The sequence below is a fragment of the Natrix helvetica genome, assembly GCF_964273705.1.
Source record: "Natrix helvetica genome assembly, chromosome: 1".
NCBI classification, from domain to species: domain Eukaryota; kingdom Metazoa; phylum Chordata; class Lepidosauria; order Squamata; family Natricidae; genus Natrix; species Natrix helvetica.
This window is the reverse complement of record NC_138548.1, coordinates 91,569,309-92,087,969: the sequence shown is the minus strand read 5'-3', so window position 1 is coordinate 92,087,969 and position 518,661 is coordinate 91,569,309. Positions and strand designations below refer to the sequence as shown.

The window sequence follows — 518,661 nt, the reverse complement described above, 5'->3', positions numbered from 1 at the left end:
AGGCAGCTGTCAGAGAGAAAAAGGCAGCGAGGCTTCTTTTTAAGCAGGTTCTTTAAGGGAGAGATTCTCTCTCTTCCTCCCCCCCCCCCCCGTTTCTCTCCCCCCTTTCCTTCCTCCTCCTTTTCCTCTTTCCCAGTTTTTCAGCTGAGCCATTGGGGGACGTCAGAGGGAGAGAGAGATGGATTGAAGGGTGCAAAGAGATGGGGGCCTCCCATTTTGAGAAGCCTCCCTTAGCAAAAGATCGCTGAGAGGAGGAACTGGAGGATTTCCCCACCCCACTCAGTGCTGTTTTCAATGGGAGGATTCCCCACCTCACTTTTTCCTTCCCAAAAGATCCCTGAGAGGAGGAAAGCAAGGATTCCCCACCCCACTCAGTGCTGTTTTCAATGGGAGGATTCCCCACCTCACTTTTTCCTTCCCAAAAGATCCCTGAGAGGAGGAAAGCAAGGATTCCCCACCCCACTCAGTGCTGTTTTCAATGGGAGGATTCCCCACCTCACTTTTTCCTTCCCAAAAGATCCCTGAGAGGAGGAAAGCAAGGATTCCCCACCCCACTCAGCGCTGTTTTCAATGGGAGGATTCCCCACCTCACTTTTTCCTTCCCAAAAGATCCCTGAGAGGAGGAAAGCAAGGATTCCCCACCCCACTCAGCGCTGTTTTCAATGGGAGGATTCCCCACCTCACTTTTTCCTTCCCAAAAGATCCCTGAGAGGAGGAAAGCAAGGATTCCCCACCCCACTCAGCGCTGTTTTCAATGGGAGGATTCCCCACCTCACTTTTTCCTTCCCAAAAGATCCCTGAGAGGAGGAAAGCAAGGATTCCCCACCCCACTCAGCGCTGTTTTCAATGGGAGGATTCCCCACCTCACTTTTTCCTTCCCAAAAGATCCCTGAGAGGAGGAAAGCAAGGATTCCCCACCCCACTCAGCGCTGTTTTCAATGGGAGGCTTTTCCCCCTCTCAGCTCTTTCACTTCCCAAAAGATCTCTGAGAGGAGGAAAGGAAGGATTCCCCACCCCACTTTTTCCTTCCCAAAAGATCCCTGAGAGGAGGAAAGCAAGGATTCCCCACCCCACTCAGCGCTGTTTTCAATGGGAGGCTTTTCCCCCTCTCAGCTCTTTCACTTCCCAAAAGATCCCTGAGAGGAGGAAAGGGAGGATTCCCCACCCCACTTTTTCCTTCCCAAAAGATCCCTGAGAGGAGGAAAGCAAGGATTCCCCACCCCACTCAGCGCTGTTTTCAATGGGAGGCTTTTCCCCCTCTCAGCTCTTTCACTTCCCAAAAGATCTCTAAGAGGGGGAAAGGGAGGATTCCCCACCCCACTCAGCGCTGTTTTCAATGGGAGGCTTTCCCCTCTCTCAGCTCTTTCACTTCCCAAAAGATCCCTGAGAGGAGGAAAGCAAGGATTCCCCACCCCACTCAGCGCTGTTTTCAATGGGAGGCTTTTCCCCCTCTCAGCTCTTTCACTTCCCAAAAGATCTCTAAGAGGGGGAAAGGGAGGATTCCCCACCCCACTCAGCGCTGTTTTCAATGGGAGGCTTTCCCCTCTCTCAGCTCTTTCACTTCCCAAAAGATCTCTGAGAGGGGGAAAGGGAGGATTCCCCACCCCACTCTGGCTCGGAGCCCATCTGCGGGGGGGGGGGGAGGGATCCCCCTCACGTTCCTCATCTTCCCGGATGGGCTGGTAAAGGGACAGAAAAGGTTGTTCTCCAGTTGGGAGAGATGGACAGACAGACAGGGACACACACACAGAGAGAGAGAGACACACACACACACACACACACACACGTACACACAGAGTGACAGACGGAGAGGAAGGGAGGAGAGAGAAACACAGAGAGAGAGAGAGAGGGAGGGAGGGAGGGAGAGGGAGAGACAGACAGACACACACATACAGAGTGACAGATGGAGGAGGGAGGAGAGAGAGAGACAGAGATAGACAGACAGACACACAGAAAGAATGACAGAGAGAAACAGAGAGGGGAGAGGGAGAGAGAGACAAAGAGCTACACACAGAGTGTTGTATTCTCGGAGCGTCCACCAGCAGGTGGCGCTAGAGGAGGCCTGTCCACGCGCGCCCAGGATTGGTCGTTTTAAACAGGTTCCAGGGCGGCACGAGCATCAAGCCCCTATTGGCTACCGGCTTGACAGCTGGAGAATATAAATAGCTGTCAACCGGCTTTCAGTTCAGTTCAGTTACTAAGTTGAATAAATCAGTTACTGTTACTGGTTGTCTGTCAGTTATTACTGATACTTAATACTGGCGACGAGGACGGGCGGATCCAACCCAGCAAAACAAGTTACAATGACAACTTCATCGATGTTCGCCCCATTTCGTGTGGAGGCAGAAACCTGGGAGGCGTTTGTGGAAAGGTTTGAATGTTTCCTCCTGGCACACGACTTAACAAGCCTTTCCCTGGAGAGGAAAAGAGGCATATTTTTAAACTACTGTGGACCAGAAATGTTCGCAACTGCCAGAGCTCTCTCAGCTCCCACCCCTATACACACGGTGCCTTGGGAAACATTAATGGCAAAATTAAAAACACATTATGAACCGGCACCTTCACGTTTTGCAAGGCGACAAGATTTTCGCCACTGCATTCAAGGAGAGGGGCAATCCATAAGCCACTACGTGGCTGCGCTCCGTGCGGCTGCTATTCCTTGTGAATTTGCTGATTTGGACGAAGCCCTGTTGGAACAATTTATTTATGGTCTGAAAGACGTTAAATTACATCGCCGAATTCTATCCCGGTCAGACCTCACTTTGAAAATTGCCGTTGATGAGGCTCGCGCAGCGGAGATGGCCGAACAGTCAACCCCTGACCGTAGACGGTTGCCACAGCCGTTGCCAACGGGACAACAGTTTCCATCGCCTCAAGTAAATCATCAACAACTAGCCTCCTCTATACAATCAGAAATTGACTTAGCAATAGATCGTCTGCAATCATTAAATTTTAGAGACAGTCGCGCCTGCATGAGCTGCGGCGGCAAGCACGCACGCTCAACCTGCCGATTTAGGGCAACTATTTGCCGGAAATGCGGGAAAAAAGGACACTTAGCAGCAATATGCCGCTCATCCGCTCCTGACAACCGGCCACAAAATCAAAATGCTGCCTACCGTTTTTCTGCACCTGCCCCACCAAATCGCCGCCTAAATTCTCTATCCCTGGGGGACATCCAAGAATACAACCCCGAATGGGTTGTCGACTCAGCATCCGCATCTGCAGGAGGTCGCGGTAAGATGCACCTGACTATCTTCCTCGAAGGCCGGCCTTGCTCTATGGAGCTAGATACAGGCTCAGCTCGCTCAATTATTTCTTGGCAAACATTATCATCTATTCTACCCCACTACAAAGTAAAGCAACTCAGCCCTGCAAACTGCCGCCTGAAAGACTACCAGGGAAACTCCATCAAGCTCCTAGGCTGCGCTAAGCTACTAGTTACTTATGGCTCCTTCACAGGCCACCTACCATTATTAGTGGTACAGGATCCCCTGGCCTCTTTATTGGGGCTCGATTGGTTCAGTGCTCTGGGTTTGTCAATAACTGGCATCCATGCAACGCAATACTCTTCCTTACCTACTAACAATTTCACCTCACTAATTGCGGAATTCAAAGATGTTTTTTCACCATCATTAGGCTGCTACAAGGGCTCCCCAATATCTTTAAACCTCGACCCTTCAATAGCTCCCATCAGGCTTAAGGCCAGACGTCTACCATTCGCCTTAAAGGCGAAAGTAGACGCGGAAATTGACAAACTCCTGGAACAAGGAGTTCTACAACCCGTTGATTTTTCCCCTTGGGAAACTCCAATTGTTGTTCCCCTAAAATCTGACGGTTCTGTAAGAATATGCGCAGATTTTAAAACAACAATTAATAAAGCCCTCCAAGCACATCCCCACCCAGTACCGGTAGTCCAGCACGTACTACACACATTAGGACGAGGTAAGATATTCGCAAAATTGGATCTAGCCCAGGCCTATCAACAGCTACCTGTTGATGAAGCCACAGCACTGGCACAGACAATAGTCACCCACCGCGGGGCTTTTAAATGTCGTAGGCTGCAATTCGGCGTCAGTGTGGCCCCAGGAATATTCCAGGGATTGATGGAGCGGTTGCTCCATGGCATTCCTGGGGTCACACCCTATTTCGATGATGTGCTCATCGCAGCCAAAGACGCCCCCACGTTAATAAAATCCCTACGTGCGGTCCTCCAAAAATTCCGGGCTGCAGGCCTCCATCTTAAGGCATCAAAGTGTAAATTGGGAGTCCCTGCCGTAGAATTCCTGGGATTCCTAATAAATAAAGATGGAATCCACCCATCACCAAAAAAAGTGGAGGCAATCCTTTCCGCACCAACCCCAACCAATAAGGTTGAGTTGCAGGCTTTCCTAGGCCTCCTCAATTTTTATTCGTCGTTCATTCCACACAAAGCGTCGTTAGCAGAGCCCCTCCACCGACTTTTAAACACTTCAGCACCATGGCTCTGGACCAGCCGCGAGGCGCAGGCGCTCGCGGCTGTCAAAAAGGCTTTGACAGCTCCACCAGTGCTAGCGCAATACGACGAGAAGTGGCCCCTGCAGCTAGCTTGCGACGCCTCTCCATTTGGAGTTGGCGCAGTGCTGAGCCATGTATATCCTGACGGCTCAGAGGCCCCCATAGCGTTCTACTCCCGCACCTTGTCCAAGCCTGAGCGTAATTATAGCCAGCTGGACAAGGAGGCGCTGGCCGCCGTTGCGGGAGTAAAACGTTTCCACCATTACCTGTATGGGCGGCCATTTACCCTCCTAACGGACCACAAACCACTTCTAGGCATTTTAGCTGGCGACCGCCCCACTCCAGAAATTTTATCTCCCCGCATGTCCCGTTGGGCGGAATTCTTATCAGCCTATAACTACACGCTGATCCATAAGCCAGGCATAACAATGGGCAATGCAGATGCTTTGAGCCGCTGCCCTTTACCGATTCCGGTATTGGACCCAGCTCCTACAGAAACAATCTGCCTTTTAGATGAATTGCAACTTCCACTGTCTGCATCAGACATAGCAATACATTCCAAATCAGACCTCATCATCTCAAAAATAATTCATTTCGTCCGCAGTGGATGGCCTAATTCTGATATAGACCAGCCACTACTGCCATTCTATCGCCGCCGAACGGAACTGTCATCTCTCCAAGGCTGCCTCCTCTGGGGACACAGAATAGTAATCCCAAGCAAATTGCGCCAGGCACTGCTATCTCGTCTCCATGAGGGCCACCCTGGCATTGTCCGTATGAAGTGCCTGGGGCGCAGTTACATATGGTGGCCCTCCATGGATGCGGACATTGCAGCGTGGGTACAGGAATGCCCCCAATGCCAGCAGGTCCGCCCCGCACCACCAGCAGCCCCATCCAGAGAATGGGAACAACCCAGATCGCCGTGGAGCAGACTCCACGTGGATTTTTTAGGACCAATAGAGGGAACCACCTTCTTCTTGGTAATTGACGCGTGGTCAAAATGGGTAGAAATGTTCCCTATGCATTCCACTACGTCTGCAGCCACTATAAAAATCTTAGACAACTTATTCACAACACATGGGTTACCTGACATCATAGTGTCGGATAACGGGCCCCAATTTACTTCACAAGAATTTCAGACATTTCTCCAACGCCAAGGCATTCGCCACGCTCCCGTGGCTCCCTTCCACCCGGCGGCTAATGGAATGGCAGAGCGCGCGGTGCGCACGGCCAAGGAATCACTGGCACGCATGGCTCATTTGCCAATGCAGCAACGAGTAGCCACATTCTTAAGATGCCAGCACACCACCCCTTGCCCAATAACTGGCAAAGCCCCTTCCGAGTTGTTAATGGGAAGGAAACTACGTACGACGTTAGACAGATTACATCCCTTTTACGCTACCCCTTCCTACCCATCCTCTCCCCCCCCTAGGGTTTTCATGGTAGGGGAAAGAGTGTTCGCTAAAAACTTTGCAGGGGATCCTAAATGGGTGCCTGCTGTTGTATCGGAGCTAACAGGGCCCTGTTCCTATAGGGTCCTCCTTGGAGATGGAAGAGTGTGGAGGAGGCACATAGATCAGCTGAGGCGAAGAGACACCGGTGCAGCGTCAAACAACTCAAATGTTCCAAATGTTATTCCAAGTTCACAAAGACCTGTTGACGCCGCCCATCAGCCCAGATCTGAGCGAACAACTAGCTCCGGCGGCCAAATCAATGATCCGATACCGGCAAGCTATCTACCTGGTGAGTTGGGAGGAGTTCCACGGTTTGGCCCTTCATGGACACTTCCTCGAAGCGATCCTCCCTCTACGGCGGCAGTCACTCCACAGCTAAGAAGATCGCAGCGCGTGCGCAGAAGGCCAACCAGGTTCCAGGATTACGCATGCGCGGACAAGGGGGAAGGAGTGTTGTATTCTCGGAGCGTCCACCAGCAGGTGGCGCTAGAGGAGGCCTGTCCACGCGCGCCCAGGATTGGTCGTTTTAAACAGGTTCCAGGGCGGCACGAGCATCAAGCCCCTATTGGCTACCGGCTTGACAGCTGGAGAATATAAATAGCTGTCAACCGGCTTTCAGTTCAGTTCAGTTACTAAGTTGAATAAATCAGTTACTGTTACTGGTTGTCTGTCAGTTATTACTGATACTTAATACAGAGAGAGAGACAGACAGACAGACACACAGAGAAACAGAAAGAGAGAGAAAGAGAAAGAAAGGTAGAAAGAATGAAAAAAGAAAAGAAAAAAAAGAAAGTGGGAGAGAGAGATGAAAGAAACAAACAAAGAAAGAAAACTTATGACCACAATTGAGCCCAAAATTGAGTGGCAATTGAGCCCAAAAATCTTTTTTTTTCTAGATTTTCCTCCTTTAAAACTAGGTGCGTCTTATATTCCAGAGCCTCTTATAGGGCGAAAAATACGGTATGTGAAATTATTATTTGTATTGCTGGTTTCCACAACAGACTAGCCTAACATACATTGGTTTTGAATTCAGTGTGTTGTAATATGAAGTCAGGTAACTGGCTTAATTCAGTTAAGGATGATAACCATGGTGTAGCATATTGTGCAAACATAGCCTATGTTTCAGTTCTTTTCCTTTACAGACAATACCCACAAGGGGGAAGACAATCCACAAAAAGAGTTAGTTCGGAAAACAAATGATTCTAGATTACAATTCTTACTAAATTTAAGCAGCAGCCATGCTGATAAGAGTTTGAAGTTCATTAACTTCTAGAGAACCCCAAGCTGTCCAGCCCTAATTTAGGGAAATAATAGATCATGAGTTATTTCAGAGAAAAAGAAATGTCCCTCATCTGCTCTTTCTATTTATCTCATTCTTTTTTTCCCCTCATTGGTAATTTTAACCATCTATTTACAAGCAGCACTTTCCTATAATGGTGCTCACTAACCAGTGGGGAACGTTCCTTTAGAAAGTTACTGGTAATCATGTTTTGTGTACTGTAATCTAGAAAGAAATATTACGGTTGTTCTTCAGGTTGTCTTTCTAGTACATACTGCTCACATCCAGTGTTTCTTTGCATTAGAACTGCAAACTCTAGATGACCATTGGCAGAAAAGCATTTGGAGCGTCCTGTGTCTTTGTAATTTTACTGTTTGGAAGAATGCATATCCTTATGAAATCAACATGCTACTTATTCAGGTACACTGTTATGAAAGGGAAGATTTTCACATATTTACAGGTAGACTCATGACCACAATTGAGCCCAGAATCTATGTTGCTAAGTGAGAAATTGGTTAAGTGAGCTTTGTCCCACTTTACGACGATGTGATTAAGGTGGAAAAGAGGACTCATGCTTAACAGCTTCAGAAACAAGGTTTGCAACAGTGTAAATTTTTAATGTGTATTTTAAACAATACATATGTATGTGTTCACAGACAAACATGCACACACACACACACTTACACACACATAGTCCTCAACTTACAATCACAACAGAGCCCAGAAGTTATGTTGCTAAGTGAGAAATTTCTTAAGTGAGTTTTGTGCCATTTTACGACTTTTCTTGCCACATTTGTTAAGCGAATCACTGCAGTTAAATTTGTAACATGTAACATGACTGTTAAATGAATCTAGCTTGCTCGATTGCAAAAGTTGATCACATCACCCTGCAATCATCATAAATATGAACCAGTTATCAAGTATCCGAATGTAAATCACATGGCCACAGTCATTAGTGTGAAGAATTGTCATAAGTCACTTTTTTCAGTGCCATTGTGATTTCAAACTATCACTAAACAAACGATTGTAAGTCGAGGACTACCTATACCAGGGGTGTCCAAACTTGGGAACTTTAAGACTTGTGGACTTCAACTCCCAGAATTCCCCAGCCAGCTCTGCAGGAATTCTGGGAGTTGAAATCCACAAGTCTTAAAGTTCCCAAGTTTGGACACCCCTGACCTATACAAATGTTCCTGTAATAGCAGGAAGGAGAAGGAAGATACTCTGAGGTCATTGGAGTTTTCTATAAATACCTGTCTCTTGAGGCTTAGGAGAAGAGATATATTGAGAGAGTAATGGAAGAGATGCCAGAGTCATATTTTAAGTTAGGGTTTGTTTAATTATGTTTCATTCTATGCTGCATGAAGCCCCCAAGACATCTAGAGGGCAGCGTATTGATATACAGCATAAATGAGTGTATAATGTATAGGCAGAAAGATGCAGTGTTAAGGGCATTGGTACAAATCAGTGGTGGGTTTCTACCGGATCGCACCGGATCGTGCGAACCGGTTGAAGAATGAACCCGGAAGTAATTTCCGGCCCCGCCCCCTTGGCGTTTTTTTTGCATCGGGGCTGACTCCCCGCCGCCACTGCTGTTCCTTGTCTTCTGGCCCGTTTCCCAACTGGCCTTTCCTCGCTTGGAGGGCTTCGGAGGGAAGCTTCTGCAGAAGCCCGGGTGAGTGACAACAAGTTCCCGCCGTTACGAAGTCTCGGAGGCTGTAATTTTCTGAGCTGTGCGCGCGCGCCTGTTTTCCACGGCGTGGAGCAGCAGCGAGGCTCTGCGAGGCCGGCAATGACTCAGGATGCCATCGGGGAAGACGAGGAACGCGAGGGGGCACCGTTGACGGCCTCCGCAATCATCGCTCGCCTCGCAGAGCCTCGCTGCTGCTCCACGCCGTGGAAAACAGGCGCGCGCGCACAGCTCAGAAAATTACAGCCTCCGAGGCTCAGAACGCTTCGGAGAGAAGCTTCTGCATAAGCCCGGCCGAGTGACAACAAGTTCCCGCCGTTACGAAGTCTCGGAGGCTGTAATTTTCTGAGCTGTGCGCGCGCGCCTGTTTTCCACGGCGTGGAGCAGCAGCGAGGCTCTGCGAGGCCGGCAATGACTCAGGATGCCATCCGGGAAGACGAGGAACGCGAGGGGGGACCGTTGACGGCCTCCGCAATCATCGCTCGCCTCGCTGCTGCTCCACGCCGTGGAAAACAGGCGCGCGCGCACAGCTCAGAAAATTACAGCCTCCGAGGCTCAGAACGCTTCGGAGGGAAGCTTCTGCATAAGCCCGGCCGAGTGACAACAAGTTCCCGCCGTTACGAAGTCTCGGAGGCTGTAATTTTCTGAGCTGTGCGCGCGCGCCTGTTTTCCACGGCGTGGAGCAGCAGCGAGGCTCTGCGAGGCCGGCAATGACTCAGGATGCCATCCGGGAAGACGAGGAACGCGAGGGGGGACCGTTGACGGCCTCCGCAATCATCGCTTGCCTCACAGAGCCTCGCTGCTGCTCCATGCCATGGAAAACAGGCGCGCGCGCACAGCTCAGAAAATTACAGCCTCCGAGGCTCAGAACGCTTCGGAGGGAAGCTTCTGCATAAGCCCGGCCGAGTGACAACAAGTTCCCGCCGTTACGAAGTCTCGGAGGCTGTAATTTTCTGAGCTGTGCGCGCGCGCCTGTTTTCCACGGCGTGGAGCAGCAGCGAGGCTCTGCGAGGCCGGCAATGACTCAGGATGCCATCCGGGAAGACGAGGAACGCGAGGGGGGACCGTTGACGGCCTCCGCAATCATCGCTCGCCTCGCAGAGCCTCGCTGCTGCTCCACGCCGTGGAAAACAGGCGCGCGCGCACAGCTCAGAAAATTACAGCCTCCGAGGCTCAGAACGCTTCGGAGGGAAGCTTCTGCATAAGCCCGGCCGAGTGACAACAAGTTCCCGCCGTTACGAAGTCTCGGAGGCTGTAATTTTCTGAGCTGTGCGCGCGCGCCTGTTTTCCACGGCGTGGAGCAGCAGCGAGGCTCTGCGAGGCCGGCAATGACTCAGGATGCCATCCGGGAAGACGAGGAACGCGAGGGGGGACCGTTGACGGCCTCCGCAATCATCGCTCGCCTCGCAGAGCCTCGCTGCTGCTCCACGCCGTGGAAAACAGGCGCGCGCGCACAGCTCAGAAAATTACAGCCTCCGAGGCTCAGAACGCTTCGGAGGGAAGCTTCTGCATAAGCCCGGCCGAGTGACAACAAGTTCCCGCCGTTACGAAGTCTCGGAGGCTGTAATTTTCTGAGCTGTGCGCGCGCGCCTGTTTTCCACGGTGTGGAGCAGCAGCGAGGCTCTGCGAGGCGAGCGATGATTGCGGAGGCCGTCAACGGTCCCCCCTCATGTTCCTCGTCTTCCCGGATGGCATTTGGAGTGATTGCCGGCCACACAAACCTCGCTGCTGCTCCACGCCGTGGAAAACAGGCGGGCGCGCACAGCTCAGAAAATTACAGCCTCCGAGGCTTCGTAACGGTGGGAACTTGTTGTCACTCGGCCGGGCTTATGCAGAAGCTTCCCTCCAAAGCCCTCCAAGCGAGGAAAGGCCAGTTGGAAAAGGGGCTTTGCTCCTGCTCCGGGCTGGAGGCTTCCCTCCGAAGTCTTAGGATGTTCTGAGGAGCCCCCCAAGGAAAAACGCCGCTGCCAGGTAGTTAAAAGTACCTCTCTGATTCTGTCAGACTCTGTCAGTCTCTCTCTGATTCCCTCTCTCACTCCCTCTCTGTTCCTCTCTCTCTCTGTCTGTCTGTCTCACTCACACACACACACACACTGTGGTCACCTTGTTGAGTGTTCCAATCACATTTGAAACACTCAACAACTGGCCTGCATTTATGGTATTTTGCAGCATTCTGCAGTCATAGGACCAAAATATATGGTTAAAAAGCATATATTTTGGTCCTATGACTGCAGAATGCTGCAAAATACCATAAATGCAAGCCAGTTGTTGAGTGTTTCAAATGTGATTGGAACACTCAACAAGGTGACCACAGTGTGTGTGTGTGAGTGAGACAGACAGACAGACAGACAGAGAGAGGGAGTGAGGGAGGGAATCAGAGAGACTGACAGACACACACACACACACAGAGAGACAGAGAGGGGGAGGGAGGGAGAGAAAGATAGAGAGACACACACAGAGTGAGTGATTAAGTGAATGAGTGAGAGACAGACACACCCACATACACAGAGTGACAGAGAGAGAGGAAGGGAGGGGAGAGAGACAGAGGGAGAGACAGAGACAGACACACACACACACACACACACACAGAGTGAGTGAGAGACAGACAGACACACACACACAGAGTGACAGAGATGGGGGAAGGAGGAGAGAGAGACAGAGATACAGAGAGAGAGACAGACAGATAGACACCCAGAGAAAATGACAGAGGGAGACAGAGAGGGAGAGAGAGAGAAAGAGCCAGAGAGAGAGAGAAAAAGAAAAAGAAAAAAAGAAAGTGGGAGAGAGAGATGAAAGAAAGAAAGAAAAAGAACTTATGACCACAATTGAGCCCAAAATTTTGGTTGCTAAGCAAGAGCATCGTTAAGTGAGTTTCACCACATTTTCCAAGTTAGCCATGCCCACCTGGTCACATGACTGCCAAGCCACTCCCACCAGGTCACATGGCCGGCAAGCCACTCCCACAAAGGAGGCCACACCCACAGAGTAGGTTCCAAAAAAATTTGAAACCCACCACTGGTACAAATGGTGAATTCAGCTAAATTTCTAAGCATACTTACCTGGGTAATAAGTCCCAAAGAGACTTTCTTCTGAGTATATATGCATAGGATTACATTGGTGCTAAATTCTCATAATGAATTAATCATTATAGGAATAAGGTAGAAGAAAGCACAAAAGTTTTGTAATCAATCGACACACTGTAAGTAATTGGAGAAGGATTTTTACTTTGTGTGTGTTTATGTCTGTTTGCTTTATGTTTGTCTAAAAATAAAAACTGTTTTAAATAAAAAAAGAATAAGGTAGAAGAGACTATAAAAAAATTAATTTTAGTATTTTATGGGGGTGAAATGGAAGAACATATACAGAAGCTTTTTCCTTAAAGAAATGGTATTGCAAAAGAGTACGAAATATGCTTTGGTCTAATCCAGACTTTGCAGGGTTTTTTGATATTAGCAGCTGCAATATATATCAGTAAACAGAAAGCCTTGCTATTTTATTGAACAATCCTGGTTTTCTGGTTGCTTGGATACAGTTCAGACTGGTGCAATGCAGAAGTTTCTGAAATGAATGCAGATTGCCAAAACTTAAATGTAACCAAATTTAGGAATTGTTCTAGTTTCACCCACTTGGATCCAGCTTCCAGCATTTCACTCAAGGCTTAGTGCAGCTTTTGGCATGAAAAAAGTTGCACACCTAGTATAATGAATAGCTATTGCCATATGCAAAACATAATGAAATGAAGTAGCTCTTTACAAAAGTGGGGAAAGCTGTACTTTAAGCTTTTTTAAAATTTATTTGAATTAATGTAAGCAAATGATACTAAAAAAGAAACACTCTGGAAAAAGAATTTTCTTTGCACATGCATTATTTCCAGTTTTTAAAAGAAAAAAGGGGGCTGTTTGAAGTATTATATGTAGTAGTTGTGTGTAAAATCTCTTATTCTTCATATTGGCTTCTTAAAAATTAGCCAACCAATCATAAAGCTCTAGACCGACGCTGTCTGTCTAAGTTAATCCAAGGCCAGCAAAAGGATAATTTGATTAAACTGAGACCCTAATTTATTTAGCTTTAGTTCTGGATCAAGCTTTTCTTAATAGAGTGCTGCCGTCTTCAATTGTTTGAGGCAAATTAAAGTGACATAAATACCATGGGACTTTTTCAATCAGATTAGTCAGCTAACTTGCATCAATACTACCTCAGCCATAGATGCTGGCGTCCTTCTTTTCATTAGCCTTACTAACAACTGACAAGCTCTCCTGGAAGAATGGGCACCCACGCTGCCACGCCGACCCCCACACTTAACCCATCATCCTTCCTCAATGGGCCCTATTTGACAAGGTGCCCACACCTTTTTCCATTGCTATTCTCTAGACAAAGCTAAATATTGTTTATTGGCTTCCAATAGCCTGTTAATCCCAAACAATTTCACAAATCCATGGAGCACTCAAACTGATTATAAACATTTGTTCTTTTAAGATGCTAAATCTCTCCTGGTTTATTTCATCTGTTCTTTTTCCTCACTATACAGTACCACAGCTTTCAAATATGAAAGGTAGATTTGTTCTTTAAAGTGATCTTCTAGACAAGAACAACAACAAAAGCAAATTCTTGAAGATGGTGGCCAAGTTGGTATCTTCAAGGACTTAATTGTAGTTACTATGTTGAAAGGAACAAGCAGACATATACCAGCTTTTCATATATCACAACGAGATATTGCTTATAACTCTTCCTATAATATGTGAACAATTAGAAAAACTATAGCACCTTAATTTTGGATGGTGCGTGAAGTTCCCAATAAGGTTTCTTTTATTGAAAATGAATAACAAGCTTATGTACTGTTTACTGGCTGTACTATAGATATAAGATACTTAATGGATAAACAATGAATCTAAAAATCAAGAAAATACATTGACAAAAAACTTATTAAGGAGGACAAAAGTACACTGAACTTTTTATCGTAAGATGAAATATATATTCCAATTCAGAAGAAATGGTCTCATTAATGGTTGGGGATGGCAGATTTCATGGAAAATATTTTGAAACTGGATTGGGACAGACTTTTGGCAGCAGGTATGTCGATACAATATTGAACTAGATAGATTATCAGCTCAACTTTCAAAAGGCAGCTTTAGGTATCATTTTCTTAAAGTTAATTTTCAGAAAGCCAAAGCTAAGGCAAAAGTGAGCAAAGGACCGGGTAAAATACAGTTGTATTCTTCAAGATTAGTGACTATGTCATTTTGGCACAATTAAAGCCTACAACCTCTGAGAATCATGTGCTATTGTGCTAACAAGTTCTGGCAGAGACATAACTTAGTCATTTGCAACTTCTTTGCATACATTTGCCTGAAATTTACCTAGCAACTATAATGCCACTGACTACCCTAGTCCATGTGCTGTAGGACAGAGGAATTAACACAAGGCTTCTCAAAAAATTTGTTTCATTACACAAAATGCTATCAGAAAGTCCTTTTTGCTCAACATAGGTGAAAATACTTTGCGTCAATTTAAAAGTCCCTGTTGTGATTAGGTAATGACGCACAAACCCATTACTGAAAGTAACTGTTAGATACTTGTTCTAACTACAGTGGTTTCCACCAAGGTCCTCTGTTCCGGCGGGAACAGAGATTTAATCCTATTGGTGGAAGGGTCTGACAGCTGCCTATAAAAGGGTTGCTGTCAGACTCAACCTTCGCTGGATTGTTCTCATTTGTTATACTTAACGAAGAGCTGTTGTTACCGTTAAGCCTGTGTGTGCCTATCCATTACCCAATCTAATACTGGCACGAGGATGGGATTGGAAGGCAACTAGGCGAACCGAAAAGAGCGTAGCAATCCAGCAAGTACATCCAGCCTGGAGCTCAGCGCGGTTTCAAGCAGCCATTTTTGACCGGCAAACTCAAAATGCCCTCTGAACACAAAATGGCCATGCACGCCCCACCGACTCCATATGACCCAGTCACCAAGCACTGGGACTCGTACATGCTATGATTTGATTGTTTCCTCGAGGCAAATGACCTCATGGGCCTTTCTGAAGGCCGCAAGAAGAACATGTTCCTCGGGTACTGTGGCCGAGAAGTGTTTGAGATGGCAAAAGACCGCTCTGAGCTGACACCGCTACAATCAGTCGCCTGGTCCGTACTTCAGCAGACACTAAGGACTCACTATGCGCCCAAGCCATCCAAGCAAGTTCACCGGAATGAGTTTAACATCAGGAACCAGAAAGAGGGTGAGTCGATTAACAAGTACGTTCCAGCACTCCGCAAGGCCGCAGCGTACTGTGCATTCTGAGACCTGGACAAGCTGATTCTGGACCACATAATTTGCGGCGTATGGGATATTAACTTACAGAGGAGGTTACTCGCTAAATCTAACCTCATTCTACAGCCTTGGACAAAGCCAGGGCATCCGAATCAGCCATCAAATCTACTGAGACTCTGCAGCGCCAAGCGCTCTACAAGACACATGGAAGAGTACATGCGTACATCGCGAGGTTGCAGCGTCCGAGAGCTCAGAAGGCGAAGAAGATGACAGCTGCCGCATGTGCAGTAGCCGCGCCCAGTCAGCGTGCAAATTCAAATCACGTCTCCCGCCTTGCGCTAGCTGCGGAGGAGGCCATGCCAGATCGGCTTGCCATTTCCACAACGCAACCTGCCAGCGCTGCGAGCAAAAGGGGCACATCGCCAAGGTGCGCCGGAGCGAATTCCCTGCCACTGCCTGGCAGCCTAGAAACATACCAAACCGCCAACGGAGGCCCAACCAGGGGGCCTGGCAGAAGCCACCACGGCGCTCAGAGGGCGACAATAGAGTCACCTACCACATGTCAATCGGCCAAGTCCGCACCAAGCGGCCAAAAAAGCTGAAGGTCACAGTCTTCATCAAGGATTCTCCATGTGAGATGGAGATTGACACCGGGTCAGACTACTCAACCTTGGCTGGATTGTTCTCATTTGTTGTACTTAATAAAGAGCTGTTGTTACCGTTAAGCCTGTGTGTGCCTATCCATTACCCAATCTAACAGTAACACCACTTTAATCAAATTTTAAGTAATTTACCCACGTTTGGGAAGCAGTGCTCTAACCTTTTCCTATCTTAAGTCCCATAAATCACTCAATAAAACCCTGAGGGTAGAAAAAAACATCTTTATATGATCACAGGCAATTTTGTAGAATTATTTACAGTAAAATTTTAAAACTTAAAAAGTTCAGTGACTTATCCTGTGTGTCCTGTTCCCCCCACCACCACCATACTTTGGAGTTCTGCTTGGATATGCAGACTACTGACTGTGACTCATTCCCATAAAAGACACAGTATTACATTGATCAAATCTGTAGGTAACAAGTGCAACTAGTTTAAGGATAAGATTCCCTTGAGTCAAGCTTGACTCTTGGTGACTTGGCGGGGGGGCGGGGGGAGAATGCAGTACTGTGGATTTGTCACTGCCTTATTCTGGTATATTTTCTTGACTTCAAAGGCTAACATATAGCCTGGAAGAAAGTAGGATTTACACAATTTACATTTTTCAAGATCAATCATGTTGGCTAAGGGTTGCCCATCAGTCTCACAGAAAATCCTATAACAGAAAACTTACGTTGTACATGAAGTGGAGAGAATCCTGCTGAATAGAACCCAGCAGATAAATGGGGGAGGAGAGAGGTAGATGCGCTTGAGGTGTTTTTTTAAAAATAAAATGTCTGTGTTTGTATATGACTGGCTTATTTTATACTGAAATCACAAATTTGTGGATTTACAACACAATACAGTGAGCCACCAACTCCACTTTTGCTGAATATGTCCAAAACATGCCAAAATGAGGAATTCAAGTCTTTTTAATGCCATCTTGAGGACTCGGGATATATATGGCCTTTAAATCTCTCTTTTGAACTATAATTAGCAAAAATCATATTTTCTTCCTGTTTCAGGGCAGGAAACAACATAGCCTCAAGTATAAGCCTTGAATGGCTTAATATAATGAAACATGAAGTATCTCATTCAAAATAAAAATGAAGAATTCTAGCCTTGCTTTTGTGCATGACATGGCTGTGTCTATTTTCCTCCTCAAACTGTGCTGTTCTGACTAGGAAAGATGATATGTCTCTTCATTAAACTATCAAATATCTTTCTTTTTTTTAAAAAAAACTATTTTGGAAAGTTGGATATTCACAAATAGTGATAATGCAAGAGAGAGCGTATAGGATTGAGTGTAAAACTGTACTAATTAGATTTTGGGGGAAGCATTCACCTTTTCATGAGGGATAATATAATGAAATGGACAGGAAGCCTGCCTGAAAAGGACAGTCTGCATGTTTGGACATGTAATGATAGTTGATAGTTTAAAGATGTGCTTAAATGCAAACTAGACCAAAATTGTCATAGGGATGTTAATAGAACTAAAGACTGGTCTGCTATAGAAACTGGTAATTACTTGTCTAGATCAGGGTCCGACAAACTTTTTTTGTGAAGGGCCAAATCCCACTTCTCCACCTCCACTGGCAAGTCTGCATCCCAAAGAATGTGGCAGCCATTGGACAGTGTTACTCAGCAGCACAAAGGTCATTGATTGGCTGCTGCTACTCAAAATGCCACACTCCTGGCCCCTCAGGACAGTATTTGATGTGGCTGCTAGGCTTCTAGTTGCTTTAAAAAGTAATATTGATCACTTAGATCAATATGACTTAGATCAGTTAGGTCTGCCTGTCACATAGCTTAATTTCTTTGCAGTGCTAAACAGTAATCCTTGGCACCATGAACATGTAAATAACATATAAGGGTTTTATCAATCCAAGTACCGCCGAAACATAAAGCAATTTCATTTGCCTGATAATCTGAACTGCTGATTGGCTCTTTTTTTTAAAAAAAAAGTTTTTGACTTAAATTTTAGCACTTTGAATCTGTGTCCCATAGTTTTAGATTCATCCATTGACTTCTGTTTCTATTTTTTTTAATTAGATTTAAGACAATCAGTAATTACATGTTATAAAAGTAATATCCAAACACTTGTGTCTACAGTAGAGAAGAGAAAGAACTACAGGAAACTCTACTTTTCAGTGGAGAACAAAAGAAGGGGTTGGCCAAGCTGAATATTTTTGCACCGTTGCTTCATGCTCCATGTGAATGTAAGAAGAGGACAAGAACCATTGTTTTTGCAAAACTAGAAGCTTTAAAAAATCCGAAAGACAGAATGTACAAAGAGTACTTTCAATCTACCATAAGGTTTTAATTTTATTATTAGTAGCAGAAATCTTGCTAGCAGAAATCAATGTCAATACTGTACAAGTTTCATACTAGAAGTTTTAGTCAGGTCTTAAGTGAGAAGCCCATTGTGCAAGAAACAAGGTGGGATCAAACTGAAAAATAGTAGGCTGAAGGATATTTTTTAAGCAATAAAAAAACAAGATTAGAACATGTCGGAAAAAAAGGGAGCAAAAATATTTATTTGGTTCCTCTGAAAAGAAATTATTTTCTGCTTTTGCAAAATATTATATTAGTGATTGTGTTTGGCCAAGATACTGAAACCCAAATTCACCAACTATATTGTAGACTAACGTTGCGCATACCCAACTATATATTAATTTATGGTCATTTAAGGATTTAAAGTTGCCCGTATGTAAATATATCATGTATATAATATGCCATTTATTGGAAGCTTTGTTAGTTTTGGAATTTACTGAGATTTAATCATATAATCTTTTTTCAGAGGTTGAATGGTTGGAATTGTGTATGTTGAATGCAAGTGTTTATTGCAAACTATCTCATCATATTTAGGTTTCCTGCCATAGATTCAAAGCAGAATCAAGTTTCAGCATCAAGACACTAAACTTTCATGTACAGTGTATACACACATACATACATACACATAAACACATGTATATTTGTGTGCATACTGTAGGTAGTCTACAACTTACAAGTCCATTTAGTGACCATTCATTTAGTGAATCTTGACAACTGTCTCACATTTATGACTGTTGCAGTGTTCTGGAGTCATGTGATCCCCTTTTGAAACCTTCTGACAAACAAAGTCAATGGGGAAACCAGTTTCACTTAACAACGCTGTTACTAATTTAAGAACTGCAGTGATTCACCTAACAAATGGAGCGAGAAAAGTCATAAAATGGGGCAAAACTCCCTTAACAAATTTCTCACAACAATATAAATTTTAGGCTTACTTGTGGTCATAAGTTGAGGACTACTTGTATATTTGTGTTTATGTGTGTATATACAATTACACATGTATTTTTTTAAAATACTACACTGTTGCAAACCTTTTTCTAAAGCTATTAAAATATGCGTCTTCTTTTCTACCTTTATCACATTGTCTATGATCCTCAAACACAAGAGGGCAGTACAGTTCTAATCTGGAAAACAGCTTTTCAGTCACAATTAGGGAAAAAGGGAAAGAGAAAAAGCTCAGAGCCAAGCTTCAAATGTGCACTTATTCTGAAGGAAGTAATATTGGTTGACTTATTTTTGATGCATATATATTTAGAACCAGATATAAATTCTTATTGACCAAAAAGGGAAAAATATTTGGGATATCAAAATTTATGAATTATCTGAGAATTAATTACCTTAAAGATTTTCATGAACTTTTGCAGTTTACTTATCTTTTTATTGATTTTTCTGCCAAAATTCTTAATAAGAAACAAGATTCTGAATTGTATTGTTTCTTTTTTTCAGTTTCTTCTTGATTTTAAAATCAAATTAACTCAGAAAAGGCTAGATTCATAATGGAATAATTTTTTAATGCAAAACATACTGTTTCAACTCTATTTCTTAAATCAGTCTAACTCATATAATTGTTAACAGGAAATACTCTTTAGGTTACAATCCTTACTTATTAAAAAGTAAAATCCCCTGATGTTTTTTTTACCAAAAAGCAAAGTTTAGACTCAGAATGAAGCCATATAGCTACAATAGGTTTTCTGGAATCAACAAAAAGAGCAGACTGAATAAGCATTTTGAAATCACCTCTTTTTTCCAGTTGGACTGAACAAAAGTAATTTGTGAATGTCAATGGCTAAAGATAATACATAAGTGACAATGGTAAAAAATTAAAGAAAAACTGTTTAAACTCCTACCATATTTGGTAATTGTTGCTGTTGTTGTGTCCTGACTTATTTCTTTGTTCAGCCCAAGGTGGCATTCATAATACATCAAAGAGGTTCTCTTTCTGTCTGTCTTTCTGAAAATATACTCCATTTTTTCAGTTAAGTAATGTTTGAGGGAATGTTCTCACAGGCCTCTATAGTTGAACTTCCTTGGCCCCAAACCTTCTTTAGACCTTTTACAGAAGTTCAGTAAACAGCATTTCTACAAGAATTCATTCATCTAGCATCATCCTGAATCCTATAGTTTCTATGACTTTCAGGAGAACTTACATTTTGTAGCTTTCAGGAGTTTTATATTTAAGCTCATACAATCTGGATTCATCCCTCTCACCTGTTCTTTATTTCCTAACTAACAGATAACCTGGCGTTGGCCGGATATTTATTTATAGGGGAGAAATGTCAGAACCAAACATAATTTCTAATGTTGGATTTTCCCCCTTACCAGAGGGAGCCCCCCTGTGGAGTACTGTGAAGCCGTTACCAGGGCAACTCACTGCACTGTAAAATAGAAGCCATTTTACGGCAGTACAGTAGAAGTCATTTTAAGGCACCATAGGCTGTATCTTAACACAACATACCCTCCGAGGGGTGTTAAGGATGTCTTACCCCCACAGTATTTTTCTCCAGAGATTAACTCATCTGTGTACCAAGTTTGGTTGAAATTACTCAAGGCATTCCAGAGTTCTGCTGGAATACACACACACACACACACACACACACACACACACACACAAAGCCATTTAGAGAGATATAGATATAGTGTTTCTAAGACATCAAGAAACAAATCCCAATTATTTCTCTAAGTATTATCATTAACCATTTTAAATAAAAGTTTGCTCCCTTGTAGTGATAGCTATATTTAGACTGGCAAATTGCTCTGTCAATAAAATGTTCATAGGTTCATCTTGTTAAGTTATCTTATAGTCATTTACCCAATTCACAAAAAATAATGAACACATGGGTGTGTCCTTTTTGGGGGAAACTTCATCAGATTGAACAACTTCAACTAGACCCAAATGGTATATAGTACTCAGCTTCAATCTTGTTTCAAACTCTTAAATGTAAAAAAAGCCATCATAAAATAAAAGAATTTGCGTCAATTTGCATCCCCCCCCCCAAATGATAACATTTCATTGCCCATAAAATCTCAGATTCATAAGCAGCTGCATGTGATATCACTTAAAAATAATTGCAAAGTATTTGTCTCCCCAGAGTTCATCCTTAAGCTTTGGACCGACAGGCATCAAGTAGATCCTTCCTTCTCTCTAAATCTCATATGTTTTTCCTCTTTTACATTCAGCAGCTGATCCAAATTTCACAAAAGCAACTCAAAAGAGCGGGTAGGATATTAGGATAGATTGATTGTTTCCAAATTGGAATACTAATGATGATCTTTAATGAAGCCTGACAATACAATCTGTTTCTTATTGTTCCCTAAGTGCTGGCTTCTGATCATATTCACTTCCTTTAGGTGGTGGAAAGAGGTAAGGACAAATGGTGCCTGCTGGCAAACAGGTCTGGGAACAGCTGATCTTTCAGCAAGGATTAAATTAATTAAAATGATTCCTGCATCTGAAGAATCAATCTTTTATTTGTCATCATCATACTGTTTATTAAAATTGAATGGTGGCTAATTGGTGCCACTGCTGTTTGTGTCATCTGGTTTAGTAATCTTCTTAGAAAGCAGTCACAATTTCAGTGGCTTAAGGCTCAAGGCAGGGAATTGGGAGAAGAGATTTCCTGACTTCTTGATTAAGGCAGGAGCTGGAAAAAAATGAATAGAAATTTGCAGCTTCTGGGCAGGAATATGATTGCTGTTAACTACATTATCTAATGGCAGGTTTGTTTTTCTTTCTGGAAATAAATTATTAGTCATATATGTTCTTAATCCTGATCAATAGCGCGCTAGAGATTTGGCCTTACCTGCAGAAATTTCACAATTTTATTAATCATATAAGATAATGTATAAAAAGTGAAGCATTGCTGCACATTAAGTTCATGATAGTAGAAAATACAAAGGCCAAATCGGATATATGCCAAACATACAAAAACAGGATTATTTGTTGTTACAGATTAAAAATATTTTGGAAGGTTCAATGGCTTTGGAAGCGATGAATTTATGTTGCTAAGTGAGAAATTTGTTAAATGAGTTTTATCCCATTTTAGGTGTTTTCTTGCCACAGTTGTTAAGTGAATCATTGCAGTTGTTAAATTAGTGACATGGTTGTTAAGTGAATCTGGCTTCCTTGTTGGTTTTGCCTGTCAGAAGGTCGCAAAAGGGGATCACATGACCCTGGGATACCGCAATTGTCATAAATGTGAGTCAGTTGCCAAGCATCTGAATGTAAATCATGTGAACTTGGCAATGTTGCAATGGTCATAGATGTGAAAAATTGTCGTAAATCACTTTTTTCAGTGCTGTTGAAACTTCAAACAGTCACTAAGCAAACTGTTTTAAGTTGAAGACTACCTGTAAATTCTATGACCACATATTGTAAGATTTTATTACACAAAGCTATGAGACCTTAGTGATAGTTTACCTGTAACTGGATATGAACTGTGGGGATGATGAAATATCTATAGAGATTTTATTGCGAACATGCCTAGATTCCTGCACCTATCTTGAGATTAGATGAGATGATAAAACTCCTTGACAAATATTTTCTAAGTTCAGAAAACTCAAAAGTCAGACAGCAGACTTCTAATTCAGATACCTGATCTTCTGGGGCGAGCATTATTAGCTTGGGGCTAGGTAAAGTTTCTAAACATTAAAATGTTTAAAAATCAAAATATAATTTTGATTATAGGTTTTATTCTACTAGGTGAGAATTTATCATTTTCCATTTTGACCTAAAATGGATCTTTAGATTGAAGGATATACTTCAAAGAATCTCAAGAGATTGCGTCAAGGCTGTATACCCATGATGGCGAGCCTATGGCACACGTGCCACAGGTGGCACACGGAGCCCTTTCTGTGGGCACGCAAGTCATCGGCTCAGCTCAGCTCCACCGCACATGTGCTTCCCGCCGGCCAGCTGATTTTTCTGGCCTTTGCTGTGCGTGGGTGAGGCACATGCAAGAGACATGCGCACATGCACAGGGGGGTCACTCACGCATGTGTGGGGGATGGGAAGCAGAGGCAGGGGTGGTGTTCCCCCCGACAGCCCATTTTTGGTCACAGGAAGCTGCAGGGAAGTCTGCTAGGCCCAAAACAGGGTGGAGGGTCATGGACGCATGGATGGGGGATATGGGGGGGGGGGTTTGTGCATGCATTATGGGTGCCGGGTCGCTTTCAGCACGTGATGACAAAAAGGATAGCCACTACTGCTCTATATAGTGCAAAGTTCTTAAAATTCTTCCTTTTCAATCTTGGATATGATTATAACATTAGCCTTGATGATCTAAAATAAAGGCTTTATTTTAGGATATTTTAGGATAGGATATTTTTCCTGACATAAAGGGCTTTTTAAGGAATGTAGGATTAGGCATCTAAAGTTGTATTTATTGAAAGTGCTATTATTGTGTTCACCAAAATTCCTGGTGGGGGAGGGAGAAGTAGAAGTAGATGCTGTCATTTTATATTTAAAACAAATGGGACTGAGATCCAACCATTAATTGTGCTCTTCAGCTTATATAGTGAGAAGATGTTCTTTAGGAATTTTAAATTCCTTTTCCTGTCTGAATACTTTCCCTGTTGGGAAACACACTGACTGCAAATAAGAGAGGTAGATAAGCCCACCAGCAAATATTCTAAGTAACTTAATTTTGAATAATGCCTTGTCTTCGGAGTTGTGGGTAGTTAACCTTTGACATTTTATACCCACCCTATGGGAGAATCTTTTTTAAAAAAGAAAAAAAAAGCCTTGTTGAAGGCAAATTGTAAATATGTTTTTGCTCTGGGTTTCCAAGGATAACTTAAGTTGTCCCTTTCACACATACTTCTTGATGTTTCAACTAACTACTTGGGTGGTGATGGTTGTTGTTTTTAGAAAATGTCTTTTTGCGGATAATGTTACTTGATTTGTATTTTCTCACTTATATCATGTGATAATAACTACATTCTTCAATTTTATCTGTGAGGCACAGATGCTTATCTTTACAATCTTATGCAGACATGAGGAAAGCCCATAGAGTTCAAAGGAATTGTTTAGGTTGGTATTTTTATAGACTATAATACCATCCTTGTTATAAGATCATGGTATCAAAGATTGAGACAATGAGAGTATTAGCTGAATGGTAAACAATATCACTACACAATACAATTTTGTGTATTATTTTTTCTTTCAAATGGTCAAAAGCATGATGAGGCAATATAGGATGGAGGAAACTTCAACATATCATTGTCAATTGCAAAACTGTAACAGTATTAGGATGAATTGAGGTACTAAGATAATAAAAGAGATCACATTTGCAGCAAGGTTAACCAAACACCATATTTGGTTGCCTAAAATAATAATGTTCTAAATAAATATATATTTGTAATAAGGTTTAATATACTTCATCTGACATACGGCACATTTGTTTTAAGTTGCAGGCATATACATATACATAATATCAGAGAGACATATTTTATTGAATAAAGATGTGGATACACAAAAATAGTTTTAGTGAAAATACAAACATCTAACATTAAAGAACCCTGTTGAATCAGTCTTGCAAGATTCTGTTACCATAACCTTATTAAAAAAACTAATATTAGCTTGCAACAAATATTCCAAATATCTAATTTTGAATATTACCTTGTCTGAGGAGGAGGAGTTGTGGGTAGTTAATCTTTTACCTTTTATATCATGTGACAGATTCTGTTTAAAAAAAACACCTCTGTATGGAATGCATGCAATAAATATGTTTTTGGTCTGGGTTTCCAAAGGTAATTTTTAACTGGTTTGTTCTACCTTGTAGGGCTGACATCAAGGGAGGGTCAACAGATGAGACACTTTCTCAGATTACAGTTTGTTCCCCAGATTCAAGTTCCTTTTATCTGAAAATTGTCCTGGTAGAGGCTTCTCTTCCTGTTCCTCAAGGTTGTTCCTTCTTCCCAGTACATGTACCAATGTGCTATCAAACAGCCATACATTCACAGGTCTGTGGAAATGCAACACAGGGTATGTGCGACAAAATAGAGCCACCATTTTAATAAGCGAATGTATGGTTTTATTTTTCTAACAGTCTCACCGAATACTCACCCAAGGTTTTCATTAAATTATCCATTATGATCCCCAGATACCTTTCTTGTCATCTTTAAGTTGTAATGTTTGTGAGCGTGTGTTTGGGGAACCACCATTTTACACCAATATATTAAAAAGCTTGTTACTCTCACAGAACTGAATTCCTTGACATAATTAAGAGGAGTTGGGTACCACAACCTTGACTTTGACTTCCAATGCATAAAAGTATTATTAATAAAACTGCTGAAATCATCAGAATATAACTATTTACTCACATATAAAATTTATCTATTACACATTGTTACCAAAGTCAAACACATACCAGAAAAACACAGTAAGTATAAAAATTATACTTTAAAATTAGTTCACAACATAATATGTTAACAAGTAGCCACAATATCTATGATACAGCTAGGATGGTATACAACTCTAATGTAAATAAAAAGGTGTTAACCTAGGAACTGCCAAGATGAATGGGATGTAGGATAGGATAACAGGCCCTATGCTAACCAACTAATCAATTAAGGATACATTTAAACCCATCCTAAAGGCCATCAATCTTTCAAAGAAACAGAGCAAAAGAAGGAGCTGATTCTATAGTAGCAGGGCCCAGAATATAGAGATCATGGCCCAGAGAAGAAGGGTGAGTGAACTATACAGAAATAATGGGTGACAGATGAGGGAGTGATTCAAGGACTCTGAACACAAGGGCATTTAGATACAAGGCTTAATAGGCAAAGTAGGCTTTCATTCAAATAGAGAGCCAATAAAACGTTACATGTAGGAGAAGTGGCAGAACGTGTGGGTGGAGCCAAAAGAGGAATCAGCCTTGAGTCACATCAACCCCACTTGAATCCCATTGACCTTATTCAGCTCCAAAATAGTGAGCAGATTCTTGTTCATGGTATTAGAAGTAGTAAATCAGTTTAATTGGAACTTCATGTGTGGTCTGGTTCACACCTACTGTAGAAGATCCACAATAGCTGAATATCAAAACCCAATAATATAAACTGGACTTGGGGAAAGAGAGAATTAGGTACAATATTCAGGACACAAGTTTGAAATCATTAAGGCATGCATCACTAAAAATGTTCCCTCCTCCATCAGAATCCTCTTAGTCCTATGAGCATCGTTACTATGCTCAATCTAAGAATCAAGTAAACATATGATTTTTTTTTGCCTTCACTGAATGCATATAACTACAAACTATATGGAGTTCTCAACATCTGATAAGAAATTATTGGTTTTTCCTAGTGATTAAAATGAAAACATTTCAAATATCCAGTAATATTCTTTCTAAAATGTTTCTTTCTTTAATTTCGTTTATTCTATTCATAAAATAAATTGCTGTTTTTTATATTGCTGGTATTTTCTTTTTGTTTTATTAATTATGGCTTTTCATGTTTACATGTTCAGGGGACTTCTGTGTTTGAAATATGGAATGTAATACCAATATCTAAATATTTTAATAGGCCTAAATAAATATGCTTCATATCATGGCCTAAAAATGATTTAGGTTTCAGGTTTCAGGTTTATTTAATTTATAGACCGCCCCCTCTCCCCGTAGGGACTCGGGGCGGTGTACAGACCATTCATAATCAAAACAACAGAGAATAACATGAGACATAGAACAGAAACAACACATACACACTGTCTGTATATAAAACCCCAAAACCAATTTAAATAATTAAAAACAATTTTAAAACCCGTTTAAAACCCCAATATAAAATTTAAAAAGCCATCCAGGAAAGTCAGTAATAGATGTTAAATACAGTTACGATTATAATCATAATTAGGCCAGACCAGCTAACCAACTCGAAACAGGTGGGTCTTGAGTTTCTTGCGGAAGGAGCGGAGATCAGAAGTGGTTCTAATATCGGGGGGGAGGTTGTTCCAAAGGGTTGGGCCCATCACAGAGAAGGCCCTACTCCTAGGCACCGCCCGCCCGCAATGTTTAGCGGAAGGTACCCAGAGAAGGCCCTCTCTGTGAGAGCGGATTGGTCGCAGGGATGTATGGGGTAGAATGTGATCCCGCAAATAACTAGGTCCCGAGCCATGGAGCGCTTTGAAGATGACGATCAACACCTTGAAACGCACCCGAAAGGCCACAGGTAGCCAGTGCAGCTCGCGCAGGAAAGGTGTTACATGGGAGTACCTGGTACTCCCCATAATAACCCGCGCGGCTGCATTCTGGACCAGCTGGAGCCTTCGGGTGCATCTCAAGGGGAGCCCCATGTAGAGAGCGTTACAGTAATCAAGGCGAGAAGTCACTAGGGCATGGGTGACTGTGCAAAGGGCGTCCCGCTCCAGTAAGGGACGCAATTGGCGCACCAGGCGAACCTGGTGGAACGCCCCCCTAGCCACGGCCGTCACATGATCATCTAGCGACAGCCGGGAATCTAGGAGGATGCCCAAATTGCGTACCCTATCCACTGGGGGCAGTTGTTCCCCCCCAATGGCCAGAGATGGAACACATTGGCTAAAGCGGGGCGCCGGTAGCCACAGCCACTCCGTCTTGGAAGGGTTGAGTTTGAGTCTGTTGTCGCCCATCCAGACCCGCACGGCTTCCAGACCCCGGGACATCACCTCGACGGCTTCGTTGGGGTGGTTCGGGGTAGAAATGTACAACTGAGTGTCATCTGCATACAGATGGCACTCAACCCCGAATCCTCAAATGATCTCACCCAGCGGTTTCATGTATGTGTTGAACAAGAGAGGGGAGAGGACCGACCCCTGTGGCACTCCACACGTGAGCGGCCTCAGGGTCGATCTCTGCTCTCCCGCCAACACACATTGCATCCGACCGGAGAAGAAGGAGGAGAACCACCACAAAACGGTGCCCCTCACCCCCATCCCCTCCAGGCGACGCAATAGGATACCATGGTCGATGGTATCGAAAGCCGCTGAGAGGTCTAACAGGACTAAGATGGAGGAACAGCCCCCATCTTTCGCCCTCCAGAGATCATCCACCAACGTGACCAAAGCCATTTAGAGTTTAGTTTTAGTAGTTATTGTATTATATTACTTTCACCTTTGTTAAACTTTTAGTATATAATACTTGAGTGGCATATATTTCAGATATAATAAAATATGTATGTATTTATTTATTTAAACTTATTTAACCTTGAGCCACCAGACTTGGAATTTTGGCTTAGAAAACTTAGAACTACTCCGCCTTTGGTCTAACCTAAACGTAGTACATAAAATTATCTGCTACAATATCCTACCTGTCAATGACTACTTCAGCTTCAACCACAACAAAACGCAAGCACATAATAGATACAAACATAAGGTAAGCCGCTCCAAACTCGATTGCAGAAAATATGACTTTAGAAACAGAATGGTCAATGCCTGGAATGCACTACCTGACTCTGTGGTTTCTTCTCCAAACCCCCAAAGCTTTAACCTTAGACTGTCTACTGTCCACCTCACCCCACTCCTAAGAGGTCTTTAAGGGACGTGCATAAGCGCACCAATGTGCCTACCATCCCTGTCCTAATGTTCCTTTTTACTCGTATCCATTTCGTGTATTCAAATCTTGTTTATATTTATATATACAATACAATACAATAGTAGAGTTGGACGGGACCTTAGAGGTCTTCTAGTCCAACCCCCTGCCTAGGCAGGAAACCCTATACTGTTTCAGACAAATGGCTATCCAACATCTTCTTAAAGACTTCCAGTGTTGGGGCATTCACAACTTCTGGAGGCAAGCTGTTCCACTGATTAATTGTTCTAACTGTCAGGAAGTTTCTCCTCAGTTCTAAGTTGCTTCTCTCCTTGGATTAGTTTCCACCCATTGCTTCTTGTTCTACCCTCAGGTGCTTTGGAGAATAGTTTGACTCCCTCTTCTTTGTGGCAACCTCTGAGATATTGGAACAATGCTATCATGTCTCCCCTAGTCCTTCTTTCTCTTAAGCTAAACATACCCAGTTCCTGCAATAGATAACAAACAATAGATAACAATAGATAACAACAATAGATAACAAACATACCCAGTTCCTGCAATAGATAACAATATATGTTATCTAACATATGCTTGATGAAATAACTAAATAAATAAAATGTATTTCTAGATGCTTCTGATTCAAAGATTAATAATTTGTTAGCCAAACTCTTAATTGTTGATAATAACTTTTCCTCATTTTTTGTATAAAGCAATGAAGGAAAGGAAAGAAACAGATCAAATCTGATTATGTGCTTTTTTTTATTAATTGCTGTTTTGTGAGTTAAACATTTCCCTAAGTGTCTGTGACTCAGCCATATTGCCTTTGACAGAACACAAAACATCGGCTTCCTGTGGTCAAGAGAAAATTGAGGTTAGATGAATTACTAGTAATTGCTTTTATCTCTTAAAGTATGTTTTTAAAAATCCAAATAAATGATAAGTAACATTTATCAGGTTTCTCTATGACTGATCCCTGGCAATTTCCCAGGCAAAGCAAAAGCAAAAGCAAAAGCAAAAGCAATGAAACATCATAAATACCAGACAAATGGGATTTATTATCATCATATTTAATAGCCAGGAGTTCATCTCAGACCCACCACAGTATTAATAGAACCCCTACTGGGCCACAAACATTGGTACAAATGATGGGGTCTGCGAACATAATCGCAAGGAGAATGGACCTAAATTAGTTGGGGCCCAGTAACCAGTTTACTAACACCTGTATTAGTACTGTATCACTGTGGGGAGGATCACTGTTAGACAAGCCATAATCCCATAAGCTTGTCATTTGCATATCCTCATTAGCTGATTAAAACCTTAAGGAGGAAGATTTTTGCAGCTGGTGGGTCCATTCCAACACTCGGTCTGCCTGGGTGGCTTGGTAATAAAGTAATGTTGGTGAATGTGAGGTTTATATGTATGGAACGGATTAAGAGTATTAGAATTTGTGTGAACCAATGTTGCCATATTCTCTCTACTGGATCACAGTAATTGGATGGGAGGAGCAAGAGGGGATCCATTAGCTTTGTCTGTTTGCTCAGAAGCTGAGTGCTAGAGATTCAATTTTGTTTCCTTAGCTCCTTTGCTTTTGTGTAGCATATCTGCTTTGTCTAGGGGAAGCCCTTAGCACTTCTGAACACTGGCTACACTAAGGCGATTCAGCTACAAAGAAGGCGTCTTGGAGAATGTGAAACCAGCCAGCATAAAATGCAGCCTAGATTCAAGTAGTACTTGAGAGTACAACACATTCTGACCTAGTCCAATCCTGAGATGGAAAAGCAAGGGATAATTGAAATCTATAAACACCTCAGGGTCTTTATTATTATTTTATTAGTTCTCCACATTTAAGCTTATCCAACTTCCACATCAAAAGAATTCGGGAGCTACTTACAAGAAAGCTGAACAGTTTTAAGTTTCAGGAACTTAAAAGCAATTGTTATGAGCATTTGTTGGCCGTGCATAATTTTAATGCTTGGAGAAAAAACCCATTGCTGTGCTATTTGTATAGCTGGAATGATCACTATGGGTGACTTGATATTTTTTCACCTCACATGCAATCAACTATACAAGTCTATTAATGCTGCTAGGAAAACTTCTTTTGCCATTCAGAAAACCTAAAAGCTACATCTGGCTTTTAGTAGCATTGGTAGCAACATACAAAATTCTTTGAACCTTAATGTTTGTAAAGATTTAATACATGCATTATAATAACATTTCAATTATAGGTCCCTTCAGTGTTTTTTATTTTTAAAAAAATCTTTGATATTTTATATGTCACCTCATTTGCAACAAAATAAAACCGCATTATCCTTCCTCTTGAAAGAGCCTAACATAGAGCACAAAATAATAAAATTCAGCACCACTATAGAACTATTTCAAATAGCCAATAAAGTAGCCTTTAAAAATATCACTTACATGTATGGCTGAATTGGTTGATAAATTCTACTTGGTTGGTTTTTAAAACTAAGGATAAGTTTACATGAGTGTTAAGAGAAAGGAAGAAAAATGTTTCAATCCATTTTTGCTTAGTTTTCCTTTTTTGTATAAAGTTATTTTATTTAAAACGTCTCTAAACACATGTATTTTAATCCTGCTCACACTCATCAATAAATTCCGATTGGGCATTTGATACAGAATATCAGCATTAGCATATAATAGTATGAAGATCAGACAATCAGCTGAATGTGAGAGATGGAATTCAGGTTAATGATATTTATGGTATCATTGACATAAAAAGTAAATAGCATAGGGACCAAAAAAGTAACCTTGCTTAAACTCCTCTGATAGTGGCCGTAGGCATGATCAGCTCTCTCCTATTCATGCAGTGGATTTGTATAAGATTATTAATAATTTTTACAAGTATTGGTGTAAATTTATCAGTAATTAAAGAAGATGATAATTGATTGAAGGTATCAGTTTTTAATCTGTCCTAGAGCACTGATTCAAGAACTGCCTTCAAATCTATAAAGGCAGCACACAAAGAATGCTTGGAGAAGTCATATATTTCATTGATGGATGATGCACAGCAATGCATAAATTTCCCAAAGGTGCTTTTTCAAAAAGCAAGTGGACTTCCTTGTTTTTCTTTAAAAACGTTTCTCTTCTCATCCAAGAAGCTTCTTCAGCTCTGACTGGATGGTGGGGAATGGAAGAATTTATATTCCTTGTAGCCAGCTGGTCGTTTGCATTCTTTTAGAGAGTCATTGAGGCCACTTGGAGGTTTATTTGAAATGAGCCACGGTGGCGCAGTGGTTAGAATGCAGTACTGCAGGCTACTTCTGCTGATCATCAGCTGCTAGCAGTTTGACAGATCGAATCTCACCAGGCTGAAGGTTGACTCAGCTTCCATCCTTCCGAGGTCGGTAAAATGAGGACCCAGAATGTTGGGGGCAAGATGCTGACTCTAAATCACTTAGAGAGGGCTGTAAAGCACTATGAAGCAGAATATAAGTCTATCACCTGAGCAGTGCAAATGGGTTTGGAGCCTTCTTGGTACTGCTGAAAGGACTGTGTTGTGGAGCTGTGCTTTCTGCAGGATGTTTTTTGCCCTGTTTCCCTTCCTTCACTGTTGAAGATAGGCATAGGCTGTTGGAGATGAATCTGTGTTGTCTGCAAATGGTTCCTGTAGTCTGAATTTTTTCCTGAAAATCTCTTGAAAAACCATCTTTGGGACAACCATAACCCAGATGATCGAGAATATCCATAGACAATGCTTAAAATACTTACCAGAAAGCCTGATCAGCAGCTCTCTTGTTTCCTGACTAGCATTTTCTTTTTTCTTAGAGCATTCATTGGCAAGCTTTTGAAAGGGACATTTTACACGTACATTACTAATTACACTGAAAAAGTTGAATGGATGATGGTTAGCAAGCTGAATCAATAGATAGTTGGTCTTATTCCCTTTCTTTTGTGTTGGAATGACTATGGAGTTACTTCAGGCTTGAAGGGCCTGGGAAGTAAGAGGGGAGGGCTCAATGGACCCACAATTCAAGATCTATTTGTAGCATCGCTGATGGAACTAGATCTCCTTTAAAGAGCTTTACCTTTCTTTAACAGCCTGCCCTATTTAGCCACTTTGCTTGCCATCACCGTCATCTTTTTCAGACAGGATATTTCCTGAGAATAAAAGTTGTCGCAGATTGTAACAACTTTTTGTATATTGTTCATTAAAATTCTGGCATGAAAGTATCCCTTGTCATATTAAGATTGGGGAGGTGCAATGTTACAAGGCTGACAAATATGGACATTTGGAGCTAGCCCAAGAGTAGATTTTAAATAGCTATGGAATGAACTGATGATGCTTTGATAAATATATTTGATGTAATCTCCCTTACATTACTTATGTATGTTTTTTGCTTGAGAGTTTAGGATGTGGTTTAGAATTGGGAGCATATGTTTGCTAAATGGTTTGATACAAGGAACTTTGTAATATTACATCTTCTCTGGTAATAGCTTGCCAGTGTCTAAATGGTGGGTAAAATGTTATTAAAAGAAGAGGGCAAGAGGCAAACTGAAATTTGAAGATAACCATGGAAGTATGAAATTTGCTGTATCAAGTTGAGATTCTGGCCACCAACGTTGCTTTTAAGAGGATGCAGCGAGGATATTTTAAAGAGGATACAGCAAAGCTTTAGAGAGGATTAAACACATTAATGGATTAAAAAGCCTTTTGTGGCTACTGTTATAAGTTATAATCATATTATCATGTCTTTCTAATATATCCCATACGACAGGCATTTTGTTTTGTTTTTTATATTGCTGCTTTATAAAATTTGGCTTTGATGTTCAACAGTACACTTTATGGGCCTAATTTCCCACTAGCCAGCCACTAATACTTTAATAAAAGGGAGATAAGAGAAAATTATTTTGGTCATATCTCCATCTCTTCAATGGGTGGGTTGTGGACTCCACTCATAAACCAGAAGTTGATGAAGAATCTGAAGAAAGAAAGAAATGGTATGGCATGTAGCCCATCTTACAAGCTACATCAGAATTTGTGAACCCTAAACAATGCCTCTTATGAACAAATAGAGCTTTTCATCTCCTATATTATTCCTAATTTGTCTTGGACTCAAGCAGAAAATTGTCCTTTAAAGCAGCATCCTGGAAGATTAATTGCATTGTTCACTTTGTCGCATCTCTTCTCTTCCCTTAGTCACCCCAATTTGATGGCTTTGCATAAAAAAGAATGGGTATTATCTGCTAGAAGTTCTGTACATTTTAAAAAGATGTTTAAGAGTAGCCTTTACATACAAAGGCAGTAAGCTAGAGTAAAAGAAAGAAATGGCAGACTTATTCCATATTGTTGCCATGCAAATTCCATAAATCTGTCCATGAAGTCAACCAGATTTAAATTTAATTTCAAAGAGAGCATACATTTTAAATAAATGCCACCATTTTCCTTCATAGGAAAAAAAAAAGTTTTCAGACTTCTTACTGGTTGGAGCATTGTGGGTGTGTTTTTCTATGCTATCCTTGTACAAGTCCTTTCACAAAGACTAATAAATGCCAATTTGTGTTTGCATTTACAATATAACTATCTTCAACAGCTTGTATCTTTATGTCATCATAATGCTAATTATTATATTACATTGCTGGGCTGCTTTGCACTTCCATTAAGAGTTTCATAAAGTATTACATAAATCCATCCTTTACTGAGATATTAATATTCTTTTTTTAAAAAAAAAAAGTCTTTCCGATGAATTCTGTTAAACTGGCACTGTGACAAATTCTATAACACATCCTAATGTGCATAGTTATTATTGTGATGCAGTTTATGATTCTACGTACCCATTAAGCTGATGTTCTAATGTTAAAATGTTCAACGCCTTTCTCAGAACCAAAATGACACAATATCTCATCCAAACAATTTTATTGCCGTTCTAAGAATTGGCCATCTCTCAGATTAATTAAATTAATGAGATAATTTTTAAGGCAATAACCAAACTGGTTTGTATAAACTAGAGGTGTCAAAGCTGCAGCATTACTTCACGTGACGTATCTCAACTCCCTCCCCCCTTTGTTAAACTCGGGGTGGCGGTGGGCAGTGGCTGAAGCACACAGTCTGCGGGCCACGAGTTTGACATGCCTGGTATAAACCAATAAATTCTATGTGGAGTCAGGAATTTATGTGCCCTGCTGATAAAATCAGTATTAAATTAAGAACTCTTCATACTTGAAGTAAATGGTCAGATTCCAATCAGCAGACCAAGTCATGGGTGCTTCAAGGGGAAGAATGCAATATAGGTAGTCCTTAACTTATGACCACAATTAACCCCAAAAGTGAGGATTAAGTGACAAATTTGTTAAGTGAGTTTTTCCCCATTTTATGATTTCTCTTCCCCATTTATTAAGTGAATCACTGTAGTTGTTAAATTAGTATCACGGTTGTAAGTGAATCTGGTTTACCCATCGACTTTGCTTGTCAGAAAATTGCAGAAGATTAACATATGATCCCAGAACACTGCAACCATCATAAATGGGAGTCAGTTGTCAAGCATCTGAATTTTGATCATGTCCATGGGATGCTGCAATGGTCATAAATATGAAAAACGGTCATAAATCACTTTTTTCAATGCTGTTGTAATGGCACGGTGTGGTCTGTGTTTCACTAGTCACTAAATAAACTGTTGTAAGTCAAAGACTACCTGTATGCTTTCTGCCTTCATATGAAAACAGATTCACTAGGATTGTTTCTATTTGGGAGCTTTTAAAGTGCTGCTTGCAATCCAGATACATAATTTTGGGACTGGAATTAATGGATATGTATGAAAATTAATCTATCTTTTAATAATTATTTATGCGGGAGTCATAGTTTTTCTACCCACCTCTTACTCTGATTATTTTACATTTATTTACATGTGCTATCCTTTTCTTTGTTATTCTTTCTTTTTTCCATATCCTTTTCCACCCAAATCCATTCTTTGACACTATGAAAAAATTTGTCCCCACATTCAGAACATCTTATTCCCTTGTCTCCATTTCTTTATCATAATCAGTCAAATAATTCATTTTGCCATTATGTGTTTGATTTGCCGTATGTTTAAACCATATATCTGAAATATTTATAAGCAATTCTTATCAAAATTGCCATTCTTATTCATTCTGAAGAATGAATGAGTTCCTTTTCCAGTAGAATCGAGAGAGGGGTTATGCATGGGTTTTGTCACAGCCTGATTGGTCCGTAGACTGAGGGAAATTTCATTAATATTCCTCCTTTCCCATTGGCTCTCAGTTTCCTCTCAGACTTTTGGTCCAAGCACTGCTTTGGCTCTTATGTAGGAAAAAGCTTTTACAAATTCTAAAATTACTCTTTGATTTGATTAATTGGAAAGTCTAAATTCTAAATTACATCAGCTGCAGCCCCAGGGGCAGCCCTTTCTACTTCGCGCGGCTTAGGAGAGCCCTTTGGGGCACAAATCTCCTCTCCCACAGGCCAAGAGTCCAGTGCTGATTCCCGGGACAGCGGGGGTGACGGGCCTCAATCGCAGCTCCCAGGAGCTTGCTGGAGCAAGGAGCAACCCTCCGTTCCTCACCGCTGCTTCTGCCGCGCTGTCCCAAATTAACAGCGGACTGCGGCGATCAAAGAGCAAGCCGTGGCGTTTTAAAGGACCCGCTACGGCAGCCCGATCTTCTGAGCCACTCAGTTGGAGGTTCCACGATAAAAAGGCTCCGACGGTGAAATCAAAGGCTTCGGCAGCCATTTTAAAAACTCTGGCGGCCATTTTGAAGGCGCCACGAGGTTGGCCTTTCCAGAGCACGCAGATTCCCCTAAGAGTCGGCATCAAGGCACAAATCGAGACCTGCAGGGGATACCTGGCTGCAATCCCACAGCTCCCGTAGGCCCAGGCACTGGTGGAACCTACAGTGGCCTTGATCCTCCAGACATGTGAGTGCTGCAATGGCAACAAAACCCGAGCCTCCTCAGGCCCCACCAGAGGCCTCTAACGAAGGCTGGGCTGACCAGTTAGATTGACCCAAGACCAGGGCCGCGGCCTCCACACCTATGGCGGCCCAGCGCCCTTCCAGAGCTGCAACAAAAGATTAGCTCAGGAGGCAAAAGGCCCTAGAAAAGACCATAGCTAGGGCAGAAAAGCAGGCCCATGCCAACAGGTCCAGATCCCCCATTCTTTCTTCCATCCATTCAGGCTGTCCCCCTAGATGCTTCAGCCCTTCTTCTCCCACAGCCTCCCCCCCCCAGATCATACAGGTATGCCAGACAGGGAGTTTCTCCCTCCCCTTCTATCTCCCCGAGAGCTAGGGGGGAGGCGGACCCCTTGGAAGGATCTTCAGGGGCATACCACACCTCTACAGGATTAGCTCCACAGGATCCTCCCTTACCTGGTCCATCGCAGAAGGACCTGGAGGATTTGGATTTCTGCCCGAAAGCATTAGGAGACTCATCTCCTCAGCCATCTCACGAGGCATTGTCAGCATGGCCCAGAAGGACAGGGCTCCTCTCCATGGCAGATCCCTAGGGGCTCATAGACACCAGCATCTCAGGCCCCCTTCCCCCTCCGTGGTCAGTGAAGGATCCATTCTGGGGGAGGACAACCATTTTGACATGGGGTTTTCGGAGGATGAGGATTCAGTCCCGCCAGATCCTCCCACCTCTCCGGGTCTCTTCCCACCAGCCATGTTTAAAACCCTTTTGCACAAGGCTAGGAAAACCACTAAGATCGGGACAGGGGACCCGACGGTTCCTCCACGTAGGGAAGTGATGGCGAACCTATGGCACGCGTGCCACAGGTGGCACGCAGAGCCAATTGTCAGGGCACGCGAGGTGCTGCTTTGTCAGCTGGCCAGCGCTCGTGCGCTCTGGCCAGCTGAGTTCACCCTTTTTTAAAGCCATTTTTTGCTGTCCCCAGGCTCCAAAGCCTTTATAGGAGCCTGGGAAGGGTGAAAAGAGCCTCCCCGCCCCCGGAGGCCCTCTGGAGGTTTCATGAGCTTCCCTGAAGCCTCCAGAGCGCATAAAAATGGCCCTATGGGCAAACCGAAAGTTCGGGAATGGACTTCCGGTTTGCTCAGAGGGTCGTTTTGACTGCTCCAGAGGCTTAAGGGAAATGTCCTGAAGGTCCCTCAAGCCTTCTGAGCACTCAAAACAACCCTCCGAGCAAACCAGAAGTCACTTCTGGTTTGCTTGGAGGTTCATTTTGACTGCTTCAGAGGCTTCAGGGAAGCGTCCTGAAGGTCCCTCAAGCCGCTGGAAGGCTTCCGGGGGTCGGGGGAGGCTGTTTTCGCCCTCCCCGGGCTCCTATAAAGCCTCTGGAGCTTGGGGAGGGCAAAAAAAGCATGCAAAAAATGGGGGAAGCGCCTGTAGTGCACGCATGCACACTGGGGGGGGTCGCACATTGCATTATGGGTGCGGCATGCCCGCACACTACCTACCTGCGCTCCCCCCACTTATGGCACGCGAGCCAAAAACGGTTCGCCATCGCTGACCTGGGGACCCTAATATGGCTATATTTTCTAACACCGCAACTAACAAAGAAGAGATCCCGGCTCCTCCTCTGTTCCTAGAGGTAGTAAAAAAACTAGTGGGCCCGTCCGTCCACCTTTTCCAATCCGGGCAGCAGTGAACGCCGCTTCTACAATGTAGAGCAGACCTTTGCTCAGGCCCTACAATTGCCAGCTATCAATACCCCTGTGGCAGCTCTGGTGGCCTCTTCCCCCGTAGTGTCTGGGGATGCTGCTGATAAGATGAAGCCGGAAGACAAGCGAGTGGAACTTAAACTTTGCGTAAGAACTTTAAGGCTTCTACCTGGGCGATTAAATCAGCGGCGGCGGCTTCTTACTTTAACCGCATGACCGTGATATGGCTCAGACAACTCCAGGATCGTATCCCAATCCAAGATGAGCAGCTGCATCAAGACATAACAAAAATCATAGCTGCCTGAGAGATCACTTCTGGTCCCCGAAGGCGACGGACGTTCGCGTCCGCTGCTCGTCTTCTTGGTGGGCTCCCCTTAAGCTTAAGCCTTGGAGGGGCCCCCTGCCGTAGGGCGGCTTGTTGAGACCCCCTGAATCAGCGGCGGCCACAGGGGCATCTCCAGCTTCACCCCAGGAGCTGGGGAGTGTGGGGGGTGCGCAACAGCGCGTCTTTGCTGAGCGGAGCCTGGAAGGAAAAACTAATCACATGTTACAGCTGAAATGAGGTGAGGTGGGAAGCTTCCCTCAATCTCCTTTTTAACTACTTAATTGATGAACAGCAGCCTCTTGTTAACTCTAGTTTCAATCTTTTGAAGTGTTAAGACTGGAGGGGGGGTTTCAACCCCCCCTCGGAAAAGCAGCAATTGGAAAAGCCCTCTCTCTCAGAAGAGAGAGAGAGAGTTAAAAGTTACTTTCTCTTCCTTTAAGCAATGGGAGGATGACTTCTTGCTACAATTGCAAAGGAGGATTGCTGAGTTGATTCTTTTAAACTACTTTATGGAAACTTTGGATGTTGCTCTCTGATCTCCTGTGAAGGTGGAGCCAAGTTGGCCAACTTCCTCCTTGCACTTATGAATGAAATTTCCCTTTTGAAAGAATTTCTGGCTTTGTACTATATCACACCCTAGAGATCTCCAGGAGCCTCTCCTTGCATGTATCTCCCTTGAATTTGGAACATTGATTTATATCACCTGGCTTGAAGCTGTATAGAGACCTACGCTCTCCTCTGGACTTGCTTGCCTTGTGACTTCTCCCGGTTGTGTCTTTCTTTGTGCAGACTTATAGCTATCTCTGAACCTAATATGGGTCCTAAAAAATTACCGCCTGTTAAGCCGTCTTTGGCCTCAACATCTTCTACGTCCAGCCCGGTTACTCAAAAGGCACCATTGGCTTCATTTTTACAACCTAAAGCAACTGAAGAAAGCTCAAAGGAACTATCTGTTGATCAGATGTTTCAAACTCTCTTAAAGGGACAGGACGAACTGAAAAAACAACTGGCAGACTTAAGTGATCAGCTCAGAGAAATGCAACAACAAACAACACAAAATAAACAGAATGGGGTGCTGGAGGAGGGCACGACTGGGTTGAGGGAAGAGGTTAAGACAATCCAGAAGGGGAATGTAGAATTTGAAAACCATATGATAAAGGTGGAATTTGAGATAATGTCTTTTTTTCTTAGATTTTAAAACTTGCCAGAAACAGAGAATGAAGATCTCAAGGAGATTATGACCACAATTTTAGCAGAATATATTAAAAGAGACAAACAACAGCTATGGTGGGATATTTTTCTGATTTATAGGATTAATTCAGCATATGCTAGAACACACAACATGCCAAGGGAAGTACATGTTAAATTTCTTAGAAAGACCACAAGAGATGAGGTCTTAGGAGCTCAAAGGGTGGGGCCACTAAAATATAAAGACAAAGAAATAACCATTCTTAAACAGATTCCAAAGAAAGTAAGAGATAAGAGGAAGAAATACTCCTCTTTAGCAAAGAAATTATATAACAATGGAATCTGGTTTAAATGGTTGTTGCCAGAAGGAATGCTGATTTTCTGGGAGGGCAGTAGAATTAGAATTAACACAGTTGCGGAGGCGGAGGCCTTCATTAAAAAAAATAGTGCCCTCCTAGATCAAACGGAGGATAGTACACAAGATGTGAAGGAGGGAGGGCCGCGGCTCTGCCAGCAGACAGGGGAGAGGATGCAACACTTAGAAGACTCAGATCACAAAAATGAGTTGAAACATTATTGCAATTGTTGTTATAATGTAACTTTTGGGAGTGATACAAAAGATGATTGAATATATTGATGATTGAATGTTAAAACAAAAAGCTGCCAATGTTTATTCAAATTTTGATGTTTTTTCTCTTCTTTTTTGTTACAGTTGTGAGATTCGGGGGGATTTCTACCTCCCGCATGATGTAGCTGTCAAAATTTTCTATACCTATTTACCTTTTTCCCTAAAACATTTGTAAAAAACCAATAAAAATTTTACAATAAAAAAAAAATCATAGCCGCCTCTCAATTTTTGGCTGATGCAACTCTGGACGCGGTTAAATTTGCCTCCAGTGCCCTGGCCACGCCGGTAACCTCCCGGCGCCTACTGTGGCTTTGCAGTTGGCAGAGGGATAACAAAGCTAAGTGGAATTTGGCAGCGGCCCCTTATACAAGTGCCAATCTTTTTGGGGAGGCCCTAGATCCTATCCTAATAGAAAATAAGAATAAGAAGAAGGTCCTTCCATCCAATTCAAAAAATTCAGACCCTCGGCCTCATCCTTATCGCAGGCCCGTTTATAGGGCTCCCGAGCAAGATCACCAACAGAGGTACAACTCCTATAGGTCAGACAGACAGTTCCCACGCTCCTCTCACCAGGACCGTAGCAGGTACCAGGGTCAGTCTAGGTGGCCCTTTCGCGGTGGGGGGGCGTCCCTTCCACAGGGGGAAATGACCCCAATCCAGATCATCCCATAGGCGGCCGCCTGACACATTATGCAGACCAGTGGGACCAGATCACCACGGACGCTTGGGTTAAATCCACTGTCAAGCATGGCCTGAGGCTAGAATTCCTCTCCACCCACCCACCCGAAGCTCTTCAGGATGTTCCGTCCCTCCTGAGACCCAGAACGCCGCCGCCTGATGGATCAGGGCATAAAACATCTTCTCGATATTCAGGTAGTGAAAGCGGTTCCACCAGCAGAATATGTGTTGGGCCACTACTCCAACCTGTTTGTGGTACCGAAGAGCTTCGGGGGCTGGAGGGCAAGCCTGGACCTCAAGCGACTGAACCAATTTCTGGTTTACAGGTGCTTCAAAATGTCCTCACTCAGGGCCATCCTCCAGGGCATCCATCAGGGGGAACTATCTGGCCTCAGTGGACTTAACAGAGGCCTACCTGCATATTCCAATCCTGCCAGCCCATCGCAGGTACCTCAGATTGTCCCACGGGGCTCTCTATTAACAATACCGGGCCCTTCCCTTCGGACTGGCCTCCGCCCCTCACACCTTCACAAAGGTCCTCGCAGCATTGGCGGCTCACCTACGCGCCACTCCGGTGAGATTCCAATGCTACCTGGATGACATGTTAGTTCAAGCAGGATCCCTCTCTCAGGCAATCACCAACCTTCGACTCACCAGCCAGTGCCTACAGTCCCCTGGGTTCTCTGACAACTTTCCCAAAAGTCACCTTTCTCCCTCCACACGAATATTACACCTAAGGACAGTAATAGACTCTGTGACAGGGAAAGTCCAGCTCTCCCCAGACCGCTTGGCCAGTCTTCACCAGCTGGCAATCAAGGTATACAGAAGTCAGTCAGTTTCCATCCTGACCTTGTCTCAGCTACTTGGCAAGATGGTCTCATGCATAGGGGTAGTTCCCTGGGCCCGGCTACACTTACGTCCCCTTCAGTGGACTCTGATCCCGTTCCAGAGGAAGAAGCTGAGCAATTCTCTCCGGCCTATACATCTCCCGGCAGAGGTCCACCTGTCCCTCCAATGGTGGCAGTCCCCGGCCCCGCGATGGGGTTGCACCTTCTGGGAGCTGGACAGAGTGACAGTGACAACAGACGCCAGTCTGTTTGGTTGGGGGGCTTGATGGACTCAAGGCTGGTGCAGGGTTGTTGGACTGCATCAGACTTTCGTAACAACATCAATTGGCTGGAGCTGAAGGCAGCTTGCGACACTTCAAGGACTTGATTGTAGGACATTACGTGCTCTTTCTGACAGACAATGTAGCTACAAAAGCACACATAAACCGCCAGGGGGGTACCCACTCCCGTTCCCGATGGCTGGAGGCCCTGAAGATCGGCTCTTGGGCAGAGAGACATTTGTTGTCACTAGTGTCGGAACATATTTCAGGCACATCCAACCACCAGGCGGACTGGCTGAGCCGAGCGACCCTCGACAACGGCGAGTGGTAACTTCTTCCCGAACTCTTCCAAGAGATCTGCAGGAGGTTCAGCACCCCACAAGTAGACTTGTTTGCCACCCCAGCGAACTCGCAGCTACCGAGGTTCTTCTCCCGCTTCCAGACCCGAATTGCGGAGGGCACGGATGCCCTCAGGAGCAGATGGGCTCCTGGCCTCCTTTATGCCTTCCCTCCCATCCCCTTATCCCGGGACCCTCAGGGAGGTAGTGACAGAGAGGGCACACATCGTCATGCTGCCCCCCTATTGGCCCAGGAGACCCTGGTTTGCGGACCTAGTCGAACTGTCAGTCTCACCCCCATGGAGGATTCCTCGGGAGGAGATCACCTTGTGCCAAGGGATCCTAATCCTCCTGGAGCCCCAGTGGCTCCACTTGACTGCTTGGCACTTGAGTGGCAACTCCCGAGGAAGGCTAACCTATCCTCCAAGGTCATAGCGACCATTGAGGCTTTCAGACGCCCGTCGATCACCTGGATCTACAACTCCACTTCTTCAGCGTTCATCAGGTGGTGCCTCCCGCTAGGTATTACACTCACTGAAGTCTCCGTGGCCCACATTCTCAATTTCTTACAGAAGGGACTAGTTGCGGCCTCTCCCATAACATCCTGTGTCGCCAGGCGGCGTTGTCCTCCATTCTTGGGGGGTCAGGTTCCTCCATCCTCTCTCACCTTCCTCTGATTAAACGATTCCAAAAGGGAGCGGCAAACCTCAGGCCTCCCCCTATACACAGATTTCCAATCTGGGACCTGCACCTCATCCTCAGGGCCCTGACGGGAGCTCCATTTGAGCCCATTCGAACAGTCCACCTTCAGTTGCTTTCCCTTAAGGTAGCCTTCCTAGTCACAGTTACGTCAGCCAGACGTACTTCGGAACTCAGCGCCCTGTCGTCCAAAGACGATCTGTGCCATTTCCATCAAGATAGGGAGGTCCCCTGTCTACACCCCACCTTTCTCCCCAAAGTGAACACTCCATTCCAAAGGACACAGGAGATTATTTTGCCAAATTTTTGCCCGGCCCCTTCACATGAAAGGGAGTGTCTCTGGCACCGTCTGGATGTCTGCTGCGCCTTGCGCATCTACCTCAGGCGGATGGCGGGGGTGCACAAATCAGAGGCTCTTTGTCTCCTTTCAGCCGGGAACCTTGGGAGCCAGGGTGTCCTCGGCCACCATCGGCAGGTGGCTACGGCAGGCTGTCAAAGTGATGTCCCGGTGTTTGGAAGCCGTCGGGGTCTGGATGGGGGACAACAGACTCAAACTCAACCCCTCCAAGACTGAGTGGCTGTGGCTACCGGCACCCCGGTTCAGCCAGCTAACTCCATCGCTGGCCATAGGGGGTGAACAACTCCCCCCTGTGGAGCGGGCGCGCAATTTGGGCGTCCTCCTAGATGCCCGGCTGTCTATGGATGACCATGTGGCAGCTGTGGCAAGGGGGGCGTTCCACCAGGTTCGCCTGGTGCGTCAATTGCGCCCCCTACTGGACCGGGATGCCCTACACACGGTCACTCATGCGCTGGTGACGTCTCGCCTGGACTACTGCAATGCCCTCTACATGGGGCTTCCCTTGGGACGCATCCGAAGACTACAGCTAGTTCAGAACGCAGCCGCGCGGGTGATTATGGGGAGCTCAAGATACTCCCATGTGACACCTCTCCTGCGTGAGCTGCACTGGCTACCTGTGGTTTTTCGGGTGCGTTTCAAGGTATTGATTACCATCTTTAAAGCGCTCCATGGCACAGGACCCAGTTACCTGCGGGATCGTATCCTCCCGCACACATCCCTATGACCAATCCGCTCTCACAGGGAGGGACTACTACTGGTGCCGTCCACTAGGCAGTGCCAGCGGGCGACGCCTAGGGGTAGGACCTTCTCTGTGATGGGCCCAACCCTCTGGAATGACCTCCCCCCCGACATTAGAACTACCACTGACTTCCGTTCCTTCCGTCAAAAATTAAAGACTCACCTGTTTCGATTAGCTGGCCTGGCACATTCTTAGTTTTTACCTCCCGATGGATATATTTTAATGGGTAATTTGGGGTAATATTTTAACTCTTGGGTTATTAGAGTTTTTAATGTATTATATTTATTATTCTATATACAGTCTTGCAACCTCCTCCACCTACGTATTTAATTATTTAACTGTTTTATGTATGTATTTTATAACGCATTTTAGTGACTGTACACTGCCCCGAGTCCCTTTCGGGAGAGGGGGCGGTCTATAAATACAAATAATAAATAAATAAATAAATTATAATGACGGCCTACAAGGTCAGACTCCCCCGGCAGGTCAGACTCCCCCGGCAGGAATCAAGGCCCATTCCACCCGAAGTGCTGCTACCACTGCGGCATGGGCTACCAGGGCCCCATTCGAGGACATTTGCAGGGTGGCTACCTGGACGTCCCCGACCCCTTTCATCTGGCACTACCGCCTGGACACATTTGCCTCCACAGAGGCGTCCTTTGGTCGTAGGGTACTACAGCAGGTGGCAGCCGACCCTTCCCCTGGGTCCTAGATTCCCCCCCTGGGACTTAGCTTGGGTATGTCCCACGCGTAACCCCTCCCTCGATTCTACTGGAAAAAGAACGTTGGTCTTACCTGAACAGTAGAATAGAGGGAGGGGTTATGACCCTCCCTAGTTAGTTTAGAGGGGTCAGGGGGAGGGCCGGGAGGTCCCTTGGACCTTTTTGTGTTGTTACAGGTGCAGTACGTTGACATCAAGGAAACTGGGAGCCAATGAGAAAGGAGGAATATTAAAGAAATTTCCCTCAGTCTATGGACCAATCAGGCTGTGACAAAACCCACGCATAACCCCTCCATCTATTCTACTGAAAAGACACGTTCAGGTAAGACCAATGTTCTTTTTCTGCTTCATGTCACCTAGTAAAATTATTTTTCCCCTTGGATCACATTCATTCAGAAAGAAGCAAAATTATTTCCCATGTTCTCTGATTCTTCCATTATCATCATTTGCCATAGTGAAACATGCTAATTTATAGATTTCTGTTGTCATATGTACTGCACAATCTAGATCACACAGATTTATATTTGCGTGCACATGCACATGTGCAAATGCACCTTTGAGTCAATTTTGACTCCAGGCAAGTGCCTGGAGAAATCCCTATAATCTTCTTCGCAAGATTTTAAAAGTAGTTTGCCATTGCCTTCTTCCTAGGGCTGAGAGACACTCTCGGCCCAAGGTCACCTAGCTGACTTTGTGCGTAAGCTGGACCAGAACTCACAATTTCTTGATTTCTAGCATTTGGTTTCTTACACCAAATTGGCTCTCCAGTAAGAAGAGTACAACTCGATTTTGTAATATGTCATCAGTTTTCTAGTATGCTGTGAGCACAAATATAGCCAAGTATTAGCTCAAACATATTTATGCTATTCCATGGAAGCTATGAACTCTAAAGTAGCTGAACGTCCCTGCTGTGGTCAGATGTTTTGACAGCCATAAAGTGAATCACCCATGTGATCAATTTACTTAGGACCCCTCCATCCCTGCTCTCCCTGATTCAATAATTAAATGCACAGGTCATTAAGTAGAGCATGGGTGCCTCTGGGACCCCTGAGGAGGTCTTGGGAGGTGTAGTACAGGTCCTGACCCAGGCCTTCCAAGGTCTCTCTCACCCCTTGAGGCACCTTGTACTTCGCTTCCCACCACTTGAGATCTTTGCAGGCCTTAGGCCTGTTTCCCAGTCCACTGGTCCCCACCCTCTCTTCATCAGCTGCATCACCCATCAAACACTTACCTGTTGAAGCTCTTTTTTGCTCTGGACCTCAGGTTAGGGAAGGTGGACCAACCACTCCATGGCTGGGCCACGTGAAGTGAAGTAACGCTGTTACCTTCCCACCAAAGTGGTCCCTATTTTTCTACTTGAATTTTTTACGTGCTTTCGAAGTACTAGGTTGACAGAAGCGGGGACAAGTAACAGAAGCTCACTCCGTTACTCGACATTCAGGATTTGAACTGCCAAACTGCCGATCTTTCTGATCGACAAGCTCAGCGTCTTAGCTATTAAGCCACTGCCTCCCAAGACTAAGTTTATAAAGGTGTAAATAGTTTATATATAGGAAATTCAAAGACTGTCTCTTGTTATATGACTTTATCATCAGTTAGGATCCTCTTAGGCCAAATTATGTTCATGGATAGTTAGATGCTAGTGTGAAAAGGATTGGTAAATTTCAAGTGTATCTTAATTGCACATCTATAAAATGTACAGGCCAGTGTTACTTTATAACACTGTCTTTTATTAAAGCCTCAATTCCATTTCTTCACACTTCTGACATTTCTGTTCACTGAAAGTTAAGCCGGTCAGCTCCAAACATGGTCTCTATCTCTTTCTATTCCAATTTAGCTGGGATCACATCTCTGTCTATATGTGTACTTGCTCTGCAATTATGACAGAGGAACACAAATAACTAGTGGGTGAAAGAAGGATTCTCTTTGAACAGAATACGGATTTGCAAAGTTCAAATCAGCAACTCATTTGCATTATTAAACTCACGTTTGTTCCCTTGTTGTGTCTGATCTGTCCCTACCATTTTACTGCTCTCCTTATCTTTATTGATCACTTAATTTGTCTTTTCTTAACTTCCTCTCCAACTGTCTGGTCTCCTGAGCCTAAGGTATTGAAACTAAACACCCGTCTGTCCATATTGCCATGACTGGTTTGCTTTTGAAATAATAGGGGGAGCAGGTGGTGTGACTAAGTAGCCCCAGAAACAGAATAGGGACACCACTGCCATTGCCTGCCCCAACCTGCCACTCATTTCCCCACCCTCCCAACTGTTCTACATTAACGCAGTCAACTGTGGCTTATACAGTTCAAGTTTTACACAACTGTTTTACAGACCAGGAAGAATTTCTTTTGCTGGGAAGCCTTTGTTGTATAGCAGAAAAGGGTCAAGAGGTGGGGGGAAGGGAAAAGGCAAAGCTGGCTTCTAAACTGAACGTGTTTGTAGGTGTATAGTTACAACGCATGTAAGCTGTTTATTTAATATTCTTGTTAAATTAATGCTGCATTTCAAAAAGTGCATGCAGTAAAAAAAATGGAAATGTACCGGTATCTGGTGATATTGCAGATGTTTTAAATACTTTGATTTTATTTCTAGCCTTTAATTAGATCTGTAGTTGGGGACAGTTGTGAGCAAAGGGTTTGTCTCTTTGTTTTTTACATGCTTTTGGGGGGCAAAATATGCCATTCGGAATTAATAGGAAAAAGGAGGGCTGAAGAAAAATGGGTACATGAAATAGTTGGGATTTAAAAGAGAGAGGGTAGTCTTTGTGATTTCATGGCTTTCTCTTACATACATACATACATACATACATACATACATACATACATATATATATATAATTTGTGTTACATATATATACATATCTAATCCCAGTAAGGGTATGGCTAGCTGATGAGAGCTAATTAGCTCGAAATAGATCTATACTAGTCTCCCTTTATTTATTTATCAGTACAGTTACAAAACACACACACACACACACACACACACACACACACACACACCCTTTCATCTGGCACTACCGCCTGGACACATTTGCCTCCACAGAGGCGTCCTTTGGTCGTAGGGTACTACAGCAGGTGGCAGCCGACCCTTCCCCTGGGTCCTAGATTCCCCCCCTGGGACTTAGCTTGGGTATGTCCCACGCGTAACCCCTCCCTCGATTCTACTGGAAAAAGAACGTTGGTCTTACCTGAACAGTAGAATATATATATATATTCTATTATATATATATAATCAGTGCACAATGCACTCCATGTTAGAGAGGCTAGTGTACATAATACATGTATGTGTTTCAAAATACGCTATTTGGAAGAAACAGATTCCACTACACATATGAATGTGAAAAAAGTGACAAATAAAAGTAGTCTCTTCTAAGTTCTTTTTTTAAAATAAAAATAAAAATTTACCTAGCTTAAGGCTTGATTGGTTTAATATCACCTAGTGCCTTCTGCCACTTCAGATTACCAAATATCTATTCCAGATAATAAAAAAAGCAAAACATGGCAGTTCTAGTAGTGTCCCGCTATTTTATGAGAAACAAATCCCTTTTGCCTTTTTACTGTTTTCAACTGATAAATGACATAATACTTTTGCTTAACATATGGAATAGTAATCTGATTCATAGAATAAAGCACAAAGCAGGGTTAGTTCAGTCTGTGTTTGAGCATGAGATGTATTGGAGAAAACAAATGCTCTTGTAGATTCTCTCTGTTAGGAATGGGATGGACATATTGTGGCTCTCCAGAACTTTTTACACTTTTCAGCAGCTTTTAATGCCATTGACAATCTGTGAGGGTTGATGATTAGAAACATTGCTTTGCAGTGGTTCTACTCCTTTGTCAATGAGCAGCAATGGTGAAGAGATTGACCAGGTGGTCATCCCCTTGTGTGTGCGCCAAAGGGTCTGATGCTGCTCTTTAAAAACCTACATGGCCTGGGGCCAGGTTATTTGAAGAATGATCTTTTCCCAGTTATATCGACCCAACTTACCTGATGGAATTAAGAAGGGCCTTCTCTGTGGTGGCTCCATCTTTATAGAACATCATTGCAGCAGAAATGAGATTGCCCCTCCTCCTGTCACACTCTTTTGAAAGGCCCTGAAAACATGGTTCTGCCAACAGGCCTCAGGGTGATATGGAACCCATCAAGTGGTTGGCTTTATTGTCAAATGGGGATTTATTGGGTTTTGTAGTTTTCTGTAAGCCAGAGTCATTGTGAGCTGGACAGACATAAAATTTCTTAATATATAAATATTGGTGCTATCTACATATACAGTAGAACCTCTGGTAGCCAACGCTTCTGACCACAACCAAATCGGGTTCCGCCCAAAAAGTACACTTTTTTTTCCACGCCCAATTTCCCCTACTGAGCCAATGTTTTTGTAAGCGCCAAATTTCGAGTATTAGGTTCAGGTCACGACCAAATCGATTTGCAACCAAAGTTATGGAACGAATTATGGTCGTGACCAGAGGATCTACTGTACTCAGCTGTAAGCATGCTGATTACACACCCCCCCCAGTTTTTTCCCTTTCTATTTCAGTTTCCCATGTCCCTTTTTTCCTTCCCTTCAGCCCCTGTTGGGATGTGGTGAGATGGATATTAGCTGAATAGTGAAGCCTCAAACTATATTAAATTGTACTAAGCAATATATACTTTGCAGATTAATCCTGGCAAAGTGTCATGTGATTGCATCACATCAACCCACATCAACCCACAATTTTAAATACTATATGTCCTGCTTTGCTTCAAGCCAACCTGTTTTCATCTCCCTCCCCCACCTAAGCATTATGGTGACAAAGAGAGAAGATTTTCATTGCAAAAAGAAAGCTTAAATTTCTTATCACTGTACAATAGTCCCTCTCAGTGCCTTTTTCTTTTCCTTGTTAGTGTGACTGCTAAACGGGGATTTGACCCTGAGGTCAGTAACTGAAAGCAAATAGCTAAAAGCCAAAAAGCCAAAATGTAGTAGTCTGTTTACTAGGTTTCCTGTGTTTATTGTGGATCTAATTCATTCATAGACTTCATCATATATGCCAATCTTAGATGCCACCTCTCCCTTTTTTCCTGTCCTGAAAGAGCACTCCAAGGTCTGAGCATATTGTGTCAAGTATGTTAACTTATAGACCATCCTTATTGTGTTGTTATTTCAGCTTAAACTGCAAAAAACCTGATATGATTAAGTCTTTTAAGCAGACCCAACATTGTGATAAATTACATTTTTGTTTTCCACTCCCAGAGAAAAGGCAAGATATTTCTTTGACTAAATAAACTGTTAAGCAGGAAAGAGATGTAATAAGATAAATAGATTAATTTTTCTAGCATAATATAACAAATGGCTTTCATGCTTAGACTAAAAGTTGATCTCCAAAAGTGAAAGATTAGTTTGTCACACATTATTGAAATATCTTTCTCTGATTTCACCAAACTAGAAAAAGGTATTAAGATACTGGCTTTGCTTCTTATAAATCACCTTGGGCAAGAGGCAAAATAAATAACAAACTACTGAATTCATTTTGTAGCAGATTTGAGATTATTCTTTGTGAAATCTAAAATGGGTATAAGTCCTTTTCAGAATAATTGAACACTCATCTCTTTAACAACCCACAAATTATCATTTGACAATGCAAAATAATAGAGCTTTTTGTTAAAATCAGAAAGCATGTGGAGATCAAAAGGTTAAACAGGTCTTTCATCATGATAAATCACTGGTTAATGAAGCCACTATTTGTGGGTATTATCCTTGCTCACTTTAATGTCATTACCTTCTGCTTGTAAAACTGACACTACTAATGATCTTCATTCTTTGAACTGTTTTGGACAGTATTGATTGGTTGCTTTGAGCAGATGTTACTTGGGTTCGACTGCAGAAGTGGCATTTCTTACAGGAGGAAAAAACCGTTTCGTAAGAAGTGGCATAGCACTCAAGTATATTTGTATCTCCTTTCAAAATACTATTTTATCCCTTATGTAGTATAGGAGTTATTTATATGGAATTCTAACCCAAGTAAGAAAAACATTTTGCCACAATGTTTTTTTTCCAAAAAACTTTAAAAAAAAACATAGTGTAGTATACTTTTTGGAGATGACAAACATAGATGTCTAAAACTATGTGATGCCAGGACAGCAAAATGTACATTTAATTAAATTAAAATGAAAATAATGAAATTCAGTTCATATTATTATTCTCGTGTGTAATAATCTTTCCACTTTTATCACATTCAAAATAGCATATTTTGGAAGACGAGCTTTAGGTTCCTTAAAGTATTGAGGCAATAGAAATGGTTTCTATTACCTTTTTCTCAAACCTTGCTGCAAAGTATACACCTGGACTTGACAACCTGAATGTATAGCCTAGCCTTGTATTGATCAGTACCCTTGTACTGATTCTCATATTGTTTTCAGTGATGTTAATCAATAAAACTTCAGTGTAGAACTTGAGAGTAGAACATTGCTTCTCATTTGTGCTTCAAGGTTTTCATTGGAATCCTTTCTACATGTGCCCTTTCTTTTGCAGCCAGAGGGTAAATACTGCTGACAGAGCTTTTCAAGGTGATTTTGTCCTCCCTCCCTCCCTCCCTCCCTCTCTCTCTCTCTCTTCCTTTCTCCCTCCCTCTTTCTCCTTCTCCCCTCCCCCATATATATATACTGCAGGGCCATCTTAACAGCATTAGGGATCCCGGGCAAAACAGTGTACTGGGGCCCCTACAACGGCTATTCACAGGAATAAAAATGTAAATGGTCAGTAAAATTAAACATATATTTATTTTATTGGCACTTCCAACAAAATCGGTGTTAAACATTAAAAACCCGTGGGCTCGTCTCATCATCTATGAAAAAAACATCTGTGTTAATTTCTATTAATGCATGTTAGTATTAATTAAAAAATGCAGTAAAATGTAATAATTATGTTGCTGTATTTATATGATGCAAGGTGCATTGAAGGGTTAACATACACAGATTAGTATGGAGCCCCTATTCTCGTGGGGCCCACAGGCAAGTACCCCTCGGGCCCATGCATTAAGACAGCCCTCTGCATAGGCAAGAAGCCATGTAAGAATATTTGGACCAGATTATGTATGTACAGTTCCTAACTGGCTTTCTTGCCTAAAGCAGAACTAGAACTCATGGTCTTATACCTTCTGGTCCTGTGCCTCTAACAAGTAGCACTAAACTGACTCTCCTTTGGATCATACTTAGATTTTTTTTTAATCCATGTGGCATTATAAAATCAAGAAACAAGCTAAGCTCTGTTGCAAGTTTCCACTTCATATGATGTTGAAAATATATTAAAGGATTAATTTTGAAGATGCACCTTACACATGAAAGCAATTGGTTCAAATGGGTATTAACCACATTATTTCCAATTGATGTATTGTGACCAAAATTCTTAGCTTATTTTATCACACACTTTTCAACTTGTTCTTCTTCCATTTAAAAGCTCAGCAGAGATTTATTTATATGTGTATAACATGCAATCACATGTTCATTATTTGTACATAATTCCCACTTATTAACTTTTTATATTAAGCCTCTTTTTAAATTGTGCATGCCATTTTCCAGTCAGCTTCCTATATAGACTGTAGACAGTGAGTGTCTTAATCTATTTAATTCAACTAAATTCTGTTCTTAACAATGTTATGGTCGGAATGTCTATAGTGACAGAGCAGGTGCCGTCTGAAAATACTGCAAAGTATGGATCAGGAAGTCTTGATAATATGCTTCGTTACTGCAACAAAAGTACAAGGGATTATATAGTTTAGGGCATCAATGGGCACCCCACATTATTCTCTGAAGCAGAGCTGCTCAGTTATTAACTAAGCAAAGGGGAACTAATTGTTTCTTTCCTGCTGCTAGTGTTAGGAGAGGAAGAGCAGTCATCAGAAAGACCATGGGACACAAGGCACAAAATTTCCCCTTCTTCACAACAACTTTACTACAAATCATTGTTCCCTTGCTGCTATTTATGGGAGGGAAATAGAAGCGCTGATAGCAAATTTTTGTTGCTTTCTTTCAGCATTACTGTATCATGTGTGCACAAACATGAATGCATAGTCCCGAACTTGAACAAACACCAAGTTTTGTATGTACTCAGTGATGATTTTCTCTCATTTATATGACTTCACTCCCATCCAACCCCACCCACAATGCTTTTCTGTTGAACATCCTTTTTTACTTCCTTGTTTCTTCACCTTCACCTTTCCCAGCATTACAGCCTTCTCCAGACTGTTATGTCTTTTACATAATGTTATCCAAAGTAGGATAATTTGAAGTTGATCATTTGTGCCTCATGTGAGACATCTGGGTTTATTTGGTCAACGACCCATTTGTTTCTGCAGTCTGTGATATTCTAGGGCATGGATGTTGTTAGATATTAGCATATATCGGGATAAGTCTTCCCTCAGGTCCGCTCCTACAGCGGGAAACAGGTATTCCTCTGATTGGTCAATGGGCGTGCCTCATCCCTATAAAAGGGGAACCCTCCGACCACAGAGTAAGCTGGATCACTACTATTACTAATAAAGAGCTGTTAAGTCACGTCGTGTCCGCAGTCTGTCTCTCGTTGCCCAGATCTAACATTGGCGACGAAGGTGGGATTGAGAGACAGATAGGACGAAGAACGCTACTTCAAGAATCTCCGGATTTGATCCAGCCCAGGAATTCGGCAGAAATTCCGGCAGCCATCTCAGATCACCGCAGCGCGGCAAATTCAAACTGAGAAGATGGCGATGCATGCTCCCCCCGCTCCTTTCGACCCAGCAACCGACGAATGGGAAGCCTTCATGATTCGCTTCGAGTGTTTCCTCGAAGCAAATGAGTACACGGGGATCACCGATGCAAGAAAGAAAAATATCTTCCTCGGCTACTGCGGAAAGGAAGTCTTCAATACGGCCAGAGACCTCACCGCGCCTACTCCAATACAAGCAGTACCATGGGCGACGCTGAAACAAGCCTTGGAAACACATTACGCGCCAAAACCGTCCCGCCATGTCAGCCGCAAAGAGTTCAACATGAGGACTCAAAAGGCGGGAGAATCCATTAACCAATTTGTTGCAGCTCTACGAAGAATAGCAGCCCACTGTGAATACAGGGATTTGGAAGAGCATATCTTAGAGCAATTCATCTGTGGGGTAAGAGACATTTCGTTGCAAAAGAAACTGTTAGCCAACCCGAATCTAACCCTACAGTCAGCATTGAACAAAGCAAGAGCGTCGGAATCAGCGGAGAAATCAGCAGTGACCATACAACGAAGGGTCAACGAAACCCAGCCAGCACCGAGACAAACCAGAGTCCACTACGAAGACGCAAGCCCCGACTACGTGGATCCCGAGTTCGAGGACAGTCACCTAATGCAGAGCAGTCACTGGAGGCCTGGGGGGAAACCCGGATCCCGTTTGCCGCCCTGCGCAAGCTGCGGAGGGAATCACCCCAGGTCTACTTGCAGGTTCAGGAACGTTGTTTGTTCGCATTGCAACAAACTTGGGCACATCGCACGAGTGTGCCGGAGCGGAGTCCCTGCCTCACGGCAGCCACCCATGTACCGCCAACAGAAGCCCAACCCAGGGGCTTGGCGAAATCAAAAAGGGCGCCCAGAGAAAAATCCACAAGTGTTTACCCAGAGAGAAACTCCCCAAAGAGCTGAACGAGCGTATTCCCAGAGAGATTACTCACAAGAAAGTGAGCGAGCGTATCCCCAGAGAGAATTCACACAGAGAGCCGAAAGAGCGTTCTACCAAGACGCTCAACGAGAGTATTTTCAGGATATAGACGATGAGATAGAGTTGACCCAGAGAGAGGAGTTGCGAACGTATCTCACCACGATACATCAGGTCCGCCCTAAGCGGCCCAAAAGGCTGAAAGTCACAGTCCTCTTGGAGGGCTCACCCTGCGAGCTGGAGGTTGACACAGGATCAACCCTGACGATCATTTCATGGGCATCCATGAAACAGGCCATTCCCAGCCTCAGAAAGAGCCAACTGCGCGCTCCTGACGTCCTGCTACGAGACTACCAGGGGAACCAAGTCCCCATCGTGGGCCAAGGCACATTCCACATCCAGTTTAAGGACATCGAAGCCCAGCTGCCCGTGACCATCTCCAGCGCGCCATTGCAGAACCTCCTGGGGCTTGATTGGTTTGAAGCCCTGGGATTAGAAGTCACCGGAATCAACGCCGTGAGAAACAGCAGCGCTGAAAAGATCTTTAAGGAGTTCGAGGATGTGTTCAGCTCCGGTCTTGGTAAGTATGTGGGCAAACCAATATCGTTCAATTTAGATCCAAATGTGGCGCCAATCCGGCTTAAACCGAGACGAGTGCCTTTTGCACTCCGCCCAAAAATAGATAAAGAGATAGATAAGTTAGTGGAACAAGGAATCCTGGAGCCGGTAGATCACGCGCGTTGGGAGACACCTATCGTGACCCCAGTTAAGTCAGACGGATCAGTCCGCTTGTGCGCAGACTATAAATGCACAATTAATGTCGCGCTACAACAGAGCGCATATCCGGTGCCCGTAGTACAGCACCTATTGCACTCATTGGGGCCAGGAAAAGTTTTCGCTAAATTAGATATGGCACAAGCTTACCAGCAACTGCCAGTAGATAGCGCCACAGCGGAGGCCCAGACTATAGTGACGCACAGAGGAGCGTTTAAATGCAACCGGCTACAATTCGGCGTAAGTATTGCTCCAGGATTGTTCCAGAGCGTCATGGAACGACTGTTGCAAGGGATACCGGGAGTCGTCCCATATTTTGACGATATCTTGGTGTCCGCTGCAAACGAGGAGCAACTAAACAAAAGAGTCAGATCGGTTTTGGCCAGAATCAGAGAGAAGGGTCTCCGCCTGAAAAAAGAAAAATGCCAAATTAACGTGCCTAGCGTAGAATTCCTGGGTTATAGAATTGATGGTCAGGGAATTCACCCCACTGAAAAGAAAATTAAGGCGATCCAGGACGCCCCCACACCACGAAATCAAACCGAGTTGCAGGCCTTCCTCGGACTACTTAATTTCTACAGCGTTTTTCTGAGACAGAAGGCGACCGTTGCTGAGCCACTACACCGTCTACTCCAGAGGAACGCACCATGGAGATGGGGACGAGCAGAAGCTGCAGCATTCGCCGGGGTAAAGCGCCTGTTCACCACTGACTCACTACTTGTACAATACAGTCAGACCCTCCCGCTGGTATTGACCTGCGACGCATCGCCGTTCGGGGTTGGAGCAGTCCTCAGCCACAGGATGCCCGACGGGAAAGAAGCACCCATTGCTTTCTACTCCAGAACTCTTTCATCGGCCGAAAGGAACTACAGCCAAATGGACAGAGAAGCATTGGCTGCCGTTGCAGGTGTGAAACGTTTCCATGAATACCTCTACGGCCGCGATTTTGAACTCATTACTGATCACAAACCGCTGTTAGGACTTTTGGCGGGAAATCGCCCCACTCCGGTCTCCCTTTCTCCACGTATGACCAGGTGGACTGTTTTCCTGGCTGCGTACTCTTACAAGTTAATTCATCGACCGGGCTCCACTCTAGGGCACGCAGATGCGCTCAGCCGTTGCCCATTACCAGACATTTTGCCAGACCCCACTCCAGAAGTACCGGTATTGCTCATTGACTGTTTGGATTCGGGACCGGTTTCTTCTTACGACGTTGCAAGGTTCTCCTCGAAGGACAATTTAATAAAACAAGTGCAAACTTGGGTATGGAGGGGGTGGCCAAAGGGAAATGTGGGCCCGGAATTCAAAATGTTTTGGTCTAAACGGGACGAACTCTCCGTGTTACAGGGATGTTTGTTGTGGGGGGATCGAGTTGTTATTCCTTTTGCGCTACGAAAAAAGGTATTGAATGCTTTACATATGGGGCATCCGGGGATCGTGAGAATGAAAGCGTTAGCGAGAAGTTATGTGTGGTGGCCCAATATGGACAAAGAAATAGAGGAGTGGGTGGCCACTTGCGATCCATGCCAGGAGTCGAGACCAGCACCCCCGGAAGCGCCCGCCACAGAATGGGAGAAACCCAAGGCACCCTGGTCACGCATTCATATTGATTTTGCAGGGCCATTCCAGGGTCAAACCTTCCTCATAGTTGTAGATGCTTATTCTAAATGGTTGGATGTAGTCCTAATGACATCAACCACGGCAGAGGCAGTTATAAAGGTTCTTAGGCGGCTTTTCGCCACCCATGGTCTACCAGATCTGTTAGTATCGGACAACGGGCCCCAATTCACGGCCATGCAGTTCGAAACATTTTTAGCAGGGTTGGGAATCAGACACGCCCTCATCGCGCCATTCCATCCAGCGTCCAATGGTCAGGCAGAAAGAATGGTGCGGTTCGCGAAAGAGGCCCTCGCCAGGATGGGCCCGGGGGATTGGCAAACACGCATTGACCATTACCTCCTCATTCAACACATTACCCCGAGCGCAACGACGGGTAGAAGCCCCGCTGAACTACTAATGGGTCGCCGCCTACGATCTCACCTGGACAGGCTCCACCCGAATTATTCTACCTCGGCTCCCCCAGACTCTACAAGTAAGGTCAGATCTTTTAGAGAAGGAGACACTGTTTATGCTCAAAATTACACAGGGGGGACATTGTGGATACCGGCAAGGGTCATTGGCATCATGGGCCCTCGATCGTATTTGTTAGAGCTTGAAGATGGGCGGAATTGGAGAAGGCACATCGATCAGCTTCGAGGTCGCCTAGCACACTCCAACTTAAGGGATGAGGGCGAAAGTTTCCTGTCCACAGAAAGACAACCGCAGGGAAACTTCATCCCAGGAAACGACGACACCGGCGAGCTAAGCGGGGGACAGGACATCACGCACGCAGCTGAGCAACCCCCCGTCATCACAGCCGCTGAGCAAACCCCCGTCATCGCAGCCGAACAAGATACCAGGGAAAAGAGCATCGAAAACGCAAGACCTCCAGAAACAGAAAAAGCACCCGATCCTGCAACTACTTCAACCCAACAGGAAACCAATCCTGCAAGTACTTCAACACAACCTGAACTCCGACGTTCCTCCCGAGCAAGACAAACACCCACCTACCTAAAGGACTATGTCACCTACCGCAACGTCCCATCTAGGAGGGGAGGGGTGTTAGATATTAGCATATATCGGGATAAGTCTTCCCTCAGGTCCGCTCCTACAGCGGGAAACAGGTATTCCTCTGATTGGTCAATGGGCGTGCCTCATCCCTATAAAAGGGGAACCCTCCGACCACAGAGTAAGCTGGATCACTACTATTACTAATAAAGAGCTGTTAAGTCACGTCGTGTCCGCAGTCTGTCTCTCGTTGCCCAGATCTAACAGATGTCAAACTTGATTGCGTCAGATGACATATCACGTCATTTTTTTGACTTTGCAGAGCCAGGGCACATGATGCATCCAGCCCACAGGCCACCAGTTTGACACCCATGTTCTGAGGAGTCTTTTCCAACACCATAGTTCAAAAATGTTAATAGTTTTGCTATCCTACTTTTGCAAAGTTCAATTTTTTACTTTACTGAAGCAAAAAGTTGAACTCTGCAAAAGTAGGACAGCAAAAACTACCACAGGGAATACCATTGTTTGCACTGTTCTGATCTTTGTTTTATATATATGGATACATCACAGTATTTAAATATATTTTTCAAGACTTTCATAGCTGCTTCACCAAGTACTGGTTTTGTGGCATATTTCTTGACTGAAGGACCTTTTGCTTTTGATGGTTGATCCTAAAAGGCAATTGCTATCCACCAGTTCAATATCCTTCATTATTAGTTATAAGACTGGTGGTTCTACCTGTTGTCATTTGGTTTTTTAAATATTGTATTTAATTTGAGCCCCATTTTTTCACTGTTTTCCTTATATTCAAAGAATTGTACAAACCTAATCTGCACCTATACTATCCCAAGTACTCAGTAAGATAAAAGATGGAACGATGCATTTCTGATAGGATCCTCAACTGAAGCTATTTTTGGAGATACCTTCTGGAGAGTAGTTGAGGCATCAGAACAAACACAGAAGGCTATTTGTTTTGATTTTTCTTTCAAGTGTGCGGTCAAGATCACTTGCTTTTGCAACTACCATGGAGCAAGTGATTGCAACATCGCTAGTCCCCCAATTCTTTGTAAAATATCAGAATGTTCAAAGTAGTATATGATGGTCTCAGTCCAAATTGCTTTCTTTACAGTAATTAAAATGGTCATCTGCAGATTATATAAATAAAGTGTTATTTGGGAAGACCTGTTGGTACATTATGGCAATATATGTGACTCAGATAATCCTGAATAATTGTTATGCTCCCATTATATCAGTTGCCTTAATTATTTTTTTATTGTGACAACAGGAACAGTGACAATATTAGGCAACAACAACTCTATTCTCAGTAGTGCAAAATTTACAGCTGCCATTTTAATTTTGCATGCTATTCCTGATGTATTGTTAAGTGGAAGTTTCCTGAAGAATGGCCTGAGGCAAATTTAAGATTTTCTATTTTGGGCCTGATGAGGCCATACTGGCTAAGGAATTGTAGGAAAGGAGGTTGTATGATAGATGGAAAAGATGCAGAATAAAAATTTGTTAACTGAAATTGTTTATACAAATCTACAAATCATGAGGGCAAGAATAATATAATTTCCCTTCTGATCTTCATTTGTTTTATTTGCTTAATTCCATCTTCACAGAATTGCATTTTAAAAATGAACATTAATCTTTGTATCATTTGCCAGAATTACATGTATAAGTGAACAAGCTACATCTCACAATACAGCATCATAAATACTTCCCTATAATTCCTCATTATGAGAAATAAGCAAATAAAATCAGTAAATGAATCCTATCTGCAAAAATACCTATCATTACCTCTTTTTGTCAAAAATATTAACATTCTGGAAAAGTGCTATAATGTTTATTCTTCAGTAATATTTTCTTCTGCTACCTTTTTGGGGAGAAAAATAATTCATTAGAATAATAACACATTTATGTATTCTGATTGAAATAGATGGGGAGGGTTGTAACTTTTTCTTCAGATTTACTAAAGTGCTGTATATCTATGTCTTGAAATTGAGAGTGCAAATGCTGTATTTATATGCTACTGTATGTAAACCAAGATCTGTTTTACAACTATTGATTGGACAAGCTATAGTGACTTGCTTAAAGATAACAGGCCTAAATGTTAGTGGGTAATTTTGGCTCATCACACTACGTTTAGCATTCCATATGAGTTGAATTATTGTCACTAACAATATTTTTTGTATTAGTATATTTGATTTGGTGCCATTATACGAAACCTAAGTTTTAACCTCCATGACGGATTTAAATTGCGACTGAAACAACTTTAAATGAGAAGTTGTGTATACTCCAACACTGGAGATTTTTAAGAACCATTTGTCTGAAGTGATATAGGGTTTCCCATTTCAGCAGTGAGTTGGACAAGAAGACCTCCAAATCCCTTCCAACTCCATTATTCTGTTAGACACATTTTAGAACATTAATAATTTTCTTGATTTCAAATTTAATATCCAATATTTGTTCCCTGGTCTCAATTTCACTTTGAATTATGTTTAAGTACAGTATAGTAAAAATATTAAGAAAATGATATTTCTATCTACAAGTCAATTTTGCTATTGTATCAGTGCCTACACAGACACACTTCTGTTGCATAATGTGGGTCTGTTGATTGAGCTCTAATTATAAATATGCACTTTGGCCGTTAAAAGTGGCATCAGACATGGAATGAAACTGCATAAAAACACTACACAAAGAAAATAGGCTGAGCAGTAATATCACCTAATCTTTACATCATTATAATTGCTCTAATTTAAGAAGAATTATGTGAAGTACTGCAAGAAATATGAATGCTGATTTATGAGGGCTAGCATCCAAAATATGTAATATATATTGTTCCGAGTAAAAAATAATAATTAATTGCCCATTTTATGGTAATTGGCTTGTTGAAGAGAAATGTCTATGATCCTTAACCTTTCATTATTATTTTTTCTTGTCTTCACTGAAAATGATTTTCAGTAGTATTCATTAGTGGGATCTCTTTAGGTGAGCAAACTGTTGCAATATCTACATGATGGCCATTTCTTTCAGTGCCTTGAGTTTCATGTTAGGCGTGATTTTTCATGAATATTTTAAAGAGGTTGTGGTGTCAAAATATCAGTTGTGAATTGACCGTCTGTGCAGAGAAAACCCACCGAGCAAGGTTAAGCACAGATATGACTACCTTTCGTGACCCTTGGATACCCACTCCCCTCTTGTGTCCAGGGCCTTGCAACAGCTGTGGTGTTACCACTGTTTGTCATTATATTGACACAGCCATTTTCATGGTATGCCTGTTGTAAATTTGTTGTTACATGGTGTGTCTGCCACAAATTGCACGGTATACGTAAATTTGAGTGTGTGGCGGTGCTGGCATGGGAGGGGGATATCATAGTCCTGAATGGAGCGTGTGATGGGGCAGTCTGCAGGAGTTCTAACCCTGATAAATTGTTTACTTGTTAGCGATGAAGCTCAAGAACGGGTCTGGGGCTGCAAGCTCAGCGGGACAGAAGTATGAGGTGGACCTACGCCAATTATGGGCCTTTGTGAAGTCCTACTCTGTGATTGACACCAATGTTTCCCCTCTCACCATGGGTCCTTTTAGTAGCAGAGGCCCAACATAGGCCCCACTGTGCTAATGCTATATTTTTGAATAGTACCTTCAACTTTCTGTGCAAAAATTAAGCTAGGCCTGAGTCCTATGCAAGACTTAAGGCCTTTATTTTTTAGCATGTATTTTCTTCCTGTTTCTTCAAAATAAGTTAAGAACAGTAGATACGGAGGCTGTCTTTGCAACAAAGAAAGCAAAGGAGCAAAACATTATCTTTGGCTGACTGACTTCAAGTTAATGATCTTCTATGCTGAATTCTACCCTCTGCTCCTCAATAAGGGACTCTGGTAGTGTAAAAAGAAGCACCTCTTTAATCCACTAAAACTTCATTGTCCTATTGTGGCAAAATGATCATTTCATCAGTTTGGGGTGCTCTCAGCTCAGAGTAAGGGTTTTGGAAAAAAGAAATGATTCAGAGAGGTATTTCTCTCCTTCATTTTTCCTCAAGTGACGGCTGAATAACTATGCAAAAAAATTAAGGCATAATGACCCGGCAACAATGACAAAACCTAATTAGTCACGGAGGCCACTGGCTAATGAGCCGCAAAAAACGGCTCTTGAGTGTGTAATAACTGTATTTTTCTCCATTTCTTCTCCTTTAGTCACAGCCTTGTGTGGTATTTTTAACAAACTAAAATGGCACCAGATGCAACAGGGTTCAGACATTTTAACTTGAATTAAGAAACCATATGTTCAGATAAGTCATGGTTTCCTCTTTCCCACAGACTGTGCTCTGCATCTGTGATGTAAAATTGTGGTGGTTAGAGAGCTGTCATTTACACTTTTACCCACCCTGCAAGTAAGCATAGTCTTGCCATATCTGTTTTGAAAAAAAATAGCTTGTTGCAGGAGCTGTACATTTCATTTATGTAAACCCTAAGTACAGAAGTTGAGAAATATATTATACTGCATTCAGTTAAAAAAAGGTTACTTATGCCTGTGCAAGATACACCTAGAAAAACAATCACATCCAAAAGCTTTTAATGGACATAGCAATGGGACAATATATGGCCACAATGCTAGAGACTTTCAGATCCGAGCCATTTAGCGGGTATTGCACAATTGTCATATGAAGACAGTCTGGATTGTTTGTAAATAGAGCCTCCCCCCCCCCAAAAAAAAACCATGATAGGTATGTCATTGAACAGATAACATGAATAGGATTCATGTTTGAATGATTGTGATCATGATTGTGAATTGGATTCATGTTTGAATGTTCAGCTGAGGGAAGAGCACCTAAACATGCCAATGTGAAGACCCTCATAGGAGAATGGAACTAATAAATGATACATAGATAGGATTAATGTAAAAAGGGACTAATCGTTGTGTTCAATTGCCCTTTAATAAATTGTGCTCTATAGAAACAATAAATGGAAAAAAATCTGATATCCAAGAAAAAACACCCATTGTGTAACAACTGTTGGATTTCCTTAACAATAACCTCACAAGAAATGTAAAATTGGGTCTGGTCACTTGGTGACCTGTTTAATGACCTCAACAACGTATAACTATAATTCCAGGCTCAAGTACAGTTGTAAGAAAGTCTACCTGTTGTATTCTCCTTTTAATTTACAGTGAGAAATAACTTCCCTCCTGTTGCAATTTCTGAACCTAATGTAACAAAGTCAGAATAGGCATGAGAAAAAACACTCAGTACATTTAATCAAGTAGATTTCTTCTCAAGAGATGGTCATCTACAGAACTCAAGGAACCAAGTCTCCTTAGCTGCAGTGTTTCCTCTTTGGGACAGTTTACTTTCGGAGATAAGATTATTCTCCACCATGTCCCCTTTTTTTAAAAAAGGATGGGGAATTTCTATGAGATGAGAATTTTAGGTTTTGCATCAATGTTATTACTGCTTGATAGTCAAAGTCTGCTTCTGATTTGTTTTGCTACTAACTTTTTGATCATTTGTTTTCCTATTATAATCTTTTTGTTGTAGGATGGGATTGCAAATTGCTCAGAGGACCACTGGACTGAAGTATCACATAAACAATTAATTATAGCTATGATATAGTTGTGGTATATAACTCAATATAGAGATGGCCATAGAGCTGGATGAGTTTTATCCTGCAGAATCATATCCAGTCATTATTCCCAAGCTTTTCCTTGGTTTACTGAAAAGTAAATGAAGTGATTGAAAAGATACGTGATCATGGCAGAAGAATAAAGGGGGACATGACAGAGCCTTGGTAAGTCAGATTTAAGCATAGGCTATATCTATAAAAGATGTTGATTCTTCTCTGGGCATTCTAGCTAAACAGCTCTGTTCGGAGCAACTGAGTTTCTTGCAGGGAATCATGAGTATAATAAGATGGCTGCATGTTTGTGGGTTTCCTTGAAAATAAAGACACTCATATCTGTTCTGGGTTGAACATTAATTAGACAAAGGCTATTGTGGTGAACAAGACACTGCAGTTACTGTGCAATGAGGCAGCTAGTAGGATAAATAATCTACTACATCATAGCATCAGTACTGAAGTTGCTGCATTATTAAAGCTGTCATCTATTAAATCCTACGGAGAATAGCATCAAAACATATCAGAAACTAATTAGGTGTAGTGGTTAAGGCACTAGGCTAGAAACGGGGAGACTGAGTTTCCTGCTTTAGCTATGAAAGGCAGCTAAAGTGGCTTTGGGCCATTGACTTTTATTCAGCCCTAGGAAGCAACTGACTTCTGAAATTCACGCCAGGAAAAACTTCAGGGACTTGTCTAGGCAATTGCTAGGAATTAACACTGACTGAAAAGCATATCAGAAATTGCTTTGACTCTGAGATTGACTCTGCCCATTGGATCTGAACATATTGATGTTACCTGATCTGCTATGAGCTCCCATCCCACCAGAAGGAACAGGGGCCAGGTGGCAGAGATGTTTAGCTGTAGATCCTGTGCTCTGAATCATGCTTTCTCCCTAAGATGTGTTCAGCATCATCTTACTTGTCATTCTATAAGCCCATTCTGATGTGGCTTACCATTGTGATGTTATTTTATTTTATTTTACTTTTATTATATTTTTCATTTTATTTATCTATTTTTGTATATTGTATATGCATATAAAATACATACATACCCACCCACAAACACACAGCATTTATCTCTGGAAAAAGGAAGGAACTTTTATCTTTCAATTTTTATTAAGTTATAAAATATTATAAAATACAAAAACAAATAGAAGTGCAAAGGAAAGGGTGGAAAGTGAGGAAAGGTAGCGGGGGGGAAAGAAAAAGAAGCATTGACTTCCAACTCTTTCTGTTACTTTACAATAAGGCATTAACAACAGATCACGGCCTTTTGCTTTTCATGATAGTATGAACAAGTCATTTTCATAAAGATCTAGAAAATACAAAGGAACCTTTGTGCTACTGAGAAAGTGAAACAGCAGAAGCAAAATAATTTCAAAAGAGCAAGAAATAGACATGGTATTGCCCTATGTTTAAATTACATATAGTGTGAGACATAGAGAAATATATCCAGGGCTATGTGGATGAGTTATGGAGGAATTTTGCGGCTGTAGTCTTTCTAAGGCACTTTTCAATTGTGAAATGGATTGTTTTGCTGCTATGGAATATTAATTTTGCTCTCCTGAGAGAATTCCATTTAAAAACCTGAAACTTCTGTATCCTTGATATTAGGAGCATAGTTTATTGGCTGAAAAGTGAAAATAATTCTCCCCCTCCCTCTCCTTTTCCTCCCATTTATATTTGTATTTTGTGGTATGTTAATAGGGGGGAAAAAGCAAAAAGGTCTGTTTTCCAACTGCAGACATCAGCCAATGCGATATGGGCAGTGTGTCCCTAAAACAAACAAAAAAAACCCCATCCTTGTCCAATCCTATATAGCAGAATGCTAATCTCCTATTACATTTCCTGGTTCTCCTCTTTTTCTCTCTTTCTCTCCCTATAACTGACAATAGTTTAATTCCAAGGCTGTGCCTGGGACATCCTTCAGAAAATGATTTTCCAATAAGCTCCCCTCCAATGTAAGATCTTCCATTTGGAAGACAGTACATAAATTTATACATTCAAACTTTTAGCATAGAGGGAGAACAGATCCCCTTCCTGACCTCCCTCCCTTTGTTTTATACAACAACAAGAGTATCTTTGAACTGAATTCCCTCTACAATTATTCTATTCATTTTATACATTCAACATAGGGTTGGATTTTCTGTACCCTAGAAAAGGTTTAATTTTTTTTTTTTTAGAGGAAACCAATACTCTCATCTCTGTCGGCAGAACTGGTTGAGTGCTAAAGAATATTTTTATTTATAATGATCTTAGATTTTGGCACTTCTCCAAAGAACAAAACCAAGAACACTAACTTTCATCTTTCCCAGTCCGGCAAGCTTGGCTGCTCTGTCCATTGGGCTTTTTCCTGCACCCAAGTAAATGTTATTATCCTCTCTTTTTTTTATATACTGCACTTCGTGCCCTTATGAACCTGTTGAAAAGTAGTGAAAGAGAGTTGAAAAGTACCACTGCCTCCGAAAAGTAGCGCTGACTAGGAGGCAGAAAAGGGGAACTCCGGTTTTATTCAGTCCTAAAGATAACACCATACAGAATGATAGACTCCTTGGAATTGTTTGTTCCCCTTCAGCCATTGTTTCTCCATCAGTGAATGAGCCTCTTAGCTGCACTTGAGAGCCTGTCACAGGTAGGCAACCAACAGAGATAATTCCCAGCCTATGCTTGATTGCCCCCTTATAGACACTCACTCATGATTCTGAAAGGCCTCAGACACTGTTGAATAAACTCCTACTCGCTTCCATAAACTTTTTCTCCCACTGAATTTTCCGGGGATGTGAGCAGCTCCCAGCCAGGCTTGAGGATGCTGCTGAATGGACTCCTGTTCTGAATCAAAGTTGGACGGCCCCCAGCCTCTTTATAAAAGCAAGAGGAGAAAATGGGGCCATCCTTTGGGAGGAATTTGCTTTCTTCGGCAGGTGAAGACCAAGCCTGTGTAACTTTTGTGGCAGGCTTTTTGTTTTGGTTCGGGCTTTGCAGTCCTTTGCTCCGCACTTTTAATATTTCTGATTTGACTTTCTTGCAGCGTATCCTTCCTTCCTGAAACCTTCCACAAACAGAAACATTTGCAATTCTTTGGTGATCGGCCGCAGTGAAACTCAAGAAGCATATGGGATACTCATTGGAAGATGGGGAGATTCCCTTTCTTTCATTTCCGCTGTTATAGCAAAAGAGGGAGAAGGATTCCGTTTATGCTATAACTGATTACCGGTGCCAAATATCCGAGGCACAAAAACAGAACCTTTAAGCAAATCTCTTAGAAATGTATTTACTGAAACAACGTATAGGTATAGGGATCAAAAATATTTTGCTGTTTGTTTTGAAGCCCGGTTCAAACTAAGTAGATAAGCTGCGCTTGGACTGCAAACTAACATTTTTCAGATAACGCAAATTAAAAATAAAAATGTCTGTTGCTAGTGTAATTTCAGCAAAACGCCAATATCACAACACGGTTGCTAGTTAAATCACAAATTAAATGTATAATCATACTAGAAATGAATGAAACAAGTAATTTTTGAATGATCAGTGAATATCACCCTCTTTCTACCATGATTAAATTTGAATAAGCAAATAGTACAAATATTTTATTATGTATTTTGTTATATGCTTATGTTATTACTGATCATACATGGTTCATAAAGGTGTATTGTTATTCATACAACATTATTTACATTATTCATTATTTTACATAGGGCCCAGAAGCAAATCAGGAATTCAAAAAGTACAACATAGGGGTTACACAGCTTATGTGGACTGGTCTTGTAGCTCCAACCCCAGTCTAAATGAATGAACTAAACACTTCAGTTGATTTTTTAAAATCATGTTGAGCAAAATAAAATAAGCTCAAGAGCATTTCAAGGGTGAAATTGGTGTTTTATGTTCCTTTCCTTCCTTAAAAGATCTTAGAAATAACCAAACTCTGATTTTTCCCAATTTGCAGAATGGATTCATTTTTATTTATTTTTCAAATTTCTATACTGCCTCTCATACTTGCATGACTCTGTATGGATATTAAAGAGCTATTATTTGTCCTTCATATATCACAAGAAATACACACATCCCAGACTGGGAAATAACTTGAATCACTCATTGCCAAAATTGTGGTGCTTTTGCAACTTACATTCTGTCTACTGCAAAAAATATTCTGCAGTGCTTTAAAAAAAATCAATAGAGGAAGCTATCACACTGAAAAAACAATTTCAATGTCACACATTTGTGTACTTTAGAAAAACAAGCTGTAGCTTTTGCAATTATTATTATTTTGTTACTACAAGAAAATTCTATATATTTTTAAATAATAGTAATAATATATATTTTTAAAAAAATAATAAGGAAGGAAAGAGCCCCATCACTTTGGGTTCTGATCTTGAATTCTTCTTTTTTAAAGCACCCCCCAAACATGTCACATAAAAACCCACAGTAGCCCTCAAGCAAATATCTGTGTTTCAAGTACAGATTCTACAGGTTTATTGTTCACTTTGCATTATACCTATTTCCCTTCAAAAACAGAAAGTGTCCTTCTAGAACAATTAGTCAGAAATGACACTCGACAACTGGCTTCTACTTATGACAGTTGCAGTGATCACATGCTCACCATTTCTAACTTTCCAGCTGGCTTCTGATAAGCAAAGTCAATAGGGAAAGCCCGATTCATTTAACAACTGTGGCAAAAAGGCTGTAAAATGGGGTACAACTCACTTAACAACTATGTTCCTTTGCAGTGGAAATGTTGAGCTCAATTGTGTTTGTAAGTTGAACACTGCCTGGACTTACCAAGCAATTGGCATTCAGTTACATTATTTGATTTTTAAGTAGCCTGATCACTTTTGTCTGTAGACTTGCCTTAATCATATTCATCCAATTATTTCATTGAAACATGGTAATATTTCTTCTGAAAATTTAGTAATGTTCGTGATTTTCTCCCAAACTATACGTCCTTCTATGCTCCTCCAGTCTGTTGATTCTGAGTGGTTATGAAACTTTAGTATGGTAATTATGATTAAAAGACTATAATAAAAACCATAAATAACAATCATCTCAACCACTCTTGTCTATGATGCCACTTCTTTGAGAAAATAATCAATTCATTCTCCATAGGCTTTTCTAAATAGCCAACTTTTTATGGCCCTCTCGGACAAGCCCATCCTTACTGTCACAGGGAGAAGAATCATCACTCAGAAGGTTGCCCTTAGGACACTGATGAGAAGCTGGTCTCAGGTATATTCAAGTGCTCAACTATGAAGGGCTTTAAGATGACACCCTCATCTTAAATTTCAACTAGAAATAAATTGGCAACTGATGCATCTCTTCCAGTAGAGGTGTTAAATGAACCTTTAACACAGAACCATTACCATGGGTGCCGGGGTAGTGGTGGATGAGTGACAGTGTTACCCGAGAGGCTCTTCAAATTTCTCTGCTATGGTACCACAAAATGGGTGTGATTGGTACGGTCCTTCATTACCTATAATGATACTGCTTATTTGAGACTTTCACATAATGATTTTTAATACGGTATAGACTGAGTATTACAATGTCAAGAATAATAATGGTCAGTTTCAACACATTTTAGCCAGTATGTTTCAAGGGCTGTAAAAATAACTTTGAGGACCTTGAGAGAGAGCCACAACCAAAACTCTAGAAACTAGAGACTCTAGAAAGTACAGAGAAGAACAACAAAGATTATTAGGGGACTGAAAACAAAAACATAGGAAGAATGGTTGCAGGAATTGGCTATGTCTAGTTTAATGAAAAGAAGGATAGGATGACATGATAGTAGTGTTCTATCGTAACAGTGACCCCCAGTTCTTTGGGCTGCCTCATAGAACAGGGGATCAATCTATTCTCCAAAGAACCTAAAGGCAGGACAAGAAGCAAGATGGAAACTAATCAAGGAGAGAAGCAACCTAAAGCTAAGGAGAAATTTTCTGAAAGTGGAACGATTTGCCTCCAGAAGTTGTGGGTGCTCCAGAACTGAAGGTTTTAAGAAGAAATTGAACAACCTTTTGTCTGAAATGATATAGGGTTTCCTGTCTGATCAGGGGGTTGGATTAGAAGATCCTCATAGTCCCTTCCAATTAAGTTATTCTGTTAAAGCAATGGTCAGATAAAATAAATCTGAGTTTAAAGCGGAAATGTTATTTGAGAAAACAACTCAAGCTTAACCCTTCCTAGTTCTATTTAAAATAAAGGCAGGGAAGAGGGAAGCTCATTCAGACTTGCAAGATTCTGTTACTGTAACCCTATAATAAAAGTAGTAATAGAATTTGTAACATTAATTTCCTTATCTGGTTCACATCAAATGACTGACATCAGTTTAACAAATCTGAAGGAACTTGCAGAAATCATCTTGAAGCATCTTGGTGTGCTTTCTGACAAATCACAGAGAATAAGTATAGTCCCAGAAGATTGGAGAAAGGAGAGTGGTCAACAATGATTCCTGGCAAAACTCTGGAACAGATAATTAGCAGGTAGTTTCTTACCATGTAAAAAAGTAATGGATTGTCTGATGAGCAAATGTGGTTTATCAAGAATAAATAGTTTATATCAAAACTATAAAAAAGAGATTTAATGATCAATTTAGGTGATCACAGAATTGTGGTGGATTTAAATGCAAAGCATTTTAAAAAGTTATCCCATGAGATTCTGATACAAATGGCAGAAAAATGTGGACTGGACTATGTTATCATCGGAGGAGTTCAGAGTTAGTGGAGCAGTCATGCCCAACAAATTTGGACTTAAGACAGGCAGCCATATAAATCAAATCAAAAATGTAAAATAAAGTATGCATCAATGTTTTTGGGTCAAGCTAAGGGAAAGCACTGAGCTGCCAATTACAAGAGTCTGTTCTAAGCTTGTGCTGTTCAAACCACTTATAAATAATGTGGATGAGAGGTTGAAAACTTTTATTATCAAATTTGCAGATTGCACAAAGAGGAGAGGAGGAATGTCAGGTATCCTCGAAAAGAGTATCAAGATTCTGAATACTCACTTCTCTCATTTTGTCTGGAATTGGGGTGATTTTGAAGGCCTTCCAGATGTCTTAGTTTGTAAAGTAAATGAAGGTGTAATGTGTCGTGCGTTGTTTTTCATGGTTATGTTTACCTACTTTTAAGAACCCCTAAGGACCAGGTGATTTTACTATGTCCTGATATGTAAAACCATAGATCTCCATGAAGATGTACTGCCTTTTTCATGTGACTGCACATAATGCAGGTTAATGTGAACACAGACAGACCATTGACTATCTACTGTAAAAGATTCTATAAGAATGAATTAGAAAACTTTGCAAACTTACCTTACTTAGCTTTCACATATACCCTGTATTAAGCAAACTCCCTAATATAAACAAAGTCCATAACACCAAGAATATAGCAAGGGGTGCTAATCTGCTGAAGTGCATTTTAATTCCCTTGCCAATTAACCTTTAATACTATTAAATCTAGACCATACAATTATTTTGTTTCACACTTCCTATCTGTGAAATAACAGTACTTATTTTCCTGAAATAGTCCTCCTATCCACTGTACTATGCAAGGTATAGTAAGTAAGATGAATCAAATAAGGGGAAAGATGTTTATGCAGCATCTTTGTACTTCCTGCAATCTTTGTACTTCGGTTGTCTTGAAAATATCTACAGGCTTTTGTGCTTTCTGTGAAAAAACCTCCTTTCTTAGGGTGAACTTTATGCCAAACATTGATTAGATAAACTCTACTCATTGCCTCACAATACTTTTTTAAAAATTATTATTAATCTTTAAAGGGGTGGGCTGTTGGTTAACTGAGGAGTCCCCTGCTTGATTGACAGTATCTGTCAGAGGCAATGAACTCCACTTGAACATTGCCTTTATGTTGCTGTGTAAAGTTGTTCAACTGTGACCCTTCCATCTGTTCCAGCTAATCTGAAAGTCATTTAGCCTCGTTTTAGTATTCATCCTAAACATAGCGCCTTCTCCTGTTAACACACATATGCAAAGTTGGGCAGTCAGCTATGTAAGAGATTTTTTTTTCTTTCATAAAATCTCATTTATGACATCTATGTAAACATTTAGTTATTGAACAAATGCAAAACTAAATGTAAACACACTTCACATCAGCTTAATTATTTGGTGGTGGTATCTGTTTTTGACTCAACAAGTTGTGTACTACAAATTTTCCAGGTAGTGTCTGATTTTTACATATAGCACGACTTCTGCAGCATTGTAACTTTCCAGATTTTAAGTATGTGATCACTCCTGTTAAAGAACTGTAAGTAATGTGCTATTTGAGATCTTCATATGCATATGTAGAGCAGGTTTTCATAGCCATGGATGTGATTCTTTTTATTTGTTGAACCTTTGAATTTGCACCATGTGAATACCTACAAATTATTTAATTCACAGTTCACAATAAAGCTTTGTGACAAAGCTAATTTGCATTTCTAAGCATTGCTTTTATTAGAGCAGTAAACAGCTTGAGTGTTGCAGACCTCAGAAATTGTCTTCTGCTCACATCTGATTGTAATCTTTCCAACCAACTGATTTTTGCATTTGTTAAAAAAACCAGTTTTCCAGATCTAAATATCATTATTGTTCCAAAAGTGAAATATTTCCTTTTAGGACCAGAAACGTTGTCAGCTTTAAACATAACAATCAATGAAATAATTGAAAATAATGCTTAAGTCTTTCATAGAATACATTTTTGCTAATTTAAAATTTAAATATTTGCAGAACTATGCTATAATTTCCCATGCCTATTAACTTTGTTAATAAAAATAAATAAGATGATAGTGTTATGCTAGACTTGCTTAAGATCACATAGATATTACTTACTGTTTATCCCACAAGTAGGTAACATGCAGCCTTAGGTCTCTTCACATGGATGTCTATATGCAGAGACAAAGGGTGGGGACAAATAGTGAAATGTGTATGACATTGTAATGCAAATGCCATGACTTATTTGCATCAAAATTCCAGACACAAATACATAAAGTCAACATTTGCATGATTGTGTCATCTCACATTTCTTGTCATTTTGGCATTATTTCCACAGGCAAATTCCAAATCACTTTTAAATTTCCCACCATTTTATGATAGGGAATATGTGAAAATTATAGTATAAACGCAAAACATTTCCATTGCATCAATAAGTATTGTAAAAAATTGGCTTGGGACACAGTGCTATGAGCAGAGTGCTTTTTCGCAATTCTTTCAAGCAGTTGCTCTCCCTGTTCTCCAAAGTATCCTTTTGGAATTGAATCTGCATAGTCGAAATGTAATAACAATAGCACTTGCAGCTTTACAGTGCTCCAAAATGCTTTTACAACCCTCTCTAAGCGGTTTAGAGTCACCATATTGCCCCCAACCATCTGGGTCCTCATTTTACCAACCTCAGAAGGATGGAAGGCTGAGTCAACCTTGAGCCTGGTGAGATTCGAACTGCCAAATTGCAGTCAGTCGGCAGTCAGCAGAAGTAGCCTGCAGTACTGCATTCTAACCACTGCGCCACCGAGGCTCTTAAATAGTAAAAGTAAAAGATTGTGTAATGACTGAAGTGGAGAACAAGAACTAGAAGAACTCAAGCCTGTTCATTTCAAATCATATATAAGGAAGGCCCACCTCTTGTTACATTTGTAGTTTTCATTCTCACTTTACAGACTTACAAAAATAGTGCAACTTTACATGTAAATCAGACTTCAAGAGCATTAAAGAAAATCTGTTTACTGTAAAGATGTGATGTATGAGCATCCTATTGAAGATCACATTGGATAATATAAAGAGCCTATTAAATCAATATAATAATCTCATACAATTTTTGAGGGAATTAGCTAATCATCGAATGGGCTTTTTCACTGGCGAACTAAAGAAATGTGATAAGTTTTGTGGGCACTACAAGTAGAAAATTAGTGTTATGTATTGCATCTTGTACAGATAGTAGAAAGACAGAATATAAAATAAATCAAAACATCCATGATCATGCTCTTTTGCTATAGGTTTTCAAAACAATGCCCATATGCAGGTATTCAATGGGTAGCACATGGGAGCATTTTTGCAATATTCAGGAATTTCATATAAACATCTTTTGTTTGTTAATCCTGCATTTTCATCAGAAGCATAGGGCAGCTCCCTTCTCTTATTTTTCTTCATAAAACAACTCTAAAAATAGGTTTGATGGCTCAGTGGTTAGAATGCAGTATTGTAAGCAAACTCTGCCCACAGTCTGGAGTTCAATCCTGACAGGCTAAATGTTGACTCAACTTTACAGCTTTCTGAGGTTGGTAAAATGAAGACTCTGACTGTTGTAGGCTATATGCTGACTCAGTAAACTGTTTTGAGAGTGCTCTAAACAGTGGTGGGTTGCAGGTGGTATGCCCCGGTATGGATGTACTGGTGCCTGCTAGGAGCACCGGGTACTGTTCTGGTACGGTGCTCCGGAGAGCCCACCCACCCGCCCACCATCCTTACCTGTATTTGAGCTCTTCGGCACACGGCACCGTGTTACTGCAGTTCCATTGCAGTTGTTAAGCACATTACCTATGGTAGTTAAGCATGTGACTGTATTTTTCTATAAAGTTGTTTTTTGAGTGCAATTGTAAGTTTGAACGGTCATGAAACAGGGCAATCATTAAGCAAGGAATAGTCGTATGTCCCTATTTAATGTACTTGAAAGATAAAACATTCCATCTTGTTAATTTATTGACATGATAACCTGATAAAAATACTTAAGTTAATGACAGTAATTTTGAAGGAATATATTTGCATTCTATTATTAATTATTCAATATATTTAACTATCATATTGTAGATATTAGGTCAGTACACAGATATTAAAAATAAACACAATAAAATCACATCAGCTAGTTTTATAATTCAAGAAGAGTACATTTCTGTTAACTTGCTGATACATTTATTTTAAATTACATGTATATCCTTCCATCAAAAGATACAATCATATAGGTAAAGAAGATAAATTTATGATGTAAATAAAATAAAATAAAATACTTATTGCTGGAGAAAGGGAGAGAAAAAGCAATGATTCCAAAATATGAAATCCATTTTGGTTTGTTATTAAATCGAATGTGTGATCTTTCTCAAATGCTTGGCTTCTTCCACTTCTCTGTGACATAATGCCAATTAGCCAAAATTGTCGGTAACTTCTTCTTTAAATTCTTATGAACTCATGTTTGTATCAAGCCACTTTGTCTTTTGTCAACTTCTTTTTTGATTGCCCTTGCTGATTTCAAGCATCAGAATTTTCTTCAGCCAACATATTCAAGTTGTCTTAAAATACAGAATCTAAGTCTACACACCCATAAAATTCTGTTTAAAAGCATTGATCAGTTCATCTTTATATAATGAACAAAACAGGGAAATTCCAAAGATCTGAATCAGCTACAATATCAGAAACTCCTTCAGCAGCTTAATTAAAGATATAATCATTCATGACTATTACTGTTTACAAATAATGAAAGTTTGTGTAAGAAAGGATGTTCAACTATGGAGAAAGAGATTGCCTTTGTTTAATGCCCCTTGTGTCATAGCATTGCTTTGGTTACACAGTTATTTTTAGTTGATTGGGTTTATATTGTCTGTAATGAAATATAAATCTTCAGAAATAAATTGGTTTCTTAAGGAGAAAAAGAAATTCTTTCTTTCCCCTATACTGTATGCTAATTTTCAGCAAAGTCATTTGCAAGGATTGTCTACAAGGAAAATAGCTTGCTCCAAATAGATACATACGAAAGATTAGTAAATTAGTAAATTTGCCCCTGTATTAGTCCTACCTATTTGATTTTTATCATAAATCAGATTACTTGCTGCTGAGTAGAATCATGCCAAAAATTTAAAGAGACTGGGCTATAACCATGTGGTAGCCTAGATTATTCTCTCTTCCTAAACTATGATAAACTATTAATAAAACCAATTAACTTTAAATGTAATGAATCCAATTAAATCTAATGAATTACTTGTACACCATACAGATTAAATCATGTCATAATTTATACATGCACTGAATAATTTTAACAATTTTGCATGTGAGATATTTTCTGGAATATTTTAGCAAAAAAAAATTGTTATAGACGTTGGGAAATGTTGAACAGATTCAACAAAATGTTTCATTCTCTAATTAATTCTCTTAAAAGCCAAAACCGAAAAGAAGTTTCACTGTAGTAATGTCACATCTTACAATCTGATAGCTTCCTGCTAATAACTGCTGTTTATTTGTGTCTCTGTATAACATAAAACAGCTTCACGATGTGAAAATGAAGACATTAAAAGTGCATGCTTCATGGAACGGCAAAATAATTGACTTGTCCATTTAAAAAAAGTTCAATCTGAAAGCCTAAATTAGGTTTACCAAATAATGGCATTTGTCACTTTCATGCCCTCACATATCATAGCACATTTAGTTGCAATCCGGAGAGCCGGTCATTTAGGACTGCTTGCTGTTTCATTCATTCAAAATGCAGAATGCAGTGAGTGTGAAGGCCACAGTTCAAAAGCAGAAGGCTTTCAATTTCAGCAAGTTGTCACTGGTGCAATTCAGAGAGAGGGTAAAAGGACTTTTTCCCCTATTCTTCCCTTTAGTTTTACTAAAATTGTTGGGGTCATTGGTATAAGCTGATTTAAAATTTGGAGGTAAATAAGATATGTCATATCTGTCTCAGCTTAGAAGCTAAGCAGGGTCAGGCCTGTCTAGTAGTTAGACAGAAGATTTGCAGGAACATCAGGTCTGTAGGCTATACTAGGAAGTTGAAAAAAAATCCCAGAAGATCATAGCAAATCACCTCTACAGAATGCTGTTGCCAAAAAGAGTGCTTGACTAATTCAAAAGTCAGCTCTATCTCGAAGATTTTAGACAGAGGTTAGAAGAAAGTCTTCAAGTTAAGTTTTCCTTGCAGTTTAATAGAAGTGACTTGCACTGTTTTTTTTTCAGATATGTTTTACAACTTTCCAGTAAAACATGTCCTCCAAGTTATTTTTAGTTCATTGGGTTTATATAAATCTTCAGAAATATATTGGTTTCTTAAGGAGAAAATGTAATTCTTTCCTTCCCTTATATGTTAACTTTCAATGAAGTTATTTGCATGGACAGTCAGCAAGGAATATAGCATGCTCTAAACAAGTACATGAAAGATTAGTAAATGTTTACATTTGCCCCTTTGTTATCTACCGACTTGGTTTTTGACATAAATCAGACTATGTGTTGCCGAGTAGACTCATGCGAAAAATAAGTTAAAAGAGTTATGTTCTAATACTATCTATGATTCCACCAAGCTCTGATCAGCTATTGCCTCTTGGTGAAGCCTTCCATCCAGATACAACATTTGCACAAATGCATGTTTCATAAGTTAACCTGGGTAGTAACTAAGGCCTTCAAATGTACCTTGTTGTTTCCCTCTATATGGCCTGGACAAGTGCCCATAATTTTCAACTATTGGCCTTGCTGGCTGTTGATCATATGAGTTGAAGTTAATCTAACCTTGAAGAAATTCAATTAAAAATGATTGTTGTAGGATGTTAAATTTCATATTGTATGAGAATTTGCATAGTTTCACATTCCTATGGAAATATACAAATAATACACATAGTAACACTCTTCCCAGAGATTGTGAACAGAGCATATAAGGGTGTCGCTATTTATTGAATCAATTTTAATTTAATAAACTATCATAGGTATGATTTTATGCAGTTATGTACAGGGTAATAAATTAGAAAGTAATTTCTATCTGATGTGCTATTTTCTTTTGATGTAACTGCTAATTTAATATAACTTTTCTTCTAATGATATGAGCAGGGTGTTTGTGTTGCCACAAAGTGCATAGATCAGAACATCAAACATCATTTTGAGTACATCCCTTAATATATTTTTAGAAACTATCTAGATGTAAAAGGCATTATAAAGTTAAGTAAGTCAACTGTAATGGGTTATCTATGGTAAATACTTTGATTGAAAATATGAGCTTTGACTCTGTTTTATTCCATTTCTTTGAAACAGTGCAATTGCTTCAAAATTAATAGAATTCAATCTTTAAATATGTATATTTCATAATTCAGGAAAATGAAAATGTTTAACCTTGCCAGGCTTCTTCAACTGTAAATGTATTCTCTACCTCAGTGCTTTTCTGTCAAATTTGATGTTTTATAAGCAAGCAAAATCCAGTTTTCTGAATATTTGTTGTGTTGGTTTAGGTTCAATTCACTGCTTTGACTTTCTTCACCACTTAAATCAGTTACAGCTAATTAAAAATTGAAGTGCAGTAGTCTAGTGTATGAATTCTTAATGCCACAAAGATCCTCCCGTGCTTTATACAAAGTTCTGAAAGTTTGCAGAGGTTCCACTTTTATCCCAGGAAAGCTGAGGTACAGGTCTGTTGTGTTCTGGTATAATGTGTACAGAAATATATACAATTCTTATGACATCATTCTTGGGTGGCATGCCAAGCAAATAAGTATTAGAGTGGGAAACATTGAACTTCATCTGTTAAAAAAAGTCTAAAAAGGCAACTTCATTAAACTTATGGAGGGTTTTTTTCTTCCAGTGAGGTAACAGAGCTTATAGTGTTTTGCAAAGAGAGATGAGAAAGAGTAGGTTTTTCTTATCTTTTGTTATTGGAGTTGACCCTCAGGATCCTTAGACCTTGGTAAGGGCTTAAGCAAGCTTAGATCAAGGAAGGATTTTGAAATTGAATTTATTCAGATTAGTAAACCCTTCCATGACAGGATTTAGTCTCAACAAGCTGTTGCCAAGTTGGAATATATAAAGCCCAATGTATTTTGCTGGTGTACAATCAGCTTGAAAGAGAAAGAAGAAAGAAAGAAAGAAAGAAAGAAAGAAAGAAAGAAAGAAAGAAAGAAAGAAAGAAAGAAAGAAAGAAAGATTTCATATAAACAACCATTTACATGTTGGTTAAAAACATGGTAAAGAAATGTTTCATAAATTAAATGCTCACTTTTTTCTTTTTTAAAATAATAGTTCATTCTTTTTGTGCAAAAGTTATGTAACCAAATCGAACAAAAGAAAAATATAAACCAAAGTAAAGTTATAAAATAGAATGGACATGTCAACATTAAAACTAAACACAATCATTAATTAAAGTACATTTTCAGAGAATTAACAAATGTATGAAAATCATTTGGAAATTACATGCCTCCAAAAGGATCTGTAATGTAAAAAATATAAATCCCTTATAAGCATCGTTTTATGAAGGAATAAGCAAACATTGTTTCATGAAGAAAAATATTTCTTCATTCATTCCTGCATCCCTCTTCTTTATACAAAATTATCTATCTAGGTACCACTAAAACACTTGTTTCTGTAATTTTTAACTGGGTGAACAGTGAACTTTTTCAATGAGATATCTCAAATGGGCTAAATTACAGAATGCATCTAAAATCCTGTGGAATTGAAATTTGGGGAATTTTATAAAACACTTTATGAAATAAAAATTATCATAAAGTATTTTATGACATCATACAAAATGTCATAAAATATTTTCTGAGATCAACTGGTGATGTTTGTGCTATTCTGTTCAACATGGGCTGCTTTCAAGTGAGATACGTCTCTGAACATTTCCCTAAATTTTAAAGAACTTTTTTAATGACCCAACAGGTTGTCTAGTAAACCATTAAAACACTCTGTCTGTTTCATACTTTGTAAACTTCAATTGGGCAAAAGGTTGCATCATAGAACAATACTTTGTCAACAAAGGTATTTCAAATGGGCTAGCGTACAGTGTGCTAAGACACGTTACTTCCAAGGGAATTAAATTTGATGTTTTGTTTTATTTTATTTTTTGCCACTTCTATACTGCTGTGCTGTTGTTGTTCAGTGCCACTGCCAAATTGCTGCAGTGAGGCATTGTTTTACATGCTGGTCTTGTTGTATTCGGGTCTTTTCCAGTGTAAGATTGAGATTGTCTTGGCAACGTTTCGGTGAGGTCTCACTTGCCATCTTCAGGCTGGAGTTTTCGGTTTAAAGCATGGTCGGAGCTGCAGTCTTTCTATAAATCTTGTGGGGGGTGGGAGGGTAGAGTGCTGGCGTTGTTTCAGTAAGTGGATTGATTGGCTGTGTGGCTGTATCATGATTGGTAGATTGGTGCTGATTGGTGCTGGTACAGCTAATTGTTTTGTGTTGTAACGGCCTTGGTGGTAGTTGGGGCTCGTTTGTTTACCAGGGCTGATTTTCAGATGTCTTTCTCTAGAGAAACACCCCCACAACATGAATAAACGTGACGATGCCTCCCTCCTGCCAGACATCTGGCCACACAGCTAGTACCTCAGCCATATAGGATGTTACGAAACAGCCGACTAATCTGCATACATCAACTCTATCAACTAATCAAGATGTAACAACACAGCCAACCAACCCACTTACAGCAACAAAGCCAGCACTCCACACACACAGACACACACACCAATATTTATAGAAAGACGGCAGCTCCGATCACGCTTTGCTCACACAAGCACAAAGCCGAAGGCACCAGCCTGAAGATAGCGAGTGGGACCTCGTCGAAACATCGCCAAGATACTCTCAATCTTACACGGGAAAAGACCCGAATATACCAAGACCTGCATACCTGTACCCGTGAAAATCTACAAAAACTATATATATATATGAGATTGTCTTGGCAACATTTCAGGGAGCTCTCACTCTCCATCTTCAGGCTGGGTTTGGGGCTTAAAGTGTGATCAGAGCTGCCATCTTTCTATAAATCTTGGTGGAGGTGTGTGGAGTGCTGGCTTTGTTTCAGTAAGTGGAATGATTGGTTGTGTGGTTGTATCATGATTGGCAGATTGGTGCTGGCTCTGTGTCTATTGGTAGATTGGTGCTGGCTGTGTGTCCATTGTTGTTTCGTGTTGTAATGGCCTGGGTGGTGGGTGGGGCTCGTTTGTGGTTTCCAGATGTCTGGTAGGCGGGAGATATCATCACGTTTATTCATGTTGTGGGGGTGTTTCTCTATTTCGATAGCTTCCATAATTATTCTCTTGTTAAAGTGTTCTGTTTTGGAAATTAACCTGGTTCCTTCAAAATTAATTTCATGTCCTGTAGCTTTAAGGTGCTGGAAAAGGGAGGAAGTTTTTTCTTTTTTTTAAGAACATGAATAAACGTGACAATACCTCCCGCCTACCAGACATCTGGAAACCAGCCCTAGTCAACAAGCAAGCCCCAACCACCACCCAGGCCATTACAACACGAAACAACAATAGACACACAGCCAGCACCAAGCAGCACCAATCTACCAATCATGATACAACCACACAACCAATCATTCCACTTACTGAAACAAAGTCAGCACTCCACATATCCCCACCAAGATTTATAGAAAGACGGCAGCTCCGATCACATTTTAAGCCCAAAACCCAGCCTGAAGATGACGAGTGAGAGCTTGCTGAAACGTTGCCAAGACAATCTCAATCTTACACGGGAAAAGACCCGAATACGACAAGACTACTGCCGATCCATGGTCATTCTGTTTCTCTATTTAGGTAAGGAGCTACCTCAAAACAAGGACTCAGTGGGTCATCAGTTGACTAGTTATCTTTAAAAAGACAAAGGAAAATATATAAAATTGGATTTTTCCTTTAGGGTTGCTGGACAAAAAAAATTGAAACAAAATGTGAAACTTTTGCTATCATAGATGATTGACAGTGCACAAATTTAACAAGTGCAAATAGACAGATATATTATCCCTCACAATGGGAAAAATTGGATTTGGCTGAGATGGCATTGTTAACTTTCTTTTTTTAAAAAAATAGAAGATTTTATCCACTTTGTTTCTTATTTGGAAATTGCTTGAGACTTCATGCTTGAAATAGAAGGGAAAAAAATGAAGTTGATTTGAAGATTGGCTAATTATGTAATTCTAGAAATGGCTTGTACTAACTAAAAGTAATATTAAAAAATTGATGATGTAATTGTATTTAATATTTTACTGTCAAGACTTGGAAATCAATGGTTTTTTTTTCTTTTTCTTTTAGTTTTCATCTCCTTTTTCTAGTCTTTATTTTCATTGTACTGTATATTGTTAACAAACCTCAATACAAACCTAAAGAAAAAGAGAGACACGTGAAAAAAATTATCTTGAGCTGGGGATAATGAAAGAGAACATCTCTGAAAATGATGTGCCCTTATTTCATCCATTAAAGTGGAGAATTCTATAGGCAACTCATATGAGATCCTAGTTTACAATAATAAAGTGGACCTGCATTTGAGAGGACTGACAGAAACATACTAGTTGAACCAATTATGAAAAAGAAAGAAAGAAAAATGCAGTCCACTTCTCCAACTCAAATAGCTAATTAGGGCTGATGTTTGTTTTCTAACATGGCTTTTCTCATCCTGCCCAGGGAGCCAAACAAGAAAGAAGTAGAAAAGACTTGGAAGAGGTTGAGAGGGCAGCCCCTGCTGGATAGTGGTTTCTTTTTTTTTTCTTTTTTGGTATGTGTCTGTTTTTAGGCCATTTATGAACCTTTTTGCTTGTTTTGTAGCTTTTTTTAAACGTAGCTTATAGTTCAAAGAAAAGCGTCGGGACTCGGGTGGCTTCCAAATGTCTTTCATAAATAAAGTAAGTGTCAGGGGAGAAGTGAGGTGAATTCATATGGGAAGGGACTTACTTAAAAAGCTGGCCTCGCCATTTTTATTTAATAGGATAAGGGAATATGGCATGTGCTTCCTAATAAAACTGCTGAGATTCTTTAATGGCAAGAGAGCTGTAGGTTGTTGTGGCAGCTATACTGATGTAGAGACGTAGGGACGATGGATATGATTGAAATAGGCAACTGTATATAAAAATAGGTAAATACGTTAAATATCATAAAAATGTATAGATAAGATGACATAAGGATTGTAATATATGGTAAAGAGAGGAAAACATACACAGATACGACGATGTAACATTGTACAAACTGTTGATATAAAGATTGTAATATGTGATAAAAAGACAAAAATAATAAAAATTATTACAAAAAAAAAAGAAATAGGCAAAGGGGGCTACAAACTGTTTTAAGCTCTGAGAAAGAAGATAACATTTGGAAACAATTCAGGCAGATACTATCTTATCTTGATTCACTGAAGTCTAAGAAAAAGGAGGAGGTACAGCACCATCAAATGTGCAATATTCTGTTTATTTTGCCAATATCAATAAAAGTTTTTTCCTTCCTGTGCAGTTGATTTCCTGGTCTGATCTACCTATCGGGTTTGATTTAACATGCCAGTAATAGAGCCATATTAGGACAGAGTCCACAATCCCCTTTATGACTCCAAACAAATAGAAACATGTTTCCTCTTGAGAGATGACAGGTGATGTGAGCTATGGCAACTTAAAGTGTCAGTCAAGAATATCCCTTTTACCAACAGCCAGACTTTTTCCTCCGTAGTGCTCAATATCAACTACTTTTGAGTTATTGTTTATGGTATTGAAGTCCCGGTGTTCTCCAGACAGGTTGGCATTTCCAGTCAACAAAAAGACCAAATAGGATATTTTATGGGAAATTGAGTTCAATCTCTATGGAACGACATAAGCATGAAGAAGGTGGTTCTGGACCACTCACATTTCCTACAAAATTATTCTCGATACACTGTGTTCAGTGATATTGTTTTTACCTTTCAAATATTGTTTATGTGTATACCCTTTAGACTCTAGGAATCCATATATAAATGTTTAAAGTAAGTAGAGTAACCGGGATTTATATTTTTAAAACATATTCCCGAGTGTATTTAGTGTTTTCCATTCATGTCATTTTTTTAGGCCAGTCAAGCAAAATTATTTAAAAAAAAACAATTCTAGTGTTTTAAAAAGCAATTGAATTACATATTATGGTCTGCAGAAGCAACAGAAATCAATTTAGAAAACAGAGACTGAAACTAAACCTGGTAATAATATGTGGCATTATAATATACATATTTACATAGTATATTCAGATAGTAATAGAAAATATATCCATGTTTTCAATAGGTAGAATTGGGAAGTTTATTATTTTAAATATATATTTCTGCCTGTATTTAGTATTTTCCATCCATGTACAGTATATGCAGCTGCTACTTTTTAAAAGCCAGTTAAGCAAAATTATTTTTAAAAAAACAAAATAATAATTCTAGTGCACTTGGATTAGATATTATGAACTACAACAGCAACAGAAATAGGTCTAGGAAACTCAAACTAGTTCTCTGTCTCTCACTGGGTGGCATTATAATAGTAATAAATTTACAGTATTAATCCCCCCCCCCAAAAAAAGTTCAACAATTCAAAGTCAGAAGGGATTTTTCCCTCATGTTTTTACTCTGAAGAGTCTTAGGATTCATTGGTTTACAGATAAATAAACTTTCTTACTTCAAACATCTAAATTTTGCTTCTAGATTGAGAAACAGACTGTTACTGATGGGACAGTAACACACTGTTTTTATAACCTTTTAAGCATACCAAACTGAAACCAGAAAATTATACTGACAATATAATAATAGTGAAAATATTAATAATTTTGGAGGTGTATTTGGAGAGAGGAAAGTGAGACAAACTACTACCCAACAGATATTCCAAGTCCCCTCCCTCCCTCCCTCCTTCCCTCCTTCCTTCCTTCCTCTTGCAGGGTATCCATAGACAAAGATTGCCATAGACAAGCTGACAATTGCAATTCTTATTTTATATATATACAAATTCCATTGTCCTGGACATTAGGCCTGTTTCTTCCAAGAAAGGCTACTTGTTGTATGTCTGCTATCTTAAATGGTCTTTTTGTGACCTTAGTCTGTATCCTTCAACAATTGAAACAGGACGTTTTATCTTTTAATGACTTGAGGAGGGGAATGAGCATTACCCATGCAGTGCACCAAGGCATACAAACTTCCTTGTGACCGTATTTAAAGAAACAGACACAAAGAAATAGTCATTGCTGTTATAATAGGGGAAATCTAGTATGCATTTCCAAGGAATCGCATTTTGGGGAGAATTACAGAATAATTACACATATGCTTAGATCGTGAGCATTCAATGAAGCGAACACTATTTTGGGGATTTAAGATGTTGGTGTTGTGGTCGTCTCTAAGAAACCAGGATAATTCAGACATTCAAATGCAAAAATGCACCATTTGGAGAGTGTAATGCGGTCTGTTCTGGTCAGTGTTACAAATTCGGAAAGGATTCCCTAGCTGCAGACATTAGCTACTTAATACATAAATCTGTTTCTAAATGTAAAGCACAGAACAAAAGTACTTTGCATTAATGAAACATATCCTAATACTGGTGTGGTGACACATTTCATTAATGTGTCGTTTTGGACACAAAATAAATATCCCTGTCATATAGCTTGATTAAAAAATATATGAATATGAGCAGTAGGTTAAAAAAAGAAAGATATGGGGAGAAAAGAAACAAGGATATTACACTTTTACAAAAAAAGAACGAACATCTGCATTGCCTTTAATATGGCTCTCATATCAAAACCTGGGAACTGAAATAGCAAATACATAAGATTAAGACAAAAACTCAATGTTTCTAAATCATTATAATGTGATTTGAACATTCCAGAATACCCCCTTTTGCCCCTCCTCTTCCCTTACAATAAATTTGGTGATAATTTCATATAACATGATCAGGGCTATAACATTAAAATCCCAAAAATAATTTCTTCCCCAGAAAACGTGTGCAGTTATTTACAAATATATTTTCTCCTGTAGCAAGTATTTTTTGAATCAAGAGCACTCTGTGTTGCAATTCTGATATTACAGTATAACAATGAACAGCATAAGTTAACTTTTTTTATTTACTGGGCTCCATTTCAACATAGCAATTATATATAAGAAAACTTTTTAAAAAGGTATGTGAGTGCAGAAGCCAGAAAAAATGCTATTTTGCACATGTACTGTTTAGCATATAGTTTGAAAGTCTTCCTTCAGAGGCAATGGCAAAACCTAAGGATACATCAAACCTTTGACCTGGATAATGAGATCTGACTATACTCTCTGATTGCAGATAGGAAATGTAGCTAAGAACACTGGAAAACTATAAATACTGTATCTCTGTTACATTTTGAGTTATAGAAAGTACTTCTGTGACAGGCAGCAGGTCAGGAAGCTCCAATTCATCTTGCAATAAAATAATGATATGAGTATAGATTCTGTATAGGCATAAAAACACAGATGATCTGAAGGATCATGAAACATGGCATTCCTGTGTACATTCATGCTCTCAACCTGGAGAAGTATATAGCCCAAGCTGGTACATATCACCCATTATGCACAATGGAAAAAAGAGGGTATTTTTTAAAAAAATCTCAGCAACTATCAACAATTAAGGAAGATGCTATTACTTACCTGGCCTGCAGTTGGCAAGTCTTCAGAAATATTGGAACACACTGGTTCATTAATATTAGTGTTTAAATTTGTTTTGACCAGTACTGACCTTTATATTTAGACAGTATAGATATAACTTTTTCAATGTAGGCTGTGCTTTTACAACAGAGCAAATTGGGGACGTTATGATACGATTATGTTAATTTTGATATGAAATAAGCTGAAGATGATGCAGATTGCTAACATGGGAACGATCCAACTATGGGTATCTGCTCTTCCATTCTTTATGGGAATATCATTCCAAAGAAGAAATTGAATGGACCTCATGCGAGTTGTCCAAATGTGCCTTAGCAGATTTGGACAAATGAAGTAACATATCATGTATGAATAAATGTGTGAAGGTAGAGACATGAGAACATTCCTTAAATAAAGTAATTGCACCATTGATAGCTTCTGCAAACAGCATAAGGTAGTAAATGACATTTGCTCTTATTCCACAACCTCTCTATTGTGTAAGCAGAGAGGATGCCCTGAGATTAGTAATTCTCACTTTGTCACTACTTCTACCTCCAAGTGAAATACCCATATTAAATATACTGTCCTCATTGTCTCAATATCCGCCTCCCTCCCCAATCCCAGAAATAGCACGTCAGCAACAAGCAAGCTATGTATCATCTGGAATCTGGATGTACTTCTTTATATGGAAAGAAATCAGATTATTACTGCTTTGAAATTGTAAACTTTGAATCTTCTGTACTCTTCTTCCAGGTTTTTTTTCAAACATTGTTTTTGAAAGATTCTACTTGATCTTATTTTGAGAACATGACACACAATATGTGCTCTCTCGTTTGTCCTGCAGATGGCTCCAAATGCAAAGACAGTCAGCCAATGGTCCACATATGATGATGCTTTGGATATATTACCTGAACTATTTAGATAGGAGAGCAGTTATATGTTACAACCTTTGCAGATTTCTTAAAGTTGGAATCCTGAAATACTTGCTAATAAATAAATTTTATCAAACGCAGCCCTCTTTGCTTCTGAATACATATGGATTGGATATATGCTATAATTGTGGAGTTAATGTAATAAAAGTCACAAGACATATGTAGGGTCGCGACAGAGTGTGTAGACAGAAAATTTATCTACTGTTGAATTTCGGTCATAGAGAGTTTATGAGGGATTCACTCAATAGACTATGGTGTAAAAGTAGAGTCTTGCTTGTAACACTGTCCAAAAAAAAAAAAAACCAATGATACATGAATAGATTGTTAGAATCCAAGCCATGACTTAAAGTTGCTGAATAATACAGCTTCAATCTTTTGCTTGGTTTACCTGACAACCATGGCTGGGTCTAGGAATTAGCACTCAATTTTCTACAGTGCATTGGAATGCTCAACACTGCAGAAGGAGCTACAGAAGGAAATGTTATTTTCCAGGCCAATGAATCTCTTTAAAAAATTCTCTGTTCTTATATGAAGTTTTGTGAGATTTGGGATATTTTTATTTTTTTTAATTCAAAAAGTTTATTATTAAAAACATTCCTAAGACACATTGTCAGTGCATGAATATCTAGAAGTACAAATGAACCAGCTGCTAGCAGCATTCTCCCATCTGGACTGGTTAGGACAGTGTGGATCATGAAAGACCTCCAAAGAGAACAGCCCTGGCCAACTACTGGCCAATAATCTGTTTCCCCACAATGTGGAAAGACCTATCGGGCATCATAACTGCCAAGCTACAGGACCACATGCGTTAGTACATGAGCACAGCTGAGAAGGGCATTAGGAAAACACCAGAAGCTCAAACCACCAGTTGCTCATAGTAGAGCAGTTACCCAAGACTCAACATCTAGACAGAACAATCTGAGCACAGCCTAGATTAACTATAGGAATGTCTGTGCCTCATTATAAATGGATGGAAAATAATCAAGAAGAGGAGCAACCTGGAATTAAGGAGAAGCTTCGTAACAGTGAGAACAATTAACCAGTGGAACATCTTGCCTACAGAAATTGTGGCTGCTTCATCATCGGAGGTTTTTAAGAAGAGACTGGATGGCCACTTGTCTGAAATGGTATAGGTTCTCCTTCTTGAGCAGAGGGGTGGACTAGAAGACCTCCAAGGTTCCTTCCAGATCTATTCTGATTGATTTATTGACTGGATCTGTGACTGCCTGGCATTATACAATGTCTTACTGGACACTAAGGATCTTCCTCAAGAATTTAATGGGAGTGCGGAAGACAATTCTGGAAGTCAACTCAAAACAGCTCATATAAGTGTTAATCAAGTACAGCATATACCAATGTGATATGCTGTACCTGCTGCTATTCTGAACAGGCTTGATACTCTTCAGCTAGATAATCACAAGGACTGGATATGGATACAAGTGGAGTTACCATCTACCACCCTCTCTACATGGATAACATCAAGCTGTATGCTAAGAGTGAACAAGGCATCAACTCACTGATCCACCTAATACAGATATACAGTGATGACATAGGGATGTGATTTGGACTGGAGAAGTGTGTCCAGATAGTAATAAAGAGAGGGAAGTAATTAAAACCGATGGTTGGAATACCAGTAGGGCCACATAGCCAACATACAGACCACCTACTGTACAAGTACCTTCCACAGTTGCTTGAGAATCATGATGAAGAGGAAAGGAAGTCAGTAACATCCAAGAGCTATAAGTTCTGAAGAGCCAGCTCATTGGGAAGAACAAGATCCATACCATTGACATGTATACCCTGCCAGTCCTCAGATACCTTGCCAGTATAGTCAGCTGGACAAAGCATGAGATAAAAGCTGCCACTATGAAGGCCCGGAAGTGTTTCACAATGTATAGAGATTTCCAACCCAACTCCAATACCCAGAGACAGTACAGTACACCAGCCAGAAAGTGGATTGTGGACTGAGTGCCAAAGCCCCTGTACTGGATGAAACACAGAATATCCAGGAGTACATCAGTAAAATGTCACCCAAAGATAAGCTATTGAGAAAATGCCTGGGAGAATGATCAAGCAGAACAAGTGCCAGGCAAGATAATAACTGCATGGCATGTATCATTGACAGCTAAGGTGGCAGACATTGGGAAATCCTGGCTGGAAAAGATTGGACTAAAAGACAGCACTGAGGCAATGATCAAAGCAATACAAGAACATACACTAAGCACTGGAGTGATAGAAGCAAGGTTCTACCACACTAGACAGGACCCAAGGTGCAGACTGTTCAAATAAGCCTCAACGACAGTCCAACACATAGTGGTAGGGTTAAGATGCAGGCAGGAAGAGCACACAATGAATGGAAGAACCAAGTAGCTGGCATCGTTTACAGGAACACCTGCACAGTGTAAATGGGATATTCCATATAAGGTCATAGAGAATAATAGAGCTAAAAATCTATGGGATTTCCAGATCCAAACACAGTCCCTCACAATAGTATTCACAGGAAAAATAGACCATGGCTAATGTGTTTTCAGGGTCACAACATTGCAAAAATATATTTCTTAATTTTCTTTCCTACTGCTCAGAAATTTAACAGGAAAAAACTGCTTGTAAGCTATCACTCTCTGGGGTCAAAGCATCAACAGTGTAATTGTTAGTGTTTTTAATGGCATTATTGGCACTATCTATGCTGGAGACCTCTTTCATTGCATTCAAAAGTTCTTTGTGCAATCCCCATCTTGTTAGAGTTGCTTTGGCCCTTCAGTTCCCAAACCTTTAAAATTGGTTTCATTTAATAGGTGATGTTAAAAGACATTCCCGGTGAACCTGGAGGAAAAGGGGAATAGGAAAATCCAACTTATGCCCTCTCTGACAGAAATCATTCCAGTTTGACCACCTGATGGGCTCTTGAGGTTAATTAGAAAATCCCCATCAAGACCTCAGAGGCCAATATCAGCTGTCAAAATCCCACATTCCCTCTCTTTCAAGTGCAAAATAACCTGTGTCTGAAGATGTGCCGGAGTCTAAAAGGGCACACCACCACCACTGTGGGCTCTGACTTAGCTCTATTCATAGCCGCGCTACTATGAATACAGCAAAAACTCAAACAAAAGTTTTAATCTCCCCACTGCATTCATCCCAAAGAGAAAAGGGTTTCCCTTTTAATAATTTCTCCCCTTAAATCTTTTGTGTTAGCCTGCTTTGGTGTGTGGGGGAGAAGAGGTTTTACTCCGACCCAACTAGAGGAGGAGGATTTTTTGTTTTATTTTCCTTTTTTGGAGGGGTATGTATGAAGGGAGCATAGAAATTACGGCACCTAAAACTTTTATGCTTGAATCAGAAGAAAGATTTCCTCAGGCTAAAAGTAACTAAAGCAAAGGAGCTTAAATGCAAAAGCTTCAAGATTAAAAGAAAAAAGAAATGTGATTAATTTACCCATTTCTGCTTGTCCCCCATTATGACTTGCATTATATAATTTGGCAATACTTTAGGTGACATGAAACATATAATGCTAACATTTATATTGGAGAGAAATGGCACACAATTTTCTGAAAAGAGACAGATCTTACATCCTATTCTGCAGATGTCACTCTATATTATATATACATCAATGGGTTAATTCCCAAAAAGTTAAGTTTCTCTAACGCAAACAAAATAACAAACGAACCTCAAGCTGTCCACAGTGCAAACTTTTGACACCGTTTTACAATGTCATCACTGACCTTGGCATTCCTATGACAATAGATAATGTCCAGGCACATAAAATTGAATCATTATATTCAACAGAAAAGTTACAAGAATTAATCAAAATACTTAACTTCATTTAAATAGCCAGTCTTCAATTTTCTAGTTATTTGTTATTGCATTTAAAATAATAAAAAACCAAAAAGAAGAAAACACTACAATACATACATTGTTAGATACATTAAAAGTGCTTTAAAAAGAAAAAAACATTAAAAAATAAAAATATAAGTAATATGCTATTGCAACAATAAAGTTACAATGAGAGAATTATCTAATGATAACATAATGCAAATGTAGCCAATCCTAAATCTTAATGATTGCAGCTTGAAAACTGACACTAACAAAATTAGATCCAGATTTAATTCCCAGTGAGATCAACAGCCCTTATAAAATAAAATTTTATATCTATGTCAATAAGACTTATATGGTGCTATCTTTCTCTGTATCTAGCCTAAAATAACAAATGAGGTGGAATATCTTTAGTAGTTCGAGATCCACAAACACGTTTATGCATTAGATTCTCATCTGTGTAAGGGACGAACACAGTTTTTCTTTTGTACAAGCTTTTTGTAAAATACAGCATTTTGTAAAATACAATAAAATATAGCATGTGAAGCTATAACCTTTCCTATAGCAATTTAGGAGATCTTAATCTGGTTACTGTAATTTGGCTACTGACAGAACACATTCGAGAAGTATATATAAGGTAGGACCTTGTTTTATGATGCTCTATCTGATGTGAAATACTTTCCCCAAGTATGCCAGGAACTCACTTTATCATCAGCTAAGATTTACTATGTTTTAATATATATTTATGAGTATCCTTTAACAAATGTGATATATTATGTAGCACTGTTTGCTCAACTGATAATAATTCCTCGGTAGTTGTGTTGATATTGTTTGTTAGTTGTTCTGCTTCTCGTAATCTGCTCTGCAACGTTTTTCTGAATGATGGAATAGAAACGGAGCTAATTAAATAAAGATGGCAATGTACCTCAGAAGTGTTACACAATGCATAATGTGTTTGCAGCAATATGGCCTATTGTAAAAGAAGTACACTCTCCTATACAATGAAGGCTCGTTTTTGTTTTTTTTTAAGTTTTTTAAGTTTACTGTGGCAGAAAGGGAGATTGTCTAATAAATCCGACAGCAATATTCACTACTTCAAGAGGCATCTGTAAAGATGTTAATGGTGGATAATATCCATGCAGGCAAGTAGCATGCATGGGGGATTTTTGTATTAAAATGCATCTTTCAAAGCTCTGTTTGGTCTTTTTGAGGGCTATTTCACTCTAAAATGCCCACCGATTGACTCACAAAACCAAGGCAGATGCTCTTCAAATTTCACTGAGAATAGCCCTGTGCTAATTCAAAGGGCCTCCCAAGCCCCATGAAAGTACCATTCGAAGTCACCTTTTGTACCCCTTCCCTCTTCCTGATATGAAGGAGGCATGATTTTATGAGTAAGTGAGAACGTTTCCCTCCCTCGGCAGCCTCAGCTCCCTTCAAGTGATTATTGTTTTGTCTCTTTTCCTCCGAGCAGTAACACCTACATTGTATGCCGTATAGACAGAAAAGCATTCAAACCCTCCAGAAAAACCATTCACTTAAAGGGCAGCTGGACAGACTAAAGTGTTCAGCTTGCCCTCTTCACTCTTGGATGAGTTTTGTGCAAAGCCCAGGCTTGGAGGCCTTTCCTTCACAGAACCAAGCAATTAATGAGAGAATTATTGTTTTTTAAAAATTAAAAAAAAAGTTTGAGAAGAAAAATGTTACCATGTTTGGTCTACTTCTCTGATTTGCCTATTTCGAGTTGTAATTAAACGATACTGCTGAAATTCTCTACCGTAATGGAAAAAGGTCTTTTTCTTTATATCATCCCCCCCAACCCCTGCTCTCCCACCCTCTTTTTAGCAGGCAATGAAAAGGTAATGCTGTTTCCATAATTAATAGCCATGTGTGGCTTTTCTTTCATATTAAAGGACTAATAAGGATTTGAATATAGAGCCTATTGTTAAACTAGCAGCAATTGGAATTAATACTTCCCCAAAAGATTCTTAGTCAAACAGGATATGGGTGGGGCATTATTTGAGCATAAACCCCCTAATTCTAACAGGCCAGTGACTTTGTGTCTTTCTAAAGAAGTTTTTGTAGAAGAAGCAGAGTTCAAAATCCTAAAGAATACTAACGAGTTCTACATTATGCATCAAGGTTTGTGTTTACCAAAATCAAATTCTTGGAATCACTGTAATTATTCACTTCTTTAAAAGCCTGTTTAGAAAATTAATTTTATATACTTATACACTCTCCACAAAGATACAAAATTTATTGGGCATCTTGAATATAGTTTCTATGTTAGATGCAGTTTATTATGGCAATTTTGTTATCTTGAGCTGTGAAAACATTCATAGTTTTATGGAGTCTTCATATTTCCACGGTATTCTATTTACAATAAATCAACTATGTTAGGTTTTCCATACCTCTGAAAAATCCATTGTGAATTAGTTTTCAAATAGATGTATAAAAATAGATTTTATAGAGGCAGGAACAGACAATAAAATAATGTGCTTATATTTTAACCTCCTCAAAAAAACGATGAGAAAGCCATAACTGAATGTCAGTTGGCATGCATTTGAAGAAGATCACTCTCTAGAATTTCCTGGTATTTCTGGAAAATAGAAATATCAGAAACTTGTAGAACTACTTGTAATCAAGTTAAAGCAGGGGAAAACTTTATTCTACTGCCTGAATACAACTTCTGATCTAACCCACTATCAGAGATCAGCTTTGCCTTCTCTCTTATTTGCTTGTTTGCTTGATTGGCATCACCTAACTCCAATCAAAACTGGTCTCACCCAGCATAAAAACAAGCAATATACAATCATATAAAATAAGTGTAAGTATCCTAGCCTAGCTTGTCCCACCCATGAGGTATTCCATAACAATAAAATAATGTGCTTATATTTTAACTTCCTCAAAAAAATGATGAGAAGGCCATAACTGAATGTCAGTTGGCATGCTTTTGAGGAAGATCACTCTCTAGAATTTCCTGGTATTTCTGGAAAATAGAAATATCAGAAACTTGTAGAACTACTTGTATACCCATATCACAGTAATGGTATCCTATTTTCTTCACCACCGGTTTGGTAGCGAGAGCGCGCACATCTGGGCATGTGTCATCACAGAAGGTCCATGATGACGTTTGGGTGGGTGGGTGGAGCGCCACCACTGCCAGTTCACCTGAACCGGTGCGAACTGGCAGAATATCACCTCTGCCATATCATTCCCTTTGTCTTTCTGTGATTCCTTCTAGTTTAGACCTTTTCTATCCTGGCCTGCTTAAACCCAATCCACTTATCCATCTGCAACTAATTCAATGGGTGATTCCTTTCAATCTCCACACTGGCAAACCATTGTAAACTGATACCACCATTGTGATTCCCTTGCATCCTAAAGCTGTCTCCCCTTACTAGCTGCAACAATGGAATAAAGTTCGGTAAAGTATTAAAGGGAAATTTCCTACTTTTCACCTGGTACTCTTGGCTTACACATGCGAAATCTTCTTTGTCTCTCTTAACCTAAAGCTTTGTCTCTTATTCTATTTATCCCTTTAGGCTACCCCTTTCTAAGGTAAACTTTCCTCTTGTTGCCAAGGATAAGCACCTTTTGATCCTCTTCTTTCTTCCAGCATCCCTCAACTATTGCAGGCATTTTGAACCACTCCTATATCGCCCATGATTTTTACCAATTTATTAGTTTGCATTATAGATTTAATTATCATCAGAGCAACATATCCTAAGAGAGGGGCTGTTGGGTTTTTCCCCCTCTAAATTAAGAGCTTTTAAAATGTTTAAGTTGGTGTAAATTTAATAATGCTTCAGACTTCCAGTTACTATTCTCTTTAAATGTCTCAATGAATCTCACAATAAATCTATCAATTAATCCATTTATTAGGTGCCACAGCAAGGATAATTCATGTAGTACAAGACTGCAGAGAATTGTCTTGCATTATTCAGAAATTTAAAGGAACCTGCAATCCACTATTCGATGGCAGCTAAAACATATAAAAAACAGTTGCTAGAATCGAGTATTCCTAGTTTAATGAAAAGAAGGGTTATGGGCGACATGATAGCAGTGTTTCAATATTTCAAGGGTTGCCACAAAGAAGAAGGAGTCAAGCTATTCTCCAAAGCACCTGAAGGCAGGACAAGAAGCAATGGGTGGAAACTAATCACGGAGAGAAACAACCTAGAACTAGGAAGAAATTTCCTGACAGTTAGAACAATTAATGGAATTAGTGGAACAACTTGCCTCCAGAAGTTGTAAATGCTCCAACACTGGAAGCTTTTAAAAAGATATTGGATAACCATGTGTCTGAAGTGGTGTAGGGTTTCCTGCCTAAGCAGTGGGTTGGACTAGAAGACCTCCAAGGTACCTTCCAACTCTTCTTTTCTATTCCTATTCTATTCATAAGAAGCAGTAAGGCAATGTGATGCAGGATAATGGATGTCTATAAAAGAAGTCATTCGGATAATGTGTTCCTTTTGTCTGTGATAAATGTTTTCCTTGTCTTAATAATAGCTGATGAGTATGTGTTGGCCATATATTTAAAATAAGAACATTTTGAGAAGGTATCATATATACCCGTATAAACAGTTACACTACTCAAAATTAGATTGGAATTTAATTATGTTGCATAATTCTGAAATAATAAATTTTCATGCTCTGTAAATCATGTTGATTTGCACTACTGTTATTATCATTTATTTCCTTCCTCTTTCATGCATTTCCAATCCATATAACATAGCTGCAGTGCAAAGTAGTCTGAAAGACAATGCTAATGCTATCCTTCTGGTTTTGTTACTTTAAAATTCAATCAACCATGATTCTCATAGCTCAAATGTGATTTCCATGTTTACTTTTTTTTTTTTTTTATAGCCACTTGCTATTCTCCAAAGGATTCTATCAGTTGAAAACTGTCGTCCTTTTCCTTTTGTCTCATGGAGTCTTCATGCTTAGTTAAAAATGGGTTATTCTAAGTCAGAGGCTGGTTCACAGAAGTAATCTGGTTACCAGATGTCCAGCAAAAGGAGAACATGTCCTCTTTTTTGTCCTCAGATCCTCTGTCTGGCAGGCATAGCCTTAAAATCAAATATTATATGCCTTCCTGGATGTATTTTTGGGGTCACTGTTTCACAATTGTATTCATTTAAATTTTCATATATACTTCATGTATTCATGTATACTATTCATGTAACCTTTCCTTCACCCATCCACATACTTGATAAATTCGTATTGTTTAATTCTTTTCCTGAAAAAATATTTTTTTAAAATTTCATTTAAAAAATCCAATGAGTTACAATCATCTCCCATTATTACTTTTTCTGATGCTTACAAGATTATATGACTTTGCGAGGTATTGTTAAAAATAAATATGATGTCATTTAAACTTTAAACAAGATACCCAAGGAACGCTTCTCAGTGTGAAAAATTGTTATGTAAATATTATATATATAATTATATATAATTTTTACAATTTTTTACAACAATTTTTCACACTGAGAAATGTTCCTTGGACATTTTAAGCATTCCTTGGGGGGGGGGGAGTGTATATAGTTACAATTAATGTTGCAGTAGTACATTTCATGCAATGTAAACAGAAATTGTCATGTTGAACCCCTGGATAATTCTTAGGGAACACAATTCTTACTTAATATTTTGTTTGTTTGTTCAATTGCTATGGCCACCCATCTCAGTCAATTACTCGGGGGTGCTTACAATTCATAAAATATATTACATGAATGTTTTGAAACAGTAAAACCATTAAAAACATCCAATTCAACATACATAAAAGCAAGATAATATTAAATATTATCCAGATGGGACCAGAAAACCTAGCAAAATCCAATGGGATGGCAATCAGTACATTGTTCCCACAGGCGCTAACATGTTTTACTTGGTGAAGGTTGCTGCTATGAAGGATGAGATATAGGCATTTGACTGAATGCATCTTACACATATATGCCTGACTGCACACACTGATGATAGAGTTTGAGAACATGCCCTCCAACAATTCACAGGGGTAGGGATAACCTGTGCAAAAGGATTAAAGGGACCAGAATGGAATCCAGTCCAATTGGAAGGCTAGACTCTGAAATATGTCTGGTAGGGAACAATTGTCAAATTCGAAGCCTCACAAAGATAAATGATCTAAATCCTGCATGTGGCTGAAATTCAGAAATGAATTTTAGGAAGTAATTTGTGAGCAGGAAGTGAGCTACATTAATGATAATATTCAGTAAAAAGCAGCTTCTGCCTCTTTCCAATGTACAAGAATAGCCACATCATTTCAACAGCAAAAAGATGAATTAGAACAATGGCACATGAAAAAAAAACACTTATTTTGACACAAGAAATAAACTTCTTTTGTTGGTAATCTATTTTGACCATCCCATATCTGAAGACACTTCAGATATGCTGGGAATTGTTGCTCCAGTCATCTGCAAACACCAGGTGGGAGAGGTTGGTTTAATTAACTGGAACTCACAAGTATTTTAGTTCATTAAATAATTTAAACTGGTATTCTGAAAGACTCTCACTTATTTTTATGTTTAGTACATTGCTTAACATATTCCTCAACCAGAGAACCATCCAGATTTCATACGAATTATAGTTGTATCAGGGAATAACTTACTACATGGATAGAAATAGTATGCTGAATGGTTTAACATTTCTCTCTCAGAAAATGGTCCCTAAAAGCAAAGAAAATTGGAATGAGAACAAAGAATATTATGCTATAGAAAAATATTCTTTTTTTGGCGCTTCCCAGTTCTAATACTTATAGAAATTAATTCTTCAGACTCTTTCTAAAAATAACTCCATGACTCCCTAGAGGTATTCCAACTGCTATGACTTCTCACACAATATTCATTAAATAAATTTAAAGCTCCTTTTTTTTTCTTTTTTGTCTAAATCTTTTAAAATAACTGTGGTGCAGTTTCCATCTACTATTATGCAAATAGATTAATCAGCTGGTGCCTGAGTGAGAGTTAATTTATATTTGAATCAAATGAGGCCTAGACGCTTTATTATCAAACTCTTAGCCCAAGGCCTGGGCTAGGTAACAGCCCCATGTTATTCATTTGACGAAATGTGAACTGACATAAATACTAAGGCTAACTTTCAATCCGATTATGCCGTTGCTTCACTTCAATGCTCTCCCAGCCATCAGACTCTGACATCCTGCGTTTCAATGGCTTTGCTAACAACTGACAATTCCACCCTGATAAACAAGCATCCATGCTACCACTTTGTACCCCTTCTCTTAACCCATAATTCCAACTCAATGTGCCCTATTGGACAAGGTACTTTATTCTGTTGGTAGGAATCGAGGGCAAAACTGAGCTTTTCAAAAAGTCTTTTTCTTGTGGCTAACATTCAAAAGTTCACATTCACAGCAGCCAACTATCTTGAGCCTTTTCTCTCTTCCATTCGGTCTCTCCAGACACATACACAAGGCATATGGGAGCTTTGTTTTTAAATTTAAGCCAATCACCTAGGTTTATTTTGAATCCTATTTTTGTAAAGCGTCTCTTTTCTAAACCAATGTTTTTATGGGGAAAAAATGTACTAAGCAAAGATCAACATAAACCAAACCCATTGTACAAATGTAGTGTATGTATATAGATCCTGTACTAAATTCATGTTGACAGCTAATAAAATCTTTCAGTTGCATTGCACAGGAAACCTACCTGCCCCGCACCTCAAAAAAAAAAAAAAAACACCACCCAATGTAGATTTAAACTTTTTTTTTCAAAAAGGGCTGAGTTTCCAACTTATATAAGAAAAAAAACATTTTTCCACATAAGCTGTTTGGTGCTGATAAATGCCAGTCATGACTTATAGAAGACCATATGTGTGTCGTATTGTTAAAACCAGGTTTATTGAAGCCTGAGATCTAGGATCCCAGATTTCTGGTCCATCAACTGTCTGGTGCAAACTTGCGAACAGCTTCAAGCAGAAGCTTTATGGTTAGTCACCTATAAGAATCTCACCAGACTACATTCCCTTAGGAATGGTCAAAAAAGGCTTCAGAGATTCTGGGCAAGGTCACTTTCTGCAGTGCAAGGACTCTAAACCCAGCCTTTGCTAACACCTCCCTGCAGTCTGGCTGGAGATCCCACAGCCTCAGTGCTACGACAGTCAAGAGGGAAAGGAAAAATCGGCCAGTGATTGTTCCCTTATGGTATGTTTCAAGATTTTGTTTCTCTCTCCTGCTTCTAAATAGTTTTACAAAAGTACCTGGGGAGGACATCCATCAGTTCAAGGTACAAAACCATTCAAATGGACATTATTCCCCAAACCCTTAAAGGAGAGGTTGAGAATGTCTTGACCCAGTGTCTGGAGTCTGCGAAAGTCTGGATAGAACAAAGCAGGCTAAAATTGAACTTAACCAAATTAGTTAAGCTCATTGGACTTCTCTGACATCTCCAGTGTGGTCCCTTTATGGGATTGCATTGCCTCTGAAATAGCAGATTGGTGATCTGAAGGTCCTTTTAGACTCAAAGCTTCTGTTAGACAGGCATGTGGGGGTCATGACAGGTAGGAGAGCTCTTTGTCCTTATAATGGTAAAACCTTCATCCCATCTGTTTGGACTACTGCAATGCAGTGTTCATGGAATTATCTTTCAGGACCATCCAGAACAGGGGTGACATTCACTTACCTTCCCATCCAGTTTGCAAATGTGAGCGAGCGCACGCATGTTCTTTTGGCAAAAAAAGAGCCTAAATGAGGTGCCGTAAAGCCCGGGAAGGGGTGTGTGGATGGGGCCACCCGCAATTTCCCCGACAGGTGAACCAGTCCGAACCGGTAGAATACCACTTCTGATCCAGAAACTTGATGCAGTTTAAATGGCTCAGGTACTGGCTGTCACAGCTTGCTCTGGGATCTGTACTGACTATCTGTTTCTAAGTTCAATGCCAGATGTTGGTTTTAACCCCTGAAATCCTGCCCAGTTTGGCAATTGCAAGATCATCTTCTGCAATCATTCTAAATCTTTTAACACATATAAAGAAGAAGGAAGTAAAGGCTCACAGGTACTTTTTTTTCTGTTTGTATGCCTGCACATTGAAATAGGCTCTCCCCAGATTTTGGTCATCTCCTGTGCTTTTATATTAGACTTCCCAAAGGCTATTAAAAAGGGAGAATTTTTAGGGATGCTAAGCTTTCTTTCTTTAGATTATTTGCTTTTAAAAAAAATTGGAAACTACTGAGATTTTCTTTAGTTGTAGCAAGAGAAATCTTTAAAATAAAATAAAATACATTTTCTGGTTTTGGTTCTCATTCATAAATGTGGTCTGGTCTTTGATTTCCATGTTTTAAACATAGAATTGGCCATTGAAAATGTTTACAAAAAAGTTCTATTTAAAAAAAATATTAATCAAAACAATAAACCTTATTACAATACATAACTGTATTTATCAAATGTTGTCAGTCTTCCAGTTACATTTCCAATGCAAAACATCAGGAACCTCAGTTACTGTTGGTTGGTGGCCTGCAACTGTCTGGAAGATTTAATTTGACTAGAATTAGAAGGTAGGACTTTCTCATAAATAATCAAGGAAGCTCAACACTGTAACTTCTCTACTTCTCAATGTTATAATATGATGTAGGTTCTATATTTTAAGGTAGCCCTGGGTAGGTCTCAATAGCTAACCCAACATTTCTATCCTTAGTTTGTTAGTCTTTATATACGTTGGTCTCTAATTTGCCATTGAATATATCCGCTAATTAGAGGGACGCGGTGGCTCAGTGGCTAATATGCTGAGCTTGTCGATCAGAAAGGTTGGCAGTTTGGCAGTTCGAATACCTAGTGCCGTGTAATGGAGTGAGCTCCTGTTATTTCTCCCAGCTTCTGCCAACCTAGCAGTTTGAAAGCATGTAAAAATGCAAGAAAAATAGGAACCACCTTTCGTGGGATAACAGTGTTCCGTGGCTTTCAGCATTTAGTCATGCCAGCCACATGACCACGGAGATGTCTTTGGACAATGCTGGCTCTTCAGCTTTGAGATGGAGATGAGAACCTCCCCCTAGAGTTGGGAACGACTAGCACATATGTGTGAGGAGAACCTTTACCTTATATCTGCTAATTAAGAAAACTGCCCTCCATTTTCTTGTAAAATTCACAAGAGACTAGAAAACTCCTAGGTTTTTAAATTCCTTGATTCTCTTAAAAAGGGTGCCTAGTTAAGACAACAAGTAATTCAGAGAATATTGCAACCCCTAGTGAAACTTGCAAAAGTAGCCAGATTGCCCATGAAATATCAGTAGGCCAAGGATGCTGGCTGCAAGGATGAAGAGGAGAAAGAATATGAGTTAAAGCTAAATAATTTTGATTCTTGATTCATATATCATACAGTATCAATGTATATACTGCTTAGATTCTTTTTTGACCGAGATGTGAAAGCTAGAAAAATTAGTACAAGATTTGTCTAAGAGATCAAGGTTAGGATGTTATCCATTTCTAACATTTAAGGTATTTATGGGCTACAGTCATGACATTTCTTATAAAAGAAAGGTTTAGCTGGTTCTTATGGTTTGCCTGATTGTGCTAGGAGGTGCATTAAGTGCATAAAGAAACTGGCTGTAGACTGTATGAAATCAATGAAAAATAATATCCAGGGCCATGGAAATGAAGGGGGAGGGAAACCCCTCAAAGACAAGAGAAACAAGTGAAGAAGTGAAGAGGCAAATTAACCAGCCTTGCAGTTGGTCTAGCAAAGAAACAAGAACAAAACTCCAGTGAATTACTTTTGACCTGATCAGGTCCTTCTGCTCTGTATTTGAGAAGATGGTAGTACAGGGCTGGCCAGCCTGAATGGAAGGGGTGGAAGCATGTAACTCTCCACTCCAGGTTTCCTTTGCCAAGTCTCGTCTTTACTGTTCTATCCAAGATCCTGTCTTTCTTTGGAGCAGGAGGGGAAAGAAGAAAAAACACACCACACAGTTAACCACCTGTCAGGGCTGAGGATACAATAAGGCAGCACCCAAAAGAGCTTTTCATGCATGCGTAATATATTTGTTCAGCTATTCACTTAATGAAGCTGATAAATGTGATGCAAAACAATAGTCAAGTTAATCTATTTAAGTAAAATGTTTTGAGACTTTCAGGCAGTGTTAAGGAGAGTAGTGTATGCGGGCCATTTTCATTTCAATACACTCATCTCCCCCACTCCCCTTGGGGAATAGAAGAAGGAGGGAGCAGATTCAGACAACCTATGTGAATATAATTTCTTATAAATGTGTCTTTAATGGGTTTAATTCACCCTTGCCAGCTGTTTTTAGAGCTAGTTTGAAAGAGCAAAACAAACGTGCCAGGTTTGGAAAGCTAGTTAAAATTAGTTTCGGTCATTGGGGCCAAGCTATATTTCCTGCAAACCATCTGCTTGATTGGCACAATAGAAGGATTTTCAAGGGGGAAAAAGGTGGAGGGGGGGGGGGACTCTAGCAAAGCTCTGAACAAGCCAAGAGTTACTGTGGTTGCACTGCATTCTAAAGGTGAATGCCTTTCGTGTCTTAATATAACATGTTCCATTCAGCAGCATTAAGCAAAGTATGTCAGCATTGTGCTTCCGAAGGTCTTAAAACATATAGAGAACTTACCTCTTGAGCCACTCAAGGAAGCAAAGAAAGACAAATTCATGCCAGGGAAAAGCTTGTCACTAATTGCAAAATATACAGGAACTTAAATATTTATCTGATTTCCCTCATGGCATCCAATTCTGCAAGCTGAGAAAGCAAGCAAATATTCTGAAGTGCGTTTAAATGGACACTTTTGTGGGTTCTTTTAAATCTCAGCTGTAGCTCACCTATGTGCCCATCCTCCTCCTCAAATAAGAATAACTTAGACATACTTTCAGAGATATTTTCTTACATAGGGAAACAGAATGACTCTGGGAGAGCAAAAAAGCACTGGGAATTAAGAGCAACTTCTGACTTGTTGCTGGATTTGCCATTGGCTTTGCTTGTGGGAAGCTGGCAGGAAGATTTGGAAACTCCTCCTCCATCCTGCCTAAACCGAGGAACTCCCTGCTACTTTGCTGGGGAGAAGAGGAACAAAGGAAGATATGGGCCTCAAGGAAAAATGCAACCTCCTCCCCATTCTGCCATATCCTCAAGAGTGCCATCCCACCATGGAGGAAGGCTCACCCATTGCTGGCACACGACACACAACACACACACACACACACACACACAGAGCCTGCCTTACTTCACCAAAATGCATCTGACTTTCCCCCTTGTCTTTCCTTGCCACATACTGCCATTAAGAGATTTGAAATTTTAGCCTTTGTTCCAAAAGAGCCGGAACCTGCCCCACTGTATATCGAGGGTGTGTGTGAGAGAGGGTTTCCTCTTTTAAATTCTTGAGACTGCTTCTTAGTCAAGATCTCATATGGAAAAACAACATGTCACTGGTGATTGGTAAGGCCCAACAAAGACTTCATTTCCTTAGAGGCCTGCAAAAAAATCAGGTGGAACAACGGCTGATGACCTCTTTCTATAGAAAGTGTCCTCACATACTGCATTACAGTATGGTACGCCTGTTTAATTGCTGCGGACAGGGACACACTACAGAGTGTGATCAATTGGGCACAAGAAACCATTGGTTGCCCTCTAACACCACTGGATACTTTGACCACCTAATGAGAAGGAAGAACTCACTGGAGAAGAACCTAATGCTGGGAAAGATTGAGGGCAAAAGAAGAAAGGGACGGCAGAGAATACGGTGGCTGGATGGAGTCACCGAAGCAGTAGGAGTGAGCTTAAATGGACTCCAGGGGATGGTAGAGGACAGGAAGCACTGGAGGAACGTTGTCCATGGAGTTGCGATGGGTAGGGCATGACTTTGCAACTAGCAACAACCACCATTGGATGACATCACCAGGTATCGCTGCTTTAGCAGAGTAAGGAAGAGTCTTGGAGATGAGTCACACCCTGATCAGTGTCTCTTCACAATTCTACCATCGGGCAGAAGACATCAATGTCTCTACATTCATTGCTAGGCCTCCAAAGTTCCTTCCAACTCTGTTATTCTACATTCTAACTACGGGTAATTACTGTATTGTTAAATAATCACCATAATTCAGAATGCTTCCATTCCCATTCTATCCCTGTCCCCCAAATAGGCCAAAGTCAGTCCTGCCCCTCAGTTGTGATTTCAAGCCATTGGTTACTTAGGGAGAATAAGGGGTCCTATTCTCAACTATAATTTGTAAAAAAAAAAAAAAATGCCGCCATGAAAATTAGTCATTTTGTCACAATATTTCAGCAGTGTGATGTGAGATGGTTTGAAGAGTCTGAATAAAGCAGGGAAGGCATGTAATACATTCCTCAGTTAATCACTGGTAGATAGGCCCTCTACTTTGGGCAAGGACACTAAAAAGATCCCTAATGAGAACAAAGAACAAAGTCCTTAGAAAGTGGTCAACATAGCAAGAGTGTAGCAAACATAATTATCCTACTTTGGACTCATTATCACTATGAAAAGTCTCTAATGCTGGGAAAGGTGGAAGATAAGAGGAGGACAATTGGTAGCAAAGTGGATGGATTCAGATACAGAGTTGATGAGCACACTGTTGGGACATGTGAAATAGCATGTTACGGTTAAGAACATGTTAATTGTCACGAAGAAAATGTATGTGATCACTAGCAGTGGAAAACAACTTTAATCAAAAAATTAATCTGAAATGAAGAGCCATTGCTTTTGTTAGTTGCTCTCAAGCCTAGAACAGATCCTCCCTCCCATCCTAGCCTTGAACTTTTTAAAGCCCAAAGAAAGCAGCAGAGAATGGCTGTCAAGAAAGAAATATGAAGGTAAAGGCATCAAAATGAATGTGGGGGTGCATACCTCTTCCACCTGACACAGGTCAGGCTCTGGCTTTCTCACAGGGTTCAGACTAGAGCAAAGCAATCCGACTTTGGCAAGTTTACGACCTATGAACTTCAACTCCCAGCATTCCTTAGCCAGCCATAATGATCGGGGAATTCTGGGAATTGAAGTCCACAAGTCTTAAAGCTGACAAGGTTGGACATTCCCGGCTTAGAGGCAAACGTACCCCTCCTTGAAATGACCAATAACATTTCTTTGAAAGAGGCATTCAAAGGTTCCGCGAGTGATACGCGGGGATAAGACCCCTTTTGGGGAGGTGTTTCGGCCTGGCTCCCACCCTCCTTTCCGCTTCGGCGCCTCACCGAAGGCCCAAAACGGGCGCCACGGTGTGCGATAGCGTACGCTCGACCCAGGCCGCCAAGAGGCGAATAAAAGCCGCGTCTCCGAGCGGCCCAGCGGTGCTCCGAAAGCTGCCCCGAAGCAACCCGAGCAAGACATCCGTTTGGGACCGGCGCGTCTGGCTTCCTCTCGCGCCCGCTATAATCCCCGGGGCGGAGCAGGCTTTGCATTGCAGCCCATTGCCGTTGCCTTGGCTTCGGGGACTTGGACGAAAAGCGGCGGGTGGCCGAATCCGGTGGCGTAAACTCCTGGCCCGCTGGCATCTGCGCTCCGCCTAAGCAAACGCGTTGGAAGAGATCGCCGGCGCCCGGCCTTAAGAAGAGCTTTTCGGAGAATTTTGACCAAGGGGCGCGGGGTTAGTGGGTTGCTTGCGTGCAGCATTTTAGTCCGGCCTCGTAGGATCCAAGCAAAGAGTTGGCAGGCTTATACGGCGGTTGGGCCCGGTCTTTACGTCAGCGAAACGGCTTTAATAACCAATGCGGGACCTCAACCTAACCTCCATTAGAAACGGTCCTTTTGCAAACAGCCCGAATTCTCTCCGGAGCTGAGGTTAAAGAGCGAATTATGTAAAGTTGAGCCGCTGGATAAAACCCTCGATGCCAGAATCGCAGTTGACGTCAGTGCCCATAAAGACGATCCTGTTAGACCCCAGTGATTATTTTAAAAATAGCAATAGCACTTACGGCTTCACAGTTCGGGCGTTGTTTAGAGAGTCAGCATCTTGCCCCCATTTGTCCTCATTTTACCCACCTCAGAGCCTGGTGAGATTCGATCTACCAAACTGCTAGCAGCCGGTGGTCAGCAGAAGTAGCCTGCAGTACTGCACTCTAACCACTGCGCCACCACAGCTCTTACATTCCACACTGTCTACCTCACTTGCTGAGTGAAGGTTCCAGCAGAACTTTCCAACTTTGTGCTGGCCTGCTGTCAGGTTTTGACTCATAGTGACTGCCTGAACATGTCCCTTCGGTCTTCTTGGCAAGGTTTTTTAGAAGTGGGTTGCCATTGCCTTTTTCCCAGGGCTGAGAGGGAATGACTGGCCTAAAGTCACCCAGTTGGCTTTGTGCCTAAAACAGAGCTAGTACTCACGGCCTCCTAGTTTCTCCTGTGGTGCCTTAACCAATACACCAAACTGCAACTCCCTACGAAAGCATGCCTTAACAGAGCTTTGGTTGTGTACCTAGAATTGAGTTAAAGCAAGGTACATTTGCAAGCACTTGCCTAGAGATATTCCAGATTAATGTGCTGGAGTTAAAGATAACTGGTTTCTTGGTATGATCCCAGTTTTCACAATACTTTTCTCAATTTTTCTATTGAGGGAAAATATGAAGGCTGTAATTTCTTTTCCCTTTTTAATAAATTAGAATAGAACTTTTTATTGGCAAAGTGTGATTGGACACACAAGGAATTTGTCTCCGGTGCATAAGCTCTCAGGAACAAGTGATAAATTATGCTAATAATCATCATAAGATTCAACATTTAGTGATAGTCATAGGATACTAAATAGGCAATCAGCATAAATCATACTAGGATACTAAATAAAACAATATAAATTATAAGATATAAGCAACCAAGTTATAAGAAGATAAGGTAATAGGAAAGATGAGAAGGATAGTGGTAATATAGCCCTATTAAGTAGTTTGACAGTGTTGTGGGAATTAGTTTAGCAGAGTGATGGCATGGAAAGAAAGTGTCCTTATGTCTAGTGAAATGCCCTATAGTCTTAGAGAAAAGAAGTTAAACAGTTTATGTCCACGATGTGAGAAGTCTAGATATTTTCAAAGCCCTCCATCTGGCTCATGCAGTATACAGGTCCTCAATGGAAGGCAGGCTGGTAGCAATTATTTTTTCTGCAGTTCTAACTGTCTGTTGAAGTCTATCTGTCTTGGCAAATGACAGACTCAATAATTCCCTTGTAAAACTATCAACAGCTCTTTGGGCAGTCTGAGCTTTCTGAGTTGGTGCAGGAAGAACATTCTTTGTTGTGCTTTTTGGTGACATTTTTATATTAGGTTTCCTTTTTAAGTCTTGAAATATTAAAGAACCTCGAGGGTCTCTACAGTTGATACTGTGTTGTCTAGTATTGTAAGAGGTGGTGGACTAGGCCGGTTTCTCCTAAAATCTACTGTCATTTCTACAGTTCATGGAAATCATGAAACTCAGTTTTCAGAGGCAACCAGAAAGTCTCACCTTTAAGTTTCTTACAAATCTCAGATTTCAGTTCTATACAGAAACAAGCCAAAATAGTAAAACAAGTTTTTGTGTTTCTTTCCTACCTGCAGATTAAAAGGACAAAATTCCATATGACTGGTGGACTGGGGATTTAGTTACACGGGGGGAGGGGGGAGCCTTCACTTCAGAACCTTAGAGGTCTGAAAAGCCTGAAGACAGAATGTGAATTTCTCTTGAACATCTCTCTGCAGATACCCAGTATCACTCCCCCCCCCTGCTATTTTCAGATCATTGAAATCACTAGTTCAGTAGTTATAGAGTAATGTAAAGCTCGCCCCAAACAAATGCCCACAACTTTTCCATCTTATCTTTTTTTTTTTGGTGGTGGGGAGACCTGATGGGATTAACTCATTATCAGACCGAGGGAAAATTTATCTTTTTGTTTTTCACTTGGTGATTTTGTTAGAATTCTTTCAAACTTCCAAGCCAAAGAAAAAGTATCCCAACACAACCTCTGGTCTTCTGCAAGAAATTCAATTCAAACTTCAATGTGCCCGTTCAATCCACATTCACTTTCTTTGTGCACATTTAAATTCCCTTTCTCTCTAGACTAAGGGACAACAGATTTAATGCACAGAAAGCATCCCTTAAATAGGAAATCATTCTATGGTTTCCTTTTGGGTTGCACTATTTTTTTTAAAGCTCTACAGCCACCCATCCGGAGAGGGGGAGTTGATTTGGGGGGGGGAGCAATGGGTGGAATAGTCTTTCCTTGACTAATTCCCTTTGCCTTTTCTCAAATAACTTTTTGATTTGAGTCAAGGGAGAGGTTGAACAGGCGTTCTTTCTCTTCCTAATGTGATATAAATCGCCAATGCACTTTCAGTTTTCTTCCCCCCAGCCCATGCCTTTTTCTTTCTTTTGAATGGTTAAAGCACCGACATGGAGATCATGACCATTAAAAAAAAAATTCCTATCGGAGAAATAAAGCTGGTTAATAAGATTTTTGGGAGGGAGAAAGCTTTGTGTTCCCAAGTAAAAAAGGGAGGAAAAGTGTGTGTGTGTGGCGAGGGAGAACAGCTGAAGGTGACAGTTACTTCATGCTTAATAGGATCAGGGCTGCTTGCCTTGGCTGCACGCTTCTGCTGGCTAAAAGTTCACCCCAGAAAAGGATGAATTGGGGGATTTTAAAAAATACAAAGTTTTTAACACATCTGTTACTTTTTGTAAAGAAAGGGTTTTTTTTAAGCCTTTGATTCCATGCGATGTTCATTACTTTTCCTTTCCCTTGCTCTGCACATTTTCTCCTTCTTTCTCCTCTTCTTAACACACCAATTCCATCTCCTCCTCCTCCTCCTCCTCCTCCTCCTCCTCCTCCTCCTCCTCCTCCTCCTCCTCCTCCTCCTCCTCCTCCTCCCCCTCCTCCTCCTTGTTTTAGGGGAATGAGCCCCTGATGTGAAGAAGACTTCTTTGGCTAGTTAGAAAGAAAAGGTGCATTCAGAAAGTCTGCTTTAAAAAGTCATTTAAAACCGAAATAAGCCAAGTTAACTTTTAGACTTGAGTAACAGGTGTGCTGCAAGTCTGTGCATGTTGCATTTTGACATAAAACTAACATTCCTGTTTGTTCAATGATTTATTCCAGGGAGGTGTGGGCCAAGGTTCCAGCTATATTTTTGTGGGAGTTGTCTGTGCTTAAAAACATCCAGTGTTGAAAGCCATCACTCTGACTGTGTATGAATTTAAGCCAATTTGATCTAGTTAAACTGAAGCAATTCAAGCAATGGGATTTGAATATCAGGAGAAATAACTTACCGTAAATAACAAAATATTATAAACTATGTAGGTGTGGAGAACCAGCTAAAATATTATGCAGTTTAGTTTTTGCCTCAAATTCATTTAATAAGTACAATTAGGTTCCATATTTTTTTAATGTTACATGTTGGAGTAAAGTTAACTGCAGGCTATTTTTTTAAGGCCCCTGTTATCATTATTGGCACCACTGGAATATCATCAGGACCAAATCATCAGGAAGAAAATGTATTGACGTCAGAATTGACACTGACTTGAAGGCCTCTGATTTTTATTGGCCTTTATTCAATAACAAGAAATGGAACAGGAAGCATGAAATAATTTTTTGAGCATTTAAAAAAAAGGTGAATTTTCATTTTTTCAAAGTCCAGATAGGAATAAGCTACTGGAGGTTTTATTCATGCTCAGAATTTTTATTATATTTTGAGCCATTGTTACTTTGGAGTTCACTCAGATGACAACCGATTTATATTCTGGAATCTTTTCCCAAAGCTAGGAAAACTAATATAAGAGCTGCAACTACTGTCTTTGCCAGAAAACATTTCAGTTTAACAACTGGTTGCAGCTCAGGAACCTAGACCCCTAGGGCTAAAGGAACAGACCTGATAAACCACTGGTTCCTATTTCAGCCTTCTTTTTCGTCCATAGTAGAAAGCTGATTTCATCTTGCCCCTTTTGTACTCTTCATCCTTTAAAAAGCGTCAGAATAAGATAATATGAATATATCGTCTAATTTCCGTAGCCTAAGCGAAAAGGAAAACAGCGATTGAATGCAAATAAATGTAGCGTTCCGCTTTTCGTGAATAACCCCCCCCCCCCTTTTCCCTTTGGAGGTGAGATGTCATTGGAAACTTTTTAAAAAGGCATTTAATTCGCCCCCTTCTCCCCCCCCTCTTTCTGTGTGTGTGCATGTGTTGCGTCCGCGCGCGCGGACGGCTTCGGATCAACACCCTGCCGCCGGCTGCCTTTGGAGCGACAGCTTTCCCAATGAGGCAGTCAATATGCAAAATTGATGACCGCACCTTCTTTGTGGCGGCCCATTGTGCGCGGGTTGCTTATGAAGGCTAATCCAATCATAAATTGCACCCCTGGACCAATGAGGGAGCCCCGAGCGCCCGATGAATGAAACTCAAGTGGAGGCACCCCTATTGTTCGAGCTGTCACTTTTGAAAGCGCCTCGGCGGCGCTGACCACTATAAAACCCACCGCGGCGGAGGAAGGGCCAGGAGACCCCCGGCCGACTCGCGAGGTGGATCTCTGCCGAAGAGGGTGGCCGTCGGGAAGGCAGGGATAGGAGGAAAATAGGGGGGAGGGGGGGAGAACCCAAGCACCGTGTGACGGTTATTAGTGGTAGCCATTGTAAGCCAGGGCTTCCCTCCGTTTCTCGGCGTACAGCGCTCTTCCCTCGCTCGCTCGCCTGCCTGCCTGCCTCCCGCTCTTGGCTCTCTCTCTTGGCCGGGCCATGATGTTCCCAAGCCTGCTGGCGCCTCCCGCCGTGTACCCGAGTCTCTTGCGACCGACCCCGACTCTCACGTTGCCTCAGACGCTGCAGTCCGCCTTCTCCGGCCCCTCCGGTTTCTTGGTAGAAGATCTCCTGAGGATCGGCCGGCCGACAGTTTACCCACCGCGAGGAAGCGCCCCCACTCCCAGCTTGTCTCCCCCAGTGGCCGGCGTCGGGGCAGCCAGGACCGAAGCTGCGAGCTCAGCCGAGCTGGCGACTGCCGATCCCTCCGGCGCCAAGACCGGCTGCTCCTCGCGCTCGTCGATCTCTTCCAGCGGGGACGCCACTTTCCTGAAGTTCGGAGTCAACGCCATCCTGTCTTCCCCTCCGCGGACAGGTAAGCGGGCCAGCGCGTCGTCAACGGCGCCCGCCTCGCCAAGCGAGGCCCTTTGCAAAGATTGTCGGGAAAGGAGGGAGGAAGGGAAGGAGGGAGAAACCAGGTGGGTGGTAAATGGAGCCGAAGGGCGAAGACCGTGCTCCCTCCTCCGAGAGGAAGGTAGAAGGAGGGACTCGCAGAGTGGCGCGTCATCGACCAGGTGGGTCTGGGACGCGTAAAGAGAACCCGGCTCCACCAAAGGGAGCAGGCGCGCTCATGCCTCCGCAAGCGGCCCGCCCGCGCAAAATGAATCAGACCCCGGGTGACTATTAGGGGGAGAGAACCCGGGACCAGATACAAATCTGCCAATGGTCCCGAAAACCACTGGCCCGAGTCGCTCCTCTCCTGGTTCCCGCCAGAGCAACGGGAGCTGGCCAATAAAGGAAGCGGGATCCAATCCGTTTGGTGAACCAGAAGAGCAGTTCGGATCTCAAGTGTTTCGCTTGGTTCTGCAGGAGAGCGGAGAAATGTGGGCTTCTCACTTGAGACGCTCTTGGGGTCTTTGCTAAACCTCCTTTTCTTTCACCAGAGACTTCGCCTGCGCTGATCCAGAACGTCCCCGTCAAGACCTTCTCCTTCCCTTACTTCGAAGGCTCCTTCCAACCTTTTATTCGGTCGTCTTATTTCCCAGGTAAGTTTGAGGGAGGGTGGAGGAGGCTTCTTCTTCAACTGCTCATCCCTGCTTTCCCTGCTCTCTTCGACTGCCCTACTTAGTAGCCTTGGGGGCGGGGAAAAGGTTTGTACCGGTATATGGCCGTGGGTCTTCCTAGTTGGGTTTCAACCTGGTATAAGCTGATTCTGCTGCGTTTGAACCTCCTCCTCCTCCTCCTCCTCCTCCTCCTCCTCCTCCTCCTCCTGGATTCCTGCCACAGCGTCTCGACCTAACGACATCCCCGAAGCTATTCCTTTTGTTGTGAGCATTTCTTGAAATCGCCTCCTTCTCTCCCTTGGAGGGATGGGGAGGGGAGAGGAGGGAAGGACGGGCCTCCGGTTCAGAGGTTGGACGGGGTACAACATTCAAGAATCAGTCGCGCCAATTTGATGCCCTATTTAGCACAGGCGGCGACTGCGTGACACTTTCCTTCCCAATTCTTTCCCCCACGCCTTTCCCCGGCACTGCAAATTAGCCGGGGATGGTCACGGTCCAAGTGTGAGGCGCTTGATTTCTGACTGAGCTGCTGCCGGCCTTCCTTTCTGGGCGGCGGTTTTCCCACAGAGTCGCGGCTTTTTCGCCCGCTCGTCAACAAAAGTTTCAGCACCATGACCAATTTGGTCAGCTCCCTCCGGGCAGCCACACACAGACCCGGCGCTGACTCTGCCGTGCTGCTGATAGACATTTACCAGCCATGGGCTAATTTCTCATTAAGGGTCATTCGCTTTGCCAACGGTTTCACAAGACCTCATGGGGAGCTCCCTTGTTTGGGCCCTTCGGTGTGGCCGAAGGCAACCTTCTTCAACCCTCTCTTCTCCAAAAAGTTTGTTTCGGGTGAGTTGTTACATCAAAGAAGGCTTGGAATGGAGGCGGGGTCTGTGTCACTGCAGAATAAGACTAAAGAAAATAGAGCAAGGCATATCTATATACTTTCAGCCAAGAACTGAACAATTTGCCCTGTTCTTAATGTTGCTGGACCAATATTTCTCTCTATTAAAAAAAAAAGAAAATACACAGAGAGCAGCTAAGACTGTAGCAAAGCAACTAATCAGTACTTGGAAAAGAAGTCATTAAGAATTCACCAATAAGTCCCCTGCCATCTCTCCCAATGATTTTTTTAAAAGATTGGAATATCTCAAAGAAATGTCTAGAGAGATGTTCCAGAAGCAATATAAAAACATAATCATCCTTTCTGAAGAATTCATACTGTTTGGATTTTCCAACTTCATTTGTAATTAGAGACACACATGTAAAGAGAGCAATAGAAAGGGAGGGTTAGACACCAGCTCATTCTCATATGCTTCCTATTACACTTTAGTCTTGCTAGCAGAGGTCATAAAATTGCAGAAAATTCTGTATTCGCAATGAACTAGTTAAATAGCTAAACCAAAAAACCCTTCAGATCTTAGTTTTGGAACCGAGTAAAATTACGACTAAAAATAACAATGCTAATATTGCTTTAACTGCATATATTCTGTTCCAAAAGCCAAGAGCTCTTCCATTCATTCTCTTGATAATAGAATGTGCTTCCTTTCTCCAGTCCTTGAATGGCCCAACAAAAACAACTTGAGCTTTATATATAGCTTTTCATGTTCATTTAATGAAAATGATTTGGGGAAAGAGAAGGCTGTGTCATCAGTATTCTCCCCAAGCAGCTTGGCATGCAGTTGTGTTTAGTTTGAAAGTGTAAATCTCTTTTGTTCAAATAATATATGGCTTTAGCTGCTTGTCCTCAGTCTTTTTCTGTTAGTTCATTACTACACAATTACTATTCACGCTTCATTAGAATCTCTGTTTCTCTTTGGGAGTTTTTCTTTCCACTTAAAGGCAAAACTCTGCCCTTTTTATCATACCAATCCCATTGGGAACCAGTCAATGTGCTAATTAGCTGTTACTTTTCATGTCTCCAGAATGAATTCTACAAGTTTTGTAAGGAAGAGGGAGGAAAGATTCATATTTTTTTTAAAAAAAGAGGATGAATACCCATTGACCACAACTTTTATGTAAAAAGGAAGGCTTTGTTCTAGCTTTAAAAGAAGTTCCTTATTTTATTTTGAGTGTAATGATGTGTGTGGTATACTTCTAAAAAAATCTTCCAGTAAAAGAAACTTTTAAAAATACCCCCCCCCCCTTTTTTTTTTTTAGCTCTTTTGTGTTCTGTTCTCATATCTTTGGATTTGGTAACAAAACAAGCTGGCTGTAAATTCATTGACATGATCTATGAAATGGAATCAAGTTACATTTACTGAAAGAAGAGCAAGTTTGTTTCGTGAATTCAAATTAGTAGTTGTGCTCTGCTAGATCTGTATAAGTCTGTGTAAAGAAAAAGAGAAAGAAGCCACAATAAGAGAGAAGGGAAAACTAAAGTTAGTGGCCCTATCTTTAGGCATGCAAATCTCAGGGAGATTTTTCATTAATTTGAATAGATAGAGATGCCCTCTTGGGGACAGGGCTATCCTTGACTCCATTTTTTTCCAGATGATTTCACCAATAATGCTTCTTCTTCTTCTTTTGTCACAGCCTCCTCTGTGGTGCCTATCCCTGGGACATTCTCTTGGCCCCTGGCTGCCCGAGGGAAACCTCGCCGAGGGATGCTCCGTAGGGCAGTTTTTTCAGATGTACAACGAAAAGCCCTGGAGAAAATGTTTCAGAAACAGAAATACATCAGCAAACCAGATAGGAAAAAACTGGCAGCTAAGCTGGGCCTGAAAGATTCCCAGGTAATTCTTTATCCTGCTATCCAGTCATATGAACTGGTGAATAATCTCCAGGCAGTTTGTGAGTTGTTTCTCAATTTATAGCCTAAACCACCCAATTACAATAAGCAACAAATTAGCCAATCATATTTGGCCTGGGATAAGGTGGAAACCTAGCTGGTGAAGTTAATTTATTATTCGATGTGTTGTGTGAAACCAGAAAAGAGTGAATGGAACAACAGCTCTAAGGGGCTGCCACTACAGATACAGATTAACAGAGTTGGAAGGGACTTTGTAGGTCATCTAGTCCAACCCTCCAACTCAAGCAGGAGACCCTACACCATTTCTGACAGATGGCAGACCGGTCTCTTCTTGAAAGCTTGGGATTTGAAATTAATGTAAAAGCATCCAGTGGAATACTAAGCAATGCAAGTGCAGCATGCCCAAGGCATACCGAAAAGGCTTACAGACAAAAGTGAAGGTATTTATATAATCCCGTAAAATCCTTAAACAAGATTAGCATGGTCAAACCTTTCAAATGAGGACAGCAGAGAATTTAGGATGAGAATATTTATCCAATTAAATAAATAGTTTTTAAAAAGAGTTGAGCCACAGAGAAGATGCTTGCGCTCTCTCTTTCCACTCAGATTCACACCCTAGATGGGATGGAGATATGGGTCTTGCTTTCTTATTTTAGAAAATCAATGGGATCATTATAAGTGGGTCTGATCTCTAAGGTGAACTGTAAGATGAATTGGTAGTTAAAGAAGGGGGCAAGAACCTGAGATCTTATGAATCAAGAGTCCCAGCATTCCATATCCTTATCTGAAAAAGGTGGGGCTATATGGGGACTGGAATTACAGAGATAAAGATAAAAGCAGATTGCATGGGACTATTTTAATCAGATAATGTCCTAACATCTAATTTTAATTGACAACAGTTATTACTGAATATTAAGGATGAATATTGGTTGTAGCTGATGACTTGGGGTTATAGAAACGAGTCCAAAATATTTACAGGGTGTCAAATCGGGATATTAAAAGTAAAAGAGTAAATAAAGCTGCAGAAAAAAAGGTGCAAAGGAACTATTTTAGTAAATGTGGAGGAGCTGTGGGTAAATTCTTCGCTCTGTGTAAGAAAAGTTCAGGCAAATAGTTCAGGAAAACTTCCCATTAGATTTTAAAATCCAAGGAACTTCTTCAGTATTATGATAACTTCAAGAAAGTTACCTGAAAATCCAAAGCAATGTGAGGAAAAGATATGGGGTAAGAATTTCATGAATCACCTTGGATCTTCTTATAGCATAAAATTCAATTTAAATCTGTATCAGCAAGTCATTGAGATATGATCATAAAATAATTCCAATATTGGTCTAAAATTATAGCATAGTTAAAATATGGGTTGTATATGGGTTGAGGTGTTACAATCAAATTAGTCTACTTCGTCAGCTCTGATTAAAAAGTATACTGAATTAGTTCGGCAAGCTAATCTATTTGAGGAAATCAGAAAAAATGCTATACTACCTTTTGTAATCTACTAATCAATTCTACTATAAGTTTCTTGACTTTATTTTACATTTTTATTTACGTGTGGAGAATTATTCTCTTCAATTTTCATCTCCATTTTTAGTCTTACTAACAAGCTGTTTCCTACAATAAATTATTTTAATCTTTTCAAATGTATTTGAATATGGATTTTAAAAAAAATCTCCTTAATGTACTTTAATTAATGTAATTAATTAATGTACTTATACAATACTAATCCCAGATTTCTATATATATATTCTTCCCATTATGTTTATCCAGGTTTTTATAACTTTCCTTTTTTATTATTTTCTTCTTATAACTGATTTGCTTCTTAAATTGAAAAGAAGAAAAACTAAGTTTTCTTCCATTTCAAGTTCCTGCCACCTTTGGCAAGGTTACATGTCCGGAGAGCCAAAAACAGGGTCAGGCCTGTTACGCAGTGTCATTAAAAAACTATAGTACAAAAATCTTATATTTAACAATGAGATGTGAATTTTTAGACCACTCTGATAATTCTGGAGCAAATCCTGGTGCTACTGGTTTGCTTGTGCTTGCGCACACGGCACTTCTGTGTGTGAGCAGAAGTGTCCCAGCGGGTGGGTGGAGCCTCCTGCTGCCGCCACTACCGGTTCACCCGAACCGGGCCGAACCAGAAGCAACCCACCTCTATTCTGGAGGAATCCTATAGATTTCTGCAGCACTTTGTTTATATTGTAGATTAGATTTATATTTTTAATGCGTTATTATTTTTATAAATACCTCAAAGTGGGGAACTTAATACACTTTTCTCCTCCTATTTCTCCCTCATCAACCTTCTGAAATAAATTAGGCTGAAAATGACTGGCTCAAGGTCATCCAGCTGACTTTCATACCTAACTCACAGATTCCTGGTTACTAGTCTAGTGCCTTAATTACTAGACCAGGGGTGTCAAACTTGCGGCCTGTGGGCTGGATGCGTAAACGCATTGGCTAGACCCATGTCCAGTTTAGTGAAGAGGAAAAAAATCTCAATACAATGACGCAAGTTTGACATCCCTCAAAGGTAAAGGTAAAGGTTCCCCTCACACATATGTGCTAGTCATTCCCGACTCTAGGGGACAGTGCTCATGGAACACTGTTACCTTCCCTCCAAAGGTGGTTCCTATTTTTCCACTTGCATTTTTACATGCTTTCGAACTGCTAGGTAACTGCTGTTACGCGGCACTAGAGATTCTAACCACTGAACTGCCGACCTTCTGATTTACAAGCTCAGCGTCTTAGCCACTGAGCCACCCTGTCCCTTTTTTTGAAACCCCTGCACTAGACCAAACTATAACATTATCCTTGGCAGGTTTTGAAATTGAAATCTCCCCAAATGCATTCATTTGTATCAATTTTCTACATAACTCTATTGTATATGGACTCATTGGAACTTTGAAAGAAGGGAAGGACGTCAGTTTTTGAAAGGTTTGGCCTCAGAAAAGTATTTCAAGGTTGATGCAAGTCAGGTGTATGCTTATCCTGATCTCCTTTCTTGTATATTTGAACATTCTAGGTAAAGATCTGGTTCCAAAACAGAAGAATGAAATGGAGAAACTCCAAAGAGAGAGAACTCCTGTCATCTGGTGGCTGCCGGGAACAAACCTTACCCACAAAGTTCAACCCTCACCCAGACCTCAGTGACGTGGGCAAGAAGGGCATTGGAGAGGAAGAGGAGGAAGCAGCAGCAGTTCTCCCATTGTACCCAGTGAGCCCTAGACATTCTTTAGCATACCACCCGTCCACAGATCACACACATCAGAGAGACAGGCTAGATTCCCAGATGCTACCCTCCCCCACACATTCCAGCAGTCCCAGTAAACCATCAGACTTTTCAGACTCGGAAGAAGAGGAGGAGGAAGAAGGGGAGGAGGAGGAAGATGAGGAGATCACAGTTTCGTAGAGACCTTCTCCTTATGAAAAAAAAAGAGGACATTGAGGGGTTGTACATAAATTAAGGGCTATTTGATTGAAGAGGTAATGCCTTTTCACATCCATGCATTTCATGCGGAAAATGCAACGGTCACCATTCATCTACCCGACTTCTGCATGCCACATGCTAAAGCTATCCAAGATGTGAAGCCTTAGCTGTTATAATCTGTTAGGTTTTGCCTAATCAGCCAGCATTCTTATTTAAAAATCTATTTGTTTTTTAAGTTTATATGGATACAGCATAGAGAAAAAAAAATCTCAGTTGCAGGTTGTGTTACAAATAACAGTAGAGACTGTTATTTCACCAAAGGATTGGGCTGATTAACAATTTTCCTTGTAAGGAAGTGTGTGTGTGTGTGTGTGTGTGTGTGTAGGTGCGCATGTGCCTTCTAGAGGTGTTGGCCAAGTTGGCTAAGAACAATAAGGAGAGGAATCCAACATTTCTAGACTGGACCAAGTTGGAGAAACTAACTTCGTGACTTGACTACCATGCCAAACTGCTGTGTCACCGGGGATAAATTATTGACAATATACTTTTCACATGAAGATATTTCGATATCTCACCCACCAGCCCTTTCCCCCTATTTCCTTGATTTTTTTTCCAAGTATAAAAATTTATTTGTAAATATCACAGATATCGCCATCATCAAAGTTTCCCCTTTCTTCCCAAGGTCTTTCATCTTTGTGCCTATTGAACATGTATATGTGGGTATAAGGACACAGGTTTGCCTGTTTGATTTTTTTAGTCAAATTTTGCTGTCTTTGCACAGCAGATACGAACTGTACACTATTTTGTATATTCATGTTTGTAGGGATATTTTATACCAAGGCTATTGTAAGTTTACAGATAAAGCAGAAAGCTTTGTATAGTTGATTGTATATGGTGGGAAAGGAGGATGTTGATTGTATATGTGTGTTTTTGTAATTTTTTTAAAGCCTAAGGGATTAGATTTTAGCTATGTAACTTATATCAAATGTTATTTTGTATTCTTACTGTGTACAGATTTAAATATGTATATTTTACAAATGAAGCAAAGGATCTTTTAAATAGTCTGCAAGGCTGAAATGTTTTTTATTGAATTGGAGTGCTTTTTTAAAGCATTTACATCCTGTTATTTATGAAGAATTTGCAATAAGGTGTTTCCAGACACGACCCCTGAAGGCTGCTGTGTTGGAACTTTGCAAATCAGTAAAAGTTATCATATGTGTCTCCAATGCTAATTTACTTTTACAAGCATAGGAAAGTTACTGTGATGACCCGGTGTGTAGCTCAAAGACAACACAACCAGAGAACCAGTATGAGTTCCTTTATTGGCTCCAACTTTGCCCCCAACATCCCGTTACTCTCTGGCCTGGAGAAAAACTCTCCCACAAACCTGCAGCGGCCTCTGTTTGCAGATACACCAGTCCAAATGCTGTAAGCAGAATGACTGCAATCAATCACTCCAGCAGGGCATGGTAATGAGCCTAAGAAGTGAATAATTTCAACAAGGCAAGATAAGCACACAGAAGCACGACAATAAGCAGTCAGGGTGAATGCCAGGAATGCAGGCCACAACTCTCAGCACTAGATGAATTCAGGATTTGTTCCTGACAAACTCCCCCTCCCAACTGCCTCTACTTTAAATTCCATCCCCAGGTGTGTCTTGTGAAGGGAATTGGGGTCCTTTCCTTCCTCATAAGCCACACAATCCTCGTTGCTCTCTTCTGCGTTCTTCCCTGCGTGCCCTAGGAGGAGGAGAGGGTGGGCCTTGGTCTTCATCTGAACCCCCCCTTCCTGCTTCTACCTCTTCCCTGCTCTGCCCAGCCTGATTTTGTCCTTCCCCAGTTTCCTCCACAGCCAGGAGCCACTCTCCTGCTCTGTCAGCTATTCGTCTTCCATCTCAGAGTCAGAGTCCAACAGGGGCAAGACAGTTACTGACTAATTATTGGTTGTCAGCTGGAAATCAACAACTTTATTCAATTTGGAATAAACTGACAATAGAAGGAGGGATGGGCAGCTTGAAGGCCACAACATTCTTGTCTCCATAAATGCCACTATCTGTAGTTCATCTGTAGTTATTCCGCAGATATTGTTACCTTTTATATGCACACATTCCATTCCACAGTTTTAAGAAGTGAAATAATTGTTCTTGTCCTATTTGAGGACTTCTAGCCTTTCCTATGGGATAATCAGCTTCAGCAAGAGGGCCTCAGGAAGATTGCTGGTGGCACGGTGATATGCCAAATATTAGTTTACTATTAGACTGGTTTTACAAAACAGTAGTTTCCACCACTGTCCTATGACCCAGCAAATAAGCCGAAGACATTAATCAAATGAATAAACAATACTGTCAATATTATTCGTGATAGCGTCAATTATAGTGATGAAACAAAAGAAACTTCAGTCAAAAGTCTGTAATTCAATCAAATCCTAGTTGGATCTCAGTCTTCTGATTAAAACCTAGGACTGTCCAAAGATTGGAGACAATGTTGGAATTCAACCAGCTGAAAGCAGATGTGTGAACCAAAGCAGGAATCATACTTTAGAAGCAATATATGGAATCAGTAGTCTTCATAAATTCGTGCCTAGTTGGGAGTTCAGTTTGACTCCCGAGTCAGTCCTTGTTCCTTAGCTGTTCTCCTGGCAGCTCTGAACATGCGCACATTGGGAACAGGATCCAGTTGTTCTTCTGCCCCACTGATATCTGACTCCAAAGGCAGCTCATAACTGTCAGACGGCCCTGGCCCCCTCTCTGCTTCCAACACAGAGCCCTCACCAGAGCCTTCCTCAGACTCCAGGAATCAAGGAGAGAAGCAATTTAGAACTAAGGAAAAAATTCCTGACAGTTAGAACAATTAATCAATGGAACAAGTTGCCGCCAGAAGTTGTGAATGCTCCAACACTGGAAGTCTTTAAGAAGATGTTGGATAACAATTTGTCTGAAGTGGTGTAGGGTTTTCTGCCTAGGCAGGGGGTTGGACTAGAAGACCTCCAAGGTCCCTTCCAACTCTATTCTGTTCTATTCTAAGCACCAAAGCAGCTCTTTCAGTCCTATTTGGACATGTTAGGAAAATGCAGTTTTTGTTTTGTTTTGTTTTGTTTTACCAATACAGTAAAATAAATAAAATTAGTAAAGTAAAATTTTATTTTACTAAAATTAGCACCAAAGTGTTATATTATGGTGGTGTGCAGAACATGTGGTTAGGAGAGTTTAGGCTTCAGGACTAACATCTTCATGCCACCCATACAATATCCTAATCCTAACCTATAATTATGGTGATGTTTTTGTTAACATTGCAATCTCAGGAAATCGGGGAAGCAATAAAAGAGAGTGGCATGTGGGATAAAGTTAAGTGAACTTTACAGAATGCAGAATAACAGAGTTGGAAGAAACCTTGGAGGTTTTTGTTTAGTCCAGCCCCCTGATCAAGCAGGGAACCCTATACCATTTCAGACAAGTGGCTATCCAGTCTCTTCTTAAAAACCTCTAGTGTGGGAGCGGCCACAACTTCTAAAGGCAAGCCGTCCCGTTGATTTATTGTTCTCACTGTCAGGAAATTTCTTCTTTATTTAGTCTTTCTCCCTGACCTTTTCACGTCTACTTCTTTAAAAAAGCATTTTGAATGCAGGGGCTTTATTAAAATACACTCCAGTGTGCCAACTGAGCCCAGGCAAGACTGCTGATGACTTTGGGTTTGGGAGCCTGCTGATGCTGAGACTCTGCCATCTTTGGTAGTGAATAGAGTGGCACTGCCCCAAAGAGTTCTGGAGAATAACTTTGGGTCCTCCTAGATTCATGAATCCTGCTCAAAGAGCAGGTAGTGGTGATGCTCGGAGGACCTTTGCATGTTGTGTACCATTGGTACCCATTCCTGGACCAGGAGGCTCTGTTCATGGCCACTCATGCCTTTGTGGTCATCTCCACAATGGATTACTGTAATCTCCTCCACATGGGCTTGTCCTTGAAGAGTATCCAGATGATTCAGCTAAGGTGCTGGTGCAGGCAGTGATTAAATGATACATGTGACTCTTCCGCTTCACATGCTTCATCAAAAAAGTTGTGGTGGCATAGTGGTTAAAATGCAGTATTGCAGGCTAACTCACTGCTTGCTACCAGGAGTTCAATCCTGACCAATTCGTGGTTGATCCATCCTTCCATCCTTCCAAGGTTGCTAAAATGAGGAGCAAGATTCCTGGAGGCAATATGTTGACTCTGTAAACCACTTAGAGAGGGATGTAAAAGCACTATGAAGTGGTATATAAATCTAGGTACTTATTGCTATTGCTATTGGTTGCCAGTGTACTTCTGGGGCCACAGTGCTGGTTTTGACCTTTAAAGCCTTCACAGCTGAGGCTGGGTTATCTGAGGGACTATGTCTCCCCCTGGCTTCTCCTAGAATATTGTTCAATTGTCTGCAATCTTTACCACATATCGAACATTAATACAATTGAACAAGTTCAGAAGTAATTTGCAAGGAAAACTTTGCATTCTTCTGTCCATAATCGAATACCTTACGCTCCTAAGGTTGAAATTCTTAGTTTGGATAGTTTAGAATTGCGACACTTGCAGTCAGATTTAGGTATAGCACACAAAATTGTACATAGTAGTGCTTTACCTGTAAATGATTGCTTAATTTAATTGTAATGTAACATGTGTGAATGATTAATTAAGACTTAATTCAACTTAATTAGGAAGTAATTTAACTTAAGAAGTAACTAAACTTAATTACAACCAAGAGATTAATATAAATATCTTGGTTGTAAAAAAAAATCGGTTTTTGTAACAGAAGTGTCAAAGTCTGCAATATCTTATCTGATTCAGTTGTCTCCGCCATCAACATTCACAGTTTTAATTCTAATTTAACTTCTGTGGACCTCACACTAATGGAACGTGTGTAAGTGCACCAGATTGCCTGTTGTTCCTATTACATTATGATTTTCTTATTTTGTCTGTTCAGATTTGTTATTTTTGTTTGAGAAATAAAATAAAAATGAAAGATATTATGTTTGCCTGTCCCATTAGGTCCAGCAGGAGAGGTCTGCCATGAATCCTATCTGCTAAGGAGCTCCATCTGATGGGAAACAGGAGACAAGGCTTGTCTGCCTTGGCACCCACCCTCTGGAACATTTCCCCCCTGCCCCCCCAGATGAGATTGGTCCTATCTCTGCTGACTTTCCATAAGTCCCTTAAAATCTGGTTGTTTCATCAGACCTGGGGGTCCCAAGGAGATGGAAATCTAATGAGGTAGCCCGATTGTTCATAATCTGATGCTCTCTCTAAGCCTTATCATAATATTACGTTTTGTACTTTTGGATGCGGTGGCTCAGTGGCTAAGACGCTGAGCTGGTCGATCAGAAAGGTCAGCAGTTCGGCGGTTCGAATCCCTAGTGCCGCGTAAAGGAGTGAGTTCCTGTTACTTGTTCCAGCTTCTGCCAACCTAGCAGTTCGAAAGCATGTAAAAAATGCAAGTAGAAAAATAGGAACCCTCTGTGGTGGGAAGGTAACAGCGTTCCGTGCGCCTTCGGTGTTTAGTCATGCCGGAACATGATTACGGAGACACCTTTGGATAACGCTGGCTCTTAGGCTTTGAAATGGAAATGAGCACTGCCCCCTAGAGTCAGGAACAACTAGCACATATGTGCAAGGGGAACCTTTACCTTTACTTTTTGTATGCTTTTTCAAATTGTTTTTAATGACCTGTTGGCTTTTACCCAGAATCACATCATGTGAGATGGATAAGCTGTATCATAATCATTTAACAACCCCATAATCCCTTGTGGGGTGGAGTCTGGGCAATTGAATGGAGCTAGCAAAGTTTTTAATGGCCGATGTCCTTCCTGTCACCATGGATGAGCTATATACAGTAGCTTATAACAATATGATTCAATCAGCCTATCAGCCAGACCTCAATACCAGGAAAGATTCTGGAAAAGATAATCAAGCAACGAATTAGTGAACACCTAGAAGCAAACAAAGTAATAGCCAAAAGCCAACATGGGTTTGTCAAAAACAGATCATGCCAGACTAATCTTATTGCATTCTTTGATAATGTGACAAAATTAGTGGACCAGAGGAATGCCGTAGATATAGTTTACTTGGACTTCAGTAAGGCATTTGATAAGGTAGACCATAACCTACTACTAGATAAAGTAGAAGAATGTGGGTTAGACAGCATCACCACTAGATGAATTCGTAACTGGCTGACCAACCGCACTCAACTTGCAGTCCTCAATGGAACTGCATCTTCATGGAGGGAAGTATGCAGTGGAGTACCCCAAGGCTCTGTTTTGGGCCCAGTAGTCTTCAACATCTTCATCAATGATTTGGATGAGGGAATAAATGGGGAACTCATCAACTTTGCAGATGACACCAAGCTGGCAGGAATAGCCAACACTCCAGAAGATAGGCTAAAGATACAGAAGGATCTTGACAAACTTGAACATTGGGCACTATCTAATAAAATGAAATTCAATGGTGAAAAGAGTAAGGTTCTACATTTAGGCAACAAAAGCAAAATGCACAGGTACAGTATAGGTGGTACCTTGCTCAACAGCAGTAACTGTGAAAGGGATCTTGGAGTCCTAGTGGACAACCATTTAAATATGAGCCAGCAGTGTGCAGCAGCTGCCAAAAAAGCCAACACAGTTCTAGGCTGCATAAACAGAGGGATAGAATCAAGATCACATGAAGTGTTAATACCACCTTATAATGCCTTGGTAAAGCCACACTTGGAATACTGCATTCAGTTTTGGTCGCCACGATGTAGAAAAGATGTGGAGAGTCTAGAAAGAGTGCAGAGAAGAGCAACAAAGATGATTAGGGTACTGGAGACTAAAACATATGAAGAACGGTTGCAGGAACTGGGTATGTCTAGTTTAATAGAAAGAAGGACTAGGGGAGACATGATATCAGTGTTCCAATATCTCAGGGGTTGCCACAAAGAAGAGGCAGTCAAACTATTTTCCAAGGCACCTAAGGGTAGAACAAGAAGCAATGGGTGGAAACTAATCAAGGAGAGAAGCAACTTAGAACTGAGGAGAAATTTCCTGACAGAACAATTAATCAGTGGAACATCTTGCCTCCAGAAGTTGTGAATGCCCCAACACTGGAAGTCTTTAAGAAGATGTTGGGTAGCCATTTGTCTGAAACGGTATAGGGTTTCCTGCCTAGGCAGGGGGTTGGACTAGAAGACCTCCAAGGTCCCTTCCAACTCTCCTATTGTATTGTATTGTATTAATCATTACCTTCCTCACTGAGTACTTGTGGAAATCCTTGCTGAAATCAGTGAGACAAGTTAGTTATTTCTGTTTTTATAAAACCCATTGATTTCCAGTCCTTAAATGTGACTGGATTTACATCACTAAATGTACATTGACAAACCATCCCTTGTAAGTGATTAAAGCACCTGGCGAGTAACAGGAAGCCTGTGAATGCTAATCCCACTTTCAACACAAATCCAGCTTCATGACTTTGGGCCAGCCACTGTCTTTTAGCCCAAAGAAGCAGGTAATAGCAAACTGCTTCTGAAAAACCTTTCCCCAAAAAACTGCAGGGAGTTGACCAGGCAGAATCTAGGAATTGACACAGACTTGAGGGCACCCTTCCTCTAAAGAACATCAACGAAATATTCTGAGAAGTGCCTTATGAAGAAATGTTTAACCTCGACCACACCATTCCATTCCAATCTTTTTAAAAGGATTACAAACATGACTACAGAGTTGGAAATATCTTTTAAAACTATAGATTTGTTCAAATATAGATTGTCAGAATAGTACTGTACAGGTATTGCAATCCACTTGTGTTTGCTGCCATCTGGCGGTCAGTTTCTATTAAGCCTCCTTGTTTAAAATTCTATGAATGATGCTCAGACTTGTAAAATGTAAAGGAACTGGTCGTTTGCTACAGTCAACATTCGTGATTTTCCTATTGCATTGACTTATTTTGTACACTGACATTCTGTTTACCTTCCATAATCACTTTCAAATAAGCCAGCTGTGAAAAAGGAGAAGGAAAAAACCATTAACCCGGGGTCTACTCCTCTGAAGAACTGAAGTTCAAGGAATTGCGAGGACTTATAGTCAAAGAGTAAGTACATAGTTTATGGGTGTCAAACTTGTGATGTCATGCTGCTGTTATGTGATGTATTGTGACATTTTTTTTCCTTTGCAGAGCTGGAGGGGGCATGGCCTGCACAGGATGCTGCCAGTTTGACACCCCTGGCATAGTTTATTCCCTCCCTAAGTGATAAATACAGTCTTCTAAAACTGCCTATTAAAATATATGTTTGGTATTAAGAAGCTATGGTCCTGCCCTCCTCAGAATCATAAAGCAGTTTGACGTTGTTGTGTGAGGAGAAACCAGATAATGTAAGGAGGTACAGCTAGTTTATATATGCTGGTTTTGTGTTGCACTTTTTGTAAGCTAATGTGAAGCCAATAAAAATGGCCTATAGAGCTAGTAACGGCCACCGTCAGTGGGGCCTAGTGTTTGCGGGCAATTTGAAAAAAGTCTTATCAACACTTGCTAAATAAGAAAAAAAATGGCTGCTCATTTGAATGGATGAGCATTCAGGATGGTCAGACTAATCAGAAATAAGAATTCTTTCGCATTTTGGCATCTGGTAGATGATTTCTTTCCCACGTACTCTGCTGGTCAGCTAGTCTGATTCTTCATGAGGTTTGTGTGCTATTCAGTTATGATCAAAGTGATTCAAATTTTCATGGATTGTCCTTGGCTAACAGCCAAGCCACCTGGGTCCTTGTTAAGATCCATAAATGTGTCCTGAAAAAGAGTGAAGCAACTAAGGGAGATGTCAATCCAAAACCTCTCTATACACTTAACTGAACCCTCTCTCCATATCCCCAAGGACTGGGACATGTCAATATAGTCTCAATCTATACTGGAAAGGAGCCAGGAATGAGCCTCCCCAGTCTGCCTTTTTAAAAAATGTGAGTAAATTGGGAGGCTTATTATTAAAATACTATTATTAAAAGCTGTCTGGTGGTTCAGGACCAGGTCCTAGCTAAGGACAATGATGTGTATCTAACTCTTTATTATGCTTGGAATCTGAGCTGTCTCTTTTTGGCTCGTGTGGGCCTATATTCTTCCATAAGCCATCCAGAATTGGATACAAGATGGATGGCAAATAACTTTCATAAACAAATATTCAAAAACATCTTTTGGTAGATCTGTTGCCTTCTTGACTTTATAGGATAGATATGCATCATCTTGGGGAAAATAGAATTGAATGAGACTCTGAACACGTCTGCTCAGGTTTAAGGTCTATCTATTGAGACTGAAAAAGTGTTTTGGCAGTGGTTTGCTCTTCAAGCTTGTTTCAATTTAGTTTCTGAAAGTTCCATTACCTAACATCCTCGGCAGGATTTTCTTGTCCTACTGATGAGGTTAACTAGTCTGGTTAACCCAATGTTCAGAAGTTAAATTGAAACAAGCTTAGGGAGAAAACCACTGCCAAAATATAAAACCCGAGCTACAAGTATTTTCTATTATTTCATGGAAAAAGTGTCCTTGTCTCTGATCTTCAGAATGTTTGAAGCATCATCCCTTGCCACTTAGGATGGGAATCAGAAACAAGAAACTTTTACTCCAGCTAACTGACTAATACTTTTTGTTTGCTGCCTAAGATAGTCTTCTCCTTGATGAGTTTTAACATCATGCTTTCTGGCAGAGAGAGATATACCTCAGCTGAGAACTAAATAGCTTTCTGCGAATTGGTACATTAAGTCTGTTACATGTTCTAATGGATGTTCCTTTTTACATAAATTCATGATTACGCTTAAGATCTCTATGACAGAATGTACAGTCAGAACTGTTTACCATATTACCAGAAACAGGGCAATTACTGGCAAAGGGTTTATTTTTAAGATTTAAAGATTAACTGTAGTACAGATAGGTCATAAAATAATCTTTATGTAATCTTTGAATATTGAGACAGGATGAAGAGGATTGTAGATTTGCTTGTATGCGTTAGCTGAATTCCACTTAGTTTCTGGTTGAAAAGTCAACTCAATGTTCTTCTATCTTTTTTATACTAAGAATTAAAAAAAAAGACCTTGCTTATCATAATTTGCCCAATAAATCCTGAGAATGAATGCTATGCTCTAATCTTTTGTGTTGTATGTAATATAACTCTCTCTTTTTTTGCATATATGAGCCTTGCAGACATAATACCTATAAACAGTGAAAGGCCATTCAATCTTTTTGTCAATCTATCTACCTAACTTAATGATATTGTCAGAAAAATAATAATAAATAATAATAGCAACAATACGGAAGTGAAGACTCAAATTGGGATATCCCTTTCTCTAAATGATTGTAGAGTTTAAAATTAAATGTCAGTAGTTGCCATCTGTCCTTGCAGCTGATCATCACACAAGTTTTCTTTGGCCTAGGATCATTTAAAGTGGATTATGTATTTCAATTCTATTCTTCAAAGTACCTGAAGGCAGGACAAGATGGAAATTAATCAAGGAGAGAAGCAACCTAGAACTGAGGAGAAATTCCCTGACAGTGAGAACAATTAATCAGTGGAACAGCTTGCCTCCAGAAGTTCTGAATGCTCCAACACTGGAAGTTTTTAAGAAGAGATTGGGCAACTATTTATTTGGAATGGTATAGGTTTCCTGTCTGGGTTGGACTAGAAGACTTCCAAGGTCCCGTCCAACCGTTATTCTGTTCCTTTTCAGGCTAGATAATTTGTAGAAGTGGTAAAGACCATATCTTTGATATTGGAATCTGAATGGTGACTCAAGAACCAAATTTACACTTTGAGAAACTTTTCCTGGTTTACTCTCTTTAGCAATGACCACATAAATCCTGCAGAGAGCCATCTTCCATACATGCAGATGTTTCTTGGTGGATAAGAACCACTTGCTTAGTCATTTGGATAATAATGGGGTCAAAATAAAAATATTTAGATTTTGAAAAGAAGGATATTGGGTTGGTGAACTAGAGACACTGCTAGTTTTTTTGCATTGTCATTTACATGGAGTATGAGCTACACAAAACATATTTTAATTTTGATGATGGTGGTGATGACGACATAGATGTAGCCTAAGGGAATAAAAAGGACAGCAAGGACATTACATCTGAATAAATAAGCATCAAATTTATTGAATCATGAATAATTTAAGACTGGTACAATCATTAGCTTTATTCTCCATGACACAGGGGGAGGAGGGGAGGGGAGGAAAAGGGAACCAAAGGATAGCATGATCCAAAACAGGCCAGTTGCAAATCCCAATCCTAAATGAAAATGTAAAATTAAATAGGTGCGGGAAAGGGATCATACTGTACACAAAATACTCAATTCCTAGTTTTTTTCTCTTTTAAAAATGGCTAGAAAAAATTCATCAAAATGCAGCACTTGTAATCAATTATTTACATTTCTATGTTACAATGAAAAAAAATGTACATCTTAGAGAACTTTTTTCATAAATGATTCCACTGGAAACAACTAGATCAAAACAGCAACCTTGCGTTTAATAGCCACATTTTCCCCCCGTTCATTTTCCTTAAAAGAGAATTGCCACATTTAGACAAATTTCAAGACACAATATATTTAAAAAAAGTATTAACAGTACAGTATTTTAGGTTGGATTAATCTTTTTTTTTTGGAAAAATATACCAAAAAGAGGAGGCTAGCCAAACCCTCCCTGTCTCTGCATCAGTTTAAAATCAAAATGGCATCTAACATGTGACATATGAGTTGCACAATTCTAGACAGTTCTGTAGCAAAGAGAAAAGAAAGTTCCAATTTCTAACTCATTGGGAATGTTGCATAGTCTTGTACTAAAACAACAGGAAATCCTGCCAGCTTTGTGCACTGGGACACAATGGTGGGGTAGGGACAAAGCAAAGCTGGAAGCCATTTGGATGAAATATATGTTGTCATTTTAAAAGGAAAAGGGAGACCTTCACCTCAACTGAACTAGTTTAAAAAAATGTGTGTAACAGGCAACCCTGCTTCCCGAAGTTTTAGAAGTTACAATTTGTGATAACTTAACAAAATAAAGCAAGATTCCATATGAATCATTTCTCGGTAATCTCAGCAATTTCTATTAGAGAGCAAGGAATGTTCCAATTCTTCTTTATTTATGGCAACAGACAGCTGGCAACCCTTCAGAAAGACTCAAATAAAGGTGTCAATAAACAAGGCTCTGAGTCATCTCAGCTGCCAACCTGAGTCATAACTTATATGTCATTTTTGTCAGCCTTACAATTTCAGCAAACATTTCTTGTGCCACTCGAGGTAGCCATATATAGGCAAATCTTTAACTCAAGGCCATTTCCCCTATCATTTCATTCCCATGTTTTTTTTTAAAAAGAGCAAAACATTCATGCACAAGGAACCCTGATTAATATGCAACCATTTCTTACGAAAGACGTTTTGCATACGCTCAGTAAATTTACAGGGAGTCACGTTGTCAACGAATAAACATCCACACATTGCATTTCTATGGCAATCGCTTACAGCAGGAACTAGGAAAAAATATATATAAGAACAAATTCTAAATATTTTTTTCTATAGATTACGATATCAGATGTATGCTTCACTCTCCTGGCAATCATACCAATGATGTGACTGGATTGTTTGCTTATTCCACAGGCCAGTTGCCTTTTTGGATCAGATTATTGGACTTCCTGAGTGTTTCCATATACAAAATTGCCAAATGGGCATATAGGTGCCCTCCAGGTACATCACAGCTCCCATGGTGTGATGATTGGACATGCAGGCAGTCTCTCATTGACTTGTAATTGAAAACACCTGAGAGGCTTCACTTAACCTTAGATGTAAAGAGACAAGGAACCTGTTATATTAACTATCCCAGATTTGTCTGGAAAAAATAGGGATAAATCCCTTTTCCTAGCAGGAAATTAACAACCTGAGGAGATGCTCCGCAGAACACATATATGCAATGTGTGACAGCTGCTTACAGAAAGCATAGCAGCTGGAAAGCTGATGGCCACCTCAATCTTGGTATGTTCCTTGGCAAATCAAATGAGGAAATGCCTTACTCTTCCGCTATCCCTTAGGGCAGGAGTCTCCAACCTTGGGCAACTTTTAAGACTTGTGGACTTCAATACCCATTGCTGGCTGGAGAATTCTGGGAGTTGAAGTCCACAAGTCTTAAAACCTGCCAAGGTTGGAGACTTCTTAGGCAACGGACACAAGTCATCTGCCTCCAGTGGCATCAATCATTTCCATAGATGGCAATTTCTTATCTAATGAGTAGTGGAGGAAAATGAAGCTCCGATTATAAACCATTTTAGAATATATATGCCTGTCTCTTATGCTTGGATGCTCATTCTGGACTAACCCAACTCTACAAATTAGAGGCTAAGAAGAGAATGCTCTCCATATGAACAAAAATCATCTTCCTGCAATCCTGAAATATTTAATCAAGCATTTGGAAGTTTGCATCTCATAATTTTGCTTTAAAAAGCAGAAGGGAAGCAGGGTGCTGAAGAGCTAGATGGACCTAATATAATGATTGGATCACTTTAGGATTATGATTTACTCTGGTCCATTTCCAGGCATCAGATTAGAATTTGCATTATACTTTTTTTCTATTTTGTTAAGGAAAAAAACACTCAAGAATTTGCCCTTGATTCAACAGTTAATGCCCACTGTTATTTCGCTATACTAAGAAAAAAACATATATAATATAGCAAGGTTGCAACAAACCCAAAGGACAATGGATTGAGTTCACTAAGAGCAGAAAATCATGAGGTATAAGAAAAGCTACCCGCTCAGTAAATTTGTCATGGTAGCAAAACTGTGTGTCTGTTGCATCATATTAATCTTATAAATCCTATAAACTGTAGCAAATATACTACCTGCATATTTTAAAAACAAAGCAAAAAAATAATTATCTTTTAGTTGTGATGCCATTCAGTGCCACAAAAAAGGGGTTTGCTTTTGCCTGGATTGAATAAGCAACATCCAATGAAATGTTGCTTAAAAGTTGATGTACAGATCTTTAAAAAAGCTGTTTCCCTCCTTTTACATCTCTTCCTTGATTTTTGATACTTTTAGGAACTAGGGGTATCAAATATCTCATTTCAAACAATACCCACAGCAACTCACATCATTGTACTCCAATAGATGACTTCTATAGCCCTGTTTTGTCTAATTATTTAAAAATCACAAACTACAACACTAATGGAATTAAAATACAACTGTAGAAACTCGGTAAGGCATCACTTTTAAAAAATCAGCACCCAAAGATAGCTGAAAAGGCTTGCATGTGTGTGTGTGTGTGTGTGTGTGTGTGTGTGTGTGTTGTTGTTGAGAACCTCGGTTCTGGTTTGAGGTATAGCCTGAGACAGCTGATAATATCAGCTATTGTGTTTTTTTAAAATGACACCAGTTGGTGTCCAAAATGTTTGTGAACCTTCTCTCTGTCTGGCAAAAGCACCAAACAGTTTTTTTTAAACCTCACTCTCCAGTTTTCTTCTGAGATGAAGAAAATTAGGAGGGCTCAGAGTCATGTTCTCTGCTTGGTTCTTGGTTTAAAACCAAAATCCCCCCAAAAAACTATGGAAATAACTTTCCTTTACTTAAGACTTGGTTAAGTAAAATGGAGTAGTTTTCTCTGTTAAAAAAAAAAAAAAGAGGCTCTTTATTATTGTGAGAGATTCACCAATGTTCAGTCCCAGGTTTTGCAACAGATGGTTGAAGTTCATTATTTATCCATTAAATTCACATGTGACGACCCTGGCACAAAGATATTTATCCATATCTTGGTACAAGTTGATTCTGAAGAAATACTAATGTCTTGCCCTACCGTAAGGAACTGGCAAAAAGAGTCCTCCTTTTCAGGGAGCTTTGAAATGTGAACCTAAGGGACCATTTTCAGCCTTGCTGAATGCTCAAATTAGAGGAACCACTTCCCTACTCTTTCTCCCCTGCTGGCAGCTACCCCACTACCATTTTATAAAAGCCGCTTGACTGAAACCAATACAAGGAAATAAAGCCAAACTGGTTCCTGAACTGCAGGAAACTGACAGCCAATTTGAGGCGATTAACTTGGGGTCCTGGGAACTTGGAGGACTTAGGATACAATGGATCTGCAGCCCCTCATGGTGTGTTATTCTGCTCCACCTCCAGCACGTTATTTTTTCTAATAACAGACTCCTACACAGGCCTTATAGAAGTTGCGAGGCAAGGAGATTTGAGTTTGTCTTTTTCCTCCCGGAAGAGGGGAAAGCAAAGATTGCCTTGGTTCTGGGTGACCACCTAGAAAAATGTAATGTAGCAGTCTTAGAAAAGCATAATACCAAATTTAAGAGGCACCTCACTTTCCATTCAAGTATATATGCTGTATATGCTTCCTAGCTGCTTTCTCCAAGTTATCGCTTCTCCCTGGATCCATGCTAATGCCTCTGCATTCAGTGTCATTGATGACAAAGGACCTCCAGAGATAATTTGTGATATAAAAACATTAGGGAGGGAGGTCAAGGAGGACTAAGCATGCTAGGTGGGTAGCCATTAGGTGTGGTCCTCATGTACCCCTTGTGCAGAAAGGAAGTGAAAACAGATACAATTTCCAATCATTAGAACAGCTGAATACCATTAACCCCGAGACTTTACACTAGTCAATAAAATGGAAGCTTCCCCATGTCTCACAGCAAGCTGTTTATAGCAGGGGTCCCCAACACCTGGTCTGTGGACCAGCATCAGACTGTGGCATGGCAAAAACCGGGCCACGCAAACAAGCGAAGTCCTATCCCCGGGATGCAGGCAGCACATGAAACCATCCGCCCTCCAATCCACAGAACTGGTCCCTGGTGTCGAAAAGATTGAGGGGCCGCCATTTTAGAGGAATAGAACTTCAGTAGAACAGATTGCAATGGAACATGAGGTTATTGGGATAAAAAAAGCAAGAAAACGTACAATACAGTGGAAGAACGGAATTATCTCTTCAATCCAGAAAACTGTCTTTTCCAAGCTTTGTTGAACATTTAGTATAGGTATGAAATGATCCCAAAACCCAAACGAATGATTTGAGGAAATGACCCCCCATATGTTGTGTATTTGAGGCTGGTATCCTCTGAATTGTTGTGAATCCAAAGACAAACAGACGTTTTTTTTTTACTTTTTACAAAGCGCATCTTCTAGTTGCAGAGAAATGTTGATATCCAGGTTTAAGAAGAAACTTGTCACTTCAACAGTGAGAATTCTGAAGCAAATATGAAAATAAATTCTAGAAGCTTTGTTTTGGTTTTTTCTTATATGTGTTGTTCCCATACTTTGGATCATAGATAAAACACTCCTTGATTGTTGCTTTAATTAACACTGGCAACTTCAGAGATAGTTGTACTGCTTGTACATAAAGCTGTACAAGCTTGTCGACCCTGAAGATGACATATGTGTGCTCAAGGGATTGAGCCCAATGCTTGGAACGATATAAACAAATGAAATAACCAAAACAAGGGACCATGGTCTCAAATTAGACAGGTTTTGCATTATATATGTGTGAATATTTTAAACTTCCCTATTTCTAATCTCTTTGCCTTTTGTGGAATGTCATTATTACCAAGGCGAGAGTTTATTACAGCACCAGAATTATTGAGGTTAGGCTGGAAAAAAAATGACTTGAAAAAATCAGCCATTGATGAGTTTGTACAGAAGCAGCATAACTGAGATCCATTCCCTTTTTGGACCTAAGGTGGCACAATGCTTCTTAGGTTCATAACTTTCATGGTGAATGTTTTTTTCTCTCTTCATTTATTGCCTCCAACTCACTCTCCCCAGAGGTTGTTGTGATTAATCTTATGTGAATTAAACACAATTCTCTTGCACTTCAGATTTTCCTCTGCTCATCTCCCCTGCACCCTTGTAACGAAATTTACTCCAGATGTCCCTCTAAATATTTGAGCAGGTTTAGGAAATCAGAGATCATGGTAATCCACTTCACAAGCAGATGTTGTTTGGTCAATGGACAGACACAACTAGATAAGCACCATTGTTTTTATGAAAATAACGTGTTCAGTGTCGTAGGCATGTGAACTCACAGCAATGTAAACTACAAAACAAAACAAAAACAAAATAGTGCAGTTCTTATTAAGGGAAACGAAACACAAGATATAAAACATCAGCTGGGTTGCCTGCACCCATCTTTGACACTGAATGTGGGAGGCAGAGAGGGTGCAAAAGATTGTATTGTTCTTGCAGATCTAATACTGAGATGTCCTTCTGAACCAAGGTCAGTTCTCTCCATGGCTTGATGATTCGTCTTTTCTAAGGGAGGCAAAGGATGGACCACTGGAAGCAATCATGTCTAGTTCTATTCATAATGTTGACTCCAGGGACGAGTCAAGGATATCATCGTGATGGCTATTGCTGTTGGAGTCACTGTCGTAACTCTGTGGACTTGAATAATTAGCTGCCTCCTGCAACCTCATCAGCATGTTCATCTGGTGAAATACAGAAAGGACAAAAAAACATTACTTGACCATCAGGGTCACGTTGTCTCTCTGGGGCAACTGAAGCAGACATGGATTTCATGAACTGTCTCTGCAATCAGCAATTTGGCCTGGTCTCAGAACATCCCAGGTCTATCAAAAGCCCTCACTATTGGCTCTGCTCATATCAGCGTGAGTCTTTAAATCGGCATTCCTCAGTTTGGCAGGACCTCCACAGCACATGAAAGTACCACACATTACAGATTAAAACATATTGTGTGTGCACTCATGGAGAAAATTTCCCTAATACTGTTATAGAAGATTATGGAGTCTGGTTTTATGACTTAGTGGGATCGTCTACATTTCAGCAAAATCCAATGACTACTTTTATGCCATCATAGACTGAGTTGCTCTACCCACAAGATAAACAAAATAGACTTAACAACTAATTATTTCCTAGGATAGGATTGGATACATTGATTGGCATTGTAATAGTGAAGATAACTATATGGAAAAAATGAACACACATTGGATATCCTGGCCAACAGTGTTTGAATAAACAATGAAAATCCAGTATTATGTCCGTTTCACACTGGTTTAATGCCATTATGATTTTTCCACTTGCCACACAATGTCATCAATATAGAAAAAACAGCTTGTTGCTCATTTGTAGGGCTTCATACAGTGTAGCAGTTCCATGGGAAGCCACAGAAAATGTCAGCAATTTCTGCACTGGCGCTGGGTTGTAACATAAAACAGCACCATATATATATGTGTGTGTGTGTGTGTGTGTGTGTGTGTGTATTTGTGTTACAACCCCTGGTATGGCTAAATATGGGAGGAAGGTCACTACTCCCTCTTTCTGTCCTTCGGCTTATCACAGAAGACCATGCAGGCAGAAAACCATATTTTTATTTTTAATGTTGCCTTTTTTTAAATATTTGTGTTGTATTTGTACTGATAAATAAATACATTTATTTATTTATCAGTACAAATACAACACAAATATATATATATAAGGCTATATATGGCCTTATTATAGAGATAATAAAGCCGTGTTTTGTAACAAATATTCTTTCCTACAAACTTTCAATGGCAGCTGCATTATGCAATCTCTTTAGCCTTAGTTCCAGTCAACACATTTAATGTAACAAACACATGTAACTGTACAATCCTGGAGCCCCAATCAGCATTTTTGAAGGATTCAGTTATCATAAATGTGAGTTATTAAAAATATTTGTTCTAAAACTTGCTTAAGAATAAAGAAAGGGAATTCTCGACTCACAACAGCGCACTTCATGACCTCTCAAAGTTATAGCAGCCCTGAAAAAAGCGGCTTGTGACCTTTTTTCACACTTATAACCGTTGCAACAGCCCATGGTCACACAATCAAAATTTGGATGCTTGGCAAGTGATTCACATTTATTACGGTTGCAGTGTTCCGGATTTTGCAAACTTATGATAAGCAAAGTCAATAGGGAAGCCAGATTCACTTAACAACTGTGTTACTAACTTAACGATTGTGGTGATTCCCTTCAGAACTGGGCCAAGAAAGGTGGTAAAATGGGGCAAAATTCACTTAACCAATGTTTCACTTTGCAACAGAAACGTTGGGCTCAATTGGGATGTAAGTCGAGGACTACCTGTATAAAGCACAGTACACAGAGCCCCGTGGTAAGTTCATTTCTATCTAACATAATATTAGATTCCTAGTATAAGTTACAAAACACCGCTATGCCTATTCCAAGTGTACCTTTAGAATATTCTACAAATTAATTTGGAGAAATAGCCTTGAAACTTCCCACTGGTTAGTCATTTACCATCTAATGACCATTTATGAACAATATTGTGTCGAGAATCTCACCAGAGGGTCTCCTTCAGCATCACTTGGTGGAACCTGTTTGCTGGTCGAACCTTCTCGTGGCATAGAATAACCATCAAATCCAACATCTTCTGGACGCAGTTGCAGCAAAGGAGGCCACTCGTGATGTTGCGGGGTAGCTGCCCATGGATAAGTGTCCATCACCCACTTGGCAGGGTCCTCCCATGGTGCTCGTCTACCGTACAACTGCAAGAAATAGTACAAAGCCATTCTCAATTAAAGGATTTGATATTAAGCTTATTTTTAGTCACATATGTTCTCGTGTTTTTTTGCGAGTTCAACTTCAGCATGTGAGGAATCTTCCAATCTTGTGTTTATGACAATGGAAGTTTCAACAAACTTCTTAATAAAAGATGGGAAAGCAGTGTCTCCTTGTTTTTCAACCAGAAGGTCTACCGTGTACAGAAAGCAGCTTGACAATGTGGAGAGAAAACAAACAAAGCAGCGATTGATGTCATTGGGTTTTTAAAAACCTAAACTATGGATTAAAAAAAAAAATTGAACAGAAGTATCTATACTTTTGAATCTCTCTCTTCATTTAAAAGAAAAATGCATGAAGCAGTGCTGTATACATACTTTATAGCTCAACTCCTGAATGAAAGCTGGGATATAAATCTGATGAATGAATGAATAACAGACAGATTAACAGATTAACAGAGGTGGGAGGAACCTTGTAGTAGGTCATCTAATCAAACTCTGTTAATCTGTCTGTTATTCATTTTAATCCCTCCTACATACACCCCAAAGCTGGAGAAAAATACACTCATTTGAGACAGGAGAACAAATTGGCATTTTAGATCTAAACCAGAGATGATTTTAAAAAAAAACACCCCACAATCCAGAAAAAAATATTCTGCTAAAAGATACAAACACATGTGACCAATGATGCCTATGACATGAGTTATATTCAATGTTTAGGGATGAAGATTCTCTTCTCCTACCCATATTCTCAGCAAAATGTACATTCTACTCTGATAGCACAACAAAGGTTTTGTGAGCAAATCTGCCCACTAGGTGTCACCATATCTTCCAAAAGCAAATCACAAATCAGGGGAAGCCACATATCTTTTGAAAAATGCTTCTTGGGTGTTCAGCAATTGCTGCAGGAGAGTGGGTGGAAGAGAATGTAAAGACTACCTCTCCCAACTTGATGTCTTCTAGATGTGTTGAACTTCAGGTCCCAAAAACAAGACCAGAGATCACATTTGCTGATTGGGTTATTTTGCAACACATCTGGGGAACAACAGCTAACAGCTGAATTAAGGCAGATAACTCTAAAAAGTTGTCTACCTTAACTCTTCCTCTTTTATTCCCTTTCCTCTGTAATGTCCATTTTGCATTATAAGCTAGTTTTAATATTGTTCTTCCTAAATTGTTCTGGAAAATTTGGCAAGAGCAAGAGCTATGGTAAATATTTTAAATAAAAAAAAGGTTTTTTATTCCAAAGGCAAAGGTGAACCTGGTAAGTCAAGACATACAACATCCAAATCCAATTTTTATGGCTCTCACAGGATTGTGCAAAGCTTCAAATGGGCCATTTCCCTCAGGCAAGGCACCTGGAAAGCTCGCCTTTGAAGCCGTTTCCTGCATGAAGCAGCGCAGCCCATCCACCCACCCAATTGCTACAGCAAAGCAAAACGGTCTTGTGGCTTGGCTTCCCCTCATTTCATAGGCCTCCTTCAGCGCTTCCAATAACTGGAAGCTTCTATTCATGCACAGGAAGCTTGGAGAGGATTCAAAGTGTCCTGGCATGGCCAGTGGTTCAAAATGCTGTCTCTTGCATATGTGTGTGTGTGTGTGTGTGTGTGTGTGTGTGTGTGTTGTATTTGTGCTGATAAATAAATAAAGGGAGACTAGTATAGATCTATTTCAAGCTATTTAGCTCTCATCAGCTAGCCATACCCTTACTGGGATATTTGGGCATACCAGGGGTTGTAACACAAATACACATATATAAATTTATATATATACCCAGTGATATTTATCTTAAATTTATCTTTCCTTCATTCCTGGAAAAAGAAAGTTCTGGAAATGATTTGTTGCTGCTCCGGATGTTGCCAAACTCATTTCTGGGTGACCAGGTGGTTATTCTTGTTACAAGTAACAATGAAAAGAGTGGTAGACAGTGGGACGAAAGCGATTTTGGCTGCCTCCTTAAGTCAATCTCAGGTATAAGGAATGTGCAGAAGGAATTTCTGGTGCAGCTCTGCCTAATCCAATACATAATTTAATTGGTGATTTTACACCCTGAATGTAGGTTAGGAATTCCAGGATCTTCAACATGGCTGGAACATACTAATTGAGAAATACTGCATTGGTGGGTTGTTCCAGAGTTGAAGTAAAACTGAGGAGTCAAATCTAGGCTCACAAGTGGTGGATTCCTACCGGTTCGGACTGTTCAGCCGAACCTGTAGTGGTTTGGCGGCTTCGGTCACTGGAACCGGCAGCAACGCAGGCCTGCCACGCCCCCGAACCGGTTTATCTTGTTTTTTGCTTCTGCACATGTGCAGAGCAGTTTTTATTGCACTGCGTATGTGCGTGCCCACAAGTGAACCAGCAGTAGTGATTGCTGGAATCCACCCGAGCCTCACTTTATATTTTGAGCAAATCCTTCTTTCCTAGTCCAACCTATTCACAATGTTGTTACTCTGGGGATAAAACCACTGGAAATATTTTTAGCTTGAGGCTATTTCACATATTGCTAAGAAGTAAAAGTGGCCTTGAACAGCAAAAGCTCAGTAGTTCATCTTAGCTCCCTGTAAGGAGAAATCATGTGCTCGAAGGCAAATATTTGATACATTCACAGTTTACATTGTTTGGTGTGCAGTTAAACCTTTTTTCAATACATCTCTAAAGAATGGAATATGCAAAGAGATCCTATGACCTCTTTAATATACTTGGAGACAGATGGACAAGCACTATGCATATCAAAGTTATTGCTGTGTTACATCTGTAACAGATATTCATGCAAATATTTAAAGTTAAACTCAAGCATTCACAGACTTTTACTGTTTATAAATAGTGAAAGGCATTATTTCCCACTCAATTTCTCTATAATCAGAGTAATATATAGCTTATTAATGTGCAAATCACTATTTAATATGTGAAGCACTACCGTGTTTCCTCGAAAATAAGACAGGGACTTATTTTGCTTTGAACCCCAAAATATTGATTGGGTCTTATTATCGGGGGGGGGTATTGTTTTGGGGTTGCCAGGTGGCTGCTGTCTTGCGAGCGGGCGTCCGAAGAGCCAGGCACAGCCTCAGGGGCAAACAGCTGTGTTGCGCTGTAGCAGCAGCGCAACATACCAGTCATGAGGTGAACACGCTTACAAGCAGCCACCCGGCAACCCCCCTTTACAGCGCCACTCACGGACCCAGTGATATCCCAAAGGTGCTAAGCCGCGTGGTGCTCTGCCCTCCCCCCCAGCTACTGCGGCTTTACGCATTTGGGATACTCTTAGGTCAGTGCATGGTGCTCTACCCGGCTGGAAAGGGAGGTTGCGCAAGCATCTGTTCCATCCCCAGTTGGTGTGCCTCCCAACCTCACCATGCCCTGGCCCAGCTCTCCCTGCAGGGCTAGTGTGCTGCCGCAGTGCTCCGAGCAAAACCTATCCTCCGGCTTCCAAACTCTGGAGATCGCAGCCAAGTCTTTTGGCAGCAGCTGCTCTGGAAGTACGCTCTATGGTTGAGGGCTGGCGAAGGCAGAGTGTACTTCCAGAGCGTACAACCATAGAGCGTATTCCCAGAGTGGCAACTTCTGGGAGACTCGGCATCCTACCTCCATGCTTTGGAAGCCACAGAAAAAGCCATGTGGCAGTGGCGGCCAGTGGCGGCAGCGGATATGCCCTGGCTCTGCAGGGAGAGTTAGGCAATGGCATCATGAGGCTGGGAGGTGCGCGAGCAGGGAATAGAAAAGCCGCTCGCGCAACCCTCGTCTCCAGCCATGTAGAGCTCCATTCACTGATCTAGGGGCATTCCGAAGGCGCCAAGCCACGGGAGCTGGAGGGCGGCGAACAGGCGCTCATGCGGCTTGGCGATACCCCTAGGTCAGTGAATGGCGCTGTGCCTGGCTGGAAAGGGGGGTTGCCGGGCGGCTGCTCGTGAGCGTGGTTACCTCATGGCTGCTGTGTAGTGCTGCTGTGATAACACAACACGGCCGTTAGACCCTGAGGTTGTGCCTGGCTCTTCGGCAGCCCGCTTGCAAGAGAGCAACTGCCCGGCAACCCCTCTCTCCAGTTGGGCACTGCACCGCTCTCCGACCTAGCGATATCCTGAAGGCGCCAAGCAACGCGAGCCTTTGCCCCCCACCTCATTCCTGCAGCTTGGCGCCTTTGGGATACTGCTATGTCAGTGAGTTGCACTCTGCCTGGCTGGAGGGGGGGAGGCCAGGGGGCTTATTTCCGGGGGGGGCTTACATTTTTGCCCACCTGAAATATGTGGCATGGCCTTATTATCAGGACATGTTGTATTTTTGGGGAAACACAGTAGTTTCTGAATCATGGTAAATTAAAATTACAAATTTCTTTTGACCCATTTCTTCCCATTACTAGTTTTCTGTTTTACAATTGCAAGGTGGTAAATATATCAATGTATTAGAAATATATGTGTACCTGAATATTTGCATTAGACGGCTATACAGAGAACTGTAACTATTTACAGCTAAAATGATATTGTACAGGTTTTTTTTCTTTTTTCGTTGTAAACACTTCCTATGTGTTTTTGTTTCAGAATAAGTTTATTTAAAATTGAATATGACACAAGGGTGAAGAGAAAACAGCCCTGAATAACTAAGGTGGGGCCCAAGTCAAATGTTTATTTAACTTTCCAGAAAAACTCAAACTGGAGCAAGCGGGGGCTGTTTCAATGATCTGTTCATGGGTCAAAGTTGAATTCCCTGTAACAAAGACTATGCTATATTCTTTTAACAGTGATGTGCCCAAAGAGTCACTGAGTGGACAGAAAAAAGGGCAGGTCCTTTATTAATTTCAAAGTCATAGAATATGTTTATAAGCATTAAAAACCCTCGTGAGAGAGAGAGAGAACTCCCAAATGGAAATGAGTGCCAAATGTAATATTTCTTCATTTGATAGTGCTAAGGTCCCTGCAGCACACAGAAAACCAGCATTTTGCATCAGGATTAAAATCCTGTTGCAACTTGACCTCGACAAAACAATTATTAACATTTGGAAAGAGAAGTCTGTGCTAGGGCATTTTTTAAAAAATTTCAGTTGCTCTGAGCATGGCTCCCTGTGTTGGTGCAACTTGAATGCCTTCAGTAGACTAGTTTTATATGTCTATCCTTTGGACTACTGTACTAACAATAGTCCAGCTTGGAGAATATTTGTTAGACACTATCTAATAAAAAATTCCTTGCTGATTTATTCCAACTGTCTGCATTTCCTTCCATATAGGATGGAATATATGGCCCCAGGAATGATAACCATTCCATCTATCTGAAGAGGAAGGTATCACCTTGCTCAGATATGCAGGAGTCCAAAATGAAATTTCTGGAGAATTTAAAATGGAATTTAAAATGGAAATGCCTTCTTAAAATGGGCTAATGAGAATTGAGAACAGTTAGAAATCAAGAACATCAAATTTGTCTATGATTAATGAGGTCATCGACCAAGGACAGCTACCTATGAGGAGCACATGGCCTTAAATAGTGATAGCAATAGCACTTAAACGTATATACCACTCTATGCAGTTTCATATAATCAGTTTACAGAGTCAACATATTGCCTCCAGAAATCTGGGTCCTCATTTTACTGACCTTGGAATGGTAGAAAGCTGAGTCAACCTTGAACTGGTCAAGACTGAACTCCTGGCTATGGGCAGAATTATATGACTGTACACTGCCCCGAGTCCCTTCAGGGAGAGGGCGCGGTTTATAAATTAAATAAAAGTTAAAAGTTAAAGAATTAGCCTGCAATACTGCATTCTAACCACTGCACCACCAGGCACAATGGTTAAATAAATGAACAAATAAATACATTTAAGAGTCTCACAACACTTAAGCAGGGCTGATATTTTCAATTCCATTGGGGAGAAAAAGGGGGGATTTTAAAGGTAGACTCTTGTAGAGATATAGAAATCCTTTAAAAAAACCAAACTTCAACATTGGGGTGATTCTTACATTTTCCCAAGTTTAAAAAGGAAAAACCAGTGCCTCAAGCATCAGACATAAAATTTTCCCTTAACGCTAAACAAAACACGGGAAAAGTAGACCCAAAAATGTTGGCTCTGTTGCCTCTTGGGACATTTGTGGCTGTTGTCAGAAAGGGCACAAAAATAAAGTGTGGTCCTGTGCATGTTATCCAGGAATTTCAGGGTTTTGCAAGGTCCTATCTGATCACAAACAGGGTTTTGCAAGGTCCTATCTGATCACAAACAGGGTTTTGCAAGGTCCTATCTGATCACAAACAGTGCACCTGTGCTGTATTTGTCATATTTATATCCCGGTTTTTGTAAACTGTGCTTACTTGTAAGCCTTCTCTGACAGCCTCAAGAAGATAGGGAACAATGGAGTAGTTCCAGAGGTCAGTAAACCAAACCCTTGACCCGTCCACATCTAGAGGGCAAGAGAGAAACAGGCGTGGACCTGTAAAAATCAAGAGAAATGTAAAATGGATTATTTTCAATAAGGAGGAACTAATGCATTTATTTTAACCATAACATTATACAATGGCAAGAGAAATTATTTTTATTTTATTTTATCTTATTTCTCACCAATAGTAACATCTGAAGAACTGTGAGCTTCCAAGAACTTGTTGAGATGTTGCCAAACCTTGGGAATCCAGTCTACAATCTTAATTAATTCTGCATTTCTCATCCGGCCACCAATTTCTGTTTCAATGAGTTTTCTTCTCAAGAATCGGGCAAGAAAGCCCTTGACTGGCTCAGTGTGATTGGCACATAGTACCCATCGAAAGTTGTGGTGCAGCTGAAGGTTAGGTGTTGAGGAAGTTGCTTGGTTCATTGTTCCAATGATGTAAGGGCTGTAGGAAAAAGATTAGCCATCATTTATTTTTAGAAAATTTTGTTTTTAAATTTACATTATCATCTCATATACTTTTTTGCTTCCTACCCATAACATCCCAGAGTTATTGTGATGCTCCTCCATGCTAGCTGAATTTCTGGAATGCTTTAGAATATTTTATTTACTTTTCAGGGAGAGGGTCCATTAAATCTTTGAAAAACATTTTGAAAACAGTGAGAGAAAGTTTAAAATATACAGATTTAAAAGAGGGGAGTTACTGAAAAGCGGACAGAATGTGAAGCAAAAAAAAAGAGAAATGAAAACATGAACAAAATCTAAAGCAGTCTTCCAATGAAACCTAAACCAGCCAAGCACAGGAAATCAGGAGTCAAGGTGGTTCAAGTGAATAAGGGTTTATTACATGCTAACACTCTCTACAAGAATCTGAACTACTAATGGTCAAACCAAATTGGCAGTAGATAAGAGTCAGTGGAATTCAAGGTGGGCTGGACTTAGAACTCTCATGGGCATGAAGGGAGTTGAGACTGATGACCTGATGACTGATTGACCTCTCCACTTGGGCTCAGCCTGGTCATCTCCTACACTTTCTTAACCTACTGCCTTTTGGATATACTGCTCATGGTAGAATTCAGAGTCTACCTGAAAGGTACAATAGTTGACAAGGACCAGGGGATGGACAATTTAACTACTGTATCTTCTTCTTGATGTTATGCCATACCTGTCATCAGATGTTGGTGATCATGTTAACGACCCTATTTTTATCAACAGCCGCACAAAAAAGTATCTTACACTTTTTATGTATAGCCACCTTATACATTTTCAAATTACTCCAGCTATTTGGTGCTATAAATGAAAAAAAGAATTGGCTTTTTAAAAAAGGAAATACAGATATTGGCAGAACTCTGCAGAATAAGACTGGTAAAGACTAGTGTTTTCCATCTCTCCCAAAGCTTCGGTTAATATTGAATCTTTAAGAAGCTGGAGAAGTCTATATAATGAAAGCATAGGAATATTTGTTTTAGGGATCTCCTAATCCTAAAAAACCAGGGATTGCCCTAGATTTTATTATATATCTGTTTGCTGTGTGGTCATGTTTTTTATGTCTATCAGTTATAGAATGTAATGTTTAATTTCAGCTTTAAATCAAATCTCAGGGTATATTCATGAAAATATAGTTTTTCTTTAGAATTTCTTGTGATCTGTAATAATAATATGAAAGGGAGTTGATTTACTTTTTGTTGTTAATTTTTAAACATTAACTAATAATTAACATTCCCTTAAACAAAAACTTATGAGTTTTAGCAACACATACACAAACTATATTGCTATTAAATAATTCATGGACTAATTTGAATGAATCTTCAATCAAACCTTTGGCTGCAGGATTTATAATAGTATTTATTTTTATTGATTTAGATATTTAGATAGAAATCCGACATGCTCACTTAAGAGAAATGCTTACTTCTGAGTAGCAGTTGAACTAAAATCAATCATATTTTACTAAGTTTTATTTAAACAAACAATATTCTGTTTGTGGGCACTAAATCAGTTATATGAAAGTTTGCAGAATATGTTTGTTGGTAGAGAACTTCCACCATGAAAGGCAAAGGTAAAATGATGCTGTTACCATTTGTGGTACTTGCAGTTCAAAAGCCCATTGAAGATCTCTCCTAGAGAGCTGACGTGATGTAAATTGTCCAAGATGATTACAAGAGGCATCTCCACTGCATTATTTTCACTGCTACATTGGTCAGCGAGGTTGGATAGATATTGCCGGAGTTCCTGTAAAAAGAAAAAAAATGCATTTGGAAAAAAAAAACCTGGCTTGCAATTATCACTTGGAGATCTTAGGAGGTGATAAATGCTGTTTGGTTCAATTTTAAAAAGTTCCTTGGAAAAATACGGTAGTAACATACTACAACTTATAGTAGTTCTTTAAAAAATTATTTTGAATGAACTCTGTACATAATTATTCAGGCAATTTGGTTCAATTTAAAAAAGTTCCTTGGAAAAATACGGTAGTAACATACTACAACTTATAGTAGTTCTTTAAAAAATTATTTTGAATGAACTCTGTACATAATTATTAAGGCAAGTTGGTTATCTTGCCTGAGATAACCATGTTCTTTTCCTTAATCCTCAAATAGTGACTCTCAAAGCATGTAATTACTTTTCTACATGGTGCAGAGTCTACCTTGATCTCATAATCTGAATAAGAGGTAGTATATAAAGCAGGAATAGAGCAGGGCCTATGAAAAGCAGTAATTATGAAAACTGGCATTATAAGCCCAGATAAGGAAGAAGACAGAAAAAGAAGTGGCACTGATGGGCTTGGAATTCCTAAAGGATTAAGACACCAATCAAGACACTGCACTTCCAGGAATGCCATTGTATAGGTGGATTTTGTAGAGTATTAGTACAAATTATCATTACAGGAGACAGAAGAGGAAATATAAAAAGGCATTAATTAGTAACCAAATACCACTTCTCATTACATTCCTCTTCTCGGTCTCTAAGGCATACCAGAAATCATATCAATCTACTATTCAAGCAAAGTGCCTAATATATCTGGTATGTCAGGGATGTCAAATTCAAGGCCTAGGGGCTGGATCCGGCCTGCGGGGTGCTTAGATTCGGCCAACAGGGCTGCCCTGGAAATAGCGAAGGAACGGCCCACAGTGCCTCTGCCAGTGTAAACGAAGCTTGGGAGGGTGTCACGAACTCCGTTTTCATTGGCAGAGGGTTGCAGGAGGCTGTCATAGCCGAAAACAGTGCTTGGAGCTTGTTTTCGCTGGGAGAGGGCTCAGCCACCACAGGTGCCCCCCAACAAAAGTGATGTTGTGCTGGCCAAGCCCACCCTGGCCCCCTGAGATCAAACACAATCCTGATGCAGCCCTCAATGAAATAAAGTTTGACACCCCTGAGGTAAGTTATTGGTAAGGTATAAGAGCTCATTTCCTATGAAATGTTTTGCTCTGGAAGATAAATTATTTGTGAACAGAAACAATATCCATGAATGAAGGCAAATTTAGATGTCCCAGGATAATGTTTCTGGATCCAATCTGGGTCAGTCACCAAGACCAGAGATTTAGTCTTCCACCTTTTCATGCTCATGCTTCAGCATGAGTCCAAAAGCTTGGAAGAGTAAAACTCTGGTCCTTATGTTCAACACAGATTGGATCCAGAAAAATATTTTCACCAATTTGGTATTCGTAATACTCACCTTACTGGACTTGTGATCGACATTAAAGGTTGCAATAGCACCATCAGTCAACTCCCTGCCTTCTCTAAGCACCATGTATTCAGACAGACGATTGGCTAAGTATGTTTTTCCAGTGCCGCTTGGACCAGATAAAATGATTCTTCGATGTTCTATCAGGAGTGACACGTAACGTTGTAGAATTGGCTTTGGGATTAGAGACTCAAATACCAGACCATCCAAACTATTCTCTACAATACCTGTAATAGTAGAAAAAACACAATTTAAACCTTTTCCTTGCTTTTATTATGTCACTTGCACAGGAGAGAAGTGGTACTATTTCATATGCAATATCTTTGAACTTCTCTGTCCTCAAGCTCTTTAATTTTCAGTTTTTATTAACTTTGATTAATAAGAAAAATACTCATAATAATTCTCAAAGAACGTTCCTTTTTACATAAAAATGACTTCTGCATAGAATGCAATAGAAAGGAAGATTATGCAGTACAATGGGGTCCAGTGGAACAGATCCCAATCAGTATCAGCATTTTGCAATAAAGAACTTCAAAAATCTATCACCTTGTAAGCTAGTGAATTAAAAACATGCTATATGTGGTTTTTCAAAAGGAAAATAAAATATAAAATTTCAAGGTCTGACTAATTAAACCAGTGGTACATTATTTCTATTGTCAAAGTCAAGCTTCCCACAGTATTTCCATCTGACCCCTCACAAGACCTTCACCTGACATGACCCACACCTGACCCTGCACAAGATCCAGCACAAGAGCCATACCTGATGTGATCCTCCCATCACAAGACCTACTGATCACTTGAAGCCCTTAAAAGCAGAAGAACACCAACACTGACATTCCCTATATTCCACTGAAGATGTTACCTAGCCTGGTATCAACTCCAAGCTCAGAGAACAAACCTCCACTCTCATCCTACACCCAAGCTACAAATATTCACCACAATATATAAATGTTTTAATAGCATACCAAAATGACTGAAACATTAGTTTAGACCTTTCTTATTAAAAAAATCATATTAGCAATATTGCCTGTTGTTCAAAAAGTATAAACTTTTAGATGCCACATCAGAATTTGTTACAGAGCAACAGATCAAGAAAAACTGAGTAGTAATAATCTTTGGAAGGGATGTGGTGGCTCAGTGGCTAAGACGCTTAGTTTGTTGATCACAAATGTCGGTAGTTCGATTCCCTAACTCCGCGTAATGGAGTGAGCTCCCGTTACTTGTCCCAGCTTCTGCCAACCTAGCAGTTCGAAAGCATGTAAAAATGAAGTAGAAAAATAGGAACCACCTTTGGTGGGAAGGTAACAGTGTTCCGTGTGCCTTTGGCATTTAGTCATGCGGGCCACATGACCACAGAGACGTCTTTGGACAGCTAGCTCTTCAGCTTTGAAACGGAGATGAGTACCACCCCCTAGAGTCGGGAATGACTAGCACATATTTGCAAGGGGAACCTTTACCTTTTACCTTTACCTAATAATCTTTGGATGAGGCACTGCAAATAATAACTTTTTTCCTTGGTGACCAATATTGGGTCTTTAAGATTCAGAAGGCAATAAACCCAAATTCCCTAATTTGCCAATGTTCATGAACATTTGGAGGAACTGATTTTCAAGTAATCCAAACATTACAGCAATTAGAACACTTAAATCTGTGGAACAAATTGCCATCAGAAGTTGTGGATGCTCCAACGCTAGAAGTTTTAAAGAAGAGATTGGGCAACCATTTCTCTGAGATGCTACAGGGTTTCCTGCTTGAGTAGGATGTTGGACTAGAAGACCTTCCAGCTCTGTTATTCTGTTACTATATAAATGCAAAACTGTATTACAAAGCTATCTGTAGCACTTTCCAATTTGGGGTCGGGGAGGGATGGACAAAGAAAAAAAAAATCTTCCTTTCGTAGATTGACCTTCATAGCTTTGTCATATATTCACCATCTGCCCTAATCTGCATATATATAATATAATCCCAGTTCTTGGTCTTAAACTTTGAGAATTTTAGCAAATGCCATTAAATTATCTTTGTTGGGTTGCAAATGTGGGTCCCAAGCTCTAGTGTATTTGTTTACTTCTCTTGAAATAAAAGAATATTTCAATGATAAACAAATTATACAGCTTAACAAAACACTACATATAAAGGACAGCTCGTTTCTTTTTAATAAGTGGAAATGTTTTGTGAAATATCCACTTTATTTACACAGGTGCTGGTTCTTGTTATTTGTGGCTTGATAACCACAGGTAAAAAAAACCGTGGATAATGAGACCTTGAGAAAAACTCATGCATAAAGTACCTAAGAACATTGCAGAAAGGCTTCTTCCAAACAAATCCTTCTGCCCAAAACTGTGAAGAGTGGTAGCCTTTGCTTACCAACATCGCAATACTGCTATGTTCACATCTTGCAATTATGATGATTGTAGCCTCTCAATCATATGATTGCCATTTGCAACCTTTCCTGCTGGTTTCCCACAAACAAGTCAATGGGGAATCTGGCATGGAAGGTTGCAAGTTGCTTTGATAAATTCCACTTCAGACTGGAACTGATTCTCTTCCTCCTTCCAACCCACGAGCTCCCTGCACTTGCGCCACACTACAGCATCTCCAACCTCAATTTGTGTGTTGTCGGTGCATCGTTCTCAGCCCCATGTCTACTCTCTTGCGTAACCTCACATTACTTACATGGGACCCCCTACCACTTCCCACTTAAAAATCCATGGTTACAACGGCAATAGAAGTTGCCTAGATTGCTGTTGCTAATTGATGTGCTCACATGATCTCATGCTTTATATGACATTGCTTAACAATGACAATTCCACACCCAATTGCCAATATAATCTGAAGACTCTCTGTACATGAAACTAGGCTGTGAATAACAAGGTCTAATCTTTATTTGCCAGTCATGTATATACAAAAACTGGGCAATGGAACTATGACTAATGAGACCTATCTGTAGAACTACACAAATAGGAACATGAAAAGTTCATAGGAATGTGGTTGCACATGACATTTCTTACTAATAGTGGTATGCAACTGAAGAGGAAACAACATTTAGTCAAGAAACAAAGACCAAAAGAAAGCTAATTAAATCCTCTTATGCCTCTGAGACTTCTTCAAAGCTGAAATCTGTAAAACCTACAATTACAAAGAGTTGCAATAAATAAATCAGGTACAATTTACCTTTGATTTTCACAGAGATGGTGTTGTTTTCACCAACCAGATAGCCACAGGGTAGCAGCTCAGGTGTTTCTGTGCTATTTGTGCGAACGATTTCCCCAATGCTGTACCCCAGGACACTGTCCGAATTTAACCCAAGTTGACTCACAGGATCAACATGAATGATGTATTCCTGGGAAGAAAGAGCAAAAGAGAAAATCAACATACCGATGAGGTTTGGGCTTTAAGAACAAAACTTCACAATCAAGCGCAATTCCCATGATAAAGAAACGCTTTTTAGCAAATATTTAGGAAATGATTGTATGCCATAAAGTCATTTTTGACCCCTAACAACTACACACATAGGGATGTAATATGTTTTTTCATATCCCCATATGGTGCACTCATCACCACTGTAACTGAATCCATCCACTTTGCTCCTGCTAATCTCTCTTTCCTTCCATCTTTCCCCACCCTTTTCCAGAGAGCCAGGTATTCTCATAATGTGTCTAATTTGAGCCTGGTCTTTTATGCCTCAAGTGAGAATTCTGGACTGATCTTTTCAATGATCCATCCCCGTTTGTCTCCTTGACTATCCGTGATATTATCAGGAATCTTTTCTAATACCTATGTTTAAAAGCATCAATCTTTTTTCTATCTTGCTTCTTTGAAATTCAGCTTTCATTTCCACATGGTATACCATGGCCTGCATAATTGTGTTCTTTGTAAATATAAACACAACATGGCATTTCAACATCTTTTCCAAGGTCTTCATTACTGTTCTAAAAAGTGTAGTTTGTGGTATATTTCTTGACTGCTTGTTTCTTTACTGTTGATGGTTGATCCTAAAAGGTAGAAGCTATTGTTATCGTGACAAATATTTCCCTGTCATTATGAAAAATCTTTTGAGTGTAAAATATTCCATGTTTAGAATGGCTGGTTTAATTGTTTTGAATCCTGAGAATGGTAATCTCTGGATATTCGCCTGATTTAATGGTCTATTTGTCCAGGTAGGTACAGAAGCAAAGGTTTATGCTTTCCATGAATAATTTTCTATTCAGCCATATTGTCAAATGCAATTGTGCATAGTGAACGTTGATTAAAATGTGGTTGTTATACTTTTAAGCTCGCAGGTTGTCATAAACAAAAACAATGTTGTTTTAGTTGCTGAATTTGGGAGCAAGATTACAGAATGCAGGTACATATGTGCATTAGGAAGAAATTTCAAATCTACAACTAAAGAAGTATATTTTTATGGAGAATATATTATTCATGGGATGGGTTTAATTAATCTATCATTCCTGGGTTTTTTGATTGACTTAGGTTCTATGGCTATGTGGCACACGCATTATAGGAAAAAAGGACATTATGGACAATCAATCAATGATAGCATTAAGAATGATTAGTGATTGCCTCAATTTCTTCAAAAACTTAAACCAAGAAGCCTAATTAGGTATTGTTACCAAAAGTGATGATATGTGCCAATTTGTATATAGCTTTATCAACATAATCTAGACCACAGGTGTCAAACTCTTGGCGTCACATTGTCATCACCTGACATATAGCGACTTTTTCCTCCTTCGCTAGGGGATGCTAGCACGTGATACATTTGGCCCGTAGGCCGTGAATTTGACACCCCCAATCTAGATCAACTGCAACATTTTTAGTTTAATTGTACCAAATTGTAGTGCTATCTATACTTAGATAAAAGTAGAACCCAAGGTCTGCAGGCTCAATTGGCTTGTCTACCCAACTCAAACTCCAAATGTGGAAGAAGGCAATGGCAAATTCTGGAACAATGAAGAACATTGTTCTAGAACCATTTCTGTTAGAGTTTAGACCTGATTTTGGTCCTGAAATTGTGTTGGTTGTTCTGCTCGATGATCTTTGCTGACAGGTAAACTTGGTTTTCAATATCAAATCATCTCAGGTATAGTAAACTAGTTCTTAGGTAAACTTTGAGATAACTGTGGTTCTCAAAATCTTGTACAATTAATCATAAATGCTTACTTACCAACAAAGAACCCAAAAGTTTTCTTTTAGGTCTCAATCAAATAAATTATATATGGAAAACACTGACATAGCTTTCAAAATATGGCATTGTTAGAAAAAATGTCAAAAATAACATTATTTACCTTAAATAGTCTTCTAACAACACCATCAAGAACATCCCATTTGGTTTTTCCACTGACTCCTATGCAGCCAATAAGGAATAAACGAGGCCTAGAATCCTAAATAAAATTTAAGTGTGTTAAAAGAAAGGTGTTCAAGACTCAGCCCCATTCAGTCGCCCTGATTTCAACCCGATAAAAGAGATTGCGGGGTCGTAAAAAGAAAAGTGTTCAAATAAATAATTCAATAATTCATAATATTTTATTATGATCCAGCAGAATTGCTCCACAGTCTTTAACCAAATCTTATTTCAAAATATACTGCTAAGGATGTAAGACCTTTATATCAGAATTGTAATGGAGAAGAGTATTTTTATTGGCAAACAATATTGCAGGATTTCTTCTGTAATTTTACATATCTTTGTATCTCTCTGGTTCAGTAACTCACAAGATACTGTCCAAGCATTCTTCTCTATATTCTTTATATCTATATCTTTATATCTATTCTCTAGATATACTTTATATCTAAAACCAAGAAAATGGTATACATCAAAATTAATATTTTATTGAGACTGAAATATCAGACTAGGATAAAATAATTTTTTTTTCTTACACTGAAATCCTGTCCAAAATGATTAATTTTGCCTAAAACAAGTTCTACAGACAGAAAAGTCTTTTTGTCCTTTGCTCTGCATCTGATGTAAGTGTAGAATCACTCCCCCCCCCTCAAATTCTTTAAATTACTTTAAAGCTAGAAAAGAGAAAAGCCAGAGGACGTTTTTCAATATGTACAAGACAGAGCTTGAAAATCTTTCCCCTCAAAGCTAGGTATGCTTGGTTTCAATTTCCCTATTTGTTCATTCTAAATTCCTAAAGGACTAGGAAGTCTGGCCTTCAGAACAGTTACCACAACTATGGCTGCTGGCATTAAGTCTAGTAGTCCAAGCAGAATCGTACATCAGGAGCAGCAAGGAAATAAGGAACAAGGGGAAAACATATGCTAGGGGAATCCAGGTTAGAACTTGTCTTTTCAGCACTGAAGAGCTTCTGGAGTTACTACATGACTTTCCTTGCCCAGATTCTGAAAACTAAGCTTATTTTAATAACACTCAGTATTCTCGATTTCAATGTATGAAGGTCACGTAGCATGAAAAAGGTGACAGCGCACTCAAGAGGTACTTGAGCAACATGCTGACATATTCCCTGTTTAGCACCCTTCTCTAGTTATGTTTTGAGCAAGATGGTAAATCTTGTTCAAAGGCAAAACAGATTTTCAAAACCCATTTCAATCTGGTGTCAGATCTAGTTCTTGTTGATTTGGGGCCCCCTGGATGAAAAACAGCCTCTAAAAGAGAAAACAATAACCTTACGTAGATCCTCGACTTACGACTACAATGGAGCCCAAAATTTCCACTGCTAAATGAGACAGTTGTTAACTGAATTTTGCCCCCTCTCTTGTCACAATTGTTAAATGAATCACTGCAGTTGTTAATAACTGCAGTTGTTAAATGAATCTGGCTTCCTCGTTGACTTTGCTTATCAGAAGGTCGCAACTGTCATAAATATGAGTCAGTTGCCCAGTGTCTGAATTTTGATCACATGATCATGGGGATACTGCAATGGTCATAAGGGTGAAAAATGGTCATAAGTCACTCTTTTCATTGTAACTTTGAATGGTCACTAAATGAACTGTTGTAAGTTGAGGACCATCTGTATTTCTTAACAACATATTATCATGGCCAGAAATACTTTGACTCACTTCTTTCCATTTCTCTTCCTCCTGAAAGCTGACAACTATTTTAACATGCCTGCCACCTTCTTTCCGAGAAGAACCATCACTGGGGTCATCAAGCATCATATCTGTTAGTGGGAAAACACAGATTCTATCTTCAAATATGGGAAGTTATGTTTGATTTGGTTTTTGAGATTCTGACATGCATCTTATTCTAGTGATGACTGCTAGTATGAGGGCTAGAAACATGTTTATAAAAGAAAGCTGAGGTTCTCATACTGCTTTAAAACGTCAGCTTTTGTATTTTCAAAATTATGAAGCACACTTTGAACAAAATGAAAATCCCCTACCAACTGGGAATAGTTATATAAGAAACAAAGATCACATAAATATTAACACAAAGTTTTCTTTTTTAAAAACAAAACAAAACTGTAACTCTATTAATGTTTGTAATCAGATCATTTAATGTGATTTATTTTTACCTGAGGTCATAACTAGAATGCCATGTTTATATTACACTTCAGCTTATAGAAGAACTAGGAGAAAGATTTACTATCCTCGTTCTTCGACTTTAACATCTTATCTATTAATTGAATTCACAGCTGCAGGAGGAAACCTGCCCATTATACGTGCCTGTATACTTACCAAGGCTTGCTGACTCTGTGAGGTTAAGACTGTGTTGTGAGAGACCCATCGACTGCCTTGGAGATGAGGAAATGAAAACTTGAGATTGGACCCTGCTACAGGTGCCTTGGTTTTCAGATTTCAATTGGTCATTTTCAGCTTTCAATTTCTCAATCTCACTCTGGATTTAAAAAACAAAACAGTGAGAGAGGTAGAAATACAAATATCTTTTTGTTATATCGGAATGTGATCAATATATTATAGAATCATAGAGACGTAAAATATAAGATTTGGAAGGATCCATAGAGATCAGGGTGTCTAAATTCTTAGGAAGTACGAACATATGCTCCAGCGTAGTCCCTAAAGATAGCCAGCCAGCATTTGTGTGAACATAACTGCCAGTTACTACCTCCATCTCAAGTGGTGATAGACACAATATATACATATACCTACACAATACCAGAGGTGGGTTCCTACTGGTTCAGACTGGTTCGGATGAGTAAGTAGTAACTCGGCCTGCCACGCCCCCGAACTGGTTCTATTGTCAATGGCGCCATCTTTAATTTCAGGTCTGCACATGTGCAGAACAATTTTCATTACAAAAATGTCATTCCCATCTCCCCTTTTTTTAACGTTGTACGCATGTGCAGACCTTTTTAGGTGCAAATGTGCACATGCGTGGAGCATGTTTTTGGTGTGCGTGCAAGCAAAGCACATGGAAACATTTTGGGCACCAAACCGGCAGTAATACCGGTAGCAACCCACCCTGCACAATACTTAAATTCTGGTGAGATCCTGCTTCCTTCTTTTGTATTTTCATTGACCCTGTTTAAATGAACTTTTTATTTCTCATCAAAAGACAAGGTCTATCTTGTCATCGCTAGAGCAAGATTTTGTGTGGAGTCAAAATGGTACACTATACACACTGGAGCTCTCCAAAGTTTAAAGAAAAAACATTTGCAGCTTTTCTTTCCTCGGTTGACCTGTGTGTTTTTGACAATCCTGCAACAAAAGTGTACCTTTCTCGGTTAAATGGTAAACCTCATATGCAGGTGGTTAACTTTAGCGGTCTTTGTAAGAAGCAGACTTGAATAGAGTTTATTGACAACACTGAAATTACGATTCCTCCCAGAAGGTGTTTTGTTGCATTTCTATAAAATTTAAACAAACCTAAAAGCATAGTATCTAAAAAAAGATACAATCTTATAAAGGGAAAATTGCTCATAAAAGATGAAATGTTATTGGAATTATGATGGGTGTGGCTTGTCTCTATAGGGCGTACAACGTTTTAGTATAATTTTCCATTTTTCTCCAGATATTTCCATTTTTCAGATATTATCAAAATGCCTATTTGGGATGCAAATTTAATTGTGAACTATACAAAATAAAAACAATAAAGAAAGCAAGGCAAACTTATGAAACAAAAATTCAAGAAACAAAAAAAGTATAAGAGTGCAAAACTAGATAAAGGAGGTACTATGAATCTGTCCCACAGTGTCTTCAGTCCTCACACATTCAGTTGTGAAAACATAAGTACAACTTTCTTGAGTAATTCACATCCTGCCTTATCAGGTTCCCAGAACAGCTGCAAAAGCAAACAAGCTAAATCTGACTACAGCTTTCCTCTTCAGACCTTCAAGTGAAATATGTGGGAGTTGGGGAGAGAAAGGATAAGCTTCATGCCTATTCCATCTTCTATCTACCTTCAAGCTCTTTTATGTTCTAGTAAACATCTGCAGAGTACTAGAGAAACACACAGATGTAGGAAATGTGTTTTCTCAGAGTACAATTTTATCAAAGCTCTGCAGCTACAAAAAACCAAGCAAACACTGTTGTTTCTTATGAACTTCTGGGTGACAATTCGTGGCAACTGTAGTTTAAGGCCCTTACGTTGGCATTTGGTACATACAAAACTTCCTGGTTTCAATCCAATTATCTTTGGTCAATGGAAAGCATAATGGAATACCACCAATGTCTTAGCACAATGGATCCGCTTTCAGGCTTCCTGGGTGGACTGCACATTTCCTACCTGCATCCTGTTCATAGCTTCTCGGAGCTGATCCAGTTGATGAGCAGAGCTGAGGGCCTCTAAACGGATATCAGTCAACTTCATCTCTTTGTCTCTCAGCTCATTTCGCAGCTGCATAACTGTTTCAGCTTCACTGTCAATGCATTCTGAAATTCTGGGAATTTATTTAAAAAAATATATATCAAGCTAGGATTAGATTAGAAGAATATAATATAATATAATAATAGAATAGAATAGAATAGAATAGAATAGAATAGAATAGTATTTCTTTATTGGCCAAGTGTGATTGCACACACAAGGAATTTGTGTCCAATGCATAAGCTCTCAGTGTACAAACAAGTAATAGGTAATAAACCATGATCATAATCATCATAAAATACATTCATCATAATCAGCACTCAGTGATAGTCATAGGACTAAATAAGCAATCAACGTAATTCATACTAGAATACGAAATAAAATAATTAATATAAATTGTAAGATACAAGCAACAAAGTTATAAGAAGACAAAGAATGGGTAATAGAAAAGATGAGAAGGATAATAGTATGAACGACTATGTAGTTTGACAGTGTTGTAGGAATTAGTGGTTCAGCAGATTAATAGAATTGGGTGGGTGGGTGGGCTGTCCTTGTGTCTAGTTGTTTTGCCATGAAAGGTCCTATAGCATCATCTTGAGGGACCAGTTGAAACAATTTATGTCCAGGATGTGAAGGGTTATATTGGGACGTATGAACAATGCATAGTAAAATTAAAATTTGGTTTCCTAGGTTTGAACAAAGATTTTTTTTCACTTGATTCTAATGTTAAGATTCATTGGACATAATTATTTGAAATTGATATCAGAGCAAGAAATAAATTTGCACTTATGACTACTGTTTAGGGCTGAACAGTGCTTTGGAGACAGCTGGAAAAAATGTTTTAATACATTGTTAGAGTGTGAAACACAGCCCATATACAACTCATTTCCAAGACTACACAGCCACATGGAATCTTTCCTTCAGCCGCCATACAATCAGGAGAAAAGCTGTGGCTGTTTCAATGAGTCTCAAACAGGGGCTGTATTTGCACTATTTGTTCTGATTCACTGCAGCTGTTTAGGTTCTCCAGGTAACTTGCTGTTAGATGTATTGATTCTGTGGAAAATCCATTTAACTTGGAAATCCCAAGTACGTTAAGAAGATAGAGAAGCAGCAGCAATCAGTTGGAAATTGATGACCTCCAAAGAAAGATTTAGACTCAGCAGGTGTAGTGCACAGCTGGGCCTCCTTGTATGATTCTAGACTAGAGGGCCTTGGAATCATACTTTTTTAGACATAAATCATTCTTTTGCACTCTATACAGCCCAGGATAAAAAAAGGCACCCTTTGTTTTCCTAGTGTCAGCTTTCCCTTTCCCTGTTTCCTTCTTTCGCTTTACAAAACTAAATTGAATTACTTATCAATACACAAAGGACCAGGAGCATTGTTTGTTGGCAGTTTTTCACACACACATTTTATAAATACCTCTTGTTCACTTTTTTTTAAAAAATAATGTACAGCTGGCAAGAAACAACAAAGCACAGTTAGAATCCTGAAGGAATCCTAGTGCATTTCAAAGAATTCGGACTTGGAATGTAACCTTGAGAATGCATTAAAATTGGCCATCAAAGGAGACGTGAATTTTCAAGGGACCCAAATTCTCCTACTGGGAGAAACCAAGCTTCAGTAGAATTTGCAGCTTCCCTTTGAACATTTCTACCAGCCCTCCTCCTTCACTGATAGTGCTGCCCTTGGCCTCACTTTCCAGATACCTTCCTTTAGATTAGATTATTCATGATTCATCCTTCCGGCAAAAATTGAAGACTCACCTGTTCCGATTAGCAGGCCTGGCATAATTACAACTGTCCCTCCTGGCAAATGTATTAACTGGTTATTTTAGGGGTATTGTTTTTAACTTATTGTGTGTGTTTTAGGGGTTCAAAATCCTATATTTATATATATTGCTTTGTACAGTTCTTTTAATTCCATTTTTAACCTCCTCCATTCCAACTGTACATATTCAATTTTTATTGTATTTTGATGTATTTTGCATGGACTGTACACCGCCCCGAGTCCCTTTTTGGGAGAGGGGGCGGTCTAGAAGCATGAATAATCTAAATCTAAACCTTCCTTTAAACTCTGACTAAATCTGTTAGCAGTGGCAACAAAACAAAAGTGGATGAAAAAGTAAACTTCTTTTCCCAACTCCTTTCCTCTTATTTTGCTTCATAGAAATTCAACTGTAGCATTCTATAGCTAAAACACATTGCACCTACAATCCTATTTCACTGTTATTTAGCACACTGCAAAGGTAAGAAGCTGGGATAAGAACACCTCCATCCTCTCCTTCCTTCATATAGCAGTAGCAATAGCACTTAAGACACTTAGCGCTTTATAGCACTCTCTGGGCGATTTACAGTGTCAGCATTTTGTCACCAACAATCTGGGTCCTCATTTTACTGAAAGATGGAAGGCCGATTTAACCTTGACGTGGTCAGGATTGAACGCCTGGCTGTGGGCAGAGTGGGCCTGAAGTACTGCATTCTAACCACTTCTGCCATCACGGCTCTGGGCTCTGTTCCTACCACCAGCTTTGGGAAATGTGGATAGGATTATTTATGTAAAGGTGAAGGAAAGAAAGTTGCATGTTGCCACGGAAATATAAACACTCCATTATGTCATAAATGCAACTTTTTTGCATCTCTCCCATCTCCCCATTTAATACTACTGCAGACTACACATAACTATTCTTAGAATGCCAAAGCCACTTTCATTATTAACACTACGTTCTGTTTATATTACAAAATCAACTGTGTAAAGTTGAGAGTCACTATTGTCTTTTGCTAAGGGTTGTCTTCCAATTAGCAAAGTCAGCACACGTACACACACAATCCTGAAATTTCATTTGTTGACAATGTAAATAATATAAAGTTGTTTCCTAGTTCACTGCTTTTCGTGATTTGAAGTTAAGGTTGCTTTGTTCCTATGCCTGCATTACTGCTGGTGAGAATTTATGAGTTTGTATGTTTAGCAGCCTGTAGGTCATAAAGCTATGAACATTCTCTTCAGAGTAAATTGCACAATGGATCTTGCTTCTGAGAAAAGGTGCATAGATTTCTGCTAGAATTGCCTTCTTCAAATAACTATTCTGATCTAGTAACATATCCACCTCAGGCACTTCTGCCTGTTGGAAGGTTTTTCCTTTTTTTTTAAATAATTTTTTTTTTAATTTTCAAAACAAACACAACACAAAGAATCCTCCTTCTTTACATACTGTAGAAAGTGTATCAGTTGATTACAAAAGACTTTTATGCATCTCTTCCACAGTCATCAACCATAATTCATATTAACTCAAGTATTTTAACTCAGATATATTTATACATGTTACCATCATCATACCTCCATTTTCATTTAACTATAATTGTTTAAGCGTCCTTCATCATAAAATATACCAAGATTTAAAACATAACCACATACTGGCATTTCATTTGCTATTTCTAATAACCTCCAATAACACTGAATCCTTATGGCCTATTCTAGCTAAACATCCATAATATTTAGTAACAAAGTATATATATATGTGTGTGTGTGTGTGTGTGTGTGTGTGTGTGTGTGTGTGTGTGTGTATGTATGTATGTATGTATGTATGTATATATATATATATATATATATATGCTGGTTTTGTTGTATTCGGGTCTTTTCCCGTGTAAGGTTGAGATTGTCTTTGCAACGTTTCGGCAGGATCTCACCTGCCATCTTCAAGCTGTGGGCTTAAAATGTGATCGGAGCTGCCGTCTTTCTGTAAGTCTTGGTGGGAGGGGATGGGGTGCTGGCTTTGTTTCAGTAAGTGGAATGATTGGTTGTGTGGTTGTATCATGATTGGTAGATTGGTAGCAGCCTGCACCAATCAGCACCAATCTACCAATCATGATACAACCACACAACCAATCATTCCACTTACTGAAACAAAGCCAGCACCCCATCCCCTCCCACCAAGACTTACAGAAGACGGCAGCTCCGATCACATTTTAAACCCACAGCTTGAAGATGGCAGGTGAGATCCTGCCGAAACGTTGCAAAGACAATCTCAACCTTACATGGGAAAAGACCCGAATACAACAAAACCAGCATACCTACACCCGTGAAAATCTACGAATATATATATATATATATATATATATATATATATATATATATATATATATATATATATATATATATATATATATATATATATATATATATATATATATATATATATATTGTTATCATTATCCCTCCTTTATTTGACTGTATCCTGTATCATAACATTTCCCCCCAATAATCAAAACTTAACTAAATTTAACTTAGTTCTTTTTATTAGCCTTTATATATAACCAAAAAGATTTCTAATCTTCCTTTCATGGGTACCATTCAAATATTCATATCCAATTATTACTTATCATAACAATACATATGCATATATTATTATCATTATCAATTATTTATTTGACTATATCTATTGTCACTAAATTTCACTGTTTAATTAGTTTTAAATTATGCAGTTTCATCTATCAACCTGTATCTTTCCAGTAGCAAAACAGTCTCATGTCTTCTGCCATTTGTAGTATCAGTCCTCTAATCATCTCCTTAATCAAATTTGTATGGACTCCTCTTAGCAACTCATTGCTTATTAAGTCTCTCATGTAATTTCGATGCCCTTCTTCTGTTTCCTTAATCAGCTTATCTTTAATTGTCAGTAGTGTTATCAATGATGTTGCTAATAAAATTTCTCTCTTTAAATCCATAAATTCTTTTGTTTTTTCTTCTTCTGTATTCTTTATGGTCATTTTCCTCTTCGGTTTTTAGGACTCTAACCTCCACTTTTTCCACTTGATAAACATCTCCAACTTCTTCATCATATTTTACTGTTAGATGCTCTAGGTTTTCCAACTTCTTCTCCGTCCTCTCAAATGTGTTTGATAATTTCTGAATTTCTAACAATATCTTTTGCAGGCTTAAAGTTTCTTTCTGCTGTTGAAATTGTGCCATTTTCTCCAGCTGACAAACACTGCTGCTCTGGCTTGGAAGGTTTTTACAAGATTAAGCATAAATTCACAATAAGGTCTTATTTTCACTTTTCTCTGGTTAAAGATATACTTCAAAGGAACATCTGTATGCTTTTCTTCTTATCACTCTCTATAAACAAACAGTGAGACCTTGAAGTGCCAAGCCAGAATAATCAGTAAGGAAAGTAAAAGTGTTTTGTTTCCAATACACAAACCTCCAGCCTCTGAGTAGCAGTGTTTTTCTTTCCCTCTGTTGTTACAATTTTCTTTGTTTCCTTTTGTATATTTTTATATTCCAAGTTTTAAAAAAAGTCAAATTCTTGAATGAGTTAGAGAAGAGAAGGGGAAAAACACCCGCAGTAATGAAGAAGGAGAATTTTAGTCCATAGGTTACAAAGAATAATAATAAAAGAAAAAAATAGAAGAAGAAAACTTAATCCATTCTTTTTAAAAGGCTTGCATAAATTCCATCCATGAACATAGCATTTAAAAAGTAAGATAACCCACTGTCCAAACCATTCAAAGCTTAATTCCGCCGCTTATTTCTTCTGTTCTCAAATTTAAATTAACTTTAAGTTTTTTATAGGCAGTCTCTTTTAAAATGGTAAAAATTCCTCACCAGCTGGAAACACTTTCTCTTTCCGTATCCTTCCATTTTGGAGCCGCCCCAACCTAATCAGCCTAATGGCTGGATTTTTTGTCACCGGCTTGAAGAACTTCTCTCGGATCGATCAGGGACTTTGTGATGTCCCTGAGATCAGCAAGACATATTCTTCCTGTTCACCATCTCTGCGGGACGGTTTAGGTCCGATTGGACCACCCAGCACAAAAGTATTGGCTGTGGTCTTGGAGCATCGAGACCGCATGTCCATATCATCGCGATGTTGGCTTCTCCTCGAAGGCTTTTCCTTTGATGTTAATGAAGGGAGCCTTGTAAAAAATGAACCTGCTCATAGCCCAATACATAGTGAATGAAGAGATCCTGTAGAAGTACTTGCTACAGACTCACGTCTAAAACTTCTCATTAAGGAGCAAGACTATCCCTAATACCGTAACCAAAATTTTGAATTTCTCCTTTACTCATTAAAAAGTAATGCTGCCGAATTTAGTAGAGTGACCAGAGCAATCAAGTGAAACCTGTATATAGAAAAATGGCATACACTTGATTTAAAGTATGGTTTTCACAATAAGGTCTTATTTTCACTTTTCATAATCACTATTCAGGGCAAATTAGGAAACAGTAAAATATATTTCCATTTTATAGTTACATTCATATTCATTATTACAGGTGCTCCTCAAATTATGACAATTATTTTCTAAGGGAGAAAACTCCACTTCATAATCACTACTCAGGGCAAATTAGGAAACAGTAAAATGTATTTCCATTTTATAGTTACATTCATTTTCAAATATCTCACAGGTCTATTATTGAAATAGTCTAAACACAAAGGTATCATTTCTAAAGTTTTTTTAAAATGTGTTCTTAATTTTAAAAGAAATTCAGGTTTAGTGCTTCAAATGCCTGTAATGAAAATTGCCCACGATCAAATACCAAAGATATCAATAGCTTTTTGTTCAACTGTTGTTTGCAACTACAGTACAAAAAGCAATTTAAGGGATTTTATCAGCTGGGAAGAAGTTAAAAAACAACTGAATTCACTTTAGCCTTGCAGTAGTGTAAGTGAGAGGAATGAAGCAAAGAGAAAATTACAGGCACATATTTCTCCCTGAAGTAAAAAGGATAAATTCTTATTAAAAGATTGCTGCCTTAAATGCAGCAATTTCTTCATAAACTGAATGAATTTTAAAACTGAGGCAAATGGGGGGAAAAGAATGAGGAAGCAAATACTGCAAGAGATACGAGGTCTGGAGATAAACTGATGTGAAAAAGAAAAGAACTTATGATGAAGAAATTCTACCTGAACCTTATAGAAGAATCTCCAGAAAAATGAGAATTAAATTTGGTATAGTGTAATGTTACAATATTAAAATGAAATCTATGGGTTTTTTTGCTGGCAGATTCAACTTACAGGGAATTGGAATGTGAAGTTCTGAGTAACGGCGTAGATACCACTGTACCATTGTGTGGTAATTTTGGCGAAGAAGGCAATGAGTAATCTGTCATCTCCTCAATGTCGGAATGAGAAGATGCCGATTTGGGGGACTTCTTTTTCCCAAAAGCTTGCTTGAAAGAACTGCGTAGCTGAAAAGAGAAGAGCAAAATAAACACATAATGGATTTGGGGAAAAAATGCTTTACGTCGATAAAGAATAAAAGAGAGAAGAGCTAACATGCGACACTTAAAATAAAAGGTTACCAAGTCATTCCATTTGGTAGCAGTGCAAACTTAATGACTGAAGTAATTCCTTCCTAATGACTTTATACCTTGTTAAGGAAGCGGAGGATCTGAGTTGCTTTGCTGATGAGTGCTGGTAATAACAAGTGCTGCTTGGAAGCATTCTCCCACCCACCCACCCTTTTTTTGTAAACAGGACCTTAGTCCAACCTCTTTTCATCCCAAGGACTGTTTTATTAAGATGTTACGAGAGGCTTCAGTTATGAGGTGACATGGCTCAGACAGACACTGATGCAGATAGGGTTAATGGATGAGTTAGCTTATTTAAGATATGTCTTCCTTACCTCATTGACCTGCCACAGGAAGTGCAAGCAGAAAGGGAAGGGAAAGGAAAAAAAGACATGTTTTAACAGATAAAGCCAAAGACATGGAAAGCATTGGATTACTCAGACAAATATTAACCCTCTGCTCCCCCAAAGCAGGCACACATAATTATGTTACTGTGGTCAATTTTTTTTCTTGCCTTTTAATGTACGATCGGGATGTTTTGCACACCAAATAGTTGACATACAGGTTATTGTCTAAATGTATACAGTTATGTGAACTTCACTAAATCCAGCACAGGATGATAATATGATTTTTTAAACCTAAAAGCTCTCTTATTTTTCCCCCAAAAGTGATTGAGAGGTGAATGAAAAGTCTTGGGAGGAATTATATAAATGATTGGAGATCCTGATAAGGTTATAACATAATATGTTCAAAGTTATAACCATGTTGTCTCCTTCACTCACCATTAGTTTAATACACTGATCTATAATATGTCTAGAAGAACAAACTTGATCTCCTCCATGTGGTGAAATGTGATATGGTGCAGGAAAAATAGATCTTACTATTATGCTTAGCAAAATCAGGCCTACATATGTATCCTTCTCATTTCTCCTCCTCAACTATTGTGGAAATAATTCTCCCCTCTAGGATGTACACATTTATTTGATGCCCTTCAATTTAAGGAAAAGAAATAATTCAAGACTTTTTGGTAAAAACAACTTCAGACAATCCTAAACTTTCCAGATCAAGGGCCAAAGGAGATTGCCATATGATCAGGTGGTAAAATGTCTTCAAGTTACCCAAAACACACTTGTAATATAACCGTTCTAAAGGCCAAAACATGTTAAAAAATTAGTGAGCTAAATAGTTTCTGCAGAATTAATGTTAGTTCTCAATTATTTTCAAGTTCATTTGAGACAGTATATGGTTCATTTGGACACAACTCAGAATCCGACCATTTAGATAGACTATAGCAGCGATGGTGAACCTTTTTTGGCTAGCGTGCCATAAGCATGGGGAGTGCAGAGGGTGTGCGCGCGGGCGTGCTGCACCCATAATGCAATGCATGACACACACACCCCAGTTTGCTTACAGGGCCGCTTTAAGCCCTCCGGAGCCTTCAGGGGACTTCCGGAGGCTTGCCTGAAGGCTCTGGAGAACAAAAAAGACCCTACTAGTAAACCAGAAGTCACTTCAGGTTTGCTCGTAGGGCCGTTTTTAGTCCTCCAGAGCCTTCAGGGACTTTCAGGAGGCCCCTGAAGGCTCCGGAGGGCTTAAACCGGTCCTATGAGCAAACTGGAAGTCCGTTCCTGAACTTCCGGTTTGCCCTTAGGGTTGATATTTTGCACTCTGGAGGCTTCCCTATAAACCTCTGGAGCCTGGGGAGGATGAAAAATGGCTTAAAAAAAGGCTGAACTCAACTGGCCAGCGTGCGCATGCCACGCCTTGTGTGCCTTGACAAATGGCACCACATGCCACCTGTGGCACGCTTGCCATAGGTTCACCATCCCGGGACTATAGGAAGTAAGAGCTTTAGTTCAAACTACAATGACTTCTAGCATAAGGGACTTTGCATAATAGAAATCATGACCAATGAAGAAACAGCATCTAAAAATATTATAAAGTAGATTCTCTATCACAAGTTAAGTTTAATGAGAAATATTTTGGCTTCATAATTCCTACAACAATAGGTAAACAGACCCCATGGGAATAAGAAATACTTGCTCAAAAGAGGAACTTAGTTCAACACACACACAGATATTAGTTTTGTCTAATCAGCTAACACAAATGTGCACTACATAATGCACAATGAAGCCATGAAAATAATAAGAAAATTAAAATGACCGAAATATAATAAAATCTTAAAATTTCAGAAGATTCCAGTAATTTGGGGCAAGGTCATCAATATCGTTCATGAGCTTTTAGAATTAGAACAGAGAGATTCCTGCAAGATTTAGCAATCTCTTTGTGTTATTTTCATGGATTATTAATAGCAACTTTGTGGGCGACTATCATTATACAAAATTGCATGATGGTGTCATAACCTGAAAAGGTAGTTAGCTTTTGTCTAATTGCTAGACAATTGCTAGACATTTATCTCAATCGTTATTATAAATTACAATGTGTGTGCTAAATTGTATTAATTAATTTACATCTAAAGCAAAACTAAACAACCCAAAACCCGCTAGGCTATCCTCACACATACTGTATGTTTTAAACACAGAATGCTAATCCATATCTGCTGCCATACTTCCGTCAACCATGGTCTTGTGATTCCCACTGACCTTCTCCCTACAAGATTCCCAGACTTTCCAATTGATTTGTGGTAAGGTGTCAGGAATGTTGTAAATTAGGATCAAAAGACCATGGTGAGTGGTAACAATACTGTGTCATTTCACTAGAAGTAACAGCAAGAACCTTCCAAAATATCAGTCCGATGGGAGTAACGTAGGTTAGCCATTTTGAAGTATTTGTTTCTTTGTTTCTACTCCATCATTATTATTTTTACAAATAATTCAAGTTGGGAAACATATCCAACAAAACTTCCTCCTCCTATTTTCTACAACAACTCTGTGAGGTAAGTTGGGCTGAGAGTGACTGGCCCAAGGTCACCCAGCTGGCTTTCATGACTGAGATGGGACTAGAATTTGCATTCTCCCAGTTTCTAGCCTGGCGCCTTCAGCACCAGATCAAACAGGCTCTCTTGTATCTTGGTTGAAAGTGTTTTGCCTTATGACGCACCATTTCACCCAGTTAAAAGTTACAGGTGTGAAACTTTTAGTTGTATGTATATTTCGTTCTTCCATCTTCTGTAACAGAAATATGACTTTTGGGTTTCTGTGTCTAGTTAACTCTTCTGAAATACGTTAACAAAATATGTTAAAATCTAAAAGATTTTCAATTTACATATGTCTTACATTGCCTGCTCCTTTATCATCCTTCCAGGTACAATTTATCTGGAGCAATATACAGGCATATGAAAGTCAGCTTTGTTTAGTGGCTAAGGCACCAGGCTAGAAAGCCAGATACTCTTAAGCTCTAGTCCAGGGGTGGTCAAACTCAATTTCATTGAGGGCCGAATCAGGGCTGTGGTAGATCTTTGGGTGTGTGGCCTACTGGGTGGGCGTGGCCAGCTTGACACCACTCCCCAAACTGCTGGCATGTTCCTCTTCACATTGGGTAGACCGGGCCAAAGTGAAACGAGTAGACTGGGCCAAAGCCATGTGGGCTGGTCCCTTACATTTTCCAGGATGGCTCCATGGGCCAGATCTGACCACATCATGGGCTGGAACTGGCCCATGGGCCTTGTGTTTGACACCCCTGCTCTAGTCCTATCTCAGCCATGAAAGCCAGCTGGGTGACTTTGGGCCAGTCACACTGTCTCAGCCCAACCCACCTCACAGGTTGTTGTTGTGAGGAAAATAGAAAGAGAAAGGTGTTTTGGATATGTTTGCCACCTTAAGTTATTTATTAACAACAAAGTTGAGATACAAGTAAATAAGTAAGTAAGTAAATAAATAAATAGAGTGTGATTATGTGTTTTACTCCTTCACACTTTTTGCCACTAAAATTGGTTCTCTCCTGTAAGCTTTTGCCCATGGTATCTAAAATATATGATTGTAAAATAAACAAACAAACAAACAAATAAAAGGAAACCCTCAGATCAGAGATACAATCCTGCCCTCCTGTCCCAATTGTCATAGATTTGTCCAGCTGACAGAGTAAAAGCGTCTACTGAGTGCCTCTAATACATCAACACAATCCGGATAACCTTTTACTATTTGGCTTCTTATTTAAGATCCTTTGGTATATTCAAGGAAACATGCTTTATTCACTGGAAGACATTATTCAAACATACCCAGTTTTTTCTCTTCTTTTTCTTTGAGTCACACTCTATATTGCTTCCCACACTGGAATGACTAGTAGCACTGTTAATGCTAGAAACGCTGTCGGAAGAGTGTTGTCTTCTGATCCTCAAGTCAGTAGTCTGGGCAGTTCCACCACTTCCTAAATATTAATTTAAACATAGTTGTAGACATTTGGACATAATATTTGGCCTTTTCCCTCTACTCTGTATGTTTTCTATTGCTGCACCTTATTGCCTTGTGCAATCCTTATCGTTTATATTTCCCCCCCCCATAAACTCAAAAACCTAGGACCTTTACACTGTATTTTTTTCAACTGATATTTCTTCTATTAATTACACCTAACTTGGTTTCTTATCCATAATTATCTATGACAGACAGTTATTGTAGAGAGATAATGTCACTGACGCGCCCTAAAAAATTGGCTTTTCCAGCAAGCCGGCGTGGCCTGTTAATTTTATCTAATTTTTGAAATGTTAGTGTTATATTAATTGGGTTTGTTTTTTGGATTGTTTCTAATGTCCTTTTAACTTTTGTAATATGTGTTTTTTAATGCTGTACGCCGCCCTGAGTCCTTTGGGAGAAGAGCGGCATATAAATCCAATAAAACAAACAAACAAACAAACTGGAAAAAGAAGAGGCTTCCAGAGGCATCTACAGCTAACCACAGTAAGTCCAAAAGGATGAAATGTACTTTGTGACATCCCAACGCAAGACCAGCCCTTTTATTCTTGAGTCATGCCATCACATGCAAGGGGTGGAATTTTTGTTTTGACACACTGTTTCTCACCTGCCTGCCATTCCACCCCATGGAATCATAGAAGTAGACTAGAAAAACAGCACTAATTAAGGAGAATAAAAAAAACCAGATCAATTCTGATTGCTGTGTAAGCTTATCTAGTAATGAAAGATCAAATGGCAGTGACATGCTCCCGACAGACTGGAGAATAACAGACAGGCAGATAAGTATGACAAAGAGAGGCAAGACAATTTGTAATTATCTCTCCCTTTTGTTTTTCGTTCCAGAGATATTTGTAGTTTTGATCATACCAGACGCTTACATACGTCTGTATTAGTACAGTTCATATATCTGAATACTGTTTACTGTAAAACTATAGGTTTTTTTTTTTAAAAAAACTACAACTATTTAAAATTATAGTATACTAATAACAATGTCATACTCTTAACTATTAAATAATTCTGCTATTCTTTTTAGTGTTAAAATGACCAGGAACAAATTAAAGATAATTTAAGCATACATTATAACTGCCCTTAAATTTTATATCTCAATTTTGGTTTAATAATTTTTGTTACCACCTTAAATGCTCAGAAGGGTAGTAGATAGATAGATAGATAGATAGATAGATAGATAGATAGATAGATAGATAGATAGATAGATAGATAGATAGATAGATGATAGACAGACAGACAGACGGACAGACAGACAATAACTGATTATTGACAAAATACCCGCTTCCTATTTCATGAAAGACACTTTCAAGACTGTTCGATAATTATCTGTCTATAGGAAAGAACTTTGCATCAGCTATTATCAGGAGGCTGAATGTCCTCAGAGTGCTACATTGTTATTGAAAGTAAAGATTGCATTTTGGATTCTTTACCTTTGCAGGTGAGCTCAGGTGTGTTAATTACTCCATTAATGGCAGCCTGAGCAGCAGCATTTTGTTTTTTCAGTAATTCAATTGTTTTCCTTAACTCATTCAATTCAGAATCCTGAAGCATGAAGAAATCAAGCATACAAAAAAAATCACATTGAAGGTTTTAATAAGTACAATCAATTAACTGGAAAAATATTTTTACTCTCTGGTAAATCTGTGGCTGGTCCCTGAGCAACAGCCAGCTTCATGGTGCATGTCTCACATCTTCAACCATAGGGTGTAAATTCATGCACAACACTTTTTAATCAATAGTTTTCTCCATGTGCACAATCCATTGGATATGATGCATTGATTTGTCAAAGATATTTTGTTTCTCGCATTTACATTATGATGCCTGAAAATTCAATTGCCTTAGCACTTTTAAACTATATAGATGAGAAGGAATTGGTGGTACAGTATTACTCAAGTTTTAGGGACTTTAACCAAAACTAGAGCTTCTAAATGTGTCGGGCCACAGTCACCTATTCAATAGCCTTTACTGAATTTTGTGGGATCTGACATTTCAGCTGACAAGTGTAGGACTGCACAATTAGATGATTCTAATATCCAAATGACATTGAAGGGAAAATGTAACACCAAAATTCTCTAAGTAGTCAGTTCCGAATACATATATTTTTCTACTTTTATCTTTATGATAGGTCTACTGTTCTACAGAAAATATTCTTGATTTATGTTTAAAATGTATTAGTAGATAGAAAATATGATAAATTTTATTTATAGCTAGGATTGTTTCTATATCATATACTGTAGTTATAGGAAAACACAATAAAAGTGCAAAATTGGCCTAATGGAATCATTTAGTGTTGTTTTATTTCAGAGATAAACATATCTCCCTTTATGTAAACTTTTTAAATAAGAACCCATCTGGAAACTATCTGTAAGTTATTTGGCTATAGATGGATGGGATGCAACTGAAATTATCAAACAAAGGTATTTTTTGCTGAAATGCTAATTTTTTAGAATTGGAGAGAGAATGTCAAGAAAATAGGGATTGTAAAAAACTCTGTGAATGGAAGTTAGAAACCTAGGCTGACATTAATTGCTCAGGTAAGTGGTCAACAATCTCTTATATTCTTTCTTACAGGAAAGTTTATATGTTGATCACTGGCAAAAGAGCGAATCAAAATTCTGACATGTGCTGAGCTTTACTTTGCTTGCTAGCTTGATTTCAAAATCATCATTTACAACGAACTCAATTTCAAAAAGTTGATTTTGGAATCATTGGAAAACAAACAAGGGAATGTCAAACTTGCCTTCTGCTCTGCAGTCATGGTAAGACTTTGCAATCTAATGGTCATGTTTCCTAGGCTCTGCTCAAATGCTGCCACGAGGTGAGCCTGTAAATTAAATCATATGATCCAGTTGATTGTGAGGAAAAAAATTGTAAAATACTGCACAGCATACATGATAATCCGCAGATGGTTCCACTCTGCTGCGAATGTCATTTACAAACTCAATATAGACACTTGAGATGTGGGAAGCAAAATCAAATAGCTTTATAGCAACTAGCTATACACCTCTTGAATGGATAGCATTACCTAATCAAGGAACAAGTTTCCACAGAGCTGTGGCACCTGTTCCAACTAATAAGAACTTTTTAGTTATGCTGTTGCACAGTTAGCGATCTGTGCAGGGTGCTGATACTGAGTCTGATACAAACATGAATCTCTGACACATAGTCTAAAGCAGTGGTAGTCAACCTGGTCCCTACCGCCCACTAGTGGGCGTTCCAGCTTTCATGGTGGGCGGTAGGGGTTTGCTGTATAAATTTTATAAAGTAAAGTTACTTCCCTACTTTATAAATCACCATTACTGTGGAACCAGTGGGCGGTTGGAAAATTTTACTACTAACAGAGATACAAAAGTGGGCGGTAGGTATAAAAAGGTTGACTACCCCTGGTCTAAAGCAAGGGTGTCAAACTTGTGGGGTTCACGTTGTCATCATGTGACGTATCACATCTTCCCCCCCTTTGCTAAAATGGGTGTGGGTGTGGCCAGCACATGACATATCCAGGCCATGGGCCGCAGTTTGACAATCCTGGTCTAAAGCAATATTTCTCAAATTTAGAAATTTTAAGGTGGTACCAATAGAACAGAGGATTAAGGACTTCACAATTTGAATTCCACAAGAAACATGGACTTCCACTCCTAGAATTCCCCAGCCAGCATGGTTGGCTGGAAAATTCCTGAAATTGAAGTTACACATCTTAAAGTTCCTAAATTTGAGTAACCCCAGTCTAAAAGATGGCAGCTTTTTCCTCTAACCCAGTTCTGTTGTTATGATTATGTGGTACAGTAGGTTTTCTGCAGTCACCCAAAAGCATATCTGTCCTCACATTTACAGTGAAAACAACCATAAAGAGGATCGAAACATTGGGATATGTGGCTTTGACTTTTCTCTGCTGCTGTAAAAACAAACCAGACTGAGACTGTGAGAAAAATAGCAGAAAACAAAACAAGCTTAGCACAGAGTACATGTATTACACAGCTAAAATGTTTATTTAAAAATACTGGAGCGAATCATTCCTGTTTGAAAAAAATGTGCTAACCATATCAAATACTTGTAAAGGTTTTCATTTCAAATAAAAGAGAAAAGTGGGGGGGGGGAAGCTTTTAAGACGAAATCGTATTTTTGACTTTCGTAATATGAAGCCAAAAATGTGTTTACTTTTGGACAATTATGCCTGTTATTATCTTTTCAAAAAGACAAAATGTTCATTACTTTTTGAATAGCAGCAACCTTAATAAAATATTCCTACATTGTGTAGGAATAAGTGACTAAGACTTACAATTAAGTATTTCATAGCAAAATAGCAGGTTCAATTCTGGCATATCTGCTTGGCATACTGCTTTCCAGCGATTTTCGGGTATGTGGTGCTCATATCCCAGAATTCTATGGCCAGCATGGCTAGCAATGAGAATTCTGGGAGTTGAAGTCCATACACCTGGAAATTGTTAAGGGAAACATCGGTTTAATGCATGAGAGGAATCTTTTAAATTCATGATATATATATTCATCAGAACAGCATTACTTGCAGTAATTTCCCTATATTTAGCCTGACTGCTATTAGCATACTTGAGAGATAAGATGTAAATTTAGAAACCCATCATTTTGGATGGGTTGGTTTCATTTCCAAACTATTTTATAGACAATAACTTAAGACTGACATAAATTCTGATGATTTAACAGCTGTGCCAGCTTGATCAAAAAACTAGCCATATATGGAATGTCAAACTCTTTTTTGTGAAAGAAAAATCATGTGAGCAAGCTAATTTTATAGAAATTATGAAATATAATTTCTCTTATCATTTCAGTTGAAGGATCTAAATCATTGATTAAAAAAAAAGAGTATCTTCTACCATTATTATGAAAGGAGGGGGGGGGGGGAGGAATGCTGACCCCAATATTTTTATGTTTGCTTTGGGAACTACAACCATCGCAATGCATGCAAACATTTAAGATTAAAGTCAACACAGAGAAAATGTACACTGAAAAATATAGACTTCACATTGCCCAAATCTTTGGAGAAGCTGACATGTTACAGTACTAGCCTGACATTTATTTCTTCAATGCAAAAATAATAATAATCTAAACCGGGTATTTTTAGTCATTGAAGGAATGTTCTTTCTTTCTTTTGCAAATATAGCTATCTAGAGCAGGGGTTTTCTACCCTCGCAACTTTAAGACCTGTTAACTTCAACTCCCAGAGTTCCTCAGCTAACGAAGCTGGGAATTCTGGGGGTTGAAGTCCACAAGTTTTAAAGTTACCAAGGTGGGAGACCCCTGAACTAGAGCTATAGAATATTTCAGACCATTTTTTAAACAATCAATTATCAGTTTCTGCCTCTCTGAGCTGTACTCACGTTGGCAGTCAGTTGGGTTGTCAGAGCTGAAACTTTCTCTTGCGATGCATCCAACTCCCTCCTTAGCTTGCGAATCTAAACATTATATTTCAAAACATGGTTCTGTTTAACAAGATCTTCAACACCCACACATGTACATACACACAGATATACCCTATATAACTTTGGGACCTCTTTGAAGACACACTATTGGCACAGTTATAATGAAACCCATTATTATTGGCTCAACTACTGCAAATAATACCTTTGGCATGATGGCATCAATTTTGTGAAAATTCATTTTGATGGAAGTTCCAGATCTACATTCCTGATCCTCTGGGAAATCAGTTGTGATTCAATTGCTTCGTATATGGTTGATAACCACTGTTATTTATTGTGTTGCTATTTGTTGTTTTCCACTTACTTTACTGACTTGGTTCAGACACAATGATGGACTAAAATGTAGTTATTTGTTTTGTTATTTATAAAACCACTATAGTTTAAACAAATGATTAAACAATTGATTAAACAAACGGTGGTTTTAGCAGTTTGGTCCATTTACTAATTTGAAGACTCGTTTTAACTTTTATGGAGATCTTTTTGTCATTTTGTTAGCTACTTTCAGAAATATTTGATCAGAGAAAGACATATCGTATTTTTTGGAGTATAAGACGCACCAAGATTTTGAAGAGGCAAATTAAAAAAAAAGTAGGTAGGTAGATAGAGGGATAGAGAGGTAGAGAAAGAGAGAGATATATACAGTAGGTAGGTAGGGAGAGAGAGTGAGTGAGTAGTTAGGTAGGTAGGTAGATAAAGGGAGAGAGAGAGAGAGAGAGAAGGTAGGTAGGTAGTGGGATAGAGAGAGAAATAGAAAGAGATAGAGAGAAATACAGTTGATAGATAGGGAGAGAGAGAGTAGGTAGGTTGGTAGGTAGAGGGATAGAGAGAGAGAAATACAGTAGATAGGAAGAAAGGAAGAGTAGTTAGGTAGGTAGGTAGATAAAGGGATAAAGAGAGAGAGAGAGAAATAGAGAGAGAGAGAGAGAGAAATACAGTAGGTAGATAGGGAGAGAGAGAGAGTGTAGGTAGGTAGAGGGATAGAGAAAGAGAAATAGAGAGAGAGAGAAATACAGTAGATAGGTAGGTGTTTTTGCTGGCACAGCACTTGATCAATCTAAATTCTCACCAATCAGTTAAAGAGCTTTCCAAAAGGAAAAAAAAAGTTTTTGCACTCTGCAAACCTCCCAAAAATGGCCCATTTTTCATGAAAACAGGCCCTTTTTAAAAAAAGGCATAAATAGCCTTGGGGGGGGCTTGCAGAGTGCTCCTACGGGGGTGGGGGCCAAAAACGAACAAAACATGGCCCATTTTTTTGCGAAAACGAGCCCATTTTTTTGTCAAAAAACCCCCCTGCATGCATAGCCTTATGGAGGCTTATAGGGTGCTGCTGGGGGCTGGGGGGGAATGGCCCGTCTTTTGCTCATTTCTGCCCTCCCGAGCCCCCAGGAGCTGTCTGAAAGACTCCAGAAGGGTATGCACAGCCATTTGGGTGAAGGGGCGGGGCTTCAGGAGGCAAAAAATGCTGTATTCGTTGTATAAGTCACACCCAGATTTTCAGTCTCTTTTTTGAGGAAAAGAGGTGCATCTTATACTCTGAAAAATACGTTAGATAAAAACTCTACTTGTCTAAATACTGGGTAAATATTATCAAAGTATTAGCAAATTGCACTAGCAGATTTTCTTAAAGAGTTTACATAGGAGTGTAGCAGAAAGATTAATCATTATGGTTCAAAGGTATGCAGGTAAAATTACATCAGGCCGTACGGGTCTGGATGGATGGCAACCGACTAAAACTCAACCCTTCCAAGACGGAGTGGCTGTGGCTTCCGGCCTCCCGGTTCAACCAGGTGCTTCCATCTCTGGCCATCGGGGGCGTGCAACTAGCCCCCATGGAACAGGTGCGCAATTTGGGCGTCCTCCTAGATGCCCGGCTGTCCATGGATGACCATGTAACAGCCGTGGCAAGGGGGGCGTTCCATCAGGTCCGCCTGATGCGCCAATTGCGCCCCTTATTGGACCGGGATGCCCTACGCACAGTCACCCATGCGCTAGTGACGTCTCGCCTGGACTACTGCAATGCTCTCTACATGGGGCTTCCCTTGAGATGCACTCGGAGACTACAGTTGGTCCAGAACGCGGCCGCGCGGGTGATTATGGGGAGGATACTCCCCTGTAACACCTCTCCTGCGCGAGCTGCACTGGCTTCCTGTGGTCTACCGAGTGCGTTTCAAGGTTTTGATTATGATCTTTAAAGCGCTTCATGGCACAGGGCCTAGTTACATGCAGGATCGCATCCTGCCCCACACATCCCTACGACCAATTCGCTCATAGAGAGGGACTTCTCCGGGTGCCGTCCGCCAAACAGTGTCGGGGGGCGACACCCAGGAGCAGAGCCTTCTCTGTGATGGGCCCAGCCCTGTGGAATGACCTCCCCCGTGACATCAGGATTACTTCCGATCTCCGCTCCTTCCGTGTACAGCTGAAGACCCACCTCTTTCAATTATCTGGCCTGGCTCAACCGTAATTTTTCTCACTCCTCCTGACTGTCTTTTTAAATTTTAAATTTTAATTGTACATTGGGTTTCTTACAATTGGGGTATTTTAATGGTGATTTTTAACTGTCTAAATGTTGTAATTTGTTACCTCCTCCGTGCATGTGTGTCTTTGTATATATGTATGTTTATGTGTTTGTACACATGTTTTATGTTCTATATGCTCCATTGTATGCCGCCCCGAGTCCTGCCTGGAAAGGGAGCGGCTAATAAATTCAAATTATTATTATTATTATTATTATTATTATTATTATTATTATTATTATTATTATTATTATTATTATTATTATTATTATTATTATCATGCACTAGATTAGATTAAAAATATTACCTTACTCTTAATTCAGTTAATATGTTTAATACAAAATGCATTGTCTATGAGCGAGTGAGTATCCAGGAGTTCTCTAAAATCATTCTTTATGTAAAATGCAAAAATAACATCCAAACAATATTTCCACCCAGTAATGTCTAGGCCCATGTAGCTTGGATCAGATGACAGACTACATAGAAACATTTATTGAGCATTTGAAAAATGAGCATATTCAAACAAAATACAAGAGTAATACAGATATTACATTTCTGGGAATGTCTCTCTTCACAAGTTACTGATAAAGATAAGCAAGTGCTTAATTTCAACATAGGTACTAACTGCTAGTGATTCTTAAAAGATAATTTGGATCATGGTGGAAAAGGGTCGGCACAGTTTCCAACAGAGAAAAGATTATAACAAGAAGCCAGGACTGAACAAATCTAAGGCCAGCTATTAACTTTTTAGTTGTTAACAGTCATTTTGGAACCCAAGAATATATTTTAAGTCAAAGTAAACATGATATGCGATGAAGAATGAATATATATATTCGTAGATTTTCACGGGTGTAGGTATGCTGGTCTTGTTGTATTCGGGTCTTTTCCCATGTAAGATTGAGATTGTCTTGGCAACGTATCGGCGAGGTCTCACTCGTCATCTTCAGGCTGGGATTTGGGCTTAAAGTGTGGTCGGAGCTGCCGTCTTTCTATAAATCTTGGTGGGGTGTGTGGAATGCTGGCTTTGTTTCAGTAAGTGGAATGATTGGTCGTGTGGTTGTATAATGGTTGGTAGATTGGTGCTGGCTGTGTGTCCGTTGTTGTTTCGTGTTGTAACGGCCTGGGTGGTGGTGGGGTTCGTTTGTTGACTAGGGCTGGTTTCCAGATGTCTGGTAGGCGGGAGGTATTGTCACGTTTATTCATGTTGTGGGGGGTGTTTCTCTATTTCAATAGCTTCCATAATTATTTTCTTGTTGAAGTGTTCAGTTTTGGAGATTGACCTGGTTTCTTCAAAATTAATTTCATGTCCTGTAGCTTTAAGGTGTTGGAAAAGGGAGGACGTTTTTTCTTTTTTTCTTACTGCGTTCTTGTGTTCTGCGATGTGTGCATTTATTCTCCTGTTCGTTTGTCCTATGTATGTTGCAGGGCAGATTTTGCATGGTATTTCGTAGACTCCTTCATTTTCTAGCTGGATTTTGTCTTTGGAGTTTCTTAAGATGTTGGCTATTTTTTGGTCAGTGTTGAAGGCATTGATCTTGATATTGTGTTTGTGGAGAATTGTGCTGATTTTATCTGTGGTGCCTTTAATGTAAGTGAGGAGGGCAATGCCATTGTCCTGTTCTGTGTCTCGGTTTTTGGGGGGAGTCTCCCTTTGGATTAGGTTGGTAATTGTTTTTCTTTGGAATCCTTTTGAGATTAATACATTTGTGAGAGTGTGTAATTCAGTTTTCAGGTGGTTTTTGTCAGCTAGGCATTTGGTTCTGGAGATGAGGGTCTTGGATACAGAGTTATCTGTGTAGGGTGGTGATGGGATTGTGCGTTTAAGTAGCGGTTGGTGTTTTTTTTTTTTCCGGTAGATGATGTGTTCTAGGGAGCCATTGGGTTTTTTGTAGATTAGGACATCCAGAAAGGGAAGTTGGTTGTTTGCTTCTATTTCCATAGTGAGTTGTATTTTGGGGTGTAGGCTATTGAGATGTGTGAGAAAGTTGTCCAGTTTTTCTTTTCCAAGTGGCCAAATCACGAAAGTGTCATCAACATATCTAAGCCAGAGTTTGGGTTTGTGTTCAGATTTATCTAAGGTGTTAGTTTCAAAATGTTACATGTATAAGTTTGTGATGAAGGGTGCGAGGGGTGATCCCATGGGTGCTCCTTCTATCTGTTTGTATCTTTGTCCATTATGGATGAAATATGTGTTGGTAAGGCAGTGGTTGGTCAGGTCCAGGATGTGTTTAGGGAGGTTGTGTTTGTTCTGGATAGCTGTCAAGGCTTCTTTTATAGGCACTTGGGTGAAGAGGGATATGACATTGAAGCTCAAGAGTAGGTCGCTGGGTTGTAGGTTTTGTTTCTTTATTGTTTCTATGAAGTGGAGTGAGTTTTGTACGTGTGAGGTGATGGATTCTGCGTAGGGTTGGAGTTGTTTCGTGAGGAATTTGGCAAGAATCTGTAGAGGTGAGTCTATGGAGCTGACTATGGGTCTGAGTGGTGTTCCTTCTTTGTGTATCTTGGGGAGGCCATAGAGTTTGGGGCATCTGGAAGATTTCTCACTGGGGATTATTCTTTGCTGGATCTCTTCACTGATGGGAGAGGCTTTTATTTTGGATTTGGTGGTTTTTTCCAGGTAGGTGGTGGGGTCTGTGTTTAGAGATTTGTAAGCGGGGTCTTGGAGTAGGTTGGATAGTTTGGCTTGGTAGTCCGACGTGTTCATCACCACTGTGGCGTTACCTTTGTCTGTTGGGAGAATGATTATGTTGTTATCTTTCCTCAGGTTAGTGAGTGCTTTTTCTCCTTCTTGTTGTAAGTTGCTTCTGGATTAATTACTGGAGCAAAGGATGTTGGTGACTGCAAGTCTGATTTTATTGGCTTCATCTGGGTTGATTTTGGTGAGTGTAGCTTCAACTCCGCATATGATGTCTTCAGTGGGGATGCGTTTAGAAGTGACTGCAAAGTTGAATCCTCTGGAAAGGACATTGGTTTCAGTTGTGGTGAGGGTTCTGTCTGATATGTTGTGTACTGTTTGTTTCTTGAGTTGCTGAGGAGGGGGAGTGTGCTTCTGTTGTTTTTCTAGTCTGTGGAGTTTGTTGGTGTGTTTGTCTGTCTTGTAGTAGGTTTCTGTTTCGGCTCTCCAGAGGGCGAGTTGTTTGGATTTGTCCCAGAGTGCTGGGTAGATTTTGTTGCTGAGTTTGAGGTGAAGAGTGAGTAGATCCCAGTTGGTTTGGTCTAGTAGGAATCTTTTCCTGAGTTCGTTTCTGATTAGGGCTAATTCAGTTCTTTTCAGGATCCTTTCTATATTAGAGATTTATATTTATATAGATGTATATTAAGAGGAATGATGAATTATTTAAGAGGCCACTGTATTTATATCACTGACTTTAAAAAAAATGAAATATATCCAATTATCTAAATATTTAAAATGTGTACCTGTCACTGAGTTTAGTAATTTTAAGAAAAACAAAATCCTCCTTACCTCTGACTGACATTTTTCTTCAGGCTATGAGGGAAAAAAAGGGACTTTGTTTGAAAAGTGTATTAAAATCAGCGGATTCATTTAATTGTTCAGCTTACCAATAACCTGTCACTCAAACCACTTAAGTCTTTTTAATCCAAAACAGCTTTTACTCAGCTATGTGATAAAAAGTTGTCCAAGCCACAATTAATTTTATTAATTTACCATTTAATAATATTCATTATGTGCAGTTTGTATAATATGAAAATAGAAACATTAAAATATTACTGTAAATAAATAATAAATATTATTGCACTCTATTCCATAATGTCAGTAAATGCAGCAGGCACAATTCACCCCCCCCCCAAATAAGATACACCTGTAAGATATTAGTGCAGGGATGCCTAACCTCAGACTATGGATTGGCATCTGATCACAGTGCACCAAAAACTGTGCTGCACAAACAAGCGAAGCTTCATCCACGCATGTGCGGGATGCAGGTGAAACCATGCCATCTCCGGTCTGTGGAAAAACCTCTCTCCATGGAACCAATTCTTAGTGCCCAAAAGGCTGGGGACCACTAACTCAGGGCTTAAATTTATCAGAAATAAATATTTATTTCACTGATTATTTTCTTCTCCAGTTCTGTAGTTATAAATAGCTGCACTAATGAATCCAGGAGCTTATCAAATGGGACATGCTCCTCTTGATTAGTGGTAAATTATGTTATGCTACTGGCTGATTAGCAGTGTGTACTTCTCTTAAACATCACTTTTTGTAAGCTAAAGACATCCACTTTTCACTAGGTATTATTTTAATTGAAACTGCTACATTACATAAAACAAATAGAAGAGCTTATGTAATTTCCTACGTGACTTCTGCTTTGATAGTTTTAAGTCCAACTTTGTCAGTCACAGTTTTCTCATCCACTGATTTCATAAGATTTTCTGTCCATCTTATAGAAATCAAAGGATAAGAATACAATAAAGCATGGAAGTTGCTTGGGAGAACAATTATTCCATTCCTTCTTCTAGTTGAGCTCTAAGGTCCATAATCCTATTTAATGAATTAAATTTGTTACATTCTTTTGCTGCCAACTTCCTACAGACCGATTGTGGTTATGACACTCACCGTTGAGTAAATAGATGATGTGCTTGACACCAAAGATAGAGATGAACCATGCACTACAGGAAAGATAAATAAACACATTAGCCATTGGATTTTTGTTTTATATGATAAGTAACAACAGCAGATTATTACATAAGCCGTATACATACTACGGATGTTCATAAGGGCTACACATTTCACCAGCAGCCTATTTAAAAATTGCATCACCAGTCATGAACGTATTTACTGAACATAAATCTTGGCAGACGTATCAGAAGGTAAGCTGAAATAAATGGAAGCATTATACAGACCATAGCCCAAAATGATCTCAAGTCAAGCTTTTAAAAATCATTACTTGGATGTAAATATTTGCCTGCCTGTTGTATTTCAAACATTGCAAGGTTATGATAGTGCATGGAAAATGGAACAGAAGATGATGAGAAGCAGACAAAGTAAAGGTTCAACTGACCAGTCCAGTTTCACCATATTGTTGGCCTGAAGCATAAACAGTAAAAGGGAGTTAAAAGATTTTGTAAATAAAAAAGACTGAATATTTTGGTGTGACTAGGTTAGATAAAAGACTCATTTAATTGTAAGTCAGCAATTTCCTAAGGGGGAAAAAAAACCTAGGGAAAAATACATTTTTGTCAAACATATTTACAAAGTGATTTACAAAATAGTTTTAAAATATTAACATATAAATGCATGCATTTATATTTTAAAAAGCAAACATAATTATTTAACATAAATTCATACAGCTTTGGTATCAAAAGCTATTCATAGCTAAACGATGCTCAAATTCTGTAGATCTACAGTTGAAAATACATTGTATTATTTTCCAGAAACACTTCCTATATTATTTCTTTTAAAATGGCTAATCCCCCCCAGTCCTTGAAGAATAAGGCTAACTGTTAAACAAGCAAAATGGCATTTTCTTTCTATATTAGTCCTAAAAAAAACTTTATATTGCCAAGAAGCCGAGAGTGCAATGGACTCATAGATCTGACTCAATGCAGAATGGAACACCATTTTGTACAATAATTATTGCAAACCAAGCATGTTGCTTTCTGATTGCCTTCCTTCTAGCAACACACCTGGGTGGATACTCAATAAAGTATTAAGATAATAGTAAAATGGCAATGTATCTGTCAAAGTAGGACCCATGGATTCCTCACATCAATTGTATACTTTTTGGTCTGTTTTAAGGGCATATTCAATACTTTTTATTAAAACTGAACAAATGTCAACATATATAAATATTTGGATTGTTAGCAGTATGTAAAACATGATTCTTGCATGCCTGCATTGCTATGGAACTTTTAATGTACAGTGTGTAAATAGTATCAGTAACTTTAAAAATAAATAGCACTTTCAGCAAATATGTGAATCAGGCTATTACGGTATATTTTGCAAACCCAGTTACTGTATATAATGTAATCACGTTTGCAGTAGTGACTTTATTCTGGCATGTGTGTTTTTGAAATGTGGTTTTATGACATTTAAATTCTGCTTCTATTAGACATTCCTAAATCATTATAAGGAGAACTTGCATGAAAATAAATCACCTGCTATTGTTACACATTCCAAAAAAGCACAGTGATTTCTTGTATTAAGGAGTTTACTTTCACATTCATCAAATACCAATAATATTTTACAACCTCTTAGTTCACCAAAATGCTTATGTGTCTGAAAATCTGAATACCAAGTATGATGTTTCTGTATTTCAAGACCGCATATTGAATTATTCTGCTTTGAGTCCAAAATTATTATTGGCACAGAAAATATTATACATATTTCATTTGTTATACTTTTCATTTTTTTCTTTTATTAAATTTACCATTCTTGCAGAATGCAAATTTCCCAGGAAATTCACATACTTCCATCTATTCTAAAATATATATTTATGGTTCCTGCAATTGTGTAAAATGGGGGGGGGGGGGAAAGAACTGTTCTGACCCATAAAGATCACAATTAAACATAAAATTTAAGAAGTATACTAAGAAAAGTCTGGTCTTAAATTAGGCAATTAAAAACTCAACTTATTTTTGAACCTTCACAATATTTTTTTTAACTCTGACAAACTCTTGACCCGGTTAGTCCACCAACTGGTTACCCAAGTGCTGAGCTCAGTGAACAAGATACCAAGAGTCAGCTAGTTTTTAGGTAGTATAGATGTTTCAGAGAAAATTTTTGAAAATCTACTTTCCCCTCCAAAGTGAAATCGTTACTAGGTGCAACCAATTCATATTCAACTGATAGTAGAAGAAAGAAGTTTGGGCAGAGAAAGATCACTAGCTTAGGAAATTACATTACTGAACTTCAATCAGTAAATCAGATAAGTGGGAAGTGAGAATTTCCATTTTATGTGCCTAACTCAAGATTCTTATCCAGGCCACATAGGTGCTTCTGGTTTTTAAATGCCAAAGTCTCCATCTCACCTTTACTGTTGGGGAGAGTAAAGGCAACTTAGAAGATGTTGCTGCTTCAGGGTGATAGGTTGCTTGACATGGTAAATTCCCAGTGACCTGCACTGCTGGTGCATGAGAAGGAGTCTAGGATCTAGTCTGGTTCTGGGACCAGGAAGAGTCTTAAGGTCCTTGGTCCTCCTAATTTGAGCTAATATTGCACCACTGTCAACAAGTATTTTTCCCCACATCCCTGACTGCAATCTATTTAATGCAGCCTTTAGGACAAAAGAGATTTTTTCTATCTCTTCCAGAGAAATTAAAGATGAGCTAAAAAGGTCACTATTTGAAATCAGTGATATTAGGTAAACTGAAAGTAGGGATAAGCAGTATGAGAGGTCTGAAAAAGAGGTATTGTGCATTCAAGAGTAGCATTAAGGCTTTGCAGACTATTTCACAGATCTTTTCACATCTAAAAATTACAAGCGTGTTGATTCCTTTGTCTCCTTGATTTATCTGAACCATTTTTTTCACCTCAAGTCAAACAATAACATCTGATTCCTTCCCCTATTTTCTGACATTGGCATTTGTTGTAAAACAAAGCCTACTGTGTTAAACAAAGTTTTGAACATGTGCTTTGTTGTTTTTTCCCCTTTCTCCATAAATATAAAGGAAATAAACATCTATCAAAAATTAATAAACAATTTTTGTCATTCCTTCCCATATGCATACACGATTCAACTTTTTTGGGGAAAAAATGAACTGGATCTCTTACCCTCTTCAAATCCATCCCGGAATGACCCAGAACGGCTCATTGTCCTGCTCTTTTCATCCAGTGACATTGAGCTGTTCCGGAACCGGGAGTCATTGTAAGGATCGTAAGGGCCATCTGCGTTAGAAAGACTGTGCGTCCGGAGCATGGTTGGGTTGGATAAGCTCATTTGGGCTGCTGTGGTGGGACTCGCTAGAAAGCAAACCAGAGATAGGAAATTCACAGATCTATACTCATGCTATGCTACTTTCACAAATGAACAAACCAAACTGTTACTATAAGCATAAGAGTAGCAGTCTCTAACTAAATCTTTCTGAAAATTTCTCGTGCATTAATCAGGTAGAAAATAAAGTTTTGGGAAAAAAACTTCTACAACCATGCTTACTTCATCCATGTTACTATGTTGATTCGGAATAGTAATAGTAGTAACTGAAATTGTAGTAGTCAGGCACAAAGTCAGACATTATTAGAATATCAAGTCAATCAGAGTCATTGGAGAGGATACTCGCAAAGCTAAAACTCCTTGGATCAGAATCCTGCTTCCCACAATAAAGTAATTTGGTGCCTTTAAGACATTGCAATCTTCGCTATTAAATAATAGTGTTCCCAGAAAAATAACCAAGTAATAACCAAGATTTCAGAGACAAGACTGACCCATTAAAATATATATCTTTATAATAGAATTGGTGATATGGTAATACATTTCTGGGTATCATGATATATATTTTCAACTATTCCTCTTCTGATCTGATTTTTGGCTCCTGCTCAACTTACTTAGTTAATAGTTAAGGCTATGCAAAATTTGCACTGTTTTGCTTCACAGAGAGTCAATTTTGATCACTGGAGGAATTCACTTTAAATGTTGCCCAGATTCAGAAAAGCAAGATACTCCAATGGGAAGCACCGAAGTGAGTCATTTTATTTCACTTGGCTGTTTTGCTTTGATGGCAATATCTTCTATTGAAGGCCAGTGAAACAGTCAATTCAGTGTGATATGACAACCCCCAACCTCTAGAAGCAGGATATGCATCAAAAGGGCAGTTCACTGAAGCTTTGATAAAAACAAAGAATCTCTTTGAGACTTTGTACTAACCTAACAACTATTATTCTTATGATTCTATCAAGTCAAGTCGCTATGTAGTGGCTGCCAAACTATCTTAGAACTTAAGATATATGTTCATTCATAGTGAAGATTAAATAAAGCAAATTATTGTTTCTTTAAAAAAAACCAATTACATAACCAATTAAAACCAGATTAGTGAAAATAGTGAATAATTTTTTAGATGTAACATAAAACTTGCAAGGTTCTAAAAATCTGAAAGAAATGTTTATGCAAAATCAAACTCCTCTGACATTCCAAAATGCTAAGTTATATATTAGAAAATTATGTGCATAGTAACCATACTGGTTTGGTATGTTTCAAATGGCATGCTATATCAACACATGCCATCTTATCAGTATCAATCACCAATTAAATTTACAGTTTTTTTGAACAAGCTGTACATTTCACAGTTGAAAGGAATCATAAAAGTTTACTCACCAAGCTGGGAGAAGTTAAATCTAGTCCCAGATGGTGATGTGATGCTGGAACCAGAAGAAAATGGAGAATTGACAACAGTGTCCTGAAGACCTCCAGCAGAGTGTGAACGCAGCCATTCTTTTGCATCCTCTTGATTGCGAAGTTGTGATGATGGTGTATACCTGCACAAATCACAACCAGGTTTAGCTTTTGCTCAGAAATATCTTGCTTGACAAAACTACAAAAGTATTTTAGAGAAAACAGCAGAGCTGAAAAGAAGTCTTTTCCCTGCCAGAACACACCTTTTCATGTTAGTAGAATTAGCCTAGTTGAAAAATGTCATCTTATATTTATGAACGTTTTAAATTTGGGACACATCGGTTTGTATCATGATTAAAGTAGGAGGCATTGGTTCCAGTGGGCCTACTTTAAGCATGATTAAGTATGGATTTAAGTAGGTTCCTCTGAATGTCAAATTCAAAGAAATGCTTTAATATGGGCAGCCGTTACCAATATCTGTTACCCATGAATAGGAACATTATGGATTTATCTGATAGCTTGCAATTCCTCCTGTCTTGTAAATAGCCATTCATAATATGTCTATGCAAGATACCATGAAATCTAATGTGTGATCTAAAGCCAATTAATTATTCCTTATCTGACAAGATACTTATGAACATCTTAAACTTGAGAACCCCTAGTTATGTTTAAACAACTTCCAATGATCATATTCAACAAGGTCAACAGCCACTACTGCCACTACATACTAATTTTTAGAGTTGGTTCTACACAAATATATGTATACAAATACATGGAGGTTATTGGCTTGTACAAAGGTGATGGGAGAAAAGCTAAAATTAGGTCCTTAAAATATTGCTGCTCAAAAGCTGAATTGCAAGAATCAAACCTGAAGATCTAGCAAAAGGAGATATATGTGTGCCTATAGAGTGTGTACATTTTTGGTTCATATAATTACCATTATTTGCTAATGACTTAACTGACTGACTCAACTTTTTGCACTTTATATATGTACCATATAGTCAAGGGTAAGCCAAAAATTTTAGGTGTCAAGATACACCTGAAAAATTGGTTAGGCTTATTTGTGAGCATATTTTCTCAGCTTTTTAACATACCTACATTCAGTATATACTTGTGGATAAGTTCTAATTTTTAAGCAAAATACAATGAAAAATGCACTAGCCATGAAATCAGCCAATAATGAAAACTAAACATATGAAAAATCAAAAGGTGGTTTATCCATAGCTGCTTATATATGAACTTATACACAGCCATACCCAATCAGAATATCAGACTGATGAAGACTGAAATTAATATGTAATGTGAGAGGTGTTGATTTTTTCCCCTTTCTTCCCAGGAATAAAAATAAAATAAGCACTGCCAGCAAGTGAATATATTCTTTAAAACACTTCATTTAAAGCACAAGCAGTTACATTTCATGCATAGCTTTGGTAGGATTTTCAATATTTAATTCACATGTTCCTGAATGATCTAGTGATGTTAATGTGTACTTGGCACTAAAAAGCTAGATTTTTGCTGTAAAGATTTCTGATGTTAAAAGTTATTTAACTTTTAACTGGATCCATAAAAAGGCACACAAACATTAGAGGAATATGCAAATGAACGAACTACAGATACCTACCTCCTTGACATTTATATGTTTCAAGCTTAAAAAACAGTATTCATTAATAATTGGAGACATTGGATAGGTGGAAAAGATATTACAAATCAATTAACTTATTCAATCTTAACCCTCCCGTATTTTACACAGTACTTCTAGCATCCAGCTCAGTGAGACAATCAAAGATACTGCAAATAACAGGGTGTTTATAGCACAGAATAAATTGCAGCTGTAATTTAAAGCCATCAGGTCAGTGATTGTAAAAAGCAGCAGCACAATCTAGTCTAAAATTGAACAGACAATATCTGTGGAATTAATTTAGACTTTCATGTCTAAACTAATTCTACCCTGGTCTCTGGGTGTCATGTGAATTTCGTTGTATGTATATACTGTGTATATATGTACAATGACAATAAAGTTTATGTATCAGGTTAATAAATGGAGTAAAGTTGTAAGTTGTAAAAAAGAAGAGATCATCCTTTTTCAGTCTAATTTTTCTTGATGTCAAATTGCTTATAATACATAATTTAATTTTTAATCATTAAATCAACATCTTTTTTTTTCTTAAGCACAATTACTGCTTCTGCTGTCGTATAGCAAAGCCTGCACTTTTAATGACTTCTCGGTTCTTCTTGATCTGCATTTCAGAAGTTAACACTGTGAGAATAACATCATCCAGTTACTATTTCAGTCATAAAAGCTGCAAATTATTGCTTGCAAGTCAAGCTTGGTGAGTTGGTTTTTGAAAAGCCAGCCAGCTATAGTTACAAATCCTGCTCAAGCTGAGAAGCTATGAAAAGAAGCATGTAGGTGAGAAGACAGAATAATGACCTGCTTCAAGAGGACATGGAGGGGGGTGGGGATGGAAGACAGGGAGAAAGAGACTGCAGCCACTCACTGCAAAGCAAAGACCACCAGCAGCGCTAAAGACACGGAAGACACACAGGCAAAAGAGAAAAAAAATCCCCAAACCACATGGAAAACTACTTATGCTATACGGAAACACCAATACCTGAGTCCTTTCTTAGGCAAAGTGTTCCTATCAAGATGTGGGTCGCTGTAGAAAAGTTAAAAGAGAAAGAACTTCAGAGAAGAGCAAAAAGGGAATTAAAGGTCAGTTTGAAAAAAAAAAGAACACACTATTAAACAACTCTGTCTTAGCACTGAAAAAAGAGAGACGAAAGCCCCTGTCAAACCAACATGCAAAAGCCTAACCAGATTTAGATTCTGTTACACAGGACATGCAAACGGGACCATGCTAGATAAACTCAAACCCAAGACTGAGATCTCATAGCTCAATTCAACCTTCTCCAATTTGGAACTTTTCAGATGGAAATTTAGGAAAGTGGCAAGCCTAACGTATCTGGGGGACTTACAATTGTGAACATTGTAAATACTTATTTTAATGCAACTTTTCAAGCTCATTTGGAAGTTGGACTGGCTATTTCTCTACCACAAAGTAACTGGGACACTTTCTTTTCTTAATATGTACATATTTCAAATGAATGTTTCTCAGTAAATGTAGACTGGTTATCCCTATGACAATGTTGAAAAATTTCCTTTAAAAATACACAAAAAATACAACACTATCTCTCAAGTCTCAAACAAAATTTTTCCCCAGCATCAGATTGGAATTAATAATACAATCTGCAACCTTTTGAAGGGTAAAAAGGGGATATTAGTTGCACAAACCAGAGGCGTCTATGAAGAGGATTATTTATTATTTGCTTTCAGGAAATAAGCTTAGCATTGAAATAAGCTATATTCAAATCACACCTGACCCTCTTTCAAAAACACAACTTCTGCAAGCTAGGGTTATAAATGTTCAAAAGCCTTGTTCTGAATAATATCTGCCAACAGTACAAATACTTTTTAGTTTAATGAGGGAACGAATAATAGATTGATCACATAACTAATGTCCCTTTGTAATGGAGATGGGCGGTTCCAAAAAGTTTAAATAAATAAAATAAACTAGATATTCTAAAGTGAATCCTGAAATCATGCATCAAATGAAATGAGTCACAGTCTACAAGAGGTTATGCCTGAAAACATAAATTTATATTTAAGCTCCCACAAGTTTGTTTGCCATTCTTGCTCTAATAGAGTAACTATCAATTCTCTGGAAATCATTTAATTATGTCATTTATTAAACAATTAAATACCTCTAATAATAATAAGTTCTGAAACTTAGTAAAGAAGAGTATTGACTGCAAGGTTTTAGTGCAGGAAATATAGAGAATTATATTGATTCTACCATTATAATTAGTTTCTAAACATCTAATGGTAGCAATAACATTTCCAGTGCACTTTGCACATAGTTTCCATATGTTCATTCTTACAAGAAAGTACACGCAACAAAATACCAAAAGAGCCAAAAATTTCCAAAATTGACACTGATGTAAGCAACTTATTACAGGGACTAATTTCAGCCACAACAGAAGAGTTGGGAATGGAAATCAAGACAAAAGGTGAAACAACTGAAAACATGAGGGAAAGCGGCATGCCACCAGAATGCAGAAATGCTAGTGAGAGTTTAACCTTCCAGTAAAAAAAAAAAACACAGAACTTTGTAAGATCCTTAAGTTTGCATTCTTAAAAAAAACATTACATTTGTCCACAGGGTGCTCCAGAATAAACTGGGTCATTGCTGCTGTTAAATATACTCTCACTGGCATGTCTTTGAGTGACAGTTCAACACAGCCCAGTGAAATATACACACACTCTCCAATGAGCACAGTCTTGCACAATACACTTTGGCTTCTTAAGCATCACAATGAACCCTCCTGGATCTTGTGTATTCCACTGCCCTATGACAGACAGCATTACCTGTCCTGCCTCCTGGGTAAAGTATTTCTGCAGAATTTGGGACTAGCAGCAGGGGAAGAGAGAGGGCTAGAAGAAGTTCAACAAGACAGAAAAACAAAACAACAACAAAAGAGAGAGAGGAAGATTAGAACAAAGGGAAGAAAGGGAAAGTTGTTAGAAAAAAAAGAATCCATTCACAGGTTGATAACAGTTGTTTTATGTTGCGAAGCCATAGATCATTAAAAGATTCCAGGAACTGCCTAAGTCAGGGGTGTCCAACTCATGGCCCGCGGGCCGGATGCGTCACACGTTGGCCACAGCCATCCCCGGTTTAGTGAAGGGGAAAAAGTCACGATACGTCACATGATGTCGCGAGTTTGACACCAGTGGCCTAAGTGATTTAGCAAAGTCAGGTTGCATCCAAAACAATTCAGGAAGAACTACAGTCCTGGGTCTTCTTGCCATTAGGTTTTCTTTGTTCCTATGCAGAGATGGACTAAGATGACTCTTCCAATTGTTCATTTTCCTAGAAATAGGCTAATTCATTCAGAACAATAGCTAAAGGGCTATACGGTGCTCATTCTTGTACTACAAATTGATTTCATTTACAGGTAATCCTCGCTTAACAACAGGTTGTTTAGTGACCAAAGGACCAAGGAGCTTTTTGGTCTGAAACGCCTTAAAGACCAGGCCAAAGAAAATGGTCACCCTGAGGCCATATGATCACATGACTGGCAGGTCAGTTTTATGCAGTCTGCAGTCACGTGTTTCTGGCATTTTTACCTCGTTTTCGGAAGGATGGGGAAGACCACTTAATGTCCACTGTGCTTGCTTAATGACTGTCATTTTAAGTCTTGAAAATTACTTCTGATCACATGGGTGCCTTGACTTATCATCATAACAACTTACAACCATAAATCTGAGCTCAATTAGGTAAGACAAGGACAATTCGTAAAATATTTAATATGTTTATATGATCCTGGCTGAAATCTAAAAAGAAGCAGTCAAGGAAACATTTGGCTGACACACAAACCAGATAGGAAGCCTGCCTTAAATTGTGGCTTAACATAAAGCATGTTCTTTAAAATTTATTTATTTATTCAATTTCTATACCCACTCAATCCAGTGACTATAATAAGTGTCTTAAAATTCTGAAATTTTACAATAAAAAAATAATTAAAAAACAGTAAAACAGTAAAAACATTTGAACTTGGTTGTTTTCTTACAGACACATCATTATCCAAACTAGGCACCATCATCAGTGATACAAGGAAGTGGGGTTTGCTCTAAATTTATATTCTAGTAGCTTGCCCTGTCAGGGTTGGTGGGGAGTGGTCCTGGAGCTTCTTTGGTTGGGCTGTTTACTATTAGCTTGTTTGGCAGTTCCTTGACTGGGATATTGTTTCCTTCTTGATTGATGGTCTGATGTTAATCTAATGCTGGTGGGGAGGTGTTTTGGTCTTTTTGTTCCTTTTGGCTTGTTGATTGTCTCTTTCACAGAGTATGTAGATGTTATTTATGTCTCTGTGTCTATTGATGGCCAATTTGTCAGATTGTCAGGCTTCCAGAAATTCCTAGCATTTTTGGATTAGGCTTGGTATAGGATGGTCATAGTTTACTAGTTGAAACTATGGTTGAGTCTGTTGATATTTTGTGAAATTAAAGAGTTTTCAGAGTTTTTCAAAAGACACTCTGACAAATGGGCCATCAACAGACACATAGACATTAACAACATCTACATACTATGCAAAAGTGACAATCAACAAGCCAAAAAGTGAACAAAAAAAATAAAAAACCTGCTTACCAGCAATCAACATCTAGATGAGCATAGTTTAACACAAAAATTAACAGCAGACCAACAATCAAAAAGTAAACAATATCCCAATCAAGGAACTGATGAACAAGCTAACATTAAACAACCCAGCCAAAGAATTTTCAAGACCACTCCCACCAATACTGATAGGGCAAGCCACCACAATATAAACTTTACTCTTTGCTAATATTGATGATGTTACCATGTCTATAAGAAAACAACCAAATTCAGAGAGCACCAAGGACCCCTCATTTCAACCTTGAGCTACAAATATTCTTCTTTACCAGTAAAAACATTCATAAAATAGAAACTATACCACATTATACTATATATACAATTCTCTCTCTCTCTTTACACACACTCAGACACAATTTGGCATAATATATATGCCATACTTGTTAATTTCTTTAGTTTATGCTAAAATAAATCAATTAAAGGGGGCCACTTTATCAAGTTGTGGAGTTATATATTTTTATCACAATTGCCGGAAGTCCTTGGTTATTTGAAATTTCCAGAAAGATAGAGACCAAATGATGTAGACTACCATTTGACTGTTAACACATTCCCATATATTTAACAAAAGACAGACCACTGTATATACCAAAGAGAAAAATCAATTTAAATAATTATAACAGATTTCTATCTTTAAGAAGATGTGAAAACTATGGAAAGCCTCTAGCAGTCAGTTCCTTAATATATAAACCACAAACAATAACCGGGAACAGGGAAAATACTGGTATCTTTTGAAATTTTCTCACCTTTCTGACAAGTTTGTCTTAACGCTGTTGGTTCTAACAAAGGGAGGCATTGAGTCATCCTTAGGAGCCACAATCAAGCCACTGGAAGAATTGTGGTTCAGCCCACTTCCACTGCTGAGAGAAATATCAATGGATTCACAACTGGTGTGCAGGCTGCTGACAGACTGGTATCCAATCCCATCCTTGCTGACAGCAGAAGAACTACTGGGGTTAGTACCCCAGGTCAAGCTGTTGGAGGGAGCCGAGTGAGCTGAACTGGGACTAGATGCCAATGGAGACTGATTTGTGTCTGTATTTTTACAATAAAGAGGGCTACTACCACCACTGCTCAATATGCCGCTGCCAGAAGGAGATTCTGGATTTCCTTGTTGGTTCATGGTTGCAAGCGGGTTGGAGATGACTACTGAATTTTTCATGCTTTCTGCTGTTGTTATGGGAGGTTGTTTATTTGGCTTTCCACCAAAAAGTCTGAAGAAGAAGAAGAAGAAGAAAAGGAAGTCAGGTACATGGATTATTTTTATTATTATTATTATTTTTATTTATTTGTATGCCACTTTTATTATATTTTATTGCCACTTTTATTATATTTGCAAATCACTCAAGGAGGTGACCATATCCAACAAGGCCCCCTACACCTATGTTCCCTGCATAGAGTGGGTTGGGCTGAGAGAGAAAGAAGCTCTAGCATAGATGAAAAAAATATATACTTAATATCTTTAATGTTATAAATTAATTTCTTCTACTGTAAACGTATACTGTGCTAAATTTTAGTCCAATTGTGGTAGTATTTTGGCGTCCTAAACATAGTAGGTTTCACATACGTTTACCACCAATTTGCCACGCACCATGCTTCGTGAGCACACGTGCCTTCTGCGCATGCACTTTTTTTTGCGCACACAGCTTGCATGCATGGACATGGCTTGTAAACGTGGGTAAATAGGACGGCATAGAGCTGGGGTGTGGGGGTGGGGGCCCGAACCGATCCGAACCATCTGAATGCCACCTCTGGTCCTGAATAACATGTGACATTTTCACTTTCACTTGCCATTTGCAGCCTATATTGCCAGCTTCCCACAAAGTCAATGGGAAAGCTGACAGGAGGTCACAAATGGCGCTCATGTGAGGTTGTCTTTAATGACCATGCAGGATTCCTTTAATGATAGCAACAGAAAGTGCTGGAAGCACAAGTGACAGGGTCAAATGATGTTATAATTTATAACTATATCACTTAGTAATGGAATTGTCAGTCGTAGTTACCATTGTTAAGCATGGACTACCTGTATTTATTTTACAGAATGTGACTGCAATGTTCATAATGTTTATTATGTATCCTATATTGTTCTGAAGAAGCTATAATTGCCCTTTAAGAGAAGGCAATGTACTGTATTTACCTAAAGAGCACATACAGTCCTCACCAGGAAACTCAATTTCAGTAACATTCCTTAATATCTCTACTACACTTATAGGGAGGAATGAGAAAATATATAACAATAAACCTTTGCCAGCCCATTATATTCCTAGCCAATCATTTTTGGAACAGATGAACTAGAATAACTGGATGCTCTTCATTTCCTCTTACAAATCCCATCAATCGTGCAACCTGGAAATTACCAGCATTAGAAATCCAACATATTTGGAGGATGTTAAGAAAAAAACAGTGTTTTGTATAATGGTGCAACTACAGATCTTTATTAATAAATTCCTTGTGTGTCCAATCACACTTGGCTAATAAAGAATTCATTCTATCTATCTATCATCTATCTATCTATCTATCTATCATCTATCTATCTATCTATCTATCTATCTATCTATCATCTATCTATCTATCATCATCTATCTACCGTCCGTCCGTCCATCATCTATCTATCTAATAAACGGATATCTATTCTAGACCTGAAAACATCAAGGATAACTTCCAGAATGTTTCTTCACATCTTTGAAATAAACCAATTGAAATAAAAAAAAAACTATAATTACCTGCGCAGTGTAGGAGAGGCCACATCTGGGTACTTTACTCCTTGCTGGTGAGTATTCTGAGATGCATTGGGCGTTGTCTGAGGTGATGGATTTGCTTTAACAGAGTTACAAGAGACCACACTTTCATTATCTGAGGATATCCCTTTCTCTTTATCAGTCTGATTTATTAATCCTGGCAGAGAGCTCCCAAGGGCAACTTTTGTTGGTTCTCTTATTTTAGGGACAGGCAAACCTGCAGACTTGCTGCTTATGTTGGAGTCTATGCTGCTGGTGCTAGATCTATTGCCAGCTCCACTTCTGCTGCTGGATTTGCTGGGGCGGGGTAGACTCCGATACTGAAGATTGGTTCGGGTAGAAATGGCTAAATAGCCGTCATCCTGATTTTGTGAACCATCAACACTAGTCTTCCGGCCAGTGGATCTTCCCATGAGTCCAGATGACTTGGGTATTTTGCCCAGAGTAGCAGCTCTACTAGTAATAGTTGCTCCACTAGCTGTAATCATGGTCACACCTACAGCTGACCCACTCTGCTTTTTAAATCCAAACATGTTTGTATTAGTCGTAGCCGTTCTACAGTTATTGGCGGAAGGCTTTTTTGATTCATCCCCACTGCTCCTCCCAGCATCTGAAGGGGAACGTTTAATGTTTCCAGATTTGGGAGAAATTCTGCCCTTTTCTGAAACCTTGGCATCATCGGTTTTCCCTTTAAAAAAAAAAAAAGGAGAAAGAAAACAATTTTAAATATTGAACGGTTTCAAATATTACGCAGAAACATTTTAATATTTTTAAGCTATTTGTAAATTATTAATATATCTGAGGACCAGCAGAAAATATTTAATATGCTATTTAAGTCTAAAGGTAAAAGGTAAAGTTCTCCTCATACATATGTGCTAGTCATTCCCTACTCTAGAGGGCGGTGCTCATCTTTGTTTCAAAGCTGAAGAGACAGCACTGTCCAAAGATGTCTCTGTGGTCATGTGGCTGGCATGACTAAATGCCGAAGGCGCATGGAACACTGTTATCTTCCCACCAAAGGTGGTTCCTATTTTTCTACTTGCATTTTTACATGTTCTCGAACTGCTATGTTGGCAGAAGCTGGGACAAGTAATGGGAGCTCACTCTGTTACGGGGCACTAGGAATTCCAACCACCAAACTGCCAACCTTTCTGATCGACAAGCTTAATGTCTTAGCCACTGAGCCACCACGTCCCTATTTAAGTCTAAAAATGTAAAGTTACAACTGTTTTGTTCTATTACATGAAAAACTACATTGTTAGCTAGAACTAGCATTTGGGATACCTCTACCCAATGGTGGTTGAATATGCTTGATCTAGGCAACATCAATCAGTAGCTTTTCATATAATAGAACAAAATATTTATGCAACTAGCGTTGAAAGAGAATGAGAAAAGAAGACCCAGGGGTGATATAAAAGTCTTCGGGTGGCTAAAAGCTTGAAAAACTCCAGTAAAAGTGAATGTGCCACTTGAGGGGGAAATCAGTTTTACTGGTTAACAGTTCTTACTTTTGAGTTCACATGGTAGCCACATGGGCTCAGGAAATTATTTGTCTGAATTAAAGTTGTTTTAAGAAGATTTAATTTAAAAATTAAAATTTTAGTATGTTGCTTCCAGCATGCCACTTTAAATTTACACCTGCCCATGGCACCCTCACACTCTGTAACTCCTGACTGCAGCACCCTCTTGCCCCAGTAGACTGCTGGCTGGGGACTGCTGCTTCTTCCTAGCTAACAGCCTATGCAGCCCTGGGGTTGTGATTGCAACTAGGTCAGCTGGGACTGGTGTCACTAAGTGATGCAGTCACATGACATCACCCTCACTCAGCACTGGAAATTCTGGTTCCAATTGCCATCATAACATGAGGACTACCTATATTATCCTCCTTACTTCCTTTGAGCTGCTATGATGTCTAGCAGATTGTAGTGTAAAGATCTAGCATTTTGAGTGCTGATGAGGGATATTGCTACTTAATTATGTACAATTAGAAATGAGACTAAAAGGAAGTAAAAATAGTCTCTCTCCTCCAGAAAACCTTCAGGTAAACTGTGGTATAATTTAGTTATAGCAAAAATCTCTTGTTCAAAATACACAGCCTTAGTCAAATTTCCAAGTAAAGCGGGAATTGAAAACCAATGGAGAAACTAGCTCTTATTAAACGTTCTGTAGATATCTTTTAGATTTATATAAATTACAAACCCTATTGATTAACACTATCATTCATGCAAGCAAATGCCTTTTCCTGATCAAATCTCAGTTATTAGTATCCCTTTAATTTGGCAAAGACAACCAGTGAAACAGATTTATTGCTATATTCACCATCAAAAAGGAGCACAGATCATAATGCAGTTAAAGAGGATTTTTTAAAATAATAATAATACTAACAGCAAATATTCTTGGCCTGCACTGCATGGCTTTTGTCCGTGCATTCCTCACCTGTTCCAGGTGTCTTCAAAGTTCCTGAGGTGGCTGCCGTTTTCATCCTCGGCGTGGTAATACCAACTTGAGCTGACATGCCCCGTCTCCAGGATCCTGTCTGTGAAATGACGATGTTCTTCCTTCCAGAAGTGCTTTTATCGGATTCATCAGACACATCAGAGGGATTCCTTCTCCATTTAGATCCAGACTCCATTTTTACACCGCTGTCTGAGCCTCCATCTGATTTTTTTATTTCATCACCAGACCACAAGGAATTCCGCTCCACTTGGAAATGCTTTTCAGTGTCGGTCTGTTGGAAAACAGAAATGAATCAACTTGCACTGCAAACTTTTCTTCCTCCCAGGAAAAAGGATAGATAATATTTCAATGTTTTAGTGATTTCTATAGATAAAAGTTCTAGTTTTTAATTTTTCTTTTTTTAAAAAAATAAGAATAAGATACTGATCTACAAACAGAAAATTAAGGAATCTATTTTACATTTCTAACACGCTTAAGTAAAAAAAAGCAAACAAAATGCAAACCATTCAACATTTCATAAAACAAGATTCAAGAAATATATATATATATATATGAAAAGATCTGTCTTGACGTTGTGCAGCTTCCTTGTCCCTGTTACTTTGCACAATACCTTTCATTGCAAAGCACAAACTCATTCACTTCAAATATGTGTTGTGAGCTTTTCCTTTGTTCTGCGTTCCCTATCTCTTTGCTGGCAATTTGATCTGTGGAGCATGAAGAGGCAGCTTTTTGTAACACTAAAGATAAACGAGGTTTTCTGTTTCAGCCTTGCACAAACTTCATCATCAACTGAGGTGAGAAATGTTTAGAAGTGACGATGATTCACTTACTCCCATCTCACTGAACTTCATCCACAGAGATTACTTATTTATTCATAATTAAATTTATCACTTTGAATTTACGTGAGTGATTAGGGCCCTTCAAATATAGTAGCATGCCATTTTCTCCTTTCTCATGATGAATGCACAAGAGACAATGAGCTGGGATGTATTCTGCATTCACCCTCTTTGTTCCACTTGTACTGCCTTTATGAACTATCTGAAATCATTTGCAATTCAAATTACTGACATGGAGACCAATGCCAGAATTGATTGAAAAACTCTGTGAACATGCTACCCATATGGGAGCCCCCCTAAAAAAGTAGTGAGAGATCCATTCTGTGCATTTTTTTTTCTTTCTGGTCTGGTTCTGCGTCCTTAAATACAAACCTTTGAACGTTCATGGATTTAGACATTTATGAAATTCACAGGTTTCAAAGTGCGAAATACTGAATATTCAAGCATCAAATACAAAGACAGAAATGAAAGTGACATGCTATAATTCTTCAAATGGTAAATGCTCCACCAATTTTAAATCCAGGATTGTGCTGAGTCTTCAAATCTTTATAGTTTACTTATAAACCACAAATGTGAATGGAGGCATTTTCTGCAATGCTTAGCACGAAGAGCAATGTCTTTTTTTTAAAAAAAAAGAAGAGAAAATAGATTTCAGTTTTCTCCAAGCCTGATCTTCTCTAGGTAGTGGACATTATTTCCAAAATTAATATACCCCTTAAGAAAGATTCTGGGATCTAAAGTTGATATAATTAATTAAAATAAAAAAGCAGCATCTTAAAAAAAATATTTTACAAAACTGTTTCTCCAAGTGACCTGACAACCATGACTTTACCGTAATACTGTATTACTTACCTTAAAAGTAGTACACAGTCACATTTGGATGCAGTTTTTTTAAACCATCTTAAAAATGCATCTAAAAATTCTGTCTCAGAGTTTAAAGGAGCCATAATGGGGAAAGTGTGAGAATACTATGAGATTAAAAATCAAGTAAAACAAACTTTCACAATAAAAAGAAAAGGAAGGGGATATGATGTCCTTCTTGCTGTTTTCCAGGCAAAGTTCTCTGTCTGTCCATGGACAGTTTTCTATGGCATTGTCAAAAACATATAGATCAGAAGTGGTATTCTGACAGTTCGCCCCGGTTCAGATGAACCTGTAGCGGTGATGACAGGCTCCACCTACCTGCCCAGACATCATCACGGAAATTCTGTACATGTGCTAAAGTGCCGTGCACATTCCTGGTTCCAAAACAGTAGCGAAGAGGAAGCCATTACTGATATAGATCCACCACTTTGGGTCATTTAGTTCTAATATTCAAAGCAGAATTGGAAGGGACATGTGTGGGATTTTTTTACACTTTTCCAAAGAAGCATTTAGAATTAGGATTTCCTATATTTTGCCTGGATTCTCTGTATGCCTAGTAACTAGTTGGTCCATTAATTGGCCTGTATAAAGGGATATCTCCAGCCTTAATTGAATCAAAGATAACAGGCAACATATTCAAATGACATTTTGCCCAGGCTTCCTTCTATTGTAGCTAAAGAAAGAACTCAGTGGCAAGAGAAGCAGTGAGTTACAGAAAAAATGCCAGAGCCACACTTCTGTTTTCTCCTCCATGTTTTTCTGAGATAGAACATATAACAGTATTGCTCATAGAAAACAAGAAATCTCTCAACATAAGGAAACTGGATGTAAATTATAAACAGTGATTTGGAAAGGAGGATTAGGAAAGTTTGTTATTAAATATTATGGATGTTTAGCTAGAATAGGACATAAGGATTCAGTGTTATTGGAGGATTTTAGAAATAGTAAATGAAATGCCAGTATGTGGTTATGTATTAAATCTTGGTATATTTTATTATGAAGGATGATTAAACAATTATAGTCAAATGAAAATGGAGGTATGATGGTAACATGTATAAATATCTGAGTTAAAATACTTGAGTTAATATGAATTATGTTTGTTGACTGTGGAAGAGATGCACGAAAGCCTTTTTGTAACCAATTGATACACTTTCTACAGTATGTAAAGAAGGATGTGTTGTGTTTGTTTTGAGAATTAAAAATATTTTTTTATTAAAATAAAAAAATCTGGATTCCTAGTTGCAAGACCTAGAATTGCTAAGTGATTAAAACTTTTTAAAATATTTTGTGATGGAAAAATATGGAAACCATTATTCTCTTATTCATTTACTAATCAAATTTATGTAGTCATCCATCTCCCTGAAGGTGACTCTGGGTGGCACACAACAGTATGTATATATACAAACAAATAATAACAGTCAATACAAATATATAAAATATGTAACAACAAATATCCTAAAACCTAAAATATAACCAAAGTGAAGAGAGAATAAAAATGCCCCCCTCAACAATGGAGTTATTTATCCATGGGAGTCTCCAATTCTATGGGAGCTTTGGATTGGTGACATAACCAAGTCCTGAAGGCCTTTTGGAACCAATCTAAAGCACCACCCCTGTTGCACCCTACTTAGAAGGGGCTAAGGGTGGGGCGCCTTCTCCCCAGTCATTGCTAAGTGAAAACAAAGATGTGAAATAGCACAAACTCTGCTGCCCACCCCCAGTCTTCTCAGCCAATCCAGAACGATATTATGACCTATGGTATTGAAAGCCACAGAGAGATAAAGAAGGGAAAGGATGGATGCACTACCCCCATCTCACCCATACCAGACATCATCCAAAAGCATGACAAATGCCATTTCCATATTCAGGTCTGAATCCTGACTAAAAAGGATGCAGATACTGCATTTTGCAAAGTTGAACCACCACTTTGTCTACCACCTCCCCCCCCCAAAGGGAAGTGAGATATTGGATGAAAATTGAACAGGGTCCATTATGGTTATAGGTTAAGGACTACTTATATTATAAGACATGATACCATGGTTCCCAAGAGCATCCCATTTCTTGCCTCCCACCATATTTCTCCAGGCCTGTCACCATCATAATACTTTGGTCCATCTTCAACCCCCAAACAATAGCTACTTCATGGGCCCTCAATTCCCTGATCCAGGAACCATCAATATTCTCAGTCAATGTCCTGAGGCATTTTAGTTTACCAGCTCCCAGCATTGACAGGGTTAGGGTTAGGGTTAGTCTCCCACCCTCTCCACAGGCAGGGTTTCCTTCCCTACTTATTATAACCATCTCCCCCTCTGACTCTTACCCAGATGAGAAATCAACACATTCCCATTCCTCCCATCCATGTCTGGTTCTAATCCAAAGGGAAGAAAGAAAGGGGAGAGTCCCCTCAGCCATGGTAGGAGACCCCATATGGTAGGAGAACCCACTGTTTAGTGGCTTAGGGAATTGATATAAAGCAATCCTCAAGCGTAGCTTATTATAGAGGGCAGCTGAGGGTGAAAGTGTACTTTATAAATATTTCACCCTATTATCCTATATTATACTTCACATAAAGAGATCAGAGTGAGACTAAAAGAATAGAATACTACTAATTATATAGTAGTATCACCCGATGTTGCTAATCTCACTTCAAAACTATGAGAGTGGGGAAGGGAAGATAATATTAAAAAGGTGCCCTATCAGGATAATACTACAATGTAGTTCACTATTCTTGCATCCTTTCTGCAGATTACTGACAGGCTGCTTACAATGCAACATAGTCTTCTTTTAAAAATGCAAGGCAAAGGTGGGACTGAGGTTCTCTAAAACTGCTAGATAAAAATTTTCAATGGAGAACAATGCACAATTATTAGCCTATTTTAAACAGTTGCAAACAGAAACTTTAACTTTACTTGTCTGCGAAAGCCTTGAATTAAAAAAATAATAATCATATTGTTCATATAAAATAAAGGTAATTAGCAACCAATCTGTCTAATGTACATACTAATATGTAAATTAACATGCTTAGACCTAGGAAGCGAAAACAGGCAGTCCTTCTAAGGGAAAAAATCCCCACTGGATATCTGATCTGAAACAGGGAAGCTACAGGTTCAGAAATGCCCATGCTTCTCCATTCCCAATTACTCATCCCAAAAGTGGCTTTTCCAGTCTATAAAAGCTATTTGAAAATTAATCAACATATAACATCTGATTTGCCTCCAAGAAGCGGATACTTCAAAATCAAAATCAGCAACAGAGGATGCAATGGAAATCATAGCTGAGAGCATAGTACAGCTTGTTAGTTCAACTAAATTAAAACTAAGATTTGCTTCATCAATGCTTCATTAGACGATGTTTGGAATATGATATGTATACTTCTGAAGTCCTTGACAGAAGATTGGATATGAATGCATTAAATAAATTACTGAATTTATTTATTTATTTCATTTGTTTGTCGCCCATCTAGCTGCAAGGTGACGCTCAGATTCCAAAACAGTGATGGTCATATGCAAGGTCCCAAATGGGACAACTCACTGCAGCCAACTCACCACGGTCAACTTGCCATGGCCAATTCGCCACAGGACAAATTGTTGGAACAATTCAACAATTCAATTGAATTATTTAATAGTTAGAATAAATTTTAAAAATTTAAATTCACATATCATTTGTCCCTCCTTTGGCACCCTTTCTTTCATGATGTTATCCCATTATTTCTTCGATATTAGCGTGACTCTTGTCATGCAGTGAAACGTCGGATGGCCAACGAGTTGGTTGTGGCAAGATGGCCATGGCGAATTGACTGTGGTGAGTTGTCATAGACCCTGCAAGGTCTTGAATTCCATTCCCCAAAAATGCTTCAGAAGGTGTGAGAGCACAATAAACGCAACACTAGTTGGGTATACTTTAAAGCAGCAGGGCAACCCTAACCCTAACCCCTTCCCTATCCACCTCAAGGAATCTTTTTGGTCCAAAGCACCTTTTGGAGATGTAATCTGAGATGCCACTGAGCAGCACAAAACTGTCTGGAAAACTCATTCTGTCTCTTCCCCAGCCGTTCCACACAGGAATTATATCCACCCATGGATTAAAATTCTGTTGAAGAAAGATTCATAGGACAACTTTTCCAAAAATGTGGACCCTTTCATGGAATGAAAATACTGGAGGCAATCTGTTCATTCATCCTAAACCACATGATACAGCTATACAAATTAAGCAAACAGAAGAAACATGGATAGTGCTGCAAAAGATGTAGCAATTAGTTTAAGTTAATTGGGGGCGGGGGTTTAAATGCAGAATGTGAATTATATTTTGGCAGAAAATTCAGAATGGTCAGCATCTAATGCAATCACTCTGTGAAAGGAAGCTCATAGAGGGTTCCTTTGGTGAATGAAGCTCTTGTTCTACAAAGAGCAGCTCCTTCCATTCATGGAGCAATCGAATTGGATTCCATCCAGTATAAAAAGTCTCAACATACATTTTACTCATAGACATAGATTATTCTGTGGTAAGGACAGCAATCACTCTGTTATACATATGGAAGCTTATCTATTTAACACAGGGTTGTTGTTTTATTCCCCAAACTCCATAAGGCACATTTTAAAAGTGGTGCAACTCAGTATTTAAGTTAAACAATAAAAGAAACAGAGAACAACTGAAAGAAAATACCTGAAATAAATTTGTTGCCATAGACCATAACTTTACAGGTGTAGGTTAATAATCTAATTTAATATTTGAATAATAGGCTCATAGACTTACATTTTTCTTGGTATTAGTAAAAATATTTGTGATTCTTCTAATTTAACACACAAATCTACGTAAAAGGGTATTTGTTTCAGCTTTTGAATTTTCCCAGGAAATGAGATGGCTTAGTTCATAGTAAAGGCACACACACATAAAAAACAGATATTTCCTATTTACTTTTACTCCTATTTACTCCCATTGCTTTTGATTTATACTGTAAAGACTAACTGGATGGAGGAGAAATTTACATTTTGATGTGAATTCATCTAATTTGTGCTTTTCAGCTAGTCTGTGAATTCACAGTGCTGATGTACTTTTCTGAATTTTGAGATGCGGTCCTCAAAACAAAACAAAAATGCACACAAAAATATGATGACACAGGGAAATAACAAAGAAAAATGGATCACCATTATGGAGAAAATACTTGCAAAAAGTGTGTAAATGAAAAGTCCTGTTCTCAAGAAATGTGTCTCAAAATAAATAAAGAATGACAGCACATTTTCAGCTAACACATTTTATTAAACGACACAAGCTTTTAATAAAAGATGTATTCTAAAAGGTGCTGCCGGACTCCTCCTGATTTTTGCCACCAGAGACTAACATGGAATTAACATCCTCCTACAACTTCTCCTGCCAGAGTGAGGCAGCCATTTTTCCAATAAATCACATCTGCATTGGTGTGATAATCAAAACAATGGGTTGGTTTCCATTTGCTAAGAAAGGTGAACTGAGAATTCTGGGGAAATTGTTTTAATTTTCTATAAATAACAATAGCAGTTAAGACTTATATACCACTTCACAGTGCTTTACAGCCCTCTCTAAGCGGTTTACAGAGTCAGCATATTGCCCCCAACAATCTGGGTCCTCATTTTACCCACAGCTGAATCAACCTTGAGCAGGCAGCTGGGGGTCAGCAGAAGTAGCCTGCAGTTCTGCACTCTAACCACTGCGCCAACATAGCTCATGAAATAATAGTTATGGGAGGGAAAAATGCAAGCTATGGCTCTCACATTTTTCAATATACATATTTTGAGGGGTGCTTCAAAGTAGGGCACAGAACATCAGGTTTATAATTTAGTGTTAGCGGTTTCAAACTCAAGCAAAAAAATCCCCAGTTTACAACCAGAGGCAAAACTCTTTCATGCAACCATGACTATATGCTCAAATGAGTAATACAACTCCTGCACCGGTGTACAAAAGCAATTTAACACTTTATTGCATCTATGATACATCAAGAACTGTTATTAAAGTAATTTTTAGTTCTAGTCAAAAAGGGGTGGGAGAAAGAAATAAAGTAACAACAACAAAATATTTATACAGTTGTTGAACAAATACACAATTTGACCCTTGTTTAGAAGATCAGGTGTGTGTGTGTTTGTGTGTGTGTGTGTGTGAGAGAGAGCGAGAGTGAGAGAGCGCACATGTGTATAACAAGAATTATGTGTGTGTGTGTGTGTGTGTGTGTGTGTGTGTGTGTGTACACATTCCAACCAAACATAATATATATGATCCCAATTTATATGTTAATAGTTCAGAGGTACAAAATTATTCAAAATGTCTAACTGATTCAGGATTCTTTCCTATGTTGTCTGTTGGATGAAAATTTGATGAACACGAAAGTAACCTTAGAATATAATTTACTGGTGAAAAGCTGCCAAAAGTTGCTTTTAGCTTGTAGCAACATGCAGGTCTAGAAAATCAGAATAAACTTAATTAAATAGCAAATGTTCACATTTCTTCCGAGAATGTAATAACACTTGAGCCTTTGGGTGACCAAAACTAGATTTCTATTCCTTAATTAATATATTTAAAAATAGCATGAAATATGAAGAGCCTGTGTGAGTAGGACTATGTATTTATTAAAGCATTTAACACCATATTATTGGATTTCAGACATACAAGTAGTGCTAAATAGTCTCAAAATATGCTCTGAAGTGTCTCTGATTTTTTTTCTAAAGATTTGAAAATCCAAAGGAGGTTGTCTGAGAGAAACAAACCAATTCTCTCTGGTGACAGATGGGTAGTACTGGACATAACTCTTCATATTCTCCACATGAAGGGAACCAGTGACAGTACAAACAACTCAATAGAGCTAGGACATTCAATAGCTTCTCTCTTATTCTCAACCCCTTGTCACCTCTTTCAGCCATGTATCACACAATTGGCCATGTAAGCACATAAATACTGTACAATATTAAGCAATAACCTTAGCATGGATTATTTAATCCATAATAATTTTAATTTGGCCCCATGTCTCTGAGTAAGTGAACCCTCAAAGCAAGCATCAGAATTTTCTACCTGTTGTTGCTATACTTAATTAGTAAATTTATTTAGAAGTCAACCTTGACATTCTTCAATTATTTATTCTCTTTAGTTACAAACGAGAAAATAAACACACTTAGTTCTTGGGACAGTGAGTGCCTTCAGCATTATTAGAATTTACCTGAAATTTAAGAGAAACCTTACCTGGGATTCTAGGTTCTTCCGTGAGGATGCAGGGGTGTTGGCATAAGAGCTGATGGAGGAGCTTGTATTAATGTCATCAGTGCTGAGGTTATCTATGGTATCACTGATACCACTGCTGACGGAACTGCTGTCATCCCAGCTGCAGAGAGACAAAAGAATCCCCATAAAGATAACTCAAATAAGCAGCTACAAATACATCAAGAAAGCAGAATTTAAAGAAAATATTAAGATCTAATTGGTCATCAAAATCTTCCTACATCCAGGGATATCCTAAACAAACATCTCAGATTATTTTTCACACTGCTTTTTAGACATATTCTGAAAGAATAAGGTTGCTTTAAAAGAAATGCTACTACAAAACTTGGAAGGAACAAGAGAAGCAGCCACAATTTAGGTGAAAAATGAAGAAAATCATTCTGGATGTGAAAATAGCAAACCAGAAGTCATTTTAATATTCAATTAGTTCTTATTTTAATTATTAAATAAGAGTTTCTAAACTTTAAAAATGCTTTACACAGATGTACTGCATTTCGTTTTACCATAATTTTGTGTTGCAGGCGATCATTCTGCTCACCAATAATGGCGATCAAAGTTTCAATTTATCTTCATTATTATTATTATCAGCAGCAATCCTGGAACTTGTGCAGACCAGCTGTTCACGGGCTTGTGGTACAGCTGGCTTTACATGGTTTAAGGGGGGAGCATAATTTAAAATCTCACCGGCACTCTGTCTCTCAATTTGGAGTTCTCATAAAGTTAGCTGCTTTCTAATCAGCTGTACCCTGATATAGTTGTATCTTTTGTATTTTAAGTGTACAGCAGTATATTATGTCTTTTATTATTTAGATGATCAATCATTGGCAAACCTGTAATATTTCATTTAAATGAAATTCATATAAATGGTTTCTATTAAAATGTACATCAAATAACCTTGTGGTTTTTTTAGAATGACTTAATTTTCCCCTGCAAAGACCTCCTGTATTTTTCTCTTTTTAAGTATACCAATTGTCCATTTCCTTTCTTTTCCTTCTATTTACTCAATGCAAGTATTTTTGTTAAATTTTCTGTATTGTTTTCCTTATAAAGAAGTGTTTGGTAAATCTACTTGCATCCCAATAACAAAAAATCTACCATGTCACTATACGTTATTTAATTATATAATATTTCAGAGAAGCTTCCCACAATATACTATTAAAATAAATATTTGTGGATAATTATGCACAACTGCTAAGGGTGTTTGGTACATGAATACCTATGTATTAAAGTTAGGATATTCTATAACCAGTAAACAGGATTGGGAAATATCACATGGAGCAGGGTGAAGGGATCCTTTGGAACTGGGTAGGCATGATTGAGAAACCAGAAAGTATCAAATGAAGCAAACTTTGAACGGCTTCAAAAAGAGGAACTCATTTGTGTTCCCCAGGGACGCCCTCAAAGTGCACCTGTGAGCACGCCTCCTTTCCTGACAGAAGGATCTGCCCTTTCATCAACCTTCTCAATATACAGACTTCTAAATTCAGGTGCAATTGGCAGAATGTAATATAGAATAAGAGGTGTATCCCAAAGGGATCTGCTGGCTCTAATTTCCAAAATTTTAACCAACAAATGATCATATCCCACTGTTTTTAAATAACCTTCTACCCTTTTCTACCAAGTACAAAGGCAGGAACAGTAGGTTCAAAACTATAGATGCATTCTTTCATCTGAACATGTCAGTGTAGCCCAGAAACTAATGCAACTACACATGCTGTTGCAACTTTCATATTATATTCTTTGCATTAAATACAAATGCAAAGAGAGAGAGAGAGAGAGAAAATGAATATTTATGCCTTTTTAAACAAGGCAGCCCTAGGGAATTATTAGGCACTCACCCAGCTATTTGCAATTTATTATGAAATGTAGAACATAAACAGTAGATGGAAAAGATAAACTCAGAAGATATGATCTGGGACTGAGCTACTAATTTCAGTAAATAACTAGCAGACTATGATTTTGGTCAGATGTACTAGTTCCTGTTACTGATTCAGAATGCAAACTCCTCTCTTCTTTCTTACAGGGAAAAAAATTCTTCTTCCACAAACACTAATTACCTCCTGAATTTATGGGAGATAATTAGATTGTTCTGCCATTTCCTTTGAATTGAGAGAAGGACATCAATTTAATCTCTGTACAGCCATATAATTTTCCTCTAGTATACTAATGCAATATACTGTATATCAAAGCTAGCAATGATATTTGCATGGAAATAAAGAAAGGCTTATGTTGTAATATATCCCATTGAGGTTTGTGGGAGGTACAGATGAAAAAATGTATATAGATCTATAAAACCATATCATCTTTTCAATAAGCGAAATTGAAAATGATTCTTTTAGATAACTTCATTACAAAAATAGTGATGCAATTCCTAGGCATCAGCATTTCAGTACAGGGGTAGTCCTCAAGTTATAACTACATTTGAACCCAAAATTGATGTTGCTAAGTCAATCACTTGTTAAGTGAGTTTTGCCCCATTCTACGACTTTTCTTGCCTCAGTTCTTAAGTGAATTTAACTGAGTAACACGATTGTTAAGTGAAACTGGCTTCCCCATTGACTTTGCTTATCAAAAGATCATGAAAGGGGCTCATGTGACCCCAGGACAGTGCAACTGTCATAATTGCCAAGCATCTGAATTTTGCTCATGTGACCATGGGAAGGCTTCAATGGTCATAAGTATGAAGAACGTCATAAGTCACTTTTTTCAGAGTTGTTCTTAACTTTGGACAGTCACTCAATGAACTGTTGTAAGTTGAGGACTCCCTGTAGTTCAGGTTTAAAGGTAAAGATAGAAATACAATAGCTCTCTTAAACTCTTGCTTTCCAGACTCTGTAAGCCAAGATAGAATCATTGGACTTCAGCTAAGGCAAATAAAAACCTAAAAATCTATTCAGCTATAACGTCTTTTCACTCAGTTAACCAATCAAATGACAGGTATGTTGGATACTTGAAATCAGGTATTTAAAGACATTGAAATGTGTTTGAATATTAGTAGCTTGGGGTGATAGTTAGACTATTGCAGTGGTGGGTTTCAATTTTTTTTAGAACTTATTCTGTAGGTGTGGCCTGCTTTGTGGGAGTGGCTTGCCAGCCATGTGACCAAGTGGGAGTGGCTTGCCAGCCATGTGACTGGGTGGGCATGGCCAACTTGTAAAATGTGATGAAACTCACTTAACAATGCTCTTGCTTAGCAACCAAAATGTTGGCTCAGAAACTCTGGCATTTGAAGCACGCAAGTCTTAAAGCTGTCAAGTTACAAGACCCTTGCACCTCTAACCCTTTAGAAAAAAAAAAAACGAGGGGTGTTCAAACTTGACAGCTTTAAGACATTAAGGTTTAGATAGAACTCTTAGAGGCGGGCAAGGCGATTGGTGAGCCAGCCAATCAGTAAGAGGTGGGGCGGGGCAAGCGTGGTGTAGACGGGCAGGGGGAGGAAACTGGAACTGGTTCTAAATGGCACAGTAGATTTGTGGAACCTCTTCTATAGAAGAGGTTAGAACTGGCAGGAACCCACCCCTGGACTGTTGGTTTGAGCTCTGAGCTTGTCAACTCAATGATGCCTCCTCAAATGGTGACCAAACCGATTTGCAACCAATTGTCAAGCTTGGAGTTCAAACCAACAGCCTAATTTAAAGACATCTTTAGTTTGCCTCATATTCTGTCCAAGGAAAAACACAATTTTAAAAAGATTGAAAAAAATACTGGAATACGTTCTATGAAAATAAGGCATTAAAATTGTGAGAGAATAGATACAGTTTCTTTAAATACATGTTAACAAGTTCTCCATGAACTGTGAAAAATTTTCCATTTATAATTCATTAATGTTTCATTATTTTAATACACTTGTTATCTGTTAACTCCCATGAGTCTGCATGGAGCCAACCCTTTAAAAATAGGACACATAAACAAAAAAATAATTCCTGGTACGTATTATTACCATAATCACAAGAAATCTCATTTCCCTCAAACTCTGAAGCTGATATCAGACTTAAAGAAAATCATAAAGAATGAACTAAGTGCATTGGAGAGTGTCAGCCTGGCATGATTTCGTCACAAGCAGCCTCCAAATCCTAACTATATTCTATTTAATGATATACTGGAGGATTTTCCTAGGTTGAACCCATCTAGATTACATTTCCCATAACAAAACCAATACTTTTAAAGAATATATATGCTAGTCTCCAACAGCCAAATGTTACTTCTCAGCATTACTTAGCTATTCAAAGACTTACAAACCAAGTACGGAAATCTCATAGTTATTTCTGAGAAATATCATCAGTCTAATGATTTGTTGGAAGGGGTGCCATGGCTCAGTGGTTAAGACACTGAGCTGGTTGATCAAGAAAAGTCGGCAGTTTGGCGGTTTGAATCCCCAATTCTGCATAATGGAGTGAGCTCCCGTTATTTGTCCCAGCTTCTGCCAACCTAGCAGTTTAAAAGCATGTAAAATGCAAGTAGAAAAATAGAAACCACCTTTGGTGGGAAGATAACAGCGTTCCATATGTCCTCGGCGTTTAGTCATGCCGGCCACATGTCTACGAAGACATCTTCGGACAGTGCTGGCTCTTCAGCTTTGACGGATGAGCACTGTCCCCTAGAGTCGGGAACAACTAGCACATATGTGCAAGGGGAACCTTTACCTTTAATGATTCGTTTGTATTTGTCTAGTAGAAATAGTCAGGTGTGTATATATGTTTCAAAAATTCTTCCCAACCAAGAATGAATGACATTCAGGAGTTTTTAAGGGGTCTACTGAACTGTAACGAGGTGGAAGGCACTTTCTTGTGTACCTACTAAGTAATATATTAAGAGTTTGAGAGTAACTCTCTTTGTAGTTAAAAATTCCCACAAAGGTTATCTTACACTTCCAGAGAGGAAGACCTTGTGATATTTACATTGGTAACTTTCTAAATCCCTTTTTTGTAAAACACTTCATGTTGCATTTCAAACTGAGTATTTTCTTGCTAAATTCTCTTTTTCTAAAACATTAGCTACTTGCTTTTTTTACTACAGCATAAAAAAAGAATTTTTAAAGGAAGGAAAAGGGCACCAAGTATGTTTAACCATACCATAAAACAATTTGTTTCCACTGTGCCCCTTTGGGATTCCACCCAATACTGACATCATGGTATGAGGAATTCCAAGAACGATATTGAGCAATTGCACAGGATTTGTTATCAAAGTTGTGCCATCAGCCTGCAGGATAAATTAAGACATGCTGAAGACACGTTGAAAAAATAAATTAGGAGAATAATAATTTTATCTTTTAAAACTCACCAGAGATTTAAAACCAAAAGGTCCTGTTTTGTAACCTTCCCTATTTTATTAAAACATTTAAAAAAATTGATGCATTTAAATAATGAAAGCTTCACAAGGGGCAATCAACTGATGAGCATGTATCAATTTTTTCATCAAGCTTCTTGATCTTATTGCAAAAAAAACCCCACCCTTTTTCACTTTGGCTATTTATTGGTATAGACTTTGATGTAATAAACCAGTACCATTACTTCACTGATGGATCCTTCTTTCTGAGTTTTCCTCCCACAGAATTATTTGATCATCATAATTTAAGGATCTTGCTTGGTTTATTTGCCTTCTTCTTAGTTCACTTCACAACTATATTGAATGTTGGTGTTGCCTGAGTGGAAATGCTTTTATTGATCCATTGATGTCAAAGGCTAATTGAAATGGACCTCAGATGGACTTTATCAGTGAAAAAGTGGATTAGAAATCCTATTTAAACTCATACATTATCTATTGGATTGTGGACTATCTATCTGCAACAAAAGTATAATGCTCATAGAATGTATATTTTTAAGTTTATTAAGGAATGAATTCAGTGTATTTAAGAGGAATTTTTTTAAAGCAATCCAATAAAGGAAGAATGCATTTGAAAACTGGTGAGTAGTAACAAGTTATTATTTTCCTTCATTATAAGTGCCTGATTACAACTCATTTATCTTTATGAGGCCTTTTAAATCTTGTTCAGCCATAAACATAATTAATAGTTTGTCTAAATGATATCATCTACAACCCAAAGCAAGATCCATAATAAATAACAATTTTAAGCATGCTTACAGAAACAAATGTGACATTAATTTAAAAAAAATTAAATGAAGATTGTAATGCCCTAAAATCTTTGTTTAGATGAGGCATGAAACTTCCACAAATGCCTTAGTCATATTACTTACAAATATCTGGTTAGAGAACTTGCTTTTTAAAAGGAATAGGTAGATTCAATTGGACTGTACTTGACATTATCCCCAGCGGATATGGAAGGTTGGCCTAAGAAACCAACCCCTTAAAAGGACAGGGAATAAAGCAGGGATGTCAAACTGGGAGGCCTGTGGGCCGGATTCATCACATGCAAGCCTCGCCCACCACAGCTCCATGAACAGGAAAAATGTTGTGAAACGTCACGATGGCAATGTGATGCGGTGATTTTGACACCCGTGGAAATAAAGGAAGCAAGGCAACTCAGGCCCTAGCGCTTTTGCAATATCTAAGGCCCTCCAAAAACACACCACTAAAATCTATTTGAAAATATTAATTATTTTGTCTCTGTCTCTTTTAATACCGTAGTATATCTGTATAATTGCAAATCTCAGCCTTCTCTGGCAACAACCAACCAATAAATATATGATCAAATAAATTGGTTAAAGTGTGGCCCTTGGCTGAGAAATATATTCCATTGCTGAGATATATAAATATAAAATGAGCACAAAGCAATTAAAGAGAGATCAGACCAATATAGGTGAAACTCGAAAAATTAGAATATCGTGCAAAAGTTCATTTATTTCAGTAATGCAACTTAAAAGGTGAAACTAATATATGAGATAGACTCATTACATGCAAAGCAAGATAGTTCGTGATTTGTCATAATTGTGATGATTATTCATAACTGCATTGTCCATTAAACTTCTTGCTTTTTGATTGAGGATCCCATGAATTCCACATAACTATGACTTCCTTGGTTTCCATTCCTTTTAACCCATTCACACAAAGGAAATTTGTCCTGTGAGTTGATACTTGTTCATTCCGCGAACTACCTCAATGTTATTTTTCTTCACACTAGTCACTCATGTATTAAATTCACATTCATTCATTCATTCACTCATCACCAGTATACTCCTGACCTGATCGTATCTTGCTATTAGCCATAATGGTGGAGTGACGAACATCTGAAGCCCATCTGCTGGAGACTAGTAGGCTTTATTATGAATCAGTCAGCCATTGTGAGAACAAACTACTGGACTAAATGAGCTAAGTGTCCAATCAAGCAGAACTTCTTATACTGTATTATACTGCACATACTTAAGTAACTCATTCTATGCTACGATTAAATCAATATGATTTAAAGGTAATTGCAACTCTTTCCCTGAATTTTGTAGTGAACCATTCAGAGTCATTGGGAGTCAGGTAGTTTAAATACACTGTACAATATTTATTACTTTACCCTACCACAAAAATTGTTACCATTTTAGTAATAGTAGAAAACAATTCAAAATAGCTAGCAAACATAATTTCCCAAATAACAATAAAGGAACTGAACCACAATATTTCACATGGTTAAAAGCAAGCAACAATAACCCCATTGATTCAAGCTTAAAAATATGTTTCAGATTGGTAAAATAATATTAAAAACTATGCCAAGTATCCAAACAAAACTTAAAAGTGCTATTCACCACTGCTCTCCATTGAAGATTTTGTAGCTTTAGATTCCACCAGCAAACCAAATAATTTTAAAGTTGTAAAAAAATAAGATTCATAATAACCCATTTATTACTGCCAAGACATTTCTCAATTTAAACTATGTATGCCCAACAAGGACTGTGGAATTTTAATTGCCTAGAAGATCATTTCATATTTCTCTCTACAAGAACAATTTTTGCTTTGTTAAGCTTGATTTCCACGTTCAGATTCACCAGTCTTCTTCAACATCTTCAGCCTTCAGATGCTTTGAACTTTAATTCCCATAATTTCCATCCAACATGGTCCGAAAGATGGGGATAGAGTAATTTTGAGAAAGCTGAGTTAATTTCACTTTCTCTTATGTTTCCAGTATCTGTTGATCTATAGCAGTGCTTCTCAATTATTTTCTGTCATGCCCCCCCTAGGAAGAAGAAAACATTTCGCGCCCCCCGCGCGACTGTAAATAGTATCATTTGTCTATAAAATTGTTATAAGTACACCTCTGCATAACACTGTATCCTTATTAACGTATAAGAGAATAAAAAAAGAAAGAAATGTGGATCAATTTACAACAAAGAATAACTTTATTAACTGTAGCAGAAAAGATTTAAAGGAGCACAGGATTTAAAGGAACACAATATTAAAAAAAACTTTAACCTGCAAAACAAAAATATATAAAATAATTTGAGCTGAGCCCCCCTTTACAGAGCCTCGCGCCCCCCCTGGGGGGCCCGCCCCACTATTTGAGAAGCACTGATCTATAGCAATAGGAATAGCACAGACTTATATACCGCTTTACAGCCCTCACTAAGCAGTTTACATAATCAGCATATTGCCCAACAGTCTGGATCCTCATTTTACTGACCTCGGAAGGATGGAAGGCTGAGTCAACCCTGAGCCTGGGAGATTTGAACTGCCAAATTGCAGGCAGCCAGCAGGCAGCAGAAGTGGCCTGCAGTACTGCACTCTTACCACTGTGCCACCACGGCTCATTTAGTTATAGTTATTATACCTTAATGAATATTTACCTAAAATATTTCTATGGTTCAACTCAATTGGGTAGCTTACAAATGCAGTAGAATGAATACAAATAATACACAGATTAGTAAATAATGATAAAATGGTGATCTAAAGAAAAATGACACAGTCATCCTTTCAGAACCCCAAAGGGTAACTGATGATTATATCAATGCAATAACATGACAAAAATGTTGCCCTTCTCTTTCACTTGCTCCGAGATTATTTCTCAGTTTAAATTTTAGAAGACTTTAAAACATTAAAGTGTATTTGCTTACTAACTTTTTATATGCTGTTCATTCAAATTGCCTCAGAGCAGCCTCCTCAGTTCTAGATATAAGAAAAAGGAGTCCCTGCAGATTTTAGTCTGCTACTTGTTGCACAATTTGGAAACTACATAATGCAGAATCACATTAAAGGTAAAGGTAAAGATTCCCCTTGCACATATGTGCTAGTTGTATCCGACTCTAGGGGGCGGTGCTCATCTCCGTTTCAAAGCCGAAAAGCCAGTGCTGTCCGAAGATGTCTTTGTGGTCATGTGACCAGCATGACTAAAGAGGGAAGGTGCATGGAACACTGTTACCTTCGCACCAAAGGTGTTCTCTATTTTTCTAATTGCATTTTTTACGTGCTTTCAAATTGCTAGGTTGGCAGAAGCTGGGACAAGTTGCGGAAGCTCACTCCATTATGCGGCACTTGTCAGACGTGCCTCCTTCAATAACCAAGAAATAAAACCCCCAACTCCATTTGAGTAGAGATAAAGGTACTTTTACTGGAAATGAAATGAAAGCAGCCAAAGGAAAGCAAGATCTGAATCAAAAAGGCGTGAAGGTATACTTATCAAACGTTTACCCAGCACCCTCCCCCCAATTACCCTAACCCAATGTCCAATCTGCAACTCCCTAAGGTGTCATGTGGGGTATATCTTCAAAAGGCCTCATTCAGTTGGTAAGCAGAGACGGTTGACCTTGACCAAACTCAAACACGAGCCATCAGCATGCGCAGGTGATGGTGAGAACAAAACTCCCTTCTTGATAACTCCTCCAGTACTTCCGGAGTAATTCCTCTCCCAAATGCCACAAGCCCCCACCCTCCCCGTTTCTACGGCAGCCGATAGCAAGCAAGCAAAGTAGAGGCTTACAGCACTAAGGATTTGAACTGCAGAGCTGCCGACCTTTCTGATCAGCAAATTCAGTGTCTTAGCCACTGACCCACCACCTCCCTATATCACCTTATAGCTTTTTAAATATACCAGTAACTGGCTTAAGATTTATTGTCCATTAAAATACCCACCTACTTTTGACATTTAACGGCATCAACCAGGTATCACCCATGTTATATTTGTTCATATTTATCTTTGATTTCAATGCACCTTTTACATCAAGGTCTGTCAAATTTGATTTTCTATTATTTTCAAATATATTAAAACTTGCTTCTGTCTTCTCTGAAATTAATCCCTCCAGTTTGGAGTAAATTATAAATCTGACAAGCATCCTTTTTACACTGTCACCTAAATATCACTTATAAGGATGAAACATCAAGCAAAAAAAGTGAAATATTGGGAAATTCCATTTGTTAGTTTTCTACACATTGGCAAGGAACCACTGAGTCATTCATTACATCCTGGGTATAATCAATCAACCACCAACAAATATGCTTAAAAAACATTCTTCAACCTAAATTTATCTAATTGCAATTATACTAGACGGGAACAGTAATTTTCTATGGGTTGATATTTGTCATAATCATGCTATTAACCTGAATTACATAGCTCTTTTTTCCCCATAGAACTTTTTTGTAACATGGTTTACAGTGATGAATAAATCACTTGGTGCCATGATTCCCCTCTCCCAAAAAAATCTCTCAAAGACTTTATTAATTTATGTGTTGACCTCCAGTTTCACTTTGGATGACATTCTCATATTTCTTACGCAGATGACATACCAAAGGATTCTATTTCAACAATACAAAGATTGCCCTCCAGCTATTTTAACTGCTTACAAATGAAGGCGACCTCTTTGTCTTACACTACGTTTCTCACACACCCTATGTCTGCAGTCAGGATCTTCACACACATTAAACCTACTAAACCTTAAAGAAGTCTCTAGGACTCTGTTTTCAAGAGTTCAAAGGGAATAGCATAGGGGGCATCATGTATACCAGAGGTGGCATGCAGCCGGTTCTTACTGGTTCAGGTGAACCGGTAGCTGCTCCGCCTACCTGCCCTGACATAATGTATGACCTTCTGCGCATGCACATAAGGCGGTGCACATGTGCAGAAGGTGGCGTAGGCGAGCGAAGCGAGTGTGAGTGCGCTCACATTTGCGAACCTGTAGCGAAGGTAAGTGAATTCCACCACTGATGTATACAGGTAGTCCTTGAGTTATGACCACAATTGAGTCCAAAATTTATGTTGCTCAGGGAAACATTTGTTAAGTGAAATCTGTCCCATTTTACAACTTTTCTTGCCACAGTTGTTAAGTGAATCATTGCATTTGTTAAGTCAGTAACATGGTTATTAAGTAAATCTGGCTTCCCTATTGATTTTGCTTGTCAAAAGATCGCAAAAGCGGATCACATGACCCCAGGACATTGCAACCACCATACATACGAAACAGTTGCTAAGCATCTGAATTTTGATCATGTGACCATGGGGGTGCATGCTGCAACAGTCGTAAGTGTGAAAAAGGTCATAAGTCACTTTTTCCAGTGCCGTTGTAACTTTGATCTGTCACTAAATGAACTGTTGTGGAGCACTACCTGTATATGGATTGTATTAGTAGCTGAAAACTTCTCTTTTGGTGCTAGGATGTTTTTTTGAGTGTGAAAAGTTCTAAGGCACAAACCCATATATAATAACAACACTTCTTAGAGATAAAAACTCAGAGACTACTGTGATAGATATCAGAATAGATATGTCAATTAAAAAAAAATCTTTCCAGACACAGAACATTTCTTCAGCCCTAAATCAGAATACTGCTACATTCTCCCCAACCTAGGAATTCTCCAGCCTTTTGTTGATTTTTATTCTGTTTTCAATTGCAATGTGAACTGCTGGTCTTTTGCTGCCTCTGATCTTGCTATCAGCTAAATTGGTCTATTATATTGCTGCCTCTGAGAAAGGACAAACTCATAAATACCCCTGTGTGATGCAACTATACCCAAGGGAAAACAAAGACAATTTGAATGGTGCTTCTGAAAGCACATGCTAAGGCTGCGGATAAAATGCTTCCAACTAATTCTAGATGTTGAAATCGTATAGTTCCTGTAGCCACTACTGTTCCCTGATGCTTTCTTAAGAATACTAAAATGTACTCCATGTGTATTATTAACCATTACCTACTTTGTTACTTACAGAGATCTAAAATGCACCCCGTGGAAATATACCCCATATTCCTATGATGACAGATGTTCTGTAATTTTATGACGTATAAGCCAGGGTTCATGATGACAATTGGGTTGTAGCTAAGATTCAGATCTGAAATACATTTGTAAACATTTTCTGAACTTTAGATCAGAGGCACAAACTGGCCTTAGTCATGTCTGCAGAACATTCCCTGAAGCAATGTAGAGAAATTCAGTGATTGCTCACCAAATAAAATAAAAGTAAAATAAAGGATAAATATGAGCAAATAGTTCATGTTTTTTTCTCAGTGTTATCATTCATCACAGGGCCTGTGAGACTGCATTTGGATGCCAAGTGCCCATCAGTCTGGAAAACAAAGAGACCCTGCACTTTTCTATAAGCTCAGCATATTTTCTAAGTATGCAGAACTATGTGTGTGCATGTGTGTGTGTGTGAAAGAGAGAGGGAAGGAGAGAGAGAGAATGAATGACAGATATACATTGTGGGGAGGTTTACACACGTTTTAAAATAAAACAAAGCATACTGCTCAGAATTTCCAGGGTAGGATAGATAATGTGATTCCCATTGATATTTTTAAACAAACTGGTCTAAATATTTGGGTGGTGCAATGCTTTGGCCACCTCTGTCTTAAAAAGGCAGTTCAGAGTACAAAAACACAAATGTAGTCTCCGTTTGCAACACCATAAAGCAACAGTCTCTTTTCCTGGGATTGTAGGGCAGCTGGGATCCTAGGAAAAGATGCAGGTGTTCTAACATGTTATCAGCAGGTGTTTTGTGAGTATTACCACATATACTGAAGCACCATTGCTAAATTGATTCTGAATTGCTACATACACCTACTATGTATTCTCCAGGTTTTAATTGTGTTTATATTGTTTTAATTAGAACAAAAAGAGAAAATAAAACATTAAGTAGGAACCCAGGAAACTCCAAAACCAAATGAACAGCCATGTCTCTGGAACCTAAATAGGCATTCTTATAAAATAAATATGTTTTGCTGCAATCTAATGCCTTCCTTCAAATTTGCCCAAAGGGGAAGACCTGATTTATGTTTGGGATAGGTGGCTTCTAGAAAGTCCTAGAATTCTAGATCAAAGCATCTCCCAGAAGAAGACAAAGAACAATCATTTCAGCACTCCTGCCAGGAAAACTAGGTGGCCATGTGGACCAAGTCACCAAGAGCAGAGCTTAAGTCAAGTGTGAATTAAATGTGAATTGTTCTCAAGGATTTTAGAAGGCTAGAGGGCATTCACTGTAGGAAGCAAGTCCACAGTGAAATTATCTATTCCTATTCAGGACTTTCTGAAATCATACAAACAAGAAAATATTAAGGTATCCCATCTGTCATCTGGAGAGGGAATTCAAAACTCAAAATATAGTCTAGTTGCTCACTGCTTTTTTTCTTGCTATTTTAAGATAATTGTGCATGTGTTTAACGCTGCATATATTACTGTTCAATCCCACCTATACCGAAACCCCAGAGAGTGAAATATTCACAGGAAGGTTAAAAGTTCAGGTCTGTAGTCTAGCATTTAAGGGGAGGCAGAGGCTCAAATACATCTAGCAATTAAGGAGAAATTGACACCTAACCAAGATTCTATTCTAGTTCTCAATGGGTAGAAAAATGGGAGGGGAAAGAAAATAATTTAAGTAATCTGAAAAACCTAGGAAAATAGTAAAAATACGAAGAAAGAAAGTCAAGAAGACTTCAAGAAAACTGTATTTGCACTAATATATCAGGTGCAGAAATAAACGATCCAGACTAGAAAAAGTGAACAGTGAAATACAAAAGCCACAATTTTTATTTCTACTAGCTAAACATAGATTACGGTTGTTTTTGACTTTTACTAACCAAACCTAGATTAGCTGGAGACACTATTTCTTTTCTTATTGGCTCATATGCTGTTCAAAATGATCTAGAATACCATCCCTTTCAACAGAGATCTGCTAAATAATCTTTCTACAATTATCATTTAATATTAACAGTTTTATAAAATACGAACTACAAGAAAATGGGAGACAACTTTGCCTGAGGCTTGATTTATTATACCATGCTCTTCTAGGGCAGTGACTACATAAGAAATAAAAACATCCACCAGGTGGCAAACATGAGGCGAGAAGGAGCATTTACTTGTGTCTCTTCACCCTATCCATACAGAGATTGAGTTGTACCAAAAGATAGCTTCATGCTTTATGTAGTCCAGTAACCATTATAGAACCAGCAGCCTAATGCACAAAAATGGAACATGTAAGGAAGCTTTGTTCCCATCTCTCTCTTGCTACAAAGCAACCAGGCCGATTCAAGCCTTCCTGTTGGGATACTGGAGTCTCAAAGGCAATGGGATGGTCATACTTCTTACTGATCTATAAAGCATGGCTAGTGTCCCCCAAGGACAATAAGCTTTCAAGATGTGTCATGGTAGAATCAAATAAATTTGGGGGTACTCAGAGAAGAGCCCTGTAAAATGTATCAGCATGTTCTGGATGGTTTTGCATAAATATAGAATACATATTATAATAACTGCTTTGGAGGATATTAACCGGAAGAACTTGGATAGACATTTTAAATGAAGCCTAAGGTAACTCTTACAAAAAGTAAGTTTGCTTAATTTCCTTATGACACACCCAGATCAGTTCAACCTATCCTGAACTGCCATTCTTCTATTTCCATACACCCTTACAGTTTCTCATCTTTGCTTTATCTATATAAGAGGCTACCTCAATAATGCAATGCCAGTCTCTTTTGGCCCCTCCATACACACAACCATGATATTTGATTCTCAGGACAACACACGGAGCCAACCTGAGGTTTGAAGATTATCGCTGAATTACGTAAAGTGTGGACACAGTGACATAGTTGCTGTCAAAAATCACCAACTCTGTACTGAATGACTGTATTTGCAACGGCAAATTGAAAGATTTGAGCAAGACAAATAAAGTAAACTGTAATGAAGGAAAACAGGTCTTAATCTCAAAGAATCTGCAATATGATTTGAAAAACTGAAGGAAAAAAAGGCCCGAAATTATCCATATTCCCATTTATCATAATATTTAATATGTAAAATTCTATTCTATGTTTGTTAACCACTTTTTCAGGACTACATAATAAATCTGGCACCAGATTTCTGACTTGAAATTAAACTTCTACCATCAAAAACTACCCTTCTCACACTAAATAATAATAATGATATCCTGCATTATGTTAGATATTTATGGGTGCTGATAATGATACACACATCGATAAAGAGCTTCATTGAGTTTTGCCCTTGTCCTTGTAAATAAAAATTACTTCTCATCAAAATATTGCTTAGTTGTGTGAACAAAAAAGAAAAAATGTGGAATGTAAAAATAATCAAAACATATTTGAAATTAACTTTCAGAAAGCAATATTCAGTCAAAGTGTTTAAAAGCATACATGTCCCCCCAACTGCCACAGCTAAGAGGAGAGAGAGAAAAATGAACACAGTACAAATAGATGCACTAATCCACATAAATGTTCAAAAACTTAACATTTAAAACATGACATTTACTAAACAAGGCAGAACTTTCCAATAGGGATAAAAGGGATATTAACAATATATGATACTTAAAAAGATAACACCACCAAAGTCTTTATGTGTATACATTCAATTAAAAATTTAGAATGAAAAAATTACAATGCACATTATAGCTTCGCTTTGCTAAAGTTACACAACTATATTCTAAAACATGTAATCACACTGGAAATAAAGAGAGTAAAAGTCAGATTTCATTCTCTGGTTTAATTTCAAATCTCTGTAGAAGTTTGCAGTTCCCTGGTGAGAAATTCTTATTTCAGCGCTGCTAAGATTGAACACCTAAAACCGCTCCATGTTCTCCTCCCCCCCACCTTCTCTGTGATTCTCCCTTACCTTCTGCACCGTGATTTTATTTTTGGTAAGCCAACAAGAGTCTTACCTTGCCAGATCCCTTGTCCAAAGCATCTCTCCACTTTGCTGCCCATGAAGAACTCTAGAGAAAGGGGCCAGGTTAATTTTATAGGTTGACACCTTCATTGGGCTGCCATCAAAATACTCCACGCGGGAGAAAATGACAGAAATGAACAAGGCAAGTTTTCTCAATAGCTCACTCAGTGGCTCTGGAAGAGGCTGGGAAAAAAGCAAGCTAGCAAGAAGGTGAACAGTATAAACAGCCCTAGAAAGTAATTTGATCCCTCTGCGAAATTAACCTGTAAAGTGCCGAAGGAGAGTGAAATTAAGCCATTCTGGAATTAGGTTAGCTGAGAAAGCTGAGAAAGACCAAGCATCCTTGGTCGTAAAGAGGTAAAGAAAGTTATGCAAAACTTTCAGATTAGATCGTTGGCGGGCTGTAACTCAAACAGCCAGTGTTGCCATGATTGTATATCTCGGGCTGCTGGAAACTCAGTCACATGTGTGCAAACCTATTTTGATACACTTCTTAATGCTTTCAGTTTATTTTCTCCATTGCATGAAGCACAATGCATTTCCTTCACTTACATACCTGTACTGACATTCACATGGAAAAATTATGGATTTTTTTTTTAAAAAAGGTTTCTTTATTGTACTTATACTGTAACAGGAATTAAACCTACACACACACAAAATCTATTTCCATGGAAAAGAGTTTTTAGAAGTTCTGCTCAATATAGAGTAGTCACTAGAATTAATTTTATTAAGATTGATGGATGCCGTATAGGGTCTCCTTCTGCATGAAGATAATAATCCAATTTCTTATCTATTAAACATAACAAAATTCATTAATTCCCCAATAATAATCCTCATTTCAATTATTTCATTTTTCCCCAGCCGCTTTCTGAGAGAGAGATAGAGATAGATAGATGATAGATAGATAGATAGATAGATAGATAGATAGATAGATACAGATAGATAGATAGAGAGAGACAGACAGACAGACAGACAGACAGACAGACAGACAGACAAGGCTTTTGTGTGTAAAGTGATCAAATCTCAAGAAGAAGCAGACATTTAAATCTCTTCTCCCTTCACACAGTGCCCCCCACCCAGACCAACCATTATATGGTCATTTGTGAGTAAATAAAACTAGAGGAATTGCTTGAGGAAATTCTGAAGGAATGTAAATGCAAATGCAGAGGCATCCAACTCTGATCCCAGGGATCTTCTGTTCTAAATAGAATCAGCCTCGGGGAAACTAATGGGTCTATTCCTTCCCTATGAATAGTTGATCTGACAGCAATCCTTCTCCACAATGACTCCCATGAACTAGAACCATGATGGCGAAGCTACGGCATGTGTGCCAGAGATGGCATGCAGAGCCCAAGAGTGGGCATGCGCGCTGTCACCAACTGTTTTTCCAGGTTCCATTGCATGCATGCACACCGGACAGATGCTCTATTCTGGATTCCAATACGTGCATGCGCGCCAGCCAGCTGGTCTTCACATGACGGAACCCGGAAAAGCAGCTAGCGACGGCGCGTATGCCCACAGAGACAACTCTGCATGCCACCTCTGGCACGCATACCATAGGTTTGTGCCAGAACCCGGAAAAGAGCAGCTAGCCGGTATGCATGCGCACTTGAACCCGGAAGAGCAGCTGGCCACTGTGGGCATGCGCACCAGCCAGCTGCTCTCTTTCTGGGTTCTGGAGCTCTGGCCGCAGTGCAGTTTCAACACTGGGTGCTGAAAAGGTTAACCATCACTTGAATAGAATGTCTAATAATATCAGTTAATTGAGCAGAGTGATATGAAACCAGTGTGATAAATAAATAAAAGGTCACTTGAAGAGAGATGCTACAGAATTCAAATTTGGCGCATAATTTATAACATCATTTTGCATTTCAGATATAAATCCCAGGTCACTCGACTACCTGATATAACCTCCATCACACCATTCCTCCACAGGAAAATTGCAAAATAGATTGTGGTTCTTTAAATGCTTCTTTTAATATTTGTTATGGTCAAGCCCTCTTAATAAATCACCTAAGGCAGGCCTGCACAATTTTTCACAGAGAGCTAAATACAGCTACTGACCATGTGTTACACTCTACTAGGTAATTGAAAATCTCCCTGTTATTGTAGCTTAAGACACAAAACAATTAAACAGAAGCAGCTTTCTCAGCCACTTCACAATAGATTAAATTTGGCCGGTCAAATCATAAACTGCCCATACAAGACTTAAAATATATTATGAAGGCAGGTGAAACACAATCTAGATGTGACGGTACTATTTTTGATTTATAATCTTTTACTATAGAACAGGGACTTTAAGGGGAGGTCACAGAAGTCAAGACAGTGACCACACCACAACCACCTGATCTAAGCCAGGGGTGGTATTCAGCAGGTTCTGACCAGTTCTGGAGAACCGGTAGCAGAAATTTTGAGTAGTTCAAAGAACCAGTAAATACCACCTCTGACTGTCCCCACCCCCATCAGAGTCCCAGCTGATCAGGAGGGAATGGGGATTTTGCAGTAACCTTCCCCTGGAGTGGGGAGGGAATGGATATTTTACAGTATCCTTCCCTTGCCACGCCCACCAAGCCAAGTGACGCCCACCAAGCCATGGTCACAGAACCAAAGTAAAAATGTTTGAATCCTACCACTGATCTAAGCACCTTTTCCTCTTTTTTTAACAAGTGTTGTAAAATATGGATATTTCCAAACAAAAGTTTTTAAAAATTGAAATAATTGAACTAGTTAAAACTACATTTAAACAAATTATAAGGAGAAAACTGATTTGGTCTCTGCATGTGACTGTATGGATTATTGCCAAAAGTCAACACACACACACACACACACACACACACACACACACACACAGAGTATATAAAATGAATAGATTTATGAGGCAGGAAAAACACAGATTTTTGTATACTGGCTTGGGAGAAAAATGAAGCTTTCAGAGTAGATTAAAATCCAGGCAGAGAAGAATTTGGAGTCTTTAACTGTTGCCTCATATTCAAGGCATGCATTGTAACCTTCCCAATCTTGCACTTCTGCACTGAAGCCAGATGTTCTGCTAACATCAATACGTGGACTTACAACTGTGGAATATTTTTGAAGGATTACTTTGTATTTATAGAACGTAGATGAGTGGAGACTAAGGGAAAACCCTAAAACTTTAAAGGGATGGGATATTCCTAAAACTGCAGTAAGCAAGCATGTAATATTTCCATAATTGGTCTTTTCTTTTCCATTTTTCTTTCTATTTTCAAGGAAGGAAGGAAGGAAGGAAGGAAGGAAGGAAGGAAGGAAGGAAGGAAGGAAGGAAGGAAGGAAGGAAGGAAGGAAGGAAGGAAGGATTTGATTCACCATATTCCAATGGTTTAATCTTAAAGGTCATTTTTACACCTTTCTGTTATCTGAAACTATGATATTTGAATTAAATACTTTAGACTAGGATTAACAGTTAACACTGAATGGAAAAACTTGATTCATTATATACTGTAGGTGAGCAAGCTGGCAGTGGCTGCAGTTCTCCATTGACAGTACACTGGGTAGATCTATTTTTAACCATTCTCAAAAGAGCCACTTCTTTTGCACGTATGCTTAACAACTCAGACATGTTCTTTAACTTAATGGGTTAAAATGTAAGTTCTCCAGCTGGTTATAAAATACAGACTTTGGAGGGAAAAAATGCTTCCAAACCCCTTATATAGGTAATCCAGTCAAATCCAGCACTTGCTTTTTCTTTCCTGCAATCTATACTTTAGTGGCCGCTGGGTTGCCATAGCAACACTAAAGACTGCTTATTTGGAAGATGGTGGATGTGACAATTTGCTATTTTTGAATAAACAAAACAAAACACAAAATCACAGGCATTTAGAAAAGCCTCATTTAAAAACAGATGATTGTGTTTTTAGGATGAAAAGAGAGAGTGCTAATGAAATTCCTTCCTGCAGCTGGAATCATTATCTGCATTAAACTAGATTAGCAGTGTGTATATAAAGACAAGTGGGCAGCCTCTCGCCACAAATTTGGATAATGACAGAACTGGAGATCTTGTTAGTTGGGTGCGGGCTAGATAGGGAAGTTATCAAAAACAAGTTTAGCATGGTTTGGAATGGATACATGAAGCATATAAGAAGTTTTAGATTTAGTCCTGAGCATTTTAAGTAAGATGGACAAAAAACTCATTTGTATTTCCCATCTTTATTATTTTTACAAATAACTCAAGGCGGCGAACATATTCAACATGCCTTCCTCACAACAACAACCCTGTGAGGTGGGTTAGGCTGAAAGAGTGTTTGACTGGCTGAAGGTCACCAGCTGGCTTTCATGGGCTAAGACAGAAATTGAACTCAAGGCCTCTTGATTTTTAGATCAAAGTGGCTCTGGTAATCTTGGAGAGTACCTGACAATCAGTAGCTACATTTGCATATAGGGAAAACCTACTTTGTCTTAAATATCATTTAAGCACCAAGTTCATACATAACCTTCAGCTATAAACCAGGATATAAATTTGTTTGATATATGGCTTTCCAGGGTGTCTTTTCCAGCCCTCAGACTGGGACTATGCTTTCAAGGCTTTGGAGGATTGGGGATTCAATTGCTTTAATTATTTTGATGTTATTGTCATGTATTGCATTTTAATTGTTGTAGGCAGCTTTGAGTACTTAGACAGAACGGTAGAATGTAAATTTGATACAATTAAGCCTTGCGGGGGGCCTAAAGCACTCACTGGATCCCTTAAAGTATCTGGCACCTCCCAGGAATGTATTGTTGATTTGCTCACTTTTGAAAGTTGCTTCTTTATAGGTTGTGCAAAGCCTGGGGCAACCATGACTTGGATTTATACAACTAAATGAAACCAATGTATTGCATCTCAAAAGATCTGAATCTAACAAGTACCTTTAAAATAGAGCTACATGAATGCAGATTCTTAGGATGTGGTTAATTCAAATGAGTTGTTATTATGGAGAATAATCTTTGGGCAGAATAACTTTTTTCCCTGCCTCAACAGACAACAGTCTGTATTCCGGATGCGATAGCATTCCCTTCAAAGAAAAGGCTGTGGTGCTTGGGAGCGTTCCTTACTTTCATTCTTCAATAGACTTCAAATGCAAGGAAGGCCTATGCCTATTTCCAGGTGCTGAGTGTGGTATGGCTCTAGATCAGGACTGTCAAACTCTTGGCCCATGGGCCAGATGCATCATGTGCTGGCTATTCCCATGCCCAGTTTAGTGAAGGGGTAAAAAAAGTCACAATATGTCATGTGATGATGTCATGACGGCACGAGTTTCACACGCCTGCTCTAGATGGACCAGTGATCAGTGTTAAAATGATCACACAATTGCACTAGGGCAGAGTTCCTTTCCGACTTTGCGGACTTGCGGGGTTGGGGGTTGGTGTGCATGCTCGCCCACCACTCTCACAAATGGAGCATGTGCACATGCTCTTGCCCACAGCTTGCGCAAGTGGCGATTCATTCATGTGAACCCTTGTGCTCACCTGCTTCCTAGGCCCAGTTCCAAAAAGCTCACGGCCCAGTAGTGGGCCATGGCTTGGGAGTTGGGAACCCCTGCACTAGGGTAATGGACTCTATTTGGAGGGGGAGGGGCTATCTTGAAAAAAGGTAAGAAACTGCAACTGCCAACTGGAGTGATTCAATGAGCTTACATAATTTTGATTATGAAGCAATGGTCTGACTGCCTGTATATTGTTTGGAACTAATTTAAGATGTTAACATTATTCTATAAAGCATTAAACATCTTAGAATCCAAAGGCAGATGCCCCAATACAATCCAACCCATACAACAACACCTACTGGCAGTTAGTTCAGCTCACGATGCAACAATGGGGCCTTTTCAGAGGTAGTATCTCAGTGATGGAAATCTTTGGCTAGCTTCAACCATGCCTTCTTTTAGATGACAAAGATGTGCATGTTTAACAAGGCAATTATAGGATAACAGAAACTCCAGTATAGGACTGCGTTTTTAGACTGTGGACTGATTTGATATATTTTTTGCACTTATTGTTTTCAGAACCTGTTAGTTTTAATGAGGATAGTTTTTAAAAGATTGTTTAAAGATGTGTGAAAAGATGTGCTGATAATTAAAACAAGATTTGTTGGAAGATCGTTTCAGAAAAGAGATAAGTCTTCATCCACTGGCTTTTCAAAGCAGTCCCATGTAAACAAGCTTTTAATTGTTGCACAACCAAAAATTATCAAGAACATTCCAAATATTTATTTGTCAGGCTCATATACACCATAATTAATGCTTTTCATACTTTTCTATACCACAGCTTGCATAGGAATAGATAGAATCAGCTGAAATGCTTGAAAATATTCAAACAAAAAAATTTAGAAATGCAATTTCCCTTTTCTAAAAAAAGAACCATCAAACCTAGAGTGAAAAAAAATCACATTGGAATTATATTTGCAGGACCACACAACTAAGGAACTACAGTGGTAACTGATCTGTATTACTCAAACTCAACTATTTTGGTGACAAAGCAAATTAGAAACAGCATCTTATTTACTTAAAATGAATGTATTGTTCATTTTGCTTCAGGCAGTCAAAAACAAACATGGGTTAGAATAATCCTTTGTTGGCTCCAATTAGTTTATTTTCTTTGTATTTCTCTGAAATTTGATTAATTTTTTGCAATTCTTCAGTGCATAGAAAATAAACATTGTCTTGATTTATCTATTTCATACTTAACTTTACACTAACATCTCTTCAGAATCTATATGCGGTTAGTATCCAACACATACTATGTACTTTAAAAAAAACGATCCAGCAAGTAATCTAGCATGATAAATTAACAAGTTGTTCATTAAGGGTTTGTTTCTGTAGTTAAAATAATGATCAGACAGTCATCTATTAATTTAACTAAAGAACAGATGTTAGAAAAGACTTTGCATCGTGTCAAACATATCTAGTTGTAATGAAATCACAGTCAAATCAAAGAATTCTGGTCTAGCACTTTAATCTGTAGCCTAAGAATGTATTTAGCTCTTTGAAATGTTAATGAGACATGGATCCAGGCTGCACTGAAAGGAAATTGTAGCCCTTAACTTTGTACCATTAACATGAAAGGACAACTTAACTCTTTTATTTCTATTGCTAAACTGCAATGATTAAAGTCAACCTGAAGCTTGCATTGCAATCACGAGGCTGTGAGAAAGGATTTATTTTTAATTTGATACATGCATTTGGAATTGGAACTTTTTTTAGACTATCTAAATTGACTTGGTAATCCTATTGGACAAATTGTAATACAATATTTATTATAAAAGAGAGGCCATGTAGTACTGGGCTTAAGTTGTTGGACTAAAAAGTGGGACATACAGTTTTAAGTCCACTCTTAGCCATGAAAATTTACAGAGGGAGTTTGGGCCAAATCACTCTCTTAAAATGGCTTGGAATTGTCAGATAGAGTGACTGTTAGGATAGTGGTAAAAATAGGCATTTTAAAAATATTGAACTGACACTGAATAAGCTACGCTACCTATTTGTTTCTAGATTCAAATCAAAATCTTTAAATTCCTCCAAACATCCTATTTAGCTTGTGTCTAGGGTAATTGAAGGATGAACATGAAGTATAGGTCAATGATCATTTTTCTCTTGGGTACAGGGCAAAAATAATAGATTTAAATTATTTGAAGGTTCCAAATGAATGGTAGGAAAAACATATTCACAATAAAGACAATTGATGTCACATTAAGGAAGTGAAGGCATCACTGTGCTGTACATGTTCCATTGCAGACTGGATTGCTGTTGAGGTGCTGTAATTTGCATTTCTTCAGGAACTAGATTCAATGGACTAAGTTACCCCTTTCAACTTTCAAACTCTATGCTTGCACTGAAATGAACTTCTACAAGCTTTTATAAAGGAATCTCTGCAAACTTTAAAATAAGCACCTGAGATCTTGTTCACAGGCCTTCTCCCAAAATGTAAAATGAAATTATTATTGTTTTTAACCAACATAGCAATAAACATATCACAAATAGATAAGCAAATAATGTGTTCAACATACCTTGCAGCATGGAAGCATCAAATAATGTTATTTCTGCTTGCATTATATATCAAATGTCAGATTTACTGAAAGAGTAAGAACTAACAATAGTCAAATCCCTGGATCAACATTTGCCTAATTCTGTAGGTAGTAGCACAAAATTTTGCCACTTTTGAAAATAATTAATGTCTTTAGAATGGCCAAAAGCTGATAAAAAATTTAACACTTACACCAGATCTAATCACTGAAAAGTGAGTAATGAGCACAAAGATGGTGAACCCTCACAATAGTTTCAACAATGTAAGAGGACATGACTCACTACTTCAACTTCCCCCATTCCACATGGGTGAAGCTAGCAGGAATTTTATGATAGCTTCCCTCAACACTGCTGAAGGGAGGGGACCCAAATGAATCAACACCTATTTTTTTTGTTCTTTGAAAATCACAAGTTTACTCAAGCTTGTGAAGATTCAGAAACCCTTCCAAAAGGTGGATCTCATAGTAAGTTCAAATGTAAATCGCCTTTCAGTATCCAAAATATCTAAGCACTTTCATCCCATGTGTAATTGAAAAATGAACATTCTCCAATCTCTTTTTGATATCAATTGAAACATAAATAAAAATAATCATTGTTTTCATTGCTATTTTTGAAAACTGCGTTAAGGATATCTTCCACATGGGATGGAACTTTGTTCTGAAAAAAGCACGGGCACTACAAATAAAAAATCAATAAAACAAACTGCAATCTTTGCACACATTTACTAGAAAGTGGGGGGATTTCATTGCTCTCAGGCATTATGTCTGACAATAGCTACAGGTATGTGCTGTCAACTACGTACTCAAAAGGAGGTTAACAAAGGCTTCAAGCTGCTACTTTAAAAAACAACCACCACCAAGAGTCATAATTGTTTTTCTTTAGAGGAATATCTGTAGTGGCATGCAAAAAATGGTTGAAGTTACCACACTAATTAAATATAATTTCTTTCAATTTTCATTTTCAGTTAATTACTAAATATATTTTCTCAGCAGGTCCTCACTTTCTCAGTACATGGAATAGTTATTAATGTGTAGTTCTTGACTCAAGCTTTTAAATAGTAAGAGGTTTAATATTTGTATTAGATACAAATATAAAGGCACAATATAAATTAACTAAGTAAGAGACTGAATCAACATACAAATGAGACTTGGCAGATTTTTTTTAAAAAAAATAAGTATCTGAAAATCAATCATTCAAGACAATATATTTCATATCCTGCTTAACAAAACAAAAGTTGGAAGAACCACAGTAATAGAGGAGAAATTTTCTGACAGTGATAATAATTAACCGGAACAGTTTGCTTCCAGATGTTATGGGAGCTTCATCCCTGGAAGCTTTCAAAAAGAGACTGGACTGCCATCTGTCAAAAATGGTATAAGGTCTACTTGGGCAGCAGGTTGGACTAGATGACCTGCAAGGTCCCTTCCAATCCTTTTAATCTGTAATCTAATAATTATATTGCAATGTCTTTCCTTTGATTGTATAACTGGAAATGGATTCTGAAGGAGAAGATAAATTACAGGGAAAAAATACTTTAGTCCAGAGCCTGCAATAGGCACAACATAGTGAGGGCAGCCATACTTCCAAGCATGAAAAGTTTATTACTCAGAGCTTCAGAAGAAAAGTGGAGCCAATTAAGTTGCATATCATGGAATGATATATTTCTCTTCACTTTGAAATAAAATTGCTTCTTCCAAGAGGCCTGAAATTAATGCAATTTCTTATGAGATGAGGGAACAGGGAATTGGGCTCTATGATTAATTCAAAATTCACGGTGGTTTTAATTGTATTCCTTTTGATGTAAATAACAATAAAAGGAAAAATGTTCCTTTAATAATCATGACAAAATGTAAAGATTTATTTAGCTAACCAAGCACTCCAATTTTAAATGATATTTGTAATATGACTTGTTTATGCTATTCCTATTTCAGGACTGAAAATTTGTCAGGCCTGTAAAATGTCTTTTAACAACTGGTTAAAAAAACCTATCATATAAGAAATTAAGGTTAATGTATGGTACATTATAAAGTTTTGTGCTCCTTTTTTCAAAATTAGATTAAAAAAGAAATCCCTCTCATATTCTAACCTGTCCAGATGCTATACCGACATAGCATGATGGTGCCATTCAGATCTTTGCTATCACATAAAGGAATCCCTGCAGATTTTACTCCGCTAGTCATTGCCAACTATAGGAGGTGGTGCCAATCTACATTCAAGGGCCATTGAGCCAGTGTTGTCCAAAGATGTTTCTGTGGTCATGTGGCCAGCACAGCATCATAGAGTATTGTTACCTACCTACAAAGCGGTATCCATTTATCAACTTCGATTTGCATGTTTTTGAACGGCTAGGTTGGCAGAAGCTAGGGTAAGGACAGGAGTTCACTCCATCATGAGATGCTTGGGTTTGAACCTGGGCTGTTGGTTGTCCAGCCGACAAGCCCAGCGTCTTAACCACTTAGCCAATGTGTCGCTCCTTGCTACCAAACATAGGAACCTAAATCAAATATTACACTCACTCCTAATACAGCACCAATGCCTTGTTTTCTGTAGGTGTTAATACTGAATTACAGAAAAGACTTAGTCAAGCAACAAAATTATCTCTTTTTGCCTTTTGTTTCACCAATGAAAAAAGGAATATTTTAATATAGATACATATACATGTACACCAGTGGTGGGTTCCTGCCGGATCGCACCGGATCGCGCGCTCCCTTTCGGCGCTGAACCCAGAAGTACATTCTTGCCCCGCCCCTGGCGACGGGACGACGCTTGCCTGCGCTCCACCAGCTCGGCTGGGACCGCAGACGTTTCTCTGCTCAGCAATGTCTTCAGTGGAGCGGTGGCAGCCTGGCAGGCTGAGCCTGCGTCCCTTTCAGGCGCTCCACTCCGCTGAGGAAATGTCTCCGGTCCCAGCCAAGCTGGTGGAGCGCAGGCAAGTGTCGTCCCGTCGCCAGGGGTGGGGCAAGAACGTACTTCCGGGTTCAGCGCCGAAAGGGAGCGCGCGATCCGGTGCGATCCGGCAGGAACCCACCACTGATGTACACACACATAATTATATATCATACAGTATATATCTATATATGTATGTGTGTTTACCTATACATACACCCTCAGCCACTTTATGGATCAGCACTCTCCATGCCCCTCTGTCTCGCACTGCCTCCTTCAGATCTGCCATACACCAGTGTCACCCCACTAGTCATCCCAGTGTCATCCTTTATAGTGTCCAGTCTAGGGCGATCCCGTCTCCTTTTCCCCTGATCACTCCCGGCATAATTGCCTTTTCAAGTGATTGATATATTGAACAGTATATCAAAGATCATTATGATTCTATGCATTTGTGATAGAGTTTGGATTCCTGTGAAACTGTCTCTACAATAGAACTAAAATATTCATAAACCCATTATTATTTAACAAAATGAAGCAGGTGAAAGAAAATTCAAGGGGACACAGAGCTTTCTTTTGGAAACACTTTGTTTTCATTATGTGTTCCTTGGATATAAAATGGTTTCAATGTTTATTATATATTTTTTGAAAAAAAAATCTGCAGGATTCTCACATAACATACTATGTCCTTTAAATTTTTTTAACAGCTATTAGGTTCCTTCAGCTTTTGCTAACATGGGATAGAAAGCTTTTTTTCCACATAGCAAAAGGATTGCTGAAATAAAACAGCAACAGAAACATATTCTTCCTACCCACAAAATGAACTGTGGGTTTTATACAGGTGCATATAATTGAGACATATATTCATAAGAAATATAGTCTCTGCTGGAACACAGTTTTGTTATACACGCAGAAAGATACATACTTCATGTCTTTCGTTTGGAACTGGTACACACAATGGTTAATATGGGTCTGTAAAATATGAATCTGTAGAGATTCTTATATTTTTTTTCAAAATGTAAAATGAAGACCAAACAGATCTTATTGTATCCAAATACCAATATTTTTCCCAATGTTCAGTGGAACAGATTGCCACTTTCATGTGAAACAACTTTTGATTTCTCCCTTAAAAATTATATCACTACTTCTATTTTTTTATTTAAAGCAAGATGAAAAATATGTAATTCAAGAATTTGGATAGTTCTGTTTCCTCCCTGTTAACATGTACAGGCATGACAGACGTTTGATACTTCCCCTCTTAATGATACTGCTCCCCTTCGAAAAATAATCTATTAGAAATGTGACAGGCTTCCCCCGCTTTCCATCTTAGTTTCTTTCTCAAGTTAATTAGTTGAAACAACGGGCCTTTTCATTTTGTCTGGTTGACATTCCCTGCGTTGTAGTGATTTATATAATTTATATATAACCTTCCGGTAGTTCAGGTTAATGAAAAATGTAGAGACTCCCGAATGTAGCTTTTAAACATCAAGAACTGAAGAGGCTGTTTCTGACATACATTTTACACAAAATGTAGTAGCAGAGTGAGGAAAAAACTGTGACATGTGTGTCAAAGGTTCCAGGCTACAATGTTTTGGGTGACATGCCAGAATTTACCAGCACAGGTTCTTGAAAGCACCCTCCATTATCTCGTGATTTTCAGATGCTGCTGAGGCCATGTGAGAATGGAGTATGCTCTTGCAGAGCCTCTGGAAATTGCATGAAAGGACGATGCACTTGTGTAGCCTCCAGAAATTGTATGATAGATGAGCATGATTTTGTGCAGTTTTCAGAAGCTGCAGAGGCCATGGAAGAATATTTTCTGAAGCCAATTCAATAGCAATAGCACTTACATTTATATACTATCCCAAGGTGCACTCTCTGCACTTACAACACTCTCTGGGTAGTTTACAATGTCAGCATATTGCCCCCAACAATCTGGATCCTCATTTTACCAACTTTGGAAGGATGGAAGGCTGAGTCAACCTTGAGAATGCAATACTGCATTCTAACTACTGCGCCACCAAGGCTCAAGAACAAAGGCCTCATGCTACTTGGAAGCTCAGAACACCAGGTAAGTGACATGTGGCAGATGCTGGAAATCATATACATGAATTGGACTGTATTTTTAAAAATAAATTCATTTTTTAAATAAACGAATACATATTTTATTTGGGGAGGTGTGGGGTGTGACCTAGCAGTGGAGTCAAATTAGACGTTTTCCAAATGTTTGACACACAGAGCCCAAAAGTTTGACCTCACTGTATTATAACTTGAGAGTATCAGTGCCATTTTGATATGTATGAATTGTTATAGCTAATCCCAGTCAATCATTTCTTACTATTAGAGAGTCTTAATATTTTATAAGGCAAGATAAGAATATCAACTTGATGAAGTGCTATTGGAAATATACCAAAATCTACATAAATAATAGAATTAAATGCCTCAAATTTTCATTTCAGGGTCAATAAATTCTTCATTTATTCCTTTGTATTAACAAGAACTGTCTTATCACTTGCCTTGTTTGAAACCCAGAATTAAAAATTAATAAGGCAGAAGACTGGGGAGATTGCTAGCAAGCTGCTTCCCAGGTATTCTACAAATAAGGAATAAAAATTTCTCTCAGTATTAAAACACTGAAAGGTATTATCCAGTTTCAATAAAATAGCAAATTGCTAAGTACAGCTCAGCAAACATGACTTTTGTAAGTTTTGTATTGCAAAACAACTTCTATCAGTTTATTTACCAGAATTAAATGACAGTTAACAGTTGTATTAAAAATAAACTTTACTTCATTGTTCTTTAACAATGAGAAAGAAAAAGGAGTATCATTGTCACAGCAATCAGACTAAATACTCTGGTTCAATAAGGAAGAAAGAATTTAACAACTTAATGTTTATAAATAGACACCCTATAATCACAAAAGCTACTTATGCACTAAAAACTTGTTTTCTTAGTAACATGAGATATTTGCACAGCCCTTTTTATATCTAAATCTTGGGTATACAACAACACTGCTTATTCATTCTGTTGGGTTTTTACATAATTACTTGACCAGCTACCACCTAGAGGTTTTCGCTAGTTAACCTGATTCAAACATTTCACCTGACCTGCAAAATAAAATGAATGTATCTATTATTTACTTTAGGAATGGAGTTAAATGTTAACTTTGGGGATGCTGGGAGATAAATGTCCACCTCAAACTACTCTCCCCCTTAATTCCTTGTTAAACTGTTCACTCAGGCTTTTAACAAGTGCTATCACTTTAACCAGAGGAAGCAATGTGCTATTTGGAAAATACAATCTGATAAACATTAAACCAAACTAAGTAATCCTAAAGCCAGTTGCAAGAAAATAAATACAGGAAGGATAGATCTATCAATGATTATAACCACATGACCACTTTGTTTTTCAGCAAAATCCCCCTCTCTAGCAGTAGGGCCTGACTTTTTCTTTTCCTTTTGTAGGAGAGTTTAAATGGATTCAGTTATGCTTCAGCAATTGTCAATTCACAAGGTTTTTTTTTAAAGCTCCAAAAGTTTAAGAGGTAAAATGGGTAAGTGCTGGTTCCGGACTATATTTTCCTTTAATGTTTTATAGAGAAACTTTTACAAAACTTATACAACAAGAAAGCAAGCCATCAGCATTTTTTTCTGAGATGATCCTTCATGAATGTGAAGGAATCTACTTCAACCACAATCCTAAAGCAAATGACTTTCTTTTTAAACTGGAAAAGATATTGCTTATACGTTAATTACCTATGCAACTGACATCACACTAGCCAAAACTAACAGGTAGCGCAAGAATCTCTTGTACCATCACCTCTTGCAAACCAATGCAGTGTTGGTCTACAACAGGCTCAAGACCTTCCAAGCAATATTCCTACCTTCTGCCCTCTGCTTCAAAGTCTGCCATTTCCTGAAACTGCTGTTTTTTTTCCACACTAGTCCCTCTGTTGGACTAGTGGAAGAAAACAGTTAAGAAGGATTTTGTATAACATTGAAATAGGCAGGACTCAGGAAATTCAAGTGGGCCTTCCACTCATTAATGCATTTACCGTTTGGCAGAATTATATGTCATATACAATATCTGCATCTAAAATCTTCAGGAGGCTTCTTTTCTTTTTTAAGCTTAGTCTATTTATATACTATTTATTTAAAGGCTTAGTCTATTTATATAATGTAGCAGCATGCCAGCCTACATTTAAAATTTTAAAATAGGGTTATTTTTTCCTCAAAATTAGTGCTCCCTACCTATTGTTAAAGCTGAAGGTATTTTAACAGAACATAATTTAATAGAATAACAAGCCTTGGAGGTCTTCTAGTAGAGTTACTTTTTAAAATGACTTATAATGAAATTAAAATGTTTATATTCTGGCAATAAATACGTATGGCAATGTACACTCAGGAAAAGAGATATCTTTCCTTCTAGAATAAGATATTATGCCTGCTTTAATCTTATGCACCTTTAAATCTACTGATTAAATGGTTTTATTTTGCTCAACAAGGCAAAACACTATCTTATCAGAGATAGAAATCAGAAAATGAGGACTCTTCTTCAACTGGGAAAATTAGAATCTTTGTAAAGAATGAAACGGCAAAGCTTTGAACTAAGGGAGTGGCTTGTATCACTTCAGATGTAAACAAGAAAATACAATTTAAGCCAAACTTTATAGGAGGATGAATACTTTAATGCGAAGTAGATTCTAGTTTTGGCAGTTTTCTACTTTTTAATAACAATCTTTACAGGTAGTCCTCAACCTACGATGATAATTGAGCCCAAAATGTAAGTTGTTAAGTGAGAAATTTTGTTAAGTGAGTTTTGCCCCATTTTATGCCATTTTTTTCGCCACATTTGTTAAGTGAATCACAGCAGTTGTTAAATTAGTAACACGGTTGTTAAGTGAATCTGGCTTCCCCATTGACTCTGCTTGTCAGAAGCTCGTAAAATGACCCCGGGACACTGCAGTCATCATACATATGAGTCAGTTGTCAAGCATCTGAAGGTAAATCATGTGACAATGGGGATGCTACAATGGTCATAAGTGTGAAAAATGATCATAAATCATTTTTTCAGTGCTGTTGTAACTTAGAACAGTCATTAAATGAAATGTTGTAAATCAACATCTATATTACATAACCTCTCTTTAGTTTGAAATGCCAATTTACTACTTCAAGATTTAAATTTCTCCAATTTGCAGCTTGGAGTCAAAGACATTATCAAAATCAAAGTTTCAAACAACCACTTATGAATGTGGGTGTTGGGACATTTCTGGACTTGTTTAATAAAAGTCCACGAACATCCTACATGTTGACTATTTCTTGAAACTCAGAATTTCTGAAATTAAATATCCTTCTTTGAATCATCAAATGCTCCTTTCCCTACATCTATTTGTAAAATGTAGTTTGTGACAACTTCTAAATTGAAGGAAAATTTTCCAGGGAGGAGGATCTTGCAAAATTTCTCTCCTAGTCCACCACTCTTCTGTTGGTGGAAGACTACTGGACTTGAGGACCTGCCAAAAAAGGACTATTTTTGTTTGTATCAGGCAGTCCATAACTTATGATCATTTGCTTAGCAACTATTTGAAGTTATCACAACATTGAAAAAGAAGTAACTTACCACTATTTCTCATGCTTATGACCAATGCAGTATCCCCCCACAGTCACATGATTGAAACAGGTAAAGCTTCCGACAAGCAAAATCATTGAAGGAAGCCAGATTCGCTTAATGACCAAATGATTCATTTAATAACTGCAGCAATTCACAATGACTGTGGCAAGAAAGGTTGTAAAATGGGGCAGAATTCACTTAACAACTGTCTTGTTTAGCAGTGGAAATGCTGGCCCCAATTGTGGTTGTAAGTCAAGGACTATCTGTAGTTGTGATTGAATTTAAACGGACATCATTTGTTTCTGCTGAAATTATATTACATATCCTTGTCAAATATCTTTTCAATTGGAGTTGGGGACAAATTTTGTAAAATAAATAAATAATAAACTCTAAAAGAATATATAGACAGACAGAAAGAATACTTTGTGATTTTAGCTCTAAATATCTTGACAACTATGTAAAGGATCCATACTATTGAGAGTTACTTATATGTAACACTGCTTACATGGAATAAATCCCACTGAAATACATGGCAATGCACACTCAGAAAAGTTAACACTTTTAAGTAATATGCTTAAAGTTTAAATATTGGAAAAGCAGAATTGTTAATTTATTTGCCATTAAAAAAAATAAAGCCAATTGAATTTCAAAAGCTTTCAAGACAATATCTTTATTTTCTTCAGAATGTTCTTGGATTATGTGATCATTTAGTTAATTTTCCTATACACACAGTTCATATTCATATTTGGCAATCATTTTGGGTTGTTTACTGTTAAACATCTTAAGAACAAGGGATAAGTATCACTAATACAAATTAATTAATTATTGATTCAGGGTAAGGATTAATTTAACTCTAGTAAAACTCTTCCTGTATGTAAATTATTAAGAGTTTAGGTATAAAATTAATATAAGTGGATTGAAGAAAGGAGAAGGAAAGCAGTGAAACCTAATACTTTTCATTCCTTCTATTCGAACTATTCCAATCACCTAGTTAATTCAAACCAAAAATAATTTCATAAAATTATATCATTAAAGAGGTTGCAATTGAACTATAGGTTCAATTATCTTAGGAAAATAAAAAGGGCTTTGGTACTTACCTCTTTTCATAGTGGGGGAGGAGTATCCAGGATGGGTTGACCTTGTCCTCTCTTGATTGGACTGAGTCAGATAAGCTCTTTCAGCCACGCCTTGGTCACCAGGCTCAACCCAGTTATTGGCGAAGAACTCTATCCGACTCACTGTGTCATCCACTCTAGACTTTATTTTAGTTTCAAACCTTTATTTATTACTTCAACAGAACAGTTCAACAAACAACTTAACAATTTCGCAACATACCCATATCAGGGAGGGGCTGGATACTCCTCCCCCACTATGAGAAGAGGCATACCAATGCCCTTTCTCCATAGTGAGGGGAGGAGTATCCAGGATGGGACGTACCAAAGCCTACACGTCCCTAGGGAGGGTTACACATTTGAGTATATGTCCAAAGTTATGCCTGGTGAGACCTCTCCCCCGCCTTGTGAACACCCTGCAACACCCTACATCCAAATGAGGCGTCCACAGAAGCAAAGGAGTTCAACTTGTAATTCCTCATGAATGGTGAGGGGGAAGACCCTGTGGCTGCCCTACAGATCTCAGCTAGTGAGGCCTGCATGGTCCAGGCCGCCAAAGTGGCCGTGCTTCATGTAGAATGCGCTGTGATAGAGCTCGGTGTTTGCAGACCCCATGCCTGATAGGCAGAAGCAATACAGGTTCTTAATCACCTGCCTATCATGGTGGAAGCCACCTTGTTTCCCAGGACCCAGCTGGAAAGAAACAAATAGGGCTTCCGACTTCCTGTTTGGCCTGGTTCTTCTGAGGTAAATCCTCAGAGCCCTCCTCACGTCTAAGGTGTGCCACTTCCTCTCTAATGGGTGAGAAGGGTTTGGGCAGAAATTGGGCAATATCAGCTCCTGAGAGCGATGGAAGCAAGAACACACCTTGGGTATGAAGGAGGGGTCCAACCTTAGCACTACCTTGTCCTGGTGGAACACGCAGAGATCTTCCCTGGTAGACAGAGCCTGCAGTTCGGATATCCTGGGCGGAAGTGATGGCCACCAAAAAGGCCACCTTAAGTGTCAGGAACTTCAGAGAGACAGTATGTAATGGTTCGAACAGAGGGCCTGTCAGAGCGTCCAACACCTTGTGTAAGTCCCAGGAAGGGTACCTGTGCACTATGGGTGGTTTAAGACTGGAGGCCTGACCATCAGATGGTGAGTCAGTGTTTGAGATCTACCGCACAGGAGTACCGATGAAATGGCCCAGACCTGTCTCCTAATCGTGTTGGGAGGCAACCCTCTGTCCAGCCCATTTGAAGGAAGTCCAGAACGTGTGCAACAGTGCATGAGTGTGTGACCCCCACACTCCCCTCATCCCCACCCATTGCGCATGCATGCTCCTCCCATCCCCACCCACCTGTGCCCCATTTTGGGACTAGCAGGTCTCCCGGAAGCTTCCTGGGACAAAAAACGGGTTGCTGGGAGGGGGCGTGTGCCACAGCCCACCACTGCCCATTTTGGGCTTAGCAGGTCTTCCTGAAGCTTCCAGGGACCAAAAATGGGGCACAGGCTGTGCTCCCCCACCCCTGCGGATGCACCTCCCGCCCCCGTACATGCATATTTGTCTCCCGCATTTGCCTCACACCCCCCCCGCATGTACGGCAGAGACCCAAAATCAGCTGGCCGGTGGAAGGTGTGCATGTGCGATGGAGCTGAGCTGGGGTGATGGCTTGTGTGCCCTTCACCATCACATAGCTAAGTTATGGAAATCTTCACAATTGGATATGTTTACTTTAGCATCCCATTTGTCTTTAAGGGCAAGAATTTCTTGATCTTCTTACTAAGTCCATTACAGTAGCGAGCAGGAAGAACAGTTTACCCAATAAGGAGTAAATATGCAAAAGTTCTACATTTCTAACAATTTGCAAAGCATCATTCTCTTTCTCTGGCTCTGACAACTCTATCAGAGGTAGATTGGGAAGTTCAAAAGCATCTCAGAAAGACAATGGTAAAGCAATTCTTCATTACGCAAAAAAACAAAACAAAAAAAAACACCCCATCCCACTCTATTGAAATACTATATAAGTATATTCATATTAGCCAACTTGAAGGATTAAAAACTTTTTTTCCTGTTTCCATGGGAAAATTAAAAAAAGGATAATTGCATGGAGGAAAGAAAATTTTCTTTAGCACAAAGCTAAGATTTACAAGACTTCCAATAACTGTATGCCTACCTGGTTGGGAAGGTACATAGTCATGAATCAACATATTATAAGATATCTCCGTTTTTAGAAAATATAAATTATCCTTGTGCCTTGAAGGAGAAGGCAAAAACCTTTGTTTGCTTTGTTTTCTATCCCATCCTATCTCAAGCTAGAAAAGCCATACACATAATATTCCAAAGGTGCTTTTGTTTCCCAAAAGGCAATTGGACTTTGTTTTTCTCTTTGAAAATGTTTCATTTGTCACCCAAGAAGCTGAAGAATGAGAAGCAAATCTGAAGAAGCTTCTTGGATGAGAAGTGAAACATTTTTTTAAAAAAAAACAAGAAAGTCCATGCTTTGAGAGGAGGGGGGACATGACTGAGTAATCTCCAGAGACACATATGGAATATTCCCTTTTCTAGGACTACACCCCCTCCCAACAACATCCCTGTGGGCCTGAGTGACACCAGGAATTCCTATATATCATGCCATACACCCTGAGAGATATATTGAAATTTAAATTGCCAATGCCAGGAAATCCAATCAATATAGAACAAAGAATGAGTTGGTTCACTCAAACACCCCCAAAAACTCACTCATAAAATTACCAGTATCTTCTGTTACGGTATTTCTAGTGCAGTGATTTTCAAGAAAGGAAAACATGGACACACACACCCTCCCCGCCTTTATTGTTCTATTGTTCTATTTGAGTTTTCAAGGTAAATGCTAGCTTACAAAAGCAGAGAAAGATTATCTCCATGGCCCAAAGAAAGACCTATATCTTTTTTTCGGAGTGGGGTTAATTTTGAGCTTGCTGATAAAAACTGAACCAGACAGCTCGCAGAGGGGTGGGATTTGCTGGGTTGAACGTTTAAGTGGCCCTTTGATTTTTCTATTACAGGAACTTTAAATATTCATATAGTACAGTTTGAAGGGCTAATTTTGGATACATGTACTTTCCCAAGGACCAGGGTGTCAACAAATACTTGGAGACAAATGCCAGAAGAATGGCTGTGTTAATTGCAAGAATGAACACCCCCCCCCTCCCCCCACATACACACAAAACCAAAAAGTATTCTAGGATTTCAGAAGCTACCTAGTTATAGAGCTATTTGGTTTTGGCTATCTGACTTATTTTTTCCATAAGGAAAGCGGAAATAATTTAGGGTTATAGTATAGTCTTGTTGAATGCAGGAATATAAGCACACTAAATGATTATATTTAAATGATGTTTATGTGGCAGTGCTATTTACATATTCTGGCTAAACCCAAGCTATGTTTATTTTATGCATTCAGTGCATATATATCCATCTTTCTCTCATTACTGTATAGATCTCAAGGTTGCATACAAGCTATCTTTGTTAGTAACTCATCCAGATATTGACTAGATCCAAATTTTGTTAATTTATGAAGCAAAATATACCTTGCAACTCCATACCTCAAAATTAAACTTTATTTAATGTGTTATGTTTGGTACGGTTCTTTTTCTAATCAGAAGAATGTTTGCGGTATTGCCCTTCTCTCATTTTATCTGCATAACAAATTTGTGGAGAACATTTGAGAGAAATTGATACAGTTTTAGCCTGAAACTATTCATCCCAGAGACAGGCAAGCTAGTATTCATTAAATGTTTTGCCTTCAATTTCCATCTGTTACAGCCAACTTGATCAATGATAAAGGAACATATGTACTCCAAAAACATTTTTTTTATTTGACAAAGTATGTATGTATGTAATAAAGATATATACCATCCCTATTACAAATCTTGACAGATTAAATAATAAGATTGTAAAAGAACAGAGCATGGGTCAAATCCAGCAAGTTCTGACAGGTTCTGGAGAACTGGTAGCGGAAATTTTGAGTAGTTTGGAGAAGCAACAAATACCATCTCTGGCTGGCCCCAGAGTGGGGTGGGAATGGAGATTTTGCAATATCCTTCCCCCAGGAGTGGGGAGGGAATGATGATTTTGCAGTATCCTTCCCCTGGAATGGGGTGGGAATGGAGATTTTGCAGTATCCTTCCCCCAGGATTGGAGAGGGAATGGGGATTTTGCAGTATCCTTCCCCTGGAGGGTGGTGGGAACGGAGATTTTGCAATATCCTTCCCGACATGCCCACCCAACCACAGAACTGGTAGTAAAAAAAAAAAGAATTTCATCACTGGAACAGAGTAATTCTAAAAAAAAAAAAAAAAACCCAACAGCAAATCAGAAAGGAACAAAGAAAAGGAAAGTAAGAGTTGAGACAATATTCTAAACTAATATCAGGGAATAGACCGTAATCTATCCTAACCCAAGATTTTAAGTTCTTATTCTCTTTCAGCATTAAGGATAATGTAGTAAGAACTAAAACAAGGGCTATGCAATATTTTGGATTCAGTTTAGAAGAATTATTTTGGAATCTGGGGAAGCACAAACCCAGCAATTTAATCCTGGAAACAGATGTGGCATCTTTAATAGGTTGTAGGTAGGTGCTGCATTCACAGCATGTCTCAAAATACCTCTTCTCAACTGAATTCAAGCATCACATAGTCTTCTAATTATTACTTCATAACCAGATGTTTATGTAGAAGACATATTTACTTACACAAAGATACTTCCTAGTTAGTTCCATAAAGTTGTTGCTTTCATAAAAATTATGATAAATATTTATATTTTTAATTTTTTTTATAAATAAGTCAAAACGGGGAACATATCTAATACTCCTTCTTTCTCCCATTTTCTGCGCAACACCTCTTTGAGGTGGGTTGGGCTGAGAGAGAAAGAACGTTGGTCTTACCTGAACGTTTTTTTCGGTTGAGTGGAGGGAGGGGTCACAGAAGGGTTATCACAGCCTGATTGGTCCATTTGACTGAGAGAAAACTTCTTAACCTTCGGCTTCTCCCGTTGGTTCCCAGTTTCCGCGATGTCGTTGCATGCATCTGTAACAATAAACAAAGACAAGGGAAAGCCCCCCCGGGGCCACCCGATCCTACACCTCCCGGATCCTGTCTATCTAACTAGGGCGGGAATGTGACCCCTCCCTCCACTCAACCGAAAAAAACGTTCAGGTAAGACCAACGTTCTTTTTCCAGTAGAGTGGAGGGAGGGGTCACAGAAGGGACATACCCAAGCTACGTCCCCGGGCGGGCAGACTGGGTCCCAGGTGAAGGATCGGCCACCACCCTCTGGAGGACCTGCCGCCCAAAGGATGCCTCAGCCGAGGCATAAACATCCAAACGGTAGTGCCTAATGAAAGGCGTAGGAGAGGCCCAAGTGGCCGCCCTGCAAATATCCTCGAAGGGCGCTCTGGTAGCCCAGGCCGCAGTGGTAGCGGCACTGCGGGTGGAGTGGGCAGTGATTCCTGACAGGGGAGTTTTCCCGGAAGCACTGTAGGCCTCAACTATGGCCAACCTAATCCATCTCCCGATAGTGGAAGAGGACACCTTACGTCCCAACGAGCCCGGCTGAAAAGAGACGAACAACGCCTCGGTCCTCCTAACGCCCTCCGTCCGTTTCAAGTATATGCGGACGGCGCGGCGGACGTCCAGCCTGTGCCACACGAACTCCTGCTCCCTTGCAGGATTGGGACAAAAATTTGGAAGCACAACCTCTTGGGCCCTGTGAAATTGAGAATTCACCTTTGGAATAAACGAAGGATCCAAACGCAGGACAACCCTGTCCTGGTGGATTATACACAGATCACTGCGAGAAGAAAGAGCCCCCAATTCTGAAATGCGCCTGGCCGATGTAATGGCCACCAAAAACACCACCTTAAGGGTGAGAAGGCGCATGTGCACCGTCCTACGCGGTTCGAACGGGGAGCCTGTCAGAGCCTTGAGGACCAGAGTAAGGTCCCAGGTCGGGAATCTATGAACCGGAGGCGGACGGATGTTAGCCGCCCCTTTAAGAAAACGCTTAATCAAGGGAGAACGAGAAAGGGTGGGGGAACCCTCCCCCCCCAGAATGGTGGCCAAAGCCGCCACCTGTCGCCGGAGCGTATTATGCGACAAACCGTCCTCTAACCCCTTCTGAAGGAACTCCAATACGTCCGGGACGGTAGCCCTAGAGGGATCCAACCCCAATGGAATACACCACTTTGCAAACGCCCTCCAAGTGGCATTGTAAATCCTAACCGTGGACGGCCTCCTAGACGCCTCTAAGGTGGCTATAACTCCCGACGATAGTCTCCTCCCCCTCAGGATCCCCCGTTCAATAGCCAGGCGGTCAGATGAAGCCACTGAGGCCCTGGGTGATGCAAAGCCCCCTGACTCAGAACGACCTCCCCTGGGGGAATCCTCCAGGGGTCTGCTACCGACAGCTGGACCAGGTCCGCGAACCAGGGTCTCCTCGGCCAGTACGGGGCTAACAGGATAACGAGAGCCCTCTCTGTGACTACCTTCCTTATCGTACGGGGAACGAGGGGAAGGGGAGGAAAGGCATAAAGAAGGCCCGGGGGCCACCGGCTCCTGAGAGCATCCGCTCCTTCCGCTGACGGAAACTGGAAACGGGTGAAGAACCGCGGCAGCTGGGCGTTGTCGGGGGAGGCGAACAGGTCCACCAGGGGCGTGCCGAATCTGCTGCATATCTTCAGAAACAACTCCGGCCCCAGTTGCCACTCGCCGTCGTCCAGGGTTGTGCGACTCAGCCAATCCGCCTGAAGATTGGACACCCCCGAGATGTGCTCCGCTACTATCGAAGCTAAGTGTCTCTCTGCCCACAAGCCCAACGCCTGCGCCTCTCGCCAAAGGGAACAGGAGTGAGTGCCCCCCCTGGCGATTGACATGGGCCTTTGTTGCCACATTGTCCGTGAGCAGGAGGACATGGTGCCCCCGCAGGTGATGACGAAAAGTCCTGAGGGCAAGTCTCGCGGCTTTCAGCTCCAGCCAATTGATGTTGTGGCGGAGATCCGAGGCAGACCAACGTCCCTGGGTCATGTCGGAGTCCATCACGGCCCCCCAGCCGAAGAGGCTGGTATCCGTCGTCACGGTGACTCTCTCGGGCTCCCAAAAGCAAGCCCCCTGTTGCAGCGCTGGGGACATCCACCACCGAAGAGAGAGCCTCACCTCCGCTGGTAGAGGAACTGGCCGCAAGGAGTTGCTCATCATCCTTCTCTGGACTGGAATCAAAGCCCACTGGAGAGGTCGCAGATGGAGCCGGGCCCAGGGCACTATCCCTATACAAGAGACCATCTTCCCCAGAAGTTGAGACAAGGTCAGGATGGAAACAGACCTTCTTTTTCTTACGGAGGAGACCAGTTGACGTAGGCTGGTCAAGCGGTCTGGGGATAGGCGAACCCTCCCTGACTCGGAGTTTATCACTGTCCCTAAGTGGAGGATCTGTTTGGACGGGGACAGGTGGCTCTTGGGAAAGTTCACGGAAAACCCTAACTCCTGAAGCCAACAGATCGTCAGCCGAAGATCCGACGTGGCTCTGGGGAGGGACTCCGCCTGGACCAGGACGTCGTCCAAGTAGCACTGAAGTCTCACCGGGATGGAACGTAGGTAAGCCGCCAGTGCTGCCAGGACCTTGGTGAACGTCCGCGGAGCTGAGGCCAGACCAAACGGGAGGGCCCGGTACTGGTAATGCCTGCCCTGGTGGGAAAACCTGAGATAGCGCCGGTGAGACTGGAGAATGGGAATGTGGAGATAGGCCTCTGTCAAATCTACTGAGGCCATGTAATCCCCCTTCCGAATGCCCTGCAGGATTGATTTCAGGGACGCCATCTTGAACCGCCTGTAGACTAGGAAGCGGTTGAGACGTTTCAGGTTGAGGATTGCCCTCCAACCCCTCGAGGATTTTGGGACTACGAACAGATGTGAGTAGTAACCCTGACCCCTCTCCGGCCCCGGAACTACCTCCACCGCCCTGATGTCTAGGAGATGGGCGACAGCGAGGTCCATGAGACGACGGCGTCCCGGGTCTCGAGCCGGGGGGAAGACCTTGAAAAAACTCGGGGGTTTGGAGAGGAACTCTAACCTTAGGCCGTGGCGAACGGTTGCCCTGACCCAACCGTCTGATGTGATCTGATCCCACTTGTCCGCATACAGTGCCAGGCGGCCTCCGATGGGATGACTCGGGTTCGAGTCATTTCCCCCTGCGGAAAGGACGGCCGCCCCCCCCTCAAAAGGGCCGCTTGGACTGCGGCTGATACCTAGAACGATCTTGAAAGTTCTGCCTATTGAACTGCCTGTCCTGCCTGTATGGTTGGTAACGCTGATCCTGATCCCTGTCATAGGATTTGAACTGGGTCCTGCGATAGGGGTGACTACGGGACTCCGCCTTTTTGGTGGAGGTAGGCATCACCTTCTTCTTATCTTTATTCTCTACTAAGATCGGCTCTAAGGAAGCCCCGAACAGATTTGCGCCTGCAAAGGGGGCAGCCACCAGGTCCCACTTGGCTTTATAGTCCATCTGCCAGTTCCTGAGCCACAGGAGCCGACGGGAGGCCACAGAGGTGGCCAAGGCACTAGAACCAAACCTAACAGCGTATAGTGTCGCATCAGCCGAATACTGACACGCTGCCATAATTTTAGCTAAATCCTGGTGTACCCGCTCATCTTGGATCGGAATACGATCCTGAAGCTGACGAAGCCACATGACCGTTGTACGGTTGAAGTACGAGGCGGCAGCCGCCGCCCGCACCGCCCATGCTGAGGCCTTGTAATTTTTACGCAAAGTGAGCTCCACCCTCTTGTCCTCTGGCTTAAGCTTGTCTGCCGCGTCCCCCGAGACTACCGGGGAAGAGGAGACTAGAGCTGCTATGGGCTGATCTATAACCGGAAGCTGAATAGCCTGCACAAAAGACTTTTCCATGTTGTAGACGCGACGGTCGTTGCTGCCTGGAGGAGAAAAATTAGAGCGACGGGCCCACTGGCTGGTAGCCACCTCTAAGAAAAGGGGGGGAGCAGGAATCTCTTCCTTATTGGTGGCCGTTGCTGAGAACATGACCATGTCTGGATCCGTGGGCGGTGGGACTGTGGGGTCCCCCGTGCCAACCTTGGTGGTCCTCCTAGCCTTCTTAAGCAATGGTTTGAACATGGCCTGGAGGAAAAGGTTGGAAGAACGAGGCGGCTCAGGAGCCGCATCCTCCTCCTCAGAAAACCCCCAATCATCCCTCCGTGTCTCCCCCCTAGAGGAGACCTCACTCATGAGAGAGGGGGAAGAAGCCCTAGATCTGGATCTACTAAAGGGAGTAACCCTAGTGTGATTGTAAGGCCTGTCTCTTTGGGCTATGCCCCTAGAAATGGCTGCAGAAATTAGTCTTTTGAGATTCTCAGGAAGGTGTTCTAGATCCTCCTGATCACCCTCCGAATCATAATCTGGTGCCACGTGGGCCCTACTGTATCTCCTGCCCCTAACAGGACCTGCAGAGGTACCTTCCAACGGGTCCCCCCTATCTGCCTCTCTAGTCCCCAGGGAAACAGAAGGAGAGCGAGGGCCCCCCCGCTGCTGACTCCTATCAGATCTGCATGAGGAAGCAGAGGAAGAAGAAGAAGGGCTGAACCCCCTGGCCACAGGTGGGGAAGGGCAGGAAGCCACAGGGTGTGGAGATCTGGATCTAGGCCCAGGATCCCGGGCCTGTCTTTTCTCAGCTCTTTCGATGACCTTCTCTATAGCCCTGGATCGCCTGAGCTCATCCCTTTGCAGAGCTCTGGAAGGTCTGTCCTCTGCCAAAGGCCTAGAAGCCCGAGGCCTAACAGGGGGAGTGGGATCAGCCTTATCATCGCCTGCCTGAGACGGCGCGGCCTGCTGGGTCTCTGCTCTATCAGCCATCGCCCCACTCACGTGCACCAAATGAATTTTGAAGTAGAAATAGCCCTTCAGCTGGTGGGGATCGCCTGCTCCGGGCCTCCGGTAAACTGCAAACTGCACGGCCACGTTGTATCCAGCCTCTCCGTGCTGCAATGCCCAGACACGTGATTCAAAATGGCTGCGGCTTCTTTGGGCGGTCCCTGGCAAAAGCGCGCCTAAAAATGGCTGCCGACCTCGCCCTTAGCTACCTCTGCCTGCGGGCGGCCGCTTGCACACTCGCCGCCCCCAACGGCACCCAAAATCGTCGCTGGAGCTCCTAAATCACCAGGAGATCTTCAAATTCTAGAAAAAAACGGCCCCGCGCCGCCGCCGCGGGCTGTAACCGGCCCCAGACTGCAAGCAAATCAAATCTGAAGCCGATCTGTCGCTTTCGCGCTGAAAAGCCCCGGCGCGCTGCGACTTTCGCTGAAAACATGTGCAGAGAACGCAGGGTCGCCCGGCACGCCTGAGACACCAGGCATCAGTCCGTAGCGACCCTCGAGACGGGGGAAGGAAGCCAGCGCCCCCCCCACTGAGTCTCCCAGCCTTCTGAGGGCAGCCGAACAACAGCCCTGCAAGGCAGACCCACTACAAAAATTTTTTAAATTTATTAAATTAAAAATTCTAAATTTACAAAGTTCAATTATCATGCTACTGACTAACTAGAAAACCATAAAACACTCTTACTAGGAACCAAACCTGAGTCTTGGACCGACTGAGAGGAAACTGGGAACCAACGGGAGAAGCCGAAGGTTAAGAAGTTTTCTCTCAGTCAAATGGACCAATCAGGCTGTGATAACCCTTCTGTGACCCCTCCCTCCACTCTACTGGAAAATGACTAGTCCAAAATCACCCAGCTGGCTTTTTAAGGCAGGACTTGTATTCAGTTTTCTGCTTTCTATCCTGGTGCCTTAATTAGAGGTGGGTTGCTGCCAGTTTGACCTGTTTCAGCTAAACCATAGTGGAATTTAGGCCTGGGTCACAGAACTGGCAGCGACCCAGACCTGCCACACCCCCAACCGATTCCCTCACTGCCGCTTGGCCACCGCCATTTTGGATTTTAGTGCGCGCAGAACAATTTACATTGAACAATGCATGTATGCATACGTTGAGTGCGGGTTGCGAACCGACACTAATGCCAGAGCAACCCACCCCTGGCCTTAACCACCAGACCAAACTGTTCAAACTTTACCTGTAACTTAGGATAATAAACATATCTTGTATTAAAACAGTCCTGTAATTACTACGCTATGTTTCCTAAGTTTGGATTTGACCAAAAATGGAAATTATACTGAACAAACTAACAATGTTAGAAGGGTCAACTAGTCCAAATGTGACACATTCCATTTATTTGTCTTCATCTTGTTTGTGCATGCTCTGTCTGCCTGACTTCACCCTGCTCTCTTATAAATGCTACTCATCTGTTGCCAAGTGGTTTTTATTGGGGCTTTACTAATGCAGGACCTTTTTGTAGGCCATGCCCTGTCTCATTTAGATAATCATTTGTTTTCCTCATGGAGAGATTCAAACCTTCCAAATGATGAACCAGGTTTCACAACTTCATGGTTATACTCATGCAATAATAATGATAAGCTCAAGCTAATTTTGGTTACTTGGCATACTCTCAACTATAAATAAATAAAGCTAAATTTAAAAAGGGGTTCAGATGCTAATTACTGTGAACGGCATGCATGCTTGCTCACACTAAAAGACAAATGAACCGTGGAGCTCAGCTGTTTTTGTGATGAACCCCATTAACCTAACAATCAGGCATTGAATTGATTTTCTACTTTCAGAGCTCTTGATTTGCTAGAGGAAGAAATGCATCTTGTACATGCTATGTGGAAGGCTAATAAAATTAATAGCGAGAAATCATCATTCTGTCTGCAATGTACAAGCTAGGTTTTAGTTTGGACGTGCAGTTGGAAACATTACAGAAACTTCATTGCAAAAATATTAGCCAAAGATGTCTTATTTTCTTTCTTATTGTGCAATGCAGGTTCAGTCTTGAATTGTCTCTATCTTGGAGCATGCAACTTTTTAAAAAAAAAACAAAGTTTTATTGGTTTTTTTTTATATTTTACAAAGGGAAAAGGTAAGGGAGAGGTTACAAATTTTGGCAGCTGCGAAATGCGGTAGGTGCACCCCCCTCCAAACTCATAGTATACATTTGCATAACATTCAATATTAAGTAATAACATGTAATCAGTGTGGTAAATTCAATTGGTAATTTCGATCAGTTTATATCAAGTGACTTTTCTTACTCATTTGTGTGATCTGAGCTTTCTTGATGTCGCCCCATCTCCCCCTGGTGGCAGAGCTCCGGCCCCTCCCGTGTCTTGTATGTCTGTTGAGGAGTCTTCTGGTTTTTCTAGGAGTAGTTTGTTTTTCTCCATAAAGGCCTGCGCCTCTATGGGTGTATTAATTCTAACTCTTGTCTCCTCCCAGAATATTAACATACCTTCAGGCATCAACCATCTAAACCACACCCCCTTCTGGTATAATTTATTCGCCAATTGCGAATATTGTTTTCTTTTTTCCCTCACTTTCTTGGGGATCTGTTTCAGAATGGTTATCTCCTTATCTTTGTATGTCAAGGCTTGCCCCCTTTGTGCATTCAGAATTTCATCTCTTGTACTTTTCCTAAGAAATTTAATGTGTACCTCCCTGGGAACATTGTGTGTTCTAGCATAAGCTGAGTTCACTCTATAAGCCAGGTCTATTTCCCACCCCATCTGTTGTTTTTCCTTCTGAATATACTCAGCTAAAATGTTTGTCATGATGTCCCTTATATTTTCATCATCTGTCTCCATCACATTTTGGAATCTAAGATAAAAAGACAAGCTGAAGGATGCAGCGGCGGTGCGGTGAGGCGTAAACTTCCCCCATTCCCATTATAAACTTCAAAACTTGTCAGCTGTGTAAACCTTGCTTTTCGGCTTGACTTGGAGAGGCGCGGCTGGAGGGAGGGGGATTTCCCCCCCCCGGACAGGCGGCTGGAAACAACTGTGCTCTTAGCCCCAAGGGAAGGAGGAGGGGGAGAGCCAACCAATGATGTCACGCCCCTACTAAGTGGACTTTTGGACTTAAACTTATAACATAATGATGATCTGGAAGCTTTGTGAATTTTGAACTTTGAAAACTTTACTTGTTGCCTCGAAACCCGAAGCTGGCAGGGCAAGATGGCACACTTCCGTTGTCTTCATGAAATGTGAAATCTGACTCCACCTTCAAAACTTCAGGCTTCCGGTCTTTGTCTCCGTGTTACTCAGACAAATCTCTTGTTGACTGACTGCTTTTGAACTCCCTGGAGTGAAAAACTTTTGCTCTTTTGCCAGGGTGATTAGAAAAAATTCTCCTCTGCCTGGACCCTCTGTCTCCTGGACTCTCCTGGCTGTTCTACCCTTCTGACTGATCCTTCTCTACTGGACTCTTTACTTTATAAACAATGGCATCTAAAAGACCACCTCCTGGAAAGTCAAGCTTTGCTGCCTCTGCCCCGACATTTGCAACCTCCAGTCCTAGTACACAATCAACGTTAACAGCCTTAAAGCAACCTAAATCTACGGACTTGGAGTTTCATCAAATGTTTCAGCAAATTCTACAGGGACAAGAGGAAATAAAGAGACAACTGAAGGAGATGAAAGAAGAAATTAAAGAGAACCAGGATAAAATTAATAAGAACTCACAGAGACTGGATCTTTTGGAGGATGGGGTGGCTGAGATGAGGGGGGGGGATAGAGGGTGTGCAGAGGGGAAACAAAGAACTTGACACCCAACAAATGAAAATAGAGTTTGGGAGCATGCAACTTTATAAAGATTTAAAAGTGGCCTGTGTAGAATCTTTTTTAAAAATGGGTAACCTGGTGCCATTTAGCTCTTTGCACTATGACTCAGTGGTGGGTTGCAAATATTTTTACTACTGGTTAGGGCACACTCCCGCGTGCACTTGCACAACACTTTTGCACATGCGCAGAAGCGTCCAGGGGGGTGGCCGGGCCTCCTGCCGCCACTATTACCAGTTTGGCCAAACCAGAAGCAACCTACCACTGCTATGACTCCCATAAACCCAAAAAGTACTAGAGGAAGTCTATGCCAAAATGTTTTGTTCAAGGGAGGAAAGCTTGAAGACTTATTTGCTTATCTAGAAAGCTCTGACTGCAGTTGCTTTAAATTGGCAGCATGCTTTCCTACCTTCTTAGGGTGATAAATCAAAAACTGTTCAGAAAACTCAGTCTAGAATAGTCAAGTATTGTTAAAACATGAAAAAACATCCCACTTCTCAATCCCAAGCATTAAAACACGCAGCCATACAAAATGATGAGGCAGAAGCTAAGATATTGATATTGCCCACCTATGGTGGGCCTTAGGTTTTCAAAATATCTTAAACATGCGCCTAGGAAGGCTAAAAATGTCTATTCTTTATCGAGAACATTTCCCCATAAATTGTATCTGAAACATTTTCTCTTTTACTGATTTATTTTGATTAAGAGTGAGCAAAAACTTCTCACATACTTCGCCCTGACTTCATTCAGGTGGAAAATTAAGGTGAGTTATTGGTAGTTTGAAAGGCTGAAGGTGAGATTTCACAAAATTGATTGCAGGCACGTGTATTTTTTTCCCTTGGAAATCCCTGGAGATAATATTTCCTCTTTCTGACTATCCTTTTACTTTATCATACTTATTATGTGCTTCTTCAGCTGTTCAATACATTCTACACCTAATTCACCTAGAACCTAGGTGTCAAACTTGTGGCATCAGGTTACCGTCTTGTGACGTTTCATGATGTTTTTCCCATTCGCGGAGCCGGGGTGGGCTTGGCCTGTACATGACGCATCTGGCCCGCGTATCACCAGTTTGACACCCCTGACCTAGAATAACACAAACTATTCATCCAGTTTTCCATTTCCTCGTTTCTTGTTTGATGGTAGAAGGGCAATAAATAGAGACGCCCATTCATTGGTAGATGACTTTACAGAAGTCCAGAATTATAGTATATCTTGCCAGCCCTGATAACAATATATGGTCTATGGTTATAGAGGTTTAAAACTATAGCCAAAATGGTCTTTGTCCCTGTTGATACCTCAAACTATTTTTAATAGATAAATCCAATAAACTCCAAAATATCTTTTTTGCTAGTTAATCTAGTTTTTAAATCATAAGAAAGTTATGGTATCTATCAATATCATATTTAGTAATATGCCATATTTACATTCTCTATTCCAAATTCTTTGTTAATTATACAAAACTATTTTTTAAAATGGTGATAATATTGGATAGTTTATTTAGCCTCTATTAAAACCTTCAGAGTTACTGGAATTTCAGAGGTTGCCCAAAGGTCTACAACCTAGAATAGAAAGCTTATTTCTTAAAATGGTTTGAGATTGGAGTTTGATATTCAAAGCCCTATGCAATGCTCTAGAATTAGGGAGGTATGTTTTCACACTCTGCATGTGTATTGCCATATGAGGAAGGCCTTTGGACTCTTCCAACTTCAAACAAAGTCTCCTTTGAGTCGGTATCAACTTCAGTGATCTCACAGACACGTCTATGTTGTTTTCTTGGCAATGATTCAGAAGTAGTTTGCCATTTCTTTCTTCCAAAATGGCTTAGGACTTCCCAGTCTGGTCTACAGCTTTTCCTGTCTTGCAATCAGGCCTGATTCTGCTTAACTAATGAGCCAAGCTCAGCTGATTAGTTTATTCAGTTAACTAAAAACACTTGCACATTTCCCATTATGGTTGTTGGAATCCTGAGTTACTATATCATAGTGGAATTAAAAGATTAATAAAATCTCTCCTCTTCTATCAAAACATCATGCAGTTTTACATAAAAGGCAGTGGCCTTCTTATGTCCCATTTTACTATATCACAGCTTTTCTGAGTCTGATCATCCATATCCATGGGATTTTAAACCTCTAGCAATGCGGAAGGCAGCAGATTGAAAAAAGAATCATTTAAGCGAACTCTGCTGAGTACATTTATTACCACAACCATTTGGGTGATGGAAAGTGCTAAACTAGGTAATCTGCTTGCCCTCCATTGTAATTCAAGTCAAATCTGTAATATATGCATTTATTGCTCAATTGATTTATGTATATTTAAGCATATGGATGCTCTTTATGCTGCTCTGGTTTGTGCTATATTCCATATATTTGAATAAGGCCTAACATTCCACAAGAAACCAAACATTAGTTCAACATTCAAAAGATTATCCCCCCTTCCCACAAACACAGTTTTAAAGTCCAAAGTTTGCACGTAGATTTTTCTGGCTTGGAATAAATTAGTAGCAATAGAATTTTCTCTCACAACCAAAAAACTTCAGTCATAATTATAATAAACCTTATCTGAGTGTACGTGCACCTTTGGATGCTAAACCAACATCATGGATCAATCCTTCAAGGTTGTATTGTCTCTCCCTGCCCCTTTCTTATTTGACTTAAGAAAAAGTAGATAAAACATCTCGTCTGCTTGCATTCCAGCTTGAAAAGTTGTTTAGAAATCTTTCAATAAACCTATCAGCTCCACAAATAAGCTCTCTACCAACAGCTAATGTTTGCATTTCCCCCAACACCTTGCCTGTGGTAGTATGAAAAAATGCCCATCAGAGAAGAATATATGTGTTGGTGGATTCAATATGCTTTTAGAACATGCAAGACAACCAGGGGTGGGTTCCTGCCAGTTCTAACCTCTTCTATAGAAGAGGTTCCACAAATCTACAGTGCCGTTTAGAACCAGTTCCAGCTACCTTCCCACACCCATCCGCACATCATCAAGATGAAGAGCGAGAGGAGGAATTCTGGGAGTTGAAATCCACAAGTCTTAAACATCCCTGGAGGGAGAGGGTGTTCTAAAGGGTTAGGGGTGCAAGGGTCTTGTAACTTGACAGCTTTAAGACTTGCGTGCTTCAAATGCCAGAGTTTCTGAGCCAACATTTTGGTTGCTAAGCAAGAGTGTTGTTAAGTGAGTTTCACCACATTTTACAAGTTGGCCATGCCCACCCAGTCACATGACTGCCAAGCCACTCCCACAAAGCAGGCCACACCTACAGAAGAGGTTCTAAAAATTTTGAAACACATCACTGAAGACAACCCACGTTAATATGTTTTTGTACCCTACAAAGCACCTGTTATAAAAGGAGCTGTAGATAAATCCTTTGCATACAAGAAGTCTCAAATTCCACACAATTACCTGAAATAAAAACAAAAAAAACCAAACAAAGCACAAACGAAATCTTCAGCCACCACACAGCTTTCTACAATCCAGTCCTGTTCAAATACATCAAACTACAATTCACATAATTTCCAACTAGCTCTTCCTGAGAGCTAGTTGGAAATTATGAGTAAGTTCTCTTACTGAGAACTACAAGATTTGCAGTTTAGTACAACTGGTAGATACCAGATTGATGGAAGCTACAGTGGACAAAGGATTTTCATCAATCCTAAAAGTCTAGATATTTGCTATTAATAATAGGAACAGTACTATACTAGACCAAGAAATTAGCTTTATTTGTAATCACACCCTGATGAACAAAATGTCTGTTATTTTTAATTATTTCTTCTCATCATGAGCTCAAATCCTTTTATAGTAATCAAATGTATTACTGATGTGTCAGTGACAACTAAGGTTTAATCCACATCATGTATTTCTTCCAGTGACGTGCGGTGACGTTTATGGCTGGTGAGGCTGGTGACGTCATCAGGAAGGCGGGGAATGGGACCACGTGTGCTGGAGGCTGAGGCTGCCTCAGCCTCCAGCACACGTGATCCCATTCCCCGCCTTCCTGAGCGCGCTCCGCCGGCTTGCGCTCCGCGATCCCCAACAGCAGCTGCTTTTCAGTGCTTTTCTGTGAGCCTGCCGTTTAGGACATCCGGCTATCTACCTAAATGCCAGACGCACAGAAAAGCACTGAAAAGCACTTCGCCTCCAAGCCACTTCGTCTTGATGACGTCGCTGCTGGGCGCGGCTGGACGGAGGTAACCAGAGTGACGCCGAGGGGTCTGGGCGGACGAAAGAGCGAGCGAGCGAGCGATGGAGGATCAGGCAGCCTGATCCTCAGTCGCTCGTCCGCCGGACTGCCTCGGCGCCACTCTGGCTACTTCTGTCCGTCCGCGCATGGCAGCTGTGGCAACGTCATCAAGCCCCTGCCACTTCTGGACGTCTATTGCAGTCGTGAGGAGCGCGCAAAGTACAGCGGAGGCAGGAAGGTTATTGGCGCTTCCGAGAACCCTCCTGCCTCCGCCGGTTGCCCAGCTGGCACCGCCCCTCCTCCTCCCTCCTCTTCCTTTTATATATATGAAACTCCCTTGTGGATATTATTATTATATATTATTATTTCATGACGAGAGGTGAGGCTCTGCCTCCCCTGCCTCCCCTGACCGCACGTCCCTGATTTCTTCCATGCCAATAATAAACTAATAAATTTCCAGATACATAACTTCTTTTTTTCCTGATAGTCCTGTGCTTTGGAGTAACTGCTGTCTACCTGATTGTATGCTGAAGAAGGTATGTAACATCTTGCAAAAACAAAATTAAATCTGTAAAAAATATATAATAAAATAGCACAAGAATCCTAACATAAAACAATACAACCTTTACATATACTTTTGCATGCCATTTGTACTTGTCTCACAATGTCTTGATGGAAAAAATAATAATGAGAAGAAAGCTTCTTAGTGAAGCCACTTTAAATAAAGAGCTTTTTTGGAAACAAAGCTTTGTAATTGAACATATCCACATAACTTTATAAGAAAAAATTGCTTGTTGAGATGCATCATCTTTCATTATTTTAATTAGGATGTTTTACCCCAGCCAACAAAAAGGCAAGCAAAAAGCTTGCAAAGGGGTTGAAGTTCTCTTTATAAGATACATTTTCCAGCCCTTTTCTCCTTTTTGCTATTATTGCTGTTATTAAATTTGAAATTATTCATTAATAATACAATATGAATTTGTATTTTAGTTTGTTAATTAGTTTAGAAAGGAAAGGAAGAACTGTACATTTGTCCCATATGTTATATGAAGCTATTCTTCTATAGAGGCTATTTGTTTATACCTTATAGGATAGAAATGTCTAATGTTAACCGAGTCTTGTTAGAATGGAGAACAGCAGTTACTGCTCTTTAAATATTGCAATATAACACTTTTGTTGCAATTACATTTTCATTGCTTAGAATTTTATTCTATTAGTAGTGAATGATGAATATGACAAAGCTGTCATTTGTGCTATTGTATAAAATACATTTCTGTCCCGCTTTACTTGCTGTATCATAGTTCAATTCTTGTCAAAATATGTCAGCCTAACAACAATAAACATTTAAAGTTGAATCTTTCTGCCTTGCAATGCTATTTTTTCAAATAATACATTTCTCTCTTGTACCTGCAGTGAAATATATTTCAAACTGAAAAATTTTAAGCGAGAGAGATCATCCTACCTGTCTGCATCACCAAGACCCAGTGAGGTGTTGCGTTGTAAAGTTTCCCTCACAGCAGCCATCCCATCAGGAAGTCTGTTTAATCTTCGTGTATAAAGGCCCAATCCACCATCAGTCATGTACCTATAAATAATAATATCAACAATTCACCATTAGTGACATTTCAAAAGGCAACTTTACTTGGAACAGCTTACATTCCGCAACCAATATCTGTGACACCATCAAACACCCACATCTGCCTATCCCATGTCCTTGGGAAGGACTCGATAGGAGGACAAAAATGCCAAATTCAGCCTCACTGACTGCAACAAATCAAAAGTTAAGCAGGCAAATGGATCAAAATAACATGTACAGATCTGAATTCTATGGATTTCTATGTACCATCTATTTGAGCTAATTCTGGCATAAACTGCAACGTATTTTGATTAGTTAGTTTATATTCATTATATAAAAGTCTGAAAAAATGAGAGCTTGGCAAAGATATATGCTATCAATTCTATCAGGAAATGCTAGTACTAATTTGCTTACTGACTTAAAACTGACTTCCTTCATAAATAAAGAGGTTAGATAAAACTTACATCTAGTACTGCGGATGTATATAAACTGAATTGTTAAAGTTTCTGTGATTATCTGCTTCCATGAAGTACAATGTAAGTAAGGTAATTAAGGTGCAGCAAGCATTCCACTCATAGTTATAAAGTAACTAGCTTCCAAGTTACTATTACACCTCTTGTTTGAGAACCACATTCAGAGCCTCAGCTAATGCAAACTTGGAGAACCAAGTGCCATCCCTAATGTTTTCAGATGGAGAAATAAGCACAGAAAAAGACAGTAAACTCAGAACTGTTTGAAAGAATCATTTCCACATGAATACTGAGTTACTTGATTGTACTGATAGTATCTGCAGACTGTGATCTACAAGAAACTTTGGATGTAAAGAATAGGTGTATGTATAGTATGGTGTTTATATGAGCCTGCTTTCCAGAATATATTCTAGCATGTAGAAGTTGAACATTCCTGGCCTAGAGGACACATTTCCCCAAAGGCCACTGAATACAAACCACTCAGCTATATCAGAATTACTGCTTACTTCTAACCATCAACAAGAAAGTTTCTAGGAACTTTCTTCAAAGAATTTAATCTCTTGTCTGCAGACAGCAGATAGGTATAGTTCCTATACACCTATGAACAAATGAATAAAAATAATGCCTTGTATGTGTCGTGTACAAATATTTAACTCTCCCAATAATTGTTTTGAAGTACCTGTTAGCAAGTAGGGATGAAACAAGCCAATTTTAACCAAGAATGCTCTTATAGAACACTGATACTGGCTATAGTCCCACTGAATTCCAGAAGTATCAGGATATTAATGGTATTAGAGAGTAAAAGCCTCTTGGGAATTGTAAAAAAATATATATCAGGAAATACATCACATTGGCCTCAAAATCTTCCACATACAGGATTGTCAAATCTGCTCTGCCAGAGTTTGATAATAGTAAACAGAATATGAAGCCTACTGGTATTTTTAAAACACTGGGCTATCCAGACTGGTTTGCTTATCATTGTATTTTGCTAATTTAATCTTTGATCTGTTTCTGCTGTTTTGTAATATTACAGAGAAACTGAATCTTTATAGAAATATTTGTCAGCGTGCTATTTTGACTCAATTACCCACTGATCCAGAAAGAGGAGGGGTGCGGAGTTTAAAGGTCCCAAGAGGTTATAGCCAAAAATGGAGGAGAAAGTAGCATGTCCCTATGTTTATGTGATCTTATCTTCACTAATTTATGTAAGAGTGGAAACTCTACCTAAGCAAATTCTACTAATTGACCCTATGAATGCAATTAATGAAAGTCTTGGCAGGAATCCCAATCCAATTCATTAAAAAATCCCATCACAACATATATCAGATTAAATATTACTGGTCCGTTCCTTGTTATAACTTTTTGTTGTAGTACAACTTCTATAAAGCCAAATCAGATGCCCTTAATTATTGCAACTAGGCATGAATTTCTATGCAGTTACCTGTAGTTCCCTACCATAAATCCAGAATTACTGTTTATTTGTATGCTTTATTTTGTAACTTGCTGAGTGATTGAACAGGAAGAAATTAGAAGATTTTGGCAACCCAATTGGAATAGGCAAACACAAGAAGAAGAGCCAGGCATTGGGAAATTGTTCATTGTTTGCTAACGGTAATTCACTGCCAACTGCTGCTAACAATTTCCTGAATACAGGAAATAATTATTCCATTCTACTCTGCTCTAGCCAGATCTAATTCTGGACACCACATTGAAGGACACCGTTCATTCAAAAAGAACAGTAACAATTGGAGCAAATTCAGAGGATGGCTACCAAGAAGATGAGGAGTCTGGAAAGAGCTATAAGGAACAGTTAAGGCACTTAGCAGTGGTGGGTTCCAGATCCCGTTCCAACTGGTACGGTTGGAACGGGCCCGGTGTCATCCAAATGGATGCGCACAGCACGCGCATGCGTCTTACCGCTTCCACGAGCCTCCGCGACGGTCCAGCTGCTCAGCGGAGCGTCACACAGGCGCTATACGCGCCGTGCACGTGTGCGGAAGTGCTGAAGACTTAAAAGACCGGTAAGGAGCTCGGGTGGGCGGGTGGGCCCTCTGGAGCACTGTACCGGAATGGTATCCGGTACTCCGGGCAGGCTCCAGTACACCCATACCGGGGTGTACCACCTGCAACCCACCATTGGTACCTAGGTACATTTAAATAATAGAAGAGACAGCTAAAAGGGAAGCTATGATAGCAGTCTTCAGATATCTGAAGGACTGTCAAATAGAAGAATGGTAGACCTTTGTTGTCCAAGACAGCAGGTCTAGAACCAGAATTAAAAGCAAGATGGATTGCTACAGGTTCAGCCAGGTTCCGGAGAATCCATAGCTAACCTCCAAATCACACCCTTGGCTGGCCCCTCCCACCTCTCCCTGCCCCTCACAGGAGTCTCCATGTGGCCATTTTGAATGAGAGATAAGTGCAGGGCCCGTGTGGAGGCTCGGGGAGAGGGAAAAACAGACCTCCTGGAAGTTCTGGAAGGCCTCCGGAGCCTGGGGAAGGCAAATACACCCCTCCCCTCATGATGCAGGAGGCCGACTAGGCCATGCCCACCATGGACATGCCCACCCAACAACCAGGCACAGAACCCATTGCTGAAATTTTTGAAGCCCACCCCTGATTAAAAACACAATGAAGCCACTTCAATCTAAATTTCAGAATGAATTTCTAGACTGCATAAACTATCAACCAGGGAACCATGAAGTGATTGTGAGCAAGCTAAGAAATGAGAGGATTTCTAGATATAGTCAACTAACACACGGGAGCAGTTTGTAGTATATCACATAGGTGGCAGGTTAATTTGGGCTGCAGAAAAACTAGAAAAAACGATTCAGAGACATTCTGCCTTAATGAACTGACTGACAAAAGAAGGCAGAAGATTCTGATTGCATTTCTAAAATTCTGGGCTTTATCCCTAATTTATTTATTAAAACCCTTTATTGAAATCAGTGTGATTCTCACATTCTTGCTTGTGTCCTGAGATATGGAGCTTGACAGACATCTGAGGCTGAATAGTCATGTATCAGAAACAGTGCAATAGATCCAACCCTGAGCAGTAAGTTGAACTAGAAATTCTCTAAATTACCTTCTTATTCCTACCTTTGCATGAACATATAAATACCCTCCTATCTGAGCATTCACTTAATTTTAATCCAATCCAAACTGAGGTTTCCTCATAAATTGTTCTTTATGTCCGTTCCATTTCCTACTCTGATTCCAGCACCAAAATTCTCTTCTCTTTTCCATCTGTGTCTGTTTGTTTACCCATATAGACCCGGATACAGCTTTCCTCACTGATGAAATAATTACAAGCCTCTCTAGCTAGTCCCATATGTGGAAACCTAATAATAAAGTGCAAGTTTCAAGTAATGTGTTTTGCACGGAAGATCTTGATAAATAGAGACTTGAGCAATCTACATACTACTAAAAACTCTTGCTCTCATGATCTTTAACTGGGTGAAATGGTCCAGCACAGGACAACAGTTTTTGAATCATGTTACCTCAGATTGGCTAATTTACAAAATGTGTCCAAAATCCAGGATCCAAGACTCCTGAGGGAATGAAATATGGGAAAGTTGCAGCTGCTTCAGTGTTACTGGCTACTGTGGCTGACATGTGATCTTTGTATTCAACATTTTGTGACACTTTCCAAGCCAGTCTCACAATCCCTCACTCTCTTCCCCACCAAGCAACAGCAACTTACCTGCTTGCTGGAAAAGGAAGGGGAAAGGAAAGAAAGGATGAACAGGGAGGAAGGAACACTGTACAGTTTTCCCGATCCCTTCTACACCACCACCCCACGCTTCCCCAACCTATGTCATCTCCTGTGCATTTTCCCTGACCTGCACCTTCTCATATGCCTTCTCTGTCCCATACACTCCATGCGTACCTTCCGACCCACACCATTCCATGCATATCTTCCCTAACCTATGCAGCATTTCTTGTTTCATCCCTGACCCATGCTCCTCCTGCCCTCCTTCCTCTACCCATGCAGCATCTCTTTGGAACCCTCTACCCATGCTGACCCCCATGCACCATTCTGACTGACTTAGCACCTCTCATACACTCCTGCAGCTCCCATGCATTCTTCTTGAACCACATCATTCTCCTCATCCCACTTTATCCATGCGGCAACTCTTATAACAACCCAATGACCCCAAGACAGGACTAGTACTGTCCTCGATATTAAAATATAACAAAATGAGTCTAGATCCAAACCATTATTGTTTAAGCAGGATAGTTTCATCAAATGTAGCTCCCATAATTATCTTCACGTTTTAAAAAATGCACAGCAGAGAACAGAGTATTTCAGACCATAGGATAACATGTCATTTCCAATTTCATTGTAAAATCCAAGCAGCAGACATTATGCAGTACCAATATTAATACTGTATTGGAATATTATTAAATGGAGTATTTCTTATAGACTTTTTATAGATTTTCACTTAAGAAAAAACTAATCTGAATATGTTTGGAGTTTATGCTTCTCTACATACTTTCTGATATAGTACCCCAATCCATACCAATATTTTCAGCACATGAGGATTAACAGATTGTAAAATGCCACTGTGCAAAATTTCTGAACGAAGTTTTCACATTAAAAATAGAAATGAAAGAAGTAAAACAAACAATGAAAGAGAACTGAAAAGTTCTGATAAGCTGCATTTAGAAGCTTTTTAAGTAATCTTAATAACCTTAATTCACACAAGGTTTAAGAGTTCATATTAAACTAGATATGCTGAAAGTAAAGTTTCTTCATGTAACTAATATGAACAAATGAAGTCCAAACATAAAAATATTTTTTAAAATTATGCATATTATACTTAAATAAATTATACAGCTTTTAAAATCAACTGCAGTTTAAATGTCTATCGCTATGGACATTTAACAACAACAAAACCTTAAGCCTGTCTTCCTCAAACTTCCTGGGGCTACAACCTTTTGAAATGCATAGCGCAAAGGGTTTACAGTAGAATCCCACTGATCAAGTGCCAGATTGTGGAAAGCTAATCCTAATTTACAGTATGGTGAAAATGTCCCAGGCGTCTCTGAATTTGAATTCCCACCTTCTCTTCTGCTAGATTCCTTACAATTCAACAATACAAATCCAACTATGCAACAAGCAAAAAGAAAACAGTGAAGTTGATACCTTTGGCAAGCGTTCAGCAAAATAACATACTTTACTAAGTCATGAATGAAGCGTTATTTCCTTTCAACTTTTCCGTGGCCGGTCTGAAAACACTGGCCAAATTATCTGAAGAGTCTGAATATGTTCTTCAGTTCTGCAACATTTCTGCCATTGGCTGACTTTTCTTTTAAAGACTCTTCTTTGCCAAGGAAGAGGAGGAGGGATAGTAGAGGAAAGAAGAAGAAAGGGAGATTCCTCTCAGACAATTTAAATATTGTAACTTCTATGCTGATATTCTTGCAGTAAATGGAAAAAATAGTGCTTTGTTCAGCACTGACCCCATTTCTGCCTTCTGAAGAAAAAAAAAGACTGACTTACACTGTCAGCTATAATAGATAACCCCAAACTATAATGCCCCAAACAAGATATAAACTTCAGAAGCAACAAGGAGGAAAAAGGAAAACGCAATGGATGTAAGTCAGCTCTGAGGAGTTTCTACTGGTGCAAGAACAATAAACAATTGTCCCTCTGGAGTTTCACAAAGAGGTTGCTAAGCTAGTTAAAACTAGGGACAGGACTATTCTCAGTTCTGCTCTGTCCATGGGGACAAGACACAATACTTTCCCCTCAACTGCATAAACAAGGAGGTCAGTTTCAATGGCAGTGAGAGAAGCAAGTCTCCAATCTTTCATTTATTATAACGTTTGTTTGCAAGATGTTACAGACCTCAACCTTAAAATGGGAAAACCAAATGCAAGTGTTATGTAAGAAACAAGGGCGTTTCAATGTGATTTTTTTAAAAACAATAAGAAAATAAATTTTAAAAAAGAATGTGCCAGCGAGTGTGTGTGCATGCATATTAGTGTGTATACAGAGATGCACAGGCATTCTATGAATAGATTTGCTACCATCATTATATTGAACAGAGGTTGACAGTGAATCCTTTTGGGGTAAATAACTTTTCAATGCCTGTTTGTTATAATCACTTTTTCCTCTTGTAGAAGTTGATACAGAAATGTAGGCCAAATATTATTTATTTATTAGACTTATATTGCTGCCTATTCGCACATGGTGACTCAAGGCAGCTTACAAGAATATAAAAACATCATAAAAGAAACAATAAAACTAATGAAAGAGAGAATCGTGTATATATATGGGCATACCAGGGGTGGTAACAAAAATACATACCTATTTCCCTGACTCAGCTGATAAGGAGGAGAGCCTGTGGCTTAGTGGCTAATACATCTGCCTAATATGTAATACAGCCCAGGTTCAAATCCCAGTAAGGGTATGGCTAGCTGATGAGAGCGAAATAGATCTATACTAGTCTCCCTTTATTTATTTATCAGCACAAATACAACACACAGACACACACACACAGTAATAAAACTGAAGCAAATTAAACACTTTTGAAACTCCACTGATTTTAGGACAACTGATAATATATCTACAAATTTCTCTAGAGATCTGTGAGTAGATTAGATGATTACAGAATTATTCCTGTAAACCAGTATCCTCTTAACATAGTGCTTCATTGTTTTGGACACCCATTGTTCCTACTATCGGAGAACTGTGTAGGGGAAGGTTGATAACATCTAGGCAGCCATATTTAGCTGATTCAGGCCAGATGACAAAAAACTTGTTAAACGTGCAATGATCTACTGTCTTCCTTTAAAAACAAAATTCTCCCTTCTCATCTGCCTTGCTCATGTTCTCCAGATTTTATAATTTCAGCAAGAAGATGCAATGTTGTGCTAAAAGAAACCTGACACACAGCAGAGAGGTTGCAGTGGAGGACATTCATATTTCTAAGTGGACACAGGGAAAACAGGACCAGGTAAAAGCAGCATGAAGAAAGTACAGACGGATGAACAGATAGAAGGCAGCAATGACAATTCACAGAAGAAGGAATAATTTGGGGTCCACTTGCATCTAATGTTCTTCCTCCCCAGTGCAAAAGCAATGTATGTCATATGAGCTGAGTATCGGACAGTCAACAGAAAAATAACTTTGAGCCTTAAAGCTTCTCATAATAACAAATTATGGGGCCTGCAGATTAGACTAATGAATAAACCCCTGCATGTGTACACCAGACATACTCAGACTAGTACATCAGTGTGTACACAACAAAAGCTGTGTTCACAAACCAGAAGGGGGTTGCCTAATTTAGATAATAACCCTTTATCTGTGACAGAATCTTCTAGCCAGTAAGTTTATATATTACATATATAAAAATTTGAGAATGAAAAGAAAAAAAAACCTCCACTGAAGTGCATTTTTGTCCTGCTCTAACCAGTCTAATAGACAAGATTCTTTTCTGCTTTGTTCTGCTGTGAAAGTATGATACCAAATTGAAAATTAATGTTGAATAAATTGACACTGTGGTACAAAGGTTAATATCGTAAGGCTGTGAAGTGGTCTTTAAATGACTTTTGGAGGATTAAAGAAATACTGAATTTGGTGGGACTTAAATTATAGTGAACATAAAGATGGAATTCAACCTTTTTTTCCCCTTAATAAGCATTTCTGTTTTACCTAATATTTTTCAAATATTACTAAATATCCTATATCAAATATCACAGGATGTGGGACTTTAATGTAAACAGAATAATCATATTTTTGCAAATGACAAAATCATCATGATTTGATGTGGATTCTTGGTTCATCAGTTTGGGAATGTTAGGACCAACTTTTAAACTATCCAGTCTCCAAGGAGTCAAACAGCAGCCATCAGCCGTAATCCCTCTTTCTCAAAACACCATTCATGTCCCAAATATTACTTTAACCTCCCACTACGAATAATGTACTTTTTATCCCCCCCTCAGAACAAAGCCTCTGTGTGTGTATATATGAATGACAAATGTTTAAGGAAAATAACAGTTGCTGAAAATATGAATACAAAAGTCAAGAGACTTAACATTCTAGAACAGGTGACAGGATGACATTGGATCCTGTTTTATATTGTGTATATTATTATGTTACCATTTGTTGAATATTGCCTGTTCTTCTACTAGTATTGAAAGTTACAACACAAGAGATAAAGTCATTTGGAATTTCTAATATGGTACTATATTATAATATATGGTAAAAGTTTATAATATAGTAAGAATATACACGATCATGCTATCAACAATCTAAGAAAAAAATGCAGGGAAGTTTAATATATAAATAGAAATAAAACAGCATACAAATTCATGCTGGCCTACAAAGAAAGAAAATTTCATCCTGTTTCCTTTCCTAGAGGAAAGAATATTCACTCCCTGGTAACTACTCATTCGTTTGCAAATTATATGAAACAATTCAAATGTGTGTTTTTCCAGGAAATACATATTTGAAATTATTCCTTCAAATGTCAGTTTACACAACATCATGCTATCACCTACTTAAATATCCTATAGCAGAAGTTGCATTATTTGTGTACTACTACAGAAAAATATTCTGCTTAAATTGATTATAGGTGGTCTTCGACTTATGTCCATGTCAGGGGAAAAATGCCCTGGGGAAATCTGAGATCAATGGACCGTGGCTGATTCCCTTCCGCATATCTTTTGAGATATTGAGAAAAATAAAAGTCTTCAAAAATATTCTAATTAATAAACAAACTTTAATAATAAAATAAAAAGTAAATGAAACAGAAAATAACTAATGGTTACATTTTGATAATGAAAGCTACGTCTGCCAAGCTGGCAGCCGAACAAAGAAGAAGGAATTTTTGGAATGTGTAAATGCATGCGCAATAAATCACTTTCAGATAAGAACTTTTTGTTTTATGACCTGCGCAATAAAGCTTTCTTAGTTTAACTCTTGAATGTCAGTTTAGGCAGTTCAGGCCTAGCAAACCTTTTAACATCGTGACAGTCCATTCATTCAGTGACCATTCAAAGTTATGACAGCACTGAAAAAATATACATACAACCTCAAAGTTCCAGCCATAGCAGGGTTCCCATGGGCATATACAGAATAACAAAGTTGGAAGGGACCTCGGAGGTCTTCTAGTCCAATCCCCTGTTTAGGGAGGAAACCCTACACCACTTCAGACAAATGAGCATCCAATCTCTTCTTTAAAACTTCCAGTGTTGGAGCATTCACAACTTTTGGAGCAAGTTGTTCCACTGATTAATAGTTCTAACTGTCAGGAAATGTCTCCTTAGTTCCAGGTTGCTTCTCTTCCTGGTGCAAAGACCAGACAAGATTACCAGTGGGGTGGAACTTAGAAAGGTTAGTGAAACTAAGAGTAATAACTTCTGGTAACCTATTACTTTTGGACTAGCCAAAATGATTGTAAGTTGGACACTCAGATGCCTATCTCACAATTATGACATTGCAGTGATCTGCAGTCACACGGCTCCCATTTGTGATCTTCTCTGCTAGCTTCCCACAAGCAAAATTAAGTGGGGAAGGTTACAAGTTTTTTCAGTAAGTTACTCTTACTTTTTTTTCTGTCCATAGAAACCCTACTGCCTGTACGTGGCCTGCAACCCACCATCCCCAGGTCTTTCCCAACCCTCACATAGCCTGCAACCAACCTTCCCAAAGTTTCCCCATGTTCCTTACCTGGGAATCCCCCTCTTCCTGCCTAACAACCTGCATGTCGTGGGATTAGGACAGCAACTGGGGCTGCCTGGGATTGTTATCATTTGATGTAATACTTTACCACTTAGTGATGGCAAATCTGGGCAGCCCCAGTTGCTATCATAATCCAAGGTTGGATATACTTTAGATGATGGGACATGGAACAAAATATTTTAAACTGTTATAATCATATGTTCCTTAAGAGGAAATAGTTATTCTATTTAAGCTTGCTTGCCGTATTTCATCCTCTTTTATTCACAGCATTAAAGAACATTGAACCAATGAATGTTGTCTCTCTAAAAAGTGTCTTCTTCAAGGTATCAATAATTTTTTGTTTTTTCTGTTCATTCATTCATCTTCTCCTTTCCCCGTCTTTATTCCTCCCATTCTTTTATTTTTTATCTCTTATTCAGGAGGACTCTATAGCATTTTCTCCAACTAACAAATGTTACTAACAGGTGTAAGCTTTTGTCAGCTGCAGCCACCACAGCCTAACATAGTTCTCTTCCTGCAATGTACTCCTCTTTCTTCTTCTTTCTACCATCTCATGCCATTCCACTGTCTTCCTTCTTAGTTAATTCAGCACCAATACAACATAAGCATTTTTATCCTGACAGCTAATCACACAGCGTAAGACAATGAACAGCTGTATCTTGCAGTGTGGATGAAATGCTCTGTAAAAAGATCCTCCTTGCTGGTATTATGTGTGATCTTAGCAATTCCTACCAAGAAGTAAGAAAATGCCACAGATAATAGGCTTCAATTGTTTATTGAAACAATTGGGAAACCATGAAGAAAGAAGGTACAATAAGTAAAATAAATTTCCCATATTCAAAAAAGAACATCTCATAAGTATAGTTCTGAAACAGACTAATGCTACAGTGGTAGTAAGAAAAAATGCACCCTACTTTCTTGGGGGGGGACGGGGGACGGATGGACTGTTCCACAAAAACTTTTCGTAACCTTGGCATACCTGCTGGGACAGAGATCTGAGAAATTCTAATACCACTTCAAGTTGCAACGAGTACTGAAGGGCAGCAGTTGTACATTTAGTGATACAAGTTCCATAAAAATCCTCAATCACTGACAATCACACATCATTCACTAAACCAATATATTGTCAGTACAGGTGGTTTCATATTTCCTACATTCCAGTGAATGTTTAGGCTGTTTTATTTCTTTTTTACTCTTCCAGGCTTGGGGTTATAATATCCCTATAACAAACACAAACTATTCAAGAGAAAAACAGAATGCAAAGCTGTCAGTTTATCTTTAGCAGTAAATCAATGGGGAGCAATTAATGTGATGCTTGTAGCACCTTATTTAATTTTTTGCTTACGTCTTGACTTTGTTGTACCCACCCAGAATCCGCCTGAATCAGAACAAGCTACAAACATTATGAGATAAATAAATAAAATGAAATTGCAGCAGAAAAAGGATACTCAATAGTCTATGAACTAATTCAAGAAACCATCACATAAATAAAATAATGATTTATAGATAATCCCCAAAGGAACAGGCAATGTAACCTAACACACTGAGGAATTTTAATTAAAATCCGAATAACTATGCTGGTTAATACTTGTTGAATTCTAGGAAATGTATACATTTCAAGATTATTAAAATTTGAAATGGCTGAAAGCAAAAGATTTAGCTATCATTTCTTAAATAACTTTTTTTAAAAAAATAAAGCTCTAAGGAGAAAAATAAAACCCCAAAGCCTCACTCCAAACTTCAGATCCATTTTATTAGCAAAGGCCAACTACTGCTGAATTCTCTTGCTAACAAAACTTTGTCCCATTCTGCCAACTGCTAGTGCCTCAAACATTTTGTCCTTCCAAGCCTCCTTTGTGAGCAACACTATTTCTCATTATCACTGTGAAAAAGAGAACTTGAACAGAATTCTTTTGAAAAGGGATAAAAACAGAAATTAGACTGAATCAGGCCATGTCTTTAGAGATTAAATGCCTTGTGTATATGTGTGCAGGATCCTATAGTGGCCTATTGGGTGAAAAATTACTTTCCCCCCAGTTTTTACAGCTTTGATTGCTCTTTGATTATCCCTGCAGTTTACTTGGCAAGAATTCAGAAGTGGTTTGCCATTGCCATCTTCCTAAGTTGAGTAAGAGTGACTGGCCCAGAGTCACCCAGCTGGCTCAGTACGTAAGGCAGGACTAAAACTTATAGTTTCCCATTTCTACCCTGGTACCTTAATCACTACAGAATCTTTCTAAGTTATTAGCCACCCTTTTTTTTTACTTTTATATGTATTTTATACATAAAGATGACCATTCCCAGAAGACTGAATGTCTAATCATTGTTAACATACCTTTGCATTGTTCTCTAAGTTGTTTTTAATAACACTTGACGCCAAAACCTTCGAGCATCTCTGATACATCCATGGCTGGCATGCTTCTCTTGAAAAAGGTGATATGTAGTTTAAGTCATTGTAACTAAATTTCTTATAATAGAAATTCAAAGACAGGGTAATTGAAATTTGGATTAAACAAATTAACTCCACTACGCAATTTTTGTTTATATATTAAAACCTCTAAGGACAATTTAGCAATCCAATGCTTAACTATTAGATTGAATGACTTTACTTTCTGTTCATAAAACATATTCAAGTAAAAGCCATTGGAAAGTCGGGTTCCTAGCAAGGAGGAGAAAATATGAAAATATTAGCCATGATGGCTAAATATTACCTCCAGTATTAGAAGCAATATTCCTCTGAAATTATACATGGAGGGTTGCAGTGCTTCACAAACATCATGCTTATGGACTAATTATTAAGGAAACAAGATGCAGTGCATGGTCTCATCTAGTACAATTCTGATATTCTTAATGGGGGAGTTAGCACTGTGGGATAGCACTATCTATGCACTTTTTCAAAGAGATAGTAATTTCTGCGTCCACCTTAACTGTCTAACCGCAGACTATTCAATATGTCAGAATAGTATTATATTGTTTGGTTTGACTCTAAGTGACCGTATGTACAAATGTTTGCCATCCAGTTCTGTTTTCTAACAGCTGGTTGGCACTTTGAGCCAGCATCTGGCATGCCTCGGGCACTGTTGCCATGCTTGGAGTTGAACAGCACTCAACATGGAAGTATCATCTATATCAGGAGTCCTCAACCCCTGGTCCATGACCAGGCACTGGTCCGAGGCATGCCAGCAACCTAGCCACTCAAACACACGAAGCCCTATCCGTGGGACACAGGTAGCATACAAAACTATGCTCCCTCTGGTCTGTAGAAAAAACTCTCTCCATGGAACTGGTCCCTGGTGCCCAAAAGCTTGGGGGAGCTCTGATCTATGTGGCACAGCACTGTAAGCAAGGGCATGGCCAGTCTGATCTGATACTCATGGTAGCTTGTAATGCACTTACTCTAATGGCTAAGTCATAGTGGCCATCACCAAATGGTGAGAAAACACTAGTTTAAATAGACCATGATCTAATACATACAGTAGGTTCAATAGAATTAAAAAAAGTCTTTGATGAGCTATTTTAGGTCATAGCTTTTAGTTACTGAAGTGTAAAACCTTTTGATTTCACAACTGGAATGCAAAACTACTGAATTTTAGTTTCGAAAACATGTGGGAACTTTACCTCAATATGTGTGTGTGTGTGTTATGAGCATTTAAGAATTACCATATTAAAATGCAGTTTAAGAAATAAGAACAAAAGTCTTTAATTTTTCTAGTGAAACATTAATTCACTGCAGATTTGCATTTTTCTTATTTTTCTTTCTCTAGATTAATGTTAGTGCCAAACTATGCTTTTTACTCCCCTATTTTGTCCACTCATCAAACTTAACTGACTACCAACTCTTGTCAACTTGATCTTTCTGGTCAAAGACTGGAATGCAAAATCTGCCCACAAGCCTGCCTTTCAAGAGAAAACAAAGAAATGAATAACCAGTTAACTGGGGTCAATTCAAGTTTCAGTCTGCACAAACTTGAACAGATGAGTGAAATCAAATCAGGGTGTAGCTCAGTCATAAGCTCTTATGTTGTATTTTGTTGTCATGTAGCCAAAATACTCAATTAACCCAAGTGACTTTAAAAAAAAGATATGCACAACTTAAAATATCCTGAACATCAACTTCCCATCTAATTACAGGGTTCGGTACAATCAAACCGTGAAAAAACCAACATATAGTTATATTAAATATGTTTAACGCCACATATTTTTTTCGCATGCACATTTTCAAAAGCAGACTCTGTTTTTTGAGTGGGAAAAGCCTGTGACAAAAGGGATGAGCAAAAATGTGCCACTAAACATAAAGATAACATAAAAAGTTCTAAAAGTTTCTTATATTTTTGTGGGTCTGTTCCATTTAAAACTAACTCTTGGAAAACATTCCAGAAGCATTCCACACATCTACTTTGCAAGCATCTTAAGTGCCATATGATTACTTTCCTTCTATGAATCAAGACAAAAAAAAGAGCAAGGATGAATATTAAGCACAGAGCTTAGCAGCTATTTGGATTTGAGAGAGGAAAAGTGATTTGAAGGTCACACACCTTACCTTTCAGCAGCAACTTAAAGCCACATTTTTTCTTAGAAAAGATGCATCTGATTTAAGGAGTCATCAACAGATATAATGGCATGCCTACATTCACGCTGAATCCCCTAATTTTATTTATGAAATTTTTATGACTGACCATCTCACAAGAAGTGACTCTGGGCAACATACAACAATTAAGAAAAGCAATCAATATATAAAAACAATCAATATTAAAAACTGTATCTTATATTATATATTATTTATAAATATAAAAATTATTAAAATATACAAAACAGAAGAGAGCAAATATTAACCACAACAAGGGAGCCATTTCAGAATGTCACAAGTCCCTTGGAACCCTCAGACCAGATGACATAGCCAGGTCTCGAAGGACTTATGGAAACATTAGCAGGGATGGAGATAACCTAAATTCTGGGAGGAGAATGTTTCATAAGGCAGGTGCTATGGTACATATGACCTACTGTAGATGACTAGGCTGAGCCCAAAGGAAAGGTCAAACGCATCATCAATCATGAGTTCCTTCATACCCACAAGAGATATAAGTCCAACCCACCTTGAATTCCTTTGATTCTTATCTACTGCCAATTTGCTTGGACCATTAGTAGTTTAGATTCTTGTAGAGAGCTTAAGTTTGCAATAAATCTTTATACCCATTTGAGCTGCCTGAACTTCCAGATTTCCCTGGTGCTTGACACCTACCTCTTGGGACACATCAAGTCCTGGCCAATGGGATTCAAAGCATGTCTCCTCTGCCTGATCTTGTGGGATGGACAGATATAGTCAAGGAAAGGCAGTCCTTAAGTGACATGGTCCCATGCCAAGAAAAGGCTTTAAAGGTTAAAACCAGCACTTAAATTGGACCTAGAAGCAAACGTAACCAATGCTGCTTGTGGAACAGAGGTGTGACATGTGCTATTTCAATACATCTATGCCAGTGCATTCTTACCAGTTGAAACTTCTTGATACTCTCTGGGGGCAGCCCCATGACTGTGAGTTTAATATTGGCAAGTTACTGAATTGATTTCTGTTGTAGTTATGAGGTAGGACTTTCACGTAATTGTACAACACATTTCCCTTAGACACGTAGCCTCCCAAAATGAGGAAATGACTCCAATGCTGCTGTGTGTAGGATATCTCAGGGTTAATTAGAGATCAAGGTTATCTTGGTGATCAGGAACAGTACTGGGAAATCAAGGTGATAGGGATGTAATTATGCTTCCATTGTTCATTTATCTCAAGAATTCTCTATATGAACCTAAGATTATCTTATTTTGGTATTCAGTCTAACAATGTTTCTAATAGAAGCTGAATATTGAAAACCATAGCATTTTGGAGCCAGCTTTTATTGATGCATTAAATTGACATTAGAGATAGTTAGCTTAAAAGTAAAACTGTTAAGATATGTAATTAAGAAATACAGGCTGGATTTATATAATGCAAATTAAAAATGTGGTTTGCTTTATATGGTTTGACATATAAATAGAATCATTATGGACCACAAAGGTTATGATTTACAATATGTTGTGTGAACTCCTACATTATAAGTTTGTTTAACAAGCCAGAATGCAGTTGGGACTTAGCATAATGTATGAACTCAACCTAAACATTGAAATGAGACTTCTTCTTTCACAGAATGCTATCAAGTGATAGAAGCTAATACAATAATTTTGTCTAAAGCAAGAACAATTTCTACATTTAATCAGTAATTTAAGTTAGCAGCTTGCAAGTACGGTATATATAGTTTAGATGCAAATTCAAATTTCAGTCAAACTTGCAAGTAGCTAAGGTGAGCTACAAAGCCACATATCCAATATCCATGTGGTACTTATTGCACATTATCCATAAGTGTGGTATGTCAGCTTGTGGTTTCTACTTAACATCTAATAGAAAGTAAATAAAAATATAGCAGAATGTAGAATTTATGGCTAAAATAATATGTTGATTAAATTTCAGAACAACCAGTGCAGTTAAGTCTGACTAGGAGATAATTAGTGAGGAAAAGAACGCTAACATTTATTTATAATGTTAAAGCTCTTCAAAAATGTATTCCTTTCCTCTTTAAAAGATGCACATGGTAAGATTACAGGGAGGAAAAACTCTAAAATTTGTCCAGTGTTCTAGTTTCACACCCACTATCTTGCAGATTGTTTGAAATGTGAACATGAACAGAACTGAAACTATTTCCATCCATCCATCTTTCGAATGTCTGGGGGCAAATAAACTTGCCGTGACCTTGGGTTGCTCTAGAGGGAAAGGTATTGCCTCATATTCATGGCTAAAGTACAGTTGAAATCGTGGGTATGCTAAAAAGGAAACAAGCAACCTGGCTTTACTTCCTCAAGAAGGAAGCAGATTGAAGAAACAGTGTTATTGCACTGAAAAATCAAAATGGAAATGCTGAATCTAATAAGGCAGGCATTCTGCCAAATTTTATTGACTTAGGAGCTCTTGATCACATTTCCCTCTAGTGGACAAATCTGATATGTGATGGATAGGTTGTACAGTGGATGATCCAAAATATTTAGGCATGCACAAGATTATTTTTAAAATGCATATACTAATAATAATAACAACAAGAATAAGACAGTATTGTGCCACAATTAAATACCAGGTGATTATGATATGTACCTGAACTACTGTTAATATTTTTATTTATTTATTTATTTGTGTACTGCCTTTATTATTTTGACAGACAACTCAAGGCAACAAACACATCCAATATACCTGTTCTGTCCTAGGCTTCCCAAGAGCATGAAGCAAACTCCTGGTGCCGACAAAAAACCCTTTTATTAATTCACTGTGAATTCTGCTCATTCACATCCAGCAAAGTCTTTTCAGGGAAGATTTGTAGTCACAGATCTTACCTGCGTAGGGAGCTGCCAGGCTGATGTCTGCAAACCTTGGCAAGGAGTCTTGGAGTGTCACGAGCCAATTAATTGAACTAATTGTCTTCTGCAAACTCCACTCCCCTTTTACTACTCTTTTATTTCCTCTGGGAGGGGCCATGCATTGTCCACTTGTGACCTTACTCCCAAGTCGACTCCTGTTGTTTACTTGTTCCCTTTGCCTGGCAACTCTGCACATGCGCACACTGGGAACAGGCTCCCGCTGTCCTTCTGCCTCGCTGATGTCAGATTCCGGAGGCTCCAGAGGCAGCAAATAACTACCAGATGGCCTTGGTCCCCTCTCTGCCTCCGACACAGAGCCCTCATCAGAGCCTTCCCCAGACTCCAGGACTGGCCCATGTTCCTCCCCAACCTCCTCGCTGTCCGAATCTGCTGCCAGCTCCACTGGCCGCTGGCAGGCCACAGAATATCTTCCTCCTCCTATTCTTCTCACAACAACAATCCGGTGAGGTGGGTTGGACTGATAGAAAGTTATTGATCCAGAGTCATCCAACTGGCTTTTATGGTTAAGGAGGTGCTTGAATTCATGGTCTCGCTTGAATTCATGGCTTTCTACCCTGGTGCCTTAACCACAAGACCAAACTTGGTCTTTTAACCACTTTAAAAAAAAATCACTTTTAAAATCCCAAGTAATTTTATAGAATAATGATCAAATGCATAGAGATCGATGCACAAGTTTTCACCCCAAGCGAAAGAAGATTATAGGAACTCTCAGTCATAAAAAATGTACAACTGATGGTTTCCAGACAAAATTTACACATAGCACTCATCAATGGAGGCACTAAATACACTTCAGTATCTTGTCATGTTACACAACACTCAAAGAAATCCATGCTTTATCTTGTTCCACTAGCCTTGCTGATGTCTTATCTTCTAATTTCTAATCAGCTTTTAACTGATGACTAAGTTCAATGACATTTGTCCATTGACAGGATTCATCCTCTTTCTGACAGAAGAGAGAATAATGCATCACAAAATGAATAAGAAAATGTAAGTTCTAGGCTGCCCAGAAGTTTGCACCTTCAATTCCTTAAACCAGAATTTCCACGTTCTTCAAAAAATAAAACACACCTTTCTTAAGCAGTCATGCCAAGTTCATTTTTCTGAAAATCTGAATTGAAAGATACCATAAGTGAAAACAATAAGAAGCAGACTACTAAATGACATCACATGATGAGACTGAATTAAGAAAGTGAACATTTAAAATTTTTGATGTTGTTTACTCTTCCCCACTCAAGTAACAGCATGGAGCAATATATCATCTGACACCTATCAATGACAATGACTTCTTCTCCCCAAATAGACAAAAACTCTGATAATCTTAACAAAAATATTATCCATTGTTTAAAAAATGAAAAGTCATCTGAATAGTGCTTGGATTTTCTCTTTATCCATCAGTTTTTCAGGACAATGCTTCAAAATATATCTTCATTCAAGAAAGCTGTTTAGAAACCCAATCTAAACAAGCATTTTTTACCTTCAAGAGAAACTACTAGTCTTCACAAAGCTTTTTTTTTTTTTTGCAAATATTAGAAATATTAGTGCAAAAATAGTCAACTGATTCCTAAGAGATTTTGGAGGACTTACAACTGATCCATGAAGTTGCTGCAGCTACAGTGTGTCCACAATCACATGATCATGAGCCTGGTGATTGTGCCCAGTAGACCACAATCATGTTGCCATTTGCAACCTTCCCTGAAAATTTTCCACAAGCAAAGTCAATGGGGAAGTTGGCAGGAAAAGTTGCAAATCACTCCTGCTTTTAATCCAGAGTACTACGAACTATGAGTTTCCAGTGACCTCACACTCTGTAGCATTCCCCACCCATCTGCACACGTGTCCCCTGCAGCAAATCCCCTGCCAGTTACCCTTGCCACTTACCCTCATTCCTTAGCACCTGCCCATGTACCTTGCTGGCTTGCCTATGATTTCATAGGCAAGAACCTAATTTCATATTTTTAAAACATCAAACCAGGACCTCGGGTCTATAAGGCAATATGAGGACTACAACAGAGAAGAGGCACAAGTTGCTGCTAGAGAGATATTCACCCTTAACTTTTTCACGTTGTAAGGGCTGTAAGCAGTGGTGGGATACAGCCTGTTCAGGCCTGTTTGGGCGAACTGGTTGTTAAATTGCTGGGTGGCTCCTCCCCTTCCTGTCCTGCCCCGTTTTTGCTCCCTGGAAGCTACAGGGAGGCCTTTTAGGCCCAAAATGGGGTGGGGGGGGTGCAGCACTCCAAAATGGGGAAGGGGGGTGCAGCATAGTCCATTTTTGCTCGCAGTAGGATGTAGGAAGGTCTACTAGGCCTAAAAAGGGGTGGTAGTGGTGCCCATTTTTGCTCCCAGGGGATACAGGAGGACAAGTGCTGCCTGTCACACTCCCTGGCCACGCACACCTAGCCAGTCATTAGGGCAGGGAATCAGTTGTTAAATTATTTGAATCCCACCACTGGCTGTAAGGTTGGATTGGTGCTGCTTGATTAAGGTAACCAAAATGCGTTTGAACTTTTCAGATCAGTTTTGGTAACTTTAAGAAGAGATGAGAAGAGCATCAGAATGATAAAGGCATAATGCCTTGATGATCTTTTTGAATACGTTCTTCGTTATGAAAACAAAACCCAAAATAATAAGTTGCCAAGTTATGATCAGCACTAGATTACATGGACAAACTGAAATTTTCTTGGCCATAGTGTATTGTTGTCTTCCTAGTCAAGTCTATATTCCCTGATAGCCTCCCATTAAACTGATAACTATGCCTGATCCTCTTAGGTTTTAAGCCGGACAACATTAGTGAGATGCTGCCACCTGCTGAGACATTATAAAAAGCAGATTCAAAAATTTACAAATGAATTAACACCCCTACTTTGATCATTATTTTTAAAAAAAATTTAAAAGGAGAACAGCAATGTTCAAAAGTGGCATTTTTATTATTGAAATCTGGGGGTAATTTTTGTCACTGTGAATTGGATTCCAGGGAAGTAGGTGGAGTTTAAAATCATTAAGTAATCTGTCCATAGGTTCTAGGAATTTGATATTATTTGGATAGGGCAACCACCCTTATATTTTACAGGCAGTTCAACCCCTGGTTATACTTAGCTTTTCATTGAAAGTCTTGCCTCAGTGTGAGGATGAATAGCCTGGCAATTAACTGTTAAGTGGAAAGGAATTATAAAATGAAGAATGGACAATCTCACTTTTCACATTGTTCTGCAATGATTGTGTGAACTACCAAGAAAGGTGAACCTTCTTTATACTGTACTAACAAAAGAACCAGGAGGGAAATACCTTTCTCTGCCAACACCTTGTACTTCTAGGTAAGGAGATCACGTTTGTTTGTATGCATGCATCCCAATCTACATCAACATGCAAATAATTATGAAAGTTGAATTTGTCCCAGTCCTAAAGAGAAGACTGAGCTACAGAAACATTTTTATAATCTCTATGTACGCTGACTGATTGTGTTGATCTTCAGTATCCATGTTAAGACAACTTTTTATGCTGAGTTAATTTATTTCAGGACAAGCACCTAAGCCTCTTACATTTTTCAGAGACAGGCAAGGTCATAGATATTTTCAAATAGTGACAAGCCAGGAAAAATATATTTGCAACCTCAAGATACCCTACAAGGCTGCCTGCCAGAATTTGGCTTGGATAGACCTGGAAGTGAAGTCTCTACAACATTTCCCATGACCCAATACAGATGGGGGAGGTGTAACAATTTTTCTTGGCCATTGGATTTGTTGTGGCTGTAACAAATATTTTGGCCCTCTCTCCTATCTAATTGCCAGTAAAAATATAAGAGATTTACCACTTAGAAAATGACAGTGGAACACAAATCAGTTAAACAAAGGGCATTCATGCTGTAAACCTATTCTAAAAACTAAGACAAAGCAAAGGGTTATCCTGAGCAATTTCCATAACAGGACTTCCCCTCACTTTTTTTAAATTGCTCATGTCAAAGTGGTAAACACCACATTCAAAAATCAATGTTAATTAGCCGGAAAAAACGTGGGTAATTTTTGTTCTTCTCTTTAAAGGAACATAAAATGTTTCTGAAAATTCTCCTAGGCTAGGGTGTAGTTTCTTCTATCCTTTTGATTTATTGTGGTTCTTGCTTCATCCACTTTTCTCATGAGATTTCTAACAAATGATAACCACACATTTTCCCAGCTTAGAAAATGAGATGGAGGTCAGACAAGAAATATTAGTTCCCTTAATAAATGAGGTTACCACTTTTCTTTCTTTCAAATAATGTAATAGTTGTCACATCAATGCTATTTTTTCAACAAAAAGACCTACACGTTGTGGTACAGCTAATCATGTATCAGGTACAGAAAGAATACCGTAAATTTGGAACCAAATGGAGACAAATAGTTGGTGTGTGTTTGGAAAAGATGTGTTTTTCTACTGAATAGATAAAACTTTTTCCGTACCAAAAAGGCTCCACCTAATTCTGTATCATGTTACCAATTATGTCCCTGCTTTCTCACTCCTAATTTCTTCCCTACTTTTTTAAAAGATATGGATAGTTTGCTTTTCATTATTTTGAAAAGTGTAAACTTTTCATTATTTCATTTTGGTGTTTTGTTTAGATTATTTTGAAAAGTGTAAATTGCTGAATGTTGATAGGGTAAAGTTGGGAACTATAGTCCTTTGTTCCCCAAATGCTGTAGGGCTCCTCACTACTAAATCTTTTTGGTAGACATGCTTCAAAATAGAAGAATGCTGTGCATCTTTCCAGGGAGGATAATTTCTTCTACTACTGTTCTTCAGGAATGACATGTTAGATATTTTGCAAATGCATTTGCTGCAAAAAAAAAAAAAAAAAAAAAAATCCACACAGCTTACACACATCTAGATATTTCCCTAAATATATTTAACTGAAAAGACAAGTGCTACCCAAATTAATTCTACCAAAGTAAGAAATATGGCTTCCTCATTTTCTCTACATTATGGACATCTGGAAGGCATGAACCATAAAAGCGATGTTACAAAAACATCTGTTTGTAACCGTGTAGTCCAATATGATTAGGTGATTGCATTGTTTAGTATGTTAACTCCCTTTCCCTGGAGGCAAAACAGTTTATGTCTCACATTACATTTTGAAAGCTCAGCCAAAACTGTCTTTATAATGGTGGTAGTAGAATGCTGACTTCCTTTGGGCAAGCATTAATATTAGCCCATACTCTATGCAATCCAAAAGCAACTTTGCAGAATTTAGTTTCCCTGTTCCACTACTAAACTTCTATTCCAATGTTTCATGACATTTGCTTGTTCTCAGACTCCAACAACCTCACACCTGGGAATTCATCTGACAGTCAGAAAAGACTTACCAGTAATAAAGGACTTGCATCTTTCTAAGGCAGTGGGTCTCAACCTTCCTAATGCCGTGACCCTTTGATACAGTTCCTCATGTTGAGGTGACCCCCAACCATAAGATTATTTTATGCTTTCCGTATTTTTTCAAAAATATGTGTTTTTCAATGGTCTTAGGTGACCCCTGTGAAAGGGTCGTTCGACCCCAAAAGGGGTCCCGACCCACAGGTTGAGAACCACTGTTCTAAGGTAAATTATCAACCCAGCCAGGGAAACACAATGAACGGCAATGTGTGTTCCATTTCCTATACAGGGGTGAAACTCAGCAGGTTCTGACAGGTGCTGAAGAACCAGTAGCAAATGTTTGAGTAGTTCGGAGAACCGGCAACTACCACCTCTGGCTGGCCCCAGAGTGGGGTGGGAATGGAGATTTTGCAGTATCCTTCCCCTGCCACACCCACCAAGCAGTGGTGGGATACGATCGGTACGCCCTGGTACAGACGTATGGGTGACTGCTGGGAGCATCAGGTAGCATTCCAGAACAGTGCTCCAGAGGGCCCACCCGCCCACCCACTCTCCTTATCTCTATTTGAGCCCACCGGGACATTTGCACACACGTACGGAGCGTATAGCGCCTGAGCGACGCTCTGCTGAGGAGCTGGAGCATGAGCAGTGAGTATGCATGCGTGCGCTACGCATGTCCACGTGGTGGACGCCTGGCCCCATTGCAGTGTACCAGTGGCAACGGAATCCGGAACCCACCACTGCCACCAAGCCATGCTCACCAAGCCATGCCCACAGAACTGGTAGTAAAAAAAAAATGAATTTCACCACAGTTCCTAGATCTGCTTTCCCAGCCAGCTAGATATGTGAGTTTCAACTCCCAGAAAGCTGCAAAACGGAGATAATTTAGTTTGATCCCTGGGAAATTTCTGAGAAATTTATAGGCTAATACTTAAAATCTTAATCACTTTTATATATGGGTAGTCTTTAACTTACAACTAATTGCTGACTGGATGTTTGAAGTTATAGTGGACTTCCCCAGGGGTACTTATAACTTGGTTCTGAAAGTCTGATGCTTCCTTTACCACCCTGATGAGACTGCATGTGTGGCACTCAGCAACAGACCCACATTTCTGGCTGTTTAATCATCCCATGGTCACGTTTTATGATGATTTTGCCAAAAACAGGCATTTATTCCTGGTTTTTGGCAAAACTGACCCATAGCAAACAATGGGTTCACTTTATACCATGGCATTCATTTTACAACCATTTTATGACCACATTTGCTTAACAATCACTGCAAAATAGATCGTAAAAATTGGTTGCTCATGTGAATGACCTCCTTCACGATTGTCATGACTTATGACCACAATGTGCAGGCTCCATTAAGGTTGTACGTCAAGGACTACTTGTATACATGGGATAACTGATGAAAGCTATACCTTCTATTGTATCCAGAATAGCATTCCATCTATCCTGTGGTTGGCCACAGTGACAAGCAAAATGCTGGACCAAGACAGAAACCAGCATCATCTAATAGGCCTATTCTAATGTTCAAACATGTCAGGCATTGGACGTCACTTCTATCCAGCACAAGGCTTATAGTTCCTATTAAATAAATTTGGGGTACTAGATGGAATTCAGTTATTAAAGAACAGATTTAATTATAAATAATGTTTATCAGTGTGCCTTAAGGATAATTCAGCCATTGTAAATATCAGAAGCAACCTTCTCTTCCTGATTATTTCAATTTTTACATGTAACTCAAAGACAGCATTTCCCCTTCTGCCCTACAATAACAGTTAAATGGGAGGAAACTTAAGGTTCAACTTAAGATGCAGATTGCTCACCGCTAGATGGAGCTATAAACATATATTTTATTTTATTAAAACCGATTCAGAGGCTCACAACTAAACAAAATTTTCAATGAATTAGGTAATAATTTCATAGAAATGGAAAAGGCAATTTAAACTAACGTATCTATCTTCTGAAGCACAGACAACAAATGGCTATCTAGACTCTGCTTGAAAAGATGTAGAGAAAGGGAGCTCATTACTTCAAGTGGTTTCACAATCATATTGCTCTATCAGATGCATACCTTATTACCAAACAGAAGTCTATGTGAAAAACTACTTTTATTTTGTTATCATCACTAGCTCTTTTTTCTGATCCTTACTTCTAAACCTGGACTATCTCATCAATAACCACAATGAGCTACCATATATTTAACCAATATATTCGTAATATATCGCACCGTTTAAACTAAATTCAATTGTTGTAACTAATTTTATCTCAAAAGCAGAGAATAAATGTTTTTTTTAAAAGTAACAAACAGGTTAGATTGTACTCACCCGCTTGTAACATCATCAGTCCTTATATTTTTTCCAAGGACATCTCCATCACTCATATAACCTGTAGCATCCATGTTGATTCCTTCAAGATCTACTTCATCACCTCCTTTGTCTGTGATATCCATATGGCAAACATTATTGTCCCGAGATGTTGGCTGTCTTCTCAATGGTGCTGAATACATGTAACGTCCTGGTTCTGCGTTGATGAATCGGCTGGCATTGGCTCTTGGAGGATACCCATTACCCACTGATGGAGCATCACCTGCCTGAAGGCGGGGACTGGACTGCCCAAGTCTCCAAGATAAGGGTGTGGGCCTACCAGTCAAACTGAGGATGCTGCGTCCGCTTATTTCAGTGGTGACATTGGTATCAAAGGTGGTCTCCAGCGTGCTTAAAATAGGAAAAGATTCAAGATGTAATACATTTCAGCAAATGTTAGAAATATATTATTTAAATATTTTAAATGCTACATATCTGGTATGAAAGAAAAGCAAGAAAAGTTTTTTTAAAATCTTATTAATAAACTATGGGACAGAGGAATATTAAATTTTGGTTACAGAACTGCATTTGGCCTGTTGATCTGCAACATATTTCGTCAAGGCAAACTACACAAGGCCACTTAATACATTTTACATCTTAGATGCAATTGTGTTATGGTGCTTCCTTGATGACCTTTGGTTGAAGATGTGAGCCATAACTATTTATTGTTAATAATTGTATTCTTTACCAATGCTCTGTACAGTGCTGAAATCTCCTCTAAAACAATAAATGGCTGTGGGACTTTAATGAATAAACCTATCAAACTGAACTTGTTAGGGAGCCTTTCCAACAGTGAATTCATTTTAGACTGGGTATAAAATCTAAAGCTTCTTTTCTTTTTTTATAGTTAGGGCAGAAAGTATCTTTGGATATATTACTTCTGAGAAAACTATTTGGCTTTGAGCTTTCAAGTTTTAGGTGGGATTTAAGGACTTTTTAGTTGTATTACGTTACTGATGGCTTTTTCATATTTTGTCTTCTGTTTGTTGCATTTTTGGAATTTTGATTGTATTATTTAAAAACTAGGAGGGCTTGGATGAAATATTGGTGTCTGGGTAAGTAAAACTCCACAGTTGAATCATAATACTTCTTTGATGTGGTTTTTTTCCCCAAGCATTTAGCTGATTGCCTAAATTGGCAATTTTATTATGTGCTATGATGCAACAATAGACAATTCTGATTTCTGTTTGAAATATTACTAGTGAATCTTTTTCACTGCTTTAAAAATATGACCGTGCATACCTCATTAATAGAATTATAAAGCTTTGTTTATCCAAAGGCCAGGTAGGAATTCAAACTATGTGCCTTATCAAACAGGTCAAATGCAGTTCAGCTGCTTGTTTAAACACAATAATGTAGATCTGGTTAAAATACGTTAAAAGAGTTGCAAAAGTAAACTTAGTAACTTTTTAAAAAGTAACCTTTGCACCTTTCTATTCAAACATCGCCTTAAAATATTTAACTAATTTTTAACTAATATTTTTTTAAGACTCAGCCTTTGTATGCAGCCATCTCTGATATGGTTTCTTCCACTTCCTAAACTTACTCTTCATTAATCTCAGTTATGCCCTAATATAGTACAGAGTCTAGTTTTTCATGTAAAATAAAAATAATGAACTGCAGTGTATAGTCAAATTAAACTTTGCCATTAGTCATTCATAATAATCTTTCATAAATAGAGAGTAAAGAATGGGAAGTGTAGTTCTATTCCTTGCAAAGAAATAAAATTAATGTGTCTCTTACCTATGGGACACCTGAGTTCCTCGTAAACTAGACATGGTCTCTTCTAAATTTTGTCGAAGGTCAGCTATATTCTTGACAGTTCGTAACCTGCGCGTTTCTGGATCTTCCGCTATGGAAAAATGCAACTTATAGATAAGAAGCATTTAGATTTTATCAGCAGAGTATGCACATGTGCACATACATACACATTTCACATTTCCAACTCGAAAAAATACTTTTCTATTCTTATGCTATATCAGATGCAGACTCCTTTTTGTTTTTTTGTAAGCGGTGTTTAATCTTGGATTGAATGAGACATGGTAGGGTATAATAAATCTGATGAACATAAGCCTCTGTTGTACACTAATTTGAATCGTATTTAAAATTAAAAATTATTTGAATTATTGGAGGAGCCCTGATGGTGCAGTGGTTACAATGCAGTATTGCAGGCAAACTCTGCCCCACAGTATTGTGTGGAGTATTGCAGTTCGAGTCTGATGGAGTTGGCGCTGATGGCGCTCAAGGCTGACCCATCCTTCCATCCTTCTGAGGACAGTAAAAAGAGGACCCAGATTGTTGGAGGCCATATGCTGACATAGTGAACTGCCCAAAGAATGTTTAAAGCACTATGGTGTGGCATATAAATCTAAGTGCTATTGCTATTTATGAATGTATTCATTTCCTTCAACCCCAAACAATCTCAGGCTCTTGCTATTATGTTTATATCCTAGTCTTGTGAAGAACTCCTAAAGATCAATGTGGATTTGAAAAATTCTGCAAGTCTTCTATTTGGATCCCATTTTTTTAAACATGCAATTTTATCGTCTCTGGAGATATTTAACATACAGTTGAAAGAAATTAATCTCATTGTTTCTGAAGAAGTGGCTTCTTTAGAAAAAAGAATATTTATTAAACATTTTATAGCAAAAACACACGCTGATTTAAGCTAGCTAAATGCAAGAATTTACCATTTCAGGCCAATTGGAATCTACCATTTATATATAAAATTGAAATGGAAGATTATGTTATCTATGTGGCTACATGCTCAATAGAAAATAGACTTTTAAACACAACCACAATCACTCCATGCACATGCAGAAACATATGACTAGTTTTTCTTTTTCTTTCTTTATCTCCCCCTCCCAATTACTTGAATAGAGATTATTCTTTATGCTATTTATGTTGTTTGTATTTGTTGTCATGTATTGCACCAGTGAGGCTAAAACCAATTCCGCTGTATACATGATGTACAATGGCAATAAAGGATATACTATACTATAAAAGAACTTGGGGAACACAGAAATACTGGAGTCCATCAATCTGATTAGGATATCATCTGGAAGCTGTCTAGAAAATTAATAAACAAAGGGTATCTGTCTTAGAATAAGGAGTAATGCAGGAATTACTTTAATGCACCATCCAAAATTTGTTTTTGAATGTTATAATCATAAAAACAGATTACAGCAATTGTTCACTTTTTATGTTTCCAAAGGGAAGAACAGTACTTGCTCCTTTACCTAAATATGTTTTAGTTATCTCCAGATCAAAGCATGTCTCTCTTCAGAAGTTTCATTTCATTCAAGAGGTTTTCCTCAAAGGTAAACATCCATGGAGTAATACAACCTTAGTCTACAAAAACATTTCGAGCGATCATCATAAAAGGCAAGGCTGATCTCTAAAAGCTTGGGAAAAAAAACCCCTCTGTTCTCCAGGCCACCTATTTCATTGTACTTTATTTCAAGTACTTTACTCCAGGTTTTTTGTATGTATTTCAAACGCACTAATAGAGATAGAATACATTTTAAAACATCAGTCAATCAGAAGTATCAGCACTAATTAATAAATCAACTGAATAAATCCAGCAAAAAGCAGAGGAAAAAGCCACAACCAGGAAATGGGGAAAAATGATGCTAAATTAAGTTCAGGCCAAAAGTAATTTTACAAAGTGAGAGCAGCCAATGAGAAATATACCTTCTGTGAAGATACTGGTGTAGTTTCATAGAATCCAGGTGGGACACAATGACTGAGAGACAAACCTCTTTTGCTCTTCTAATAGACTGAGTAATTTTGTGCAGGAATAAGAAGTCTCAAACACTTTGTTAATATTTGTCCTAATTCCAGGTTTAACAAGAACTTTGTGAATCCCAATGAGCCCTTTGTAACCTGAGTTTTGAAACTTAGTAATCCTTTATTAATAATGTGAATAACTTCCTTTAAAAATTTTTTAAGATTAGTGGAAAAGAGACTTGATAAGGGAAAGTTATAAGAAAGAATACTAGCATTGGTGGAAAGAATAGCTGGCAGTTTAAAAGTGCTGATAACTACACAGTAGATTTCTGTTCATTTTTTCAAACCAAAGACACTTTAAAAAAATACTTTTTGGAATGAGTAGAAACTTTAAACTCAGTTTACAATCTATGCAAATTAGCCTTGCATCTTGTCAAAATTAGGAACTTTTAAAAGAAATACATGCTTTGGACTTAGAGAGCATAGACCCCTACCATGGACAATCCACTCCCTATTGACCCTTGAATTCTCAGCAGCTGCCTATCAATGCAGTGAGGTGGGGATTGTCCTGGACTCATGGCTGCTGCTTGATGAGAAGGTGGCAGCTTTAGCTAGGGATGTCTTTGCACAGATTTATCTTGTGCACCAATGAGCTCCTTCCTGGACTAGGAAGTCATGCTCACAGTCACTTATACCTTAGTCATTTCCCAGTTGAATTATTGCAATGCATTTTACTTGGGGCTGTCCTTGGAAAACACCAAGGAAGTTACAACTGGTCCAGCAGGCACTGTGAACAGTTTTGGGTGTTCACAAGTCAGTCATGTTATACTTCTATGGCACGAGTTATACAGGATCCCAGTTTCCTTCTGGGTACAGTTGGAGTTGCTGGTTGTGATCTTTAAAGCCTAAATGGAATGAGACCTGACTATTTGCAGGACCATCTCTCCATAAGAATATCTGCTTGTTCCAGTAGGTCCAGGTGCTTTCCCTGAAATCTTGCCACCTACTTGGACCTTGGAAGTGTGCCTTTTTCATGTCTGCCCCAAATCTTGTGGAATATCCTCCCCAAGGGATTTGGCAGGCTCCCACCCATTCAGCCTTTTGAACTATTGTGAACACCTGGCTTTTTATCAAGGTGCTAGGGTAAGATTCTATTGATAGAAAGTAAGGAATGAGAGTATGTAATTGGAGGTTGCTGAAAGGTATCATAATGGGATACTTAAGATGCAACTTTTTATTGTACTGTTTTATGATTGTTTTACGGTTATCGGGTTTGTTGCTGTAATCTGTTTGTTTAAGAGATAGCCATATAAATCTTTTTAATAAACAAATAAAATAAGATTGGAAGTACAACAAGAGGCTCGTGGAGTTGTTAACTTAGGTCCACGTAATTAAGCCTTCTCAATCTATTGCCCTTTAGTTATGTTGAAACAGCAGCTTCTAAAATTCCCAGGGAATGATGATATAACTGAATTTGTCAAATGCATCTCTGGGCTGAAATGATAGAGTTTGGGTCAGCTGTAGAAATATCAAATCCTATTTGTAATATGGGATTTCATAGAATATCTGTAACTACTTCTTCTATACCAGTACTGTACATGGTTTATTAAGTCTATCTAGAAATCTGTTGAATAGCACTAGCCACTTGTCTTCATGAAAATATTGTTCAGAGTTCATACAGTATATGACTAAATAATAATCTGCAGTATATTAAAATCTTTACTAGCTGTTGTACATTCATAACCTGGGTGGATGATAAATTAGGTGCAACTATACAAAAACTGAACAGGGGTGAGTAACTTAGTGGATGAAGGATTAATTGTGAGAACAGAAACTGTTGGAAACTTTCCAAAATCTGTGTAACTTCTAAATACTAGCCAGTCTCTAAAAGATAGCGCAATCTAATTACCCAAACACAGAAAACTAGCTTTTTGAAAGACAAGAATAACCAAGTGAATAGGATATGAAATGAAGAGAACAATTCTGAATCTCCAGCCTAAATAACAGATACAGATAGTACAGTTAACTACTTTTAAATTTTTGATAAAGAAATGTATTCTCTAAAAGAGGTTGAGCTGAAGATAATTAAGAGTTTAGAGGTATATGGATAAAATCCTGCTTTTACATAAGGCACTTAAAGCTTAAACATATTTGACATTTGCAGCCAAGTGAGAATATACGGCTTAGAGCTTCAGTAATGTAGGCTATTTAGGCATTTCAAGTCTTATCTAGAAACTATTGCCATCATAGGTGGGTTTTTTTCAGCATAAAAACTATACTGAAATAATAGGAGCAGATTGCATTGCATTTCCATTTTTAGATACTGTATATACAAACATTTGGAATACTTCTATTATGAATGCAATGTTTATAGTTTTTTCCCCCCCAGAAAGGATTTGCCAGTGATATCAACACTTCCTGGGGGACACCCAATTAAGGGCTTCATTCATTTTCCTGTGTAGTTGCCCACCAAAGTGGTACCCATTAATCTACTTGTGGTCACCCATTTTCAAACTGCTCTGTCGTCAGAAGCTGGAGTGTGTGACGGAAGCTCACCCCTTTCCGCAGCAGCAATGGGTCTTGAACACAAGCCTGCCAATTGGCAGCCCAGCAGTCTAACTTTGTGAGCCACTGCGCTCCTCCTATATGTTTATAGTTAATTAGTCTCACTATAACATACACACATACACACATTTTAAGAATTCTACATTGTATTAGGCCTTTGAACATACAATTGCTATTTCAAGAATCAAAACACTTTACTTAAATATTAGGAGCTCAGATAATGTCTAGAGCAGTGGTCCCCAACATTTGCAACTTGGTGGCCCAGCTGTGGCAGAGAGAGGGGATCTGGGCCCCGCAAGCAGTGGGCCATGTGTGTACATGCAACCCTTGTGTGAGTTATGGGATGTCGTATGGACACACATAGCCTTTGCATCAGTGGACATACATGCACGTCCTTGTACTAGTAGGACAGTGCATGTGTGCATACACTCTTGCATGAGCAGCAGGCTGGCACATGTGGTGGGACGGGATATATATGCGCAAGTGCCCACAGCCCGCCACTTATGGAAGTTGAGCTGTGTATGCGCTCCAGCTAGCCACACATGCAGCCTAATTCTGAGTAGGCCATGGCCTGGTGGTAGGCCGCAGTGCGGGGGTTGGGGATCTCAGTCTAGAACAATACTTCAGATCCACAGTTTTATGGGTTTTTTTAAAATTCTTTAAATAATTAAATAAAATATTCTGGCCATTTTACATAAACTTCACAATAGTTATTTAACACAGAATTAACATTTAAAAGAAGTACAAGTGGGCATTTTCACTAAGTGAGATCTAAAAACTTTTAGATCTCTCATGAAAGCAACAGCCTAAATAACAAAGAAAACCTTCTGGAAAAGCATATTTTTTAATCCTCTGATTCGGAGAGCCAATACACTCAACACATCCTCTGTCTTACCAGAAAGATCTTCTAAAATAGGTTGTCCAGTTTTTGTGCAGGGAGCAGATTCCAGGTTTGTGCTTCCTCCTCCAGTACCGGACTCTGCTGTTATGTTTCCCTCATTGTCTGTCTGAGATCTGAAGTAGAGGTAAAGCAAAAAGGAAACACATTCATTCATTCATTCATACGTTCATTCGACAAAAAAATGTCTGGCGTCAATATAACAATGCTTTCCAGTATAGCATTGTGTCTTTTCCACAGGGTACACTAGCAGGCTGATTGTACATAATTTATTAGTCCCATGTTGTCCTATGTCCTAGAAATGGAAACAGGCACTGAACTGTAAAAAATATGAAATTTCTGCTGTCAAAAGGCCTTCTGCCATCATTTTAAATAACTTCTGTTCTAAATTAAGTTTCCAATCAGAACAATAGTCTACACTGGTGGCCATCATCCAACAGAGGGAAAGAGAGTTCAATGGGATATGAATTATTCATGCTGACTATTCTTTATCTACTTATTTATTTCAATTTTACCATTTTTACCATTTAATTTTTTTTTAAAGTTCACTGGTAAGGATTTACATAATACCCTAACTGTATTCACAACATAGTGTTTCCTCTTTTAACTTTCCTGAATAAGAACCTGAGATTAAAGGAGAAAAATAGTTTAGGACAATTTTATGAAATTCTGCAACAAAGATATGATAGCATTTGCAAATGGCCAATATAGACAGAATTTTCTAATTATTTTTCTAATGATTCTTTGAGGGATTAGTTGAAACAGAATAGGATAAGAAATATTGAATACTGGTGGCAACTGCCTTTTCTCTATCCCTGGCGTTATAAACAAAACAGAATATGAATTTTCCATGTTCACATCTGCATGCTGGATTTTATATTCCCTTGGGTAGCATTTTAAAAGTATACTGGAACCCCACTATGTTAGTTTGGACCAACAAACACCATTGCTTCACATAAATAGAAAGTCTCCATTCATTAACTTAAAGAAGTGTGACAAAGACAAATGCTACTGCAGGCCACTTGCATAAGAAACAGAATCACATGGCTTTTCATCTTCTATTTCAATACCATTTTGGCTCAATGTGTGAAAGAAGACTACAAATATATTCCTGCTGTGTTATGTTCTATTCAAATAGTATAATAAAGTCTCCTGCTTGAGCAGGGGGCTGGACTACAAAACCTCCAAGGTCCCTTCCCTATTCTGTTCTATTATGTTCTGTTCTGGTCTGTTCTGGTCTGTTCTCCCATCCCATCCCATCCCTCTTTATCTATGGACTGATGTAATAATGTCTACTAATACAATACAATACAATAGTAGAGTTGGAAGGGACCTTGGAGGTCTTCTAGTCCAACCCCCTGCCTAGGCAGGAAACCCTATACCGTTCCAGACAAATAGCTATCCAACATCTTCTTAAAGACTTCCAGTGTTGGGGCATTCACAACTTCTGGAGGCAAGCTGTTCCACTGATTAATTGTTCTCACTGTCAGGAAATTTCTCCTCAGTTCTAAGTTGCTTCTCTCCTTGATTAGTTTCCACCCATTGCTTCTTGTTCTACCCTCAGGTGCTTTGGAGAATAGTTTGACTCCCTCTTCTTTGTGGCAACCTCTGAGATATTGGAATAATGCTATCATGTCTCCCCTAGTCCTTCTTTCTCTTAAGCTAAACATACCCAGTTCCTGCAACCGTTCTTCATATGTTTTAGTCTCCAGTCCCCTGATGGATGTAATTGCGCTAATAAAATATTTGGAGTGAGAATGGTGTTAGGTAACAACTAGTCTGTAGAAAGGACCTGGCATCCCATATGTATAATATTTTTTATTTAATCATATAATGTATTGTATTAACTCATACTTCATCTTTTTGACTTTGTTCTTGAACATTTTTGCTCTCAGTTATTTTTCTAACAATATATATATATATATAATCACATAAGGAACATCAGACAAGGCTGAATTCACTTTTTCAGCCTTCAAAAATATTGTCCAGGTTATGGCTTTGGTTGATAATGGAATGTAGCAATTAACTGATTAGTTGATTACCCTCAAATTATGACAATGAAACCAGAGGAGCTAGCATCTACTTTTAATCAATGTATCAAGCGAGAATACTTCTGTAGTTAACATAAAACTACCGAGAATAATTTTTAATTCTGCACCCAAAGCAATTAAATGCCATTAGGTTTTGGCACAAAGATAACAAAACTATGATTTGATAATATAAAATTATTGTTTCTGCCATAATGAATTTTCTCCTTACCTACCTACCACTTTTTCTTCAAAAAAAAAAAAAAGAGGGGGAAGAGGAGGAGGAACAGCACGAGAAAAAGGAAACTTTTCTTGTATGTAATAGTACATTGCCCTCAGCCAAATGGTGCCATGTTTTCTCAAGTCAAAAGCTACACATAACCAGTTAACTGTTATGCCAAAGTCATATTACAAAAAAAAAAGTAGCAGATCTAGAACAAGGTAAAAAGAGTAAAATTAGATGGGGCTGCAATTCGCCAACCTTCCAAGGACTACTTGCATTCATTCCCATGACCTCAGAATATGCACTGTGGCCCATGTCTATTTAAAATAAATAGCACCAAGCAACTCAGCAGATACCATAGTTGTCTTCCTCCTTCAAGAAAGCTATATGACAAGTCATGGTTAAAAGGTGCTCCTTACCTGTACATGAACGGAGCTACTGTGGCGGTATTTGGATGGCTGTATTGCTGTTGCGGATGAGGTAGCTGAACACTCACAGTATTGCTTCCTGTTGTCTGGGTGGTACTATTAATTGGCCCATTGACAGCATGGCTGCTGCTGCTGGAACTTAAAGCTGACCAACCTCCCATTCCTCTCCCATCAGTGGAGGCTAAACTTGATGTAGAACTTGAATTCTTGCAATCTAGCTGTGCTTTTGGATGAGAGAGGCTGGAAGCTGGCTTTGCGCTTCGGCTTCTTTCACCTTCCTTGGCAGAACAACTTGGGGCACTTGAGGATTTCCCTGTGGTGTTTTTCATCCCTGGTTTTGGTATTCCACTATGTGAAGGGGCAGCTGCTTCTTTCTTGGCACTGTTGAGCTTTCCTCCTTTTGGGATAAAGCTTGCAATCTTGGAGGATTTTTTTGGCATTTCGTTTACAGCAGGAGCAACCTGTTCTTCCTTTAGCTCTTCTTTCACATCAGCTTTTTCTATCACGGACGTTCTCTTGGCCACATCTTTGTTTTTTTCCTTTTCTTTCTCCTTTTCCTTTTCTTTTTCCTTCTCCTTTTCTTTTTCTTTCTGTTTCTCTTTTTCTTTTTCATTGCCCTTTGGGGAACTCTTTTTATTGGTCAGAGCCCGACTAAATGTCCGTTGTGCAATTCCCTTAAGTGCAATTTTGGGACTATTTGATGTGAGTCCTGGGGTGTTTAAGTTCCGATTTGCAACCTCCATCTCCTCACTTTCATCAAAGTTTGAGAGGCCCTCTAATCTTTCACAACTAGTGTCCCGAGACACCGGACATTCAAGAGATGACCCTACTGCTTTGGAACCCCCTTTTGTATTGAATAGTTTCAACTTCTCCAGCATTGATTTCTGACCATTGGGAGTAGTTTTGACCATCTCTGGGACGGGTTTGGGAGACTCCTGAACCTGCTGTTTTACAGTCAATGTGGATGTTGTGGTTGTGTGCTTAGCACTTAATGATTTGCTGCGCCAAGGTTTAACTGCAGAATTGGGTTGGGGGATGGCTGACGAATTATTGCAACTGGCAGCATTGTTGCTACTGCTGCTTTGAACCAAAGAGGTTGCATTTTCATTCATTCCTGTGGGTTGGGGATCTAAACTGTCTGCTGGTTCTGGGGAAAGAGAGAGAAAAAACAAGATACAAGATTATTGGCCTTTTGGATTTAGACAAAATCTTCAAGGCAACATGATTTGCTTTTACAGTATTTCAAAAAAATATAGACATGACATTTTATATTCTATCCATCCATCCCATCCATCCCATCCATCCATCCATCCATCTATTTTTGGACTTGAATTAAGATCAGTTTTTTGGGAGGGGAGACTAATATAATCAACTTTTGACAATTAAAATTGTTAAAGATTTTATTTCAATTACAAATTTACTGAAAACTTCATCTCTTTCTTAACTGCTCTGGATCACCCAATCTACATTTAAGTGTTTACCCCCATTATAGTGATATAGTTTGGAAGCTGTCCAACCAAAGGTATATTTCAAATAAAGAAGCAAACATAAACTCAATGTGTATGGAACCATCCAGCTTGACGATCATGAAAAATAATTGAATAAACAATTCCAAATGTAACAAGAATCAAACAAAATAAAACCAACGCTCACATACCAGAATCACCACAAACAAAACAAAGTCCCACAACAACCAAACCTTAAGTATATATTTCATTTCCTAATCCACAAAACTAAAATGTCTGATACCTCTATCTTGACAAAAATTTATATATAATCAAATTCATCTTAAACTGACAGCAGCTAAAAAGATAAAGCTGAAAAGTTGATGAATTCAAATCTATGTTCTTTTTTCTGAAGACATTTCACTTTTTTTTCCTTTTAAAAAGAGAGCTTAAAAATCTCCCTTACTCACCTCTGGAGAGCTACCGCTTTTTAAAGCTACTCCTTGCAAAGTTTCTCTTCTGGAGATATTACATCCCAATTACTGCAAACACGTCTTCTGTTAGACTGCTGATGCTTCCAATTAACTTTTGTCATCTCTCAACTGTTAGCCTGCCCTGCAGCTAGCTGGGGATTAACGGCTTTTACCTGCTATCCTGAGATCCTTTAGCAATAAACGGCAACTAGAGCTTCTTGTGCTTTTTGAACTTAAAAATAAACAGCAACCGGCAGTGAACGTTTGCAGCAGTTTGGAAAAAGAACTGTGAATGTTGTTTTCTGAATCATACAGGGCTGAAGCCACAGAGAGTCTCTTTGACTTCACTTTTAACTGCTCGCGGAAGAGACAGCTCCGTTAATCTCACCAATGTGATTTGCATCAAACGGCTTCATATTTCTAAGCACACCCATCTTCCTTACTTAGCAGAGATTTAGGTTTCTAAGAGAATTCTCTTGCAGTCAACTCCCACTGTCCTAACTGAAACAGCAGATGTGCCTGCTCATTTTATGGAGAGCAGGCATTGCTAGGATTGGAAGATTTCCAGAGTGTCATTAATTATAAATGATTAAACTAGATAATCTCTATTGCACTTTTTCCCACCCTCACCCTTGTACCAGAAGTTTGGAAAAGGGAACCAAGTCAGGTCTACTGCCTCACAGAATGAACTAGATTTATAGATTTTATTTCTAGGTGTAGTGAAATACTTAAGCAATCCCTTTTCCTTTTGCAATTGGGACCGAAGTTAAAAGTTCATCGGAGGTATGAATACACACTACATGCCTATGTACATACAACACATACAAATCAGTTCACAGGTTATGCCAGACTACTAAACATATGTTTTTATACCCAACTCTGTATGCAAAATTACCCGTAGAGATCAAGAAATTAATTTAATTCTAATGCATCAGCTGCAGCTAGGAGGAATCATTATTTTATGCCAAGTTCTGTATCCCATCCTTCTGATGGATATGGATCATTCAGCTACATGAAGAATTAAGATATTAAAGACTGCTTTGAACATTTCCAGAAAATGCTAAAATCCTTAGTCCTTTTTTTAAAAAAAAAATTTAGTGCATTAGATCAATGCTGACTCCGGGACTAGCCCTTGCAATTTTTTTGGCAGGATTTCCAGAAGTGATTTGCCATTGCTTCCTTCTTAGGGCTTAGAGAGAATGACTGACAGGTCACTCATTGCCCAAGACAGGACTAGAACTCACTACTTCTAGCTTGTGCCTTAATCACTGGACAAACTGGCTCTCTTAGTACTATAATATTTCTAAACACTTCCCAATTGTTGTTGATGTTAGTTGTGAAGTCATATCTGACTCATCGTAACCCATGGACAACGTTCCTCCAGGCCTTCCTGTTCTCTACCATCCTCTGGAGTCCATTTAAGCTCATGCCTACTGCTTCGGTGACTCCATCCAGCCACCACATTCTATGTTGTCCCCTTCCTCTTTTGCCCCCAGTCTTTCCCAGCATTAGGCTTTTCTCCAGCGAGTTCCCAATTCTCCATCCCATTATACCTTTTATTATAAGTAAACTGTTAATTCTTTAAAATAGAAAAGGGTCTTCTGTTATTTTTGTGGAAAATTCATGGGGATGGAGTTGCATAAAGAGTAGTTAAGGCAATGGTTCAATAGAGGAAGGCATTCATTTTTGGCTTCTACTTCTCATTCACCTAAATCACAAACTGCAGAAATAGCAGTCATGTCTAGAGGCTTGATGTGATTGATTGTACAGAATTTTTGAAATTAGATTGAAGTTTATGGGCAACTGGATAAGAGTTATATACAGCCCTTGGGGCACTAATTGCCTAATCCTGCCTTCAATAAAGGAGTTGTATATGGGGAACTGATGGCTCTAATTATAGATAGGATCCACAAAATGGACCCATCCCTTCTTTGCCTTATTTCCAAATGTTAATGTAGGAAATCTTCAGATACGGAGGCTGCAGAGGTGTCAAGTGAAACCTAGTAACACATTGCCCTTAATATTTATCCTTGTAAAAACTTTATAGAGATAATGCATCCCTGCGACCAATTCGCTCTCACAGGGAGGGACTCCTCCGGGTGCCGTCCACCAAGCAATGCCAACGGGCGGTGCCTAGGAGTAGAGCCTTCTCTGTGATGGGCCCAACCCTCTGGAATGACCTCCCCCCCCCCCCCCGATATTAGAACTACTACCGACTTCCGCTCCTTCCGACAAAAACTTAAGACTCACCTGTTCCAATTAGCCGGCCTGGCCCATCTATAGTTCCATTTTTACCTCCTGGCGGATATTTTTATCTGGGATAGTTTTTAAGGGTTAATGTATTTTAAATTTTTAAATTTTAATCTAACTTAAACTAAATTTGTACAGTGAACTATTGCTACCTCCTCCAGCCCTATATTTATTTTATATTTATACTATGTATATTTATTGTTCTATTGTTTTAATATGACTGTACACCGCCCCGAGTCTCTTCTGAGAGAGGGGCGGTCTAGAAATTGAATAAAGTTAAGTTAAGTTAAGCATTCTCCTTAGTTCCCAATCTAGAGCTCTTGGGTGATCCCTAGACCCTTGTGTTAGGATTTTATCATGAACCTGCCTTATGAATGAATAAATGCCGAGCATTACTTCAGCTGCTTTTTCAGGTCATTGGCTTTGGTCCTAGTTCAGTGATATACCTTCAAACATTTCGTTTGGGGAAAAAAGTTCCTTGCACTGAGCTTCTCTGATTGTCTCATTTTGCAATGTGTAAAATTATTTCCCACCTGTCATCTTCCCTAAGGCAGTTTTGTTTCTTCCTGAATATTTGCCAACTTTACTCGACAACAAGTGAGACATGTTCAAATTCAAAATATGGTTAGGCTAAATGACTACTTTCTCTCCTTCTTTCAAAGCAAGAGCTCGGCTTGGAATTTATTTAATTCCCAGTGTTTCTGTTACAGATTCGCTGGTGGTCCTGTTTGAATGCCAATGCATATGTATCACAGTTAATTTGAATTTCATCAGCTCCTGTAATATCTCGACTGCAAATTCAAACCTAGCCACTCACAATTAAACTATGTCAATAGTTTAAATTGTTCTGTGAAATGTTTGTGCAAGAAGAATTGGAGAAAACGCATATTATTTCCCATCATTTGTCAAGTTAAAACTAAACACAGGCTGCTTCCTTATGGTTACCACTAGCTGTAGAGATTTGTCAGAAATAAAGAAAATTACTTCTAGGACATAATTCTAAATAACTCTAGTTGTTGGGAAGAACAAAAAAAATGAGTTTATAAACACTAGGGAATGAGATGGGGGAAGTGTGTGTGGTGGAAATCTGTAGCCTCCCAGATATCAAGTGTTGGGAGAAAACCTCTCACTGTCCTTCACAAGAATCACAGTAGGGTGAATGGAATAAGGGATCATCCTATGACCACCACTTGCAAATGTAGTTAAATGTAGCTGGTCTTTTTGTGAGAAAGCAATGGTTTCTCTCAGACAACATTTATGTGTCTTCTTCTAGAACTCCTAGGCCCCATAGGTGTAATGAATCACAGAACTGTAATAAGTTTGCTTCCCTCCTTGCTAAACAAATAGTTACATGAAAAATGATGCATCTCCATCCAAGAATAAACAAAGGCCAAGTTGGCCAGTTTGAAAATACTCAATTCTACAGATTTGATCTTCTAGCAGTGAGAATTAGTGATACTCTATGTAGCCTGTCAGTGTCCGTGGAGAGTATGTATGTGCTCTGCCCTCTTTCTCATTGGTGAGGGAGAGTAGGTGCCAAAAGTGTGGGAATCACATGGCCTCAAACCCTTAAGACCTGACTCTTCCTTTAGGTCCTGGGACAGAAAATTATGTAACTCATTAAAGTATATCAATACGTGACTTTATTGAACTTAGTGCCATATGTGTGTGCTTCTAGTGATTTTTATTGCATGTTTTATTGTTATTTTTACTGTTAGCCATACAGGGTTGCTTGGCAAATGGGCAAGCATGCAAATTGAATTATAATTATATAAAATTTGGTATGGGTTATATTAAGTCAATCACCGCACATACAGTAATAAGTATTGTTCTGGGTTCTTGAGGTAAGCTCAAAATCAGAATGTTACAACCTTATTTGAAATCAGGTATATCCAACCCTTGGGCAACAGGTGCCCTTGGATAGCTAGTAATGTTGCTCCACAGGATAATTAAAAAATGGAAAATAATAAAGGATTTTTAATATATATATAAATATCATATATATTATATGCAGCCCAACACAACTCTTCTTTGCTCAATGTGGCCTAGGCAAGCCAAAAGGTTAGAGAACCATGTTTTAGAGCAAAGTTCTCCAACCTTTCTGGGTTGGCGGCCTGGAGTAGGGGGAGGGGGAAAAGAGGTGATAGTTTTGTGGGAGGGACAGATATGTGTGCGTGTACGTACAAACACCCATTGCTAGCACAGTGAGAGTCTGCATGTGCTCACTGGCCAGCTACTCATGTGACCCGGTGGCCAATAGACTGTGGCCCACTACTGGTTGCTGCAATATCCTTGCCGTGATTATAGTATAGGTACATACACTTGCAGAGGTAACTGTCAGTCGACAAAGGATAATCTTATTCTCTAACCCATTTGGCAGGAAAAAGGTGTGAGACAGCTTAAATTAGCAGAGGTGTGAAACTCGCTGGTGAACAAAAAAAAATTGGCAGGCAAAATGGAACAACAGCCCAAACTTGCTTGGCAAAATCTAATTAATTGCATATGAGAGATGCAAAAAAAGGGTGTTGAGTTCAATATGATTTACATTTGAAGGCACACATTGCAGAACATTATTGAAAATTCTGTAAAATGACTACAGCTACTCAAACAAAATAATCAATTGGTTTGCTTCTGTACCATTAACAGTCAGAATGTTCTTCAAGGCCTAAGACTTAAGAACACTTCATACCAATTCTTACAGATGAAATTTCCATTCAAATGAATGGAATGCACCTCATGAGCGAATATTTGAAACTGAAGCAAGATATTCCTATATGGAAGACATACTGTTGGAAGTGATGGATTGACAGTAGGCTGCAATTTATTTGATGGGATCCTCAGTTAGCCCTCTGTGGTAACACAAAATTAGAATAGTTATAGGTCTACTACAGAAGAGGTATTGCCCATTGTATAATCCCCACAGCCATTAGGCTAATTATAAAAGTTACTAGGATTCAATGAGAGGCAAATTGATCAAGTATCAGGGGATAGTTCAAATTGAGCAAGGAAAGAAGTGCTTGTGTTTAGATGGTTTGTCAGCTAAAGAGGCAAGGACCATGGCTGCTACATTGTTCCTTGGACTGGAGTGATATGGAGACAAACAGTTGTGGTCTATTTTGTTTTACTTGCAGGTTGTAATGTGGGATAATATTGGTTCATCTGAGTTGCCACTTGATTTCAATACTGGAACATAGTACTGAAGATTAATCAACAGTTCTCTTGTCACAAGAGAGCCTATTGTCATAGTTAAGTCCTTGATCTCTAAGCCAGTGGTTCTCAACCTTCCTAATGCCGCGACCCTTTAATACAGTTCCTCATGTTGTGGTGACCCCCAACCATAAAATTATTTTTGTTGCTACTATGTAACACCGGGATCCACGAAACCTGGGTGGGTATGGCCAACTCAACATCACTCCCACCCAGTAACATGACATCCCCCCCAGACATGCCTACCAAGGTTTCATGCCTCAGTGTTTTCTGTGGGAATAGGGTCTCTCTCTCTTCTCTCCCCTCCCTCTCATTTCTGTTTTTCTCTATTTTTCCTCTCTCTTTCTCTTCTTTCTTTCCTTCCTTCCCTTTCCCTCTTTCTTTTTCTTTCTTTCTCATTGAATAAGATAGCAAATCCAAAAAGTTATTAATTGTAGGAAATTGCTTCTCTGTAATCTTTTTATAGTGAACTCTAAGTTGATAGAAGCTGGCAAGATTGTACTAACAGCAATAGAATATACTGTATATTTTGATTTCTTTTGAGTTTATAATATGTTATTCAAAATTATAAATAATCCTATTTTCAGATGCATTTTTTGCCATCTCTGTTATTTTCTTTTTTAAAAAATCAGACTTGCTTCCAATTTGTGCCTTCTGGCAAACTGCAGTTTTCTTGGCAACAGATCTAGCTTGCCATTGCTTTCATCATAGGTCTGAGAAAGTTAGTTTCTTTCTTTCTTTTCTCTTCCTTTCTTTCCCCCTGATTTGTTTCCCTCTCTTTTCCCTCTATCTCATTCTCTCCCTTCAGCTCTCTTTCATTTCTTTCTCCCTCTCCCCCTTCTCCCTCTAATTTGTTTCCCTCTATTTTCCCTCTCTCTCATTCTCTCCTTCCAGCTCTCTTTCATTTCATAAACAAATCCAATAAATCCAATAAAACAAACATTTCTCTCTATCTTTCTCCCCTCTTCTCTTTCATCTCTTTCTTGCACGTGCAAGCAAAATACTCTCCTGGGCCAGGATCAAGGCGGCGGAGACAGCGACTCCTCCCGCTGCCACCACTGAGAAGTGAGTAGCTGGCTGCGCTGTGCAGGAGACTCCTCAGCGCCAGACTCAGGTCGATCCCCTTCATGTTGACTCAGGAAAGAGCTGGAGCAGTCATCTTTGGATGTAGAGTTCCAGAGCCCTGCGCAAGCAGAGCTCTTCCCTCCATGCACCCAACCAGCTGCTGCTGCTGCTCCCCATTCTCCTCCTTCCTGAGCCAACACGAATGGGACCGCGGCTTGCCCTGACTTGAGTCTGGCGCTGAGGAGTTTCCTGCGCTGCGTACCCAGTTGCTCACTTCATTGCGCAGTGGCGACAGCAGGAGGAGAGTCATTGTCCCCACCGCCTTGATATTTTGCTTGCACACACGCACACAAGAGATGAGCACAAGAAAAGGGCTGGAGCTCTTCCCGACCCTGAGTTGCCTGCAAAAGATGCGGAATCGCAAAAGCAGACAAGAGGCTCGTGCCTTCTCTGGGCGGAGAGCAGATAATCAACAGTTCTCTTGTCACAAGAGAGTCTATTGTCATAGTTAAATCCTTGATCTCTAAGCCAGTGGTTCTCAACCTTCCTAATGCCGCGACCCTTTAATACAGTTCCTCATGTTGTGGTGACCCCCAACCATAAAATTATTTTTGTTGCTACTATGTAACACCAGGAGCCACAAAACCTGGGTGGGTGTGGCCAACTCAACATCACTTCCACCCAGTCACATGACATCCCCCCCCCAGACATGCCTACCATGTCGTGCCTTCTGTGGGCGGAGAGCAGATTGCACAATTGGATCAGCAGGGAGCCGCAGGAGAGGGGCCAAAGCCTATTAAGACTGTTACCCATGCTAAGTATGGGTAACAGTCTTAATAGGGAATCTCAGCTTACGCGCATCCCACGTTCCTTTATTTTATTTTCCCCGCCTTGTTTTATGCCTCAGAAATGGTACCTCCTGGCTTCCGTAGCTCTGCCCATCAACCTCCAGCACTCGGAGCGAGCTGCTTTCCCAGCGCCTCTCTTCTCCCCCTCCTCGCCTCCATTCTGGCTTCTACTTTCCCCACCCCCCACCCCTCTCCTTCCCCACATGGGGAACCCAAGCCGCTCCTTCCCTTCAGGCCGGCTTCTTGCCAGCCTCTCTGCAGGAGGCTCCTCGGCGACCCCTGTGAAAGGTCGTTCGACCCCAAAAGGGATCGCGACCCACAGGTTGAGAACCGCTGCTCTAAGCAAAGGCTTTCCTCTTATACTGATGAGAGTAGGAATAGCTAAATCTAGCTTCCAGGCCTCACACAAGGCTTGGATATAAATCTCCAGACTCTTAATTCAGGGATCAGCCTACTTGGCAGATGTGATTTGTTTAAAATAGTGTCTTTTTAGTAGACAAGAATGAGGCTACTTGTACATAGATGACCCACCCACCAGTCATATACAGAACTAAAGACCTTTTAACATTGATTTATGACCACAATTGAGCCCAACATTTCCACTGCTAAGCAAGTCAGTTATTATTGAGTTTTGGCCATTTTATTATCTTAGTTGCCACAGTTGTTAAGTAAATCATTGCAGTTACTAAGTTAGTAGCATAGCTGTTAAGTGGATTTGGCTTCCCCATTGACTTAGCTTGTCAGAAGGTCACAAAAAGTGATCACATGGTATTTACTGGGGGAGCTAGAGAGAGAGAGAGAGAGAGAGAATGTATATGTATGTGTATGTATGTACATACATACATACATACATACACACACACACACAAACACACATATACATACGATCCTGGTACATTGCAACCATCATATACAAACACACATTCATACATTCATTCATACACACATACATGCATACATACCTACATACATATAATCACATAATCCTGGTACGCTGCCACCATCTCATATACACTGCAACCATCATATATTTGACCTTCTGACAAGCAAAGTCAATAGGGAAGCCAGATTCACTTAACAACCATGTTACTAACTTAACAACTGCAGTGATTACCTTTATAACTGTGGCAACAAAGATAAAAAAATTGGGCAAAACTCACTTAATAATTCACATAATAAGTGTCTTGCTTAATAGTGGTCAACTGTGGTCATTAAGTCAAGGACTACCTGACTTAATAATGTACACATGCCAGTTGCCAAGCATTCAAATTTTGATCATATGACCACAGGGGTGCTGTAATAGTCCTAAGTATGAAAACTGGTCATAAGTATTTTTTTTCAGTGCTGCTCTAACTTTGAATAGTCAGTAAAACAAAGGTTGTTAAGTCAAGGACTAGTGTGCTCTAGGATTTATACTCTATGTTTTTTTCCTCCCGTAGTTATGATTCAATGGATTCTTGGCCATTGTCTTGATGGCTTTAGAAGATTCCTAATTTATATTGACATAAAAGTTATTGTAGTTTAGGAAGCTCCAGTTCCAATTCCTAGTTAATTTCATGCACATAGCCTCCTTGGAAATTCAAATGTCCTTAAATATTTCTCTTCAATCCTGTTCTTTAAAATTCACCCTGGATAGCAAAAATCAAATCACCAGAAATCCAGTTCCGATGTAACACCCCCAACCATATTCTTTGCAGCTACTCGACATAACAGAAGGAACAAGTATAATCTACAGACCATAAAAGGGTTGATCTTAAATTGTACAATATTTTCCCACTCATACATTTAATTGAAAATCACTCAGTATATCTTCTGGATCCACAGGACGCAGCTTGGGTAATTCTGGTCTTCACTTTTTCCTCATGTTAAAGGCACATAAAATAACAGTGACATTATTCATAGCTAGCTTTGCTTGGCACCTGATATATTGATGAAGTTATTTCTTTAGTTTTAAAATTTGTTGATTTATTAACCTAGGGACAGATTTGGAAGAGAAAGGGAATTTAAATTGTGTTCTCTCCCCCCCCTCTCTCTCCACATCACTAGCCTACTTTTCAGTTTCTGACTTGTGTTTGAGTAGTTTTGTCTGCTAATGAAAGCTTCCTGAAAAGGAATTGAGGAAAATCTCATTGTATAACATTAAAGAAAGCAATGATAAAATTCAGTGTTCATTCTCTCTCTCTCTCTCTCTCTCTCTCCAGTTTCTGAGTTGCTTTTGAATAGTTTTGCCAGCTTATCAATTAAGCATCGTATTCTAAAGTTTTCATTTTTCAGTCTCCTTTGTGGCCTCTTAGTTAAGAGATGACAGTTGAGAAAATTTCTGTTCCTTGGCAAGTGTCGGTCTGTTGAATAATCATATTCAAATATAAATTTGTTTTGCACTAATATTCTTAGAAGTTCATACCTAGTATGGTAGTCTTCCAATATTTCAGTTGCTAGTGAAACAGCCTCTCTGTGTTTAAATAAGAGGCTGAGGCATGATTCAAATGCCAAGTCTAGCCTATTAAAAGCAACATAAGATTAAACAGCAGATGTACTACTTGCTGTTGAATCCTGTCCACTAACACCATTGGGCCTCTGGATTTACTGTGCCCTGTGGCACATCCCCAAAAGAAATAAACCTAAGCCTGACTCAGACAAGCACATTTTGCTCTTAACACACAGCAAGTTTCATTAAAAAAATTCTTATAAATAATACATAGAACGGATAATTGCATTTTTCAGCAGCTGATTACAGCTAATCAGTTTTTCTTTCAGGTGCCTTTCAGCTCATTATTGAATGACAGTAGTCCCAAGCTACCTTCATATAAGCTTGAGGAACCTGATGGCCTAACGCCTTGCATCATTCATCAAGTGTTATCAAGACATCAAGAGTCATAGTGGCTCAGTGTTTAGAATGCAGTATTGCCGGCCAACTCAGCAATTGCCAGAAGTTCGATCCTGACTAGGTCAAGGTTGACTCAGTCTTTCATCCTTCTGAGGTGAGTAAAATGAGGACGCAGCCAGGGAAGTGAATGGGAAACAGGCCCTTTGTCAGTCAACAGGAGTGCTGATTTACCACCAACGTATCAAGTACTTAGGAGGCGAGGATTTGGCAGCAGAAGCAAACAACAGCCAATGACTTCATAGCCAGCCATCAAAACCCCAATGACATCTAAAAAGTCACATACAATAGGTACTGTATAAATACCATACACAGAACAGTCCAAAGCATACACTGCTAGAGAGAAGTTCCCTGAAAATGGGCTCCAGTTCGAGTCTGAAAGCTCAGAAGACAAAACCTCTGGTCCCAATGACTGACCTAGATTGGATCCTGCAACATATTTGCTTACCTTCATGTGATATGCTGACTTTGTAAACCACTTAGAGAGGACTGTAAAGCACTACAAAGTGGTATATAAGTCTAAGTGCTATTGCTATTGCTTGCTATCATTGACTTGGATTCATTTGTACTTCAGCAGCATCTGAAGAGCTATACATTCAACATGTCTTCTCTTTAATAGAGATTCATGTTGCCTTCTCAAGCAAAATTGAAGTCCCTTAGTTGTTCTGTGGCATCTGAATTGTTTAAACTCAGTTCTGATCATTCAAAAAGAGGTGAATGAAAGTAATCAAAATTACCAGAGAAAATATTTTTCAAGTAGGAATCTTGATTGGAATATTATGTCAGAACAATCAAAAAAAGTTCCTACTTTAAGGTTTTGGAAAACCTTTACAGGAAGATATTTCTGCCTATTTTTAAATACTGAATGGAAAACAGTCCAGTGCATTTAAATTATTTTGAACCTACCCAAAAAATGAAATCATACTTTCTACAATCTTTGAAGCATATTATGCTTTCATGTTTATAGGAGTAAATCTAGTCCTACCACTTATCAGGTTGCTATCTTCAGAAGCAAAAATAATGTTCTAAAAACATTCCTGGCTACTTATTTTGCTCATACAAGTGATATTAAAAAGAAAAAAAATCTTGCATGATTCCGTATTTGAAACAATATTTACATTCTATTTTGCAATTTTTAACACCCAAGATTGCTGTTAGAAAGACATTTAAATATAAATTGTTCATGGGCTAAATAGATTTTAGATATTTACCAAAGGTATAAACCATCCCAATCAAAATCTGTAGGCACCCTTCTCAAATATACTAGAGAAATGAGCTACATATAGGCTTGAAGTTATACAATTATACAAAGGGTTTGTTTTCTTTTATATGGATCCAAACTGAGGAAGATTTTATGTTTAGTGTTTCAGAAAACATATACAAGAGAAAAGGTACATAACACATATTCTTTAAACAATATTAAGTTGTATGTTGATAAATTAATAGATCTGGCATTTGTCTTCACCACAGTTCTATCCAAGACTGGTTTCAAAGGAATAATGTTTAGACACAAGTACTGTGTGTAAGCTCCACCAACTCTAATGTTTCCCATTCATTTTTTTTCCATTGAATGTGCCAGGTTCCATCCAAATATAATGCTGGCTGGGTAACAACTGCGGCATTTGAATCTTTGTGCAACAAAACAATTGCATTTGCATTGGAAGGCTTGTTGGTTGAAGGATTCCAAGGCTGGAGTCTCAACTCAGCTAAAGGATATAAACTGGGGAAGGTGTGTGTGTGTGTGTGTGTGTGTGTGTGTGTGTGTGTGTGTGTGTTTATGTGATGGTGTCCAATAAAATTCCATAACCACACTTATTCATATGAATGTACACATGAATGAACACACACAGTTTGTATAATAAATATTTTTATGAAATGTTTTAAAACAGCCACATTGCAACTCACTGCAGAGTGAAGGGCTACTTAAATCACCCAGAGAGGCTCTTTTAAAGACAGTTGCTCAAATATTTAGTATGTGGGGAAGCCTTCTCCTATTAAGGAGAATCATTTGACTCTCCCTCTCTCTTAATATTTAGAAAGAGAGTGAAAATGTAGAAAGAGATGAGAAGTTTAAAGAACACAGTGCAGTGTGTAAATCAATGTATGGATGAACCTAGAAACAAGAATGGTGTGCAAGTATAGAAATGGGCAGACAAATGGTTCCCGTTTCTTTCATTCTGTTCCCTTCTGCCATGATTGTCTCTTTGTTTTGGACTGTTTTTATGTTTTCTGCATTTGTTCCTTGATTTTTAAATGTTTTAACAATTGGAAACTGCCCAAAGTCATTTGGATTTGGATGTTATATAAATTTAATAAAGTACATTCTATATTATATTAATTATAATGCACAAATGATGTTGTAAACCACGTTTGTGCTTCCACTCCTTTTTCTTATTTCATGCCTTTATAGTTCCTTTGGTTACTGTTTCTGACTCCTTTTCTGTATACTGTATAATGTTGCTTATTCCGAAAGGCATAGTATAATAAGCACATATAGATTATATTCAGAAATATCAAATTAATACTTAAAAGTTTTTTTAGTGTGAATTAGTTTTCATTTTTGTTACAAAGGGTTCCTCGCCCCCCTCCTTTGGCAGCAGTGCAACACCTGAGGAAAAAAAGTTTTTCTCTTCAACTGTTGCTAGCTTTGCTCTCTTTGCCTTCAAAGTAGTAGTCACTGATAATGAATCTGAGCTTTATTTCATACCCTGATTGAATTTTGACAGTTGGGCAAACTGTAGCTAATCCCTTTCAGTTACTGGAAATTTCCACCCCTCACCCTTCCTGCCTTCTTCAACTAACACACTTGGCTTCAGTGCTACTGAATTTGGCACAGTCAAAAATCAAATTTACTGATGATCTGGCAGTTTGTCCAAATAGGGACAGATAAATTAAAGGATAAATTAAAGTATATCAGAGTTTTTTCTGGCAAGTCACATTAATGCATAGAGCACACAAAAGATCTTAGTAAAGCTATTTATCTTTACAATTACCCATTTCTAGCATTTATTTTAGGAGGAATACATTTATTTATTATGCAATTAAGCCAAAGAGCTTTTCTGAGAGAATGTTTGGGGGGGGGGGGATGTTAAAACAGGGTCAAAACATGAATTTTACAGAATATGTATATATTACAATACCAATACCAATGAAGTTGGATGAAATAAAGTATTGAACAAAGTATAGCCAATAGATATCATTTCTTAAAGGAAAACACTCAGAATTCAACAGAATGGGATATATCCTTTTATATACATTTGTGTCATAGTGGGGTGTTTTTATATCTAAAGCATGAAAAAGTCATTTTCTATGGTGTTCTGGCAACTACAATTGGGGGGTCATAGGAGAGAAAGAATAGATGCAGCCAGTACTAAAACTATTTTTTAAAAGACTTAAATTTCATACATATTTGGAAATAAATTTTAATGGTTGACATGAATCAAACTTACATTTAGGGTTGTATTGTTATGAAACTGTGAGAAATTATTTTTGCACATATTTTTATATTCCAAGTTCTGGTTTTCAGAATATAAATGAATATATTCTGGCTTTCAAAACTATACATGGGTATAAATTAGTTCTTCCTTGTGGTAGTAGTGAAGGAAGGAAATTGGGAATAAAAATTTTATTTTCATCAAAAATGATTATTGTATGTATGGTAAAGTGAAATTCAGACTTTTCCCAACTATGTTTAAAAAACTATAAAATTTAAAGTTACTATGCAACAGAATGTTAGAAAACAATTAAATACACTACAATGTCTTTGCTAATTTGATGCTCTCCAGAAATTACTTTGATAAACCATTACAAATGTCTTTGTTCACAACTGGGAATTTAGAAACAGTTGTCCAATACATTGGAGAATATCAGATTAGAAAGTTTGCACTATGTGCTGACTGATAAAGAATGGAACTATTTCTCCAGGTGTATACTGCCATCTGCAGGATTATTTTCAGGTCCAGATTACAAAGAGGAACATTTTAGACAAAATAATATTTCTCTGTTAAAGACATTACAAGGACTTGTAACGTCAAAGAAACATGATTCTACGGTTAAATGAAAAGAAGGATTGGCACATAACCCAACCCACCGTTGCAATTAAACAAGTCAACCAGTTGGGATAGAACAAACTTAAAATATTTTATTTAAAAAATGCTATTTGTTAGCTCAGTTCAATGACATGTTTGGATCTACTATTGAGTTGTCTTGTCATGCTTTGTTACCGTATTTCAAGAGGCACTTTATTTATTCATTTTTATTTATTAAATTTCTACACTGCCCATCTTACCTAAGTGACTCTGGACAGTTTAATCACAAAATTGTCCTGCAGCTCAAATTATGAAAGGAACAGTGTTTCGTGGGAACATACTTCAACTGGAATCACAGCACTTCTTCTATGATTATTTAACTGGTTATATAGAGCCAAATATGCAATGGGATATAAAATGCAGAGAGTTTTAAAGATAAATATACTCTAAGAGATATAGTACAGAATGATGAATGTAAAGCTTCTGTACTGATAATATACAATTATTTAGACTATACAGAAATGCTTCAAGTAATTAAGAAGATTCCAGCATGGCCTTATCTGAGGGCAGAAGTTTCTGATGGCACAGTTTATTCAGAGAAAATAGAAAAAAGACAATGGATACTTTAGATAAGGATGCCTAAGTGGAAGTGACAATTTAGAAGTGAAGCACAATGTTTAATTACACCAAAGCTGACAGGCAGCAGTTCACATTATAAGCTTGAATGCCTCATCATTTTCTTTACAAACCCAAGTGTCCAAGATGACATTAAAGCTATGTTTAATTAAAGACAAACAAACAATAACCTTCCTTAACAGGTCAAAAATGTTCAACAGTTCACATCAAAAGCACAATATTTAGACTGTCCATTATTATTACAAAATCATCAGTTATAGTGACAATGAATAGAACATTAGAAACGAAGGAAGGCTACATGATATGATATTAGTAAGTTAAGTAAATCAGTGTTTTTGATTTCTACAGTATTCACTTGAACAGTGAGCAATGATGTTTATATAAGGGTTAGGGTTACACACGTACGCACTCACTCGCGTGCACGCACACACACAGACACAAACAGGTTGGATCTTTCTTTCCTCCCCCCTCCAGACCTCTGAATTCCCTCTCCAACCCTGCCTGTCCCATACAGGTACCATCCACACAAGTGATGTGGAGTTGGCCATGCCCACTCAGTCACATGACCCACTTAGCCACACCCACCCAATCAGTCATTAGGGCAGAGAATCAGTTGTTAAAAAATTTGGAGCCCACCACTGGATAATTTGGATATTTTTGAAAATCGTATTTTATCTCATTGCATTTGTCTTTTAATGAATTTTAATTTACTTTATTGTGTAAATCACAGTATTGCTTTGTGCAATAAATGTATTAAATAAATATATATATTTATACCCTTTGAAACTAGCATTATATCCAAATGTCTAAAACACTAAATCCTAATTTATTTTACTCAAATAAAAGGATATTTTCAGTAAGCTTAATTCAACAGAGCACCTTTTAAGAATGCATATGAAATCTGCATTCATAATGAGTTCTTCATTTTTATGTAACAATAGAACACAACAGCACATTTACAGCTATCAACCCTGGACTCAATGGTCCTTGAAATTAATTTTAAATCATGGGCATTCAAAATCCCTTCATCCTCTCCATGGAAAATAAGGAGTAGAAGTTAACAGGCTAATTTATTTTACAAAATCATCGGAGATGCACTTGAGAAGTTTACTTTTGCTGTTGCTCTTAATTAAGGATATGCTACTTCAAAGGGACCGATTTTCTGCTCCTATTTCCCTGGACTGATAGCGTTTTCCAAACAACAAAACAAAATTATAGTGATAGCAGTGAGAAAAGTTATAGACTAACAAGGAATCTGCTTCAGTTATGTTGAACTGCAGGCAATTGGTTTCAAATCGAAAACTTTATATACAATGCATAGCATTTCAATCTTCACTTTTACTTTAATTTATAGTAACAAAATAGAGCACATGTGTAAAGCTAAATCTAGAATTAGCAGGACTAATATGAATTATTCCTTTTTAATCCTTTTAATGGGTCTTTTAAGAACTCCAGCATAAGGAAGGTGGGCTTTTCTGTTCATCTGATTGTAGGAACTAGGCATTAATTTTAGATGCAAGTAATTATTCTCAGTAGGTGCCCTTTTTTGTTGACAAAACACTTCTGAATTAAGTGAATGAAGCTGCAGGTTTTTCTCTACAGACCAGATGCATGTTTTGTAATGTCCAGATTGGATTGGAAAACTTTCTAGCTAAAATCCTGAAGAATTACCACAAGATGGATTAGACAGAGCAAGGCTCTATCCCCTTGACGGCGAATTTATGACACATGTGCCACAGGTGGCACACAGCGCCCTCTCTGTGAGCCATTGCCGCAGTTCAGCTCCACCGCACATGTGTGCATGCCTCCCGCTGGCTAACTGGTTGTTGGGTCTCTGCCATGCCATGTGGGGGGGATGTGCGGGGGACACAGATGCATGGGAGGTGGAGCACATGCACGGGGCCCACGCCACATTGCATTTTGGGGGTTTGGGCATGCACGCATGCTTTGGGCACTCAGTCCGGAAAAGGTTAGCCATCACTGCTCTATCCAACCTGTCGTCCACGGACATCAGAAGGAGGTATGATCTCATCACAGGGGGTCCACAAAGGCTTGAAAAAATATTATGATTTAAATCCTGAGTTACGTCTTGGGGGTCGTGGCCACAAAAGATATTTAAAGGGGGTCGGTGGTGAAGATAATGTTGAGAACTGCTGTTTCGCCATGTTTGTATAAGGTAGTTTCCTATCATCATAAATATATTCAGTTATTGAATACCTGCCCCCACACCCACCCAAACAGATTCCTAAAACACACAATTATTGTTACAGACTTTTGTTTTGAATTCAAGGTGCTCTGATAATGTTGAGGGGAAAAGAATGCATCATGGACGGCTACAACTGAAAAGCTCATAAAATGACCACAAAGCAGGTATTACCCTTCAAGTAACAGTTAGAACACTTAATCAGTGGAACAACTTGCCTCTAAAAGTTGTGAATGCTCCAACAATGCAAGTTTTTAAGAAAAGATCGGACAAACATTTGCCTGAAATGGTATAGGGCAGGGGTGTCCAAACTTGGGAACTTTAAGACTTGTGGACTTCAACTCCCAGAATCCCCCAGCCAGCATGGCTGGCTGGGGAATTCTAGGAGTTGAAGTCCACAAGTCTTAAAGTTCCCAAGTTTGGACACCCCTGGTATAGGGTTTCCTGCCTGAGCTGGGAGTTGGACTAGAAAACCTCCAAGGTCCCTTCCAACTCTGTATTTCCATTCCATTCCATTCCATTCCATGGAAAAGGCCGGAAATAAGGGAGAAGCAATTTCATGTCGTTCTTCAATATAGTGTTTTATTCTTCATACAAATAGTCCTCATCATGCAACAGTTCATTTATTGACTAGTTTCAATGGCACTGAAAGTGACTTATGACTGTTTTTCACACTTACAACTGTCGCAGCATTCCCATGGTATGTGATCAAAATGCTTGGCAACTGACTCATATTTATGACAGTAATAGTATACTGGGGTCATGTGATCATCTTTTGTGACTTCCGACATCTTTTGTGACTTCCGAATAAGGAAGCCAGATTCACTTCACAACTCTGTTAGTAAGTTAACAACTTCAGTGATTCACTCGACAATTGCAACAAGAAAGGTTGTAAAATGGGGCAAAACTCAGTTAACAAAATGTCTTGCTTAGCAGCAGAAATTTTGGGTTCCACTGTGGTCATAAGCCGAGGACCAGTATACAGCAAGTCCGACTAGCTAATTTCCTCTAATATAAACTATAAAGTAAGATTCTCTGAACTCCCAAGTTTTTGTATAGTTCCAATATCTTCAGCGTATCTGACACATACAAACTAACCTAAGTGAAAAATATATCGTTCAGTTCTTAAACAATACATATCTGGTAAATGTTGTGTCACATCTTTTCTTATGACAGACTTACTGAACAAGAAAAATGAGAGCGGCAGATCATGTAAACTTTCCAGAAATTCCGCAGCACCACATCAAAAGGACAAATTAAGTTGTATTTTAAACATGCTTGAAAATGATTAACTCTGGCTGAATTGTGTCATTTATTTACACTTAAAAAAAAAAATCTGGTTAGATTTTTATTCAGCTTTATTCAGAACAGCACATGCAGCGTACGAACGAAAACTTCAGTTCACTTACCTTTCTCACTGCTACTTGCCAGAAGGGAAGGTGGGCTTGTGGGCTTGGATTTGTCATAGTTGTTAAAGCTCTGGCTGCGCCGATTGTTAGCACTTGCTGGGCCACGGGTTTTTATTTCGCTGCCTGCAGCTGAAACCCTCGTGGTAGGACCTGGAAGCCTGTTTACAGGGTAAAAAGAAATAAGTAAACAGGCTTGCTCTCCAAATGTGGATGGAGTTGGTTTAGTTCAATTGGTTTGATATTGGTTTAATCCAATATCAAAATGGAAGAGGGCTTACCTCCTCTACAAAGACCACTGACCAAATGAAGAGCTCCATGAAGACTCTAGTGTCTATGCAGTTCCAGTGCAAAAGCTTCTCTAACTAGATGTCTAGGCATGTACTGTATGTACCTGGATCTGCTTTTTTCAACTGTAGGCAACTGATTAATGTTTTTGTGTGGGAGATTTCACATTCCCTCTGAATTGGACACTGGAGTCTGACATATTATTGAATATCATCAAAATGTTTACATCTAAATGTTTGATTCTGCTGTGAGCAAAACAGTCTGCTTTAAAGCGCTCTGGTAGTCTTTGTGAAAAATTATAAATCTTATCTCCTTGAGATAGTGTTCCCTGCTTCTCTGTTCTAATTACACAAATCTTCATGCGCTAGCTAGAAAACCTATTCTGCACTGAAACCCAGAGACTGTTGACATTTCTGCATCTAGGTATATAGGTTGCAACATGCCATACAGTCATTAGTGATCCTGATTTCTTCTCAACCTAAGTATATGGTAGATTACAAATGAAGGTTTTAATTGAAAGAATCCTTATGTAAGTCCATACCTATATGAACATTAAGTAAGGCATGATTATGTTGAGAGAGCGGGAGGGAGGGAGGGAGGGGCACATAGATAATAGATAGACAGATATTGACAGACAACTAGAGAATTAGATAGATGATAGAGATAGATGATAAATAGATAGATAGATAGATAGATAGATAGATAGATAGATAGATAGATAGATAGATAGATAGATAGATGGATGGATGGATGGATGGATGGGTGGGTGGGTGGGTGGGTGGGTGGGTGGGTGGGTAGGTAGGTATATAGGTAGGTAGGTAAGAAGATGATTGATTGATATATAGACAGACAGATAAACAGACATATATTCTTGCCTCAAAGACCTGCTTCTAGAGTTGATATTCAGTGCTCTTGACTGAAAATATGCAGCATAATCCTAAGCAGTTTTACTTTGGTACAAGCCCCATGCATTTCAGTGGATCTGATTTACAAATGTGTGTATTTGTGGTTGATGCTTTAATATTTGCGCCCTTAATGTTCATATTTTTAATCAAGTTACATAGAACCTCATCTTCATTTGGCAACAATGTGTGTGCAGTACAGATGTTTTCAGCAGTTAACACCTTTTTAACCAGAAAGCACTCTGATGTGTCGGTGTTTTCAGTTATCATAATAGCTAATTTCATTTTTTTTACTGAGTACAGAATGCAATGCTCTTGTAATATACCATAATCCCTTTTGATTAACACATTACAAACCTTTGTTACTCCAGTAGCATTTTTATGACTCTAAAAAAGAAATGTTGATAAGATTTCCTTCCCAACAGTTTCTAGACAGTGACCAGGAAGTGGAAAGGAGAGAAAAGGGAAGCAAGAAGACAGGTCAGCCTTAGAAAATGCATGCACATGCTTTCAAAGCTTAGTAACATGTTCAAACACAAATCAACATATTTAACTCTCTACTTCTTTGGATACTGAAACAGAATATAAGAGCTGCTTTTTCTAAAGATGAGTTATTCTGTTTTCAGATGTTTCTGAAGAAGAAGCCAAAGTAAGCAATTAAGACTATCATTAGAGTATGTGACAGTCATCACAAATGCACACATAACTGCTTTCGATAACGAAGGAGACCCAAATAAAACTTTAAGGGTGGAGTCAGAACAGACTTAGAAGGAAAGGAACAAAAGGAAGATATTTTTTCACTTTGCATGCTTTGGTGGGGCTGGCATTGACTAGAGCAAAAGCATTCATGCACAGCTAACATTGGAGAGAACAGATTTAATACAGAACGTATATAAATCCATATTGTTTGCTTGGTCCATTATGTTTGCTTGGTATCTGAGAATATTTCTCCCATATCTGCTTCTAATCATATGAAATGGAATAAAACTACATAACGACATTCTATCTATCTATCTATTATCTATCTATCTATCTATCTATCTATCATCTATCTATCTATCTATCTATCTATCTATCTATCTTGTATCTAATTTCTAGTCTCATATTGTGTCTGATTTGACTGTAATTGAAGAAGATATTTTGAACTTACAAACTAGAGTCAAATGTAATGGTGAAGCAAGAGTGATGGAATGAATATTTTATTGTAAAAATCTAGCAATTTTTTGCACCATAGAGTTAATAGGTATCTGAGAAGGAGGCAGGTAAATTACAGAACAGAAGTAATATCTTGCACTTTGTGAACAAAAAGGCATAGCATAATGGTGCATTCCAAAAGACAGATTTATGGGGCATTTCTATTAAAGTTTGTCACAAGAACTTTAATCTGTGTAAATAACATAGGCATTTCTAAAGTTTAGAGAAAAATGAATGGACTGAAAACCTTATTACTCATTCCCAGGCAGATTAGAAGTTTGCTATTATAAGACATCCAGAAAAAAAATGGCATGTATGTCACTGTGTTCCATCACTTGACATAGGAGATACACTTACAGCTATTTGTTAGTGTTGAGAAAATGAATTGAAGTTTAAAGGCAATAAAGAGTAATTAGAAAGAAAGCTAAAACAGGGGAAAGGATGTGATTAATAATTTTCTTTCTTTTCCCACCATGGAAAATTGACAGCGTTTATTTTCTCACTTAAGACCCTTTAGGCGTAGAAAGCAATAGCAATAGCACTTAGACTTATATACCATCCCATAGTTCTTTACAGCACTCTCAGGGCAGTTTACAGAGTCAGCGTAGTGCCCCTGACAATCTGGGTCCTCATTTTACTGACCATGGAAGGATGGAAGGCTGAGTCAACCTTGAACAGGTCAGGATCGAACTCCTGGCAGTGAGCAGAACCTGCAATACTGCACTCTAACCACTGCACCATCATGGCCAGATGATATACAGAAGGCATGATATGACTTCCACATTGCCTCCATACATTTGTGCTCTTGTGAAAGCAATCTAGCTGCGCACACGTAAAAAATTATATGTGTTTGGGATTCCCAGGACCTGAGACCATGGCAGCATGCATTGTGCCTTGGCAGTTCAGGTGCCCACATCCAAGAAGATCCCAAATAAGCATGTTATGTTGGGACTGGTGCTAATAATGTGTCCTATTGCATTTTAATAAGCTGAAACAAAAATATGATTCAGATTTGACATAGACTGCTGCATTACTATTATGTACTAGAAATCCTCTGAGGTCCCTTTCAGCCCTATGATTCTCTGCATAGTTTTATCTCAATTCTTAGCATTACTCAGTGAGATCTACCCATCTTCAAACTATAGTAGTAATAAATCTAGATATATTACATTTATTATTATAACATATATTCTGATATAAAGTTTGATAGAAACAAAACGGCTGCTAGAGCACCTTTACTTGGAGGAAATAGTAAGAGACTAAGTAGGACACTATCAGTCAGCTAATAAAAATGAGTTCTCTCAGATTATTCATAATATTTGGTTTAAAATCAACAGGTAAGCATTGGTGAGGTCTGAAACATGCAGACTGGAATTGTTGCAAAAAGGGGTTATCCATGCTTTACATTAGAGGAACAAACGCTAACCTAGAATTCTTTTTCTGACCGAGAGTGAATCGGATGATTTTGCTTTGAGATGAGTCCCTGGGTGATGCACTGTACAACAAGAAAGGAAAAAAAATTGGAAGATGCAAGTGAGTAAAGAAGAAATATTAATATAGAAAGCCTCTGAGCTAAAAGATATGGAAAAATAATTTATCCAGATGTTTTCAAAGGAGAAAATAAAGTTTCTCACCCCAGTCAAATGTCTAGACATGATACCTACTAAAAAAAAAAACCTACTATGTACCAAAGCAATGATAGTCAAGAGTTTGAGCCTGCACATTTATATCACAAACAAATATTTTGTTTGCAAAATGTCACAAGTGAATTTACATTGTAAAATTAAATGGTAAAAACCCCACAGGATGATATGATGAGATATGTACCATATAATTGAGTACATTTTTGGTGCTGATCAGGGAATTATTTTTAAAATTATTGTAATAAATACCAAATTTCACCACATGAGGGTGCCTGCCAAAGAAAGCTTCATGAAAAGGAATTGAGGGAAACCTCATCGTGTAAAAAGTGAAAAAAAGCGAAAAAAAGCAATGATAAAATTCAATGTGTATGATCTTCATTTTTTTCTCTCTCTCCGTCTCTCCCCCCCCTCTCCCCCTTCCTCCTTCCCTTTCCCCCTCCCTCTCTTACTTCAGGTTCATTTTGTTATTGACAAAGATAGGTACTGTGCTATGCTGAAAATAATGCTCACTATATTTCTTGTATGCAAGTAAGCCTTTTTCTTATTTGAAAAGATACTTTGAATGTTTCAAAGAGGAGGGTACATTTAAAAAGACTGGCCCCAGCCACTTTATTATAAGTACAAAAACATTGGGATCCTGTTCTTTTAAGAGTCACCACTGTTTTGCAGTAAAACAGTCAGGTAGCCCTATGTTGTATATTTCTTTGTCTCCTGAAAAACTGATAGTTTAGGGGAAGGGCTTTCAATGAGAAATCAGCATGGGGCTAGCATTCTTCCTTCTATCCTGGCAACTGCTTTAAAGCATGAAACACAACATTGGGAAATCCAATCATCTCCAAGCACTAGAAGATCAAATTACCTGACTGTAATGACAGAAGAATAAAGCATATACAGTTGTGTAAAGAATGAAAGAAGGAATTCTCTTGTCAGTAGCCACAACCACATTGGAGTTGGCATACATTCATTCCAGCCCAATTAAGGAATGCATATTTCTGGAAAGCAATTTCCACATCTAGTCCCATGACTGGAATCCCAAGCCTATGTGACTTTTGTGCATACAGGTCCTTCCCCTACAATCCCATTGTCAAGACTGCACAAATGGAGTCCAGTTGCAAAAACAATAAATGATCAGCTGTTCAGAGGGCAGGCCTGAAATGCAGTTCTCCCCACTCTGCTCAATTGCTGAAAAGCTGAACAACGTGATCTGGTTTTCAAACGACTGCCAGGATCAGACACACAGGTATTATTTACAGTGTCCATCAGCACAATGGCACCGAATGCTCCTTCAGAGTGTTTGAAATACACAGAATTAGATTATTATTTTTAAAATAGAACATTCCACAACTTTAAAAAAATTATAAGAACAAAGTGAAAATGGAAACAAATGGCTGAAAACTTACAAGATCGCCCTAAGTCATGGAACTTTGAGTGACACCTCATAAATCTCATATAATCAGAAAGAATACTTGTGTAATCTCATGCTGAGATTTTTCATTACCTTTTTAAGATTTCTATCAGCCTGGAGAGGCATATTAGCAATTACAGGTGATCCTCATTCAACAACCACTTGTTTGGCTAATATTCAAACTTGTGATAATGCTGAACAAGTGCTACTTATATCTGGGCCTTGAAGTTCTGACCACGCAGCATCTCCACAGACACATGATAGCAATCCAGCAATCCTTCATAACTGGCTTTGCTTTCCAAAGCAGCTCAAGGTCATATGCTAATGATTTGCAACCTGCCCTGCCAAATTCCCAAAGGGGAAGCCGGCAGGAAGTTGGACATTACAGTCGTGTGAGGTTTGCTTAAGAATCCACACGTCCTCAATGATAGTAACTAGAACTGCTGTTGCTAAGCAACATAGTCATGTGGCATTCTGCTTTACAACTGCAGCGTTTAGCAATGGAAGGTCTGGTCCCAATGACTGTTCTTAAGTGAGGACTACCTGTATATGATCTCATAAGACAATGGCCAGAGACTGGAAAAAAAAAGGCTTATCCCTGTCCTTCTTACAAGGTGCATCTGCTACAGGGACAAATATATTGAAATAACCTGTTGTGAAACTCTTGGCATTTGGAAAAGCAATGGTTGGAGGTGGGGGGGAATGAAAAAGCCCACTCACCTGGACTGCATTTCTGGTTGTGCTTTTAACTGAAGCTGTGCTGCTTGCTGGGGATGTTGGCACTGAGTTTGAGGCGAAGCTGGCACCAGTGGTTGTGGTTGTAACTGCTGGTCAGATAGTCCCACCTGGCTGGGGGACGGAGAGCTTGCTTGCTGGGATGAGGTGGGCGGTTGCTGGGATGGAGAGTGGTCTGACAGTTGCTTTGGGGACTGCTGCTGCTGCTGCTTATAACGCGATAGGCTGAAGAAAAGGCCCAGGATAGCCTTTAAATTCCCATTCCTGATCTCTAAAAGGCAATTTATAAAGAAGTATTTATACCATGAAATGGCATGATGACCCAGTTGAACAAATGTTTTGTTAAATTTCAACTTTGTTCATTCGGCTCAGGCTCCTTGAAGATTCAATTGATCAAAATAAAATTAGAGAATCCTTGCAAAAACAAAAGAATCCTCCAAAAAAATTAATATTTTTTCTTCTTTTCAGACGGAGGGAGACATAAATTGCTTCTCGTGGCCATGGTCCTCCAGATAAATTCAGTTCAAGACCAGGACAAACAATTGTATATTCAATGAAAAAGTTAAAAAAAAGATGTGACAAAATATTCTGGTAAGAAAAAAATGCCACTCAAATTCTTGTCCATTTTTTTTTGTTTCCTTCCTTTGACACTTTGGTTTGGATTATTTGTTGTTCCTAATTTACAGAATATTCTGGAGAACAAATGCCATGACCTACTGAAACTACATCTAGGATAGCTGCAGAATTAACATCTCCACATATACAGAAGACAAATAAATGTGAGTATCAAGACATTATCTCTCATCTTTGCACATATTGTATTTATTTCATGCAAACATGGAATTGGCAATTGTCAAGGCTTGGCGTGTCTCCGCAGCAGGAGTGGGTCAGCCAGTGTGACCTTTTCATGCATACTTTCAACATGTGAGAGGGGTCATGTAAACCTCTAATAGTCTGGGACTTGGCTGTACAGGAATTGCCATTAAGAAGAAATGCAATTAAAAGCCTCAGTAACTTGATTCTTCAGAGGTATTAGCAATAAACTTGATACCCCAAAATGGGAAAAGCATACCAACACTGGACTTTGTTATGTGTTGGTTTCAGTGCTTCTAAAATAAAGCATAAATGGTACTTCCAATGAACTTTACAAATGTATTTCTTCTTATCTCAGGAGATAGACTGAGGTAATTCACCTGGCATTTTGCAATTGGACTTTGTACACAGAAGGCTCATCAGGCTTAGTCTGAATTACTTCCTCTTACTACCTCCTTCTCCCTTTTAGGGCTGTTTAAGTACACAGACTCCCAAGTTTCAATCCTGTGAGTGTATAACTAGTCATTTCCATTCCAACCCACAAAAAAGGGTTTTGGGGTTTTTTTTTTAAGCTGAAAACAAAATACTGCCAGATGTCACAGTTTTTAAGGCACAGAAAATGTATTTTTGGTCTGGAGTTTGGAAATTTCCATGCTGTGAAGTTCCTTTGGTTGCTTCGATTTCCTTTGCCCCATTATTACATTTTAATATTTGTTTTCTCCTTGAGATGTGAAATCATTCAGCTCTCTAGTGAGAAAAAAAGAAGACAGCACAGAAAACCAACAAGCAGGAGGTGGAACAACTTGTATGTAGAAACTGTGCAGGCTTTGTTCAAAAATTGCTGCAAGTACATTTGTGCCATTTTACATTTAACCCCAAACAGATTTTTTCCCCCTACAAGCCAATCAATTGCGAGTCATTAGATTCTGAGAACAATAAACAGAAGTATTAATCAGGCTTTACTGGAAATACTTGATCATTCTCAAAAATGATGAACCTCATAACCTATTCAGAGAAACACAGAAACCTGTATCTCATCATTCTAGATTAACTTGAATATAAATTTGAGAATCCAGTGCTATCTGTCATGTCTGCTCGCTTAATATTCTCCTTCGTGCATAAATACAATCAACCAAAGAATGGCAGACAGCTAGAAAAACAGTATAATTATCTCACTGGCAAATGAAGCTGGGATTTCTCCAGTAATCAAAGAGTTAATACTCAGAGCCAAGGACTTCTGTTGGCAGGCTACAAACTGGGTGCCACAACTGAAAAAAGAAAATCTGTCAGCTGGGAGGATTTTTCTGGGTTGTGGATCTCCTTCGTAAGCGTTCTGGCAGCTGACACATACAAACATACTCTAAATTCACTTGGGCTCAAGGAGCTGTGTGAACTCAATGGCAGGGCGGCTGCTTTTGTTGTCAAAGTAACTGTGCTACGTAGTTTGGAAAGAAAAACTGCATGGTTTGGGGAGTGACCCACAGCTCAGGCAACCTGTCTCACAGATAAATAACCAAGAAAAAATAGTCTCACCTTGATTTCCATCTGAGGTTAGTGAGAGAGATGTGAGATAGAACATACAGTGGCAGATTCAACTGCCACTTATTTGGAAGATTTTAAACGTATTTCCGCTTATAAATAAATGGCAAGTGAAAGTAAAAGTTCACCTTAGAACTGAGATAAACATGCAAATGCCAGACCAATCATCTTTTGAGCATACAAAGCAGCGTGGAAAAATAAAAGCAGGGATGCTTACGACGTGATAAAAGCCAGAAAACTTTACATAAGAGTATTTTGATAAGCAAAACCAAACCAACCAACCAAAGCAAACAAAGTGCGAATTACATTACCTGTGAAGTACAATGCATTTTTGACCTAGATTATCCATGTCAGTGTAAACAGCCATTAATTTTGTCATGGCAAAATGGCATTGCATTTACAAAAATAAAATCAGCCTCCTGTTTATTATTAAAACTGTCAGAAACAGACCTAGTAGATCCCAACAGATGTGAAAGTATTTTTTTATATAGAGCAGGGGTGTACAAACTTGGGAACTTTAAGACTTGTGGACTTCAACTCCCAGAATTCTGGGAATTGAAGTCCACAAGTCTTAAAGTTCCCAAGTTTGGACACCCCTGATATAGAGGGAGGAAAACTTTGCCCTGATATAAATAAAATGAAGAAAATAATGAAAGGACAAAAGTAGCATGGAGATGGAATAAAGTGAATTTATTCTAATTAATGTGCATTCCAATAAGTTCAGAAACCTACTTGTTAATATCCAGCTGTCTTATCCAGAAAGAAAGAATGAATGGGCCATAGCGCAGGGATATAGAAATAAATTAGACATGTAAATACAGTATTCCTGTTTAATTTTAGCATCCCAAGTGGGCCTGGGAGGTACTGTGTTGTGACATCATAGATTATTTCAGATCGTTATACTTGGTCACCACAGAAGCTAATACTGAGCTGAATGGATCAAGATTTCATATGAGGCAACTGTTTTTATGAATAACTTCAGGGGTTTTTTTACTGCAAAAAGTCCATCACTTATATTGTCTGAGTAAAAATAAGGTATTTCAACCATTGCTTAACATATTTATGTTGCTTTTTTTCTACAAATAGTTCTTACATGGCTTTCTAGTCATTTTTTCTTATGCAATAATTTTCCCCTTTTTGGCTTTTCACTGTGAAATATTCCATTAAGAATTTTTCACTCTCACCCTCTCAAAATCAGCTTGTATCGACCTGATCATGTGGCTGTTCTCCCTAAATATTTATCTCTCAAGATTATAATGAATTTCTTGTGAATTACCTTCAAAGCATTTTAGATTTTTTTTTATTATCACACTGAAATTGGATTTGACCAGTATGCCTGTTCAAAATCTTTCTCTAATGCAAACTTGAAGCTTTCAACGTAAGGTTTAGAAGAAATGACCTGAATACATAGTGTTCCCATGTTTACTTAAATCTTCATTATGCTTTCCTCCTTCTTTTTCCTGTGATGAATGTTGAAATTTAAATCCCTTAGAGCATGAACAGCTCGCTATTAATATATAACACACTGATAAAGTAATTAATAATTATTATGACTTACAGTATATTATTATCATTACTATGATTTGCTAGTGTTAATCAATAGATTTCCTTCTATTACATTCATTTTATTTCTATTAAAAATCACTGCATATTTTGAACCCCAAATAAAAATTGGCAGATGGAAAATTTCCCATAGAATAAAATTCAATTTGAAAGTAGTCTTACCTTCTGCAGATAGTCCCTGTATGTTTATTCCTTTAGCAGCCAGAAAACTCAGGCACACATCTATGTTTTCAATCTTAAAAGATAAGGGATGGGGAGGAAATAATTTTTTTATAATGTGCTGAAATTAACTTGTACTTTTGTTCAATATTATACAAGAAACTAACTGGTTATGAAATGTTCATGTTGAGAACAAAATTCTATTTGCATAATGGATTCCTTATCTCATCTATTCCACCACCCCCTGTATTTACCAATATTGATCTTGGAAGTTTCAACCAAACCTTTGACTAGAAATGGGGAGAACAAGGACAGTAGCAGGTAGTGTCCTATATGCTGATAACAATCCCTTATTAGATATAGTCTTGGATTATTGGCTAAACATGCTGAACATTTTGTTATTATATTTGCATCTCCTTTTTAATTCCAAGAAACTACCGTAAGCCCAATGTTTCCTGAATAAGTACATAGTTCATTACGTACATTTTTGTGGATTGACATTTTTGGTTTATGTTACCTATGCTAGAATAAAATCCATGTGTAACTCCTTGTGAGTTGAATTATCTTAACCACTGTAGCTAAGGTTTTAATTTTTTGATAATTTTCATGATATGACAAGAATTGCTTAGCATGCAAAGTATTTCTCCATAAACATTCCTAGCAATGCTATAGCAGTAGTACAAGGCAGAAGCACAATTTTTCAGTATTTCATATCATCTTTCTTAAAATTAAACAGTAACCTTATAATTATTTCATATAAAAATACAATTTTTCTGAAACAAAACACCAAGTAAAAATTTCTAGAAGTCATAGCAGAAAAATGCAAACCTGAACCAGAATCCAGAGCATGTTTAACCATACAACTGAACAATTATTTACTCCTCAATTGTTCTCTAAAAAGCAAATTATTATTTGTAAGTTTGGTTGTCCTCTAAAATGAACAGATGCAAATAGATTAAATAAAACTTTGGAATTTCCTTCATGAAAAAAGCAATAGTTTTCTACCTACTACCAAAGGAGTGGTTGATTTTTTCTACTTACTCCTCACGGTGAACTGTGGAAGATTGTTTTCCCATTTACTATTTTGGTTTAGAAAGGAATAACACTTCTAATACCAGGCTTCATTAAAATGATTCACATTGTATGAAATAACTACAGCATAAAATTAATGACAAAAAGAATGAAATAGAATTCACTCAACAGTCTTCTTTGACTGACCATCTAAACATAGGCAGAATATAGTAACACTTTGCTTCTACCACCATGTAAATAAGTGAGACTCTGACTGGTGAGGACAAGTGATGACATGCTACAATAATATAATCCAGTCTGCAGTGAAGCTCATTCATTAGAATTAGCTGTTTATCTTCCATAATACGATTGGAATCAAATATAAACATATCCAAATCAGTTTTTTTAAAAAAATCTGGAACTAAAAATCTGTTACCTTACTGAGAACGTTTTTTTAAATGGGGAGCTTGGACAACATTAATTTTAGAGATATATAACAAATGGAAAATATTTCTTGTTTCAAATCTGAAACAACCATTCTATATTGGAAGCTTTGCCCAACTATTTTTGGTCAACCATGAATAGGCAGGAAGAAAAGTTTGGTTCTGTTGGGTTTCAGCCAAAGCAAAATATAGAGGGATCGTACATCAGCCATCACCAACCTTTCTGTCTTTGCAGACCGGCCGGGAGGGGAGTGGGGATGGTTACATATGAGCAGCGAGTGAACGTGTGTGCACAGCTCTATTCACACAAGTGAAGCTGCACATACGCTCACCCATCACCTCCGCAGCCCAGTTTTGAATGGTGGTAGGCTGCAGCCCAGAGGTTGGGGACCCCTATTCTAGAATGATTTGTACAGCACGAGCAGGGCAAGGTACTCTACTCCAGCCCTCTCTTCCTCTACATGGCTTGTTAACTGGCTTGTCCACCTACCATCTTCTCAACTGCCATCTACTCCCACCTACCATCTGTTCCTGCTCCCAGCCACTGTCATCAATGTGACAGTGGCACCAATTATATTTCACAGACCATTCTCCCTGCATGCTCTCTTTCTTGTCTATCCTCAGTTACTGCTGCCACTAGTGGTATCTATGCATGCTATTGCTTAGGAAACTCTTCACCCATTGCTTTTTCTCAGTCTTCCCTCCCCAAATTTTCTTTACTGAGAACAATTATACTTTAGTCCAGTGGGGGGTTCTAATTTTCTTACTATTGGTTCAGGCGCACTCCCACATGTGCTCACACTCATGCACCATGCACAATCTGGAAGGGTGGGCGGAGCCTTCCGCCGCCACTACTACAGGTTCATCCGATCCGGGCTGAACCGGTAGCAACCTACCTTTGCTTTAGTCTTCATGGGGAATAATCCTATTTTATTCAGTGTATAAACATACGCACATGCATATTTCGGTTCAGACCACCGCACCAATTGTTTCACACAAGAGCACTTCATACACACAATGTTTTGTGCCCCCTTTGAATACACAGCATTATTCCATAAGTCACATTACTGTCTGGTTGAAGACAGAAAGGGCCCGCCTGTCTTCCCCAAGAGAAGGGTTCATCTACACAGACTGCCAGGACCTGTTTCCAATAGACAACTATTGTGCTTGGTGACTATAAACAATTACTATGCTTTTCCTATAGAGGCACAGAATCAGAACTGGATCAATTGTTTAGCTCAGCAGACCCTCAACCTTTTCGACACCAGGGACTGCTTCTATAGATAGAGGTTTCTCCGTGGACCATCTGAAATGACAGAGTGTCCACCTACATATGGGGAGATGTTTCAGTTGGTCACCTATACTTTCAGATTTTATGCAAAAAAAAAGAGCAAAGAACATCATTCAATATATATTTTGTTACTGGCTAAAATGACTGTATATTTTTTTAAAATTGTTTTAATTGTGAACCCGGTTTATTAGTTTATAATATAGTGTTATAATAGCAGCCTATAAAGATCTGCATGGGGAAAAGCAAAACAAATAAAATATTTCAAGTGTAGTAACTACGTCTGGCAATTTGTTACTTTATTGTGCTGCCTCTCCACTCTCTGCTCAGATTTTAGCTGCCTCTTATCTCTGGGGGCTGATTGAAAGAGCTGCCTGCCAGGATCTGAGCTGATCTGTCTCTCCACCATCCAACAGGAATCCAGCTCCCCTCTGCCATCAGAAAGGAACATCTTCAGCAGAGTGTAAAAATGGAGCTTAGATCTTAGATTTGGGCAAGATTTCTTTACTCCACTGAAGGTACTCAGTTTTCCTATGTTCATGGAAGGGAATGCTTTCAGCAAGGTACAACTTCAGCTCCTGCCCTGGATATGAAAGGAGCCTCCAACTGGGCATCCCCTAGGCAATGGTGATGCCATCAGCTAATCTTTTCAACCTGGAAGTGTGTCGGCACTTCTGACACAAGTGCCACCCAACTAGGGTACAGGAACAGAGTTCAGATCTTCGGGATCTGAGCTCTGTTTCTCCATACCAAAGGACATCATCTTCCTTTGGCAAGCAGCTCTTTCAGCTAGCTCTCGGAAATAAGAGGGAATGCTTTCAAGAAGTGGCAGCAGCTTACAACCTTTCCTGTTGGATCCCCCATTGACTTTCTAGGAAAACCAGCAGATAAAACTGCAAATGGCAATGACATTATTATGTGGTGCTTAGAAGTATGAAAGATCCCTATAATCTGACTTTGGCGGGGACATTTTACAATGTCCAGGTATTTTATGGGCCATAAAGCACCTTTTCTACAGTCATAGTAACTTAGAACAGTCATACAATACAATACAATACAATACAATTACAGCCTTGTAATCTCCTATCCACCAATCATCATTTAAAATGAATGTTAGTATAGCCAAGAAATGCTAGATTCCAATGGCAGGCCTCAATCTTTATTCAGTATCAGTCTATTTGGGGTCATCCCATGCTAGGAAGAATTAATTGCTGTAAGAATCATCATCATTTGTACTACATGAAAGTCTGCAAAAGTCAGGCTTATAGTAGCCACCTGATTCTGTAGCATTTAGAACACTCTGCATTTCTAACAGAGAACAAATCGCTTCCTGCCCTTTCCAAGTGTCAGGTTTGTTTGTTTGTTTGTTTGTTTGTTTGTTTGGATTTATATGCTGCCCTTCTCCAAAAGGACTCAGGGCGGCATACAACATTAAAAAAAACACATCCCAAAAGTTAAAAAAAATTAAATCCATATCCAAAAAAACAAACCAAATTTAAAAGACAAGGTTGTGAGTTCTTATACATTACACATTATGCATCCTTTAAAGTCATGATATTCCCCACCTAACTTTGTGTTCTAATATGCAGTTTTGAATGAACATACTAATCAGAAAATTATCTGCTTGGTTTCTTTTTTTAATCCACTGAAGGGAAACAAAAGCAATGTACAAACTTTACCATGAACCATTTATTAGTAATTTAAAGATATGTGACAATTTTTATAGAGGACTCAAATTCATTCCCAACGCTAGGGAAGGTTTTTATTTTTTTTAAATGAAGCTGACTTGGAATGGGATACCATAGCAACTTCTTAAATGATGATTGGTGGTGGAGAATTAACTATTTCAAAATACAAAAACAAAGACTGTACTAGAGCGGTATGTGTGTGTGTGTGTGTGTGCGCATTTGACATGCATTATACTGATCCCAAATATTTAATACTTATAAATAATACAAGTACACTTTGCCGGATATCTAAAATGGGCATTTAATTTTGTGTTTGATAAGAAAAATATTGATTTATATATTTGTAACTGTCAACCTCTCTTCAAAGCGAGATATAAAAGCTAATTACTAAATCTTACCATCACATTTCTTCTAGGCACCCTGTTTTGTTTGTAGTACTTGTGTTGAGCTTTCAAAGGTTTTATAAATCACAAAAAGACAAGGCATCATTGAATGTTTGCTCTGTATCTTAGAGACAGGAAAAATACTCTCTGTTGTGACAGTTGTCATGATATCATTTTCCTAAGAATCTCCAGCACAGCAACTTCATGTAAATTATCCTTGCTGAAGTAGAGAGATGAGACAATCTGACGGCTGCCTCGGGCATTTCACATATAACAATAGCAGCATTAAAATATGAAATATGAGCTTTATTTATTCACTTCTTTCTGTATGCAGAAATAATAGTAATAATAATAACACCCACAAAAGCAAAGAATAGCCATCAAACAGAGGCCCTTCATAGCATAGTATGAAATCAGGATATGCTTGGAAAATCAGCTTAGTGGGTAAGGCATCAGGCTAGAAACCAGGAGAGACTGTGAGTTCTAGTTCATCAAAATCAGGCGGTGGCTTTGAACTAGCCACTCTTTCTCAGCCCACAATATCCAGCTCAGGTGACAAGGCAGTCAATCAATTATTGTTACAACCAAAAGGATTAACACCTGATTTGCAAAAGAAACAAGAAAAGTGAACCCTGGACTTATGGGAAAACACCTTTTACTAGTCTAAAGCCTGAAGTGTTTTTTTTAAAACTATAAAATTGACCTGATCAGCCATTATAAAGAATGATGGCCACAAAGCTCCCCAGATGATGCTACTGAAGACAGAGACATCTTTCTGATTAAATTACAACTGCTGGCTGAAAATGGTAAGGTTGGTTTTGCATCAGAACCAGAGTGAATCTGTACTTCTACAAGTGGCAATAGTGAAATTTCATTGGCAAAATGATCTTGGTAGCTTGAAAACAGCTTAATTGTGTTTGGCTTAATGTCACTTTTGTGAGAAGAAAGAATGAGATTGCTTTCCATTGTTTCACAAAATTGAATAAGATATCAACATATTGATATACTGTATTCCTAGACAGAAGATACATTTTGTCAAGAGAGCACAATATGGCAATCTACATCTCCAATTTTCTCATGTTACCACAGATCAGTGGACTCGCATCTCTCATAGGTAAAGGTAAAAATTCCCCTTGCACATATGTGCTAGTCATTCCCAACTCTAAGGGGCAGGTGCTCATCTCTGTTTCAAAGGTGAAGAGCCAGCGCTATCCAAAGACATCTCCGTGGTCATGTGGCCAGCATGTCTAAAAGCCGAAGGCGCACGGAATGCTGTTACCTTCCCACCAAAGGTGGTTCCTATTTTTCTACTTGCATTTTTACGTGCTTTCGAACTGCTAGGTTGTCAGAACACATCTCTCATAGAGTTATCGTTACTCATATTGAGCACCAGGCTGCAGTACATGGCCATTTCATGCTTAGTTGGAACTCATCAAATATATGTATAGTAGCTATAACTTTGCGGGCTATGCAGGCCCTAAAGATCAGTGTTGTGGACAAAGGAGTGTATATGTCTGTCTACGAAGAAAAATATAAACCTCCTTCACCAAAAGAGGAAGTAGAAGTCATTCAAATTAGGGCATAACATGTGTATCACCTGTACCTTCTAATACAAGAGCTTAAGAAAAGGAATCAGGACTGTATATATTAGTCTGAAAATAGAATTACATGTACAGTTGGAGATTCTCAAAAATCAAGTCAATTGCCAACTGTTAGAGATATGTTCCTGTGCTGGACAAAGAATTTAATCAGATGGTTTCAACATTACATTCTATGAGTAATGCGGTGCTTGTTCAGATGAATAATGCCCAGCATCATTATTCTCATGTTACACCAAGGGCTGAGCTTATATCAGTAATTCTCCTACTACTATGTAATTATTATAGCACTAGTATTTAGAGATGAAGGTTTAGGGACTTTCCTGAGGCTCAACAGCAATGTGTTACAATCTTGGCAACTTCAAAATGTGCAGCTTCGGCATGCTGCACATCTAGCTGGGAGCTGAAATCCACACATCTTAAAATTGCCAAAATCGAAAAAACACTGCTCTACAGTAGCTGAAGGAAGAGCAATCTCTGCTCTTTAGCCATTGTTCTACACCCGCTGATGACTTGATTGTAGACAAGATTCCTTATAGCAGGAGTATTGGGTATAGCTTATCACTCTCTAGATAAAATACCCCTCATTTAAAATGTCATTTGGAATTTAAGAGTAGTTTCAGCGACAACATGGATACCAAGCAATCCCAAACTTTCCAAAATCAGGCATGTTTGGGTCCTAGTCCCCCCCCCCAATTTTGAATATGTCCTTTATGTGCTGTGCAAAGCCTAACGCTGGCTCTGAATACATGGAAGTGGTATACACATGTCTTACAGCTGCAAATGCTATGTGTTTTTGAAAGAATGAGAGTTCCAGTATGTGAACATTTCCTATAATTTCCTATCAGTACCATTTTTATACTGTTTTTACACATCTGAAGAAAAAGTTCATGAATTATATGATTCAGCCTCTGGTAGCGGAAACCCATACTTAAATTTTACTCTGTTTACAATAATACTAGTAACATTTAAGCCACTTCAGCACCTGATCCAAAACAAATACAAGAAAGTTTGCCAAAAGGGGATTCTATGTTTTCCTTTGGTCTTTGTACAAATCCGGCAGCTTGTCCTGTTTTCAGCCACTTTTGTCATGTTCTTCCGTTGCGGCTGAGGGAAGCTTTTTAGGCAGAACAGAGGCAAAAAAAGAAATGCGAACTGAAACCAAAGATTTTATCCACACATGAAGGGGAATGGCATCAATGAACACACAAGCAACCAAAAGATGATCAGAATCTACAGTATATGTTGAGTTTCATTGTAGTACAAATCTTCTTGATGAATAACTATAAGCAGGTTATAACATCCCAAGATATCAAAAGCATGTGGTTTACAAATGTTAGTATTCTTAAATCTCTAACCATTTATTTATTGCTTAAATAATCTCAGGATTATAATAATAACTAAATATTGTTCTAAACTTGAGTATCAACAGGCCATATTGGCATGTTAATTTTAAAGAAGTAAATTGAAATAAGACTATTTAAACATAATTTAATACGATATATTCATGCATGAGAACTAAGAGCAGTACATTATTTGATGGATTACATTCATTTAAACTATGTCAAGGAGAATTTTCCAGGGAAAATAACCTTATGAAATAACCTTATTTCAACATGTCTCAAACTGGATCTAGAGCTAATACAGCTGTTTACATCATAACTCCCCCAAAGCATAATGGTTGACTGAGGATTATAGGAGTAGGAGTCGTAGATCATAAAGGAAGGTAGATTGAGGAAGGCTTCCTTATCAGCAAAGTCAAATACAAATGCTAGCCCAATCAGAAATAACTTATAAATTGTTTCCTTTAACACTTAGAACCACTGGTGCAGTTAATTTCACTTTTTGACCCAAATATTTTCCCTTCTCCCCAAAAATCACAAGTTTACATTTGGAGAAAAGTGATGCTGAATTAATAGAAGTGACTTACCTCATACAGCAATCTCATACCACGGTCAGGACAATGCCAAAAGAGAGGAAATAATCATGTTCCTATTTTTCTTGTAAACAATTGCCCATGACCATCCATCATTTCTGTTCACTCAGAAGCTACCCAGAAATAAGTTGCCATACATGGGTTAAATATGGCTCAGAATTATCAGCTTACCTTTTAATCAGCCATAAGGTAGAATCCTGTCTCTGCTTGCCCAAGCAATCAAACCTGTCCATAGTGAATAAATAGTTGCCACTGCATTTCCATACGAATATGAATTAACTTAACCTCTATCTAACCTCTAACTACTTTTGAGAAATAATCTTCTTCATTTATCCTGGGTTTCTATGGTCTCTTCTAAGAAAACAAAGTGAACCTTCTTCAATTGCATTAGTAGCCACTCTTTGCTTCCTGGAACCAGGATCTATCCACTGCCAGTTTAAACCTTAACCATCCTACCACATTGGCTTTTTAAACTTTCTGTGCAGTTGTGAAATAAGTGCCAGAATGTAATTCTGGCTGGAAATTCTGGATTCTTACTCTTGGGAAGGATAATGATTCTCATTAATACTTAAGCTCTGATTTCTATCTCCAGCTGTTACTCAACAAGGTGAAGGAGGAATAGAGTTCATAGGATTAGCTTTCTCGTATAGGTGAAACTGTCTTGTCAGCAAAATGCAGGGAACTGGGGCTGAGAGGACCTGCTACTGTGCTGGGCTGTCTGGTTTACATCACTGCTTCCTGACATGGCTAGTTGGTTCCTGCTGATTTCTTGCTTGCTATGCTATCTTGGTAGTTGAGGGATTTGCCAAGTTGAGGGACTTGGTAGTTGAGGGTAGTTGAAGCGATGGGGAAGGAGCAGTGGTGAAATTCATTTTTTTTTTACTACCGGTTCTGTGGGCGTGGCTTTGTGGGTGTGGTGTGGCTTTGTGGGCGTGGCTTGGTGGGCATGGCAGGGGAAGGATACCGCAAAATCTCCATTCCCACCCTACTCTGGGGCCAGCCAGAGGTGGCATTTGCCAGTTCTCTGAACTACTCAAAATTTCCGCTACCGGTTTTCCAGAACCTACTGGATTTCATCCCTAGGAAGGAGTTCTTCAAAGCAAGATATGCTCAACATGTTCTGGCAATGTTTTCATTGATCCCATTTGTAGTCAAGCCTGGGGCCCGGGACATGTGGCTAAGCCCATTTCATGACTATGTTGATTGCTATTTGTTTCCTTTCTTGGCTTCTTTTAATATTATTTGTGATTTTGTTTTGTTGTTTATTTAATTTTTAAGCACTGTTGGACACCCTGAGTCTCGGAAGCCATATAAATATTTTCCCTACAGCGAAAATAGTTTAAACTGGACATGAACCAGTGATGAGTAAAGTTTTAGTCCCCGAGAAATTTCTGAACTACAAACCCTAGCATCCCTCACCACTGTCGGATGTTGCAGTTCAGCACCATCTGAAAGGCCACATTTTCTGTATTTTGACTTTAAATAGTACAGGTAGCCTTTGACTTACAACAGTTCATTTAATGATCATTCAAAGTTACAAAGGCACTGAAAAATGTGGCTTATGACTCTTTTCCACAGTTAAGACCTTTGCAGGATCCCCATGATCATGTGATATCAAAATTCAGATGCTTGGCAACTGGTTCATATTTATGACCGTTGCTATGTCCCAAGGTCATGTGATCACCATATGCAACCTTCTAATTAGCAAAGTCAATGGGGAATCCAGATTCACTTAACGACTGGGTTACTAACATATCAACTGCAGTAATTCATTTAACAACTATGGCCAGAAAGGTTGTAAAATGGGGCAAGACTCATTTAACAAATGTCTTACTTAACTACAGAAATGTTGGGCTCCATTGTGGTCGTAAGTCGAGGATTACCTGTATTTACTACCATTGTGTCAACAACAGCAATCATGCTGGCAATATATAGAGCCATCCTATACACAATGCTTCATTCTGAAGAAGGATCTGTTCACTCTGATATCGGGAAGGGAGGGCACAATATTGTTATTATTTATCTAACTTCAAGAAAATAACTTAAATGCCATCTAGGTCCCGTCTATCTGAGAAAATCACAGTCCCTAAGGATGATTATTTTCCTTGTTATGCACTGCAGAGAGTTTATATACTGTAAAAGCAAGGTCATAATGTTTTCCTGCAATAAAACTAATAAGTTTGCTTGCTGGATGTCTATCTTTTGGAAAAAGCATGGAAAGGGGATCTGGGCTTATATAGAGTTTGAGCCCTTTTCTTTTGGAACCAGAGACAAATAAATAGAGAGAAAAACAGGGAGATAAAATGGAAAGATAAGTACACATGAAACTACTGTATTTTTTGCACTATAAGACACACTCCTCCCCCCAAAGTGGGTGGAAATATATGTGCATCTTATAGAGTGAATATTGTGGAGGGAGGGGGGTTGGTGGGGCAGCTGTGTTTGCTGCCGCTGCCCTGGAACACTGGAGCATTCGCTGCCAAGAAGCTGATTGGTGGTTGGATCGGCCTCCCGGAATACTGCCCATTAGTTCTTCTAGGCGGCAGGGATTGCCGCTACCGCCTATCTCCACCTGTTCGCTGCTGCCCATTTGCTGCCACCCAATTGGCAGTGGCGAATGAGTGTCATTTATCAGCGGTGAAGATTGACGGTGAGTGGGCAGTGGCGATCGGGCAGCGGTGGTGATCGGGCAGCAGTGGTGATCCCCACCACCTAGAACAGCTGATCAGCGGTATTTTGGGAGGCTGAGAATTTTGAGAATTATAATCAAGACGCAACGCCTCTGGACCCTGTTAGGTAAAGGTAAAGGTTCCCTTCGCACATATGTGCTAGTCATTCCCGACATTCCCTGTGGTGCTCATCTTCATTTCAAAGCCAAAGAGCCATTGAAGATGTCTCCATGGTCATGTGGCTGGCATGACTAAACACCCTATGCAGAGGTGGCATTTATGTTTTAATATTACCTACGTATTCGTAGGAACATAGTCTTTGATGTGCATACAATTCTGAAAAGATTTACATGAACTTTATTTGACTATTTAGTGAGAAAGAAAAGCCAAACAAGAGCTTTACCCAACCTTTCAAAAAAAAATTTGAAAAAACAAAACATGTATTATTTCCCTTCATGGGAATTTATTTTAAGGGTGGCTCACTTTGAATAGGTAAGTGTGAACAGTGTCAGTACTAAGTATTCTAAAAATAGAAGTATATTTAAATAAATCAGAACATATTTGGTTAGAGAACCAAAAGGCTTTGTATAAACAGCTCTGCTATTAAAACAAGTTTCCAATTCAGGAAAAGTATTTACCAACCATCCCGCTGTAGACTGATAAAGAACGCCAATGGTCCTATCCAGTGGTGGGCTGCAACCAGTTTAACAACCAGTTCGGTGATCGTGTGCTTTGCGATCATGCAAACCTAACATGCTTGCACGCCGCATTCAAAATACAATTTGAAGCTCAGCTGTTTACCTTCTAAGGCAGCCCCGGGAAGTAGAACAGCTGTGGTGTGGAAATCAGCTGTGCTTCGTGAATCAGCTGAGCCAGAAAGAAAATATAGAACAGGATAGGGTGGGGCCAGCTGATCATCGGAACTACCAGTTCGCCCAAACGGTCCGAACTGACAGCAGCCCACCACTGATCATATCCTGGTTCTCATTATTATATTGCATAAAGCACCCACTCCAAATTCTTAAACACCGCTCTAAGTATATAAATATAAAGTATATAAACATATTCTTTGTAGTTCTCTTGAAATGACAAAGAAAATGAAGCAGTTAGAGATTATGCTTGAATTCTTGCATATAGCATGGCTGTTAATTCTCTTATTGGTTTCATGATGTTTTATTACTTTATTTACCTGTAGATTGAGATTGTAAATCATAGAAATGATAGTTGAACTTCTGCTTTATTAAAAACAAGATGAAAGTCGCAACAGAGCAACCCACATATATGCTGAAGGAGTCTACCTCACACATGCGTTTCGAAGGTCCTTTTTGCATTATTGCCGAGGTCTACTGCAGCCAACAAATTTGAAGCAAAAATGATTTGAGTGTTGGAAACCACACAGTTGTTGAATTAAAAAGCATGCAGAAGAAATATGCATGTGTGCTAAGTCTTTTCTAGGGAAAGATTTCAGTTTTTCCCTCCAATGTTATACCCAGTACATGTCACACTTTGCACTTAAGAATCAGTTCCACCCATATTTACAAAACCTTTAAATGACTTCTTAAGCCTCTGTAGAAATATGATGGTGTATAGTCAGATAATTGTATAGATAATTCTATAGATAATCCCCACAAGATAGCAAACATCATTAATAGTATAAAAGAATTTCATAAGATTCCAGTTCAGCATTCTGTGCCGTGGTGGAGCAGTGGTTAGAATGCAGTATTGCAGGTTACTTCTGATCACTGCTAGCTGACTGCAGTTTGGCAGTTCGATTCTCACCACCTCAAGGTTGACTCAGCCTTCCATCCTTCCAAGGTTGATAAAATGAGGATCCAGATTGTTGGGGAAAATATGCTGACACTATAAACCACTTAGAGAGGGCTGTAAAGCACTATTGCTCTTCTAATCTGTACTGACTATTTTCCTAATAATTATAATAGTTAAGGTGAAATTTGTTTATTTACAATGATAAGTGTTCTTGATATCCAGAATTTTTTTTAAAATGGTAGTAAGATACTCTACAAATACTGGTGTTGGATATTATTTAGTTTTTTAAAAAAATCAAATAACCAAGTAAACGTTCAAGTAAATATTTAATATTTTAAAAGGATGGTTTTACAGCAAAATTGAGATCAGCTCACAAAAAATAGCTTCATGCCACCAACTTAAAAGTCAGACTCTCAGAAGAGGGTACAACTTCTGATAACATATGAAATAAGTATTATTTAGATTCAGCACCTTTAAAGTGGTTTGTAAAACTATCAAACCTGTAATAACCTGGAGACCATGAGATGGTACTACAGAGATATAGAAACCTGTAACTTTCTCTCCATCTAGTGGTTGTCCAAAGTTTTGCATGCCAGGTCTGGTAGCAAACTTTATATATAATCCTAAACTATAATCTACAATGACTGGGTTTTTACTAAATTAAAATAAATCTGTATTTGGCTTTATAATGGGAGCAGTTTGAAAAAAGCCAATATTTCAAGCAGAGCTCTTCTTTCCAAAGATTATTCAACATTATTCAAAAGAGTGTTTAAAGATTCTAAAATAGTACTTATATATATATATATATCCTCAATGAAATAAATATCTGCAATATTATGTATTGAAGAATCAATTTATGTAAATTTACCCAGAAATGAATCCCATTGAACTAAATGAACTAAAGACGCAAATAAATGAAGTCTCACTTTAAACTAGTCCATTGATGATAGAATGCTGATGGATACTTTGTATTGTATATGCAATTAAATACTTGTTTCAATCTTCAACAGTTCCTGATTTGTTCAATTCCTAAATGATGGCCTTTTTCCAAAATACATAGTTTCTCTAGCCAAAGGGTAGTAGTATAAATTTGTCTGCCTAAATTTAGAATGTATCAGAATATTCTGCACAGATCTTGCCATGGGCAAGATGAAGAACTGATTTTCAGCATCTTCTCAGTAGTGAATTCCTTTCTTCAGTGAGATCACTTAGCACTTTCTCTCCCAACATTGAAAAGGATTATTAAAATGCTCTTATTTGAACATCTTTTTTGTCATGGCCTAATTCCAAAATTCTTAAGCTATTAATGATGAATTGCTTTTAATACTGAATTTCCTTATGGCCTGCTTGGTGTACATATATTTAATAGTGCATTGTATTATCTTCTAATATATCAATATTTAAAATATATTAACAAAGTGTATGAAGGAAGGAAAGTATATTACCTAAGATAAATGCCAACCATTTTTAAACTATTTTTAAAATGCCCCCATTTTTAAATATAACACCATGCATTTCCAAATCTATCTTTGCATGGAATTTATAGTGCAAACTAAGACCAAGACACACTCTCCCTCTCTCTCTCTCCCTCTCCCTCTCCCTCTCCCTCTCTCTCTCTCTCTCTCTCCCCCCTCTCTCTGTGTGTGTTGTATGTGTGTGTGTGGTGTGTGTGTGTGTGTGTGTGTGTATAATTTCTTAGGTGGCCAACCACTTTCAAAGTCAGCTAAATCCGTGGTGTTAAAATGGCTTTTATTCTCCAATCGGAAATTCTCCAAAGAAAGGATATTTGGAAAGTTAATCCGCTGGCTGCATTTATTCATGCTAGCTCTTGAAATCATTTCCGTGTTACATTTTCAAAACATCCAAGATGAGATTAAAGCAAATAAATCCAAGTGGAAATGAGAAGTCATAGAGAAGCCAAAGGCACCTTTCAGGAATCTAAGCCCAACACAGAACAATTTAGATTCACCAGTTCACCACAAGCACCACAATTATTTCCGAGATAAACTTGTGGTTCCTTTGTCAAGGCTATATTGCTGTGTGTCTGATATTGCTAGCTGGATGTCTCACTACTTCCTTTGGCTTCTTATGGCCAAATGTCTAGCTCCTCCTTCTAATGTGGGATCATTTATTCTAACTAACTAATTTTTATAACAATTGCATTGGGCTACCTTCTTTCTTTGTGTGTGCATGTGAAATAACACACATGTTTTAAATTACATTGCCATTTTTCATTGCCACTACACTTAAGGCAGAGATTGCTAAAACGGTGAAACTATTAGCTGAAGCTACTGAGAATATGCACTGTTTGCTTTAAGTAAAACACCATTGTGGGTAATTTGTCAGAAGATGTGATGTTCTCAGCATAACTTCTGTATAAAAACCATATGTTGCTTGATAAAACACAAATTTGTGCATCACAGCCCTGATCTTGAACATACCGGCATGCACTAACAATGGGGTAAAATAAATCTGGGTTGTTTGTATGCAATACACATTTCAAGGGTTATGCATTTGGCTTTTAAAAAAAGCTTTTTAGAATGTGTACTTGCAGTTTTTGCGCAACTTTCCATGCTATTTTTAACTAAAATGCCTTCTGTGGCCACTTGGGTGTGTTAGATTGCAACATACGCAGTCCTGACATTGCTTGCTTTAAATTGCAATCAATTTATGAATGCTTTAAATTACAATTCTATGCTTATATGGTATGCTCAGGCATATGTTATTCTAAGCCAAATAGGATTTCATCCAAAGCAAATTTACAAAAGTTCTCCAAATATGCAAAGTTTAATAAAATGATAATTTGCTAAGCCTTTTATTTATTATTGCATTTTGATAGTTGTGAAACACTGTGCTCTACTTATCCCTTTACCATATATTTCTAAATGTCACAGCCTTGTACTTACACCGCTTTAGTATTAAATAGTATACATAAAAGCTGAATTAGTGCTACTTTTACTATTGCAACATGTCAATATTATGAATATATTTTATATCCATATATCTCTGTCTACATCTACTATATATCCATATTTTTATTTCTATTTATGTAGATGGTTACATGAATTTAACAGATGTAGAATTTAGAGATATTATAATAAACCCACAAATTGGCAGGAATTGAAGCTATTTTGCCACTTGTCAAAAAAAATAGTAGAAGCAATTATAAATTGACAGTTGCTATTTTTGTTGCTGTTGTTGTTGTTATCTTTGAAGGCTGTTTAAGAAAGGAATATTGATTTATTAAGTGCTAAATAGCTTGATTCAGAACACAATCCTACTGAGTTTAGACTAATTTCTTTATGAGTATATCTATAATTTAGGAAAACAGCACAACCAAATCTAATACTACATCTATCCATCAATCCACCTGCAAAAAAATGGGGGAAATTGAATTATAGAACAAAGAAAAATCTTACCATTTGAGATCTGTTCTTTGGACAGCCATTGATGTCTTCAATCTTCTCATTTGCTAAAAATGAAAAGAAAAATAATTTGAACAATACATGCACACACACCTACACAGAAACCAAATATGTTTTAAAGACATCTGGTGTAGTTATCCAAAGCACTTGTTGCAACTAAATCAAACAGCTTAGAGTTGTGATAGCCCAATCAAAACAAATGTGTTAAACACGAAGAGTCACCCGGCTGAATATTTTTTCCTGAACCATTCTTCCTGAGACAGCTGGAGAAGGTCATTGCCATCTCAAAAGGAGACAACTGGGCTGGCAATTTTTCTTAAAGTGATGGGCAGAGTTTAACAGCCTGATATTTCAAATCTGAAAGCAACATGCATGACTTCACCATTGATGTTTTATTTAATAAAGTGTATTAAATAAAAACATCCCAAAGAAAATTCTTATTTACTGTCTCTGGTATTGAAGTTTCTAGATGTCCAACGTCTCTCTACCAAGCCACACATACAAAGTGCAATGCTCATTGTGCAAATACAGTTCTGTGTTATGCACTTTGTGTGGTAATGCAATTTAATTTTGTGATATTCAGAATTCTAATTCAAAAGGATGCCATTTTCTCTAATCCAGCATCTGCCTCAATTATTTTGAAGGATCATATCAAGTTATTTTGATACTGCCTCTGCAGTGAAAAGAGAGTACCTGAATGAAAGAATGAAAATAAAGAGTTCATAAATAGATTAGATCAAAGATACAATCCTTTGGCTATCAAGATGTTGTAAACTGCAATTTTCAGCAGATCTTGCCTGCATGGCCAGTAATAAGGAACATGGGTAATGCAATACTGTAATAATTTTGAAGAAAGCCACAAATTCCATATACTGTATTAGCCCTTAAAAACTCATGTAAGGCATTGCAGACTGAAGAGTATTCATATAAACACAAGTTCACTGAAGACAGGATTGCTATTGATTTTCTAATGCTAGCCATATCCTTGGATGAGTGCAAACACAGATTTAATAATGAAAGAATCCTAATACTCTATATATGAAAATTGGATGGATGGATGGATGGATGGATGGCACCGTTAAGGTTTGGCAAACATGGCTAAACACGGTTAACTTATAAAATAAAAATACCCATCTACCTTTTGTATGTAATCACAGTGCTTGCTGGATTTAAGACATAGACTATTGAAAGTGATTCCATTCATACAAACACTGGCTGGTGCATTTGGAAGGTTTTTACAGGCCTCCTATGGTAAATCTAACAGTTAAGCCAATGGCAATCAGACAGGCAGAACAAGAAGCCAAAATGGAATTTCCTCATGATATTGCTTCCATTCGTATCCTCCAAAATGTTTTGAAGATCACTGCCAATCACTATTGCTCCTGTTGCTCTTGGAACACAAAGCAGCAAGGAGCACCATTAGCCAATCCCACCAGCTGACCAATAGGAAAGTGAAAACATCATTTAGTCAGTGACTTGTCTCATGAGCTATGAGTTCTAAAGTAGTAAAACTCCCCGGCTCCCAACTTTACACACAAAAAAGGAAATAATATCCCATTTTCCTTGTTATTAGTACAGGTTCTATATATTTGTATACTTGGCTTTTTTTTAAAGAAGTTCTACATCACTAAGAAAGAAGATCGAGTTTTCATTTGTCCTGAATATAAATTGTCACTGCACTATTTGATAACAGCATGGCATCATAGTTTTCCAACCAGTACTTTTTTACAATGGTTACCAATCATAAGTGTTTCCATATGTGTGGGAAGAACGTGGTGGATAATTAAAAGGTGTGAGGCAAGAAAAATCAAGTCAGGCAGTGTTGATTAACACAATAAAAATCAGTAACTATTATTATGAACTATAATAAATTAGGTCAGCAACAGAATCTATTTTCTAACCCAATTAAAATATGACTCTAAACATTTAAAAACCCAAATTTAGGATGTAGTACAAATCCATAAAGCAAATTATAATCTAAACATGCCTTCCAGTTAAAAGTGGACTAAACTATTTACTTTTCTAATATGAAGTTATTTTAGACATCAAAGCATAACGCCCTAACATAATTAGCCATTTTCCCAAAGAAAGGATTGAGCACCCTTTCAAGTCAAAAATGGTGAATGCTGTTTATATAAGCAAGGGAAATCAAATCAGTCGGTTTTACAAGCTGCCAAATTGTAAGTTATGGATAGGTTCCATAGTGGAATGTGCAAAAAATGGAAGGGAAATATAGAATTGATCTATGTAGCCTAGTAGTCTAGAGCAGGTCTTTTCCAATTGGTGAGAATCTGATGGGGCTCTATGAAGATCAAGCCGGGGGGGGGGGGGAATTAAAAGTTCATTTCAATGCAGTCACATTTGTATCACTAGTGCTTCTTGATCTAAGAATTGTTTTTTAGTAGCAGGTTCTGGAGTATGAAAATGTTTGAAAACCCCTGGTCTAGAGATAAAGGGAGCCCACTGAGCAATCTAAAAGGATGCATTCAGCAGTTTCACATTTTCCATCATTGCAAGAATGCAAATGTTCTGGAAAGCTTATCTGAATCTTCTGATAATAGTATCAATAGGAGATCACTGGAGTCAGTCAAAGTGAAATGCCTTCAATAAAGAGGTACTTCTAATGACATAAGACTATAACTGATAACTGAAAGGATTCTTGTGAGCTATCCAAAACCATTCAGGTGAGAAGGGTGGCTATACAAACAAACAAACAAACAAACAAACAAATAAATAAATATAAATAAATAAATAAAAATACTAATATAAAGGTGATTATCCACATCTAAAGTTTATGACTAGCATCCTTGTGTAGAATTTTGTATGTCAGCACAATTGACAGCTTGTTTAGCAGCTACCTGTAGTAACCATTGTGTTTTCTTTTGCAGGGGACCCAATGCAATGCTGTGCTTGGGTAGGCCAGTGTGCATGGTACATAAATATCATGATGTTTGAGAAAATGATCTCAAGTAATTATAATGCTCCTAATACTTCAGTGGAAAGAGTTTTGAAGTTTTCTGCTTCTTTTTTTAAACATCACAACTATATTATATAGCAGTGGCCCCCAATCTTTTGGGCACCAGGAACTGGTTCCATGGAAGGTGGTTCTTCCACAGATGGGGAGGGCCCATGCTTTTGTGCTCTGCCTGAATCCCATGCAGATGTGGATGGGGTACGCCCACTTGCAGCACCTGGTACTTGGCAGACCAGGGACCAGTGTCGGTCCCTGTCCTGGGTTTGGGAACCCCTGTTATATAAATATACTTCTACATAATTGAACATTACACTTCCACTAATATATTTTGACACAGAATTCTGACACACTGCAAGCTACATCAATGCCAATATAGGATCTGGAAAATAATATACAGTATCTATTGACCAGTGGTGGGTTCCGGATCCTGGTGCAACCGGTACGGTGCAACGGGGCTGGGCGTCTACCACATGCATGCACGCAACATGCGCGCAGCACGTGCATGCATACTTACCGCCCGTGACACTCTGTGACACTACAGCTGCTCAGTGGAACGTCACGCAGGCGCCGTACACTCCATGCACATGCGCGGAAGTCCTGATCGGCACAAATACAGGTAAGGACAGCAGACGGGCAGGCCCTCCAGAGCACCATACCGGACCGGTATCTGGTGGTCCCAGCAGGCACCTGTATGCCCGTACCAGGGCGCACCGGTCATTTCCCACCACTGGTATTGATGAAAATAAGTATTTGTAAAATAGTAGCCCATACATTCTCTGAAAATGAGCTTTTGGCTTCCTCTTCTTTCATGTCAAAGGAGTAAATTGCATGGCTTAACTCTATGTGAAAGCAGACAGTGGATTGCCATAGCATTTATTTCTTCTTCAGGGACATTTTCAAAACTGGAAGTCAGCTCAAAGGTTCATGGTGACCCATTCCAAGACAACTAGCTTCTTCATGGAAACACAAAGAACTAAGAGTCAAATGTATAGAGCAGAGCAAGAGAATGTTTTCTCCCCACCACCACAGGCTACAGTGAAGTATTCCTTAAATATCTTTGCTGGGCAGCTGCTGGTTTACTAACTTATATATAGAATTCAAAGTAACCGGCAAACCAAATTCCTTTCAGCAAACAAAGTTCAGAGGGCAGCAATATGTATTGGCTGCTATGATAGAGATCCTTTTGTAATGGACACATGAAAGTAATAGCAGCAGATCAATCCAGAAGCAACCATTCAGAAAAAAATGGTGCTTAGGCAAATGGCTGAAATTCATATGGCATCTTTTTGTATTGTATGGAGGAATGAAAGGCAAGAGATTCAAAAAAGCAGAAGTTCCACCTTTTTTAGGAGGTAACTGGACTTCCTTGTTTTTTTCTTTGAAGGCATTTGCCTGCAAGGAATATAAATCCTTTCATTCTCCACTATCCTTTCAGAGCTTCTTGGATGAGAAGCAAAACGTCTTCAAAGAAAAAACAACAAGGAAGTCCAGTTGTCTCCTGAAAATGCATCTTTGGAACAACCATGACCTGGATGACTGAGAATCTCCACAGACAAAAAAGCAGGACACAGCATGAATACGGGTAGTCCTCGACCTACGGCCACAATTGACCCCAGAATTTATGTTGCTAAGTGAGAAATTCGTTAAGCAAATTTCTCCCATTTTACAACTTTTCTTGCCACAGTTGTTAAAGTGAATCACTGCAGTTGCTAAGTTAGTAACACCGTTGTTAAGTGAGTCTGGCTTTCCCACTGACTTTGCTGGTCAGAAGGTCACAAAAGGGGATCATATGATCCCAGGAAACTGCAACTCTCATAAACATGAACCAGTTGTCAAGCATCTGAATGTAAATCAAGTGACCCATGGGAATGCTGCATGGGTCATAAGTGTGAAAAATGGTCATAAGTCGCTCTTTTCAGTGCCGTTGTAACTTTGAACAGTCACTAAGCAAACTGTTGTAAGTTGAGGACTACCTGTAGTAAAGACACCAAGACAAGGCAATTGGCTCTGATAACATGCCATGAACCTGAAAAATGTAAAAGTAGATGTAAAAAAGGGAAAAAAAGCAAATGAGGCCAACAGTGTGAGAGCTGCAAAGTCAGATCAACAGTAGAGCAATCTATAAACCATGATTAATACTGCCCTGTTGGTTTCAATAAAGGTTGATAATACCACATGCCAAAGGTTTGAGATGTGATAGCAGCTGAAAGCTGCCTTTTAGGTATTCACCATTCAAAAATTATAATAATTACACCAACAGATTACTAATTTACACCAACAGGATTTCTTCTACCTCCCACCACTGTTTTTCTCCGTTTTGCTCATTCACTTAGCAGTGGAAGAATAATAAATCTACCTATCCTTACATCCATCCATCACCAAAGTGCCTGTTCAATTATTTGTACAACTTGGTTGAGATATTTATAATTGCAGCCTGAGACAACCATGTTAAATTCTTTTGAGGATCATTTGTGGTTTTCATTTATAAATCTAATGAATGCAACAGAAAAACCTGTTTCCCTGAAGTGGCCAACTAAATTTCAGTGGGAAGCCTACTAATATTGGGTTGAATCTTATTTATTTATTTTATTTATTTATTTGAACTTATTAGTCGCCCCCTCTCCCCACAGGGACTCGAGGCGACATACACAAGCAACAGTCAGCACAGTGTCATACAGAGGAGGTAAAAAATAAATAAATAATTACAATACTCAAAAAGGTTAAAACCCCAATAACATTAATAGTTTAAAAACTAAAATTAACAATTAAAAAATGACCTAGGGGTGGAAAAGTTGTCGAGTTATGCCAGGCCGGCTAGCCGAAACAGGTGGGTCTTCAGTTTACTGCGGAAGGAGCGGAGATCGGTTGTTGTTCTAATGTCTGGGGGGAGGTTGTTCCAAAGGGTAGGGCCCGCCACAGAGAAGGACCTACTCCTGGGCACCGCCCTCTGACAATCTCTAGAGGACGGCACCCGGAGGAGACCCTCTCTGTGTGAGCGAATGGGCCGCAGGGATGTATGGGGCAGGACACGATCTCGCAGGTAACTAGGCCCTATGCCATGGAGCGCTTTGAAGATGGTAACTAACACCTTGAAGCGCACCCGGTAGGCCACAGGAAGCCAGTGCAGCTCGCGCAGGAGCGGTGTTATATGGGAGAACCTCGATCTCCCCATAATTACCCGCGCGGCTGCATTCTGAATCTTCTCACTATCTTCTACTTTCACTGTTCAGCAAAGTGATATTTTGAGGCATCCTTACTTTGATTCTATTTAGCCATCTTGGCTTATAGCCACAGATGGTTTCATTTTTCTTAAAAATATCATATTCCTTTTCCAGTTAGTCTATTGTAATGAAATCCATATTTTAATATGTATTGAATGAGTCCTGAAGATGAAACTCAAATACTTCGGCCACCTAATGAGAAGGAAGGACTCACTGGAGAAGAGCCTAATGCTGGGAAAGATTGAGGGCAAAAGAAGAAAGGAATGGTGGAGAATGAGGTGGAGTCACCAAAGAAGTAATTGTTGTGAGGTTAAACAGGCTCCAGAGGATGGTAGAAGACAGAAAGGCCTGGAGAAACATTGTCCATGAGGTTGCGATGGGTCGGACACAACTTTGCAACTAACAACAATGAATGAATATCTCAATCTCTATTCCTTCTTCCTCCATTCCACTGGCCTCACTGGTTTAAAAGAGGATCTTCCTAATCATTTCTACTATACTATGTAAATTTCAGATATTTGTACCGTGTTTCCCCGAAAATGCAATATGTCCTGAAACTAAGGCCATGCCAGATTTTCGCAGTGGGAAAAATATAAACCCTCCCCCGAAAATAAACCCTAATGAAGGGGTGGGTTTAGCCAGAAAGCCCTTCCTTTCCCCGGTCACCTCAGGGCTTCTTGGATCCTTAATCAGATCAGCTGGGCCGCTCCATTCACAAAACAGCTGATTCGTGGGTGCCCTCAGGCCTCTGCCTCCATCAAACATCGGTCGCTTTTGCAGCCAATTGCAGCTGCAAAAGAAGACGGAGTCCAAGCAACACAATCCAAATGTCTCATGCCCTCCATACATAATGGTGACAGTCACAGCTTGCAATTCTGTCCACGGAAGAGGAAAAGAAGGCATGGAAATCAATATACCTGGGACATCGGAAGAAGCCCTGTGAGGAGACGCCGCTGCTGATGTGTAGGAAATCTCCCCCCACCTTCAGACCGTCCTTTTAAAGAAGAGTTTCACCAGGATGAAGGCAACACAAACGCCGCCTTCATCCACCTCTTCGTCCTGATAAAACTCCTCTTTGAAAGGACGATCTGCAGGTGGGGGGGGGAGATTTCCTGAACTTCAGCAGCAGCGTCTCCTCGCAGGGCTTCTTCCGATGTCCCAGGTATATTGATTTTCATGCCTATAGGAGGTCGCTTCTCACCTGCATATTCACATTGAAGGCTCGAAATGGGTTTTTTTGGCAAACGGCTTGAAAATGTGGTGGAGGATATTCCTGCAGAGAGACAAAAGAGACAAAATCCCCCCTCCACATTTTCAAGTGGTTTGCAAAAACACCCCATTCCGATCCTTCACATTATCCAGGATTGCAGGATTCAAGGATCGGAATTGGGCATTTTTGCAAACCGCTTGAAAATGAGGAGGGGAGATTTTACTTTCTCTTACCCAGTTCTGAAGCTCAGCACAGACTCAGAACAGGATAAGAAGCAAAATCCCCCCCCTTTTTTTTTCCTGGCAATTGTTCTTTCCTTGGGATCTCAGCGCAGACACATATCCCCCAAATGCTGTATCCGAAGCCTTCTCTGCGTCTGTGCAGAGTTCCAAAGGAAAGGATGGTGTGTAGGTCTCTGAGAGAGAGATCCCTACTCCCCCCCCCCCCCAAGGCAGCCATATTCCTCCACTAATCTGCTTTCCTGCTCTATTCTCCACTGCCACGTGCAGGGCAAGAAAAGTAGTTTGTGGAACTTCTCCCAACTTCGCGAGATGTTTTTTTTTTTTTTTTTGCGAGAACTTGGAAAGTATTTTCTGGTATTTTTTTTACCATAGGCACACAGTCTACTTCTCTTGTCCTGCATGTCGAGCAGAGAATGGAGCTGGAAAGCAAGTTAGTGAAGGGATGTGGCTGCCTTGGAGGATGTGTGTGTGTGTCTGTGTGTGTGTGTTTTCGTTCGTTCTGCGAGGAAGAGCCTCCCTGCGAGGCCACAGCAGCACAGTCAGCTGTTCCGCAGCCAGCAAGCAGGGCAGGCAAAGGCCAGGATGCAAGGAGAACTTGGGTCATTGTGGCCGCAGGCAAGCAGGTGGTGGGATGGAGAGGGTGGGGCTGGTGGGCTTGCTGCTTCCTACTCCTGAAAAATAATAAGACCTCCCCGAAAATAAGGTCAATCCCTTATTTGGAGGGTCAAAAGAAAATAAGAACCTGTCTTATTTTTGGGGAAACACAGTATTGTGTTCCATACTTAGTCACTATAAACAAATCAACTACAAATACGATAACCATTTTTGTAAGGAAGTAATTTCACAATTCTGATCATTTTAGAAGCATTTTCCCAGAACTTTTAAAATTTTACAATCCTATGTCCTATTCATACTAGCATAATGCAGATGTTAAGATTAAAATAGATGGGATTTATCAGGAAGACAAATTCAAATAATTTTTCCTAAAACAGATTTCTAATGCACAATCTTTCTGCAAAATCCATTCTCTTTTTCCAATCAGAATCTAGTATCTGATGACAACCTGGAAGTCTTTAAAAACTTTGCTTTCTCTCAGATCATGGGTTGTAGAACCCATGATCTGTATCAGTAGGATTTTATGGCACATCCTTTGCCATCATTTTTTTCTTACTATTTTTTAAATCTGTACATGTAAGCTACTTACTTGGACAGCATCTAAAATTATTTTTTAAAGGTTCTATTTCCATTCAAGATATGACTTCTCACTGATATATATGTTTGACATGAGAAAGATTCGAGTAAGATTTCATATATGAAGAAAGTCAAAGAATGGAATAATAGAGTTGGAAGGCATCTTGGGGATCTTCTAGTCACTTAAATATAAGCCAGCAGTGTGCTGCAGCTGCCAAAAAAGCCAACACAGTTCTAGGCTGCTTAAACAGAGTGATAGAATCAAGATCACATGAAGTTAATACCACTGTCAGCTCTGGCCAGCTCAAAGGCCTGGAGCTATCATTCAGGGGAGAAGACTGGGCCAGCTGCCAAGACTCACAGTCCCACCTCCACAAGCTGGAGAAAGTCCTGCTAACAATCCATGATTAATTGCTGGGTGGTTTTCGCTCTGGGTCACAAGGTGATGGGTGTGCACACATGCGGGGTGCGGTTTATCTTAATTACCAATGTGTTCTGACCCCCCTCTCCACACCAGTGAATAAACCAGACGGCTGTTTGCCACTGTTTCATTACTGAGATAACAAATCCTTTGGCTGAGGGCCCAGACAACACACGTTCAATAGAGCAACCCAGATAGTCCAAAGGAGCAGACACAACTAGAATACATAGATTTTCTTAACTACTAATTCGAATGGTTCCTGCAAATGTCCCCTCCCAACGCCTCACCTATAATCGCTCTTGGGAGGGGCCAATCCACAACCACCTGTGCTTTATCATCTTCTGTGAATCCGCCTACAGAGTTGCTGCTTCCGTTTCTCAGCCCTTCTCAATCTAGCATCAGGGACAAACTGCCTTTGATCCTCCCCACTGCTCCATGCCTCAGGCACCTCCTGGTGGCCAACCAGCCTCTCTGGTCCCTACTCTGAGTCTGAACCCTGCACAGGGTCCTCCACATCGTCCAGGGCAGAATCATATGGATCCTCGCTATCCAAGTCCATCAGCAGCTCAACCAGATCCCGCTGGGCCACAATACCAATGTAGCTATAAAAGTGGTGGGAAGCACAGGGTGGCAGCTCACACAATTTATTCATTGCCTTAGTGCTTTGTTGGTCAGTTCGTGCTGAAGGAAGAATACAAACTGCATTTACAAACAGTTTCTGTGTTTGGCTGGTTTCATTAACTCTTCGGAACCTGACAGTCACTTTATAATGCCTTGGTAAGGCCACACTTGGATTATGATTGCTCAGAAATTGCTCAGTGGTATCTGCCATGCAGCATCTCAGAAGGAAACCAATGGGAAATGTGAGCAAACAAGTCTTAATAAAAGTTTTTTAAAATCACAATCAAAAGGCATACTGAAATGTTCTGTCCATAGATTTCCTGCCTGTTCTAATCCCTAGATAACCATAGTCACGTAACAATAGCTACTCTTTTCAAACACTTTTCAAAATAGCAATCACAGTTAGACTTATATACCACTTCATTGTGCTTTACAGCCCTCTCTAGGCAATTTACAGAATCAGCATATTGCCCCCAATAATCTGGGTCCTAATTTTACCAACCTTGGAAGGATGGGAGGTTGAGTCAACCTTGAGCCTGGAGATATTCGAACTGCCAAATTGCAGTCAGTCAGCAGAATTAGCCTGCAGTACTGCACTCTAATCACTGCACCACTATATATGTAATTTTCTGAGAAAAACCAAACAAATCTGATTTATCTGAATACCAAGAGAGCTGTTTAATTTAACATTAAAAGTGGTTAAGCATTTTTGTTAATTTTAACAGGACACTTTCAAACACTTCATATGTTTCTAAAGCCCTTTCAAAATGATTGTTTAGCAAGTGTTTGTTTATATTTAAACAATCTGGTACCCCCTGCATACAAAGAGGAAAACACAGATCATATATAAATGAGAGCTCTCTGCACTATGAGCTTAGTTGTTATGCTAATGACTGTCATTAGCATGCAAGTGAATTGAGCCCTGATATGGTAGAGGCCAAACTAGATGCAATACTCATTTGCAGAATTAGCAATTGCATGAATGCTTTTTTTAAAAAAAAAGTAAACTGCAGATGCTCAGTCCAGCCCATGGGAAATGGGGTGGGGGGAGGGTTCCCATCTATAGCTAAGCAATTACATGCATTGGGAAAAATATCTTTATTTGACATGATATTACAATCTGTATTCACGGGGAATTCTGAGAGTAGAATAGCCAAAGTAATGTGGAAATCATGCATCTGTAGCACTCTAATGCTTTATATTGGATTCTAAATTCAGAATTACTTTCACTACGTCAACCCTCCCATAAGCTTCCAGGTGTTTTGAATCACAACATTCATCGACTTTTATCCAGTCTTTCTAGAGATAATGCGACTTGTAGGATCTGGAGATTGCTGGATTAGCCCCTAGCCACAAGAATGTCAGAACTGGTGGCTCTCCTCTTAGGTTCTTTAAGGAGGTGTGATGTTCTGATTTCTCATTTTATCAGTTTTACAAAAGCTGCTGTCAGCATAAGTGTTTGTTACCAGTTCAGAAGTGGCAATGAAATTCAATGTGCCTAGGGCTAGAACATTTGGGATGCAAATGACTACAATTCTTTGGGTGCTAATTTTGGAGATTAAAATAAGAGCAGGTGTGTTTAAACAGGGATTTCATTTGAAAAGCATTATCGGGTGGGAAGGGAGAGCCAAGTTATCTGTTCAGAGCAACTGCAACCAAAAGCAGAAAACAGGTCAGCAAAAGAGAATTAAATCACAAATGTAATGGAGTCCAATCAATTTTATATATTATTTTTGCTGTATAAATTGTAATTTGAAGTCCGTTGAATTTGAAGACACTCTTGCTATAGAAGTTAAGGCATTCTCCCATTCTCTAATAATAGGAATCTGTAGTTCTGATTGCTCTTTCTCTAAAATATTTTTGTTAAAATTTACAAACATTAAAAAATACAAATAAGAAAAATATAAAAAGTCAAGAAAAGAAGAAAAATGAATGAGTTCCTCTTCCCTCCAGACAAGTATAAATAATTTGGCTAATTTGACACCTTCTCTAGTATTATAACTTTTTTTTTAAAAAAAACTCTTCTTTCCATAATTCATCCCTCATTAATAGTCAAATTATACAAACCACATCATTCAATCCCAACCAACAAAAGTCCACTAATAAGAAATATGAACATGTATTTCAATCTTAATCAAAAATTTCAATTTTATAATCCGAGCTTACCATTATATCTAGAGAGATAAAGCAAAACAAAAATCTTTTCCCACTTAATGGTATAACCTTGCTATACAATTCTAGTCTAAAAGAAATTCCATTAACAGCTACCAGACAAAAAGAGATATGTTTTAATCCTCATCAAATAGATCAGTGGTGGGATTCAGCGAGTTCGCACCTATTCGGGAGAACCGGTTGTTAACTTTCTAAGAAGCTTTGGATAACCAGTTGTTGGAAGAAATCTCATTTTGTTTTTTCCACTTTACAGGGCTAATCCTGTAAGGAAGGCAGGAAGGAAACATTCTGGTGTTTCTAGCCTAATCTTTATTGCTTCTCCAGTTAACCCTTATTACACTGTAACAGCTAAGGCAAAGCGCCCATCGATGTGAGTGATGTTGAGTTGGCCACGCCCACCCAGTCACATGACCACCAAGCCATGCCTACCCAGCTGGTCATTAGCACAGAGAACTGGTTGTTAAATTATTTGAATTCTACCACTGAAATAGCTTCAATTTATGCATTTTCTTTTCATTTTTAAAAAAAAGCCTGATCTTAGTTCCTTCGAGTGGTGACCCATATATTGATTTCTTATCAGTTTCTCCTTGTCTCCTTCCTGGAGCAGATTGAACAGTTTCTCTTTGTCTCTTCTCAAAAAGAGTTGACTCGATTCCATACATTGCTTTTGTAAATATAACATAAGGTTTTCCAAGTCACTCTTCTGATAATTAAAGGGGATATACAAATAATAATTAAAACATCAAATGGTTTCATTTGTAAATCCATTTTGACACTGTTTTCCATAACTTACATACTGGTATTTTAAAATCCATTTTTGGAGCTATAATGTCTTTTTCCATGTCATTTTTATAAGCCAGAAATTTTAAAATCCCAAATTCAAATCAGTCCGAACATTAGTCTCTGTTTTATCCAATAAAACCTGCTATTTTTCTACATCCTCTGCTATAGTACCTCACTATCTGGTAGCAATAGTAATAGCATTTAGACTAATACACCACTTCACAGTGTGTTAAGGCCCTCTCTAAGTGGCTTAAAGAGCCAGCATATTGCCAACAATCTGGGTCCCTATTTTACGAACCTTGAAAGAATGGAAGGCTGAGTCAACCTTGAGCCGGTCAGGATCGAATTGCTGGCAGTCAGCAGAATTAGCCTGCAATACTGTATTATAACCACTGCACCACCACTGCTCTTAAAAGTAAACAGTTTCTGAGTAAATTACTGGATAAGAAGGCCCAGTTCTGACTATGATTGCTAAAAACTGATGGCACAGCTTTTAACCATTCTCAATAGAAATCAAGGAGGAAAATATAAGTCCTATAATATGAATACAAGCAATCCTTGAGTTATGACCACAATTGAGCCCAAAATTTCTATTGCTAAGTGAGACAGTTGTTAAGTGAGTTTTGCCCCATTTATGACCTTTGTTGACACAGATGTTAAATGAATCACTGCAGTGTCCTTGAGTTATGACCACGATTGAGCCAAACATTTCTGTTGCTAAGCCAGTAAGTTAAGTGAGTTTTGCCCAATTGACGATCTTTCTTGCCACGGTTGTTAAATGGATCGCTGCAGTTGTTAAGCTAGTAACAAAGCTGTTAAGTGAATCTGGCTTCCTCACTGACTTTGCTTGTCAGAAGGTCGCAAAAGGTGATCACGCGACCCTGGGACACTGCAACAGTCTTAAATATGAACCAGTTGCCAAGCATCCAAATTTTGATCACATGATCACGGGGATGCTGCAGTGGTTGTAAATGTGAAAAATGGTCATAAGTCACTTTTTCAGTGCAGTTGTAACTTGAAATGGTCACTAAATGAATGGTTATAAGTCAAGGGCTACCTGTACAGCCAGTTTGGCATAGAGATTAATGCATCAGGCTAGAAGACAGGAAACTGTGAGTTTTGGTCCCCTCTTAAGGCAAAAAGCTTGCTAGATGACTTTGGCCAGTCACTTTTTATCATTTCCAGGAAGGAGGCAATGCAAGGGTGAAACCCCTAGCAGGTTCTGACAGGTTCTGGAGAACCGGTAGCAGAAATTTTGAGTAGTTCGGAGAACTACTGCAGGGACTTGTCTAGAGAGATATAGATATAGATATAGATAGATAGATATCTTCATGCATATCATTATTGTCAAAGAAAGAACACAATTCCTCCTCAGAATCCAGCCTTGCTCTGCCCACATTTATATTCTGTTCTTTCAATCCTAAATATGTTACTTATCACCCTTTGCTAAAAAAAAAAAAAAAAAAACTTGCTCAGGCCTTCTGCAAGAGTTTGAAAGCTAAAAACCAATGCTTATCGTTTCTCCAAGAAACAAACCACAGTCTACACCACTTTTTCTGCATGGCATGATACAGTTTCTGATATGGCAGGATACACTTTCTGGCTTCTGAGTTCTTCTGATTTTTTTCCAACTGAGATTTCCAGACCAGATATCAAGACAGATTCATGCAGAGGTATACTAAGGTTACGCAGGTCAACCATAAATAACAGTGACTTCCAAAACATGTCAAGAGAACTTTGCAGGTCTGGGCCACGCAACACAGAAGAAGAAAGAATCAAGTTGCAAAAGGCCATGAGAGTGCATTAAGGTCTTCCTAATTCTTTATATGACATTTATGTGCCATAAAAGGCACACATTAAAACTCTTTAAAAAAAATTGTAGCAGGAGTCCCTGAATGCTAATTTCACTGTTGTCTCAGGATTATATGGCCACTTCCACTGAAAGCTTAGTTCATATCTAAATTGTACAATTTTTAGTCTGAAATGCATATCTGTTCTTAGATAAATAATTTTGTTAAAGGTAACAGATTCCTGGACTTTTTGTATATGAAGAAAAGCTACATAAAACTGTAAGGAGTCTTTAAATAAGGAATAGATAAGGTATTCTCATATTTAGGGTGCAAAAAAGAAAAAAAAGATACTTTATTGCTTCCATAGATGCCTAAGATAAGGTCATTCTGATTTAGGGACTTGTTTTAAAACATCAAATGTAGCTAATGAAAAAAATTCTTTGATACTTGAAAAACTGTAACTATCTAAGGTAACTCTTTAGAGCATAAGAGGATCAATACTGCTGTGAGAAGCAGTGAGACTAATCATATTAGCTGCATAATTTCATAATTAAATTTAAATCTAATTGAAATAAATTGAAATGAAATTTTGGCCTTGCTGCATTGCTTCATTACTTTATTCTGATCATATTTTATGTCACAGCATAAAATAGAGTGTATGTTACAGCATACAACTCAAACGTTAAGTGCCATATTTTCATCATGAAAAGTTACAAGGCCTCAAATTCATCTGTGGTTTGTCTGACTGTAGCCTTGTATCCATATTGCTAAGGCTTTGAGATCACCACTGAGCTTCATATTTGTTTCTCAAATAAATGTTTAGGAGAGCTCCTTTAGTAGTAAAGTTTTTGTTTAAAAAAAGATCACATGGTTGTGAAACCTGCAATCACAATGCCTGCACTTTATCCCTCATTTCTAAAGTCAAGACTTCACTTAAAGTATAAATGATTTCAGCTTCAATCAAAGATAAAAGAAGAACACACACACACACACACACACACACACACACACAAGACAGCACTATCAGCAACTCTAGGCAATTTTTAAAAAATGTTAGTTGAGGTTTGAGAATCCTGTAATTCTTGTCTATAATACTCCGTAAGACCTTTTAATAAACTTACAGGAACAACAATGTACGTACCATATGCATATATTTTTTTTAAATTCGTACAATTACACATTATGTGTAATGTTGTAGATAAATGGACTTTAGTTATTTGTCTGACAGAAAACAGTCCAGACAAAAATATTGCAACTATGCCAAAAATAAAAAGCATATTTACTCACCTACCACCTGGATGATTTCGGCCAGTAAAACTCCATCTGTCACATCTTGCTGCAGATCTTTTATCAAACGTTTATGGCCAGATTTTGCTAGATAATGATTGGCCCAATCTGTATAAATCTGTGGAAAGGAAAAGGAGAGCCAAAGTTAGGCCCTTTTCTGTTGAAATCATTAATTTCTCACTTAAATTAAAGAAAGCCAACCCCCAACTTTGGCAGCCTCTGGAACAAGTGAGACAAAGTGTTTCGCTTCTTTTCCCAAACCAGTTTGAAGCAAAGTTAGCAACATTAAAATTCAAGGCATTGTGCTGATCAAGTATTCAGCTTCTTATACCAGGGCTTTCTTGTATAGAGAAATTTGACATCGGAGCTGGAGGAAACTAAAGAAAGCTTCTAAACATGTTAACAGCCTGAATTAATAAGTTATCAGACCTGGAACTAAACAGTCTGCATAAGAGTCTGGGTTGGATTTCTTTACTAAAGTCGACATTTTCCTTTTGTATCCTTATCAAGAAGCCATACCGATACTGAAATGTATGATTGTGCACATGTTTACACCAAGTTTCGTAAAAGTAAATAATTAGGGTACTTTAAATGGATAATTCTTTTAAATTGCAGTTAACCAGAAATGTAAATTATGTTAGCACTACCACATAGCACCGTGTTGTCAACTGCTGTAAAAGAGCTATTCAGCAGGGTAAGGTTTGTAATATGCAAAGTGCCCCCCTCCCTCTCCCCCCTCCCGCTGCCGCAAACAGTTTAAAAAGTTTATGAGTCTTGACAATTTCTCCTCTGTTACTATTTCCAGAGACCTATACAAACTTGCATCTACATAAAAATGTACATGGCTGATTTTTGTTTGAAGTAACTACGTTCCAACTTGCTTAACTAAACATAAAACAAAGTTCTTAGAAACAAGTAACTTAAACTAAAACCATTAACCCTGCATCCTAGAAAGCAGTGATGCAGTTAAAAATGTACATTGGCAAAACGGGACGAGCGGGGTGGAGGTGGTTTCGGGAGGCCAAAAATAGGGGCATATTCAGTCTATGATGGTGGTTCTCAACCTGTGGGTCGGGGCCCTTTTGGGGGTCGAATGACTCCCTCACAGGGGTCGCCTAAAACCATCAGAAAACACATATATTTGGGAAAAATACGGAAAACATAAAATAATTTTATGGTTGGGGGTTACCACAACATGAGGAACTGTATTAAAGGGTCGCGGCATTAGGAAGGTTAAGACCCACTGGCCTATGAGATGCACAGACATTTCCACCCACTTTTTTTTGGGGGGAGCGTATCTTATAGTCAGAAAAATATGGTAAGTCTAAGTGCTATTGCTATTTTGAAAAGTGTGTTGTAAAAATTAGATGGATGAACAGTGTTTTCAGCTGTGTTTCACTATATTCAGTTAATATTTTTTATTTGTTAGATTTATACCCCACTTGTTTTCCAAATGCTCAAATTAATGTACACAGGACCCACCTTTCTAATTATATCCAGTGGTGGGTTTCCAAATTTTGTACTACCGATTCGCTCTCACACACACACACACATGTAACACAGGTGGATGGGTACAGCCTCCCGCCACCGCTATTACCAGTTTCCCTGATCCGGGCCAAACCAGGAGCAACCCACCTCTGATTATATGTCATTACTCATTATATTCTTAGACTCATTACTGAAGACAGGTACAGAGTTCAGCAGATAGTTAGGACTGCAGAAAAAACAATTGCTACCAACCTGTCTTCCATTGAGGATCTGTATACTGCATGGAAGAGGGCTGTGAAAATATTTATAGACCCCTCACATCCTGAACATAAACTGTTTCAACTTCTCCCTGCAGATGCTGCTGTAGGACACTTCATGCCAAAACAGCTAGACACAGATAGTTTTTTCCTTGTGCCATCACTCTGCTGAAAACTTAATTCCCACAGTTCTGTCTTATATCTAAGTATATTTACCCATATAATATGGATGTATTGCTTTTATCCTTCTCATCTGTTACACTACCTTCTCTTGTTGGTATCATGATGATTAATATTACTTTGATATATGATTATGATGATTATTACTTTGTTGTTTTACATGCCCGCTGAGAGCTTATGCACCAGAGACAAATTCCTTGTGTATCTAATCACACTTGCCAATGAAGTATTCTGTTCTGTTCTGTTCTGACTGTGCGAAGTGTCCTTTTGACACATCAATTTTACATCAATTTTCAGCACAAAAAAAATTGTAAGGAGCACTTTTACTATTTAGCTAAAATCTCAGAATGGTAAATGCATAAACGGCCAATTACTTTGCTTGGCCAAAGCAGAAGAATGAGAGAAGGAAGGTTAGTGATAACACATGATAAACAGCTATGTTCTAGAAATAAGGTGTGGAAAAAGCTGTTTCCTGACAACTTTGAATATCAAAGATGTCATTACTACAATCAATTGGCTGAAAGAAACATTACCATATGTTTATTTGAGCCTGATAAAATTGTATGTGCTGGGAGAAAAATATACATGCTGTATTTTTGTTTTCTAGCTCAATATTATGAATGCTAAATTAGCCAGGTCATTTCTCATTTTAAATGTCTTACTTTATATTCATTGCTAGCTTCCTTATTATACATTATACATCAAACCAATTATGGAACACAAACAGAAGGCTCCTTGCTGCTAGGCGTTGTAACTTAAGGTTTCCGCTGCTTTGCTTTTCACACTTAGGAGATTCAACAGTAGAAGTCCCAACTCAGTTGCTTGAGATAGGAACTAGTAACAGCATACTGTGATTTCCAATGTTCTCTCTTCCTGTAATTAATGAATCAAAAGCTATCTAAAATTTCAAGGGACTGACGAGATCGGAAAAACAGTTGAAGAGTGTAATAGACTGAGGAAATTTATGTTGGTTTTCCTGAATATTTTCCTTTTTGAAACTGTGCATTTCTGATCAAAAATACAAACATTTGCAGAGCTCATCAGCATATGAAGTTGCTGTATAATGAATGACATTGTTGGTTTGTATCTATAGAAACTATCATCTCTCAACAGGCAGTGCTCCCCCTTAGGGTTTTCAAGCAGAAGTTTTCCAGCAGTAATCACAGAGGATTGTCTAATAAAACATGTGCCCTACTTAGTTATGGCAAAAGCACTTCTCATCTATAGCTTGCCCCCATAGTTTCTTCTTCAAGTGCTATCTCCATCACAGTCAGGTTCTGATGACGGAACAATCCTCATTTAGGTTATCTTGTACTTTGAGAGAAGGGTGATAATTTGCCAATGGATGATAAAGGTTAACACCTGTCAAAAACTGTGTTAAAAACTACAATTTGTAGAAAAGAAGGCTGAGCTGGAGGTGGGGTTAAAGGTGTCATCACTTTGGAATCATTGCACAGGCACAAGAGACCAAAATCCACTCTCCTCCAGTGAATTCCATTGACCTTATCCAGCACTGATTTAGCTTTGACCATAAGCTTATTAGATTCATATGAATACCTAGCAATAATAAAGTTTTCTGTGCTTTGAACTCAACAAATGCTTCTGGTTATTTGCATGTGATAGAATTGTATCCAGCAGTTCCACTTTGCAAAAACTAGTGGTTTTTTTTCTAAATTAGATAACGGAGTTATCCTAACTAGCAGAGAAGATAACCCTGTATACCTTTGGCAGGATGTGGCAGGCAACTTGTTTAAAAGAGTAAAACAAAAACAACAGCAGAAGTCAAACTAAAGGCAATGATAACCCAGAAGTGCCAGGAACTAAGTGTCTAGAAAGATAAGTGAGGGAGGGGGGGAAAGAATGGTTTGCTGTGGGAAATAATCTCTCAGCACTTTGGTCTCACTGGCTGTGCCACTTACATGCTGATTAACTGGTTGTTTTGTTTAGAAGACTCTCCTATTTGTATCTCAGGGTTGTGACTGATTTTGCATTAATACAATCACCTCACACGTACAAAACTCACTCCACTTCATAGAAACAATAAAGAAACAAAACCTACAACCCAGCGACCTACTCGTGAGTTTCGATGTCATATCCCTCTTCACCCAAGTGCCTATAAAAGAAGCCTTGACAGCTAGCCAGAACAAACACAACCCCCCTAAACACATCCTGGACCTGACCAACCACTACCTAACCAACACATACTTCATCTATAATGGACAAAGATACAAACAGTTAGAAGGAGCACCCATGGGATCACCCCTCTCACCCGTCATTGCAAACTTATACATGGAACATTTTGAAACCAATGCCTTAGACAAATCTGAACACAATCTCTGGCTTAGATATGTTGATGACACTTTCGTGATTTGGCCACACGGGAAAGAAAAACTGGACAACTTCCTCACACATCTCAACCGCCTTCACCCCAAAATACAATTCACCATGGAAATAGAAGCAAACAACCAACTTCCCTTTCTGGATATCCTAATCTACAAAAAACCCAATGGCTCCCTAGGACACACCATCTACCAGAAAAAACACACACCCCAACTGTTACTTAAATGCACAATCCCATCACCACCCTGCACAGATCAACTCTGTAGCCAAGACCCTCATCTCCAGAACCAAACGCCTAGCCGACAAAGACCACCTGAAAACTGAATTACACAAACTCACAAATGTATTAATCTCCAACTGATTCCAAAGAAAAACAATCACCAACCTAATCCAAAAGGAGACTCCCCCAAAAAACCAAGACACATGTATGTATGTATGTATGTATGTATGTGCGTGCGTGCGTGTGTGTGTGTGTGTGTAAAAATAATATTTAAGAACTAGAAAACTGTTGCAAGATTATAACAATTGCATGTCACAGATGCATGAAGGCTATTTTATATATAGACTTTCATATTCACTTTTCATACTTTAGATGTGAATTTAGGGTGTGACACATCAACACTGCTTTTGCAAATATAACCCAGCAGTTTTCAGTTCATTGCTGAAACACTAAAGGTGAGCAATCAAGTTTATCAGATGTCTTCATAAAGTTAATGCAAACAGAACACAGCCTGCAAGAAAAGAAAATAAGACCCAAGGAAGTATCTCTTTTCTAAAATTAGGAAGCTTAAAAACAACAGTGAGGAAAATATGCTATTCTACTTCTCAAAAGAAGCCTTTGTGTTGTCAAAGGCTTTGACAATCTAATGCCCATAGTTTGTGAACCCAGAATATTAGAGATTAATTAATGTATTCATCAGACACAAAGAATTCTATCTTGTGTGCAAACATTCCCATTTAAATTGGCTTACTAAGAAAGAAAAATTATTTATCCTTGGCTTTGTAACCTAACAAACTCATTAATTTCAGATAAAAATTATTTGATCTAAAATTTCAGCTACAATGACTTGATAAATAGGCAAGAAATCTGATGACATAATATTCTATTATATATATATATATATATATATATATATATATATATATATATATATATATATATATATATATATATATATATATATATATATATATATATATATATATATATATATATATTATAAATAGACTATATGTCATAACAACATAATATATATGTATGTGTGTTACTGATGAGAACTAAATTGTTATGAAAAGTGGCAAACCAAATAATTCAATATGGCAAGGAGTACTGCAGATGTACAATACATAGTTGTATGCATTCAAATTATACTCATGCAATGAGTAGAATAAGAGATAGAATCTGGACTACAAGCAAATTCAAATTTTCACCCATTTTGTACACATCTCATCCTTAAACAGGTCCCAGCTGGCTTCTAGTAAATTTTCAAATGACATGTATAAGCCAATATTGTTATTTTTCACCCTATAAGATGCACTTTTTTACTCCAAAAAAGAGGGTGAAAATCTGAGTGCGTCTTATAAGCCAAATGTAGCCACCTGGGTCCACTGTTTCCTCTAAGGTGCATGGCAACAAAACACCCGTGCAGCAGTTTCCAACTGCCGCGTGGTGTTTTGTACTGTCACAGGCGCCGGAGGCTGGGGAGGTCCTTTGCAGATGGCTAGAACTGGCCGCCCGCAAAGGACCTCCCCGGACTTGTTTTGGTGAGCGCGGGGTGACTGACTCTAGTTCAGCAAAGCAAGCCCGGGGAGGTCCTTTGTGGGCGGCCAATCCTAGCTGCTTGCGCCCGGCGCTGCGGCTAAAATAAACCCTCAAAGCCCCTGCTGCTACTGGAATATCTGCTGCCACCTCCTCCTCCTCTAACAGCAGCAGCAGGGGGAAAAAAGCCTCATGGCTTCTCAAAAGCACGGCGGAGGAGGAGGAGGGGGCAGCAGGGTAACGCGGTGCCCAGCTCAGATGCTCTGAGTGGAGGGGGACGCGCCGATGCTGCCATGGGCGGGGGTGCCAGCGGGAGCTTTGGCGGCTTCACTCCAAATGTAGTGGTGCTGTTGGAGGAGGAAGAGGAGGCAGCTGTTATTCTGGTGGCGGCAAGGGCTCGTCGTCAGCATCTTCAGCAGCAGCCCTGCCCCCTGTGAAAAAAACCGAAGATGGAGCAGATCCACGCAGATGACGTCGCCGCAACATGACTGGAGGAGGAACTCTGGGAGTTGAAGTCCACAAGTCTTCAAGCTGTCAGGTTTGAAGACCCTGGGTTGTTTTTTTTCTAAAGGGTTAAGTGTGCAAGGGTCTTGTAACTTGACAGCTTTAAGACTTGCATGCTTCAATGCCAGAGTTCCTGAGCCAACATGACTGGAGGAGGAATTCTGGGAGTTGAAGTCCACAAGTCTTAAAGCTGTCAAGTTTGAAGACCCCTTGGGGTTTTTTTTCCTAAAGGGTTAGGGATGCAAGGATCTTGTAACTTGACAGCTTTAAGACTTGCATGCTTCAATGCCAGAGTTCCTGAGCCAACATGACTGGAGGAGGAATTCTGGGAGTTGAAGTCCACAAGTCTTAAAGCTGTCAAGTTTGAAGATCCCTTGGGGTTTTTTTTCCTAAAGGGTTAGGGATGCAAGGATCTTGTAACTTGACAGCTTTAAGACTTGCATGCTTCAATGCCAGAGTTCCTGATGCAACATTTTGGTTACTAAGCAGGAGCGTTGTTAAGTGATACTATATAACACTTTTAATTAAGCGGGTACCTTGAATAAACATAACTTTGAGTTTCAAATACGGTAATACTGATTTTGTTGTTGTCTTAGGTGACACCTGTGAAAAAAATTCAGGTGCTGCTCAGGCATAAAAATGTGCCGCTCAAATACTATACTTTTCTGCTCACACTGAAAAAAAATTAGAGGGAACATTGCCTGGGTCATCTTAAAATGGGGGACATAAAATTGTTCTTAAACTGCTGTTAACTTTATACAGTTGATATAAAATATTTTACTACAGTATTTGGTTCAGAATCTTTTTTTTTCTAGCTTTTCCTCCTTTAAAATTGGGTGCGTCTTATATTCCGGAGCGTCTTATAGGGCGAAAAATACGGTAATATATAGAAGGATAGTGCATGCGTAACAACATCAGTTCTTCAACCTATGATTTTACTTTTGGACTGAAATAGTTATCCTTAACTGTGGAATTTAACAACTGTCAGTGTATAATAGAGAAGATCCCTGAAAAAATGCAACCAGGCCTGGGGGAAAGAAGCAGACATAAAAGAGACTATCCTTTCCATCATCTGATCTTCCTTTTTGGAGGACCTGCTGGTGTGACTATGACTAGCCATTCACTCTCTTTCTTGGTTATGACAGTAATATCAGGAAGCCACTGTGTCAAACCTTATGGAAAGTCTTCCAGAACATTGATATTCCCACAGCTGGGAAACAAGCAAACAGTTTTCGGGAAAGGGTATGTTCTCTTTGGCAGCCGAATCAGAAGTGGAAGCAAACAGTTCTTTGGTCTGATGGAAGAAGTCGCTCCCTGACTTACAGCCATGGACCAACTGAGCTCTGAAGGTCACTGACCTCCCTTGAGATTCTCCTCCATGCAACACAGAATATTCACACTGATAATAGAAATCATTCCATTTTCTGAGGGAAATCCTAGTTTCCTGTTTCCTAGTTTGATATGGCTTCATCTTGCCTCAATGGCAAGTTGGTCCAAAGATGTGGGCTCTCATATTAAGACATGCCCTTACCAAAGTAGTAGTAAGGAAGGAGGGAAGACAGGCCCTGGATTGGGAAGACAGGCCCTGAATCTTGGTTCAAACTTTGGTTCATTATAACGAAGCAAAGACTGGTCAAGGAAAAAGATAGTTGCAGACAGTTGCAAGGTGGGGTCGATGGGGCATAACAATTATATTTTTGGCTGTAAACATTTATATTTTTATCTTCATGTTCAGACAGACCATGAGGGGTGTATCCTATTATCTGTCCGGGACAGGGGATAGTTCCGTATTTGTCTAGCAGATGTTAAACGTTCCTTAACGTATTTTTATTCTTGGCTTCTTCTGTATTTTCCCATTTCTCCTTTTACCAAATTTAGCAAATGTATGCCTACGTATATGCTTACGTCAAAATGACTATATAGGATTGTTGTTTGAGACTGTTCGGGGTTCAAACCCCCATATGCTATTTTAGCTGTTTGAACCTGCGCAATAAACTTTCTTGCATTGCAAAGAGCTGGTCTTTGAGTCCTCAATTTCCACAACAACATGGCACCATCCAGATGGGACTCTTAGACGAGGCGAAATTTCGCTGAGGGCAGGTTTCACCCTTCGGATCCAGGGGAGGCCACTCCCGACTTCCAAGGCGCCGTGGGGAAAAACTTATCTCCAGGAAAAGGTAGTGGTCTCCTGTGGGATCGACGGTGCTGGAAAACCTAGTCCAAGAACCCTTGCATGCAAGAAAGAAGGTCTGACCTCTTTTCCTGGCCAGGACGTGTGTGAAGACTTTTCAGGCGAGTATATGTTAACTTTGTGAAGTACCTATCTCATTTGAAGATAGAAGAGGGGGACTAATTACCCCCCTGGAGTCGGGGCGTCGACCCTAAAGAACTCCGTGTCAGGCTGTGTGGGTGGTTACTACCGCAGTTCCCTTTAGTGATCGTATGTGCATCCGAGACTAAGGGTCGGTAGTTGTGTGGTTAGAAATGGGTGGAAAGTCAAGCGTTCCCAACACCCCGTTGGAATGCATGTTAGAAGGTTTTGATGAGTATTTTAATCAGGTCGAATACACGTTTCCCTATCCCAAAATCACCAAACAAAGATTGAGGTTCTTATGCGAAAGCGAATGGCCTCATCTAGGGGTTGGGTGGCCGTCTTATGGGACGTTTAGAGAACAGATTATACAAAGTCTGTGGGATGTGGTTAACCAAAATGAGGAGAAGTATCCTAATCAATATCCTTATATAGACCAGTGGCGTAACGCAGTCCTTGACAGAAGTGATAAATTGTTACAATGTCAGGCGGAAATGGTGAAACTGTGTCTAAGTAGACAGGGAGGAAATAAGAACAAGATAACTAAAAACATCTGTTACAAAGAGAAGCCGAGAAATGTTCCAAAGGTTGAAAGAAAGACAGAGAATAAAAAGAAAATATTTAGTGAGGATGAAGATGAGGTTAATATAAGACCCCCACCATATGCACCACCCCCACCTCAGTTATATTCACAACATCAAGTTGCTTTGGCAGCGGGGGGGGAACCTATAGTCCGTAGAAAACAAAAAGTGGCAGATGGTGAGAGAAAAGCAGAACCTAGTGGAGAAATGTCTGTCAGTGGAGAAGGGGGAGAAGGGGGGTTAGAAGATAAGGAGGGAGTTGTGAAAATGAAAACACGGTCTGTTACGGCTAGAGAGGAAACAGAAGCGAGGAAGGAATTCCTTGCTCCCTTGAGACAAACGGACCAACAAGTGCCGGGAGCTCACGGGCAGATGCAAATTGTGCCTATGTTTCAATATGTCCCTTTTACAACGACTGATTTATTGAATTGGAAACAACATTATGGTCCGTTGAGCGAAAAACCTACAGAGATGGCGGATTTATTCCAGACAATTATGCAAACTCATAATCCAACCTGGAATGATATCCAACAACTTCTAAATACCTTATTAACCCCAGAAGAGAGGGAAAAATGGAAGACAGCAGTTAGAAAGTGCATTCAGGAACAGTCACCAAATGCTCCAAATTTACAACAGGAATTGTCAGAAAAGGCACCCGAGGAAGACCCGCATTGGTCCACCCGGGATAATACACATATGGATAGACTCAAGGACTATCAAAATTTGACAGTAAGGGCGCTCCGAATGGCAGGAAAACCCCCTGTTAATATGTCTAAACCATCTTTAGTGATGCAGAAGCCAGATGAAAGTCCTGAGAGTTTCCTGCAGAGATTGATTGAAGCCTACCAGTTGTATACTCAGGTAGACCCCAGAGCCCCAGACAATGTGCGAATGTTGAATGAACGCTTCATAGCCCAGAGTTATGAGGATATTAGAAGGAAGTTACAAAGATTGGAAGGGGCATTGGGTAAAAATACTACTGAATTGTTGGAGATTGCGAGAAAAGTGTATGTGAATAGAGACAAGGTTGAGAAGAAGGAAAGAGATATTAGGATGCAGAAAAAGACAGAATTGTTGGCAGTGGCACTGCAAAGGGGCCCTGGATTGGGACCCAACCAATGTGCATTTTGTAAAGGAGAAGGACATTGGCAGAAAGAATGTCCCAGAAAGATGATGAGAGGAAGAGGTTTAGGGGATAGACCAGGAAATAGACAGAACTCTGAGAGGCAAACATATGGCCAAGGAGGAAGAGGAGGAATGGTGTCTGGAAGATTCCCTGGCAGAGGGAGAGGCAGAGGTGTGAGAGGCAGAGAATATGTGAATGTAGAGAGAGAGAACAGGGTGGAAGGAATTGGATTGGCAGAAACAGGATGGACAGATTGACGGGGACCTGGCTTAGGGGAGGCCCCACCCGAGCCTTTGGTTACTATGCAAATTGGGGGTCAACAAACCACATTTTTGGTAGACACAGGAGCAGGGAGATCGGTAGTAAATCAACCAGTCACGTCACCTGGGCCATACAAATTACAAGTGCAGGGGATTTCAGGAAAGGTGGTGGGACGTGAGGTTTTGAAACCAGTGAAGTGTATATTGAATGGATCTGAAATTGAACATGAATTTTTGTATATTCCTGAATGCCCCATTCCTTTGTTGGGTAGGGATCTACTTAGCAAGTTAGGGGCTACGATTTCATTTAATGAAGGATGTCAGCGGGTGTCTGTAAGACACCGGTCTGAAGCCACATGGAGGGTAATGGTACTGGATGTTGTTGGGGGGCAGGAATCGGATGAAAAATGGAGAGAATTCGATGTACCGGAATTATGGGCAGAGGACAATCCTCCGGGCTTTGCAGCCCACCATCCTCCCGTAATTGTAGATTTAAAACCTACTGCTATGCCTGTACAAATTGGACAGTATCGCCCATATTCCAGGGAAGTCGTACTCGCCATATATAAAAATATACTGAAATACTTGAAAGCAGGTATATTAGTACCGATTCAGTCTCCTTGGAACACCCCGATCATTCCTATTAGGAAGCCGGATGGCTCCTATCGGCCGGTTCAGGATTTGAGGCTCGTGAACAGTATGACTGTGACCCTACACCCGGTGGTACCAAACCCTTACACGCTTTTGAGCTTGATCCCTCCGGAAGCTAGGTGGTTTTCAGTCATAGATTTAAAAGATGCGTTTTTCACAATACCCATTCACCCGGTTAGTCAGCCATTATTTGCCTTCCAATGGGAAAACCCAGGAACAGGAGTTAAGATGCAATTCACTTGGACTCGATTACCACAAGGGTTTAAAAACTCACCCACCCTATTTGGAAGTGCATTGGCCAAGGATCTGCTCTACTTTGTTCCCAGACAAGAAGGAGATGTGGTTTTACAATATGTGGATGATGTGTTGGTGACAGGACAATGTGAGGATACTTGTTGGGAGAATACTAAAAGGTTGTTGGATTTGTTATTAGATTGTGGTTATAGAGTATCCAGACTGAAAGCACAGTTGGTAAAAGAGAAAGTGAGATATTTAGGCTATGATATTGAACAAGGACACAGATCGCTAGGACCAGAACGAAAAGAAGCAATTTTAACAATAGCAGAACCCAAAAACAGAAGACAACTTAGGGGATTTCTTGGCTTAGCAAGTTTTTGTAGAATTTGGATTCCTAGCTTTGCTCTGATAGCAGCACCTCTATATACATCTACTAAAGGAGCAAATGTAGATCCTTTCCTTTGGGAAGGAGAACAGAAAAATGCTTTTAGAAATATTAAAATAGCTCTTACTTCTGCACCTGCTTTAGCATTGCCTAATTTGAGGAAACCTTTTAATTTGTATGTGGATACCAGCAAAAATATGGCTCTAGGAGTACTCACTCAGAAACTTGGAAGGTGGCAACAACCTGTTGCCTACCTATCCAAACAATTAGATGGAGTGGCCAAAGGATGGCCGCATTGCCTGAAGGTTTTGGCTGCAATTGCTGAATTATTACAGGATTGTAACAAACTAACATTTTCTTGTCCTATCAATGTGCACACCCCACATGCAGTACAGTCAGTATTAGATAATAAGGGACATTTATGGATTAGTAACCAGAGATTGACTAAGTATCAAGCCATGCTGATTGAGAATCCTCAAGTGCAGTTGATAGTTTCCAATAGATTGAATCCAGCTACATTGTTGCCCACAGAAACTGAAAAGGAACATGATTGTTTGCAAGTATTAGAGACAGTGTATTCAACTCGCCCTGATTTATCTGATATCCCTTTGACAGATGCAAAACTTTAGTGGTATACAGATGGCTCTAGTTATATGCATGAGGGGAAACGAGTGGCCGGATATGCGATTGTGGATGATGAAGGTGTTGTAGAAAGTGGACCAATAGGAGGGAAGTGGAGTGCTCAGGTGGCAGAATTGTGGGCATTAACAAGAGCTTTAGAAAGAGCAGAGAAAGAGACTTTGAATGTGTGGACTGATAGCAAGTACGCTTTCCTGACCTTACATGCTCATGGAGCAGTTTATAAGGAAAGGGGTTTTCGAGATTCTGCAGGGAAGTATGTCCAACATGGACATTTGATTAGTCGCCTCATCGATGCAGTACATAAACCTGCAAAGGTTTCTGTTATGCATTGTAAAGGCCACCAGAGGGGAGACGATAGGATAGCCCAGGGAAATCGACTAGCAGATTTGGAAGCCAGAGAAGCAGCCAAGCGAGCGGGCCCTACTCCTGATTTAGCAATTCATGTGGCAATGGATTTAGGAGTGATTCCACCAGAAATAAAGCCAACATACACTCAACAGGAGTGTATTAAGGCCACTCATGATTTACATGCTAGTATAAAAGAAGGTTGGTATGTGATGCCAGATAAAAGAATATATGTGCCGACGTCAGTAGCATGGACATTGGTCCAGCTATCACATGAAACTACTCATATGGGGAAAACTGCCTTAGAAACCGCCCTAAGTAGGGATTATTTCATTAATGGACTGGCTGGAATAGCGGCGAAAGTCGTGGCCAAATGTATTATATGTGCTAAGGTGAATCCGAGGCAGGGACCACTCTTGCCCCCTGGAACCATCCCGGTGTCTTATCTCCCAATGGATTATTTGATGATTGACTTTACGGACATGCCAAGATGTGGCCCTTATAAAGCAATGTTGGTTATGGTTGATATGTATACCGGATGGCCAGAGGCTTTTCCCACAAAAACAAAACAAGCTAGAGAAGTGGCTAGACTACTCCTTAAAGAGATAATCCCTAGGTTTGGACTTCCATCCCATATCTCATCAGATAATGGGCCTGAGTTTGTCCATCACATTAACCAGGCGGTGGCTAACGCAGTGGGGATTAAGTGGAGGTTCCATAGTGCAAATCACCCTGAATCGGGAGCGATGGCTGAAAGAATGAACAGAACCCTTAAAGAAAGGATCATTAAAATCTGTGCGGAATGTCATTTGAAATGGACTGATGCCCTTCCATTGGCTTTGTATGCTGTCAGGTGTTCTCCCCGACGCCAACACAAGCTGTCACCTTATGAGTTAATGTTTGGGCGTCCACCTACATTGTTGAGAAGAAACTTGGCGGGGTGGCCTGACTTGGGACATAAGGGGGGTGTTTGGAATATGGAGATGGTGCAAGAATTAAACAAGCAAGTTGAGAAACTCCGAAACTATGTTCAAGAGCAAAACCCCCCACCACTAGTGACTAAATGTCACCCATTTAAGCCAGGAGATAATGTGTGGGTAAAACATTGGAAGAAGGAACAGTTGGAGGGGAGATGGAAAGGTCCATATATGGTCATAATGGTGTCACCCTTGGCAGTGAAAATAGCAGAATCCAAGGCCTGGATTCATTGGACGAGGGTTAAGGCTGCGGACGCAGGCTGGAGCGTTTCAGTGGACCACCGAAATCCTACCAAAATGACATTCAAACGTGCCTAAATCACTTGTGTTATGTATGTAAATAGGTTAAGTGTACCCAGGTTGTGTTGAGAAGGTGGAAGAAGAGGACCTAGCCCTGCAGGGACCACAACCCGGAAGCTGGTTCCCAAGCACGGCTGAAGATTGGTATGGACACATGTTTGAAAGCTGGGTGTGGGAACTTTGGATATTAGCAATAGGATCACTAATGATAGTATTCTTCTACTACTGTCGTGAGCGATTTTGTGGTATTCCAAAGCCTGTGGATCCTCTGATTCCCTTGCCCACTCCAACTCCTGAGGGCCAACAACAGATCACGTGGCTTGAATTCCTGGAGGAAAGAAGAAACCCCTGCTAAAGTCACCCCTGGAAGCTGACTTTTCAACGCACGGGTGAAGATTGGATAAGTAATACTTAGTTTAGCATACATATTACTAACATATGCTTATTATATAACCGAATAGGATAAGTCTATATGTGTTGGTTTTGTGATTGTAAGTGTGGGTGTTGTTGCTGTACACATTGTATTGATTGTATTGCATACTCACATTGTGGAATTGAATGTGATGTAAAAGTTATAGAGGACGCATTATCACCATACATAGGTCAAAGAGATAACAAATATTATTGTACACTTAAACCTTGTCCTACTGTAAATCAAGCCCTCCAGAGGCGTCAGGAAGAAGCGGACAACCCGGATACAACGGAGGATGAGGTTAACTTGTGCATTTGGTTGGTTGGGGGTAAGTGTTTTATTTACAAGGGTGTTGGGTAATTCGGTGTGCGTAAAGAATCTAGGACAGTGGAATAGGCCTGAGGAACGTCCAGGTATTGTCCAGTCTTATGTAATAGGCAATGGACAGTGCCGGGGCTATCCTCCTCTTGTCTTTACACCAGATTGCTGGAATGAAATTTTACCACATCCTTGTCAAGCCCCCCATGCATTTGATCAACTAGTCAAGGAAGCCTGTCTAGCTCGGAAGTACACAAACCATTTCCTCTGCAAATACGTAGGCTATGTGCTCAGAAAGGGAATGTGTAGCTATGCTTCATGTCGAGAGGAAAGGCCTCCTATTATACTAGACTGTGGGGATCCAATATTTCGGGGTTGGGAACGGGTTACTCATATCAATCAATTAAAACCTGGATGGAAAGGGATATGTACCTTACAACATAGCCGCATAGAGAAAAGAAGGAAACAGCGAAGTGTTGGGGAAAAATGGCCTTTAGGGGAAGGACCCTGTACTCAATGTTTAAATGATGGAGCCATCTTCTATCGTTTGGAGAAACCAAAAACATGTACCAGGTTTGACTTAACCACTTGTGCTCGATCTGGGAGAAGAGGTCTAAGTATATACAAGAGATGTAATGGAACAGAAGGGGTACTATGTTATCAGGATTGCAAAGGCTCATTGAATCAATGTCCACTCCCTCGTCAAACACCCACCAAAGCACACGTAAAAAGATTTTTCCCACAAACACGTGCACCAAAACCTCAGGTTACACCAAGAGAAGCACCTAGACGGGCACCTCACTCCACAGAGGCCTCTGACACCTGTTCTCCTTGTATTACAAAGGCACAAGTAGGGAGAACCATTCTTAACACTTTAGTCTACCACACGCAATCACCTAGAAACTGTAAGCCTCAGCTTGTCAATTGCATACATAACCAAACCATGTATAGTTTGTGCAACCATGATGGAAAAATTATTTGTTATAACCCTAGTACTCCCATACGGTTGAATGTGACCATATATGCTGGATTGGCTAAATATGGCTCCCGTAATACCCCTGAAGGTGACGGGAAGTTGTATTTTCTCAATTATACTCTAAAGTTAGAAAGAGGAAAAGACCCCTTAAGAATAAGCTTTGATGCATGTATCGCCCTGAGCAAGGGATGGGGTTCCACCTGTGGAGACGAGTCTTGGGTAACAGCCTACCAAGCAAACCATAAATATTTGTGTTCCGCTAACATGAATTGGGCTTATGGCAACCCAAACCAATGGCTCCCCTGTGCTGGAAACACCCAATGCTCTGGCTGGAATTGCATCTGTGATTATACTGGAGGGGGTTATAAGGGCTGTACGTATATTACTTCCTTTAGAAGAAGCAGTGGAAATGTAGTAGAGTTAGAAGTGGACCGAAGGCATCCTGCGGTAGTAAGTTACGGATTTGGAATAGATGGCACAGGATCAGATCCAAAAACGTATCTTACTATAAAGGTGGAAAAAGTATTTGAAGGTGAAGTAAAATCCCTGGGATGGTCGGTTTACGATAATCTACGAAAATTAGAAACGCCCCTTTTAATAAGCACAAAAGCCAATAATCTTTTTGTAGAGCTTGCCGAAGAAGTAGCTAAAACCCTTACAGTCAAGAATTGTTTTGTGTGTGGAGGAACCAACATGGGGGAACAATGGCCATGGGAGGCGCTGGAGGCTCATCCATTGATCTATAATAATCTTTCCAAGGCAGGAAATATTACAAAGAGGGAACAGCTTACAGGTATTGTCTGGACACTCACCACTAATCTTGTAGGAAGAAACTGTTTTGCTAGAAATGGTACACATTATGTAGGAGAACTTATTTGCTTAGGAATTTGGAATGCAAAGTATAACCAATGGACATCACCAGGTAATGCCACAAAACCTGAACATTTTAATATGACATATCTAGGTTACCTGAACTCATCCCGGACGGCTGATGAATGGGTAGCTCCTAAAGATATGTATTGGATATGTGGAAAACTAGCTTATGAACAACTCCCGTTTAATTGGTCAGGTTCATGTGTCTTAGGTTGGATAAAACCATCCTTCTTTTTGTTACCAATTCAATCAAAACAAATACTAGGAGTCCCCTTATATGAACAAGTAGGATTGAGAGCAAAGAGGGAAGTGCAGACTGTGTTCACAGACTTCCCTTGTAAAGAATATTCTGCTTATGATAAGGAGGATGAGAAATGGACTAGTGAACGCATAGTGTGTACATATGGAAGAGCAACATGGGCGGAAGATGGATCATGGGGGTACCGCACCCCTATATACATGTTAAACAGAATCATTCGGTTACATGCAGTTCTGGATCTGGCAGGGGTAAGAATAGACAAAGCACTTAATGTTTTGTCGGAAGCCACTGATAAGATAAGAACTGCTGTGTATCAGAATAGATTGGCCCTAGACTACCTCTTGGCTAAAGAAGGAGGGGTGTGTGGAAAGTTTAATTTGTCCAACTGCTGCCTCCAAATCGATGAAACAGGGAAGGTGGTAAAACAGCTGACTACAGAAATTAGACAACTTACACATAATCCCACTCAAATATGGCGAGGATTTAATCTGAAGGAGATGTTTGGGGGATGGTTTCCCAAGCTTCCAGGATTACAGGCCATAGTCGCTTTGATTGGGTTAATTGCAGCGGGATGTGTGATACTTCCTTGTGTATTGCCAATTTTTTTTCGAACCATCTCTAATAGTCTGTCTTTATTAGCAGAAAGAAAGGCAACTGCTCAGGTGATGGCTGTACTAGAATATGAGAACTTAAGACCTACAATAGAGTTGGAAGAATATGTGACTCTTCTGGGAAACTCAGATGAGTCACAAAGGGGGGATTAAGGAAGGAGGGAAGACAGGCCCTGGATTGGGAAGACAGGCCCTGAATCTTGGTTCAAACTTTGGTTCATTATAACGAAGCAAAGACTGGTCAAGGAAAAAGATAGTTGCAGACAGTTGCAAGGTGGGGTCGATGGGGCATAACAATTATATTTTTGGCTGTAAACATTTATATTTTTATCTTCATGTTCAGACAGACCATGAGGGGTGTATCCTGTTATCTGTCCGGGACAGGGGATAGTTCCGTATTTGTCTAGCAGATGTTAAACGTTCCTTAACGTATTTTTATTCTTGGCTTCTTCTGTATTTTCCCATTTCTCCTTTTACCAAATTTAGCAAATGTATGCCTACGTATATGCTTACGTCAAAATGACTATATAGGATTGTTGTTTGAGACTGTTCGGGGTTCAAACCCCCATATGCTATTTTAGCTGTTTGAACCTGCGCAATAAACTTTCTTGCATTGCAAAGAGCTGGTCTTTGAGTCCTCAATTTCCACAACAGTAGGATAAGCCATCTAGCATTGGGAATAAAAAGGCATTTGGACAAAATGTTATAGCCTCAGAAGACTAAATTGTGCTCATGACAATGTCTACATAAAAACCTCAAGCATACTTTGACCCCTAAAAAATAACAAAGGCAGCATAAAAGTTATTTTAAAAACTCTCAGAAAACTTTGTGTTCACACAAAATAGCTATCTCTAACAAGATGGCAAGTTTCCTCACTGCACTTGTTTCATTATCTATTAACTTACAAAGCATGTATCTTTCTGCTGCTCCTCTGAACATATAATTTTGAAAATGAATCTGTCTCTGATGATATGGCTTAGGAACACACTGCAGCAACAGCTGAATGGTGTATTTTTGGTTGCAAACATCTTAATTAGAACTGGCCAGAGTATGATGCTTCTTACTTTTTGAAATTAGTCAGAAAAAAATCCCCCTCTGCATACTTACAGACAATCCATATGCTAAAATGCCATGAGTCTGATCTTGTTATCCAAAACCACCAGGTATTTTTTTATATATATTCACACATATTTAAACTTAGCATCAGCAAGCTGAGGTGAACCTCACAAGTACATTCACATTTGTTGTTTGTCACAATCCAACCAAGCACAAAATAAGAATTAAAGGTATTTTTCCCACCATAGTTACTGCTTTTGAGTCTTATTTTTTTCCTAATTAATTTTAATTAATGCATTTCAAATTAAGTAAAAGTACTATAATAATTCAAAGATAAAAGTTAGCATCATTTAGACACGTAAAAGTTAGCAAGTGTGGACAAATGATTTTTTAAAAATCAAGGTAATGTTTTATTAGCTAAATTGCATCAGCATATTTCTATGGGTTAAAAGAGATTCCTGGCTATTTAGTTTATACAAATATTTGATGCACTAATTTCCAGCTTTCATACTTGATGGTATCTAACAAAACTAGTCATTACTCTGGTGCATTTTAACTTATCTCCAATAAAACAGGAACGTTTTAATGTAATCATGTCATCCCAGAAAGCACATTTCCCTTCCTCTAAAAACACTTGCATATTGACATTTTTAATACAAACCTCAACTTTTCTGTTTTCTAAATCCAACTTGCATTCATTGTAAAATAAGTATAATTCAAAGGTATCAATAATATTTAAACCAAAAAATACCAACTTGAATAATTATATCCTTGATCTTTAACATTTTATACATTTTAAATGCTGTTCTAACCTTAACTATCACACTGTAAACAAAGGAAGCAAACACCAAGAGCTATAAAACTAAGATGCAAACCCTAAGACCAATCAAACTGTTTAGATAATAGCACTGCAGTAATGAATAAGAAAACATAATTGCTTACTCTTTTATACTGATCATAGGAAATTTTACTTCTTTCATAAACTGGAATTCGGAAATTCATATTTACTGGCATTATCTCTAAAATGAAGATAAAGCAGACTTTGGCAATACAGCTTACTGTTCTCTGTCAGAGGAGACACAGCAGAGGGCAAAATATACTCCAGCATGTGAACTTTGGTAGTTAATTTTAGTGGAGGTCACCATTCACTCTGGTCAGATCTCCTTACACAAGATAAGGAATGCCTTGCTACTTTTGCACACCCACCAAATACAAGTCCCATATGACCCCAATACCTCTGTTCCCTCCTTTTCTTTCAAGTCTGCTTCCAATATAATCCTGAACCCTTGTTAAAGTTCACAAAACATCAATTATTTTGAAGGGGGGGGGGAAGTATACCCAGAAAAATAATCATTTCGTATCTTCAAACTATTACAATAAAAATATAAAAGGACAGAAGCACCAAATGCTAAATAAAAAGACAGGATCTATTTATTTGTTAATTTTATATTTTAACTTTCCTCTCAAAGCTCAACGCATTGCATGTGGGAATCTCCCTTCCCTTTTTGCTCATCCCATCAAATTGGTTGGGATGAGATATAATGACTGAGGTCATCTAAGTTTTGTGATCAATTAGAATATTTGAACGTAGCCTCTTCAATTCTAGACTAACATCTTAATCATAAGTCCACAGTGTGCTTTAAAAATGGGGGCCAACGAATTTATTTTGTTTCAGTATATTAAGCTAGATTTCACCCCCCAATAATAGGATTTTATATATCCATCATTAAATCTGCTTTGTTCTTATTTCCTAAATGCATAGAACCTTGCTTTAGTTTGCTGCACTCACCCCACACTTGAAACTATCAGCAGAACAGCATAATTTTCTTGTTTGCAAGAGTGTTCCCCAATGGCAGGAGAGTGATGGTGTTTAACATTAAGTGGCCACTTCAGTTGGTGATAGCCAGCATATATTATGTTCTACAAAATGCACAATATAGCAATGGCACTAGTAATGGCACTCAGACTTATATACCGCTTCATAGTGCTTTTACAGCCCTCTCTAAGCAGTTTACAGAGTCAGCATATTGACCCTAACAATCTGGCTCCTCATTTTACCTATCTTAGAAGGATGGAAGGCTGAGTCAACTTTGAATTGGTGAGATTTGAACTGCCGAACTGCTAGCAGTCAGCTGAGGTAGCCTGCAGTACTGCCCTCTAACCACTGTGCCACCTTGGCTCTATATTTTGAACTTTGGTGTTGGATAATCAGGAAATAACACCAGATAAACTACCCAGGAAGAAAGAATATCCTAATCAAGCAACGTCAAGGAAGAAACTACCCCATCCTAAAACTGGCAATGCAAGGTACTGCACTATATATGAAAGAGGAACACAATCCATTCTCTCATGTACTGATGTTATCTTACCTAGTTATGAAATATCTTCAGGAAAGCAAACGATCTCAGAGAATGCCAAAACTTAACTACGTATACGTAGTTAATGTATACGTCTACATTTGTGTATGTATTGTCCATATTTGTACTTATGTGTTTTTATTGTACGCCGCCTCGAGTCCTTCGGGAGAGGGTGCGGCTAACAAATAAATTTTATTATTATTATTATTATTATTATTATTATTATTATTATTATTATTATTATTATTATTACCCAAAGTTCTTCCTCTCCAGAAAGTGATGTTACTTGGCATCTGCCTCAGCACTAGGCATTCTCTGAGGGATTAAAAAAGCCACTGCTTTCTTCTGGGATGTTTTTATTTTTACACAAAAAAAAAGTTACGACCTTGGTATTCCCTGAAAATCACCCACCTAAGTCACAAAGAAGACCAAGCCTACTTAATGTCCTAACCCACACACAATTAGTCCAATGGTACTACCTAAAACATGAAATTAAGAACGCAATTCCTCAATATTGTATTGCATGTGATCACTGTAATGACAACTTAATATTCAGTAAATCACAGCAAAGTTGAATCCTTAGAAAGGTGTGTGTGTGTGTGTGTGTATGTGTGTGTGTGTGTGTGTGTGTGTGTTTATATGGCATTGACCATAAGTGTTTGGTATACTTACAAAATTAGGTTAGTGAAAAGCAAGGGATGGCTAAATGTTACATAATCACACACATTTAATGATCGAAACAAAACCCTCCATCAGATATAAGTGGCATCAGTTCTACTGATTCAATTACACTTTTTTGCGCTTTGTATCCATTAGATTCATCATTTGATACATGTTGTGTATTTCTTAAGCTTACATCAAGGAACAATGTTGCAGTCATAAATCTTTTTAGATTTAGATTGTATTAGGTATGTCAAACAAGTTTTAAAAAAACAAAGTGTTAAATTAATCCCAAAAGATAGAAAAGAAGTAATTAAATCACTTTGTCATTGGCCATCTGTTTCAGAGATATCAATTAAAACAAATAATCTACTGATAACTTTCTAAATTAGTTGTCTGTTGTGAGCTGAGCTGCCCTAGCTTCTGTTCAGACTTTTCTGACTGTAATAAATATCTAGCAATCTTCTCAATTATAGTAAGTAGCTGAAAAAGAACTAAAGCCATGAAAAAAGCTAGTAAATTCTCCAGGTTTGGCAAACATTCCCCAATTCATATTGTGAGCCCAGGCTGAGTAAAGCTTCTCAAACCATATCCATTCATGTGTAAGTCAATTATTTTACTTGTTTATTTCCTTTCAGAGAACAGCGATGACAATAGTTTGCAATGGAATAATTTCAGAAAAGTGAGAAGCAATGCTTTATTTTAGGAAATAAACTGAAAAAGAAAGGTGTAAAAAAAAGTTAGTGTTTGATGACTATTTCTGAGGGGGTTCTGCAGAAGAACAGAGCATCATTCTGTTGGAAGTGTGATCAATTAAAAACATTTTGCTTTACCCTACTTTATGTTAGAAAAAGATAAACTTATCCTAGATCCTACAAGCCTTTTTCTTTCACTGGAATATATTGTGATTGTGTTCTTCCCTGCATAAGTATCAGGAACTGTGGGATTTTTCTCTAGAAATCCGGATTTCAGTTGTCAGAGTAAAAATGGTATCTGGAAGCTTTCAGAACACATACACATATATTTTAGATGTGTGTCAATATGCAATAGATCAATATACAGTAGTTGCCTGTATTTCTAGACATGTTTTGGGGACTTAGAGCTTTCCAAAGGAAGTTCCTGCCCTTCAGTACTGCCAAAGAGAAGAAAAGAAAGACAGCCTAAATAATATCTTCAAAGCACAAGTGCCAGATTATCTCTCTCCAACAATCCTCTTTGCATGAATTGTGAACATATATTGAAGCCAAAAAGTAGCTAGTTTAGCTAGGTTGATTGAATTGACTTGGAATTCACTATGATACCGTAGTTTTCATTCTCTTCTTTTGTATTCCACCTTTCCCAATTACCCCCTCCCCTTTATATCTACAGATTTATCTTCATAAGGGAATTTCTCATTAAAATCTTCACATATCTGCCTCTGACGTTATACATGTCTGGATTTTAGGCAAGAAAATCCAAAACATGTTATATTCCATTTGACTTAAAACTGGCTGGATTGAAAGGGCCTTATTAGGAAGGCTAAGAATTCCCTAGCTGGACAGACAGAGAGGTTACAGAAGTTTCAGTCTGATAGATTATTAAGCATTAAGTTTGAAATAACTGGCCTTCCCAAAGGACACAAAAACTATAAATTATCACTATAATACAGTCTGATGTTTATGTATTACACACAGAAAGAAACAGAAAGAGGATATGCAACATCTTAAGATGATACTTTATTCTTGTTCAATGAAATCCTTGTATAATTCTAATTGTAGAGGGCAAAAGACCAAAACAGATTAGAAGATTTTAAAAGAGGACAGTGGGGTAAATTTATAATTAACTTGTTAACAAATTTATCAACTCAGTCAATATAGACAATGCATCCTAGCTAAATTTAGTCCCAAAGGTGTTTTTTCAAGAGGCAACTGGACTTTCTGGTTTTTCTTTGAAGGCGTTTTGCTTCTCATCCAAAGCTTCAAAGTTTTTGCCTCTTGAAAAAGCACCTTTGGGACAACCATGACCTGGATGACTGAGAATCTCCATAGGCATTCAGCCTCCATAGGCATTCTTAGACATTCAGCCAAATTCAGAAATCTCTTGCTTTTTAAATGCTTGACTGTGGTAGATATTTAAGCTGAGAAGGGTTATAGAAACATGCAAAGTGGCCTGTTTTTTCTCCTATGGAGAAGGTTAAAAAAAAAGAATAGATACAAACCGAATTCAAGTAATAATAGTACATCTCAATATTTACCTAAGCAATTGCAATGACTTTGGCCATTGGGGGCATGCCAGTTGCTCTGAAATGACACACATCAGTGATCAAAGCTGACATTCTTTTGAGAGCCAAGTCTTTTTTTTTCAACTTTTAGATTGTTATCACATGAAGAGGGAGGAGGGAGAAACAAAGTAATTTCTACAAGCTCAAATCAAGAAGACAACAAAACAATGTTTATCCAAATCTGCATTTGAAACATAATTAAATGCCCCCTTTCATATAAATGTAGGTATTTCAGAGCTAATACTAATGTCATGAAAGTGACATTTTCAGCTTCTGTGAAAATATATACATGGAATAAAGCTACTCCAATCTGACTGTGCTGAAGATTCTTCTCTTTATATATAGTTTCTCTTAGAACAGTTGGAGGAATCATATAAACCCAGGGTTCAGTACAGCAACAAATACTTAGCATTCCTAAAAGGGTGGACAAGATAGAGACATTGATTTCAGCCTTAAAAGTGTCTAATATCATCTAATTAAATAAATATTTGAAAAATGTTTAGATGTAACAAGAGGCCCAACTGCAAGGCATGTAAATTATCAAACTTTATGGCAGGCCCCAAGAAGCATTAATTGTCTTTTTAGTACTCTCTATAAGGATCCTAGAACCAGCGTCATTACTTCTTATCTAGTAAAACATCAGAGAATGTCTGGCGGTTGTTTTTTTTTTAAAATGTATAGTTGTCATTTAATTTCCTTGAACACTGACAAATTTTCTTATACCGCCAGTAAAATTAGACACGTTTTGAATGCCCACCGGTGAGCTCCATACCAATTGTCACATGCTTCTGTTATATGCCACCCAGAGCCACTTCAACAGTGAAATAGGCTTCATGTAAATTCAATAAATAAATAAATAATAAATAAATAAATACTTATCCTATTTTGTTTTTATTTTATTTTTTAATGTGTCTTAATCTGTAAGCGTGGTCTGTGACTATAATAAAATTCTCTTTTTGCTCTTTTTACCATTCAAGACTTAACAAAAAGCAACCAACATTTTCTGGGTTAAAAAGTAAGGTCACCTTTCAGTCCAAGTTCACTCTTCATGCCTTATATGGATATGTTCATGCAGTTTTCTTGGCATGTTAAGCAAGTGCTTTCATACTGCCTTCTTCCAGGATTTTTTTTCACGTCCTACTCTAGCCTATCCTTCAGATTTCCTGGTGATTTCCCACCCAAACCATAGCCCACTTTGGTTGAACTCAAAACTTATCAGACCTCCATTCTAGTTGGATGGGGACATTCAGGAAATCCATATTGGTGAAACCTCGAAGTTGAAAAAAAAATCTCAAAAGCAGCCAATGGGCATGTTGTTTCCATATTATGACCCCAAAAATCTATGTAGATGTGTCCAGATGTTACCAGGATCAAGCTCAATTATGAACCCCACAGGTCCCCTTCTGTTATCATTGGAGCATTGCTATTATGGAACTTGGAAAGACCCAATTCTTTATAGGGCTTTGCATTCTCCTAAGAATGAGCAGAGAATTGGATTAGCAGAAAGCTTTTGTTGTGCATTCAACTATAAGTGACAAATATTGTAAACAATGCTTATTGGCATCTGGACCAACTGATTCCTTAGGAAAGGATTATGTACAATTAGCATCAGTTGTTTCTAAATAGGCCAGACAATGGACTGACAACCACCAACTGCACAGCGGTAACCGATGTAGCATCTTTCCCACTATCCTCAATGAACACATTTCCCCATCAATTTCACTCTCTTGGTCATGCACCAATAATAAAAGCAGCCTCGTTAGCAAAATTTAAGATGAAAATGGAAAGCTAATGTCAGTGACGCCTAACCATCTAAAGCCTTTTCATAGCCTTTCCCTTGCTATTAAACACAACCAGGAAAGTCTTCACATTAGTCTTTCTTCTTCAAAGTGACTCAAATTTAGATCTTAATAGGGCTCAGAGGAGGTATCTGCAGCCAGCATTCAGTATTAAGGATATCAAAAAGATTATTCTTAAGCAGAGAAAGTCAACCTGGTTTTCTATTAATAAATCTTTAAGTATAAAACTACAAAGTCGGCATTCTGTTATGAAAAAGTTAAGAAGGTTAGTGTGTGTGTGTGTGTGTGTGTAAAGAATAAAAGGTAGGGGGGGGGGAATCTTCTGCAGAGAACAGACATAGATGGTACCTTATTGTAAAATGACAAGGCAAACCATTCCTAGTATTCACTGATTTAAAGAGTTTACAACTTAAAAAGGAAAGGAAGCAAGGAAAATTGGTTCTCGAAATAGACTGCAGTGATAATGCAGAAAGGACTTCTCTCCTGGTCCATAAATCTTATCCTTTGCTAATGAAGTCTAGAATGCTAGGGGGGGAAATCCTTTTTCCATCCATGCAAATACCAAACCAGCAAAATCAGTTATCTGACTATACAACTTCCTTTCATTTATTTATTTTGGGTTAGTAACCAAAGGAACCAAGGGAGCTTCCTCAGAAATTGAAGACCTTCAATTGTTGAACCTTTATGCACTAAGTACATGACTAGGATCCATTTTACAGTGAAAGGAACTTCTGCATAAATCTATTAACTCTGAACAGTGAGGCTCATTTCTTAAGTTATCAGAAAGTTTTCACCAGAGGTAGTAAGCAGTTGAAGAAAACTACAGGTAGTCCTCAACTTATAATGGCTCACTTAGTAACTGTCCATAGTTACAACAGTGTTGAAAAAAGTGACCTATGACCGTTTTTCACACTTGCGGTATCCCCATAGCCACATGATCAAAATTAAGATCCTTGGCAACTGACTCATATTTATGACCGTTGCATAAATATGGAGTCATGCGATCCCCTTTTGCAACCTTCTGACAAGCAAATTCAATAGGGAAGCCAGATTTACTTAACAGCTGTGTCACTATCCTAACAACTGCAGTGATTCACCTAAAACTATGTCAAGAAAGGTGATAAAATGGAGCAATACTCATTTAACAGATATCTCACTCAACGACAGAATTTTTGGATTCACTTAGGGTCGTAAATTGAGGACTCCCTATATTCTCACTGACAGAACTACTTTGCTTGTTGATGATAAAAGAGCAGTATGAAACCATTGGGAAGAAGAAGATGAAAAACCAGCTTTCACTGTAAATTCATCTTCCCAAACAATGCATAACTTGGCCATAAATGGTCGCAAATGAATCAGGAAAGCAAGCTAGGAATTGGTAGGTAAATTTTTAAATTGAAGACATACATCATTTTGCTGTTCCAATAAAGGGGAATCAAGACTCACAATTAAGTAAAAATTAATTTAACATCCTCTGTGTTTTGAAATAACTACTCAAAACAGATATTTGCAAAGGCCATTTGGGATATTATTTTCAGCAGCAAAGTTAAGAAAATGTGACAGGGAGCAAGCAAATTCTTGTTCTCGCGATGCAGGCCAACAGTAATTTGTCATAAAACAAGAGCAGATGAAGAAGCACATAAAGCATGAGAGACAAATAAGGCAAAACCCTGTTACCGCAGATAAACTGGTTTATTAATCTCTGTAGGAAAATTCTTTGACATAAGTAATGTATCATTTCTGGCAAACTATTCAAGTTCAACATTGTTCATGAATGTATTTCGTGCTCTACTTGTAACTTTGTTCAGTAATGCTCATTTCTGGGTGCTTAGTTGAAAAGAGGCCTTTTAAAAGCACCATTGCAATTAACCAATCATAACTGAACAACTTTAAAATAAAGAACCTTTTACTATAGTACAGCTATCCTACTATCTACCTCTCAAAGGACATTAAGGAAAAATCTCCTTAAAAATTCATTCTGGGTGTTCGTATACACTAACTCAGTCATAACATCATTCAAATGAGTCTTTTATAGTCAGGCAGTTTATATGCAGTTATGGAATTAAAATCAAAATGAGGTCAAGGAGAATTATGGATTTTAGTTGCCTTGAGTTATTTCTAAAGTAACAAAGGCGGGATAAAGCAAATAAATAAGATAGTTGCATTGGGATAGTACAAAATAGGGGGAAAGTCCTGGTAAAGATAGCCCATTAAGGAAAGTGATTCTGTAATTTATTATTTATTTATTTATTTATTTATTTATTTATTTATTTATTTATTTATTTATTTATTTATTTATTTATTTATTTATATATATATATCATATATATGGTAGAGGGATGCAGTGGCTCAGTGGCTAAGACACTGAACTTGTCGATCAGAAAGGTTGGCAGTTTGGCGGTTCGAATCCCTAGCACCATGTAATGGAGTGAGCTCCTGTTCCTTGTCCCAGCTTCTGCCAACCGAGCAATTCGAAAGCATGTAATAATGCAAGTAGAAAAATAGGAGCCACCTTTGATGGAAAGCTAACAGTGTTCTGTGTGCCTTTGGTGTTTAATCATGCCAGCCACATGACCAGGGAGACGTCTTTGGACAGCACTGGCTCTTCGGCTTTGAAATGAAGATGAGCATCGCCCCTTAGAGTCGGGAACCACTAGCACATATGTGCGAGGGGACCCTTTACCTATGGTAAAATCTTAAATTACTACATGAAATTGGTAATTCTGGAAATGCTTGCTGACCCTCCCAAATAATGTTCATCCAGTTACTAAATAAATGTAGGTGAAAAATCTATGATGGGCAAAAATGATTTGTCTGAAATGATATAAATTTGTCTGAAATGGTATCCATTTGTGTGATATGGTACAGTTTTTCCTGCCTGAGCAGGGGGTTGGACTAGAAGACCTCCAAGTTCCAAGACCCTAAATGTTATTCTGTATTCTGATTAATCAAATCCCAAATTTTCCACTCTATAATAAACTTTTAGCCTCTTGAATCAAGTTCTCCATTAAGGTTTTAAACTTTGAAGGGTAAGGTCCTTTTTAAATCAAATTGTTATTAAATGATTCTTTTAAATAGAATCATTATACCTAAATCATTCCTCCTTTGCAATTTCTCATTAATCCAGATGGTTGATAATGGAAGTAAATTACATTACATTTTTGACCAGAAACTGTAGCCATATGTAACAGATCCCCCAGTTTCATCAATATAAAACTTTTCCCCTTGTTCTAGGTGACCTTAAAATTTTTAACATATAGACATTTTCTACCTGATGTTTTATGTCAGGATCTTGCATTTATTCTTAAATACAATATGGATTCTAATGATTTGGTGAATGGTACATCTAAATGTTTTTAATGTCTGTTGGAAAATATACACAGTGCAGCATTCTTTCATGTAGCCAGCTGAGATCTATGTATAATTCATCTTTCTGTGTTATACCTCATCAATTAAGGAATGATTTAATTCATGCCCTTACATTGCTTGAATGTGCCATATTTAATTACTGTATACTTAGTAACAGAAAGATGTATGAGTTGGTCAGTGACGTGCGGTCAGGGGAGGCAAGGGAGGCAGAGCCTCACCTCTCTTCATGAAATAATAGTATATAATATTATATACTATATATATATATATATATAATATTATAATATTATACATCTGTCCGTGCGTGCCCGGGAGCTGCGGAGGCAGAAATGTTGTCGGCGCTCCAGGATGACGAAGGCACGAAAGCGACAGTCGACAGTCGCTTTTGTGCCTTTGTCATCTGGAAACACCGACATTTCTGCCTCCGCAGCTCCTGGGCGCGCACGGACGGAGGTAGGCAGAATGGCATTGATCCGATCCGGCGGGCGAGCGACCAAGGATCGGTCTGTCTCGCTCGCTCTTTCATCCACCCGGATCGCCTCGGTGTCGCTGTGGCTACCTCCGTCCGTGCGTGCCCGGGAGCTGCGGAGGGCAGAGGCAGAAATGTCGGCGTTTCCGGATGACGTCATCCGGGTGCGCCGACAACATCTGGAAACACCGACATTTCTGCCTCCGCAGCTCCTGGGCGCGCACGGATGGAGGTAGGCAGAATGGCATTGATCCGATCCGGCGGGCGAGCGACCAAGGATCGGTCTGTCTCGCTCGCTCTTTCATCCACCCGGATCGCCTCGGTGTCGCTGTGGCTACCTCCGTCCGTGCGTGCCCGGGAGCTGCAGAGGGCAGAGGCAGAAATGTGTGCCTCCAGCACACGTGGTCCCATTCCCCGCCTTCCTGATGATGTCACCAGCCGCACCAGCCATTAACCTCACCGCACGTCACTGGACTTGATCCTATTGAAAGGCATTAGAGGTAGTGTGGAGACATGCTATATTATTATTTAAATATTATATGGGGTTATATAAAATAACCCACTCAGCATGCTAGTAATTGCTTGATGTTGACCATGCAGTGATTGAGTAATGCAGATGCACCTTTGAACCAAAGCTATTTTTAGTGCAAGTAGTACTTTGTATTTACATCATGATAGAGAACCCCCTACGCAAATCTTACAGTTCCTTTTTCATAGTAAGACAAACTAATCACAAGACAATGACTGAACGGTGAACTTTATACTCTTCAGTTGTTGTACCTGAAATTAGTTTAAATATAAAGGATAAATGATCAGCTAAGCAGTACTTTATCATATGATTGAAGAAAAGTAACAGCTATAAAACAGCTAGGTAAGAAGACAAGCCTGCTTTCTATTCTTCATTTGGTGAACCTGTGGAAAATTTAAAACCTGTCCCCTTAGTGCAAAATATCAAACACACACACACACACACACCCTGCAAATCCCTGTTGGTTTGAGTCATGTGTTATCTTTTCATGCAGAAAGTGAATCATATGAATAATTTGCAGTTATTGGGTAGCCGTAAAAGGCTAAATGTAAGAAAGCTTGTTTTCTTAAGCAAAATTGTTTTAGCTTTTCAGAGACTTTTGTGGATCCTACTATCAGAATTTACTTACAGGTTTTTTGTCCCAATGTTCACCAGAAAGAGAGCTTTCTACAGCTATGATATGTCAATCATTTCTACTGCATTTAGCACTTGTCGTGATCTCGCTCACTCATAATAACCTGCTTAAATCCCATTTCAGAAGGCTATGTTTCTATTTAAAACTGAGTAAAAACTTTATTCAGTTGTAAAAACACATACTTCTCCTCACTCTTATCATTTTCTCAGAAGGCTGATTTGGTACAGTAGACACATTTCCCTTTCCATGGAGAGTCTCATGACATTAATTTTTTTTTAAGAAAGGTGAATCTCAGCAAATAAAGTTCACTGCTATACAGTGTCTCCGTCCAAATATATAGAGTGACAAGAACAACAACGGAGTGAATCACTGCACAGAAGTTGCAAACAATTTCCATAAATTAGACTATACAGCATGGTATAAAATTCCCTACTGTGAATTAGAGATGAGAAGGAAATTGAACCCTGATAAATGAAGATAAGTTCAAGGATTTGGTTTATTTATTTTGGGCAAATACATGACTAGCTCTAAAACACAACAGAAGAATTCAGTTGTTACTAATCTGTGTCAAGAATCTTACTTTGCTTACACAGAACAACACTGAATAGTTCCTCAAAACAAATTCAATTTAAAAAGGAAGGGAGCAGGAGATGAATTATTATATCTGGCAACTGTTCTTAAAATGTACGCCAGAAATCACAACAATGTTCTTGCAACAGTGGAAAGATTCCAATTTTGCCACACAAGAATTCATAGCTGAACAAGTCCCAACTTCATTAATTTTTTAAATAATATTTACTCCTTAATCTACAATAGCTTTTGCTGACCCATCGGTTTATTTTTGGAAAGAAGCGTAATTTGGAGGTGGAACATTGGTATATCTGGCTAGTCTCTTTATTCATAACCTTCATAATGAGGTGGGACTAGTTGTAAGATCACAATACGAATGATACTCCTTTGGAAACCAAAGAGAGATAATTCCCACAGCAGTTTTTACCAAGGAAAATAAACCAGGAAGCCCTGAGTAGGTAGTATTGGTAGTCCTCAACTTATAACAGTCTGTTTAAGTGACTGTTAAAGTTACGATGACACTGGAAAAAGTGACATGATTATTTTTCACACTTATGATCACTGCAGCATCCTCGTGGTCACATGATCAAAATTCAGATGCTTGGTAACTGGTTCATATTTATGACGCTTGCCCTCTCCTAGGTTCATTTGATTACTTTTTGCAACCTTCTGTCAAGCAAAGACAATGGGGAAGCCAGATTTGCTTAGCAACTATATTACTAACTTAACAACTGCAGTGGTTCACTTAACAACTGTGGCAAGAAGGGTCATCAAGCGGGTCAAAACTGACTTCACAACTGTCTCATTTAGCAACAGAAATGTTGGGTTCAATTGCAGTTCTAAGTCGAGGACTATCTGTACCACACTTTTGTGAAAATCAAACCATACAAAGATTAAGGATGCTAAGACATGTAGCTTAGCCACATCTGAAAAGTCAGAGATCCCCAATTTAAATGATTCAATTGACTGAATATACCATGTTTCCCCGAAAATAAGACAGGGTCTTATTTTCTTTTGAGCCCTAAAATAAGCACTGAGTCTTATTTTTGGGGAGGTCTTATTATTTTTGAGGTGCAGCATGGTCACCTCATGGCTGCTGCTGTGTTGCAATATTTTCGTGGAGGGCTTATTTCCAAGGGAGGGCTTATTTTAGGGGAAACAGGGTAGTTTACTATTAAGTACACAGGTTTAGTACTCCAGTGCAATGTTTCATTTATTGAAATGATCTCAGTTTCTCAGTATCACTCTTCTCTTTGTAGACTCAACATATTAGGGGGGAAAAGCAGAAAAGGTTATCAGAGGCGTATTGTATCCAGTTACATTAGTCACCAATCTTTTACTGATGTCAATGTTAATCAAAAAAAGTGCAGGTTGAGTTTCAGATTTCATGACTATTAAACATTGTATCAAGAGACCAAAAAGTTATTTACATAAGAATTTCACATTCAATATTGAGAAAAAAGCAACACCCCAATGACAGATCACTCTTTGCAAATGTACAAAGCAGAGGTCATAGCAACCTTGTGGTTATATTAGAAACAGAAAATGTTGCTAAGAAGCATGTGGCTTACATGAAATATTTGACAAGGTGAAAGTGAAATATCAGGTTTTGAGTGTCAGAAACCTTGACAGTCACAGAGACAGGACTTTTCCACCACTGTGATGGGATACTCCCAAGAACACCTTCTAGGGTCAGGCCCGTGTTCAGACACCTGCGTAAACAAGCCATCATATGGGAAATGGGGACATGAAAACAGAATCCTGGGCTGGCAATATTCCAGGAACAGATTACATCTCCATAAAAAATAATTGCTGGTTGACAAACAGCCTTTATTTCAAATGAGCTTAAAACAACCTTAGTTTGCTTAAAGACGAACGTATTGTTCCAAAGAACTCTTAAAACATGCTTATTATTCATTTGTGGCTTAGTAAAATTGAGTTTGTTGCTGTACATATTTCCCAGAGGTAGCATTGCCTTTTTAAGGTAGAAAATAAATCAGTAATGTAATAAAAGCGATTTAAAGATACAAAAAGCTTTTCTGATTTTAATTAAATCTAGCAAATCTTTCATCTTTTCATAAGCTTCATTTGCAGATTAATCAAGCCACTGAATTACCTTTCAAATGACACTGAATGTAGACATAAGTGACATCAAGATAACGTCTATACTACCACCACTCCCCACTCCTTCAAAACTACCGTATTTTTTGGACAATAAGATGCACCGATGTATAAGACGCACCAAGATTTTGAAGAGGTAAGTAAGAAAAAAAAGGTTTTCTCCTCCCTGGCCCCCAGGAGCACTCTGCAGGCTTCAGCAAGGCTGGGGGAAAGCAAAAACGCACCCGTTTTTGAGAAAAATGTGCGGGAAATGTGCTGAAGCCTGCAGAGTACTGGTGGTGGGTGGGGGAAGGCCAAAATGCCTCACTTTTTGTGAAAATCGCCAATTTTTGCAAAAAAACGGCCCGTTTTTTGCCTTCTCTCTATGAGAGAGGGAGAGAAATACAAGTTTCACTACATCACAACTGAACTAGAAATAAATCAGCTCAGTAGCTGATCCTGGTTGACAGCATGAAATCATACAAGGGCACAACTTATTCTGGAGCGACGCAAATAATCTGAAGTAATTTAAGTAGGTCTACATCAAATTATTTTGAATCCACATAAAATCTTTCTCTTTTAGCTGTTAATTTTTTTGTATAGAAAAGCAGACCTCGACAGCTGGGATTTAGAGAAGAAGCTTTCTGTCAACCTCTACAAGCCCCCAAACAACTAAAACCTAGACCAGTGATGGCAAACCTTTTAGAGACTGAGTGCCAAAACTGCAACCCAAAGCCCACTTATTTATCGCAAAATCCCAACATGGCATTTTAACCTGAATAATGAGGTTTTACTACCTAAAATAATGATAAGCACCAGCATTCAGCTAATTGTTCTAAGAAAAACGTGATAAATGCACTTTTATGCCCCATTTTTTTCTGCTTTTGAAATATTACGTTTAGCAACAATAAAAAAGAAAAAGTTGTGTAATATCATTTCTCTTTTCCTCCCTCTCTTTTCCCTTTCTTTCTTGTTCTTTCCCTTGCTTTTCCTCCCTCTCTCGTTCCCTCACTCACTCAATCCCTCCCTCCATCTCTCTTTCTCTCTCTGTCTCTCTCTTTCTCTCCTTTCTCTCTCCCCCCTTTCCCTCCCTCTCTCTATCTCTCTCCCTCTCTCTATCTCCCCCCTTCCCTCCCTCTCTTTCTTTCCCTTTCTCTGTTTCTCTCTCTCTCTCCCTCACCCATTTTCCCTTCCTCAGTCTCTCTTCCCTTCCCTCCTCCATCTCTCTCTGTTTCCTTCCCTCTCTCTTTCCCTTCCTCACTCTCTCTTTCCTTCCCTCTCCCTCTCTCTTTCCTCACTCCCTCTCTTTCTCTCTCTCTCTGTTAGATATTAGCAACTGTTATAATGGTTTCCACCAAGGTTCTCTGTTCCGGTGGGAACAGGGATTCAATCTCATTGGTCAAAGAGTCTGACAGCTCCCTATAAAAGGGCTGCTGTCAGACTGAACCTTCGCTGGATTGTAAATAGTTGTTCTGTTACAATAAAGAGTTGTTGTTGCCTAAGCCTTAGTGTGCCTTTCCTTTACCCAATCTAACACTCTCTTTCCCTCTCCCCTCCTTCTGCCTCTCTCTGTTTCTCTCTCTGTATTTCTCTCTCTCTCTTTCCCCCATGTCCCCCCTGGGGGGGGGGTGGCAGGGGTGAAATTCATATCCAGAGAACCGGTAGTGGAAATTTTGAGTAGTTTGGAGCACCGGCAAATACCACCTCTGGCTGGCCCCAGAGTAGGTGGGAATGGAGATTTTGCAATATCCTTCCCCCAGGAGAAGGGTGGGGATTTTGCGTTATCTTTCCCCAGGAGCGGGGTGGAAAAGGAGATTTTTCAGCATCCTTCCCCTGCCATGCCCACCAAGCCATTCCCAAGAACAGGTAGTAAAAAAAATGAATTTCACTACTGAAATTCAGGGAAAGAACCCATGAACTGGTGCTGGGTGGTGGGAATCTGACTTCCAGAGGCCAACGAGCCCAGGAGCACCCCGCCGAAGCTCAACTGTCTAGCAGGGAGATGGAGCATCCCAACACAGGTTGCTTTTTCTACAGAAAAAGCAACCAGGAGGCAAGAGCGAGCCTACACCGACACAGGATCGCATTGTGGCTCTGCATCGTAATGGACTCCAGGAGGTGGAGGGACCCCATCTCCCCCATTCGTCACCAGGGATCTAGACACTTGCTATTTAGCCTAAAGATTAGTCAGGAATTGTCAGCCTTGTGAGGTAGACCAAGCAGGAAACATAACTGTAAGCTTTACAGTTCTACCTTAGTGCAAGGTTGCATTAACAGAAACTTCCATGTCTTAATGAATATCTCTTCCCTCATCCCCTTTATAACCCAAGAAACTAGGGGGCTTCTGAGTCTCTTGCTTTGTCCATATTGCTGCTGTGGGCTAAATTGCTTTTTAATCTGACTGTTCCCTTGGCTGCGTCTTTTTACCCTGTCTGCCAAGGTCATTCCTACATACCATTACAAGACTACTACTCTTGCCAATGTATATTGTCATGCGTATAGTATTTGTAATATAAGTAACTAAGACCAAAGGCTAAAGCTTTGTTGTCATTTACAAAATGCATATGTATGCACATAAAGGACTGTAAATATATATATATTTAAATATCAGAATTAATAAATTCAGAAATATTCTAAACAGATACATATGAAGCTGTGTGGATAAATAGGAATTATGCAGTTTGAACCTGTCATAGGTACAAAGTAGAAAATGAGAACTGACCTTCAGGAGAAGGTTCTACTTTAATCATCAAAGTCTTATCACATAAAGTTCTTTTATCTATTTCACTAATTCTTACCATGAGGCTCAGCATACTTCAACCTAACATCCTAATTTATATTGCCTTTTCAGGATATGCATGAAAGCTAGACAAGAAAAATCTTCCCTAAAGCTTGTTATGCTATCTGTCTTTTCTGCAATTCAAGTTCTTGATTTGTATGCCCTCTGTCCCTGTTGATTTAAGAGAAGCTACATTTCTTCAATTTTGGTCACTTTACCAATTACCACTTTAATCTGTTGATTAAAAGACTAAAATTATCAATTTAGTCAAGGGCAACCTAAACTGGTCAAGCTTGAACATGAAACATCCCAAATTCAAGATGAATCACCAGGATTTTTCTTCAGATGATAATTTCTTTGATATATAATTTTTACACACTAGTGCCAATTCAGAAATAGTCAGATAGTTCATTCCAGATATACTGAATCCATTGTTTAGCCTCTTTATGAATATAATAGTTTTTCTCTCCTTTGTGCTTTCAATCACTGCTCAGTGATAGTTTTGTATACACCCACCACCCCATGGATATGATGTCTTATACACTCAGATGGGTCTTCATCCAGCGGTGGGATTGAAAAATGTTAGCAACTGGTTCTCTGCCTGGTTGCTGGATAGGCGTGGCCTACACGGCCTCCTGCACAATGGTGGGGATGGGTGTTTTCAGAGGCTCCAGAGGCTTTCCATGAGCCTCCAGGAGGGCGAAAATGGCCAGAAACTGGACTTCAGGGAGGCCAGTCTTTCGCCCTCCCAGAGCCTCCACGTGGGCCCTGCACTTATCTGGCATGATGAACAGGCTGTGTGGAGAGTCCTGGGAGGGTGGGGCCAGCCAGTCCTTGCAACAACCAGTTTGGGGAATCAGATGTAAAATTAACATCCGGTTCACTTGGATGTGTGAACCAGCTGAATCCCATCCCTGGCTTCACCCACTAAAAAGTGCTGAATCCTGTTTTCTAATGGCATCAATTCCTACAATACTACTATCTTACATGAATTGCGTGTCATAAGAGGACTAATAAGACTTCTGCTCTATGCTCTATCGGGGTCTCAATGGGGTCATTAAACTCAGCAGGCTGTCCCTAGGAATTACACAGCACACATGATAAAACATTTTTAAAAAGCTGTTATATTTTTTTAACTAGGATCTCATGTCCATCATCTACAACATTCTATCCTTTTTCCCTTTGACTCTTAAAGTTCTTTCCATGTATATCATTTTCTTGGCATCACTTCTAGGGTTCATTTTAAATTTAGGCAGAAATTAGTCACTCCATCATCACTTTGCCCACTAGCAATTTTGATCGTAACAACTTTTTCCCAAAAGGATGCATGCTGTTCACATGTCAAACTTTTATTTAAAAGTTTGTCAATATCCAGTAAATTGTGCCAAGGATGAAACAATTAAAAAAACTGAATATCACCTGATATTGTTCCATGTCCCCATCAACTCATACTATCTCATTCTAACTCTGTGCCACAAAAATTACTCTTGTAGTGAGGCCACCAAAAAGTACCTAGGACTTACTCCACTCTTTTAACAAATCATAAAATATAATCTTTGCCAAATAATTACAGAACTACTGTACTGTTTACACACTTTTCATTTCTTCCTTTTTATTGTTGTAAGCCACCTAGCGTAGCCCCGTGGTGAAATAGGCAACAAATAGATTTAACAGATAATAATAACACAGAAGACATGAGTCCAGAGTTAGAAAATATAATGCTAATCAATTTCTCTTATAAAACTAAATGACATTTTAGTTATGACAAACATGTCTCATCAATTCCAAAGGATCTACTTTATGCATAACTATATCTGGCTCCAACCTATTACGTTCAGAGCCTAAAAATAACCTTGCCATATCATTTTACTGTACTGTAGTAAGAGCTGAAATGCATATTCACAATTTGATAGGACTTCTGGGAGTGTGTGTTGTTATATGATGGTCTCTGCACAAATATTGTATATACTATACAAGAGTCTAACTACCATTATGTTACATTCCCAGTTGCCTTCTGGCAAAATCACAAATGTCACAAATACACTATACTAAAATGGAAGACAGTAAGGACCATTGTAATGATTCACCTTGATGACTGATGTCCTTTAGCTGTCGCTCTCATTTTTAGCCATGAACTGTACAAACTCCACAGTTGCTGCCTCTATATTTCAATTATTGTGCTAGCCTTTTCTTCCTTTCCTTGGGCTTTCACAATTGTCTGAGTCAGCCGTTCAGATTCTTGAGTAGGAAGCCTTACATTTTTGTAAATATTCTTCTGGCTGATAGTTCAAGTGTAAAATAATGCTGTCCAGGACTTTTGAAATAATTTTAGAAGGTGCTTTTGAGGTGGAGGGTGGGGATAGAAATATAACACATGTCTAAATCTTTAAAGGAGCTGTGTCTTTTCCTGAGATCACAGATCTCCCTTCTGGAGCTGACACACAATGACAGAACAAGATACGGCTGCCTTAAGTAATTGCAATTAAATACGAAGTTTGTATCTGTGCCTGCTGTGAAGCATCTTTTTGGAATCAAATCAAAGGTACTGAACCAGCACTAGTGAGCCTGCCAATGCAGCTGCCAACAGTACCAGGCCTTTAAATGCCTCTAACTATACATACTTGCCAGCTAGTCTTAAATTGGGTTTTGTCTCAAAAATTCATTTTCAAAGAAAAACAAAGGTTCAAAGAAATTGGGTTTTGGCTCAAAGATTCAAAGAATTCAAAGAAAAACAAGAAAGTCCAGTTGCCTCTTGAAAAAGCTCCTTTGGGATAACCATGACCTGGATGACTGAGAATCTCCATAGATTCTGCCTCTATGACAAATCCTTTGGGGAACTTGCACATATTTCTAATAAGAATGTGACATAACAAATTTTGAATTATTTTCACAGTGAATTTTCTAAGAGAGAGATAGAGTTTATCAAATGAAGAGAAAGTAAGCACACATTTTAAGCTTTTTTGCCCTGTGTGTTGTATTTTTAAAAAATCTTTTAATATTTTTAAAATATTTTTTAAAAATCTTTTAATATTCAACCAGGAGCAAAATGTTTACGAAGATGTTTACGAACATCAATAAAGCATGGGAAAAGCTGCAAGGATATGTTCATATATATATATGTAGAGTTATTTTGCTATTATAGGGGTGACATTTTGTTTTAAGATTGCAGTATTCAGCAATACCTTAGCTCTTCTTCTGTGATTTTCCTCACAGAAGTGCACCGAAATGAGGTGCTTTGGGTGTCGCACACTCAGCTGCTGTGACTTAACACATTCTCAGGACTACTGAGACAAAAAAGTGCAATGTAATATATCACCAACATTCTTTTGCATAGAATATTGAACTAAGTGTGGAGGCAGAGAGAGAGGAGGGAGTGAAACACCCCTTAGCATTGAAGTGGTCCTTCTGCCACTGAAGCAGCTTGGAGAGAAACCACCTGTCCAACTCCTTTAGGCCTGCTTTCTATTTCTCAACTACCCTATAGAATTGTAAGGTTTATGTTAATGTGGGATAAGAAGATTCCAGACTGAAGAGGAAAGCTTGCTGGGCTCATTTGCATGTCAATAAACCCAGCCTGATTCTGCTTCCCAGTTCACAGCTAACTGCTAGAGGAGCCTTGGGAACAAACAGAAAGCACTTGTTTCGCTTTGCTGCCACCTTGATCTTTGAAAGATGGAGGTTTCAATGGTAAGAGAGGAAAACAGTTTGCACGTATTCCCATCATACTTTCTGGAGCATGCTATGCTATTAGCAGCCGGGGAAAGGAGCTTGAAAGTAATTGCATTTCAGAGGGAAGCATAAATGCTGTGTTGTCTATGAAAATAGCAGGTTATCGGTATGATTAAAGGCCAAATCGCTTTTAAGGGCATTTATAGTCACAAAAAAGATCATTAAGCTTGCCTTGCTTTAGAATTTTTTCTAACCCATCCATCTCTCTTTTTTTAAAGCTTATCTTTCTACATATGCATATGAACTGCAATCACTCTTTTGCAGAGGAAACATAGCTTGGCTGTTCTCAAATCAATGCAATTACTTTTATGTTGAATGACATTTCTTTAAACGCACATTTTAAATTACAAGATTTACAGAAGAATATGAATATGTAGCAAGAATCTGAATGGAGTCAGGATCAGAAATAACATCGATAAGGAACTTTCATTCTTCACATACTGGTTTGTGAAAACAATTCCCCAAAACGAAATGAATGAGAAAGAAGTGACAGGTATGTTACATAAATGGAATTGGAGAGGTGGAATGGAAGGTGTAGGAACCCATAATTATTAGTACTTGAAAGGAAGGATATGAAAATTCACAAAAAGTAAGTGTATTCAGAAACTATTTGCCATTGAAAAGTAGCTACTATCAAAAAACAACAGGACTGGATTTTAGCTTCCATACCCTACTTTTTGTGTCCCAAGGCACTCAGGTGATCACTATGGCAATAGCATGTTAGATTAGCTTAGTTTTTAATTTAAGAAAGGGGTTCTTTAGCAGAATTTGGTAGAAGAAATCTGAAGTTAAAAGAGAAATCAAAAGTGCAATCAAAGCCATGTAGAAGTGTATTTTTCTCTCCCTGACAGCCATCAGAACCAATTACAAATAGATCAAATCTCATAAAAGTACCACCATTTTACCTTTGAAGGATGTCATGCATACCATATGATTGTTTATCATGAAGCTTTTTGGATTCAATCCTTCAAAAGCAATTTGGAGAGTGTTGAATATCCATACAATTTGTTGTAATGCCTTAAGACAGCAGTACCTTTTTCTGGGATCACACTGCTTTAAAGTGTAGAAAAAGTTGCTCTTTTCAAACTTCTACGCCCCCTCCAAAACAAATTAAATCCAAAATGCTACATTGTCCTAGTTATCACTCTTAAACTGGGCTGCTGATTCTGACAAATTTATCTTATGCATATAATTAAGATATTAAGAGGGTTTTTTTGTAGCTCCCTATTCCTTGGTGCATAATATAGCTCTGCCTATTATACAAAAGTATCCATTTGGGCTATGCCAAATAAGAATTGAAGTATTAGATTATTAGATTAACAGAGTTGGAAGGCACCTTGTAAGTCTTCTAACCCAACCACTTGCCCAAGAATTGCTCCAAACACCACATAAGATTTCCCCTTTCATGGAAAAGCTCTATGTGCATACCTCAGCACTATTACAAACATAACCCTTGAGAGAAATCTGAAATTAACCATTCTATATAAATTGTGATATTCACCATACAGAAACGATAGTAAGTCAGACTTTCCCTTGAAGATCAGAGGATGATTTTGAAACCATCTTTGGCTTCTTTAGATGTAACAATTAGTTTCAAATGACAAGAACAAGCTCAAGATACTCAAACTCACTCTTCCTCTTTTCTTCCTACTGGCATGGGAGAAGGTTCCTATATCAAGTTTTGATTCACCATTGTAACAAATTGAAATCATCAATACAAGTTTAAAATTTTGTTTTCCCCTGTCAGAGTTAACAAAAAAATTCTCATGATTCAATTTAACAAATTGTCAATCAGTGTTAATTATAATATGAAATGTAAACTGCTGATCTCCCCCTCCCCCCAAGTTTATTGGAAGAAACCAGCAGGATTATGGAATCACATTTATTTTAAACTATAATTTTCTGAGGATGAAAACAGAAAATGTGGTGAAAGAAGAGAACAATTTTACCTGCTGTGATCTCTTTGGCAGCAAAGAAAGCTGTACCCATAATAAACCAAGTACAAAAAGACACAAGATTTACATATTAGTAATATTTAATTTTTTTCATTTAAATTTTTTTTGATAGTGATCAGAACGGAATAAGCAGAAAAATGGATAAAAGTTGCAAAAATAAAAGGCAGGGGGAAACCTTTTCAGAAGAAGAGAGAGAGAAACAATAACTAATTAATCTTGAACTATTTTGAAAAATAAGTCTCCAGATTGTCCTGTGATTACATTTACCAGATTTTCTTTTTCCTTTTCTTGCTTCACCACAGTCTTTTTTTCCAGAACCTGTGTTCCTCTTTCCTAGATATTTTTAGATGGAGAACAGGATGGCAAACAAAACAGAGTCTCTTACTATTTGAATGGTACAACAATAACAACAGAAGCATCTTTTATACAAAATAATCATCTTCCTTAAGGTTATGGGGCTTAATTTAAATATTTGCTTGATTTAGATGCAGAGACGTCTATGTGCGTGAGAGACATCTCTGTGCATGATTTAAAACCATTATTACAAAAATAAAGGTTTTTGCCCTAACCACAGTCTTCACCACCGAGTTATGCTATCTACCTATTAAAAAGTGGATGGGGGGCAGGGGGGGATCCCAAGCACTTTTGCCAAAGACTTTCACTAATGTTTAACTCTATGGTAAATCATCCCAGACAAGCACACCAGGTGCAACAAACTATAGAAAGCATTTCTGTGTGCTTCTAGTTGTCCCCTGTGCCTGATAAAATGAGAAAAAAGCTGTTCGCGACAGATAGAGAATAGTCAATGAGAAAGAGAACAGCACACTACAATTTTCATTAAGACCAATAAAACTTTATCAAATGAACACTTGTTGGAATATTCACCACTGAAATACAAGTGCCTGTAAACTATTCAAAAGTACTGCCTCCTCCCTGGAAAACTGCAATGCTATTACCAACATATTCTTCCTTCTCCTTCAGCTGCACATTCCATCACGCATCTTTGCTCCATTTTGCTTTGTGTTGTTTTGTTTTAAAAGTTTTAAACAATTTTTAAACTCAAATTGTTGAAAGTTGGGTAGCATATCCATTTAATAAATCACCACCATCACCACCACCAAAAAATATACTAAGTCATGGGACAGTGCAAGTACTGTATGCTTCCCATTATGTCTAAATCACATTAAACTTTGTGTAGGATCTGTAAAGAGAGTAGATACAACGGATTAATTTCTTTTGATACCAATAAACAGACTCTGTACACACTTTATTTACCAAGCTTAGCAACTTGGAAACCTCCAAGAAGAGCAAGACCAGCCATGAGCTCTAAGAACGAGATGATATGGAACCAATTGAATAGTCAACCTTTCTAAGTTAAATCTTTATTCAAGTTCCGCAAAGTTAATGTAGCAATTCATGCTGCTGTCCATCACGTGTAAGAACATGAGTGTGATTGGACCAGCTAATTGGTTAGTCTTATTATCTTCAATAATTGGATTTCATTGGTTCTGCAGAACACATTTGGGAAGGATTTTCATTTGATTTATATAGGAAAAATATTGCCACGTGGCTTTTTCCATTGCAGTATCAAAGTGATCAAAAAGACTGCATCTAAAGGTATTTTCTCCAAGCATGAATGTTCTGAAATTCCTGAATTTTCTGCTTTTAATTCTCTGGTTTCCAAAACAACGGGGTCCTTGCCCTTCTTTTTATTTCCAAGTATATAAAGATTGTCCCTGTAGAACCTTTCTTCTCTACATCTATCCCACTGCTCAGTTTTAGACTCAGCTATATGGACTCCTTATTTCTATCAAAGAAAACTAACACAGTACTTTACAGTATTCTTCTCTGAGGGTTAAGTTAGATAAGTCAGCTTTTTGTCAAAAATGAAAATCAGCCACAGGGAACTCTGTTCAACAAAAGAACAGCAGATGATTCCATGTGCCCTTCACTGTTCTTCCGTGTCTAGAAGTATCTGGGCATCTGATGTTATTTTGCCTGGTGGAAAAAAGCAATATGCACCAAATCATAACAACCATGCCCAATCCAGCAATTAAAATATTTGTGCTTATTGCATGGCATCATATCAACTCAGTGAATAACCTGTAGTTGTAGTATGGGTGTCAGTTATGGTAACTCTTTTCTTTATTTTTTTTTTAATTATTCATTCATTTACCTACTCAAATTATTTCTGAACAAAATGGTGCATAGACACAACTTGAATTTCAGGTAGGTTCCCAAGACAAGAGACTGCCTGGTCCTGAACTGGATGTTGGGATGGGGAAGGAAAAAGTTCAGGGTAGCCTAGAATCTCCCAGGTTAGTCTGGCAAGATTCTGTCTATTAGCTGTAAGCAAATACAGAACTGGACTCAACTGAATCTTTCTGTGTCATCTGTGGGACTCAGGCCTGACAAGTTGACAGAAATAACAAAACCATGATGGAAATAAGAAATAAAGGGGGCTTCAATCACATTCTCCAAAGGTCTAGGCAAAGGTCTAGTCTTCTAGGCCCTTAAAGATCCCAGTAAATGGAGAATGTTTGAATCTCAGCAGGACCCTCATTGCAGGTGCTATTACAGATAAAATACACTTCTGGGTTATTATTTAACTGAAGGAATATGGAGGATGACAACCCTGCCAGATCAGCTCAGATGGGCAGAGATTATGAGAGACAGGTAGTTTCTCAAGTAATTTTGTTTAAAGAGCACATTACAAAAGAGGAAAGCAAATTACAAAAACATAGTCAAGCAATGAGCAAGAGTCAACAAATATGGGAAGGAATGCTCTAGTTTTCTTATCTCTCTTATGCTGCAATACCCACTGGATTTATAAGTAAACTCATAGAGTTCCCTAAGACTTGCTCCCAAGTTAACTTACATGTTAAATGTGCACTGCTCCTACTATCAATCAGAGTTTCAGATTGATTAGTATAATTTCACCATCCCTATGAAGTCTGATCCTAGGCACATGTTTTTTTGATCCCAGCTATTCAGCCAAAACATCAAGGGGAAAATTGCTGGCATTGTACCCACTTTTTAAAGCTTATATCACCCAGCTCTTACCCCCCCCCCCCCCCGTCTTTCTTTTAAATGCTGGCTCAGTTCCTTCTATGTGCTAAATAAAAAAATCACCTTTGTTTGGGACCCATTCAAAAGCGGCTGCGATGTTTATGTTTGTAAGAAAGGGCTTGCTATACACCTGCAAGAGTCTATTCTCTCTGCTTCCTGATTTCCGGAACATAAGAAGCCAGACTACTGGAATAGCAGTCACCTCTCATTTCAGACTGCATAGAAACAGTTCAGTTCATGCCTGGATAACCCCCATACTTAACACACACCCTTTCCTGCCAACTCAAAAATTCAATTTACCAACAGGCATTCATGCATGTTGAATAAAAGCATCTTGATCTCCCGACAGAGAAAGGCTTTTTTTCTTTAATTCAGCAGGATCCTCCACATACTGATGATGCCTGTCCAAGCAATCCTTTAAAAGGACCATATTTCACAGGAGACCATTTTGAATGACAGCCATAGTTGCATCTTTCTGTTAATACCCAATAAATTCTTCCAAGGTGCAAAGGATTCTGCCAGTTTCCCGGGCATTAAAGCTGACAGTCTCCTGACATTTGAAACAAATCCTTGCTATTGTATTCTCAACCTCATTGGAAATGTATTTTTAAAGCAAATGTGCACAGGAGAGCAATTTCCATTGTTTAAAAATAATCCAGTGGGTGGGTTAAAGGCGCACATGCATAGTTCTTCAAAAAGAGCAGTTGCTGCTGGTTCAGGTTTGAAAATCAGTTTTCCAAAGTCACTAATGTACAGGTTCTCCACAGGTTTAGATCACAATTGCAAGTCCTGGGCTAGCCAGCGATTCTTTTCCTTCCTTCCTTCCTTCCTTCCTTCCTTCCTTCCTTCCTTCCTTCCTTCCTTCCTTCCTTCCTTCCTTCCTCCCTTCCTTCCTTTTCTCTTTCTTTCCTTCCTTTCTCTCTATTTCTCTCTCTCCCTCCCTCCCTCCAGACTGATGTGTGGGTTTCCTAATCTCATTTGTGCTGGGAGTGGGAAATCCACGCACATTTGCCTCATCCAGGAGTTCCAGGTTCTTTCTAAAACTTTCCCAAGCAACCCCAACAAAGCCCTTTCAACAGAAAGCAAGCGCGAAAACAAAAACCCCAAGCACCCAAATCCATCATCAAGTCGGCTTGTCCCAACTCTTTGCGCCTCTAGAATTCCGACCAGGACAAACAAGCAAACAAGCAAGCAAGCACGTGGAGAGGCAAAGCTGGAGGAGGAGGGGGATGAAAAAGCCCGCACAAGTCCAAACTCTTACATTACTTCCGCGAGAAAGGCTCTCAGCCGGAGGCCCAACCGCTCAACCAGAAGGAGGAGCTTGGCGGAACTGGCCTCTGCCTGCTTTCCCCTCTCCAGCTTTGCCGCTTCCCGATTTGGGTCCGAGCGGGACGCCAGCGGGAGCCGCGCCACGGTTTGGCGAGGAGCGCAAAGCCGGACACCGCAAAGGGCGCGCAGAGGACGGCGTCCCGTCCAGAGATCCTTACCAATTTCATGGTCAGGTTGTTGTGCTCCCAGCGCCACAGCATCACGCTCATCTTCCTCCGCCAGAGCGCCGGCCAACACCTGCCCAGGGCCAGCTAGGCTACAACAAGCCCATCAACTCCAGCACCGCGTTGCCAATCCGGCATCTCCTAACCCGGCGGCTCCGGGGAGTATCTCTGCCTCTCGGGCGCAGAGCGACCTTCTCATCTTGGCGCTCTTTGGAAACTTAAGGGTTTTCCTGGCCGCGCATAGCCCGGGGCTTTTGATGCCCGCGCGCCCCGCTTGTGCTCCCGCCGCTCCTTTTGAAAAGGCGCTCGGGGAGAGAGAGAGAGGCAGCGGGGACGAGGAAGTCGTCTCCCTTCGCCGCGGCTGCCAGCAGATTGGGCACTCCCGACTCAATGGGCCGTTCAAGGGGGCTAGAGAGGGAGAGGGAGAGAGGCGCGTTTAACCATTTCGGGGGCGGAGCCGGCCCGGGAACTGAGCGAGCTTTGCAAAGCGACCCGGCCGTCACCCTCTCCACCCTGGGCTGTGCCACCATGGAAAGGTGCAGCAGGTGGAGGAGTTTTTTTTAAAAAAAAACTTGTGGGGCCTGGCAGACATTCGTGCTTCAGCTGCATTGGATCCAGGACCTTGCCGTTTCCAGCCAACATAATGGGATTGTAGTCCCAAGCATCTGAAGGGAGTCTGAGGGGAAGCCCTCCCCTCCACCCCCAGATCAGATAGAAAGGAAAGCAGGCAGGTGGGTAGAAGAGAAAGAGGTTCACCTGTCTCTCCGGCATAAATGAATAATAAGCAGGTGGTCAGCGCAATCTTGATCCATCTAACCCAGAATATGCAAATATTCCAGACTTCCCCATTCTACTCTCCTCCAGATATGCTGGAATACAACTTCCGTCATGCTAAGAGGAGATTCTGTCAAATACCTCTGAAGAGCCCCAATTTCCCAGAATCTCAGACAAAACTCTTTGTCTTTGCTCTGTATTCCTCCTCAAGTCAGTTACTCTAAAGTTTGGCAGAACCCTAAGACAGGATATATAGAAATATAGCCACACTCGTTATGTTGTCTGATTTTTTATTTATTTTGTGTGTGCATGTGCTAAAAGCGCTCTTAGGGTTAGAACTGTATGGTCAGCAGCAATTCAGGTCTAAACACCTGCATTGCTATCAACAGTTGGTAGTAACCTGTCCCTCTGATTCAGTTTTCCATAAACGTTGGCTCTGCAATCTAGATAGGTATTAAATTGCCAAATTGCGTGATTTTGTAGACAGCACTGAAACATAAAGCAATCACTATGGCCAGATTCCTACAACATACTGAGCCACAAGCTAGCCAATAACTGTTAGATCGGGTAATGGAAAGGCACACACAGGCTAATGGTAACAACAGCTCTTTATTAACTCGGTAGCAACTATATACAATCCAGCAAAGGTTAAGTCTGACAGCAGCCCTTTTAAAGGGAGCTGTCAAACCCTTCGACCAATGAGATTAAACATCTGTTCCCGCCGGAAAAGAGGACCTTGGTGGAAACCATTATAGCTGAAGTTAGTATCTAATACCCCTCCCCTCTTAGATGGAGTAATCCTACTGGTTATGTAGTCACGCAGGTAGGTGGGCTTTTTGGTAGCTCTGCCTGATGGTCACAGTTCAGTGAGAGGGTGTTCTTTGGACAGGTCGGACAGACCTGTTTGCTCTGCAGCTCCGCTTGGTGGAAGCTCCTGGAACCTTTCAATCAATGTGCATCCTAGACCACGGTGCTTGAGGTCACTCCCACTCCTTAGCGGGTGCCTCTCGGGGAGCTGGTCTGGACTCCTGGCATGGTGTGCAGGTAGCCACCCATTCTTTGATCTCCCTGTCCATGTTAGGCCACCACACGTAACTCCTAGCCAAAGACTTCATCCTGACAATTCCAGGATGCTCTACGTGTAAAGCCTCTAATACTGCAATGCACAGTTTGGGTGGAACAACGGCCTGGTCCCCCCACAGCAAACAGCCATTAATAACAGACATTTCATCTATTTTACAATAATACATTTTGAATTCAGACCCAACAGGCCCCTTGGGCCACCCCCTCCACACATTGGTTCGCCTAGTTGCCTTCCAATCCCACCTTCGTCGGTCGGGTAATGGAAAGGCACACACAGGCTAACGGTAACAACAGCTCTTTATTAACTCAGTAGCAACTATTTACAATCCAGCAAAGGTTGAGTCTGACAGCAGCCCTTTTACAGGGAGCTGTCAGACCCTTCGACCAGCGGAAACAGAGGACCTTGGTGGAAACCATTATAGCTGAAGCTAGCATCTAACAATAACATTTTAGCTTAGTATGTTACACCAATCCAATATCTAGACTCTGAACTATGGGAAGAACGTTCTGTCAGAAGGGGGAGGGCATTACACAGGAAAAAAATATAGGAAAGCGAATGTTTTTTCCCCTTTTGCTATTGTATTTTCAATACAATTCCTCTAGCAGTATGCTCCTTAAGTATGAATTTGAAACCTTCTATGCTTCAGCTTTTCTACTGATGAAGGTCACTCTCACACTTGCATGCAATAAATGAAAAGCAAAGATGCCGGTACACCTTAATATAGACCATCCAAGGATGAAACAGGGATAAAATCTTGCCTAGCCTCTTTCTGTACCCATCAGGAAAGCATGCGGAACATTTTCCACAACCCTGGCAGAGGGGAAGACATTACTTTTTTGTTTTGTAAGTTACGTACACACATAAACATACAAAAACCAGCTGAGGGACTTTAGGATTATCACTCTCCCTCAGCCCAAATCATCTCACAGTGTTGCTGTTGTTGTGGGGAAATAAAATGAGGAAGGAATATTATGTATGTTTGCAGTCCTGAGTTGTTTATAAAAATAATAAAGGTGTTTTTAAAAAATGAAGGGAGGGAGGAAAACAGACATCTCTCCAGGAACTAGTTAGGTGTATGCACAAGTGTTGGCTCGTTAGTGTGTGCTTATGTGTGTGTTTGAAAAAGAGAGGATTTAATCGAGATGGATGCATGTGTTTTCTGTGTGGGTGTGTGTATTGGCAGCACAGGGCAAGTTACCTTTGCTTTACTCTGGGTCACCTAATCTGAAGAGAGAACAGAGAGGACTTAGATTGGAACAGTTGGTAGCAGCATTTGTAGCTGCTCTCCAACTGTCTCTGTCATAGGGATTTACTGGAAAATTAAATTCTAAATAATTTTTTTTCTATGTGGCCTACAATCAGATAAAGCCCATTTTTTATTCCGATCTCTTTTTTGCTGGCTTCTTTCATAATACCAGAATACCATGGGTTTCATTCCATTTTATATCCAGGGTTAACTTGTTGATGGACAAAGATACAGAATCCTATGCCCTTGCAATTATTTATTTTTGTTCGGTTGGATATGGGGGGGGGGAGAAAATAATTCATACTTCATTCCCATTACCCTTGCAAAGCAACCTTTAACTAATGTTGGGGGGAGAAGCTTTGCATTTGGACACTTATGTTTCTAATATACTTATTTTCCCTTTACTCCAATAATTTTATTCAATAAATCTTTTCACAACATACAAAAACAGAAAAGATATTGCTTTTGATCGAAACTTAGAACATACCACCATAAATGGCATCAAACATATCACGCTAGGTTAAATGACTAAGTTTGATATTCTTTATCAACATATATAATGTATAAAAATATAAATTATTACCGTGTGTTCTACCATCATCTATACTTTCTTGAGAAATATGTCAGTAAATACATCTGCATCCTTGTTTAATGCTTACTAAGGCTCCATGGTACAGGCAAGATGAAGTTTTTGATAAGGAATTAGCTCGAGGTTTATCTCCATCCGGAGCTCAGTCATCTAGCTTTTGCTTCATCAAAGGCTACAATAGTCAACATAATTTATTCTAGAAGGCCCAAAGCTGATGCTGGTACAGTACACATTCCAAAGTAACCATCCAGGAAGCTACTAATGGTCCTTGAAACTATGGACCTTTGCATGCCTTGGTCTAGAACTAATGTATCATTGATTCCCTAACACAACTGCACATGATGATTTACAGACCATAAATAATGGATTCACACAACACACTAAATCCAAACCAGGCAAATTATGTTATGGCTTATAATGTGGTCCTAGCCACTACATGTAGTCCTCACTCAAATATGACAATTGGGAGCAGCAACTAGATCGCTAAATAGCACAGTCGTAAAGCACAACTTCATGTGACCATGCCAACTTATGGCACTCTGATTGGCTACAAATTGTGCAAATCCTACACAGCTGCCACATCCCACTGTCATGTGATCCCCATTTGTGAACTCCTGCCAGCTTCCTTATTGACTTTGCTTGTTGGAAGCTGACGGTGAAGGTTGCAAAAACATCGTAATTGTAGACTGCTTGCAAGGTGCCTGAATTATGATCATATGAGAGCCACAACTATGAGGATCTATTGTACGTTTCCCCCATTCAGTGCTATTGGAACTTTGAACGGTCACTGACCCAGGACTAGACTTATATTTACTTTCAAATGATTTGTGATTATTATTTTTTCGTCGTAGCAGAGCTAAGTGATTTTGTAGCTACAACTTTAGGTATATGATGATAAATGCAGCAGAACTATATCAGTGTTTAAATACAAACAACAACAACACAGTAGACTATTAATAGAATGATGTTAGATTTTTTTTCCCAATAAAAAGATGCTTCCCTGACAAGAGAAAATCAAACTCTTGCCCTCCAAAATCTTCCCAGTTATTTGGTACCCGAAAGACCACATCCAGGATGCTCAACTACTGTGAGAAAGGATTGCTGCAAGTTGGCAAGCTTGTAAATTAGATGCATGACTTTCAGAAAGGTCAAAGGTAGCTGCAATGAGCCAATGACAAATGAACACATAAATGAAAGTGTGGGAGAGGCTGAAAGGAAGGAATAATAGCTTGGATGAAAAGACAAGGGGATTTCTAAGGGAATTATGTAAGTTTTCTTAACCACTGCTTCCATAAGCTGCCAGAGCCTTTAGAGCTGTTTTGTAGCTGAATTTAATTTGTCCCTTCTACTCTGCTTTGGAAATGTGACACCAGTTGTTTCTCCATTCTCTTGGTCCTGCACTTGAGGTTCCCAGTTGTGCCTCGAAGAAGATGCAGGCCAGAACACATATTTAGGAAAGGATGTGGTTCAGAGTTCTAAGCCATATCATTTCTGAAGTCTTAAAAGCAATTCTCTGGAATTAACAAATGAAAAGGAAGAGGTAGAATTGAAACAAGCTGGATTCTCATATGCACTAAATCATAATGTAGTTTGTTTTTGGTCTAATAGATTGGTGAACTATGTCATGTGGTTAGTAAATTATGGCTCATGAATCAAGATATTGTGTAAGCCAAGGATAATATGTAGACATCATAGCTTAGATGAATGTGGGAATCATGTTTTTGTCTCTCTAAACAGACACCAATTCTGTTATCAAGTCATGTATAAAGAATCAGATTTTATTTTGTTGGGTCCTTCTGCCCCCTCCCCCTTTATTTTCACTTATGAATCCCTATATTCACATGTCAAGATAAACTAAAGCTTAACCATGCCCTTCTTAATACATTTGAAGAATATTTATTTATTATTGTTAATTTTTTAAAAGTTTCCTATGGACTTACCTTTAAATAAAATACATTCTATGGAATCAATTCAGACAGTCAGCTAGAAGTTATTGAATATGGAATAACCAACTGAAGATAAACTGACAGGCTGCTAGCTAAAATTACTTTTGAACTTCTTAAATGGGAGCTCCATCATTGTAGGGGCTTTTTTGGTCTGAGATTATCTGAGGACTTCTGCCCTGTGCAACGGGTTGAATTAGATGTCCAAAGTCCCATCCAACAGTGTAATTCTGCATGACAAAAATCTAGAGTGCTAATATTGCGAGGTATAAAATAACAAGCATGGAAAGGGTAATGAATTGGATATAGCAAAAGGAATAAACTATATAAATCTTAATTTGTACCTACCACATTTTCAAATCAGCAAACTTTGGTTAGCATCCCACCAGCAAAATGCACTTTGATTTGGCCGTATTCATTTCATGAAGATATTTGAATTCAGCTGTATTTGGATTTAAAGAAAGCTTTATTCCAGAAATCTCAGGAACACTGTCAGTTATAATTTCCTTTCCCTTCCTTTCTCCTCTCCTCTCCTTTTTCCTTTCCTTTCCTTTCTCCTTTCCTTTCCTTTCTCCTTTCCTTTCCTTTTCCTTTTTCCTTTCCTTTTCCTTTTTCCTTTCCTTTCTTTTCCTTTCCTTGCAGTATTGGTGTGAAGTTCTTTTCATCTTTGTGCAGAACTTCCCTTTTAAGGAGCTCCTTGAACAAACAGAGAGATAAGATTGGAAGCAGAGTTGGCAAAATCCTTCCTCTGACCTTTTGCCTCCTCCGTAAGCAACCTTTGAACAGCATTTGCTTAAATGCTGGCTGTGTTGACAAATGGCTGCCATCCAGCTGTAACTTAAAAGGGTAAAGAAATAAAGAAAACCACATCCATACATTCTTTGAAAACTATTTTCTTCTATATTTATCGGAATTTTTTCGAAAATAAGATATGCCTGGATTCACAATTCCTTAGTTTTAAAGTATTGATACAGAGCAACTGGAGGTGTGGTGGGAAGTGTTAGTGGAAGCATTTTACAAGTACTATATATAAAATGCATGTCAGGCTAAAAAGCCTATTAGAGGTCCTAATGGGATGTTAATGGGCACTTAAATGCCCCAATTAATGTGCAAAATAATGCTCTTCTTCATTGATGGGTCTTCAATGACCCTGAAAACAGGTATGATTCCTGCATTCAGTACCCTAATGAATATAATTTGAGCTCCCAAGGCACAAAGAACACTGTTGAGAAAACAAGAGGAAACAGATGTTGGGAAAATTATGAATGAATTCAGAGTGGACAAACATTGTCAATGCATCAGTTGCTACAGGGAGATTTCTCAGGAAAATCCATTAACCATTGAGCACTAACTCATTGTGTTGCCCTGGAAAATATGCATAACAACTACAGGCCGGATGGCATTTCCCTGATCTTACTCGATTTATTACAATTAGTATGCCTAGTTATCACTTGAGTTCTCTAACTCCACTGCAGTTACTCAGTAATATGCAGAACATGTTAATAGACCACTTTGCTGCTCATGCTTGTTATCCTCTTTGTTAATGATATAAATTGCTGTGCCAACCAACACCATATATTTCTGAGAGAAATATGGCTCTTAAAACATTTATGGTAGTATAAAGCCTCCATATGTGAGATGCTGTCCCAGGAGAAGCAGCTAAAAGCTTACCTCTATGACAGCTATTGTAAGTTCTGGTGACAGTGGTGGTATGGTATATTTAATGCAGAAAAGAAGATTTTGAAAAATTTCCTATAGCTGAATAAGAAATATAAGTTGCTTTTGATAGATGAGTGCTACATAAATTTGATAGGCAATATTTCTTCTGTTGTTGTTATCAACTTTCAAGTCAATCTCAACTCTTGGTAACCCCATGCGCACATCCAAAATTATAGTCAATTTATATATACTATAGGCTCAACAGTTTTCAAAATGGTAGAAAACCATGCCATTAATTTTAGGTAAGGGGGGGCTATATCAATCCCTAATTGCCTATTTTCATATGAAGGTGCACTTAAAGGTACCATAACAGATATTAATAAAGCCCAGGATATTGTCATCTATATTTTATTTTAAAAAATATCCAGTTTGGATTAAACTTCTCTGTTGGTTAAAAAGATGACAGTCCCCCCAAACATTAATATCTGCATTTTGAATCACTCCAAGTGTACTAAGTCACTGTTAATTTCAATCAGTGCTAGTTATCATTTCAAGAACATTATTGTACATTTAGTACAAGAATGTATTTAAAATATTAGGAGAAACTTCACACAACTTCATGTTATGCACCAATTTTATACTGGCTTGGGAATCTAAGAAATCACCTTTCCCAGAATACCTGTGTAGTGTTGTCTTTGTGTAGGAAAGTGCAGTGTGACTGGGGAATGGTTGTACCTGTTCTCAGGGAAAACATCCTTTCCTGCAAAGTGAGATGGCTTCAGTCCCACAGACTTTTAGAGATTTATATCATTTCAGCTGTTTCAGAGGCTTTTGTGATTCATGATTCATTACTGTGTGGATACCAATGCAATGTTCTTTGGATTATCTATTGAAGTAATAGTAGTAATAGGAGTAATGTTGTTCTAACTTTTGCATGTAAGCAGCCTACAGACTTATTAAGATTGAAGCAGTAGATCCATTTCCCCATTAAATCAATGCATGGCTACAGTTCTTCCAAGAAAAGATAACAGTTTTGGTGAGATAAGAATATTGTAATGGCAATGCACTTAATTCTCAGAAAAATTGTTAGACGGGTGAAGAGAAAAATTTGGATAAACATATTAATGAATAAGATTAGCATTTATTTTTAAACTGAAAAATATTGCAAGCACATTAATACAACTTTAGTTTTCCAGGTTTGTTCATTTATTTTTCTGCCTTATTCTATTTAATTTCCTTCAGGGACAGATACAGACAGACAGACAGACATGAATCATTGTTGTCCTGCGCACATGTCATTTCCCATCATGAGTCTTACCTCAGAGGACAAAATCGAAACCAGACAGCACAGAAACAAACGGAGTTTGTCATTCATCCTTATCTGCTTAACTCTCAATTGCTTATGGGCTCCAATCATACAGTAATGTTTACATGATGGCATTGGATTTAAAAATGCTTAAACTCCCATTGAACTCAATAGAATGAAAACACGATAATACCCTTTAACCTTGGAGCATTCAGATTTCTGAATAGCAGATACGACTCATTTAAATACATACATGTGATAAAACAATTGTGAATACCATTCATTAGTACATCAGAATGCAACCTATGAAACCAGGGGTTTGGTCTGATTGTGCCAAAAAGGCTAAACTATGCTTCCTTTGTTCCTGTCTTTGTTAAACACTTTACAGATTTTGCCTTTTTCTCTCTAATTTGCCAAAAGTACTGATCGAAAAAGCTATCCTTGAGCATTTCAACATTTCTTACTAACTAAATTAAATTATAAATCAATGCAAAGAATGCAAATTATTCTCTTTTGACAGAAGGTATATGCAATTTATGAAATGTTCTTCTCAACCATTTAAAATTTAATAATGGAATTAAACGTAATCCTGGGATGTAGGTAAAGCGACAGCAGTGAATAATGGCACGAGATGTAAGAAACCAATTTATTGCATTCCTTGAAGGTAAGTCCATGCCACTTCTTGAATTAAAAGAAATTATAGGAGAATGGTTTGAGTTATTGCCAATGTTAAATATCAGTGCTGAAGGGGGATGGAGACTTGTGAGTAAATCAGATGGATGAATGTCTTGTTTACTGACATAGTTTTTGTGAGTACTTAAAAGGGCACTTCTAATGAGTCAACAGGGCTTGCCATGTGTTTTGATGTCTCATCACAGCTGAATCAGCTTCTGTTGCTTTGATGGATTTTTCAGACCATTTAATTTATTTCTGGTTGCCTACTAAAACATTCTCTGAAAATAGTGCTCTCTTGGCCTTCTTATTATGCAGTAATGAATCATCAGATTTACTGACTCTTATCATTCAGTGTTTCTTGGAAGGACATCAGCATTCTGAGAGCTGGACAGTTCCATTCACTTCACTTCAAAGATTTTTCTTCCTTGCTTCTTCCCGTATCTTTCCAAACTCAAATATTATCTAGACTTGCTGATAAATTACAACGCATTTGCAAAACATGTTCACCCACGCTCCCAGGCAGCATAAAGATGCATCTGAGATTTAAAAGAAACACCATAGAAAAGTTTGGTTTTTTTAAAAAAATAAGCCACTGATATATTACCAAATTGTTAAGATTCAAAATATGATGTTCTTTTAATAATAAAAATGATCAATGCATACTGGGTTAAGATGTTAGCAAGCACAGATAGATTAGGAAAGCACATTAAAAGTACTATGTTAGATTACCTACGTATATCTATGGGGTAATTATTGACTGAATTGTGGGCTTAACATACCCTAATAAAAATTAACATTATCATAAAATTAAGTATCATAATCACACTCCACCTCCTCTTTCTCCCCTAACAGCATAAATGAAACTTTCTTATTGTCTCATCAGTTCTTATAGCAAAGTATGGTTCTAGCCTTTAGATTTGAATCTTTTATAAACAGAGAAGTCATTCAAATTAACCCATAAGAGAATTTATTGTGTTAGGAAAACATATCTTGAAATAAAATTGAACATGTGCCTAATGCTTCTATTGTTATCTGGATTTTCAGCAAGAAAGAATCTTACCAGAAACTACCACAATATGTGTGTATATATGTATATATTTGCACTTCGACCGAATTTTTTTCTTTAATCTTTTCTTATTAGTTCTTTTTACTTTAAAATTTAATCTTTTTACTTTAAAATTTAATGCAACAATGTATTAAAAAGTGCCCAGTATGTTTCTTACAGTCGTAATAGAATATTCTTAATGCTTTACTATTTCCAGATATCATCTTGGTTGTTTTCATGATTATGATCCAATACATTTCAACCAGACAACACACAAACTGCATAAAAATCACACTTCATAGTGCTTTACAGCCCTCTCGAAGCAATTTACAGAGTCAACCTATTGCCTCCAGTAATCCGGGTCATCATTTAAATAATGTATTAAGGTTTGCAGCAAGAGGGACACATAGAAAACTCTTGCTGCATCACCAAAAAGCTGTCTTATTTCTGAATCGAAGCCAATGTAATTAAGTAAAAGCAGTTACCAGAAACTTTAAGAAATAGTTAAGAGCTATTAGTGGGATTTTTTATTTATTTATTTATTTACAGTGTTTATCAGAATTCCCCCCCCTTTTTTTTTCTTGCTGAAGGTGGATAGTAATATATCGCCAGATGCTAAAAACTAGTTGTATTCTTGTTGGTGTTAATTAAAGAAACTCAAGTTACATTATCTTAAAAGTAAAATCACTTTCTTTTTTAAATGGTTTATCCAATTACTTGACTTTCACCTTCTCTGTTTTCCTATACCTCAATTATATCCCAACAAAGCAAAGCAATTAATTCTAGCAAAGCTAGATGAGTCTCAGCTTACACCATGACAGTAGTTTCAGGCTATGTAACCCACCTCTTATTCTCAAAATAAACCTCTACCTAGAAATTAAGCATGAAACAAGAATTTTGAGTTCAAATATTTGCAAGAAAATTTATTGGAAGCATTTTAACAAACCAGACTGAATGACATAAAGTAAATAGTTACTATGACCTGATGGTCAACATTTCATCAGGGTTTTTGGTCAGAAACTGCTTTAATCAGAATAGACCTGGAAGGGATCTTGGAGGTCTTCTAGTCCAGCCCCCTGCTCAAGCAGAAGATCCTATACCATTTCAGACAAGTGACTGTCTAGTCTCTTCTTAAAAACCTCCAATGATGAAGCATCCACAACTTCTGAAAGCAATCTGTTCCACTGGTTATGAAGTTTTTCCTTAATTCAAGGTTGCTTCTCTCCTTGATTAGTTTCTATCCATTGTTACTTGTCCTGCTCTTTGGTGCTTTGGAAAATAAATAAACCCTCTCCTCTTTGTGGCAGCCTCTCAAAAACTGGATAATAAAAAGAGCTTCTTTGAGCTCTTGTCAACTCAAGACAGCATCTGTTATCAATGACAGCATCTAGCCATCTGTTGGTATCTTGGTTTTATCAAGTAGCTGCTATAGTTTCAAAAATTATAAAGCATATTTATTCTCAGATGTAGATACTGTATATCCATTGTCTGAACAAAAATCAAATGTTTTGAAAGGGAGATCTTCAGCTATAAAAAGGAAAGCAAGTGAGATGAGCCCAAGGAAGGGGTCTCAAGTCCTTTGTACCTACAAGATATCTAAGTCCAGCTCTCCTTGAATTCCATTGACTCTTATCAATTTGCTTTGACTATTAGTAGTTCAGAATTTTGTAGAGAGTTTAAGCTTGCAGTAAACCCTTTATATTCACTTGAACTGCCCGAATTTCTGATTTCTTGTGCTTGATAGCAAGCTGAATTATTCTGTAAACATCCATAATAGCAAACGAAGGTTGTCATATATCCCAAATTTATATCATATATAATACGTTTCTTTTAAGTAGTAGCACATTTTCAAAATGAATACCAATGTAAAAGAAACAGTTCTTATGTTTTAATTACCTAAATATTCACTATAATTTATTAGTAATAGAAACTTTTATTTTATAATTAAAATTTCAGCACAATTATCTTTGATGGTATACTCCATGATTAAAAGCATCTCTCAATATTTACAGACAGAATTTAGTTTTTCAGAACAAGCTCATTTGTGGGCTGCTCTAATGGTTTGGCAAAGCAACAGTCAAAAGATTGTACTTGTTTATTGCTAAGACACATCTATGCTCTTTAGTGCCCTGAGTTTAAAAGCAAATGTGTTATCTATGGTTCTCCCCCCCACAAGCTTTCCAGCTGAAAAGGATTAATTTACCCCATTATCGGTGTCCCTTTTGCATTACAAAGCCAATATAAACTTCTAATTTAAATTGCAATAAGAAAAAGTGAATGGCCTCATATCCTGCTAATTTTGTATATAAAAGATTAAATTATAGGTATTAAGTGAGATAAATAAAGCCACGGCAGAATACAAAATCAATTTGTGTTGAATTTTAAAAATCCAAGACAAAAACCATGAAGGTAGGATTTTAAATTCATATCAAGAGGTAGGGACGGGGGAGATTATTTCAATGCCTTTTGTTTAGACAAGTACATTATTACTACTCCCCACCCCCAAATTAGAAAAAATAAAATTAAAAATAAAATGCAGTTTCAAGTAAGAATATGCCACTAAGTGATCTCATTGAAATGAGTGATACTAGATCTCATTATTTACCTAGTCACAAAGACTCTGTATATCGAAACTCTGTATTTTCTTTCTGATGCAGCATGACTTGAGGCATTGAATTGAAACACACATACAATATGACATATATAAACATATGTAATGAAAAATCCAACTATCTGTATTCTGATTTGCCAGTGCTCTGGGACCTTGGAGGTCTTTTAGTCCAGCCCCTTACTCAAGCAGGATACTCTATTTCAGACAAGTCTCTTCTTAAAAGCCTCCAGTAATGAAGCACCCACAACTGCTGAAGGCAAGCTATCCCACTGGTTAACTGTCCTCACTGGTTAACTGTCCTCTCCTTAATTCCTTCTCTCCTTGATTAGTTTCCATCCATTGTTTATTGTCTTGCCTTCTGGTGCTTTGGAAAATAAGTTGACCCCCTCCTCTTTTTGGCAACCTCTCAAATACTGCTATCAATTCTGCAATGGCAGAAGATGTAGTTTAGGCTATTATTGATCACAGTGTATTCTAGATAGGCAAAGGAAGTTGAGCATCGGAGACATGCTTTATTCATGGTTGGGGAATGCACTGCTCCTACCCACAGCTGTTAGGTTGCAGCAGGTTCTAAGGCTCTTTTCTATTCCCATTACTTTTTAATATCTGTATAAAGCTTCTGAAAGTGATGCTCAGAAAGGATGTAGCTGAATGTCAATTGATCTACATGACATACAAATCTAGTTCTCAAAATGTGTGTGAGTCTCTGTGGTGTGCTCTTGCCTGGACCAGATGGTGGCCACGGTGACAAGTAATACAATAAAGCTCATTCTCATTCCTCTTTAAAGACCAGATTTGAACCTCCTTACATTCTTCTTGAATGTTCTGGTGAGTGTTAAGACAAGGGGCACCTTCTATCAGCTGTGTTTTATTTATCCGATTTAGCCCCCTTTTTGTTAGAGCCAAAATGCTTTATCCTGCTGTATAGATTACTTATAGATTAGGGATGCAGGGCTCAGTGGCTAAGATGCTGAGCTTGTCGATCAGAAAGCTTGGCAGTTCATGGTTCGAATCTCTAGTGCCACATAACGGAGTGAGCTCCCATCACTTGTCCCCCCTTCTGTCAACCTAGCAGTTCAAAAACACATAAAAATGCAAGTAGAAAAAATAGGAACCTGTTGTGGCCCAGCAGGAGCTGTTGGAGCTGCCACCAGACTCCGACAGCGAGAGTCCCTATGGGTCGGCTCTGGAGGATGTGGAGGACCCTGGACAGGGTTCTGACTCCGAGCAGGGATCAGAGAGGCTGGTTGGCCACCAGGAGGTGCCTGAGGCATGGAGCAGTGATGAAAGCCAAAGGGAGGGTGCTCCTGATGTCATGCCTTGGAGCAGTGGGGAGGAGACAAGGGACAGTGAGTCAGACATCAGCAGTGAGTTGTTGGATGCTGATGCGTTACTGGCGCGCTAATAGGCGTCAGGAGCAATTGCGCAGTTACAGGAGGTAATTGCGCCCAGCTGATGATAATTAGACTCCTCTCCAGACTATAAAAGGACTGCTTGTGTACACGCCCTTTTGCAGAAGTCAACGCATGAACTAATGTGGGAGAACAGTCTTGTGAGCGTGGCAGGCTGAATTGCTGCCAGTGCTTATCAGTGCCGAGTTGTTATGAAGGCTTATTTGTGTTGGATTGCTGCCAAGGATCTGTTCTGTCTGTAAATAAATCCGGTAACTTATCTGTGATTCGGAGTGTGTGTGTTGGTGGGGGGGGGGTGTCAGAACAGGAACCACCTTTGGTGGGAAGGTAACAGCGTTCCTAAATGTCTTCAGCATTTAGTCATGCCAGCCACATGACCATGGAGACGTCTTTGGACAGCCCTGGCTTTGAAATGAAGATGAGCACCACTCCCTAGAGTCGGGAATGACTAGCACATATGTGCGAGAGGAACCTTTACCTTTACCTATACTCTGATTACATCTCTTTGATTTTTCTATTTTAACGTAGACGTGAAGGATCTGACTGTGGAACAGAACATCTCTGTTGCTATGAACAGACCCAATTTTTGAGCTCTCCCAGAAAGATTCTTGTTACATGTAACACACAAACAGTGGAACACATATGTCCATAAGAAATGCAATGGGCCTTCAGGCATTTTACCTGCTCGGAAAAGCACAGACAGGTCTTTTCAATTTAAGCTTTCAAAATGTTGTTAGAGATTTACCAAACACGATTGTTTTAATGTTTCATTATGAAATATTCAATGAGAAATAGAACACATTTCAAAAACCTTACATTAAAAGGCTAGTGATGGTAACTCCTCTTCTTACACCAAAGTTGGCTGCTTTGGTATTTTGAAAATGTGTGAATGGGCATATTTCTATTGAGCAAAGAGTAGGATTACGGCCTTATGAGGCACTACCATGGCCCCATGTGAGCAGGTCAAGGAGAAGTAATTGTGTCTATTCAATTTTCAGCCAGGGCTTATTCATTTTGGCTGTTCTACTGGCCTTTCCTGTGATTTAACCATTTTTCCCATTGGTGCAAAAGATTCTAAACAAGGCCCAGGGAAAGGACTTCCGCTTATTATTGTCCATCAGAAAGAATGATGCTTTTGAATACAAGGGGGACTTACTTCGGATGAGCATAACGGTCACACACTCTGGGTGGCCTAATGCAGATGGCAGGGGAGAGGGTGGGGAAACAAAACAAGAGGTAAACTTCAATTATCTTTGCAATTTCTGCAAAGAGATCAAGGCTGCCATCCATGCATTGTTAGGCAATTCACTCTCCAAATTTATCAATGAGATTCAAGAAAGCTAACTGTGTCCAGAACAGCAATTCTTTTATTTTCACAAAGCAGGGATGAAAATACGGATAGCATTAGCCTTGTAATTTAAATGGCACTTAACAGGAGAAGCCGATAACTTCTGCAGTAGATTGCTCTTCTGCTTCTGGAAGTCAGTTTTATACATTTTATATGGGCACTGCCCTTTTGTTCTACAATGCAGACACTGTTCTCTTCACCAGTGTTTGGCGTTAATTTGAATGTCACTGCATCATTCATTTTGCCTTCTTGCTGCTATTTATCTAGTTACTGTATGGCTTATTAAACTGAATTTGAGTGCTGTGATCTGTACTTTAATACTCTGTCTATTTCTTTGAAGCGTGTGCCAAAAAAACAGCATATAAATAAGTGTTTAACTAAAGTCAGACTTTACTTGCTAGCATTAAGTTCCAATTGGAGCTAACCAGAAATGATAGCAAGAAGAAAATGATGGGAGCAAGAAGACAATATCTGTATGTTGCTATAAGATGACATAATTATGGGCATGTGCTCAACAGGCTTCTTTGCTAATAATGGATAATTTATAAAGTACATATTATTGTGAAAGAATAAGACACCAAATAAAATATCTCATTCCTACACCAAACTATTTAAGTACTTTTGATTTATAATATGCTAAAAGTGATTTCAAGAGAACTCGCAATATTTATTGTATTTATACATCATAATTTCCAAATATATTGTCATCAAGCCAATATATTCAAAATAACCAAGAACATGTAAAATGTACAGTTGTCATGAGTGTATGAAGCTGTGTAGCCCACATATGGAAAACCTGGAATATTACTGATATAATGACATTGTATTTATGAAAATGGGTCTGCAGAAATAAAATTCAACAAATATAATTTCATTTATCTTAAAGATATTTAGTCATTGAAAGGATGTTTCTGCTGTTTTATTCTTCCTTTGCCCATTATCAGGGGACATTTCTTATGAGATGTAATATAATTCTCTTAAGACACAGCTCCTTTAAAAAGAAACCCTTCATATTACATCACAATACAAGAAACAATTTTAAAACTTCTGCCATAATTGTTTCCATTATTCAGAAAAGTTAGTAAAGATAATAAAGCTGAAATATAGATAGATAGATAGATAGATAGATAGATAGATAGATAGATAGATAGATAGATGATAACATCATTTTGCATTTTCAGCAAAAAAAAATTCATTCCACTGACTTAGATTGTTTTGAATATGCCAAGAAATAAACAGTAAACCTGTGGCTGCTACCATGTTAACCATGAACCACAAAACATTTAGAATGGTTACTATTGTCATGAAATAATTACATCAAACAGTTTCCATAGCAAAAAGCAAATAAGAAAGAATGGATGATGTCTAGTCTACTTTTACCTGTGATGGGCAACAGTTCAGCTAAGAATTTTCCAACATTTGGCACCCTCACCACTTAACAACTGGCATCCAGTTCTTCCCCCCACTAAGAAGAGAGTACACACTGATTGTGGACCATTTTTGCAGATTTTTTGGGTTTTTATACACTGAGAGAACAGAGACCCCATAGACTGAATAAGAATGCTGTGTGTCTGTAAGCAGATTTTGGGTTAAATGAGGCCACTCGTCAGGGTTCTTGGTTTTAAGAAGCGCAACTGTTACTGTGACAACACTTCACATCTTCGGCTGTGAGCTAGTGAGCATTTATTCACATAAGGAGCCTTTGATCATGACAGTAACCATTTGTCTTTATGAAGAGTTTGGGTCTGACTGTGGCAAATTTATACAACGGATACACATAATGAGTCTTGAGAAATATAACCTTTTGTAGTTCTTTTTTGTCTCCTGGCCAACTTCCCTCACCAACTATGCTGAACTTGTTGTACCCTGTAAAAGAGTGAAGGATACTTGCCCCCAAAGAAATTGTTCTGCTGAGAGAAATATAGACTGAGTTCCCTGCACGTGCTTTGCTTCACTACAAAAGGTTCGCTGTTCTGAGGAAAGCAACTTTTACAGCCTGGTTTGTAACAACACTGTTCAAATCAGTTTTAAGCACAAACCCCAACTTGGAATGCAATGGACAGAAGGCTGAACTGTTACGAGGCTATTTTGATGCGTATTGCAATAATCGCATCAATAAAGGAGATAACTAAACATAGCTTGGAGAATGGGATCAGACATAGCTTGTCTCCATTACAGATCATGGTGGGATTCAGCCGGTTTGCACCAGTTCGAATGAACCAGATGTTAAATTTACATCCAGTTTGCCAAACTAGTTGTTGCTAGGACCGGCTGGCCCCGCCCACACCAAACTACCCTCCCAGGAGTTTCCATGCCACCCATTCATCATTCCAGGTAAGTGCAGGGTCTGTGCGGAGGCTCTGGGAGGGTGAAAAGCAGGCCCCCTAAAAGTCCAGAAATGGGCCCATTTCCAGCCCCCAGAGTGCCTCCAGAGCCCGAGGGAGGCTGTTTTTGTCTTCCCGGAGCCTCAGGGAAAGCCTATGGAGTTGGGAAGGGCAAAAAATGGACCTTCCAGAAGTACCAGAAGTCTGAAAATGGATCCGTTTCCGGCCTTCGGAGGGCCTCCAGAGCCTGGGGGAGGCTGTTTTCGCCCTCCCAGAGGATCAAGGAAAACCTCTGGAACCTGGGAAGGGTGAAAACGCTCCCCCACCATGTTGCAGGAGGCCGAGTAGGCTACACCCACCATGGCCACGTCCACTCATCAACCAGGCAGAATACTAGTTGCTAACATTTTTTAATCCCACCTCTGCAGGTAGTCCTCAATTTATGATCGCAATTGAGCCCAACATTTCCGTTGCTAAGTAAGACAGTTGTCAAGTGAGTTTCGCCCCATTTTATGACCCGTTTCACCACAGTTGTTAAGTGACTCATTGCAGTTGTTAAGTTAGTTGTTAACAGAATCTGGCTTCCCGATCGTCTTTGCTTGTCAGAAGATCGCAAAAGTTGACCACATGACCTGCAACCGTTATAAGTGCATGTCAGTTGCCAAGCATCTGAATTTTGATCATGTGACAATCAGGATGCTACCATGGCCAGAAGGGTGAAAAATGGCCATAGGTCACTTTTTTCAGTGGTGTTGTAACTTCAAATGATCACTAAACAAATGATTGTAAGTTCATGAAGTACATGTACTTCAAACTGCGAAAACTTGGATTTCAATAAATCAATAGAATATATTTTGTTTTTTATATTCATGACAACCCTGGGACAACATAAAGAAAGTAGCTATAATCTGTCCATAGATTCATTATACCTGAGTGGCCGTGGCTGATGTTTGTATAATATATTATAGTACTTGGTAACTTCCAAAGTGATTGTTTTGTTCCCTTAAAAGTGTCTTCCAAGATTGTTAAATACAGTCTTGGGGAGAAGAAAGGAGGGGTCTGAAAACCACCAAAGGTGTTCAGTTTTGGGGTTTTTGCTTTTTAATAGTACATAATACTGTATATAGGCAATTACTGTTCAAAACTAATCAGTTTTGATGATTTGTTTGAGGGATTCCAGGAAACCATAGCCCAGATGAGATTCCCAACACTTCTAAGTCATATGTCCAAAATAAAATTCTTTTTTTCTCCCCAATCACAATTTCAGCAATTGTTCCTTGTGCTCCAAAAAATATAGATTGTAATCTCTCTAATGTGTCTTATATAAAATCTAGGATTGCAATCACTGCTAAACCACCTGGAAAAGAAACTTAATAAAACAGAACAGTTTATTTGCATTTTTTAATAAACCCACCAGGTGGCATTAGCAACCAACTTAACCAGAAACACGGAGGGTGGGAGGGAAGGAGGGGTGGGGGAGAGAGAAAGAGGTCCTTCCTTTGTGATCTTATCCTCTTTTATTCCATATTTTCATTTTCTAACAATTCACTGGTAGCCTAATCAGGTGCAAACAAAAGAATCTATATGGCTGTTTTATAAGCACTTGGGATTCAATCAGGTCATGGCAAATATATCTGCATTTATTGTTGAAATACGGTGTTGGGTTTGAAAAAATATATTATTTTGGTTTGAGCCCATACTATCCAAAACACAGTGGTTTTTATTCACGAAAAATTAGTTCTGTCGTTTTTTCCCTGAGTGCTCAATGTAGCAAACTAGATTATAACTTGAAACAAAGACATAACACTACTTGGTCTACTGTACTCACTGCTACATTCTTTACTTTCTTCTCGTGGGTGACTTAGTTGCAATTTTTAAAGTGTACCCAATTTAGCCAAATTGGAACATTTCCACTCACAGAGAGGTAAAACATTTTTGCACTCATAAGAGCATTAGGTTTCTAAAATTAATTATACATTTCATGCCTGAGTACCTTTTGAACATAGCTGCTTACCAAGAACAGATGTCAGAAATTATTATGACATTCATATTCTTAAGCGTTTCATGTTAGATTGTCATAATGTCAGAAGAAAACCACCAAACCTGCTAAGAACTAAAAATTGCCCAAGGGAATCAAGTAGCAATAAGCTAATACTAAAACGAAGACAGTAGACTTGTATGTATTCTGTGCCAGAAGAAGGGACTTTCTGTGCACATGTCAAACCAAATCAAGGTAATTTGAAGAGCGGCTGACAAATTCATGGAGTACCATGCATGGCTACCAATACCATGGCTACCAATACAGGTAGCCTTTGACTTACAACTGTTCAAAGTTACAATGGCCCTGGAAAAAGTGATTTATTATGGTTTTTCACAGTTATGACCATTGCAGCACCCCCATGCTCAGGTGATCAAAATTCAGATGCTTGGCAACTGGTTCCTACTTATGACCGTTGCTGGGTCCCAAGGTCATGTGATGACCTTTTGCAACTTTCTCACCAGCAAAGTCAATGGGGAAGCCAGTTTCCCCATTTAATACCCGGGTTACTAACTTATCAACTTATCAACTGCAGCGTTTCACGTAACAAGTGCAGCAAGAAAGGTCGTAAAATGGGGCAAAGCTCACTTAACAAATGGCTCACTTAACAATAGAAAATTTGGGATCAATTGTGGTCGTAAGTCAAGGATACCTGTACAGATTAAGCCAGTGATGGCGAACCTTTTCAGCACGAGTGGGCACATACGCTTGTCTGGGCTATGACAAAGAAGAGGAGCTGCCCAGGAGGAATGCGCGGGCCGGAAAATGTACTTCTGGTTTCCAGTGGCACACATGTGTGCCAGGCGACATGGCTCCATGTGCTGCTTCAGGCACACATGCCACAGGTTCGCCATCACGGGATTAAGGTATACGAAGTTGCATGTTTATGAAAAATCATTTGAAATTATTGTGCACAGCCCTACAAAATATGTATATATGCGATATAACGCGCACAGACAAACACGCACATCTGTTTAACTTTCATACTTGTGGAAGCATCACACTTTCTGAGATGGTAGATCTTAAACTGAATAGAGTCATCATTCGAGCCGCGTCAATTGCATCCCTTCCTGAAGAAAATAATTTTAATATTCTATGATACCAACACTATTAATTTATGGGTGTGACTACTGAGACAGTCTTTACACAGGGCTATCTATCTGTTTAATCCAGGAACTTCAGCTGCCTCAGAATGCAGCAGCCAGCCAGGTCTCTGGAAAAACTCAGAGCTGATATTACAACTGTGCAAAAAATGCTTTACTGGCAGTCAATTTATTTCCTGGTGAAATACAAAATAAAAAGTGTGGATTGTTCATCTTTTAAAAGCCTTATATGGCTTAGCTTCAACCACTTGACTTGAAAGAACATCTCTTTCTAAAGGTGCTTTTTCAAGAGGCAAATGGACTTTCCGTTTTTTCTTTGAAAACGTTTCGCTTCTCATCCAAGAAGCTTTCTAAAGGATCTCCCCACCCCACAAGAAAATCTGAGGAGGTTTGTCCACAAAGAAGTCCCTGCTGACTCCAGCTAATCCTTGAAATACATTCTCTGCTGAAATGTGGGATCAAACTTTTGTTTGCTTTTCAAAATGTTCTATTAACATACCTTTGAAAATAGGGTTAGAACTATTCATTTGACCTGGATTATACTGCCATTTTTAATTATTTTTATCTCTATGGATTTAAACACAATTTTATTATGCTTTATTTTTAACCACCAAGAGAAATAATATAGTAACAAGCCAACATGCTAAAGGGCCATTTGTCATTTCATTCCTTTTGTCAATTGGTATTCCATATGAACACAACCAATGGATATTACTGTCAGGATAAATATCTCAACTAGTGTGACTACTATTGAACAAGATTTGGGATGCTTACATTTAATGAACTGTTCTGATGAGTTGATTGTTTTTTTTAAACTTCATTTTATTTATTTATTTATTTATTATTCACATTTATAGACCGCTCCCTCTCCCGGAAAGGACTCGGGGCGGTGTTCATATTTTTTAGAGCAGCAATTCTATGAAAATACCTGAATCTTTCTACTGAATTGATGGCCACATTTTATGACCTCCTAGCTGTTTGGGTTGATCCCCTTATTCCACTCTTCTGCTCTTTCAGTCTTGGGCTATACTAGAGAAAGGCAGCATTAAAGCACTTACAACATAATACTATTGGACAAGCAGTGTAGTGGCAATACTGGTACAGAGACCAGTGCTGAAGACAACAATAAGTGGTTGCTATGAACACATCGGCCTAAAACAGCTAATAAGTATTGCTCTGATCCCACCCACAACCGACAGTACTTATATTGTAACGAATGACAAAACATCATACATTTTAGACACTTTGCAACTACCATCAATTTAAGGTGGGATACATGACTATCTAACTAAATCCATCTAACCCAGTGGTGGGCAACCTTTTTTTTCAACTGAGCCAAATCTCGCCAAAACCACGATTGAAATTTACTTTGAGAGCCACATTTTTAAAACCGAAAATACATAGGATGGTACACTGTTTTTAGTTTCAATAAGTTTTTATTGAGAATATTCTGCATGCAAGTATCCACATAGGTCGGGAGGATACAAATAACACAACTAATAAAACAAAAACTTTAGAACGATATTATTTATCAATAACGTTAAATTCCATAAAATTTGCCTTACAATGTAGAGAAAATTACATCCTGACATTGACTGACAAAGTCACAACCACTAATATGAACATTGGCCTTGCATTTCCTTGGATAGTTTGAGTAAGTCAGGTTTGTATGTTGTTGTTTTTAATTTCATCTCTCTCTCCCACTTTCTTTTTTTCTTTTTCTTTCTCTCTCTCTCTCTGGCTCTTTGTCTCTCTCTCCTCCTTCCCCCATCTCTGTCACTCTGTGTGTGTGTGTGTCTGTCTGTCTCTCACTCACTCTGTGTGTGTGTGTGTCTGTCTCTGTCTCTCCCTCTGTCTCTCTCCCCTCCCTTCCTCTCTCTCTGTCACTCTGTGTATGTGGGTGTGTCTGTCTCTCACTCATTCACTTAATCACTCACTCTGTGTGTGTCTCTCTCTCTGTCTGTCTATCTTTCCCTCCCTCCCCCTCTCTGTCTCTCTCTGTCTGTGTGTGTGTCTGTCTGTCAGTCTCTCTCTGATTCCCTCCCTCACTCCCTCTCTCTGTTCCTCTCTCTGTCTGTCTGTCTCACTCACTCACACACACACACACACACACACACACACACACTGTGGTCACCTTGTTGAGTGTTCCAATCACATTTGAAACACTCAACAACTGGCCTGCATTTATGGTATTTTGCAGCATTCTGCAGTCATAGGACCAAAATTGGTTGTCACTCGCCCGGGCTTTTGCAGAAGCTTCCCTCCGAAGCCCGAGAGGAGGGAGGGGAGCGGGCACCCAGCACACAGAAGAGCCGCATTAAAGGGTGTAAAGAGCCACATGTGGCTCCCGAGCCGCGGGTTGCCCACCACTGATCTAACCCATGGACTGGAAACAGCTGGAAGAGTTCAGGAGCAGATGGATCGAGCTTTAAAAAACCTATCCCTGAAAGCCACTCACTAAAACCGACCCCAGTTTTGGCATGCAACTTTTAGCAATGCTTTCGATGGAAATACCAACTATGTGTCTAATTTATAGGTGTCTCCGCAAATGCTCAGTCATGCAGAAACAGCCCTAGATGTAAGTTTACAATTTTGTCATTTTTTTAAAAAAAAATCAGCATTAAAAAAGACACATTTATTTTCCTTTAGCCTACTTTCACCCTTCATAACTTAAGTAATCCTTCTACAGTGAACATATGTAATAGATAGATAGTAGACAGACAGACATAGGCAGGTTGGTAGGAAGGTGGGTCAGTCACAACCAGTTGATTTTACTGATCTAAAGCTCCGTTTGATGTAGAAAAGTAAAACCTGTCTCCTTTATCTGTCTTTGTCTAACAAATAGATCTACCTGATTCAACTTTCTCTTCTTATTGTCCTCCAGACGTTAGGACTATAATTTTTATAATTTCATTCCAACCTGTTATTCTGGACTGAAAAAAAAGCACATCACACAGTTAGGCGCAACAAACATTACTTTGTCTTTTGTTCTCAAGCTGCCTGACAACTGACTTTCTCTGAACATCTTGAGTAAAAAGAATATCAGATGCTTCTTCACACTGGGTAGTTAGCCCTACAAATAAAATGTCATAGAATTGGAAATTTACCTGTTGCTCAGCACAAAGTTAACCAGCAAAGCACAGATTTGTGTGCCAGTTTGCTAGGAACAAATCCTATTTTTAAACACTCACATCAGTGAGAACTTCATAAAATTATCAAGTTCAGCCTTCACCGACCACTTACAGTATTATATGTCTAAATGCTGCCCTCTTTTCCCCTTAACATGGTTCACCAAAGAATTTGTTCCACAGAACAATTTCAAAGGTTATCCTCTTCACTATCACTACTTCTATTTCCCTTGCTTTTTATCAAGTGACGGTATCAAAAAGTGAGATTTCAGTACAGCTTCCAGAAACTGTTTGTGTATAACTGGTAGTTATGTGGCCCAATAATTGCAGGATATCCTGCTATTTTCCCCTATGGTTGATATTCTGCCTGTGGACAGATGGTAGCAAAGCAGAGCACAGATGGTAACCCACAGCTCACAAAATCCTCGTCACTGTTTCAAATTCTGTACACATGTCATTTTGAAGGTATATATTACAGGTGAGTGTACACCTCCACCTTTGAGTCAGTTTTTGATCCTGGCAACTGCCTGGACAGATTCCTGTAGTTTTCTTGGCAAACATTTCAAACGTGACTGTTCCTTCCTTCCTAGGGCTCAGAGAGAATGACTGGCCCAAGATCAGTCTCCCAGTTTTTAGCCGAATGCCATTAACTACTGCAACAAATAGACACTAACAGTGCAATATTGTTTTTTTTTTTAAAAGAGGAGGAGGAAGAAGAGGGGATGTTATTGGTGGAATATTGAAAAAGTACTCAAGAATGAAGAGTTAAGAACCTATGGGTCTTATAAAAACTGAAAGAATGTTGAAAAGGAAAATCTTAGAATAATAGTTGCTTGGACATTTGGTGTCATTTTAAAACATCTGAAAAACATTCGGATGCCATAGAAATTTCAACTCATTACAACAGTACATTTACTGCAACTGCACCTTTAGATATCATAGATCTTTGGGAAGGATCTAATAGACGATAGTACTAAATTTGTCAGTGCTATCTGATGGACTATGTGTAAATAAAATAATTCTGGTTTTGATACTTTACGTTAGGGATTTATTTATTTATAAGATTTCTAAGCCACCCAGGGAGGATTCAAAAAGGGCCTCTAAGGCAATTTCTAACAATAATAATCATAGTGCTTATTAATAAGAGCAGTCAATTCCACAACAATAACAATTACTGGTCTGATTGACATATATTGAAACCCTGCCAGAATAACAGGGTCCTAAACATGTCCATTAAAAGATGTATGTATAGCCACCTTAATTGTTCTGAAAGAACATTTTCACAAAGGAAAAGTTTCACCAGTGGTAGGAATGGTGTATTTATTTCTCTGGACAGGGGAAAGATAAAAGCTAGACTAAAAATATGGTTTGCCCCATGAAAGGCAGAGACAGATATTTCAAAGCTCCTTTTCATGTCTGCCTTTTATCTCTTTTGAGCAATACCCTCCACGTCCCAGTCTTCAGATGGAAACACCACCCCTTGGTTTCTAACTTACTACAGACACAGAGACTACTTAGTAAACTGACTTTTCATTAGGATTTGTTTGCTTGCTTCTGTGGCTAGTGTCTTTCTGGGTTCAAACAACATGATAAGTTATAATATAATTTGCGTGACTTGAACTTACCATATCCATAAATCATATGTAATTCACCCTATTGTGACCTTGTCAACAAGCTACGGTTGAATTACTAGCTTAGCATGATGCATGACCCTGTCCTTGAACTCAGGATAAGCCTAAAGTCCACTTCAAAATATAATAACATTTTGTAATAACAAGTTATTTTTTTTTTAAAAAAGAGGGGTGTGACAGAACAGAAGAATTAGGAACACCTTTCTCTTCATCCAATGACTGCGATTGGACTTCCTACCAGAGCAAAAGAAAAGAAGAAACTTCCATCGTATCTCAATTTGTATTATTATTAAGTTTGGACATCACCAAACTTTCAGGGTCCATGATTGGAGTAGACTATTTTCAGCATAGATGGATATTCTCACAAAATTTCTCAAACAGGGGTGGAAGTGGGGGGGGGGAGTTGACATTTTCTCATTTCTAAAATAAAATTGCTATGATGATCTTAGCCAGTCACAAATTATTTATCATAATGCAATAGTCTCTCTATAGCAGTGCTTCTCAATTATTTTCTGTCATGCCCCCCCTAGGAAGAAGAAAACATTTCGCGCGCCCCGCGCGACTGTAAATAGTATCATTTGTCTATAAAATTGTTATAAGTACACCTCTGCATAACACTGTATCCTTATTAACGTATAAGAGAATAAAAAAAGAAAGAAATGTGGATCAATTTACAACAAAGAGCTTTATTAACTGTAGCAGAAAAGATTTAAAGGAGCACAGGATTTAAAGGAACACAATATTAAAAAAAACTTTAACCTGCAAAACAAAAATATATAAAATAATTTGAGCTGAGCCCCCCTTTACGGAGCCTCGCGCCCCCCCTGGGGGGCCTGCCCCACTATTTGAGAAGCACTGCTCTATAGTATAGTAGGGGTGTCAAACTTAATTGAATTGAGGGCCGCATCAGGGTTGTGTTTGACCTTGGAGGGGTGGCAGAGTCGAAGTATCCAGGGTAGGCGTGGCCAGCTTCACCTCACTTGTTTCGGGAGCACCTGTGGTGGCCCGAGCACTCTGCCAGTAAAAGGGTGCTCCCAAGCTCCATTTTCAGCTACGCAGGCCTCTTGCAATCCTCTGCCAGCAAAAACAGAGCTCGGGAAGGCCGCATGCTGGCAGAGGCACCAAGGGCTGGTCCTTTGCTGTTTCTACAGTGGCCCTGTGGGCCAGATCTAAGCATCCCATGTGCCAGATCCATCCCACGGGCCTTGAGTTTGACACACCTGCCAAAAAATTCACCTACTCACTCTGGGTTGGACACACTTTCAAAGATGTAGCCACACACAATTTCTAAGCTGTACAAGTGCTCATATGCTCTTATATGATATCAAGACATTATGAGAAATCAAAAGAATATTCCAGGTTCTCACATTGTGTTCCTTTTTCCAGCTGCCTTTAAAAAAAATAAAATTAAAAAAATCTAAAATCATTTTAGGTTGGGCAGACAATCTGAGGACGCCAAAACAGGCCGAAAAATAAAATTAAAAGAATCTAAAATCATTTTAAACAATTAGGTTGGGCAGACAATCTGAGGACGCCAAAACAGGCTGAATAATGTCCAGAGTGTCATTGTTTGAGTTGGGTAGCCTTATAAATCTTGAAAACAAACAAATAAATAAATTACTTTCAAAGTAGAAAAGTCTTTTTCAGCGAAGAAATTAGAGAATGATTTCAGCATAGCATTAGAAACAACCAGCAAGAAACCTATATGAAATGAATCAGAAATAGTTCTAAAATGCTTCTTTAAAATTTAGAATTTATACTTCTAGAGACATTTTATTTTCAGGAAAATCTGTTTCCTTCCCCCTCAATTTTTATTTAAAAAAATGGCATTTTGGGATGGTTTATATTTGATGGATATTTTTGTCTGTGGGTCTGGACTTTCATATCCTTCTTGTCACTTTTAAGAAAGGCACTGAGACTGCCCCAAGAGATAAGCTTCATAGCTAGCAATATTCTTATTGTAAATAAGTGTGGTATAACGTTCAGTTTAGAGATAAAGACATGATACAAACCAAGAAATCAAAATGTCTTTTATTGAGTTAGCTGGCGCTTGGTTCTCTTAACTCTAAATACTTTAATCATTTGGCAGTTTCATTAAATGCAATCCCACCATGTGTATGAAGACTAATAACCCCATATGGAAATTTATTCATGCGTGTGCAAGGTAAGATTCAAATGACAGACTGTCTCTTCCATGAAGGTCAATTTATCTTTGTGCCACTCAAAAAAAGATTTTTTTTAAAAAAAAACCAATAGTTGCCAAGCACCAAGAAAAAGAACTTACAAAAGAACAGGAACATGAGTTGTTTTTAGTAGTAAGATGTGCATTAAGAGGCCCATTAATTCTTTATAAAAAAAAAAAACCCAAGGAAAACATAAGAAAATAAGCTGACAATATGCCAATCCTCTAACATTTAAATTTCTGTGTAGGGAAATGGTTTGATGGCTCCTTCATGACCAAATAGAAAGAATGTCCTTCCATCCATTTCAGACAATCTGCTTTAATTCTCCCTCCCCCTTAATTTCCCAAGTGTTTATAGAAGGAAAGGCAAACTAGCTGGGCAAATTTAAAATTAGTTAAAACGATGATGTTTGTTTCAACCCTGGAATGACTTAACCAATGCTCTTCTTTCCTTGCTTCTTTTTACTTCCCACTGTAAACCTTTGAGGGAAGATGGAGAAATATTTTGAAATGTTGATTATTTATGGTTTTGTTAGACTAAATTGCATTGTTCTTAAACTACGTATGGAATTGTGAGGCATATAAATAATGTGAGCATATTGCGGAAATTCAGACAGAGATGTATTTCTCATCTAGTGGTGGGATTCAATTTTTTTTCTACTATCGGTACTGTGGGCGTGGCTTTGTGGATATGGCTTTGTGGGCGTGGCAGGGAAATGATACTGCAAAATCCCCATTCCCTCCCTATCCCACTAACCTGCTTTCCAGCTCCACTCTCCTGTTCAGGGCAACAAAAGAAGATCAGTGTGAGGCAGTGGGGGCGGGACCAGTCTATTTGCTGGTTTTCCAAACTACTCAAAATTTCCACTACTGGTTCTCCAGAGCCTGTCAGAACTGGCTAAAAACCACCTCTGTTCTTATCTCTGAAACACAAGATTGGACTCTATGCTCCACACACAGCAATTGGCCAATTCTGGATGTTCTTGAGAAAAAGCTAAACAGCCCTGGTTAGCACTTGGAGCAATGACTACCAGAAGATCTCAGTTTAGACTGGAATATTGAAGAAAACATATTTGACACTAAATGGTCCTCTAGAATTGCCAAACCAATCTGCTTGACCTTTCATATGCTAAGTTTTCTTTTTGCAGGCTGTTGGATGAGGGATGCTGCCTAGGAAGCAATCTGACAAGAGAGGCAGGATCCCAAATGGATTAATAGCCATAGGAACAAATTTAGGAAGGACCTGCCTTCATTGATCAGATAGTTAAAAGTGGTGGTGGGAAGTTTGTACCTTCAGACTTGCAAGATTCTGTTAATGTAGCCTTACAATAAAGTAGAATTAGTCATGTTTCCTTTCTGATTTACCGCAGAATGGCTGACAATTATATAATGGGACTGGAAAAACAGTATAATTGTCACTGGTATGTCATTAATTACTGGAATAATTCATGTTTGTGTATTATATAGCCAAGCTACTGTATTTGTACATGTATGTTTCTATATATGTGTATGTATGTATGTATTATTATATAATTGTACAAACTCAGTAAATATTAAATGCACTGGGAAAATATGCTATCAACACTATTGGCATGAATAGTTTCAATGTTATCCATTGATGTAGTAATTAGTTTCCTTATTTCAAGTTCTCACCAGTTATGCTGGTCATACATTGAAATAATGCATTAAATTAGTGTTTCTCAAGCTTAGTGACTTGAAGTCCACCCATCTTCAAGTTGCCAAGGTTGAGGAACACTGCATTAGATAAGAGTAGGACACCACTAAAAGAAACGTCACCCTGCTTTGTATAGAGCAGCGATGGCGAACCTTTTTTGGCTCGCGTGCCACAAGTAGGGGGAGTGCAGGGGGGTCATGTGCGGGCGTGCCGCACCCATAATGCAACACGTGACCCCCCAGTGTGCATGCGCACACAACGCATGACCCCCACATTTTTACATGCTTTTTTCGCCCTCCCCAGGCTCCAGAGGCTTTATAGGAGCCTGGGGAGGGCGAAAAGAGCCTTCCCCACCCCCCGGAGTCTTCCCTGATGCCTTCGGAATGCTTAAAACCACCCTCCAAGCAAACCAGAAGTCACTTCCGGTTTGCTCAGAGGGTGGTTTTAAGCGTTCCGAAGGCTTCAGGGACCGTCCGGAGGCCTCACTGAAGCCTCCAGGGGGGGAGGCTCTTTTCGCCCTCCCCAGGCTCCTATAAAGCCTCTGGAGCCTGGGGAAGGCGAAAAATAGCTTTTAAAAAGGTGAATTCAGCTGGCCAGCGCGTGCCATAGGTTCGCCATCACTGGTATAGAGTGACCAATCCTTATCCTATCCTAGAATACACAGTGTGAACTTCCTCGGAGAAAAGAACCTATAGGTTAATATGTAAAAGATTCTGTGTAATCATTATCATGTGTAGTCCAAATTATGCAGAGGTCTTATTATTTCTGCTCTACAGAAATTAGTCTTATGCCCTGATGTCTATATATGTAGAGCAGAAACAAGAAGACCTCTGCATGAGTTGGACTACACATGATAATTGTCTGAACCAGCTTCTCTATTATGTATTTCTGCATGTGAACATTTCTGAATTAAGGCTTAGTATTTTTTTTTAATATGCAGAATGGTCAGGTGTATATATCATCATCATATTATGTATCATCATCATCATCAGTGTTGGACATTTTCCACTCATAAGCCGTGCTTGTCAGCTATGGAAATGAGGAAATGTATAACACATTCTGGAACTGCAAATCTGTAGATACATATACAGACCAAGAGAGGGTCCTGAGAAGTAAAAAACAATACCAGCAAACATTATTTCCACTCTGATCCCCTTAAATGACTAATCACATCATAGCTTGCCAAATGCTCTTAATTGTGGGCCAAAATCAAAACTGCCATGTAGGAGTCACTGTTGGCAAATAAGATTTACTGTACTGCGAGAGTCTATTGATAATGGTTACCTGTACCTAAGAGCAAAATCTTGCTGATACACCCTGATAGCCACACAAACAGCACAAAAACCAATTTCCTACTAGCAAAAATCATTTTACCATCTGTAAAGAAGCACTTTCTCCTTCTCCTACTCTTCTATAAAACTACGTGGCACTTTGAGGTCCCATCAGCCTGAGCAATCCAGTCAATGGTGATACACGATTGAAGTTGCAGTACAATCATATGTGAAAGGCCACACAACATCCATTGCTGCAGTACAATTTTCCTCTTTGTACTTTATGTACCCAAATTTTATATTTCTACGGGGTTTTTTTTTTAATCATCCAAGTCGAAATATTCTGAATGAAATATTCTGAATACAAATAGGATCATCTCTTCAAGATGAAAAAAAAAATGTTTCTGTCCTTGAGAATTTTTTCCAAAGGCACCAACGAGAAAAGACATTTCTACTGAACTCTATACTGTGCTTTATTATAGAAGGCTTGTATGTGTTTTTTTCAGGGATGTTGTAACTTTGAACAATTGATAATGAATGGTTGTAACTTGAAGACTATCTGAGATAAAACAGTTTGCTACTGTAGTGAAAGGAGGGATGGTGCATTTGTACAAACAGTTAGAGCTATATATTATCTTTGCCATACAGTTTCTGCCCCAAAACTATAAAATGTTTGACCACATTTTCTACTATATAAACAATTGTTTATCTATTGTAAATTATAATAAAGTAGTTGGATGGCACTTTTTCCCCAATATGGAATAGCAAAACATGGACATACTGCTGTCAGGATTAATTTATTTACTTATTTGTGGATTTATTACCTCAGTCAAAGGATTTTAGATGATATATAGACTCTAATTAATGAAACAGTATAATACTGTAAGTATTGATTAATGCAATTAATACCAATTATATGAAATTATTCCTGCCACTCTTTGGTGCATACAAAAGCAACAAGGGAGGATTTTTACAAGCTTCTCAAGACCATGAGGATAAGAACTATCTTCATATTTGGGGGCAGGCTGTTCCAATAGAGGGGAGGCCATCCTATTCCAGAAAATACTTGCAATACTTGCTTAGAATCTCTCACCCACCAGCAACCTGGCCAGTGCGCTTTGGACCCTCTGAATCTTTCAGATTATTTTCAAAGGTAGCCAAGACATGCAGATCATATTATGATAATCTGAATAGTGGTAATGAAGATTTGAGTAATCATTACCAAAGGTACCAAGGTTGCCCATTCAGACAAACTATAATTAATACATTAGACTCAGAAGTCCTGGTGAAGGACCCTGTCAGTATGGTTTCCACTTGATGTTCCAGCAGAAGCCACAAGTCTGACAAAACCTCCAAGTTGTAGATATTTTTGAGGAAAGAACAACTCCATCCAGAGCTAAACCCAGAAGCCTAATGGCAGCATAATATTTATTCACTAAGAATATCTCTGTTTTCCTGGACTGAGTCTGAACATATTTCTCCAGCCTCTCATGGCCTCCTGTTAGCCAGGAAAACCAGACAGGAAAAATGACTAGATGAACAGATTTTACATTATGATAAGGCTGCTTTAACAGAATCTTGCAAGTTAAAAAAAATGCAAACTTCCCACCACCACTTTTAACTGCTAGAGCCATTAGGGCAGGTCATTCCTGAATTACTTTCTCTGACTGTTTTTTGTCTGATTGTTTCCTAAGCAACATCTCTTCTCCTCATTCCCCAGGGTCCAGTGGTGGGTTGCAGGCGGTACGCCCCGGTACAGATGTACCGGTGCCTGCCCGGAGCGCCGGGTACCTTCCGGTATAGTGTTCCAGAGGGCCCACCCGCCCACCCATCGTCCTTACCTGTATTTGAATTCTTCAGCGCTTCTGCGCATGGTGCATATGGTGCCCGCATGACGCTCCGCCGAACAGCTGGAGTGTTGCGGAGGTTCGTGGAGGCGTCGCTGGAGGGTAGGATGCATGCCTGCACTGCACGTATGTGCATGCATGCTGCACGCATTTATGTGGTGGATGCCAGGCCCCATTGCACCGTACCAATTGCAATGGGATCCGGAACCCATCACTGCCAGGGTCATCCACACATTCCATTATATCTCCAGACATTGAAATAGAAGTTGATTTCCCACATATTTTAGGATTGCGCCTCACCAAAACTGGCATATGAATTTACTGAGTGCTTTAATCTTATGTTAAAAGAAGATTGGGGTTACAGCTGAGTCCTCTGGTATTCCATCCTGCAGCATCACCACTTAAGCCATTTCTCCCTCTCCTTTATTTAAGTTAAGATATGCCAGTTTGTCTTTTAGAAGCTTCAACTAGAAAGAATTCATCCAAAGATCATATATTCCAGAACCCTGATTAATATCATTTATTTTAAAAGTGTTAACAGTACAATAATTCCAGCAAGTACTTTATTTTCAAATAGGCTGCTAAGGTAACTTAAGGTGGCAACATTTATATTCACTCCTTAAATGTATTTTTGGTGAGGAAGAGTTTTGTCTCTTTTATGAAACTGAGTGTACATATTGATTTGTTTGGAAATGACTAGTATATTTCTTATCATCACCAGAGTTAGCTCTCATAAATAACAGTGGGACCACTGCAAAACATTGCCTTTAACTCACAATCTCAATAGGTAGCCCAATAAATACTATAGCTGATAGTATCAAAAGTAGCTGAGAGGTCAGTTATGGCCAGGAGGGATGCAATCCCATGCATAAAATAGCAAATTAGGTCATTCACCAGAACATGACCAGTTCAGAATCTAGACTGAAAGACAGCTAGATCTGTAGTTGAGTTGCCACCATATTCTCTGTAACCATAAAAAGAAGAAGCTGGAGACAGGGTGATAGTTTTCAAAGGCTGGATCAAGATATAGTTTTTCAAAAGAACTGCACCGCTACCTTGTTCATGACTGGGTATGATGCTATTTTAGTCAGCCACACACTTTTTGAATTGAGCAATTCACAATTTATTCACAAAGGAACTAGGAGGAGCATGGATCAAAATCATGGTCAATAGCATTCATATTGCAATGAATCCTGTCCATTCCATTACTTTCCACAAGCTTAAATGAATCCCAGATATCACAAGATGTTATACCTTTCATCTCATTATATTCTGTACATGGGGTATCTTACACCAAATGAATATACGAATGAATATATATGAATATATGTGATTTTATCCTTGAAGAATATAGGGAAAGTATCACAACAGCTATTCAGAGAAGTAACTCCATTGTTTCTACGTAGAAGAGTGAGTAATCCTAAACAAGCCTATGGTTGCAATAAGGATAGAGATTCCGTGTGTCTTACCACCCTAACACAACAGTTGATTCTAAAAACTAATTGCACCAATAAGAGGAAGTTGCTAGCAGTCTAGCAAACCTATTCTCACTTCCAATCAACCAGTTACAACCTCTACTTCCATGTAAATGCAAAATGCATGCTAGTTTCAGCCACTGTAAACATTAGTCTGCTGTAAAACTATAGCTACATTTTCTACAGCGATTAGAATTAGCATTCTTATGTATGAATAGAGCATGATGGGTAGGTTAGTATCTGGGCAGTTTCTGCCACCGAAAGAAGGCACCAACAGGCACAAAGCATTAGCAGAACAAGTGTATCTCTAAGCTGTATAGCAGCTCAGCATGTCATGCCAACACGTCTCATGACTTAATATATCTACAGAGAATGTGACCTCAAGATTTCATTTTTGATGGCAGGCCTATGCTTCAAGGTTTTTAAACTCCCTTACATGAATAGGTCTATATTTAAGGATTTATATAAGTACATCAGACTATAACTATTGCAGATAGTCGTCCTTCATGTCCTAGACATCAGTGAAGACAGTAATGGGATCATTAACATGGAGGCAGGGGACCAATGTGGTATTTTTAATCCTCTCATTGTTAGAGGACTCTAATTAGGCAAAGTATTGGAATGTCCAGATAGGGGGTCCAACATTTGTTACAAATTGTACGTCAGATGTTCTCAAACATTTCTTCTGTCAATGCTTCACAATTGCTGGAGGTCTTGTCAACTTACTTTAAATTATTTTTCTTTGTTCTACAAATTAAAACAAGTTCACAATATTCCGTGCCACGATAGGTTGATTTTCTAATATAATGGAGAAATGACATTGATGAGAGCAATTTTTTTCAGAGAATATAAAACACAGTTTAAAATTTCTCATTGTAGTTCTGCATCTGGAAGAATTTACAGTGAGGTGAAAAATTCTTAGCAATTTAAATATACATTCAAAGGATAAAACCACTAGGACATGCAATTCAGTGCCTTAACTTCTCTAACTTTAATCTGAAGAAAAAGAAAAAAAATAGATCACAAATAAGAGTTTTGGCTTTATTGGTTCCATATAGGATGTCTGTAAAATGTCTCAACTTTCCATACTTATCAAAAATGTGGCTGTGGATTATATTCTCTTGGGAACTACCTTTAATCTTCACTGTCCACCTTTATAAAAAATAGCCAAGATTCATCTTTTTTACTAGGGCGATGTATACATTCTATATTTTCATGACTGTTACCTATCAGAAATAGTAGTTGCCGTCAAGTTGTTTTTGATCCCTAGCAACCACATAGATTGAACGATATAATGTAAAATGGGGAAATAAATAACTACCTATGTTTAATTTTTATCCTGCATAAAAATAAGAAACCCTTTACCTGTTTATGATACTGGAGTTTTACATGTAGCACCTCTTTTTTTTTTAAAAAAAAGAATATTGTCACATTTACAAATAAATCTCATAAACCTGATTTATAGTATACTTAGCACTGGACAGACACTTTGGAATATTTTCATGTAGTAAAGATTCTGTACAAAATAACTTTTGACCACTCTGACCTCTCTACAGGAATCTAAAATTCTGACAGATGTAACGTGGGAATCATGATTTCTGTAGCCTGGATCTAAAGGGACGTTTTTGTAATGCAACATTTTAATCTAATGTAATTTAATTAATAAACGTTTAATGTAGGCAAAAGTAGAGTAGGAACGGATTCAGATGATATAGGAAAATCTCTTTAATCTTTAATTCTGCTCTCTAAATACTCTTGGAAATTTCTCCCTTCAAAGATATACATTTACAGTGCTGGATCCTAAAGCTTCAGGCATGCATCTTGAATTTCCCACATTGGACGGCTCTTCCCCACTGGCCATATAAAACAAACTTCTTTAAGGCTTCATTTGACTTGCTGTTGTGTTCTGAATGCAAAATAGGTGGGGAAAAAGCACTTTTAGTCCAGGGGATTCTGTCCTGGAATTGGCAATTATACATGTTTGTCATCCTTGAAAATAGTTTACAACCCTACTCTGAAAGTTACTTCACAAGCTAGACTTGCAGTTAATCAGCACTGGCCTAGCTGTAGACATTATGGTGATTAATGGAAATTAGTTGAAGCAATAAAACATGTAAGACTAACTTTTAATTTATATTGATGAAAGACAGAGTCTCTGAGACAATTATTCCTCTAGTCCTTAGGGATAATAATTGCATGCAAAACAATCATTACAGAATTTAATGGAACTGTGCTAACTAATTCCATTTTAAAATGTTCAAGTTGCTTATTTAGTCTAAAATCCAGTGCCTGCACAGCTGCAGGGGCACTTAAGTTCCACTGAATTAATTAAAAATTGATTTTCTGAAAACAAAATTCTCTTGGGCTTGCTACATCACATATTTCTTGGCATCTTCAAAATGGCAATCATAGCAGCTTCATTTTGAGAATTTTGTGGAAGAGTAATTGAATACATTTGCTCAAAAATCTTGGATACAACTGAACATATTATAAGGACAGATGTAATACAAAGGCTAAGATATGAATGTGAGCCAGGAATATATCTAGGTTCAAATCTTATTTCAACGCTGTAACTAAGCTACCCTTGGCCAAACTACTGTTCTCATTCTTTGTACTACAAGCTGATATATGGGGCAGGTAGGATTTATTCAGGATTCAAGCATGCAGGTGGATAGGTAGGCAGGCTAAAGATGGTATCAGTAATTTTCCTTGGCAACAGAATCAGAATGAAGAAAATAATTTGCTGTGCAAAACATAATATGCCTATTATTCCATGATTCTATAATCCCCTGTTGGCACCTTGACAGCCCACTTGACAACCTGAGTTTTACTTTGCCAGTCAGTTCATTTTTGTGGCCATATGAATAACTGGGCTCAAGTTTTTCAGCACCTTTGATTCCTAATGTTCACAAATGACACTGGAATTGAAATGTCAAGCTGGCCCACAACAGCCGCTGATGGCTGCCTCAGTAAACTGAAATGGGGTGTCATAAAAGGTTGGTACATTTTCAAATATTTAATGTTTATGTTATTGTATAAATATTGCCATGAAAAGGGAGAGGAAACTGTGGCATTTTATTTCTTTCATTTTAAAATAACTTGGCAAGCCTAGGGCAGTTTGACTTGCCAAATGAGACATTTGCTTTAGAGAATTGATATCTTTGGAGGTAAAATATTGCTTGCAAAGTTTAGACAGACTCACACAATTCTCTTTGCTTTTTAATGGAACATGTCTTTGACCTGCAAAGCCCTATGAGGCTTGGCATCAAGTTATCTCACCAGTACTGCCATCTCCCGAACTGACTGTATATGACAGAAGAAATTCCAAATAAGCTCCCATCCCATGAGGCAAAGGGATAGAGGATAGGAGACAATGTTTTACTATCACAGCATTGACATTATGGAACCTTGGGCATGGATTAGCTCCCATTCTGACTGACTTCCAGAAAGCAATAAAACCCCAGCTGTAGATAGATGTATTTGCTGTCTTGCTATTAGGTCGGGCAAATTATGTGCTATTTATATATTGCCTTAGAATTACAGTATCGTATTTAGGAACATCATTAATTTATTAGAGCCAAAGGATGCATGGTGCTCTTGTTGCACTATTTGCCTTGGAAAGTTTAGCTTATTGTTTACAGTGAATATTATATGTGTCAAGGATATTTTAATTGTTGTAAGCGGAAGAGAAACTGTAGGTATATTCATCTGATTAAGTGTTTTTTTTCTGGTGAGACTGGTCTATCAGGGCAACCAGGTCTACCCAAATATGGGATGGAGCATACTGCTTACACTTTTCATCTTTTGATTGATAGATCAATCAATCAATCAATCTGCACTGGTGCGGGTGGAACAATAGGAAGATGCGTAAGCAAAGATGTATAATACAGATCAGATAGGATGGGTAGAAACAACTGAGAAGAGATAGTCCCTTAAGTAACTCAGCACACCAGAATCCAATCTAGTTCACAGTGGGTAGTATCACATGTGCCAAGAACCATCACATTTTGCACCAGCTGAATACTCTTGAAGGGCAATCCCATGTAAAGTGCATTGCAGTAGTCCAGCTGGAGTTTGCAAGTGTATGAAGGACACTGTAAACAGGGCTTTCGGTCAATGGGTACAATTGACACACAGTTTAAACTGTGCAAAAGTCCTCCTACCCACAGCTGCCACCTGGTTTTTAAGCTGGAACCATGAGTTCAGGAGGTCTCCCATATTGTCCACCAGGTCTATCTGGGGCACTGCCACTGCACCCAGAATCAAAAATGGAAGGTCCTGAGAACCAGGGGTCCCTGTTTTGCTTGGGCACTGAACTGAAGCCTATTGTGTCCCATCCGGCCCCTATACCCTCTAAGCATAGAGATAGAATCTCCAAGGCTTCACTCAAGTGGCTAGATATCATCAAAGCTGTATATCATCAGCACGTTGATGTCACCCCACGCCACCGAATGGCCTCTGTTAGATATTTGCATAAACTGCTGTAGGCTTCACTCAGGTCCGCCGTTTAGGCGGGAACAAAGGGTTCCTCTGATTGGTCAGGAGGTCTGCCAGCTCCCCATAAAAGGGGAGCTGCACGACCCCGTATTCAGCTGGATCAGATCTACTTGACTAAATAAAGAGCTGTTGTCACGATCGTCTGGAGTCTGTCCTCTCCTTGCCCGAATCTAACAGCCTCCCTCAGTGGTTTTATATAAAGGTTATACAGGAGAGGAGAAAGAGCCTGAGTCACCTCACAGAGGAGGGACAACTAATTGGATCCTATTTGTACTAATATTAATATACTAAAGGGAAAAATAATAGGCAACAGACTTGGGTGGCAGGGTTATAACTTTTACTGGCTTTATTATTTATTGGTTTTATGAACATATGCCATAATTATATATTTTTATCTCCTGTATTATAAGCTGCCTATAATTCAAATAGGTATATAAAGGTTGATAAATAAGCAGGAATGCATTTGTGTGCATACACATACATGTGTGTTTGTACAAATATGTTTACATTACATGTGTGGGTGCATCTTCGTGCATGTGTCTTTTTAGTGGTGGTAAGCTCTTGAGAAAAATACTGGTGTTTGTCTGTTGTTAATGCAAGCAAATCATTTACTCTTCTGTTATGCCAAAGGTGCTTTTTCAAAAGGCAGCTGGACTTCCTTTGTTTTGCTTGAAGACATTTCACTTCTTTAGTTCTCATACATTTGGTAGTGCATTTCTGTATCAGTACATTTTTCTTTTATTGATCTTAACTTTGCGATTGCATTAAATCAGTCATCTGGGAAAATGGTATGATGCATCCTCCAAACTAAAAACGTGTTAAGCCTGAAAAATCAAGTGTCCAGCCCAGATCAGGGGTTTATGCTGTGTCTTGACACAATGGCAAAGTACATAATTATCCTATGACTGGTTGGGTATCCAGTTACCTCCAAAGATCCTTATCCTCACAAATCCCTCATAATCAATACAGTTGTGCCCTGTCCATCTAGCAAACCTCAAGAAATGCAATGGCTCCATTTTCTGTACTTTTCCTCTTCTCAGCACATCCTACACTAAAACTATTCGTGCAAATCAAGTGTTACAATTGCTGCCCTCTGGCAGCTGACAATTAGCTATTGTCTATCTCTTTGCCACTTTTAAGGTGTCACATTAAGCAACACCTTAGAATACAACACAAATAGAAGTGAAGGCGATACCTCTTGAGAATATCTAATATGATTTGCAATCATAAAAACAACAAATGAAAGTTTAGTCAGAATTTTTGGTTCACTCTAGATTTCATCATCAATTATATGACAGGTTTTTAATTTCCTCTGAGACAAAAACTTGTCTTAGAGCAACTAGTGATTACAGCAACCAAAGTCATTTTCAACGTTCCGTTTTCCAAATCAACGAATGTGTAGAAAAACATGCATGTTAGAAATAAATGCAAGCATGAACATGTTTTTAAATAGTTGAATGGGTAACTCATAATAGCAGATGTAATAATAAAACAAATATTCCTTATCAGCAAAGTGTACTGAAGGGAAATCACAAGCTAGATTCAGCAATTTTATTTCCCAAAACAAGCCAAAGTTCACAAAATGATTCAGAAGGAATGGTTTTCCAAATTATCCGAGAGACTTGCCAGTTTAGTAACAAGTGTTTGACTATATTCCAGTATATGGTAAATGGAAAACCACCAGCTTCCTGTTACAAAATGTACCAACAAGCCATGCCTAATAATACTCATTGAGACTGCCAATTTATATGCTTGATATATAGCATTTCTAAAAATAATAGTAGACCAATGTATTTTTAGCTAGGTAAACAATTTGGAGTTGGAAGATTGGTTTAATCTTTAGTTCAGTCCATGAAAAGGGGTACAGCAGGCTAGACTGAAAACACAGCTATTGGAGTGAAAATTCAGCCAAGGGTCAAATGGATCACTTCCCCTCAGATGCCTCTTGTGGCTACGAGCAGAGAGGACATATGGTGCTTATTCTATCAGACCTTTCAGTGAGTTTTGACTAGTTTGTCCCTGCCCTGGATGTTTTGATTTAAGGTTGGTGAGACCTGGGTCTCCTTTTAGAGCACAATTGTCACCTTGTGCATCTTTGAAGGCAGATGTAGCAGATATATTATATAAAGAAAGCAAAAGGAAGAGAAGAGCAAGGAAAAGGCAAGAGCCAATCATGGTGGAGAGGCTTTAGAGCCACAGTTTCCCTCATCTCAGCAATGGAGAGGATCTAGGGGCTAAATTCAGTTCTGTTCCTAGACGATAACAGATTGCATACTGAGCAGACTAGGCAAAGGAGCTAAGTTCAAAGGCCTATAACAACATACTAAGTTATCACCAGAAACAGAAATGTAGAGTAAAATCAAAACTTTTATTATTATCAATGAACTCTAATTCTGAGAGGGTAAAATATAAATGTACTTGTAATCACTGTTAAGAATACCGGAAGCCACTTTTCTTTCCTTCTTTTTCTTCTTTCTATTCTCTAGACAGAAAAATTATTACTGTAATCTTCTAAAAAAATCTATTTGGGGTTTTTTTTGGTGTACTTTTTCACTTATGTATTACTTTTCTTTATTTTCTTTAATTTTGTCTTTCGAAATTTGTATTGAAATAATTTCTTTTTAAAATTATTTAATAACATGTCTGTGTTATATACTGTATTATTTACAAACACACACACACACACACACACACACACACGGGGAGAGAGAGACTCTTATTATCTAGAAATAATAGTAAACCTGTCACAGAATCTTACAGTTGGAAGAGACGTTTTAGGATACTGAATCCAACTACTGCTCAGTAGGATTCCATGTGAAATAATCCCTAGCAAATAGCCTTCTAGAACACAAAAGAAAATCCACCACATTTTCGGTAATCTGTGCCATTATCAAATTGCCCTTATAATTTAATTTTTTCCCCTAACATACAAACATGGCTATCCTCCTTTAATCTAAATTCATTTTTTATATATCTTGCTCTCTGGAATGTTTTAAAAAAAAACCTTATTTCCCTCCTTCCTTTTTTTCTCTAGAACATTACAAACTCAACCTTAGTTTGCAACCAATTGATATTACTCCAAATTCATATAAGTAGTATCATTACTAGGACAGATATTCCCCATTCTATTCCTGTGTGTTTGATTTTGTGGAAAAACCAAACACACTTTTCTATGAAATTTGTTATTTTTAATACATTTGATACACAAAGGAAAAGCTGGTGAGACCTCTTTGGGTATGATCTTGTATCCACTTAGTTGTCATGCTGTGTATTCACTCAGCTGTCATGCTAGCCAATGTACAGTTAAGTAGTTTGCTTATCAGAATATCATGCTGTACTTTGTCAATGCTTTGCTGAAATCAAGATATATCACATTTACTGTATTCTCACTATCAACTAAAGGAGTTTCCTGATAAAAATAAATGAGATACGTTTAGCCTGAACAGCATTTGCTTTGAAAAACTATGCTTACTTCCAGTAATTGTGATATTGTTGATTATAAATCAATGTTTATAATATGTTCTAGATTCTTTCCAGATCTACTGTATAACTCCCCAAATCTTCTTTTTCTCTATTTTTGAAGATACTGATATTTGATCTGACCTGGTTATATGGCATTTTATTAGTTCTCCAGGATTTTTCAGAGATAATACATGAAGTTTCAGTCAATTCATAATCACATTCCTTCAGTACAGTAGGATGCAATTCATCTTTCTCTGATCATTTAAATTCATTTAAAGATGCTATATATTACCTAATCATATATCTATAAATTGAACTAGTATCTTACAGACTTCAATGGGGTCTTATAAATTGGACTTCCAGAATACTCTTGTAGAAAGAAATTCTCTTGCTGATTGTATAATGTAGTACATTATACAAAATTATATTTGGGTTTGAGATTTTGGAATATATTATATTGTTTCAAGAGTTTTCATCACCAGTTAGCCAATAATCCAACCAGAGTGGTATTAACTTATAAGAACTTTCTGATTTAATACCTGTATTACATCCTAAGGCAGAGTTGAGCAAATGCCAACACTTTAGAAAGGAACACAGGTTCCATGCCAGTTTCACTTTTTAGGATTAAAAACTATACAGTGAATATAATAACTTGGAGTGGTATAAACAACTTTACTAAGCTGTGTTGATCTTGCACGTACATAAATTGTTTAATATCAATCCACCTTGCTTCATAATGCCTCTGAGGCCACAGAACAGGCATAGAGGCATTAGAAAAATCAAGTAGATGTAGGTTGATGCTATCAACAGCATCTTAATGGTTACCATGCTTGGAAATCAAAAATCAGCTGAAATCTAGACCTACACTGCAAAAGAATGGTTCTGCTTTTTTTTTAATGGGGGAAAGGGGGCTAAATATAATTACCTCTGAAGAAGAAAGGAAAAAAGACATTCTCAGTGGAAGTAAGCTTTGTGTGTGTGTCTGTGTATGTTCTATTCTTAGGACATTTCTAAATAAGCATGTGGGATCATTTCAGTGTTGAAATGGAAAAAAAAGTATAGAGGGCAGTAGTCCCCAAAATTTGTGCCAAAGAATAAAACAATCTTTCAGAAGTAAACACATTCCTGGATCAGTTTTTGTTTGACACCTGTTGATATACTGCTTAGAACTCTATGCTTAAATAGAAATTTAAAATAAGCAAGTTACGATTCTGTTGGAAAATAGTAATATCCATTCTATTAGAGCCAGAATCAATGCTTGGCATTAATGGACTTCTCCTGATTTTATTGCGTGTCCTTTTTGCTGGTGTCACCCATAGGTCAGTGGGGAGTTACAGTATCCAATCTCTGAAGCTCTTTATCTATTTATTTATTGACTAATCAAATTTCTATAGCTGCACATCTATGAAGGCAAATCTATGATGTACTATTAAGACAAGCAAGTAGGACAGAAGATACAGCAACAAAAGATTCATTACAGGTAATCTTCACTTAATGACGAGTCACTTAGTGACTGTTCGAAGTTATGATGGAACCCAAAAAAGGTACTTACAACCCAGATTCAAAGTTCTGCAGTCTCCCACAGTTATGTCATCTTGGGCGTTCGGCAATCAATCTGCATTTATGGTGGTTTACAGCATCCCATGGTCATGTGAGCATAACTTACAATATTTGTTTTGTGCTGGAAACCAGAGTTTACTTCCAGTTTCTGGCAATAATCCATTAATTATCCAATTTATTGTCAAGTGAAAACTATGGTTCACTCAACTAGTTTTCCTATGGCCATCTTTGGTGACTAGTTTTCACTGGAGAATAAATTGGATCATGTGAGCATGATTCTCTTGCTCAATCTGCACCAGAAATCATTCACATAAAAGTTCAGTGAGAATACAGAAATGTACATCCAAATGAATATCTGTGGTCAAATATTAGCATTAGTTTAAGCCTATTATTGTAAAAGAGGAAATACCAAGGAGAATGATGAGAGAAGGAAAACAAGCTTCGTTAACTAGATTTAGGGATTTCCAAAAGGTATCTTTGTTATCACCCATGGTTTGCACATTTCCACATATACAAGATGTTTGGCATAAAGATGTACTCCTAGACTTTTTGTCTCAAAAGGGTCAGGTTGCAGGTAATAGGAAGAATCTCTGCTGATGAAACTGGACAGCCACACTGTTCCTCAAAGCAGAAATGGTGGTCCCAGGGGAGAAATCATCTGATCTGTTACAACACAACTGCCTATGTTTCCTAGCTGTTCACAGATTCCAGACCCTCTAGCAACCTTTCTTCTTCAAAGCCCAGGAGCATGCCTAAAACATAATGATTCCACCATCCTAATAACTCTGCATCTATTGATGCGCATATGTTTCTAAAAGAAACTCAGTGGTGAAGGGTCATTTTTTTCCACTTGTCAAATTCTTTAGTTGCTTCAATCCAAAATGCAATTGGACTGTGAAGATGAGCTCAAGGCTTGTGTTCCTGTAGTCAAAAGACTCAATAAAATACAGATAGTCCTTGCTGGTGACTTATACATCAGTTCTTTTATCAGATTGAAGCATTTATGCCATGACCAACATCATTTCTTCCATTATAAGGCTTTTACAACTCACAGTTATATTGTAAGTTCAGTGACTTCAGTCATCTATATTCTGCAAAATATATTCTAGAAACAAGATGCTTTTTTAAAGTACAAAGAGCTTCAGGTTGCTAGATTTTATTTTCATATACTACTCTTGGATTGGCTGACAGAATCTCATCCTAGATTCAAAATGTCTGCCTAATGTTATTTATGATGAGAAAGAGATAGGCAAGGAAAAAAGAATAAATTATACAACTGGTTGGATGAACCACAAAGGTACTCCCAATGCAAATGACTTGGCATACCAAATTAATTTATTTGTAGAGTTCCCATAGATGATCCCAGGCTTATATTAATACCAATACTTACCAATAGAAAAACATAGCTTTGAATTCCAGTTGGCTTACAACTGATTTAACACAATCATTAGAGAAACACCTATTTGGTGAAAAAGAATATTAAAAATGGCTAAATGAAAACAGGCCTGGTAGATTGCCAAGGACAGACCAATAGACTTGATCAATAGCTGAGGTTAAGAATTTAAGATTTCTATCAATGAAGATTCACTAGGACTACTAGTCCAGAGGCTGACTGAACCTCTTGTTAGATAAAATACTACCAAACTGTTACAATCTGCAAATGTGAAAAGTTTCCCCATGTGGCATACAAGGTATCCTATTTGTTTCACCACCCCCATTTCACAACAAAGAAAAATCCCAATTAGAGCTAACTGAATCAATTTTGAATTCCTAAAATATTGACCATATAGTGGTTCAATGTTCAGCATGTATTATGCCACCAACAAATGCCCACTCAGCTTTGAAAGCCTTTGTAAGTCATCATCTCATTGCTCATATCAATATCGGATCACATGCACATCACTGAACTCTCCACTCTTTTTAATTTTTAGAGTGAGATTGCCCTGAAGATTTTAGGACAACTCAAAGAACTTTAAAAAAAGAATTTGGACCTCCTTCCAGAGAGTCTGATGCAAAGCTTGCCTATTACTACTGACACCCTCACCTCTCCCTCCCAATTCTCAAGCCCTCAGGACTTGCTGTAGCCTCACAAACTGAACTCAATACATCACTTTATCTGCCAGCATGGAAAAAGCAGGGCAGGAAGCCATGCTAGGTTGACAGCAGGCAGACTCTTGTTCCTCAGCAGGACAGGTTCTGAGGTTGCCACCTGCAAACCCCAGATTGACAAGAACGACCCAGTATTTCCTACGGTGGGAAAAAGGCAGCAATACAATTCTTCTTCAACCATGCAACTTCCCACCCAAACATGGCTGTGCTTCTTGTGAGATGCTTCAAGCAGCTGCAGAATAGGTTTGCAGTAAAACCAAGCCGACGATCTGTCTTCACGGCAATCTCAGTCTAGCTAATATTAATTAGTCACCTTAGTGGCGGCAAACCATCTGCTCTGCTCCTCCAGTAGTATATGAGCATTTACTGTCTGTTTTCACTGTTCTTGAGCCATATTCAGGCACTAGTTACATAGCGACAATCTGAGCCATGCTAAAAATACTAGTACACTTGCTAAAATAAAACAAGCTGGAACATGGAGTATTGCAGACTCCATAATATAGAGCAACAGCATTTAAAAAGGCATCCAAATATGGCTTCAGGCAATGCTGCATATTAGAAATCAATTATATCTATGAATAAACACACACACACACACACACACACACACACACACATACATTCCCTCATACATATAGATATCTCTGTGTATTTGTATATGTGTCTATAGGGATGCCTTTAAATGCAGGAACATTCAAGATTGTATTGTATTGAACATTTATTGTAGCTTTACCCCGTAAGTGACTGCTGAACGTGTAATTGTAAAGGCAGTAATCTTTGCTACACACTTGCATGGCTTGCCCTGCTGCATGATGCTCAGCCGCATACATCAGAGCCACCACACTAGGTAGCTGCCCCAGCAGTTCTCCAGGTGCTCACAGTAAAATGCAGAAACACACCCACTGCAAAAAAATCCTTAACAAACAGCATTTAAATGCACCAGCCCCCCAAACAAAGCAATATATACATACACACACACACACACACATGCCAGCATTATTAAAAGATTTGAGCTCCTATAAAGATAAATCAAGGGAATATTTAGGAATAGCCAGTTCTCTTCTCTACAGTTAGAGAAAATATCATTCCATCCATAGTTTCTGGGTCCATCAGAAATACAATTATATTTCCCATTGCAACCTGCATTTTCAGTAACAATGCACACACGCTGAACAGAACTGCAGATGATTCAGCCTCTCCACCCATGCTCTCCCCATGCTAGCACCATTTTGCTGACCTGTGTGTCAAAGCCATTCTCAATGGAGCTACTCTTCTTCCGAAGGAAGCCATCGCCCGCATTCTCGTGGTGACCGTTCTGGGATTTGAGGGGGATCTGGCTGGCATAGGATGACTTGTTCACCTCCACCTTGTTCCCAAACTTCAGGTAACAGGGCTGTGGGACGGTTCTCGCAGCTGGAATGTGAACAATGGGACTAGCAGTATGGACAGGTTTAGGTAGTCCGGATTTCATTTTGGAGGCTACCAGGATGGCTGGCATTTTTTCTCCTTCTGCTTTGTCAAGGCGTCTCTGTCACAACAGCAGCAAGCAAGGAAGAGGATGAAGATAGGTTTTACAGGATAGCTTCTCCCCCCCTCCCACCCACCCACCCCACCCCCCCCAAAAAAAAACAAGCAGTGGAAAAGGAAAGAGAAAGGGAAATCTCTCCCTGAAATGTGCAACTTCTTTTCAGGAGCTGCCTCTGCCTTTCCACCTGTTTCCTTGGGTTGGTGTAGCTTCTCCCTCAATTCTCAGTCACTGTCCTTTTTTCCCTTCCTCCTCTTCTTCCGGGGATGTTTAACTCGCTGGTTCTTGTCAGCAGCCACTTTATTATTATTATTATTATTATTATTAATAATAATAATAATAATAATAATAATAATAATAATAATAATAATAATAATAATAATAATAATAATAATAATAATACTATTTTTCCTCTCTTCTTTCCTTGAAGATGGGAGACTTTAACTCGATTCTCTGGTCACTGGAACCACCCCCTGGATGTCTTGCTTTAAAGGAACCTGCTGCAACATATGTTTCGGGTGGCTTGGCTGGGTCTGCGCGCCCGCCCCAGCCTAGCAGAGAGGATCGCCAGACTTAATATGCCTGTCTGTCTTCAGCCTTAGCCCAGAGACAGACGTAGCTCAGCCCTCCTAGCAGAGGAGGACGGCCTTGGATACCAGCCTGAGAGGATCGGAGCTTCTTAAGCTTTAGTGTCGGTGCACGAGAGCAACGGCGCCGCAGCAGAGAGGCAGAGAGACCTGCCCGCGGATGACATTTAAATCGGAAAGGCTGCTGGTGGCAACGGCATTTCTCGAGCCGGCGATGCTGCTATTCCCGCTGCTGCTGCTGTGCTGTTGCGCGTCAAAAAACCCAGACGGAGAATGCGGTAGCTTGTCAAAGCGTCAGTCTCATATATATATATATTTTGACCCTGGCGCTGGAGAGGGGCTCGAGAGCCGAGCGGCAACCCAAGGCGTGCGTCGGGTGCGAAAAAGCGCAAAGGGGCGCGTGAGCCGAGGCAGCCGGCGGCGTGGAAGACGCCAAAGAAGGGGCAGCCCAGATGAGAAGGAGCGGGAGAAGGTTGCGATCTGACAGTACGGTGCAAAAAGCCTGCGTGGCTTCCGATTGGCCCTCCCCGCTCAAATCAGAAACAAAACAGCTCTGCAAAAGGGGCGGCGCTTCAACTCCAGCGATGGGCACGAAACTCCTCTCTCCCTCTCTCTTTTGCCTCCCGATCTGGGCTCTGACTTCTGCGGCAGCGCGGCGGCTCCTTCGGCGCGGCGTAAAAAGGAGGCGCGGGGGGCTACCCAAGCGAGGCTCCGGGAGGAGGGTGGCAGCGGCAGTAGTCGCCGCCGTGAAGCGGAAATTCCTCCCCATCGGTCCTGTCTTTTGTTTGTTGCTCGAAAGGAAGGCACTTTCGAATCAAAACACATGAGGGTGAATCATGGTTCCGTCCTCACTGGCTAGTCATACGGGAAAACTCCCACTGAAAATGCCAACGGCCAGCCTGTGACTAAGGGCTGAGCAATTTAACCCACTCAGGTCGGAGATGAAAAAGAGTCAGGTTCTCTCTATCTAAAATTGGTGTTTCTAATACAGAGAAAGGCTGTTTTGGTTATTCAATATGGCCACAGCTAAAGTGTTATTTTCTCTTAGAATAACTTTATTGTCACTTTGAATGTACACTAATCGGCATACATTAAAACGAAATTTCGTTGCATTCAGCTCTCAAAAGGTTCACCACCTCCAATATAGCAATAGCACTTAGACTTATATACCGCTACACAGTCCTTTACAGCCCTCTCTAAGCAGTTTACAGAGTCAGCATATTGCCCCCAACAATTTGGGTCCTCATTTTACCAATCTTGGAAGGATGGAAGGCTGAGTCAACCTTGAGCTTGGTGAGATTTGAACTGTCAAATTCCTGGCAGCTGGCAGTCAGCAGAAGTAGCTTGCAGTACTGCATTCTAATCACTGTGCTACCAAGGCTCATGTAGTGTATATATACACTACAAAAGCATGACAAAATAAATACAATAAATACAAAAAATATGCATATACCCACATATATTATATGACAAATAACACAATCTAGTTCGAATGTATATATGTACATGGCAAGAAAAATAAATCTTGTGAGTTTACCAGATGGATGGAACAAAGCTGTTACAGAATCTGGGAGTCCTTCTAGAAATACTTTGAAAGCTCCTCCCAGAGGGGAGCAACAGAAACAGATTGTAAAGTGGGTGTGTGGGATTTCTATAACATTGGGCGTATATCTATCTTGTTATTTAAGACAAAGAAAAATAAAAATAAGTCTCAAAAATGCATGTATTTTATAACTGCATCATCTTTCAGGGAGTTAGGCCTGCCCTCTGTTTCTGTACCATATGGCGTTTTATATCAGTGGAGTCCTAAGACAGAATAATGAAAGATCACTATCGGCTAACACTTGTGATAACTACAAGAAGCCTCTGTTGAGTAGCAGAGAGTGGGGAACAAAGCATGCCTTCAACGAAAACGTTTTCGCAAAGAACACTGGTGTAGCTGGACTTCGGTCTGATCCAACAAAGTTATGCTTCTAATTATAATGAATACTCCAGCATTGTGTATAAGGAAGTGAAACCACACTGGCATTGAATAGCAATGTCCAAATAAAACCCTGGCCTAGTACTATTGTAAGAACAGAGAAGTATATCCACACCTTTTATAAACAACCTGAGCTGTTTTTATAAATTCCTTGTTTTGTTTTGTTTTTTAAACTGATCACGGGTGATAAAATCTTTGCTCTTGTTTTCCTGGCATGAAGGTTCTGATGATTGCTGACAGTTGTTGATTTGTTGAGCCCACTTAACTTTGGATTTATCTTAGGACATCAAAGCAAACCAGTCAAGTCAGAACAACAGCCCTTGAGGTGGGTTGGATTGAGAGTGACTGGCTCAAGATCACCCAGCTGGCTTTCTTGTCAAAGATGAGACTAGAACCAGAGGTGGCATTCAGCAAGTTATGACCGGTTCTGAAGAACCAGTAGCGAAAGTTTTGAGTAGTTTGGAGAACCAGTAAATATCACCTCTGACTGGCTCCGCTCCCATCTATTCTCTGCTTCGCAAGGATTTTATAGTATCCTTCCCCTGCCATGCCCACCAAGCCATGCGCACCAAGCCATGCCCACAGAACTGGTAGTAAAAAAAAATTGAATCCCACCACTGACTAGAACCCCCTGTCTCCTGCTTTCTAGCCTGGTGCCTTAACCACTAGATCAAACTGGCTTTTATATGAGATGAAATAGATGGAAATTTCTTGATCCTTGATCTCTTTTCCTTGTGTGACCATCAAATCCCAGGTGAGGGGGAAAAAGTGTAAATCTGAAATTCCAGCAATAAAAACGAGGTCCTCATTGCCCAGTTAAGGGGGCCTTTCCCTCCTGTACCTAAAAATGGATGCATTTACAAACATGACTTTTCCCAAGCACTTCTTCCATAATTTTTATCCCCGCTTGCTTTGGACTCAGATTGTGATTTTCTCAATTAAGTGGAAAGGGAGGGAAAATCAGTGGAAGAAACAATCCAAATTAAAACTATATTTCCTTTTAGCATAGTGAAGTTGCTTCTAAGATTTCTCAGTATTCTGAGAGTTCACACATTGCTCCTCTTACATATCATTTTCAATGAAAACCAAAAAGTACAATAAAATGCTGTGATATCTATCTATTAAAAGATGAAATATAGCTAATACATTGCAAGAGTCCTGATCATGAAGGAAGCAAATCCTCTATTGAATTGTCACTAGACCAGTATGACAGGAGAGCATCTTTTCCAGAAAGTACCAGGTTGGACCCACATCCAATCCACTTGTTCAGTGATCACCCGCAATATGAGAATGAAAATAAAAATAAACCATTTCTCAGATGTTACAAATATGCACAATTCTTTACAGAACTGCCCTTTTCCTGTTCACAGACATATCATGAATTTTCTTGGCTCTCCTTCAACTGGCAATACAACTTTTGCAAATATTTACTAACTTCAGAGTTGCTTAAACAAACACGTCTTTATGTAGATGTTATGCACGGTAGCTGTTTATACAATATATCTGAATATTGTTTGGTGTTTCCTGCTTAGGTTGGAGATATGATAATTTTGCAGATATTACAGCCATTTGCTTGTGGTCTACAAATATCAGCAAAGCTGACAAACCTGTTTTAACAGAGATAGCTGTATGAAAAAGTAAATTAGCAGTTATGCATGATGGAGCAGTGTATACCTTATTCTTTCCTCTATTTCTTGCTTCCGCCTCTAAATTATCTGAGGACCTATTCAAGTACTATCTATTCATTTGACATGCATCCTGGTTCCTATTGCCAATTTTCACACCAGCTCAATTGTTTGCCCTGCAGTTAAGTAGGCGATTTTTAAAACCAGAAATGTGCTTTTCCTTAGGCAGTGTTTATCCGCTAATCCCAGATTACAAAGTGCTCATCTTTGTTTTTCCATTCCATTGAAAAGGATCTTTTTTTTAAAAAAAGTATAATCTTTATTGTCATTGTACTTAAATACAAGTAAATTGGTTCTGGTGTTTCCTTTCTCACAAAATGAAATGGTAGTTTTAAGCTAGCAATGATGGTGGACAAAAATTTCAAAGCTTTATTAAATTCAACAGGTGTGTGCCAGATTTTGCCCAATTTACAAAAGGAACAGAACTGAGAACTCAGGCATATAATCAAAGAGTTAGTGTAGTATGCTGATTTCTTAGACTATCCTTGTGAAAGTTTATAGTCACCACAATTTAAAAAGGAAATTATAGGAACTGCAAAAAAGAACAGTCAGAATTATTAGGAATCTACAGAACATTCTCTATAAAGAAAGACTCAAAGCTTTCTCAAAGAAGGTAGGTATAAGAAAACATTATAAAGCTATGTACATGAAAGACACTAGAGCACTTCTGTGAAAAGCCTATTGTTAAACTTGGATCAGATTTCTTTACCTTGATCTATTTTTAAAGGATTTATTTGGCCATTATTTTCAACAAGTTTAAAGATGGTCCATAGCAGTTCAATATTAAGTATTAATAATTTTAAAGAATAGTTCAATACTAAGTAATAATTTTAAAGAATGACTAGAAAAAGACAAAATACAGATGTTTAAGATGAACAGATATGTGTGTGTATGTGTGTGTGTATCTAGGTATGTATGTATGTATGTATGTATGTATGTATGTATGTATGTATGTATGTATCAGGGACGTGCGGTCAGGGGAGGCAGGGGAGGCAGAGCCTCACCTCTCATCATGAAATAATAATATATAATAATAATATCCACAAGGGAGTTTTAAATATATATAAGAGGAAGAGGAGGGAGGAGGAGGAGTGCACGCGGGGCGGTGCCAGCTGGGCAACCAGCGGAGGCAGGAGGGTTCTCGGAAGCGCCAATAACCTTCCTGCCTCTGCTGTACTTTGCGCTCTCCTCGCGACTGCAATAGACGTCCAGAAGGGGCAGGGGCTTGATGACGTTGCCGCAGGTGCCATGCGTGGACGGACGGAAGTAGCCAGATTGGCTCCGAGGCAGTCCGGCGGACGAGCGACCAAGGATCAGGCTGCCTGATCCTCCATCGCTCGCTCGCTTTTTTGTCCGCCCGGACCCCTCGGTGCCACTCTGGTTATCTCCGTCCAGCCGCGCCCAGCAGCGACGTCATCAAGACGAAGTGGCTTGGAGGCGAAGTGCTTTTCAGTGCTTTTCTGTGCGTCTGGCATTTAGGTAGATAGCCGGATGTCCTAAATGCCAGACGCACAGAAAAGCAGCTGCTGTTGGGGATCGCGGAGCACGAGCCAGCAGAGCGTGCTCAGGAAGGCGGGGAATGGGATCACGTGTGCTGGAGGCTGAGGCAGCCTCAGCCTCCAGCACACGTGGTCCCATTCCCCACCTTCCTGATGACGTCACCAGCCTCACCAGCCATAAACCTCACCGCACGTCACTGATATGTATGTATATAAATACATAATATAAACTGAAGCACAGAACACAAAACAGCAATAAAAACATTGACATAGTAGAAACCATGATTGTTTTAACAGAAAACAAGTAAAATCATAAAGGAGATGTTCATAAAAAGGAATGTTATATTTCTGGAAATCGAGCACTTGTGAAGCAGATAAAAATCTGATTGGCTGCTTTATTTCTCTTTCATAACCCCAAAGCTACAATAACATAAAAATACTCAACAAGCAAGCTAGTAAGACTGGAAAACAATGGATTGTATCCAATAGTTGCAGGAATCAAGATGGTTTCTACCACCCATTCTTCTCCTGTACTGCAACTTTTTCATTCACTAATTAGTATTTTGAAAGTTCAGGTGCTAAATAGGAACTGTTCTGAATAATAGGAACTGTTCTGAAACTGGAGGATGCAGCCCTTGAAATAAATCCTTTATGGCTTTTAATTATTGTAGTAAAATTATATTTCATTAAATTATATGAAAGCCAGTTTAGTCTAGTGGTTGAGGCCACAGATTAGAAATCAGGAAGTTGTGAGTTACATGTTTAATTCTGAGGCATGAAAGCTAGCTGGGTGACCTTGGACTAGACCAGGGGTGTCAAACTCATGTTGCCATGTGACATATAGCAACTTTCCCCCCCAGGCGTGGGTGTGGCCAGCATGTGACCATTCTGGCCAACGGGTCACGGGTTTGACACCCCTGGACTAGATAGCCTCCCTCAGCCCAGCTTACCTCACAGGTTTGTTGTTGTGAGGGAAAATAAGAGGAGAGAGTATTACTTATGTTTGCCACCTTGAATTATTTAAGAATAATTAGTGGGGCGCAAAAAATAAAATTATAATAAGTAAAAAAATACCATTATCACTTTCTTATTCAACCTATATCTTTTTGATTGTCTGGGCGAAAGCTGTAATTATTACTCAGCCAACTTGGCCATCCTGGTCAGGGAAAATTGGAAGCTGTCATCCCAAAGATCTCGAACATAACAGGCTAAAGAAAACTGTCTTATACAATTAGGATTGCATCCCTTTTACAATCATTCTATGAAAAGCTTTGTACAAGTTCAGGAATCCACTATAATTTAAGAGTGTACACAAAAAGGAAATATGCTGCATTTTAAATTTGAAACAATATTTATAGCTCAAAAGTTCTGGGCAGATCATGCTTACAATAAAAGAGAACAGATCACGTTGCCTAATGAAACTTCTAGAAGCAAACAACAAAGCTCACAAAATACCAAGGACTCCATGGATCCTGGTTTGACCAAACAGAAACTCAGAACACTTTGGTGTTTGGGGTTTTAGCTCAAACAAATCAGGAGAAAGTTTTAAGCTAAACAAATGGCAGATAGTATCTTAAAACATGAGTCGATTCAGGGTGACATGCCTTATCTCATTCTCCCTTCTTCCTTCCTTCTCCCTACATTTTCCCAGAGTTTCCTTTACCCATATCGTTCCTTAATTGTCAAGCAATTCCATGTATGGCATCAAATAAGATATATCCAACATGCCCATCTGTCCCTTCCTTGATGTACCTAGGATTTCTTTTTCCTAATTTCTCTTAGCCACTATTACCAATGGCCTTGAACATTTCCATCTCAATCCACCACAGAAGTTATCTGCCCATAATGTATACATTTGGGTCAGTAGTGGGTTCTGAATCCTATTGCAACCGTACTAGTGTCCTCCACATGAACATGTGCAGCGTGTGCATGCGTTCTACCCTCCAGGGACACATCTGTGAGCCTCTGTGATGCTCCAGCTGCTTGGCTGTATGCGCCGTGTGCAGAAGTGCCAAAGAGTTTAAAGACAGGTAAGGAGAACGGGCAGGTGGGCCCTCCGGAGCACCGTACCGGAACGGTACCAGTGCTCCGGGCAGGCACCAATGCGCCTGTACCGGGGCATACTGCCTGCAACCCACCACTGATTTGGGTCCCTGTCAAGGTGTATGTTTCAGTCTAGGCAGAAGTTACACAAGTTCCAGGTTTCTCAAAAATGTTAAAATGGATAGAAAGGATTATAAGCAAAAAAGAATTAAAGGTAAATTAACTAAGGCGAATAAAGATAGTAGGCCAGCTGATACGTATCAATAATGGAAGGTGAAATGATTATGCCGGGTTACAAGTAAGAAAAATATTAGTTGGGAAAGTTATCAGAAGAGGGGGAAAATGGAGGAAAAATGTGGAAATACATCTAATAATGCATAGTTAAAATTACAAGATGAAACAAAATAGGGGTGCTTAATGATGTAAAAATATGTAACAGCATGATGAAGATAGCAGGAAGTTTGAATCCGTCTTGCACTGTGTCCAGAAAAAAGGTTGTTAGGGGGGGGGAGCAATTGGAATTCGTATAAAGGTATACCTTTAAAAGAAAAACTAGCAATATGGAAAACATTTTTCCCCGCTTCTTTGGTTGGGAATATAATTATCAATTCCATTGATATTAAATGGGGTTTGCTAAAAGGTGGAAATACACCATGTAAAATAGAGAATGGAAGAGAGATAAAGAGAGGGAAGGAGGGAGAAAGGAGAAAGTAAAGTAGAAGGGAGGGAAAGAGCAGGAGAGAGGAAAAGTGTGAAAAGTGAGGAGAGGAGAGGGAGAGAGCAAGGGAAAGTAGAGGAGAGAGGGTAGAGGGAAGAAGAAGGTAGGGAGGAGAAGAGGAGAGAAGGAGAGCTGAAGAAATAGACTATAATATGGTGTATGGAAAGCAGAAGAGCAAATAAAAATTGAAGAGCTTAATGGAAAAAAGAATTGATATACTATTGCAGTGATGGCGAACCTATGGCACGCGGAAGTCACTTCCGGTTTGCTCGGAGGGTGGTTTTAAGCATTCCGAAGGCTTCAGGGAAGCCTCCAGATGGTCCCTGAAGCCTCCGGAGGGCCTCCAGGGGGTGGGGGAGGCTCTTTTCGCCCTCCCCAGGCTCCTATAAAGCCTCTGGAGCCTGGGGAAGGCGAAAAAAGCATGTAAAAATGGGGGGGGTCGCGCGTTGTGTGCGCATGTGCACTGGGGGGGTGTCACGGATTGCATTATGGGTGCGGCACACCCGCACACGCCCCCCCTGCGCTCCCACCACTTGTGGCACGCGAGCCAAAAAAGGTTCGCCATCGCTGTACTATTGAATACACAAAAAATGTTTGTTAAGATGTATAGGTATGCTTTGGATTATATTATATGTATGTTTTAAAAAAAACTTTTCCCAAAAAATGTTAAAATGGCAGCTGCAACCAAGTCTTCAATTGCAAGGTCACAGCTGTCATTATTGCTTTCTCAATCTTCCCTGTAGAGGACCCTGGGAGCAAGGAGTTCTGTTCAGTTAATATTAAATGGAATTATTGTTGTTGATGATAGTTGTGAAGTTGGGTCAGACCCATCACAACCCCATGGACAATGTTCCTCCAGGCCTTTCTGTCCTCTACCATCCCCTAGAGTCCATTTAAGCTCATGCCAACTGCTTCAGTGACTCCATCACATTCTCTATCATCCCCTTCTTCTTTTGCCCTCAATCTTTCTCATCATTAGGTTCTTCTCCAATGAGTCCTTCCTTCTCATTAGGTGGCCAAAGTATTTGAGTTTCATCTTCAAGATCTGGCCTTCTAAAGAGCAGTCAGATCTCCTCTAGGACTGGCTTGTAGAAGTATATTATTTATAAATCCTGGTGAAGAAAAGGAGCAAGGGTAAGTGAGGTGAGCTGGAAAGAAAACATGCCAAGGATATGGCTCTCCAAGTGTCCCTGGGCATGAAACACACATTTTGGTAAGGAGATATTGAAGTTCAAGGTGAAGCAAAATTTTGAACTGGCTTTTAACAGCTTTCAAAAATATTTATAGAATATTTTTTAGTCACGGTTTTTAAAAGTTTTGTTTTACTGATTGCATTAACTTGGAAGAAACACTAAAAGAAGGACAGAAGCTATTGTTCTCTAGGAGCCATTCCAAAAAGCTTTGGGGAACAAAGGAGAAAAGAAACATCTCCTTGTAGCCAGATGGAGATTCTGACCATTAACAGGTGGCCCATTTCTTCTGATCTTAATGAGGGACACATTATGTCAAAAGTATAGTTCCTGGCAAAGAATATAGATCATGAATTCAACTGACCATGGTATAGTGGCAGAAATCTGTCAAAGGCATGAAGTTCTCTCTTGTCCTTCTGCTTTTATACTTGCAAAAACAGAAGACAGTCAAGTGTATCCCAGACTTTCGGAAGAGAATTAGTTCAACCAGATATTTGTGGTCTGCACACCCTCCATGTCTCCTTGTGTATTTCCTTTTTTATAGGATGAGAGAAGATTAAATTCCTTTAAAAGGATCTGGCATAGCATTTTGCTGTTAGTTTAAGCTTTAATAATTAGCTTCATCTCTTCCAGCAGATGCTGCATGTAACTGCTTTAAGTTAAGTGGTTTTGCTTACTTTGTTTTATTACAAGAGCCAATTGCTGCTCTTGTTTATCAAGGAGAAAGGAGACGTGGTGGCAATGGCTATTCTCAATATTTTAATTAATATCAAAGTGGTTCTCCTTCTTGCCAACCTTGATATAAAGTACCGTATTGAGCTGAGTTGCTTCTGGTTTTCAAGAGTTACTTCTGCATCAGTACGGAATATACAATGCCCTCTTTATTACCAGGATTGCCTACCTTCATCTTGGTCTGGTTCTCATTTTAATGTCAGTTCACCACATCATTGTCAGGGAACACATACATCTCATATGGCAATGTTTAGCAAATAGCCTTCAACAATGGCAGGATGAGCAGCAATAATAGGCCATTAATAAGGCAAACACATTCAAAGGTAACATAGTGCTGTTCTTTGAGTTTGGTTGCTTGCTTGCAGACATTTCATTACCTAACTACGTAACATCATCAGTGACTTAACTGTTCAACCCTGAGCTGCATATATTATCTTCTATTGGCATATATGTCTAGGTCATAATCATTGTGTTTCTATGTTACATTAAAGCAAAGGTGGGAGATAGACAGATCATATTGCAATCATGAACAATTTCTAATGGCCTAATGCCCTACATGTTGATTACATTTTGGAGAGAATGCTGGTTTAACAGGCTTTAATCTGATTCAGCAAAAATAAGTATTTAGGCTTGTTTAATAATAGCTAAAATCTATAGCAGATGATAGCAGCTAGCCACACCTTGGCTAATCTTGAAAACCTAAATCTACAGTGTATTTATAGTGTGTGTGTGTGTGTGTGTGTGTGTGTGTGTGTGTGGTGGCTGGATAGTGTAATGGTTAGGGCACCATCTTTGATGTGGGAGATTAGAGTTCAAATACTAGCTGATACCTAATTTACCAGTAGGGGTCCTTGGCCAAAGACTCTCTAATCTTTCTTCCACCTATCTCAAAATATGAGATCACACAAACTATGATAGTCATCCTGCCTCAGATGTCACCCTACTTAACAAGATCTGCATCAGAAGTTGAGGAACTAGGACAACCTGATGACAAGTGGGTTGCTGCAACAAACCATACATGGATGAGACAAGAGAATCTAGAACTAATGGAATGCTACTACAATAGCAGTCCTAGAAAGAGGGCTATATGAAGTGTATGAGAGTACTAGGGATAGACAGAAGACCTGTATTCACACTAACTGAGCACCAGCTGGGTAGTTACCCAATGCTTCAATATAATGAAAAGGAAGCTGGAGACAGGCTAACCACAGATTACATCCCATTCTCAAGAAAACCCAGAAGAACAACTGGATGTTCAGCCACCAACAAAAGCTGAAATGTCATTTCATTTCAATGTAAATTTGAATTCACATTGAAATGAAATGTTACCCTTTCATTAGAGGACAGCTGCTGATATGAGGCATAAAATCATGATAAACTAGCTAAAATCAAACCGTGAGTCTGATTATCGAGGCTCAGCAGAGGCATACCATCAGATAGTACGCTAGAAGCTGCTAATAGCACCCTCAAAAAATTGCTACAACCCCATTAACTCAAACCAATGAATTGATGTACATTAAAGGTTCTGTAATCCAGGAAATTCTTGGCTACACGATCAGGAAGAACAGCAGTAAATGTCACCCTGGAAAATAAGGTTAGAGACTAAGATCAAGGCAACTCAGAGAGAGGTTAAGCAGTTGGTGAAATTATAGAAAAGTGTGAGAATTATTATTGAAAAAAATACAGAGACCTGAGTCTGACTCCATGTAAAGCAATTGAGAATGCTAAACAAAAGCTCACAGCACTGGCTACCAGGCTAAGGAGATACCCTAGAGAAGCAGAGGCCAAGAACATAATTGTCCTGTTCTTCAAAGAACTATCCAAGGTGTACCCTCAATTGCAGTGCAGTAACATAATAACAGCAGAGCCACTAATAGCAGAGCAGTACTGGGAGGACATATGGAAAAAGAGAAAACACAAAACATCAGTGCAAAGTGGCTACAGGATCTGAGACTAGATCACAGCAATCTACCAGGAAAGGAATAAGTTACCATCGCAATAGCAGATATCCAGCAGTGGACTAAGAACATGAAAAGATGGACAGCATTCAGCCCAGATATGATCCACACCTATGGCTAAAGAAAATAACAACAGTAGATGAATGCCTAGCAGTACAAATGAACCAGCTGCTAGCAACAGGTTCCCACCCAGTTACTACCTAAGAAGGACACTACTGATCATGAAAAAGCCCCATAAGGGAACAGCACCAGACAACTACCACTCAATAAGCTGTATTCCAACACCATGGAAAGTCCTATCAGGCATTGTACCATCAAAATACAGGACTGTATGTACCTATACTGTACATGAGCACAACTCAGAAAGGCACAACACCAGAGGATCAAAACACCGGTTGCCTATAGATAAGAGCAGTTGCCAAAGACTCAAGTCCTCATCAGACCAATCTAACCACAGCCTGGATTGACTACAGAATACTTATGACTCAGTACTTATGGATCTGTGAATGCTTGGCACTATGCACAGGCAAGAGGACACCAAGAACCTTTCTCAAGAACTCAAAGGGACTGTGGAAGATGACATTAAAAATCAACTCAAGACAGCTCACACAAGTGACTATCAAGTGTGGCATATACCAAGCTGATGCACTGTACCCACTGCTGTTCTGCATAGATCCCGACCCACTGAATGAATAATAATCACAAAGACTGGATATTAATACAAGTTCAAAAATGGAACTTCCATCAGCCATCTCCTCTACACGGATGATACCAAGTTATATGCAAAAAATGTACAAGATGTGACCCACTGATACACCTGACTATCTGATCAACAGGACATCATGATAGTAGACAAAGACCAGAAGACAGAGGTGGAGATACAGTAGATGTAGGTGAGCCAAGTGACAGCAACCTCAGGAAGACGTAGGGCAAACAGGAGAAGTACCAAGGCATGAAGGAGGAACTGGAGAGGAGGTGGAAAGTAAAGGATAAAGTGGCCCCAATAATGATAAAAGCACTACATAGTCTTTATCCTTTAAGATATATTTTAAAATTGCCTTAAAACACATGACTTTACAATGTGTACAGCCATTATTTTTCAACAGAAGGTGAAAACGTCTGAAAACAATACCAAAAAGAAACTAAATTTATAAAACCTAGGACCCTTAGCCCCTACCTCAAAGGGCTATTCTAAAAGATTACTATAGTTGATGGCACTGAAAGCTGACATAGGTCCTCCTGGCTGAGCAATTAAGATAATTTTAATACTAAAACTAGTTCATAAATCTAACAGAAATACATCTAGATAGTGTCATTCAAGGACCTTACCCCAAAGTATATATTTGAAAACGGCTAAAAGTAACAAAAAACATTCTGGTGATGGCTTTTTTCAGGCATATCCTCCTCTTCCACTTAATCAAAAAGTTGCGTGGTATCTCATTAGAAGTATTTTTTTTAAAGATTTGCAAAGGTCAAACTAAGCAAGTTCAAGCTGCACTCTTCTTCTTTTTTTTTTCCAATGGACCTGGCAGAAACTATAATGAAGTTATTTCTGGTACCTCAGATTTGTGTGCGCTCTTGGTTATCTGAGACAAGTCATTTCCAGAACCATGTGGCGAGCAATCAGTGAGATTGGTGACAGCTTGTTTTAGGCATAAGATGCTCTTTAATAGGAAGTTATTAAACAGAAACAGCTGTGTTGATTTCAGCTCCATTCAAAACACAAGGAAAGGAAAACAAATCAAAGTCTGACTAATAAAAAGCACACAATGGACTGGGATGAGACTTTTTAAAAAGGCCTCTATTTCCTTTTTTACACTTTGAACACTCCATTGACCTCTCACCTACATTCTTGGTACATCTGGGACAGATCCACTGCATTGTCTTCTTAGAAGCCTATAAAGAATTGTTTTTCTAATTGGTTTGACAGGCATCCATTTGCACTTGTACTAATTAGATGTTCAAGTCCTTAACTAATATTAAGGGTACTAAGATGGTAGCAAATGTAAAATTATGTAATCCAGCTGATTTTGACTAGATCCTCGTTTATTAGGGTCGAAGCAATCAATTGAAGGAAAATCCATGGAAAAATAGATTCAGTATCAACTTCTTTACATTTGCTCACTGTAAGATATTTCAGACTGTTTCTTAGTTCATATAGCAAACAGATATAAAAAAGAGGGTATGATTGAATACTACCAAGCAAACTGTGTGGCAAAATTTGCTTTGTACCAGGTTCTCCCAAATCAAAAGCCAGCCTTCTTCAATTTCCCACATTTCCTCCCTCCTTTCAGATGAGGGAAAAATTAGAAAAACCAGATTATTTTTACAACCTAATCAGGCTTGACAAGCATTTGATACACCTAGAGACACCAAACAACAGTCGGACCTCCCTGGCATACTGATTTTTGCTGGAGATTTACCCAAAGGCACCATTTTTGTCCCCAGAGTCTCTGCAACATTTTTATATTGTGCACATGCCGTCACTTTTGCTCTTCTCATTCCACTTGATTCTTCTACTGAACTTTGTTTCAGTTTGGAAAGAGCCTTCATCTTAGGGATTAGGATTTTTGTTTCCTTATCTTCATTGCCTTTAAAGCTAACTAGGAGGGCTCTGCATGGTTTGCCTTATGACTTCCAGACCAAGTTACAAGTAGTCCTCAACTTAGAACAGTTCATTTAGTGACTGTTCAAAGTTACAAAAGCACCGAAAAAAGAGACTTATGATTGGTTTTCACATTTATGATCATTGCAGCATCCTCACAGTCACCTGTGCTTGGCAACTGACTCGTATTTATGACAGCTGCAGTGTCCCAGTGTTTGCAATGTGACAACCTTTTGCAAACTTCTGACAAGTAAGTCAATGGAGAAGCCAGATTTACTTAACAACCATGTTACTAATTCGACAACTGCAATGATTCACTTAACAACTGTGGCAAGAAAGGTCATAAAGTGGGGCAAAACTCACTTAACAAATGTGTCACTTAGCAACAAAAATATATGGTTTTAAGTCAGGACTACCTGTACTGATTCATTTCTAATATGTTCCTTTTGCTGCTATAACCGTTTTTGGATTTAGATCTCAAAATGCGAAACTCTCATCTTGCCTCCTTCAATATCTAATCCAGATCCAGAGAAGGACTTACCACCCAGAAAGAATGAGTGGGAATGACAAGCTGTATGTGTATGGATCATTACTTCCCCTTTTTCCCCACATAAAATAATCAATTAGTACTGGAAACTTGGCATTTTAACGTATGTCTTTAAAATCATTTAATTTTCTCCATATATGCTCATATTCTCACAAATGGGTCATCAGAATATAGTGTTAGTTTATGTGTTAAAAATTATCTCTTGCAAGAGAGTGATTTTAAAAAAAATTGGAGGATAAACTATTACTTCCACCCCTCTGTGGTAAGAAAAGAGTGTTTATATTCCCAGTTGTATAGTTAGAGTTGAAATGGTAAATATGACAACTTTTATGTTTTGTTTTAAAATGAATAACACATGACTGGTACAAAATTATGGTGTAGGAAACTAAAACAGGGTTTCTGTATAAAGGGGAATTTGGAGGAAGGTATTCAGAGAGTCATAACCTTAAAATGCCATTAGCTTTTGCTTTCAGTCAGCTGAGCAAGCACTTCCAAATCAAAATAATAATTAATATTCCGTAAAGAAAAAAATGTTTACCTCTGTCAAATAATGAAGCTTTAACATTAAGTTAATGCGTGGTTAATGATAACACAGAACTCTGAGTTGACCCCTGGCACTTTCTATTTGAACCTCTGGAAGTTTTGTGGCAAAGAAGAAAATTCAAAACCTGCCAACAATGAATTGAAAAGCAGCCTTGTGAAGGCGAAGCATTGCACGTACTCAACATTTGATCTCTGCTGTGAAAATTAAGGGATCCATTCATTTAGCTTCATGTGACTATTTTTTTTAGGCTTGTACGGGAACATCAGAAAAGAAATAAAACACAGAAAAGGTTAAGGGAGAACGGAAGTGCAAGTGAGAATCAGGAAAGTGCTGCCAGATTAGCTCATGAAAAAAGTATCAAGAGGACATAACCTGTACTTACAGTAACTTAATTTGTAACTCTTTCCTGGATTTAGTGTTTGTTATTAGCAAAGGATAGGTATACACCTCATCCTAAAATTTAATCATGCTTTTATAGTGATTGACAGTTCTCCTTGAAAACCTGCTGGTCCTGTTCTATCTTCCCTCCTCTTCCTCTTCTCTTTTTAAAATATCAGATTGAGGGGAAAAACATTTTCTTTACCTAAAGATTTTTCACAAAGCAATCAAGATTTGAACACTGATCAAAATGATTCTAGGATAGGCTTTTCCAACAGGGTGATAAGCCAATGAGGAGCTGTCCTTTAGTTGTAGGATAGTTGTAAGAACTAGAGTAATTAATGGGGTGACATGATAGCAGTGTTCCAGTATCTAAGGGGCTGCCACAAAGTGTGTGTGTGTGTGCGCGCGTGCGTGCCTCCAAAGCATTTGAAGGCAGACCAAGAAGCAATGGATGGAAACTAATCAAGGAGAGAACCAACCTAGAAATAAGGAGAAATTTCCTGACAGAACAATTAATCAGTGGAACAGCTTGCCTTCAGAGGTTGTGGGTGGTCTATCACTAAAGGTTTTTAAGAAGACATTGGATAACCATTCGTCTGAAATAGTATAAGTATCCTGCTTGAGCAGGGGGTTGGATTAGAAGACCTCCAAGGTCCCTTCCAGTCCTGTTATTCTGTGGTTTAGTTACTTTAATGTATGTGCAGGATACCTTATGAGCAGAAAACTAGTCTTAGACATAATTCCAGGTTATTGGCAGCTTTTTTGTGAAGTAAAAAGTAACAAATATCCATATAGCAATAGTTTGTTTAGTTCACTTTCCCTAAGCTGATTTGAATCCTCCCATGGCATGCTGACCTACATACCCAGTAAGGAGGAAATCTTCCTTCCTTAAGTAGGTCTGGCAAAGAAGAATTTGAAAGATGTCACATTTCTGTGGTTGCACCCTGCATAGTAACTTCCATCTCCTTGCACTCAAGCAGACTTAATCCAAAGAGTTACTCAGCCTATCAACCCAAGTGTGGTTTTAACAAGTCAAAGATTTTTTAAACACTCATTATAGGTGCTTTTCTGAAGCAAAATGCTCATTTCTAATGACTTGAATTTTGCTTTGTTTCTCAGTGTGGCACTGGAAGACATATGGCAAGCCTCTTAACTTTAGAGCTATGGGAGGAAGAGGATATTAAAGTATCAAAGCTGATGTGAGAAAATGTTTAGAATGGCTCTGTCAAGTCAATGCGATATGGTTGGTTTTACAAAAGAATATTGGAGGGGGGGAAAAAAAGGTTTTGCAAAGTAAGAGAAATATCAGAATTGGGTTTTCCAGATCACAGAGACTGAACATCTCTATTCAACAAATGAGTGGGGGATTAAACAGGGAAGGACACGAGAAAGTCATGTCAAGTTTAGAACCAAGGTCCCTGTCTCTAGTAGTCCCAATCCTTCAGTGATGGGAATAAAAGTTTTAAAAGGATTTCTCGGTGCCTGTGGCTGAGTATGTTAACAAGCAAGGATCCCTGGTAATGCTATTGATTATCCAACAGAACATGAATAACTGAGATAAAAAATACTGTTTCTTCTATTTCACAGATAACTCACAGGACTGTTATGCTTGATATATAGAGGAACCTTCTCTGGTTTATTGTAATTATAGCAAGCAATGCTTCGGTTCCATTTGATTCAGTACTATATAGGGACTTTATAACAGTTTTAAACACGATTTTTTTTCCTAGACCAGGGACCAAATCTGGGATTTTTTTACATGAAACCGTGCATATCAGCATTGCTGAAATGGAGGCTTCCCTCTGAACTTTGATATTCAGATATACAGGTAGTTCTCAACTTAAAACAGTTCATTTAATGACTGTTTGGAGTTACAACGGCACGGGAAAAAGACCATTTTTCACACTTACGAACCCCATGATCATATGATCAAAATTCAGATGTTCAGCAACAGGTTCATATTTATGACTACTGCAGTGTTCCGGGGTCATGGCATCCCCTTTTGCGACCTTCTGACAAGCAGAATCAATGGGGAAGACAGACTCACTTAACAACAGTGTTACTAATTGAACAATTGCAGTGATTCACTTAACAACTGCGGCAAGAAAGGTCGTAAAATGGGGGCAAAATTCACTTAACAGATGTCTTGCTTAGCCACAGAAATTTTGGGCTCAATTATGGTCGTAGGTTGAGGACTACCTGTATTCAGCTCAACCTGTTCAAATCAGGCTCCAAGCAGTCTGATTGCTTTTATAAGCACATACACAGTGTAGTAAGCAAACTATTAGTACAAAAAAGCTAATATTTGTATATACGTGCCACAAACCTGGTTATGATTTAATGACTTGTGTCTAATAAAAATCCTCAGCAGAGGTTTCAAAATAAAGGTGGTTGGATATCTGGCCCAAGCAACTATGTAAAAGGTGGCGGTAGTTGTAGTTACATGAACAATTGTTAGTATCTGATCCCTTGTGCAAAAGCAGAGCAGAAAAAATGGGTGGGGAGTTAAAGCCTGCCAAATGGAAAGCTACCAAAGCATTAGTGGGGGAAAAATATGGCCCAGCATCTGAGAGGGTGCTATAGCCAATAGAGAGTAAAAACAAATATATAAAAGCTATATAAAACAGCTTTACCAGCTGTCTCTTTTCATGTGGAAATCTGCCTTGATGGGGTGCTTAATGTTTAAAAGCGAACCAAGTCACAGACAAACAAGATGAAAATGTGGAAATCTCATAAAAGTGGCCCTGATGTAGCCATAAAAAAACACAAAGGGAAATTATTTGTTTTTATTTTAAGCCCATTGTGTGTTCCGCCCCTGCCCCCCAAAGTGGGGCAATGGGAAAGGTCAAATCTGAAAGGTTATCAATCAATTTGCTCAGTGCCAAGCTTCAAAACAAGTTTTGTTTTAATAAGTCCCCCCCTTAAATGTAACAACAGGTACCCATTAGGCTAAACATAGCTGGTTGCAAGTATGTCAGAAGCTGTGCGTGTCACCCATCCATGTGCCAAAGCAATGGAATGGAGGCAGTGAAAATTAATCTGTACTTATAATGAACTGGAAGGCACACCCTGTAACAAAAACCCCAGCTGGTGTGTAGGAAAGGACCATCCGAAATCAGGATTCCACCCAGCTTCAAAGCTATATTTCATATTAGTACAAGCTAAGCAAGCAAGGGGAGAAAGGAGAGAAGGTTTTCCAAGTCAATTATGTGAAGGCATTAACTCCAGTTTATGAGGCTTTCCACACCACAACTCTCCTGACTGTCCTCCATACCATGGGATTAATTTGTAATCCAAAGAGTGCTGGACCCCAACCCGGCAAGTAACTTATTAGAAATCAAGTAAAGGCAAAGCATGCCTCCTGAATGAAATGTGATAAGAGGACTTTTGCCTTATGCAGATACCACTGTGAAACAGTTCTTTCCCTGTGGCCAGAGAGACTAGGAAGAGGCACCACTTGAGGGGAAGTGTTGTATACTATAAATACACAAACAGAAGATTAGAGGCAATTATTAGGACAACAGTCAGCTTCCCCTGTCAATACACGAGCAGATAAAATAGGCACTGAGAGTTCAGAGTCAGCTATGAGTAGGATTACTGGAGCAATAATACTTTGTACTTGCATTATAATATTCATCACATGGTATCAAAATAGGATTTGGAACACCCAGTGAAAGTATAATCCTTTGCACGTTGATTAAGTTCAAAGAAAAAAAACTACAGAAAACTACAGGATGAGTTAATTATTCATTAAAATATCCCAAATACGGCCCCCAAAGCAAATGAGGTGCTAAGAAGACTGACAAATTTGCAGCAAATGTTCTACTAAAAACAGTCCATTAATATTCATGACATTTTTTTCCAGCATCTGAAATTAGTTGCAGAATATTCAGTATCCAGATATGTGAAATGTATGGTAAAGTGTTTGATATTCTTTAGTTGTCACTTAATGCTGCATACCTGACATGCATTAGTGTTTCATGTTTATATTCATTGTATGATGGATTTGTTTTCAATCAAACATGTATTAAGTTCACTTGATTTTCATTTATGACCTTTGTCATTGTTGCTATAAGTATTCGAGATGGTAAAAATAGTAATTTTTTTTTTCATTACTACAACCGAGAGAAAGTAACTAAGCCAAGGTGTCACCCTTGTGAGGTAGTCCGGACAAGAAATGGAGCCTGAAGTACTAACTCTAACTTTATTGTTACTATGAAAATCTTGCAAGGTTGAAAGTACCATATCTCTCTCTCCTACCTCCTTACCTTGACAGTCTAAGAAAGTAGTCTCCCTTCTGAGATATTTCCTTTCTGTGGAAAGGAAAGCTGTGGAAAGCTGCCTCATCTGACCATTTTGTAGTCTGCTGCCCTTTCTCCTGTCTCCTAAGGCCATTCTTACATACCACTACAAAAGGTAACCAGTGAGATTCATGACTGAATTCACCTTCATATCTAGGCCAAATTATTGCAGAGGTCCAACATAATATTTCCCCAAAACATGCAAATTATTTAAAATCTGACAAACATGAGGATGAATCCTCACAACAGCAACTGACAGATAGCATGCAATGGGATTCTCTCCCCACCTCAGTGGTGTTAGTGATATGGAAGTCTAGCATCAACTTAACACATCTGCCCCATTGAGACACTCACCTAAATCACCTCACACGGCTGTCTCTAACTTTGGCTCAGACATGCAGAAGGCTGTCAGCACACTATTCTGACTTTTTTTTTAAACCAATAACAGTGATAATGACACTGATTCTTCTGAGAGCTCCACTCCAGCTATATTCAAGAACAGCACAAAGGAAATGCCTTGCAAGCAAAAGAACTTTCACCCAAAGCTCTACCAAAAACCAACTTGGAGGTACACCCTCATCTGCTTCAGGTGCCAATCCTGGCAGCCAAAAAACCAAATTCCTAAAGTTGGTATCACTGAACGAAGTCATGGGTAGATCATTTATAATTAAAGAGGGGGCTACAGCTGACCTTGACAAGTACTTCAAACAACTGAACCTTAATTAGCTGTTTACATCTTAGACTGTATCTTAAACATCCCACAACAACAGCATTAGTGAAAGAATAATATATGTAAAATCTTCAAAACTGCTGAGTCGTTGGGACATCAATTTTAAGTGCCATAAATTAAAGTATGGAAAATGAAAAGCTCTTACATAATGCATCCTAATGCAGCTACTGTTCTTCAGCCAGATATTTTCTACTGAAGAGAAAGGATTTTATTATCATAATGTCCTCTAAGCGATTTTACAGTTACTCCCATATGGTTATTTTACTTCAGTGAAAAAATACTCCAGGCTCACAATACTGAGTGAAACAAAGCACTGTCTTTCTTTTGTGAGACCAGGTAGAAAACTTCAAGTTCTGTATATTTTAGATTAGTCGTAAGCAGGTAGTCCTCAACTTATGACCACAAATGAGCTCAAAATTTCTGTTGATAAGTGAGACAGTTGTTAACTTAACATTGCCCCATTTTATGACCTTTCTTGCCAGAGATGTTAAGTGAATCATTGCAGTTGTTCAGTTAGCAACATGGTTGTTAAATGAATCTGTCTTCCCCATTGACTTTGCTTGTCAAAAGGTTGCAAAAGGGGATCACATGTAACCATCATAAATATGAACCAATTGCCAAACATCTGAATTTTGATCATGTGACTATGGCGTTCGTAAGTGTGAAAAATGGTCATGTCCCTTTTTTTCAGCGTCGTAATTCAGTGTAATGACAGTGTCATTAAAAGAACTGTTTTAAGTTGAAGACTGCCTGTATATCTCAATATCAGAGTACAGGAGGAAGCCTGCAATTTCAGTACTTTATTTTGCTTATCAGAAGGTCACTAAAGGTGATCCCATGGCCCTGGGATACTGCAATGGTCATACATGTGAACCAGTCGCCAAGCATCTGAATTTTGATCACATGACCATGGAGAGACTGCAATGGTTGTAAGGGTGAAAAATGGTCATATATCACTTTTTCAGTGCCATTGTAACTTCAGAGAGTCTCTAAACAAATGGTTGTAAGTCAAGGAGCTTTGCTGTAACTTGAATAAATGCCCAGGCTGCTGTCCCTCTAATGCAGGCTAATACATTATTGGCTATTCCATAGCCTGGTAAAACCTGTCTGAGCTCAGAAAGAAAATGCCATTATAGATGGAACATTGGTGTGAAGGATTACAAAACGTGGAACACAGGGCATTGTGTTCTTGAATTAATCTGAAACATTTTTTTAGAATAGTAGTGTTCATTTCCATCACTGTTGATATGGCAACTCTAGGTTACACGTAGTTAATTTATACATTACATTACTGGGATAATTTCCAGAAGCAAAGGTGACCTTTCCCCACTATACGTAGTACTAAAAATTGAGCTTCATAGATTTCAGTGCATTGTTGAAGGAACAGGCTGCATACAAATATTCTAATAAATAAATAAATTGGGCTCTTTTATGGCTGAAAAATCCACCAGAGGTCTGATTCTCTTTCTTGTAAATTGGAAATGCAAGAACTAGCAGCTTTTCCCAACCATGCCTTTAAATTATGGCATGAGACTGGCCCTATGGCAAATCATATAAGGTAACCAGAAAAAAAATATGTTTGATGCTATCATTTGAATTTCAATGGAAAAAGAAGTAACTATGGAACTTTTACTAACTAAAATGGAGTATGGCTTAGGATAGCAAGATGCATTAATAAAATACTTTTGGAAATTACTGAAAGATATTTCAGTATAAAATATAGTCACCTGTGTTTTCTATGAATGAAGCTTAATTTGCAGAACATATAGGCCATGCTGGCATCTGCCTTGAAAGCAAATAATCCATAGCTTTACTGACAATATTAAATGTATTTTATGGCTCAATTCAGAATGCAAATCTTCAATGAGAGTTGATAAAAAGTCTCTTCACATGACGTATCCATGTTCATCTAAAGTCGCCAATGGCATTATGTTTGTTAACTGGACTTCTCTATGCAGATTCAAAGCTGTAAGCAAAGATAATACAAGCTCACTTATATGCACATGAGGATTCTACCTTGTCCAGTGCTTCCAATCATATGATGGAAACTACACACATGTATAATTTATGTTGAATAGAAGGGAGGATTACATGATCACTACCAAACATATTTTTATTTATTTACATATTTATATTAATAGTTTTCACTGATGTAATAAATTATTGTTGGTTTCTTTTGGATGTCTTAATATCATGGTGGTGTTAGGGTTGGGATATGGATACACTGGGAGTTTTATTGAAATATGATGGTAAACAAAACTGATAGATCAATACATCTTAGAAAGTGAAGAATAACTACTAGAGCACAAAAAAGAAAACTTCACTGCTTTGGAAAATAAGGAAAACATAGGGAACTATTTTCCTATTTTTTCTTAACTTTCTCTAGCATCAAATGCAGTGATCCCCAACCCCTGGACTGTGGCCCTTTCAGAACTGCGCTGCACAAGCAGTGGACAAGTGTGTGCAGCTCCACTTGTGCGAGTGTGCAAAGTTCCATTTGAATGAACTGCCTGCGTGGGACCATTCCCTCTCCCTCCCACCATTGCCACCAGTCTGCAAATCCAGAAAGGTTGGCGGCTGCTGATCTAATGCATAAAGAGTTTAAAATGTAGAGGTATGGATTATCCTACTTATCAACTTGCCTGCAGCAACCATCATTTGCAATTTTGTTTTCCAGTACCGTATGATTTTAATCGCATTTCTGCTGAAAAACTATTTGCCTAAGCTATAGCATAAAGCATAATTTTGATTTAGTGTAATAATACAAATCTAGCCTGGGTGGCTTATCAACCTTGGTTTATAGCTAGGTTATGTTTAAACTTGGCCATTATGATTTCATCAACATATAATGATTAAAATATAATGTAATTTACTTAATTGATGATTCCAGGCACAGTCTTATATTGTTGTATTTATGGAGTTAAAGGGAAGACATTACTGGATTCAATTCTTCGTTCCTAACTTCACCACCATTCAGGCTATGATTAAAAAAAGCTTTAAAAGTACAGCCTGGAAGAATCCGTTAGATTTCCACTGATTTTCTGCTAGGTTTTTCTGATGTAGTCAATCAATTTGTCGGTGTCTTATCTTTTGAGGGGAAGTTGGCCTTTGATTTGTTTGTTTTAATTATGCACTGTTACTAAAGCGGATAGTTCTTGGGGATTTTAACTTGCCCACAAATGGCAACTGAGTCAGGTCAGGAATTCATGGGTTTGACTCAAATCATAGAAGGCCTTGACACACATCAGATATTATTTCTTAGATTAGGTTTCTGTCTTGGGACAGTTAAGACATGGACTGAGGGTGTGGGGCATTATTATCAGTCCTTTCTTATGGTTGTATGCCAATCTGGTTGCTTTCTGGTGGTCCCTATTCCCACAGAGATACAGAATCTGGAGAGGATTCAGAGGGATTTCCCAGGGACATGGTTGAGTATTCAACCAAGGTCTTAGTCTCTGCCTGGAAGGGGCAAGTAATGAGAAAGCTTCAATCAGATTTCTCCTAGGCTTCTTGCGGTCTGTCAACCTGAGGAACCCTAACCCTCTCAGCTTGCCCTGAGTTCATCTATCAGAAACTGAACTTTCTCTTTTGCTGTACCTGCCCTCTGGAACAATTGTGCAGATCAGCCATAAAAATACTGGCTGTTCCCTCAGGCTCTTGGGTTAGTGGGTGGTAAAGCCACTTCAAGTTGAGAGACGAAGTGGGCATTCCTTTTGATGTGGTCCGCCTGGACAGCTGCTGTTCCTACATGATGTTTTTTAATATCTATTTTTAATTGTAAAGAGTCTTCCTGGAGCCAGGCGGCCTAGAAATTTGAGAAATAAATGAATAAATAAGTTTATTTATCATATTTATCATAATTCTTGCCAAGGGTAAAAAGAATTCAGACTACATGGCTGCTGTGCCAGAAGACACTGACAGGCTTCTAGCAGTGCAATTGAAAGCTTAATTTTCAAAATGAGATGGATGGAATTCTCATGTAAGGTTAAAAAGCCAAGTTAAGCATAAGCTGGCTCTCTGAGCCTCATGCTTTCACAGCACATGTGTAAGGAAATGAAACAGCAAATGCTGCAGAATGGAAGCAGAGAATGGATAATCTTTGCAACCAATGGTCACACCGCTATACAGCATGAACATAAAAGTGGCTACAAAGAGATCTTCTTTATTTAAGCATCTTAAAGGAGATCACAAAGATTTCAGAACAGATAAAGCTGAATTAAGTTGATTCAGGAAAATATGTAGGCAATAATGAGAATTAAATGCATACATATGAATCTGGAAATTCACCCCTACTAATAAACATAACTAGTCCCAGCAAAAAAAAGAAAAAGGCAAGTACAAACCAGCAAAAAACATGGAAATAATTACATGGATACTAGTGATCACTTGTGATATAAAGAGGATTAAGTAAAGTATAACCATGATGATTTATAATTTGCATATTAAGAATTAGCATAAACCTTAGTATGAAAAAGATTTAACTCTTGAGAGTTATGGAGGAAATTTTTCTATTACTCGGTATAGTGCATATAATATGTGAATCCTTCTGAATTTCCAATGTATCTTCTTAAAGATGGTCTGTTTTCCCCAGAATTTCTAAAATTTGATGTAGAGAACCTGATTAAATAAATTAAAAAAGTACACATTTGTCATCTGTTTATTAAGGAAAACGATCCAATTATTAAGGAAAAAGCTACATATTTGACCCAGATAAAGTGTATCTGGCATATAATTTAATTTTATGCAACTACTTGGGGGAGAACTTTACAAAGTGAAAAAGAATGTAATCTTTCTAAAACTGCATTTTTAAATCTCTTAGGAAGCCATCTTTTTTTAGGTAGGTGAATGTTAATAACATTCAGTGATGATCAGTGAGGCAGAATCTATTAGAATCAGTAGAGGCTAGCAATGAAATTGGGAAAATCCCTGAGTTTACCATTTGGTGCCCAGAGCAACAGTGGAATAGGGGTAAGAGGATTGCCCCAGCCCCCACCACAGAATTCAAGACTGCTGAATGGATCATTCTTCCAGACAATTGGCAGGGACTAATGTAATCAGGCGATGTAATGGCCCATTGATTCAGCAACTATGTGCTTGTACAAAGCTGACTATGGCTCTGCCCACTGCTGCCTATTGAGGCTAAAAGCTAAGAGTGAGAAGGCCCTGCCAATGGTAGGACTATTCAACGAGCTATGTCTCTCACTGGCCACCTCTCTTAATGTGACATTTTGCAGCAAAAGCAAAATGCAAAGGCATTTCACTACAAAACAAGTTATGCCTTTGGGCTGTATGCTTTGTGGCCAAAAGTATAAATAAATCTCAAAAGTCATCCTTTCTTCCAAAATGCAGACAAAAGATATTTTACAGCTATGCATTGTATCTATATATCCACTGTAAAGAATTAAATATCTTTCTCCGCTCTTTTTAATGGAAAGTCACTCATGTCCACTAATAGCGAATCTGTGTTTGCCATGTAATACATTGTCCCTCCTTCTCACATAATATATACGGTTCCCTCTCTTTCTTTCTCTATCTATCCATCCATCCATCCATCCATCCATCCATCCATCCATCCATCCATCCATCTATCCATCTTTCTATCTTTCTATCTATCTATCTATCTATCTATCTATCTATCTATCTATCTATCTATCTATCTATCTATCTATCTATCTATCTATCTATCTATCATCTATCTCTATCTATCTATCTATCTATCTATCTATCTATCTATCTATCTATCTATCTATCTATCTATCTATCTATCTATCTATCTATCATCTATATATATACCAGGGGTTGTAACCAGGGGCATACCAGGGGTTGTAACACAAATACATACCTATTTCCCTGGCCTAGCTGATAAGGAAGAGAGCCTGTGGCTTAGTGGCAATTACATCGGCCTAAGTTTACATAAATATAAAAAGGCAACATTAAAAATAAAAAATATGATTTTCTCCTGGATGGTTTTCTGTAATGAGCCGAAGGACAGAAAGGGGGAGTAGTGAGCTTCCTCCCATATTTGGGCATACCAGGGGTTGTAACACAAATACAGTCCTTCGGGAGAGGGTGCGGCTAAGAAATAAATATATTATTATTATATATGCTAGACACACCTAAGAAAACTGACCTATATAAATACTCTGATTCCTCTGATGAGTTTACTGCATTGGATGCAAACATTCAATTTTGTTCATAGAATGCAAAAATTGGAAATGCTACAGTAACAAAAAGAGCCAGTTTGGTGTAGTGATTAAAACTACTGGGCTACAAACAGAGGTCCTTGAGTTCTAGTCCTTCCCTGGGCATGAAACAGCTGGATGATTTGGGACATGTAATTATTCTTTCTCAGTAAGAAAAAAAAGGCCACTTCAAAAAAAAGTTGTCAAGCAAAATTTCATGGATTTCTCGGGAGGCCAAGAATTGTTGAAAGGCACATCTCCCTTCCCTCAAAAAGCCCAAAATATTAGGGAAAATTGGTTGAGACTTGATGCTAAAAGGTATTAAGGTTGATAAGCAATAGCTGGGGGGAGGGAAGTAACACTTGAAGTATAGTCTGAGGTTTTCCCCAAACTTTGAGCACATTGAGATATTTCTCTAGAAAAGTGAGTCCTTACATAGGAGCTCATTCTTGTTCACTTATTACATAATGTACATTCACACTGAGATTGTACCAACATTTAGAGGAGTATTTTCATAATTTATTTTATTTATATCCTGCCTTATTATTTGTATAAATAACTCAAGGCAGCAAACATATCTAATATTCCTTCCTTTTCCTATTTTCTTCATACAAAACCCTGTGAGGTGGGTTGGGATGAGAGACAATGACTGGAACAATGCTACCCAACTGACTTTCAAACTTAAAATGGGATTAGAATTCATGATCTCCCATTTCTAGCCTAGTGTATCAACCACTATACCAAAGTAGCTCTCATTTCAGAGACATTTCCTTAGCAATAGTCCTCTACTAACTTGTTTTAGGTATTTTCAAATGTCCTTTGAGCCCTTTGACTGAGCCACTGACAATAATTATCATATAATTCTGCTCTATAATAAGCCATGATTGCCAAATTAACAGTTGCTGGTATTTTCTGGACCATTAGTGAAGTGGCCCACATCAGAAATGTAGCTGAGCAATGTAACTTATTTAAAATTTGTCTACTTGGATAATAATTTCAATATCCTTTACTGGGAAATCATCTCCTTCATTCCAAAAATGTTGTATTTAGTTTGTTTCTGGTTATACAAATAAAGCAGGAATAAAGTTTGGAGATAATTGGGAACCACAAAACTGAAAATCAAAATTAGGTCTGAAACTTGGTAAAAAAAAAACAAGACAGGATTTGAAACCAAGGCTAAAAAATGTCCTCAAGAAAATGACCTGGTACATTAGTCACACATAAAAATAATTAGATGAAGCCATGTTATTCCCTTGTGCTAATTACCAGTGACTACACATGTTTTTATATAGCAGGCCAGGAATCACTCCTGACTGTCTCTCACTTCCCAGAGTACAACACTGTCCTTAAGGCAAACTGCTATATGCATACCTGTTACTATTTCATAATATTATGAAAGACTAGTCTTCATGCAGAAAGAAGTTTTCATGCAGAATAAGCAAGATCAACCTTAAGTAACACTACTATTATTTTCTGCAGCAATTTATGTTGGAATTTATACAAGCCAGATCATCTCCAAAATGAACTGCTGTAAATTGTACACAAGAAGAGATGTGGGTGACTCAGCTGATAAATGAATCCAGAAATGGTTACCCCAGTTTTCTATCACCTAACCAAGAACAACTTATCAATGCTCACCTCCTACTTGTGAATCATCATGCTGAGTCTATACTCTTTTCTCTCAACAAACTCACTTATTAAATGTAGATGTTGCAACTCTCTAAAGTAGGAACACGTGATGATTCAGCACCACCAGTTGCCAACAGCTATACTGGAAATCATTTAAATGAGTTACAGATTTTCAGGATTAATCCAATCAGGAATAATTTCCTCCCTGAATATTTCCTAAAAGGCCAAATAAAAAACAGTAAGCAAGCAAAGCTGTGATACATATCAGCCACTGGTTATGGTGAGCTATGCTTCCTTGAGTGCTGTAGGGGGAAGTGGGGCATTTATTTACATTTGTTTGTTTGTTTGTTTGTTTGTTTGCCACCTATCTTAACTGAAGGTAATTTTGGGTAGCCTACAATAATAAAAAAACTATATAACTTAAAAACATAAGTTAATATAAAATCCAAAACATTATGGCAATTAAAAGATGGTAAGGGTGGAAGCAGGATGGTGAGGGAGGTAGTATCTGTTGTTAATCGATCAACTACCTCCTCTGTGATGTAATATAATCAACAATTTAACTGCGTCTCTGAATATTGCCTTCATTCTTATATCTTTATTCATATGTTGCTTTGACTGCATCAGTTGCAATAATTTTGTTTGAACAAATTAAGGTCAATAAATAGCAATAGCATTTAGACTTATATATGGCTTCACAGCACTGAACAGGCCCCTCTAAGCAGTTTACAGAGCCAGCATCTTGTCCCCAACAATCTGGGTCTTCATTTTACCCACCTCACAACCTTGAGCTGGTAAAAAATGCAAGCATCAAATTAAAATGATTAATAAATAAAACTACAGTACACTTTTTTATTTTAATAATAATAATAATAATAATAATAATAATAATAATAATAATAATAATAATAATAATAATAATAATAATAATAAAATTTATTTCTTAGCCGCACCCTCTCCCGAAGGACTCGGGGCGACGTACAGTAAAAAACACATAAAATACAATATGGACAATACACACACAAAATAAACGAATACGTGTACATGGAGGAGGTAGGCAGATGAATAAAGACAATTTAAAAACACAATTTAAAATCCCCTAATAAAATTCCAAAAACCACAAAATTAAAAAAAAAAACAGGTTCATCACTAAACGGAGGTGTTACAAACCAAATAAAGAGATATATTAAAATCCCTCTTGAAGATCTCCTTCATCCCATGGTTCACCTGTGAAGTATAATTCTGTTAGGCTGCCCCACAGTCTATTCAGTGGGGATGCTCTTAGCCCTTCCACTGACAAGTTCTTCCTTCATTCTAGCTGTAAAAAAAAAAACGAACAGAAAGGAAGGCATTTTGGACTTCCTATCCAAAGACCAGAAGGACAGAACATAACAAACAGGAAACAGAAACAAGGGAAGTCAACAATAACATACAAAATTCCGATAAATCAATACAGACTAGCTAGTCGTTGCTAGGAGTGGACAATGACTTGATGGAACATCATCGTTCATCACAGGACAAATAAAATACATTACATATGACTTCATTAAACAAGCTCCTGGATTTCAATCTATGTTTATTGCATGGAGGATGGATAGAGAGAGATATTTGAGCCTTGTGTTGATTATAAGCAGGCTTTCCTTGTCATTTCTCTTCCTTGTTTTCTAACACCTCTCCTTAGCTGAAGGTCAATCTCTTTAGAAAACTGATTGATGCTCTGCCCAAAGGGTAATTTTCCATTGGTGATGTTCTGGGTGTAGCCAGCAAATCAGAAATTATCTAGAGGCTAAAAACTACCGTCAATGGAATTATAGAGAAAAAGTCTACTTTTTACCAGTTCACGCTTTGTACAGAAGGAATTACATGGAAGAGGCTCTATAGGGAAATTAAATCACAGTTCCATCTATTCATACCTCCAGGATGCACTAAAGGTTTGACACATTAAATTTGCTGAATCTCTTTCTATCTAACCTTTAATGTTTTTGCAACAGAGGTGACAACATACTTAAGGGAAATCAAATTTGATACTTTAACAAAGATATATTTTGCCTCAAAATATGGATATGTCAAATTTCTGTTCTTCTCTCTTTCTGAAGCAGTGGAGAACAGCACGCAGAATGCAGATAGACTTTAAATGAAGTATAAAGCTGTTTAGAATAGATAATGTTTGAGAGGCCGAAAGGACTGGCTGCTTATGAGAAAAGAATGTTGCTTCCATTCTGGTTTTAATTACATTAGGTATGATTTTTTTTACTCTGCATATTCTTTTGCTTTTACTTTAATGCATTTTATTTGCAGTTTACTGGCATTAGGATGAACAGCAGGAAATACAATGTACCTATTGCTCTACACATTAGAGTACGTATATAGGAGATTTGTGGGTGGAAAAGCAGAATCACTGAATGACACTGGCAAAGTAGCTACTGCTTTATTGAAATTGTGTTGTTAGAAATCCTAAATCATTGTCATTTAATTGAGCATGATATTTATCCTAGGTGTTATTTACTCATTGCCAAAGAGAAACTGAAGAGAAACATCAGTCAATATACATGTAGCATATGTCTGGATTAGCTTTAGAAATAACAACTGATTTGAATATCTATACACTTACCTGTAGCATAGTGTTGTATAGTTACATTGCATATGAGTCCTATTTCAAGCAAATTTGCTTGAAACATATCAGATAGGATATATAAATAACTAGTAGACTCTCAATAATTGTAGCCAAATGGATGAATTAATTTTGTGACATAGATCAATAAACAGCAATTCAGCACAAATTCCTAAATTACGATACAAAAATATTATTTCTAATCTATTTTCCTAAGTTCAATGGTGGAATGGTTAGAAAACTGCTTTATAACCCTATCAGCTATAGTAGTACTTGGAACAGATCTAATTTTCAGATGGAAATGTCTCAACATGGATAATGCAGGTTAATGGATTCTCTTGCTACAGGACACCAATAAATGGGATTAAACAAGCTACAACAGTATTGGAGAAACAGCCTACATTCTGCAGCTAATACAAGTGTTGATCAGATAGTCTAACCAACTATGAGATGCTGAGGGACATTAGGTATCCCATGATGGCTTCTTTCTGCTAACTCAGTCTCTGAGGAGAAATAATCCATTTCTCCTATCCCTCAGGCAGGGTCTATTAAATAACATAATTCTGAGACTGCATAGTAAATGGTCTCAGTTTATGAGAGTTATAATCTAAAACATTTATACAATCACAGCTTTCTGATGCAAATGACCACTCAACAACACTTCTAGAAGTCACAATTTCAGGAAAATAATCAACTCTTTGCATTAGACCCAAGCTCAGCACAATTCCATAACCTGAAAGAGGAGCATTCTTTCAGTTAAACAAGCATTGTGAATATCTGCCTATCAGATGAAATGGACCAACAGGTTATCAGCTCTTCACCAGGTAGGTACCGTTGTATTTCTGGACAGTTTGAGTCACATTGTGAATTCTGTGTTAGATATCCAGGCACCAAGTATAGCACTCACCAGTGTTTTGCAAAAACACCACAGATATTTTTTTCACCAGCATTTTTTTTTTTTTTTGGTCTGGCTCTTTCTTGGTTCACTTGAATCTTCCCTATAACTCATGAAGGCACATCTAGTAACAATTATCTATTGTTACATCAGAACTGAAGCTTTGTGATAAAGTAAGGCTGCAGTCCAAATATTATAAATCCTTAAATTTAAACGTGATGCCTTGTCCTCCCAACCTTTCTGTACCTTAACAGGAATCCCGCTTTATGCTTCCGCTGCTCTTTCACAGAATCATAGAATTCTGAAATTGAAAAGAACTGCAAGAATCATCAAACCCATCCCTCGGCAATATGCAGGAAACCACTTAAACCATACTTGAGAGATCAATCAATCAATCAGAATAGAGCTGGAAGGGACCTTGGAGGTCTTCTAGTCTAACCCCCTGATCAGGCAGAAAACCCTGTACTATTCTGGACAAATGGCTGTCCAATCTCTTTTTAAAGACCTCCAGTGATGGAGCACCCACAACTTCTGGAGGCAAGCTGTTCCACTGGTTAAGTGAACTCACCGTTAGGAAGTTTCTCCTTAGTTCTAGGTTGCTTCTCTCGTTTAATTTCCAATATTGCTTCTTATTATGCCTTCAGGTGCTTTGGAGAGTAGGTTGACCCCAGTGGTGGGTTTCAAAATTTTTTAGAACATCTTCTGTAGGTGTGGCCTGCTTTGCGGGAGTGGCTTGCTGGCCATGTGACTGGGTGGGAGTGGCTTGCCAGCCATGTGACCGGGTGGGAGTGGCTTAACAGTCATGTGACTGGGTGGGCGTTGCCAATTTGTAAAATGTGGTGAAACTCACTTAACAACGCTCTTGCTTAGCAACCAAAATGTTGGGTCAGAAACTCTGGCATTTGAAGCACACAAGTCTTAAAGCTGTCAAGTTACAAGACCTTCGCACCCCTAACCCTTTAGAAAAAAAAACACCAGGGGTGTTCAAACTTGACAGCTTTAAGACTTGTGGACTTCAACTCCCAGAATTCCTCCTCCAGTCATGTTGGCTCAGGAACTCTGGCATTGAAGTGTGCAAGTCTTAAAGCTGTCAAGTTACAAGACCCTTGCACCCCTAACCCTTTAGAAAAAAAACCCCAGGGGTGTTCAAACTTGGCAGCTTTAGATAGGACTCTTAGAGGTGGGCGGGGTGATTGGTGAGCCAGCCAATCAGTGAGTGGTGGGCGGGGCAAACAAGGTGCAGATGGGCAGGGGGAGGGAGCTGGAACCGGTTTTAAACGGCACGGTAGATTTGTGGAACTTCTTCTATAGAAGAGGTTAGAACTGGCAGGAACCTACCCCGGGTTGACCCCTTCTTGTTTATGGTAGCCCTCAAATACTGGAAGACTGCTATCATGTCCCCCTTAATTCCTTCTTTTCTCTAGACTAGACATCCCCAATTCCTGCAATCATTCTTCATATGTTTTTGTCTTCAGGCAATTTCTTTTTTGTAATGTGGTGACCAAAACTGGACGCAGGATTCCAGGTGTGGCCTTATTAAGGCTTTAGAAGTCTTTATAAAATTATAAGATGGTTGTCCACCTTCCTCTCCAGAGATGGAGAACTCACCATCTTAGGCAAGAATAAGCAAAATAACACATGTCTCTGATAAATTCATTCATTCATTCATTCAAATAAGATTAAATGCAACCAACACAAGCAGACAGTAGTGTGATATGTGCTACAGGCAGTCTTTGACTTAAGACCGATCACTTAGCTATCATTTGATGTTACAATAAAGACCTCAAAATGAACTTATGACCTGGAAGGAACTTATGATCCAGTTTTGAAGTTGCAACACTGCCCCCCTCATGATCATGTGACTGCATTTTGGGTGTTTGGTGCCTGACCCACACATACAGCTGTTGGCAGCAGCGCTTGGTCACTAGCATTTACTTCTAGCCTCTGGCAAAAACAAACCCATAGCATAGAATGGATTCACTTAATGACTGCCGTGTCTGCTCTGTTCACAATGCAAAAAGGGTAAAATCAGGCCCAGCCACATGATGACCATCACAACTTCTGACCACTATTGCCAGACTCAAATATGGTTGTAATGTGTGAACAACCTATACCAGGGGTGTCCAAACTTGGCAACTTTAAGACTTGTGGACTTCAACTCCCAGAATTCCCCAGCCAGCTCTGCTGGCTGGGGAATTCTGGGAGTTGAAGTCCACAAGTCTTAAAGTTGCCAAGTTTGGACACCCCTGACCTATACCATCAATTTTTCGAATCATTAACAAAAAGTTTATTCAATCCTTGAAAACATGTAAGTACAAATTTATTAATGGATTTATGTGTTTTGTTGCTATTCTGAAATCTAAAATACTCCAAAAAAAAAATCAGTGGCATATTTATTTCTCTTTTCACACAAATCGTCCTTTTTTTCATTTTTATTTTTGTGATAAATACAAGTCACATAGAAACTGACTGAGTGAATGAACTTGGAAGCACAGGTGTCAGGCATGGAGAAAAGACATGGGGAAAGGAAAGAAATGTGGAAAAGACCCAATTGTGCGTATTCATCAATATTGGCAACATCTAAAGAATTCACACATTTTGCGTAAACAAAGCTTCTTGACAGAATGGAAAAATGGTTGTCTGGAAGACCTCAGTTACTCTTAACAACTGATGGAGCAGAAATTGCACTACGCTGAATTATGTCTTAAGGATGAACATAAGGGACTGCAGTGTACTGGTCAAATTGTACTGTCCTTATATCCCAGTGTTACCATTTCAAACTAGAAATAGCTCTTCAGGATCTCAGCCAGAAATATCTTTCTCCCAGTCCTATCATCTGAATTGTTTATTTTTTAAAAAAAAAAAAAACCTCAAACCTTTCAAGTAAAATGAGTGAGCATTACACAAATCTGGCAATTTTCATAGATACTTTGCACCAGACACATTCAGAAACAACTAATCCCTAATTTCCCAGTGCTATTTTAAACAGAAAACATAATTCACAACATGCAACATTTTTATCACTGCTTTTTCATGTATGTGTATATGTGCCTATGTATAGTATATGTATGTACGTATGTACGGTATATATTGTATTTGTTAAAGGCTGGGAATAAAAGAAAGCAAAGACCTAGCAAATGCTGCTTCATCCCCCTGTTGCTTTGGAACAAATAAACTGCAAACTAACCACTATGTATCTCTCAGCAGGACACAGTTGTCTACTCCAGTGAGATCCCCACTGATTTACTGACCTGTATCCTAATGACAGACTGCCTTAATTCACATTTTCAGGGAATCCACTTGATTGACAAGTGAGACATCTGTCTTGGAGCTGAAGAACAATCACATCCCACTGTCTGTTGCCTTGAGTTATAGGTGAAGACACAGGCCGACCCTCATGGATTGCCATGAATGTCAAGTTGGCCCAACGGCTGCCCTGATTTGTAACCTAAAGTAGAATAGTGATGCCTTTCCTTTCATCTTAATAAACATAACAGTAAATAAAATCTATGGCCAGCATTGTACTGAATGTGTCTCTGTGTGCTGAAGGTTGAATAAATGGACCTCTAGGAATTGCTCCATATATCTATATATTGTTTATTTTTCGGCCTAGTGGACAAAAGTTTTCTTACAAATACAATCCAAATTCTCTTTTCTTTAGAAACAAATAAGATTTCCCCCCAAAATGGGGCAATATTCTAGCCTGTCAAAGGGATATTTGGGAGGAAATTAATGTTTTATTGAATGATAGAAATAAGCTTGATAATAATTTTCTATTGTGTGTGGAAAGCAGCAGGTTGGAAATGTAAGGCCTGGAATCCATGTGTATTTATATATATAAACCGTGTGTGTGTGTGTGTGTGTGTGTGTGTGTGCGCGCGCGTTCGTATGTATGTATGTATGTATGTATGTATGTATGTATGTATGTATGTGTATATATATGGTTTAGGACACGGGTTGTCAAACTCAAGGCCCAGAGGCCAGATGCAGCCCATTTAGATCAGGCCCATGGGGCCACCTTGGAAACAGCAAAGGACTGGCCCGCAATGCCTCTGCCAGCAAAAATGGAGCTCGGGAAAGTCACATGCGGCTCCCTCCAAGCTCCATTTTCGCTGGCAGAGGGTTGCAAGAAGCCGTCACAGCTGAAAACAGAGCTCGGGAGCCTGTTTTTGCTGACAGAGCGCTTGGGCCACCACAGGGCCCCCTGACACGAGTGACATCAAACTGACTATGCCCCCTGGCCACTCTCCCACTCCTCGAGGTCAAACACAACCCTGATGCGGCCCTCAATGAAATTGAATTTGACACCCCAGGTTTAGGATAATATACACTATTTGCATACTTTCCCTGATGTAAGGTGACCAACTTTTTTACAATGAAAAGGAGGACAAAACACGTTTTATTGTCCAAAATGCTAAGGTGACCAACTTTTCTACAATGAAAAGGAGGACAAATAAATTGGAAAAATATATCGTAAATAAAAGAAATATTTTATTCATTGCAATAATAATACACTAAAATATGATGATGATGATAATAATAATAATAATAATAATAATAATAATAATAATAATAATAATAATAATAATAATAATAATAATAATAATAATAAATATTTATTTCTTAGCCGCACCCTCTCCCGAAGGACTTGGGGCGGCGTACAACAAAACATATGAAATAAATATATAGACAAGACATACATATTACAAAAACATATACCAAGACATGTACAAGGAGGAGGTCGGCTAATGAATAAAAACAATAAAATACAATGTTTAGAAACCCCTAAGTAATTGAATGCAATTAAAATACCCAAATAAAAACCCGTCAGGAGCGATATAGTTAGATCAAAGTTGAGCCAGGCCAGCTACTTGGAATAGGTGGGTCTTGAGCTTTATACGAAAGGAGCGGAGGTCAGAGGTATTCCTAATATCCGGAGGGAGGTCATTCCACAGGGCTGGGCCCGCCACAGAGAAGGCTCTACTCCTAGGCGCCGCCCCTCGACACTGTCTGGTGGACGGCACCTGGAGGAGGCCCTCTCTGTGCGAGCGGATTGGTCGCAGGGATGTATGGGGCAGAATACGATCCCGCAAGTAACTAGGTCCTGAGCCATGGAGCGCTTTAAAGATTGTTATCAAAACCTTGAAACGCACCCGATAGACCACAGGAAGCCAGTGCAGCTCGCGCAGGAACGGTGTCACATGGGAGTACCTAGTACTCCCCATAATTACCCGCGCGGCTGCGTTCTGGACCAACTGTAGCCTCCGGGTGCATTTCAAGGGAAGCCCCATGCAGAGAGCGTTACAGTAGTCCAAGCGAGACGTCACCAGCGCATGAGTGACTGTGCGTAAGGCGTCCCGGTCCAGTAGGGGGTGCAATTGGCGCACCAGGCGAACCTGGTGAAACGCCCCCCTTGCCATGGCTGTCACATGGTCATCCATGGACAGCCGGGATCCAGGAGGACACCCAAATTGCGCGCCAGCTCCACGGGGGCAAGTTGAATGCCCCCGATGGCCAATGATGGAATTAATTGGCTGAACCGTGGAGCCAGTACCCACAGCCACTCCGTCTTGGAGGGGTTGAGTTTGAGTCGGTTGTCATCCATCCAGATCCGTACGGCTTCCACACACCGGGACATCACTTCGATGGCCTTGTTGGGGTGGTTCGGGGTGGAAAAGTACAGCTGAGTATCATCAGCGTACAGATGGTATCCCACCCCGAAACCACGGGTGATCTCACCCAGCGGCTTCATATATGTGTTGAACAGGAGTGGCGAGAGGACCGACCCCTGTGGTACCCCACAAGTAAGGGGGCGTAGGGTCGACCTCTCCTCCCCTGCCAACACACGCTGCGTCCGGCCAGAAAGGTAGGAGCCGAACCACCGCAAAACGGTGCCCCGGACCCCTAACCCCTCCAGCCGGTGCAGCAGGATACCATGGTCGATGGTATCAAAAGCCGCCGAGAGGTCTAATAGGACCAGGATAGAGGAACAACCTCTATCTCTGGCCCTCCAGAGATCATCCACCAACGCGACCAAGGCCGTCTCCGTGCTGTGACCGGGGCGGAAGCCGGACTGGCGCGGGTCTAGATAATCATTTTCCTCCAGATGCCGTGGAAACTGGTAGGCCACCACACTCTCTACAACCTTCGCCAAAAAGGGAAGGTTGGAGACAGGACGATAATTGGCCAGCTCCAAAGGATCCAGGGAAGGCTTCTTGAGCAAGGGTCTCTTTCAAGGCGGCCGGGAGAGACCCCTCGCTCAACGAAGCGTTCACTAGGTCCAGGAGCCAGTCTCGTGTAACCTCCCAGGATGCCAGTACAAGCCAGGAGGGGCACGGGTCCAATAAACATGTGGTGGGTCGCAGTCGTCCACGCATTCTGTCCAAATCCTTGATGGCAACCAAGTCAAACTCCTCCCAGGTCGATTCCACAAGACTCGCCACGGACGTCTCCATTGGACCACTAACAGGGACCCAATCCTTCCGGATTTGAGCGATTTTATCCTGCAGATATTTCCCAAATTCCTCTGCTCTGCCCTGTAGAGGGGCCTCCCGCGGCCTCTGAAACAAGAAGGAGCGGGACACCTGAAACAGGGCGGCAGGGCGGTTCTCTGCGGATGCAATGAGAGTGGCACAGTATTGGCGTTTGGCCACTCTCAATGCCACAAGGTACGTCCTTAAATGGGCTCTTGCCTGTGTTCGATCAAGTTCGGAACGAGAGGATCTCCAACGACTCTCTAGACATCTCTTGCGGCATTTCATCACCCTCAGCTCCTCGGTAAACCAAGGGGCCAGGGTGGATCGTTGCCGCCGGAGAGGCCGCAAAGGCGCCACCCGGTTCAAGGCCCCGGTAGTCGCATTATTCCACGCGACCACCAGGTCCTCTACCCGGGGGCGGGTCAAGGTTACAGGAGGTGGCCCAAGCTCCGTCTGGAACCTATCTGGTTCCATCAGGCGCCTGGGGCGGAACCATCTAGTGCTTTCCGGTTCCGCCTCCCCGCAGCGGGAGGTAGCACCAGGGAAGTCAAGATGAAGGAGTGAGTGATCTGACCATGACAGGGGAGTGATGGTTAAGTCCCCTCCTCCCAGATCACTCAACCACTGGCCAGAGACAAAAACGAGGTCCAGAGTGTGTCCTCCCTCGTATGTCGGGCCCTGAATCATTTGAGTCAGGTCCATGGCTGTCATGGAAGCCATGAACTCCCGAACCCCCTCTGATGCTTCTCCCATCGATGGCAGGTTAAAATCCCCCATCACTAAAAGTTTGGGGGTCTCGACCGCCACCGATGCGATCAGCTCGAGGAGTTCAGGCAGGGCCGCTGATGTATAGCGAGGAGCCAGGTATACTATCAGCAGGCCCAACTGTCTCCCAGGGCCCCATTTCACAACAAGGGATTCACATCCGGACGTCTGTGGCACAGTAGATTCCCTCGGCTCTAAGTCCTCCCGAATAATTGCTGCCACCCCACCGCCCCTTCCCTGGGCCCGGGGCTGGTGAAATGCTCGGTAGCCTGGTGGGCACATTTCCACGAGGGGAAGACCTCCCTCATGGCCCAACCAGGTCTCCGTTATTCCCGCGAGGTCCGGCTCCCCCTCTAAAATTAGATCGTGAATGAGGGGGGCCTTGTTAACAACGGACCTCGCATTGCATAACAACAGCCTCAGGCCCTGGGTCTGTAACTCTTGACCACCTAGACCGCGGGGGTTGGTACAAGCGACCGGGTGTAACCAGCAACCACGGTCTCCCAACCGACTGTAAGTTCTTAATCTGTCCTCGTATCTGCCCCTCCCTGCGACCGTTGGAATTAAAGAGCCCTGTATAGGAATGATATCCTCCCCCTCCTCCTCCCTTCCGCTCCTTCTGCTCGCGACCACACCTGGAGGCCCGGCTCTCACATCGCTCCTGATCTGACCCACCCGCCCCCGCCCCCCACCCTGGAGCCCCCTACCACCCTGGAGCCCCCTATGATATATGCATAATAAAACATTTGTAACATTTTATATTGTAATTATGCTTACATGCCTGTTAATTATTATTTAAATGAGTACTTTTCCATTGAATTAATATTTTTTGTCAATGTATCATCTTCTAACAATATATTGGAAATATCTGAACAAGAAATATCCTTCATATTGAATTTTACAGCAAGTGCTGCAGCTAGAGTATCAACATTCAATCTCGATTTCTCACTTGTCCAAAAATCATTGGCAATTGAAAAAACTCTTTCAACTGCTGCATTAGTTCCAGGGCAGCACAATGTAAATTGAACAAGTATAAATAAATGTTCACATGGAATATGTTCATTTTTGAAATGGCTGAAAATATCCACCCATCTTTTATCAATTTCAACATATTGATTTTCCCATTGTATTAATTTTTCAGAACTTAAATATACATTCAGTCTTCTAATTTCTTCAAAGAGACAATTGTCGTCTATTTTAATGTCTGGCATTTCTTTAGATAAAAACTCAACACAAGATTCAATATCTGTCCAATATACTTGCGATGAAGTAAAAAAACACTGTTGAAAACTGTTATTTCCCGTGATATTTGTTTCAGACCGTTCTTCGATATATTGAAAACATGTTTGGTAAAAATTCTGCACTTCTTTGATAAACTTTTCTGTTATGCCCGGATTTGATTCCTCTAAGTCTGACAATTTTCTTTTATAATTAAAGGAAGAAATTTATCTTCAAATCGAGATTTATTTTGAAGGATAAAGTCATTCAAAATAAGACAAATTTCTGTAGCTGAAATGTGTTCACCTTCAATCTTTTGAATCGCTTTGTGAAAAATAGATGCTTGACTATGTACAAAATACATTAATATCTCAGATATTTCATTATTGAAAAACGATTCCAGGATTTTAGGACATTTGTCTAAACTTAAAAAATATGAACGGAGAGGCTCAAATAATTGTAGAACACACTCTACAGCAGGTGTTAGAGCAAGCCATCTAACTTTTGAATATCCTAAAAGTTTCTTGTATTCAACATTCGCTTCTTCACAAAATTGTTTTAAAGTAGCCACACGAACGGTAAAACGACTAAAATACAAATAAATCGTAGTTATTACTACTTCTACATCAATTGGCATGGCACATGACGCCGTGTTGATTGCATTTGACAAAATATGTGCATTACAACCTATTCCTAGTATTTTCTTTTGGAGTAAATGTTGTAATTTTACATACACATTATTCACCCCTTTGCGTCTTCGCCCACCAAAATTTGTGTTTGTATTATCAGCTGTTAGTGCAACAACTTTGGATTTCAAATTGTTTTCATTTATTACTCTGTATAGATGGTTTGACAAAATTTCAGCAGTTTCACCCTCAATGGATTCTAAATTTAAAAATTTTACTTGAATCCCCTTGGTAACATTAAAATATCTTACTAGTATTGGATACAATTTGGTTTCATTATGATTTGATGCATCAGATAAAACCGTTACAAATGCTGCAATTTTCAAGTCTGCTGTAAGTATTTTATCACAGTAATTTTTAAATACTGATTTAATAATAGCCTCGCATTTTGTCCTGGCGCATGAAATCTTAGCATTGTGAAACTTTTTCAATAAAATATAAAGCTGCACGAACGATGCAAGCACATTATGAATAAATAAAATTAATTATTACAACTGAAACTTTAACATAAGCAAATAATTTCACTAAAATTTAAATTTAAATTATTTTACACTTCTGTTGACAACAGGGTTACAACTTGTAAATAAAAGTATACATATTTGCAGTGAGGTTTATAGCTAGTGTGGCAGCAATTTTTTTAGACTTGTGGACTTCAACTCCCAGAATTCCACAGTCAGGCATGCTCAGTTGCGACCTGCCACCCTCCGCCCTGGGATTCAGCCACGGCACCGCCTGCCAGAGCTGCGCGGAATCCGGGGCGCACTTGTCGGGCGAGGGCAGCGCAGATGGGGAGCGGACGGAGCGGAGGAAGCCTCTCCCCCCCCCGCTTCCCACACCCGAAAGAACAAAGGGAACCTCTGCCGCCGCCCGGGCAAACTGGCCAGCCTCTCTCGCAGCGGCACTCTGGTGCCGAGCTTGGGAGTCCCTGGAGGACTGCAAGCACCGCAGGGGGCTGCAAGCACCGCAGCCTGGACTGGAGCCTCGAGTCTAGGGCAGTGAGTCATTCGATAGGAAACTTGCCTCTTGGAAGGAATGACTCGGCTTGGCTCCTGCTTTGTCTCTCCTGCCTCTTCGCTTCTCCATTCGGTCATTGGGCGGCAGATCAAAAGCGGGAGCCAAGCTGGGTCATTCCTCCCAAAAGGCAAGTTTCCCATCAAATGACTCACTGCCCTGATGATGAAAGGTTAGGCTGTGCCTCACTTGCCTCACCAAATTATTAAATAGATAAATTAATGAATTAATAAAACGTGAATTGTACTTGCCTCTGTATTATTGACTATTCACTGAGAAAGAAATAATTACCGGGAGTCATTCAATTGCCGACGTGCCGTGTCATATTTTGATAAACAAAGCCACTTGCACGCGGCGCTCTATCTCAAGATCTCTCGTGTGGAGCGTATGCGTCTCATAATTACTGGAAATATCGAAAAGGAGGACATGTAGGAGGACACTTTTCGAGGGAGGACAGAACTTACAAAAGAAGGACTGTCCTCCCTAAAAGAGGATGGTTGGTCACCTTACTGATGTGAAGAATATGGCTATGCATTACATTTATTACATTATGGGTATTTTCTGAAAAGGACCTTGAATGGTTAGAGGTTAGGAAAAGGCTAACCAACAGTTGTTTTGTTATTTATTTTCACAATCAAATTTGTTTGGATAGGTTTTGGCCTATATTTTTAAACAAATAATAAACAAAACTAACTCAAATAGTCCTTGTTCATCTCCCCCCCCCCCGCTTTATCCTCTGTTATCACCACAATGTGATGTCACTGCCACTTATAAAGCTTCCTATGGCTGATAGGGTCAGGTCTCATTATTATTTGGATGGAAAACAATGGGGAAATCTAAGGATAATAGAGAAGACTGAGAAATGGGACATAGAAATGTAGTTGTACACACACACACACACACACACACACACACACACACACACACCAATTTTGTATGTTGATAGGCCTTTGGTATCAAGTTAGTTAAAAGAACAGCTTACAATAAAAAATGCATGACTTCTTACTTGGGGTAATCTGTAATGCCCAACTTCCAGAGTTATAAATAGGTGAAAAGAAGGATCATCGTTTTCTTCAAGAAATGACAGAACGGATAATGCTTTCTCAGCTTCAAGATTAATCCCGCAAGACTATTGCACTCTCACAGTAGTAACCACTGCTCCAAGGCCTTAAAGGGAGCTTGACAAGATTTGAAATTAAGTAAAATGTAAATAAATTGTAAAATGTTTGTTACATTTGATCTCCAGCCAGGATATTCATTGGGTACAACCAAACATCACCCTTTCCTTTTTTTTGGTGATTTCAGAGGCACTGTAAGATCAGGGAGATGCAATAATTTTTAAAGAACTCTCTTTTCTTAACCTATACAGTTCTACCTGCCAATTTATGATGACTGTATAGATATGTACCTGGAGCTCCAGGATGATAACTTTTTTTTTAGGAAAGTAAGGCAAATTCAGCGTTACAGCATTGTTTTAATCGTTTTGAAATGTTTTTAGTATTTTGATTGTAACAGGTTTTTTTGTACTGTAAGCTTCCCAGAGTCAATGAACTGAGATGGGCAGCTTATAGAAATTGAATGAATGAATGAATGAATGAATGAATGAATGAATGAATGAAATTACAATTCCTGGGTCAAGTGTAAGTAGAGTATTGTTGCACATGCTTGCATGTAGCTTATAATGCTGCACTGGACTTTTTCCTGGTTCTCCAACAGGAAGCTAAATCTGTGCCAAGTTTATTTTGTACAGTCGCTTCAGCAACGCTATAGGCCGAAGAGTGTTACTGAAGGGACTGACTATTTCTTTTTTTTTTCTTAAAAAACAAGGCAGTGACTAAATGGCGGTGTGACTCCCTTTGTTAGCTCAAATGTTTGAGATTTCTGATTCACATGCTGAGCAGCCTTAATCTTGTTTGGCTTGCGAGAGCTGACAAGAACAAGCCCCACTTGTCGTTATGCCTGCAGGCACAATTTGAATTTGGGCTATTAAAAATTGAAAAGCCTCCATGCAGCGTGTTCACTGGCAAATCTTGACTGGAAACCTTTAACACTGCTTAGTGTATAGTGAGCTATTCCCTGGAAGCAGTTGCTGACTCAGGTCAAGAATGGCGCACATCATCTTTTATAGACGAGGGGAATTGAACAAAGTGGAGCCCACTGGCTTGAAATAATTATCATCTGTAATGTTTGGCTGAGGTGTCCTGGGACATTTATACAATAGGTAGAAACCCCACGCTTTGCTGACCCCCATGCAGGTCTATCAGCATCATCAGGAATGCTCACGGGCACATTAGGTGTAAGTCAATACACACAAAAGGTTAGAGGAAAGAATTGAAAAACAGGTCCCGTCTATTGTTCTCTACTATAGGAGACAAAATGCACAGAAAGGAATGAAAGAACCTAAGCATTTCATTTGCTTAATTCACAAAGGGAAAAAATGGGAAGTATCACTTCATACCTCGGTAGATCTTTCGTAGTATGAAAATCAGGAGAATTCCAATTTGCTCACTGTTCAATTTATTGTATTTCCCCCCTCTCCTGGGGTTTGAGGGAAGCATACATAACACTCCTTCCAGAAGTGGGTGGTTCCTGGTTCAGCTGAACTGGTAGTGGTGATTTGGCCTGGGTCACAGAACCGGCATTGACCCAGGCTTGTCACACTTCCGAACTGATTCCCGGTCTCTTCTGCCATTTCGGGCACGTGTTTGCACATGCACAGAACAATCTACAGTAAACTGCGCGTGCACGAGCAACACGAAGCACGCACAAAGCGACCTGGTACCAACTGGTACAGGAACCCAACTCTGATTACTTCCGTTATTTTTCCCACAACTGCAAACCTGGTGGGTAGATACACCTCACCAAAGCCAACTCACCATGGCCAACCCACCAAAGGACAATTCGCTGCAGGAGAAGAGTTACACTAATACTGAAGAAATAGTGGAATATAATCATTAAAGAAAGGATGCCAAAGGAGGGACAAAATGAAGTGTGAGGGACAAAAATGAAAAAAATGGATTATTTTTAGTAATTAAGTTGAATTGTTGAATTATCCCACAGCGAGTTGTTCCACATCAAGTCAGCCATGGCGAGTTGTCCTGCAGAGAGTTGGCCATGGTGAGTTGGTCATGGCAAATTAGCCATGGCGAGTTGACCTCGGAAAGTTGTCCCATTCCAGAGCTGAGAGACAATGAGCAGTCCAAAGCCATACAGGGCCTTGAAATGCGGAGTTCCCAGGACTGCTTCAACCCGTTCACCATTATTCCACCTGAGAAACAATGCTGAATTTGAATCAGTCAGTTCAGGGTTTTTTTATAAGTCTAAGATTGAAAATAGGCTTGTCAGATGTTACATCTTTTCTATCCTGTTCTATGGAGTAGACAGTTGGTCTCTGACAGAAAGCCACTTGAAGAGACTAGAAGCATTTGAAATGTGGATTTACAGACGGATGTTACATATAAGCAGGGTTGACAAAAATCAGAAATGAGGAGGTGATCTACTTTTTGTCTTAATATTAGCAGTCTTAAATAGAAATATCAGAGAAGAAAAAGAAATAAAAGGAATGAAAATTAAAAAGGAAGAATACAAACTACAAGCATTTGCAGATGATCTGGTTTTTATCTTAGAGGATCCATTAGAAACTGCACCTAAACTGATAGAAAAAAATAGAGGAATATGGAAAAGTAGCAAGTTTGAAAATAAACAAAGATAAAACGAAAATTCTGACAAAGAATATATCACCAAGACAAAAGGAAGAATTGGCCGTAGCCTTGGAGATTCAAGTCACGAATAAGGTTAAATATTTGGGGATATCTTTAACCGCAAGATGCAGTACAGTCAAAGAGAACAACTACCACAAACTTAAACAGCAGATTGCAATCAATCTGATGAAATGGGAAAATCTACAACTATCAATGATAGGGAGAATATCTACAATCAAAATGAATATCTTCCCAGAATCTTATATTTATTCCAGACAATTCCAATTAGATTAGGGAAAGACTACTTTGACGATTTAAATAAAATAGTGCTGAAGTACATTTGGCAGGGGGAAAAAGCAAGAATAAAATTAAAATTGTTACAAGATGCTAGAATAAGAGGAGGATTGGGCCTGCCTAACTGGGAATTATATTATCAGGCAACAAATTTGATGTGGGTTAAGGAGTGGATAACATTAAGGAATTCCAGATTATTGACTGTAGAAGGACATGATTTATTGCATGCTTTTTTATGGTACAAGGGAACTAAAACACAGGGGTATTTTAGAAGACGCTATTTACGGGAGGCTTTGCTATTAAATTGGGAGAAGATCAAAAGGCAATATTACTTAAAAATTCCAGTCAGGCTATCAACTATTGAAGCTTTTTCATATCCAATAATATACAAAAAGGAACAAACAGTTAGATATGGTGAAATATTGAATGCAGAGAGTGAACTTAAATCTATGCAAGAGTTGGAACAGGAAGGAATAAGGATGAATTGGTTTTCATATGTGCAAATACAATCTAGATATGACAAAGATCATAAAACGGAAGGTTTCTATGACAAAATGACTGAGCTAGATAAAATTCTGACAGGTACTGATGAAAAAGTTATCAAAAAATTATATGGACACTTACTAGAGGTTAAGCTAGAGGAAGAACAAGTTAAAGAACCTATGATAGCTTGGGGGGAAATTTTGGACATGGGATTGAACTAGAGAAGTGGCAGAAATTGTGGTCTCAAAATTATAAAATGACAATGTCAACAGCATATAAGGAAAGTTTGTATAAGATGTTTTACAGGTGGCACCTACCCCTGATGAGAATAGCAAGAATGTTCAAGAACAAATTGGAAAAGTATTGGAAATGTCATAAGACACCGGGTTCATACTACCATATGTGGTGGACTTGCATAGAAGTTAAAAGATATTGGACTAAAATCCACACGTGGTTGGAGAAAATGATACAAAAACACATACTATAGACTTTAAACCAGAAATTTTTTTATTGGGAATTATACTGGAAATAAATGACAGAGATTTGAAATATTTGATTGAAAATGTCTTAACGGCAGCTAGAATTGTGTTTGCAAAAAAATGGAAAAAGGAGAAAAAGTTATTCGAAAAATAATGGAATGTGCTGAAATGAGTAAATTGACATTTGAAATTAGAGAACAATAAGATGAACAATTTTATAAGGTATGGGATTTGTTCTATCAGTGGTTAGATAAAAAACATAGAAATGAAAAATGTTGGAGAATTTTTTATACTGTAAGAATAATAGAATGATATAGGTGATATTATAAAGGCATATTATTATTAAATAGATTAAGAATGATGCAATGGAATGTTGGTATATATATGAACCCAATATCTAGAATATTTTGTTCAAAATGAAGGAATAACAACTGTAGATGAACAAATGATGTATAATGATAATAATGTACCTATGTATATCTGATGGTTAATTTGTGACTTTATATACAACTGAAAGTGGTGATGCACAAAAGCCTGTAGCCAAACGACATGCTATATGTAATTATGAAGGTTTTATGTTTTATTTGTCTTTGTTTGTTCAAAAATAATAATTTTTTACAAAAAAAAAAGAAATGAGGTGGTGATAAGCCACCTGGAAAAGCAAAGGGAAATCATCAAAACCATTAAAAAGTGAAAGTTAGAATATTTTGGACATGTGATATGACAGCTGGAAAAATATGATATATATATATATATATATCACTTAATCCTCCAGCGAAAGACTGAAAGCAAATGAGGTCCAGGCAGAAGAAGAACATCATGGCTTCAAAATCTAAGGAATTGGTTTGAACAAAAACCAGTCAGCAGCACTTTTTCATGCGGCTGTTAACAAAAAAAAAAGGGTTGCCAACATGATCACCAACGTCTGATGACAGATATGGTACAAGAAGAAGACATTCAGTTTTTATGCTCTATAGCCCCACAGAATGCCAGACTGGGCTGGAGTAAGAGCAAGAGAGTGTGGTTATGACAATAGAAATATTAGTGTAATATGAGGCAACAACGTAAATTTGGTTTCAAAATATTGGTGCAGCTCAACTAGCTATGTTTCATACATCTTCTGTTCACTGCAAGAGGCAGTTTAAAACCATGCAATTAAAGGACTATTTTTTCCCCAAAGCATTCAGTAGAAAATTAATTTAAAATTAATTCCAGAAAATTAATCCATCAAGCAATAAATGTAATTGCTATTACAAACTAGGGTTTAGAGTAATACCTGAGACAGGAAATTAGATAAACAACTTTAAATGCTGTAAATTAAAATATAGGTGTGCTCTTGCTCAAAATTTGTTATGTTTTCATTAGAATAGGTTCAGGATTGAAGTAAGGATATCAGCCACTTTTCTGCACACGCACACACACACACACACACACTGACACACCAATTTTATACAGAACACATGCATTCACAAACAGCAGTGTTTAGAAGGGGTTTTTTAATTTAAAAGTTTTCTTTAAAAATTAAGACTTCTGCAGACTTAAGGGTTCTCCTGAGCATGCCAATAGTATCACAATGGCCCCATTTTTTCCCAAATTGATAATTTGAGTTGACTTTTATGTAGGGCAAACTTTCTTTCTGTGGGCATCCATGTCCATATGTGCACACACCTTCAAGATAATGTAGGCTCCCCATTCCACCATGCTTCAGAACTATGCCCTTTGCAAACACATCTTGATTTTTATATAGTAAGGATCTTTGCCATAGAATTGTCTTTTCTTATTTTGTTCAAGTGGTGCATAATTAATTTGCAGAACCACCTTCAACATAAGGCCAATGGGGGCCTAAATGCAGGCATAGAGGGATGCCTCTTTCCTCTCCATGTGTACACAATGTCACATGTGCAACAGGACAGAGCTTCAATCCATGTTTTTGGTCTTTTTGGCTCCCCCTGTTGACGGCCACAGTGTGGATTTGTTCCCTTTTCCTGGACAACCAGCTATATGGCTGCTAAGGAAGCAGAACACCCTGTGTTTGCTTCAGCAACCTGATCTTGCTTGCAAAACTGAATAGGTTTTTGAAGCAATTTTTTAAAAAATTTCAAAAACATGCATAAAAAGTAAACAATCAAGAAAAAAGAAAATAGAAAGTATCTTCTGGTAATTGACTTTCATGTTTTTGTTTAACAATTGATATATAAACAAGGTAGCCTTCCAATGTAAGACGTTCTTTCTATTTACTCTTTCAAAAAGAAAAAATACTTATTTTCATTAAAATATTTTAATTTTTTAAATTCTCAACTTTTTCCTGAGGCAAGAAAAAAATCTGTTAAGTCCTCAGACTTTTCTAAATATTATAATCTCACAAGCAACAAAAATCACCAAAGAGCAACACTTATTATGTCTAAAGAATGTCTCTCCTTAACTGAAGTTTTAAAAATATCCAAAAAGCTCATTAGAAATGAAAAAGGTTGGTTCCAATATCCATACATTTTGGCCTCAATACAGCTGTGAACTTGATGGAAGAACCGGCCTCTGTCACTCAGCCAATCAGAGAAACCTCCATTTCTGTGACTTGCTCCTGAGGAACAACCGACTGGAAGACAGATAGGTTAATTTCATGTTTCTACCTTAGATCCAGAGGAAGAAAAAGCACTCCCCCCTGAGTAAGTGGGGGAGAAACAAGCTGCATCTCCCTTTGGTGATGGTTAAACCACCATTTTCTTAAATGGAAGCCAAAACCACAGATTGGATATGCTTCAAGTCAAGAAAGTAGCAAAACCTTGCCCTGCAATTTTATCCGAACAGCGTAATTTATGTTTTGTAATTTATACAAACATTTTTGTCTGTGAAAAACAGATCAATCCAGCTGCACTGATTTGTCAGGAAGACAAACCTATATTTTTCTCTTGCTGTTCCGCATGGGCAAACATGGGGGGAGGAATCTTTACTGAAGTCAATAACCAGCAGACAATAAAATTCAATACGACAATACACCTATGTAATTCACCTAAGAAGGAATATAAAATAATCAGGAGCAGTTATAATTAGCTCCAAATGTGTAAGAAGGGAAGGAGGGAGGGAGGAAAAAACCCACAACCATTTGAGAATTATTGGGTTGGTGACATAAACATATTGTGGGCTTACATATCACTTTCGTCTATTTCCAGAAACAGGTCAGAAGTGAAATTTTGCTCCTAGCCCTTTTAAAAGAGGATGCAAGTCTGATATATGAAATAACTGCTTAGGTCTTTCCAAATGTTGCTGACAGCAAGGGCAATGGGTTTTGCTTCTTTTAATAATAAGGCAGCATTGTTGTTCTTACCAGAAGTTTACTGCCTACTGAGAACTAACAATAGGAGCTTCACCTGTCACATATATACTATGGCTATAATTTCCTAAATAATACCAGCAGAGAAAATGTTCTTAAATAATGAAGCAAAGCAAGACACCAGAATTGGAGCTTTCATTGTATATGCAGTTGGCTTTGTGCTACCTTCCATATCTTTAACATTGTGGGATCAATATTTAATTCTAGGAGTAAACTTCTAAAAATAATTTTTATAAACTGTAGTTTGAAACTTTAAATATGCAGGCTTATATTTACAAGAAAGTAAGCATAATATTTAAAGCCATCAAAGTATATACTATCCACCTCACAGTTCTAACAGTTACAATCTGACACACTCCAGGTACTTTACTAAGGTAACATTGTTGGGTGGTGCCTTCTTTGTTGCGTGATGGTAACTTGAGTTTGACCTGGATTACTCTAAATACTGGTTTAGAGCCAACTGCATATCACTGGTGATCATAGACATATGAGGTGATGATTTTTTCAAAGCCTATTTTGCACCATACATTAACTACAAGTAATACTTGAGTTACAACCATAATAGAGTTTGTAAATCATGATGGTCATAAGGTGGGTCAACCATGTTATCAACCTGATTTTATGATCTTTTTATGCTGCAGACATTAAGTGAATCCATATTGGCTTTTCATTAAATTCATAGTGGCATATGATCTGAAGAGAAATCTGAGTGATATCAGTCATCTTTGCTCAAGACTCAAAGCACTCAACTGCTTTAACTTCTCTCCACATGAGCACCAAGTATGATTTTTTGAAGAAGTTGTACATTCACATAATCAGCATGCCATTCAAATCATCCTCAACTAGCTTGCTAATCAACATGTGAAGGATATTTTGTCAAATGTTTTCTTGAAGTCAAGATATATTATGCTACAGTGTTCCAACAATCTGTTAAGGAAATTACCCAATCAAAATATAATACATTAGTCTGGCAAGTTTTTATATGTGTGCATGTGTGGTATAATATATATTGCCACATTGTTTCCAGATGCTTCCAGACTCTTCTGCTTATGATTTTTCATGAATTGATGCCTGGTTGTTCTGTACTTTGTTGCATCTTATTTTTAAACTTTGTTATCTCTTTAATCTAGATATATTAACAATGAATAACAGTTTTTGATCAAGATGGAAGACTTCATCTGCATATCAGTAAGTCTAAACTTGAAACATTGAACATAAACATATGTGTAAGAATATTAAGCTGAATTACATCTCATATTAATGATAAACAGAATTTTGGATAAGCTTTCTTAAATCTTAAGAATGTACATGTCTATGTTTAAATATATTGACAGAGGTTTCCTCTTTCTCTCCATTTTGCAACTTTTTACAGATCATGTAACTTTACCACAACTCCCCTTATGGTAACAATTTTTAAAGAGTAAAGTTGAAATGTTATAAATCAGTTGAAAATTCTAAAAATATCAATATATTTTGATATATGAGAAAGAAAGAGAATGGGAAAAAGGGACAGAAGAGATTAAAGAGAAGAGATGGAATAACAGAGCTTCTAGGGAATTTCTGATCTTTTGATCATAATTAGATGAACACAGTGAGTACACTGGATTTTATTTTTTAGTGAACCTAAATATTGTAAAAGGCAAACACAACTATTTTTTTTTATCTTCTGTTAAATCATGTCTGATTCTTGGAGACTGCCTGGACAAGTCCCTGCAATTTTCTTGGCCAAGGTTTTTCAGAAGTGGCTTTCTTCTGCTCTTTCCTAGGGCTAAGAGAAAATGACTGGCCCAAGGTCACTCAACTGGCTTTGTGCCCAAAAGGGACTAGAACTCACAGTCTCCCAGTTTCTAGCCTGAGGCCTTAATCATTGTACCACTGGTTCTACAACTCATATTACTATATATTAATTCTGAGGGGCATTTTCAATTCATGTCTGTAATGCAATGTCATCTATTCCTGTGATATTTATTAATTGATATTTCAATATAAGATTCCAGTTTGTAAGGAAACGTGATTAAGCTTTTCTTTTCAAACTATTTATCATAGTGAAGTCTCTGAATGCTGCTTAAGTACATGTCTACTATCAACTCATAAATGCTTTTTAAATGCAACCTGTCAAGATCTTTATTTATCCAGCATATAGAAAGATGGATTCATGATTTCAACAAAATGGGTTATAATAATATTGGAGGAAGGGTCTCCATGGAATAAGCTTAAAACAGAGTGCCAGACAGCTTTATGTGCTATTCCAGCCATACTTCAATTGTAAAGAAAACATCCTTTTTATGGAAATAAGAAATATGTATGAAGATTTTGGAAGAGGTATAAGTAAGCAAGAACCAAGTCACTCATTCAATATATAAATATGTAAAACCCATACATGTTACAGTCAGCCAATAAAACATTTATTAAAAACAAATTAATCAGCATTGTTACCAAAAGTTTCAAATAGGCATAACCAGAAAGTCACCAAGAATCCAGTTCAATTCAAAGAAGTCCTTACCTATGCAATCTTATTCACAAATTAACTGAGAGCAGAAAAAGTTATACATAGGGTAGATCTAAAGGATATTGTTCACACGTGAACTGATTTCAGTGAACTTAAATTAGGGGTGTCTAATCTTGGCAACTTTAAGACCTGGAGATTTCAACTCCCAGAATCCCCCAGTCCGGCATGCTGGTTTGGGAATTCTGAGAGTTAAAGTCCACAAGTCTTAAACTTGCAAACCTAGACCATCACAATTAACTAATTCCATTAATTTGGAGCACAGTACCCTATCCTCTTTTTTGAAGAGAATACTCACTAGAAACTACACATATATTTAAATAATTATATGTGTGTGTGTGTGTGTGTGCATACATACATACATACATACATGCCTGCCTGCCTGCCTGCCTATCTATCCATCCATCCATCCATCCATCCATCCATCCATCCATCCATCCATCCATCTATTTATCTATCTACAAATTCTGACTGCAAAACAAAAAAAATAAACGCTAGATGACAAAAAGAAAAAAGAAATTAAAATATCTTTGATGCTATCTGTGGCTATCAGGACTTTTGCAACTTTGATTTGGTAGCCTTCAATTTATTTATGTACATTTCACATTTTGGAACTGCTCATCTTTCTCAAACATGAAATGTTAGATGAAATGCATCTAAAAACCCCAAAATTTAGAAACAAAAGTATTTTTTCACAAATTGTATTCTAGTGATGCTGGCAAGATATTTGCTTCAGTGTCAAACTATATCCTGTCTTTCTTTAATCAGAACTAAGCGTGGGAGGCTAATTAACTATTTTGTTAAGATAACAAGTAGTTTGACATTCAAACTATCCTTGTAAACCTATATTAATAAACTACATATAATCCACAACACAGATTGTATTTTTAGAGAAGTAACTTGTGCATTAGGTGAATTTATGGATTTGCTCATTCAAATTTAATTTCAACATGAAATGGTTATTTGCCTAGCATTTTAAACAGTAAATATTGTATTAGGCTATAATTATATTTGCCCAGTGAAGGGATTATTGTTCTACAGCAATGTTTAAGAAAATCTACAGTGTCTTTCCTTTGAGGGGGCAGGGAGCTGCTTAAACATCTATTGATTCAGGAATCAAAGTTTTAGATATTACCTGGTCAATAATGGAAATGCTTATATGATGCGCTCTTAAACACCCTGTGATACAAAACTGTAAAATGCACTCTAGGGGAGACTTCTTTATTGTTAAGTGAATTGATATATTGTAAAACATCACAAAAAATTGCTTGTTGTCTATAGCATGTAGTTAAGGTGTGTTGCTTTTTTAGTTCATAACATTCTCCTTTATTCCAAACTTAATTATTACTACTGTTATTCAAGTGTATACGTGTTTTTATGCGTGTGAGAGAGACAGAGACAGACAGCTGGGCCAGACCTTTAGGGATTCCTTCATTTTATTAAATGGCATCAGTATGTAGAGATGAGGAGAAAAAATTCTCATAAATATCATGGTGGTTTTTCAGCTCCACCAAAAATCTGTCAGTAATATTCAAATTGATTTAAAGTAAACCACCAAGCTCCAACAGATATCATCTTTATTTCATAAATACTGAAAGAACCTATGAATGATAAACTAAAGCTGACAGACAGCCAGGGCTCTTTCCACATTCAGCTACCTGAATTTTTCAGGCTGATTTTACTTCAAAAGAGAAATGTACCTATAAGTCTACTTAATTTTTTTTAAAGAAGAGATTATTTACCTGTTTTAGCTCTTTAAAGTCTGATCTACATTGTTATAGTAGTGCCACTCATTCCCTCACCACTCTACTCTTGAGATCTACAAAAGATGGCTGCTTGGACAATATGGAAATCACAGCCTTGTGTCATTTGTTAATAAGAACCACATGTGAAAAATAAATCCGTTTAATTTCCTCTGTATCAGTTAACAATTATTACTTGGGTGGTCCTTAGTCCCTTGGAAAGATCTGTCTTTGATACACTGAGCGAAGGTTTCTCCCTCCTTCTGTCAATTTTGCTTTGTCTTTCAAAACCAGCATTATTCAATCCGATGCCTTCTAGATATATTAGGTTTAATCTCCCATAATTCCCTAAAAGACATGACAAAAAAATCTTGCTAGCTGGAGATTACAGGGTATTATGGGAAATGAAGTCACACACGTCCAGAAAGCCGATTAGGAAAGTTTTCCTATACCAGTGATGGCGAACGTTTTTCTGCTCGGTTGCCAAAAAGGCACGCTTGCGTGTGATAGTGTGCATGTGTGTGCCCATACCTATAATGCAATGTCCTCCCCCTGTGCATGCATGCACAACCCCCCTCTCGCTCCCCCCCACGCATGTGTACAGGTCTCACTGAAGCCTCTGGATTTCCAGTAGGCCTGTTGGGCTGTTTTTCGCCCTCCCCAAGCTTCAGGAAAGCCTCCGGAGCTTGTGGATGGTGAAAAACAGGCCCAACAGGCCTACAGGAAGATCAGAAATGCCTCCAGAGCCTGTGGACGAGAAAAACAGGCCCATTTTTCACCATCTACAGGAGGTTTTCCTGAACCCTGGGGAGGGTGAAAATGGCCTTCCCCTGCCTTCTGGAAGGCCAAAAGTCAGCTGGCCAGCATGTATTGACATAGGGCAACGCCTCGTATGCCCTGAGATATGGCTCCACGAGCCAACTGTGGCACGAGTGGCATAGGTTTCCATCATGGTCCTATACCAGTGATGGCAAACCTTTTTTGGCTCGTGTGCCAAAAGCAGGGGTAGTTCAGGGGGGTCATGGGCGGATATGCCACACCCATAATGCTATGCACACGACCTCAGCATGCATGTGCACACAAACAGCGCTCCACCTGTTTTTGGTGTGCGTTTTTCACCCTCCCCAGGCTCCAGTCTTTATAGGAGCTTGAGGAGTGCAAAAACAGGCCCTCCTGCCTCCCGGAGGCCCTCCGGAGACTTCAGGAGTTTCCCTGAAGCCTCCAGAGTGTGAAAAACTGGCACTATGGGCAAACCGGAAGTTCAGGAATGGACTTCCAGTTTGCTCATAGGGACGGTTTTAGCCCTCCCAAGCCTTCAGGGGCCTTCAGGAGGCTTCCCTAAAGACTCCAGAGAGCAAAAACCTACCCTATGAGCAAACTGGAAGTACGTTCCTGAACTTCCGGTTTGCCCAAAGGGCCAGTTTTCCGTGCTCCAGAGGCTTCAGGAAAGTTCCTGAAGCCTCCGGAGGGCCTCCGTGGGGTCTGTTTTCACACTCCCCAGGCTCCTATAAAGCCTCTGGAGCCTAGGAAGGGCAAAAAAACCACGCCAAAAACAGGGGGAGCGCTGGTCGTGGGCACATGCGTGCTGGGGTCATGCGCATAGCATTATGGGTGTGGCACACCCACGCATGCCCTCCCTGCACTCTCCCCGCTTTTGGCACACGAGCCATTACTGGTACAGGACCATGATGTCAAACCTATGGCACTTCGGGTTTGCTCGTAGGGTCGTTTTTTGCCCTCCGAAGCCTTCAGGGGCCTTCTGGAGGCTTTCCTGAAGGCTCTGGAGGGCTAAAGCTGGCCCTACGAGCAAATCAGAAGTACATTCCTGAATTCTGGTTTGCCCATAGGGCCGTTTTTCCATGCTCCGGAAGCTTCCGGAGGGCAAAAAATGGCCTCAAAAGAAGGCAGAAGTCAACTGGCCAACATGCACATGTACGCTGGCTAGCTGACAGGGCAACCCCTCGCGTGCCCTGACAAAGAGTTCTGTGTGCTACCTGTGGCACACGTGCCATAGGTTCGCCATAACGGTCCTCTACCATACCACAGCCTGTACAGCCATCTTCAAGATGTACACCAACTTCCTAACCAATACCTAGCAGAAAAGCTACATGATTTAATTTGAGACTTTCTAATGACTTTTTGAATCAGCAGTTTGGCCAAGTCATTGGAAGAGATCACTACTGTTAAAAGACAAGTTGCATTGGCTATACAGGTAATTCCTTGACTTACCACTGTTCATTTAGTGATAATTCAAATTTGCAACCTCACAATCACATGATCAAAATTCAGGTGCTTGGCAACCAACATGTATTTATGACGACCACAATGTCATGCAAGCACCTTTGCAAACTTCTCAGCCAGCTTCCACCAAAGTCAATGGGGGAAGCTGGATTCACTTAATGACCACTTGATTTATTTAACAATTGCAGTGATTCACTTAACAATCATGGCATAAAAGATCATCAAATCAACTCACTTAACAGTTGCCTTGCCTAGCAATGGAAATTCGGGTCCCAATTGTGATCATATTTCAAGGACTATCTGTAACAGCTGAAAGAAACTCATAGAGGGTGGGTAATTAAAAAAACCCAATTATTCCACAGTTAAGGGATTAACTTTTATTTTTAGGCATATGTGATACATTTTAACAAATGCGATGTGTCATTTGAGAACTTTAAAATAGCAGTTTAACTTTTCATTCAGGCTGCAACTATTGTTAATATTACACTTCAGGCTATCTTCTATGCTTCCTGCTCAGTTTTTTTTTCAACTGAGTAAAACCAAAACACATCCCTGTTCCTTTATTACTATGGAAATTATTTACATTAATCTGCTGTTTGCTATCCTCCATGTGAATTGTTTAGTAGTTTGTGACTATCAGTTTCCTGAAAAACACAACATACTTTCCCCTCCATCCTGCTTTTAAGGGACATAGTTAATATTTACCAAATATTTACCCCCCCAAATCCCTCTTGAACTGTCCCATAAGCAATATGGAAGTATTGGATTATTGTCCATCTCCTATATGTATGCTACTTAAATACAAAGTTTATTGAGTGATTATATGCCATAATTTGATGTCAGCCACATAGATACATTTTCTCCATGATAATCCATCTCTAATCTTGTCTTTCAGGTTTTCCAATGTTGTCAGGTCCTCATTATTGCTGTAATTGAGTCTATCCACCTTACTGTTGGTCATCTTTTTTCTTTCCTTCCACCCTTCTCAGCAACTTCTGCAACTGTAGATCTTTGATAATGTACCAAAGTAAGACAATTTAAACCTGATCATTTCCCCTCAGGTGAGAAATCTGCATTGATTTGTTCAATGAACCACTTGTTGGTTTGAGCAATCCTTGGTGCTCTCTGAGCTTTCTAGCAGACATTTCATTACCCTAGCTAAGAAACATAATCAGGGCTAATAAGGAGTGCTGTTTGCTGTCAATTTATATTCTGGTGGTTTGCCTGTCTGTATGGGTGGGGAAGTTTTAGGATTATTTGTCTGGACTGTTTACTAATGTCTTTGGCAGTTTCTTGATTGGGATATTGCTTACTTGATTGTTGGTCTGGAGTTAAACCTGGGAGTTAATCTATGTTAATCTGGATGCTGATTACTGGTGGAGAGGAGCTGGAGTCTTTTTGTTCTCTTGTTGTTAATGTTTATGTGTCTATTGAGGGATGATTTGTCCACCGTGCCAGGCTTCTAGAAATTCCCTGGCATTTTTGGACTTGGCCTAGTCCAGTGGTGGGCAACCTTTTTTTTCAAATGAGCCAAATCTCGCCAAAACCACGATTGAAATTTATTTTGAGAGCCACATTTTTAAAACCGAAAATACATAGGATGGTACACTGTTTTTAGTTTCAATAAGTTTTTATTGAGAATATTCTGCATGCAAGTATCCACATAAGTCGGGAGGATACAAATAACACAACTAATAAAACAAAAACTTTAGAACGATATTATTTATCGATAACGTTAAATTCCGTAAAATTTGCCTTACAATGTAGAGAAAATTACATCCTGACAATGACTGACAAAGTCACAACCACTAATGTGAACATTGGCCTTGCATTTCCTTGGATAGTTTGAGTAAGTCAGATTTGTATGTTGTTGTTTTTAATTTCATCTCTCTCTCCCACTTTCTTTCTTTTTTTCTTTTTCTTTCTCTCTCTCTCTCTGGCTCTTTGTCTCTCTCTCCCTCCCTCCCTCTCTGTCTCCCTCTGTCATTTTCTCTGGGTGTCTATCTGTCTGTCTCTCTCTCTGTATCTCTGTCTCTCTCTCCTCCTTCTCCCATCTCTGTCACTCTGTGTGTGTGTGTGTCTGTCTGTCTCTCACTCACTCTGTGTGTGTGTGTGTGTCTGTCTCTCACTCATTCACTTAATCACTCACTCTGTGTGTGTCTCTCTCTCTGTCTGTCTATCTTTCTCTCCCTCCCTCCCCCTCTCTGTCTCTCTCTGTCTGTGTGTGTGTCTGTCTGTCTGTCAGTCTCTCTCTGATTCCCTCCCTCACTCCCTCTCTCTGTTCCTCTCTCTGTCTGTCTGTCTGACTCTCTCTCTCACACACACACACTGTGGTCACCTTGTTGAGTGTTCCAATCACATTTGAAACACTCAACAACTGGCCTGCATTTATGGTATTTTGCAGCATTCTGCAGTCATAGGACCAAAATTAGATAAAAGAGATTCCATGTTTGGTAATATTCTGTATCTTCTTTCTGCTTCATTTTTAATGTCAGTCTGTCCATTTCTGCACACTCTAGTATCTTCTTAATTACTTCTTCATCTTGTGGTGTTTCTTCATTTTTTCCAACATTGCACAGATACAATTTTTGCGGCTGTCAAAACATGCAATATTAAACATATACTTTTCTTAAATTGTGTCTTATGACTGCCAGTTGGTGTTGGATGGATGCATTCTGCCAGTCTTCTGCCTGTTTGTCCTACATAGTGTTTGTTGCAGTTCTTACATTGTAGATGACTCCAGTTTTTTTCCTTCTCGTGTTGCTGGAACTTTTGGTTTGCTTAGGATGTTTTGACTTGTTTGTTTTCTTGGCTGTCCAAGGTATTCTCAGGATACTCCAATGCCAAAGTTCAAAAGCATCAATGCTCTTTCTATCCTGCTTCTTATTCTTCTTTTGCTTCCATACAGAGGACCCAGGGACAAACACTACTTGAACTTCACATAATTTAAATATCTTTTCTAAGGCCTTATGGCTGTGCTATTGAGTGCTAGTCTACAGCATACATGTTGACAGCTTATCATTGATTCTTAAAAAGGCAGAAGCTAACCATCACTTACAGTAAGTATCTTTCTTTATTCTAACACTGCTTTTCATACCATTAGTTTATTTTGTTTATATTTAGTTTAGTCATATTTCTTCACCATATTACTTGAGTTTGTTTTTTATTCATGTTTTCAGCTATCATTGTATTGTCATCATCCTTATTTCTTCTTCCAATAAATATATGTTATTCTTATTTACTAACATATATATTTTATCTGCTTTTTAAACTTCACAGCATACAGCAGTTACTAATGACTTACCTTTATCCATCTTATGCAAGATATATTAGAAGATTAGTATTATGATGAGTTTCATTAGTACAGCCCTTCTGTTTTCTTTCCCATTGATCCAGGCTTTTAGAAAAGGATCACACTGAGATTTTTTTACACAGGCCAGTGGCGTGTGTGTGCATGCTTTTATTTCCCTTGATGAACATTCTATCAATGAGGCTTATTTTTTAATCTTCTCTGACTATTTTATTTTTAATTTCAGGCGTTCTGTTTTCTCTCTTTCATTGATTCACCAAGTTTACCTTGCATATTAAAATGGACAACAACCTTTTTTCTTCCCCTTCAGTGGAGTGAATAGGGTGAATACTTAAACTCAAGTAGAAGGATATCCTGTATCTTATCTACTCAGAGGAAATTTCCATTGACTTCAATAAGATTTTGCTAAAAATCCCACAGTATTTTGATTGGTTAGATTTTAATGCACGCTTCTGTAGGTATGCCTAGGGATATGTTGCACTTTTACTAAAATGATGAACCTGGCTGACAATTAGCTACCAAGTCAAAGTCAAAGTTTAGCAGTTGACAGGTAGAACAAAGGCCCAAGTGGTGTAGCATGTTTTAGGAGGTCACAATGCAAATACATGATTTATTTAATTGCATTGATGTCCTGATGCAAATCTGAAAGACTAGGGTTTGCATTGTGATATTGCAATGGTTGTTGTTTTTTTATCATTTTCCATCATCATGAATGCCTGTTTCTTAGTATATTGCTTTTGACATACAGTTTAAGACCCTAAACAATTTGAAATCAAAAACAGATTAAGAATTTAGTTATTACCATGTTCTGCCTTGGTATCTCGCAGGACCATGCTCTTCAACCAGAATTAGTATGATCCATATGCTTGTTCCAGGAGATTTTTGTGATGTTAGTGCAGTGATGGCAAACCTTTTAGACATCAAGTGCCCAAATTGCACACACACATGCCCAAACTGACAAGTGCGGATGTGTGCAAACATGTGAGAACATGCGCACGGGCAGACATGTGCGCATGTGCAGCAGAGACCCGAAGAGCAGCTGGTTGGTGGGAGGCAGGGCATCCCAACACCGGCAACATGGCAAGATTTTTTTCTTTCATGAGTTCTGTTTCGTCGTTTGCAGGGAAACAGAAGCTCACGAAAGAAATGTCACGGAGGTCTGACCTGGGGCAATGGTGCACATGCAAGCAGATAGGGCTTTGCATGCTATCTCTGTACTCATGCCATAGATTCACCATCACAGTGTTAGAGGAACCAAAGCTAGGAGGCATTGCTTTTCGGTGGAAGCTCTGGCCTTATGGAATAGTTTCTCCATAGAATATTCACAAAACTGGAACTCTTCCAGAGAGCAGTTGGTAGCATTCCAACATTATTGTTTTTACATGTGTTTGTTTATAGTGTTATTTCAGTCAATGTCAGTTACTTGTAAGTTTTCGCAATAATGGTGCTTACATACTATAATGTTCTTTCCCCCTGAAATTCATGTGGCATCTACAATTAAAATTTTAGGTCTCTGATAAACCTCTTTATCCAGGCCTTCCCTATATATGCGGTTTGTTTCATTTTTATTTTCTTTCTCTCATTTTTCAAGTTGGTTCAGAAGATTTCACATCATTGTATTTTACTATTTCTATTTTTTAAACTGTTGATTGCAAATCACTTCACAAATTCATAAAAATGGGAAAAGAGGCGTAAAAATACATTATGTTTTAAGTACAGGTAGCCCTTGACTTACAACAGTTCATTTAGTGACTGTTCAGAGTTACAACGGCACTGAAAAAAGTGACTTATGACCATTTTTCACACTTATGACCTTTGCAGCATCCCCATGATCATGTGATCAAAACTGAGGTGCTTTGCCACTGGTTCATACTTATGACTGTTGCTATGTCCCAAGGTCATGTGATCCCCTTTTGCAACCTTTTGACAAGCAAAATCAATGGGGAATCCAGATTCACTTAAGAAACGTATTACTAAAATAATAACTGCACTTATTGACTTAACAACAGGGGCAAGAAACATCGTAAAATGGAGCAAAAGTCACTTAACAAATATCTCACTTAACAACAGAACTCAATTGTGGTGGTAACTCAAGGACTACCTGTACCACCAATAGGTCAAAATATTTTGAGGCAGCTTCCACTTCCTTATAGAATGACAGCAGAGGAAGGCAAGAGAAGTTAGGCAATATTGGCTGCAGTGATATATATAATGCATCTGACATGATAAGGCAGTGGTGGTGCACCATGCAATATCACATTTGGCAATCCTCTCCTCCTCTCAGTGAGAGAAGCTGATGAAGATGTCAAAATTTGTGACAAAATGTTTTTTCCCCTGGGGTCTGGATCAGGGGTGAAATGCTACCAGTTCTGACCAGTTCACCCAAACTGGTAGTAAAGATGCCAGCAGTTCACCCGAAGCAGTAGTAAAAAAAAAATGCTACCAGTTTGATCGAACTGTTTTTTCCAACGATCAGCTGTGCTGAACAATTTATATTAGCTAGAAAGCAGGTAGCAGGCTCCGGCCGCCTGCCCGGATGTTATTTTGACACTCTGCGCATGTACGGAAGGTCCTGTGCATGCACAAATGCACCCACGTGCTCACATTGCTACCAAAACGGTAGCAAAGGTAAATGGATTTCACCCCTGGTCTGGATGCAATGAATTCTCAGCTTGGTTGTAAGCAGAAAGTACACATCACCCTTCAACATTACGTAAATGTGAGTTTTAAGAATGTTCTGCACTAAGGCTACCAAATCAAGACTGACAAAAGCCACAAATGTAAGTAGCAATGAAGAGATAAGAGAAAAAACTTTTTTGCTGCCAGTCACTGGATTGCTGGATTTTTACTGCCCAAATCTGCTAGCCCTGCCATGCATACAGGCAAGAAAATCACTGTTTAACCTAATATTTCCTAATAATACAATATTAGTGCCTCTCCTAGAACTGATGATTTTCCCTAGTTGGGTAATGAAATTTCTACAAGAAAACAACCAAGCTCCGAGAGCATATAATAAGAATCTCCAAAGAAAAAACACTGAAAATAACATTTAAGCATCATCCTTTAATAAATCCTATCATGTTTAAGGCAGACAGAATAAAGTTGCTGGCTAAAATAAAACCAATATCATTTTTTCCCTCTTACTGAGAATCGAAGGAAGATGTTTCTATAACCGTGTAATTTATCCCAACCCTCAAGCTGGTACACTGATTTTATGCTCATTGTTATCCAAAGAACTTGCATTAAAATGCAATTAGAACCAACCTTTCCTTTAATGCTAATACCATAATGCTTATTTGAGCCAAAGCAGCCTTTTGTCAAAATTAGTGGCAGCCAGTCCATGCCATAAATATGTTTACCAGACGGAAGTCTGAAATAAAAATCAATAAAGTGCAAATATATGTTTCTTGTGGCTCTTTATTGGATTCTGTTTTCTTGAAATGTTTATAGGCTGCCTTTGAATGCAAAACTCTTTTAAAGCAGCTTACAATATAAATAACATGAAACTAAAGCCAGAATTAAAATCCAACAATTAAATTAAAAGCATCCCACAAACAATACTTTATACAGTATATTTGGAAAATAAATGGTGGAACACATTAAACCAGGCTGTGGTGTCAGTCTTTCCCCGAACTATTCTTTTCTTCATTACTAATGATATTGGCATAATGTGAGATATGCAGCTCAAGAATCAAGAAAATGAAGAAATAATTTAGGTTCAAAATTCAGCATAGGGATAAGAATATAATCCCCTAAATCAAAAGGCTTGTCTTCCCTTAGAAACTAGTACAACAATGTTAGATAAACTCTGCAAAAAGGGAAAAATATTACATTTATGCATGGTATTAATTTTGCCAAACTCAGAAACTGGATCAGTTTTTAAAATGTTAGACAGAATTTCCTTATCCATACAAATCCTTACCTTCATTCTGAAACATAAATGGCCAACTGTACAGATCAATAGGAAAAACTACCTTTGCATACCTCTGTAACTTGATCTGTTTCGAAAAATGTTACAATGGAACACCCATGTTCCAGCCATTGTGGAGGCATTGTAAAAAAATTTTTAAAAAAGCTTCAAAAGCTGCAGTCTTTAACATTCAGTGATGACACAGGCAACTTTTCCCAATTAGTGATCTGGGATTCTTCTTTGATTTGACTGAAGAGGATACAGTCTTACTGAATAACTCAGATGGCTATTTTGTTTATACTTAGAGTACTATATAGAGTGCTATGTAGTGCTATACAGAGTACTACCCCAAGTATGCTAATTGGGGTAGTTTTCATTTGTGAATCTGTGGTTTAAAAACTGTTGTAATTAAGTTGTTTTTCATTGTTTTTGATCCAATGGTTGTCATTTCACCAGGACTATCCTGTCAATAATGACATCTTTGAGGGTTTTTTAAGTTCACGGTTGTGCTGTCACTGAGCATATATAGCCACCAACAACTCTTCTTCAATTGTCTTTGGTGCTGTACGTTCCCCAAAGATAAGAGTCTTCTCCAATAAAACTTGTCTTTGTGTTATGCATCAAACATAAAGTTTTAATTTTATTACTAGTGCTTCCAGTAAGTAGTCTGGTTTTACTTCATCCAGTATTAACCTCTTTGTTCTTTTCAACCATCTCCCCTGCATTATAATTCAAAAGCATCCCTTTTTCCTTCACTCAGCCTTTTGGAATGTCAAGGTTTATAACCATAGGTTACTACTGGGGAAAAAATTGACTTGACAATAAACATATTTGTTGTCAGTATAACGTCTTGGAATTTTAATATTTTGTCTAGATCTGTCATTTTCTCCCAAGTTGTAGACAAGACTTCATTTCATGGCTATAGTTACCATCTGCATAATGTTTAGAAAGGTAATTGTGGATCACAAATATTTGAAAATAATGCATTTACATTCTCCAGAAGTATTTCTTTTATGCTCGGATGTATTTGGAAAGATGCCATGAGGTATTTTTTGCCCTCAGCATCCCTTCTTTTTTAGTAATTGACATTAAATCAGAGTAAGTGCAATGCTTTCTCCCCCCCATTCAGGTTGCTTCACAAAAATCTGGTGCATTTTGTACAAAACATGCCCCTCCCTCATATTGATTCAATTGTCAAGCAGGCTATCAATCTTGTTTACAAGTAATTATAACCCTATATTATCTCATACCAGAAAGGGAGATTCAGTAATTGTAACATTTCAAGTCTAATCTAAACGACCATCAGTTTTCAGTTTTATGCTTTCTTCTCGCAAGACTATAAATAGATTTTAAGGTATTAGAAATACATGCCTTTTTTTAAAAAAAAGCTAAAAACTATTTATCTTGAATGATTAAGCACTATCTAACATTGTAAAATAAGATTCTACTTCAAATATATCTAAGAAGTACGTCCTTTCAATTGCCACACTCTAGGTCTACGTTTACTTGTTAAAATTAAAGTTTATTCAAGAAAATCATATAAGCATTTAACTTTATTTTTGAGCCATTAAAATCCCTTGTAACAAAAGATATAAAGCACCAAACTATAATAGCTTGGACAACAAAGAAGACCCAGCTCTGGGGACTTTGGACTGGTGCGCAGAAGAGAATTGGGAGGAAGCCAAGGTTCTCCAAGCAGAAAATGGATGGACGAGAGGAAGAAGAGAGGCCAGGAACCTCGAAATGGCCATAGGGGCAGTGATTGAATGAACACATGTTGGGAGAAGAAAGGGGAGAGATGCAGTTGCAGCTAGAGAGTTTGGAAATATAGTCAGAAGTGTAGGGTGAAGAAGGAGCACAGCTGCAGCCAGTCAGCAGGGATGAGGAGGAACTGCCTCCTCCATCAACTCTCAGGATATGCAATGCCAAAGAGATGAAGGCACAACAGAGGTGAGCAAAGTACCAGCAAGTAAGCAGCCTCAAGCCTTCTAATGAGCAACACTGGCACACACCTATTGAGCCAAGCTTCCAAATGTTGATTATGGGGATGCTGCAATGGTTGTTAAATGTGAAAACTGGTCATGTCACTTTTTTTTGATGCCTTTGTAACTTCAAATGGTCACTAAATTAATGGTTATAAGTCAAGGACTACCTGTACTGCATCTTCCACCATAGCTTGGCAACACAGAAAGTATGGAAGGTTTCTTTAGACAACTGACAAGGAAACTGAATAGTAATCTACCAGGGCAGCTGATTTTTTTTCTTTCAAATCCAGGCTGAAAGCCAGATTGCTAAAATTCTAAATAATCAATTTCATCCAGAAGACCCCGGAGC

The 518,661-nt window shown here is 39.1% G+C and overlaps 3 protein-coding genes across 11 annotated transcripts; 2 read left to right on the top strand and 1 right to left on the bottom strand.

Moving 5' to 3' along the window:
* Positions 1-110,349: 110,349 nt before the first annotated feature.
* On the top strand, positions 110,350-117,559 carry DBX1 (developing brain homeobox 1; the record flags this gene model as incomplete). Its single annotated transcript, XM_081934380.1, has 4 exons — positions 110,350-110,725; positions 111,294-111,395; positions 113,937-114,136; positions 117,173-117,559. The coding sequence occupies 4 exons, from the start codon at positions 110,350-110,352 to the stop codon at positions 117,557-117,559; spliced, it is 1,065 nt and encodes a 354-aa protein (XP_081790506.1).
* A 16,995-nt stretch (positions 117,560-134,554) lies between these two features.
* NAV2 (neuron navigator 2) lies at positions 134,555-451,403 on the bottom strand. 9 transcript variants are annotated; one of them, XM_081938830.1, is made up of 38 exons: positions 451,072-451,403; positions 357,221-357,338; positions 341,303-341,355; positions 325,104-325,176; positions 321,012-321,297; positions 318,670-318,738; positions 314,863-315,020; positions 294,406-295,561; positions 291,734-291,852; positions 286,288-286,396; positions 284,506-284,895; positions 259,112-259,234; positions 206,087-206,225; positions 197,163-197,454; positions 194,712-195,414; positions 192,735-193,202; positions 190,185-190,250; positions 188,371-188,415; positions 185,741-185,901; positions 184,204-184,392; positions 181,048-181,100; positions 179,938-179,961; positions 173,860-173,934; positions 171,249-171,332; positions 169,939-170,050; positions 168,310-168,458; positions 163,858-164,030; positions 156,762-156,915; positions 154,754-154,913; positions 154,136-154,236; positions 152,401-152,496; positions 150,290-150,458; positions 147,110-147,345; positions 145,514-145,668; positions 143,616-143,884; positions 143,369-143,487; positions 136,867-137,070; positions 134,555-135,014 (listed from the first exon to the last, which is right to left on the bottom strand). In XM_081938830.1, exons 1-38 carry the CDS (start codon positions 451,330-451,332, stop codon positions 134,889-134,891), a joined length of 7,437 nt encoding a protein of 2,478 aa, XP_081794956.1. In that variant the 5' UTR covers positions 451,333-451,403; the 3' UTR covers positions 134,555-134,888. The 9 variants fall into 9 exon arrangements, with proteins under 9 accessions (XP_081794956.1, XP_081794949.1, XP_081794957.1 ...); XM_081938823.1 differs by lacking the exon at positions 190,185-190,250; XM_081938831.1 differs by lacking the exon at positions 318,670-318,738.
* Positions 365,933-391,589, top strand: LOC309384045 (uncharacterized protein; the record flags this gene model as incomplete). The annotated part of the gene is made up of 3 exons (XM_081937204.1): positions 365,933-366,040; positions 371,608-374,268; positions 391,419-391,589. Exons 2-3 carry the CDS (start codon positions 372,271-372,273, stop codon positions 391,587-391,589), a joined length of 2,169 nt encoding a protein of 722 aa, XP_081793330.1. The 5' UTR covers positions 365,933-366,040; positions 371,608-372,270.
* Positions 451,404-518,661: the final 67,258 nt, after the last annotated feature.

Excerpts from the sequence above, each read along its gene's own strand:
- NAV2 (XM_081938830.1), bottom strand. The coding sequence starts at position 451,332 with ATGCCAGCCATCCTGGTAGCCTCCAAAATGAAATCCGGACTACCTAAA. Across the intron at positions 195,415-197,162 it reads TTTGAAGACACCTGGAACAG|GGAAAACCGATGATGCCAAG; the intron begins GTGAGGAATGCA and ends TTTTTTTTAAAG. Across the intron at positions 179,962-181,047 it reads CATCATCTATTTACTCAACG|CCTGAAGAAAAATGTCAGTC; the intron begins GTGAGTGTCATA and ends TTTCCCTCATAG.